The sequence below is a fragment of the Ptiloglossa arizonensis genome, chromosome 10 (assembly GCF_051014685.1).
Source record: "Ptiloglossa arizonensis isolate GNS036 chromosome 10, iyPtiAriz1_principal, whole genome shotgun sequence".
NCBI classification, from domain to species: domain Eukaryota; kingdom Metazoa; phylum Arthropoda; class Insecta; order Hymenoptera; family Colletidae; genus Ptiloglossa; species Ptiloglossa arizonensis.
In genome coordinates, this window is record NC_135057.1 from 5,233,416 (window position 1) to 5,706,903 (window position 473,488).

General features: G+C 38.7%; 8 protein-coding genes, 1 long non-coding RNA gene and 2 other non-coding genes across 26 annotated transcripts; 5 read left to right on the forward strand and 6 right to left on the reverse strand.

Moving 5' to 3' along the window:
- Positions 1 to 1,380: 1,380 nt before the first annotated feature.
- Trnam-cau (transfer RNA methionine (anticodon CAU)) lies at positions 1,381 to 1,452 on the forward strand. The gene has a single exon. It is a non-coding gene; the product is annotated as a tRNA-Met (tRNA).
- A 3,252-nt stretch (positions 1,453 to 4,704) lies between these two features.
- Trnam-cau (transfer RNA methionine (anticodon CAU)) lies at positions 4,705 to 4,776 on the reverse strand. The gene has a single exon. It is a non-coding gene; the product is annotated as a tRNA-Met (tRNA).
- A 42,500-nt stretch (positions 4,777 to 47,276) lies between these two features.
- Smash (smallish) lies at positions 47,277 to 290,414 on the forward strand. Of its 11 annotated transcripts, none has more exons than XR_012993583.1 (18): positions 47,277 to 47,590; positions 260,750 to 260,897; positions 265,062 to 265,250; positions 265,845 to 266,132; positions 266,796 to 268,187; positions 268,644 to 269,657; positions 278,736 to 279,044; positions 280,860 to 281,087; positions 282,326 to 282,687; positions 283,493 to 283,865; positions 285,091 to 285,147; positions 285,416 to 285,738; positions 286,364 to 286,604; positions 287,869 to 288,071; positions 288,235 to 288,407; positions 288,756 to 288,920; positions 289,043 to 289,253; positions 289,448 to 290,414. XR_012993583.1 is itself a non-coding variant. In XM_076322698.1 (18 exons), exons 3-18 carry the CDS (start codon positions 260,850 to 260,852, stop codon positions 289,066 to 289,068), a joined length of 5,391 nt encoding a protein of 1,796 aa, XP_076178813.1. In that variant the 5' UTR covers positions 47,277 to 47,590; positions 242,869 to 242,991; positions 260,750 to 260,849; the 3' UTR covers positions 289,069 to 289,438. The 11 variants fall into 11 exon arrangements, 10 of the variants coding, with proteins under 10 accessions (XP_076178813.1, XP_076178810.1, XP_076178819.1 ...); XM_076322698.1 differs by lacking the exon at positions 289,448 to 290,414 and adding an exon at positions 242,869 to 242,991 and having other exon boundaries at positions 289,043 to 289,438; XM_076322696.1 differs by lacking the exons at positions 47,277 to 47,590; positions 289,448 to 290,414 and adding exons at positions 181,341 to 181,717; positions 242,869 to 242,991 and having other exon boundaries at positions 289,043 to 289,438.
- An 8,604-nt stretch (positions 290,415 to 299,018) lies between these two features.
- On the forward strand, positions 299,019 to 310,075 carry LOC143152070 (fibroblast growth factor 1). Of its 2 annotated transcripts, none has more exons than XM_076321749.1 (5): positions 299,019 to 299,394; positions 302,112 to 302,359; positions 308,159 to 308,346; positions 308,471 to 308,574; positions 309,320 to 310,069. In XM_076321749.1, the coding sequence occupies exons 2-5, from the start codon at positions 302,142 to 302,144 to the stop codon at positions 309,506 to 309,508; spliced, it is 699 nt and encodes a 232-aa protein (XP_076177864.1). In that variant the 5' UTR covers positions 299,019 to 299,394; positions 302,112 to 302,141; the 3' UTR covers positions 309,509 to 310,069. The 2 variants fall into 2 exon arrangements, with proteins under 2 accessions (XP_076177864.1, XP_076177865.1); XM_076321750.1 differs by lacking the exon at positions 299,019 to 299,394 and adding an exon at positions 301,676 to 302,036 and having other exon boundaries at positions 309,320 to 310,075.
- Positions 309,817 to 312,706, reverse strand: LOC143152071 (uncharacterized). Its single transcript, XM_076321751.1, has 4 exons — positions 312,219 to 312,706; positions 311,667 to 311,786; positions 311,510 to 311,596; positions 309,817 to 311,358 (listed from the first exon to the last, which is right to left on the reverse strand). Exons 1-4 carry the CDS (start codon positions 312,289 to 312,291, stop codon positions 311,216 to 311,218), a joined length of 423 nt encoding a protein of 140 aa, XP_076177866.1. The 5' UTR covers positions 312,292 to 312,706; the 3' UTR covers positions 309,817 to 311,215.
- Positions 312,707 to 322,031: 9,325 nt separating this feature from the next.
- Positions 322,032 to 332,859, forward strand: LOC143151984 (uncharacterized). Its single transcript, XM_076321563.1, has 2 exons — positions 322,032 to 322,050; positions 330,678 to 332,859. Exon 2 carries the CDS (start codon positions 330,712 to 330,714, stop codon positions 332,857 to 332,859), a length of 2,148 nt encoding a protein of 715 aa, XP_076177678.1. The 5' UTR covers positions 322,032 to 322,050; positions 330,678 to 330,711.
- Positions 324,889 to 363,568, reverse strand: LOC143151985 (photoreceptor-specific nuclear receptor). 2 transcript variants are annotated; one of them, XM_076321565.1, is made up of 9 exons: positions 363,212 to 363,568; positions 362,478 to 362,637; positions 354,018 to 354,435; positions 347,650 to 347,753; positions 336,780 to 336,894; positions 329,090 to 329,205; positions 328,540 to 328,751; positions 327,528 to 327,822; positions 324,889 to 326,289 (listed from the first exon to the last, which is right to left on the reverse strand). In XM_076321565.1, exons 2-9 carry the CDS (start codon positions 362,596 to 362,598, stop codon positions 326,051 to 326,053), a joined length of 1,620 nt encoding a protein of 539 aa, XP_076177680.1. In that variant the 5' UTR covers positions 362,599 to 362,637; positions 363,212 to 363,568; the 3' UTR covers positions 324,889 to 326,050. The 2 variants fall into 2 exon arrangements, with proteins under 2 accessions (XP_076177680.1, XP_076177679.1); XM_076321564.1 differs by having other exon boundaries at positions 362,478 to 362,640.
- Positions 363,569 to 368,943: 5,375 nt separating this feature from the next.
- Positions 368,944 to 372,494, reverse strand: LOC143151803 (adenylate kinase isoenzyme 1). The gene is made up of 5 exons (XM_076321239.1): positions 372,489 to 372,494; positions 372,203 to 372,205; positions 371,995 to 372,090; positions 371,602 to 371,758; positions 368,944 to 369,660 (listed from the first exon to the last, which is right to left on the reverse strand). The coding sequence occupies exons 1-5, from the start codon at positions 372,492 to 372,494 to the stop codon at positions 369,089 to 369,091; spliced, it is 834 nt and encodes a 277-aa protein (XP_076177354.1). The 3' UTR covers positions 368,944 to 369,088.
- A 1,476-nt stretch (positions 372,495 to 373,970) lies between these two features.
- Positions 373,971 to 439,933, forward strand: LOC143152280 (thrombospondin type-1 domain-containing protein 4). 3 transcript variants are annotated; one of them, XM_076322222.1, is made up of 14 exons: positions 373,971 to 374,086; positions 408,329 to 408,679; positions 428,834 to 428,981; positions 432,617 to 432,783; positions 432,910 to 433,006; positions 433,518 to 433,566; positions 433,657 to 433,781; positions 434,027 to 434,156; positions 435,593 to 435,836; positions 436,054 to 436,251; positions 437,336 to 437,497; positions 437,771 to 437,947; positions 438,435 to 438,651; positions 438,742 to 439,933. In XM_076322222.1, exons 2-14 carry the CDS (start codon positions 408,638 to 408,640, stop codon positions 438,876 to 438,878), a joined length of 1,893 nt encoding a protein of 630 aa, XP_076178337.1. In that variant the 5' UTR covers positions 373,971 to 374,086; positions 408,329 to 408,637; the 3' UTR covers positions 438,879 to 439,933. The 3 variants fall into 3 exon arrangements, with proteins under 3 accessions (XP_076178337.1, XP_076178336.1, XP_076178338.1); XM_076322221.1 differs by lacking the exon at positions 373,971 to 374,086 and adding an exon at positions 399,692 to 399,994; XM_076322223.1 differs by lacking the exons at positions 373,971 to 374,086; positions 408,329 to 408,679 and adding an exon at positions 399,692 to 399,994 and having other exon boundaries at positions 433,662 to 433,781.
- A 132-nt stretch (positions 439,934 to 440,065) lies between these two features.
- Positions 440,066 to 462,720, reverse strand: Mtg (mind the gap). Of its 2 annotated transcripts, XM_076321645.1 has the most exons (8): positions 462,353 to 462,720; positions 448,429 to 448,563; positions 445,712 to 445,821; positions 443,574 to 444,014; positions 442,931 to 443,176; positions 441,995 to 442,314; positions 441,472 to 441,652; positions 440,066 to 440,835 (listed from the first exon to the last, which is right to left on the reverse strand). In XM_076321645.1, exons 1-8 carry the CDS (start codon positions 462,390 to 462,392, stop codon positions 440,569 to 440,571), a joined length of 1,740 nt encoding a protein of 579 aa, XP_076177760.1. In that variant the 5' UTR covers positions 462,393 to 462,720; the 3' UTR covers positions 440,066 to 440,568. The 2 variants fall into 2 exon arrangements, with proteins under 2 accessions (XP_076177760.1, XP_076177761.1); XM_076321646.1 differs by lacking the exon at positions 448,429 to 448,563.
- Positions 462,721 to 465,868: 3,148 nt separating this feature from the next.
- LOC143152266 (uncharacterized) lies at positions 465,869 to 467,113 on the reverse strand. The gene is made up of 3 exons (XR_012993542.1): positions 466,696 to 467,113; positions 466,135 to 466,520; positions 465,869 to 466,055 (listed from the first exon to the last, which is right to left on the reverse strand). It is a non-coding gene; the product is annotated as an uncharacterized LOC143152266 (long non-coding RNA).
- Between the last annotated feature and the right edge of the window lie 6,375 nt (positions 467,114 to 473,488).

The following is a 473,488-nucleotide window of genomic DNA, read 5'->3' on the forward strand; positions in this document are numbered from 1 at the left end:
ATCCTGAAATCCAGAATAAAGAATTTAATCACAAATATATAAATATTTACCGTTTTCTTTATCCACAGCAGCCTTCGAACACGTACCGAGATTCGCATAATCCTCGAAATAACTCGTAAAACTCGAGGAGCTCGCTACAGCGTCTAATAAACATTACGAAACATTTGCGTATGCGCGAAAATGACAATTTGAACTGCTTCCACAGATTATTTTCCACATTAAACGATACTTAACGCAAATTATTATACGTTTAAGCCGATATTGCCATTTTAAAACTCGATTCGAAGCAATTAACGTAGACTCGAGAAAGCGTAAAGTATCACTGTTTTATATATATTTGTCGCTTGAATGAAATTATGCACGAGTATGAACCATTTTGCATGGAAGCGTTATTACCGGTGTAAGTTAAGTAAACTACCTTCGCCGATGATCGAAAGTAATAGAATGCGTTTAAAAGCCGATAACACGTTCGAAATATCACACACTTGCCGTTTGTTACAACCATCGAACCGTTAACGGATTTTTCGATCGATTTATTTAATTGTAATACGACGAACAGCAATTGGTGGTTGCTGAATGACCACTTATGTTGCACAGCATGCGATACATTATTACCTTGAAGTTTAAGAAAATCACATTTTCCCAACATTTGTTTGTTAATCGAGTCGTATCAAATACAGAAATCATTGACGATTACAAAAATATTTACAATACTTTTAACATACTTTTTATATACCAGAAAATCGCAAATTGCGCATTTTCGCGCAAAATTTAATATTTTCCTGACATGTCGATGCGAATAAATCAAATTTGCAACTCTATTGACTGAAAATTTCTTATTTGCAGTTTCACTAGACACGATACAAAACAATTTTTTACGGAAAAATTATGAATATTTTTACAGAAATATTACCTAATAATGATACCTTACTCATATTCTATCAGTTGTGAAATAGCTTGTACTTCAACTTGTACATGAAAATTTATAATTTTAATCGTTTTAATGTATGATTTTAACAGTTTCAATTTATGATTTTCTACGTTCAACGTAATTACGATCAACTTATTTCAACTATGGTTTTCAGGAGAATTAAGTGTGTTCGAAATCTAGAAGCACGATCGTTATCTTCCACCATTTACCGTTTGCCAGTTATCAAAACAACTAACGAATTTTGAAATCGATGTATCGAAATGCATTACGATGATTGGCTATGACTACATCGTGACCGGTGTGATTCGTCAAATTAAAATACACATTATCGAACAAGATTTGTTCAAATTATATTCGTGTAAAGTAACACACTTATTTAGAATAAACTATTATACAATCGTACCTTTCTTATTATTCTAGGAAAGGGTAGATAAGCATTGAATTCAAGCAGCAGAGTGGCGCAGTGGAAGCGTGCTGGGCCCATAACCCAGAGGTCCGTGGATCGAAACCACGCTCTGCTAGCAAATTTCTTTTGCACAGATTATTGTGCAAAGAATCAGTGATGTCTTTGAAAGATTTTCCCTATGTTAAAAAAAAAAAAAAACGATGACTATTGAACTCAAATATAAAAATTAACTGCGTTGGTTTCGCGTATTAATTATTTTAAACATTAAGCATGGTTCAAAGTACTTTGTTTTTAACTTAAACTATTATACGTAAGTAGAGTTATGGGTTAATTAAAGCAGTTACATGTACCTGAAAATTGGGATCAGAATCAACGTTTTCCACACTCCCGATTCACTAACTATCTGAACCGTTACAGAATGTTCAAATCGATATATCGAACCTCATCATCGTGATTAGCTGCAGCTACATACAGCCCATTCGTCATATACAAATGTAAACTATATTAATGTTGTAATTATTTTATTCTACAGTTCAATATTTTAACAATTATAGAGAGAAAGTTATTCAATTGTATTATTTATTCTCTCTTGACTAATTAACATGTAATTCAATCGTGTATAATATCGAACAATTTAAATTGTATTCAACTAGAATCATTTATACCTACTTAATTTCAAGTTTTTTCGTTAATTTAAACTATATCAGATATTGTTGTTGAAGATTCAATGTAAATTAAGTATGAATAAAATTAGATACTCGATTAATATTTTTGTTTACGCTAGCAATCTGCCTAAGTTCTAAACAGCCAATCAATTACAAGATCAGTGTTAATGCTTTGCAATGATTGGTTAGAACGTAAGGAATATGCGTGATTCGAGAAATTTGTAAATTTAGTTTATTTTGAATTATGTGACAATGAAATGATGCATTAATAATTTAAGAATTATATTATGTATTACTTATTCTTGTTGTTTCTAAATTGGGCTCGATCGATAATTACTGTTTTTATAACCTAAATATGTCACATGCAGATTGAAATACATCATTCTTACACCACGTCTCGTACAATAATAAATGATTTTAATCACTCGTACAATAATAATGATTTTAAGTGAGTTTACAACTCTGATTCTAAGTTTTCTTACAATTGTTGTAAGAAAAGCGCGCACTTTATGAATTTTGAATTCGTAAATGGAACTTCCACAGTTTAAAAAATGCTATGGCAGTAATATTTTTAATATATGTGCTATTATTATAAATAATGAACAATTTATATATCTTTGTAAACTTAGTATTAGTGTATTGCAACTTATTCTTTCCTATTTATATCATAATGCATTTCTTTGCATAAACGATGTATCATTTAAAAAATAGTATTGTTAAAATATCAATTTAAAGTCACAATTCCATAATACCCTTTTTTATACAAAATTTCTGAATATTATTATTGGTTCTATTACATATTAAAAAATAGATTTTGTACAGGATCGTGTAATTATTTGATAACACAATGTAATGTCGTTAAAAATTGTTTATTTCGTTCTCTCCTTTCATAAACACCTTCTTTGGACTATAAATATAGGAAAACTACATACAACAAGAGCCAAATTCATAACACTTTTACATTTTTATTTCTTTTAAACCTGAAATAATGAAAGCTTCGGATAACAACCGTTTAAACAACGTAACTTCCTGCATCCAAATCACAAACTGGAAAGCTCCTGTAGTGGACAGTTGTATATTTCTTATTCTTCATACCAAATAATTAAATAATTATAAGCGTCCCTTAAAGATGGACGAATAATGAAAGTTCTCAGGAGGAAATCGTGTAATAGTAGAATTTTTTAAACGAGCATTCCGTCCGCATCATAATGGTACAATCGAGATTCCATCAAATCACAAAGCCCTTAATACTTTATTCAGGATTTATGATGTACAACGTGTACAGAAGAACGAGCACGTGCAAATTCGATGCTTGTGCTTAACGGTAACGACACGCCACGCGACGCGACCCGCACCGATCCGGTCCTTTGGAGCCATGAAAGCTCGTGTTTGTGCTGGTTTGACAAGCGGTCAAGCCACTTTGTCACGTATACGACGTGCTCACGTTAAATAATGCCGACCCGGGGTTACGCGCCCGATCTCATTGATATTCCACTTATAAGGAGCGCGAGTAAATACTGTCGATACTTGCCAGTAGGCGCCATACAGACACCGGTCAACATATGCTTTCTATTCCTTCGTAAATTCAATCCATCGCTCTGTTACAATCTATTTTTATCTTCACCTTCGTTACAGCTTGTAACCAATACGATGCAACACTATGCCACCGGTATACATTTATTGCGATTTTTACGCGCGTCGTACGAGCTTGAATATACTCTAGCCACGAAATTACAAAGGTGAGAGCGAAGAGAAAAACATTCTTATATTGCAAAACGTCAGAGATGAAATTTAGTTTTAAAAATGAATAACGTTTCAAATAAGGGAAACCCGGAACTCCGATATAATAATAGACTATGAAGTAATAGACTGAAAGGTAATTGCAGCGGGAATCCTTTTTTCTAATTCTGCAATTAGGCGAACGTAGTCGTTTTAAATGACGCAAATGGTTCCGGGATAAACTGCCATTAATCTTGCACGCAATTTTCTAAAATCGATGTTAATTTCTACCATAAGAACTCTTTTAAATCATCGCAGGTTTTACGATGAATCGTAGCTTTTAACGATATTATGGATAATAAGCATCATCGAATTATTTATTTGCACGTGGATAGTATCAAACGTATTACGATAGGAGTCGAATTATATTTGACGTTGATAATTCTGAATAGCGAGTGTACTTTCATGTTCATAAAATTGTGAACATTGTTCGGTGTTTCCGGTATTTTTCATCCCGATGGTATCTGGGTCGAAGCAACTTCTTTTTTAAACAGTCTCCGAAGAGATACTTCACGAAGCGAATATGACACCCACTAAATTTACGTCCGTGAACTCTGGTGAACTCCTGAACTCGTCTCATCTTTTCTTTGGGGACAATGACGGAGGAATGGCATCCATCGTTGTGCGTGTCATTGCTCACCGGTTGTGTCTCGGGCTTACGGGACTTTAGGACACACTCCTGCCTTTTTTTGCATTGCAAATTACTCGACCCGCAATTTAAACGCCCTCGCAATTGTATTAAAATCGAATGACGCGAAATGGTATGGTACTGTCTTTGTAATAAAACGAATTTTCCTTACGTTACCGAGCGAAGTACTCTCTGCTCGAATCGATGTCGATGTAAAAATTCAAATAGTCGGCGAAGTTGGTTTAAACATGTATTTTAGAATTTTATATAAAAAACTGAAAAAATAAATTTTATTTAGCAGAGCGTGGTTTCGATCCACGGACCTCTGGGTTATGGGCCCAGCACGCTTCCACTGCGCCACTCTGCTACTTGATATCTTTGACTGAAAACTAGTATAAATAGAGAAATAAAAAGTATTATTGTTTTGAAAGAGGATACGACCTAGAAAATTAATTAAAACTTACATATTATAGAAAAGAATGCTACGAGTATTAAAGTTTGGTCTTCTAAGAGCATTTTAAGCTACATCTTACCTCTTATGTAACACATGTACTTTATTGTATATGTACTTATAATTAGTTATAATAAGTATTAAAAAGACGTTTAATAATAACAATAATAATAATAATAAAATAATTTTAAATAACAGTAATATCGAAATGAAAGGATCAACTTAAATTAAGAAAAATGTGGTTCTGCTTTCTAAAACATTTTATTATTTATTTAAGTAAATTCCTCCAATGGATACTACAAATACTCTATTTGAAATAATTAAAAGATCGGTTATTGTAGTAATTTCATAATTTGCAACATTCGAAACTACTTCGTGTTATGTAAATAAAACACTTCGTAAGTATAATTCTATATTGAATTTTCAGTATCATTCTTGTCTTTTGAAATTTAGTTCTTCAACGGATTATCCAGAATTGTGGTTTTCAAAGTATGTCGACCACCATAATATACTATGTGATTATGTACATGTAGAAGCATCGTTTACCATTTATGAAAGAATATATAATTACTGTGATAATTATTATTACAAGCCCTTAAACAAGCTTTCTTCTTGGTGATTTATCCCTTTTCATTGTGCTTTCTTTTAAATTCCAAGGGACCTGCTTATATAGAAACAAACAATTAAGATAAATCTCGGCAAAAACGTTGTCTCGATTGAATGTAACTTTGTTGCGATGCTACCAATGTAAGCCCCGAAGCGAGTAATCTAAGCGGTGTAACTTAGATCAACCACCTGGGTGGAAGTATGGAGATGCAGCGGATGCAAATAAGTATCTCGGTCGATCCAGGTGCGCTCACCTTTTAAGATCAGCAATCTTAAACTAGCCCCCACTCATGGGGTATCTACGGAGCCACGTGCTCGTACCCGAGCACTCGATCTACATTATTGCTACGTGATCTGTACCTGCACTCGGAGCTTTCATTAAGACTGCGGTTGATTATTCAAGTTGCGCAAACGTTTCACTTTTTGCACGATTCGACTTGAAATTCGATGTCATTGTTGTCAATATAATTTTTAATACGAATGAAAAAATTATTTCGAGATTAATTCAAACACTAGTCGATGCATCGATTATTTCCTTTATATTTCTACTCGTGTCCGTGTTTTACCTACAGGGCGATTTAAAACAAAGAATGGAAGTATTTAGGGATACGTAGTGTTAGCCAAAATAGAAAAAAAATATTCGATGTATTAACCTTTGTTGCATCAATTAGTCATATATCCTTTTATTAGTTAAATGCTGTATATAAAATAATGGATGATTACTCTTATACTAGGCTGCCCTGTACGATTGTACAACAACAGGAAACGATAATATGAAAATAAAAATACGAGAGATAATAGGTAGTAAGAAAATTTGACGTTCCAGGCGAGAAGGATTTCTTATCTGGAATAAAAAAATTTTCCAGTATTTACCATGATAAATAATAACTGTCATAGGACCGTATTTTAAACCATTATTAATAATCTCCTAGTAAAAAGAATGGCTTAAAATATCATTTCGTTGAAATATTCTTTGTCCGCGAAGGAAATTTTCGTTGAGATCCAACTGACATTCTCAACACTACACGTATCGATTATCGATTCACAAACGTTCATCACGATGATTTTTCTATATAGAAAAACGATTAATTGAATTCCGACGCTTTTAAGTAAAAAATACAACATCTACGCGTATTGTGTAAATTATAAGAATTAAACAAATGTTAAATTAATGTATCTAATAAACAATTGTTACTTTCCACTCTATAAACTTTACAAAACACGTTTTTACTTCCAATCTCCATCAAAATCAATTTCTATAAGTTACTTAATCATTTGTAATGCATAAATAAGAGCCACATTCTTCGATTAATATTGGGAACGTGCATAAATGTTAGTAACAATCGCGGAAATGAACAAACATTCACCGAAACCGTTCGCCTTCGCAGATTTTGCAATATCTTGATGTTTATTTATCGTAATTATTAAGAACCGTCGTAGGACCGTTGATGAAATAATTATTAACAGTGTCCTAGTATAAATAATGGCTTAAAATATCATTTCGTTGAAGTATTCTTTGTTCGCGATGAAATTTTTGATTGAGGTCCAACCGACATTGTCAAGACTACACACATTGTTTATCGATTCACGAGTGCCCATCAGGACGATATTTCTATTTAAAAAAGCGATTAATTGAATTCCGACGCTTTTAAGTAAAAAATACAACTTCTACACGTATTGTATAAATTATAAGAATTAAACAAATGTTAAACTAATGTACCAAATAGACAATTATTAGTTTCCATGCTTTAAAACTTTACGAAACACGTTTTTACTTCGAATCTCGATCAAAATCAATTTCTATAAATTAATTAATCATTTGTAATGCATAAATAAGATGCACAATGTCCGATTAATATTGGGAACGTGCGTAAATGTTAATAACAATCGCGGAAATGAACAAACATTCACCGAAACCGTTCGCCTTCGCAGATTATGCAATACCTTGATGTTTATTTATCACAATTATTAACAACCGTCGTAGGATCATAGTTTAAACAATTATTAACAATGTCCTGGTATAAATAATGGCTGAATAGCCATAAATTTGTTGAAATCTTCGGTTACATGGAACAAAGACGATCGGAGTGAGGGAAGTGACCTTCATGAGGGTATATAAGGAGCCGCCGGTTAACGAAAATTTCATTTCAGGGGGAGCCTCGGAGGTGGACGGATCTCTCGATTTTTCGATTTTAGGTGTCTGGAAGGGGGGCCCCCACTCTTGGTAACCGGTACTGACCCCCTGGTAGGGGGTGGTCAGTACTGGCGACCACTCACTTAATCCTTTTTATTTTTTTCATTTTTTTCTTTCTTCAATTTACTTTATTTGTTCTCCGATTTTAATTTGTACTTGTTTTTCCATGGTTATTTTTATCATTCCTATTTACTATCATGTCTTGACTTTACGTTACTCTTAGGTAGGAACAAGAGGACTTTCTCGTCGCATCCACCGTGGGATCTTTAGTTAACTTAGAATAAATTAGTTTTAAGGCCACCATGTACGAACATTTGTGATCTGCCGAGCAATTATCCAATCTTTAGCTTACTTTTGCTCGCTTGCTCGTTTCTCAGTCCGGCCACCTCTGCTTGTTGCATAAGCAAGTGACCGGCCGTGGAGGTGGACCGAACCCTCGATCGCCGTCTCTTCTGGTGCGTCCGCTTTGAGAGAGAATATGCAGCGAACACAGGGGCAGGTGTTCGCACCGGTCCCTGCGGAAGCCCTAGTGCCACAAGACCCTCTCTTCGTCATCCTCCGTGAGACAGGTCCACGCTCTGCGTGGCTCCTGGCTGCGGAGTTGGGAGAAACGGGGCACTCCAAGGAGTGGACGGCGTCGCGCATTTCCTTGAGAATCGGGCCCACTGAGGGGAAACGGGACCGAGCTAGTAGGACCAACTCCACGGTTCGCGTCGCGTATTCCCCAATTTTGCCTCATTTTTCGATTATGTAATTGCTCGGCAGAATTAAACGAGGAGATCGAAGGAACATTGATTCCTTCTATCTCTGCAGTTAGAATAAGTTAGTTCTAAGGGTGTGCTCTGCCAAGCAATTATCCAATCTTTAGCTTAATTTTGCTCGCTTCTTCGTTCCTCCGTGTAGGTGGTCCGAACGGTCTATCGCCGTCTCTTCCGGTGTGTCCGCTTCCAGGGGGGGCATGTTGCGAGCACAGGAGCAGGCATTTTTGCCGGTCCCTGCGAAAGCCTCCAAAATAAGACCCTCTCGTCGTAAAGATGGAGAAACGGGGCACTCCTCTAGGGGAGTGGATGGCGTCGTTCGTTTCCTCTCGAATCGGGCCCACCGAGGAGAAACGGGATAGACCTAGTAGGGCCAACTAAACGGTTCGCGTCGCGTCTTTCCTAATTTTGCCTAATTTTTTCCACAATGTGATTGCTCGGCAGAACTAAACCGGAAGATCGAAGGAACTTTGATTCCTTCCATCTTCTCGGTTTAGTAATTTCGTTTGTATTGCGCGTCGAGAGAGATCGATGGAACTTTGATCCCATCTATCTCTCTCCGGGTCTCCGCTCGCAGCAACCTCCTCGTGGTGAGACCTGGTAATCGGTATTACTCGCGACGAACAATAATTATTCGTCGCGAGCAGTACCGAGCTAATTGGCTGCGAATTTAGAATAGTTAGTCAATACCTAAGAAACAATTGAATACTTAAAGGAACAACATTTTTACAATGCGTATGAAAGTTTGAGTATGATAATGAAACGAAAAAATGCAATTGTATCTCCGATGTAACGATGTCTTTCAATAAATTCATTTGGAGTAACAACAGAAGCTTTCTTTCTGCCTATTATTTGCTTCCATTTCTTTAACCCGATCTTATCATAGTGCTGAAACCACCTAAAACAATACTTCCAAGACGATTATGCACTCCTGATACCAAAGTTTCAAAATCAAGGAACAACTTTACCAAAAGTACAGGAATTCTTTCGAATGCTCCATTAAATTACATTTCGCGACAATTTTTGGAAATGACGTCACTTCTAAGAATCTGCCGAATAGGAGTACCTCCTCGAATAGAATGTTCTCCTGTTACCAAAGTTCAAGATCGACAAACAATCTAGCACGAATTCAGAAATTCGTTCGAAAACCCTACAAAATCTCAATTTGCGGAAATACCTGGAATTTGACGTCATTTCTAAAAATCCACGGAATAGTAATACCTTCTCGAGAACCATGTTCGCCTGTTACCAAAACCCAAAGTCGACGAAAAGTCTAGCAAAAGTTCAGTAATTTGTTCGAAAATCCCTCTAAATCTCAATTCGCGGAAATTCTTGGAATTTGACGTCATTTCCAAAAATCCCCGGAATAAGAATACCTTCTCGAGTATCATGTTCGCCTGTTACCAAAGCCTAAAATCTACGAAAAATTCTAGCAAAAGTTTGGGAATTCATTCGAGAATCTCGCAATTTTCCCAAATTTTGCAATCTCTTTTAATGTTTGTTTCTCATAATGACTGACAACCGTCGTAGGACTATAGTTTAAACAATTATTAACAATGTCCTATGATAAATACTGGCATAAAATATCATTTCGTTCAAGTATTCTTTGATCGCGATGGAATTGTTGTTATTGAGATCGAACCGACATTTTCAAGGCTGGAAATGTTTATCGATTCACAAACATTCATCATGATGATTTCTCTATCTAGAAAAACAATTGATAGAATTTCGGCGCTTTTAAATAAAGAATACAACTTCCACGCGTATTACGAAAATTACAAGATTTAAACAAATGTTAAATTAATGTATCTAATAAACAATTGTTACTTTCCACTCTATAAACTTTACAAAACACGTTTTTACTTCCAATCTCGATCAAAATCAATTTCTATAAGTTACTTAATCATTTGTAATGCATAAATAAGAGCCACATTCTTCGATTAATATTGGGAACGTGCATAAATGTTAGTAACAATCGCGGAAATGAACAAACATTCACCGAAACCGTTCGCCTTCGCAGATTTTGCAATATCTTGATGTTTATTTATCGTAATTATTAAGAACCGTCGTAGGACCGTTGATGAAATAATTATTAACAGTGTCCTAGTATAAATAATGGCTTAAAATATCATTTCGTTGAAGTATTCTTTGTTCGCGATGAAATTTTTGATTGAGGTCCAACCGACATTGTCAAGACTACACACATTGTTTATCGATTCACGAGTGCCCATCAGGACGATATTTCTATTTAAAAAAGCGATTAATTGAATTCCGACGCTTTTAAGTAAAAAATACAACTTCTACACGTATTGTATAAATTATAAGAATTAAACAAATGTTAAACTAATGTACCAAATAGACAATTATTAGTTTCCATGCTTTAAAACTTTACGAAACACGTTTTTACTTCGAATCTCGATCAAAATCAATTTCTATAAATTAATTAATCATTTGTAATGCATAAATAAGATGCACAATGTCCGATTAATATTGGGAACGTGCGTAAATGTTAATAACAATCGCGGAAATGAACAAACATTCACCGAAACCGTTCGCCTTCGCAGATTATGCAATACCTTGATGTTTATTTATCACAATTATTAACAACCGTCGTAGGATCATAGTTTAAACAATTATTAACAATGTCCTGGTATAAATAATGGCTGAATAGCCATAAATTTGTTGAAATCTTCGGTTACATGGAACAAAGACGATTGGAGTGAGGGAAGTGACCTTCATGAGGGTATATAAGGAGCCGCCGGTTAACGAAAATTTCATTTCAGAGGGAGCCTCGGAGGTGGACGGATCTCTCGATTTTTCGATTTTAGGTGTCTGGAAGGGGGGCCCCCACTCTTGGTAACCGGTACTGACCCCCTGGTAGGGGGTGGTGAGTACTGGCGACCACTCACTTAATCCTTTTTATTTTTTTCATTTTTTTCTTTCTTCAATTTACTTTATTTGTTCTCCGATTTTAATTTGTACTTGTTTTTCCATGGTTATTTTTATCATTCCTATTTACTATCATGTCTTGACTTTACGTTACTCTTAGGTAGGAACAAGAGGACTTTCTCGTCGCATCCACCGTGGGATCTTTAGTTAACTTAGAATAAATTAGTTTTAAGGCCACCATGTACGAACATTTGTGATCTGCCGAGCAATTATCCAATCTTTAGCTTACTTTTGCTCGCTTGCTCGTTTCTCAGTCCGGCCACCTCTGCTTGTTGCATAAGCAAGTGACCGGCCGTGGAGGTGGACCGAACCCTCGATCGCCGTCTCTTCTGGTGCGTCCGCTTTGAGAGAGAATATGCAGCGAACACAGGGGCAGGTGTTCGCACCGGTCCCTGCGGAAGCCCTAGTGCCACAAGACCCTCTCTTCGTCATCCTCCGTGAGACAGGTCCACGCTCTGCGTGGCTCCTGGCTGCGGAGTTGGGAGAAACGGGGCACTCCAAGGAGTGGACGGCGTCGCGCATTTCCTTGAGAATCGGGCCCATTGAGGGGAAACGGGACCGAGCTAGTAGGACCAACTCCACGGTTCGCGTCGCGTATTCCCCAATTTTGCCTCATTTTTCGATTATGTAATTGCTCGGCAGAATTAAACGAGGAGATCGAAGGAACATTGATTCCTTCTATCTCCATGGTTTAGTAACTTTGTTTGTACTGCGTATCGAGAGAGATCGATGGAGCATTGATTCCATCTATCTCTCTCCGGGTCTCCGCTCGCAGCAACCTCCACGTGGTGAGACCTGGTAATCGGTATTACTCGCGACGAACAATAATTATTCGTCGCGGGTAGTACCGAGCTAATTGGCTGCGAATTTAGAATAGTGAGTATATAAGAAGCAATTGAATAACTTAATGCAAAACACTGCTCTAACGCACATAAAAGACTGAATATTTTGATTAAATGTAGCAATATGAATGTAACTCGAATGGATTTCAATAAATTCATTAAATAAAACACGAGTAGCTTTTTTCCTTTTCCGACTATGCTTCCACTCCCTCTATGTGATCCTGAATTATAAGCCAAAGGAAGAGATTTGTAAGTTTACATTCCCGAAACTTTTTAGAAATTACATCATTGCCAACAAACCGTGAAAAATGAATACCTCCTCAACGATCGTGTTATCCAGATAACAAATTCTTCAAATCCAACAAAAACATAAGAAATGTTCGATTTGAGAATTTTGGTATCAGGAGTACATGATAAGCGAGGAAGTGGCACGGTTTCGCGGATTCTTAGAAATGACGTCAAATGCCAAGAATTTCCGCGAACTGAAATTTTGTGGGAATTTCGAACGAATTTCTGAACTTTTGCCGAAGTTATCGTCGATTTCAAAACTTCGGTATCAGGAGAGCATGGTCTCAAATGGACTATTGGCCAACTAACTAATGAACTAATGGACAATTATTACTTTCCACGTTTTGAAACTTTAAGATACATCTCTTTACCTCGAGGCTCGATCAAAATTAATTGCTATTGGCGAATTAATTACTTGTAATGCCTAAATAATATGCATATTGTAACATAAATATTCGGAACATGTGTAAATGTTAATAATAATCGCGTAAAGGATCAAACAATCACTGGAATCATTCGCCTTTACAGATTTCGGAATAACTTGATGTTTATTCATCACGATAAATAACAACTGTCATAGGACCATACTTTAAACAATTATTAATAATCATTTGGTATAAATAATGGCTTAAAATATCATTTCCTTGAAATATTCTCTGTTCGCGATGGAATTTTTCATTGATCTACAACCGACATTGTCAAGGCTATACGTATCGATTCACAAGTGTTTATCACGAAGATTTTTCTATCTAAAAAAGCGATTAATTGAATTTCGACGCTTTCAAGTAAAAAATGCAACTTCTACACGTATTGTGTAAATTATAAGAATAAAATAAATGTTAAATTAATGTACCAAATAGATAATTATTACTTTCCATGCTTTAAAACTTTACGAAACAGTTTTTACGTCGCATCTCGATCAAAATCAATTTATATAAGTTATTTAATCATTTGTAATGCATAAACAAGATGCACATTCTTCGATTAATATTAAGAACATGCATAAATGTTAGTAACAATCTCGGAAATGAACAAACACTCACAGAAAACCGTTCGCCTTTGCAGATATCTCAATATCTCGATGTTTATTTATCATAATTATTAACAATCATCGTAGGACCATAGTTTAAACAACTATTAACAATGTCCTAGTATAAATAATAGCTTAAAAGCCACCAATTTCTTGAAATATCCGCTTAAATCGTAGAAATAAAATCGAAGTAAATGGTAAGTCACCTTCTCGAGGGTATAAATAGAACCGCCAGCTGCCGAAAATTTCATTCGCCCGGGAGCCTCCGCGGCGGACGGAGCTCCTCCCTTGGGGGATCTGGACCCTCAGGGCGGGGGTGGCCCGACGCGGAGAAGGGCGAGAAACGCCTCGGACCCGTGGCGGGCTCGCGGAGGACCCGTGGCGGACGGAGCTCCTCCTCTGGGGGACCTGGACCCTCCGGGTCAGGGTGGCCCAACGAGGAGAAGGGCGGAACCGCCGCGTATCCGTGCAGGACCCGCGGCGGACGGAGCTTCTCCTCTGGGGGACCTCGACCCTCCTGGCGAGGGTGGCCCGACGCGGAGAGGGGCCGAGCTGCGGCGACCAGCGCGAAGGAAGTCTGTGGGAAGGTACATCGATGTAACTCCAATAAATTTAAATAAATCCATTAATTAAAAAATTATTAGCATTTTTTCTTTTCCTACTTCATTTCCACTTCTCCAACTCCAAGAATTTCTAACTTTTGCAAAAAATTTTTCGAAAATTCTCAGAAATGACGTCATTTTCGCGAAATTCCGAAAATTCTGAGAAATGACGTCACTTCCAAGAAGTGGCACGATAGGAATACCTCCTCGCACATCATGTTCTCCTGATACCAAAGTCTCGAAAACCGTGAAAAATTCCAGTTAAAGTACAGAAATTCGTTTAAAATTCCCGCCTCGAGGAAATTCTTGGAAATGACGTCATTTCCAAGAAGTGGCATGATACGAATACCTCCTCGCACTTCATGTTCTCCTGATACCAAAGTCTCGAAACTCGTTTAAAATTCGCGCCTAGAGGATATTCTTGGAAATGACGTCATTTCCAAGAAGTGGCACCATAGGAATACCTCCTCGCACCTCATGTTCTCCTGATACCAAAGTCTGAATTTCGGACAAATTTTAGAAAATTTCTGAACATTGGCTAAAATTTTTCGCCGATTTCGGGACTTTGGTATCAGGAGAACATGAGGTGTGAGGAGGTATTCGTATCATGCCACTTCTTGGAAATGACGTCATTTCCAAGAATTTCCTCGAGGCGGGAATTTTAAACGAATTTTTCTGTACTTTAACTGGAATTTTTCACGGTTTTCGAGACTTTGGTATCAGGAGAACATGATGTGCGAGGAGGTATTCCTATCGTGCCACTTCTTGGAAGTGACGTCATTTCTCAGAATTTTCGGAATTTCGCGAAAATGACGTCATTTCTCAGAATTGTTGGAGTTTCGCGAAAATGACTTTCTGAGAATTTTTCGGAAAAATTTGAGCAAAAGTTAGAAATTCTTGGAGTAGAGGGAGTGGAAATAAAGTGGGAAAAGAAAATATGCTAATTACTTTTTACTTAATGAATTTATTGATATGTATTGGAGTTACATCGATTTACCTTCCCACAGACTCCCCTTCGCGCTGCTCGGCGCAGATCCGCCGCGAGTAGGCTGCGATGTCGCCCTTCTCCGCGTTGGGCAACCCTGGCCCTGAGGGTCGAGGAGGTCCCCTATAAGAGGAGCTCCGTCCACCGAGCGTCCTCCGCAAGCCCGCCGCGGGTCCGCAGCGTTTCCGCCCATCTCCGCGTCGGACGACCCTGGCCCTGAGGGTGGACATCCCCCCCGAGGAGGAGCTCCACCCGCCACGGGTCCGGAGCGTTTTCGCCCTTCTCCGCGTCGGGCCACCCTGGCCCTGAGGGTGGAGATCCCCCACAGGAGGAGCTCCGTCCGCCGCGGAGGCTCCCGGGCGAATGAAATTTTCGGCAGCCGGCGGTTCTATTTATACCCTCGAGAAGGTGACTTACCGTTACTTCGATTTACTACCGTTACTACGATTTCAAGAAATTGATGGCTTTTAAGCTATTATTTATACTAGAACATTGTTAATAATTATTTAAACTATGGTCCTACGACGTTTGTTAATTATTATAATGAATAAACATCAAGATATTGCGAATTCTATGAGGGAGAACGCTTTCAGTGAATGTTTCTTCATTTCCGCGATTGTTATTAATATTTACGCATGTTCTCAATATTAATTGAACAATGTGCATCTTGTTTATGCAGTACAAATGATTAAATAACTTATAGAAATTGATTTTGATCGAAATTCGAAGTAAAAATTGTTTCGTAAGGTTTTAAAGCATGGAAACTAATAATTGTCTATTTGGTACATTAATTTAACATTTATTTAATTCTTATAATTTACACAATACGCGTAGAAGTTGCATTTCTTACTTGAACCCGACGAAATTCAATTAATCGCTTGTCTAGATAGAAAAATCATCGTGATGAACACTTCTGAATAGATAATCGATACGTGTAGCCTTGACAATTTCTGTTGGACCAAATTGAAACATTTCATGGCGAACAATGAATATTTCAAGGAAATGATATTTTAAGTTATTATTTATACCAGAAGATTATTAATAATTGTTTAAAGTTTGGTCCGATGACAGTTGTTATTTATCGTGATGAATAAACATCAAGTTATTCCGAAATCTGTAAAGGTGAATGATTCCAGTGATTGTTTGTTCCTTTACGCGATTATTATTAACATTTACACATGTTTCGAATATTTATGTTACCAAATGCATCTTATTTAGGCATTAAAAGTGATTGATTCGCCTATAGCAATTAATTTTGATCGCGCTTCGAGGTAAAGAGATGAAGTTTCTTGAAGTTTCAAAACGTGGAAAGTAAAAATTGTCCATTAGTCCATTGGTTAGTTGTCCAATAGTCCATTAGAGACAATGCTCTCCTGATACCAAAGTCCCGAAAACGACGAAAACTTCGGCATAGGTTCAGAAATTCGTTCAAAATTCCCGCAAAATTCCAGTTCGTGGAAATTCTTGGAATTTGACGTCATTTCTAAGAATCCGTGAAATCGTGCCACTTCCTCGCTTATCATGTACTCCTGATACCAAAATTCTAATGTTTTTGCTGGATTTGAAGAACTTGCTATCTGGATAACACGATCGTTGAAGAGGTATTCATTTTTCACGGTTTGTTGGCAATAATTTAATTTCTAAAAAATTTCGGGAATGTAAACTTTCAAATCTCTTTCTCCGACATATAATTCGGGATCACATAGAGGGAGGGGAAGCATAGTAGGAAAAGGAAAAAAGCTACTCGTGTTTTATTTAATAAATTTATTGAGATCCATTTGAGTTACATTCATATTACTACATTTAATCAAAATATTCAGTCTTTTATTTGCGTTAGAGCAGTGTTTTGTATTAAGTTATTCAATTGTTTCTTATATACTTACTATTCTAAATTCGCAGCCAATTAGCTCGGTACTGCCCGCGACGAATAATTATTGTTCGTCGCGAGTAATACCGATTACCAGGTCTCACCACGAGGAGGTTGCTGCGAGCGGAGACCCGGAGAGAGATAGATGGAATCAATGCTCCATCGATCTCTCTCGATACGCAGTACAAACAAAGTTACTAAACCATGGAGATAGAAGGAATCAATGTTCCTTCGATCTCCTCGTTTAATTCTGCCGAGCAATTACATAATCGAAAAATGAGGCAAAATTGGGGAATACGCGACGCGAACCGTGGAGTTGGTCCTACTAGCTCGGTCCCGTTTCCCCTCAGTGGGCCCGATTCTCAAGGAAATGCGCGACGCCGTCCACTCCTTGGAGTGCCCCGTTTCTCCCAACTCCGCGTCAGGAGCCACGCAGAGCGTAGGCCTGACTTACGGAGGATAACGAAGAGAGGGTCTTGTGGCACAAGGGCTTCCACAGGGACCGGTGCGAACACCTGCCCCTGTGTTCGCTGCATATTCTCTCTCAAAGCGGACGCACCAGAAGAGACGGCGATCGAGGGTTCGGTCCACCTTCACGGCCGGTCACTTGCTTATGCAACAAGCAGAGGTGGCCCGACTGAGGAACGAGCAAGCGAGCAAAAGTAAGCTAAAGATTGGATAATTGCTCGGCAGATCACAAATGTTCGTACATGGTGGCCATAAAACTAATTTATTCTAAGTTATCTAAAGATCCCACGGTGGATGCGACGAGAAAGTCCTCTTGTGCCTATCTAAGAGTAACCTAAAGACGAGGCATGATAGTAAATAGAAATGAAAAAAATAAACATGGAAAAACAAGTACAAATTAAAATCGGAGAATAAATAAAGTAAATTGAAGAAAGAAAAAAATGAAAAAAATAAAAAGGATTAAGTGAGTGGTCGCCAGTACTGACCACCCCCTACCAGGAGTCAGTACCGGTTACCAAGAGTGGGGGCCCCCCTTCCAGACACCTAAAATCGAAGAATAGAGAGATCCGTCCACCTCCGAGGCTCCCTCTGAAATGAAATTTTCGTTAACCGGCGGCTCCTTATATACCCTCATGAAGGTCACTTCCCTCACTCCGATCGTCTTTGTTCCATGTAACCGAAGATTTCAACAAATTTATGGCTATTCAGCCATTATTTATACCAGGACATTGTTAATAATTGTTTAAACTATGATCCTACGACGGTTGTTAATAATTGTGATAAATAAACATCAAGGTATTGCATAATCTGCGAAGGCGAACGGTTTCGGTGAATGTTTGTTCATTTCCGCGATTGTTATTAACATTTACGCACGTTCCCAATATTAATCGGACATTGTGCATCATATTTATGCATTACAAATGATTAATTAACTTATAGGAATTGATTTTGATCGAGATTCGAAGTAAAAACGTGTTTCGTAAAGTTTTAAAGCATGGAAACTAATAATTGTCTATTTGGTACATTAGTTTAACATTTGTTTAATTCTTATAATTTATACAATACGTGTAGAAGTTGTATTTTTTACTTAAAAGCGTCGGAATTCAATTAATCGCTTTTTTAAATAGAAATATCGTCCTGATGGGCACTCGTGAATCGATAAACAATGTGTGTAGTCTTGACAATGTCGGTTGGACCTCAATCAAAAATTTCATCGCGAACAAAGAATACTTCAACGAAATGATATTTTAAGCCATTATTTATACTAGGACACTGTTAATAATTATTTCATCAACGGTCCTACGACGGTTCTTAATAATTACGATAAATAAACATCAAGATATTGCAAAATCTGCGAAGGCGAACGGTTTCGGTGAATGTTTGTTCATTTCCGCGATTGTTACTAACATTTATGCACGTTCACAATATTAATCGAAGAATGTGGCTCTTATTTATGCATTACAAATGATTAAGTAACTTATAGAAATTGATTTTGATCGAGATTGGAAGTAAAAACGTGTTTTGTAAAGTTTATAGAGTGGAAAGTAACAATTGTTTATTAGATACATTAATTTAACATTTGTTTAAATCTTGTAATTTTCGTAATACGCGTGGAAGTTGTATTCTTTATTTAAAAGCGCCGAAATTCTATCAATTGTTTTTCTAGATAGAGAAATCATCATGATGAATGTTTGTGAATCGATAAACATTTCCAGCCTTGAAAATGTCGGTTCGATCTCAATAACAACAATTCCATCGCGATCAAAGAATACTTGAACGAAATGATATTTTATGCCAGTATTTATCATAGGACATTGTTAATAATTGTTTAAACTATAGTCCTACGACGGTTGTCAGTCATTATGAGAAACAAACATTAAAAGAGATTGCAAAATTTGGGAAAATTGCGAGATTCTCGAATGAATTCCCAAACTTTTGCTAGAATTTTTCGTAGATTTTAGGCTTTGGTAACAGGCGAACATGATACTCGAGAAGGTATTCTTATTCCGGGGATTTTTGGAAATGACGTCAAATTCCAAGAATTTCCGCGAATTGAGATTTAGAGGGATTTTCGAACAAATTACTGAACTTTTGCTAGACTTTTCGTCGACTTTGGGTTTTGGTAACAGGCGAACATGGTTCTCGAGAAGGTATTACTATTCCGTGGATTTTTAGAAATGACGTCAAATTCCAGGTATTTCCGCAAATTGAGATTTTGTAGGGTTTTCGAACGAATTTCTGAATTCGTGCTAGATTGTTTGTCGATCTTGAACTTTGGTAACAGGAGAACATTCTATTCGAGGAGGTACTCCTATTCGGCAGATTCTTAGAAGTGACGTCATTTCCAAAAATTGTCGCGAAATGTAATTTAATGGAGCATTCGAAAGAATTCCTGTACTTTTGGTAAAGTTGTTCCTTGATTTTGAAACTTTGGTATCAGGAGTGCATAATCGTCTTGGAAGTATTGTTTTAGGTGGTTTCAGCACTATGATAAGATCGGGTTAAAGAAATGGAAGCAAATAATAGGCAGAAAGAAAGCTTCTGTTGTTACTCCAAATGAATTTATTGAAAGACATCGTTACATCGGAGATACAATTGCATTTTTTCGTTTCATTATCATACTCAAACTTTCATACGCATTGTAAAAATGTTGTTCCTTTAAGTATTCAATTGTTTCTTAGGTATTGACTAACTATTCTAAATTCGCAGCCAATTAGCTCGGTACTGCTCGCGACGAATAATTATTGTTCGTCGCGAGTAATACCGATTACCAGGTCTCACCACGAGGAGGTTGCTGCGAGCGGAGACCCGGAGAGAGATAGATGGGATCAAAGTTCCATCGATCTCTCTCGACGCGCAATACAAACGAAATTACTAAACCGAGAAGATGGAAGGAATCAAAGTTCCTTCGATCTTCCGGTTTAGTTCTGCCGAGCAATCACATTGTGGAAAAAATTAGGCAAAATTAGGAAAGACGCGACGCGAACCGTTTAGTTGGCCCTACTAGGTCTATCCCGTTTCTCCTCGGTGGGCCCGATTCGAGAGGAAACGAACGACGCCATCCACTCCCCTAGAGGAGTGCCCCGTTTCTCCATCTTTACGACGAGAGGGTCTTATTTTGGAGGCTTTCGCAGGGACCGGCAAAAATGCCTGCTCCTGTGCTCGCAACATGCCCCCCCTGGAAGCGGACACACCGGAAGAGACGGCGATAGACCGTTCGGACCACCTACACGGAGGAACGAAGAAGCGAGCAAAATTAAGCTAAAGATTGGATAATTGCTTGGCAGAGCACACCCTTAGAACTAACTTATTCTAACTGCAGAGATAGAAGGAATCAATGTTCCTTCGATCTCCTCGTTTAATTCTGCCGAGCAATTACATAATCGAAAAATGAGGCAAAATTGGGGAATACGCGACGCGAACCGTGGAGTTGGTCCTACTAGCTCGGTCCCGTTTCCCCTCAGTGGGCCCGATTCTCAAGGAAATGCGCGACGCCGTCCACTCCTTGGAGTGCCCCGTTTCTCCCAACTCCGCAGCCAGGAGCCACGCAGAGCGTGGACCTGTCTCACGGAGGATGACGAAGAGAGGGTCTTGTGGCACTAGGGCTTCCGCAGGGACCGGTGCGAACACCTGCCCCTGTGTTCGCTGCATATTCTCTCTCAAAGCGGACGCACCAGAAGAGACGGCGATCGAGGGTTCGGTCCACCTCCACGGCCGGTCACTTGCTTATGCAACAAGCAGAGGTGGCCGGACTGAGAAACGAGCAAGCGAGCAAAAGTAAGCTAAAGATTGGATAATTGCTCGGCAGATCACAAATGTTCGTACATGGTGGCCATAAAACTAATTTATTCTAAGTTATCTAAAGATCCCACGGTGGATGCGACGAGAAAGTCCTCTTGTGCCTACCTAAGAGTAACCTAAAGACGAGGCATGATAGTAAATAGAAATGAAAAAAATAAACATGGAAAAACAAGTACAAATTAAAATCGGAGAATAAATAAAGTAAATTGAAGAAAGAAAAAAATGAAAAAAATAAAAAGGATTAAGTGAGTGGTCGCCAGTACTGACCACCCCCTACCAGGAGTCAGTACCGGTTACCAAGAGTGGGGGCCCCCCTTCCAGACACCTAAAATCGAAGAATAGAGAGATCCGTCCACCTCCGAGGCTCCCTCTGAAATGAAATTTTCGTTAACCGGCGGCTCCTTATATACCCTCATGAAGGTCACTTCCCTCACTCCGATCGTCTTTGTTCCATGTAACCGAAGATTTCAACAAATTTATGGCTATTCAGCCATTATTTATACCAGGACATTGTTAATAATTGTTTAAACTATGATCCTACGACGGTTGTTAATAATTGTGATAAATAAACATCAAGATATAGCAAAATCTGCGAAGACGAACGGTTTCGGTGAATGTTTGTCCATTTCCGCGATTGTTATTAACATTTACGCACGTTCCTAACATTAATCGAACATTGTGCATCTTATTTATGCACTACAAATGATTATATAACTTATAGAAATTGATTTTGATCGAAATTCGAAGTAAAAACGTGTTTCGTAAAGTTTTAAAGCATGGAAACTAATAATTGTCTATTTGGTACATTAGTTTAACATTTGTTTAATTCTTATAATTTACACATTACGTGTAGAAGTTGTATTTTTTACTTAAAAGCGTCGGAATTTAATTAATCGCTTTTTTAAATATAAAAATCGCTCTGATGGGCCCTCGTGAATCGATAAACAATGTGTGTAGCATTGACAATGTCGGTTGGACCTCCATCAAAAATTTCATCGCGAACAAAGAATACTTCGACGAAATGATATTTTAAGCCATTATTTATACTAGAACATTGTTAATAATTGTTTAAACTATGGTCCTGTAACAGTTGTTAATAATTGTGATAAATAAACATCAAGATATTGCCTAATTACTAGAGACGTACAGTTTCAGTGAATATTCATTTCTAGACGCGATTGTTATTAACATTTACGCACGTTCCCAATATTAATCGAACATTGTGCATCTTATTTATGCACTATAAATGATTATATAACTTATAGAAATTGATTTTGATCGAGATTTGATGTAAAAACGTGTTTCGTAAAGTTTTAAAGCATGGAAAATAATAATTCTTTATTCGGTACATTAGTTTAACATTTGTTTAATTCTTATAATTTATACAATACGTGTAGAAGTTGTATTTTTTACTTAAAAGCGTCGGAATTCAATTAATCGCTTTTTTAAATAGAAAAATCGTCCTGATGGGCACTCCTGAATCGATAAACATTTCCAGTCTTGAAAATCTCGGTTGGAGCTCAATCAAAAATTTCATTGGGAACAAAGAATACTTCAACGAAATGATATTTTAAGCCATTATTTATACTAGAACATTGTTAATAATTGTTTAAACTATGGTCCTGTAACAGTCATTAATAATTGTGATAAATAAACATCAAGATATTGTCTAATTCATAGAGGCGTACAGTTTCAGTGAATATTCATTCCTAGACGCGATTGTTATTAACATTTACGCACGTTCCCAATATTAATCGAACATTGTGCATCTTATTTATGCACTAAAAATGATTATATAACTTATAAAAATTGATTTTGATCGAAATGCGAAGTAAAAACGTGTTTCGTATAGTTTTAAAGCATGGAAACTAATAATTGTCTATTTGGTACATTAGTTTAACATTTGTTTAATTCTTATAATTTACACAATACGTGTAGAAGTTGTATTTTTTACTTAAAAGCGTCGGAATTCAATTAATCGCTTTTTTAAATAGAAAAATCGTCCTGATGGGCACTCGTGAATCGATAAACAATGTGTGTAGTCTTGACAATGTCGGTTGGACCTGAATCAAAATTTTCATCGCGAACAAAGAATACTTCAACGAAATGATATGTTAAGTCATTATTTATACTAGAACATTGTTAATAATTGTTTAAACTATGGTCCTGTAACAGTTATTAATAATTACGATAAATAAACATCAAGATATTGCAAAATCTGCGAAGGCGAACGGTTTCGGTGAATGTTTGTTTATTTCCGCGATTGTTATTAACATTTGCGCACGTTCCTAATATTAATCGAACAATGTGCATCTTCTTGTATATTATAAATCATTAATTACCTTACAAGTATTAACTTCGATCCAAAATCGAAAAACATATGTATACCACGTTTTACTTTATTTATCGATCACATTTAATTTCTATAGGCAAATCGATCATTTACGATGTATAAATAAGATGCATTCTCCAACATAAATGTTCAGAATCTGCGTAAATGTTAATAACAATCGCGTTTAGGAATGAATATTCACTGAAACTGTACGCCTCTATGAATTAGACAATATCTTGATGTTTATTTATCACAATTATTAATGACTGTTACAGGACCATAGTTTAAACAATTATTAACAATGTTGTGGTATAAATAATGGCTTAAAATATCATTTCGTTGAAGTATTCTTTGTTCGCGATGAAATTTTTGATTGAGCTCCAACCGACATTTTCAAGGCTGGAAATGTTTATCGATTCAGGGTTGCCCATCAGGACAATTTTCTATTTAAAAAAGCGATTAATTGAATTCCGACTCTTTTAAGTAAAAAATACAACTTCTACACGTATTGTATAAATTATAAGAATTAAACAAATGTTAAACTAATGTACCGAATAAAGAATTATTATTTTCCATGCTTTAAAACTTTACGAAACACGTTTTTACATCAAATCTCGATCAAAATCAATTTCTATAAGTTATATAATCATTTATAGTGCATAAATAAGATGCACAATGTTCGATTAATATTGGGAACGTGCGTAAATGTTAATAACAATCGCGTCTAGGAATGAATATTCACTGAAACTGTACGCCTCTATGAATTAGACAATATCTTGATGTTTATTTATCACAATTATTAATGACTGTTACAGGACCATAGTTTAAACAATTATTAACAATGTTCTAGTATAAATAATGGCTTAAAATATCATTTCGTTGAAGTATTCTTTGTTCCCAATGAAATTTTTGATTGAGCTCCAACCGAGATTTTCAAGACTGGAAATGTTTATCGATTCAGGAGTGCCCATCAGGACGATTTTTCTATTTAAAAAAGCGATTAATTGAATTCCGACGCTTTTAAGTAAAAAATACAACTTCTACACGTATTGTATAAATTATAAGAATTAAACAAATGTTAAACTAATGTACCGAATAAAGAATTATTATTTTCCATGCTTTAAAACTTTACGAAACACGTTTTTACATCAAATCTCGATCAAAATCAATTTCTATAAGTTATATAATCATTTATAGTGCATAAATAAGATGCACAATGTTCGATTAATATTGGGAACGTGCGTAAATGTTAATAACAATCGCGTCTAGAAATGAATATTCACTGAAACTGTACGTCTCTAGTAATTAGGCAATATCTTGATGTTTATTTATCACAATTATTAACAACTGTTACAGGACCATAGTTTAAACAATTATTAACAATGTTCTAGTATAAATAATGGCTTAAAATATCATTTCGTCGAAGTATTCTTTGTTCGCGATGAAATTTTTGATGGAGGTCCAACCGACATTGTCAATGCTACACACATTGTTTATCGATTCACGAGGGCCCATCAGAGCGATTTTTATATTTAAAAAAGCGATTAATTAAATTCCGACGCTTTTAAGTAAAAAATACAACTTCTACACGTAATGTGTAAATTATAAGAATTAAACAAATGTTAAACTAATGTACCAAATAGACAATTATTAGTTTCCATGCTTTAAAACTTTACGAAACACGTTTTTACTTCGAATTTCGATCAAAATCAATTTCTATAAGTTATATAATCATTTGTAGTGCATAAATAAGATGCACAATGTTCGATTAATGTTAGGAACGTGCGTAAATGTTAATAACAATCGCGGAAATGGACAAACATTCACCGAAACCGTTCGTCTTCGCAGATTTTGCTATATCTTGATGTTTATTTATCACAATTATTAACAACCGTCGTAGGATCATAGTTTAAACAATTATTAACAATGTCCTGGTATAAATAATGGCTGAATAGCCATAAATTTGTTGAAATCTTCGGTTACATGGAACAAAGACGATCGGAGTGAGGGAAGTGACCTTCATGAGGGTATATAAGGAGCCGCCGGTTAACGAAAATTTCATTTCAGAGGGAGCCTCGGAGGTGGACGGATCTCTCTATTCTTCGATTTTAGGTGTCTGGAAGGGGGGCCCCCACTCTTGGTAACCGGTACTGACTCCTGGTAGGGGGTGGTCAGTACTGGCGACCACTCACTTAATCCTTTTTATTTTTTTCATTTTTTTCTTTCTTCAATTTACTTTATTTATTCTCCGATTTTAATTTGTACTTGTTTTTCCATGTTTATTTTTTTCATTTCTATTTACTATCATGCCTCGTCTTTAGGTTACTCTTAGGTAGGCACAAGAGGACTTTCTCGTCGCATCCACCGTGGGATCTTTAGATAACTTAGAATAAATTAGTTTTATGGCCACCATGTACGAACATTTGTGATCTGCCGAGCAATTATCCAATCTTTAGCTTACTTTTGCTCGCTTGCTCGTTTCTCAGTCCGGCCACCTCTGCTTGTTGCATAAGCAAGTGACCGGCCGTGGAGGTGGACCGAACCCTCGATCGCCGTCTCTTCTGGTGCGTCCGCTTTGAGAGAGAATATGCAGCGAACACAGGGGCAGGTGTTCGCACCGGTCCCTGCGGAAGCCCTAGTGCCACAAGACCCTCTCTTCGTCATCCTCCGTGAGACAGGTCCACGCTCTGCGTGGCTCCTGGCTGCGGAGTTGGGAGAAACGGGGCACTCCAAGGAGTGGACGGCGTCGCGCATTTCCTTGAGAATCGGGCCCACTGAGGGGAAACGGGACCGAGCTAGTAGGACCAACTCCACGGTTCGCGTCGCGTATTCCCCAATTTTGCCTCATTTTTCGATTATGTAATTGCTCGGCAGAATTAAACGAGGAGATCGAAGGAACATTGATTCCTTCTATCTCTGCAGTTAGAATAAGTTAGTTCTAAGGGTGTGCTCTGCCAAGCAATTATCCAATCTTTAGCTTAATTTTGCTCGCTTCTTCGTTCCTCCGTGTAGGTGGTCCGAACGGTCTATCGCCGTCTCTTCCGGTGTGTCCGCTTCCAGGGGGGGCATGTTGCGAGCACAGGAGCAGGCATTTTTGCCGGTCCCTGCGAAAGCCTCCAAAATAAGACCCTCTCGTCGTAAAGATGGAGAAACGGGGCACTCCTCTAGGGGAGTGGATGGCGTCGTTCGTTTCCTCTCGAATCGGGCCCACCGAGGAGAAACGGGATAGACCTAGTAGGGCCAACTAAACGGTTCGCGTCGCGTCTTTCCTAATTTTGCCTAATTTTTTCCACAATGTGATTGCTCGGCAGAACTAAACCGGAAGATCGAAGGAACTTTGATTCCTTCCATCTTCTCGGTTTAGTAATTTCGTTTGTATTGCGCGTCGAGAGAGATCGATGGAACTTTGATCCCATCTATCTCTCTCCGGGTCTCCGCTCGCAGCAACCTCCTCGTGGTGAGACCTGGTAATCGGTATTACTCGCGACGAACAATAATTATTCGTCGCGAGCAGTACCGAGCTAATTGGCTGCGAATTTAGAATAGTTAGTATATAAGAAACTATTGAACAATTTAATACAAAACACTGCTCTAACGCAAATGAAAGACTGAATATTTTGATTAAAGGTAGCAATATGAATGTAACTCAAATGGATTTCAATAAATTTATTAAATAAAACACGAGTAGCTTTTTTCCTTTTCCTACTATGCTTCTACTCCCTCTATGTGATCCTGAATTATATGCTAGAGGAAGAGATTTGAAAGTTTACATTCCAGAAATTTTTTAGAAATTAAATCAATGCCAACGAACCGCGAAAAATGAATACCTCTTCAACGATCGTTTTATCCAGATAGCAAATTCTTCAAATCCAGCAAAAACATTAGAATTTTGGTAAAGGAACAAACAATCACTGGAATACTTCGTCACTTACGCGAGGCTAGGTTTAAGAGGCTGCACCTTGTTTTTAGATAAATAGATAATCTTCTATAATAACATACACACTTTATTCTAATATACACAATAAAGACATAACAACAACAACAACAGCAGCAACAGCAACGACGACGACTATAATAATAGTAATAATAATAATGATAATAATAACAATAATCGTACACTTTTTGTCAACTTTCATGAATACCGTGCACGTTCGAATCCTTGGACCCTTTTCTTCGGCTCACCCTGTACTTAAATTGTCTCGAGCAGACTTCTCAGACTTCTGGTGAGGTAATCGCAGCGGTGGCAGACTTCCTATCGTCGCGATAGGATCATGTTTTAATTTAACGTAACACTGTCCCCGGGTATGGTCTATTATAACCGCTTCTCTGCGCGCAATAGCATCTTACGTGTGCACATTTCAAAGCCACGATCGTTTCGAGCCATCATAGAGCGCCGGACAAGTACATAAAGCGTAACAAAGTAAAACGCGCGTGCGTAGCGGGCCGGTGACTCCCCCGATGCAGTTCCTGGTGACGTCTGACTAAGCGTTCTATTTCGACGCACCCTCGGAGGTCGCGTGAGTAATCCTCAGATCGCATATATCCGCGCAGGTGGAACTCGTTCGAGGATTCTGCGAGTTTTGGATAGATGGCCGGAAAGTCATGTTCGCGTGTAGCGGTCCCTATAATTATCAGCGCGATATTATTAACTCTTTTCTAACCGTCTCTGTTTTGACATTGCAACGCTATTAAGCGATACGCGCCGACCGGGCCGGTAATTTATGTCGCGAATTAAAGCTACACGGACAACGAGATCCAAGCGGTCGTGAAATCGTATAAATAACGATCGTCGATTGGATACCGACAACTTATCGATAATTCATAAACTTAGCGGTAATGGGTTGACCAGTTAGCAACCGCGGCCGAGTTAACTCGGGCTACGTAGTCCAGACCAGATAAACAAGCGAAACCACGTTTGTTGGCGCGGAATAGAATAAAAGCGAGTAGAGAACCAGACGAAAGGATGAATATAAAATTTATATACTCGTAAAGCGAAATAAGAAGACCTCGCGCTTTTTAGACCGATTACCGAAGAAGCTCGACGAGGAAGTGGTTAAAGCACCGGCTATGCAAATGGGTATAAGTAAAGTAACGAAAGAAATTTGTAACGTTAACGTGTTCGTACTTTGATTGTTATCGTCTTCGTTATAGCGTGTACCAAACACGCATATTTATCTTTCATTAGTTTCGCTTCTTGAATATTCATTGGTCTCTTGGGAACTACCCTTGCGTCACCGTTTCTTTAAAACTTTCGATCTCTCAGACTCCAACTGCTTTCTCGATTTAACAATCGTTGATTTATTCGTTACGTATGTATATTCAAAAGCATGTTCAATTTCATATTGGTTAGGAATCAATGGCACACTACGAAGCGTTTAAACCACATGTCAAATGCAGTCCTTTTTTCTAGACCTTTTTATTCTTTTTCTTTATATACATAATGTGTAGTGCCGCACAAATGTGATATAATTAATACGAGTATTATCGTGCAACAATATCATTAGCAGAAAATGTATCAATTAATATGTAAATATAAGGAGATCATCGTGAATCGACGAACCTGCTCTCGTGGCAGTAAAGCGTGAGGATATTATTATAATAAATTAATATTTTCATAGCAGTTTCTAATCTTTCGATTATGTCGTATAGATACGGTTATACCATGCGTCGCGATAGTACCGGTATCTTTTATAGAGGCGATAAGAACGATAATTTAAATTATCGATAAGTTTATAAATCTATGGATATTTGTTCGCCCAGATCTCGTTGATAGTATCTCTATCGTGCTTGGCAGAGGCGCAAGAAATACGAACGAAAGTCATTTTATATAATTCGAAGATTTCTAGCAGGAATTGAATTTCGTTAATCTTATTTTAACGGGTTCGAGTCGTTCGGTAATGTACTGAAAATTATAGAAACCGGAAAAAGGGTATTAAGAATCTATACACCCTACAGATTGTCTTCAACGACTATAATTTTACCACGATTTACACGACTTCGTATCTAACCGTTCACCAACGTCTCGGATTATTTTCTACACCGAGAGTTCCAAACGTTAACCATTAATCATTCCATAGAGCAGCGATTTGTACGGCACGATTCGACCGGATCTGCGAGTACTTTCTGATTTCATGCAATTAATTTATCATTTCATAGATGATGTGGGCGGTAATTTTTCGTGGCACGTCGTTAATAATCCTCGACAAGTGTTACTATAGACAGGTGTTCGCGTTAGAACCGAATTCCAGTTTTCATCTCGAACGAAGGAAAACGTTAATAAAGCTATTCTTCTGCGGCAGTGTGCCTGTAAAAAAATGACGAGATGTTAACACGACATCGTCCCTCTTTCTATCGCTTTAAATTCATCTACGTTTGAATCGTTGAAGAAATCGTAAAATTATTCTCCTTTCGTCCATTTCATTCTTTTTTTTTTTTGCCCACTGAAACATGAAAACGAATCGTTATTACGATTTGTGGTTAGAAAAAGAATTTTATGTTCAGCTTTTCCTTGCCTTTCTCGCGGTCAATAACATTCGTCCGTAAATATTCTCTCGAGTTCAAAACAATATGAAATACTATATTTAACGAGACCAACGAATAATTTCTCGATGATTAAAAAAAATGTACTACGATTCTCGTGTTAATCGATGTCGGAAAATTAACAAATATTTTTATAGTTTCTTACGAGATTGATTACGTTGATACAGATGATAAAAGATAGGTTCGGGTTTAGGTTTTCAAAATATAACGAATAAGTGTTTATGGTATCTTTTATTATCTATCTATGGCAGAATTATGGACACTGTCATATCGGAATACATTCCGATTATTAAATTTATCGATTGATTCGTGTATCATCTAAGAAGCTATTACCAAGTACATTTTTTAAAATTTTTCAACAAATGCTACTTTATTTCCGTATTGTTAAAAATTTACCATGTTTAATTGATGCTCGATAAAACGATGAAGTGTGATTTAAAAAATGACCCTGTTTTGATGATAAGAATTAGTTGTACTTGTTTTACTTACTTCTTGTGTAATTATCAACAGGTGTTTCTCGTACGATAGTTTCCAAAGAGCCTAATGCTCGGACCAATGTTATATTTTTAACAATAACATGCTACATCTTTCATATTTTTTTTCAATAATATATCGAGATGAACATACATGTACATATACGATGCTGAAGTAACGAACGATCAATTTTTTAATTTGTGTGTAGCAAATCGGTGTGATAATTTTTCTATCAGTACGTCTACGATAACAATTGAAAGCATATCTATAATATTTTCCTGTCCTCCCTTTAGATCCACTTCTCATTTTCTCTTCTTTTCACACAGTAGAAACGAATGTTAGTTCGATTTTTTTCAAACATTATGTACTATACTGTCGAAACAATTGGGTAGTTGCTCGCGAGCAGTAGCTGACCGCGAAATCGTTAAACGAGCGAATGAAAAATAAAAAACAAGAAAAGGAATACCCCAGCTGCACGGTGACGAAGATCGTTCTAGTTCTACGAGGGGGTAGTCCTCCATCGATGTTTAATAAACATCTCTTAATAGCGGTACGCAGAATCTGACACTCGAAAGTGTTTAATCAAGATCGCGGTGTTACCCAAACAGGCGTATCTTTGTTCATTCCATTCCAGTCCATCTTCGTGATGCAAGCACAATGCTCGATTACTCAAATGCACACACCGCGCGACCTTGCTCTCCATTATGCACACGTACGTACCGAACATTTGTATTATCTCGAAAAAAATCGGTCCCTCGGCCGGTCGGGCGTTATCTCGCTCCGCGGAGCATTAAATCAAAGTGCATACTCTTGTATGGGTGCAACGCGGAGAATACGAGGCTGCAGTTGGGTGTGATTCGACGGTGCACTTAACAAGTCGCCCACGTGGCTCGCATCGATCGTGCGGTCGCGGCCGCGGCCGCGGCGTCCGTGTGCAGAGACGACCGCGTGCACGCGTGTGCTACGTGCATAAACCCGTGTACGCGTGCGAGCACGCGAAACGGAGTGCATTAGAAGAGCGGTACAACCGCGTCACGTCACTCCTTTAATGCAAATTCGAGCCGCGGCCGTAACGGAAAAAGGAATCCGCGATACCAAACTTGGCGAATGTCGATGCACGTAAATGGCCACCACGGAAAATTCTGAAACGCGATCCACTGTTTGCTTGCCGCGCGGACCGTGCAGCATCCTCGCAAAAGGGATTCCCCGCCGGTTCAGTTTGCGCGACGGTGAAAGTTCCTTGAAACGAATCGACATTCCGTTTCCAGCGGTTTTTGCTAAATCCTCGAACGACGCTATTGCCCCGTTGGAAAATTCTGCACGCGCACCGAGATTTCCAACGAAGAGAACATCTTTTCGGTTTCGTCGCGAACTTTCGAAGGATTTGGAAGTTTTATCACGTTTCGAATGGTGAGCTTTTGACAAATTTGAAAATTTTATCACGTTTCGAGTCGCGAGTTTACAAAACTTTTGTCACGTGTCGATTTGCAAGTTTACGAAAATTTTGGCACGTTTCGAATGGCGAGCTTTTGAAAAATTTGAAAATTTGATCTCGTTTCGAGTCACGAGTTTACAAACTTTTCTTACGTGTCGATTTGCAACATTACAAAACTTTTGTCACGTTTGGAAGAACGAGCTTTTGAAAAATTTGAATACTTTATCACGTTTCGAGTCGCGAGTTTACGAAACTTTTATCACGTGTCGAGTCACGCATTTACGAAAATTTTGTCACGTTTGGGATAACGAGCTTTCGAAAAACTTGTATACTTTATCACGTTTCAATTCGCAAGCTTACAGAAATTTCAACATATATCGATTCGCGAGATACTGTAAAATTTGAAAACATTGTCGCGTTTTCAGTCGTCAGATTTCGTAAAATTTTCAAATTTTCGTAAATTTTGTCACGTTTCAACGCGCTTTAAAAATCACAGGTGGATTCAACGATCGAACCACGACAAACGCGTACCGTATGCTCGAGAGATAATTATAATACCATTACTGGTCAAGCACTTATTAATCGTTGTAGTCAGGATCGACCAATTTCGTACGTGCGCAATTGAGATAATCGTAGGTGCACGATGTTACGGCATCGTAATGAACGCAGTTACATAATGTACATATTACGATATTAGTTCTTATACCACGTTACTGCGTGCAAGGATCGTGTTCGTGTGTACGAAAGGTATGTGCAAATTGCACCTACACTTGCGCGTCTTTCGATTAAATCGATTTTACCGCGACGCACCGTAAGGAACTTTATTACGAACAATGTACCAATTTGTCTCCTGAATCTATTTCACCGTGTTCCGATTTAACGACGGATAAACGACGACGCGACTCGATATCGAATTTTTCGAGCGCCCTGAAATTTTGTATTAATTTCCTGAAACACGCGCGAGTGTTAATGATCCGTGCAGGTTGCGTCGCGCAACTTACTTTTTTTTCAATCGCGTTACTCCGAAAAGACGCAAAAAGTACCGGCTCGATTAAAACGGTAGGTGGAACGGTCAACCCGTCACGCGTCTACGTTTTTCTTCGCTTTTCGTAGAAATTCCTCGGCGAACGATGCAAGAACTGTTTACATGCCGAGAATTTTGCGCCGTGGTATCAATTGACAAAACTGTTCTATCGAAACTGTCGCGAAATTTTAGAAACGAGTCAAAATCGTAACGCGATCGTTCAACGCTCGTGTATTCATTTGCCAAATTTTCCGTGCGTTTTACAAAAATGTGTAAACCGATATTGCGCGATTCATGGTGCAATCGAAAATATGTATAATTCGTGACGCGATTGAAAATTTTGTTACGCAAGCTCTCGCTTTCGAAAAATCAATTTCGGAGATTTATCAACCGCGTTTATATTTGACTTGAATTTATAGATTCACGGATCGATATATCAGTGGAGTTTCTGATTTCTCGACGTGTTTCGTTTCTTGGTAAACGAGAATTCAAATTGAATTTCTCGAGAATTCTCGACGAATTAAAAACGATTTTATGTTAAATTTGTATTTAAAATTATTTCATTTTAAACTATTTCTTTAATACGAGTTCAAGGACAGCGATGAAACGAAGTCGAGCGTAATTTGTGCTAATTGTCGTTTAATCGAGGTTGAGGCAGGTATCGAACGAATACGCGTGACTGCAAATCATTTTATTCTACGTTTGCGACCACGCCCACGAAATTGGAACAATCATTTCAAGATAAGTGGCGCTGAAATTAAAATAATCAAACCGTACTCGTTACGTTGCAAGGTTTCCACGAAACATGCAAATCGTACTTTTGACGTTTGCATACCGCAGATTGACAGCAAAGATGGGTTCAATTCGAATAAGTGGTAACAAATAAAACCAACGTTCGTTCCATGGAACGAGTAAATTTTCATTCGTTCACCGTGGTATATTTCCATAATTCCATATTTCAAATTCAAATTTCGATTCAACGAACAACGGTTAAAAACTCGTTTACATTTTATTCGTTTGTTCGAAACTTTTGGCCGAGTAAAAATTATTCTCTTCTCTGGTTAATAAAAACATATGGTCAAAGTTGCGCAGACGGTGGCACAAACTGTTTATCTTTAATTCGTTGTTGGACAATTTTATCCGAGTAAAAATTTTTCTCGTCTTTGGTTAACAGAAACCTAAGATCAAAGTTTCACAGATGCCAGCAGAAATTGTTTATATTTATATTCGTTCCTCGAAACTTGTATTCCTACGAAAATTATTCTCATTTCTATTTAACAGAAATCCAATGTCTGGTGTAAGATCAAAGTTGCGCAGCTGCTAATAATAGTTATTTATATTCATATTCTTTGCTCGAAACTTTTATCTGTACGAAAATTTTTCTCGCGTTTGTATTAATAGAATTCTAAGGTCAAGGTTACGCAAACGCTGGTACAAGTTGTTTATCTTTATATTTTTCGTTCATTTATCTTTCATTTTCATCCGTATGAAAATTTTCCTCGTCTCAGATTAACAAAAATCTAAGGTCAAAGTTTCGTAAACGCTAGCACAAATCGTTCATCTTTATATTCGTTGCTCGAAACTCTTATTCTATGAAAATTTGTATCTCGATGAAGATTTTCCTCGTCTCTGGTTAACAGAGCCTAAAGCTTAAAGCCTAAAGTCAATGTTGTACAAACACTAAAACAAATTATTCATCCCCGATTCGTTGTTGGAGACTGTCGATGATCGACTAAATTTTTCGACTAAATAGGTTTGTGTGTTAACAAAGACCTTAGATCGATGATAAGTTTGCAAGTTAACAACGGAGAGTACGAAAGACCGAGCACGTGGTGGTTCCCTATCTCCTTCCGTTCTTTCCGGTGCGAATAGTATACGTGTCCACGTGCTCGTTGTAAAAGTTTTTCCGTGCCTCGACCAACTACATCCGTAACAATTGTAACCGCGCGAATATCGATAAAAGACGTACGAAACAATCTCGGTAGTTTCGCGCGAATGGAAACTTCGATCCGTGATCCTATCGAGGGAAATCTAAGGGCAAAGTTGCGTAGACGTTAAGCACGATCGGGTGCAGGTTCTCCAGCTTGGTTATCCGACATCGTTCCCTGTAACGCGACGTTTGGTTACATCATAACGTTCTGAGCGGGCGAGGGGGTAACCGTGAGGTCTCGCAAGAAACCGCGAATATGCAAATTTCGTGACACTTAACGAGATGCGGGAATGCGTCCACGGGATCGCTTTCGTCGACAATGCGACGAGAATGAAGAATAAGCGAAGCGCGCCGTTATGAGATCACTTTCGTTGACTTTCTTCTCGGCCGGGAGTATTTTTTTGCGAGTAGGCGAACGCGATCTAAGCGCGGGCTCGGTTCTCGCTAGAAAGTTCCGAATCGAAAATCGCAATGACGAATTGCGATGCGGTGTGCGTAACGCCGTGACTCGCCGACGAGGATCGGGGGACGATTGCCATTTATCGAGCTGCCGGTTCGTTAGTCCTTTTTCCGCGGATCAGAATGCAAGAGAGGAGACGCGTGGACTGTTTAGAATGTGAAATGAATTCGGTGTCCGACGATGCGCGAATGCGTAGCACGGCTTTCAGCGAAGAACGTGATTTTAAAAGAGCCGCCGTTTTCTTGCTTACTTTAACCAGAGCCGGATTGGGAAACGGGAAATTAAATCGCGCCTTTAAGAATGATAAAACCACCGATTACCGCCCTACGATGTCACGAGCGGCTTTTTCCAACGATCGTAAAATTACACGTGTCTTTACGATTAACGGTTAACGTAGGCTGCTTCCATTAAAGTTGACGAGTCTCTGGTCGACGGTGACCTCGAGCTGTCGATAACAGGATGCGCGTCGACGATCGATGGAAAATCGACCACGAGATCGATTCGAGAACACGCGACGAACTTTTCTACACGGTGACTCATCCAGCGTTTACGAAGGAAATAAGAAATCGATAAGTGTCGCACCGGTGGCCGATTCGAGAAAACGCGGAAAACTTTTCGGTGAATCATTACGCGTTTACAAAGGAAATAAGAAATCGATAAGAATCGCAAGGACGGTCGATTCGAGAAAATGCGGAAAACTTTTCGATGACACATTGCGCGTTAACAAAGAAACTAAGAAATCGATAAGAATCGCAGCGACGATCGGTGGAAAATAGACGACGATCGATTCGAGAGAACGCGAAAAACTTTTCGGTGACCCATTACGCGTTAACAAACGAAATAGAAAAATTATAAAAATCGCATCGACGATCGATTCGGAAAACTTCTCGGTGACTCGTTAACCCTTTGGACCCGAGAGGAGACCCTCGGTCGCCATTTAATTCAGTGTCTGATTTCCGACCCGGGAAAACTTCGTGTTTGGAATTCAAATTGAAATTTAAATATTACGTTTTTGTAGAGTGTGAACGTATGTATGCGAAGTATATAAAAATATTACATTCCAGATTAATTTTACCACTTAAAGGATTTTCTCGAGGTGTCGGTTTCTCGTAGCAAAGAAACATCGAGTGCAAAGGGATAACGAAGAAAATAAGAAATCGATAAGAACAGCATCGACGATCGTTGGAAAATCGACGACGATCGATCGGAGAAAACGCGAAAAAATCCCGAAAGAATCGTGTGACGTGAAGAAGGATCGAGAAAGCAACAGATTGACACGCGAACGACGACGACGAACTTCTTTTGAAATTTCTCCTCGTGGAATTCGACGGGGAAAGTATAAAATATAGTTGTAACTATAATAGCGCTTGCGTCGGGAAAGAAAGGACGGTAACGAGCGGCGCTCGTGTTCCGGTGACTTTTATTTTTTAACAATCTCGCACCGGGGGCCTTGAATCGTTAACGGGTGTGTCTCAAAACGCGAATCGGTAAAATCGCGCGACGGTTGGAACAGGATCGCGATTGAATTCGCGAAAGTCGCATGATCGCTGGTCGTGTACGTTTACGCGTTGATCCTTGGAAGAGGATAGCGGTAATTATATGTCGTGTGACATTGTAAACGATGAAAGTCGCAATATACTGTGCGCCGGTTATCTGCGCTTTCCATCGAATCGGAGTTATTCTCTCGCGAGCCTCTTTGTCTTCAGAGAGTAACTTACGCTTTCAAAAGTTTTCAATTTTTCCAACGATCGAAGCGTCGAGACAATGTAAAACGTACGGTATAAATGTTGCGACGTGACGATAACGAAAGTAAGTGATGAAAGTAGTCCGAGTGAACGATTAGGAAATATTCGAGTCTTCAGGTGTTTCTCGATTTATCGAGATTGTGACAATGTATTGTGAATAAAGTGATACGAAAAATGTAAAAATCTTTAGCTCAAGGTTGACACGTGTCAAGGTATAATTAAAGAAAAAAGAAAAATAAATAGTTTGAAGAGTCGCGAGAACGATACCAAACGTTGGCTACGATACGAGTTTTGAATGCTTGAATGGTGAACTTTGTTGCCGCGGGGAAGGGCGGAAAATACTGGGAATTGTGCTTCCTGTTCTTCAAGAAGCGTTCTTTGGACGAAATTGCATGGAATTGTAATTGACGCTAGGTTTACGAAAATTTCTTGCGTCAAATTGGCGCGTATACATAGAGATAGGTATACCACATCGAGAATTATAAGATTAGAAGCTACAAAGAAAGTGAATTTCGATATATATTAACATAGACAAGTCGGTACAACCGGTAAAAGGAAACTGTAAACAATTTCTGTAATTTTTCTCGTCGATCGAAATGCTTTAAAATATATCCCGTAAAGCTACCGTAAACTCCGCCGGAAAGATTCTTTTGAAATTCTCTTACATCCACGACCTCTGGTGACACCGCGAGTAATCCAACTACAATTACACCGATCAATCGCGACCGAACCGAAGATTCGATTTTCGGAAAGTCGTCAGGTATCTCGGCAAGGACTCTCGGGATCGCGCGGGGACGGCTACCATCTTTTTGCCAGGTCAGAACGTTAAGGCCGATTCTACGTGGTGTGGTTACATTCCCCTTGCAATTAAAGCAATTAGCGTGGCCTCGCGCAAGAAAGGGTTGAAAAATCCTAGTAGGTACAGGACGCTCGACATTCTCGTTTCTTCCTGCCGTTTCAGCCGCTATACGCTCCGAGAAGCTTCTCCCCTGTGATGTGGTACAGCGAAGCAAATAGAGGAATACGTCGCGGTGTCCTTTATTTTCAGTTCTCGTGGAGGAGATTCTGAGGTGTACGTATCGCGTGCCTTGGGGAAGGACGAGACTCGGGAGTGAAACAAAGGGTCCAGATGGTCGGGGGCCCCGACATCTTCCTGGTGTAATTTAAAGCGAGAGCCCACAGGCACCGGCGCAGCCTCCTCCGGGATAATTTCGACCCTCCTTGACTATGCACGCATATATACATCTGGCTCGCCTTTCACCCTCGCCCGGCTTTCTCGAAACGTCTCCACGTTGTACGGGGTCTACGCGCCTTTCGATATTTTCGACTCCCGACCGTTCGCAGACGCACGCCCGGGGGGCTGAATTCTGCCTGTACCCAGTATATTTTCATTTGCATCCGCGACAGGAAAGAAGTTACCACCGTTTCTCCTTTAACGGGTGTTCCAGGAAACGCGGTGTCTGTGTTCTCGCTGCCGACCGGGAAACGGACCTGACGAAACTCTTTGATGTCGTATGCATTTTTTATAACTTTTCGGAGCCGGTAAATATGAGAGAACCCTCTCGCCACCCTTCATCCTTGTTCGAAAGCTTTTCGCGCTTACGTAGAAACGTCGCCCTTCGATCTTTTAGGAGACTCGGTATATAGACGAGAAGCATTTCCATGCTTCAGACGCGAGTTTTTTTTTTTTATCGTTGATATCCAACTCCGAGGGGTGAAAACTACCCTTGAATTTACGCATGAATTATTCGATCACATTTCTCGAAAGAAGATGGAAAGAGACGTCAATTTGCGGGAGAATTATTTGGGTAAATTTCTCGAAACTTTTTCATTTGCTTGGTTTTCAATTTGCGGTGATACGGTCTGGTGAAACATCGGGGAGGATTGTTATCGAATTGGAGCAAATTCGATTGGTTACAGTGGTACGATTCGGTGAATTTTTTATTCGGTTTGTCTTATTGCGAGTCGAAAACGAAACGTTTCCATTCCCGATGGTTTTCGAGAATTATCGAGATTGGCGCAGGTATTCCATCCACGAGATTGCGCGTAGTTTTTGTCGTTTCTAACACGAAACGATAAGAAAAATTGTAACCTTTTGTTTACAAGGTATCTCCCGCTACCACGTGTCGCTATGAACGAGATATCTCGCGTATCTTGTATATCCGAGGACGAGATTTGTCGTTCGAAATTATGGAGCAGAGAATCTATTTATAAAACATTTTGTGGTTAATAAAAGGGGAATGAAAAATGATGAATAAAGAATACGTTAATTTTTTAAACTAAATTTTCTTTCCACTAAAATTTGTAACTAAAATTTCTTTTATTTTTATTTCGTACACGAAACTCTCGATATCAAGGTACGATACATAGAGTACAACGTTACAATTTTCCCAAAAATTATCTTGTTTCTTTTCATCGTGAGATATCTCGTCGATAGCGTCGTGCGAGTAACATTGAGCAAGCGAGATATCTCGTCCACAGCAACGAAAGGGTTAATGTGCAGCTGCATTCGTCGATGGAATGCAAATTACCGGGACCTCGTGAATTAACCGGCAGTACGCGAAACGTTAAAATGGAAATATACCGAGAAATAAAAACACCGATCGTAAATTCCATCGATGAGAGTTCGAATTGTAAATCGCCGCGATAAAACTTTCCTTCGTATTCGTAACGCGACGATATAATGTTTTTTAATGAAATCGCGAAATAAATCCATGCAGAAGGAAGCTACAATCTTTCGTGAACACCGATTCTTTATTATCGTTTATTCAAACTTGACCGAGTAACAGAATATTCGTTTCTGTTAATCGTCAAATAGAGTTCGATACTGGAACGAGCGGAGGAGCTGGGGCATTTTTGACCCACGGTAAGATGCGTTTGTTTGTACATCGGAGAATTTGTGTTTGTTCTCGTCAAAATTTTATCTCGGTGCATTGACTTACATTTTTCGGTAACTCTTTTTAATAGTATTGTTAATCGTTACTCGAAAGGAAAGTAACGTATACTTAGGAAGTAAAGATACGTGTTTATTACAAAAGTATAAGATTCATTTAGTAAGAATATCTATATATTTATTTTATATACTTTAATAATTTTCGCAAATTTACCGCGTGAAATTCACATATACATAAATCGTAAATATACGTTACGCAGTGTAGTATATTTGTTGCTTTGCGCGCTTATAAGTGAGGATCTAAATCTATTTCTTAGGGACGATGGTATACGATTCATCACTTCGAGGACAAAAGTCCCCATTGTGAAACGAGTCGAGGAAAATTTAATTCCCCGGTTAACGGGTTAAACGACGTAACGCGGAGGTATCGATCACGTCTGCCTCGCGACTCCGAGACGTTCCCGATAAAAGAGTGGCGTCGAACAATCGCGGCCAACAAAGAAACGCGCGAAGGTGGATTATCCGTCCTCCTCAGCCAAGGGATAATGATCCGTAGCGGCGTGGTAGGATCGCCTGAATATATATTAATGCTCGTCCTTTTTTCGCTCGTGTAGATAATGGCTGGTTTCGCCGGGTTGGCCGAGTTGGGAGGGCGAGAAACACGGTGGGGCGGGCCGAGCGCGAGCCGGAAAAAGGCGTAAACGAAAAACAAAAGTTGCATTCGTCGGAACACGGGAGCTCTCCGGCCTAAACGCCGGCCTCGGGTGTAGCCGCGGAAAAAATTTTTAATTGCTTTGTGGCGAGAGAAATTACAGGCGGCAAGCCGACGGGTGCAACAACCCCCCTTTCGACTGTTATCTCGAATACCGACAACGACGTCTAGGAGGGCCACCTTTATCGACTCGTATGTTTACCCGCGCACGGAATATCCACCTGTTAGGCAAACCGCGAGATAACCCGCTTTCGTGCGTTCCGTGCGCATTCTTCTCGTCTGGTTTACGTTGGCGCGCAGATCTCTACCGATACCGAGAAACCGAGACCAACGACCACGCGTTGAAATCTCTTTTCGTAACTCCGCTCGGAATTTTGAACGTCCGCGGGAAGTTTGCTGCTAGGTGTATTCTTCTTACGGTTGAACGATGGCCTGCTTCGTCGGCGATGTTTCTTCATTAAAAAACGTTTATTCAGATGTAACGTCCCGACCAGCTTTTCTGCTCCTATTGCGTACACGGTGTTAATCCAAGGTACGGTTATATTTGAACGAAAAGGAAGGTTTTTCTTTTTTTTTTTTAGAAATATGCGAGGAACGCAGACTGACAAGTTAAAGATTGACGTTTTATTCGTGAGAAGGTTCCTGTCCTAGATGGAGAACACTCTTCGGGGGTAGCTTCGTGTATCGTGTATTTTAGAATTAACCGAACACGAAGAACGATTTTTTTCATGGTGTGTAACGTAAATTTTAACCACGAAAGTGATTTTTTACACGGTTGATGTTTAGGATTTACAGAGGTGGTATCTCTTTTGCGATTTATATCGTACGGAGATTTCGTCAGAGTCCTGTTCGATTCAATTATATCTAATTTTCTTGTCGGGGAAGTCCTTAATTTTTCTTTTAGAAAGCGCGTTCTTAATTTCAGTAACGATCCTTTCAAAAATTGTTTATTACAGGAAATCACGAAATATACCTGAAATTATTTCGAAAGAAAGCATGTGGTCATAATTCGTTCAAATTGTGAAAATATTTGTACAGAGTGTTGGTCAAATTGCGAGACGTAACGGGCAAAAGAAATTGTTGCAAAATAGAAAATATACGTAGAGCGAAGCTCTGCGTTAGTTAGAATTGATATATATCAAATGATTGAAAGGATGCAAGAACGCTAATTTCCTTCCTAGGAGGTAGATCGCACGTGGTTGCTAATCGGCAGCTGCGTGTGATTTTAGAACAAGATAGAAAGGAAACACGGACAGCACGAATCTGGAAGAATATGTGTAGGTCGTGACGCAAGGGAAAAAGATGTATCCGATAGATGCATCGCGGTAGAAAAAGATATATCCGAGAAAACTGGTGATGGAAAAAAGAGACTCCGCTTACAGGTTACAGTGTATTAAGGTAACCGCTTCTTGGCACATCTTTTTCATCTACCAGTTTCTTTAGATGGTTTTCAAAGAAATTATTTCTCATTTAAGTACAACCGTACATTAATACAACATCGAGTACGGACGCAACGATCGATACTTTGCGTCCGAATGATTATTTCGTAACGATGAAACATCACCGTAAATCGAGCTCGACCTCCAACGACATTTTCTCTAAACACAGTGATTGCAAATTGTCTCTCTGTTTCGAATCGTTGGAATGAATGCAACAACGATCTTAAGGGTGCCAGATGTCGATGTCAGTTTTCCTTTTGGTTTTTCTTTCTAGTTCGGTTCCAAGTCGAAAGTCACTAAGACCTCAGGACACTGTCGTCGTTCACATCAAGACATATCACTGTATACTTGTTTGTTCAGACTTTGTATTCTTGTACAAAAACTATACTACTACATACTCGAGATCCCTGCAGATTATAATAAACTAGATACTGTAATCTGAACTTTACAACACGAGTAATTCTTCGTGACAAATTGTCAAAATTGCTGAACTGAACGATAGTTGTTCGAAGTCGTTAACAACAAACCGATATTATAATGAAAATAAATTGGCAGGGCTGTATCGATGTTTTTCGCCTTATTACCGATGCATCGAGTGCGTAGTCCGCTATGAAAGAGCTTCCCGTTTCCGTTATCAAGATTACGGTGATCAATAATCGCATACTGATGTCAGGAGATTAACGCCTCATCGCCGTTCGAACGTTTTTTCACCTCCGAATGAAAAATGCTCGTCATAAACTGACTGTGCTTCCGTTCAACAACAAATAAGAGGCGTTGCAGTTCTTAATAGGGTAATAACGCGACTCGACAAAGACGTACAGACGATGCCACGGTGAATACGATAAATTGCGATAAGTTTTTGAGGAGCTGTTTAATCGCCGCGATCGTTGTAATGGACTAATAGAACGTCAAAGGGATTCCTGACCGGCATAGACTGTCTTTGAAGCATCTGTTACCGGTTATTGCGTGTAACACGCTGTAAAAGATACTGGCTAATTATACGGCGATGCGCCATGTTCATCGACCATTTCGTTTGCATACTTCGCGTGCCCTTTGGTATTGCGATAAATTTTCAGTAGCTGACTATGAGATTGTGTAAATGACTGGATCCCCAGGAACGTTATAGGCCCGGATATCGCGGCGAATGTAGGTTCGCGTTTATCGGAATCCAATTTTAATAAGACTGTATTATACGCGCTGTGTCCACAACGCGTACGATAGTTAATTAACTTCGAGTATTCGTGGCGCGTGGAAGAGTTTCCCTCTGTTGAATCGTGCTCATTGAATCTCGACTTAAAGTACAACCGAGAAACTAAACGCAAAGAAAGACGAAACCTTCAGCGAAACCGCTAATGTTCCGAGATTATAATATCTGGCTGAAATAAAAAAGATTATTTCTGGATGAAATAATAAAGAATTCTTATCGAAGTGGCAACTTATTCGATTGAAATGCGATTTTGCGCGGTGTAATTTATCTCACGCGTTAACAAGACTTTGTCTCTGTTAGGTTTATAAGTTTACCTTCGTCTAAACAACGAACGCGAGCGGTGTAAATAATAAGTAACGGTGTCAAATAAAATTTCGTTGGAGCAACAATCCACATCAAAGTTTAGCCAAATAACGCATGATTTGTAGCGATACTGTTGGCTGGAAGGTTACTTTACTCGAACATTTTTACATACAAACGGAGCAATGTATTTTTAATCGTTGAAATCGGTGAGTCGTGAAGACGTTATTGACGAAAGAACGAGATAATAATGTTTCATACGACTTCATAAAAAAGTATTATTAACTCTCATGGTTTGGTCGATACTGGTTTACGCTTTCTTGTCTAAATGCGGCGCCAGCCAAACGCGGAGCCATTAAAGACAACGATGATACAAGACAGCCCAAGTTTCACCGCAGTAAAAATATTTAGGTTTTAATTCGCCTGCATCCTTCTGTTCGACCGATTCACCCAGATGTTGTAAACAGCCCGTCTTTTTTGTAATTTTCATAAAGCTACCATCGCTAAGGGTCGATACGTTTCACCGATCAACGTTCGTAACACATTTATGCGCAAGAGTGTAAACAATTTCCTCAAACTTCGCTAATTGAAACACGATCGATGCAATACGTAAACTTTAAACTCATTATCGTCCAGTTGCTATACTATTGTCCGCGGTATCACGAGAGCAGTTTGTAAACATTTGCATCGATCGGTAGGTTCTAAAAAGCAATTTAACGCGCGTATATAAAATAAATAGGTTAACGGAGAATTGTTCATATCGGACGAATAAACGGTTAGAACTTCACCGAACGAATTCCAACGATCGAATACGCAATTTGAACATTTTCGTCGGAACCTTTGTGGTTCATGACTCGGTTGCACGTGCAATGCCTCGTGTCTACGCTATCAACATTTTCACCGACAAACCTGGTGGACAAAGATGGCTTACATACTTTCTATTTCCCATCGACTTTCGATACGCGAGCTGTCGACAACGGTGATCGTATGGCGAGTCCGGATGTTCCTTACAAGGAAATATCCGGCGAAAAGTCCGAGGCCGATTTTCATGAAACTTTGTAGGTTTCTGGAGCAGCCATCGATAAGGGACAGGAATCTTTTTTTAGTTTTCGAAAATCGATTTCAAGAAATGGAATTACCATTCAACGTTTCGCTTCTCCGAGGTTGTCTCAAAATTTATCGTAGAACGAAGTTTTTTTAGAAAAATACTTTGCGTTCCCGCCAGAAAACAACACAGTACGCGCATTGATAAGAAGATTAAACAAGGAATCAATTGAATTCATTTTCAAAGTTATCGGTCGATTTACGCCCAATGTAGAAAATTATCTAAACAGTTTTGTAATCAATTTTATTTTACAATCGTATCGTAACAATCGTACGAAGAGATTAAATATGAACATTTCACAAGATGGGCAAATATAACCTAAACCATAAAAAATGTGAAACATATCTTCGTGTCTATGTAAACATCCGAAAGAGATAACGCGACCATCGAAAGAATTATTATGAATTATCTATACATATTCCAATTGCCAGTGTCAAGTAAAATTAATTACGGTTGAGGGTAAATTTAAAATAAAAAATAGCTATCGTTTCTCTCTCGTAAGAACGTTGATAACTTCGAAAACGAGGATCCTGTCACCGGTTTTTAATCGATCAAATACATTATGTCCCACCAGAGATCGTTAATCGTCTGTTTGTAAAACTTTGTTGCATCTCCGGTAATTTTCAAGATCGTATCTGAGGAGTGAAACTTAGCAAAGTAATTTTCCTTCTTGATCTTGATTTGCCGCAATTTCGCAAAAATATCGTCTCATCTTTTTGGCTGCTCCATAATGTTGCAAAGTTTCGTAAAAATCGTCGTCTAACGCTTCGCGGATGTTCCTTGTTAGTGTGCTCGTTCCTCATTTCCCTTTCCCGTAGTAGGAACGCCCTGAATCGGTGCACGGAATTGGTAATAAATCCCCGGTTGACCGTTCAATCTCGAGAACGTCTTGACCTTGGCTCTTTTTCAGGTCCTAGACAGCATTTAATCTGGAAGCAACGCACCGCTCGCCTACTCTATTATTAGAGGGAAAGAAAAGTATCGCTTTATTTTGCTACCGGTTTCATTCGACGCAATTTCGCAGCCTCCGACGCAGCAGCACACGTTCGCGCGTTAAATGCAAATAAGATACCTTCAGCTGGATCTGCTACGTCTGGACGGGATATTGCGGGGATATTAGCTCTTTGTGGATTCCTTCACTTCGAATTATTACGGATTTTAATTACACGCGGTATTAAAAGACGCACGGGACGTATAATATTCGTTGAACTATTTTAAATTAATTACTCAGAGACGATCGTCTTTTTCTCGGTTTAACGCCAGTGATTTGTTTGCTCGACTCTGGGGATAGTATTATAAAATTGATGAGAATTCTATTCGACAGGGGAGCGCAAAATGTGTGCATTTGAGGAAGGAAGATTTATTCGTACCATGTGACATTTTTTAATTTGATCGAAATTCTGTTTATTTGGGGAAAAAATTGATGCCAGAAAGACAGGAAAAATGGTAAAAATATTCTTTTCAACTTTTTATATAATGTTTTAGGTTTGAGAAATTTGCAAAGAATCGACGAATATAAACCGCTGAGTGGCACGTGTATTTACGGTATAAGTTTATTATTGTAAAACTGAGTCAATGCAAAAATATATATCATGACGCATCTTAGAGTAAAACCGTTTACTCTAAGTTTACTCTAAGAAACCGAAAAATAAATTTAGAGCGTATGAAACCTACAGAATTATTAATACGTTACGACGCATCCAAATAAATACGATTATCTTACTAAATTTTTACTTTAATATCTACGTAAAATACTTTTACCCTACAATGTGTCACGATCCATTTTCGACAAGATAATTGTGATATATTTCTTTAAACGTGCACACAAAGAAATAAATTACATTTACGAGCTTTCAAACACTTTAAACGGAGTTTACATCGTATCTTCTTAAGAAATTAATTAGGAAAATATTCAATTTGGAAATAAAGAGAAGCGTACGGTCCAATTGCGTTTAAGCGGTGTTAAAAGCTCAAAGTTCGAGGTCGGTGACCCGGTTCGTTATCCCTGCTAGAAAAATAGCTTCCTAACGAAGTTATCGGCTCCCCTCCTGCTTTATTATCGAAGATTAAATTCCAAACGAACCGATAAATATTTACATAAGCTTCGGTCGGAGGGGGCGATCGTCTTCGCGGGAAGACCGCGTGTTTCGAACAACGCGCTCGATGCTTGCGTAACGCTGGACGACGATGCATTGTGCGTTATCATTCGACCGATCCCGAAGGAGCTCTTTAATTCCAGCACGAAAACAGAAACAGTCTAACGGCCTCGACCCGAGCAAAAGTTCGTCGAGGTTTCAAGCCTGAGGCTGGTCTATGTTCACTGTGGAACCTCGACTCAGGACTCGAGAAAGGTCGAAGCTTGCCGGAGGTAGTCGAGTGGCGTCGAGCGCGAGCGTCGAGAGCCGAGCGCAGAGTCCGCGGAACGAGCACGCAGCAATCGAAGAACATCGTCAGTCCCTCACGGTGAGCCGGTTCAGTCGGTTTTCTTCGCTCGTCTCCGACCGTTGTTTGCGACGATCGTCCCCGTAGGTGGCTGCGTAAACTCCTCTCGTGTCGAACAAACCCAAAGTGTTCTTCGTTTCTAATCCGCTCGTGTTGACCACGCAACGCCGACGAACAATTAGTGCGTACGAATTAGTTGGTGGACAAGCTTTCTCGGCGACGGGGCTGTTCAGTTTGTGGATTTCTACCCTCTGCCTCCCTGTGGATTACTCGACGTCCCGCAAGGGGAACTTCTCTCTAAGGTAGGACGATTTGAGATTAGATCCTTGCGCACCTTGCGTCGAAATATTGCTCCGATTCCACGTGTTCCGGAAATTTAACCGTCCAAACGCCGGTAGCCGTTTTCCTTCCTCTCGACGTTCGAACGTCGAAAGATACGTTCGAAGTAGAATTATCGCGAGAGATCGATCAACGTGTCGATTAAACGTTGCGTTTCGCGAGCGAAGCAGAATCACCGTCGGACCTTGAATTAAACGCGTTTCGAAGCGTTTCTCGGCTGCCCGTCGCTTGGAAACGTGCACGCGCGATCGAGGTTAGCAAGATCGTTTTCTGAAACGGCGTAATTACAAAACGAACGATCTCGACGCGGCTAACAGAATCTAACCTCGGAACGGTTGAAACGAAACGTCTCGATACGGGCATCTAATTGATCGCGGATTACGGCAAAATTGTTTCGGAATTGCGTGCCAGTTTCCGCGGTATGCAGGTAATTCGACCCGCTTCTCTAGCCACGTTGCATCTGTTCACGATTCGGAACGAGTTCGGACATCGATTCGGAATTCGAGCGTTAACCATCGGAAGTTTTACACAGTCCGCGGAACAGTGAATTCTAGCGTTTCCGTACCGATTGTCTTCGAACGTGGTGAATACTATTGACTTTCGAAGTATCATAGAGAAAGCACTTTATTTGTCATGCGGTAAAACGGACCAGACTCGGTGATGCAAATGGGACGGTGATTTAGAGACGCTCGGAGGAGATTAACGCTTCTAAAAGATGCCGGAAATAGATGGTATATTTATCGATCAGCCATGTTCAGCGTATACAGACGAAGTAGGTACGCACTGACGGGCGATTACAAGTCTGTGATCTATAATGGATGGTCGTTCGAGTCGCAAAGCGAGACGTTTCAGCGTCCTGGCGCGTAAATAGTGTACTCCGTTGAGCCGTCGCCCTTTGTGAGATCGAGCGAAATGATTCGAAGTTTTATGTTGAACTAAGTGTTGACACTCAAACGACGACTTCCTTCAGTTACGAAATTACGCGAAACGTTATTTTGCCGGCCGAGCTAAATCCCGTTCAACGCGCGCGACTCGCTTATTTCTTGGACACTTTTCAACGAGCGATGTGGTTATATTTTGCTACATTTTCGCCCGTAATTTACGGAGACGGATACGTAGTTTGTTCACGCTTCGAAGTCGTTGAAATTCGTTTCGTTATTTTGAGAAAGAAAACGAGCGAACTCTAGGAGTTATACGCGATACTTTATTGGCGTCGGTTGAATCCATTTTCTCTCGTCTCGCCTTGTATTTTACCCCGCACAATTGCGTTTTCGCGATAAATCGTTCGGCTTATTATTTTCCACCCGGTTCTTGGCATTTGTACAGTCACGCGGTAGCAAATCGCGTAGAACCGTTTCGATGTTTACTTTTATCGTAATTTCTACCGGTCGCTGGAAGAATCTCTGTTGATGTTGATGTCGATGGCTCGTAGCGACCCACCGTCGCCGTTATACAGCGACAAAAAGAATTCGGAGTACGGTCCGTTTAAAATAGTATTCGTGACATCTGGATCAGAGACGGGTAAAATTTTATTCCATCGAAAGGTGACGAATAATATAAATTTTGCTCGGTCGGTGAAATTTTGATTGGTTCGGTGTTAGATATTTCATTCCGTAATTAAAATTCTAATTTTTATATATCGACTAACGAGTAACGAATTATTCGTCTATTTATTCGTTATTCGAAAACTTTGCTCATCTCTGATCTAAATGCACAAGGACCTTATAAGCATCCATCTTCTTACAGCGACAGTTTTCTATTAATTTCGTGCGTCGTTACTACCGTTTCGTTGAAAAATCAAAAAAATTTAGTTACGGTTGTCCAAAATCAAGTTACACGCCCAAGTATGCGAATAAAACAAAGCAATCTTGCAACGTGAAAGTATGCGACGATAACGTCGAAAAAACTTTAGTTTACCTTCGATGAAAATTGATCGACAAAGGAATGCGTACCGATATATCTCTCGCGTAGCAAGCGTACATTCTTTGTTGTTTACCGGATTAAGAATGATGAACTTCAGACGCGTCGATACGTTATCGAAGTGTACTCCAAAAGTACAGTTCAATGCCTTCTCGACATTTAAACACCATTTGTTGACGAGTAGACAACAGTTACTCGTTTGGCCGAGTGTCGCGTATCCACTTGTTGGGCGCAAGTGTCGCGCGGTAAACAGTATTTAAATTCTCGCACAAATGTGGACGTCCCGCGAGAGACGCGCGTCTAAAACTAGTAACTGCCGCAACATTCTGACTCCGCGAATGATTCAGAAGATGTTTCGTAGGGCACCCCAAGTAGTCACCCTCTGACTAATCCGCAAACAAAACGCGAGAAATATCTCCCTGGTTGCTTCCAATCACGGTTTTTGTCATCCGGTCTTGTAATCTGGGAAACGTGTCGGTCATAGGGCCCCGATAAAAGAGAAACGATCGTCGAGTCGGATTTGTTAAGCTTTTTATCGACGTACAGTTTCGTAATCTCCTATTTATTGTCACAATTTGTTCCCAGTGATTTTCGATACAGGAAGATTTACAACACGGTCGATCCGTTTAAGCAGGCTCGGAAAATAATTTTTCACGACTGTTCTATAAGGTTTGGAATTTTTTACGAGCGAAAATATTGAAACGCGACAAGTCGGTGGAAAAATTATACGAACGAAGCTGCTCGAAGTCGCGGTACCGTTTACGCGACGAATTTTAAAAGCAGCGATTCAATGACAATCTTGCAATCGGGTTGCGGTTCTCCAAGGAAGCTGTTACCTGCCGTTAAACTTCAATTTAGCGGAATGCTTTCATAATTTCGCGTTTTATAAGAGAATCGCGAATATTCTTCGAGCGGATGTACCATTTGATGGGACGGTAAATATTCTTAGGCGAATATTAGATAAATCTGGCACGAACCGGGGGATTCCTAACTGTAGAAGATTCGAGCACCAGGCAGGCTCGATATCGCAAGGTTAGATCTGATTAGCGAATAGTACCTGCTAATCGTTTCTTACTTCCTTCGAAAACGAGTAGGATGATTTCCTTCTGGAGATTAATTAATGAATGTCATCGGGGTACTGTATAATTCTAGAAATGTAAAATACGTCGACGTGTAATTGATCGGTTCGTAGATCGATTCTCGGGCGCGATAATTATATAATTAAAAGATTTATTCTATTTGCACGTGCTACGGTAATTAATATTCTCCTCGCATTTTTCTTTTTCTACGCGTATCCGAGCGCGCGGCAATTCAATGCATAAAAACGGTTCTACTTAGCAATAACTTCGCGAGATGCTTCCAATCAGTCATCGTCTATACGCGTAAAACTGTGGCAGAATGTTCTTATCGGTTAACTGCTTTCGCGATATTTGAACACGGAATTCCATACTCGAACTAGATTAACTGTTACGAAACATGCGCTCGTATAAAGTTTGTGGTATTTTATAAAAAAAAAAAAAAAACGAAAAGTCTATTTCTTCTGCTGGTATTTTACTACAAAATGTTGATCTCGATACATTTATCGTATTAGTATTTCGATACTATTGCGAAATATTAATATCGAATAGTTCTATATCGAACTATTAAAGAAACTGTTTACAAGTTGTATACGAACGTTTTTTTTTTAAAGTTTAAATAAGTTTCAATCTTCTACCACTCTACGGAGCAACGAATATTCAGCTAACTAATCGTAAAATTAACCGACCACGTTTCAGTGAAGTTAAACATCGATTTTGAAAGTTTAGAAAAAACTGGAAGTATTTCTAACCACGGAATGCACGATAATAAACTACCGCATAAGTGCAATAACAAAGAATGCTAAATTTCAGGGTATTTCTTGTGCGAATAGCAATATCATTGAGAAAGCGCGGAAGGAAATAAAAACAATAGGTATTTTACACTCGTGTTGTGCATTCTAGGAATAAGGAACACTTGCCTCGTTGCCAAGTGAACAATGTATTCAGTTTTTATCGAGTAGATTATGTTTCGTAATTACGGTGTCTTACGTTACGATCTTTTTAACACCATAGAAACAACTGCTACAATCGTTAGTTAATAACACTTAATGGAACAAAGGATACGAAGTAAATGAGAATCCAGGATTGAACTCTCCATATACGCTAATTAAGTGTAACACAATGGCTTGTTTCGTATTTGTGAGCTGGTGGTTCTTATCCGACTTAAAACTGTGGATTCTCGAATAATGATGGTCAATGTCGGGTGTCCTCTTGTAGCGATAGCAAATCGGGAAGATTAAGAATTATACGATGTATCGAACAACGTATTATTAAAATACATTGTACTTTGGTAATTACAGTTTCTATTTGTATTATTCGTGTTATATGAACGCGTACAAGAACATTTATAACTTTAGCGACCAATAGCCATCCGAGTATCCCTGCTGCGATACGACCTCGCTACTTCAATCAAGATGATAATAATTGGCAATGGGCAACCAGTTTAAACTTTAATTACGCAAAATATAAACCTTTTCCATGTGTCTGCGTTAATTATGCGTAATAGTCGTTTACACCTTTATTTCGCCACATTTAACATAAATTCCCGAATAATTTTCATAAAATCTCTTTCAAAACAGTTTTTTAGATGGAAACAAAGAGTATTTTATTTTCTTTCGGCGTTGTCTATTTACAAAGTACACTGTTCGATACTTCAATTGATCGGCACGAAAGTACTAGTTAAGAATTCAATTCAATACAATCCTAACACCACGAGTAAATAAATACTTCGTTTTATAGGGTTCCCGATTAACCAAAAATGGGAAACGTTTATATCTAGATACAAATTTCGAACAAAGGACAAACAATTCGTTATTCGTTACTCGTTGAATAGAAATTCGAATTTGAAGCGTGGAATGAAATATTTTACAACGAACGAATAAAAATTCAACCGTCCGATCTAATAAATCGCTATACGTTGTTTTCACTTATCTTTGATTATTCGAATAAAGTTTTCTCGGATTCTTTTTACGGCTATAAAATATAACGGCGACTCGACGATCGTGGGGATTACGATGTGCCATCGATATAAACTTCAACTCGAATTTCTGCAAATGTCGGTGGAAATTGCGTTACAAATAAACACAGAAACGATTCTGCGTTCTTGCTTCCGTGTACGTCTACCCGATATAGCGTAGATTTTCCCTCGTGCGCATTTAAAGCGTGGTAAATACGAATAATAAACGAATTTTACAATATGTCGCAAGTATGCGCCGTTGGGCCGTAGATCGTGTTCGTTTGTTCGCACGTTGAATACATAAAAAAACAGTTGACGTCACGTGTGCGCGACACCAGGCTCTCAATAGCCAATTTGGGCGTTGCGAACATGTGACGCATACAGCGAATGCGATAATGAACCGATTTAAATTCCAAACGGAATTCACCTTATTCGTCATCTTTCGATCGAATCAAATTTCCACCGTCTCCGATCCAGATGTCGCGAATACTATTTTAAACGAACCGTTCCCTGGATTCTTTTTGTCGCTGTATAACGGCGATGGTGAGCCATAGCGGGCCATCGGCATCAATGTCAACACGAATTCCTCCAGAGTACGGTAGAAATTACGTTAAAAGGAAACATTGAAACGATTCTCCGTAATTGGGTTCACTCGTGGCTCTTCAACCCTTTGAGTGCTGTGAACGCATGTATGCGTTTAGAGAAAGCTATCGGTGCGGGCTATCGACGAATATGAGCGTTTAGAGAAAACTACCGGTGTGGACTATGAACGCATAAATGCGTTTAGAGAAAATTATCGGTTTAGATTATGGACGAATAAATGCGTTTAAAGAAAATGATCGGTGTGGACTATGGAAGCAAATGCATTTAAAGAAAATTATCGGTGCGGACTATGGACGCATAAATGCGTTCAGCGGAAGCTATTGGTGCGAACTGTGAACGCGTGTAGGTACATACGTACGAAAATAACTTTCTCGTATTATTTAATTCGTGTTAAAAAGAATCACAATTATAACTTAGTTCTCCTTGTGCGTTCAATCGTTGAAATTCACGCTAGCAGAAAAATATTCCGTCTCCAGCGATCGAAACTAAATTTCACTCGCCGATCGTGCAAATTGCTTCGACCGGTTACGGAGGAACGAATGGTGCGAATCGCGCGCAAAATAATAATCCGAATGATTTATCGCGAAAACGCAACTGGAGGTGAAAAATAAAGGGCGACGGTAGAAAATGGATCGAATCGAGGCCGTTAAACCATCGCGTGTACTCGTGGACTGTGCACGTTCGTTTCTGCGATCGGTCACGATACGTTAACGTATGCAAACTCGCGTTAACGACGTAAACGGAACGGAGTTGAAATTTCGCGTTCGCGACAGAATTTGAACGTTCCACCGTACGAGACACCCTTGTTTCTCCCTTTTTTAAGCGAAACTGTCGTCCCGGTGGATGGAAAAGGGTATAGGGTGGGGTAGGGTTGAAACACACGGGGGTTTACGAAACACAAGGTAGATCGGTGTACCGTTGTCGTTCGACGACGCGTGTTTGTTTGGCGCTCGTATAAACCGGTCGTCGCGGCGGCGTGGCGCGTCCACGAGGGTGTAGGTGATGCCTGCGTGCCTGCGTTCCTACCTGCGTGCGTGCGTGCGTGCGTGCGTGCGTGCGTGCACGCTAGCCGTGAACGCATGTGGCTGCGTGTAGCGTGCGTACTCGGAGCGTGGCAGCGGTGAAGAGCCTTGCCGGGGGGAGCTGAAGCGAGGGAGACGCGCAGGAGCGACGTTTCAAGTGCCGTTACAACGTCCGGAGAGAGCCCTCGATAAACCTGAAGCGTGCATCTTCGCCGCGGAGAGCATTAGGGCGAACCGAGGATGGATGGAAAACAGGATTCTTTGTGACACCGGGACGCAGCAGCCTCGGGAGTTGATTCGTCGCGAGGAGTAGCCTCGGTTCGTTCTTTGTTCGACGTGTTAAGTACCTCGAGATTATTCCACGGATTCCGAGACACGTGATTAATCGGTCCTGTTTCGGGACTCTCGCCTCGGAGCGAGTTAGAAGAGGTTTGACGATGTTCCAGACGGTTGGGATGCTTGGGATGACCGTGACGTCCGTGACGTTCGTGACGTCTCGGGCTCTTAAGCGTTTCTCGTGGGACGGGTAATATGGTTTTATTCGTTGGTACGCGTGTAATCGTTGAAGTGGTACGAGAAACACTTCGAGGTAATAAAACTATGGACGATTTGATTTCGAAGTTACACGGTGGAGCAGATTGGAGTAATTTCGGCCATTTTTCAGGAATGAAATTTCATCTTCAATTTTTGTAACCCCTGTAGGAAAACTCTGGTCTTACGATTGTCACGTACGTCGATTAAAAGGAAGTATTAAAAGTGAACAATGTTCGCTTGGACGATTTGATTCCGAAGTTACATGGTGTAGCAGATTGGAGTAATTTCGGCCATTTTTCAGGAATGAAATTTCATCTTCAATTTTTGTAACCCTTGTAGGAAAACTCTGGTCTTACAATTGTCACGTACGTGGATTAGAAAGAAGTATTAAAAGTGACCAATGTTGAATTCGAATATAATACGATATAATACGGAAATTACTCCAAAAAAATTGTGATAAACGAAAGAAGGGGTAATTTTAGCCAGCTGTTGTGGTATTTCCGGCCATTTCATATATACTCTTAGTAACCTACCGGTATTACGTTGTCAGGGACAATTTTCTTTAAACAATGTTAATTGCAGAATTCTTTCCCAATTTTATGGCAAATGATAACTCACGTTAGTAGATTGGATTACTACGTAAGAGTAGATCCGACGAGAGCCTACAAAGGGTCGAAACTTTGTACTTTTCGTTTACGATTCGCTAATTTAAATAAATCCATTAAATTTGATTCACACACCGTAATGGTTCGATTACTCTAACTATAATTTTACAAGGATAAATTTTAAAGTTACGTACGTAAACGATTCTAAAAATTGACGATTTCTTCAACCTGTGTAATTTCAACGAGTTGCGATTAATTCTCGGAATTTCCTAGCGATATTATGTATTCCGTCACGGTAGAAAACGTGTATCGCCGCGCGTGTAATATTTGTAGCGCATTAAAAAATGTTTATTCGTCCAGTCACGCGCGATTAAGTGTGTATCATTTTTGTAAGGGACGTGACTTCGCGCTATAAGCACACGCAGTTACTTGTTGATTTTCTAAGAACGCTCGGTGTCTATTTCACGGTAGTAAGTACGTATCGAATGAAACGCGATTATGAAATGCATTGAATTTGATTTGCCACGGTCACAGCATTGTTTCAGTCGTTGGGTTTCTCTTTAATTCCTGCGAAATTTCCGAGAAAGAAATCCTTGGAGTAACGGTGGTCGTTTAATGGTTGGGCGCAGATAACCGCACTGACAATTTTCATCGATTTGTTGCGCGATCGACTGAGAAAATGAATACACGCAGCAGTTACTTAAGTGTTTTATTTAATCTCGTGCCGCTGTTTCCCTCGATTTTATTTACTACGATCCGGAGAAACGATAGGGATTGAAAGCGTGAATCCGTTCGGTTGCACAAAGAGGTTATACAATAATTGTGGAAAACGGAACGAACGGACCTAGTTTCGGGACAAAAGTTTGGTAGACGTATAGAAAATGATTTTCTTTGTACGAAAATATTTCAATCTTTATAATTCAACTGTCGATATTTTCTTGTAAAGATTAATAATTACACTCGTGACGTTTCGATACATTTTATTTTTCCATTTTTATAATTGCAGTACAATTATAATTCACATTGATTACTATCCAACGTTTAATTACGCGGATACGGAATACATAAAAATTGTACGTATATTATATAAACTTTGAGAATTTGATTGAATCAGTAATTCGAAATCGTTCGCATCGTAACTAGTAAAACGTGTACAAACGATATACGTATTCTTTCTTTTGCTCATGTTTCGAAATAATTGAAACTTTATCGTACTTCTGTGAAAAAGAATACATGCATTTAACGAGATAATTATAATTATTTATATTTTTGTCTCTCGGTATATAGCACAATATTTATCAGATAATATCGTAAGAGCTGACGCGGTTGCAAAACGCATTGATGTAAAGATTGATAGCTGTCCTTCGAGGTTGAGTATGAATTTCGAAACTTTACGATCGGAGTGTTAGTGCAACGGTAAGATATCGAACGAAGAATATATCGTGAAGAATTTATGGAGATATGTATTCATTTATTTATGTAACAGAGAGTTTCTTCTTTAATTTATATTTCTATTTATTTTCATAAAAGTATACCTACCCTCTCCGCGCCAAGAACTATTAATTCTTCGTAGAATCGTTTCGATTATAGTTTCTGTTCGCTTAATATTCTTATCGCTTCTTTACAATTTCTTCTCCGAAGCGACTTTTCCGAATAAGTTTCCCTACAAACATAATGTAAAAGTTCGTCGTCGATGCAAAGGCGTATCGTTAATAAAATGAACTCGGATACAGTCTGCTTCTAAATACAAATTGTTTCTAATATTCTAATATTCTCGTTTCTCGTTTTCTTCGTAATCTCCTCTCTGCTCGATTAAAACAGTTCGAAATTACGCGGTTGAGCTAACCACGTGTTACACATATCATCGAATTGAACGTATGCGTTCGAATGCAAATGATTTCTAACCGTGTAACAACGTTATTATCTCATATCTTTCTGTAATCGGAGTTGTATAATATTCAGCTGTCCTGGCGGCGAACCATCGTTACGAAACACCTCGATACGAAAATGGATCGGTCTCGCTCGAAACTCGGCGCAACGCTCGGAACCGTCTGTAATCGTGCATCTTTCCGGGTGTGATAGATCAACGGACCCGTTGCTCGATCCCAGAACTTATCGATCCACGCGGACAACTTAGAGACCTCAGCGATTGCGAAAAATCACCGATCATGCTGTGTTTTCTCTCACGGGGTACCAATGGGTTGCATCCCGGGATTTATCGATCACACGGTGAAAGTGACGCCGTTTGATACAAATTTAGAAAGCCGATCGTGCTATCCTACATTTTGCTCTGAATACGACGCGTGTATTTTCGTCTGGTACGGTTTACAGATCGTACGTACTCGAAACGCGAACCGATCGTTAATTAATCCGCAGATCTTTATCGAACGCGTCTACGTATTCTCGAGTGCCACGTGTCGTTCTGCTCGATGTTTCCCGAGTAGATTCTATTCGTCAATGAAAGTTATACGATCTCTGAACGGAAGAACAATTTTTCACGGCTGTCCTGATTCTCGTGGAGACTTTCGAGTTCGAAGAAGAAAATAAAAAAAAAATATTTACCAGGATTCGTTGCATGGACGATCGTGTTAAATTTCTGTGTACGCAGTGTAACGTTTCACGGTTCTAAATCTTGCATTCGAGATGTGGGTCAGTAACCGTTTACACCTCCGAGATTTCTTCCAGCCGACGTCTACAATGTATTCTCATTTTCCCGCGAGGAACAATCGAACTGCGAAATCAATTGCGCTGTGTAAACCAGTCATTACGCGGGACTGCGAGGTCGTGCGGTTTCACGGGCCGTGCGCTATCATCGACGCAGGCCCTACGGACTTGATAAATTTACTTAGGTTCTTCTAAGTAGACCAGAAGAGGTCGACGCACGACGGTGACCGTACCGCGGGACGCTCGCGAGCACGCGGTATCTTGTACTCGAAGATGTTTGTTAAAGCGTAAAAAGCTCCAAGAGTCGTAACAAATTAGCCGGACAACAATGGGGAGAGTCACTTATCCCTACGGTAGTCCGTTTGCAACCGCGGAACAACGAATCGGCTCGTAGCGGCTGCCGCGGAGCCGACTATCCGTCATTTGGACTGCTTTGGTATGACGTCGCAGAATTTCCTCGTGATTCATCTTACGGCCGCGTGTAAATTTTTTTACCAATCGGGTTTTCAGAAGACGGAAGATTCATCGCGGTACATGCGCGCAAGCCGATTCCGCTTCGAGACAATGCCTGGCTTCGAGGACGCGGTTTATTGCGCGGTTCGTCGAGCCGCCGGAACGAGTAACGAGAAAAGCATTTATCGCGGGAATCAAGGTTACAAACGTCGGCCTCCGTGAAATCCGTTTAATTAACGCTTCTTGGCCGTGGTGTCGATAAACGAAAGGTTCACGGTGATTCGATAATCGAGAGATACCGGTCGCCTGTTCGACACACCCGGAGACGATTTTTTACTTCCATACTTTCTTAACACGTTCAACCCTTTGTGATAGTATTAAATTTGGACACGGGTGTCGTACTGCTCGGAATTAATTTCCCTTGAAAAAGCAGTGGTATGTAACATTTGAGATTGCGAAGGATAAACAAGATTTATCGATTCTTTTGCGAACTTTGGATACATGTTCGTACAACAATGCGCTCGAACGAAGTTGTCGAACGAATAAAGTAAAATAAATCGAGCAGATCGATAAGGGACGATGGTTTGCAAATTGTGTACGTGTATTACTACCCGAGTATTCCACGCGTTTATAGAAACTCAGCTTTCGCGATTGACACTAAAACTAGCAAAAGGGTCAATTTCATCTGTTTCAAACTTCTTTTTAAAGTTACTTAATTATTACCGGTGTCTCTGTCAACAATATTCGTGAACAATTAGCGAAATGGAACGCTACAGTCGAAGTAACTGTAACTAGATACTATAGTATTTTTTAAATCATCTGACTGTGTTATAAAGTTAGAAATTTAAGTTCCATACGTTCGGGATATTTTTATCTTAAAGATTTTGCATATGCAGTCGAAGGAAAGAAATTAATAAGGTAAAAATCTTTTTCTAATTTGTCGAAAGAAACAGTAGCCAAAGAATGTACGTATAATCGATTATCTTTAGCTAGGTAGTAAACAAAACCTTATTTTACATTATATTGTACGTCTTAGGGATCGTGTATTCGTGAAAGAAAATACGAATTTTCTTCGACGAAACCCCACTTATCCCGGAAATTAACGAATGTCGATACAATAAGAAGAAACAAAAAATTTTGGAAGAAATGAGGGCAATATGGAATAAATCTACCGTTGTTGATGCAAAGAAATTCTTTGTTCGAAGACACGCAACGACGATTGAATTTCTTCATCCACATGTCGCAATGTTTGCAAGTTCATCGTTGTTCTATTGTACCGACAGACAGGGTTTCAGAGCCGTACGTTAGTCAAAACAGTACAGAGGAAGAATTGTCACGCGCGTACAGAGTAACGAGACAGAAACTTGTCTATTGTTTTCTCGGTAGGCGCCACCATAGTTTTGCGTTGAAGCCTCGAGTGTATTTAGCACTAGTTCTGTTCGCTCGAAAAACCTACGCTCGAAACAAAGCCTGTCTGTAACGTATATTACGCGCCTACTGTTTGCAAGGTGTCTCGAAACGTCGCTTTCTGTCTCCCCTTATAGATTGCACGAGAATGGAATTGTAAACCATGGTAGGTGAAATTTCCTGGAATATCGTAACGTGTAAATGTTGTAATTTATTATTTCCAATCGTAATATTTTCTTCTTCGTTGCATCTTTAGAACCCAATTCACAGGTACAACCCAATTTCCCGAACGTATGCTTTGAAAATTTCATTTACAACGCGATTCTTCTATTCAGCTCCAATAGAAAAAATTGAGATCGGATTAAACTTGAACGACTCTTGAAAGATTTTTATTAACATCTGAAATGACGTAATCCGCAGATACGCTACACTCGTGTTACAATTTATTATTTTCAATCGTAATATTTTCTTTTCCATTGGAACGTTAAAATGCACGGCACACTTTACAGATAAATACGGGAAACTAATTTTCCAAGCCGATGTTTGCGTTAAGTTCCCATTCACAACGGGATTATTTCATCGGGACGAGTAGAAAAAATGTAGAAAGCTTTGATTAAAGTGGAACGACTCTTGCTTCTCGTAAAATATATACCTATCTTAATCTAACGCGTCGATATCGAGAAGACCTATTTCGCTCGTTTAGAAACCGGTTCGCGTCTAATTGCAGAAAGCAACGCGTGCATCGCTCGAGGAGCGTCTGTTTTTGGTTAATTCGAGGTACCCGGTGGTGGTAGACATTCCGGAAACGAAACTAAAGAAATAATCACGGCTTTGCAATGTTTTCGAATATTCGCGTTAAAGAGACCGGAGCCTATCCTTTGTGCCCGTTGAAACGTTGACTTTCGAACGATCTATTAAATTACACGGTAGTCCTTGCTCGATCTACTGTGACTTTCGCTGGAGCACCTCGAACCAACGTAGTTGCAAGATCCACTGGATGCACCTGACTGCGTTTGTAGCATCGAGAAGTGGGAAATCAATGGGGGTTTCGTCGATCACTGTTCTGTCCATTCATTAAAGTCTCCGACTCTCTAACCTCGCGATTCTCTGTAGAGATATATAGCTTGTAAATTAAAGTTGTCCTTTTTTACACGAAGCCAGGCTAAGATTATAATGTATCGATAGGGTACTACTTTCTCTATTAATATACAGGGTGGATCATTAAAACGAGAATATTCACGTGTGTTCTTTGTCTATCAATATATACACGAGAAAAGTGTTCAAGATGAAATTAAACCGTTCGAAATAATAGACACGATCGCGGAGAATGATGTTCTCCAAGGTCGTCTTGTTTTCGAGAATTCAAGTTTATCGACTTCTTTTTATAGCTTTTTTATAGCTTTTATAGCATCTGCTGGCACATTCGAGAAATGTAAAATTTAAAGACGAAATTATATTGCAAAATTAATGAACGTTCGCCGGTTTTATCGATCGAAGTGTGACAATTTTTCGAAAATTATTTAAAACTTTGAATCGCGTGTTTCTGGATACACGATAGTTTCAACGTTTCAATACGTTTACGGAATAGTCAAGGTGTCGATATTCATTTTTACGTACGCAACTGCAACGACACGTGAAAGAGTTAGTAGAAAAGGCACGAGGCACTGTGTCCTCTTTGCGGTATTGTCACAATCTTTTTTTTTCTCATCTCGTGCAAACAGTCTTCTTCTTGCGGTATTTCACACCCACAACTCGCTGTCGCTTTTCTCTCGCGTTCCTTTTCTTCGCAGTGTTTCTCAAAGCTCGCATTCGAAAAGGGTTCGTCGCTCTTGAATACGTAATAAAAATTACATTGAGCTATCGAACTCGATAACAACCACGAACGTTCGTGCGAATACCTACATTATCGTTGTTCGAAATAAAAAGATTCGCGTATTCGTGCTCGTATGCGCATCCCGAGAACGTTATTTGTCGTTGATTCCTTGGTAGATAAGCTTTTCTAATTTCATTCAAACGGAATTATTCTCGATCGCTTCGAAAAACCACTCTTCTTATCGACACCCCATTCACCGTTTTTTTTCTTCTCCTTCTTTTCTTTACATCATGGAAACTCGGTATGATGTAAAACAGAACTTCTCACGCCTTGCGTGTACGTACCTCTTTCAGAGGATTTCCTTTTTATAAGCACTTGAGTGCACACCGTGAGAAGTCAGGCGCAGATATAATAAAGCACTGACAAAATCTTTTACGTCTCTTTTCGCGCAGCGGTAAAATACTAATAAGAGAAATTATAGGGACGTTCCAACCTTTGAGAAATTTCGCGAAGGTTTTACACAAGCGTGAGCTGCACGTTACAACCCGGCAGTTACGACAATACGACGATGAAGAAAAATTTATTTCGTTAACTGAATGAAAGTTGGGAACAATTTACATTGAATAAAGCAGCGTGGAACATAGAAAACTACGAGACGATGGAACGATAACGTGATTCTTGCATTCGGTAACGTTTTGCAAAATACTGATACATTTTAACGATTATGAGTGACGAACGGAAGAGGGGTGTGTAATGTTTGCAAACAGTGTGGGGTATATTACTCTCTCATTACGTTACACGCCCACCCTTCGTGAGTTTGTGCTGGGTTAGCACTTGGGTTAGCAAGGGCGAAGGGTGAAGGGTGAATACCCTACGGAAATGTTGGATGCGAGACATCGCGATCAATAGAAATATTTCTCCGGAAATTTCAAATCCTTGGCAAACATTAATATTAATGCACTCGTTTAATCATTGGTACGAAAACTTATACTACAACGAATATACATAAATCACTATTTTATTCATTTGTTTATAACTTTTGAACTTAAGCTCAATATTTCATCTTCAACTGATGCTAAAGATACAATTTAACAACAAATTGGTAGTTTCCAGAAGAAATTAGATAACTTCGTTTTAGTCATAAATTTATTTTTCTGAACTTGTAGACAAGTGTATATCGAGACACTTTATGTACAATTTATTCTTTATTCTTCATTTTACTTTACCCTGTTACTTTTTAAATATCTCGATGGTCAATGTTAAGTATATAATACATATTTTTCTCTACAGTATTTGTCCACATGTGTTGACAATCAAAACATGTTACCACAAAACTCATACTCGTTATTAGTATCGAGTCTTCGTAAAACTTTACGTTAAATCTTTGAAATAATTTTCATCTAACAACATTACAATCGTTCCAAATGCAATTAAAATACTAACCATCCTCGTGTTATATAAAATGTGTCGCTTATGAATGATCTCGATGACGCGAAAGTCGAATCGACCGAAAAACAAATGAAACATTGATATCAGCATCGTGGAATTGAAGAAATGGACGAGGGGGGATATCAATTTGTAATATCACGGATGAAGTCTGCGCGATTTTGCAGAGCTTGCGAGAACAGTCACGTGGGGTGAATCCCCTGTGCGAACATTGAACGCAAGGGGAGAGTATTTCAATCAATAATGCGCAGTCGGTTGTCGGGGTGCTTAGCCGCATTCCATGGGTCTAAAAATTCCATCGTATATAATCCCCCAGACGTTCGAACCGACGGCGAGAATTATTTATCAAAGTAACAGGTGTTTGCCTCACCTTTATCACGAAACGTGACGTGGTTGTGAATATGACGCGAGGCCCGTAAATTGGTGCAACGACGTTCCACGTGTTGGTTCATGTAAATCGAGACTAATAGCGGTACATACGCAACTTTTCCCGCTGTTTAAAATGCATACGGATATTAATATATTCAACGTCGTAATGCGCGCGAATGGCGTCTCGGTTTAATTAAGACAAAAAAAAAAAAGAAAGGAAAAAAAGAGAGACACGCACGAAAGAAAATGTCACTTGAATAATTGCGAACCAGTCTGAGGAATTTAAAAATATCGTTCGTACATCGATGATTTTTATTCGTTCTCGCGATCGTAATTAATCGAATCTACAATTACGCGTGCATAACTCGAAGAGACATTCGATTCTGGATTTTTGTTGTGTATTTGTATTTCGTTTGATAATATTGATTATTATTGTGCGTGCCTGGGGTTTTTCCCAACCTTTACGGAATAATAGGGCAGAGCGAATGGTATAGAGTTCTGCAGGAAGCTTCGGATATCCGGTGACAATAGACCACCGTGGTTTTGTCCTGTCACGTAACGAAGGTAGCACGATCTCGATGTCAGCGAACGAGCCATCGCTAATACCTGGTTTGTCATTTGGAATGCGGTTAACTCGGACCGTGAATTTTTATTTAATTCTTCGAAGAGAAATTGAATTTGTAAGTACAGTTTCAGCCGGCAAAAAGAGTTATTGCCTTATAGAGCATTCGTTGGGTGTATAGCAACGCTTCCTGGATCCTTCTACGGTCTTCAGAAGTATAAATATGTCTTCAAACCCTTTTCTTGTTTCGTCCCGGATCTGCTAATCACGTCCAATGACAGGATCTGTTGGATCAACTAGCTGATCCGAGACGAAACAAGAAAAGGGCTGGGAAACATATCTATGCTTGTGTAGTTCGTAAAAGGATCTTGCGAACGTATTTGTTTCCAATCAATTTTCTACAAAGCTACAATTCTCTTCGCTTATTGTTCCTCTATTATTAATTATTTAACCGCAAATGTTGATATTTTCGGTCAAATTAAATCTTTCAATATTCGAGTGTACGAGCTCAAAGAATTTCTTTAATTCGGTTGCAAATATTCAAATTCGATATTAGTTCGATCTATTGTGCATATGGTCGCAAGAATCGTGGATCAGGTCCTGGTTCGTAAATAGAGCCCTAAGTGTAAGTAATCGTGTTTTCAAAAACTGATCCACGGTTCGAATTTCTCCTTTCAGGATGTTGTTGGTCGATTCGTTTTAAAAATGGGAGCATTTCTCGAAGTCTGCGTACGTCCAGTACAAATGCGATGCATAGAGTATAATGGTATGCAACGTGGAGACGTTGCGCTCATTCCCCGTTTTTGAAACCGGTTCGCGAGTCCTCTGGATCTTAATTAGTATTTACCAGTTCTTCGCATCAGATTCTACAAGAATTTTAAATCATCGAAATAGGAAGCGGACGTCGCGTTCTTATTCCGAGATCGGTTTCGGACAGTGAACGTAGCGATTCGAAGGACGAAACGAATCGCAACTTTCGAAAACAACAACCGTGCACAGAGATATTCGCCCGATACATTTAATCATTTTCTAAAATAAATTTCTCGGAATTCTCCGGGATTTCTCGGATTGGTCAATCGGTTCGCGAGATATGCAATTTTGGAGCGAAGAAATGGTTAAGAAAGCATCAAATATTTCGCACTTTAGATGCTCGAAAAGAATAACTAGAATAGCCTAAGGGAAAAATACACATACCGTTGTAATCGGGCGAGTTTTTACTTTCAGGTGCAACAGGAATTTTTCGGATTGGTCAATCCGTTCGCGAGATATGCGATTTGGAGCGAAGAAATGGTTGAGAAAGCATCAAATCTTTCTGATCCTCGAAACGAATATGTTTTCTCGTTAAAACATAATCGACCGAGCGATACGTCCTCGGTAAACACGCGTCCTCCCGCTATTCATTGAAAGGAGAGTGAAATGGTAACAGTGCACGCGCTTGATCGTAATTTAAATTTAATCCGTGAACGATTAAAGTCTCATTAGACAATTGGACAAACGATCGCGACCGCTCGATAGAACCGTATCGCGCACGATTTAAACGCGAAACGCTGTCGTACAATTTCCTCGTGGCATTCCAACTATTAGAAAGGTACGGCGGACAGTGCTAATATACTAAACGCTTATTACATTAGAATTCCAGGATGTTGGAACGGGTGATTTTGCGCGATTCATTCACCGTGCCCGTTCGAAACGATGCTTCCCTGTCGATGATGATTAAAATGTGTCTATACGAATCTGGAAAATATTCGAGTCGTGTGAAAATTGAGAAAAAGAATTATCGTAACGTTGATCTCGTACATTTTCACGTTCCATTGAGATTATTTTGAGAAACGACACGTTTATTCGTTTAATATTAACAACGACGATATATTTGGAATTCAAATCGAAAGTGTTTGTTATTGCGACGAATAATTCAGATTCTTGGCACCGAGAAAAGTATTTCGAATGCAATGTAACGAACTCGTTACAATTATTTTATTTCCTCTCTAGAATTTGTCGAGTTACCTTGACAGATGGCTGCAGTTGCTCACGGAGTCCCGTAGATTTTAAGGATTTCAGGGATCGGAAACAATGAGACGACGAAAGATTAAATCTCTTGGCAGCACTCCGCAGGCTTTACGCTTATTTTCAAGCAACCCGCTTAGCTCCTCCAACACGTACCTGCCTATCTCGTAGCTCCTCGAATCTTGTTCTCATCCATTTTAGTCGACAATGTTTTCACCCACCTCCGTCTTCCTACTCATTCGAAGTACTTCCTGTCGTTGGCGCGGCACGTTCCGCATTTTTATCGATTTATCCCCGGCCGTGTAGGAGGAGCGTACAAAATAATTCCGGATTATTTTCGACGATCTTGATATCTTTTTAAAACTCATCGCGAGAGAGAAAAGTTCGTATCGTGCAAAAAATTGTAGTTGATAGATTGTTCGATAAGTTTTATCGAACGACGAAATTTATTCAGCAACCTAGTACTGTACCGTTCGATAAGTTTCATCGAACGACGAAACTTATTAAACAACCTAGTGTACAAGAATTTTCTTCGCCTTTAATTTTATCCCACGAAGCTAAAATTAATAAATTATGCGGTTTAGCTCACCGAGGGGCTAAACTTCCACCTAGAGGAACGATCTATTTCTCGACGGTGGACCGAAGGTTACAAAGATAAACGAGACAACGCGCGAGATTGCCAATATGTACTGGCGCTGTCTGAGTAATGCACGAACTTAATTAAATTTTGAAATAATAAATTCGAACGTCATTGAGAGGCCGGTATGCATTCTTGGCGGTGGTCATTCGGTACAGAGGGAAAAGAAATCGGTGTGAGTGACTGGTGAGACATCGTAATATACGTCTAATCATCGTTCAATGTCAAGCGATTTGGCAAAAACGTAACAGCGTTCACAATTAATGCCATTCCTACGCCAATAAATTGTCTCGATGCTTTTGCGGAAGCACATGGAGAACGTTGAAAATGAGCCAGTGGCAAATGAGGACAGATGAAATAAGCGATACGGAACACGATGTAGTTCCAATTTGTTCTCCGCTCGCAACAATTATTATCGTCCGCGGTCTCGCGAAAACAGAAGTGACAAATAATTCCGAACAAAGTATACGAGCTTTCCTCGTGTCTCGACGAAAGTTGTTACCCCTTTCCAAAATCAATAAGAGAATTTCTCGCTGCGTTTCGTACACCGACGCGAATTATTTACGTAAACACTGCTAATGTACTCGGCACAAAATAGCTAAGAAAGCTTTCCCTGTGCGCCGCGCTAGGATTTTTCGTAATTTTTACTTTCGACTCGAGACCGTTATTTTCAGACAAGACGAAAAGTATCCGTAGAGTTTAAACTCCTATTGATTTTATACATAGATTTACTCGTATCTCAAACGACACACTTTTTAAAGCGAGGCTGTAGTAATTTCACCGATTTTTATGAATAAAAAATACATTATTTGTATCGTAGAGTTCCGTAAAATTCATCTTTGATATTTATTCAGGCTTACGATAAAATGAAAAAATGCGCAAACTGATCGGAAAACCATCAAGTCGTTCGGAAAGTCATTTCATTTTTTGGGGGGAAAATGAAACACGATTTGTTCAGAGTGTATAAACATTTCATTAAATTATACATTCTCCATTTTGGAAAACGAAATGACTTTCCGAACAATCCAATACATTCATTTCGATAATTGGAATTTAAAATTACATTTCGCGGATAAATTAAAAATACATAAACTTTCTTCTCGGAAATTGAACAAATTCTGAACCTGGATAAGTACATTATCATGAAAAAGGGACTTGATCGTTTTCAAATTCTAAACCTCGCCAATGTTGCTGTAGTCGAGGTAGAAAAATGTCTATTTATAGGCACGTGACGCGCAAAAGTGTTCGCGAAGCTACCGATGCGAACTCGAGAAGTATTTAGGAAGGTACAAAGTCGTGGGGGACTGGGCTATTAACTCCGCGGAGGTCGCGGTCCTAAAAATTGCTTAGGGAATAGCTAACGGTTGTATCTTGAGGATACGGTAATTCGAAATCGGTGCCACGGTGCCAATTTTTGCAAAAGTACTACAGGAACACGACAAACATGTTCAATCTTATTAAAGAAAACCCAATTAGTAATTATTCTCCGTGATTTGTAATCATTGGAGAAAATATTGCGACAGTGTGAGATAAAATCGTACACTGTTAATTAGCATTCTGAGTAATTGCTCACAATCCTCGATTGATGGATTTGTAAAACGATTTGATAACATTCATTGTGTACAACGATACCATGCTCGAGACGTAAACACTTTACGCAATGTTTGTCACACTGTTCGTCAGCGAGCTTAATATTTTCAACGATTGTCCGAAAGAAGGACGTACGTTACGTTTCAGAACAGGAAAATTGAAAAACAATTTAACGCTCATCGTAACGATTAAACAAGTAACTGGTGCGACATACGTTCTCGTCTTCCATTTTGAAACATAAATACTAAGTCGATGAGAAGAAATTTATTAACTTCGAGCACAAAACTCGTATGGATTTTTTAGAAGGCGTAATTTAGAAGGTAGCTTTGTAATTATAAAAAGATTTTACACGCGTTTGTCCGACGAACCTCTTCACACCGACACACGAGTTGTCTAGGAAGTGATAATGGTTCACGTTGACCGAAATCAAATTGAAAAGATCATCCACGGATGCAGTAACCCGCGATCCCAGCGATCGCATCAGGGTGAAAGGGTTATCCGGTCGCGGGACCCTCTCGAGGATCTCCACGGCGCGAAAGCCGAGAAGTCGGATCGGATGGAATGGTCCATCTCGTCGATAGGTGACGTCATGGCACGCAATACGGGGCGGAGGTGTCGTTGACCTCATCCTTGAGGTCCTTAAGGTGCAAAAACACACACGCGATACCGTTGGCACGAGTCCTCCTCGACGCGAATGCACCTGCTTCTCGTCGCTACGGGGCCCCTGCAGTCACGGCACATGCACCTGACGATGCGCCTCGTGAGCGGGCGCACGCTCACGCGCACGCGCACGCGCGTTCGAGCTCCCGCTCGCGAGAGCGTTTCTTCGCCTCCTCGTTCCGCGTCGAGGAATCCGCGGAGGTCGCGCCGGTATACGCGAGGAATCCTCCTCTTTTGTCCTCGACGCGAATTACACGCCGCGGAACCGAGAAAAATGACAATGCCGGGGAAACAGTTGATTTCTACGTAAGTACGAGGCACAGTTAGAGTAACTGCCGCGTCGACAGTTAACGCTTTTCGTCTCGTGGCGTCGCTTTTCGCGTCAACCCGTGATCCGTTTCTTTCGTACGACTGGTCGGTTTCTACACGACACGATCAGAAACGAGAGCTACGGAGCGCCCGGCTACGAGCTTCCGACCACGAATCTGGAACGCGGAGTTCCGTAACGCAGCACCGTCAGGCGGGGCGGAATCCGCGCGGAGGACGACTGTCCGTGGTTAAATAGTGCATGGAAAGTACAGTTAAATGGCGACCGGTGGATCGCGACGTTCGCGATAAGTTCACCGCGAGAACGAGGATTAAACGATCATTCGAGCGATAGGATGGAATTCCTTCTAAGTCTTGCGTAACCATTTTTCTTTTTCTTTTTCTTTTTTACCCAACTCCAAGCGACCACGGAAGACCTCGAAGACGCATTCCAACGAAAAGATCGCTATCTTCCAGTCCTGTGATCGATATTGAGATTCTCGTAAGATCGCGTGGCGTTTGATGCGAACGTTATCGCAAGTTCGACACCTTGATTCTGATTTTTGCGATACCCATGGTGTATATACATAAATATCAACGATCCTTTCTATTTTAACGATCGACTCGAAACCGAGAACATTGTACTTACCAAGATCCGTGGTAAGAAATTATCCAATCAACAGAACCTATGGTACATCGTGAACGAGTCACGGTTTGGATCGGTATATTTCCAAAGGTACTGGGTAACAGTCGATTATCCAATTAACACTTCTCGGTTGTCCACGAAGCAGCGCACGGTAACGTCGACAAAGCGTAACGGTATTGCTTAACATAATCGAGAACGTGCACGACGAATCGTATGGTTTCGGTGCATTTTACGGGAGCACGCCTAATAGCGGCATTCTAATCCGGTATTGATTCGAACTCGTTAAACGAAGCTTACGGTCCCTCGGTATACGTGACTGGGTGCGATGACAGATCGTGCCTGGTTTCTTTATTTCAGGCGGTTCGCTCAGGTAGCCCGTGTTTGGAGCGTTTGCTATTACTTTTGAAGCATAGTTAAGTCATTACCTGCCGGATGGGTAGCTCTTCTCGCCGTTGTACCGCTATGCGCCGATGATTATGCAACTTCGCGCCTTTCTGCTACCGCAAAACGACCGCGGACGAGCGGATTTCCTACTCGATCCGAGAAACGTGCCTTTAAATAAGCGTAACGATGCCACTGATAACTCCCCGGGCAAAATTGTTTCCCTCCGTCGGAGTGCACTTTTTTTTTCAATCGAACGACTCGTCGAAACTGGTTTCGCGAAAACCGTCGCTACTCGTATTATCCACACTTTGCCCTATCGAATCAAAACATCTTCATTCGTACCAGACGTCGTACGAATACGAGACTCTCGCGGTTACTGTGACCGATAATGAGAGAATAATCGCGTTGTAAATTCGCATTATAATGTAAAGTTTATCGTAATACGCGGTGATTTTGCGTGTTCGGTAGTGTAATTAATTGTAAATAGAGGAATGTAAGGTCGAAATATAGAGGGAGATGTACACATTATGATGTAAAGTTTATTATAGTACGCAGTGATTTTGCGTATTCGGTAGTGTAATTAATTGTAAATAGAGGAATGTAAGGTCGAAATATAGAGGGAGATGTACACATTATGATGTAAAGTTTATTATAGTACGCGGTGATTTTGCGTATTCGGTAGTGTAATTAATTGTAAATAGAGGAATGTAAGGTCGAAATATAGAAGGAGATGTACACATTATGATGTAAAGTTTATTATAATACGCAGTGAGTTTGCGTATTCGGTAGTAGAATGAATTGTAAATATAAGAATGTAAGGTCAAAATATAAAAGGAGATGTACAGTAATGCAACTTAGTATGCACGACGAGTGTCGTGTGCCCTTTCTGACTTTCGGTTTGGTACTGAAAAACCTAAAGAAAAATAGCCAACCCTTTGACCGTGTAACAGAAGACCCTTCGGCACCGATAGAATGACAATCCTTGAAATTAACGTCAGCCATTGACTAACGATGTCTAACACACTTGACATCATCGTTGCATTGGTTTTAAAATATAGAACATGGAAATAGGAATATTTTCTACGGAAAGGAAGAACAAGTATTTGGCAACAACTGTAACGAGAGTATTAACCCACTCGTATTAGAGTATTAACTTATTTAAGTAGTGACTTAGTCAAGTAGAAACTTATTTAAGTAGTGACTTAGTCAAGTAGAAACTTATTTAAGTATTGACTTAACAAAATCTTAACTTACTTAAGTATTCGCTCACTCAAGTATTGACTTAGTTAAGTATTAACTTACTTAAGTATCAATGTATTCGAGTATCAACTTACTTAAGTACTGATCTATTAACATACTTATAGTCCGAGTATCAACTTACTCGTTCGATCGATCCGAGTCCTCGAATTCTTCCGCGTCTATTGTGTTCGTTCCTTTACGGATTTCCTTGGAAAAAAAAATCGTTCGGGTTAACGCGAAGGAACAAACGGTGGTATCGATTATGCTCGGTTATGGCCGGGATGTTTCCCGACGGTTATTAATAAAAAAAAAAACTCGCTTTCACTTGTCTACCCAACTTCTTGCTCTTGCGTCAAACGCAATTAGGATTTACGTTAGAAGCGTTCTTCTGGCGTGTGCAGCAAAAACGATAATAACCGTGATTAAATTTACTCAACTTATCTGCCTTCGAACTATTAGAATAAGCGGTCGGTCGGTCGGTCGGTCGGTCGGTGGATCGATCCAGGCAGAACCTCGTTGCAACTCGTTCTCGATGTTTCTTCGGAGAAAGCGAAAGAAAGGGAGGCGTCGGGACGTAGATGCTCACGATAACGCGAGAAGACATCGATTACATAATGGAAGGAATGTTCCGACCTCGTGACTGGACATTGGTCTGTTACCTGGACGTTGTCGCGGTACGCGTGTCCAGCATACGTTCAACCATTCGGAAAGGTCTAGCTTTTATCTCTCATTGCGCAACCGGGGACCAACAAGGGCGACCAACACGACCACGACGCGCGGGCGGAACGATACTCGTTCACCCATGACCGAACGATTCGTTTGACGAGTTTACACGGCAAATTACCAATCTATAGACCCGCTGCCATTAGTTTCCACCGACCTAAGAATATTCTCCGCTGTACGAACGCGCGCGATCTTTAACACCGGGTTCCCGAGATACCGTTCGAGTTGGCGAATCGTTACGACCAGTTCGTCGGAAGATCGATGACGATGGAAATGGAATCTCTCGCTGATTCGACGGCTTGATCGATCAATTATTTACGCGGACCTGAATTCGTTGTAAATTCAGATTACGATATACGGTTTATCGTAACGTATATCGGTAGTGCAACGATTTGTATATATACGAGAATCTAAAGTCAAGATACATAAAGAAATGTACGGTAATAGTAGATTGTTACAACAATCGAATTAGGAACAATTTATTACAACTCGTCCTACATATGCACCGCGATATTATCGTCTGCCCTTCTCGATTCTCGAGTTCCTAACTAAAAAACCTAATGTAAATACCCAAACCTTTGATCGTGTAACAAACAACCTTTGGCACCGATAAAACGACAATTCTTAAAACTAACATCGACTATTGTATTCAACGACGTTTGAGACGTTCGATATAATCGTTGCATTCGTTCTAACAGTATTGTTAATTTATCGAACGGGCGTGGGGGACGAAACGCGGAGATAATACGAATTCCATTTATCGGGATTGTTGTCCTCGCGATTGTTGTCAAGGCGAATCAATATTCATCCCGTTCGGTGGGTCTCGGAGTGCCAACAACTGTATTCCCAACGAGGGACAAACCACCGAGCGAAAAGTCAAGCGGTCCTTGCGCAGCTGTGCATCGTGGCGTTTGCGTGCACCATTGGCTGCGTGTGCGTGACCGTTATGCAATTGCACGAGCGCCGACCCGAAAGCATGAAAATAAAACCCGACCGACCGTCCGAGTCGAGGGCTACTCCCCTCTATCTTGAGGTGAAGGACGCGCGGGAATGTCGCGACACTTCTTCTGGACCCGTGAAAGATCCTCGGAAAAGAATCTGGAACGTATTTGCGAAACACTCGGTACACGGCCGCGACAGTTAGCTCGAAACGCGACTTTCCGCGTGTCGTCTTTCGCATCGACGTTGAACAACCACCTATAGACGAGGCACTGGATCGAATGCAACCTTTTTCATTTTTTGTTTTCTTCACTGGACGTTGGCCTGATGATCGATTTGTAACGCGTATTTTTAGTTTAATCGCTTTTATCGACGAGCTTTGCATCAGAGTTCTGTTGTCAATAGATTTTACTGGGTTGTTTGGAAAGTCATTTTGTGTTTCAAAATGGAGAATATATAATTTTGTACACTCTAAAGAAATCGTGTTTTATTTTCACAAAAAAGAAAAAGAAAAGGAATGACTTTCCAAACAACCCAATAGTAATTGGGTATAACCCAGGGTTCTGGTAGGTTCGGAACGTGTCAAACATGATTCGAGAAGAATTTTAGCGAACGAGGAAAAATTTTGTCGGTTAATTACTTTGTTGACGATTCATGGAATTCAACCTAGTGACGTGAATTGAAAGAAATTTGAAACAATGCGATTGAAAAATGTTGCACGATGTTTTGAAAGATCTTTCCTAGTAGCAATATGAGACACTCTGATCTTTACTTACAATTTTGGTTAAATTATCTTTGAAAACCTTGGATGGGTGAGGTTGATTCATTTTTAAGGCTCAAAGCTTCTGAGTAAGATCTTTCTTAGTAGCAATAGGAAACACTCTGATATTTATTTAGAATTTTTGGTAAATTATCTTTGAAAACCTCGAATGGGTGAAATTGATTCACTTTTAAGGCTCAAAGCTTCTGAGTAAGATCTTTCTTAGTAGCAATAGGAAATACTCTGATATTTATTTAGAATTTTGGTTAAATTATCTTTGAAAACCTCGAATGGGTGAAATTGATTCACTTTTAAGGCTCAAAGCTTCTGACACGTAACATATATAGACAGAAAATTTTCTCCGAATAATATAGACATATCTCGATAGTCGTTTTCGCCTTTTCGTTCATTTGCTGCTCGTAAAGTACACAGTGATACAGTCTATCAGTGTACACCTTCGTTTTGTAATATTAGTGAAAGAAACGATTCGTTTCGTACAAATGTATACTCTACAGCTGTGCACAATACATTAAGTAGTGTTCTGTTTCGTTTTACAGATCCAAATTGTCGCCATCCGGTCAAACGCGACAATTTTCACTATTTCTTTGTATATCGCGCATACAAAAGCGAATAGAATCGTCTGGTGTAGTATTTCGACACTGTCGTCGTTCACGCCAACTTATTTTGCAGTACACTTCTTTGTCTCGTCTTTATACTCTTCTACGTACAATTACTATTAGATACGCGAGATCCCTGGATATTATTAGGTTGTTCAAAAAGTCATTTCGTTTTCCAAAATGGAGAATATATAATTTAATAAAACGTTTATAAACTCTAAAAAAATCGTGTTTCATTTTCACCAAAAAAAAAATGAAATGACTTTCCGAACAACCCAGTACTTTAATTCGAAAGTAAATAAGACAAGTAGGGAGGTTCGAGTACAAAAACGATGGTACTGGAGATACTGAACAAAGATCGATTTATGGCTGAAAACAATTAGAAATTAAATACAAAAGTAACGATATTTACGCGGTGTAACAACCCGATATAATAAACCATACATTATAATCTGAACTATACAATAAATTCTGTTCACTCGACGCGCGAAAAATCGAAAGAAAAAAATATCCAGACAACGTGGAAAGTTACATTTCACCAAGATCCTTCGACGACCGAAACATCCGAATAATTTCGAAGAATATCCGACGTTCGTCCCAAAGATTGAACAAGTGTAGAATCGATGTAACAGTATCAACGCGTGTATTCGTAAAATTCTCCAGACAGGAGCTACCGAGCAGCTCGGTACGTGGTTCTCGGTAGGAGTGTCTCGGTGTAGTAGCCTGGTTACAAGTAAATCCTAACTGGATTTCATTCAGCTACATCCAGGTGGCTATTAAAGGAATTCGAGGATCGCGGCGTAGGTGCAACGGTGTGCAATAGTTAGGGTTTGTAATCGATAGTTAAATAGTAGTTACCGTGCGTTTCATGGTACGGTAATATACTTACTACGACTAGTACCGGCGCCCATTATAGTGCCGTGGCGTCGACAGGAATATCCGATTGCAGTTGGTGAGGTGCTTGCGGCTGCTGCCGGCTCGTCCGCGTGTGAGACACGCGACCTCCGACGTTTCGCGTACGTGTGCACCGTGAGAGCCGTGCAAATAGTTGCATTAATCCTCCCTACCGAGATTAATGCGTCACGGCCGGTCATAGAAAAGAATGCGCGGCTCTCGTGTCCGTTTTAACGGAACCGTACCCGTTCTGTTCTTTTTCTTTTTTCACGATTCGCGGTGTTTCTCGAACCGGTGAAAGGCGTCTGGTAAAAGGTATCACGGGTACCACTTACACGGGTGCGATAAATTGGAGCGTGGAGCAGAGATGTTTTCCGAAGGACGCCTGTACGGTCGCGGTTACGGTAGAATCTTCGTTATTCGAATTAATAGAGAGGCACGATACTTCGAACGAGACACTATTCGAAGGACGAAACGAAACTTACTTTCTTGGAATCTGCGTTATTCGAATGAACAGAGACGATTCGAACGAGACACTATTTCGAGGATGAAACACTTACTTTCTTGGAATCTACGTTATCCGAATGAACAGAGACGATTCGAACGAGACACTATTTGGAGGATGAAATACTATACTTACTTTCTTGGAATGTCTGTTATCCGAATGAACAGAGACGATTCGAACGAGACACTATTTCGAGGATGAAACACTTACTTTCTTGGAATCTACGTTATCCGAATGAATAAAGACGATTCGAACGAGAAACTATTCGGAGGACGAAACACTTACCTTCTTGGAGCGAATTGTTTCATAAGTTTACGATTCCCGTACGGTTTTGAACGTTCGACTCTCGCGTTCCTCTCGTGTCTCGAACCAGCTGAGCCTTGTTTCGGATTCTCCGAATGGAACTTGTATGTTTATTTTCTGGAACGTTTACGAAGCTCGTAATCCTTTTTAATTGCTAGACCCCGCTTGTATTCCTTTTACGTCTCGAATAATCCGAACCCTGTTTCCAATTTCACGATTGGGATTTTTATCTTTATTTTTTGAAACGTTTACGAATCCCGTTTTATTTCTCCCGCTCTTATATCTCGAGATACCTAAACCCTTATTTCCAATTCCTCGCGCGGAATTTGATTTTTATTTTTCGAAACGTATACTAATCTCGCATCTTTTTCATTGCTCGGTCCTATTTATGTTCTTTCCGTATCTCAATTGTGTCTCAAATATTCGTTTCGATCGCTAGGTTCCATTTATATTCCTTTTCCATCCCAAACTATCCAAACATTATTTTTAATTCCACGAATGCTCGAAGATTCCCAAAACAAAAACGTTTTTAATATTGTGGAATTAATATTTTAATAGTGACGAATTAATCTTGATTACCACAGACGTTGAAAAAGCAGAGTATACGGATAATAGAGGTTCTTTCGTATCAGCGGAATAACGCGTGCTCTTTTAGAAAAAAACAAATGCGTCGTAAGAATCTCGGTTCGCAGCAACTCTTTTTCTCTCGGACGAAGGTCACGGAAGATTTGCAGTAACGATCCTCGAATCTCTTCGATAGCGTAAGAATTTTTGGAAAGAATTTCATCGCGTTAAACGCGCACCTAGCGTCTCGATATCGTATTATAATGTATCGTTCTGAACGATGAGTTTCCGTGCTGTTAACGTGGCCTTGGTTTCTTTCACGAGCAACGTACTCCCTAGCACGGTATCGCGAGCCAAATTCCTCGCTAAAGTGTTTACGCATCTTATCGTTCGACGGACGAGTGGATAAATATTTTCGAAGACATTACCGTGCGTACCAGTTCACAGGGAAACCGTAGCTGCGTCCAATCTTCGTGAAATGCAGCTATTCTGTTAATCATGGGAACATCGTTAAATTGAGGCAAATGTCATCGAGATAACCTCGAGAGGAAACGAAGAACAAACTCGTTGGAAATATTTTCTGGTATTAGCGGTTCGGTCGTAGTACGACTTCCAAGTCTTCTAGGTTCTCCACGGAATTGAGAGTACATAAAGGTCGTCTCGTGTAAGTCGGGTTCTTACACAAGGTGGTGCACGTTACCTGATGTAATAAAGAAACACACGCACGGAGTGCGCATACGTGAACACTCACGTAATCGTTAGACGGCTTCCACGCCTCTAAATGTCATTTATACAGGTTACCAGGCGTTGCATAATTTTTCTCGTTCCAGTGGTCGAATGTGGTAAACTTTCAGATGGACAATTTTGCTTTTGCCACCGATATACCGCGTATTTCGTTAGCGTGCGCGTGTTTCTACCTTGCTTCGCGTTTGGAAACCATTTTTACCAGATCCTTGTGCTGGTTTGTTTCCCTGATAAATGTATATCGAGAGCAATAAAACGATCGGTTAAATATCAAATAATTCTCAAAGATATAATTAATATAATTAAATATCAAATAATTCCAAAATGTATTATTCCAATATCTATCGATTCGTTTCGTATCTAGACGAAGAAACAACCGTGTGCTCCAATTCCATCGAATTGTGGACTCGATGAGTTTAACAAACGTGTTTCAAAACAAAATTAATCGATTCTATTATATAGTATCATATAGCATACTTTGCTCCGATAAAAATTCCAAATAATAAATTCGTTTCTCTAATGTTCAATTCCATTGGAGCGAACAGTGATGTAAAAAGTACGAATGGTCGATGTTAGTTTGAAGAACTGTCTTCACATTGGTGCAGACATATTGACTGCTGAGGTGCCAAAGATTTGGTTATTTTCCATTTCGGGTTTCGATTCATTCGGGTCGTCGTTCGTACCAAGTTATTTTACTATATATTTCTCTATCTCGACTTTACATTCTTGCACGTACAATTTCTATATACTACAAGATACGCGAGATCCCCTCATACCGTAACAAACCATATACTACAATCGAAACTCTGCAATAATTTCTGTTCAATAGACGCGCGCAAAATTGAAAACAAAATATCCGCGATGGCGCGGAAAGTTACATTTCACCAAGATCGTACGACGATCGCAACATTCGTTCGCTGGAGCGAATAATATCGGAGGTTGAGCACGACGAGCTCGCGTCTCGCTTTATTTACGCGGTTTCCGTTAAAGATGCGGAATTGCAACGCGCACGGAAGCCCGAGCACGGCGAGACTAATGTTTTTTCGCCGAAATTCACAGTTACGATACAATTACACTCGCTTTCGCCGTATCGCTTCGATGAGATACTCACCGATAAACGCTCGACGCTAGAGACGCGTGCAACGCTCGACGCGGAAATCTTTCTCGTTAACGTTACCTCATCGTTCTCGCGAGAATCGACAACGGTGTTTTCTCTTCGACGTTGCCCCGTTTCCTCTCTCACGGTGTGTTACTTGGTTGAACCTGACAATAGCAACAACAGGTTAATTCGTGGCGGTGTTTTACGACGGTGCATAAAACACGGGGGTAAAAGTAACGCTCTGGAAATAGCGATCGGAGCGGACCGTAGCGCAAGGACTTGCACAAACTAGGCACCTGTCTTATTGTGAATCGACACTGGGGTATTCCATTCTCCTCTGTTACCCACACGACCCACCTTGTTCTAGATATTCGATACTCTTCCTTTCTCCTCTCTTGCGCTCCGTTCCAGACACCGTGACGAAATGCGCTGCACCTTATAATAGTATACGCCTTATAATAGCGTGTACCATCGAGCCATTGTGTCGTCGAAGTCGTCGCGATGCCACATGGAAAGTAGCCACGATTCTTCAAGGACGTTAAGGACCTTCGCCTCGCTCTTTACCAGTCGAGACACGGAGATCCTTGACACTGAGGTACGGACTTTTTCCTTTCATCGATCCTCTGGTCGGGTTTGAGAATCGTCGAGCAACGAATTGCGGGTTTGATGCAATTTTTTAGAGATTTTGATCAAAATTGTATCGTATTTTGTCCGGTTGAATTTGAAAAAAGTAATCTTCGCAGAGTTGTACACGTGACGTGGGTTCTTTCTCTTTGTAATATTGGAATTTTCTACTTAGCGCCTTACGAGTACGTTATAGCTGGAAAAAATTTATTATCCGTATTTACTAGTCTTTTTACGCTTTATTTATTCATAGAATTTTGTATCCGTCTATTGATATTATAATAGTGAATACAATTGTCGGTCGAGTCACCGATAGGTGTTACGAAAGCAGGATCGTACTATGACAAAATGGATAAAACGAGCCTTCCATGGTTTTTCATTTGGTAAAAAAGTGAAGAGAGTAATTAAGGCCGAAAATGTGGAAATTCACTGAACGTAGAGAAGAGTTGCACGAAGTATGGGATGTAGTGATGTAACAAGTGTAATTATATAATGTTATATTACATTGCCATAGTCGCTTTCGATAAATTCTTGATCGTATATATTCATCCAAGGAATGTGCAATAGCAATTAGCAGAGTTAGTTTCTCGTCTAGAGTACCATCTGTTAAAAATTCACTGCTCTTGAGAATTTTATTCCAGTTGTTTGTTTTTCGCTCGGACCTTCGACAATCTTTATTGCTCCGAAAGAAGGTGTTACCGGTACCTATAATCGTAAGGTCTTGTAGGTATCTTCAAAGTGAGTGTTTTACACCACCGAAGTATGCTTGCCTATTTTAAGAACGTGTACGTAACTTCTATTCTAAAAATAAGACACAACCATTGGCGTTTCTAAGTAGAAGCTTTAAAGATCACTGTATTTTTATCGCGAGAACACGATACCTTGGCTCACGATGTAAGTCACGGAGAAGTTAATTGCATTTTTCCGGCAAATCCCCGAATCTACGGCTCGTGGTACAATAAACGCATTGTACTTGAACTAAAACGAGGAGGACACTTGCCACGAGTGTACAATTGGGTCTATTATTTCGCGCAACGTGGAAGCTGGGAATAGCACAGTTTTGTCTACTCGACGCTGTTTAAACAATTCCCGGTGCAAATAGCGAAGATAATGTCAACCGTCGGTGGCAATTTAGTTCTCCGTATTCTCGAAACGCGAACAATTATCGCTTTAATTGTTCATCCTCCAGGGACTGTATCCGCGAATTTCCAACGTTAACGGATTCGCGCAGAAGAAAAACTTTCCCGCGGGCCCAGTTCCCACGGCTCATAGGAACTTCGAGCCACGTATGCAACCGCGTGTACGTGCATCCTGCGTACAATGCACCGTTCGAGTGTCACGCGTGTACAACTTTCAAAAAAAAAACCGAACGGTGGTACACCGAAACGGTGAATAAAGAGTTCGCGCGACTATTCGAAACGGAGACAATTACAGAGTCTGTCTCTTGAAGCTTTAAGGGGGTGTTGCGGTTTAGAATTTAAAAAACAAATCGATTTGTCGTTATTTCATTTTCTTAAGGTGAACGACTTTGAAGGTATACGTGTACAAAATCATTTGCTTCGATTCGTGAAAATGCCGATGATACAGAGGTTCGAGTATAGATTTCTGCTACGTGTGAAATTAAATGCGTTTTTTTTTCGAAACGTTATTTTCTAAACTGGTTTCCACGTTAAATGATATCTCAAGATCTAATTGATCGATTTACTTTATGTTTGGAGAGAATCTTCGGTAGATATGCCTTTATTGCCGTGACTAGTGATTCTTAAAAATATCGAGTTTTTACTAATCACAAAAGAAAGCTGAAAAATGTAAATTTAGAATTTTGAGTTTCTTTATTTTTTATTTATCGAGATTTTGGCTTTTTCTTAGTTCCTGCTATAACTATCCTTCCTAATGAAGATATTTTTTCAGTCTTTGTTCAACAAGAAGCCCCTTCTACTCCGGTAAGGAGTAGAATACAATTTTTTCGGTTCTTTTTTTCGAGATAAAAAAAGATTACAAACTTTGTTTTGCATAGATTGTGGCGCGCATATTTACTAACATTGCAACTATACGAAATTATCTTTGTAAAACAGAAATAAAAATTACGTCAGGTGTACTCTTTAAGCGACTGTAACTTTGTAAATATAAATTCTACACAAGATTTTTGTTTCAAATTCTACACAAGAATATCCCCTTAATTGAACCTGAAATTCGTAGAATTAATTGGAAACGCAGGGACGAGGAATGTTTTGAGATGTGTACTCGAGAAGTATCCGTTTTCAAGTTGTATATTTTTCTTAGGTCGAAGGTCCTTAAATCTGACCAACATTCGGTGAGAAAGACGCACACCGCCAGAGTCGACGACTTTGTTGGTCGATTAAGATCCGTTGAGAGAGTTAGAGCTTGAGAGGCTGCGACAGCGAGACAGTTTACGAGAGAGTCGCGCAAGGGAGAGAATCGTAAATTAAATCGTAGAGTTAGTTGCAGCGTTACATAGTTTAATTAGCACGAAACACATTTATTATATCGTTGAAACCGATTCCTCTTCTCTTTGTCTATTCGTCTAACGTTGTACGCGCACAAATGCGATCCATCGGGCACAAATTGTTTGCTCGTATTCGTAAATTTCTCGTTCGAAGAGTCGAGAGTTTGTTAAACCAACTGTTTACCGCGTTATAAAAATTAGCGAGCGAACCTCTCGAAATTTAACGTTCTTTTGCAAAAGTATCGCGATATTTTTGCATCGATTCCCTCCGTGGCGTAACAACATCCTCGTCGGTGGTTTTAGAGTCTTCGCGGTTTGTCTTGTAAATGTTTCTAATGACTTGTAACTACAGACCGGGTCTACGGCACGGGTAAACAAAGTTGTCTCGCTCGAGAGATTCTTCTAGTTCTTAGTAACGGAACGGTAATTCTGTTGGCTGGCTCCTTCGAACGATAAATCCCCGAAGAGCTCAATGCAGCCATTTTTCTCCTTCCGCGGTAGTATTTGCTCCTGCTGCACTTGAAAAAGAGTGCACCGTGTGGCGCCAGTTTATCGTAAATTTACATAACGCATTCGTGCAACGTGTGCATACACGGATGCAACACTCGTCTTGACTTTCCTCGACCTTGCTTACGGTCGCTGAAAAGCTACGTGTTAATTTTCTACGGTGTTCTCGATGCGTTTGATAATTTCCTCTCGAGCGTAAACCCGCGAAACCGGTGACTCTTTTTTAAATATTTTCATACGGGACTATTTTATAACGGAGTGTATCTTTTAATAAACGATTGATTCCTTTCATCGACTTTCCAATTCCTTTCCTTTTATCGGACCGGGTATTTTAATATTTTCATTGCTCAGTTATCGTCTCGCGAGATATAAAATTAAATAAATTGAAATAATGCGCGGATTAGACGGCAAATAAAAAACGATATATTAATTATTCGTTGATTTCGTTTCAGAGAAATTTATATACTTTGTACATTCTGCTCAAAATAATTAAGACGTTTGTTTTCTTAATCGATTCAATTGTCTAGGGAACATATTTGGTAACTTTAAGCTTTGATATATTACATTAGTCGATCGAGTGTTTATTAAAAATATTCTTAAAAGAAATACCCAATATTCTTTCGTCTCGCGTACCGAGCGTGCTCTGTTAAACTATTCAGAAGCATAGTACTTTTCCTCGTGAGAAATGCTCCGGTTAAAGTTCCACCGTATACTAAATTTCAATAAACGGAAGAGAAAAGGTTGAAATATTGAGCGAAAATTGTAGAAAATAATACTTTTTCGTTCGTTATATTACTAAAGATAAAATTCTCCGATAATATCAACCCTTAGTTTTACCTGTAATGAAACAGTCGCACCATTTAAGAAATTCAAGCGAAAAATACTCCATTTACAGTTCCACCGTATACTAAATTTCAGTAAACGGAAGAGAAAAGGTTGAAATATTGAGCGAAAATTGTAGAAAATAATACTTTTTCGTTCGTTATATTACTAAAGATAAAATTCTCCGATAATATCAACCCTTGGTTTTACCTGTGCCGAAACTGTCGCAACATTTGAGAAATTCAAGCGAGAAAGTTTCCAGCCGGAAATAATCTACGTAAAAGGATACGCGGAATCCTAGGAGATGAGTCGACCAATAAATTTATTGCGCAAGGAGCTGTAATGAAATCGTTACTCGCGGGATATGACTAATAAGCATTTAGGATACCAGACGAAAGAACGAGTAGTGCAACGTTCTACCCAGCGAATTGGAACGTCTTCAAGATTTCAAGCTAGTACTACACCCTGGCGCCGTGTCTCCTCGAAGATAACAAAGTGGTTCTCTGATTCACGATTATTCCGGTATTACTCAAGTTGGAAAATAAGGGGCGGCGCGATAATACGTTTCTCGGTAATTAAACAGACAGAGACGACACGGCACGGCCCGTGTCGGGACTTTTTCGTCGAGAGTAATTCGTTACAAAATATTGCTCGAAAGATCATTTCCCTGGCCGTTAATTAGCACCATTGTCCACGTTATTATTTCACTAATTACGGACGGTATACGATTAAGCGTGGACGTAATTATTCGGTACAAAGAAGAAATAGAAAGTCGTACAAACGTTATCTTATCTGTTCTTGTTTAGGTGTTACGTTCACTTTTGCGTTGTATCGGTCGGTCGTCTTTTTTCACAGACACGACTATTACACATTCTTGACACGTACCTTGTTAACAGAACGAACCGAAACAATTTCTAGAAAGTGTTCGTAAGAAGCGAGCACGATCTTGTCCGAGATAGAAAGAAGAGTTCATTGAAAATATCTAAGCTGAATCGGTTACACCGGTTCACTTTCCGAGGAGAGTTATCGATACGTATATCGAGACGTTGATTCGAACCTAGTTCGGAAATTGGGTTTACAGCAATTTTCCAAGATCATTTGCGCGCGTTATTTTTGCGCAATATTCTTTTGTCGCGAACGAACGACATATGTCTCAGAAATACCTCGAATCGAACAACTTTGCAAAATTCGTATCGTGTAAAAATTCTTCGCATCGTACGAACGCAGTTTCGAATACAAACTACAACAAATACCCGGTAAAATAATCATGGTCGAACGAGTTGGGGAACAACGATCGTCGGTAGCGTATCGGTAGCAGAACGAAACGATACTCGTGATTCTAGAATTCTTTGGCAATCCCCTTATTGTTTAATTACTGTTACACGGAATTCCACGTATTCAGGATACACGCGCAACGCTTCGACGTTCGATTCAACGAGGTCGAAAAATTCCTGCGAAAAAGAAAACGTATTCTCCCATCTACGGCGATCGGTACGGTACAGGGTTGAAAGTCTTCGGTTTCACGAGAGTCCGACTTCCCGAAATGAAGCACAATATAATTATCTTCCCTGGCTGAAATCGTAAAGGTCGTCGTCACGATGAGCACGATCGTATGGAGTATCGCCAAAGAGGGGCCTCTGACGCGATGTACCTGGCATCTCCGATCTATATTTATAGGGAGAACGACCGATGGAATATGCGATCGATTGTGTTTGCTGCCAAATGCCGTTTGGTCCCTCTTAACACCGTCTGAAAGTAACCGAACAAAAGTGCCAGCTCGGTGCTAACTACCGGCGCTGAGTAGACGCCGTCTGCCGAGTATATTCTTTCTTCGATTTTAAACGCCCCCGTTGTCGATCGTTCTCGGTCTACGATCGTGGACGGTGATCGAACAATTTTCCGAATTTAATTCGTCGATCGTCGTGTCCGACGATTCCTGTGTTCCTCTTTCTTTATTTCTTTTTTCGCTTCGGTCGCGCGAGAACGAGACGAGCGAAATAATTTGGATGCCACGGATAACGGAACGGAATCGTAGCGATCGAGATCGAACACGATCGCGGTGGCATCGGGGCACCGATTCGTTGCACGGTGTCGAGCGTTGACACAATTCGATTAAAACGGCGTAACACGTTCTCGGAATCCTTTAAAATAGCTCGAGGAGGTGCCAATTTCTGGCTAATTGCCGTTCGACGGACACACTCTGTCGGTATACCGTTTTCCGCTCGGTTCGTGCCAGTAACCCCTTCGTCTGGCGCATTACATAAAAACGAAATTAAGTGCCGCTCGAAGAGATTTACAGAATTCACATACATCAAGACTTAACGAGGCGTTGCTTCGAAATTGCGAAACCGTGGCACGGGATAAGAAGTCGTGCTCGCGTTATTCGCGAACGCGTTCGGTGGCTCCCGACGATCGGTAAATACGCGGCGAGCACGATCGGCGATCTTAACGCGTTCAACGCAACGGTGCTCCATGGAGACCAACGCTACAAACTTACGATTCTCTGAAGTTTGTACAAGACACGAATTTTAATATTTGTAAACTTTTAAATAACAGTACTCTTAGTAATACTATAAAATGGGAAATATATGGGCAAATTATCGAATATTTCTATTTTTTACGTTACAGTTCAAATTAAATATCGCGGACATCCTAAAGATTCTCTAAAGTGCTTACAGGACATGAATTCTAATATTTGTAAACTTTTAAATAACAGTATTCTTAGTAATACTATAAAATAGGAAGTACATGGGCAAATTATTGAATATTTCTACTTTTTACAATACTGTTCGTACAAATATCGTGGACATTTTTAAATATAGAAAACTAGCGTGGCGCCTAACGTGTTAAGAATGCTCTCCTAAAATATCAAGGTGAAATTGGAAATAATAGTCATGGTATAACATTTTCGCGCAAATCTTCGTTTCGTTTTTACTTTCTAGATTTTGAATTCTTTGTGTTTACTCTTGCATTGACCATTATCGACATGTTTTCCCGAAATACCAGAGCGAAATTTGAAATAATAATCCAATTACAACATTTCTACGAAGATCTCGGATTCTCGTTAGGATTGTTACTTTCTGTGTCTTGATTTCTTTGTGTTTACAATCGTATTGACCATCATCGACACGCTTTCCTGAAATACCAAAGTGAAATTCGGAATAATAACCGAGATAAAACATTTTTGCGACGATCTCAGATTCTCGTTAGGATTTTTACTTTCTGTATCTTGAATTCTTTATATTTACAATCGTATCGACCATCGTCGACGTTCTAACTTCAATTTACAAAAACTTCAGCACGGAATAAGTTACCATAACTTCGTTCGGGCAGGTCGCGAAACGTATTTGTTGAAAAACAACGACTTGGACCGATGCAGCCCTTGAGAAGTCAAAGCATGGGTGGGTCGTTACTGACCCTGGTATTTTTTCGATTGATGTTCCAACGTAACCATACGATCTAGTCAGTCGTTCATCGTTATACCCCGTCACACGACTATATTATCTTCTACCATTTAAATAAACAATTCTATTTACTTTTCTACTATTCTACTATTCTACTAACTATTCTACTATTCTATTTACTTTTTCTCTTGTATTCAACAATTCCATTACTCCACAGTACCAAAGAAAGTTTCAACTGGTACAAAAATTCGCCTCGGAAGCAACATCGAGTGCTCTCGACGTAAAAGAACGCAACTTACCTCGACGGTGTGACGTTAAACGATCGGCGTCGGTTCGAAATGAACGATGACGGATTAAAAAGGTTCGCGTTTCCTTTCCATTCCACGGATCGGTCCGCGAACGCGAGCAAACGGTAACCAACAACCGCCCACCTGTTCGCCATTCGCGGTCCGGTGCCTTTCTACGCGATCGGCCGGCGAGATTTCAAGAAATTATTCTAATTAACCGTATTATTATCCAGCCGCGTAAACGTCGGGCCGTAGACCTCGGCTTCGTTTTTCCAGAAACGGCGTCCAGGTACGACGAACTTCCCTTTCCCTCCCCAAGGACACCGGTAACGCGAGTCTCGCTTTTCATTCCGCGGCGCGAGCATTATTTATCATAAAACTGCGCATACAGGTGCGCGAGCACGGTCACCTCGCCGGCGCATAAATCAGTCGAGACTTAATGTAGCGTCGTAACGAGTTCTCACCTTCGTCCGAGCCCCGAGAGTCCTCTTCGTGGTCCACGGCGTCTACGATAGCGATAAAAAGGAGCGGATTCCTTTCTCTCCTTTTTCAGCCCGCGAACGACCCGGTACGGTGTGAGAGAGAGAGAGAGAGAGAGAAAGAAAAGAAAGAAAAAAACGAAGCGGCGAGTCCGAGTGTTAATCGAGTCCCGTAATCTTGCACGGTGGGCGTAAATACGCGAAGATAATGGATTGTTGCGTGTTTTCCAGGTATTTCTGCTACCGTGCGCTGGCTCCGGATACAAAGGGTCGTCAACGACCTTTGCGGAATTTATTATCGTTACGTTCGCGAGATTTCTTTGTTTCCTTCCACTGGACGTATTTATAATCGCATCGACTCACCGACGGTTATTAGCGGCTCGACCCGGTCCTGCCAGAGCCTACTCAACGGTATAATACTTTTTAAGGAATTCAGTGACCCTCCCATTGCCCCACGGTTAGCAGTTTCATCGTGCTCGGGTTCGGTCCGAAGCGACCTCCGTTCCTCGTACTTCCTGCATTCTATCGGTGTATGTTCAACCACGAGTCGGGTTCCGCGTGTTTCATAATTAGGTGAATCCGTCCTTTCCACGAGGTGGTCGCAGGTTTCGTGTAGCGTGTTACAGGGACTGGCGAATGAAAAAACGTACAACGACGTTCGTCCAACGTGGAATATAATATCGTTCCACGATTTAATTTTTATTCAAGCGGGAACGAATAAATGTTTATACTTCGTTCGTTTTCTGATCTATTTTAATTTTTGTTTAGTATAAACGAAAGTTTATATCTCGTAAGTACGGACATTCTATTTTGCGAGAGTAATACCGACACTGAGTTTGTCAGATCCTGATGAAAACATGGTAAATATTTATAAAATTTATACGGTATTGATCGATATGTAGAAACGAGGCATCACGTGTATTAGAGACTTTTATTAGAAAATATTTCACACTTGCGTAAATAAGACACATGAAATTACAACGGAAAGAAAACACGGTTTATTTTATATTTATTAAATATCGAAGAATGTATCGCGTGGAATTTCTCAGATGTTCACAGTCGAGTATTAATTTTTCGAATTGTTGACTACAAATTCGCTGTCGAAACGAACAATTCGAATCGTGAAAAAAAAAGCTTGTACACGATTGTATATTGTTCAGGAATAGAATAATTTTGACTTCGTTTAACCAATTGTAGATTAATATCTCAATCCCTGGGCGTCGTTCGCGCACTGTTTCATATATTTATTGAATATCGAGGAATATATCGCGTGGAGTTTCTCAGATGACCGCAGTCGAGTATTAATTTATCGAATCGTCAACTATTGTACAAATTCGCTGTCAAAACGAACAATTCGAATCGTGATAAAAAAGACAGTTCAATATCGTATACGATTGTACATTGTTCAGGAATAGAATAATTTTGACTCGGCTCGACCAATTGAGTATGTAATATCTCAATCGCTGGACGTCGTTCGCACACGTTTTAACGCGAGCGTACACCGAGTGTCTATTATATAAAGTGATTTCGAACACTCGAGATCGAGTCGTTGGAACGATGGATCCATAATCGATTCGCTCGAAGGAGCGTCGTGGCAGCGTATAAAATTTAGAGAGCTATCGCTCGTTGGACTCCATCCCCTTGGCCAGGAATGTAAGAGCTGTACGATGATCGCCGGTCGGCCTATTTGCGTAGCCGTGGATGCACACGCGCGGTCCGGAATGCACCACCAACGTGCACATTACAATTTCATTGCGTGGGGTGCAGCAAGGACGTCTTTGCAGCACTTGTCGCGCTCGTTGGAATTTCTTCGGGTCCGAGTCGCCAGACGCCGCCCGACAAATAACAACGTTATGCAAATTCCTACGCTTTTATTTCTATCGAGCTGATTCACGCGAACGGCGCGATACACTTTGGGATATACCAGAAAGAAGCCAGACGCGTCATGGTATTTTTTTCGATTCGACCGGGACCGGTTCCAAATATGGCCGCCCAATCGGTGGACGCGCTATAAAATCGCGGTGTACCTTACGAAAAATCTTAGCGATCCTTTCTAATTCCGGACCGTTTTGTCGTTTTTTCTTTTTTTTTTTTATTGTTTCTCGAGCAGAAATAAAGCGCAGAGTGTGACAAAAGGGTGTTTTTTTATTGCTCCGTGTAGTATGCTATTAGTATTGCCGAATCGTGAATCGATTGTACCAATTTTTTAAGCGTTTCGTTTCTGGAAACTTGAGGCCCTTGTAAGTTGGAGGTTGAGCCATTTTGCGTATAAGAGAAGTACAAAAATTACTAAATTGAAAACTGATTATGAGAATATACACATTTATTAACTGCCTTTTTTCTGTAAATTTGAGATCTTTATAGGTGCAAGATTCAGTTGGCCTATTTTCTATGTATAATAGAAAGGTGCAATTCTTGTTTTTCGTACCAATACTGTAGAAATTACTAAATTGTGAACTGATTACGAGAACGTACAAATTTTTCATCAGAATGGACAATAAAATTATAAGTTCAACGCTTCTAACTGTCATCTTTCTGTGAATTTGAAGCTCTTGCGAGCGTGGGTCCTACGTGACTCATTTTATAGGACCAGAAACATATATGTATGCGTTCAAACTCGTACATAAGTGTATGATAAATACCTTTGAAAAGAAATTCGTACATAGGAGTCCTGGACCTACATAAATCCATGATAAATACCTATGAAAAGAAATCTATACGTAGAGGTTCTGGATCCATATAGACCAATGGTAAATATCTATGAAAAGAAATTCGTACATAGGGATTCTGGACTCGCATAGAAGCATGGTAAATACCTACGAAAAGAAATTCGTACATAAAGATCCTGGATCCACATAGGGGCATGATAAATATCTATAAAAAGAAATTCGTACACAGAGATCCTGGATCCACATAGATGCATGGTAAATACCTATGAAAAGCAATTTGTACATAGGGGTTCTGAATCCACATAGCTATATGGTAAATACCTATGAAAAGCAATTTGTAAATAGGGGTTCTGAGCCACATAGGGGCATGGCAAATACCTATGAAAAGAAATTGTCCTCTCCGAGAAGCCCATTCCCTAACAAAATTCCCCAACCGTGTTTCGCGTACGTTAATCGTACTCAATTTTCGTACATCTTGCAAGGACGCTGTAACAAACTTTTGCGCATCACGGTACAAGCATAGCGACCGTTTCTCTTCCTCGATTTGCAAACTCGAGCCTCGGTAACAGAGCCGCTTGATAGTCTCAACGCGAAACGACTATTGTTCGCGCGCGTTTTAACATACGACCGGACAACTCGTAGCAGAAACTTATCTCCGCGCATCGCCGACTATAATGCAGCAACGTGGAGGCCGTTCCGCGATCATTTCAGATTGTCCGTTTTCGAATCCATCACCACGCACCGTGACATTTCTCCGGAACCCGTGCGTCATCGGTCGCGCAATATCAAACCGTGATAATAAATAATAAATCAGCTCCGTTCGAGCCGCGACGTTCGAAACCGTGAAGTGCGTTGTTCGCGGCGTACGTAGCTAATAACGTAACAGGTTATTCGCGGCCCGGTATCGGTAATGAAACGCGTCGAAATTTTCGCAATCGACACCTGTAAGAGTCGATTATTATCGCATTAAGCGGACGCAAATGTAACGCGGTGAGAATAAAATTGGCGCAACGCGCGGATTATGCAGCGTGGATTCCAGTTGTATAACACGCGATCGGGAGAGTTCGCGCAAGCGGCTGTTTATACACGTTGCCGAAGCGGTTACGTTACCATTGAGACCACGCCTCGGACGCGTGTTTCCTCGTTCCACGGAAGACATTACCTGGCCAGACCTCCCGGTGTAAAGAGCATCGAGAGTGATCTCGACATGGATCCTCGACTCTCGATCGTTGCACCAGGCCCGTTGCGGTAGTCGTAGATTCGATCGTGCTTTCCGCGATCGAGACGGCAGATTACTTTCTTCCACGATAAGCACCAGCAAAAATTCTACAGACATTCATCGATCCGGAGATTAGCAATTTATGCGGCCCTGTTCGATCGTTCATTAGGGTTCAATTATCCCGGTGCTACGATTGCTTTATTCGTCATGGTTTTATGCACCGTCTACGCGAACGGTATTCCTACGGTTTCCATGGTTTCGATAGGGTATATTAAAGGTAAAACACGGACGAGTAAATCGACGAGAGGTATGCGCCAGTTTCTCTCTTTGTAACGAGATTCTCTGTTCTTAACAGTGGGACTGCCGAAGGGATCAATTTCAACGGTTTGAAAGTTCTTTTTAAAATTAGTTCATTATTAACTGTGTCTTTGCCTAGAATATTTATGGATAATTATTGAAATTGATAATTGATGGTACTCGTAAATTAATTTGGCCTCTACTTAGTGAACTTCGAAGTAAAAGTAGAACTACCAAAAGGGCAAATTTGAAATGTTTGAAAGTTCTTTTTAAAATTACTTAATTATTATCGATGTCTTTGTCTATAATATTCGTGGACAAATATCAAAATCGACAACTAATGGTACTCATAAATTAATTTGGCCTCTCCTCAGTGAACTTCGAAGTAAAAGTAGAATTACCAAAGGGGCAAATTTGAACTGTTTGAAAGTTCTTTTTAAAATTACTTAATTATTATCGATGTCTTTGTCTATAATATTCGTGGACAAATATCAAAATCGACAACTAATGGTACTCATAAATTAATTTGGCCTCTCCTCAGTGAACTTCAAAGTAAAAGTAGAATTACCAAAGGGACCAATTTGAACTATTTGAAAGTTCTTTTTAAAATTACTTAATTATTAACGGTGTCTTTGTCTAGAATATCCCTATATAGATTCGAAGATACCTATGAGGTTTGATACAAATAGGAATACGTTCACCATCGGTAGTTCTAGTGTTAAGAGACGAACTCGAGTCGAAGAAAATTAACGATATTTGCGAATTTTTAATACAAATGTTTCACGCATCTGTTAACTCTTTCCACTCGAGAGGCGATCCTCCATCGCCACTTAATTCGGTGTACTTTCTCCAATTCGGTAAACCATTGTGGTTTGGAATTGAAATTAAACTTCAATTACTCCTTTCTTGTAAGATGTATATGAAATGTTGAAATGAAAATGTTCCGCTTTAAATTAATTACACGATTCGAAGAATTTTATCGAGGTGCTAGTTTCTGGGAGCAGAAAAGCTTCGAATGCAAAGGGTTAAGAGTACATATTTTTAACAATACTTCTGTCAGTTTTCGTTAAAAAATTTTAATGCAATTAGAAAGTATAAGTTTTCTTGTTTGGTATGGATTTCTGTGATCCCATTAGTCAGCATCGAATAAAATTAGAAATTTTAGAAACTGGATGAACGTTGTTATTGAAAAATTTGGTATTCGTTGAGTGTTTGCATCGGTATTTTCACAAGTGGATGGCGTAATCCGGGCGAGGTGTGAAAACAAATTTGTAATGCGGAAAAATGTAGATAATTTAAACACCCATTTGTATTAATATATTCATCGTTGATCGTTCTGTTTTCGAGAAAATTAGTCTTGAATCTCGTACGGTGCACGCACGCGCATATGCGCTTAATTACATTTACATTTATGTACGAATGTTATCGTCCAGGAAGAACGATTTATAAACAGAAATATAATTTTTCTATATTTAAATCACACGTGTGCGGCCTGTTATTCGGAATGTTTAGTATATTTAATATATTCATCGAACGAAGACACTGCACGTGTATTTGTACGACTGCGATACGATACATGTTAAACTTTGGACCCTCGATTTGTGGACAAGACGTATTTGCAGAACGATGTTGCGTCATAAGTTGAATTCGAGTCAAAAACAATAATCACTTCTCATTGGAAAAGATGCGGTATTATATTTAAAGGTACACATTTCGTATTAAATATTTGCGTACCGTGAAATTTTGAAGATATTCCGTTACTTCACGAAAATTACCTTCTACGGTTTAAAAAAAAAAAAAAGAAAAAAAAAACCGTTGAACGTTCGTATTCTCTTATCGGCTTGAAACGCATCACACCGAGAAAGTTCCACAGGAAGTCGATCGTCTTTCGACCAACAAAAGTAATCGGGTTCGAAATAAGAGAAAATTGAAATCCACTCGGTTTCCTGATATCTTCTTATAAGTCGCACGCGTATCGAAAGCTTTTAAATTTCTAAGAGGAATAAAACCTCCGTTGAATTTTTAACTCGCAACCGTGCTCAATTCCGCGACGGCGAAACGATACGGTTTCGAGTACCCGCGGGAAGACGGAAATTGCAATAAAATTGATTGCCCCGTGGAAAAATTGGCCGGAGACACGTGAAACCGTACACGTTTCCACCGTGTGCGTTCGGCTGCGATGAAAAAACGTGTAATAACCGCTTGCCTTATCTTTATGTTTCAGGTAAGTGTCGAGGCAGCAACCGCATAAATCGGACGGAACTGGCGCAGTCGCGGGGATGTCACGGATTCAAGTGCAAACTATAAAATTTGGAATTTAAACTCCATTAAGTTTCCACATCCGCGTGAGCCACGCTTCACCGTCAGATTATTCCGCCGATAAAGCAACCGCTTTAATTACTTGCCGGTAAGTCGGAAGAGTAATAGCTTTGGATACATTCGGCGGAGTCGAATCTGGAATTCCATCGCGAGCCAGAGAAACTACGAGCGTTTCTGCGAACAGGACGGCTTTTTAGATATGCAAATAAATGGTACGTTCGGTTGTAAACCGCGTTGATGTTGAATCGCGGCCCGATTCGTTCCGCGATGATCGATTATCGGATTTTCGATCCGTAGGTTTCACGATTAAACCTGAATTTCCACTCCTATTTGGGACTTCGCGGAACCGAATCGACCGGATCGAGTTTATCGATCGTGCTCGTGCTTCGTACGTTTTCATCCTCGTGTCCTTATACGGTGACCTTGTTACCAATAGGAGAACAAAAGGTCACCGTGTCGAGGATCTCGCTCGAATTCGTGGCTAACGCCTTCCGTTTCCGTTTAACCACCCTGCTTTCACCGGGGCACGGTAATCTCGACGGGTGAATAATTTCCACCCCAAGGTCACTCGGTTCCCACGAACTGGTCACCGTCGTGTTCGCGATTCTCGAAAGAAAATAAATTTCTTCGGCAGCACCGTCTAGCTTTCGCTCGTTTTAATGCCAGCTCGTGTCCTTCGCCGGAGGTGGTGATCGCGGTCACCGCTTCCCCTCGGCTGATTAACCTATTTAACCCTTCGAGGGATTTGCAAATGTCAGTTGGCGAGAGATCGATGATGGAAACAACCGAGAACCGTGCACCGTGTAATACGAGTCGTTCTTTGTCAAACTGGTGGTAAAAGTGGTTCTTTGTAAAACTGTTTCGAAGAAACGGACTTTCTACGGGAAATGTATGAAAATTTTTATTTTATTCGTATAAATGGAATTCAACGGGACGATATTTCCTCGCGATCTTGTTTACTGAACATTTTGCGACGAATGTTTCGTTGCGTTAATAAATGTAATTCCGAAAATCGGAATTTTCTTGCGTTTCTATGATAACAATGATTCTTGAGTACGCAACATCGGCAGTGTTCTTCTTCTTTTTTATAGTAAGAATCTTACGTTAGATAGATTAGATTCATAATGTTGGCAAAATGTAAGAATACCTCGATTATGGAGGTTCAGAAACGTTGATCACAATGACGGCGATAATAATGCAATATAAAAATATACATATTCGAATCAACGCAAGTTCGTTCGTGTTCACCGAAAATGTATTTTTCTTCGTAATGTTTGAAGCTAGATTTGCAATGGAAAATAATAAATAAGATTTCGCCGGAGTTCTCAGGCCTTGACGTTGCAATTGTTTCGATATTGTACGTTATTCAATCTGTATTGACCGTTGTTTTCGTACAGTGTCTTGAAAAAAAAAAAAGGAATTGAAGACAAATTCGAGAAGCAGATATTCTTTATTAATTTGAAAACAGTTTTAGGAAACACGAGGCTGAAGATTACTTTCTTCGAATGCACAAAACATTTTATCCTAAGAACCAATAACAGAGTTATCCTCTATATTGAATTTCCATCTGATATCAATCGAGTGGTAAATTTATAAATCATAAAACATTTTGTCCTAAGAGCCAATAACAGAGTTATCCTCTATAGTGAATTTCCATCTGACATCAATCGAATTGTAAATTTATAAATCGTTGCAAAGGAAGCAAAGCACGCGTTCAAATAACCTGAATTAATAACCTTAATTAAACTGAAATATTTCCTACGGGTAAATCGATCATTTGGTTATCAAAAATGTATAAAAAAAATCCAAGATAAATCATGGATTCACGTACCAAGATCTTTTCGTTCGTTTCGAGTACCTAGTACCCTACCCCTGGTCTCTGCCATCATCTATTTTCAACACTCTGTATCGTGTCAAAGTTTCTATGAAACGCAAGGAAAAAACTAGCGCATCCTTATGATTCGAAACTAGTTCGAATACGGGTAATCTGTTAATCAGGGTACGTGTAATCTTCTAATCAGGAAGAAGGAAGAATCTTCACCATAAATCCTTTCGACTTTCGCTTATTACGAAGTTGTGCATCCGTAACCGACAATTTAATCATAGCTAGCTCTAACCGATTAACCTAATTAACCCTCGGCAAACTTGAGGACACGAGAAACGTTCACCTATGCCGATGATCCCACACCGGGAGAGATCTCTCTGTTATCTTGCCACGGAATAGCCGGCTTGGGTTTGTTTACGCCGCGGTAATCACGGCCGATTCATTAAATCGGTCGTTCGCCGAAACGTCCAATTAGCTGGCAACCGGGCAGGAAACGGATATAAAGGCATTCAAGGAGCTTCGTCGAGCTTTCTTCGCTTAAATCGGCAATCGGGTCTAAACGAGAAAGTCTGTACACATTTTAGGCGTCTTTGGATCGAGACATCGGCTCTGAACCACTTTTGACATTAGCGTCTTGGTTACTTCGACACAGTTTATTAACACACTGATTGAATTACACAACGATGCACGGGATAGAAAGTACTGTTCGAGCGTTAAACTTAATAGGTTGTTGAATAAGTTTTGTCGGTTCGAACTTCTTTTGAAAGTTACTCAATTATTAACTATATTCGTGAATAATTATCAAAATAGACAATCAATATTACTCCTAAATTAATTTACCCTTTCCTCGTCTAACATCGAAGATACGTACTTAACACCGAAGATAGGTTGTTCAATAAGTTTTTCCATTGCGAAGAAATACTATGGCACTTCAATTTTGAACAATTGTAAATATACGAATGGGTTGACAGATTTATGTAAAACTTTGCACGTGTTCGTGAAACAGTAGTACCACTTTTAGAAAAATAAAACAACGAACCTAATAGCTAGGTTTCTTGTCGAACGATAAAACTTATCGAACAATCTATCACTTGAGCGTTTCTTGGTATAAACGTATTTTCGTTTTATTTTCTGACGCTAAAGAAAATTTTGTTGTCATCTCGTTGAATGGTAACAGGGAAGAGGATTCGAGTCGGTGTATCTCGATTACTGTCGTTTACATCGAAAATTCGTGTGGAGTAAAATGTCTGAAAATTTTATTTACAACCAGCCAGTGAACGAGAGATATCGTACTTATGGTTGGCGTTTCTCACAATTCCTATTGTGCTCCGTACCTGTAAAAACGCCTTTTCTTTATACACGTGCAGTTGCACATTTTGTACGTGTATCATTGAAGTCAGGTACCGTAAGATCTTAACGGTGTTTAACATTGTAATTACTTTTTTTTACCGCTTTTAATTTGTATTTTATCACGGAGAAAGATTCTTGTCAGATCGGTGAGTTCGAAAAGTATTTTTTATCGCTTTTAATAAAGATCAATCCTTCCACTTTTACCACGCTGCGAAAAACTTGGAAAATACAAGTAAAGTGTACACGATAATTTTCTTCCGATAAAAGAGAAATTTCTTTTGAAATTATTATACGAATTACAGATACGAAACATTGCGAGAAAAATCTTAAAGCGATCGGAGATCTTACTTTTACCTACGAATACGTTATGTTCTCTAAATATTTAATAACGATGGTTAAACACCGTACAAATTTCTGTATTCCCGTACCAAACCCAAACAACGAGATCGAGTCACGAGTTTGTCGTTAATCTGAAATCTAATATCGCGATACCATGAGAATTAAATTAAAGAAATACAATTTACCGGAGTCGTTGATCGAAGACTAATTCGTCCAGTTCGTTAACCCGTGTCGCGCGATCCGATCTTTGAAAATATCTATTTTATCGGGGACATCTCCGAATCCGTTGGAGTCACAAAGTTTAACCAGATTCGGGGCACGGTTACACCTGCAGCCGTTAGAGAGCAACTGTTAGAAAGCTTCGTCTTAATTGTGCACGACGGAGACAATAAAAGAGTGTAAAAGGTGGGTGAACACGGCGCGGACGTCTGATCGTGCTCCCAGCTAATTATCCTAACGAATGGAAATCGCAGTGAGCCGCAGGTTAGCTCGTGTTAGCTCGTATATCCTCATTAATTAAGTAGAGTCCTCGTTCACGCGAAAATTGGGTCGAGTAGTTTGCGCGCGCGCTTCATAACGGGAGAGGACTCCTATCGCGCGAACACGAATCCACGGTGCAATGGTAGGAGTGACTAATTCCTTTCATATTTCATCGCGGACTAAATTAATTTTCAAACGAAAACAACGATCCATCAAGCTGTGTGTTTTGATACGCTGGTCGATGCTCGTGAGAACTTATGGATCCTTAAGCGCCGTTTACATTTTCAACGTTTGGATAAAATATTAGAAGCAGTTGTACGTATCTAATCGGTAACCGAGTCTTAAAATAATTTCGCCTCTATTTATTAGTGTCGAATTTATTAGGGTCGTTGAATCTAGACCGGACTGTATCGCGATTAAATTCGAAACGCAAAAATGACGGAAACAAGGTCGCGGAGAACGTTTGTTTTATTCAATTTCGTTTCTAAGTTACAGACTTGCCCTCAAAATTATTTAACGCGTTGCAATTATACGCTGAATCGTTCGCAGCGATCGCGATGCAAGAATTATTTCAATTCACCGATAGCGTTTTTCAACCGGCTGGATTTATTACGTGGACGTTATCTAACGTCGTATTTTAAACTATAAATTTTATACGACTACGAGTCAAATTGCAAAGCTGTATCGGTTCTTAACGAGAATTATTCGTTTACAATCGCGGTATTGGAGTTTCGGGGTATTAGTGCAATTAAACGAGAGTTGGATATTTCTGTTTTGTCAATAAATCATATTTTATTAAATTCCGGAAGGTATATATTTTGCGTGCGTTTTATACGAGATAGGCTGTCGGGCTGACTGCGAATTGCCATGGTAACAAACTCTTATTTTATTCAATAAACGTCGCCTATTTGTAAAATCGAATTTTCTAAGAGATTCGAGAAAAACATACATACATATATACACATATCTATACATACATACGGCTACCAGAGATGATTTTTGTTGTATTATATATTTAGATAATATTGGAAATTCAACGCGCGGAAACTATAATAATTCGAAAAGAAAAGATGAAGAAAAGTTTGTGGTGACTTCTTTTCATTATTTTCGTATTCCAAATTTATTCTTGATGTTGCGTCGCCTCGTCTTGTGTAATAATTTACCATAATAATTGTTCACATACATGGTTTCAATACCTGTAACGTTATTACATTGGTAGTAAAATTATTTTTTTTTATGAATCGTGTAGGATATTGGAAAAATGAAGGAGAACGTTTTATTCTTCGAACACCCGGTATGCATCAGGTTACGTAGCATAAATGTCAAAATCCACGAATCCCTTGAATCATTCCGCACACCTTAGATTCCCGCTGGATCTCTTGTAGCTGTGGCATTAAGCTTTAAGGTACATCCTACTTCCCACGTCGACTTCGAGGTAACAGTTTTACAGGAAACCTTATGATTCTTCAAAGTACAGAAATTATCCAATTATCCGGAATGTTTCCTTCCGGTATTGTGTAGAAAATATAAACATTTAGTATCCTTGCGTCGTTAAAGATAATTAGTTGAAAAATTTGTGAAAAGGTAGTCGTACTTTGAAAATTTGCATCAATATTCTCGTATAGATTGCACTCGAACTTTCGATACAAGTCGGTTTTAACAAACACGGGACAATTTCTTAACTAGGTCATACTGAAGTAAAGTAAACGTGAACGAGTATGCTTTGTAATTTTGCAATTAGCACGAACACGTATTCAAATACCAAGCAGTGACACGGGTATTTGTGTACACAGTATTCGTTCATTTGAAAACACACATGGGTTGAAACGTGTAAACTTTTATCAGCTGTGTTCTTGAGAAGTAGAAAATTGAATCCAATTCTGTTTTGGCACTTTATACAACGATGGGACCTATGATAATTTATATGTATGTATAAAATATGTTATATAAAAATGAACGACATACATTTTTTGACTTTTGGATAATACTCTGAAAACTAATTGTTGTTTCAAACATTTTTGTGTATTCTACATAGTAATGAAAATATGGCAAAAAATCTCCTTCGTGAGGATACCTTTGCAATCAAACGATTTGCAATAAAATTTGTTTCAACTAACAAATTATTATCAAATTTTAAAACGATTTACGAAGAAACACTTATCTCTATTATTTCATACAAAATCCAAGATAACATATATGATGTTCGTTATCGATGCATAACTTCAATTAACAGAAATCGTGATCAATTAGCCCGTTAAACATTTAGAATCTTTTATCTCTAATCTATGTTTCAATTAATTTCAATTCACGATAAAAATACATTAGTTAAATTCTATAAGAGAAAAAAAACATCCATAAAACAATCTCCCAAATTCAGGTAGCATCGATTAACGTGATTAATTAATTCCAATTTAGAATAAAAATACATTAGTTAAATTCTAAAAGAGAAAACAAACATCCATAAAACAATCTTCCAAATTCAGGTAGCATCGATTAACGTGATTAATTAATTCCAATTTAGAATAAAAATACATTAGTTAAATTCTAAAAGAGAAAAAGAACATCCATAAAACAATCTTCCAAATTCAGGTAGCATCGATTAACGTGATTAATTAATTCCAATTTAGAATAAAAATACATTAGTTAAATTCTAAAAGAGAAAAAGAACTTCCATAAAAAAAAAAATCTTACAAATTCAGGTAGAATCGATTAACGCGGAGAAATTTGTTTCCCCCCCGGGCATGTCGTCACAAACTTATCGCAGACCCCAAAACGGATACGTTTCCATTTCCATTGTGCGAAATTCGTTCCGTGCTGATGAGCTTTCACCAGATACGTTAAACCCCAAATCCGGCAAAGTACGTTTCCTCGTGAACAGGAGTCCGCACACAGTTACAAATCCGTGCAGGTGCAAAGCGTGTATAGTCGACCTCGAGTATAGTGTTTCCGTTCATGGATATCCCCAGGTACGTATGATGTTACCTGCCGGTTCTCTATTTTCTTGGCTTACTCGAAACTCTGGTCGCTCTCTTCGAGGATCATGAAACGAAACCCCTCCTGGTTTGCTCTTCTCTTCTATGGATTTCCGTCTCCGCGATGGTTACAGAGATTCTCATTGTATCGACACGGAAACAGTTGCGAGAAAATTCGAGCTGGGAAATTTTACGGGTATCGTGGTTGCTCTATCATTCTCACGGTTACCGTAACACGACTAAATCGATGATCTGATTTTATCGAAGTTCTGCTCGACGTTTAACCGTGTTCAATGTTTAAATCTTAGGGAATCGATACGTAGAGATTTTGAATCGGATTCTTTCGACTTTTGTTTCTCTTTCAGAATTTGTTTAACAAATACGGGAATACATGAACCATCAATTTGCTTTTTAATTAGTTTGTTATCTGTTTTATTTTAAAAAATGTGCTTATTAGATTGAAAAGCTTCTTGGGAGAATTTTAGTAACGTATAAGTATACTCAAGTGTTTTTGGAAAATTTTCCTTTTTCTTTGAAAAGTATTGTGATTGAGAAAAACGTGGAAAGATCCCTTGACCACATTTTGACTATTAAAGGAAACGTTAAGGTTAAATTATAATACGCACGATAGATAAATATTAAATATTTCTAGTTTCACGCAGATGATTCAGTGTGTCACGTACACGTGATGATGCAGCAAATTTGGCACGACTTAATATCTTAGTCTTACGTTAGATCGATAAGAAGATATAGTATCTAGATATTTCTAGTACGATTCCAGGTTCATTAAAAGTATCGAGACTTGATATCCTCGCAGTATGTTAATCGTACGTCGACTTCAAAAATTCTCAACAATGTGAGAAGAAGACATTCGAATGCAAGTTACGAAAGTGTTTTCTTTCGCTACCATTGTTCCTATAAACTGTTCTCTCGTAACTACTCGACGGTAATTAAGTTATTGGAACACTCAGTTATAACATTATACTTTTTTATACAACGAAAGAAAAAAAAAACGCATTAAGTACTATGATTCACTGTACTTCCCCGCGATACTGGAACATAGTCGTGCTTCGATTCCCCAAAATATCGTGACTCTGACGATCGTCCTGGTACCGTATCGTTAAATTCGACCCACTTTATACCAGAATACAAATATTTACCGTGCAGCGAAATAAAAATATCGCTTTCGTTCCAAATGATTATACAGCAAAATGAAGAATTCAGTCTCCCGTACCACCGTGTGCAAACAACGTTGTTTCGTTCGTTTTCGTTTCGTTCGCGTTGCCGCGCGCCTCGAGTCGATACCGAACGAGAATATCGTGTTAAATAAAAAAAGTATCCGAACATGTACGATACGTAATTCAGTTTGACGCGTATTATGCAGTCACGTGTACATGTGTTCCGCCGTTAACGATCTCGAGCCGATCTGCATAATCACCCGTTACTTTTATTCCATGAATATACATCCACTCGAGCGGTGACAGGAGGAACACGTGGAACGATATTTCTTCGTAATTCGTCGATAGGTGACACGTTTACCGTAAAACTGGCGACACGTGGGCTGCACGCGACGCGGCCTGCTGCTCTCGTTATATTATTATCTTGACACAAAATCTGATCCCGAAGCGGAGACGTGCCGGAAAATCTCACTTTTCACTCGTCCTCCCTAATTTCGCTCGGATACGAGTCGTCGTTACGACGAAGAGTTTCGTCTCGGTAACACGGTTTCTCCGATCTATTCGAGGCTTTATTAGACTCGTAAAATTACGATCGAAATTATTCCCGTATTGTATTACGCTTCCAATTAACGGCATCGGTTTCGTATCGATGAATACCAGGATTGTATCTTGGCTCCGGAAACTTTAATCCAATAGCGAGCGAGTATTGTAATATAATTTTTCTGTAAAAAGAACATTCCAGAGAATTTTCTTTACGGTGGAAATAATTTAAACCGATCGAAATTGCCTTATTTGCTTTCTCTCGTTGCACTCGAGTTAATCGACAAGTATCTCGATTATTTCGAACGATGTATTTGATTGATATGTAAGGAAATAATAAGCGTTGGCTTTTTTTCTATAAAAATTAGTAACGTAGGAAACGACACGAAGGATTTCGAGATACATTCTCGTGAAATGAGAAAAACAATGTATACATATTCTAAATATATTCTAATAAATGTATTTCGTACAAAGATACACTTTTATCTTAACTTTTTCTTCCCAATTAAGACCGATTGATCTCTCATCGTTTCACGAAAATAAATTGAAACTTTTTCTTCCTTAGATTAACAAGTTTAATATTGAAGGAAGCGCAACGTTGCACGTGTAATTTTCTTCCCGATTGAGCAAACGCATTGTTCAAACGAGTCGTGAAATTCGTCGACTCGCAACGATAGGATGAAAAGGGAGGCGATTGCGTTTTGTTTCAATTAGTCACGTTCACTCGGCGGTAGCTCGATCGTAACAGTCTCAGAATGCACTCGAAAAAAAAAAGAAAAAAAAAACAATGCACCCGAACGATCCTCTTCTTCGAGTGACACGATCGCAGAGTGAGCACGACCGACGTGCAATTGAACCGGAGATAGATAATTCTTTTGAACGAAGAAACAACGACTAGTCGCCGTTATTGTTCCCGAGTCTTCAATTTCCGTTCTTCCTGCTTCAGTTCCCTTTTGTCGCCGCCTCTTGTGAGAAGTCAGCAACCGTGAGACGTCGACGACAGAAAGAAAGGAGTACTTTGTTACGAGGAAACGCCTCGTGGAACGCACTCGAGACATTCTTGTTCCGTTGAAATGCAAGCCACTTCCTCCCAACCCAAATCTAAAATACGTTGCAAAACATTCACTCGAGACAGTGGACATTCAATTTCACTGTACCACTATTTCGTCTAAAATGTATCTCGAATTAACTTCTTTCGATGCAACCGTTTCATGCAGATGTAAAAACTGAGTTGAGCTATTTTTGGGGAATAGTGGGGACAAATACAGTAGTTGGGAATTTTTTTCGAAATTTAGTTCCATCTACTGTCGCCTTTATCGAAGATTCTTCATGTACAGTTAGTAGGAGCTGGACACCACGTGTTTATTTTGAATCGCTTCAAAAATGGCTGAAAAATGGCTGAAATTAAAAACTTCTATAAAACCAGTGTAATATGAGAGTCACTGATCCCAAATTTGAAACAAAAATTTATCCTGTCTTTATAAAATTACTGACCAAATTTATCATCGATCGTTATCACTATTTTCCAGACAATCCGATGAATTATCGATGCAAAGTTTCCTTACGTCGAATAAATATCGCTGTTACGTTTCCTCTTTATTTTTAGGGATCAATTCCAGCCAATCGATGTTGTTGAAAATTATTTTGAATTAAATAACTTGTGTCTAACTTCGAAGAATAAAATCTTACAAAATTGTACGTGTGTATTCATTGTACGTATGTCTTTCTGAAATCAAGTTCTATTTGATGCTTGTCGGTGTTATTTTTAGTTTTAGGTGACTATAAACAATCTTGTTTATGCTTATGAGCGCGATACAATGCGGCGGTGTGCTTCACGGGGAGATCTCCCCATGAGGTCCTTTTGCGATGCATCGCGAAACGAAACGATCTACCCAATCGTTTGGCAATGTGTTAATTGCATCGTGTCGTTTTCCTCCGACTGGAAGACAATGAATGTTGAATTTTCGCCTAGACCCTCCTTGATTCGTAGTTCACGTGCTATAAATGTTGTCTCTCACGTAGTGCACCGTTAGGGTGGTATACATCTCTGAATAACTAGCCCTTCTCATCGTTATTTGAGTAATAAAGCGACGGGTACCCAAGACCCTTAGAATTCAGTCTTTGGCACTTGCAAGGGTATTTTGTAAGAAATTTAATACAATTCTACTAGGTATGCAACTCGTGAAACTAATCTATATTATATATTTTCTTTTTGTAATTTCGTTATATCTAAATATAATGAAAGGTGCGTACTGTTTACACGAGGTGTATACAAGTACTTTATAGTTGGTACAATGAGGTTGTAGAATAGCTATATTTGCTGAATCTTCTTTTATCTTATTTCTATTGAATGCAACGCTCTTGCACTTTATTCTGTCCTTCTTCGACACATTGCTAACAGGAAATGTCAATCGAGGTTTTTCATTTTTAAATTCCCTAATAAATTTTCAACACTGTTGCGAATATACTTGTGCGTTCACTGTTTCGATATTGTGCAGAAACTAAGGCTATGTACCCTTGACAGAGTACCCCTTCAGCAACAATGAACAAAGTCCTCGAATAAAAATAAAATATTTCCGTCGAAACGGACCGAAACCATCCATCACCAAGTGTACAAGTTGGGTACACGACACGAAATGCTCTCTCGTCGTTATCGGAGTCACAGAATGACTGTTAATCCCTTGCCCTACGATTTAAGTTTCGATAACGCGTATCATAATTAACAACAAGGTCGATCACAATTCTCACTGTCCCCTTGAACGCTAAAATTGTTTTTCGAAGACATTGCACGAGGTTTTCTTTCTAATATTTCCAAGAAAATATATTTGAATGTGAACAACGTACGAATGTGGACAAGACTCACTTGTGGCTCTTACGTTTGGTCCGATTTCCTAACCATACAACAATGGACAAAGGGGTTAGTGAAATTTTGTAATTTTACAGAGTCACGTGTACAATAATCGTAACTGGAATTATAACCGTAGATCTCAGCCAATTGTGAAAATTATAAGTATGAATTTTAAGTATATAGTCGAATACTAGAACGTCTCAGACAAATATTAATATTTTGTCTCTAGTTCAATATCGTGTGCAATTTTCTGACAATCTATTATGTTCTATCACACTAGTTCTTAACGATTAATTAGAAAATCCCATGGTTATCGCTACGCTATAGTTACTATTGGTTGGAATGCTCTAATAGGCTGTTCAATAAGTTTTGTCGTTTGATAAATGTAGTACTGTTCAATGTAATACTGTTCAATAAGTTTCATCGAAAGATAAATGCAGTACCGTTCAATGTAATACTGTTCAATAAGTTTTATCGAACGACGAAACTTATTGAACAATCTGGTACCATACCGTTTAATAAATTTCATCGAACGACGAAACTTACCGAACAACCTAGTACAACACGAGTGTACCCGAGTTTTTCAAGCATTGCACTTATTTCTTTCCTAACCTGTCGATATCATAGACGAAGGTATTAAAGCAATAACCATAGGTCTTCCAGCAGTCGTAAGAACAATTTCTTCTCGGTAATTTTTGCTGTTGAAGTTCAACGCGGTTCCAACGTGGATACAATCCCGATCGGAGTACAGTGTTCATTCATGGGACACACGTGAACTACGAGCCCCAAAACCTGTCGGTTTTCCCAATCGAATTACGGGGCTGTTCGCGGGAATTTGACGAAAGTAAAACTGGCCTGGCCCGTTATTAGACGTAAGATTTCTTCTTCTTCGGGCGGGTATAAACCGCACCGGTAGAGGAGGCGGCATTCCGCCGATCGTGGCTGTGTGCCTACAATTATCGCGGTTTTCTATTATGGTACCCGGGCCAGCGGTTCAGACCAGGCCAACGCGCGGCTGTTCTCTTTGCATTGCTACGTTCCCACGTGCCTCCGCGAATACCTCCACATGCTATACACGACTAATGCTCGGCCTTTCTGGCCTCCGCTTGACTTTTCCTCGGACTAATGGTCGCCTACCTTGGCTCCTCCGAACGATATTTCGGTGGTACCAAACTAATAAGTGACCGAGCGAAAATAGACACGGCGTAGGGTCCGTGAGAGACGGAGAGAGAGAGAAAGAGAGAGAGAGAGAGTGATGGAGAGAGGGGAGGAGGTGGTTTCTGGCATCGCGAACTCGAATATTAACCCTTCGCGTTCGAACCACGGCTGTGACGCGGTTACAATTAGCAGCGGTCTACTTAAACGGTGCATTTGTTGCGCCAAATGCATCCGCTGTTTTGATTCGACGTTTCAGAACGGCCTCGAGGCCTACTCGTACAGAAACACAACGTTCACCGGTTCTACGTCGCCAATTTTTCCCCGTAGACGAAACGGAGTCATCCCCGCTACTGTTTTTGTTTATTCAGCGCGAAGCGGCTCGAACTCGCGCGGACGCTCGCCTAAACGAATTTTGTGCATCGTCCAAGATCTCTGCATTCGTCGTTGCATCTACGTGAGGGTATTATTCGTGGATGGGTGATGGTTCTCCGACGAAAATGAGCCCAAACGCGACTACCTTCCGAGTGTTTTTCATTCTTCGTTGTTGGAGGTATTTTTCGGAGACTTTTCATCGCGCGATGAGTTGGCATATTTTTTCTGTTCACTGTGTTTTTGGTATTTTTGGTGTCTTCGGTTATTGGGTTTTTTTTCTCGATGCATTTAAGGTATTGGTAATTTTTTCATCGGTGGAAATGCAGTATATAAAATTCCATTTATCGAGTAGTTGAGTCTGAACAACTCAGGACTTAGCGATACTAAGTAATAGGTTGGTCGATAAATTTTATCGTTTGGTAAGAAATTGAGCTATTAGGTTCGTCGTTATATTTTTCTAAAGATGGAAGTAATGGAAGTTTCATGTAGATCTGTCGACTCATTTTTACAGTTGTTCAAAATTGAAGTGTCGTAGTATTTTTTTTACAATGGAAAAAAGAAGAAAATTTATTGAACAACCTAGTATTTACCGTTAAATAAAAAAGAGGTGTTTAATAAAAGTTGGCAATTTCTACAATTCGTGGACGTTTCCTTCGAAAAGTGGAAAAAACAACGATGCACAGTTTGAGCACCACTGCAATTACGTTTAATTGAAAATAATCCGAACGGGGTCGTGTTTGGATTCGTTTTCATCGGGAAAATTTTGCCAATTCATTGGTAGTATTTTTACCAAGACACAACTATAAATTTTCATTAGCGACCGACTCATCTCTTGGATTACTCTATTCGCGAACGGTACATAAATTTTCTTCAAATAGCAAATGAACGAAATCAATGTAAAGCGACTTATTTTTAACGTCTACAGCACTGGGACATTAAATATTTATTTGTTTATCTTCAAATATTCAGTTCCATAATTCTGATTTTAATTTTCATTCATTTAACGACGGATAAGAAGTTACGTATATTTTATTCGTAATTCGATATTTGTAGATAATTTTACTTATTTCTACGCAAGAGCGTCGGATAATTTATAAAAAAGCGTAGATCCAATCCGGGTGCATAAAAACGATAATTACTTGTTCGTATTTTTTGACTCGTTTGCTGCTTCGAGCGACATACCTTACGGTTCACCGTGTCTTTTCCTCCATCGCGCTCTAATTCAATGTTTACCAGAGTCGAAACGTTCACCGAGATATAGAATTCTATGTCGTTTAAATACTTTTAGGTTATTCTCGGTATAGTCCGTTCATTTTGCACGATGACTGAAGGCACGTAAGCTTCTGCTGTTCCGGTATCTCCGAGTTCGTTGGCACAAATCCGATGTTACTCTGGAATTTTCTTTGACGTATTTCGTTTACTTCGGAAACATTACGCGCACCAAAATAATGGTATAATTCGGGACGGGATAGTAGCAAAGTATAACGTGCTAAATTAGGAGCGACAGTGCGCAATGGTGCTCTCTTTGTGGTCAATTTTGGTTGCGTCGAGGAAAACAAAATAAGCAACGACGTCACATTATTAATTATGTTATGTACGTTTGGACAGTTATGGTTGTAAACGGTACAAAATTTACGCGAGCGAAAATACGACGTGAAATAATAGGGCAGAGGGACATTAAGATGGTAGATGTTTACCCTCGAAAAATAAAGGGGTTGAAAATGTAATAATTATATATTATTTAAACTGGAAATAATGCGACGTTAACTCGATACATCTTGCCATGTATTTATTACATACTTTTCCACTATATCTTACGTACTGTTGGTAGTTAATACAAAATTGTTATAGGTTCGTTAAATTACCTTTTATTCTCTTATACTATATATCGTTTCTGTTTCACCTTCTTGTATCACCTGTCACTTCTACTCGATATCTCGTCCTTACTTTTCTTATTTTTATTTAGCTTCTCCCATCTTAATATATTATAGTATTTATAACACAATTAATTCGGTCAAGTCCAAACTACCACCATCGACGTGCTCTTTAATTAACCAATCGACAGATTCTTCATCCGTTCGTGTTTCGAATGCGTTCCGAAGAGCTGTTAGAAATCAAGAATAATATCTAGCGATTATAAATAATAATACACAAAAATATTATACAAAGAAAGCATACCGTTAAAGAAGCATATTTTCAAGATATTCTCACCTCTTAAATTTCTCAGAATGAAAACTGACTAATACGTTTCTCACGCTGTACAAGTACACTCTCGATTTCTCTCCGGTAATGTTCAACTCCTAAAAAAGCATTACCAATCGAGTTTCTTCGGTTACTCGAAACTCGAATAAACTACAATTTCCAAGAAGGTTCCACGCCAGGAGGGTGATCGAAACGCCAAGGGAAGAATTTTTCCAATTTCTTTCCCCTCTTAATGGCCCCGGTGTCCCTCGATAAACGTATCGTTACGAAACATATATTTCCCCGGGCGAGTGTACATCGTTCGCACAGTTTAGCGAGTAGTACACGTCTCGTAAGTCCCGGACCCTTTTCTCCGACACTCTGTACACCGCGTATTATCATTCTATGCGTTCCATCGTTGGAATCGTGTTGGTCGTTTTTTAACGAGGCGTTACACAAAGTCCGGCGGCAAAGTGTGCTCGTTGGAACGAAGCACGCGCAAAAGCAAACAATAGCCTTGCTTCCGTGAGCGGTGGCATCCGATTATACAGCACGAGAGTCGGTGGCATCTCGAAGCCCCGGTATTTTCGGAGGAAGAACAAAAACGGATCTTACGAAAGTGGTCTGCGGAGGAGGAGGATGAGGAGGAGGAGGAGAAGAAGGTGGAGAAGGTGGAGAAGGAGGAGCAGAAGATATTCGGGTAGCCGGCAGGTAGGGGTAGGACAATGACCAAAGAATATATTCGGGAAGCGACGCCGGTGATCCCGCTCGATCGAAACGCAAGCCGAATAAATTGGCCGGTCAGCAATGCGGACTTGACCATCGCAAAAATTGCTTCCTGTTACCGAGCCTCTCCTGCGAGGCCGAGCAGGCGTCCCGACGCCGTACCAGCCGCGATTCGACGCCCGGTTCGCTTTCTACGCGGGCGTATACAAGGACGTATTTTCACAAGCATCGATTCGTAAAACGATATGTTTTCAGACAACCTCGACGACAACCTCAGCCTCTTCTAAGCGAACACGATACCCGTTTCGTGTCAGAACTTAATATTTAATAAACCTCTCGGATGTTGTTAAGAGCCGGACTAACGTTTCGCGTGATCGATATCGAGGTGGTTGTCGTTGGTATCGATGGCTCGCGGGGAAATATAATCTAAGAAACTGTGATCTACGCATAGTGAAATCGACTGGAATAGTCGGTATCGCGTGTTCTGGTGTTATTCGTGACGCCGATCGATCGAGAAAGTTTCGTATCTGAAATATCTGCAGTTCGGTTTAGCGACTCTATCCTTGCCGATACGGTGAGCAAGCGTCGTTCGTTGTACGCGCGGGACGAGCTGTTAACGAGTTGTTTCATCGGGGGTTACGCAATTCGTTGGAAGTCGATTGAGCACAGGTCTGGGTTAGGCACAGGTCTTTAATAAACTTCTTTTTATTCGTAACGAATTTTTAAGCTTACCGTACTGTACTCGTCGGGATTGCGAGTCGAAGATGTACTGTTTTGATTTTGTTTCTAAAATTTAATCGATACGCGAGGTTGGATTATTTTTTCATTAGTTTGTACGTCAGAGTTTTAGTGTACCGAAGAACGAAGACGAACGTTGGAATTGATAAGTTGCCGAAACAATGAACCAGATATTGTAGAAAACCACGAGAATAATTATCGAAGTAACTTTGAAAACGCTAAAAATCTTTTGCGATTCAACCTAATAGACATTAGAGGTTTAGATATACAATTTTAATATTCCTTATTAGAATTTTAAGTTAGCACAATGGATCTCGTAGAAAACCACGTGAATATTTTCAAAATGAAAGTATCATACACTGTTGCGAGCATAAAAAATTGTTTGCAATTCAATTTTAGTAGATACTAAATATTTAGGTATTATGGAATTCGAATATTCCCTATTAGAATCGGTAAGTCTCTATAATGGACTTTGTAGAAAATCACAAGAATATCTTTCAAACGAAAGTACATTGTAAGCACCAAAAATTGTTTATGACTCAACAAACAATTGTGACTGGTAGGTACTAAATATTTAGATATTATGGAATTCGAATATTCCCTATTAGAATCGACAAGTAGCTATAATGGACCTCGTAGAAAATCACAAGAATATCTTTCAAACGAAACTACATTGTAAGCACCAAAAATTGTTTGTAACTCAACCCGGTACATACTAAATGTTCAGATACTGCACAATTCTAATATTCCGTATTCGAATCGACGAGTCGCCACGATGGACCGGATCACGTAGAAAATCGCGCGAACATTCAGATTCAGGTAGTTCGAGAGCACCAAAAATTGGATTTATAATTTCAGGTAATAGACAGGGTCGCCCGGTTAAAAAGTCAGGGACGTTGGTTGGGTCGTAAAGCAACGACCCGCGGCGAACGAGACTCGCATCCGTCTCGGGATGACATCGGCCGCTGGCCGTATTATCGTAACGGTTTTCAGGTAGATTTTCTGAGAAGCGTGGTTTAAGGAAAGGCCACTCGATCCTCGAGGAAGAACTGGACCTTGGATACTGGACACCGGGCAGGGTGACATTCCAGAATAGGCCGATGCCTTCGCATCGCGAAATGCAGGTTATATGCGCCTCTATGCAACCGTTTCTAAGACGAGTTCTATACGAGCTCGATTCCTCGAAACGCGTGCGACGACCAGAGGCCAGAAATTCTCGCGCGATCGTAACGCCGATAAAAATCTTAAACCACGGATAATTGATCTCGGCGTTTCGACGCCGTGAGAAAGACGCGCCACCGAGTGTACCGATCGTTTTATTCCTACTCGCCGGATAAAATCATTGTTAACCCGGTTTATTGCCGATCGAATCGCAACGACACGAGTTTACAGACGTCCGACAGATTCATCGTGACTTCAATACCGGATCGTTGATTCAATTGTACCGCTCGCTTGCGCGCTTTGGTACTCGTATTCGGTGTTTCTTGGAGATTTAACAACAGAACTACCGTCAACGTATTGCTGTTCGTATCAGACTACGTAACAGGTTGCTCGATAAGTTTCAATAAGAAACGAAGCTATTAAGTTCGTTTTATTTTTCTAAAGATGATACTACTGGACAGTAGTTGATCGAACGATGAACGTGGGTGAAGTTTCACGTAGATCTGTCGACTCGTTCGTGTATTTATAATTGTTCGAAGTTCAAGTGTCATAGTATTTTTTTACAATGGAAAAACTCATTGAACAACTTTGTATGTATCTTCGATGTTAGATGGGGAAAGGGTAAATTAATTTAGGAGTAATATTAATTGTCTATTTTGATTATTATTCATGAATATTGTCAGTAATTGAGTAACTTTCAAAAGAAGTTTGACACAAGTCAAATTGACCCCTTTGGTAGTTTTAGTGTTAATTTAACAAATATACCGCTGGTATTTATGCAACGATTCGAAGAGTGTTATACGAGAGGGCTGGAGAGAATTCTCTTGAATGGAATTCAGATTTCCTATTATAAAACCAACGTTTACTAACATTCTTATCTTGAACGTGGAATTTATGAAGGAAAACACAAGGTAAACGTCACCTAGGGACATTCTTCGTAGCACCTTGCATTAGATGGGTTATTTTCCAGAAAATATATTAATTTTTATTAAATATATTAAATATATTAAAATATATTATATAAAATCTTTATACCAAGAAGATGATTGTAGTACAGTTGGTACTCTTTTTAAAATTTGCCTCGCTAAACGTATAACCACACGTGCATTATTAAATTGATAAAATATCTTCATCGTTGATCAAATATCTCTCGAAATGAACGGAGGACCAATTAGAAAACCGTAATGTTGAATTAGCAAAAGTATTTAATTTTTCTATGGAAAATTTAGCAAACGTAACGGTGAATACAGAATGATTCTGCACATTGTACACGAATGTATATTAATATTAGCAACGAATAGTTGGACACGACGTCATCGCACCTAGCTTTAATTACGGTACAGTTACAGCGCAAATGCAAGGTACCGTTAAATGCTCTAATAAATCCAGCTTTGATACGTTTCTTCGTCGAGGTATCCGTACTTTATTTTCTTCTACACTTCGAAAAGTAAGAAGCGAAAGGTTACCGATGCATCGTGTTATCCATCGAGTTATGCATCGATTGCAAAAATCGAGAAATCAAGGAGCGCGAGATTCACCGAAATATTCGATCCATTCGTTCGAGTGACATTTAGAACTTGCGCAGTCGCGATTAGATGATCGATGTGTGTGCGTCTGTGAATTCGATTTCTGAACAGTCGGTTAATGGAGGCATTCGGAGTTCATTACGGTACCACGGCGAAGAATCCACGGTTCCACGACGGTCATTATTGTCTCAGGGTAAGCTTGACTGAACCCTGGTGAGTTATTACTCGGAAGCAATCTTCTCTGTGAAAAAATAAGTAAGACGCCGATATTTCCGATTTTTACAGAAGAAGCTCTCGGTAGAAACACCCGTTACGATGAATTTGCGTTTTTAAATCTTAAACGGAAAATAATCCCACGTCGACGCTTAGTAGGAATTATCGAGTCTCGAAAAGATTCATCCTCGATACCTCGTTAGATCAATTGTTCCGTTACGTTTTTCTTTTCCATCTAAACTGAGATCGAAACTATTCGAATAATTCGGTATTTGAATATTTCACGAGCACACTCACAATATAGAATATTCGAGTATTCGAGTGTCATTCGAATTCGATTAAAATCTTATACGAGGATTAGAAACCTTGCCTCACAGTACAATTTATACTCGAGTGTTCGAATATATTAACAAAATGTTCGAATATTCGAATATATTAACAAAGCATTCGAATATTCGAATATATTAGCAGAGCGTTCGAATATTCGAATACATTAATAAAGCACTCGAATATTCGAATACATTAACAGACCGTTCGAATATTCGAATGTAGAAAAATTCCAAGCAGTCCTAGTCATAGTCTGGGCGCGTTAATTGTTCCTGCCAAGAGAATCGGAGCTACGTAACAACGGGCGCGAGTTCACAAAGACGGAAGAATCTATGTAAATTCTGTCGTGGCTGGAAAGGAGAGCAATTATTAGGGCGATTATTCAGGAACACGGTTTCAGCGGCCGCGATTCCATATCGGTGCGCGCTACATTCTTCGCTGTCTTCCAATAAAGTTCGCGGCGATCGGGCGTTAGGTAATCGGCTGCAATTTCACGAGTAGAAAGGAAAGGGCGCCGGTTATCGTCGGGATACTATTTCGGAACCGTCGTAAAAGGTACACTCGGTGTATCCGCGGACAGCGATACGTCGAATTAATTCCGTTGCGAAACGACGACAAGTAATTATTTTTCCAGCAATTACTCGCGGCGTACGTGCGTCTGCAACCTTGTGGCACAATGCCGCAACTCCTGGCGAACAATTGAATTTAATTAGCGTAATGGACAGCGATCGGAATGCTAATTACTTGACCGGAACGCGGACTTTGAATTATTAGCGCACATTCCTCGGTGCCCTTTTACGATAACCGCCTCTCACGATACCAACGACCAGCCTTCTCGAATTTCGGTGCCACCTGAATTTATTCCCTCGCATACCTGTTCCTGGAAAACTACTCGATAATTTAACCCTCTCGGGAGCAAATAGTTTATGGGCTTCGAACGCTGTCCGAGCAAGTTAACGAGGGACGAGGAATTCTTTTTCGTGGCTACTTCGCTTCGTGACTTTCTTGCTGCTGTTCATTTTTCGTCAAAATTAATGTCACACACGGAGGATATATTTTTTTTTGTTAATAGCAAGTCTTTTGTAGATTTTGTGGAACTAGGATCGCAAAGGAAGTTATTGGGTATAGATGTGTATTTTTCTTTGTGGCGTGTAATTGGGTATTATCGTAATGATCATCGGTTTAAATTTATACACTTCGATGGTTACTGATCAGGTTCAGGAACCGTTAACAATTATCGTAAACTCTCTATCGTTGCTCGATATAACTAAAATAAATAGTTTGTTTTACGTAATACTAAATAAATCGCATTATACGCGGGTACAGGTGTACGTCTTCATTATTATATAAATAATGCCCAGTCACTACCTTCACCGATACAACGACTCTTAGACTGTCGCTCTTGAGCCACAAAGGTATAAACGTGTGAATCAAGGTTTGAGTACAAAAGACAGAAGTCTGTGTAAAGTTTATTTCTACAAAGTATATTGAATATCCACTAGAGCAGAACTATTCTTCATATTCTTAAATATTTCATAACTTTAATTTGGGAACTTTATACATGTGAGGAAAAATTGACAAAATAATCGTATTCGAAAAGTGTCTTTGGTATAGCTTTCTTCGAACTATGTACCAATCTTTAAAATATTGAAATAGAGCAAAAATCTACGATTTGAGTCTAGATTCTGTATACGGGTTTTGAAATTATAACGAATAGTAAAACTTGCCGCGTTGTCTTCATCTCCTTCGAAGAAGAAAATTGATCGCAGGTTCACGATTATCGTGTCTATCGGATAAAGGATTTGAGGCAGTTAAACGGACACCATAATCATTGGATCTATACGCGATGGAATATCTTCGGAACGCTATATGGACGAGCAAACACGTTGGATTTTATTTGCACGAATCTGCAAGTCACTGTGTACAATATGCATAGTTCACTCAATAGATAGAATCGGGTAAAAATAACCTACATCGATCTTTCGAATTACATACGGCTAGTTACTGCAATCCTTTACTTCGAACTTCGCGTTCACCGTCTTCGGTACGTCACCGAATCTTGAACGATGCGCGAAACTGTTGAATTGTCAAAAGCAATAAGTGGAATGTGTCTATCGGTAGTTCCCTAACAGTCATTTTGCAATTTACGGTATCGTGGAAAGTTATCTTCTATATACTCATTTATGTAAACAAAAATATGTGATATACTTACGTAATATTTTTACAAACCAATTTATTTTTCAGCTTTATTGGCTGAACATTCAAAGAATTTATCGACAAAAATTTTTAAATCTAAATTTACTCGAGAAAATTCGGCGCGGGTGTTGCAAACGATGAAATTTCGATAAGAATTTTAATCAGAATTTATTGGATAAGAATTTTAATGAAAATTTACTCAAGAAAATTCGACGTGGGGGTTGCAAACGGTTAAATTTCGATAAGAATTTTAATGAAAATTTACTGGAGAAAATTCGGCGCGAGTGTTACAAACGATTAAATCGAAAGCGAAATAAGTATCTCGGAGTGACCGTGGTCCGTTTCGGAAACGGGCTTTCCACGGTTTCCGTAAAAGCATGAATTATTCTCCCGTCGTGTACCGAATTATGCAACGATGTTGTTTACAACGACAACGGTTACCAGTGCAACCGTTCGTTCCAGGAGCTACGCGATTGCCCCGAGGCTGCTGCCCATGTCACGTGTACTTACACAATCTTTCGAACGTACATGCATACCTGCCAATGTACGTCGACACAATCCGCACGTGCACACGTACACGCATCCTATTAATTCGTAATTACTAAAATATCTCCCCGATTCTCAGAAATTAATATTGCTCGTCCCACCGATTCGTGGGAATAATGCACAAGGTATTATTAACGTTTCTCGTCGTTACTGTATCACCAGGAAACCTTACAACGTTTGCCGTCAATTGCATTAAGTAACACGTCCTGTACTAACGAAACGTAACAGTTAAATACGAAGACAATACACTCTTTTTGTAACACGACTTTGCATATATTCGACAACGTTGTAAATCAGTACCTACCGTCTCGTTTTCTTATTTTTAAATAGCCCACAGATTAATAAAATTTGATACAAAATTCGTTGATCGATGTCTTTCTATAAATTTCAATCTTATTAGCATAACACCGTCGCGTTTACCCGAGCTAGACTTTCCAACAGCTTATCCGAACATTTATCGGACTTTTTGACAGCTCTAAGTATTTATGGTCTACGTAACGTTGCTCGTTTTGGGATTCTCTCGTTTTCTTTTCTGCGAAACTACGCAAGAAACTATTCGCGAAAATGATAGAACGTTAGACCTTGGCGAGTAATCGACACGATTGTCCTCGCTGCGGGAAGGATATTGTTTCGAATCTCGGTAGGGTTGATCGAATCGTTTCTTTTCTTTCGTGGAGCCCATTTTGGCAACCGGGAAACGCTGCAGGGTGCATAGTTCGAGAAAAATGAAGAGAAGGAAACGCTACGTTTCGTCCAGAACCATATATACGATAGAATTATTGGAAAGACTACCGTCAGGTAGTTCGTACCTCGAATATATGGACACTTGATATCGAACGAAACATTTATTTGTAACAATTGAAAGGAGCCAAATGGATCGTATCCATAAAACGAAAAGTACAAGAAATCGTTGGAAACATTGTTTCGACTCGAAGTGTAGCTAAAATTTAGAAACTTAAAGAAAGTGAAGTCGGTTTCACTAACGAGAGGTTCAATGTCTGGGTAACTCGCAAGGACGGTGCACTCTCTACGTTGGACGCCACGATTCGTTATAAATCTACATCGTTATACACAATTCGCTTATACGGGCTTCTAATAGCGAGCTTCTCGACCCTTCATTTACCAAATGTCGATGTATTCGATTCGATAGCAGTGGTCATGCATTCAAGAATGTAATCGTAAACGAACAGGACAGATTTACCTTCTGCGCGAACTTCGAGTCACGGCAGCTTCGAGTACAGAAGGTATGCGATCTACGATCGACGATGGTGAAGCTCGATGGTGGTTGTTAGGAGTCCACCGAATCGGGATGCAGCAATCTCTGCAATGTTACTCGATTATCGTCGTTCTACGCCCGTACGAGTATCGTTTTCCCACGGCTGTGTGTAAATATATACGCGCTGGTGACAAGCCTTTCGTAAGGACGCACTTCTTGCGAGCTCGGCCTCGTTCGCGCAATAATTCCGGATCGTGTCTACTCCTAGCAATTGTATAGTGGGCGCGTGTATACGGTGTTGGTTAAGTCGCGTACGTTGAACCAGCGAAATATTTTGACGAATCGGGTCTACGTGGAAAATTTAACGAAACGACCGGCATGGAAAAATTTGATCCAACGAGGAGCTACGAATTTATTCGCAAACGTTCTAAATTTAGTATTTTGTATGTTGTGTACGTTGGTACAAGACCACGTTGGTATAAGTTATTATATTAATATTAATATTTATAGATAAAGTACAAGTATTTATTAATACTTATACTTATACATAAGTATAATACATATGCTCATGTATAAGTATAAGTATATTTAAGTATAAGTATAAGTAAAATATAAGTATAAGTAATATATATAAGTATAAGTATAAGTATATTTAATTTTAATAAATATAATACTTAAAATCTGCAGCACACATACACTCGTGCCTACATACGTACATCTTCATCGTAAAATTATCAATACAATTTCCAGTCGATTGTATCCACACATTCGTTCACATTGTTCAATATTATTTTCCATGTGTCTCTATTACCTCACAATTTCCCTTGCACTTTGCGCACCCTAGAAATCCACGTGCTCTTGGAACTGCAAGCTTTCTCGATCGAATTCTTCGCGATCTGCATCTCGGATCTCGAAGACCCAGTTTTCCCGAGAATCGAAAATCGTTTTTCACGTGTATCCTTGAAACGCTCGCAGGTCCTTGGACGAGTGGATTTCCCAACGATCGGTTCGTTAGATTCGCCGTTGCATTCTCGATGTTTTGCTCCAGTATGCAGACGGCTTTAAGCTCTCGTGGCCGGTGCACGTGCACGTCCTTCGAGCGCCGCTTGGCGCCGGCCTGGACGACCGTAATTGCCGTATTATGCGAGTTCTGCGGGAACGTTCCTGTGGACGTGTCGACGTCCAGCGATTTTTACAATTCTTTTCCGCCAGGCTTCGATAAATGTCGTCATTCCTGACCGAAGCCTGCCGCTTTTAATGTAAATTCTGAACGCATTTTTACGACGACCGTGGGTGAACGTTCTTCTTACTCTCTGGAAACTAGCGCCGGGACTCGATCTCAGTTTTACGCTTCGAACGAATCGAAACGATGTCACTCGTCGCGTACTCCGAAACTGAACGAACAGCGATTTGTTTGTAGAAATATTGAACAAGACGCGAATGAAATCTCGAAACGTTCTACAAATCTCTTCATATCTGACCGCGCAAGCTTTTAACGCTGTGCGAGAATACACAGACTCTTCTTTTTATTTTATCCACCCGCGAAACGTTGAAACGAGATTGAGTAAGATGGTTGGTATTTTTTTAATTGAAGAACTTCAGAAAAGGAAGTCGATTCATTTCGTAGAAAATGAACAAAACGTGGTTAAAGTATCGCGTTATTTCTGGTCGATATTTGTTTCAATTCAGGTGCTTCAGAAAAGGAAGTCGATGAATTCGATATAAGATAAACAAAATGTGGTTAAAATATCAGGTTACTTCTCAACTATTTAATTATACGAATTTTTGGCATTTTGTAATTATACATGGTCACGGTCCTATCGATTCAAATCAGGAAACGATTGTTACACTTCTTTACAATCGATCTTGCACTAGTTGAAACAACATCGTGTGAAACGAGATCGAGTGAAACGATTAATGTAAAATGCTCTTCAAATTTAACCACGAAGAACATCTGGATACGCGGATTGCTTGTGAATATCATCGTAATTTATGCTTGCGTGTATTTCAAAGCCGTGTCCGGTTTTTAAAGACCAGAACCTTTTTCCACTTTTTTCTAAAACACGTAGGAGTTCGATACGCTACCGTTGCTAGCGGATGCACTATTATCGCGTCAAATTTGAGATACACCTGCGAAATGCCAACTAGTTTTCAAACAGCTCACTCCAGAGTTTCATTATCGTCTGGAAAGTTGTCCGACTCGATCGAGTAGGTAGCCGTGTTGGAAACAACTTTTCGACATTTTTCATTAGAACTTTGCTACGCACTTACACGTGATTAGTCTTGCCGCTGCATAACGCTCGTTTTAAATGGCGTGCAATATTGGTTTCGTGGTTATTCTCAGTTTGGATCAATATTTCACAAATACGTTCGAGTAACGTGTTATCGATAATACGTTTCGCGAGATGGGTTAATTGAATCGATCGAATTGAATTCAAAGTCAAAAGCAACGTTACGTAGGTATTGCACTTACGTCTATTAAATATCTCGAACTCGTATTCTCGATACGATTGATTTAACATATTCTCCTATTTTAATTTTTGGTGAACATTTTCGACAGCCTGTAAACGTTTCTATCGAAATATTTACCACGAAGGAACGCTGGAATGTAGGTGAAGAATTTTCAAGGAGATCTCCGTTTCGTTCGTTACCAACGTTCCTGAAGTCGCAATCGTTGCAATAATCGATTAACGACAACGGAAATATACGTGTACGCGCATACGCGGCAAGGATATTGCACGTGTAGGTGCGGTGTCGCGTCCTTGCGTTTCCTCTCGAGTGGATAAACGCCACTCCTCTATGGTTCCCTCCACGATTACGTTCACTCTCTTTCTTTACCGCATATCGCAAAGATCACTGACTCCGCCGTATTCCACGAGCCCCCGTTTCATTTTTAGTTCTATCGCAAATAACCTGAAAACAAAACCGAATACAGGATTCCTGCTTCCCGATGAATAATTCATCGAGCGTTTTTCTTGCTTCACCTCGGCGTGAAAAAAAAAAAAACGAACTTGTACCTTTCCCTCGATTCGTAAGTATTTTTTTCAAGGAAACGCTCGGTACGTTCGAATTTGTTCGAACAAAACGATAGTACGTAAATATTTGCGATAAATAGATTCAAATAGGTTTATTGCTTTACAGGTGTTCTCTCTGTGTTTATATTTTTCGAAATCACGTATTTTTCATCTTTCGTGCCTCGAGAGAGACAAAAGCTTTGGCAATACTTTGAACCTAGTCTGCAGTGTTATGCATAAATATACCGAATTTACATAAATTGTATCGTGATTGTGGAAGTGGTGTAACTGACAAGCAATGTAGCGATTCTATATTCAAAAATTAAATAAAAGGTATAGTATAATATTTTTTTATACGAGTTTCCCTTTCGAAGAAATTGATGTTGAAGCACGTTCAGGGCACGTGGGAGATTTACGAACGTTCCATTCAACGGATCTCGCTGCAGATATCTATCGTGTTTATACACAAGCAATAATATACAGCAGGAAACACACATTTTGTATAATTAATTTTATCACGTGCTACATTTTCTTGCTAAACATTGCCACTTTCACTTTTCGTTTCCATTCTATTATTTCTCCAATTTACTTTCGTCAGTCTCGATTTTTATATCTTTCGGTTAAAATCTTTCAGTCGTATTTAACAAAACGCGACAGAAACTCGACTCATCTATTTTCATATCTCTCGGTTCGAATCGTCGCGCTGTATTATATACAATAAAACTCGACTTCTCTATTTATATGTCTTTCCGTTAAACCTTGACGGTGCGTTATAATTTACAGAACACGACAGAAGCGAAACTCGATTTCTCTATTTCTATATCGTCCTATTAAAATCTTGGCGATATATTATATTTAACAAAACACGATTTCTCTATTTTTATATCTTTCCGTTAAAATCTCGACGGTGTATTATATTCAACAAAGCGCGATTTCTCTATTTTTATATCTCCCCGTTGATACCTTAGCGTTGTATTATATTCAACAAAATACGATTTCTCTATTTTTATATCTTTCCGTTAAAATCTCGGCGGTGTATTATATTCAACAAAGCACGATTTCTCTATTTTTATATCTCTCCGTTAAAACCTTGGCGTTGTATCGCATTTAAAATGACACAACAGGGGTAAAACTCGACTTTCGAAAGTGCTTCGAAAAATGACAAAGGAATCGAATACTGTATCGCGGAGGATCGATCGAAATCGATGTGATCCACAGGTGTTCGCGACAGTTGGAGGAACACAACGATGGTAAACATCGATGGTAAATCGCGACGAAAGTCCCATGCGATTCCCGAGATCCTCTACGCGGATAAGATCGTAACGCGGAACGCAATCGAGCTTCCAGAATCGCAAACTTCCCCGGCGCGATCCCGCTCGTGGCTTAATGGTTTTCACGCGATTTATAAACTATCTTTACCGCGATCTTTACGCGACGGGCCGCATAAGGGGCCGCGAGGCTCCGCGTGTAACAGGTGAAGGAAATCTTACGAGAGAAGAACGAGAGGACGATCACGGACGGTGATTCGAGCGATGAAAAAAAAACTGGGGCCCCGATCGACGGATGGTCGCGTGCATCGGCACCATCGTGGTTACCTTTAGTATGCTAATCGATAATATAAACCGCACGAGAACGAGCTTGTTTTCCAGCCGTGAAAAAGTGATACGTTCCTTCGAGACGGGCGAAGAGTCTCTACTTTCCGTTCGCGGACGAAAGTGCAACCGGCCTGTGTGGTTTTCATAAATATGGACGAATATAAATCGTTTTCTTCGCGTATACGAAAGACTCGATCGCGAGCCTGAAAGTGGCGATTATGCTCGTGTAAGCAAAACATTCGTAACGGCTAATTTTATACGAAAATAAAAGACGAAGAAAGTCGATTTATCGGGAGCTCCTGGTTGTAAATTACGAGGAGCCCACGGTGGAATAAATACGAGTAACGAACGTGGAAATGGTTGTTCGTTTAACGCTTGAAAGGTACAGTTTAAAACGGTGCGGATAAAAATTCATACCGAACGTCGAGGAATTAAAAGTCTCTAAATAAATGTACGAGGCTAGTTTGCCTCTGAGTTTCTATATAAATTGGATTTTCTTCCGTACTTAACGATCGTTAATACGTTTTTAAATTCAGCTACGTAGAATTTCGTAATTAACGAAATTATAGATATCTTCGATGTAGCTCGTCGATCTGGACAATTCGTGGTGCATTATTTATTCGTGTCAGTCGTTTAAATTATGTTGTAGTTGTACATCGGTCGATCTGTTTCGCGTTTCATTTTCTCGGGACTTTAATAAACTGTAAGGAATGTACGAGTATGAGATAAGCTTTGATTTACTTAAGTGGTTCTGACAGTCTTTCGTTTAGGTTTTAGACCAAAGTGTGTTTCAGCATCGAGAGAACACGCATTACGTTTTACGTTACTTTACAATTCTAGTGTTTTTTCTTTCTTTTAATTATTTTAAAAGTCACCCCAATACATATACACACATTGAATTTAAATTACACGTGTTCAAATTCTCTTTTGAATACTCACTCTTGCAATATTCACTCGTTCATCTTGACACCTCGTAATATAAAGAAACGTATAGTAATACAAGTTAGTATGCAGAACGAATTGAAAATATTCAAACCTTTGACGTGCAACAAACGACCCTTCGATACCGATACAATGGTATATATTAAAACCAACGTCAAGAATATAAACACACATACGTATATTCGAAGCAGATTTTCTCGAAAACGAAACTCAAAAATAATACTGCACATTTTCGACGTATCCTTGCACGAGAAATCTCCACAAATGGTAATTTTGCAGGCAAACGCGTGAATCTCCGGTACAACGAAACTCGAATCCATCCCTGACATCTCGCAAAATATTAATTACTCTAAAGACGACGTATTAGGAAATTGTTCGACCACTTCGTGTATTATTTCCTCGTATCTCGAACACGAGAGACAATCGAACGATCCGGGTATACTCTCGACTGCTTTGGAAAAACCTAATTAAAAATCCACGTACGTTATAAATTGATAGGGGACGATGAAACGTTAATAGGTCGCGTGCAACGTACGACCTTTCGACCAACGTACGTTTTACTGCGATATGCAAATTGGTCCCGGGATCGAGTAATTAAAATGTCATCTTTAATCGTACGGAGTTGTACGCGATATCTCTGGACGGAACGTTGGAATTATGAACCAAATCAAAGTCGTTCCCGTTATCCAGGTAGGAAAATAAACGGGTAAATCCACGACGCGTTGAAGTCTCGCTTTATTCGTGTCAAGGCCTCGCGTTTCTACGGTAACCGGGAATTAGTTAACGCGTTGTGTTTGCACGTTAACCGGTCACTATTTGCGGGCAAATTCGCGAGATATCGTCCCGGGTGAAACACGTAATTTCACGAGATCGTTACACGGGGAATCGATCGAGCACGCCCACGATCTCGGGAACACTTTGTATACAGGGTGATACCAGAAACTGGAACGTGGCTGGAGCAATTTTCTACGATCGAAGAAAGTAATAACGGGAAATTGTATCGCGTTTTAAATAAACCGGCGATAAGGTATCCGTAAATAACGATCTTTCTTTCCTCGATGGACCACTGGAGTAGAAACCGTGTAATTTCCTTTAGATAAACCGATCGTACACAAATCCGAGATCGTACACGAGAGTGTCGAGATTCTCGAAAACGGAGCACATCGAGTACTCGATGCTTCGTATTTTACGATAGAAAATTATTTCTTCCCGTTTGTTGCACAGCATTCGAGATCGATCGACATCTCAGCGTATAAATCCGAACGAGGTGGACGGCAACGCTTCACTTTCACTCGCGTTAACGCTTCAACGGGCAGAATATCTAAAAGAATTCGCCTCGTTGGAAAGAATTCGAGATTCGTCGATGCAACGATTTTCCCCAAGATACTCCCAAGAATAACAACGATCGCGATAATAGGAAGTACCGAGGATTACCGATCGTTAACCGTACAAAGGGCGATACACGGTGATGAGAAGAGTACGCTGTTATTCAATCTAGGCCCAATTTCTTCATCTCCACTTGGAAACGTATCTACTCCGGCTCGTCCCAGTTCCTAGAATCACCCTATATGCTCGACCGCGACGATCATAGTCCATGATCATTACTGTTATTGTTGCCGGCGTCGCTTTGCCGACTAAATTGGCCGTTCTCGAAACAATTGCCGTGCAATCGGGGCTGAAATTTATCGCGTTTACGTGTCCAACATTCGTCGCGATTTCGCGGAACAATGCGATGGGTTGCCCGCAGGGCCCCGCCAGAACGAAATGTCGGTGTTTACTCGTTAATCCTGCTGCTGTTTCCTCCGTGGGTGTGTCCTCTATCCCTTCCGTAATTGGCTCGTGTCAGCTCGACCTTTTCAAGGAATTCCATTTGGTATTTTTCTTTTTTCGGGACACGAATCGGGAAAGCGGCGGCCATATCGATTGCGCTAACGAGCACTACACGAATTACAAATTTAGAAAGCTGCCAAGCGATAAACAATGGAAACTTCACCGTTTGTAGCTTTACAGTCCAATTGTGCTCTCCTTCGTGACGGAGAAATTTTCGTCGTTCACGTTCGAGATTCAAAATTGAACGAAATATTTTTGCTAGGAGAAATTGTTTCTCTTGAAGAGAGAATCGACGTTGAAAATACTTGGGGCGTGAACGTGTTTGATACTGATTCGATAAATACTAGGTGGCTCGATAAGTTTTGTAGTTTAGAGAAACACGATTTCATGGTTCGAAATACTTTTTATTGTTCGATATACTCTCCTTGAAATTCGATACATTTGTTCCGGTGATGTTAGAATTTATAGATTACATCCCTGAAGCGAGAATCCGGATGTCGAAACGGTTGCTAATACTATAAATTTTGTTCGAACACTGTGTTGTAGAAATAATAATTTATAGAAGGAAACATTTCTTGCGGTTAACTTTATCTACGTTCTATGTTGGAATAATATAAATTGTATTTTCACGATAGTTTGTTTTATCAATATACAATTATTACGTTGTTCAGAAAGTCAAAATGGAGAATATATAATTTAATAAAATGTTTGTACACTTTAAAAAAAATCGTGTTTCATTTTCATCAAAAGAAAACGAAATACAACCTAATAGTTATTTTATACGATCTTGACCAACCTTCGTCAAAAATTTTACTCAGTTACGAACAGATACGTTGAATGAACAAATTATTGGAATATTGGGTTCTGGGTACGATCGAATAATAGCTTTGTATTTCTATTTTATCGATAAACCAAACTTTATTAATATTCCAGAAGGTATATCTTTTACGTGCGTTCTATACGAAATCGACTTTCAGACTAACTGCTAATCACTGTTCGTCATGGTAACGAACAAACTCTTATTTTATTTAATAACCATCACGTAGAACATTATTTAGAATCTAGAAGATTCTACAAAAAATTCTACATATATAATACACGTGCACATGGATACGCCTACCAAAGATGATTCTTGTCGTATCGTTTTTAAACGGTATTGTAAATTCAACAAATAACTCGAATATTCGGTAAAACTGCCCCAGCGAGCCGAAGAAACCACGTTCGCGGGAAACTCATAGGAGCATCGTCTCAATTTCCTTGTTTCGTTTTCTGTTTCAGGTGAGTAAAGCCATCGCGAATGCGGAGCAATTTGCAATTACACGAAAGAGAGGGGAGCGCGGATACGTTGCGTCAGTGAAAGAGGTTTCCAGATTAACTAATGATACAGTGAGTAATAAAATGCTGCTACGTTTCGCGTCAGGTGTTCAACTGGTATATTAGGAAAATTATCGTTTCGTTTCCGAGAAACCAAGCGTTCGTACCGTTAGAGGTTTGTTTCGCAACGATCACGGTGCGTGAGCAACGTTGCGAGGCGTCCGCGAAAGATATTTCTTCTTTCAGCGTATTATTTCGCAAAGCCGCGAGACATCGCTTAGGCAGTCGCGTGAACTTTTGATGCAGACGAAAGGAAAAATTATACAGGCGAAATGTCGCGGCGAATAAGGAGAGAAGGACGGTAGGGGAAGTGAACGTCTCTTCTGGACGTTGGCGCGCGTCGCGCGAGAGAAACACGAGAGAGGGATTGGGTGTGATCGAGAAAAGTATCCCCTCGGAGCAGAAATTCCTTTTGCGATCGTGCGGTTTTGTGTCGACACAAGGAGAGAACAATCGATGATTACGATCAGAAACGATGCTTCGAATGTCGTCGTTCGACAATTTTAACCGCGCCACGCCGGAAGACAATTGCGCAAGACCCGAGACCACCGTTCGATTCGATCGCGGCGAATTATCGATGACATTTCGCGTGCCAAGATTCGGTTGGAAATTTTTCCTCGACGACTTAATCGATATTCATTTTTATCCAATGTATTTCACACGTGTACGTCGTGGAACTGCGTAGAAAGAGGCTCGGTACTTTTCCAAGTTGCAATACTTTCCAACAGGCGAATCAGAAATATTTTCACCGGTTATTGTTTTACATTTGTCAGGATCTTACTTGGTAGTTTTCCAAGTTGCAATATTTCCAACAGGCGAATCAGAAATATTTTCACCGGTTATTATTTTACATTTGTCAGGATCTTTCTGTAGGGTCTTCTTGCTCCATAATAATGTTTAAGTATTTTTGTTTCGAATGTCTAAATTCAATTTGTATACCAGAGACAGTGTATACGAGTAGATATTTCAGTAACATTCTGACGCGAGTCTTCGATGTAAAGATGGTACCTTCGTGCGGTTAAAATTCTGTAGTCGTTTGAATACTCACTGGGTAGAATAAACAAATGGATATGTTTTTCGACAAGTGAATATTTGCGTAATTTTTCAATTTAGTCGATTTTGCTATACACGAATATATAAGGTGTCTAGTAAACCGGTAATGTGATCAGTTCTAGGTGAAAACATGAATGAAAAAGATATGAATAAAAAAGAATTTTTCGTAAAAAATTTTGGTACAAAATTTATATTTTTAACACAGTATCAGTGCATCTGTCTTCCGTGTACTTATTTTTTAAAATCGATACTCGTACAGTACAACGATAGAACAATCGTAAAATCAATTTGCATAATTTTATTCGTTTAAAAGCTCGTTACATTTGCGACAAAATAGATCCGTGTGCATTGAAAAAGAGAAACAAGTCGTCGAAGGGTTGAAAAAGCTTTCCGATCGAAACTTTGCACAATGAGCGCGATCCACGTCCGCGGTTATAAGAAGGATCGATCCGATATTATCTATTCGAAGACACGTGTATGCACTTTTATCCTATGCAGTTGCACGCGCATACAGCTTACGCCATATGGTAGACAAGCTGAGCCACAAAGGCATTCCTATCGCTGTATCGTGATCTCGACGATTTCTCTGGATCCACCGTAGAAGATCCACACTCCTGTGACCATTGCACCGTCTGTCCTTGAACTCGTCCTCAACAAGGCCCGAACTGCTGAACCTGCTTTCCTTCGTGTCCTCGCCTTCTGCATTTCCACCTCTTGTTCCACCTTGCCCCCCTCGCGTCTTATCTTTACACTCGTTTGCATTTAAATAAGCACGCGAGCGCCATGCGCTTACCACGCTCGAAGCAGCGGGTAACAAATAATTGCGTGAATCGAACTTATGCATCATTCGTTGGAGAAATTGAACGGCACGATGCGCGTGCAGTATCCTATATATTTTCTGTTTCTTTTAATAGCGGAGCGGAGCGTACAAAAATTCGTCGAATTGGGTTACGTACGTGTAGAAAGTAGGTCGCGAACAGATTGTCGTATTCGCGTGACACGGTGATCGAATATGCATGGGATTGATCGAAACGAACGGTTTAGAGCTGTTTTATCAGAATTGTTACGCATGCCAATGAATCGTTAGGGTATCGTAGAATCGATCGAGATTATTTTCGTAACGATCGAGATGTACTTTCTTCCTTCTTCGTAGAACAGGGAAAACGCCCTTAGTTTTCTGCATCAAGTCACGTAAAAATATCTCCATTTTTAGATTAAATATTTTAAATTTAAAGTAAGCGATAATCTTTTTTATTATTCATGTTTAACGTCGCAATGTTGTAGGTTCGAATCGTTAGCGATTACTTGAGGCTGGATTCTTTTCCTTTAACGCGATTATATTTTATGGTAAATGTTAACAATAATTTTGTTTAAAGGCTGAAATCGGACAAATATCCTTCGTTAAAATAATTGTAAAAGGAAGATAAAACGCACCAAGACCGGTATGTGGTGAATGAAAAATTTTAAACGTTGCTAGAGTTATCGATATGAAAACATAACGAATTATTATCTCTGTGAAAATCTCGACGAACCAAAGTTCTAATTTCCGAAGAAACTGCGTTTCGGGCAGCTCCTTCTATAAATTAGAATTTTTTAAATGCGAAACACATTACATTTTACGGTTATCCATAGAAGACCGGTGAAGTAAATTACAGGCGATTCGAGTGTTAATCAGGAAATAAAAGCGCAGTTAATTATTCCGCGAGAGGTGGTATTAAAGAGGATAATAAAAACGTGAATGCTCGAAACGTATGATTCAAAGTCATGAGATCTAGAATACAGAACATGTTCCGACGATACACCGAAACGAATACCCACCGAATCTAGATCTCACGGAATACACCGATTACCAGTACACCCGGGGTGTGATCGATCGCTATCTAAGCTAAATATGTACTTCGCAACAGTTGTTCCGTACGTGCGGTAATCACGAAGTCGGTGAAATCGCGTAGACACAGGAAGACATTTTCAAAAGTGCAACAGGAATGACTAAAACATCGTACACGCAGATTCAGTAGTTAATTGCCGGTTAAAGAGATTCATACTTATTATTCGTAATCATAATGTACGGTTGCGCGTACACGAGACGTTACGGAAGGAAATGTAAGGAAATGTTTTTCTAATTAATTACGAAGATACTTTATCAAGGTGCGCAACATTTTAAGCGTCTTAACGTGTTGCATAAGTTTGACATTTAATGTGTTTATTAATCGACACGTGTACTAGGTTGTTCGTTAAATTTTGTCGTTTTTTCCATTGTGAGAAAATACTGGGACACTTCAAGTTTGAACAAGTGTAAATATACAAACGAGTCGACAGATCTGTATGAAACTTCGCAATTGTTTATCGAACAGTAGTATTATTTTTAGAGAAATAAAACGACGAGCCTAATAGCTCCGTTTCTTATCGAACGACGATACTTATTGAGCAATGTATTATGTTCTCGTGCAATGTTTTCAACTACGTACGCGTTTTGAGTCGTCTTTGGAATAATGCGCTCGAGAAAATTTAATTTTATATTCCGCGGTGACAAAGCAGTGTTGTACTCTTCGTGCGATAAGCGTCACGTTTTATCTGTGTACAAAAACGATCAAAACAATGACGAATGAATTCACAGACTGTTGCGAAATCAGTAACGTTTTCCTTGGTAATTTCTACGACGTAATATTCGGTGCATAAACATGCAATTGCAACTTACACCGCCGATGCATCAATTGCATCAATTTATCTTCTTAAAGGAAAACGTATATTCTATGTTCTTTTGAGTATATTCTCAATCCTAAAATTCTTCTTGATAAAGAATTAAGTTTCTTTAAACGTCACTGAATTATCGCAAACAGATAAAGTTTTTCTTTTTCATCCCCACTCTAGAGCTTGCACAATCCTAGAGTAATCTAGTTAAAAATTTTGATGTATTTCATATGTTGAAATCATATAATCCGACTGATCGGGAAAGTAATTATGTAGGTCTTGCAAATACATTACTAGTCTTTTTATGCGCATATTTGTATGGATTATCGATAGGTTTTTCTCGTTACGAAATGGCGATCGTATTATGACAAAGTACATGAAAGTAAGTTTTGATCGATACGTAATAACTTTCGACTCGATTCGAAGGAGGGTACAATCATTAAGACCAAAGATGTGGAAATTTACTGGATATAGAGTAGAATTGCACAAAGTAACGTGAAGATGCGATGATCTAATAAACCTAACGTATGTATATATATATATATTTATATTGCATTACCAAAATCGCTTTCGATTAGCTTTCTTATCGAATATGTTCACTCGAAACATGTGTAATAATAATTTATAAAATATTTACAAATATTTTGAGAATAACGTATCAAAATATACATATACACGTATATAAATGTCAATTACTTAACTCGATTAAAAAAAATCATAGTTGGTGCTCTATTGGGCTTCAGGGAATTTACTTTTCGATAGAAACAATATCGTTCGTGGGATGTTGGCACTGACATCTATGAAACGAATTGTTTTGTAAGTAAACTTAAAATCAATAGATTTCACCCTAGAGCTCGATTAACACTAGATCTACCGACGATGAACATAATTATTACTATTTATATCAGATCACATACGTATCTTCGAAGTTAGATCAGGAAAGGGTAAATTAATTTACGAGTACCATTAGTTGTCTCTTTTGATAATTGGCCATGAATATTGTAGGCAAGAACACCGTTAATAATTAAGTAATTTTAAAAAGAAGCTTGAAACAGGTTAGATTGACCCTTTTGGTAGTTCTAATTCTACTTCGAAGTTTAATGGGGAAAGGGCAAATTAATTTATGAGTGCCATTAGTTGTCCATTTCAATAATTGTCCACGAATAAGCAAAGACCTATTCTAAGTAAAGACACCGTTAATAATTGAATAATTTCAAACAGAAGTTCGAAACAAATTAAATTGATCCCCTTGGTAGTTCTAGTATTAAACACTAACGAATGCACCTTCATTCTTCGATCGATCGTTGCAATGGATTTACAAATGGATTTACAAATTATGCACCATAATAATTTACAGAATATTTAAAAATATCGTGAGAAAAATATATACCATTCACTCTAACTGAAAAATGTATATACACACGTCTATAAATGTCAGCTACTTAACTCGATCGAAAAAAAAAATCACTATTGCGTTTAGTCCTTCTCGACTATCTCCTTACCTTTTAGCGTTAACATCTACGTAACAAATTGCTCGGAAGGTAGACAAAAAACGAAGGGAACTCGCCCTAGAGCTCGATTAACTCTAACAAATGCTCCCTTATCCTCGAGTGGATCGTTCCGAACGTTGCACTATCACGATCTCCGTGGAAATGGAATTTTCAATGTTCGCGCGTACGCCCATTAATAATCGAGAACTCGAGAAAAGAGCACGCGTGTGTGCAATCGGAGAAAAAGAAGGAGGAGGAGGAGGAGGAGGAGGAGGACGTAGAAAGGGAAAGAAAGGAACACGCCTCGGCGAAGAAATCGCGTTAACGCGCGCTACCACCACACCGCAACCGTCGAAATCACACGCGCGCAACGTGGCGGCCGAATAAATAAACGTTGGCGCAAACTAACCGATCCGGTCGTGCACACGCACGTTCGCGAGCGTGCGTCGCGTCCAGAGCGGCGCGAAAAAATCGCCCGTGGAATTTCTGCGGCGGCAAGGACGACGATAAATCATAAAATATCTGTAAACGGTGCCCGTGGAACGAAGGGCCGCCTCTCTCTTTGCTCTTTTACACAATACGGCCGGTAGAACACGAACGGTCGTATGTCGAACCTAACTACGTATTACGTCGAACACATGTAGAGGACGAACAAGAAGCGGAGAGGTACCCGAGGCGCTACCGGATGCGCACGGTCTGCACGTTACGCGATCGGGGGTCAGCTACCAGCGCGCGGTGCATCCGAACAATGCAACGCGATGATGCATCCGTGCTCGGGAGTCTCTGTCGGCGATCGAACCAACCTGACCCTACGAACCTCCCACCGGGGGATTTTTCACACTCCGAGGGACCAATCTGTGAATGTTTTCCTTTACTTTAACAGATCGTTTAATAGAAAATTTTTGGTAGAACAGATTTTTTACAATGAATCGAACTTATTTGTATTTTTAATACAGTATCGGTGCATCTGTCTTCCGTGTACTTATTTTTTAAAATCGATACTCGTACAGTACAACGATAGAACAATCGTAAAATCAATTTGCATAATTTTATTCGTTTGAGATCTCGTTACATTTGCGAGAAAATAGATCCGTGTGCATTGAAAAAGAGAAACAATGGTGTTTACGAAGGTAAACATTTGTACCAAACGGATGATTATTGCATTTAATTGTTCTTACTGTTCTCGTCGCGACTGTTTTTCTAAAGGATCAACTCACTCTTGTACTTTTCTGCTATTCTCATCTTGACGCTTTGTTATCCACTGTTTTCAAGCTATAGTGTTAATTAAAATTAAAACATTAAAAGTTAGATTATATTTGGTTTATTATAGTACGCAGAGATCTCGCATGTCTGCTAGGTTGTTCAATAAGTTTTGACGTGCGACAAAATTTGGGGATTCGCCTAACTTTGTGTCAAGATATTTATCGTATTATAGTAACACGAGTTGGATTTAAATATCACCAAGAACTAAATAAGGGTTCTAAAATAGAAATATTTCTCTATTCAACGAGATTAATATTAATAGTTTCTATCGATTCTAAGTGCTAAACTCGGGGAATAATTTGAAACGAAAATCGTTAAAATTGTAATGAATATTAACTAGTCGTATCGCTGTGTTTCGAGGATTAACGATAGCCAGAGTTTACCCTAACTCCTTCGAGAAGGTGTCTCTATTTTTTCTTAACATTGGAAGAATTAATGAAACATTTTGTCAAAACAACAAATTAAACAGACGACTCAAGACTAAGTGCGTACGCCAATATACTTAAACAATTTTTGGGGGTAATTAATATTTCAATCGAATCTCGCGAGAATTATTTTGAGTGGGAATTAATCTCGAGTCCATATTTTAAACTTTCTTCAATCTTTTTTCATTGTTTTCGTACGTCGATATACGTGAGAACAATGTTTTTCATTTTTTTACGAAGAATTGACGAATCTTGGATCGATAATACGTTAATCGAAAGTTTCGAATAAAACGTACGCCTTCTTGAGAATTTCGAAATACAAAAATTGGAATGTTTGATAAAAAGACTCTCTTACGGAGAAAACTCGATTTTCGACCCCTGAAGCGTATAAATCTTGCAACGATGTTACAGCGCGATATCATTAGAAAATTTAATTACAAACGTCTATTTGCACGTTTAGCTTTCGCGTTAGAACGTTGGAAGTAAATTGATCGTTAAATGTAGAGATGCGTGCCGGTATCCTTGAACTCGTTAAGATATTTCGTTCCAGGCGATATGGTATCTTGATTCAATTTCCAAGATTAGAAATCGATAATATCCAAAACTCTTTGTTTTTCACCAACTGTCACTTTCCATCGAACAAAAGTTGCGACCGTGGTTCTGCTTTTGGTCGGTACGATGTTCAACTTATTTCCACAAAACGAAGATTCACACTGGATTCTCGTTTTATCGTTCGTACTAATATCAGAGCGTCGAATCGTTCTCGTTTGAATTTACATCGACGAAGAAACCCATCGAACGTTTCGAGGTAGAGTGTACTCGCGAAAACCATCGGTTCGCGCGTAGTTAATAACGATCCACTCGCGATCGAGGTTGCAAAGAGAGAGTACTCGGTCCAAACGGTAAATCTAGTCTACGTTCCATTTTTTTTTCGCCTTTCGTCCGAATCGAAGTCGAAGGAAGGAACCGAGGAAGCTTCCACACGACGTATTGATCGACAGGTAGAGACCGCGATCCAGGCAGGTAAATGTAGCGGAGGCAAGTTCAGAAACTGGCAACTGGTCATTAACAGGTTCCACCGGCAAGGATGTAGCTAGACGAGGAACATTTTTCTTATTTCGGTCTGTTTCTGAAAAAGGAGGAAATCGACCGGTTCGGTCGTTTCAGCTCGAAACAAACTCACCGCCGGCTTCCGACATCGTCGACTAGAAATTTTGTATCTCGAATTAGGAAGAACGAGAAGAAAAACGTTAGCTACCGGATACCTTGGCGAAAATACACGGCGATATTAACGAGACACCTCGAAAGTAACCACGGCGACGGATCGATTTATATAGAGTTCTTCGAGGCAACTATGCTAATCGTGCGTTTCCTATAGTTCGATATCAACGTTGGTACACGGTCGTTAGGCACCTCGAGACATTCCATAATCGACGCGATATCTATTTTACGAACCGTTGAATCCACGGCAACTGCTCACCGCTGAGAATGTTTAAAATAACCGACGATAAATTTCGTTACCGGAACGTAACGAAATATAGATTTTCGTTTCGAAATGGAAACGAGATCTCAATTATCTCGTATTCCCCGTACGTATTTACCTGGATATCTCCCCGATCGGAAGAGCCGAGCTTCGTCCGGAACGGTTGAAATATTAACATTCCATCCGCGTTACGCGTTCGCTAAATCATCGGGGATATTTCATCGCGTCCGACTAGTTGGAATCGTGTCGAAAAAACGGGGAACGTGTCCCGAACTGGTTCAGCGACAAGCGATCGACACTCGGCCGACACCGTACGCAAGAAAACTGTGTCGGGCGAGCGCAGTGTCCTGCAGCGCGCGTCAAAACGAGTTTCCAGACCGATCGCTGGGAAAGATGCGCCATCCTCGGACCTCACCGGTGCACCGCTCCAGGACCACCTCGCGGACGCGTTCGTCTCGTACTCGGAATCGACGAAGGACGCCGGCTGCTGGGAAACGTGAGCGGAAAGTCAGCCCGTCGGGATCTGCGATGGAAAAGAAGGAACGTAGCCAACAAAACGGCTAATGCTCGCCCCGTGAGAAGCGATCCATCCGAGATTGAGGCAAGAAATGATTTATAAGTCGACGCGTTCCGCTCGATACCGCGTAAACGACGCGATCCCCGGACTCCGATCCGGGACGAGCTTATAGCCACGCGGGATAATTGCCAGCCTGTTTAGCGAACGCATTAACCACGTTACTTAATCGTTCTCTTCCTCTTCGTCGTTTTAACGACGACCACCAGTTATCCACGACGGTTCGCGCGAAAACCCACGGGGAAAGTGTTCAGCGACGAATCTGGCTCCTAGAAGCGAGCGTTACTCGTACAATTCGAATCGAGGGATCAAATTTATCCGATTTATATTTGATAGGTGTTGCGCGATAAATTGATATTCTTTTGCTTTTTTTTTTTATATTAGAAGTATCAGATTGGCGAGTTTCGTTGGTTTTTTGTCTACCTTTCGAGCGATTTGTTACGAAGGTGTGAATGCTAAGGTAGAGGAACAGTTGGGGATGATTAAACGTAATGGTGATTTTTTTTGGATCGAGTTAAGTAGATATTTATAGATGTATGTATGTATATTTCTTGGCACGTTACAGTTGGGGTGAATGGTATGTATTTTGTTAATTATTATTGCGCGTTCTTTGTATCTCCGCGTTTGAAGGTGCGCTTGTTAGTGTTTAACACTAGAACTACCAAAGAGATCGATTTAATTTGTTTCAAAGTTCTTTTAAAAATTATTCAATTATTAACGATGTCTTTGCCTAGAATATTCGTGGACAATTATCGAAATAGACAACTAATGGTACTCGTAAATTAATTTACCCTTTTAACATTGAACTTCGAAGCAGAAGCAGAACTAGAACTACCAAAGGGGCCAATTTCAACTGTTTGAAACTTCTTTTTAAAACTACTCAATTGTTAACGGTGTCTTTATCTATAATATTCGCGGACTAGTGTATTTTGGAAGTTTATATTTTGCGGTACATATTTCTTTCTCTTGGATAGTTTAATATGTTTTTTTTGTGCCTGTAGAGCTGTGGCTGATTTTACATCGCATTAGTACAAAATATCATATTTAATTTTGGAACAGTTCGCAATTCGGTACTTTCGATTAGGTATTCTCGCGTGGTTTCTGTGTATCCACTTTTCAGTTTATTTATCGAGAAAAGCAACGTATTGTATTGCATACCTCGACTAGAAACTATGAAAAGGAACCATGGAAGTAATTTAACACCCGATTCGTTGCGTGTTCTCGTATCGACGAATAAGCATTGTATCGTCGCGTATCAAATTCGATACAAGGATAACTATAACGGACTCTTCTTTTCGAGTCAGCGATAAATTTCAAGGCGCTCTTTGCATCGTTGTTGCGTTCGTTCCGGCACGTTCACGCGTCGAGTTTCCCGACGGAAAGTGTCGAACGAAGACGATGGAAATGGCACCGCGACGAATCGACGCCTCGTACAACACGAAAGAAACTAGGAAACCACGAAATCGTTCGCTGTATCGGGCGACTTATCGGAAACAGGGATCAGAAAATTATTAGTCGAACGGAGCGCGAAAGTGTGTCAACGTGCACAGAGTGGTAAGTCGAGGAGCAATTTATTATACGATGCGTTCGAGTTGAACGATGGCTCGCATCATTGCGATGTCAGACGGATCATTATCCGTAACTATGTATACGACTATATCCGACTGGCGAGCTCCGGATCGCGAAACGTTGCTCGTGAAAACGATCTAGTGGATCGAGAGAATGAAAAAGTATTTTTCGAAATCTCGAATCGATCGATTTTATACACTTTTCGAGCGTTGCGTTTCTCTCTGTACTCTGGCAATCTAATAGAATTTTATTTAATTATAATCGAGCGTTACAGTCCAAGAGTGGATGAAAGATGAAAATGTAACATGTTACGCGTTAAACTCGAACGTATAAAAGAGACAGGTTGGTATTTTTAACCGAAAATTCAGGATTCTTTATAATTTTCTATTTACTTTAGAAAACACCAGTAGAATTCAGTTTTCGATTTTTGAATTACCTGATTGCTCCTTAAATACGGTACAGTGTCTTTTTTTTGGATAACGAGAGCAAGGAATACTTTGATAAACATGATTTATTAATTCAACTTTTCTATATTGACGTATTTGCTATATTTATGAATAATGCAAATTAACGCAGGATACGCGCACTAATGTGGTAATATAACGTGTAACGGTGCTGGATAATTTAATTGTACCTGAAGCCGTCTAAGGAGAGAATCTTCTCCACGAGCGTTAACAAGAAACACAAAACTGTGTTTAAAATATTAAAAGTAATTTGGTATTGTCCACTTATGCGAAATAAGTTGTACAGTCACTTCCAAATGAATTTTCTCTTTCTCTCTTACTCCCGATATATCGACAGATCGATGCCATTGTTAGCTCAAATAAAATTCAAAGTAACGACGAATATTTGTATATATTTACTAATCTGTATATATTTTCCGTTATGGACAACTTTGTCAGTATCTCGTTATATTTTCATTTCGATTTAAGTGACCGATCGAAGGATCACGCTCTTAAACGAATTCGCGAAAATTCTTCAAATTTTCGCAGTAGCTGTTATTTTGATCGTTCGTTTATAATCGCGCGTTATCGGCTGTTTTCGTATGGCTCACTCGACGATACGGTGAGTCGTTCGAGTGGTTGGATCCTTCGATTAGTTTTCACGGTGCGTTAAAAACACGGGACAAAACGAGCGAGAAAAAGCCCTCGCGTACGATCACCGATAATCGAATGCATCCGATGCATCGAACCGCGCGAGAAGAGGAGGGCCTTCATAACGGATCGGGGGACTCGTTTTCTCCCTCGTTGGTAATCCTTTTTTTCCGTCGTCTCTTCGTCAATTTATCGGGCGCTCCTGTAAACGACCTTGCCGGAGTGGAAGGACGATCGAAACGACTCCCGGAATGCATCCGCTCGTGACCTTCTTCTCGGATGCACCGGTACCGTGGCGCTGATGCATACATGCACCTGCAACGGGTTTCGGCGTAACCGGTCGTAGACTTTAGGACTTTCACCCGATATCGACGTACAACGATCCCAGCTATAGCAAACCGGCAACATCTTAACGGAACGATAATGTCGGATTATCCTGGCTATTCGGTCCGCTGTCGAATTCCTGGAATGTCGACGACGATGGGATTAATATTGCGGGATCGTAATCGACGAGGAACCGTACTCGCGTCGGATACCGATGAACCGCGTAAACGGTATTTTTTTTTATTAATTTCCGATAAGTTTTACGCGTTAAAAAAAAAAAAGTTTTAACGTGATTCTCTCCAGTCGACGATCGTCCGATAAAATGTCAACTTTCGGCAGAAATACTCGCGACTTAAATCCTCGTACGACGATAACGAGCGAGTGTTATTGAATCTTTAATTTCTTCGTAAACTATTCGAGAAAATACGCGTTAAACGCGCTGGGTGAATTTTATAAAGCGATTCACGCGTTTATTTTCATTCGGTGGGAACGTACGGTACAACGAAGAGATTAAAAGGTTAGTCGCTGCTCGATCGATCGCGTTGGATTATATTTGTATGAATTTTTCGACGATTAAAATTAAATTGTATTATTTTGATCGTAAATAGAAGAAATTAAAATTTTGTAAAATTCATAATTGAATTAACGAGTGTCGAAGCGAGAAATTTAGAATAGATGGTCGGTGAAATGATCGAATTTAAAATTTTCGATGACGAAATTTGAAAAAGGAAATATGTAGTTTCTGCATGTAGGATCGACTAGGATTTTTTAATTCTTCCTTTATTCGTTTGAACTTGTTTTCATTAAAATTCGTACTTATGGTGTAATTAAATTTTCTGTCATCCGTCCCACACTGTGCAGAATTTATATCTTAAAACTTAAATTTCTTAGTACATCGAAAAACTCTTCCATACAAAAATTATTATCTACAATGGTCTATTTTATTATATTTAATGCAGCAATTTTGTTAACCTTCTTCGCATAAAATATTGAACACGATCGATTCAACGACAGAAGCGACATAAACGTCTAAATAGAATACGTATTTAGTCAATTTCAAGAATAACACCAATAACGTATTTACTCTTCGTGTCGACGAAGGGAAGAAAATTTATTTACACCGCATTCGGTCTATTTCGAGAAGACGTATTTTAATTGTACGCAAAGTTCCAAACTCGATGCAATCTTCTTCCAAAAATATTTCATATCTCTCGTATCTACTCGTAAATTTACCACGGTGTCTAAGTAAATACCACTCGCATTCTCCAAAGGACGCACTTTCTCGATCTCTCGGTGGAAAATTCAAGTTTTGAACAATGTCCGTGCGTCTACGTTCTTTTCGCCGAGCAACTTAACTCGACCGGTTATGATTCGATACCTTATACGCTCGTCTGACGTGATCACTGGATTTTCTCCTAATACGGATTTCCACGCTTAGAATCGTCTCGTAAACGCGTAGTCGGTGTTCTACCCGGTGTGTGCGACAAAACCGGGAAAGGTCTGGTCAGGTCCGTGTTCGAGCAAACGAAAAAATTCCGGGAAGGGAAGCAAACAATTTTCGAGCAAATATTGAACATCGCGTGTAACGTTTTAAGCAGGCATTGCCTAACGAGGTAAATACGCCGGACAAATACTCCACCATAGAATTTTTTCACCTTGCTAATAGAGAAAGAAATAGAAATTACTCTCCTGTTTGCTTTCCTTTGGGAGCTTCCACGTTGCCTCGTAAATTCTCCCACGGTGCGGATCCGATACTGTAAAACGGATCGCGATGAAATCCATCCTGAAACACCTTTAACGCGTTAACCACGTAGGTTTTCCATAATTAGCTCTTCACGCTCCGTAATTTTTGTTTACCTACCGACAACTCTTAAAATAATTTACAAATTGGGTAAAAAAAGGGGTGTGTATGAAATTTTGTATTGCAACGGTGCGGAGTGTCTAACGAATATATTTTTCATTTATATCAAGTGGTAAAGTAGTCGTATAATGTCGAGTTTAGCTCGATATTGGAGTTGGTGTAAGAAATTATTTAATATTTCCACTTTTTACATTACAGTTTGAACAAGTATCGTAGACATTCTTAACCCTTATCACTTTTATGTACTTGTACTATTTTTCAGTATTACCAACGAGAGTTATTTAAAAGTTTACAGGTATTAAAATTGTAATTCTTGCGAACGCTTTACAGAATCGTTGTAAGTTTAAAACGAAGCAATTTGAAAGTTTACAAGTATTAAAATAGTAATTCTTGCGAACGCTTTACAGAATCGTTGTAAGTTTAAAATGTCGGTCACCAGTGACCACCGTGTCGTTGAACGTGTTAATCCACTAACGACACTCGTGGCTCGATCGTGGTACGTTTTCGACTCAGGAACCGTGAACGGGCTGCGTCTTTAATATTTGTAAAATTGTTTCGCGGAAATCACCGATACGTTTTTGCATACAATGCATTTTCGTTCTCTGTAATCGCATTGTGCGGTGAAAGCGCTCGTTCGAAAGGCCACGGGTGTCATTATCTTAATGTCTATTTAAATTGGCGCGTATTGTCCTTGGACGAGGGAATTTCAAACGTATCCGAACACCTTGTACATCGCGTTTACATATTTCGAACCGATCGACGGAATTCACCGCACGAGAACACATCACGCGGGATTATTTTGCCTCGCCGAATATAGCGAAAGAACGCAGCGCGCCGAATACCGAAATTCGCTCCCGCGATGTTCCGCGCGGTTTATTTTGAAAATACTCATCGGCAGTAATAACTGTCGGTGGGTAACTGTTCGCCGAGGGAACGATGCTTTTTCAGAGAATACCGAAACTCTGGAATCTGTACGCGTTTGAATAGAGAGGGAACGGATTCGCAGCTGTCACGGTCAGCGTTTGCGGTAGGTCAGTGCGAGGGTCCTCCAACATGGCGAACCATAACACGCTGGAATCGCGCGACGCTCAATTTGGAACGACGTAGTTCACAATTTTCTCCAATGAAAACTCTCGATACCTCTTTACGATAGTTTACGAATAGTATACATATTTTCGGGAAGACTATTCCAAGTTGGAAAAATCGCTATAAATTAATGTGTTATTACCATACACATGGTAAATTAAGAATGGAACTTTGATTGGTTTCAAAGCTCTCGACTCATCCAAGCGATCGAACAACCGAACGAAACAGTTATCTAGAGAATTATATCGCAAGATTGCAATATTTAAATATATAAGGAGAGATTCGAAAGGAGTTCTTTCTCTGCGCGGATTGATCAAAATTCTAAAAGGCAGATACCTCGTGGAGAGAACTTTTTACAAATAAAAATACATCTATATGGTATTGAAACACGAATATATTCCCTCTCGGAGTTCTCCTTTGAAATTAACGATAACGATTCTATTTTGGAACGATACTATCCTCGAACGATAACGTACAAATTTTCCAAAGTTGTACGCACTTGCATTCGATAGTATTTATTCCAATGGTATGTAACTAACTTCTTTTTGCGAAACACTACACGGACTCGTAGACACGTGGCGATTTCAAGCAATTTCCGCGTTTCTTTGTTTCGTAGCGTGTTAGCCGCCGTGTCGTTTAAAAGATCGTTGCCCCGACATTCGAGTCCCGCTCTTTTGGTTTCGAGGAACTGTTTCGACGCATCGAGCCATCCGACTTAACGGATTCCCTCTGGCCTAGGTCCGCGTCGAAAAATGGCCGCCACTCGCGGCACTGTTTCCCCGTGAACCGCGAAACGCGATCAATCGCGTCCGCGTTGTTTCCGTTTGCGCAACGATCGGTAATCTTCCTGTAAATCGAGACGAATCGCGCTCAAGATGAATGGCCGTTGGATCGATAAACAGGAAGACAGTCCGGTCGATTGTCTTGCAATAAATGTTTAATTTCGGCCCGGAAATCCCGCATGGTCGGTCTCGACCATATTCAAAAGGCCCAACGGTTTCAGCAGCTGATGGGTCACGGTACGAAAATAGGCGGTCCGTGGTTATTTCGGGTCCCTTTATTCCGACGTGGCGCTCGTACGGCCGAGATCGTTACCGAGCTTCGGTTAGACGAAGATTTGTTGTTTCTCGCCTACATGCGAGTTTTCACGGAACGCCGCTTTGAAAGGCTTCAATTTGCGTATAAAACGCGGAGCTGCGTCTTCAAAGCTCGACCCATTTCCCGTGGAATTTCCAGCCGGCAGGAAACTTAACTCCTCCGGCGCGAAATATATCCGCTTATTCGATTAATTGAAACCCTCGCGGATCGACTGCATCTGCACCCTCGTGTTTACGCTTAATTCGAGTTTCGTTGTACCGGGGATTCCCGCGTTTCCCTGTAAAATTATCCATTGGGGCGACTTCCACGACGAAGGATACGTCGAAAACGCGGAGAACAATTTTTTCTTTCTTGAACGAAAAGATTGTCTTTCGTGTTCGAGATACGAGGAAATGATACACGAAGTGGTCGAATAATTTCCTAATACGTTGTCTTTAGAGCGACTAATATTTTGCGAGATGTCAAGGATGGATTCGAGTTTCGTTGTATCGGAGATTCGCGCGTTTGCTTGCAAAATTACCATTTGAGGAGATTTCTCGTGCAAGGATACGTCGAAAATGTGCAATATTATTTTTGAGTTTCGTTTTCGAGAAAATCTGCTTCGAATATACGTATGTATTTCGTCTCTTTGGATGCACTATCGTCGAAAACGTTGAGTACAATTTTTGCACGGATGCTTCGTTTTCGAGAGAATCGAAATCAAAATGGAGAATATATAATTTAATAAAATGTTTGTGCACTCTAAAAAGATCGTGTTACATTTTCACCAAAAAAAAATGAAACGATTTTCGGGTTTTCTTGGTTTTCCAAACAACCCAATGCATACGTCTGTTGGAAAGAACGCAGCGATGTCGTCAAGCGTGTCAGACGTTGTCAACCAATGGCTGACGTTGTCTTTAAGGGTTGCTATTGCGTCGGTATCAAAGATTTGACTATTTTTCTTTGTGTCTTTCATATTGTTCTGCATACTAAGTTGTATTACTATTTCTTTATATTGCGAGGTGTCAGGATGAACGAGTGGATATTGCGAGAGTTAGGATTCAAAACAGAATTTGGACACGTGTAATTTAAATTTATAAAAATAATATAAAATATAAAACGTAACGTAAAACATAGAATGTAACACGTGTTTGACGAGGACTGACCCTTGAACACACTTTGGCCTAAAATTTAAATAAAATCCTCCTCCTGTCAGAGCTTCCTAAGTAAACTAAAGCTTATCTCGTATTTGTACATTTCTTGCAATATATTTCGACGGTATATTCTCGTATTATAATTCATTGCACTATTGGATACGCGAGACCCCACATTATAATAAACTTTGTATCATAATCTGAGTTTACAACAACGTCGAATACTCGGGTACGTCGAACGACACCGTAGACGGTTATTACGATCATTTCCGGGCATGCGATCGCATTCGAGCGTTCTCCATTTTGTAATAAGTTTCGTTCCACGAAATACGAGATCCCTTGAAACCGCTAAAAGTATAATAAACTTCTCGTCGTGCTATCGATGCACGTACTCTCGGTAATGTATCTTGGAAAAGTTTGCAAAAGAATCGATACGACTCTACCACGATCGATTCTTCGAACTTTCGATTCTCGAAATACTCTTCCAGATCCGTTGCAAGAGTTCCTTTACTTATTGCGCATCGTGTGTAAAAAGAATCAATATACACCCGTAATAATTAATCTCTCGAACTTTCAACTTTCGAAAGAGTCTCGCGTATCCGTTGCAAGAGTTTCCCTGTTTTTTGCTCGCCATATTGTTGCATATATTCTAACGAAAAAAAACTTATTATAATAGTTACCGATGCAATAAATCGCGTCTGTCGATACACGGGAACCAGTATACTTCTAACAACAGCGCCACCTTACGGTTCTTGTAGCCGACCACGTGGCTCGAATCGATCGAAATATATAGTACATTAATTTCAGGTATCCGTAGTAAAAGAAGATAAAGGTAAAAGGGAACGTTCGAACGACAGGACAATTTTTTTTACATCCAACTTCGTTCGAAAAGAAATCAACAGAATGAACAGTGTGTTTCGATATTTAAAGATCCCGATATTGAGCTTATCATTATGGCTGGTAAATTAAATAGATTTTTCCACGTAAGTAAGAGTAGTTAGACTCCTTTCGTGCCTCGAACCACCGAAGTCATTGTCACTGTGCTGTTATTTTCGTACTAAATTGTCACGATCAGGATTCGTTCGGCCAGTAAACATTACATCCGGAGAAGCATTTACTGCTACGAGACGCTGTACAAAACACGGAATAATAAAACATTTGGACGCGGAAAAATTGGGTTACTCTCTACTGTGTTTTAACGAACCTCTTCTCATCGAGAAACGAAACCAGAAACTAGAGTAGTTTTTTTGGTTCCTTAAAGATGATCCCTAAAGGTGACTCTTGATCGTCATTGAATCGAGGTACCAAATCGCGTTACACATGCACCGAATTTCTGAGTTTACAACAAATTTTTCGCACCGTGAAAAATTGAGAGCTTTCGTTCGAATGTTCAGTGTGTTCTAAAATATAAAAACAGATACACTGAAGTAAAAAAGATACTATTGGGATTGACGCAACAATGACTTGGAACGGACCACATGTTGATGGCGGACGAATCTATGTTGATTTTAAGGGACTGTATTCGTATTGCCGACAAATTTTCTTTTTAGTTTTCTTAGATCAGTCGCAAGTATAGAATCGAGAAAAGCACACGACACTTCATTCGCATCAGGTTGACTCATCGTATTACTCTACACGCGAGATCCCTGTGTATCGTACCAAACCAGATATAATTGGGTTCTTCCTAAAGTCATTTCGTTTTCCAAAATGGAGGATATATAATATAACAAAATGTTTTATACACTCTAAAAAAAATCGTGTTTCATTTTCACCAAAAAAAGAAAACGAAATAACTTTCCGAACAACTCAGTACAATCGAAACTTTTACAACAGATGCGTTAGAAATGAAGCGTAACTTCCACTTCGAGAAATTTCATCGGCCGTTTCTTCGTCGCGGTGGAATCTTCGAGCGGAAAGGATCGAACCTCTTATATCGGGCTCGTTGGACGCGAAAGGTCTAGTCGAATAATGGCGAGTAAAAAAAAAGCACTATTCGTAGGACTCGTGGGCCATTATGCGAGCGTTCCTCTCCTCCGCTCGAAGACGGACGTTCGTATCTCCTCGATTCAAGAGGCGTTTGCCGACGAATAACGAGTGCTTCGAATCTATGTCGCTCCGCGAAGGCCAGCTCTCGAGGATCCGCCTCGCGCTTTTCAGAGCCGCGATGAATGGAAGGAGGAGCAGACCGAGCGTCTTCTGTATTCCAGGATGAAAGCCAGACGAACGGATCTTTTCAGGATTCTTTCCGGCGCGGGGCACGGTGGAACGTTTCTTGGGCCGAACGGGAGATCATCCTTCCTTCTGCGCATTATTTCCTGGCCGGTGTACGGGCCTTTGTGCGTGGTTCCCGGGCTCTCGTGCGCGAACGAGTAAATTTTCCACGGCGCGGGGCCCACGTCGCGGGCGACGAGGGCCCCGCGGGCCCCGTGGGCCGCTTACACGCACAGAGACCCGTACGAGTAAATTATCGTGGATGGTTCCCATGCATGAAATACGAGCCATCCTCGGAGCCTTCTTTTTACGACTTCTGCCCGGAGCCGTTTTCATGTTTTCGCGCCGGGGATCGCCGATTCCCCCCACCCTTCCTCGCATCGGCCTCGTCGGGAAAAACGAGACCGGGCGAAAAATTACGAACGTTACCCGTCCCCCTCGAATTTTAAACACGCGAGCGATCCTCTTGTCTCGGGACCGCGTCCGGGTCGAGTCCTTAGGGTCGTGACGCACGGAGAGTCGAATGCCATTAGCCCTCTCGTTAACAGTGTGCTTCGTACAACCAGACGAGATACCAATGCAACCAGTACACATGACGAACATGTGAGACCAGACTTCGCGATACTTGGACCGAACGATTACTTTGAATGTTTTCTCGAGACTTCGTTCTTGGGTTTTTTCTAGTTTAAATTGTTCGATTTGCGATTAAATTACTCGTACGATCAACGGCACGTATAATATAGAAATTCATTTTCTATATTTCTATAACATAGGAATTGATTTTGTATATTTCTGTAACATAGAAATTCATTTTCTATATTTCTATAACATAGAAATTCATTTTCTATATATTTATAACATAGAAATTCATTTTCTATATATGTATAACATAGAAATTCATTTTGTATATTTCTATAACATACAAATTGATTTTGTATATTTCTATAACATAGAAATTCATTTTCTATATTTCTATAACATAGAAATTCATTTTCTATTTTTCTATAACATGGAAATTCCTTTTTTATATTTCTATAACATAGAAATTCCTTTTCTATATTTCTATAACATAGAAATTCCTTTTTTATATTTCTATAACATAGAAATTCATCTTCTATATTTCTATAATATAGAAATTCATTCTCTTCAAAGCTTCCTAAATTTTACAATTCCCTAAGAAACTATTGGGTTGTTCGGAAAGTCATTTGGTTTTTTTTTTTTTGGTGGAAATGAAATACAATTTTTTTAGAGCGTATAAACATTTTATTAAATTGTATATTCTCCATTTTGGAAAACGAAATCACTTGAGGAACAATCTGGTATTTTTTTTTCGAGCAATCACTTCTTTAAATAGTGTGGGATTATGGAATTGTTTAGCACAAGAGAAAATGTAAATAGAATATTTACGTTTATTTTTAGATAAATATAATACAGCCGTGCAACGGAGTATGGTTATGAACAACTGAACAAATTGTAACGATCACGTCGGCACACCAATGGAAAATATAGGAAAGCTGGTATCGAGCTCATCCACCATTCCTTGACTTCTCAAGTACTGCATGGTTCAATGTCGTTGTATTCAAACAAATAGTGTAGTAAGTATAGGATAATAACGGGATTAATGATATAAGTTGGGATGTGCAATTTTTTTTATGAAAGTTTCAGTTTATATCATCGTTTAAATTACTGTTATTACTGTTACTATTATTGCTACGATCACCATCAACTGATGATTGTTGGGCTCCTTTAAAAAGGATCGAACCATTCGAATACGGATATCATGTTTGATAGCTCGCGTAAATTTCAGTTGACAATCATCCAATACCATTTTATGTCGTCTTGACAGCTCGTACGACCTCGTTTAAACTTTGCCACCATATATTTTGCTATTGCAAACGAAGGAGCAAACTCCTCCAGAGTAAAATCTAGCTCCGTTTTGATATCGATTGGAGTGAGGCCTTTCAAATGAAAATATTGTATCGCGTAACGATAATCAATTTTTTCCATGTTTTCAAATTCACCGAGAGTATTCACTATTAATTGCTGCCAAACAAATATTAACTCTTTCTACTTGAGAGACGATCCTTGACCGCCACTTAATTAATTCGATGTACTTCCTTCAATTTGGGAAACCATAGTGGTTTGGAATTGAAATTAAAATTCAATTACTCCTTTCTTGTAAGATGTAGACATATATGTATGAAATGTTAAAATGAAAATGTTCCGTTTTAAATTAATTACACGATTCGAAGAATTTCATCGAGGTGCTAGTTTCTGGTAGCAGAAAAGCTTCGAGTGCAAAGGGTTAAACAACGTCGTCAACCTTCAAACTTAAACTTTGTAAGGGTTGTACTTTCCCCCTTAGTCACTCTTTTGAAACAACTATCGCCATCTGTACGCCAAGTCGGGAACTTTTGGGACTACCCTCGTAAATCGAGTAACTTGAGAGAAATCAAACGATTCGAATTGAGTCAAGTGGCTCGAAAGAAAACGTATAATGTAAATTCCAAATGTTCTTTTAAAACGTTCAATGAGGCTTCTGTAACTGATTGTAAGAGTTGTTCCTGGTGCTGAAGAAAGTAGACCAATAGCTGCAAACCATTTAACTGATTGCGTAGGCATTAATGTAAACATTGGTATCTCGTCTCTTTGGATGGACTATAAGTTTACAGGGTGCGTCATTCTGACGCATTTCGATCGATGAGGAAAATTACAGAAACCGTTTACATTTTTCTTCTACCATTTGTAGAGGAAAATTCCATTAACGAGACTCCATTTAACGAGATAAATATAATATAGAAATTTATTTTCTATATTTCTATTACATAGGAATTCATTTTCTATATTTCTGTAATATGGAAATTCATTTTCTATATTTCTATAATATAGAAATTCATTTTTGAAAGTTCTATAATATAGAAATCCATTTTTGAAAGTTCTATAATATAGAAATTCATTTTTGAAAGTTCTATAATATAGAAATTCATTTTTGAAAGTTCTATAATATAGAAATTCATTTTTGAAAGTTCTATAATATATATTTAATATAATATATTTCTATAATATAGGAATTCATTTTCTATATTTCTATAATATAGAAATTCATTTTCTATATTTCTATAACATGGAAATTCATTTTCTATATTTCTATAACGTAGAAATTCCTTTTTTATATTTCTATAACATAGAAATTCATTTTCTATATTTCTATAACATAGAAGTTCCTTCTTTATATTTCTATAACATAGAAATTCATTTTCTATATTTCTATAATATAAAAATTGATTCTCTTCAAAGCTTCCTAAATTGTACAATATGCGTCAATTTGACGCAAGAAATGTCCGTGAGTTTAGTGCTAAGGACGAGAAGAGATCTCTCGCTACTCCCGAATGTCGCTCGTGCGACGTCCCGGACGAGATCTCACAACGCAATTTCCGTTATGCGATGTTGCGGAGTAGATCTCGAGTCGCTAATTTCTGTTATGCGTCGCTATGGTCGAGAACTTGGCTAGGAATTTCTGGTATGCGTCGCTATGGACGAGATACCTCGCGTATCTTACATCAGAGAAGCATATTTTTCGTATGAACATTTGGGACGAAGAATTTGTTTCTAAGATATTTCATCGTCGGTGAAATCGAAAATAATCAATAATGAATGCGTTATGTTCTTGCAAATTAGTGTTCTAAATAACATTTCTAACACTATGGACGAGATACTTCACGAATCTCACATCAGAGAAAGATATTTTTCGTATAAAAATTTAAAGCGAAGAGTATACGTATTTATAAGACACTTTGTCGTCGTTGCAAGAGGAATAAAAAATAATCAATAGAAAATACATTATATTCTTGTGATGTTCATAGTATAAACGACATTATGGTAACGAGGGATCTTGTCTCTGGTAATTACATTTTTTTTTACAGAGACATGTAATAGCTTTAATGAATCGGTTGGTTATTGTTCAATGTTGTTTGTTGACAATGTTGTCAGATTGGGAGAAAGTAGATGATTATTTGGAGTTGGAGAATTTTATAAAAAATTTTACAAGGATTATGTAAAACCGTTCGAAAGAAATATCGTTAGAAATTACAGTGCCAAATTAGAACAGAGAACCTCTGCTCGACACGTTTCGAAAAATTCCATTGAAATGACAAGTAAATTATCATATTGAATTGTATTTATCAATATCGATGAAAATAATATCGAGTTAACTGTTTTCTTTCTCCATGATCTTAAAGTTTTTATTTTTAATACCGGAATATTATTTTGTACACTTTATATCGTCGATCGACTCGACCTGAATGGAAAGTTCGTTGTTGACGCTTTTAACGCGTTAAGGATTCTTAAGTATTATTGGACACTGGATTTAATATTGAAATTACCATCCGATAGCATCCACGATTAAGGTCTGCGAGAGACGATCTTTAGAGAATTTTAATGGCCGCTCAAGGTCATTAAAAAGGGTTATCTCCACTCTGTTTCTCGATTCTTCGTGCAAACTGCAAACTCGTCTCTTAAACAGAGAGGCGAGTCGATATCGCGCAAAGGTACTTACAGTAATTAACGAAAGAAAGATCCCGTCTCCGTTATGTCGTTCCTGCCCGCAGGAAAAAATCTGAAGGAAGTTACAGTGCTTAATGTAAGCACTATTACAGTGCTTAACGATCAGCGAAATGTAAGCGATGCGATTCCACCTCGTGGAATAAAACGTATCGCGAAATTCAATATTAACGCTTAGGATGATTACATCTGTCGTGGATTTGTAGCGAAATTGCGTATTAATGTCCAATAATTTGCATCAATTTCGCTACGGTTATGTTCACGTTAATCTTCTTTCGATGTAAGCTTCCAACGCAAACCTGGAAGAGCTTCCAGATACTTAATAAACAGATATTACGGGGAAATTTCCGGGATAGGTTCCCATAGGCGGAACACGTCTGCGAGTGGGAGTGGTGAATTGATCAAGGCGGCCGAGTAACTTGAATAAATTAATATAATTTTATCTCGTCGAGGTATGCCCGAGAAAACGTGTGCATGTTAGGTGACGGAAGTACTTTCAGCCTCCGATTGTAGAATTAAATCGATTTTGTTGGATAATAGCGAATCGAAGGCATCGTGACTTGATAAAATTTTGATCGAAGAACGACCTAATATCGTTATTGTAGCAAACGCTATGCTATTACTATGAGAACACTTTCGTTGTAAAAGTTGCGAATGTCTATAGAATTTTATTCATTGGAGATGAATTATTTGTAAAAGTTAAAAATGTTCGTGTACGAAAATAGATACGATGTATTTGAATATGAGATCCAGAGTTCGTTTAAATTTTTCGATTCGATCACACGTTTTCTCTTGGACGAATCATTTTCGTATGCATATCCTTTGTTAACACTTCGTGCAACGTGTATGGAAAGACAAAGGTTTTGAAATCAGTTTTCTCTGTGTACCGTCCAAAGCCGAAGATAAAAGAAAAAGCGATTGAAAAAGTGATCAGTCGTTGCAGAATCAAAGACACACGTCGGATGTGCTTTGTCTCTTCGGATAAGATACGGAACAAAAGAGGTAGTACTGCATCAAAGCCTTCCAGTTTTAGCTAATGAAAAGGCGTGTAGTAACATGGGAGACTTTGAAACACGAGTCGTCAAAAATGTCGTATCATCGTTCCGTGAAAGAGTTTATAATAAAGGTTTTTCTGTAAACAACTTTGTAAAGACGTTGCCACAGACTATGAACATCTTCGCTCAGTGGAAGGTTTTAATAAAGTCTTTGCAGTTTTTCAGGGAATAATAGATAATATTATACAGAGAATGATAGAGATAATAGATATTGTGAAGTTCTCAACGTATAGAAGTTTTTTTTATTTCTGGATGATATGCATAGTAGTATACGTGAACAATTTTGCAATCTAATAAATATGCATTGTAGAAACAGAAATAATTTATCCGAGACAAAATTATATTAGTCAGAAAAAAGTTCAGTCACCCATGTAGCCAAACTAAATGCATTGGTATTATTGATTAATAACTGACGATATCGTTGTAACGTAAACTTATTTATTATTCTGTAAAAACACTATAGGTGCAAACGTTAAGGATTGATAGAACTTTTAGAAGAAAGTGAACAAGTCTTATAAATGTAAATCGAGAAACTTCTCGAGATATTAAATATTTCAATTTAAAGATTAATAGTTATTTGTATTTTATATATGTTTTCGCGCCAGAGACTCGAAACGTACTCCTCTACGAATGCATTCTTCTAGGCACGATTAAAATTGACACACCGAATCCTCGAGATGAAAATCCTTTCACATCGTGTACAGCTGTACAATAGCTCGGTGGCTTTCAAATTAAAACGCTGACTATCTCTGACGTTATCAATCTGCGGACACGTGTCACTCAGACTTTTTCGCTTCTTTCAATGGGTTCTTCAAAACCCCCAGGGTTTATACATACGCGTTATTTACACTTCTGTACATATCGTTCAAGTCTTTGCAAAGCTTTTATTGTCCCGGACTCATTAATCTAAAGATTGCAAGTGCATTCTATAATCAGTTCATTTATTGCTTATTATTTATTCAGATTAACGTACTGTGATTGGGGGAGTATTTGAAGAATCGATACAAAAGATGTAAAAACGACACAATTTAAACCTAGTGTCCAAATACTTTATTATTCGGTTTTTAAGACCTTCGAAACAAATTCATCGGTTGATGTATCATGTGTACGATGGTTGTAGTATGTTTGAGCAACGATTATTACAAGTATAAGAACGATTACGCAATTAATCCGTTGTCGAGTATTCAAATATTCCATTATCCGATTTTCACGACCTCTAAAACAAATACGTCAGTTGACCCACCTATGTGTTAAGCAGTTGAAGCGTGTTTGAGCAATCACTACCAGGGATGTTAAAACGATTACATTCTATCATCGAGTATTAAAATCCAAATACTAATAATCCGGTTTTCGAGACCTCTAAAACAAATACGTCAGTTGACCCACCTATGTGTACAGCAGTTGAAGCGTGTTTGAGCAATCGCTACCAGAGATGTTAAAACAATTACGTTCTATCATCGAGTATTAAAATCCAAATACTAATAATCCGGTTTTCGAGACCTCTAAAACGAATACGTCAGTGAACATACCTACGTGTGCGACGGTTGGGGCGAGTTTGCGCAATCGCTGCCAGAGATATTAAAACAATTACGTTCTATCATCGAGTATTAAAATCCAAATACTAATAATCCGGTTTTCGAGACCTCTAAAACGAATACGTAAGTGAACATACCTACGTGTGCGACGGTTGGGGCGAGTTTGAGCAATCGCTGCCAGAGGTGTAAAAACGATTACTCGTTACATCGATCCACAGTGACCCACGGACTCGGTTGGCCCCGCGCGTATACCTACATTTCCACACACATCCTCGCGGATAAGGCCATCGTGGCCAGGCTCTCGTTAAGAGTCATTAGAAAGTCGACTTGTTGCGGTTAATGAAGTAATCGATAAATCGTGGCCGTTTTATCTGGATCGTTGATAAATCCGTGTTACGACACGCGAGAACTTTATCGTCGACGACGGGCATTCCCGTTTCTGGAAATTAACATACGCAGAACGAAAATGGGGATTAACGAATTAGATTTACGCTTAGGGCCCGTTGAAAATTAACGCTTGTACCGTATGCAGAGGAAGGAGGCCGGTTTGTGCGCGCATAGATCCTCGTACTCGTTGAACGCGTCCAGCTGGTTTCAAGTGCGCTCGTTGCTCGAAATTAATATGCATAGATCGAAATTATTAGTTGCGCAGAATTACGCGTGCGCTCGTGGCGATTAACGCACGCGAGATTTGAAATTGGTACGCGGGCAACTTTATGGTTGTTCGGCTTACGTTGGATTTGTGTTGACTCTGACCGGTAGAAACAATTATTACCGTACATCGTTGCAAGATATCGCGTTTGCACATCGGTCGTTATTTTGTCTTTCCACAAAGTATTCTTTACGACTCGGCCTCGATTGTTCGTTAAACCGCAAACTTTTACGTCACCTCTGTTCGAAAGGCGAGGGATATGGTAAGCCGAGCGATACAATGGGAAGTTCTTCGACAGCCAAATCGATCAACTTCACGAAGTAAGCACTAAAGAAAATTTACGTTACATTGTATCGACGTTGTTTCTTAAAATCCAGCCCAAACAAAAGACATTTACTGAAATTTAATAGCAATCGATATTTAATTTCTCCACGCCTATCGAATCTGATTGCACGGAATATCTATGCTGTCAAAATTAAACGAAACTATGATTCATCGAAGACAATACCCACGTGTGTATAATATTACTCAAATATTTTATAGAAATTATTAACAAACCTCTTCCAAGCACTAAATTTTCAAAATTGGATAAAACTGAACCTTTGAAGTAGTGTCTGGATCAAGAGTGACCCATTTCAGAGACTTCTTTCCTATTCTACATTTTTTACAATTAGAATTACTTACAATACTATTTTGTCTAAGAAATATGAGTAGTTTTTCGTCAATTAAAATATCGTATATACGAATCATTGACAGAAATGTATTATCTTCTTATTTTATTATCTTCTTACCTTATTATCTTCTTCGTAATTTTTGCTCAGAGGATGCAAAATTGAATAGTATGCTCAGTAGTTAGGCCACGCTTACGCATGGTAGCAGAATCGATTAAATCCGATGAATCGGAACGGAGTAATCTCATCTTCCGGATCCCGGCTTCGCGTTTCTCGAAACCGTCATGGAGGCATCGCGATTCCCAGCGAATACACCCACCTAGCTACCGCTCGAGAAACCCGCAAGCTATTTGCGAGCGTTCGAGACACAAAATCGATTTCAATTTCTATAAAGGTCTGTGTTCGACGCCTCGTAGTCGTTTGGTAGTCCGAAGCTGTTTCCCATCGTCGCAGCTCGATACGCTCGGCGGCGGTGGAACGGAATCGCGGCGAGCGATCCGTCGGTGTTACTTAAACTGCAATTTCACGATCGTTACAATAATTCACGGAGCAACGTGCGGCCAACACGAGAGGGAGGATACCTTGTTGCCCGCTCGACGATATTATATGTATTATATCGAACATGCATAATGGACGCGTTACTTGCTCGCGTGTTCGTGATCGCGGGGCTTCCGTGGATCGGCACGTTCGTGGATTACGATTCGAACGATACGTTGCACAGTGGTACGACTCGTCGATTTAACGGGACAGAGTTTCATTTTTCACGTTTATCTATTTTACGAAATTGGAGGTGAATTACCGTAACCAGATATCTACGCATCTTGAAATACAAAGTATTGGTGCTTTTGTCGTCCGCAGATCCCAGTAGTCAGGTACAGCTTGTAGGTTGGAGTACAGTGGCTCCAAAAAGTATTTGCATGTTGTATTATAAGGAAATTCTTCTTACCTGTGAGATCGATTTTGATTAATGTTTGTGTGCACGTAGAGCATAATAGCACGTGTATAGAGAAATTTTTTTGTTCATTGGAATTTTCTTTAAGAAGGTGAAATTAAGTCTTGAAAGTTGTATTGTTATTTTTCTTCTTTTTTTTTTAATGCAATTTTTCTTGGGATTTTTTTGAAACGGAATGATAGAGCACTAAGAACATCTTTCGTGCGAAAAGTTTTGCTCTATTTTACAGTATTACGAAGTTGTATTTGAAAAATTGTAGAGATTTCAGACGACTGAAGAGCTTGCAACAACTTTTACTTTCTTTATTACTTCGTAATTGTGCGAGATACAACAATTTTCTTACAAAAACTGTTCAGTTTGTAGTGCTCTATCTTTCAATTATGAAGAAAGTCATAAATGACACTTGAACTTTGAACAACTGTAAATATCCGTAAATATATTACGTAAATATACGTAAACCTAATAGCTCAATATGAGTGTAACTGATACACCTGCTAAATAGTTCAATAACTTTTGTCGTTTCTTCCATTGTAAAGAAATACTATGACACTTGAACTTTGAACACCTGTAAATATACGTAAACCTAATAGCTCAATTTCTAATCGAACGACAAAAGTATAGAGAAATTTGTTTGTTCATTGGAAATTTCTTTAAGAAGGTGAAATTAAGTCTCGAAGGTTGTATCGTTTTTTTTTCTTCTTTTTTCTTAATCCAACTTTTCTTGGGACTTCTTTGAAACGGAATGATAGAGCACTAAGAACATTTCTCGTACGAAAAGTTTTGCTCTATTTTACAGTATTACTCGGATCGAATTTATTGAACGATCCATTACGTTCGAAAATCTTCTTCCGCTCGTGTCGAATCGTGTCAGCAGTTAGCGGCAACGTTGATGGATCCAATGTGGATACGCGTACGAATACTGTTACGTACGAAATTACTGTTTCGAGGAATAGCAAAGCGACTGTGAGCGCGGGATATAGTGCGTGACAGGTGTAATATTCCAGGCCGCCTATACCAGTGAATATTTTCACGCGAAAATATGATTTAATACGACGCCGCGGTAACACTCGGATGGCCTCCTATACGGAAGTAGTTAATTATACGCTTAAGTTGTAACTCGAGCGAACTTTTTCATAAACATTTCTTCCGGGGATCGGGGATTACGATCTCGTACGTATCGATGTGGTTAACGATGAAACGAGAATTATCCAGGTAAGACCGTGGTGTCGGAATAACTGGCAACTTTTCGGTTCTGGTACGGTGCACGAGCAATCTTGCCGGAACTAATTTGGAAAACTCATTTAGGGTGTAATTTTGTTGCCTGTTGATTTGTAAATGTTTTATTACCAGATGGAAAAGATTGCAAGCAAATTATTATAATTTGTAAAATGGCGGAGGCCCCGAGTTAATAAATAAACCGAAAGTTTATTGCAAGTTATAAAAGTTGCACGGGAAGCGGCGAGCGAGGCGTGTACTTTCACAGATCGCGGTTCTTATCCACGAATCTGGAATCGGTAAAGAAAATTGTTTTTTTTTTTTACTAGGAATTGGAGATACGCGCAATAAATTCGTTCGTAACGAGGAAACTCGTACGTGGAGTTCGAAGTCCGGTATTTAAGAAATTAATTGATCACGGTCGAGTCAAAATTTATCTATCTCTCAATTTGAACTGCTCATTGCCACCGAATACATAATTATCCTCGTTGGAACGTGCGATTACCTCATCGTTATATCTCTCGAGATTTACAGTCGAGGAAGTGACCTTGAGCAGCCAATTGAATTCGATACTTCTGTCGCGAGCGATTTTCGTGGACAAATTATTCCTCATATCGTACACGAGCTTTCTTGGTTGAAATAAAGGTACCAGAAACGAATCATACGTTGCGTTCTAACAAAAGAATTAAAATACAATGAATTAAAAATGAATTCAATCCTCACTTTCGTAACTATTTCAAACGATACCATTTCTTATTCAATTTGTACCAAACTATGTTTACGAAATAAATAAAGCAATTTTCATATAATCTCGTCCAAAGTATCGTAATCGAATTTGAAAAATTTACTCCAAAAGTCCACGGTGTCTTCTTTCAAACGTCTTTGCGTTAAGCGCGAAATTTTCAATCGAGGATGTAAAGATTTTTGTAACCCGCAACGATAAACCGATTTTTAGATTCGTGTCATTTTTCCAAGTGTTTCCTACTAAAATTACGCAACGTGGTGAATCAATTAACCGAAATATCAACGTTTTCTCGAATGTCAGCGTGCACACGCCGGTTATGCTTTAATACCGCGGAGTTAGCGAGCTTAGTTCCCTCTGGACGCGAGAGAAATCGCTACACTTCGGCGAACAACGGTGAAAGCGCTTAATTAGCGGCATAGGTCGCAAAACAAAATTCGCCAGGAGTCCTAGAAAGCGAAAGATGACACGCTTTATTTTCACGGAACGGTTGGCTAATTTCCTTCCGGCGGTGGTCGTTTTGCATGGACCGTGATTAGTAGTTTCGAACGAATCTCGTTTCCTTGATACGTACTTTCTATCTTTACGTACTTCTCTATTGTTTTTTCCTGTATCCGTGATCTGGATCACGAGGATCAGTTACATCGGAGACGTTAACCGTAAGAAAACGAATAGAATCGATTAATAGGGATTTTATGGTGTGCAATTTATATTCTAAGTGTAATGCTACTCGATCGACCGAACCAGTCGGGGAAGAAATGTTCGGTTAACCGACTTTTCCCGATTAATTAAACGATAATGGTTCGAATAATGTAACAACTTCGTCCGTCCTTTTGTTTGTGTCTCTAGTCCCTTCGAGTTGTTGCTCGATGTATTTTTTCCTGATACGCTGTTTCTTAATACGTTTTTTTCTTAATACGCTTTTTCTTAATACTGTTTCGGTAGAACTGCACGCTTCCTGTATTTGATGACGCGCAAAGCTTATTTCTAAAGCAGCGATCGCTTGAAAGTAAATGAAGATTTTATTACCAAAAACATACTCTTCTATTCTATTTGTTTCTTTCGTATACTATCACCGTACCTCGCCACTTAGCTTTTTTTTAACGTTAATGACTTCATCGATCAATTCGTCGTTAAATTTCTTCCCTTCATCGCCATAGCAATTGTATTTTTACCTTAGTTAATCATTGAACGGTATTCGAATAATAGAGATTCCACTCCAACATCAATTTCCTATAATAAAATTACACGGGATCGTTTAAAAAATTGTGCACAATGCTTTGCGTTATAATCCAATTTCTCGTTTTTCCAATCTTTCTATTCTACGCATCGTTTCTAATTCTTACCAGCTTACAAAACACCTATTATCTAACGCAAATGCTAAAATTTCTTCAATTCAATTTGAAATTTTCTTTCCATCGAATTCTCCTACTTCGTTGCTCTTGTACTGTCCTATTTCCAAAGGAAACCTGTTCCCACGAGAGATCCAACGATTTGTAACGATGTACCAGGTTGTTCGATAAGTTTTGTCGTTTTTCTCCGTTGTAAAAAAATACTGTGACACTTCAACTTCGAACAACCGTAAATAGACGAACGAGTCGACAGATCTACACGAAACTTTACGTGTTCGTCAAACAGTAGTAGTATCTTTCGAAAAATAAAACGACCAACCTAATCACTTCTCATCGAACGACGAAATTTATCGAGCAATCTATTACACGATGTTCGTTCTTTTGCAATCAGATAACGTTTGAAAATACCGAGACGATGGTCAGGTTCGACGTTCGAGAGACTATAATTAAACTCGTGCCTCCTTTTTCAAAGATATTTCGAGACCGTTTTCTCGGCAAGTTTGAACAAATTAAAATGTCCAACGATATTCACCGTGTGTTTGCCCGTGAACGAGTAACTCGATCGTTACAGGTCTTGGCGACAAATTGGACGACATACTCTCGACTACAATATCGATTTAGATTAATGCGCGGCGTGCTCGTTCGGCTGTTCTAATTTTAAATGCTTCGCGGTAATGATTTGTCAACGTCCAACGTGTCTCCAAACGACCTCGGTTTTACATATTTGATATTCGTTAATATCCGTGCGCAATCGAAGAAACGCATGCATGGTAATCGAGCGTAATATTAGCCACGTTGTTGAACTTTCAACGCGACTATACGTATAACACTTTCGATACGATCGACGTAGTAATACGTTCACTTATAACCGAACGCTGTGAAGTAACGACTCTTGCTTGTATTTATGTTCAATTAAACGTCGTCGGTTACCGATTACACAACACTTCCTTATCGTAGACAATTTGACACGTACTTTCATTTAAATGCCCGTGACGTGAAACATTCTAAGTATATTCAGAGTCATTTCCTTTTAATCATTCTGGATAGTGTTGCTGAAAGCAGTAGTATTCCTACTGGTTCTCATTTGACTCTCGAGATCGTGAATACCGACCACGAGTGTAAATCTGGGTCGTTTATGATTTTTTTAAATTTCGTATGCACGAGGCTTTTATACGTAAGAGCGATGCTCTCGAAAGTCTTTCGATGTACCTTCTTTCGGCGGAAACTGTGTTTGTATTCGACGACTAAAGGGGAAGGATGAATTTATGGAAGCAGTGTGTCGAGAAAATATTAAATTAAAATATTTATCGTTAGAATACTCGATAAGAATTCTCACAGATGTTAATTGAAAAGTGCAAGTACAGGTGCAATGCAATAACATGTTAATGTATATCATAGAAACCGAATATTCCGAACAACATCGTAATTCATACTTTCTTCGTTCTTATACGAAGTGAAAAATAATCGCTCTTACGTATACCACTCTCGTAAACTGAAAAGACTTATCTCAGTTTTTTCAAAGCCCGTGCTCGTGTTCCCTAAGACAAATGCTACTTTCTTTTATACTTTCCCATAGCGAAGTAAACGAAAGTATGTTAAAGCGGAAGTTTGTCGTAATCTCAAAAATTAAAGGAAAATCTAAGCGATTTAGACGCAGATATCAAAGATTTTTATATAATGATTTCTCAGTTAATTAGATGTATCTTACCTTTGATAAAGAATCGTTTATGTAATATAAATTTATTACCGTGTTACTTCGGTTCGACCATTACTCCCACTAACGTTAAAAATTATAAAAACCGGAAAATGTTCCAATATCTTCGAAGTGACGTTAACCTTTCACGAGTCTCACACATACGTGAATTTTTATATAATTTTATATTAACAATTAGACGTTTCTTTATAATAATAAAAATTTATTAGCATATTATATTGGTTCGATCATAGCCACGAGTAAAAATTGAAAATCAAAAGAACGACTTCTAAAAATCAGTATTCTTTCCAAAAGACCGAAAGTGTCCAATATTTCATAGAAGTAACATATCGAGACGCTTTTTCAGCTCAAGATGAAATTGACGTGAATTTCTCACGCGTCTCAACGCGTCATCTGCATATAAACGACGCGTGGTGGCAATCGCGTTGAAACCATCCTGTCTAAACGTTAAGCCGGCCATTTTTCTTCGTACCAAGTATCCAATGTGGAACACTTCCAAGGGTTTCGTCGATAAATCTTTGGTCGTACGCTTTCGGTGGAAAAACGCGTTTCTCTTCTTCGGTCCAAGTACTTAAAGTGGACAGGTCAGAAGTGGTCGAGCGTTTTGGCTCGGTCTGCGACGACTGTTCTTCCGAAATACGTCTTCGAGCACGAGATCACGAACGTCCGCGTTTCTGGCTGGCTTTCGTACGGTTCGAAGCTTCCGATGTCTTGTTTACTCTTCCTCGAGCGTGGCTGCAAGAAGAACGGAATGAAAAAGCGAGTCAACGACATCGAGGAACGGGGCACCGTCGGAGCTGGCTGCCGGTCGGATCGTAAAAGGATTTAGTGCCGGTTGTGGGACGAGGTCGTTCCCGGAGATGACGTAGTAAAATTTACAGTGGGCGTACGGCCGTGAAGGCCTTCTTCCGATCACTTACCTGGACCCGTACTTACTCTCCACCGGCCGCTCGATCCTCTCTGCTCCAGAACGCCCGGGAAGAAAGAAATACCCTCTCGAAAATGACCCACGGACGACTTCGAAACCGAGACGCTTCCCGTCTTGATCGTAAGCGAGGTGTACCTTGCATTCTTTAAACGGTCGAGTGTTTTGCTGGCTACTGTAAAACTCTCGGTTAATTTCGACGAGCTTTGTCCAGTCAAAGAATGAAGGTTGTTAGGTATGTATACTGGGGCTCAAAAGTTTGGATCCTTTGATCTTTACAGGAGCGAAGGTGCTTTATAAATGTATGTATAGATTATATGTTTGTGATCATTCTCGGTTAATTTCGACAAGATTTGTCCAGTCAAAGAATGAAAGTTGTTAAATATTATATATACACTAGGGCTTAAAAGTTTAAATCCTTTGATCTTTACAGGAGCGAAGGTGCTTTATAAATGTATGTATAGATTATGTTTGTGATTATTCTCGGTTAATTTCGACAAGATTTGTCCAGTCAAAGTATGAAGGTTGTTAGGTATATACTCTGGGGCTCAAAAGTTTGAATCCTTTGATCTTTATAGAAGCGAAGGTGCTTTATAAATGTATGCAGAGATTATACTGTGACACTTCAACTTCGAATAACTGTAAATATACGAACGAGTCGACAGATCTGCACGAAACTTTGCATATGTTCGTCAAATAATAGTAGTATCTTTAGAAAAATAAAACGACCAACCTATGTTGGTATGTTTGTGATCATTCTCGGTTAATTTCGACAAGTTTTGTCCAGTCAAAGTATAAAGGTTGTTAGGTATGTATACTAGTGTTCAAAAGTTTGGACCCTTTGATTTTTATAAGAGTGAAATTGATTTATAAATGTGTAGTGGTTATTTAAACCAAGTTTATGAACTGGCTATACTGCAAAATGTTTGGTTAATCTCGACAAGCTTTGTTCAAGCAAAGTATAAAGATTGTTAGGATCCTTTGATCTTTATAGGAGAGAAGTTACTTTATAAATATATAATGGTTATATATTTATAACAGAAAACGTTTATGATGCTTTATAAATATATAGTGGTTATATATTTATAATAGAAAATGTTTATGATTCGATAAATCAAAGGTTGTTACTGGAACTGAAAAGTTTAGACTCTAATTTTTCTAGGAGTTAAGCTCTTCTATAAACATAGTTATTTCCCTGAAAATGTTACAGTTTCGCATTAAACTGAGTATCATTCAGGTACGATTTAAAATGTAATTGCATATTGCGAATACTTTTTAGAAAAATATGAAAAGTTCATAAACGTTTCTTTCCCAAGAAAACCGGACTAACCTTAGTTGTTTCGATGTCGATACTGGTTTGTAGACAAATGATAGCCTTTCGTTCTTTTGAAGATGTTAAACGCAATTTGTAATCTTGTTAAATTATACTATTTATCTTTATAAAGATGATTTAAGATTGACATTGATGCCACAGATGGACGATCAATAGCGGTTACTCGAATAATTTTTTGCTCGTTCAACGCATGATGTAACATCATTCTGTAATTCGAATTTCAATTATTCATCGATCAGTCACGGACGAAGAGTCGTTTCTCTGTTATTAGTTATTCGAGATTTTTATCCGGATAAGAATTTCGCGCATCTCTGCCTGGTTGTAACGCGGGATACGTTACTAGACGAAGAGTTCAAAACTACGTATAAAATCCTCTTTTAAAATTTTCAATTCGCAATACTCTTTTGGAACAGCAAATAGTTGCTAAGAAAATGGACAAAAATTATGTACACGAGAAATTCAAATTTGTACACGACGCGAGTACGCAAAATTCGAAAAGAAAAGATCAATTTCATCGTTGAATAAGCTATTCTTCTTTAAACGAGAATTATATTACCGAACGAAATAAATAATCTCCAACCGAGACGAATCGTTGATAACCATTAGCGGTGAAGACGACTCTTTGTACGAAGAAGTGAGAAAGAGGATTGTGAATCGAAGACGTAAGCCGAGGGTAAAGCTTTTAAAACTTTCAATTCGCAACACTTTTTTAGAACAGCAAATAGTTGCTAAGAAAATGGACAAAAATTATGTACACGGGAAACTCAAATTTGTACACGACGCGAGTATGCAAACTTCGAAAAGAAAAGATCAATTTCATCGTTGAATAAGCTATTCTTCTTTAAACGAGAATTATATTACCGAACGAAATAAATAATCTCCAACCGAGACGAATCGTTGATAACCATTAGCGGTTAAGACGACTCTTTAGACGAAGAAGTGAGAAAGAGGATTGTGAATCGAAGACGTAAGCCGTGGGTAAAGCTTAATTCGTTCTTCGTCCGAGTCGATAGTTGGCGAGAAAAAGTCCATTTAAAACGGAAGGCAACGGTCGAGAAGAAGTCGTAGAGAGGTGCAATACGGAGAGGGGTAAAGGAAATAAATCGGACGCCGGTGTTGGTAGCTTGCCCTCGGAGGAGTCTGCCTTGCCCTCGGCCTGTCGGTGCAACTGCAACTGCAACTGCAGCAGCCGACTCGGTCGTTACGGCATTAACGCGTAAGTGCATAAGTGTGGACCGTGGTCGAGATAGAGCCGCTCCGACAAGAGGCTAGAAAAGCTGGGGAAGGTTGCAGCGGCTGTAAACGATGCAAACGGCCGAGGTGAATGCACTTCTTCTCTCACGTTGGATATACAGCCGGAGCTCGAGTGAACGTCACCGGTTGAAATGCCGATGTAACGTGGATACCACAGGCTTTTAGGAAGTGTCATTGACAGTAGAGTCCCGCCACGACCTTTCGCTTTGTACTATTTACAGAACGCGGCTATTTGGAACGGAAGGCGCGGCCAGAAGGATTTTCTCGGCAACCTGGCTAGTCTAATTTAGCTAATAGCCGATAAACGACAGATCACGGTACGCACCTCCGTTCGAAAGGATCCAAATGAACGGATGGTGTCGTTTCGTAAGTCTCCGCGTATTTTTCTTCGCGTGAATTGTATTCGATGAAAATATCTACTAATCAGTAACGATTAATTACAGTAACGAGTGCCACAAAACTGTTACACAATCGGAAATTCAACGATATTAAAATTCTATCAGATTCTACGTATTTTTATCGTTCGATACATTTAAAGGTACATCGATTTCATCGAACGTACTAATTGAAAATTACGGTTAACTAGCGGGAATTTGCATCGACGAAACGATAATTCCCGAAGACTTGGCAATTTGAAACGAACGACCGGAGACAACTTCCTCGACCGACTGACGTTTATAGACCGAAGCGTACACGAGGATGCTAGGAATAGCATTATAAGGAACTATAAATGTAGATGTCTTTATGAACACACGACACGCAGAACGCAAACTTGAACAAAATCTTCGCGAATTGAATGGACGGTGATGTAGCGACTGCTGGAATACGATTGCGTATTGTACGTGACTAAAACTGACAATCGTTGATTTGCTAAGTCATGTGCACGTACGTAACAGTAGACGTCAAAATGTTAATCATACGCAGAGTGACTTCTCTTTGCGATTCATTCCTATCGATGAAATAATTTATCGTCGCCTTTGTTTATTTTCGAAAGCTCGTCCATTTCAATACACTCAAGCAGTTAACCCTTTATTGCACAATAAATTGAGAACTTGATAAAAAATTTAAAAAAACAAACCCTATAAAGTTCGTTATTGAAATTTTACGAGATTTGCGCGCGTTTCTTTAAAAGGACACTTAATGGTCTCGAAAATTCAGCTACAGATGAATGCATGGTTCGATTCGGTAGGATCGAGTTTACGTGTGTTTCTGTATAGTTATAAATTTCGCGCAGTGAAAATATGCAAAGCCTTGTAAAACGATCTAATTTGTATCTCTATATTCGACAAAATTACTTTGTCTCTAAAACCCAAGACTAGACTAATTTCGAGGTAACTCGGTAGCTAGACAACCAGTCTAGCGTTACGATTTATGTTTCCGAAGTTGTTTACGATGTTCTGGCAATTGGTAGGGTGGCTTCAAAGTGACCCATAACGTTGCTTCAAACTGTCCGCTCGTTTATAGCAACCTCCCGGCTAGAATTTTATATACCTCGTCTACGGTCTTGTTGAATTTTATCGTTTTCGGTAAGTTTATATTAAAAATCGGTGCCAGTTAAATTATACTAGAATTTTTAAATAGAACGTAGTCTCTCGTCGTGTTCTGAAATTTAAGAGAAAAGTAACCATCTACAACTTCGTTGTATGATTTGTGGATACGGTCACTGAAATTGTTAATAACTCTTAATGGATCGTGTGTAATCGAATTCGTATTGTTGTTTTCGAAGTGTATCGATTATCGAATATCTCTATTCGAAACTTCGTCTATCTTCGGTCTATTGGGGAACGTTATCGCTTATTAGAAACTATTTACATCGTTTTCGCAGATTATAGTATAGCTTCTTAATAAATTATACTATCTATGACGTGTGTACATTTGTACATACGTGCGCGCAGTCACGTATTTTATTCGATAAAGTATCATACCCAATCAGCGATGCTACTATGAAAATATGATTAACTAATTTCGGAACAAACATATCAAAATTTAATGTAATTGTCCATTTCTGATTTGTTCAACGCGTAGTTTTGTACAAATAGTGCGATGTGTATTTATTACGAATTCGATGAAACAAATTTCGCAAATTTTTAAATACGCATTAATTTTACAAGAATGAAATTAACTTTGCTTGATTATTTTAGAAGTTATTTATTTTTTAGAACTTATTTATTTGTTTCATTTTAGATTGGAACATAATATTCCTTAACGTCTCTTATTTGTAAACTATTTACATTAGTTCTGTCTTTTATGCTTGAATATTTATGCTTCTAATATTTATTTCGAAGTATTAACTACAAACAAGTCCAAATTTAGTATTAAAATTATTTTCTTCACGATTCATAGTACGTTCTTCACGATTCTTAGTCCGTTATTAAATAAAATAATTTAAATGGCAGTTATGGGAACACTGACAGTTATTGAAGCATCTAACCTACGACCAAAAATGGTCAAAATTTGATTCGAACAACAGATAACGAATAAAGTCAACGTGTAACGATTCATTCGCAATGTTTATTAAATCGAGCCGCTCAATTTTCATTCTTCGCGAAATATTTCATTTCACCACTCAAATTCTAACATTTCTTCAACTAACGACGAATAATAGGTTGCTCTATAAGAAATGTAGCTATTAGGTTCGTCGTTTTATTTTCTAAAAATGATATTACTATTTGATGAACACGTGTGAAGTTTCATGCAGTCATAGTACTTCTTTACATTGGAAAAAATGACAAAACTTATCGAACAACCCGGTAGAAGCTTATTTATCTCTTTTGTTCGACGTTCGAAATTTTAATTCGGATAAGAATTTCATCCAATCTCGAGTGTTCGTTAGCACCGACGCTACGTTCCACGTTGGAACTCGAGTCAGTTCGTTTCGTAGATTTCGAGTTACGTGAATTCGTTTCGCCGGTTTTGACGCGTGTAATACGAGAGTCGGTTGTAACGTACACGGTATCGTTGCAACAAGAATAGAATCGTGATTTTACTATCGTGGGAGTTGAACTTAGAAATTGAGATCGTGGCCAATAAAGAAGTCGCGAGTTCGTTCGCGGCCGGTGTGCAGAAATCTGCGATTCAAAGCGTCCCGTGAATTTGCATTTCGGAAAGCCGTCTCGCGGACGTGAGCTACGAATCGTGGCGAAAATGGACGTTTAAAACGTTTGGAAATAATTAAGCTTCCCGCGGTGCCGTTAATTTTCAACGAACATCCCTCCGTCCACGGTAATGCAAATTTCGGAAAGCCGAGACTCGCGTACGTGGTTTAGTGCCGCGGATGCCGTAGCGGATACATACGAACATTGTATTTTACGATACTCTTTCTACTCACGCGTGTCTTCTCACGGAGCTCGGCACATATCTTATCCATGCAAGGTAAACGAGGTAAATTTACGATCTCCTAGCCTTTTCTATTGAAAAGAACAGGGTACACGCACGGCCGAATGCACTCAACCGCGTTGTGTTTTCTGATTTCAGGTGGGTACAGGTGATCCGCGACTGTAGGAGACCTCTCGCTGTGTCCTCGTGTTACGATTTACAAAGATGCTGGATCGCGATTCAGGAGCGAGCGAAAGGCGAAAAATTCGAGCGTAAGCACGGGCCCGCGGTATCGATAAATTCAACGTTCCCCCGAGACGTACGTTTGCTCTTTCTGCTTGAATTACGAACAAACGAAAGGAAGATCGAGGGGCAATTTTCACTTTCCGCGAACGCCGGCTTACGACGTTCGTTCGCGAAACGATCTTGCGACCGTGGCACGGAAACGATACGAAAATTTCCCGAAACGTTACAATTTTTATCGATTTCGAATCGTAGAGAGCAATTTTCAATTCGACTCCACTTGGTTTAATATAGAACTCCGAATAGGGAAATGGTTCGTTTATTTGTTTATTTACGGGCAATGAACCCGTTGGTTTACAAAGAAAAATAAATATAGTGCGGAAATTGAAGAAAGAAGAGGCATATTCTTCAAATTTTAAATCTCGGTTTGAGTAGAGAAAAATACGCAAAGAATTGTTGAATATCCAAATAGTATCATACACTAAAATAATTCCACGATACTACGCGGAGAAAGATCGGTGTACGTACGCAAACGCGTAATCTTCGAGTTTAAAATTTTAATTTAATTAAAGAAACATACCTAGACTTATAAAATGACCCGATATGTGTGTAGTTCTATACTCTGCAATAATTCCACGGTGCCCGAAGGAAGACTGTGGATTTGGAAATTCCAAAACGCGTAATATTCAAGTTCGAAATTTTAATTTATTCGAACAAAAGTGTGCAAAGAGTTATAAAATGATAATACAATACAATACCACAGTATTATACACATGAAGTACGTTTACAAATGCGTAATCTTCAAGTTTGAAATTATAATTTACTCGAACAAAAATACGCAAAGATTCGTAAAATGATAAGGCGAGACAATTCCACAATACTGTACACAGGAAGACCATCTACAAACGCGTAATCTTCAAGTTTGAAATTGTAATTTATTCGAACAAAAAAACACAAAGAATCATAAAATAATAATGCAACACAATTCTGTGGTGCAGTATACAGGAAATATGTCCACAAAGACGTAATCTTCAAGTTCGAAATTTAAATTTCGAACAAAACTACCCAAAGAGTTATAAAATGATAATACAATACAATTCCACAGTACTCTACACAGAAAGTACATCTACAAACTCGTAATTTTCAACTTTGAAATTGTAATTCATTCGAACAAAAAAACACAAAGTATCATAAAACGATAATGCGAGACAATTCTACGGCACGATATATAAGAAGTACGTTTACAAACGCGTAACATTCAAGTTCGAAATCTTTCTCGCGAGCGGAATAATTAACTCGTCTCGTAACGAATTCGAGCAACGGGTAATACCGTATCGTTGAAAAAGCGTGCGACGTTCGATTTTCGGTTCGCAAGGAGGAAGACAATGCCGCATTGTCGGTAGCGAGGACTCGTTCGAGCGAGTAGGGTGATCGCGTTCGAACCGTTTTGAAATACTGTAAAAAGTACTTGTCACCGTTCCGAACGTGCACGCAAGGTGTTTCGGGGAACGCGAGACGCGAACAATGGGACACGACGTTGCATAACGCGACAGAAAACGGGTTATTTCGTCCCATTCCTTCGTTTTCGCGACAATGGCACGTTGCGCCGACACCAGGTCACAGACGACGTCCTGTCTCATGAACGTACAATGACGAACCGACGAAGAATTCCGCGAAGAGCGAATCGGCTTCCTGGCTCGAAGATCCCACGAGGTCTTCGGTTAACAAGTCCTCCGCCCCGTAGACGAATATCGTTTCAACGGGATGATAAAGACGCGCCAAATGTTCCTTTCGCAACGTTACGTGCAACTCGTTAGTCTCCTTTCTAACCCGTCGTCTTCCAGTTTGTCCGTTGACTGTGTGCAATTATTTAAGATTTCACGCCAGTCTGACGAAAAGTCCGGGAAAAGAGGAGGTTAAATTCCAGCAAAAACAGTGTTTCGAGCGAAGTTTATTTTTTTTTTTAAAGAAACATATTCGATTTATAAAATTTGCGAAGTATTCTCGTGTTCGATCACGATCGGTCAATTTTACGCGCAGAAATTAAAATCTACTATCGATAATCACGCTGGGTTTCTTTTTGAATTTTTTTCCAAGAGTTAAAACCAATACGGTAGATTGCAAAGTCGATTATAGCAATTTGTCCTTTACGTGGTACATTTTCTACTATGTATATAAAATGATCATCTCACGATGATCCTAGTGTTTCCGTGCTCTGTACAAAATAAAGATCTACTTTGGAAAAACATCGTTGTCGAGGTTCAGGACACAATCTAAGCGCGGTATTTGGTCTTTAAATTTCAATTTGGATAAAATTATCGAAATGAATAGTTACGTGTCTAAGGATAGGATAGGATACGAGTAGGTAGTCTCGGTTTGTTAAAAACGGGAAGACCTTAACGACCTAATATCTTCCGTAGGATCATTTCAATAGACGAGAAACGTTAGAAACGAAACGACCTCGCAGCGGAGTGTGCAGCTTCGTTCGCGAGCTGTGCCTCGCCACGGTCGCAATTGCGTACTTAACCTCTTCCTCCTACGCGGCTACGAAGCTCTGAAAAAGTATTTCCACGAAGAAAGGGGATTCAATCATCGAGCTCTCTGTCGTCGATCGGTCGTAACACAGCAACGTTCGTGCACTGGCTATCACCCACGGATATACACCCACGTATGTAGAACGACGCGAGAGCAAAGGGAGTTTCGAAAGCCTCGGGGACATAATTGCGACGCTGCGGCGCGTTAATTGTACGCGAGCCGTGATTGCACCTGGCGATCGGGTACGCTTTGTCGGTGTGACACGAGGGCAGCGTAATAACGTATAGTAATGGTTGCGGTTCGAGGGGAGGGGACGAATCAAAGTTTTCGCCGACTCCGTGGAACCAGAGCGGAACAGAATGGAGCCTGAAGCGTGGACCGTCGCGATTTACCGTACGGTGTCCTTCCATTTCCTCCGCTGAAATTGCACGTCAAGGATCGTACGAGATACCTTGCGTTCCTTCGCGAGGGTCAGGTTTCTCCGTTTCGTTATCCGCGGTGATTTTTCCAGATGGTTTCTCCTTTTCATCGCTGTGGTACACAGACCGAGAGAAAGGAGTATTTAGGCTCAAGGGGAAGAAATCCGTCAATGACCGTGGGTTGCTCGATCGGTCGATGCAGGGGTTCTCAAACTTTACGCATTCTTCTAGACTTTGGTGTTCTTGGGGTTACTTGGGGTTCGGCCGAAATGGTACCCAAGTGTTTCTAATAATTCTCTAATAAATGTCTAATAAATGTCTAATAATTCTTTAATAAATCTCCAATAATTCTCTAATAAGTCTCTAATAATTCTCTAATAATTCTCCAATAATTCTTTAATAATTCTCTAATAAATCTCCAATAATTCTTTAATAAATCTCCAATAATTCTCGAATAATTCTCCAATAATTCTTTAATAATTCTCTAATAATTCTCTAATAATTCTCTAATAATTCCCCAACATGTCTCTAATAAATAGTCCATTAATTCTTCTAACGTGTAAATTATCATCATGTGTAGATATTGTAAATATCGTGATGACTGACGCTTAACTAACTCGATCGTTCTCGGAGCCCTTAAAGCTTTGACAAAACTATTTTGCGACGTCCTTGGACCAAAAAATACCTAATGGTCATATCCCCGATGAAGTTGTTTGTTAAACTTTGACGATAAGAATAGCCCAAGAGTATAATCTTTCCAACTGCTGAAGAATGGATCGTCCGTGATTCGAACACACGAAAAGACTGGTTATTTCGAATCAAACACTCGATAGTAGAGAATCCTAAGAGATAGATACTTCTAAAGTTCGTGATCTTCGATCAGTGAGGTTATAGATGGAAGTTTCGGTATCCGTGGACGCTACACACGGAATTCACACTGTTGTTAAAAAAATGCCCGACAGTACTGTTTATTAAACGATTAAGTTAGAAGTCGATACTCGTTTTCGCAACGGAGCGTATTTCTTTGCGGTCTGGATTGCTTTCAGTCGCGATAAGAAGTTAAAGAAAGGAATCGACGTCGTAAGTAGATTTCGAAAGTAGACTAGCCTTCCTCTCTAGACGTCGAACAATTTATAACAAAAGCTAGCCACACACTGGCATTCTTTCCTCGAAGAATCTGTCGTCTTTCCCTTGCCCGCCTTTGATAAAATCAAAGGAATTGTAATCGCGTTGTCGCGATTGTCTTTCCCATTAATTTTTTACGTAATTTTTTCCTGTTGTATTCTCTTTACATACGAAAGGAGCATAATCTCTACGTTTCTCGGTAGCAGACATTCTGATGGTACGAAAAACGATAAAAATTCTTTCGTACTGCATTAACTGGCGTTCTTTTCGTAGAAATTCGTTCTCCCCCTCGGAAAGAATACCACTGTATGGATAGCTAGACAGAGAACGAGATAAACGTTCCCTTATCTACGATAAACGTCGGACGCATCTGCGCTTATATAGACGGTGAAAAGGTTGTTGCTAACCTCGAAAGAAGAGATTCGATAAAAGTTGTCAGTATTCCAGACCATTTCCTTGAAAAATTCTCAATATCCCGCGACGCTCGAGAATATTCCTTTGCTCTCAGATCTCGCGAGATAGTTAACCAAGTTGTACTTTTTTTAGATTCTTTAACGAAATGTGTATTATCGCGGGCTGATCTTCCAATCCGAGAAAACTCTGTTCAATGGAGCTTTGATGTTTATCCCTAACCCGAAAAGAAGAGTTTCGACTCAAAGTATTCGGTATTCACAACCATTACAAAGACCTCGCTAGACAGTTAATCAATCGACTCATGTTTCTCGCAAATACATGACGTATCATCCCCTAATGCAATAAATATTATCTTGGGGTGATCTTTCAATTCGAAGAAGTTCTGTACAACGGAGCCTTAAAATTGTCCCCTAACCGGAAAGGAAGAGCTTCGACAAAAAGTATTCAGTACACCCAACGCTTACAAAAATCTCCCTAGATAGTTAATCAATCGACTGTTATTTCTCACAGATACGTGACGTATCATCCCCTAATGCGATAAATATTATCTAGTGATGATCTTTCAATTCCAAGAAGTTCTATACAACGGAGCCTTAAAATTGATCCCCAACCCGAAAAGAAGAGCTTCGACAAAAAGTGTTCAGTACACCCAACCCTTACAAAAATCTCCCTAGATAGTTAATCGATGTTTCTCCCAGATCCGTGACGTTCCATCCCCTAGTGGGTTACGTATAACCACGAGTTGGTCTTCCGAATCGGTGTAGATCCGTGTAACGGGGCGGTCTATCGAAAAGCGGTCGTTAATCTTTCTCCCCCGTTGGAATACTTTCGCGTGCGTGCCAGATGACCGGGCGTCGTCGTTTCTCGTCCTCGGTAAAGCGAAATTCCAAGCGGAACGACGATTTCCTGGTTCAAGTGCAACTGTCGAATGCTCAGGCATTCCTCGTCGCGCGGCAGGAATTTAGACGACATGGAAACGACCTCCGCGACGTGGCTGCATCGCTGCCCGCGCCGCGTAGCGTATTTATGCGCCGGGCATTTATTACGACACGACGTTCTGCATCTAATAACCTCTCCTCACCGGCGTAGGCTCGCGGGAAAACAGAACCCGCGATACTTGTAGAGCCGAACGCTCGGTTGGCCCGTTACTCTTCTTCGTCTACGCGCCGGGTTTCGCGCTCGTGTCCCAGTCGCGTGTTTCTCATTTTCAATTGTACTCACGAGCATACGCGGCATGCGCCGCCGCGCAATTAATGTCACGGGCGACTGTCGCGCGCGGGAAATTAAACTCGCGAAAGATTGGCCGGCAGCGAGTATCATTTGTCCTCGGCGCGATGCTTCGTGTAACTCGACTGAAATTCCTAGGGAATTATTAACGCCAGGAATGTCCCGCGGGTCGGTTTATATAGGAGTCCCCCTTTTAACCAACAATAACAAACGACAGGTACCCTCGAACTCTTGTAAATTCTTTGGCTCTCAAACTCTCGCTCGTTATTCTCCACCGTGCTTCCTCCGCGACACTCCCTCTACGCTCGTTGAACTCTCGACGCTCGGGTCTAAAAACGCGACGGTCTCCAACCCTCCTCGACACGCGTCGGCTATCTTTAAGAACCCCGGCGAGTAAACATTCACCCCGTCTGGTAATTTTCGAAAGCCACTCGAGTATCTTGTTGTTCTAACATCGTTACGAATGGAACCTATCGGGTCGTTAGTTTTTATTTTTTGCCTTTGGTGAATTGTCGTCGAGGGAAATGTACACTCGTCGTTCTGTGTATTTCGTATTCTTGAATCAATTTATCTATGTTTCGTTCGTGGAGATTGGTTCGTTTTTGAAAACTCGAGAGCTCCAATCTGTCCACGTCGAAGTGTTTTGGTTCCCAATGGAGTGGTAATTTGTTCCAGCCTCGAGATACATGCCCTTTTTTTTAATATGCACAGTAAGATCGCGTTCTCCGTACCAAATTCGACAATCATCGCGCGTGATACGAATTTTTCTTACGTTCTGACTAAGAAATATTACTCGAAGAAAGATGGGGCTATGTTTGTCTGGGAAACTGTGAAAATTCAACAACACGCTTTACGTATATATTTCTCAAACACGAACTTTCTGACGTTTGAATTTTGTCAAATAGAAACTTTGTAGACACGTGAATTCGTCAAACACGAACTTCAGAGACGTGTAAACTTTGTCAAACACGAACTTCAGAGACGTGTAAACTTTGTCAAACACGAACTTCAGAGACGTGTAAACTTTGTCAAACACGAACTTCAGAGACGTGTAAACTTTGTCAAACACGAACTTCAGAGACGTGTAAACTTTGTCAAACACGAACTTCAGTGACGTGACACGAACTCCGTAAACGTATAAACTTTGTCAAACACGAACTTCAGAGATGTGTAAACTTTGTCAAACACGAACTTCAGAGACGTATAAACTCGTCAAAGATGAACTTCGTAAACGTATAAACTCGTCAAACACGAACTTCAGAGACGCGTAAACTCATCAAACACGAACTTCAGAGACGTATAACCTCGTCAAACACGAACTTCACAGAATTCTCGTCTCGATTAATGTCGACGGTTACAATTTGCACTTCGTTGCTCTCCTTCGTGTCGTGTCCACTATTTTCTTCTTCCACTTTCGTAACGCGTCGTCGTTAATTGTTTACACGAACATCGAGACACGCGTTTTGCTCGACGCGGCTCGCTTGTAACGCAAAACCGCGTTCTGATGCCCGACGGAAATAAACGCGCGTTGTTAAACGAAATATCGATGTTCGGTATTGTTCCGCGTCGCGTATCAGAACTAATTATCAGAATTTAATATTCGCCTATTAAATCAGTCCTAAGTACAATCGCGGCGGTATGCGAATCTGTTTCCGACACGGTACGAGTAACGGTGGTTGTTTCGCTGTATACATTGTACGCAATTTCTCATCTCGCTTCTCTTTTTCCCGCTCGCGTCATGTCGCGCGTTTCTCAGTCTCAATTGTGCTCGAAGAATGCCGCTTCCACCGAAGCTTGTCCCGTCTAATTATTACAAAGAGGAATATTGTTCTACCGAAATTACCGCTCCACGGACAAGCGTAACAGGTTTCTTACGGGTCACCTGTGACCCATGGAAGACTTCGCACGAAGAAACTCGACATTTTCCTTGTTAAGAATCTTCCTTCGTGTTTGTACCAACCCCTTGAGTGGAAATAAAGGAACGCGGAAACCTCGTATTTGACTTTAAAATTTTTAATAACTATATTTTGCAATTTCTGCCAATTTGTGGACACAAAGCACTTAAAGCAAGTTGTGAAATAATTTTGCAAACCGTTTGTTTGTCGTAGATAAGAATACCAAGGGTATTCTTTCGCGAATAGTTTTCTTTGCAATAATTGCGTGTAGAATTGCGATAAAATTAAATTGTCCGAATAGACGCATTTGCTTTACAATAAATCCTAAGCCAGGGAACGAAGGACTTTGCTATGTCTGGTGATCGATATTAATTCTCCAAATTTGACAGTTTTGAGCGGAGATTATCGCACATAATTTAAATTTTGCATCGTTTTCGAAGCACAGTATGGAAATAAAAGCGACACTAAAACGGTAGACAATATGACATTTCTTGGAATATATTTATACAAGTATCTACTTTTATTAATATCTTGTCAAGATTCTTTTTCCTTTTCTAAACTAAATTTTCTTAAATATTGTTTTCTGTTTCTTCCTACGCATAGAAATCTTATCTACACTTACCATATTGACATAAAACATTATAACGGTAAACGTTCACACGAAGATTTGTTTATAGAAATGTGAAATTTTACGAACAATTGGTGTTGCTTATACGCTGTTCATCGAGAATTCAAATTTCGTTTATTCTCGGTATTTGTTAAAAATTACCAACAGTTTAAACCATTATATTTATAAATGATATAAATATATACGTTTGTAGATTCTTTCGCACATTTTGCGAGATGTTGGATGCGTTTGAAAAATGAATACTAGACGCGGTTAAAAATAGTCTCGAATTGAACGAGTCGAGTTTCGCAATACGATAGCGGTCAATTTTCAACCGGTTAAAATTCCGTGGCCGTGCAACGGTCATGGCTTCCGGTTCCTCCGACCCAGAAATAAAATCGACAATACACACCGCGCATAATTACATTTATATCGGGCGTACACGTGGCCGATCGTCACGCGTGTTACGTGCACGTAGGTTCGTCACAATAATTTCAACGACCCACATTCGTCCTTAGTCGTCGCGTTCGTTCTGGTCGAAAGTCGATTCACGAGCTTTAATTGCGGTTTGGTCGACGCGTAGATCCGATTGCGTTCTCTCCGGTCGATAGTGCACAAGATTGGACACTTTGTAATGGTCGCGATTAATGATATTAGAACTTCCGGTCGTTACAACTGCACGCCAACATCCGTTACGCGAACCTATTCGCCATTTAGAACACAGTATAGCCGGTATTTTCTTTATTTTTCACGATAGGAACAAGAAACGCAAGAAGAGGAAATTGTTTATTTTAAAGGTAACATTTTTATAATTCTATATGGTATTTTTTAGCTGAATTTGAATATCATTGGTGGTTGATTTTACGCGGAATTATATGCATATTTCTATTTCGATGGTGTTGATTTTCGAATGGTTTCTATTAAGTCCACGTGTACAGGGTACTTTTTTTTTTTATTACCACGTTTAACAAAGATTAGTAAAAACCATAATTCAAATAAATGATAACACTTCTAAAATTGTACATATTATAATAGTGTTACAATGATGTAACATAATTCCAATAAGTGAGCACATGAAATATAATAATATAGTTCAACTTATCTGTTGTAGTTAATATTTTACAATATGCATCCTCTAACAAAGCATTCATTTCGACTCTTTGGGCAAGTCGTACAAAATTATCCAGCATTTGATGCGTTAAATTAAAAAAAAGTCGTCTCTATCAAAAGAACTCGTTATGGACATAAAAAATTCTTTCTTTCACGTGTTTTGTGCGGTTAAAAACAAGAAAGATATATTAGAATCGTTGACACGAATGACCCACGCTGTAAAACCGATTAATGCATACTTTAATACGCAAAGTCTCGCGTTTGCATTACACTAAGTCGTTAATTTTTTTAAGATCAACTCACCGAACGAATCCTCGATCCAACTTATTTTGATACTTATTTTCGTGCTAAAAGTATCATTTATTAAAAAAAAAAAACAATTTCTCTCGTCCCAGTCATCCAAACTTATTTCACCTTATTCATCGTTCTCCACGCAGGGCTCAAGCTACAAGCATAATCGCGTTGGAACGAAAACTATCGGTAAAATTGCCCCAGTTGTTACGATCGCTGTTCCTACGACCTTCCAGCTCCGTTCACCGAGTGAAAAAGAAAAAAATTCTTCGCTCACGAACGAATCGATTCCTGCATCCTCCTCGAATCCGAACAGCTTGTAAATTGCTCGCATGGGCCCGATCGCTGGTACTTTTACGATAAAATCGTCCTAGCGACGGTTGCGTAAGGCGATCTCGCAATTACTCGTAATTAATTCGTTCGTTCGCGGTCGTGGGTCGATCTGGAAACTTTAATTACGAGTTATCGAGTTTATCGTCTCGATTAGATTGTCCGGCGTTAATCTTGCGCCCGCGATCCAACCTACGAGGCGTGTTCTTTCCAGCGGTAATAATTCAGTTACCGACACCGTACCGGTAACAAGGTTCGAGTACAGGCTAAGGATATCTTTTGTTTTATAACGTGTTAGCTTGACGTGACAAAAGGATTAAAATACACGCGCCAGAGAGTGATCTGAGACGAGAAACGCTCAACGAGCAAGCAACCGACATCTCTTTATCCCTTTGGACTCGAGAGGAAACCCTTGGTCACCACCTAATTCAGTCTACTATTTCCAACCAGGGAAAACTTCGTGATTTTAAATTCAAATTGAAATTTAAATATTACGTTTCTGTAGAGTGTAAACGTACGTATGAGAAGTATACAAAAATGTTCCATTCCAGATGAATTTTACGACTTAAAGAATTCTTTCGAGGCGTAGGTTTCAAGTAGCAAAGAATCATCGAGTGCAAAGTGTTAAGTTGTACACGAAAAATTGATCAAACGCTTAATTTTGAAAATTCTCGGTAAAGCGGTTCAGCCTTCTTTGTATATTAATTTTCTTCCTCCGTTCACCGATACCGAAATTAATTATTCGAGACCACGTGGAAAAGTGAACGCATTCAAGCACGCGTGAAATTATTTCGAAAAAGATCCTCCTTGCAGAGAAACTAGGCTCTGCTACCGTCAGCTCCGTGTACCTAGATCGTTTGCACGATCTTTGGCAACCCTATCCGTTTCGTCGTGTCTGGTTTCTCGTACACATTTTGTATAAGCGTGAATAACTTTTCACCTGTGCACCAACACGGTCGCTTGTTTTACCACGAACGTGGCAAACTTTATGAAATAATCAAACGGTTCGATTTTTCTTCTCTGGCCGATCACCCGAATCGTTTACTTTTCGCGGCCAATTTGCTCGAGCTGCGCGATTCTTCGTCCATGATTTATCAGGGGCGTTGTTTTCGATCGATTAACACCGTATGGAGTCAGTTCGGGTTCTCGGGTTTGTTTCCGTGTCGAATCGTGGTGTTCCTCGTAGCCGGTCGCTCGGGATTTGTTCCTCGTTTTACAAGGATATACATACATATCGCGCGCCAATAAATTTTACGTCCGCCGAGATTTATGTCGCGTCGAGCCGAGAAATCGTGCAGACATCGTAATAGTTTATCCCGGGATAGATACAGCATTGTTGGACCGTTTTAGTTGAATTTTCCGCTCGACTCTAATGTTTCAATTTCGAATGGGGAATTAATCGGTCACCGCGCTCGATCGGAGCAGTGTTTTATAGGTAGGGGTTGCGACGCACGGGGGATGAATGACAATTTTTAATGTGGAAGAATTTTTAACGTGGGTAACTTATTTATTTTAGTTTCGAGAACTCGAAAACATACTAAAGATTTGGATTAAAAGAACTCGAATGTAGGATAAAATGTAATAGTTGCTAAAAGTAAAGAGTAACCGAACTATGTTTGTCAGAGGAGTGTTTTTTAGGTAAGAATTGTAATGTTTGGGAGATGAAAAAGTTTTTAACGCGGAAGAATATGGAAATTTACGCATTTTAATTTCAAGAACTCAAAAGCATGTTAAAGATCTAGATTAAAAGAACTCGAATGTAGGATAAAATGTAATAGTTGCTAAAAGTAAAAAGTAACCGAACTATGTTTGTCAGAGGAGTGTCTTTAGGTAAAAATTGTAATGTTCGGGAGATGAAAAAGTTTTTAACGTGGAAGAACATGGATAATTTACGCATTTTAATTTCAAGAACTCAAAAGCATGTTAAAGATCCGGATTAAAAGAACTCGAATATAGGATAAAATGTAATAGTTACTAAAAGTAAAGAGTAACCGAACTATATTTGTCAGAGGAGTGTTTTTTAGGTAAGAATTGTAATGTTCGGGAGATGAAAAAGTTTTTAACGCGGAAGAACGTAGATAATTGACTCATTTTAGTTTTAAGAACTCGACTGTACGATAAAATATAATAGTTACTAAAAGTAAAAAGTAACCGAACTATATTTGTCAGAGGAGTGTTTTTTAGGTAAGAATTGTAATGTTCGGGAGATGAAAAAGTTTTTAACGCGGAAGAACATGGATAATTTACGCATTTTAGTTTCAAGAACTCAAAAGCACGTGAAGATCTAGATTAAAAGAACTCGACTGTACGATAAAACCTAATAGCTGCTAGAAGTAAAAAGTAACTGAACTATATTTGTCGAAATAGTGTCTTCTAGGTAAGAGTTGCGACGCTCGAGGGATGAAAGACAATTTTTTAGCTTCAAGAACTGAAAAGCACGTTGAAGATCTGGATTAAAAGAACTCGACTGTACGATAAAACCTAATAGCTTCTAGAAGTAAAAAGTAACCGAAGTATGTTTGTCAGAGGAGTGTTTTTTAGGTAAGAATTGTAACGTTCGGGAGATGAAAAAGTTTTTAACGCGGAAGAACGTAGATAATTTACTCATTTTAGTTTCAAGAACTCAAAAGCACGCTAGAGATTTAGGTTAAAAGAATTCGACTGTACGATAAAATCTAATAGCTATTAGAAGTAAAAAGTAACCGAAGTATAGTTATCGGAGCAGATTTGTAGGTAAAGAGCGCGATATTCAGAGGTTGGAAGACAATTTTTAATACCGATAAAGCGTGGATATATAAAAATACTCGAAGTTGGCTGACAACGATAGGATATGTAGGTTTGGTCGATCGTTTTAGCGAACACGACAAATCCAAGTCTTCTGTTTTTCTTATGTAAATTTAAACCGATATGCTATGCAGTGGCAGCTGTTTGCAATATCGATACAGTCAGCAAACAACTCGCCATCGGTTCGATATATCGTGAGACTTTGCCACGTCGCGTTTCTAAATATCCAAGTAGCGAGGTAAGCTACATTTTTTTATTCCAAGAACACTCAACGTCGTTTTCGGTGCAAAATTTCATACAAACGAGTTAGAATTTTCTTTCGAGTTAAAATTACTATAAATTGGAGTTAACGCGTCGATAACGGTCAATACAATGGTAAACACAAATAATTCAAGTCCTAGAAAATAAAAATCCTGACAAACATCAGAGATCTGAGCAAAAATATTCTATTCTCATTGTATTTTCGAATTTCGTTTTGGTATTTCAGAAAGGCGTGTTGGTAATGGTCAATAAAATAATAAATACAAAGAATTCAAAACCTAGAATGTAAAAACGAATTAAAGATCTTCGCAAGAACATTGTATCATATTTATTATTTCGAATTTTGCCTCAGTATTTCAGAAAAACATTCTTGAAACGTTAAACGCCACGCTAGTTTTCAATACTCAAGGATGTCCCCGATATTCATTCGAACTGTAGTGTAAAAATTAAAAATACACGATAATTCGTCCATGTACATGTTATTTCATATTATTACTAACGAGAGTAATGCTATTTAAAAGTATACAAGTATTAGAATTCGTGTCTCGTAAACCAGTGACCACCTGTTAAAATGTTAAGTTTAAACAAAAAATGTAAGAAAAGATTCCACCTGAAATCGTTAAACGATCGTGAAGACTCCAAACGTTCGTGTGTCTTTCTGTTCGTCTTAACTAGAAAAAAAAAAGAAAGATACAAAAACGTCAGTCGTTTCGACGCTCGTTCGAGATCGGTCTTAATCGTAAACGAGGTGTTTCGAGAAACTGTTCGTTCAGTTTCACCGACATTGTTTCCAAATACGTTTTTCTCGGGTTGTCGTTCGACGTTGTTGAAAAATAAGTTGCATCGTTTCGGTGCTCGCGTGTCTAGTATAACTCGCGTGGAACTCGCGAATCGTCGAGTACCGAATGCCGAGTAAATCGAATAGTCGAAGGTTGCGCAGAATTGAAGGAGTCGCGTTTAGTGAATGCACGTAGCGCCTAGAATGACCAAGAGGCCGTCACTGCGCAGACGTAGACCGACAAGCGAGGGAGCTCCGTAATACGAAATAATTAAATCCTCAGTCATCGGTCGCCCTTTGTCGGTGAAGTTATGTCGGTGACGATAATCTCGGCTCCGACTCCGTTCGTGCAACATTACGAGGATCAGATCGAGCGAATCTCCCCTTTACGATCAGTGTCGTTCCTGGATCGAGTTCGCGTCGATAATCGAAAATTTCGCTTCGGTCGTTCTCGCGAACGCACGATCGATGTAACAATCGTTCTTATCCGTTTTACGCGTTACTGCTGTGAGATACTCGCGCGAGAGACTCGTCTCTGAACATTTTTCGACGAAAGTGAACCCCCTGATTATGGTTTCGACCGGTACACGATTTATTACGGATTTGGAGTACCGCGCGACATCGTTCTCTGTTTCGCACGACTGCCGTTAGAAATGTGAGTACCCGCGATGAATTTCTTTACGATTACATCGAAATTCGGTGTTCGTTTACTTTCGAAGTAAACGTAATAGAGTGTGAAATTTCAACTCGAACGAGAGACCGTGGCTCGTTCGATCGTATCGAGAAAGCGATTTCCAACTCGGTGTCGATCCATTCGGTCGCGGATCCTTTTCTCCGAGTGTAGAAAATATTCGATCGTCTCGAATTATTTCCCATTGCGACGAAATTGCACAAATTCAATCATTGCAACGGTACTCGTGTCCATTGCGATGAAATCCTATTTAAAATTTTCCTAACGTCAAACCACTTCTGATACACACGTTTTAAAAATACTATTTCGAAGCGCGTCGGCAATTGTCGCTAAAAAATCACGCTCAAACAGCGATCAATTGTGCGCACGTTCCTCTTATAACTCCAAGAAAAACTTATTCCTCAAACGTACGAGAAATAAGTCGAATAACTTAACGACGAAGTTCACGACAACGACCGTGAAAATAAATCGACATCGTTGTAAAATTCACTACCGTTCGATGCAAAATTACAAAAATACCATCAACGTTCGTCCCCTCCACGCTTTACAAACTCCCTCGTTGAACGCTCATCCCCGCCACGAATAAGCAACGATAAACCTAGAGGTGCTCGACGCATCTTCTCAATTTGCGCACGAATTTCGCTGGTAATGCCGACGAGGACCGTTAACATCGATACGGATCTCCTTGAGCGTGTATCATTGTCCGTTATCTAATCGGGCGTAGACGGTCGAATATACGAGGAGATAAAAGAATCTCGAGAGGCGAGATGGTGGCCTCGGTGACTACGCGGCGAATGAAAAAATCGATCGATCCGGTATCCGTCGACCGTTAAGCGGTTATCGCCGGCGACGCGTATCCGCATAAAATGAACGGGCAGCGTACGTTCGGTCGTTCGTGCTGTATCGTGGTGGATAAACGTTCCTCGCGAGGCGAAAACGTGGGCACCGGTACGTACGTTTCGTTGGTTATTTTTCTTTCGCGGGGAGCGCTACTCGGACGTTTATTTGCACGCGGCGCGCGGGACACGACGATTCGCCCGCGGCGTTTCGCAACCTTTTTTTCCGCCCTCTCTCGTTTCTGCGGCACATACATTAAGCGCGCGCTCACGGAGCGGTCCTTCCACCCACGATTAAGCGCGGTCCACACTCCTTTTCGTCGCACGCGCCGCGTGTGGTACGCTCGTGACCGGCCATTTCATAAATTGGATTAACGGTCGTGCAGGCCGGATAATTGACCCGGCTTGTAATTCGTACGTTCGTTCCTCTTGGCCCTTTGTTGCGCGTACCCTCCATTATTCTTCAACCGCAACGCCGTATATACACGTGTACACGGTTGTTTCTTTTCTCCTTCGAGCTCCTTTTTCTTCTTATTATTCTTCGTCTTATTCTTCTTCCTCTTCTTCTTCTTACAGTTCCTCGTCTTCTTTTTCCTCTTACCCGGGATTTTTCGTTAATCATCCCGCACGGGAAAAATTAATCGTTCGAGACTGATTGTCATTTCGTTGCACCGACGTCGATTAATCTTGAGAAACCTTGGTGATCGTATACGCGATGGTAATTACGAAACGTGACTTAACCCCACCGAAGTTCCGAATGAAATTGTGAACGAATTATTTTACTCGTAACGGCCACGATAGATCGAAGCTGAGAAATTAATTGAAATTCGCAAAATGGGTTGGTGGAATGCATAACAGTGCGACCGTGTACATTTAGAAGTTGAGTAGAAACAAAATTTCAAGAATTGAATTTATCGGGGACTCTATGGTACGTTTATATACGGGATATTAATACAAAAGAGATATTAATACAAAGTGTTAAGAAATATTTGAAGAAATATTTTTCATTAATTAGGAAAATGGTTTAAGTAAAACAGCCTGGGAAAATTACATCGTTCCATTCGATAATATCTAATAAAAACAAATATTAGAAAATGGGGACTTACCAATTCCATAATTGGAAATGCATATATATCGGTAATTATGAAAGTGGCGTGAGTGGAAAATCCGGAAAACATAATTGTGACACGAAATATAATATAAGTTAATTTTCTCTAGATTATTGACCACGTACGAATATTATTAAAACAGATGGTATACAAAATGTATAACTCAATGGACAAATTTGTCTGGTAACATTTAAGAGCGTTAATTTCCAAACCACGCGGTATTAAAACGAAATTATCGTCTACGATGTGCTACAGTTGTTTCGGAGTACGTGAATTCGATTCAGAAAGTTGATCAATACTTACCACAGCATTTATAGGGATTTAAATACCCTAACTTGCGAGAATCAAGGGTCAGAGTCGCTCTGCGTTTCCATTATTCCGTTGCAGTTTGAATTGTTACGCGAATTAATTAAAAAATATACGACAGTGTCACAGAAATTCAACCGATATGAAAATTGTGGAATTTGTTTGCAGAGATTTAAATACCTTATTGTACAAAGATTGAGAACTTATTACCCGAATGAATTAAAACACACGATACTTTCTACCTGAAAATTCGTAAAATTATTTAAATATTCGTTTCAACTCGGATAAATAGCATTCCGATGTTGTTGTTCTTCTTCGTCCTTGCTTCCATTTCTTCGTTAATACTGCGCGTAAAATTAATCCCTCCTTGTCGAAGCTCATTGAATCGAACGTACACGTATTAATCCTAATTGATGCCGTACTATAAATTTGAATCGTGTTTCGAAACGTTTCGCGATCGGTGATCGAATTTTTTACGCGTACAAACGTACCTACCAAACGTTATTACATCAAAGAGGCTACAGTGGCTGATGAAGGTGAACCAGAGAGTGTTGGTACGATCGAAGTCTAATAAAATATAATTCTATATTGACTGAATTTTGCATTCAATCCAACCGAACGATGATATTAATGGTTTCGTGTATTATCGAGTCCGTAATGAGAACATTTATATACGGTGAAATATAATTAGACGACCTCTCACCCGGAGAACAAATTCAATATCTAGAACGAAAGAAATTCATAAGATAATATAACACGTATTAGTATCGTAGTATTTTTCTTAAGTTTCACTTTACGATTTAAAATGGTAATTTAGAACTAGATTTATTCATTCATTTTTTACAAACAATTACCGATTCGATCTAACCCAGATCTTTACAGGCTTGAAATTAAAAATGGTAAAAATTACTACAAGGGAGTAAAATTTACTTACTGCGTAACCTTTATTTAGTTACTGCGCAATATTTGAAAGAAAAACATTTTCAAATAAAAATACAGATGAATCGAAAGATTCGATTAGACTCCAGGGTTATAACAGAAACAGTTAACGAAAAGCTAATGGAAAGAAAGAATCGTCGAAGGTACCGATGAACAACGATGCGATTTTTCTAGGAAATTTTAGGTGCACGAGTGCAATTTTCTAAAATCGAGTTACGCGTTTCGAGACCTTAACTCCTTCTTCGCGATGGCGACCCGCGAACAATTCGCTCGTAGTTATGATTCCGTAGCTGTTATCCTTGACGAGTTTCTCGTACACGTGCGCGGAAACGTGCAACGTCGTATTCGAGTGCAACAAAAGGAGAAGGAAACTGCATGCAAAAGTTTCATAGAAATCACGGCGCGTGATTGATACGCGTTTGTTTAGAATTCGTCTGGCTCGATGGGTTGCCTTTCAGATCTTATTTGACTCGGGGGCACGGTTTTAGTCGTTTCGATGACGCAGCCGAACAGTATGATTTCGAAAGGTCGATTCGAAGCTCGGACAGCTAGCTCGATGCCAGTTTTTGTATCCAGAGTCACGGTTTACACACGTTCTACGCGAATTTTTCGTGCTTCGAATGCCCATTTGGTAATTAATTTCTCGCTTCTTACACCAGGAACGAATCGATCGCGCCTTCGTGTGTACAGATTTAACACGGTTCTACTTTCGGTAGCACCTGCTGCGTAGAACGGTATGATAGACAGCTCGAGTTATCACGTTGCGAGAAACTGTTTAGAATTTCTTGCCGAATTTAAACTTCTATTTTTATATCACACGTAACGTTGGAAAATCTAACATCTGCCTATTTATAGTCGGTCAGCGTAGATATTCTGCGATATTCTGCTAGTTCTCTGTGTGCTTGATTATCGTTTGAACGTTCGAAAGTAAATTCTGATAACATCATGGTTAATAAACGTTCGATTGGAATTACTAATTGAAGTTTCAAAATTACTCAAAAAAACAGAAAACTAAATTCTTGGCTTTACGTACAAGACTGATAATGTCTTAAAATCGATATAAACACGAAACGTAGCTACAACCATTTTACATATTCGCACGTATTCGATTTAGCTGCAAATCTGTCTATTTCTCAGCGATTATTGTCCAGATATACCTCTAGAAACAAAAGTCTCGTGGCTTTAAACCTTTATAAGAAAGAAAATGTCTCTTTTGAAAACGGTGTCTAATAAATAAGAACAAAACGTGTCTACATTTACTTCACAGATTCTCACCTTTTCGATTCAGTTACGAGTCTATACACACCTACCATTTCTCAGCAATTATTGGTGCCTCCAGAAAGAAAAATCTCTTGGCTTTAAACTTTTATAAGACAGAAAATGTCTCTTTTGAAATCGGTGCAAATAAGAACAAAACGTGTCTTCATCCACTCGACACATTCTCACCTTTTCAATTCAGTTACGAATCTATACACACCTACCATTTCCCAGAGATCATTAATACCTCTCACATCAAAAGAACTCTCGACTTTAAACCTCTATAAGCAGGAAAATGTCTTCCAAAATCGATGTAAACGACAAAAACAAAACGTGTCTTCATCCACTCGACACATTCTCACCTTTTCGATTCAGTTACGAATCTATTCACACCTACTATATCCCAGGGATTATTGGCACCTCCATTAAAAAGAACTCTCGACTTTAAACCTCTATAAGGAGGAAAATGTCTTCCAAAATCGATGTAAACGACAAAAACAAAACGTGTCTTCATCCACTCGACACATTCTCACCTTTTCGATTCAGTTACGAATCTATTCACGCCTACCATATCCCAGAGATTATTGGCACCTCCGCTAAAAAGAACTCTCGAGCGAAACGTCCACAAGACGGGAAATGTCTGTTCTAAATTCGATGCAAAGAAGAAAGACAAACCGTGTCTACGTCCACTTCGCACGTTCGCGGGTTTTCGATTTACTTACAAATCTCTCCACGCCTACCATTAGCAGACTGCACGGTAATTAAAGCCGTCGTCGTCCAAGTAACACACCCGATCGTGGAACACTTAATGCCGGCTATGTTGAAAGCGCGACGTAAATGAAAAATTTTTCGTACCTGCTCACCACCACCTGTTAAATGGACGCAAATCCTGCTACCGGTTGCGGGGTTCACTTCTCCATACCGTTCACGTCAGATTGTGTAACGATATTTTCCTTTCCAGGTGTATCGTTGGAATAAAAAAAAAGAATCCCTCGGTTTCGAGTTACCACACGTCGATGGGGAAACGGTGTTAATATTGACAGGGTTTCTGAGCGAGATACGGTTACGCCGTACCGTCGTAGCCGAACGTTACGTGACTCTAATAAAGGGAATCCATCGCGTATTCATTTCCACTTCACTTTCTTTCCATCGGTTTAACGCGTACGTTTTACGTTCGACAAGTCATAATTTCTCTTCCAGGTTCCCAGACGGTGAGCTCGCCGGTTCTCCGTTATTGAAAACGCCAAGTTACCGGTTAATAACGCCCGGATTATGTAAAATCGCGCGAGTTTAATTGCCAACGTGTGCACGTCAGTCAAACCGACGGCTCGAACGAACACCGAATTGTTCCTTCGGAATATTTCGAGTGGTCGTTTTCTCGACTGGATGGAAAAGTTTTGAAATCGCGGGGGCACGTCGCCGTGATAGTCGGATCAGAGGAGTAGCTAATGTAGGTAAAATCCGTGAACGTTCTACCGGTTCTACGGGAACGTGTCTTTTCGTCTAGTCGATCGTGCCGGTTACGTAACAACCGGTTACGATTTCTTTTCCGGGTAGCCAGCTGACCGAATCGCAGACGTCACTAATCCTAGGGAAAATGTCGTAACAGTAGCTTTGTCAGTGTTTCGGTGCTACGATCCGAGGGAATAAACATTTAGAAACACCGCTGGATGATTCATCTAAGTAGACCGCCTCGAGTTACCGGTTAACTGCTCGTTGCCTCGGGAAGAATGTTTCGAACGGAAGTTGCACGGTTTCAAGGGGAGCACGCGGTGCATTCGTCATTTTTTTTTCTTTTTTTTTTGTCACTGTTTCACGTATTTATCCGAGTACGCGATTCGAGGAAAGTAGCGAGTAGAAAACTTGGGAAAAAAGTCTTTTTTAATACGGAAATTTTAAATTCGAGTTTCTTCGCGCGCTTTAACGAAATATTGCAAAATGGCGACGGAGACGTATCTTCGATCGTGAGAGCAAGGTGCACGTTGCCTTATTCGAGATTAAAATATATTCAAGTTTTCGCCCGTGTACGTGTTACACTTCGGGAACAAACGTAACTTAAAAGGACACGTGTACAAGTTGGTTCGACGTGATTTGTCGAAACTCGATTCTGTGTAAAAAGTAGTTTCGTGTCACGAAGCCAATGTACCGGTAACATCGACTAATTTTATTTTTATAGATATCCATGAAATGTTGAACGATATGTCTCCGATATTTACGTAAATTTACAAAGAACGAAAGAAATTAAAATTTTCTATTTCTTACAAAGTATAATATACACACAGATACGCGTTGTATTTTTCTAACTAATCGTATCGTTTTCGAATGAATAGAATCTAAAATAATTCTGTAAACGAAAGATGGCAACGACAATGTTCTACATTTTTAAAATTCCGGAATGAAGTATTCAAGGTTCGCTTGGAAAATTTTCAATCATTCGCAAAGAGCAGTCAATCTTCCAAGCATATTTTACTGCGTAATTTATTAATTTTAAACATCCTCGTCAGGGAAACGTTAAAGCGTTGCTAAGTTACGCTATCGATAATATTTATGAACCATTATTATCGTCCTTATCGTTGTACGATGTCTATCTACGATTATTTGCATTTCGCTATCGTATCTGGTCAATGTCGAGTAATTTTTACACAGTTGGTCATTTAATCGATTTTTCGCGTGTTTCCGACAATCTGGAACATTCGGTGTTTGTAATTCCGAAACGAAGCATTCGTTTCTGGTATTCTTACATAACGCTTTTTTTTTTATCGATACGATCAACAAGGACAAAGTTTGCTCAAATAATGTAGGAATACCTTCTGCGTTACGTCGATACTAACTTCGTATTTATAAGTGATTCTCAAGTCATCGAGCGATTCACTCACAATCAGTACTATTGTATAACACGATATTACGTTAGAGGTCGTACTACATTCCATTTACACAACGTACACAACTATCGAGTTTAAGAAATCTTTGGTCTATCAGATTTTAGATATCAATATGTAAATTATTTGTCTAAACTATTTAAGAAATCTTTGGTCCATCAGATTTTACATATCAATATGTAAATTATTTGTAGAAACTATTTAAGAAATCTTTGGTCTATCAGATTTTACACATCAATATTTAAATTATTTGTCTAAACTATTTAAGAAATCTTTGGTCTATCAGTTTTTACACAGTCTTATCAGTTTTTGGTCCATCAGTTTTTACATATCGATATGTAAATTATTTGTCTAAACTATTTAAGAAATCTTTGGTCCATCAGATTTTACATATCAATATGTAAATTATTTGTCTAAACTATGTCTTAAGTTTAAAGGATATTAAAAAAATTTAGAAACGCAACGTTCGATATCGTATATACTGTTTACTTTTATCGTATAGTATCGATTACTTTTATCGCAGGGCTCGAGACACCGTGTCTACGATTCGAGATACGTTCCACGGAATGTGTAACTTTTAATAACTCGGTATCGTTTTCGTAGCTTTTCATTCGTATCGCGTAAAGGTTAAGCTTACGCGCGTAATTGCACGACGTTGCATTTAAGATTAATGAATCGTGCAGCGTCGACACCGTGCGCGACTAAACTTGAAGGCGAACTAAAATCGATGTACATAGCAGGATCTCGGAGTCACTTTGTAGCTGGTCGTCCTTGCATCGTAATGAGAGATGCAAGAACTCCACCTACGTGTTTTCTTACCTCTCAAATGTCATGGAGAAAGGCCGCGTTACTCACCAAGAACATCGTGAATATGTCGGCCCGCACCTGTGCGATTTAATGTCCCCCTCCTTGTATCGCCTCCTTACCTTTAACGCTCTATCGCTCGAACCTTCACCGAGGTAATTAGGTTCGACGAACAGCAATTCGCTAATGGGGCCCATAAAATTCGAATATAAAAGGTAATACGTGGAACGCGTAAATTGCTCGGGAACGTTTATTAAATTGTGTCGCGATTAAAGTGCCACGAATATTTGCGCATAAATGTTATAATTTATGATTACCTGTAGCTGAAGCAACGCATAAAATTTCCTTGCACGATCGCCTGCACCGCCGTTTAAAGGGGAGTCAAATTGATTTTGACACGGTTGCCACGCATTTTAATCTCGCGAATTAACCAACGTTTTTTTTCAAGTCTGGAAGCGATGAATATAAAGGGTGACCGGAGAAAACGATCGAGGAATTCAGGAACCGGCAACGAAATTTACAAATGAACATACGTGGGTCTAAAATCTGATTCGAAATCTTATCAAGAATTCAAATGGATTCCGATTAATCGAGCCGAACAAAATCGAGTATTCAACGAAAGTTAAATTTCTATTTCACGTTTTCGAGAAAGATGTCTCTATCTTTTATTTTAGCGCACATTTCAGATATTTAACCCTTATAGCTCCAACCGGTAGTAATGTTGCCAACCTTGAGCCAGCAATTGAAACTTTTCTGTACTTTTATTTTCTGTTTACTCAACGTTTGCGAATATTCTTACAAGTACTACCTCGTGAAACTTACGCGGTGCTATTTTTCATCGCTTTGAAAGTTTGTTCGGAGTTGGTTAAAAATCACTGTGCAATGTTCTTGGAGCGATAAGGGTTAAAATGTGGAATTGTAAATAAGAATGGTTAAGTATCTTTCGCGACGACACGTAGTTTGCATATATTGGCTTCCACGAATAAAGCGAATTATCGTCAAGGTTTCGCGCAGCTGTGTCGATCGGATTCTCGTTTTGTTTTTGCGAACACGGTATTCCTCCGTGTCGTTCGAGCCTTTTTCCTCGATCACCCTGAATGAAATTCGAAAGAAAAAGAAAAAACAGAGAGAAAAATGGGGTAAAGTAGATTTCGTTCGATTTTAAGGATCGATGAACGAAGCACGGTATTTAACGTAACAAACAGGAATATGCAAATCGACGTTCCAATTATTTCGGTTTGCACCATTCTCGCTTTCTGGCGATCGTATCGTAAAACTGTACAAGACATTTCGTGATTTCTCTTTACCTAGTTAGTGGTCGGTTTATAAATCTTTAGCAATTTTATGACTCGTGCAAAGTGTGTTAATATCAAACATTTATGCTTCTAATTAGAAATGAAATATTAATATCGTTTGTCCGGTGGCACGTCCACGACACTGTAATCTCTGCGCGAGTTGGTGAAATGAAAATTAGAACTTTCCATTTCGCCGAAAATTCTACCGAACGAGGGAACCGGTTTCGGTGTGAATATTTCTTCGTTATCCCGTGTCAAAACTCATTGGTATGTCGTATTTGTTCTTTTCCATACATTGCCCTTCGCGACGTGTCACCTTCGCATACCTGCCATGAGCGTTGAATACGAAATTATTCACACTCCTGTAACAACTGTGACGCGCGATCGAATATCCTTTGAAATCTCGGCAATAAAGCTGTCAATGTCGCATTAATGTTCCAGACACGCGTAATGATCTCCCACGTTCCTCGCGTGCACGCGTTTTCACTCGATCGCGACCACGTTACGTACGATTTCTATTGTTCGTTGCGTTGAAGTACATTGTCCGTGTCCACCGTGGCGAGACATTTTTCCATCGGTAGTCGGTGATCGATGAATAAATAACCCGGAATAAATTCGCGCGAGAGTAAACGGTGTGTTAAGAAAAAAAAGAAAAATTAAAAAAACCTTGAACAACGACGAAACATTCGTAAATTAAATAATTACGCGTTCCACGAACGAAACCAGTCGGTGTGCGTTTAACGACGATGTAAATCGTAGCAATTGCGAATCAATCAACGTAATTGACCGTACGTGCTCCTGATAAGATAATCGAATGTCGACGAAGGGGGACGAATGGTCATTTCTGGTAGGGGGACCATCGTATCCGATCGAGGTTTATTTTTGCCCTTACCAGCCGTGGCAACAGGAACATGAATGAAAGGAAACGATAGGCAAATTGCCAAAACGATGTTTATTAATAGACTTACGGGGGTGGAGAAGCTGGAAGGGTTCAATCGCGGTACGTCGACGTTCAGGATCGTCGTTCCACTGTTCCACTCGATTAATTGAAATTTATTCCGAATGTCTTAATCATTTTACATTTTCCTGCAATTATCGAACGCGTATAGGGCGCACAGGACTGCCAAGGTTTATATTTGTACTACCGAAACTCGAAATATGAAAACGGAGTGGCGGTAAACAGTGTCGTCGAAATTATATTTACAACGGATCGAAGTATTGTGTATCATTGTAAATGCCGTGTTCGTTCACAAATATCAGAGAACAATGGTATATTATGCCCGATGCACGTGCAACGTGTTGCGGATAGTGCACCGGTAAAACACTTGTTACGATCGAAAATTACGTAGAGACGATCGTGAGCGTGATTTATTATTCGATATTATTGTTTCGTTCTTCCACTTCTCGAGTTGAGTAAAGTACACGTTGGAGTGGTCCGATATTGTCGCAAAGTATCGTTCCACGTGCACGTAATCGTCGATAGTTTGCGCGCGGGTGTAATTGTAATTGTTCTCCCTTGTATTTTGAAACCGTAGGACGAGTCGAAAGGTGCGCGGCAAAATTTACAGACGCGTGTTCAAATGTAAAGAAAATTTCCAATAAACAGAGTTGCTATCTTTTGTTTTCAAGACGCAGCCAGTGTAAGTTATAACGAACATTATTCTCGGCATTATGCATAGAATCGTCGATGTTTGCGCGCGGGTGTAATTGTAATTGTTCTACTTCATATTTTGAAACCGTAGGACGAGTCGAAATTAATTGTTGCTTGTTAAGTGAACCTACCATTATTGTGCACGTTGCACAAAGTAACATTATTCTCTGCTCGAGTTTGAACGTCTGTATGGTAGTGAACTACGCGTCGAGAAAGTCTAACGAATTTCAAAAATTTTGAAAGTAGAGACGAGGTTGATACTATGGAACAAGATCTACGAAAGGTCGAAAGGTGTGTGGCAAAATTTACAAACGCGTGTTCAAATGTAAAGAAAGTTTCCAATAAACATAGTTGCGGCTATCTTTTGTTTTCAAGACGCAGCAGTGTAAGTTATAGCGGACATTACGCTCGGCAATTTTCAAGCAGACGTTGAAACTATTAGAGCGAATGCCAAGAAACCGTATCAACAAGCTCATCTGACCTTCTCCCGGTGCAAACTGTTCAGGAACTACAGAAACTCATGGACAATGTGCGCAATAAAATTGGACGTAAACCAGAATCGTCGATCGCTACGGAGTAACGCGATGGAACAACGATATCTCGAAAAATTAAATATCCACGAGATAACACATCGCGCAAAATGAAATTTAGAGTTTTTATTAAACTTGTGCAACGAAGAATAACAATGGTTCGCGTGCGGATACAGCGATAGCTTCGGCAAGAATTCGACCTAGAAGTAACGATGCAACGAGTGGAACAGATACAGTTGTTGAACGTCGACTTAAAAAATCAATTGTTGCTTGTTACGTGAACGTACCATTATTGTGCACGTTGCATAAAGTAACATTGTTCTCTGCTCGAGTTTGAACGTCTGTATGGAAGTGAACTACGCGTTGAGAAAATGTAATAAATTTCAAAAATTTTGAAAGTAGAGACGAGGTTGATACGATGGAATAAAATCTACGAAATTTTCCAGAGGATTTTGAAATACCACAGTGTTCGTAAAACATAGACGAGTATATATAAAAAATCATACATAGATTCGTACGTTCCATTACTCCGTGCTTCTCGTCACGTTTGCTCGGTTTTAATAAACGCAATGCACTTGCAAACTTCGCAACATCCCTCTGAACTTATCCTAGAGTTTCTAAAATACGAATACCACAGTGTGCGTGAAAGATCACACGTTAGATTGTTTCTAAATTCTAAAAAAAATATACACGTGCTTCGTAACACTTTGTAACACTTCGTAATACTTCGTAACACTTCGTAACAGCTCTTCGAACCGATTCCAACCAACGGTAAGAGTTATCGGTGACTCGTGATCGGTATTTCGGTATCGTGACCGGCAACACCTAAATACTTGGTTAATAATTCCACGTAGGTATGTACGGTCTTTATTAGTTCCACCACGATGGAAACGCGTATCTACGTGATTCGACAAGGTTACCTCGCCACGAATAAGTCATCGTTTCTGCGAGTTTCATCTCTCTGACGCAATACCGATCCTTTTTCGTTTCCTTTACCATCGATGAGTTCACGTTCGATTCGGTGACGCGAAATCTCGCGATCTGTGACGCGTTTCAAGGTCCGGGTCGCGCGAAAAAATACAACGACGAACGCGGCCGTATGGCGAACACGTGTTTACAGACGTCGCGTTTCCGTGCATTACCCTAGACCGAAATACGAGTAAGACCATGCACCGTTATATTTTCGGCGTTAGCACGTTCCACCCTGAATCCCCTTGAGCGCAGGGGTCGTAAAGATCGTTGATATTTCTCTTGGAATATCCCTCGGTCGCCGACACGCTCGCGGGGGCCACGGATTCCGCGTGATCGCGACTCCGGATAAATGGGTCTCTCATCTATAATTATCGCCGGCTTTTCAGGAGATTCGTTAGATATTTCGGGGAATTTCGACACGCTTGTAATTCGAGAGGATATCTAGCCTCGGTGTGCCACGTTCTAGTTTCAGAGATCTTCCCGATGGACCGAATTACATATATTGGAAGTAATTGGTTGCTCGATAAGTCGTGGACACGCAGTATGTAAAAATTCCGTTTATCGAGTAGTCGAGTTTGAACGTCTCAGGACTTAGCGATACTAATGTAAGTGATAGGTTGGTCGATCAATTTTGTCGTTCGATAAGAAATGAAGCTATTTGACTCGTCGTTATATTTTTCCAAAGATGGAACTGATGGAAGTTTCGTGTAGATCTGTCGAATCATTTTTACTGTTGTTCAAACTTGAAGTGTCGTAGTATTTTTTTTTATAATAGAGAAAACAAGAAAACTTATTGAACGATATAGTATTTACCGTTGAATAAAGAAGAAGTGTTTAATAAAAGTTGGCAATTTCTTCGATTCGTAGGCATTTCCCTCGAAAAGTAGAAAAAACAACGGTGCACAGTTTGAGCACCACTGGAATTGCGTTTAATTGAAAATAATCCGAACTGGGTCGTGTTTGGATTCGTTTTCATCGGGAAAATCTTGCCAATTCATTGGTAGTATTTTTACCAAGATACAATTATAAATTTTCATTAGCAACCGACTCGTCTCTTAGACTACTCCATTCGCGAACGGTACATAAATTTTCTTCAAATAGCAAATGAACGAAATCAATGTAAAGCGATTTATTTTCAACGTCTACAGCACTGGGCAATTAAATATTTATTTATTTATCTTAATAAATTTTATTTTTTCAAAGATGTTAGTACTGTTTGATGAACATGTGTGAAGTTTCGTGCAGATCTGTCGAATCGTTCACATGTTTACACTTGTTTAAAGTCGAAGTGTCGTAGTATTCTTTTACAATGGAAAAACGACGAAACTTATCGAATAACTAATTTTATGCACTCGGTTGTTGATCACAATCTTCGGTCGGAACGAGTCACGTGAAAATTTCGCCACCACGATTATTATTTCGAAAGTGACAAGCAAGATTTATGCTGTTTGTAATCTAGAGCGTGGAAATCTTGACAAGATTATTATTAAATAACCACTACCTCGTCAAGTATTTCCCCGATAGTTGGTTCGAAAAATATTATCGTATCTCGGTTTTTAAATGTTTAGACGCAGCTGGGAAAATATATTTAAAACTTTCTACTCCAGAATTTACATTTCCTCGTTTACTTCAGTCTTTATTGTTTCGATCGCTTGAAATAGCGTTTGAGCATGATTCTTCTTCTGCTTGATTCACCCTCGAAATATTTGGATAAGTCTCAGTTATCCAAATATAATTTGGATTTATCCGTATAGATAATTTTTTTTATAGAAAAGAAATATATTACCAGGATGTGACGAATTGAAAAAGACTCAAGAACGCACTAGGGTTAATCTGTCCAGGACTTGATAGATCTCTGTTTATTTAAATAGGTAGATTTTGTAAACACAATTTTGAAATTATATCGAATAGAAAATATACCATGATTGATAATTTTGCTACTTTCTTGAAACATTCGAGAATGCTTTGTCGCGATAACAAAAGTTTGATCACGTCTTTGCCTCGTGCCTGTCGTTCTCGAGTCTCGATAAATTGTTCGTTTAGAAGACGTGATTCCAAGCTCGTAGTCGATTAAGTAACTATCTTGTTTAAATTCTGCGAACAGTCGTTTCAAAATGGCAAACAGCGACGCAACGTGCCAATATGGCAAGCAACTCTCTCCGTTCACCTTCGATAATTAATTTTACAATTAACGTGCAAGGACAATCAACCGTGTTTGCTTTCCAATTACGTCCCTGAATATAAAATTTGTTTGTTTATAATACAATCGAAGTCGTCGTACAGAAAACAAGGAGTACACTGCGAGAAATTTCCAAAGTTTCGTTTACATTACAATGGTCGATTTAAAAAACACATCTACCCGTTTCTCTTCTCAAATATTTGATCACGAAAATACGTTTAAAAATCTCCGCTCTAAAATTTGCATTCCCCTTCTCGTTCCACTTTCCATTATTTTAGTCACTTTCGCTCGTTCGTCCAGCAATCGTGTTACTGCGTTGAGTGCACTTAATCGAACCGTCTTATTCGACTAATATCGAAACGAGGGAAACGAGTGTCGCGAGTCGATACACAAAATCGCGTAACGACTCACTTCACCGTAAAGAGTTACGATGGAGAACGTACTCCATCGTAAGAGAACGTTAACGTTAGAATTACCAAAGGGGTCAATTTTACATGTTTGAAACTTCTTTTTAAAATTCCTCAGTTATTAACGGTATTTTTGCCTACAATATTCGTGGACAATTATTAAAATAGACAACTGATGGTACTCGTAAATTAATTCGTCTTTCCCCGTGTAACTTCGAAGGTACTAGGTTGTTGAATAAGTTTTGTCGTTCGATAAAACTTATTAAACAGTACAGTACTAGGTTGCTCAATAAAACTTATTGTCGTTCGATAAAACTTATTAAACAGTAGAGTACTAGGTTGTTCGATAAGTTTTGTCGTTCGATAAAACTTATTAAACAGTACAGTACTAGGTTGCTCAATAAAACTTATTGTCGTTTGATAAAACTTACCGAGCAACCTACTACTATACTGTTTAATAAGTTTTATCGAACAACGAAATTTATGGAACAACCTAGTACTCTTCAGTAAGTTTTATCGAACGACAAACCTTATTGAACAACCTAGAATACGGTCTGATACAAATAGTAATACTCCGTCGGTAGTTCTAACGTTAATCATCGTAGTAACCAAAATGAACGAATCGCGAAAAGGGAGAAGACCCGGTGTCGCCACGACTTTGAAACCTACCGATCGCGCAACGATCCAATAATTGCAACAGTCTCAGTTGGTAATGAAAAAAAAAAAAAAAAAAGAAAAAGAAGAACCGTGCAATCGTCGCGCCAGTTTCTACGATTTTTCTTTCTCCTTCTTAATTACGTTCGCGGTACGGGAGCCCCAGAAAAATTCCCAATCGTCGCGTTACTTCGCTCGGGGACAATTGACCAATTACAGGAAACAATGGGGCGTGCGTTTAATTGATACAGTGTGTAATTTCACTTCGCGTGTAACGATGGAATCGTGGAACTCACGATCGGGCTGTAAGTATCTTTTCAACCGTGGAAAGAAAATTCATTTTCTAGGCAATTCGAAAGTCCGACAGCGGAGTTTCTCCTAATTGAGGTGGCGCTTCGGTTTAAAAAGCGGGATACGCTTTAACAATCGATGCCCGTTCCTCGTGAAAACCGATCGTCCCGGGCGAAAGTGCGCGCGCAGCTTTGACAAAACAACAGGGAGCGTAACACTGTGCGCGGCGCGACGTGCGCGCTCGTAAATCGTTTTTAGTTGGAACGCGTTCGAAGCGGGGAACGCAGACGGTGAAACCGTTGCGTTTTCCTCGCCTCTTGTAACGTGGTGTCGTTGTGTCGCGAGACTAGCGCGTAACGGGGCAAAAATTTCAATAAGTTTCGACGCGTTGAAAGCAACGACGACGGAAATTAACGGCTTCTTTAAATTCCTGTGAGTTCAACCGTAGTAACGTTTTCTCGTCAAGTATTCGTTACAGTATATCGCTCGCGATATCTCCTCTGTTCTCGTCGCGTTTATTGTTCACCGAACGGAATTCGTCGGGGAGAGGATTATTTCGAAGCTTGTCTCGGAAAATCCGCTACCACCGAATCGGGCAATTCCAAGGCCCGTAACGCGATCGTCGATTATTTATATTTCGAACCGCGACCGTGATTTGCGCTGCATACGATGCATATGCGCGTTATGCAGATACGTAAAACGCAATTAGTCTCAAGTACGGCGGGAATTAGCGAATCATAAAACAGAAGGCGATCAAGATTCCTAAAAGGCGAAAAAAGAATAGGTCGTTAAGAAGCGTAATATTCGAACGCAGTATTGGTCTACTACGTATTTTATCTCGATGTCTGCGTTCGATTCCTAAAGCAACGAACGATACGATATTATTTATTTTAATTTTGGGACATTGCGTTAATCTGTAGAAATCTTGGAATTTGTTAACTATATTCGTTTACGATATATTTGTTATCATTCTGGGATTTTGCGTTAATATATAGAAATCTTGGAATTTCTTAACTATATTCGTTTACGATATGTTTGTTATCATTTTGGAACTTCGCGTTAATCTATAGAAATCTTGGAATGTGTTAACTATATTCGTTTAGGATATATTTGTGACAATCTTGAAACTATTGTTATATATACGTTAATCTACAGAAATCTTGGAATTTGTCAACTATATTCGTTTACGATATATTTGTTATCATTTTGGAACTTTTCGTTAATCTATAGAAATCTTGGAATTTGTTAACTATATTCGTTTAAATCTTTTAAAGATTATACTTCTCCGTTCCAAAATATGAAAGCAAGCAGTTCGAAGGTTTCTGTTCACCTCGTAACATTATTAACGAAACGATGTGTGCGTTATTCAAATTTTGCAGCGAATCTACGGTATACAACCAGACGCCGTTGAAAATTTGCACAATTGCACAACCGGCTCGTATAATTATTTTGAAAAATTTGAACAGCTTTCTTTTAAATTAGAGTTTCCAATCTTGTTGCGTAACTGTTTATTATCTTTCCATTACGTATGAAACGTGTATATTACTACTTTGCATTTTTGGTCTATTTTGCGGAGAAATTTGTCAATATTCTTTGAAAGCTTTTTTTTTTGCGCAGTTTTTGTGAAATGGACGTTTCATCGGTGAAAAGAAGTTCATTATTATTTATACGCGTGAACGTTCGTTGAATAATCATCGAGAATTGTGTTGTATACGTTAACTAAATCGGTATACAAGCGTCATATGTTCTCTATGAATAATATAAAATAAGTTAAGAACCAATGCTTGTTACCATTATTTGATAATTAAATATATCACTTTTGCTTTAAGTATTTTCGTTTCAAGTTTATATCACGATCAAACTAGAAAAAATACATAGAACAGTCGTCGTTTTACCTTCACACCTCCAAATTGCATAAAAATTCCCAATAATCGTCTTTTCGCAAAAATTCAAAACAGGTTTTGCGACATTGAATTACAGTAGATTCTCCCTCATACGAACTAATAAAAAAGACACTGTTCGAACAATAGAACAATTGCTCTTTCTATATTAATTCATTCAAACACCAACAAAGAGAATCGACAATTTCTTTAAATATTAAAAGATCTTCTGTCGTAACAGCCATATTGGAATAATCGTACAAACATACGAACATGGAAAGTTCTACTGAAACATCACCACCCTATGATACGATATTAACGAACGAATATGTAACGATTAATAATAATCTTAAAAACGTATAAAATATCCAGAAACTGACGTTAATTTCTTACGTTTAGTGACATACAACGTTTCAACGAATAAGCTTCTCCGATTAGCGCCAGAAATAATATTCCAGAGAAATTATTTATCAAGGTTTGGCCGATTTCTTACGTTTAGGGACACACGACATTTTAAAGAAATAAGCTTCTCCGATTAGGACCAGAAATAATATTCCTGTGAAATTATTTATCAAAGTTTGTCCTCTCGCGAAGCCGATTTCTTACGTTTAGGTACACACTACATTTTAAAGAAATAATTTCTCCGATTAGGACCCGAAATAATATTCCAGAGAAATTATTTCTCAAAGTTTGTCCTCTCTCGAAGCCAATTTCTTACGTTTAGGAACACATTACATTTTAAAGAAATAATTTCTCCGATTAGGACCAGAAATAATATTCCTGAGAAATTATTTCTCAAAGTTTGTCCTCTCTCGAAGCCAATTTCTTACGTTTAGAAACACACGACATTTTAAAGAAATAAGCTTCTCCGATTAGGACCAGAAATAATATTCCGGAGAAATTATTTCTCAAAGTTTGTCCTCTCTCGAAACTAATTTCTTACGTTTAGTGACGTTTCAAAGGAACAAGCTTCTCCAGTTAACTCGAGAAATATTCCACAAAAATAATTTACCAAGTTCTGGGCGTTCACGTTCACCGATTTCCACGTTTCGAAACGAAACGAAACATCCTCCTCGCGGACAAATTCGAGCGTAACCCGCCGAATCGTTTCCTCGGATGCGGGATAATTGCGATAACGTGCGTAAAAATCGTCGGAGAAAACAGGGACGAACGAACCGAGATCCCGTGGTACATACCGCGAGCGTCTTGACACCGATATAAACGACGCGATGAAAATTTCTACCTCGATCGGAGCCGGCTCTCGGCGTTTCGTTCGCGCGGATCCGCACGCATCGTGGCTATTTCTTCTCGACCCACTTCCGCCCGTGGATCGGCATCGGTGGTGCAGGTTTTCTCTCGTTCGCGCGCGGCAAGTGCAAGTGACACACTTTAATCGGCGCGTATCGCTCTCGGACGTTTCCGAAAAAGAATCGCGACACGTTCGCGTTCCCATCGCGTATAGGTCTCGGTGGTCCGAATACGCGGGAACGAATTAAACTTTCGAGCCGCGCGCGATAAATCTACGCCTCCGTGGTGCCTATTAGACACGCGGAAATTACAAGTCGGAAACAAGGGAAACGAAACGGACACAGAATTTGTGAAATTAACAGTGAAACCATCAAATGGGACCGTTTGACTTGTTTGAAACTAGTTTTTCAAATCGTTCGGTAACGATGTTTTTGGTTATAATATTCATGGATATTTATCAAAATAGACAATCGATGTTACTCGTGAATTAATTCGCTCTTCTAAATTTGTATGTGGTTCGAGGTAGATAGTAACACGTTCGAAGTACAGGGGACGAGAAAAGTATCTGTTTAGTGTGTTAAGCGTTGATAGAAAACGTATCGTTTGAATACGTAGAAGAAATAGAAAAGAAAGAAACGGTTACAGAATTGATCGAATTAACTATCCCCGAGCGAAATAGAAAAATACAAAGGTCGTGGCAAGTATCTATTTTCGATAGAAAACGAAAGCATAGATCTATGAAACGTATATCGATATCGAATGAAATTTAATATTCGAACGTAGAAGTAAAATATCATCTCGACTTTCAGGTTTTTTTTTCAAATTTAAATACTATACTAGTGGAACGTGGAACAAGATGAATAAATTTTGAAATTCTTTCAACAGTAACCCCCTTCTCTGTAAAAGTGTTCATTTTACACCCTCTCCATTCCCCAAACAAAGATATTGGGTTGTTCGAATAGTAATTTCGTTTTCCAAAACGAAGAAGACATAACAGAATAAAATATTAACACGCTCTAAAAAAATCGTGTTTCATTTTCACCAAAAAAAAAAACCGAAATGACCCAATATTATTAATTTTACTCCATTTAATAATCACCGACCCCCTCCCTCTCCCATACAGAGAAGATGATCCAACTCCAAACGAAACTTCAACCTTGAGAGTAAATTCCAAGGGCAAGAATGAACAAAAAAGCCCGGATAGTCAGCGCGATGATTTTTCGCGATTCGTGCCACCGTGGATCGTTGGTCTCGCGCGGCCGTAGGTCGCTTTTCCACTCGATCGATCAAAGATCGCGGCGGTGCTACCCAATGAAATTGTGTTTCTTCTTATCCTCTAGCCCCTCTCTTCTTCCACCGTAAACGCGCGACTTCTCCACGGTTTGCACTTTCCTCGGTAGCTGATTATCGTGGGAAGCCGGGATCGTTCTCAGCGTGGGTCAGGCGCGCGTTGGACACGGGTGGAAAGCGAACGATTTCGATGATTTCTCGTCACCGCGCCGCGACATTGATCCACGAGAGCGAAAACGCGGGAAACACGCGGAAACACGCTCGTTCCGCCATTACGTAAGATTAATCTGGCGTTGGTTCAACGAGTCCTTTTCGTGCCACCGCGCGTTTCGAACGCGCTGGCTAATTGATATTCGGGGATTAATCGTGGCTCAACGCAGCGGTGATATTTCCATCCGCGAATCGTTCGGAAATTCGCGCGACCACCGTAACAACCGGAACAATGGTCGACTTTCACGTCGAATACGCCAGAAGCCAGCCCGCGTGTAAGTACGTTCACGGCTACGTGATCGATGAGGAGATAGATCGAGAGATTAAGTTTGGGATTACATAGTATACCGGACTTTCGCTGTCATCGTAGAATTCATTAAGCACAGAGCAGTACCGTACGTGTCCGTTGCTGAATTCTTCTTTTCTTTTTCTTTTTTTTTAATTTACAACCACATTTGTCGCGACGTCCGTCGCATCAACGACGAATAATTAATTCGATCCTACGGGCCGAATAAGCTGTCCAGCTTTGACGTCTGGTATCTCCCGGTTGACAGTCTCGTATTAATTTGTTTGCGCGGCAAGAAGAGCCTGGAATCCCTGGATTGCACTTTCTTCGATGGTTACCATGGGAAGATCGGTATGTTTTTGCACGATGATACATCAAGTGGAAAACTGCGAAGAAAGTCGAGGATCCCGATAATTTTATGTGATTGCGGTCGTTGATCAAAGGAGAAACGAATAATGACGTCGTTGATGACAGGAGAAATGAGCGATGCACGACGGTGCGATAAAATTCACTTGAACTCGTGCCGCGCGTGGTTCAATTTTCAATCGAAAATTTCGTATTACGTTTTTCGACGTCTGGAACGCGTATTTGTAATGTCGGTGATTCAATTGGAATCGAAGTAACTACTTCTGACGTTTCTGATACGTCCTTTGCGAATTTCCGTCGCGGAGATATTTGCACAACTCGTTGGAATGCAAAATTTCGCTCTTTCGGAAACAACGCACGTTTCAACGATGTTTAAAATCGTTCACGGTTCAGCGAGTAGGGCTACTTCTCGCGTCAACTCGCTTCGGAGCGTGTATTGGTATTCAAGACCTTCATTTTGAACGCTGAAATTAGTCGAGTGTACGCGAACGAGCAAATTACCTAACTCGATTGAAACTCAATTACCTCGCTTCGTGACTGACCTTCGTTGACCTTGAACGACCTTGAGCCGTAGTTGGTCGTGCTCGCCTTAAAAGTCTCTATCAAAGGGTGAACGAACAAACTAAATGATTATAAATTTAAAAAAAGAAGAAGTTATCTCCGAGTGAACTTGAAACTACAACCTACTCTCCGAACCATAAAACTGAAGACTTCTACCCGAAATATTCTTCTTTTCCCTAAGAATAAATTCTTTGTTCACTTGAACGAAACTTTCTCCAAACGAAATAACTTGCAAAGGAGCTTCTTTTCGAACTTTGAAAAATATAATTTTTGGAGAGGATCAGTTCCGTCTGATATTTCTATATAAATTTGCAAAATATAATTTTTGTAGAGGATCAGTTCCATTTGACATTTCTATATAAATTTGCAAAATACAATTTTTCTAAATGATTAGTTCCATTTGACATTTCTATATAAATTTGCAAAATATAATTTTTGTAGAGGATCAGTTCCATCTGACATTTATATATAAATTTGCAAAATATAATTTTTGTAAAGGATCAGTTCCGTCTGATTTTTGTATATAAATTTGCAAAATATAATGTTTGCAGAGGATTAGTTCCGTCTGACATTTCTATATAAATTGGCAAAGTATAATTTTTCTAGAGGATTAGTTCCATCTGACATTTCTATATAAATTTGCAAACTATTATTTTAAAAGATCACGCATTACGATTTATATTTGTACGTAAAATTCAACCGTAGCCATTACATTTTCCAACATCGTTGCACTCGCATCATTGCACTCGCATCGTTGCACTCGCATCGTTGCACTCGCATCGTTGCACTTGTTCTTTAGAGTGCAATTAACGAGAACTTTTCCTGTGGGGGAATCCACCACAAGGGCTGACACGTTGAAGGACAAACGAATTTATGTTTCTCGCGACGCGATGTGCACGACTATTTAATTTACTTTTTGTCGTAATAAAAGCCCAGGCTGCACACGGTCCACCGTGTGCGCGAGGGTTAACTACAGCGATCGAGCGATTGCAGGAAACGACTGCCCTGAATGAACCAAAAAATACAGACGAAGCTTTCCCGTGACACTATCAAGGACCGTAAATCACTTAGTAACCAGAAACCCTTTAAGCACGTGCGTCACGTACACGCGTACCGACAACGTCGAGCAATTAGTTGCTGTCTTCCGTGGTGCTAGAAACGAACGGTCCACTCTTCGCACCTTCCGTGGACACAAGTATCTCCGTATCTGTCGTTGTCCCCTATTAATTTACCAATATTTTCTCCCTCGGCGTTAAAATTTCGGTGGACGGTTTAGCCACCGGTAATTGGCGGTGTTGGGTTACGTTCTCTTCCGGTAAAAATCGCGTCTCTCTTACCAATCGATTCTACAGCGCGCGTTCCCGACTCTAATAACATTCGGTTATTAGAAGCAATTAAGTACAGATCGCACGCAGTGCGATTTTCACCGGAGCTCCTTTGTCCAGTCCTCGATGATTTATTAAAGTATCACTGTACGCCGAGGAACAATCATTTTCGCGTACGATAAATTATCGGAATAGATAACCGATATTTTAGAAAGTTTAAAAGATCAGATCCTCGCGATCTTTGTCTCGTTGGTAATGCTACGTAGAGAATTAGGAGAAAGTGAAGATTCTTTTTATTCCTTGAAATTCTAAACCGAGAGGTCAAGAAATCGAAAACATTGGAATTGGATGAATTATCGATCCATAGAAATTGTGTTTCACCTTAGCGAGCGCAAATGCGTTTCACCGGGTTGGTAACGATGAAAAATTCGGTGATCGATAATAACACGCCGAGCGTAGTTTCTGGAATAGGTGTTCTTTTATTTCACGTTTTAAATTAATTGACAAAAGTGTTACCTCGATCGATAAATACCTGTTCGTGTCGGTAATTAATTTAAAAAAACGCTCCACATCTTGATCGTCGGCGTGGCGTTGTTACAACTCGTGTAACTTCCTCGTCGTTCCGTTTCTAATCCTTTTCTAATTGTAAACAGTTTCTAGATTTCTTTCCTCGGCGTATGATCGTAACGCGTGGAGTTTGTTAGAAATCGACGACGGTAAGAGAATATTGGTACCGCGGTCGCGATTAAAATAACATTGCGGCACACGTCGAGGAGAGCGTCAACGCGAATCGAGCTTCGTTTCGATCGTTTACGATGGAATTTATATTGGCCGCGAGTTTATTGCCGTGTGATTTATGAAAGTGTCCTTATCAGGCCGCGACGCGCGCATATTAAAACGAACAAGTGACATATGCGACAGTTAATGCCGCGTACTGTACACCGCGATGAATAACGGACACTATGCAGTAGTGGGTAATAGGAAACGCGTTCGATTACATGGAAGCTTTGGTAAATCTCGGGGCCAGCGACACGGGCAAAAGTAATTTAGTCTGGAACTTTGAAGTCCATTCGTCATGCGTTTCTGTATTTTAAATTCCACGTTGAATAGCGAAACTGTGCAATCGTTCATAACTTGGAAGTGAAGGTAACAGCTTTGAAATTGTTCCGCGATTAAAAAAAAAAAAAGGAAAAGAAAATTAAATTCGTTCGAACGTTCGATCATTTTAACCCTCCGCAATCCATTCTGACTTTTACGTAACGTATCGCGTAAGAATTCGCATTACCTATGCTAATGTACGAATGCTGTTTTATTGCCATTCGTTGTAAACTGGGTGCGGTGGACCTTTTTCTCGCGATAGAGTGTTTATCTCGTGAAAATTACCCATTCGTTATATATATGATAATTAATTCGTGCACCTTGTTCAATAACTACCAACGTTCCATTATACCGATTATATTTAAACGAATGGAAGCACTTTGACTATAGGATGCTGAACTAAAAATTCGAGACGAAGTATCGCTCGAAAGTTGCGCATAGTTCGATAATTACTCGGGTGTCGTTCGTACGGTGCGTTTGCAAATTTTACTTCAATTCTTGGATAATTATAATTCTTCGAGGTAGCATTATCGTGCGTGCTTATCAGCACCTTGCAACCTTTCTCAATTCCGAAGCGGTGTAATTATACGCCCCTTCTTAAATTCTATCTGTAGGCTATTTCCAACGGAGCAACATAAATATCAAAGATTCCATTAATAGAAGTGGAATTTTTCTTAAAATCGTTTAATGTTTAGTACTTGATAGATGAAGTTAATGTATTTTACAACCTTTGGTAACGATTCCAAATTCGTATTAATCTTTGCTCGATTATCTTTATTCAAGGTCTAATCTACGATCGAGATCAGAGAAAAGCAGAAAGGGAACAAATCGATTATGTTACGATCGATCTCTTTTCTCTCTTAACCTATTCGAAGATTCGTGCAAAAATGTCAGTTTTTGTAAATATAGGTTTGTAAAATATAGAAATCGGCTAAAGGAGATTTATTTCACCTAGTTAGTCTACTCTATTAATATCTGTGTGTTCTAAATTTTTCTCTTCAAATTTTAAAGTCGAAACAAAAGGAATAAAGAAAGTCGCTCTCGTCCTACTGGAAAATCCATGCAAACGTGTCGTTGACAGTTCGTAAAGTACATAGAAATCGATCGAAGACGATTTATTCCACCTTAGTCGTTCCAAGTTTGTCTCTACGAACTTGCATATCGAAACACCGCGACAAAGAATAGGAAAATAATACCGCGAAATTTCGTTGGAAGATCTCCTTGACCCGACAACAATGCACAAACGGGCAGTAAGTTTGAAAAGTTCAAATGTCTCGCCGTAATATTCCCGTTTACCGGCACACGTGTCGAACGCGTACGACGTTCGAAGGAGTCGCATTAATTATGCTCGGTGCTCGCTCCTCCGGCCCATTTTCCACTGGTCCATTTGCACGAAGGAATCCAGGCTTTGCTGCACCCGTTGCAGCGTGATTTACTCGTGTCCCTGTATCGGTCGCTGATACACGTGCGGCTGTAAACGAGGCGAACGATGGCGCCCCGTCGAGCGAGAAAGTACGACTGCAGACGGCTGACGAAATGGCAAAAAAGTTGGAAGATTTTAACGATCACACGTGGAGCGTGAACCACGCTGCAACGAGTTTAACGAGCTCGATGTTCCGTTAATCCGGTCCTTCCGATCGGGAGCGCATAGTTGAACCGTGCTTCGTTTCCGCTTGGACTTTTTAAAGACGAGAGATTTAGGATGACACTGGAAAATGTCATTTTCTTGCCGGTACTCTGGGTGTGTCGATAGCTCCCCGAGTCTTTCAATAAGGACAATTAACCTCTCGCGTTCTCTCCGACCCGAGTAATAGACTACCAACAGGTCTCCACGATGCAACATTGCACTTACGAAGCGTTTCCAGCTACAAAAATGGCGATAGGAAATATATTCGACGACCGTTCTTGTTATTTTCTTGCTCTCGCTGAGTTGTGTTCCGATCGTTGAGCGAATTTATGTAACTTTGTGCAGCGGATAGATGAGTTTTTCTAACCAACTGCAAGAACGCGAGGTGTTCGAACACTGTACGATCGTGCGCCTGTCGTTGGTTCTTAGATCGATTGTACTTCAATTGGAATTGAATTTCTTCAATTTTGGACAATGCTCGTTCAGAAGAATTCTCGAAGAGGATGGTTGAAGTGTCGAGAACCGATTGATAGGAAAATTACGAAGGAGTTATTTTATCACATTTTGGCTATTTAATACGAACGAGGTCTTTGGGTACTTTTAATAAAAATCTAGTAACACGTGCTAATTTCGAGATAGTCTATGTTCACGACTCGTGGGTTTGGTTTACTCGATCGATTCAAATTTGACGAATTTTATTGGAATTTCGATTCATATTCAAAACTTTGCTACCATTTTAGAAATATTTTCATTACGAACAATTAATTCTACGGAGTAATATCGGTCTAAACTCTGATATTCGTAACAATTATACCATTCGAATACCATTTCCCGTGACTCGAAGTATTTTTGATTGGCAGAAGGTACAGCTTAACGATACGTATTGGTGAATTTTAATATAAGAACGAGCAATGGAACATTGATTAAGGGGTATTTACTTTACAAAGTAGCTCCATTGCAGCTTTATATTTCGGCGTCATGAATGGTGTCAGGTGCAGTTTTGATGAAGCAGATATATGCATGTATTTACGGATCCTCGACAGAGAGTTATGGGCGCGTTCGTCCAGACTTTTGTAACAAATCGTCCCAAATTATTCAACATTAACATCGAGAGGGTGTCGAGTACGGGAGTAATTGCTACGGATGGGATCAAATCCGACAATTATTCGCAAATCGAAGTCAATTTCAATAACAAAATTGCATTTCACAATATTCCACTACTATATTTCTTATAGTTGCTATATACCAACGAATTTTTTTCGAAACTCTAAAACCAAGTATCGACAGAGTACAAAAGTGTACTTTAAATATTCAGTTACGATTATGAAACCTGAAATGCAGAAATCAAGATTCGTGCAATTTTGGATGCACAAGTTGTTGCATCTTGGATGCATCTTGTTTACTTGAAACAAGATGACAGAATAGAATTGTGTCGGTGTACCTAGACAACACCAATGGAAGATCGTGTTCCAATATTATCTCCAATTCTCAACTACAAGTACTTCGATATTCTCCGAAAGAATCGAACTATTTGAAAGCAGAGCTCGAGGAATTCAAAATGCTCCAGAATCTCGTTTGAATTTTACAAGAAGAAACAGAAGACAATCGCCGTGCAATCATCTCCAGTTTGTTATTACCGACGAGACACGCGTAAAAAGTGGAAGAGTTACTCGGTCGGGATGGAGTTTTACTTGGAAGTACGGCTTTCGATTTTCGTGGTACTCCTAGAAAGTTGGAGCCCATCTGGTATCTAGTCTACCTTCCAGTCGTCTCGAAAGTATCGCTTTCGTTCGTTCATGCGTTCGTAGGGGTTCGAAGTTATCCCGTCGAGTCGAATCTACTTGCAGTGTACACGTTCCCATCCCCGGTAATTGCATTAATCCACTACTCCTCAGTCGCAGTGATTTCAGTTAAACGAGCCATTCTAAAGGTTGATTATGCCTATAAAGATTCTCAGCTTTCTCGAAGACCGGTGATTTGTGCGATAAAATGATTCGAGGGATTGCGAGATTGAGAGCGTAATCTCCCGAGGCGAGTTTTATGCGAAAGTGATGTTATAATTTGAGCCCTCTCGGCGAAAAGATCCCCTTTGTTACCTTTGCGTCCAATTTTACGACGTCCGCCCACGGAATGCATTAACATTCACATTACATCGTCATTATCTCTGTCATTCTGCGGTGCTATTACCATTATTACTTGGATCCCTGTCGGATCATTATCAAGTATTACAAGGCGTGCGTTCCTCTCGTGGGAAGAATAGATTGTAAAGTATATTCCTGTTCCTCGGTTTCGTGTCCACGCTGATTTACTTTATCGCTTTACCTTTCACTGTCTCTGCAATGTCGCGCGACGAATTCACGAAATAGAACTTTGACCAGGCTGGATTCGAATCGATGGAAAATTCGTTTCCCGATCATAAAGAACGAGTGGTTCCTGGCACGATACGAGTGTTCGGAGAAAATTACGAACTTTAGAATTTTATAAATATTCTGCATCGTGTACCGTGCTTCGCGACACTTGATTAGGATCATTTAGCGAACTGAATAATCCTATTGTCTGGTTGATCCACGAAACACTGAATTTAGGGAATATGTGGCTACTCTCGCATACGTACATTTAATATTCAAAAGTGAAATACCTCTCGCGCATAATAATAATAATAGCAGTAGATTCGTTTAGACAGTACGCTCAATATATCTTCAGCTCTGAAGCAATAAATTCCATTCCTCGTTCTGTCCAGGTGTCACTGCCTCTTTTCCGCAAAGTATTGCCTTGAAACAGTTCAAAAGAGAACGGAGACCCGAGAGAGAAGAGAACAAGTCACTTTTTGCAAGTGTCGATGAATGAGAAAACAACACGGTTCGCGTTTTCGTAGCTCACACGTAGCTACTTCCAAACAACGTTTATTTCTACAGAAAGACAGACTCATGCGCGACATTTTCGTCACCTGTGGAACACAGTCACAGTCTAGAAAAATTTGATTCATCCTCGTAGAGATGGCCACCACCGCAGTCCATTCTACCGCAATTGATCTCGCGCTGTTTGGAGAATAGAAACTATTTTTTACAAATTTATAAAGTTCATCCAGCCCGTGGAACGCTGCGCCTGAACGTTGATCGTTGAAAGATCGCGTTACGAACGACGTAAAACCGAATTGACGATAGGAATCGCGACGGTCTCGAGTTGCAGCCTGCTACCAGTACCAACATCTGACCTTCTTCGATGGATTCAAGGTCAACCGAGGCGGCAGGAATCTTCAGAAGGCCGCGTTGCTCCGTGAGAGAGATCATATTCGCCGTCCGGTAGGTAGATTCTCCCAGATGAACTTAAACCTCGACACTCGAGACCTCGGTACCTTCGGGCCACGAGGTGCAATACCTTCCAGTCACGTACAACTTATGTAACGTCGACGCTTATGCGCGTATATCGGCTCTCATCCAACGACTCGGATAATTAATAGCCCGAGTTTCCCCCCTGGTCCTATTTCCTTCCTCTTCGTACGCTTCCCTCTTGGCTGGTTTCCTTCCTCCTCGCGGGCGTTGCTTTCCACGCGTTGGTTTTACTTTTCCTCGCTTTTCCCCCTGACGGCTTGTCCTCTGTGTTCTCTTTCCTCGGCTTTCCGCGCTTGTCTCTTTCGCTTCTCTTTATTTTCTTCTACCCTTTCCGCCGTGGCTTGTTCATTTTATTAACGTCCTTTGAGGATGGAACTCGAGTCGCGCTCGCGGCACCGGTATCAATTGGACCGTCCGGTTAATTGAATCGAAGACACCGCCGTGATCCGTAATTTACGGCTCGTTGATAAGTCGTGATCCTACCCCCGGACCGCGAATATGAGAACCATCGGGCGGGGAATGTCTCTCTCCTGTCCTAAATCACCCGGTCGAGGCTCTTTAATCGATTCCAACTCGGTGTAGGAAATCGTCGATTTCTTGTTTCCTCGCTTTATGCCGAGTTCGCGAATACTCGCGACGTGTAATGAATCTCCCGGGTGAATATTTCGTTGTAACGACCGGCGAGACGACCGATGGAATTTTATTAACGATTGTCGGGCTTCGTGACCAGCTTCGAGGGACAAACGGAACACTGTCGGAGGTTACGTGACCGCTGTCGTCACCGTATTATTCTCGAGCGGGTTAACTTTAACTCTTGCGCTCGAAGCTTCCATCGCCGCAGGGATCGATACTTTTTCAAGCGAGAGGGAAAATTGAAATTTGGAAAATAGGAAAATCCACACCCATGTAAATTAAATGGATCTTGAGTAAAATGAGTCAAAGTACAGAGAAGGTTTTTAGAATCGATCAATTCATCGTTTTTGTGTAAAGGAAGCAATGCAAGTTTTCCTCGGTGTAGAGAACTAGCAAGTCGATTGATACTTTTTCAAGCGAGATGGGAAATTGAAATTTGGAAAATAGGAAAATCAAATCGATATAAATTAAATGGATCTCGAGTAAAACGAGTCAAAGTACAAAGAAGGTTTTTAGAATTGACCAATTGATCGCTTTTGTATAAAAGAAGGAGTGTAAGTTTTCCTCGGTGTAAAGAACTAGCAAGTCGATTGATACTTTTTCAAGCGAGATGGAAAATTGAAATTTGGAAAATAGGAAAATCAAATCGATGTAAATTAAATGGATCTCGAGTAAAACGAGTCAAAGTACAAAGAAGGTTTTTAGAATTGACCAAATCATATCATTTTTGTGTAAAGGAAGGAATGCACGTTTTCCTCTAGAGAACTAGCAAGTCGATTGATACTTTTTCAAGCGAGAAAGGAAATTGAAATTTGGAAAATAGGAAAATCAAATCGATGTAAATTAAATGGCTCTCGAGTAAAACAAGTCAAAGGAGGTTTTTAGAATCGACCAATTCATCGTTTTTGCGTAAAAAAAGAAATGTAAGTTTTCCTCGGTGTAAAGAACTAGCATGTCGATTGATACTTTTTCAAACGAGAGGGAAATTGAAATTTGGAAAATAGGAAAATCACACCCATGTAAATTAAATGGCTCTCGAGTGCAACCAATTCGTCGTTTCTGTACTCGCATTTTGTCAGCTCCATTTACGACGAATGGTTTTGTTTCTTTTATTCTAGATTATTACACCCAAGATTAATATTTTTATTTCCTCAATACGCGTAATTATAGGTTCGATTTTACCGATGAGAAAGTTTCAAGGAACGTATGAAGTATTCAAAGAGTGTGTTTATCGTTAAAGAAACGTTGCGAACAATGAAATATAAAAAAGGAAGAAACGTAATATTCTCAAAGTTTTATCCATGCATGTACAACGACATGTGCATCGGAAACCTATCGATTCTGTCCTCGTAATCAGGTTAGAATGGTAAAACGTCAAAGTTAATTATATTGTTCTATTTCTAACTCTAATGCTCTTACATGAGCGGTATTACGTTTGACATTCGGTTAACGTTCAAGGTTTCCTTCAATTTCTGCGCAAAAACGTTACTTTTACTGTTCTTCCTAATCGCGTTACACTGGCCCGTTTGAACCTAAATTTCTTTCCGAGAAGCGAAATTTTCCTGAGATCGATCGTGCGAATTGTGCAAATTATTCTCGTAAGATAAAATTGCAACTATAAGAATCAACCTAACGCGAGTAAATTCAGGAAATAATAGTTCACGATCGTAACTCAAGTACGATTAGATAAAATTGTACCTTCCTTCTTACGTTAAATTTCATTATTTAAAGTTCTATTATTACGTGACATTTATCGTGTAAAAACACTTTTCCAACGAGGTTCAATTTCTATCCACGACACTGTCGTTTTTCTCGCAATTTATTACGAAGCATTTGGTACAACTTTTATTGGAAACGTTTATTGGAAACCTTGGTACAATTTCTCGACAACGATATGTAATTTCTTTGTTTCAATTTTCTTGTTCGAGAATCGCGATCGCGATATCGATCAGTCGCCGCATGTTAGTTTTACGATCGTTGTCGTCGTTGATCGACATCGGTATAGCCGTGAAAAATCGCATCGGTCGTCTTTCCGCATCAATATCAAGATGGTTGATCGGTAAATACGATTTCACCGGACACGCAACATTTTTCTCCGGTCTTCGTGGACGAGACTCGTTATTTTATCAACGCGATAGTTCCCTTTCGCGATCACTCGATTTGTTATCCACATCCACAGCGCTCCAGACCGCGCGACATACTGTTACTACGATCCCGATGTTATCGCGGATCGCTTCTGTGCTGATCGATCGCTCGTGTTGCGTGTAGCAATTGGCCCAAGTGTGGTCGAACAGGTTCGAGTCGAAGAAATTGCAAGTATCGGCAGGAATTAAATTTTTTTTAAATAAATAACACTCGACCAAGTACGCAGGAAATTAGTTTCAGTCGTTTTAATAAAAAAGTTGCTCGAATCGAGGAAGAAGTATATTATACGACTCGAGTAATCCTCCAATCGTATTTCATGTCGCGTGGGATGACGAAGTTACGGTGGATACAGATTCGATATATGTTACCGAAAATATTTCGTACACACCAAAATTCGAGCACATTCTCGAGTGTACATATGTTACGAACAAATATTCCGAAATTCTTATACCTTGTATTTATTTTATTCCCAAGGTCCATATTCTCGTAAATTGTACAACGATGAGTAATGAACGTTTGCTCAATCCGAGTCATCCGTGATTATGATTTTTGAAATTTGCATCTACAAATGTACAACTTGCAACTCTCCCAACTTTGAAGCTACATTCTTCATCAGTCATTCTCACATTACCTTCATTCAATCCTAAATGATACCAAGGGTATCCGGATAAAACAGTAGCGCGTGATAATTAAAATGTCATCCGTAATAATAACTAAAATATCTAAAATATCGTAACAACTTTCCCCAAAAGTACAAAATTACAAATAATAAATTACTTTCGTCGAAAATTCAAATCAATACCTTTTCAGAAGAAATTCAAATTCGTTACCTCAATCGATAAAAATGTCAAATTGACAAACTCGTTCGATGAAACATTCAAATTAATAAACTTCCTTGACCACAAATTTGCAAACTCTTTCGGTTCTAGATTTGGTCGCTTTCAGTCCCAGTGTTCGCGAAAGAAGTAACCTCGGTTTACCGTTAACCGAGATCGAATCTAGCGTTCGATCGTTAATTGTAACCGTTACGCGTTTTCGTTGTTTATTTTGGACCACCGTGATGTTTCGCGAAACACGGAACAAACTCTTCCTCGGGAACGAGGTGTGTCGAGTCCATCGCTACTTGTAACAAGGCAGTCGTGATACAGCCGACTCACTCCGTGCGCGCAATTTGCAGACGAATTAGTACGCTCGTTATAATGTATGTGCGAGAGAAGAAGAAAAAAAAACGGAAGAAAAAATCGAGAAGTATCGATGCTGCGAATTGACTGACGGATACTTCGATCACGCCCTTGCACAGTTGCGCGTTTTGTCCACTTAAGCCTCGTTTATCTTTCCTTTTGCCACACGGTTCCTTTCTCAGCCGAGCTGTTAAGCCGATTAACCCAGATTTGTACCGGCACGCGTAGGATTATCGCGTTTTGTTCAATACCGCTAATGCACTCGGACAGCATTTTAATTAATACAAGAGAAATCACTTTGACGAACAAACGCGAGTTTTCTATCCGCACGACATCGATTATCCGAAACGAGAAACAGGATATTAGAATAATCGATTAGTTCGATGACGTACGAATCGGTGTACATTTACGATGAAAATGATTGAAAAATTCAAGGACAATTTTATCGATAATCTTTCGCGTATTTTTGGTATAAGTTTCTTTTAGATGTGCAAACTCGGTCTAGTATTTTTTTTTTTTTTTTAAATTGAACACCGCGAGTAAGCAAACGTTACTTGTTCCATGATATTCGACAAATGAAACGGAACGAATGTTGCAGCGATAATTTAGGTCCCTTTCGACCTTCGTTGTTCTATTTCTCTAATTTGTCCGAGCTGTCAAAATATTTGTCTCGTAGTGGCTATTTCAAGCTGCTTTCTTTCTCACGTCGCGTACCATCTAAGGCTTGTTTCCAAAACAGCGTACGCTTGAAAATATCTCGGGGTTGTTATTTTCAGAAACATATTCATCATACTTATCCGTTTCTGTATTTCTGTTGCAGCTCTTCTTAATCGTGTCGATAATTTATGTTCAAAATTCCTCCTCATCTCGACGCGTGAAATAATATTTCTCTCTTTCCTCTTTAACGAACAAAGAAACGAATTTTACCCGATGCCTGAATAAATCGATCGTCCCTTCCTACGATATTTATTTCCTCGTCGTAAAACGTCTCTTAAGCCTGCCCACGACCGTTGTTGATCAGAATATTCGAGTTTTGTACGCGCACGCGCTCTCGCCTATAAAATTAGCCCGTTTGGAATTAATTTTACGATTTCCTTGAATTTAAGACTTTTTGGAACGCGTGTGACATTCAATGCACCATTAAATACATTGCGACCGAGTACCGTTTAATTATAGACTTACCAAGGAATTTTACCAGCCATAAACCGCCTTTTGCAAAGCTCTCGATGCACTGTTATCTACTTTTTGCCTCCCGGAAATATCCGATCGTAAATCGTCGTACCACAGAGACACATTTCATTGAAATTCGGAGAAAGAACCATCACTTTAGCTGAAGACTTCTCTCCGTTCAATTTATGTTCCCATGACAATTCATCGGTTCAAAAGGTATACGAAAATTAAATACCTTTACCAGAAAAATGATCATTAATCTCCGTATATTAAATATTCCAAATAAAAAGAAAATCACATTTCAAAGGTACTGATTTGAATTATTCTAAAAAACCATCAATCGGTTATAATAAAAAATACTCCAAATAAAATCGTATCTAGACTCGTATCTAAATTCAGCAGGAAAACCTCGTCAATAATTCTCTCTCGAATGCAATCGCGTTGCAGAAAAATATTTATTTCCATTCGTGAACGAATCTGAACTCTCCTCTCTCGGTTCGAAGAAAAGCGAACAGCCGGTGATAATTTGATCACGGTTATTCAACGAATTGTTTAAATTGTCCAACGATCGGTGTGAAACGAGAGCTGTAATTTCGTAACAAAGCGGCAAAAATATCTGAGAAATAATGGTATCGCGGTCCCTCGGACGGCTATTCTCGCTAATGGGTTAACTTAGTGGCTAATGGTGCGAGTTAAGGCGTGTCGCGACAGTTAATCACGGGTTGCTCACCGCTCGAGGAAATTTAGAGTTTGCAATATTGTCGTTACGCGTTGTTTTGCAGCCGGAACGGAGAGGGTCGGCTCAACCTTCAGCGCGAGGATTCGGTGTGTCGTGTTCTCATATAACGAATCGTTGCGCAACTGCATCGCGCCAGCGCCATTGCAACGTCGTGTGCTACCGCGTGCAGTCCCTGTTGCACATAAAGCTGTCCTTTGCCAACGAGCAGCCAGATAGCGGTGCTCGATTCGTGTCCTATCTGATCGTCACGCTGTTATTCCGTTCGTAGATTTCGCACGCGAATATCAGAGGCGCGCCGCGGATTACGTAAACTTTCTTAATTCGAGAGTCGTTTCCTGAAAATTATTCAGCCACTATTCATATCGGCGAATGCAATACATCTTCGGCGAACAGTGGGCCCGTTCACCACGGGGCACGGATATTTATGCGGTAATCGATATCGGTTGTCACGATCAACTTTTCCTTGCAATTACCGCGCGTAATTTGGTGCCGGAGATTTTCAACGATTCGAGACACAACACGATCCAACGGGCTGACGCTTCTGCGACGAAACTCGCAGTGTACAAAGAGATTTTTACGCGCGACTTGCCAAGGTTGGATTCGCGACCAAGTGTTTTACAATACGAGCCTACCAACTGGCTGGTAACTTGAATAACGCGTCGTGTTCTTGAGATCTTTTAGAATTCTTCGAGCGTAGATGGAAGGGGAAATCTACCATGGAACTGAGCTCCAGTTTCGAGCTGCCGCAAAAATTTATTTTTCAATTTTAGTACTGTTCGAAAGCATGGAAGAAACATTCTTAATCTTACAATGTAAATGATTTCAGTATTTTTTCTCAAGTTTCTTCAACGTTTAACACTTGTACATTTATTGTGTATCGAATGGTTTGATATTTTCAACGACTTTTCCATTAGGAATTTTTTTTTCTTATATAAGAATGCATTGGTGTCTCTGTCTACTATTGTTTTTATAGCTCTTAACATTTTAGCAAAAGGAGGGCTTCTGAAAGGAATTAGCTAGATCCGTTATGATCTATGATGCGACGGAGCAAAGTTTCGAGACTATAGTTAATATTGTCTTAAGCTTTCGGGCATAGGCTTCCTTTTGGTAGGGTAAACCGATTATTTTGCTCGCATCGCGTTAATAAATCCTGCTTGTCGGAAAGTACTTGCGATAGGAAAAAAAAAAGAAAGAAAAGAAAGGTGTAATTATTTTTAGAAAAGTTTTCCATCGTATCGCCGTGGTTCACGGATTCACCAAGGATCTCATAAAGCGTTGATACCGATGTACACGTTACGATTATCATATATTTACGGTACTCGTGCTCGTGTCACTGATCCCTGATCACCGAGCGTAGATTTTTAATTAGTCAGCTGATGAATGGTACTTTGGTGCATGATTCAGTTTCAGAAGGTTAGACCGACGCAGGCTTCGTAGATAATCTCCCGTGGAATGTTTCCTTTGAACGAAAATACCTAGATAGCAGGGGTTGGTAGGTAACAATAAATTAAGTCCTCGGTGGACAGAAACATTCGTCACAGGTGCGTTAGGAACTGCAGTTTCGATGCAATGGCGTTGCCACACGACGATGAATAACTACGAACGATTCTTATTTTATCGAGCTAGACGGAAACTTGCAAATTGAGAAACAAAGAATTTTGAAAATTTGTCGAAATTTACAATTTTTAGCTGTTTTAATTAATTTTTGTATCGCGTATTCGTGTTTCCTCCGATGCATATCGAGATTCGTGCTTCGCTGAACGGTGAAATTTTGTAGCACAACGAGAACAATTGACGAGTACAATGTTCGTAGTTAAATTCGATCAAAATATTCTTCTGTAAATTAATACATCCACCATCGTTACTTCGTACTTTGAATCTTTTGGAAGAATAGTAGAAAATTGACAATAGTCAATGCGGTTGTCTAATTAAAAAAAGAGTCATCGATCAAAAATATTCTTCTGTAAATTTTAATACATCCACCATCGTTACTTCGTACTTGGAATCTTTTGGAAGAATAGTAGAAAATTGACAATAGACAGTACGGTTGTCTAATAAAAAAAAGAGTCATCGATCAAAAATATTCTTCTGTAAATTAATACGTCTACCATCGTTACTTACTTCGTACTTTGAATCTTTTGGAAGAATAGTATAAAATTGACAATAGACAGTGCGGTTGTTTAATTAAAAAAAGAGCGATCGAAGCTCGTACGTAACAACTTTCCCGTGTCGAATTAAATATCCAAGGGTATTATCGTTCGATTTTCGCGTTGGAAATTGATTTCAACAGGTCGAAAGAATTCCCTGGCAGACCTCGAGCAAACACAAGCGTTACGGCGGACAATAGCTATTCGACTTTTGCTGACACGTACGTCGGTTTTTCCATCCGTTCGTCAAATTTCTTTTGGAAAATGGCCGACGTATTTATTATCGGGCATGCGGCGCTCGTTAATCGAAATCGTTTCGTAAAAACGAAATACTTTCGCGGGTATCGCGATTGCAAGAAGCGTTTCCATCTGATTAACAAGTTCGTATTTTGCAGCCTGGCGACTTGTTAATGCGCAACGTAACGAATGTAACATTCTATTAAAGCCGCGGCAATAAATATTGTACCAGTAGCCGTATCGCCATTAATTCAGCTGATTTTTCTGGCGAACCAAAATACGAGTTTGCGAGTCTCTCAGCGATTAGCCGGCGACTAGACCGGCATTTGATCGGTTCACTTAACCAAAAGGTAGATACGCACACCGTTGGAGACCAATTAACGCGCTGCCGTTTATCATACTATGTATTTATGTCTATCCTTGATGTTTCGAGCACTCGGCCATACTACGCGCGTCCTCGTCTTTCTTTCTCTTTTTACGCCGAGTATTTCATCGCGAACAGGGACGATTTATCGCTTTGCACCGGCAAAGTAAATTTTAAAGAATGACTCACGCGCGAGCATTGTTAAGCCGTTGAATTAACATCCTTCTCCCCTCGTCCGTTAATTTTAATCCATTGACTTACGACTCTTGTCACCGTCCTTGTAATCTTGTAGATACACGTGATTTCGATTCTCGCGTACCTTCTTCCTTCTTTTTTTTTTTTTTAATAGTTTCGCTAACAACGAGTCGTCAGACGCCTCTTATCGCGCTCGTTGTGTCGCCAGACTGGGATTATCCGATAGATAAATATACAGAATTATCGATCTTCCGTTACAATTGCTCGTTGAGTTAATTTAAACACTCCAAGGAATTTAAAAGAATTAGATTATCGCGTCCGAAGAGTACTCGGATGAACGAATCGAATTGTACGGATTTACAAATGATTACGTTGCGCTTAATATAATGAAATTTTATCACTTTGAATATTTACCATTTGTACAAGATGGTTGAAAAATTTAGGGGTGAATGACACGTTCGATGATAGATAGATGTGTCTGTACCGTTTAATTAATACTAACAACCAAATCAATCTTCTTTTCGTTTATTCGAAGGAAGTAAACGATTGCTCACTCGAACGAAGGTAATGACTATGTATTTATAATACTGTTATGCTATTACATAATAACGGAATGTTATACGAAAGTAATTAGAAATACGGAAACACGAAAGATTATGATTTAATGGGACAGGAAAGCGAATATTATTTCAAGAATATTATTTCCTCGTCGGATATTATTCTTAATAATACTCCATTTAAGTTCCACGACCCTTTTCGTACGTCATCCTGTTTCCCTAATTATTGGTATTGGATACCTTACAGAGTGATAAAGTAGATTAGCGTGTAGTGTTGAGATGGTAAATTAGATCACCCTCTCATTTGCATTTACGGGTCAGCAATTATTTCGCACGGTATATAGAAAAAATTCGTAAGAAAAGGCAACGATCGATAATCGTTTTGCCCTTTTCAATGTTAAGCAACGCAGATGTATTTTTCAAATATTTACCGTGTCACGTTGGAAACGTACACTCGCTCGTAAATCGTTCCACATCGCGGCTAAGTATGATATTCAATTAGGAAAATATCGAGCTCTAGAGCTCATCTTACGGCCACTTTTCAGCGCTTATAAATCGTCGGTATAAATATATTATTGTCGGTTTAAGTGGATCATTAATATTCCCAAGATCCGTGAGAACGAAGCATCGAAGCTGGATCAACGACAACCTTGCACCAATCCTGTGAACGCACGATGTTGTATCATTGGTGTTGTTACTTCGTAAATTATTTCATTCGATACACGCTACAAATTTAAAAAAAAAAAAAAACGAAAACGTCTTTCGTTTATATTTATCACTTATTCTTATCTCGAAAAATTGTGTTCAGTTCGTTAAACTTCCTTCTTTCGGTTTCTTCTGCGATCGAATTCTGCAAATCTTTTATCAATTTTGCAAACGTACTTTCTGAAAATTAATAACACAGCTTATATTATACTCTCCATAAAATACATATATTTGATTGAAAGTAATCTAGACGAAGAAGACGAGCCATTTTTGCAACTACCTTGAAAACTCGAATCAATTTTTTCAGATCACACTGTATGCTCAGCCTTATAAGTATATAGTAACGCATCAACTCTCCCAGTTTCGAAGTTATTAAGAACGGTACAACATAATATATGTACTCGTGCAAAGTCACAAATTAAAAATTAAATATTCTCATCGCGTCCAGCGGCGCGCGAGAGGTTTCCAGTAAAACTTTAAAACCAGGTCGACGAGTTACATTGTAATATCCAACTCTGGAAAACCAGCTAAATTCTTCGTACTTTCATGAAGTATCCTTCACCCGTTTAACTTGCACATCGAATCGAGGAACATGTTCATTCCCTGGTCGAAAGTTTCGCCTCCGGTGAGAGTGTTCCAAGCCACCGATGACATTCAGCGTGTTAACACGGTTAATTTTTACGAGTTTGCAACGAACTTTTTTTTACTCTTCGAACAGACTCGGACTTAATCTCGGATTAGGTCGATTCCACGCGTTTATTGTGCATTATCGATAGAGAAACGTGGATACCGGTTGGCTCGCCATAGATCTGGCTGAAATACACCATGGAAGAATGACGCGCGCAATAATCTCGAAGAATCGTCATAACGCGAGGCGAATTACGATCATAAATTCAGCCAGCTTTACGGGTGGTACATTTTTACGGTTATAGTTCGTCGTAAAGCAGCGAGCTGCCGTGTTTATGCGGCAAAAAGTGTCTATCGTAGACGTCTCGATGTTCGAATTTCAGCTACATAAATCACTGTGAAATTTGCGATCGAACTTTATTTCGGTTTATAAAAATAAACGGAGCTGAAAGTCAAATCCGTACGAATAATTGAATTTAGGTGTGATGCAAAGATAAAGAATGATTTTTAGTTTATTTCTTTGAAAATATATAAACGATACACCGGTTTCTTCGAGTTTTGTCCTGGATCTATCGATGTAAAGAACAAGTCTTGCTGAATCGAAGAGATTAGAAACGTTAATAAACGTTTCACTGATAAGATTATTAAATTGATATAAAAATGGATGGTTACTTGCGTAAAAGTAAATGGAAAATCAAATTTGTCGACAGGAATGTTCTTGAGAAAATTGTATTTAACGATTTACCAGGTGAACGTGTAGTTGTCTAACTCTAAACTCGATGGATCCTGCTACAAGCTACCAATTACTGATACTCGCAAGGTCGCTACACCTTGAACGCTTTAATTTTTATTCGTGGAATCGTGTTTACGTAGAAGCGAGCGCAAAATATTTTATGGTTGAAAAAAGAAGCTAACTCGACAAAGTGAAACGTCAGACCGCTGTAGTACCAGTTTACAAGTGTATGATTCATCAAGCAAGGATTTGTATACATCAACAAGGACGCCAATTTCAATAATTGTCCTCATCCGTAAGTAGATGTAAAGGATCGCCACGTCTATGAAGAAACGTTTAAAAAAAACTCATCGTTATCAACTTTAGATGTATTATAGTCACGTCGTCGATAATCTTCAGTCGCTCTCGTCTCAGATCAGTATCAAAAAGCAATTGTATATTTTTTTGATAATTAATTTACCAATTTCAAAGAAAACTGATGCTCGATTTCTATTATTTTTACCACTAATTGCTACCACTGTCGTTATAATCTATTTTATACATAGCATGAAATAATAATTAAAATAATCACAAGCGTAATATATATTCATACAATACATACGTACAAACATTTTAATTTTGATTTTGAGTTTCCTTCGATAAAAAACAAACACATTTGTCTGTTAAGAAACTTCCAATGAACTAAAGTAAAATGATATATTTCAAGGTCGACTTGCGATAAAAGAGCCCAGAATAAAACACAAACTAATCAAACGCGACTAAGGTCTTCGTGCGAGTCTAAAGCGTTGACTGTGATAAATTTGTTTTCAAACTTTCCCTGAAATCGCCAATTTAATGCTCCCATTGCTAACAAATGCTCGCTCGATTGTATTAAATCATCGCGATACGAGTCGGTCTTTCATCGAGATCCAGATTACCGTGCATTCAATAAAGCAGCGAAAAACTGTAACGAGAAGCGATCTAATATCGTCCGGGGAAATCAATTTGAAAACCGCAATGACGCGGCGTATTACGGGCGCATTATACGCCTTATTTTCTACTCATCCTGTGTGTATATGCGTGCGCGTGCAGCTCTCGTTAGAAGGTAAAAGTGTTTTTGTAAAAGCAGTTATTGCCCAGTTGGATCTACGCTGGAATTTCTTCAGCGCCTCGTTTCGTCACGCCACCTGCTTACCGTGGGTAGAAACGTTTTACAATTTTTCGACAAATTTTCGATGTTCGTGACGATCCAACTACTCGTAAAAAAATTCGTCACCGTTGGATCGAAACGATGCTTCACGAACGTTATCTTTCGCGATCTTCCAGCACCTGAATGTCAGGTTCCCTCGAGTCTTCGAACACGTTTCGAGAATTTTGCAATTTTCGATTCCGTATCTATTTTGGAATTTCTCGAGCGTACGAAATGTTACTACTGTACAGAATTTTCAGAATTCTCGAACAAATATTCGATGTACTCGGTGATCCGTTATCTTTTCAAAATTTCAAGTTCAAACGGTGTTTTCCGAATGTTATCTCTCGATTATTGGGGTCACGGTTCTCTTTCGAGTCTCTGAACGCGTTCGGAGAATTTTGCATTCGATTCCACAGCACCCTGGAATTTCTTCAGAGCTTCGTGTCGTCACACCATCTGATTACAGTAGATACAAACGTTTCGGAATTTTTGAATAAATTTTCCATGTCCCTGGTGATCCACTATCTCTTCGAAATTCGCTGTTTCCAAGTTGAAGCGATGTTTTCATCATTTTATCTATCGAGCAGTGGACGAGTCGGTAAATTTTCCATTTGATTCGATAATTTCATAATTTCGTCCCTCTTGGTATTCGCACGCGGTGGTTCTCTCGATCATCCACGTCTCTGGAGAATTTTGCAATTTGAAATTTGTTTCCACAGCGCTCCGAAATTTATCGAACGTTTCAAAATTTTCGAACAAATTTTCAACGAACCGAACCCGATCCTCTGTATTATCATACATTTCCACCCGGATCGTGAGCGATGTTTTAATAATTGAATCTTTCGTAACGTTCGATGAACGGGTCACGGTTCCCTGGAATGGGTATCGGTGAATTTTGCAACATTCGATTCAGCACGTACGATGTCTTCTGAGAGATACACGCGCCTAATAACACGTTTCAACCTTAACCTTCTTATTTATAAAAGTTCCGGCTGCGAGGAAGTTAGTTTCAGCATTACGGTTTCTCCGAAGTAGCGAAGTCGACTTTCTAAACAATCTTGGCCGCGTTCAGTATCCCCCGGAGTGATGTAAAATTCATTTTTGTCCACGCTCGATCCTCGTCGACCCGCTTCGCAATTCGCTCGCACATCGGATATCTGCGCATCTTGTCCGCGATTTCACGCGGATTTTAATCACTTCCGATAGCACCGACACGTGACAAGAAACGCGGACACACGTAGGCACTGTACAAGGAATCCGAATTACGTCGGGGTGAAAGTGGCCGGAATCGCGAAGTCATTCCTGACACGAGGTACGCGAAACCTTTACTCTCATCGAAGATGTATTGAAAATTCGATCGCGTTTTTACCTACGGCGATTCGTCACGTGGTACGAAACGGGGAGCCCGTGTTACTCGCAATTGGTAATTGGTCGGTGATACGCGACTCACTTGATAAATAATCGCGTTTGGAACGGGCACGATCTATTACGTATTTCTAGGCTCGAACGTTTGTTCCATGCCATTGAATGGAATTTGAATCGCGTCCCGGGAGAAAGTGAGGCGAATCACGAAATGGTTTTTACGGATTCTAGTCGCACGATGGGCGATGCATTTCTCACGGATGCGAGGAGGCTGTATTTTAATGCCGGAGTTATGCGATTCGGTGCTTGTGTCTACACCAAAGCGTTGTCGCAAACGGAGATGAAGAAAATACGCGAAGATTTTGCGTAAAGATTCGACAATTTTCTTTACAGGAGATCCATTAATATTTACGAGAGCGAAAGTATCGATACGAGAATACAAAGGAACAGTTTCTCTGTGAACACGTATCAAATTTATTTGTAAACGGATGAGCATATACGATAAACGGTTGATGATTCTCGATTAGTTCTCGGCGACAAGAATTTTACCAAATCGAAAGAATTTGTGGGAAATGTTTAAATGTAATCGAGCACGGAAAGTTTTACGTGTTATTTTTGTGTACGAACACTCGAACCAGTTTTTCATTGGGCAATATGCGAATGAGAGGTAAATAGAAAGTCGTTGTGTTGTAATAAATATATTTCATATTATACAAATAGACACGTAACTCTTTTGCGTTGCAAGTATTTGAATATTGATTTGAGGAAATACGAACGTAATATCGGGATAAGAAAAATTCATAGTATAATATCTTTACAAAATATATTCTTTGCCTAAGAATATTTTTTAAATATAGATTGTCATCTCGAACAATCAAATTTATTCTATATTTCAATATATTCCATGTGACTCTTTCGTTGTGCCTCGCAATACGTTCTAATTATTCTAATTATTATACAAAGGAAATACAATCCTTACAATAGATACACTATAGTTATATAATACTTACTACCGAACAGTCACTTGAATTCTAAAATAAAAATCTCTATTCCAAGTCTCACAGAAATCAAATTTGCCTTGCGACGGACATAATACGAGTCAATAATTGTCTAAAAATCTAGAACAATTGGACTCGTCGTTAACTATCCACGTTAAAGCAAAAACAACGTCCAAACAATAGAAAATATTGATTAGATTGCTCTGAAATTTTAGTTACCGGCAAAAAGAAAGAAACCTTCGAATTTCATAAACGAGAACAAATTTCATTCGATATCATCGCTACAGAATGGTTCTCGCGTTTGAAGAAGATGGCGTCGACGGAATCGTCGCGAATTTCGTCACGGCGCGTTGGAAATAAGGAGCTGGTTCGTATGCTCGCGTAGAATTTGAGTTACGTCGCGGAGAAAGTGACTACGTAGCGTCGCGGGCGATTATCGGCCGATGCACGAAACGATTCTCACGGGCCGCGACGGAAATAAATGGTTTCGTCGGAAAAGGCGTCGGCGTGGACGACGGGTGCATACGCACGTCCCGTAACGAAGCAAGGGCGGAGGGAGGTTAGATACGCGTACGGAGGCGGCGTTCGGCCTCCTCTTGGCTCCGTAACAGAGAGGACAGCCGAGAGATCGCAGATTCGAGATGCCCCACTTTCACGCGATGCAATTAACGTAGCCCGCCGCGCCGATAACTGCATTATACGGGAGAGCGCACCTACGGGGCTTCCCCCGTCTGGTTTCACGATTGCATACACCGATAGGCTGACGTCTCACGGCCGATTGCCGGTAACTCTGAATAGAGCAACCGTGTGCACTCCCCCCGTACAACGCGGGAGATCTTTTGTACCCTAGCCCTGGAAATAGAATAATTCGCTTCGTCGGAGAACGGAGAAACGGGGGAATACACGAGTTACTTTTATCGTTTCTACGTGTGGCCACGCGCGTACCTTTCAGGATTGGTTTAATTATTTTAATAGGAAAGTATCCTGAGTTTACGAAGGGGTGTACAAGTTTATTTTATCGTATGTACGTGTGGCGTAGGGATTTTGTATTCTTTTCTGCGGGTGATCTGGAACTTTACGAATGGAATTTTGTTAACCTCTCCAAAGATATCGCGCGTATGTTTAGTTTTGAGATTGTTTTAATTATTTTAACAGAAGAGTACTCTGAGTTTCCGAAGATATATACAGGTTAGTTTTATCGACTGTACATGGGGCGTATTATAATTATTTTAACACGGAAATATTCTAAATTTCTAAGGAAGTGTAATCTAATTTTTGACGTTTTGTTTATTCGAAAGAAAATCATTTGTCCTTGAAGAAATTGAGTCAGCCTCGATATCGAAGTTACGAAATATAGATTATCGTAACGTATTCGGTTCAATTTCATTCAAATTGAACAATTTTACACTAGAGAAATGTTTACAAGAATTCAACCGCATTTGAGATGCGTTAGAAGTTGGATCGTTTCTTGGTTTCCACCATATGGCTGGCAGATTTACGCTGTTTTGATCTACGATGAAAATTATAAACTTCGTTTACGAATAAATGACCTCGAGATATTAAAATTTCTATCTACCGGTTCTGAGACTTCAACGTTCGAACTGTACAAATCTACTCATAGATCGAAATATTAACTCTATAATATTATCCTATCTTTTCTATTCTTTTTTTTCGTATCTTCTTTCATTTATGGAACTATCTGCGAGGGTGGATAATAACGAACCACGTTGATAAATAAGATGAAAAATATGATTGGTGCGTACTCTCACGCACGGTTCTACTTCGGACACTCTCTTCTCGTACTATAATAAATGTATCCTCTCTCTTAACGCTCTATGGCAAGTGACGTCACGCACATTTCTCTCATCCTGACTCTCTTCAACCGTACCGTATACAAAACACCTAGACCATACCACACTACGCTCATTATCGTAACATAAACTTAAAGCTAAAGTCGCTCGCGCAACAATTCCATACATACTCTCCACGCTCATCCTTTCATCCAAACATTGTTCACTTTTACGTCTAAATTTTGTAAAGTTCAGATTATAATATCTAGTTTATTATAATATGTAGGTATATAATATTAGTATAGTATATTGTATATATAAGAATATAAAGTTCGAACAAATGCGTATACAGTGATATGTCTTCACGTGAACGACAACAATGTCGTGTGGTCTTCCTGACTCTGGACTTGGAACTCGACTAAAAAGAAAAGTCAAAAGGAAAGAAGACAGTTCTTAAAACTGACACCGACATCTGGCACCCTTAAGATCGTTGTTGCATTCATCCCAACACTAAATATATCACGTTCTATCCTAACCAGTATCACCTTATCGTGAAGACTATCGATCGATCGAAATTTCAATTTCGTAACCTGTACGTAAACAAAACTATCGCGAAACAACGTCACACCTCGAACAATATAATTTTCCACCATCGAAAATAACTAACTGAGAGACTCGAACACGATGAGTGTAACGATCCAAAAAGAAGTACATTGGTACTTCAGAATAAGTACTGTTTCTTCTCTGTATTCAGCGTTCGTTTCTTCGGGAATAATATGGGAATGAATATAGAAATGAATATAGGAATGAATATTCAATTGGTTCGTAGAAATGAATCACCCTGGTGCATAAGGCCGGGTCGTCTCGTTTGATTCGACAGAACGCACCCTTGATGCAGTGGAACCGTTTAGAGGCAGCTCGGTGTGGCTCGCTGGGTGGTTAATAGTCCGCGTTCCGTGGCGTGCATGATTAGCGAGAAATTATATTTACGAGCGCGCGTGGGCGGTGGTGAATAAAGTCGATCACTCGAGCCAAGAACACTTCCGCGATGATCTTTCCGCGAGGGTGTGACGGCCGGCTCTTATCGATGATTTCCATCGCGGCTCTCGACAGGGATCACGTAGAAACCCGAGCGCAGCGTGCACGACGATAAATTATAACGCGAGACACGGCGTGTGGACGAACACCGTAACGCAATAGTTAAACGCAAGAATATCGATGCACGGACGAATTTATTACATGGGAAGCGGTTTCGTTCAGATTTTCTTCTTCGATTCGGTTCCGACTTCTTTCGTGCTTCCATTCACGTCTCAGAGCCCAGATCACGGTTATCGATCATTCAAAAGGGAGATGGTAATCTAGCCAGTGTTCGCGTATTGCTAATTGCCGTTTTAATTGGTAACGTGTAGAGTGCGTATGTGATTCGTAATCGAGTCGAACACGATAAATAATATTAGCGCACGTGGGTATGAAAAATAATCATTTTCACGTCGGTGGGCGGTTCTTGTTACGCTTTCAACGAATCGAAGTTGAGTTTTCAAATTAATTGCTACTGTTGGGACCAATGTCGATCCCAACATCGATACGAGATTGTTGAAATGTGGGGGAAAGATCCAGCAGGAGACTTTCGATTTTACAGAATTTTTATCTTGCAAGTCGAACGCGATTTAATATCATGTGTACGTATATTTGTAGGGATTGTCTTTGTTAAATCTCTCGTGACTAAGATTTAGAGGTTTGAAAAGTAAAGAAACTCTTTTAATATTACTACTGTGTTTATTCGAAAAGAAAAGGCTCGCTTGCAAGTAACTGGCTAGACTTTCTTCGACAAATTTCCAACAAGTGTCTCTCGCGCTTCTCTCGCACTCTATATTCTCACACGCATTCATTCCCTTTCATTCTAATCGTTAATCTTTCTCACTGAATGCATCTGGTCACGTCACCAAAAATTCCTCAGTCTGGCGCCATCTTAATTGCTCGACTTTCGCACCTTGGTTCGGACTCACTGCTGCACAGTGGTTCAAAAACGGAGAAAAGTCTAATTTTTTCAATGTAAAAAATGAATTTTCTTAATGCAGTTTCAAAGTAGGATAGTTGACGCACAAAATCTAATAAAAGTTTTTGAAAAATGTTTTATAGTTTGGGAGAAATATCAATTGGAGTACGGAATAGATGTTACTTTTAGCGGAAGATATAACGTTAAGATTATAAGTAACTGATAACATTTAATGAAAAAAAGTTTCAATAATTGAATTACATACATCAAAATGAAATATTGTATCAATCCGCCATTTTATTTCTATTGAATATTTATTACCTTTCTGAATTCAGACCACTAATTCGTAATAAATAAATTCGATATCTCCTGAATACCAAGGTAAATATGGTAATAAAATAAGAAAATATGATAATTATTTAAAATGTGCGTTCAACAACTGGGTCTACCGTTTTATTTTCAGCAATTTTTATTTCAGATTCGTAATCAGACCTCGAAAACATTCAGATACCAATTTTGGTATGAATAAATACTTCCATATTGATGTTCTGTAATTTTTTGAGGATCTTGGCCCTTTCCCTTTAGATTAGTCCTTCGCCCTTTATTACACACCAGGAATTTACGAACACTCTGTACACACAGTTTACAAAATTAGAGAAAGTGTGTTACGTGTATAGTATTAAGAAAAAACCTCTGTAATAAATTAAACGAACAATATCATAATCCGACCAAAATGTCCTATCGAATACGACTCGTAAATTCTTTTCCAATCCGATCTTTCTGTCACCGCGTGATACACCAATTCCAGTCGCGAAAAAAAAAAAGAAAATCTTACGAAAAAATTAATTACATAACCACCTCGTGCGAAGAACGAATCCACTAAATTGCGAAATACACGGGAACTCGATTCCCGTGTACCGATCGAGTGCAAGAAATACAAGAAACGAAGGTCGATTCGAGAAGCGCCAAGAAACTACTAACTACATCAAGGATAAGGGATGGGGGAGCGAAGAGGATCGTTGCGTTTCTTAAAAATGCTAAACTACCAAATAGGCACTCACAAGGACGGTCGCCGATAACCATTAACGATCGAAGACGCTCGATTGTAAATACATATATATATTTGTAATAAAAGGGTGGAAATAAATGTAAAAAAAAGAATTGATTTCCAATTGAAAGCGGCGCGTGATAAATACACGAAGACCGCCCCGTAAATTACACGAGCGTGTACGCCGACTCGCGCGCCACGCATTGAGCGTGCAACGCGTCTAAAAACGGCACCCGATTCGCAAAAAGGGCCGACTTAACCGAAGTAGATAGCCCGAGCGCCGCGGCGAGAGACGCGCTCGAACGGATGCGTGGATCATCCGAGAGGGGACTTTCAGCATGATCTAACAAGGAGAAGAAGAAGAAGAAGAAGACGAAGAAGCGGAGGAGAACCGACGTAAAGTTTCTCCTCTCTTCCGAGGGAAGAGGGCATCGCCCTGACCGTGACCTAGCCACCGCTCCTCGGGCAAACGCACACACACGCACGTTACACCGCACACGTGCGGGCAAGTATAAAGCCAGCGAAGGGCACTGAATACGGTTTCTTACAGGCTTCCGAACGAATCGTTCATCAGGAAATTTCGTATCGGTTTGAATATCGTTTGATTAACCGTCGAGACGGTTAACGCGAACCAGCTCCCAACGTTCGACGTTTCGAAAACGAGCTGGAGCTGGAGCTTAGGTTCGGATTACGCGAACCTCGGACTGGGGGAAATCTCGTTCGGTTTCGAACGAAAGAAATGATTCATTCGGTAGTAAGTGGAATGCGCGAAATATTGACACGTGAAGATTGATCGGAAACGCGAGAAGGCGCGGAGATATTTGGGTTGTTTGGAAAGTGACTTTGTTGTCCAAAATGGAGAATATGTATAATTTGATCAAATGTTTGTACGCTTTAAAAAAATCGTGTTTTGTTTTTGCTAAAAATTGCGAAATGACTTTTCGAACAACCCAATAGTTTTCTTTGTTCTTTTGTGAAAACTGTTCGGTGTTTTCAATTGTGGATGATTTTACGCGTTGGGTTTAATTATTTGGCGCGCGTAGACGAGTTTTGTTTGTTACACGTCGCAAGGGATACGTTTACGGTGATTTTTCTCAAATTTAGGTGACCACCGCGCGTGTATATAATATGTATTATTAGAAGTAAACATTTCGATCTCGGATTTGGGTCCTCTCCAAACTCTCGAGTATCGAATAGTTGCGCACGCATAAAGTTACGAAGCGAATGACGAGGAAATAAAAAAGGACAAAGACGTAATGTTACTTGTAATCGAGGTTGGGAAGAACTAAAGGTCGAGCGTGAATTGTTAAATTGTTGAAAAATATAATCGAACTAATATACATATGCTAAAATATCTGCTTAATCTTCTTGTCTAATTTTAGAAAATGAGAAGAATAGTTATCCAGCGAGACGATCGATTGAGATAATTTCGTTGTATGAAACAACGATTTATTTGAAAATTGTAAAATCAAAAAAGAAAGATGAATGGTACCTCAAATACTTCTGTATTACTCGTATGTTACAATGCAAGCAAGAAAATGTTTACATACATATTCATAGAAATTGTAACTCGTAGTCGTTTTTATTTCTTCTCAAAGCTTGAAAATTCTTCGTAAATGTCCATCGCGCGGTGTATTTTTCTTTGACGACTCCAATCGTTGAATTTCGAAGAAATTTCAAGAACTCTACGACCACTGTGAAATTTTTTCTCCAAGACAATACAAAGTTTTTTATTGCCATTGCTGGATTCGCTGAGGCACCAGCATAGCATGCACACGCGATCACGCAAATCGTGACGAGGAGTGTGTTTATCGTTGCGTTTCGGTCTCTGCAGTGTACAGACTGCATCGTCTGCCAGTTTCGCTGACAGTGAAACCAAGCATCGAAACCTTCGACGTTTTCCTATCGAAATAAGAAAATTTCAAATCTAAGATCGTCGATTGCGTTTATCGCTCGATGCTGTATTTTCCTCGGTATCGAGACTATTGACAGTTCTATTAGAGAATGTGTCTGTACTCTTGAATGGGCGCAGTTAGCGTAGTAGAGCATGACCGTGTGTAGTCAGACTCTCGGTAGCTTTCGTTCCTAAATAGCTATTAAACTCTACAGCGAACTTGATTCCTTTGTAATAAAAACTCTAATTTATTGACTCATTTAGTACAGTTAATTTAATCCGTTATAACTGTTTAATTGTGCCAAAGAAACGCTTCTTTGAATTACTTTTGCGGAAAAATCGTAAAATTATTCAAAGGATGCTCCAGTTGTGCTATATTATTCTCTATTTTACGATTAAGATAATTTCCATCTGTGTCTGCTAAGAAGTTATCATCTTTTCCAACGCGTATACGTCGAGATTTTCGAAAACAGGTGTACTCAATTTTTCGAAATGTTCAACGATAAGTGTTAAGTACAAATATTGTACAATTTTGAGAACACAAGATTGACGATTTAAATGGAAAAAATTCATGAAACGTTGCAATTACGATTACACGAGAATCGATTATTTAAATTCCAACCGACAACTTCGATATACATTTTATCATCCAACCCTTTTCCATTTTCGAACTTTTAACTCATCGTCACGATTATTCATTGATCCATTTTCTTCGTTTCTAGCAGTCTCGAAACCTTCGACCACAATATCATCGCACAAGTTACGCTTGCGCATTGCCAATTCCCAACCGAGATCCAATATCTCGAGTATCGTTTGCACGTATAATTTCCACGGTACAATGTTTGCAAGCATCGTTAAAGATTAAACGCGTTACACTTCGATACAATTTTCATATTTGTACACCGATGGTATCGATTCCCGCTGGAAATCCGGGGAGCTTCGTAACGAAAATTTTACCGGGTAGATAATTGCAATCACACGATCGCCTAACCAGTAAAATAAATCCTCGTGGCTATTAATGACGCGCGAAAGTCTCCCGCGTACGCGATCGGGGAATTTAATCGGTGTAAATCTGCTGGTCCAATTAAATTGATCCGATACTTCTCTCCCGGCCGGTATAACTGGATTCGCTCCCCGCATAGACCAACGATCGCTGGGATCGTTTCCCGTGGATACAAGTACGGACGAATCGTTTCATTAATTTAGCAAACCATTAGTTTCGTGCCGTTTCCAGACGTAGCACCGACCACCGGAATTTTCTTCGCTCGAACGGAGAAGACACGAGTATATTTTACAGCACGAACGAGCCGCGCACGAAGGTCCCTGCTTACGCCAGAATTACGCGTGCTGCAAATGATTTCGAGGCGTTTTCCTCGCGGCATGCGATGCTTAAATCGTAGCGAACGAAACACCGTACGCGCATAAAGAAAGGGAATCGAAACGTATCGGGAACGGGCGCGTGAATTTATCGTACATATATCTTTTCATTAGGCCGGTATTCGATGAACACTTCGCTCCGTAACCTTAGAACGGCGACACCACGACGCGAAATATTTTCTCACAGAGTCGATCGCGATATCACAATAATTTTGCCTAATAATTCCGCCGGCGAGGTATTATAATTTCAAACGCAAGCAAGAGTTTTCTTTTTCCTTTTTCTTCTTCTTTTTTTTTTGCATCTACGAAGTAGAAACTTGTTTCCGTTTAGCTACCTCGCGGAAAATACGATTTGTGCAATTTACATTCGCGTGACAGAACTATCAACCGCGTTTAACGTTGAATTACAACTCGTATATTGAATCGATAATGTTCGAACTCCTCTTTACCGTGAATTCCACTTACTCGTAGTCGTTTGAATTACAAAAGAGAATGTTCGGTTGCGTATAAAGAATTCTTAATATTCTACTGGGCACGCGATATGATTTCAGTACACTTGATTGTGTCATTTTGTCCGTTGCTTCGTTAAATGGAGTAAAGAGTCGAAAAGGGTAGTTTCTTTGTTACCTGTAAATGATTATTTATTTTCGATACTGTTCGACCGTATGTGTGAGATTTCTTTGAGAATCGTAACAATGGAAGAATATATAATATTTATTCTAACGAAATAAAGAAAGTTGGGAAAGTATATAGGAAGAATTGAATACATGAAACATTTTATATCGCTATGTGTCGTATTTTTTAATATTCGTATTCTAAACGTGTGAATGATATTTTACGAAATAATTCAATAACGTCCTCGTTGCATATTTTTCTACCTTGCAAACGAAACCAAACCATTGAAAATAATGAACAATTTTGCTACGCGTTCAAATTGTTCGCTCTCGAAATCTCGAGAGAAGAAACTACCCTCTCCGGCTTTAATACTCCGATAATTGCTATACTTTGGCGGATAAAATTCCAAGCTACAACGAAGTGAACGTTGTTCGTGATTTCAATCTCTATCGTATTCTAAACGTGTGAATATTTTACGAAATAATTCAATAACGTCCTCGTTGCATATTCTTCCACCTTGCAAACCATTGAAAATAGTGAACAATTTTGCTACGCGTTCAAATTGCTCTCGAAATCTCGAGAGAAGAAACTACCCTCTCCAGCTTTAATACTCCGATAATTGCTATACTTTGGCGGATAAAATTCCAAGCTACAACGAAGTGAACGTTGTTCGTAATTTCAATCTCTATCGGCGGGTTAATAACTTTTGGAGCCGGCGATTTTTCGCAATTTGCTTCTCGAAACGAGTACCATGGGATATATGCGAGTTGCCTCGTTCCTCGATACTTTCGCACGCAGCCGATGTAATTCACACTAGGCGTGCACGCGCAGGGAACGCAATGCGGTAGAAAAGTGTCTAGTAATAAACGCGTAGCGCAAATCGACGTCATAACTATTAATACTTGCACGATATACCGTGTCTCGAGGCCGAATCGAGTGTAACTATCCACTTTCGCCTCTCTTGTTGCTTGGATCGCGGGATTCTATAATTTCCGATCCTTGAATGGACCAATCACCGCACTCGCCAATGCTGTTCTTCGGAATTCGTTTAACGCGAAAATTCTTTTCTCGTTGCGTCACGGTGATGAATTCCACGTCGATCGGTTTAATTGTCCGTTTAACAGCATCGCAAGGTCCTGTGATCGCGGACACGTTACTAGCAGGAAGATTAACACGTGACAAGCTCCGATGCAAAGTCAGCATTCACGATATCCTAAGAATCATCGATTCTTCGGCCAGTGGTTTCTTTTCTCGTTGATACTTGTACTCCTTTGATGGAGATTGGAATTTTTGTTCATTTTTTAACAAAAGAATACATTTTCCAATAGTATTCACATTTGTGTAAAGTTTGTGTTTAATATTCGTCTACTATTGTTTCATTGTTCCAGTTGCACGACTTGGAAGAATATTTGAAAGAAATAAAATGTCGACAATAGGAGGGTGTGTAATCATTAATTGATAGAATGTGAAAATAATTGTAACCGTGATGTTTAATCAAAAGAACGATATGACGAGAGATAAAATTGAGCAAAGATATTTATCTGGATATACATTTTGAATAAAATATAGAATATAAGCTTTTGATATATTATCCGTTCGTTAAAATTATGTACTTAAACGATACAATGAAATGAACTTTCTTTCCCCTGTGTGCCAATACGGTAAAATACAATAAATGAAAAAAATATCTGCACACGACACACACTAAATACGTTCGTGTAAATGGAAAAATCTAATAATTTGTACTATTACCATTGATTAACAGTTTTCTCGAAAAAAATAATTTAGAAACACCGTCGCCAAAGCTGATCACCCGATACGTTACAATGAAATTCCAATACGGTTCAAATTTCGTCGTCTCTTAGGACATAATCTGAACAATTTGAAATTAACTTTCATCTGGGTGCATGTTTCATCGAGTTGGACGCGCTTACTGAATTATCTTTATCGCGCAAGAAACATGTGTAATAATAATACTCGGTAGTGCGGTATGAATCACGAAAGAAAGTAATTTTACATTAACAGTAAATCTAGATTAACAGCAATGGAAGTAGAGCTGGCCGGTGTAGGGGCAATGAAACGGATTGCAAAATGAAAATTAATTTTCATAATGCTTCGAATAATTTAACGGCCTGGCGGTTACTCGAACTTAAATTTGACGACGGCACGAGCTAGGCCAGCGCTCGATGACCGTAAAACACCATGACGTAGATTAATAAAAGACCCACTTGAACCCGTGAATCGTGCTAGCATAAAGTCACCGTTTTATGTTCCATAAAATGTTACGGCACTTCTTCGAGGGGCGCGTTTGCACGCTCGCCGTGTAAAAAAAAAAAAAAGAAAAAGAAAAGGGGGAGAATGCATACGCCCCGTTGGCTTACTCTTAACATAGATCGGATTATACGACGATTCCTAGATTCGGGCCTAGATTGTTCGTAAAGTCATTTCATTTTTTTTTTTTTCGTGAAAATGAAACACGATTTTTGTAGAATGTATAAACATTTTGTTAAATTATATATTCTCCATTTTTGGAAACGAAATTACTTTCCAAACGACCTAATATAATATTCGTGTTAATGTCTCGTCGATGAGACGAAATTACAATCGACAATGAAATTAAAAGAGACGATAGTCAATGGACAATAGTCGTGCATCGAGTATTCGCGATAGTTCTAATCAATTGCACGATGATAAATCTTGAAAGGTCGTCGCGCAAAATACTAACTTGGTTTTTTCAACGAAAAGAATGTCTTCGTTCTTACTTCGTTCGTCCATAAAATTACAGTTCTCGCGCTTTCAACCTTTTCTTTTCTCTGTTTCTATTTCCACAAACCGAGTGACCGACTTACATTGACACTAATGACACCGCGCGTTTTTCTCGACCCTCAATTGGGTAGGATGGTTCTTCACACTTTTCTTTGGAAGCGTCGCGTTCGGCTGGTCATGGCTGTTGAATTTGTAGTTTATTGGTAATTTTTTACACTCATTTTGCAGTTTACGGTCCTATAATCTTTTAAAGTCTCTTTTACGAAATCGTTCGAGTGACGAAGGAAGGCGATAGCCGCTGGAAGATAAATATAATGTAATACCGTACGACGATCTTTCCAGGGTTTCGTAAAATTTGTGTTCATCTTAAAGAACGTTATGATCGTCCTCCATTAACCGACAGCAATAGATTGTGGGCGAACAATAGAATGAAGGTTGATCTAGATGTAAAATGAAACGTTATAATTCGAGACACGTACTCAACTATTGACGAAATTGTAAGAAACGAACGAAACTCGATAGCAATTATTTGTAAGAAGAAACAATGCATACGAATTTAATAAAAATTGACGAAAGTATTGTCAATGAATAGGTGCGGACTATTTTTAATTACACATAAATGGAAATTTGTCAAAAGTAATTTGAACAACGTGCAACTGCGAATGGAGTGCAAAACTTCTCGAGTTCATCGGAAATATTCTCACGAAGATGTAGATAAAAATACAAAAATAAAAATGTTCGATAGTGAAAGGACGCATCCCGCGCCCACACACCTAATTCCTCTATTCCTTGTCCATTCTTGGAATAGAAACGCCACTGTAACCGGATACATGAAAACGAACCGACCTCGTTCGCTTCCTTCTAACCGGGTAACACTGTAAATCCTAAATCACCGCAAAAAGAAAATATTCGCGTTGTAATAATTTTTACTATCGAATAAATCCTTTATTTTTACGTACATGATAAAGTAAACACATTATTACCATTTATACAAGACTACACGGTAATGAAATAAAATTGCAAATTTGCAAGCGCCTTACCGAGTCGTCGACTAATAATAGAATAAGAAAATAATAATAGAAGTAGAAAAATATCTAAAATACTTGAAATATGAGTAGATATTCGATAAAAATTTCAAATCTTCTGTCTTTGTCGCGTAAACAAATACACGTACAATACATTAAAGAAAGTAATCTTGCGTAATAACGAGCTCGTAGCCAGAGATGGCTTTGAATCTAACCTCGAAATTACGTACAGTGATTCGAGAAAAACAGTGTAGTTAACGTACAAGTCCAATTTTAACGAGAGTTTGTGTGCACGTTTATATCGACAAAAAATATTTTCGAGAGGATACAATCAAGACCAAAAAATTAAACATTTCTTCATTTTATAATACAATTTGTTTAGGGAACTTTATTCATAGTTGAAGGATAAAGCGCTAAAAACTGGACATTTTTTGCAAGAAAACTTTTCTTGTATCTCGATTACGAAGTTATAAGGAGAATGAAAGTCGTTGCAAGCTCTCCAATCGTCTGAAATCGATTGAAGTCAGCCATTACAGTGTCACTTTCTCTTCGATTTTTCAAGTACAACTTCGCAGCAGTGCGAAATAAAGCAAAACTTTTCATACGAAAAACGTTCTTAGTGCCTCATCATTCCGTTGCAAAAAGATCTAAAAAAAGTTGCACTGAAAAAATTAAAAAAAAAAAAGAAACATTAAAACTTTCGAGACTTGATTTCACCTTCTCAAGAAATTTTTTGTCGATAAAAAAATTTATATATGCATTATCATGCTCTAAAGTACACAAACTTTCATTGAAATCAATTTCACAGGTAAGAAGAATTTCCTTATTATTATAAATCTATCGTATTCGATAGATTCCTCAATAATTTTGTCGTTGGATAAGAAACGAAGCTATTATTGGGTTATTCGAAAAGTAATTTTCCAAAATGGAGAATATATAATTTAATAAAATGTTTACGCACTCTAAAAAAATCGTGTTTCATTTTCACCAAAAAAAAACGAAATGACTTTCAAAACAAAGTTATAGTTTCGTCGTTTTATTTTTCTAAAGATGCCACTACCATTTAATAAGCATACAAAATTTCACGTAGATCCGTCAACTCGTTCGTATACTTACAGTCGTTCAAAGTTCAATCGTCATACTATTTTTTACCATGAAAAAACCCTGAAAACCTATCCAACAACCTAGTAGTGCCGAATACATATCCTTGCCACTGTACACCGTATTATTTCTAATTCTCCATGCGTGACGTAGCCATCGACGCGAGCGGTTGTATCTTGGCAAGTGTGTCTCGATGCGTCGCGAGCTCGCGCAGAAACGCCACCCAATTTGCAACACAATAATAACGAGCACTCCCTTGGAAAATCTCTCGAAGGTCTTCCACGTGGTGCACAAATCAGAGTGGTGTTTTCGGAGGCCACGTTGCCGGTATAAAGTACAGCTTACGAGCCGCGCGTCGGGACACAAAGACGCGTTCCAATATTAGGGGAACGCAGATGGGTCGACGGGTATCGCGACGTAAAAATGTATAGGAGGAACTAAGCCAACGGAGGAAAGGAGGAGGAGCAACAGTCGTTAGAACGTGGTCGTAAGGCCTCGGAAATACGAGGCTGTTTTGGCGAATCGGTGAATTTATCGCGCGATTCGCACGCTTTTTCAGCCAGGGGGCCCTCGGTCGCGATTGCGTCGATATTTTCAGAACTCGCGCGTCGCCTGCTCGCGACCTCGTCGTCTTCGACCGTCTGCGAACCCTTTCGATTTTTCGAGTACGTCCCCACCGCCCCTAGCAGCGTCGCGTTTTCTCAAGTTTTTCATCGATTTTTTAATCAATTTTTATCGTCGAACGAACAATCTAGAAATTTTAATACGACAAGAAGCGCGCGATCGACGCGACGAACGATCTTCGTCCGAAAGATCTCTCGTTGTACGTTAGAAAGGTGTAATTCGAATCGCGGCCAATCGAAAGAAAGAAATGCTCTCGAAGACGTCGACGACGCTCGATCTATCGATTTCTTGACACCGACTGACCTCGTTCGCGACGCTTGCCCGACGTCACGAGCGTTCCCCCGTTTGAAGATGCGATTATTTCAGAATGGTAAATCACCATCGGTGAACATCGATCGAAGAGTATTTCACCGTGTTACGCCAACGATCCGATATTTAGATTTATCGCTCCGACATCGACACCATCGATACTAATCACGAAGGTGTGTCATTTATCAAACGTCAGGCTCAGCGACGAGGTCACCTGCAACCGGACGACGGAACCATTTTTCGTTACGTTTGCTAAATTCAACGATCACAGCGAACGTTATTCTCTCGATGGAGATTCCTTGAAGGTTTATCGTAGGATTTAATAAACGTAAAGTGTATTCAATTTTGCTACGTTCGAGAATATACATCGACACGTTTCGGTGGAGAAGCTTTTACGTTACGATGTTTAAACGTACGGTATAAAATTATTAGGTTGTTCTAGATTTTTCTAGAGCGTATAATAATTTTACTAAATTATACATTCTCCATTTTGGAAACCGAAATGACTTTCCAAGCGATCCAATATTTCCAAGTCGAAGATCTTTGAAGATCTGAACGGGAAGAAATATTGAATCTGATTCCTCTATCGCGTGAAATTGAAAACGGAAAGGACGATTCACGTTTCCAAACAACCCTCTTAATTCTTAACGTAGCTCGAGACTTGGCTTGCTTTTTTACAAAGCAGAGTCCCCGTTGTAAGAGAAGAGCATCCAGTGGGATTCTCGGCATTCTTTCTTGGCTTCCCCTCGTAAATCAAAGACCATCGCGAACAATGCGTCCCGGGCAATTAATAACGGTAACAAACCCTTCTGGAACCAGTTCTGTAAACGCTAAATCAACGCTCGACGTAAAGGAAGCTACGCAACGATGCTAGGATATCATCTCGATGTAAAAAAAATCGAATGGAACCTCCTTGCTCGTTTTTCTTGTCCCTTCGCGTCGTCTACGAATCTCCGTCGGGTTTTCTCGCTTCCTCTTTCGAGGTCGTTTCTCTCGATTCGTGGCGTATCTTAATGCACAGTACGTGTGCAATATGGCAGCGCCGGCCCGTATATCGAGGGTTCATCGTGGGGCCCAAGGGGTCACGACCCAATCGCCAGAAATTCCTTTATCTTCATTCCTGCGTTTTTATTACACCCTCGCCGCCTTCTCCGTACGTCGCCCGTTCGATGAACCTTAATTGCGACTTGCGAGAGTCTTTGTTGCGTCGGGTTCCTCTTTGGAAACGATCACGAGCCCCTTTCAGGCGTGAATGTTCCTACCCGCCAAGTATGCGCGCCGTCGCACCGTGTTTCACTTTTCAGAGAAGGGAAACGCCTATTGAATCGCATTGTGTTTTGTTGAAGTAGGTTCGTCCACGTTTGTTCGTTACCCTTGGATCGTTTCCTCGATAATTAAAAAACCGTTACCGTTTCGATACTTCTCGAGCCAATCGATGATTCTTTCATGGGTTTTCGTAGTATTCAAGTGCAGAGTGTATTTAATTTTGCTACATTTAAAAATATACATCGAAACGTTTTTCGTTATTCTGATAATGTTTTTTTAGTACATTTTTTTAGTATCTTTTTTAGTATCAAGTATCTGTTTCTATGTCGATACTTTGTGGTCCAATTGACCAAATTTTATCTTTCGAAATGCATTACTTTGATCGATTAGTGTATTTGCGGGGAAAGAATGTCTAAAAGTTTAAGAATGTTTATTCCCTATTTTCGTTATTCTTGAAATACCTTGTTAAGTGAGAAATATTATTTCTACGCTGTTGTTTCGTGATCTAATTGATAATATTATACTTAGTAATTGAATAGTGTTTTCGTGTTATTTTTATTCGTTCGTGAAGCTTTTATTATTATTACTGTTGATAATCTTGAGGTAACCAGGATTACAAGTTTTTCATCGATTTTTTAATCAATTTTTATCATCGAACGAACAATCTACAAATTTTAATACGAAAACGAGCAACTTTGGAAAACCGAAGTGAAAGTCCTCTTCAGAAATAATTGAATTATACATTTTTACGAAACAATATAACGATTAAATAAAGTTACAAATATTTTAGCCGAAATACTTTTATTTTGTCGACTCAAACAACCTTTACTTATTATCATTAGTTTACACGGTGCATTCTTTTTACACTAATATTATCAAAAATCGAAGAAACGCAAATTAACTAACCCAAATGTACTTTGAATAATATAATGTGACAGCAATTTATAGAAATACTTTCAGCGCGATTAATTTCTCGGAATTAATATTCTTTATTATTTTATGTTTCAGGTGAGTGTCGACTTAAATCGAATTGAAGCGATTCGTTAAATAAAACCAGAACGAATTCTTGAAAATATTGAAAAGAAGAACAACTATATTGAGCAAGTTTCATCGTCGTCAAATTGTTCAAACGTAAGTTGCACCGAACTGTATTCACGAAACGAGATTGCATTTCTAATTTAAATTAATCGAATCAAATTAAATTTCAACTCCTCAAATTTCTACTCTTAGTAAATCAATTCAAATATTAATTGACACGATATTTTACAAAAACACGAATTTTAAGAGTAAGAAAAACCTTTTTTCAACCGTGGATCGAGATAAAAATATTCAGAACGATCGTTCTGATAATGATTTTAAGATTTTCTCGTTGATCTCGTTCGACGAAAAGAAGCATTGTCACTTTTACCAAGCAGTTCATCGTCACGCTTCAGTTCGTGTAGAAATTACAGTTCTGCTTCCTGTACAATTTTTCTGTGCACTTTTCTCCCAGGAAGTTTCCCCGATTTTCAATTTCCTGTCTGAGAACGCGATAATGTTTCAATCTCGACCGATGAAATTCTACAAATTCGTACGAGACTTTCGAGTCACGTTCGTAATCACCTATCGGCCTGTGTAATCTGGAAACAGGGATGACGATGAATTCATAATGTAAAAAGGTTCCCACAAGAATTAAATGGATAGCAGGCCGCAGGATCGAGATTCTTGCGATTAGGAACGCGGAACGATACCGAACCTCGGAGATTGAAAGACGCCAGAACGATAACTCGACTACCGTTAAAACAACGAGCGAGTTACGTTACTTCGCCGTACGCGCGGAATACTGTTATTTTAACGCAATTTCACGAATTAAAAAGTAGTTAGTACGGAGACGTTACTTGATAAACTATACTCGACGGATTGGGCGAATACCACGATCTACGAGCGATAGGTGGTTTCCTGTTTAATCGTAATTCGAACGGTCTGTATTTATTCTACTTGATTAACACTAGCACGGTTATTTGTACAAGTGTCGTCCAATGTTCGATACTGGGGAAATTTAGTAACGGATTAAATTCTTTGAATTCTTGAATGGTAATTTAAATTTTTAAATAGTTGTTCGAATCTTTAAATAATTACTCGAATATAGAAATATTCTTTTGAATTTTTGAACAGTTATTTAAATGAAAATGTTACTTTCGATGCAATCTTACTATTGATTTCATGAACTGAATCAGGGCAGAGGTAGGTTATTACCAGCTAAACTATAACTGATGAACGACCAGCACGAAGAATTATGCCAAAGGCTATATTGGTTTCTTCTTGGTCATGATTCAAAAATAAATAATCTAATTTTATCCTACTTGTTAATTCTTATATTTGACCCACGATATATACGAGTATATATGTACATTTTCCAAAATTTGTATAAAATTAGTAACGCATCGAACTGAATTTTCATAATTAACTATCGAGACAAATGTTACGATAAATTTTCTACAAATTGGATAATCAAATCGTACCCTCCCGACCAAAGAGATAAATCTTATAAACGTATAACTGCATACTCAAGTTTAATCGAATAGTACTAATATCGATCTTGTATGTAAAAGATAATACTAAATTAATATATCGTTCGACATTCGAGTTACTATTTTATTATTTTAAATATATTTAAAACGAACTTTATTATTTAAATATATATTTAAATCAAATATTTCTATTACCGTATTGGTAATAGATAAATCCTACAATACGTTTAATTCAAAATCTTAATATCTACCTCAAATGTATTATCTTAAGTACAAGTGTTAATAAATAATTTTAAATCAATAGAATATCTTCACGTATACCAATGAGTTGAACTAACAAAAGTATATATATATAAAAAAAAAGAAAAGAAGCAACGTTATTGAAAAAACCAAGACGAGTGAATAGCAGACGTCTATTTCTTCCTGGTGCAAACTATAATTGTTACGTAGTCTGGTAGAATGGAAGATCGTGGTTAAAAACATTAGATGAACGCTATCGTCGAGTATTCATAATTACGTGTAACGTTACTCGATGCACAAAAAATTGTGGCATTGTTTGTCGTTCCGATTCGACACGTAGAATTCACCTGGCTGTTTTTACGTTTATTTCGTTTATCGCGTTCAACGACTGTAACTCGGCACGCACGCCTCGTTATTTCGAAGAAAATAAAATTTATTCATCAAGAAGCGCGTAACTACGCTACCCATGGATTAACAGTTAGATCACAATACATATTAGCAACGCTACTCGAGCATCGATCAACATCCATAAGAAACACGAGGGATCGTTGTCGTTGAATCGACTATCACAATAATGGGGGATATCTCGATTGAATGCGATGCAACGATCGAACAATATGATAACAATCTCGCTCGATCATTCGGTTAAAAGCTTCCTGCAATTGTGTCAATGAAAACGGTCCGTGTTCCTTTCGATCGCGATTGAAATGTATCGTCGACGATGAACCCAAAAGCGAAATGAATTCAGTTTCAATTGCATGCATTATCTCGATTAACGTTTGCTCGCAGCTTGTCTCGAAATTTTATTAGCAGAAACTACATTACCATCTCGACAAGGGAATTCGTATCAAATAGTCCAGTATACGCGATTAATTCTTAACACGTAAATGCTTTTAAGAACATTGCTTCTTTAATAGAAATTTGTTACAGTCGATAACATCGAGGTTAGTAGGATTAATTTCTAACTGAAATATGTTAAATCGAATATAAAATGGTCGGTCGTAATTAATATAATTGAAGTTTCATTTATCTGTCTGTATAATCGATTCGCTCGATATAATTAACGATTGCTCGCGAATAAAACTAAGAAAAGAATTTATCTCGATTTTCGGAGAATCGAATGGTTTCCGATATCTGGGAAAATTAAATTCTTAGCTTCGTTTCTAATTACATTCCTCGTAATTGGAGATCGAATAAAATCGAGAGGGCAATTTGTAATTTAAATCCCATTTTCGTAAAATTGGAAAGTACACGTTACTATTACTCGATAAATTCTAAACAGTTCGTAGTGAGGTAAAAAGAGACAGGTTAATTTTCACGGAGAAAATTAATTTCCTCTAAACGGCTGTTTTCGCGAGATTATTTTACTCCGAATTTTACACGACTCTGGAAAAGTAATCGAGTTGTCAGAAGTGACAGTCGTTCATGAACTATCTAGAGATCGTAATTCCTACGTAGCGACGTTGCGCTCATATAAATAATGATCGTACATCGGATAGATGATCGGAGGTGCAATTAAGGTTACCTACATAGCAATTAGAAGTGCACGCGGTTATATTCGTGCCGTCTTTAATGTTGATCGTCTCGAAACGATCGCTCGCTCGAATATTGTCACACTTCGTAAAATTAATAATGCTCTTTGATGATCGTACGATACATAAAACATAAAACCAGTCGGGAGTGCTCTTTTATCCTTTTACTAAGAAACCTCTTTTCTCCTCTAACACGAGTAAACAAGATTTCATGGTCACGGAGTTGCAACGCAAGGTGATACTAATATTAAACGATACACTTAGACTTCCACAAGACGTACAACGTTGCATCAAATGTAACGTTCAACGATTATTCAACCGTCGTACCAAGATAATAAACAACTCGTTATCGCAATTACGGGTTATCAACTTTGTCCCGAGAAACTTTCTTTCCCTTTCACCGTGCAAAAACCTCCAAGATTGACAAAAAGGTACGCTAAAAATAATAAGCGACTCGTTACCGCGTTCGCGAACCGTCGATTTTGTTGCAACTGGTTTTCTTCCCCTTTCACTGCTCGAGAAGCTACGAGATCGAACAACAAATAACTTGTAACCGCAATCACGAGTTGTCAACTTTGTTGCGGCGAGTTACCTTCCATCTCCCTTGTTTGAAAAACTGCGAACACGAGAAACGTTCGAGGGAAATAATAAACACACTTACCATAATCACGAGCCATCAACTTCGTTGTACCGAGCTCGCTCTCCCTCGAAGAAAAACCGAAAAAACGAACGATGTTCAACGTAAATAATAAACAACTCGTTACCACAATCACTGGTTGTCATCTACGTTGCAACGAGCTTTCCTCTCGCTGCAACGTTCGAAAGAAAAGGCAACAATGTTGAAAAACGTTCGACGTAGATGATGAACAGCTCGTTGCAACAACCACTGATCATCGACTCCGCGGCGAGCTTTCTTACCTCGGACGTAATTTTAATAAGACAAAGAGTCGTAAATCCGTGTCACCGGTTGGTCCTGGGGGTGAAAACCTTAATGTCTTTTAATTGGCGTGTCGGGATAGATCGTAGCGCAACAGCCATCCCGTGCATTGAACCGCAATTTAAAGCGTCGCGGTGCAAAGTACGCGCGGAACGGTATAACTCGCGTTAAGTCGACGTGGTGTTGCTTTCATGTTTAGGCATGAGTTAAGACGCCCTGTCCCCTCTACCCTTTTATCTTCTTAACACCGCGCGTCCACCCTGGGAGCGCGATATCGCGCGGTCGCCATTAATTTCGAAACGTTAACGCAAATCTGCGTAATCTTCTTAGGCGCGGCTTCGTTGTAGATTTTCTTTTTTTTTCTCTTTTTTTTTCAACGAACGTTAACGCCTCGCGTCGAGATTCCAAAGAATCTCGATGAAATTGTGGTTACGATCCCTCGACCAGAACCCTTTAATAACGTTCACTTTTCGCGGACGTTGGTCGCGTTTCCGTGGTCGTAGATTGTCGCGAAAATGAACGCGTGGTGTCGCGATAAAATGTCGGTCGTGGTGGAAACTATCGACGATTGTGGGAAGGATTTAATTTGACAGTAGGTTCAGGAGGTGCGTGATTTTGGCGCATCGATGAGGAGAATTACAGAAACGATTTATAGTTTTCTTCTATCGGTGGTACTGGCTTTTGTCCATTTAAGAAGGTATTGCAGTTTAGAATTTTTTAAAAGTCGATTTTATTTTTTTATTTCATTTTCTAGAAGTGGATCGCTTTGTAATTAGATGGGCTAATTTTGCTACGTGCTTCACTTGCTTCGATTCGTGAAAATTTCAATAGAATAGTTTGGGTGTACATCCCTGCTGCGTGTGAAATTTATAAGGGAAACTTTAAATGCTTTTTTGTTTTTGAAACGTTATTTTTTAAATTTGCTTCGACGCGTGAAAATAATATAGTTCGAATGTACATTCTTGCTGCGTGTGAAATTGATAAGAGAAACTTTAAATGAAATTTTTTGAAAACGTTATTTTTTAAATTGGATTCCGTATCTCAAGATGTTGATCGATTGAAGTAATATTTGGAGAGAATCTTCAATACCAGAGATTCTTAAAAATATTGAGTTTTACTATTTTTTTTAAACATGCTAATCACAAAATAAAACTAGGAAATATAAATTTAGAATTTCAATTTGCATAATTTTTTTATTTATCGAGATATTGACTTCTCCCTAGTTCCTGCCATAACTATATCCTTCCTAGTGAAGTATCTTCACAGAAAGTATCTGACCTTCTGTTTCTAATTAGCGAATCGGCTAGAATTTTGGAAGCCAATGGAGCATCTTTTTTAGAACAGCCATGAAACAAGAAGCTATAACTTCGGTAACTTTTCATATTTCTGAATAAAAAAAATACTGTGCATACTTATAAGATGGATAAACATATTTGTAAAATTTTGTTACAAAATAACTTACCTACCATTGACAAAAAAAATCATAAAAGGAACCGAGAAAATGACAGTCTAAACAGCAATACTCTCTTAACGAAACAAGTGTATATCGAAATTCAGTTTCTTCAAAGCTTTCTAATTTTATAATTCACTATGAGGTATACCTGTCTCTTCCCGACACGTGTCAATTTAACGAAAGAAATGTCCGTAAAGCTATTGTTAGCGAGTCTGCTGAGAAGTAGCTGTCGTTTCGTCGATCCTGACGTTTCATCGTATTTTCACGCGAAGCGAGACGAAATCCCTACTGGATTTCGTCAAGCCGTTCATGCATGAATAATGTCGGTCGGTGGACGTGGAAGGTAATGCTAGACGATGGAGGGTAATCAGGTTAGTCGTTCAAATTCCGCGTATATGCTTGTTATTAAATACGAATATGGTTTCTCGCTCGGTTATCGGGATCAAGGTGATGTTGATCTTTTTAACGCGTAACGAGTTTACACAGGGAAGATACGATGGTAGGTGCAGTGGATGAATATTTTTCGAGAGATTTGTAAAAGTTCCCGCCGATGGAACAGTTACAAATGACCGTTCCTCGCGAATTTTTCGATAAAATCGTTCAAATTATGACACGCTTCCACTCGCGTTAATTGATCGTTCTTTATTATCAGCGAACTGCGGATGTTACGCATTTACAAGGTATGCTAATACGGGAAACAGGTAGCGAACGCGAACAGATAAATATTTCGTTAATTAATATTTAATATTTTACTTTGCATAAGTACACATATCCTGCCCGCGGTTTTGCATACTCGCGTATACCGTAATTGCGTAAAATCCACGGTCTGATTATTGGTTGCCAATATCTGTGCAGTCGATCGCCAATTCAAGATAAGAGCATCTTGCTCTTTGGTTCGCGTGAGAATATTTCGAAATTAAACGTAATCAAAATGATCTGTTCTTAAAATTCTTTACTCGGGTGTGCCCTCCATCCGCGTTTTCAATGCAGAATAATTAGGTTGGTTCGATAAGTTCGGTCATCGTTTCGTAATCAATTTTTTCCAATAATAATGTACTTGTTGATATTGCATTACTCACAATTCGATATATTCTGTTCTCTTGTGTCGATATTGTTCTAAAGTTTTCATTTTGCGTTAGTAACTATAAAGCTTCGGGTTAAAAACTATGGAACGAATAAATAATATTTTCGATACATTTTGAACGTATGTATTCGTTTGTATTACTCGTGTCATAGTTTGTAGACTATGTATTTACTAAAAATTCTCACCTGGATTTGATTATACCTATACCTACCATATAGGTGAAGTATGTATAATTACAAGAACAGCACAAAAATAATTTGTACAGTTTAAGGAGGATAAGTTTACTATGAACGACGAGGCATGTAATTATCACCCATTCCGTCCTCTTTAAAACGCTTCGAGTGCAATTTCCTTCCATAATGATATTGAACTACGAAACTATCTTCAAAATTGATTCGAATCGAGAAACCTCCACATTCTTCGAACTTGGATTCGGAGCGTTAAGTATAGATCGTACACAATAATAAAGAATATACAACTGATCAAACGTTATTAAATATTTAAACAAAAAAAGATTCTACATTCGTCGAAACTATTGGACAACACGATTATATCGAATAGTATTAAGTTTCAAGAAACTTTGAAGAATAATTTCATCCCTGGATCGTGCAACGTATCCAAAGAGACACGTGAAAATCGTTATTGGAGACTTTGATAACATTTAATCTAAGAAAATATTTATAGAAAAATAAAAATTCTACATTCGTCGGAAACTTATTGGACAACCTGATGGTATTGAATAGTATTAAGTTCCAAGAAACTTTGAAGAATAATTTTATCCCTTGGTCGTACATAGCTAAAGAGACGCGTGAAAATAGTCGTCGGAGTGTTCGCGATCGATCCTTATCAGTTGGACGCGAAACATCGTGGTCTAGGCCGCGTCACTTTTACGGGGCCCTAGATAGATATACAGTTGCGGTGACCCGATGTTGGGCCCCGTACGATCGTTGCAGATACGCGAAAATGTCGCAAGAACGGAGACAGTTATACGGGGCTGCGGAGCGCTTTTCCGTGACTCGTTTACGAGCACGTTGTACCTGACATTCCGGCTCCACGCTCGCGGAAGAACGTGTTCTCGGACGAGTCACTCCTCAGGAATCCCTTCGAGGCAAGTAAAACCGGCCTTGGACCTCCTTGAGGCCTCTTGTGTCAATATGCTGCGCCTGCAGCCTTCCCCTCTTTGACATGCAGATCGGTTCTGCCAGAAGAAACAAACGTGCCTGGCTTTCACGAAGTGGGAACGAGTGTCACGATGCTCACCGATTCCGAATTCCACTCTTCGATCGAACGTACCAACCGCGATTACGACTTATGTAACTCTCGATCCCTTCGAACGGAGGCTGTGTTCGAATTAGCAGACACGTAGACATCGACGAGTCTGAGATAGTAAATGTCTCGACGTTTCTAGGTTCGTGTCGTATTACCTTCCGCGTAAGAAGTACCATTGGATGTCACCGAAAGGATAGCAGTAAAAAAAATTCGGTGAACTTCTCAGAGAGAAGACAGAATTAACGGAGCGTTCGTAAAATAAGTTACCAAACTCGAGAAATATAATTATCGAGCAACCTAGTACTATACTGTTCGATAAGTTTTATCAAACGACAAAGGTTATCGAACAATCCAATATCCTAGTTTCTTTAACCTCAAAGTGTTCCTCTGTCGGATTGTACTCTAAAAGTCTTCGGTTCAAAGATGTTCCAAGCATACGAAACTCGTGCTCTTAATTTAATAATATTACAATGTCAGGTAATACAAAAGCGTTTAATCGTATCAACTATTGTAACTTTGATATACACGACGAAGACAGGACGGATCTTTGGAACGCAGCATGGTTAATACTCGAAGGTATCGTTTGAACACAGTCCCGTAAGCGATTCATTTCCAAGTTACAGACTTCGAAAGTTATACATTAGCGGTAAGATTCCAGCAACCGAATAAACCGTCAGGCATGTATAATCATCGTTTGCTATTGCTCGGATAGGATAGAGGAATGTAAACAGTCGTGGTTGCACATCGAGCAAAGGCGAAGAACGATAGCATTGGTTAAGATGGTTTCCGTGATCGAGGAATCCACTTCGAACACTTTCTCCGATGCGCAAAATTAAAAGGTTGTTACTTTGAATGGAAACATTCCCAGCCGTGTATTCGTGCAATGTTTTTTTTTTTCATCATTTCAATGGATGATAGAGATTGATTTTCGAAGCTCGATCGCTTCTTCCAGGGACACCCTGTACGTGCATCGGAAAACACGTTACGCAGAAATCGATGTCTTCGAAAACAAGGCTCGAAGGAATTCGACGAAGGTCTTTGAAGTTTCTCGGAATTGGAGAGAGACGCGCCAAGGATTTTTCAAGGTCAATCTCGTTTCTATCGAGCGAGTCGGTGGTGGTTTTTATTTCAGGAGATGACAGCCGTTTTCGGGACGGGTTCGGTGATCTGTCACGCAAAATCACGCGAGATTACGCGCACCGAAATAACAACGAAGGATGCCTCTCGTTGACAAGTGGAAGATCGAGCCTTTGAGCATTTATCGCGACCACGCTACAAAACGCACAACGCGAAGCAAAGTTGACCTTGCGGCGCGTCCTTCGCTTCGGCTTCATCTACCGTTTCTTTCTGGGAAATTCTAACGACACCCATTGTCGATACTGGAATGCACATGCAAATGTATTTCCTGTCTCGTTCCCATTTTTCTTCTACGAGTATACACACCTAGCCTGATCGTCTACCAGATTTACATATTTTGTTTTCTCATCGACCGGCATCATCGTGATCAATTTTCGTTAAATCGAGCGAGGTTTCTGGAATTCCACACATTCTTGGTGTTTCCAATTTTTCATTTCGGCGATCATATTATTTGTGATAATTGTTTCGCTAATTAACGTTCATTTTATCGCGAAATAACGGCTTTCATATTTTTTCTTCGCACCTGGCACACGCAAAGTTCCTTCAATCTTTCACGTAGTCTTTAATACAACAGTAACGAATGAATTATTACCTATTTTATTAGAGATTCAACTCTACCGGATAAGTGTTAGTTTTCTTCCTTTTGTATTGTTAATACGCGCAGCAATGTGCATATCGCTAATAAATCATGTAGAGGATTCTGTAGCGTAACGAAAATCTACTGTACTATTTTTGCAAATGTATTTCGTTGTATAATTACAAAATTTTCCAACAAAGGAGATGTTCGATTCAGAGACGATCGATGGCTGGGTTAAATGACGCGAAGCCCTGTGATCGTAGGAAGGGAATCGGCAGGAAATATAAATTTCGGGAAGCCGCGTGACGCAAAATCAGCGAAGCCAATTAACACCGTAGGAACTAGCGCGCAAGAAAGATAAACCTTGACGATTACACGGGGAGGCTTAGGATCGATAAAATCTCTGAATGCGGTTTAGATTTACGACGATATCGAGGTGTACCTACACGTACGCGTTCGGAATCGGAGAGTCCGTGGCTGTATCGATATCCTGATTTCCGCCGACATTCTTGTTGGCTTTGATCGTTCTCTTCGATTCTGCCTCGGTAGCATCGGATCGAGGATACAGAGCGTGTCGGGATCATGGTTAAAGCTGTCGTCGATTCTTCAGCTTCCTCCGTTCGTTCCCTAAATGTTACTACACAACGAACGAGATTTCTGCGTTGTTCGCGTCGAGAAATTGCAACATTATCAAATTTGGTAATACCGAAGCAATCGTCCACTCGGGTGATTTCAATGCTGGGTATTGGCAAAATTACGAGGCTCGAACAGTAGAGAATGTTCGTAAATTTCGGTTTTATTCACCTTCTGAACTGAAGATGAATGAAATTAATATTTTATAGAAAATACATGAAATATTCGATATGGTTAAAGCTGTCGTCGATTCTTCAGCTTCCACCGTTCGTTCCCTAAATATTACTACACAACGAACGAGATTTCTGCGTTGTCCGTGTCGAGAAATTACAACGTTATCAAATTTGGTAATACCGAAGCGAACGTCCACTCGGGTGATTTCAATGCTCGGTACTGGTAAAATTACGAGGCTCGAACAGTAGAGAATGTTCGTGAATTTCGATTTTCCGAATTGATTGATTACGTAACATTTATAACTTGGTAGATTATTCGAACGAGTTACAATTAATATTCTCAGAGCTGATTAAACTGTATACGTGAACTAAACAATTAGTCAACATCCAGTGCTTTGAAATTAATATTTTACTCGCTTTCTGAACGTAAGGTTCTCTAAGAAAATACATGAAACATTCGATAACGTTTTCGATCATTTTTACACGAACTTTATCAACGGAAAATACGAATATTTTTACAAAGATTAGAATATTTAATCAGGGCATACGAATCCCATTGTCCAAAAATTACAACGATGACTTAAATTTCTTTGAATCGTCCATTTCTTCGTCATTAGTTCCAAGTATGCACACCAGGAACTACTATGTATCGCTTTTATAGGTGTATTTTTTTTTTTACATTAAACGCGTTATTGCTCTTGCGCGTATAAATAATTGCTTCGTCTACAAATAAATAAATACTTAAGTGTCTCCGAATGTAATCGTAAATGACGAAAGTAAATCTATTTTTAGAAGTTTCCGATGTTATACCGTTGAACCTTTCGTTCTTAAATTTCGTCGACAGTACTAAAAGTGACCGAAGCAACGTTTTGATGTTCGGATCTTTGTCACCGTTGCGTTTTAAAGTCGTCTCGTTTCCATCGTGATGCACAAAGGGATGTATTTTATGTAAAATTTAACATTGAGTTTTATGGTACAGTAGCCACGCGATACCGGGAAACTTTTACGGTCAACGGAATCATCCATGCATTCAACGAATTGGATGCATTGAATCGTGAAGCGCAAATCGTCCGACGATGAAGTTACGCGTTCATTCGAATAATGCAACGACTGTAAATCTTGAGGAGATGTAAATTTTTCCGAATCAAATAAATAGACGAAATCTAATTGCAAATCGGATAGAGAATAAAAGGGAAGAATTATGCCCGAAGGGCACTTGTCTCCGTTTATTTACGAATCTCGTTTTATCGAATTTTATGATCGTTTATCGAATATTATATTTTTGTTCTGAACATCGGAAAGAAAATAATCGCGAAAAGGGCAGGATTACACGGTGACGCATGGTATTTGTTCACACGCGTTTGAATAATAGCTGTTTGTGGAACTTTGTGTATTTTCTTTATTTCAAGTTTCAGAGACGAAAATTTATCTCACCACGTTTGCATTTTACTATGCTGCCGAAATATTTAACCGTAACTCCAAACATTGATTCTAAATCGGATAGATTTATCTTTCGAGATTTATTTAAAACATCGTTAACACTTCCAGCCTCGTAATTTTACCAATACCACGCATTGAAATCACCCGAGCGACGTTTGCTTTAGTATTTCATTCGCGATGTTGTTGTATGAAAAGTAGTGACATTATCGATTTCAATTTCCAATTGTTATTCCTTTGAAGATGTCAAAATTTTATGTTTTCTATCCTAAAAGTAGATAAGTGGAGGTAAAATATTTTTTTAAATCCTTAAACATCCATTGTCAGAGCGAAAGTTTATTATTCTCTAAAAATAAAGTATGTACTTTGCAAGAGTGAACATCTAAGTTTTATTTGAACAAATTTACGAAGCACCGTGTAATATCGTTTAGAAATAAAATTCAAAACGTTGGATGCAAATAAAAATATAACTATGGAAAAAAAATCGAAAATTGATTGTCGAAACGTCGAGACGATTACTAAGAAATAAAACAATTAAGGGTGTGGTGGCATTTTTTCGTTCCCACGACATACTCCCTTCATAATGACCACTCCTTTACATGAATAAATTAGTTCGCGCACGGTTACACATGATTTTGCATATTTTCGTTCTCAACGATTAGTCAGATACAAGTTGGGAGTTATTATCGATTATTCACGCTAACCCTCAAGGGTTTCCTTAATTTCCTGGCTATATATCGATCAATTATTTTGTAATATTCCCGCAGGCATGTTTTTTCCTGCTCGATGTTAAACTCGTTTTCTAAATACATAACCAATTTTCTCCAATATGTAGAATCAAACGTAAGCAGACATTTCTGTAAAAGTTTCGTATGTACTTTATACTACCTCCTACAATAATACTATGGTTAATAAATTTTGTCGTTCAATAAAACTTATTGAACAGCCTATTATTTCTCAAAGTGTATTTCGTGGAGCAATGAAGCTCTGTTGAATCCATTTAGGAGTTTTTTTAGATCAAATTTACATAATTTATAAATTACTACTCCAGGCAATAACGAAGGTGTAATGTCGTAAGGTTGATATTCTTCAAAATGAGCACAAATAAAAAGTATATTTGAACTGAAACATACCAAAAAGAAATTAACAAATGTTCTACAAATTTTTTCAATATTTTATAATAGTTTCATAAAGTTACGATAAAAAGTGATTAAATAATGCTTGAAATTCTCTTATCTGTATTATTGATTAACATAATTATACAGTTTATATATATTAATAAAAATTAAGTATTTTATCATTCACATTTTTATGTATTACTACAAAATTTATATTTCGGTTGAAATTCCCAAAGGGCAATTTATTTCTTTATGATTTTCTCTTCTATGTGAAATTTTATCAATTCGGTTCCAGTCAAATAACAATTTGGAATGTCACGAAGCAACTGGCCGAATACTGCAAGCCATGCATTTTCATGAACGGATGACTAGCGCTATGCACTCTTGCAAGTATTGGATATCAGATGATATTGTTTAGCAATTTCAATTCATACGACACCAACTCTCACGAAGTGAAATGTCTATTCCACACCTCGTTTGCGATTCGACTGAAATAAAATATCACAAAAGTACGAATGCAGAACCAACCATAAAATGTCAGCTGTCTTCCATTAAACTAGACATCGAAGAGCTTTACATTAGCAAAGATTGTGCAAATTTGGTGGTGAATTTTTTCAGCAATTATTTTAAGATACTCCACAGCACATCGTCTGAAAATCTTACGTTATTCCTGATTTTCGTTGTCGAATAATAGATCAATGCACAGCGAAGTATAACAAAGAAGACAAACACATCCTCGGTGAATCAAAACAATCTATTCTTCGCGATGAAGCGTTTACGTTAACAAAAATTTCTATCCATCTGCCAGCCGAATGAAAACTCGTACGCATACCAGCAGGCATATTGCTCTTTCGAGCGAATACATTACTCTTTCGAGCGCACATTTTTTTTTGTCCATACCCTCACTTTGTTCTCGCGCGCGAGGCGAAGAAAAATTCGCGGCGGTTTGACTTCTTTTTATCGAAGCTCCAAAATCAACAGCCTTGAAAAGCTTTCAGCTGATCGCGAAAGCTGAGGTTGCGTCCGAAATAGAACTCTCGCAACGGATGCACCGTGCAAACACGGCCCGGCAGCAATAATATTTGTTCGTCGAACGATATGTGTGAGAGTCGAACGAAACGAGGACCGGAAGAAACACATATAACCGCTGTATGAAAATTTCGAGCCGGTCGATCGGAAAAGTTCTCTTATCTTTCGTCGCGGCTGACGTGGAAACGAAAAATTTCGAATCGTGAATTACGATCAAGGTACGTTACTAATGTGCGCGTCACGTTTCGAAAATACAAGCTCCCGGTCCAGGCCATCATTAATTTCTAATTGCGACAGGCAACGATTGCTTATCGCTAACGAACGGTCTCAATTTGCATAATATGTTGCAGAAACCGGCACGCGATATCGTTTCACGGTTCGCCCCAAAAAGAACAAACAATGGAAATATATTTCTTGATTTATCGTAGACCGTTGGGCATCGTACGGTCCCTCGTGTATTATCGGTCCCGACGAGCTGTCACACCTCCGGTGTAACGGAATCGTTATTACAATCGTTCTCTTAATTACCACGCGAATGTTACATCTCGTAGAACATCGTGAATTAATCAGTTTATTAATGAAGGTGTCCCGTGCCTCTGCTCACCGTTACGATCAAATAAAATCGCTCCCGATGCTCGATTTTCCACCGCCCGAGAAAACATTTAATATCGTTTTACGCCTGTCGTGGCTCCGAACCAGTTTAATCCCACGTTTCGTATTTTTCACTTCTCGTTTTCTCGGCGCTTCTTTTCCTTCTGCGTGTGTTCCGTAACGAGGCCCATTTTCCTGTTTCGATCTCGGGTCCACCTATGCGATATCTCCCCCCCCGAGCATCGTCGAAACATTAAATACTTTTCGATGTTGCTTTGAGTAATTTAATTCTCTTCCACGGTCGTTTATTTTCCGAACTCGCGGACATTTTTCCATTTAACGCGATTACCCGCGCTTGCAACGTTCGACGCGAACCTTTTTGCAACGTGTTCCTCGAACGCTGTTAACGATCTCGGCATTCGGTAACCCGGTTCGTTTATTTTATTTTTTATCGCTTTTCAGTCCGCAACTGTTATTTGTTCATCTTCTTGCGCGACTCCTCCTTTCCACCGGTCTCCTTCGTTAGCTGGCTCGGTTCTTTTGTACGATTTGCTTTTGTATCGAGTCGTCTTTCTATTGTGAAGCGTCTTCTTTTCGTATTTACAGTTCGTAGCCTCTGTACTTCCCCATTTCCAAGTTTCGTTTACCGTCCACGGAGTAAAAAACCTATTTTTTGCTTAATTGGTTCTTTTGTCGTGTCCCTCCCCCTTTGAACGAAATTTTTCTTTCCCTCCGTTCGTTCGATTCTTTTCAATTTTATTGTCCGGTTTCGGTTCAAGGAAACGTATTCGTGGAATACAAAACTGGAAGAGTAGCGACGCTCGTATATCGTGTCGCTGCGACAGTAACACTCTAAGTTATCATCACGTTAGTGTACCGGTACACTGTTATTGTACAAGTACACCGCTACGGTCGATACAATTCGTCGCGATCGTTGCGTTTATTAATCCTGTCCAGTTCGATTTTATCGAGTTCGTATCGAGGAAATTTGCGATATCCAACGGGGGTAGCTGGAAAGTACACGTTAATCATAACCTAACCCAGACTCGCTGACACAGTTAATGATACGTGAAAACAAAATGAGTTCGTCGAGACCTCGAAGGTCTTCGTAAGATTAAATCAACGTCGATTTAATTAAATTTCTACAATGCTAAGCTTTCATAAATTAAAGTAATGGTTTCGCTGTTAGCAGTGATTTATATTATAAGATGTAAGACCGAAGCGGTGGTCGTTCCTGTTGGAAGAAAGTAACCATTAATTTAGTAGCTGCTAGGTGAAAAAGAAATTTCGTCATTTTCATTCTAGGTTACTCGGTGGAGTCATTATGGTAAGTCTGATTCAGCATATCCTGCCTTAAACGCTATTGCGATTGATAGATCGTACGATCGGTTTGTTTAAACGTATCACCGTATAATTTTCGTCGATATAAAGGTTTCAAGCCGTTCGAATCAGCTCTGACCTACAGTTCGCGCGCAATGGAAAGAAAATGTCGGAAGTAACCGTTTTTCCGTGTTATATTTGCTAAATTAATGGTTGCTGTCTCGTACCGAAAAATACCGCTGTCTCATTACGTACATAACCCATAGAAATGAAGCCATTACTTCATTTGATGATTTTAATTGTACGGTGAGAATGGCAAACTTTCTAGAACTGGCTCGGTATGTAGAACTATCGTTATACAACTATATAGCTTATATCATTATATTACAGCTCTATCTTATAAAATAAATGTTTTCGTTGAATAAATAATTTTAATTCTCTCTTCTAATGCGTGGTTCCGTGCTGATGTCCCTTTGGATAATCACCACTGTCGACTGATCGTTTATTCTGTCGGTTATTAAATAAATAATTTCAACTTCCTCTTCCAATACAATGCGCCAATTCTATAGGCTTGTTCGGAAAGTCATTTCGTTTTTTTTGTTTGTTTTTTTTTGGTGAAAATGAAACACAATTTTTTTAGAGTGTATAAACATTTTATTAAATTATATATTCTCCATTTTGAATAACGAAATGACTTTCCAAACAACCTAATATAACAGTTGCTACGTTCGCGTCACTTTCGACAGAATAAATAGTCAGATACGATTTAAAAAATCAAATAATTTTAACTTCCATCTCTGACACGAGTTGCCAATTCTCGTTCTTATATCGATACTCGTTTCGATGCTTCTCACTGTCGACAGAACGTTTACTCAGCTGGTATTAATACCAGTGTGTTAGTTGGGTCTTTTTCGACCCGTCGCGTTTTCATAATCTATCGTTTTTCTTTAACTAAACCTATTACAATAGACGCGACTAGATGTTCTTCTATTTCCTTAAATCCTTTCATTGTATTATACAGTTAAAAACACAAGTTCCATAGATTTTTTTACCCAAAGACTTTGACTAAGAAGAAGATATTTTCACTCCTTTTTTGAACACAATGTGCCGATTGTTATTAGTTCGTACGTCTGATATTAATCCTACAGCATTCGTTGGGTCCTTTTCGACCCATCGCGACCTCAGAATCTATTGTTTCCCTTTAATTAAACCTATCATAATACATACAACTATACATTCTTGTATTTCCTCAAATTCTCTCGTTATGTTATAAAATTAAAAATACAAATTCCATAAATTCGCGACATTTTTAACCCAGAGACTTTAATATAGAAACAAATAACGCCTTAAATAAAATATTTTAACTTTCCCTTCCACTGTAATGTACCAATTCTAGAAACTATTGAGTTCGAAAAGACTTTTCCTTTTTTCGGTGAAAATGAAACACGATTTTCTTAAAGTGTATAAACATTTCATCAAATTATACATTCTCCATCTTGAAAAATAAAATGACTTTCCGAACCATCCAATACATTCGCGTTCCTTTCGACATCGTCGATAAAACGAACGAGTTGTCCTCGGGAAACAAGATTCGGATAATCGTCGTCGAATAATTTCAACTCAGTCCGCCGACACGAGTTATCTACCAACTCCAGTTTCTACGTTGATGTTCCTTTCAACGTTTCCCAGCGTCGACGGAACATACATTTCTCCCGTTCGTCCGCAGAACTAGATGCGATTCAGAAAATCGTGTCGACGCGTCTCCGCGGTCTCCGAACGCCGCTACCGAGAGAGTGTTCGTTTCCCGTTAGTTCGTCAGTTAATAAGATTTCCTGTTGGTCGGTTCCAGGGACGAGGCGTAGGATGGGCCCGACCGTGCGAGGAGTCGTGTTACACTGAAGAGGAGGAGCTCCCCCGAAGAAGAGAGAGAAGGAGGAAGGGAACGAAGGATGCCTGCCTCGCAAACCGCCGCCACGGAGCGGCGAAATGAGAGGATGGTGAGTGTCCTTTCCGCGTTTGTCCTTCCTACGGGAAGCATTAGTGTTCTACCAGCGACGATTGCTGGAAGAATGTCAGCTTGGGGCAAGAACTCGCGTCGAACGAGTCTCGGTTTATTTCCACCCTTGGTCGGTTATTTGTTAAAGGTTTTACTCTGGAAAGAGTAAAGTCGAATCCACCGGTCGGAAAATGTCAAATATATATGGAAGATATATTCTAAAAATATTTGAATACCTTTGAGAACGATATTTAAAATTTTAAATCGTCCAGTCCACCGGTTGGAAAATGTCAGATATATATGGAAGATATATTCTAAACATACTTTAACATCTTTGAGAACGATATTTAAGAATTTAAATCGAGTCCACCGTTGGTTGGAAAATATCAAATATATGTAAGATATATTCCAAAAATACTTGGACACCTTTAAGAACGATCTTTAAGAATTTAAGTCGTCGAACTCACCTGTTGGGAAATCTTCAAAATATATTCCTTCCGTGAAAGATACTTCCCGAAAATATATACTATCGCCTCTGAAAATGTTTAAGAATTCGATTCTGCGAGAATATTGATACAGTGCCTCGAATAATGTTCGAAAATCGGGATTATTCGTTATCAGTATACGAAGCAAGGATAGAGAACTTTTTGTCGGAATTGGTTGAGCTCGAATGAGACGAAGTTCTGCCAATAGAATTTTTTTTCGTGGATGTATATATATATTCTTAGAAATAACAATCATTCGAGTTGGAGTAACATAGACAACGGTAGGGATGACTTCCTGATCATCAATCCGAGCAACAGATTTGTCGATATTCAAGATATTACTGTAAAAACAAAGATGACCGTCCAATCTAATTCCACGTTATCATTTCAATCTCTTGGAACAAATTCGAGAAAAGAAAATTTCGAGAAAAGAACATATTCTCCGTCAATTGTCATCGATCCCTAGGTCCAGTCCAACTGGACCAACGATTGCAAAGAGCTCAGGTGCCAGTTCCTCGATTTATGAGTCATAAATCGCTATCCAGGATCAAACGAGACACTGGTGTCCGAACACGGTTATCCGAGACGTATGTAGTTGTTTCGTGACAATACACACGTTCCAGGGCACTGACTCCATACTTAACTGGACGATCGAATTGTTAAACTGTTCGTCCAGATGTTCCGTAGGAATAACGCGTTCCAGATGTTTCGATCATAAACCTAGCCTTTGAACGGTCCTAACAGGAAGAGATAAGAGTCAAGAACGTTGAAGGGTGCCGCGTTTCATGAATGCCTCAGGAAATTGTGTTCCATTTTCTTGATAAACGCGCCAATAGAATCTTGAAACATTCAGTTGCAAAGCTCGCGAATGTAGCATGATACGAGGCTATGGGGTTTGATAGATAACGAGTTATAACCATCATGGATGGGTGCACTCGATTATACTTGTTCGATGAATATTTGCAGAATACTCGTTTCCGCGGTGTCAATGATTTTTCACTTCGGTTCCAGTTTCGAAACTCTGACATGTTAACTGTCGAGTGACAAAAACTTACCATTCGTTCGTAACAATTTGTGTTAACCTCTTTTGTTCGATTTACTTCTTTCGTCTACTTTCCTGGTTAAAAATCCAAGAACAGCAAAAATAGTACGTTACTTCCCAAGTTTTACTTTCTGAATATTTTCAAAAGTTTAAAAATAGTTTCTCGTATCACCCAATTTGTTTACAGTACTATTTTCTACTGTTATAAATTTTCTACGTTACAAATTTTTTGCTCGAACGTACTTGAACGTACCATCGGGCAACATCGAACCAATAAAACTTTACGATATAACTATAGATCCAGGTTAATTAAAAATAAATATTGGTGCTTTAATTTACTGCCAGGCGACAAACAGTATATTTTTTCTCGCGCAACCGTATTATATGGTACGAGCGTTGATCAAATAACTCTTATCACGAACGATGCATCACGAGTACGACACAGCGGTAGACACAAGATTTTGGAGTACATTACTAACAATTCACTGGTCCCGGACTCTTTAGTGTATCGAATTTAATACACCTGACGATCAACATAGTGTGTCTACAGCTGTTCAAATATTAGTAAACGAAACCAGCAACCGATACCTCCTAAGATATCGCGATTGGTTGTTACGTTTCGTTCTTACTCGACTTTAACACAGTCCTCTGTCACAATACTTGGTTGGATCAGAGTTCATTTCTAAGGAGAAAGATCAAATAGTATCGAACAAACGACGAATTTTTTTGATCAGAAAATATATTCTTCCATCTGTTAATTGCTGTACAACGAAACTTATTCAATGTTACATCCACGAAAAGTTTCATCAATACGCTTCGCGAGTAATTGGAAAAACTCGAGGACAAACACGATGAAAATTTTAATTAAAAACGTTTGGGGTATATTTCTTTTTCACGCTTTTAAGTATACGAAGAATTCGCAAATTGAACGATAGGAATTATGATGACGTCACTGGCAACGCTTTTATCGGATTCGCGGCGCATGAAAGGGTTAAAGGGACAAAGAAACGCAATTTTCCGAGGACTCGCTTGACAATCGCAGCTAACTACCGCGCAGCGATTCGCGACGATATTCGCTTTTGAAAAGCGTTAGTACCGTAGAAGCGTGATTCCGCTTCCGGTTAGCCGACGATGCCGTAACAGCGGCCGTGCTCGGCTATTGACGTTAAACGAGAGACCGATTATTTTCTTCCTTCTTGCTCCTGTATCTTTTATTTATCTTTCTCTTCGAGATGCAGTTTTCTGATTCTTATCGTTAAACATCTTCTTATTAACGTTCTTTGCTTCTTGCTCTTTTAATTCGAACTTTTATATCGTCTCCTTAAACCCGTGTTTCTGTATCAAATCGTAAACCCATTATTTGCGTTGACTCTTCCAAATATTTGTATTACAATTCGTATGTTTTTACATAGTATTTAACAATGAAAATACAATATTCTTTCCCCTTCTTGCTTCTGTGTCTTCTATTTATCTTTCTCTTCGAGATGCAGTTTTCTGATTCTTATCGTTAAACATCTTCTTATTAACGTTCTTTGCTTCTTGCTCTTTTAATTCGAATTTTTATATCGTCTCTTTAAACCCGTGTTTCTGTATCAAATCCTAAACCCATTATTTGCGTTGACTCTTCCAAATATTTGTATTACAATTCGTATATTTTTACATAGTATTTAACAATGAAAATACAATATTCTTTCCCCTTCTTGCTTCTGTGTCTTCTATTTATTTTTCACTCCGATGTACATTTTTCTGGTTCTTATTGTTAAGCATCCTATTAACACCTTCTGCTTCTTGCATTTTTGTTCCGTGCAGTTTTGCACTTGAATTCTTACATCGATCCTCTTGATCCAAGTTTCTGTACAAAATGTCAAATCTTTACTCAGTATATTTAATCTTCCAAATATTTATTACTATATATTTTGAAATTATATTTAACGATGGAACTAGAGTGTTACTTCCATTTTATATTAGAGAATACGAAGCAGGGCTCTATCAAAGAAATGAAAAATGATATTGCCACTTGTACCTTTAGAACGTCGCGGTACTTCCAATCCTTTCATCAGTCAGCGACTCGTTTGACCTATTCTTTCTCAAGTGATCATCGAAACAATGACGTATCGTTATACTCCACGAGGGTTGCTCTCTTATCGAAGAAATTGTCGATGCGAGCAGATTTCAAGAGCGTATGGACGGATCACTCTTCTTGACAGAAAAATAGAAACAGTGTCGTCATCCGAAATGTATTTTTCGTATTTATACTCCAGTGAACAAAGTAATTGACAAATATAAAATTTTATTTCATCGAAGGGTCTATAATATCGAATAAATCGAAGATTTTGCAAAATAATTCAAATTGCTTGAACAAGATGTTGTATAAAACTTAGTTTACTTTAATTCGATTGTTTTTACGTAGAATTTCAACCAATTCTAACGATGTTTCAAACACCTTGACTGTACATTAAATTTTACATTTGCCAGATACAACGCGTTTGCAAATTATTAGCAAGAAGAGACATTTAAAAGTGAAACAAAAGTTTTCGAGTTCTGTAGCAAACATCAGTTAACTGGCAAATGTAAATAATAATACGTAGATGTAAAATAAACGCAAATGAAATTAATTACGAGTTGTTTGTAATTCCAGATCACACACGAGCCGCCAAAATTAAAGACCACCTTGAAAACACCTCCTAAGCAAGCAACCAATCCTCTTCAGTTCGTCAAAGTTGGACCGTGTTCCTTGTATCGCACAGCTCAGGAACAGTTGCAAAAGGTCCAAGAAGTGAAGAAAATAAAACAAGAAGTCCGCGATGATCCCGAAGATTGGCAATCGGTAAGGTCATCGATCCATTTATCCTTGTAAAATTTAACGCGTTTTCTCTCCTATGACCCACATAATATTTGCGCTCGTGTACAAATATCCGAAGCACTATAATTGGAGGTCGTGTCATTAATACTTAAGAAGTTGTAGTAACAACTCCTATTCAAATGATAAGTTACGATCGACAGTGATTTATAACATTCTAACTGGTATACCCATTGATTATCTTGACAACCGACTATCGGATAATAGTTAATAATATTGACAAGTAAAAGTAATTGCCAGCGATTATTTTTGCGACACGGTAATGCGAAATTAAACTTCGTAAAAGCTTCGATTATTTCTAAAACGAAGAAACCCTGTTCGATTCGATCGATTTGATAAATTATTGAGTTGTTCGGAAAGTTATTTCGTTTTTTTTTTCCGGTGAAAATGAAACACGATTTTTTTAGAACGTATAAACATTTTACTAAATTATATATTCTCCATTTTGAAAAACGAAATGACTTTCCGAACAATCCAATATAATCTCTTCGAGGAATAAAGTGTATATACACCTTCTGTACTATCGAATACACGAGATCGTCACTCTCACCTTATTCGTAGAATTTGGACAACTGGAAGAGCAGTCGAAGGAAGCGTCAGGAGCACATCATCGAGCGGGTGGTCGAGGTGAAGAAACTCGAGCTGGAGGAACACGATCGGCAGCGTCGTCGAAGCAAGACTTTCTCGGAAATGATGGAAGAGAGGGGCAATAGGGGTCGCAAACTGAGCATCAGCTTGGCCATGTACCACGAGGAAGATGCCAACGACCTAAGTGACCTTGGTATAGGCACCAGCAGCGGAAAGAGCTCTGTTAGCGGCGACACTCACGATGATACGCACAGTGTCCTGGTAAGATTAACACCCTCTTTGGTAACTTGTTCATAACGTCCCAATTTTCGTTGCTTACCGATAGACCAGAAACCTCTTCGACCAATAAACCCCTTCCATATTAATTATCAATGATTATTCCTGTACGTCTAGTCTACGAAAGTATAAAATTCTAGAGATAGTTTTTTCATAGAATGATCCTCAATATTAATTATCAACGATTATTCCTGTACCTTCTACTCTACAAAAGTATAAAATTCTAGAGATAGTTTTTTCATAGAATGATCCTCAATATTAATTATCAACAATTATCCCTGTACCTTCTAGTCTACGAAAGTATAACATTCTAGAGATAGTCTTTCTATAGAATGGTCCTCGATATTAATTAAATCAACGATAATCCTTGTACGTTCTTCTCTACGAACGTATAAAATTCCAAAGATAGTTCTTTCGTAGAATGATTCTCAACATTCGTTATCAACGATAATCCCTGTACGTTCTACTGTACGAAAGTACAAAGTTCCAAAGATTTTCGTAGAATGATTCTCAACTGTACGAAAGTACAAAGTTCCAAAGATATTTTTCCCGTAGAAAGTTGTAAGAAGTTGCTCGACACGGAGCAACTATCATCACCCACGTTGAGTATACCGATTAAAACAGAACAAACGCACTCCCATTTTTCAGAGCGACAGAGACAGCGAAATAGAGAAGAACCACTCGGACCTGGATAACGTGCCAAACGAGAGCGTGATCAACAACGACGTGACGGCATCGTCGCCAACGATTATCGCGACATCGACGACGATCGCGAAGAAACCGTTCGGAAATGGATTTCACAGCAACCACAATCACAACAACCAAGAGTACGACTCGGCGACGACAGCGACGACCAGCTCCCCGGAACCGGAGGAGTACACCTACGAGGGTGCGATTCGTAGTTACGTGTCGAGAGTGTCGCAGAACATACCGAGAAGATCGTTGGTCGGGTTGGACGCGAAGCTCGATAGCGCGAAGTCGTCGACGAACGCGTCGAAGACTAGTTTGAACGACGATGGCAAGTCCACTGTGCCGGTGGTCAAAGTGGATATACTGAAGAGGCGAGAGATCTTCGAGAAAGCGTCTCAGAAGAACAACGACAGCAAAACGAACAACAGGCTCTCCGGCGATTTCACCGGTACGAAATCGATCAAGGAAAGGCTCTCGAACCTGGAGAAGCAGAAACACGAGCCGGAGAACACCGAGAAGAGCGGCAAATCGTTGAACAGACTCTCGGGTGACATGAGCTCGATCCGCGAACGATTGTCGCATCTGGAGAAACAGACCACGGAGAGGGAGAGCAAGAGCTGCTCCGTTCATCGTAAATTGAGCACGGAGGAATTGGAGACGGTCAGACCGCTCAGGGAGAGATTGTCCACTCTGGAGAAGTATAGCAGCAGCGACGAGTCGTCTGCACCGGGCACAGCTCACGAGTCTCGACACAACGGCGAGCTATCCGCCAAGACCATCAAGGATCGTTTGAGCGCATTGGACGCGGCCAGGAGCAAGGAGTCGGCCGACAAGAGATCGTTCGTTGGTAAACACTCGTTGTGTTTCCGGGACCAGGAGAACAGAATCGACACATCCACACCGAGCGAGAGAAGCTCGTCGCCCGATTCGGAGTATCGCGTGCCCAGGACCGCTTTTCACAGAAGCTTGGACTCACTGGACGCCGACGCCTCGAGCGGCCCCGACACATTCGAGCGTGTACAAAGCCTGGAGGAGCTCGATTACGGTAGACGTTACCCAGCCTCGTCCTCGTCCGCCGAGCTCCTCAACGATACGGATCGCGAGGACTCCGGCATCCACACCGCCGACGTGAGCTGCTCCGTCAGCCAAGCCGACGAACCGGTGGACGAGGACATCGTGCACGCTAGCACGACCATCGAGAGACACGAGGTCATCGAGGAGAAACCGGAGGAACCTCGAGACGTCGAGACAGCGAAAGAAACAGTCGCGGAACAGAGCGCAAACGCTGTATCCGTGAACGAGATTTCGACGATTTCTGCCAGCCAACAGGAAGCAGTAGTAACAAAGAAGGTAAGCCGCGACGACGATGTTGCATGACGGTTCTTCTATCGGATAAGACCACTTTTAGTCGTCGTATTCACTTGGCTGGCATATATCGAAGCAAGAGTAACGAAACGGGGTATACAGTTCTTTTCTTTTCTTTTTTTTTTCGCTTAAAGGCAATTCAAAATAGCTTCTACCACTTACGGTTGAATCAAGGCGAAAGTAAATTTGTCGAAATTAAAAGTTCCGGGATGTTTCATTTGCTCGAAGGGCGGTCGTCGAGTAACACTGTTAAACGACTCGAGTAGAAAACACCGGTCCAGATCGATACACACGGCTAGAAATCGTGTCGAGTCGATCGTTACTTCACGACTGCACCTTTCGTACTCGTTTAACAATCGCTAGTCTCATTTCTAAACCTTATTCTTGTTCTCTGGTTATGGGACGTCAGGTTATACGATCTATAACTCTTTGGTTCTCTAGGGTACTGCTGACACTTCTGGGGAACTGTCGACTAACAAATCGCAATCGCAGGCACACATAGAGGTTACTAACTCTAGTACACTTCGCCCCTGTCCTGTTACGTGTCGCCCGATCGCCTATCAAAGTCCCAAAGTACCTCCGCGACGAACACCTCCCGAAACGCTCCCGAAACCAAAGCTACCTGTACCCAAAGAACTCGCCGAAACCAAAACAGATTCTCTGCCCGCTAAGAAAACGAACGTAGGATCGAGTAGCTCCGTGCTCTTCGCGGATGAGCAGAATCCAAAATTCGATATCAACGAACAGGGCCAAAGCCTCTCGAAAGAGGAGTCGATCAAAATCACGAAGGCGTGTTCGGTGCAGTTAGATCCCGGTGTCGTCGACGGTTGTTGTACTCTGTCACCGGCCAGGACAGTGATCGTTCCAACGACCCTTCAGCTAGAGTCTAACGCTACCTCAGCCTCGAACGGTTCTTCGAAAGAAGTAACAAAGACCACGCCAGTCACGTCACCGCGGGCAGCATCGAAAATCCCTACCCCGCTTCCTCGAAAGACGATAGGCAGCAAATCGTCCCCGACGAGTTCCACGTCGTCCCTGAGCCCACCCGTTTCGCCCTCCTCGCCAAAAACACCATCCCTGAAGTCGAGAACGTCGAACGTGAAGAGTCCGACCGTTTCGATCTCGTCCCCACTGTTTCCAAAAGCATCGGAGATACCGATCCCCGTTAGTTCCAGCGTCACGGTTCCAGCCAATATTCCATCATGTATACCCGTGTCCTCGTCCACGAGCCCGGATCAATCGTCCCCGGTGTCCAAGCACGTTCCCTTGACCGCGTCCAGCACGAAACACCAGGTGACGGTGGGTGAAGAAACACTGCCTGGAGAAAGACGCCGGACGGTGGTGGAAATTTGCGAAAAGGTGGTGGTACCTCAGGGCAAGACACCTACGACACCTCCAGTGACACCGTTCATCACCGTGGATCGCGTCGTTGACAAGCAGAGCTCAACAACCGAGGTTAGGATCGAACAGCAATCTAGCAGCCCCTTGAGAAAGTCTTAAGAGACGCGAGGATCGTTCGTCTTTGGCTATCTTCGTGTAGCGCCGTTATCTCTCGCCCCCGACCCCCTATCTCCCCCCTCGTTAGACCTAGCTTCGTCTAACTTCCATTAGATCTTGTACATAAGAATGGGCTTAGAGCGGGCGTCTAAGTGGTGGGAATTATCCCGGTTGCGAATGGACGACGAACGAAGGGATTTGAGAGAACACCTTGAATCGTTCTAGAACGATCGCGATACAGGATTCGTGGACGTGGTTTAAAAGGGTTAGGGTATAAGACGTTTTCAACGATGTTGATTCGACTCGAGGGTAGAGATCTCGAGTGGACGATGATCGGTGATCGGTCAACAGCTCCTTGACGCTCTCGAACAAACGCGATCCCGAAAAATGATTTTTCGCGTCTCGAATCGCGGTTCGATCGGGAAACCGAGTCCTGCCACTTACGACTCCCCCGGATAATATAACCCGTCTTCGCCTATCGCTTCCACACGTATTTATTATCCGCCATTACGCACAAATCTCGCTGGAAACGAAGGCGTGAGACCATAGCTAACGATGTAAATAGACGACACAGGAGCAAAACGTATATAATTATCCCCTCCCCCCCAGTATCGAGTAGAATTAGATCAGGTAGCCGGAAACACGTACCAGCCGGAGGGTGAAGGACGTAGCAGTTCGAATAATATCGATAATCACAGTGACTCGCGCGAAATCTTAGTGGCCTAATCTAAACGCATCTCGTACCTAAAAAGATGCCGATGCGATCCGATCGCTGCCTGATACGTAGAAACCGTAAGAAGACATTTGTGATACGTAACGAGAACCATCTCACGATGGACACAAAAGTGAACAACAAGGGAAGAAACAGTAACGAATACCGCGAACACGAATAATCACGAGTAACGTTGAAACGCACCGAGCGCGATGCTCGTTTCGGATCAATTTGTTAAACGATCTTTACGCGACTCGTCGACACTCGCGCGTGGACAACGAAACGAACGTGGTACTCGGAGTAGTCGCGGTAAACGAAATATAAAATTCAGTGGGCAGAGAAATTTGTCGTGTCGTGTTTCCATCGTGACCGCAGAACAGCATTCGGGTCTTATTGAGAAAGGGATTTTCGAGCACGAGTGAATCGAGTTTTTTTTTTTTTCAGAAGAAAAGTTTCTGTCATTTTTTCAACTGCCGAGAGGTGAATCGAAATTTTGCCCACGTGGACGCATGGTTATAATACTCGAGATTTCGCACGGTTCACTCTCGTAGCGCGAAATCCCGGTTTCAAGTTCGTCGTATCCGATACGCGTGCGACACCCACGTCGAGCGCCGTTAATTTAAATCGCACCAACGAATCGGAGCGTCGTAAATTTTATATCGAGCCTGAATTTCAACACGTCGATCACATCGTCATTGTCTTCGCCATCACGAATTATTCGAAATGAAAGTGGAAGATCTGCTGAATATATTCGAAACGTCTAATCACAAATAAAGGGGAAACAGTATAAATTATCAAATTGCGTTCCAATGATTTGCGTTCCACGAAGTAACTCGATGGGGCGGTTTTCTTCCATGAGGGGTTTACCCGAAGTCGATTTTCTTCGATTTTTGCGTATTTGTGGATCGATACGGAGGTTGTCGAAATATCGTCATTTTTCGTCCGAAATTTGAACGCGTACAACAATTGTCTATGTGAAATCAAGGTATCTTTCTGTAAAATTTGTATTTACCACTCTTAACATTATCTTACGAGACAGAATGCCAAATTATTTTTGCATCTTGCAATTTTTTTTAGATATTAAACTCTTATCTTCAATTGACTGTAATATACAGGGCCAGACATTTAGAAAAAATTGTGTATATTCTTGATTATGAGCAAAAGTTTGGGGTTTTGAATGAGCAATTTTTTTCAAATTAAACAACGTATTACTTCTACGAATTTTCTAATAGAGGTTTCAAAACCGAGTACAGTATCCCGTAATTTAAAATGACTCAAGATCGGTTAAAAAAAAAATCTACCACGATCAATAACGCGAGCACTATTATCGCCTACTTCAATATTACGTCACCCTGTGTATGTTTGACAAATGCAAACGCGACACCGTCTATGAGTAACTAGAACAATAGCTTACAATTGGTAATATTTCTGCCAAATAAAGGCTCTTATTTCTATTTAAAATAGAAATTGATCTGCTTCTTCCTATAATTAGATTCAATTTCTAAAAATAACACATTAATTGATTATAGCTTACAATTGGTAATATTTCTGCCAAATAAAAGCTCTTATTTCTATTTCAAATAGAAATTGATCTGCTTCTTCCTATAATTAGATTCAATTTCTAAAAATAACACATTAATTGATTATAGCTTACAATTGGTAATATTTCTGCCAAATAAAAGCTCTTATTTCTATTTAAAGTAGAAATTGATCTGCTTCTTCCTATAATTAGATACAATTTTTAAAAATAACACGTTAATTGATTATAGCTTACAATTGGTAATATTTCTGCCAAATAAAGGTAATATTTCTGCCAAATAAAGGCTCTTATTTCTATTTAAAATAGAAATTGATCTGCTTCTTCCTATAATTAGATTAAATTTCTAAAAATAACACATTAATTGATTATAGCTTACAATTGGTAATATTTCTGTCAAATAAAGATTCTTATTTCTATTTCAAATAGAAATTGATCTGCTTCTTCCTATAATTAGATTCAATCTTTAAAAATAACACGTTAATTGATTATAGCTTACAATTGGTAATATTTCTGCCAAATAAAAGCTCTTATTTCTATTTCAAATAGAAATTGATCTGCTTCTTCCTATAATTAAATTAAATTTTTAAAAATAACACGTTAATTGATTATACATAAAAGATTGATACATATTCGTTCAAAAATAGAAATTCAAATTTATTACTCGTTCTTACGGTAGATAATAATAATTTTCACTGCATTATACTATTCTCCGGAGGAAGAATACCATATTTTGACGATCGACGTACGAATCCAGAAACGCTCTCTACGATGAAAATGAAAGTTTGAGCGATTCTTCGAAGTCGGCGTGCAAACGTTTCGCAATCTCGCGCTGCGTCGAAAATCGTTTAATCGTTTCCACGACGTATGTCGTCATTGGACAACGAGTCGTTCTGTAGCGTGCAGCAGTCGCATTCCAGCAGCAAACACGTTTAAAGTGTCGTCCCCGTGACCCATGGATCGGAGGTCGGTCAGAGTGACATTTAATTATTACCGAAGAACTCGTATCTGACCCGTCGCGATAAACGTGTCCTGAATTGTCACGATTAATCGTTCAATCGTGTCGAGTGTTCGCGTTCGTTCCTTCGATACGTAATCGGTGCATCGAGGAGGTAAGAATCGTTTTTCTCACGAAAATAACCAATCGAACGATCGTTGAAACGATTCGTCAATGGAGTGTCCAGGCCCGTCTCGACTCGCCCTGTAATCGCTCGAACAATTAACCAAAAGTGCGATCGTTATCGAAGCGTTGTTGGCCCGTAGCGACGAAAGAACGATCAAAACTGTTCCATCGATAAAATTACTTTCTTTTTCCAATTTTTTAACCATTATTTCGGATTTAAAAAGGTTCGTTTCTTTTTTTCATTTAATTTTATTTCGAAACAAATATTACCGTTTCCTGCTGCGACCGTTGTTCTCGATTGTTTGAAATTGACCAAACGGGAGAATTGTTCGCAAACAACACATCGATCGGAGAAAAATTACGCACCAGACGTAAGATCGATCATCGAGACGATCAAGTAGCACTTGTTCCATCTTACTAGCTTGTTTGTCGTAGCGGCGCCAACGATTATCATCGTGAAATCTCAAGCGAGTGTCCTAAAATCTAAGCTCTGCTACTGGCCAAGAGGTAAGACACGGCGCTTATCAATTGCTCGATCTAGCGATAATCCCCCACAACCATGTGTTCTTTTTTCTTTTCTTTTTTTTTTTCTTTTTTCCACCTTGCGATTGATCACATTAGTTTCCTCGCTTATCGAGAGCGATATTTGCTCCCGATCTAGGGTTTGTTACATGCATGGCACCAGCTTAATCGATTATGACGATGCCCTAGTTTTACACCGATTTCTCCGTCTGTCGTGCGCGATTTTTTTTGAACATTTTTCTTTTTTCTTTTGATTTTGTACATAGATTTTCTCTGGGTAAAAGTTGCGTAGGTACAGCAGGTTACGTAGAATCGATGCAATTTATACGTTGGCACGATCAACCGATCCTTTAAATATACCAGCAGTTATCAAATCGTTTCCACACGCACATTTCTCAAATTGTAAATAATACGCACCGTTGTTATTAACGCACATCGTGCTCACGCATCAAAATATTAGTTTTCTATTGCAGTTACTCCACGTATATGTTTTAATACTGTGTAGCGTTGGTATTTTCTAAAAAATAATCAACTTTTAGCGTCGAAGCGAGACTTGGACTTGGAATGTTTTATTTTTGTTTACGCGATAAATTGCAAGGAATACGATACGTTGCGTTGCATCGTGTCTCATCGTTTTTACGCGATCGATGAGCCAACGATCTTCAAAAATCGTGTTTCTGTGCGATTGTCGCAATGTTTGTTAATTTAACGAATGTACGAGTCGCAGAACGCTACAAGTCCGGAATTAAATTTCTAAATATTAGAAAAAATAACTCTGTGCACTCGTTGCACTAAATAGACCATTTGAAACACTATTTCAACGTACCTCTGTTCTCGCTCCCAACGTGTACTTACGTAATACAGTTCCGAGATTATTTGAAAACGTTTCATTTCGGACTTGCACTATTCTTCGACTCGATTGAATTATAGACACTTGGAATAATTACCGTGAAATGTTTCGACGTTTTGGACGAAATTCCCAGACCTCCCAATCGGTCAATGAAATCATTCTCGAAACGATGAATCACCGAAAGTCCGTTCCCTAAATTATAGCGAAATACATTCTTCGCGATTAATCGTGGCGGGATTTATCGCGCCGCTATGGTCGGTGGTCTTTGTACTCGTATCTATATATCGCCAGATGGAATAATTATCTGTCTGGAAATATTCCAAATGGAAACAGATGTAGTTTCTCGCGATAAAAGCTTCGTCGGGGCATCCGTTTCGACGCCATCCAAACAGACGATCCGTGACTTTCGTATTCCTTATGGACGATTGAGAAATCAATTACGAAAATCGTCCAACGATACGTTTACATTTATCGAATTCTATTTATCTCACCAGCTTCGCGATTATCCCGCGAGAGACCACCGATCCTGGAATTAATTCGATGCTACGATTCATCACGATCGATTTATACGAGACTTTGCGCTCTATCGTAGAAATAAACTTTTTTCGTTTCCCTTAAAAATAGAAACGAATTCGATTCGATTACAAATTGTAAATACTTAGCTATCGTGTTGTTTACTTTCGAATCTCGAGAGTTCGCTTTCCCTTTTTTACTTTCGGGTTCTATTCTCGTAAAAAAATTTCATTCGGACGAGTAATTTCTATATCGTTGAAAAATACCATCGCTCGAGATCGTAATTTTCAAAGTTTCGAGGCTAATAATCGAAACGATAGCCTCTTTCTTTTTTTTTTCTTTGCCTTTTCGCGAAGCGTCTTCTCAGTTCGTTAATGTTGCTCTTAAGTGTCTTCGATGGTATCGGTGGTTAAAAAAAATTAATCGTCTTCGCCGTGAAACGGTTAATTGAAACAGGACATCGCGTCCGAGTGAGCGTTATCCTTCTTTCACGCTTCGAAACGTGAGAAATCGATCGCGAAATTATCGACGCCGTGATCTTTCACGGTTAGATTCATCTACGGGCTACGTGAAGCGAATCAGGAGCAGTCTGTGAAAACAGCGAATTCAGAGTCCCGTGTATATCTACCTACCCCGTTCTATCTAGATAAACGTTATCAATATTGTCGAAAGGTCTTAGCTCTGTTTGCTCGCACTTCGTCAGTCCACGGCAATAGCACATGACATCAGATCTTGCGCCGGAACTTACGACACAGTGAACTGCATGGAGAACAAGTGCTTCCTAGTGCCGGCGCATGCACACTCATTCGTGTGATTGAAAGTGTATTTAATTGACCATCGAGTTTCGCACGACCAATGGTACATTAAATAACGAATCGTTCGTGAACCGATACGGGAAACGTTGGAATGGATCGAAGAGTCGAAAATAGTAGAAAACGATCGTACAAATATTATGCGTGACACGACCCTGTTTCGAAGTTACAGCCTTTCTCGTGTTTCGTCGATCGGACTACCTTCGAGGAAAGGGCCCGAAACGACCACCGGCTGCCCTCTAGTACGAACCTATATCCGCGTGATCGTCGATTCTGAAACACGTCGTAAACAAAATTTACGCGTTCTGTAGCTTTGTGGACGGTTTTGTGTTACGCGTGTTGTGTTACAAGTCCATGCACGAGATGCAGACCTGCCACTTCACTGTTTAAGTAGGCCATGATTTTCACTTTAAACGTAGACCATAATGCTAATGGCGACGACCGGCTACGACTCTTGCAAAATATATCCGATCGGTACGACTACGGCAAATGTTATTGGACGAGTGTCACAGAAATTTAACGCAAGCGTTCGTTTTATTTAAATGAAATATCAACGGGACTGTGAACACTTTGCGTCGAAAATGAGACACGAGCACGTGGCAGTGTTGAAAATTATGAAAGTGTTCATCTTTCCGTACAAAATGTCCGTTGATAGAAACGAGGGAACGTTATTGAATATTTTTTTCAAATTACTTTATTCGTTTATTATCTTGTTCATTCTTTTACTAATAGTGAAGGTTGGAACAATTCGATGGATAATTTTTTGCCAAGGATTGTATATGAGTATATTTAGTAAATACAAAGGACGAAAGAACAAAGTTGTTTTGCACGAGTAGTTTGCAAGTACATGAGATTTAAAATTTTTCCGATAACGGGAAGTTAAATTGACAATTCATTGCACAAAGAAAATTAGAATTTAAAATAAAAGAAAAATAGCGTATAAGCAAAGAAATTAACGTAGGTATATCTTTTGGATAGATAACTCGAGGAAAATGATCAGTTTCGTGCAAAAAATGGTAACAATTGCATAGTATACTAGCGTGGTATACTGTTCATCGATTTTAATTCACCTAAACGGTGAATTGTTACAAAATGTACACAATCGGGTATTGTAACGAATCAATTTCGATAATACAAAGCTGTAGATTCGGCCGTTAGTAAATTTTGAAAACAAGACTAGCATCGGTTCTCGAGTCTTTCAGCGTCTAGAACATATCTAACTATGCCATCTGTAGTTGTGGAAGGAATTGTTAAAATCTAGAACAAGCTGTAACTTAGAAACAAGATTGCATCGAGCATACGTTTGAATGAACTTTTTCGTTACTTTCCAGTCTGAAATCCACCCCTACGATCTTGCCACGTGTTACGAAACACCTTGTATAGTTACTTCCCTTAGTTTTCTTTCGAAATATAGTATTTATCGTTTCGTTTGTTTCGTAAACGGACAGTTCAATATCGTAACTATTCGCACACGGAACACTACACGTTATTAACGAGTTTTGATCTGTTTTGTTTGGAAAAACTTTTGTAACAATACCGAGACTTGCCGTGACGTGATCTGCAGTGATAAATTTCCGTTTGTTTACTTTTCGAGTTGTTAGCACACGCGGACTAACGTCCCGTTCCCTATGTTCGTTTCTGCACGGATTTTGCAAAAAAGCTTACGACAGTAGTCATGCATGAACGCCGGTGCAACGACGTCTATCGAAAACACGGTGAACACGAGAAAAACCAATAGACAACCCAGAACGAGACCCGCGGAATGCAAAATAATCTTCCATCCGAAACCGCAGTTGCCTCTCAAGTTGTTGCTCGAAATCCAGTGTTTCTCGAGCCTCGTTTTGTTACGATTATCATCCGCGAGATCGTCTTATCAAAAATCATTGGATAAAAGAATTCTGCGCAAGGAGATAACGAACGATACATAGATACGTACGAGAATTAATACGCTCGAGAAAAATGTTCTTACTGCTATTATTTACGTTAATTCGGAGTTGATACTGTTCGAGGCTTCTTGTTTTGGAAGATTTCTAAAATTGGAAAGATTCGTTAAGCTTTGCACGTTGAAACAATGATTCGAACGAATCAATTTCTTCCGAATGAAACACACATTTACGATTCTTGTGTAAATGTGTATTAAATTTACAATTCGTTTATTAAATTCACAAATAAAAATTCACCAAAGACGATATCTATTGGGTTGTTCGGAAAATCATTTCGTTTTCCAAAATAGAGAATATATCATTTAATAAAATATTTATACGCTCTAAAAAAACCGTGTTTCATTTTCAAAAAAAAAAAATGAAATTTCGTTTTCCAAAATGGAGGATATATAATTTAATAAAATGTTTATATACTCTAAAAAAATTGTATTTCATTCTCACCTAAAAAAATCGTGTTTCATCTTCACCAAAAAAAAAAAAAAAAAAATACGAAATGACTTTCCGAACAAGCCAATAGTTTCTGTCTACGACCACTCGCCAAATTGTACATTCTGATTACGAAATCGACGTACGTTTGCTCCGTTGAACAATTTAGAATACTTGAACAGTTTCGAGAGCACACCCTACGAAAATGATACCGATACGACCCTTACTCCAACGAGTTACGAGCATTCGTGAAAGTTTCGAGAAATTCCCCGGGTAAGAATAAATGAAAACGAAACACCGTATAGAAAACGTAGACGTAATCGGGAACCGAAAGAGCAAACAACTCGACGATGCGACGTTCGATTGCTTTTCCACTTGATCGCATGCCATCCGAGACGCGCGAACTGTTACACGCGTGAATGGTCTACCGCGACCGTGCCGAACCCGCCGGGGCAAAGTTTGAGAAACCCTGCTGCTCCGCTGGCAAAGCACGGCCGGTTGTCGATTTGCATAGAATGTGGCGTTGCAAAATTCGTGCGGTGCTAGCCGCAAGCCCAGTTCCGTACGGCAGAAGCAATAACGCAGCGCGTCTCTTCAGGAACCGATCGTTATCGAGAAAGCGGACGAAGAGGAGGCAGCGGCGATTTGCCAGCCGAGCCCGCCAGTCGAACACGAAGAGCACGAGGAAAAGGAAGCGCCGATGAACGGGAAGATCGAGGCTCCCGAGCCATCGCCGCGAAACTCGATCGAGGAGTCGATCGATTCGCGCGGCGATGCACCTGAGACCACCGCGTCCACGAACGTCCCTGGGCCTGAAAGACCGACGACCTTGACCCTCGTCAGCCAAGGAATCGGCACGGTGGACACGATGAGCCTGCTCAGCCCGGTGTCGCCCATCTCGAAACAGGTAACCGATTCAACCTAATCGCGAACGGTGATCTACGGGATCACCGGACCGAGCCTGACTGTCTCGTCGACTTTCGTTTTTTCGGAGACACTCGAAATTTTCGAAACCGCTCTCCACCGATCCCGAGGGCACGTGGACTTTATTATTTCTGGATCAGGTTTTTTCTTTTTCTTTTTTTTTTTAGTTTCTTTTACTTTTTCAAACTTGTTCGACGATTCGAGAGCACGAATACGAGATTGAATCTGTGACGTACGGAAAGAGATCGCTGGACGTGTTGTGAAGTTAAAATCGGGACGCGTACGATTGAGTAATTTAGGAATTGTTGGAAGCGAGTCGTAGCAATTTTGTGGAACGTTATTCGACGAGTCATTTTCGTCGAAAGTAGTGTCCCGATTGAAATACAAAATACGATCTAGTCTCGACGATAATGTTAGCGATGCAACGTTACGACTATTTCTAGAGGATTTTACAACTGTACGTCTCGTACGGATCCTTGTTTTTATTTGAACGTCTTATCGGTTATGGACGGGATTGGTCCGCGTTGATGACGAAACTTTTGTAAGTTAATCTTCGATCAACAGTGTAATCGCAGTGCGCCGGCAATAGTTTGCGGATACCGACACATTTCATTGTATTTTATACGCGAGGAAGATTCTAACGACAATTTACCAACATTCGCGTTCAATTTTACCGAGATCCCCCAGGTGTTATTTTCTCTCGAATTACTTTTTTCTTTACTGTACGCTCCAGCGACGCGATATTGCGTTACTAGTCGATACACGTTTTTTTGGATAGTGTTTCTCGAAAACACGAATCGTGTTTGTTGCGAGAAATACTCGGTGCAACGTTCCTGTAATATTTTTCAGGAAAAAAATATTTTCAAACGATTCCTCTGCGCCAGTCTTAACGCGTGCAACACGTGTGAAATCATTTCTTGAAGTATTTCCTTTGGGAACTTCGGTTAGTGAAAGCGAGAGGCATTGTTCTGCGAAGATTTAATAAGGCTCGCGGACAAATAATTTACTTTTTATAAATTTACAAACGCACTCCTGTTCCAAAGCAACGAAACTTGGATATTTAACAAAGAATTGTTCGAAGCTTCGATAGAAATACAAAATTGTTTCTCGAATCGTTTACTTAAAATTTGGAAATTTCTCATCGAAGATCGATGTATTAAATATCTTTCTTTTCGTGTACTCCGTGTAAAATATAAAATCGATCCAGATAACAATACAAATATTGAGAAGTACGAATCACTCGTGTACCTCGAGTAAAATTCCCTCAAAGTTTTACAAAGAACCACAGAACTAACGAATAATGATGGGAATATGTTGTCATCGCAAAAAAAAAAAAATACTTTTATTGCAGATTCTCACGGTTTTAATTTAATTACGCCCGTCTATTGTAAAAAGTGAACATATGATCTCATACTCCTAGCCAGTAGTGTAATTCTACCTGCTTGGTTCGAAGGTCTATGGGTCCAGGAACATTTATCGCTCGATTCAATTTCGCTATCCTTATCAGTATCGTTTCTATTTGTTATTCGACGAGTCATTTTCGCAGAAAGTTGTGATTCGGAAGAAATACGATCTACATTCAACGATAATATTAACGATGTAACGTCTGATCCATTGAGTTGTTCGGAAAGTGATTTCGTTTTCCAAAATGGAGAATATACAATTTAACAAAATTATTATACACTATAAAAAAATTCGTGTTCCATTCCCACCAAACTGAAAACGAAACGACTTTTTGAACAATCAAATTTCGAACTCTATTACGAGATTTCAATTGATCGTTGCTTGGTCGTGACAGATTTTGCCGCTGAATTTATCCAGCGACGAGGAAATAGTCATGGGGCTGTCGTTTCCTCTTGGACCACCAACCAGCGTGGAACCACCGAAGGAGAAACCACCACCGCCACCGGTGGACATCAGCGACGAGGAGAGCCTTCCCATAGAACCCTTGAAGAGATTAAATTCTACGCGCAGGATCAAGAAGGAGCTACGCACGAGGCGCTCCGATTTCCTTGGAATCGAAGGGGTACGAGATCGTTACCAATAACGTTCAATGTGGAAAAAATTGGAAAAAAACCCATACACGTCCCGGTGCTTCCGTAGTATTGAAATATTCGAGTGACGCAAAGTGCCGGGTGCGACGTACGAAATTTTTCCCGTGAAATACTCGACACTTTTTCTCTCATACTTTCGTTTCTTCTCACGAGGTTCCACCACTTCGACGGCTTTCACTTGTTTCCGGAAGCTAATGTGTTCCGCGGCCGTTGATACACCCGCGTTTAACGTTGCGAAAGATCGTATCGCCGGCGTAACATCGTTTAATGATATTAATTGGAGCACGTGAATGGATTTACGTAACGCACAATAGCAATTATCTACGTCGGAGTGCACCGACGAAATTCACAGGTTCGCTCAACGAACGCGGGACGTCGACGTTTTTCGAAAAAAAAAAGTGGTCGAAATATTTAAACTACACCTCGTCGCGATAATTGTACGCAACGACACGGTTTTAATATACAACGGTGCGACACGAATACCGTGGATATGTTTGCGAATTTTTAACGAATTTTAAATCGAATTTAAATCGATCTCGTTCGGGGAAAGTTTCAATTACGGAGCTGAGAGTCGTCGATGTTCCACGAGTATGATTTTCGTTCCTTCTGATCGCACGAAAAAGTTTGCGATTGATTCTTCTTTCGTTTTAATTTCAAATTGTGCACATATGCAGAATGTTATCTCTGCGAACGTTTGGTTAACACTTTCCCAGTGTTAGATTGGAAGTTTTTCCAAAGCTGCAATATTGTATTCTTGCGATATGCGTGTTGAGTAAATCCTCGATCGGTGTATTTAATCCTGTCGATAGCCATTGTCTGACAAAACAAAGAATTAAATCCCTTTATCTCGGTGACTAACAGCACATGTTCAAATTACATATTTTCTTTAGATCAGAGGCTTCAAAATTCTACACAGTTGTAAATGGTTCGATTTATTAAAAATTGCGATAATACTCGAAAGAAAATGAAAGCAGTGCACCAGTCAGCTGTGGACGAACCCAATCTATTGGGTTGTTCGGAAAGTCATTTCGTTTTCCAAAATGGAGAATGTACGATGAAATAAAACGTTTGTACACTCTAAAAAAGTTTCATTTTCATCAAAAAAAAAAAAAAAAACGACTCTCCGAACAAGCTAATATTAAATATCGTAACTAGAGACTGGTTTGAATTCAATTTTCAACTATTTTCAATAATCGTTTATAACTCGCAGGTAAACGACGACGATTTGGAACGCGAACTGACTCTAACTAAGCCACCGGACATGGCGATGATCCTGGCCGAGGAGAGACGCATCGAGCAGCTTCATCGTCGTTCTTATGACACCGATAGCAACTACGAACAGGATTCCAGCCACGAAAGGGATTCTGGAGTCGAGTTGGGCCACGCCGAAGACTGGACCAAGCAACCGGTCAGCCCGGACATGTCTCAACACAGTCGTCAGAGCAGCGAGCCGTTCGGCGCGAGCGTGACCTCGTCCGAAGAGGACGAAATCACGAAGAAAGAACGAGAGATCATCGAGGTCCTCGAGAAAGAGGAGCAGTGGCGGTACGGGAACAATTGCGAGATGAACAGGTAGGAAATCCACGGGACAATTTCAATGCCGGACGGATGGGGTTAGAGTCACATCTATCGACTAGGTTCGATGTCGCTTCTCTTTTAGACCAATCGTGCAACACTCCTGCACGATTGTTCGGGGATCGGTGTAATGTTGATTTTCATTTTTCCCTAAAATTTTGTTTTCTCGCTTCTTTGGTTTTTATTTATGCGGTTTCTAGGTGTACGTAGCGTTATCTTTCAACTTATTCCAAGTAACATACGCTTAAGTGTTCTTTAACTTCTGCTAGGTGTCTGGACGAAGAATTTCGTCACGATATCGGTTCGTCGATAACACTGAGCGAAGTCGAAGGTGTCGCTTCCAAAATGTTCGTTCGATGATTAGTGAAAATTCGATCGTTGATTCTAGCTTAGTTGAAAAATAAAAAAGAAAACGAGTTTCGTTTGGATAATCGTCGATGTCTCGAGAACACGTGGAACTTTCGGAACGGACACCTTCTATCGTTGGAACGATACACTTGTTATCTCTAAGCGTGTTCTTGTATGTATATACGTATATAAAGTTATAATAAATTTGTATGTCGGGATCAATGTACAAACGGTTATGAATAAAAAGAAATACTTTTACCTTAATACTTATGGTCCTTTCCTGGCGCTTGTATACGCAACTATCGCTATCGCTATCACTATGTCATTCCTCTATCTCGATCGTATCTTTCGAATGCTAGTCTACCTTGTATAGAATAAAAAAAAAAAAACAAAAAAAAAGAATAGACACCGAGGCCGTTGGCGTGGAGTAATTGAGACATTCATGACAAAACAGTGACTTGGGGGAGAAATTGGCGCACAAGCTTCGCGAACTCGAAGAGGAGAAGATGCAACTGGAACGGGAACGCGCCCAGGAAGCGGTCCTTCGTCGACAGGAAGAAACCCTACGCAAAAACGAGGACAACCTGCGCAAACAGGAGGAGGCGATGCGCAAACAGCAAGAGGAGACCGCGCGACAACAAGAAGCGGCGCACGTCGAAGCCGAGGCGAAACGCGCCGAGCAGAAGAGACAAGAAGAGGAGCTGAGGGCCCAAGCGGAACAGCTGAGACTCCAAAATGAAATCGAGGAGGAAAGGAGGGTGGCGGATGCTCGTCGTAAAGAAGAGAAACGCATTAGAACCATGGAGAATCAAATTCGCGAGCAAGAGGTATTCATTCTTTCAAATTTTCTATTTTCTTTTGTTTTTTTTTCTTTTCCGTTGCCTGATCGTGATCGGTTTCGAAACGTTTGTATGAACACATGGAGTCCGGTTTGCAATATGAGATAGTTGCGATTTTTGTTTCGACTTTCAAGTTTGCCCAGCTTCTCGAATCCTTCCATCGTCGAGTACAATTTTCAGAGTTAAAGTTCGGGTCAAGTCGATTCAATTTTCGAATTTATCTCATACTTCAACGCCGACATACAGTCACAAATCTCTTTTAAGCAAGACTAACCTATTCGGTACGATCACAGACCGAACAGGATGTGTTTAGACATTACGATGAACGGATCGTAGCTTTTTGTAATTGGCGCATCGAGCAAATTGGTAGTGGAAAATGTTGCATGGTTTGATGAGATTTGTCCACAACAATGCACCTGTAAATTGCAACTGCAATTTTTGTTTACACGAATCTATTTGCGTCGCGATGTTTCTTTACTTTGCTTAAGAAAGAGTCGTAACTAGTCCCTGTAGACGTGCCCTTACGTTTGATTAGTATCGAAATGACTAAAGACCAGCTCTGAAAACTTCATACGAGTCATTGTCTCCCATTGTTCGTATAAAATGTTTTTTTTTCCCTTTACCCTATTCTTCCCTGTATTGTTACGTAAAGTTAAATGCTTCGTACAATTCACCCAAGTGTCATGATTTCATTTAGAAGTGTTCACTGTAACACTGAAATTTTAAGAGAACAAAGTTTATTATCTTTATATACATAATCGGAAGAAAATGTAACGATCGCTCAAGGCCACTTCCCTCTACTCTGAATCGCATTACAGTTGTACTGTTACGCGATAGCTAGCTTACTTTTCTCTTCGAGAGACAGAGAACGTATGCCAGCAAATTAGCATGAGAAAATGACAAATGGAGTAGCGAAACGATATAGCAGGGACGGTGATCTTGATCGATTAATTCATTGTCTTCCGACTGTAGCACCTGTACGAGATAAAAATAGCGCCAATATTGCAAAATAATCTCCTATATTGTCCTTTGTTTGTTCCTCTCAGAAATATTACGTAAAATCAACTCCTGAAATACGAGATGATATCTTTGAATGAAAGAAGCGCTTGCACGTAAATTTAGGTGCACTAACAGTCGTTTCGAATTGCATGTTGTAAATGAAATATGTCGCACTGTAATCGTTAACGGGCGTGTCGTTGATAATTATTCGCAGAACACAACATTGGTTGGTGCTGGGTTGAACGATCAAGAAGACGAGTTTGCTTCCGGGGTAAGGGACATATTATCTTAAACCATTCTTGTTACAATTTTCAGTGCTTGCTTCTAACAAAGACGAGGCAGCTGTCAAATTAAATGATTCGAACTTCCAAATTGTCTGAAAATTTTGTCGATGTTTCGTTGACGTAAATACCAACGAAGAATGTGTACATAATATGAAATAATTCGAGGAACGCGGCATCTTTTAAACGAAACGAAACGCGCGAATTAACGACACGCGCTGAATACAGCCCGTTGTACGATCAATTTCCTTCGTGCAGGAAGTTCTCAGAGTGGAACGAGAATTGCTTCAATTGGAGCAAGAAGAATTGAAACGACAACGCAACAACCTGGCGTACCGTGAACAGAAACAACTGTCTTTGGCGGAGCAACTGCAGGAACAATGGAAATCCTTGCTAGACGTTGCGCATAGCTCAGCGAACAATGTTCAACAGTACAAGAATCAGCCACCGGTTAATTACAGGTCATCGATGCCCAATCTTCAGTTGCAGGACGTGCAAAGAAGAAGACCACCACCGCCGCCCATACCACCGGCGAAACCGTTGCGTTTGATCGAACAGAGACAACGAGACGTCACTATCAGGTAATTATACAACTCTGTATTTATTATCGTATCAATTCGAATCGTTCCTTTCGTTCGAAACAATTCGTGTCCTTTATCGCGAAGAGAAACGAAACACGATGAACGAAAACGTACCGTGAATCGATGTCACATTTCTTGTTCCGAAAACAAACTATACCACGCGAAAGATTTCTGTTCGCGCGGCAAGATACGCGATTACTCGAATTACAAACAAGATCGTTATATCAGCGTTTAAACAGCTCGCCCGCAGGAAATGCAAATTAGGAGCGGAATATATGTATACGCACTGTGTCGCTTAATTTCCTGCCGATAGTTTCCGCTTTGTTGCATCTGATGTAACATGTTCCGCGCAACACGTCGTACCGGTTGCTCCAGTCCTCGGTTGCAATTCGATCGCACTTAGCATTGAAATTTCTCGCGTGCAGCGTCTTGGATACTCGATCCGGATTTGTTGTTTCGTTCGAAGAAAAAACAAAAGGAAATAACACAGCACTGTAGATACGACCGTGTACAATTCTTACGAGAGAAATCCTAGCAACGTTGAGTGTCAGGTTCGAAGAGAAGTCAGCAGAGAGGATTGCAGGGAGCGTCGATTGATTAATCGGTGATTCGTTGAAATGAACAGGAACAGCAGAATTCCATCCGCGGATTCGATTCCGCAACAAGTGGACGCTCCTTTGAGACACAGCGCATCGGTCACGACCCTTTCCAGCCACGCTGGTCAACAGATGAGCAGGCAGACGTTGCAGGCACTTAGCGCAGTTCCTCGACCACGAATCGTTCAAAGTGACCAGTGGGTCCAACGAAGGAAGAGCGACGTGCCACGAGGCGCTCACGACTTGAACTACCAACATTGGCTCATCCAAGTGAGTATTTTCTAATTGTTAAACGAATTTACCCGACTCCACCTTGGTCTTATTCATGGTGGATTGTGTTACATATCAGCGGTAAGAATAATTCAAGAGTAAACTTCCTTGCAGCCCAACTTCGTTAACTCAACTCCACCTGGGTCTTGTTCCTGGTGGATTGTGTTACACTTCAGCAGTAAGGATAATCCAGGAGTTAACTTCCTTGCAAGTGTAAAAAAATAGAGTAATTATCTTTCTCTCCGTCTCTCAAAAGAACTAACCCAACTCCACCTGGGTTGTGTTCCTGGTGGATTGTGTTACACTTCAGCAGTAAGAATAATCCAGGAGTAAACTTCCTTGCAAGTGTAACAAAATAGAGTAATTATCTTTCTCTCATCGTTTGACTACTTGCTTCGTCTCTTCTCTCTTCTCCGTTTCTCAAAAGAACTAACCCAACTCCATCTGGGCCTTACTGCACTTTAGCAGTAGGAATAATTCAAAAGAAAACTTCCTTGCAAATGTAAAAAAATAGAATAATTATCTTTCTCTGATCGTTTGGCTATTTACTTCGTTTCTCTTCTCTTCTTCGTCTTTTAAATACAGCAGAACCTCGATAAATTCACGTAAAACGAGATTGAAACTTTGCAAATATCGAGATTTTTGCAACAATCGGGGTGACCAGTCCAGTAAGAAACTCTTACACTATACGATTACGACTATATGTTCCTTCCACATCCAAATTTCCTCGTTAATAATCAAATAAGCGAACATCCCTTCCACTTGACAGCAACGTTCGAGATTCTCGTACAATTATCTGTAATTCACAGTCGAGAAGTAACTGGAAAAACCCTGATCAAATTTCGAAACACGATACACGCGATGGTCTCTATCTTGTGAAATATGGAAGATAATCACTTGAAATATTTTTCACAATTAGTCGAAGCACGAAAATGTGCGTGAAACTTTGGTAACTTTTGTTGAATGGTTCGTTTCTTATGTTCAATTTGCTAACATCGTCTTAAGAATGACTCTCTGAACCAGAACAGTCGCTTAAGCTTTTTACTATAGTAACAAAGACAATAGAAATAATATCTGTAGTAAGTTTGATGATCTTTATGATGGTGATTCTGAATCTTCCTGGTACCACCATTTACTGCGGATCTTCCTGGATGTTAACGTTACAGAAGTAGCGGCGAACGAACGAACATTTTCATTTCATACGTTACAACCTAATAATAGAGATAATAATGTATATTACCGGCGCTGCAATATCGTGTTACAGGAAGCGGAACAGAGAAGGATTAGCGAGAAAAATCAGCGATCACCAGCGCGGAAATCTCAAATGCACGTAACAGGAACGTCCGTTCCTTACGCCATGGCCCCAACGAGGACGGACAGTAAACCATTACCAGATTCCATTATACAAACTCTTACACAAAGAGTACAGAACAGAGCTCAGGAAAAGCCTCTACCAACAAGAAGAAGGTCAATACTCTAATAAAGATCTTTGTCGATTCTTTCCGTATAAAAGACATACTTTGAACGAAAAAAAAACCCGGCGATACCTTTCGCGATGAAATTGAAGAATTTAAGTTCGGGTAAAACTTCGAGACAGTTAAGATAAATTGAATTTTCTCTTCATTTGCAGACTCGAACACAGTACTAGCCACGAGCACCTTTCCCCGCTGCAACACCAATCGCCGCAACACGTCTTGCAACAACAAAAACCTCAACAACCACCGCCAATTAATCCCGAGAATCAAGAAAAGATGTTAAGCGTCAGTGGGAAGAAAAAGTGCTCGCACTGTGGAGACGAATTAGGTACAACGAACGCAACGAAATTAACAAATTTAGAGATGCATTGTGACGAAAATAATGTGTATCGTGATCAAACAAATATATATTATTCGTACTTTCAATGGTGACATTGACGAGGAAAGATCAGCAGAGAAAGTTAATGCGAAATTGTAAAACGTAAAATTTGAACTTGCTCGAAGCTTGCACTATTAGGATTTCAAACTATTGATTCATCGGTTTCAATCGTTACAAAGAATCTATTGTAATTTCTACTCCATTCTTTGGTATACATTACGGTCATTGAAACAAAACAGTCGCGACGATTTAAATGAAGTATAAACGAATTTTTACCGCTTTTCTCTCCGATGTTAGGTAGAGGTGCAGCAATGATCATCGAAAGTCTGCGATTGTTCTACCATATGGAGTGCTTCAAATGCTGCGTGTGCCACGTGCGGCTCGGCGACGGCCTAATGGGAACAGACGTCCGCGTTCGGAATCACAAGCTCCACTGCCATAACTGCTACTCCAGTGACGACGGTAGCCACATTTAACTTTTGCTATTAATATCTAAGATCGACGTTAAGCGAATGCCAATTATCTACAACGAAAATCTTGTTTTCTCCGTGGAACGCTTACACATTCACACGATAATGCTGCAGGAGGACATCTCAACATTCTGCACTGAACTCTTAACAAACTTCGAGTGCACAGACTTCAAAGAAAACTTAATCAGCACCTCTTCGAACTAGCTTCCACTAGCCTTTGAAGCCACAACCTTCTTAATACTTCTAACGGCATAAAGTACACAGGATTTGCATCCAACGGATACTCTTTTATAATTAATAAAACTTCATCTCTGTACTCTCTATGGTAAATTATCAATAGTTTCGGTTTATCGCTCTTGTTTTCAGCCTCGGGTTCTATCATACTTCAAGAATGTTACGTACAATTGCATCCAACAAATCCTCCCTCTCTCTGTGCCACATTGCATCTCCTCCAAAGATTTATGTTTTTCGATTCCGTTACTTCGTCAAGTTCATACGATCATAATCTTAATGTTTCAGGTGTCAAGTTCAGTTGCGTGTGAAACCACGGAGCTGTGGCTAATGGGACCGCACTGACTAACTTGAATATAGCATCTCTCGGCTATATTTTATAAGTTATAGTTGACCATTTAGCTACCGGTGACGCGCGACCGTGACACCAACCAGTTTTCTTCTTCTTTCTGTACATAAACATTGACGGACGTAACGAACCAGAGGAATGGACGCGGAGTCCTCGGTTTACATAGGACGTGTATTACTTCTGTGCACTTCGACCGAAAGCGAAGTATATCGAGATTTCAAGTGACGCCGATTTGTTTTCATCGACTAACAACCATAGCAGGACGTACAGAGGACGTGTAAATAAACGTGTATTTATGTAATTAGCGTAAAGATAGGGAACTAACGATACGACGAATCACGAGACAGCTGTTGTCGGCCATTATTAAAAATGCGTCGTGCGTTAGCGTAATATCGGCAAAAGAGTTCACTGTATATTTTTGTATTATAGTTATCCCGTGGTATTTATGAGAAATCCCCGATGCGTGACGGCTATAATAACGAAACCTTTCCCATCTCCAAGCCCCCGCTACACTGTCTTCTCTTCTCGGAGCTTTTATTTTTATTTTTTTTTTTTCCTAAACGCTTGGCAAATCAGTAGATTCGTTCGACTTAAAACACGAACGATCGTCTCTCCTTCTTGCGGAGATCGTTTAGATTCTAGTTGACTAGTGCGCGATACAGTGACCGACTGTAGCTATACAACCGAGATGCGATTTCAAGCGCGAGTTTCTCTTCTTTCGAAAACTCGATTCGTCGCGATACGACAATGTGCAAGTTCCCTAGCGATCGATGGATACTCGTCCGCGCATTCATCGTCGCGTCGAGGACGCATAGTTTTACTATTGTGAAATATTGTATGATATGGTCTCGTGTTATTGCAACATGTAATTTTATATTATCGAGAATAAATGTTTATTATAGCGACCATGGACCGTTATCTCGTTGCTTCGATTTCCTGCCGTGTAAACATCCTTCTTTACAGCGACAACGATCTTCGAATTGATTACACGGTAATTTACGCACTTGATTACACTGCGGGTAAAGAGATGCAAATAAGTACCCGTGGACTTTTCAATTTTAGAAAAGAATTCACGGTGACTCATCGGCAGGGTACGTTTAGCACCGACCGAGGACGTAGTATACCAAGAAGGTAAATGTCGTTGAACTTGAAAAATGGAGATTTTAATATAGAACGAACAAATAAACCTTGCTAGATTTGTTTCCCGGCGGATCAATATAGATCGCGCCGGATGAGAAACATATCGTCCTACTTTTTGAATTTTTCTCGGCAAAAAGCGTATCGCAAAACATGCGTTACAAAGTACGATCGAAATATCATGAATGTTAATGTTTGACTTTTTCGAATCGTTATCTTCGATTAAATGCTTCTTGCGAGAAGTATCGCATCATACTTCGAACCTTCCGCGAAACGTGCGTCTAAAGAAGAATAAAACGACCTCAAGCATGCGTAACATGTATTAAAATTTGCTCTTTTCTAAACACTGTTACAATATTTCATTACTTAAAACATAATTCTGTTCTTTGAATCTTCTTCTATGGAACATTCGAAGAAAAATGGTTTTCGAAAACGTCACAAAAAACGTCACAAATCTACAGTGAAAATTTCAATGTCTCGAACATCGTGACCCTTAAAAAAATCAACAAACGATAAAGTTTAAGGAATGATATATGTTTAGTCGTCAGCTGCATCGCGTTTAAGTACACGGAATGTTCCATCGTATAGAATTACACAAAAACGAGCGAATCAGTGGCCCGAGATGTCGTTAAATTCGCGAATATGATAGTGTAAACAAATAGAGCGTAATGCACGTACACGCAGCCGGGTATCCATTTCGCCGCACCCTATTTCCTTGAAAACAATTAATTCTAGGTCGTGTTGCGTAATCGTGGAAAACCATCGTCGAAGGGAGATGGAATCTGTAACCGTGACTGCGTCACAGCTAGTCATTAGGAATTGAATTACCAGTCACCTTTTCGACTTTTTCACGAGTTTCGGTAATTCGAAACTCATTACTCTATTGATACACTACAAGGAAATAACAAATGGATATTCTTACAGATCTTGAACGAAGTTATAGTGAAAATACAGTACAAAGGCACGAAAATGTGGACGTTTTTCAAATATATAACATTAAGAATTATTTGACGTATCACCTGGATTAGAAGATACGTGCCATGGAACATTTTTTTTTGCAAGATCAATGGTCTAGAGGAATTGTATAAAGTTCTGGTTTATAATAACTCACTCTGTATTTACCACATGATATACATGAAATAAAAAAATAGTTAGATGATAAACTTGTCTCTATATGTGGCACTAGGTAGAACTCAAATTCCATGGCGTACGTGTATTGGATGAGTTGCTTACAAAAATTAATGCACGGTGAATGATTTTAAGAATAATGGACTGTTGCAATTCTGGAAATACAAGGACTAGGAAAATGTTCTTTATTAATGATTGAGATATGTTTAACACAATTCTGAAATGAAATGTCTCTTTTGTAGGAGTTGCTTAGGATCTTGAGGAGTTTTGAAATTTCGAAACAAGGAAGTAATAGGACAAGATAAGTTTAGGACAATGTCGACATGGAATGTTCCTTCTATACGAGTTACTTAGATTCTTAAAAAGTTTCGAAATTTAGAAACAAGCAGATAATAGGGCAATACAAGGTTTAGGACAATGTCGTCACGAAATGTTCCTTCTGTAGGAGTTTCTTATATCCTTAGGAAGTTTTGGAATTTAGAAACGAGTAAGCTTCAAGGATAAAACAAAGTTTAAGAGATGTATTTCATAAACATGATTCGATGAAGTGTAGTTCAGATGACACAAGAAAAAGTTGTCTTAAAATAAAAGCATCTAGCTAGAAAGATTAGTACACTACGTGAATTATAAGTTCTAAAACCGAAATCATGTACTTCCAGTTCATTTTATAATTTCCGAGCACAAATAATAAAATACAGACCATGTTCAAAATGTTGTTCCAAGTAAAAAATGTTATACAATCCATGGCTCGATTTACCTTGGTTTTCGAGATGTAAAATGTTCATCGACATAAATCGTAACTAATCGTACGCGAGTACTTCAATTTGCCGAACGATTTGTTTGAAATTGCACTGACATATTCTGCCGATATGTATACGTACTGTTCAAAATGAGCACCTCACACCTCTATGGACGCAAATAGACATGCTTCCATTGACCGTATCCACTCGGTATAGGCAAGATGGTTGCTAACACAAACAACAGCTTGTTGACGTTTCCTATCGACTGCTCGTGTGTATCAGCCATTTCATTTAAATATATCCTCGCTTTCATTGAACCCCGTACAAAATGATCCGAAGGGATCGTCAAAGTCAATAGGTTTACCTAACGCGATAACTGAACGTATCGTTATTTCTAGACTGTATCCCGATAACGAAGTTAAATTAGCTCGTTGTTTATATAAGATTTTTCTTCGTCGAACACTTTTTTTTATCGCGGAACACTCTGTACGGAGAACCCTCGAGTTACACGGATTCGTAGATACGCTGTTGTGCCCCTCAACTTATGTCCTTTCTCATATTTTATACGTGCATTTGTATCTAAATATTAAATAAAATTTTGTTCCTTCAATTTTTCTCTTCGTAAAGAAATACACCTAGATCCGTTTAGCTTAGATATCTATCGTTTCATAGAGGAGTATACATAGTTCGGTTTAACTTTCCTCAACTCTTGAAACTCAGATTGCATGTCAAATGTATTCCTGGGAAAAGGAAAAATCAGTTCTGAAAGGGATTTCAACTCGTGTTGGGTCAGACGTGTTCGTCACGTTCGCGAAACTTGTGACTAGGCTAAGAACTATACTCGTGGTATCACATTTTTCTTAATTCGAGACTGATCTTTCTTTGTTCCTTCGATACATCGTATTTATACGTCTCAATTTACGTGGAAAGCTTTTCGAACGAATTGACCGCAAAAAGTGAGGACTCGTTGTACATCTAGAGCATTTGCAAACAGTAGAATACCCTGTTAAACTATGCATAGTGAACCAAACACCATCGCGTTCATGGGATCTCGGGATTAACTCGTTTGAATAATTAAACCATCTTCTGCGTGCCGATCTACGTTTCGCCGTGTTTCCCATTGCTGAGTAAACAATAACCTTTTTTCGTGATCTCCCGGCACCGTTACAGAGCCTGCGCGCATGAAACACGCGTGTGTCAGTCCGTTAAACACAAACAATACGAATCCTGAACTAGAGCGTAGCATCTCGAACCGCCTAGATCGTTGTCGAGCATAAAATTATTAACCCGTCGGATGGACAATCGATTCGACGTAATACTTGCACGCAACCATGTATCTTTCGATTTCTTTTAGGAGGAAGGAGGTAATAGGTCAAGGCAACATTTAGGACAACATCGACCCTCTATTTGACCCAATATGACCCATTTGACCCAATATAACCTCTTGTAATAGTTGCTTGGGTTCTTAAAGAGTTTTAGAACTTAGGAATGATTAAATAATAGGATACAGCAACGTTTACAGTGAATCAGAAAAATATTGAAACACTGAGATGTGCTCGACTTTAAAGATTTATATCTGTGCAATACTTTACAAATACGTAGACTTATTTAATTAACTTGATGTAATAAAACAACGTTATAAATTGAATAAGATGAGTTATTTTTCGAGTTACATAAATATTTGAACGTACATAATTAATACTTTAGAATCAATTTTATAACTTGCACGTTCTCCTGATTTAACTCTTTTGGATTTGTATTTGTGAAAATATCCGAAAAATTCAATTTATGAAAATAATAGATACTATTAATAATACTGAAACAACTGGACACACACTCGAAGTACACCAGAAATGTTTGAACGTGTTTGACAGACTCTAAAACATACGAAACATATATTATTGCGAAAAGAAATCATTTCGAATAATTCCTTTTAATAAATTATAAACATTCCCAAAATACTCTCGCGAGCAAATAACGTTTATATCTCGAAGAAAAAAACTTTTTCGAATCTATATTTCTATTTCTATTTTTTCATCCTTAGAAAAAGGAGAACACAATACCATTGTGGTTATTTATGTTTAGGACATCTCGTATATCACGAATATTAGTATTCAAAGAAGCAGAACTCGAATGACGCGATAAATGTCGAATTAAAATAGAAGTATCTGACAAGAAGAATTGGTACACACACACACATACACACGCACCCTGTGATCACGAAGAATACTTCGTTTACAGTTACGCTTTGGTGTATTCTTTCTCTGCTCTGTACAGGTAAGTACAGTCACGGTTGCTCGAGAAATAGTTGTGTCGGTGTCAGTCGATTGTTGTCGGTCGTGTAACACCTAATCATCGTCGATTGTTTGCGGAAACCATGGCTACTTCATCGCCAGGAAATCACACGCGCCATCCAATCGGTTTATCGGCATCGTTAATTCGGATAGTCTCTATTAATAGGCGCGCACCTGCTCCGGCATGCTTGAAAACGTTCGAGCGTGAATCGAACAAGAAGCGAACTCACTTTTTCGATGGAACAACCGTGGCAACCACGTCCCCTCGGCAAACAAGTGTTTCACGAACACGTTTCACCCTTAATTACCAAACACATTAAACGGTCGGTTAACGTTGGCTGTACATACGCATAATTGACGCGTGCATTAAGGTCACGGCAAAGTTACAATTTTCTTAAAGGTTTCAGTTTAACCCGTACGTCGCGTGACCTGGAAATATTCGAACGTTTACGATTGAAAAATATAAAGTGTCGAAGATATTATCGTAACAAAATTCGAATAAAATCGGACAATTCTTTTATAACGATTATTCCCGTGGACAAATTACTATAGCAAAAACGAACGTTAAGGTTTCGTTGGATCACCTCCGGCACTAATTACCTTCGCGTAAGTTAATTCATTAATCTTTTCGCTGTTGAATTAATCGATGGTAGAAGCCTACGTGCTGAATCTCGCAATTTTAGTATTTAGTAATTACACTGCCGAATATGTAACAATTTTACAGAATTGACCGTGAAAAATGTTTACGTGCCCGGTGATTTTTGTAAGGGGAGCATCTGGAACAATATCGTTACCTTCGAACGGTTAGAACGATTCATTTCGAGCTTTTTTTCAAGATTGTGCAATTTCGAAGAGAAGATGGACATTTTGCGGAGAAAGGTTCCAGAGGCCAGGTTCGAGTATCTTTCATCGTGGTATGTATCCTTGTTATTTGACGTCCATTGACGTCTATTTATACGTTATCCGAAGTCTACGAATCTCATGTTTCCGCGTGCATCAATGAGAAAAGGACAACTTAAAACGAAAGAGACTTCCAACACATTTAACCACGCGAAACGATACGGCTGAACCCTGGTCATCGATAATCCGGTTAGAAGTTTTGCAGCGAGAAGCGATGGTTGTTGTGTGTGTGCAGGCATCTAACCACAACAGTTGTTACTTGTCAAGGAACCGCGACATGTCCCATAGCGGTTAACGAGCCCCCGGAGACTAGACTCGGTTACATTGTGAAGACACTAACTCGTCGACTACGTCCAATACGTATGCATACGATACGATGGGAATTAGTTTTGCATTTTATATGTTAATCAATGTCTAAGGAACTATTTTCTCCTATCGAGTTTTCATATTTCCACGCGGAGAAATTTATACAGACGGGCTCCCGTGTATTAATAACCATCGTATCCTGTTCGTTCGTTAAGTCACTATTATGGTTACTTTGAACTCGTGGGAGTCAATTAATTGCACTATACGGTTAAAATAAAGCTGCGTGAAGTGTATCTGTGTCACAGGTAAATAATCGATAACGCGCGTAATATTTATAGAGAATATAAAAGAGGGTTAAAAATAGTTCAGCTACGATTGTTATTAATAGACTGTAACGGTTATCTGTGTGTTTCACGAAGTTCGAAGTACTCGAAGATTACACGCATCGATCGATCTTGAGATTTGTAGACTTTTAAAGAAGTTCTAAGTTCGAGATGAAAGGAAAATGAAAATCTTTTTGGAATCGAGAAATCTTTAGAGGTGTAGATCTGTGTAGGATAAGTGTTTATAAAATATTTACTATTCAACCGTTAGTAATTTTAAAACGCATTATTAAATTCACAATTGAATTCTCATTTCGAAAACTTCGATATTAAATTTCCTCGTTATTAGATTACCATTGTGTCCTTGTTCAGAATAAGATTGACCCAAATTAACTCTTCGGTGGTAATGTTTTTCGTTGATTTATCTTGGATGACTATCGAGGTAAAATGGGTTTCTTTATATTCAGTTAAAGATTCATTTATATTCGTTTACCGATACAGAAACGACCGGTATTGGTCGACAGAGACGGTCCCATTCTTCTTCGTGACGCGTGACATTGCAGGAACTACATGACGAGAAATACTGCTTGGATTTATTTGCTTTTTTTTTCTGCTGTCGAAGGTTTTTCTAAAACAGCATATTTCTCGATTGAAAATTACATTGAAAATGTATGTTCCACTCGAAAATAACGTACATACACTTACATAATATTGTAAAGTCGATAATTTTACGATGTACAATATGTATTTACACATAAGTGTTATATGTGTGTTATATGAATTCGTGCAACGATTTTTTTCAATATATTTTAAGTACATTAGTCCAAAATGTACTTAAAGAAAGAAAATTATCTTTGAAAAAGTAGATTATCGATAAACGAATTAGTAAACAAAATCCAGTCAAAAATCACGTTTAAATTCCAAGTTTGAAATAATTGATACACAAAGCACTTTTGATCTAAAATTTTATAAAAGTGAGACGCGATACCTTGGCAAAAATATTTTCTAAAAAATAATAATATTCCTTAGAGAGGATTGTTCTATTTTTTATCGACCGATAAAACGTCTCACCGATGTATATAATTGTATGAAAATTTCTAGAGGGCACAAAGCAATCATAAATATTTAAATAATTCTACATTTCGACTTTAGCTTCAGATCCTCTTCGGTAATTGGACGTTAATGTAGGTTAAGACCGATACATATTTATAAGACTGTGTGCACCGAGCAGTTACTAAACAGAAATTATTTACAAACATACGCGTCGAAATAGTAAGACGAAAAAATAACAACCGAATCATTATTTGCTTTATTTTTTTGATAACATTGCGTCAAGAAGATTTTCACATTACCTTTCTTTTTCTTTAAACACGTTTAAAATGACTATTTACAATTATCAACGACTTCCGTTTATTTGAGAGAAATTGTTTAATAAATTTATATTTCCCAGAAATGCAATATTTTTCTTCCGTCTAGATTTTAATATTTTCGTATTTGACACAACCATAATATACATTTCGTTCCAATACAATTTAATCTTCTCTTTAACTTTTATTTCTCAATAATCGTTTCCAGAATTCTAAAGATCCCAAAATCAGTGGATCGAAATGATCATCTTTCTTTCAAGAATAGAAAATTTTCCTTTTGTTTCGAATTTAAACATTCATGTTCGTCCTAATAAATATTTCTCTTAGTCAATTTTTTAACTTTTCTTCTTCAATTATCATTTCCATAAATTTAAAGATTCCAATGCGGAGTTACATTTCCTCCAAATAAAATTCAACTCTACTCCATCTGTTCTTTAACTTCTCTTCTTCGATTTCCAGAAATCCAAAAATGCTCCCAAAATCTAGGCTAACCTAATCTGAAAACGAAATCCAATCGAAAGTACTTCGTGTATTTAAAATCACACTTGTCTTGATTATTGGTATGTCTTCGAGGAATACAATGTTTTACCTCGAACCATGTATTACATTTCCTCAAAATAAAATTCAACCCAAAATTGCTTCCAACATGGTAGATATGAAAACGAAAGCCAATCGAAAGTACTTCGTGTATTTAAAATCACACTTGTCTTGGTTATTGGTATGTCTTCGAGGAATACAATATTTTACCTCGAACCATGTATTACATTTCCTCTGAATAAAATTCAACCGAAAAATGCTCCCAAAATGGTAGATATGAAAACGAAAGCCAATCGAAAGTACTTCGTGTATTTAAAATCACACTTGTCTTGGTTATTGGTATGCCTTCGAGGAATACAATGTTTTACCTCGAACCATGTATTACATTTCCTCTGAATAAAATTCAACCGAAAAATGCTCCCAAAATGGTAGATCTGAAAACGAAAGCCAATCGAAAGTACTTCGTGTATTTAAAACCACACTTGTCTCGATTATCGACCGAAAAGTATCTCCGAGAATAACGATCCACGGATCGTTAAGGGTGCCGAAAAGTTTCTGGTTCTGGCGAACACGAGTAGGCAGCTTCGGCGAAGTTAACGGCGCGTAGCAAATGAGCTACGAAACGTCAACATTCGCTGAAGTGCTACCGTTAATAGGCTGGCACGCTTATTCGTCGACGCTCGCAGAATCGCGCGGGCACACCATTGGACAAAAGATCTTTCTTCGCGTTCTTCGGGTTTCGCGCGCGTGTTCCATTTTTTTTTTTCTTCTTCTTTTTTTCGTAATTTAGTCTACCACGAATTGCTGGCCAGTGCTGACTACGCCGTCTACCAATAGACCGGCGTCATATCCAGTATTATCCAACGAGGCCCGCCGGAGTCGGCTCAGTCGTGTGATAAACGCGGAGCACCTAGGTAGGTAGGTGCGTCTGCACGTCCATCGGCGGCGAGTGAATCGTACAACGGCGAACAATGTGCTCGTGGACCCCGTGAAACGGAACACGGCTTGGTCAATCGACGTGCTACGAACTGTTGCGAAACCTGCGTGTCGTCCTACCCGCTGTGTTTCTATCGGAATTATACGCGCCGTGACGTCGTCGAGTGGAAAATTAACTACGAAGTTCGGTAGGAGACTTGGTACCCAGGTGTTTCTCGGTAAGTTGCGCCTCGAGGGACGATGAATATTTCATTGATTAGATTTCACGTGTCTTGAACCTTTTACATTTTTTTATGATTTTACTCTTTTATTTTCTTAACAGAGAATTTGCGTTTTGTATTTTATTTTATCGACGAAACGAATTCGGTTGTTTTTTTGCGTTCGAAATCTTACTTGTTCTTCTGTTTCTAAGAAATTTAGTCTTTTGTTTATTCAAGAGAGAGTTTGTGTATGCTTTTTTTTAATACAGGGGAAGATTATGAGATGTAAATGAATATTTGTGTTAGTAACTGTTGGACAGAATACGATATTTGCAAAGTTAATTTTTTCAAATTTAGTCTCGATCGGATCTATCTCGAAGTGAAGAAATATTTTACTATTGCGAGGGGAGGTTAATGTAGCTTAAGAATTTTGCGTCGATTAGTGAATAAATGGAACAGTTTGATTTCCTAATTAATATTTTATCCAACGTGTAAAATACGCGTCGAAGAACGTACTTGTGGAATAGTGTCTGTTTACTATTTTATTTAAAATACACGTAAAATAGTTTTTATTTAGTATTTTATTTAAAATACAGAATAAAAGTTGATGAAATTACAAGTTTCCTGGATAAATTGCGTCCGAAAACGGAGACAGGTTTATTTAACGTTAGAAAGTAGTCCGATATTTTAATCAATGTTTAAATTAACGTGCAGAAATTTGTGCATTTACTAAGCACCGGAAGACATAAATCGATACCTATTCAATATTTTTTTTTTCGAACTTAATACAGAAATTTTACATTAACGAGATTGGTGAATAAACTATGCCGTCAAAAAAGGAAAGATTCAGATTTATTTATCGCTAGAAAATAGCAAAGTCTAGCTTTCTACCTTCAATTGGAAAGTGAATTGTACATCTAATTAAACGTACAGGAATTCCTAGGCAAGATGCGAGTTAAGGAACAGAGAATGCTGTTTATTTAGTATTTTAAGATTCGTAAACGTTGCTCAAGAATTTCTTACCAACGAGTCAATTCGTGAATTGCATTCTAAAGAAGAAATATACAAGGTGGGCCGATGAAATGCAAATACTCAAATGTCTTCCTTGTTTACGGAGACAACGTAATATGCATATTACTAATGTAACGACGAATGTTTATTTTTCTCAAAGTAAACAATTATTCCTATCCTCGATGGGAAAAATTATTCGGGACAAAGTTAAACTGTTCGTAAAGACAAACAGTTATCGTGAAATTATTTTCTTCAAAAGCATTTTTTTTTTAAGTTCAAGGTCATTCACATTGTTTTAAGCGAAACCATGTTTTTTTTTAAATACATCGATTTTTCTCGACATACTGCATATAAAAGGTATTCGAGAAAGGTATTCGAAGAATGGATACTTTCTCGAAATATCTCAGGTGTAGAATAAAATAAATAGTTCAAAAGTGAGACGTTTAACTACGTCGAATAAAATACATGCTTTATCGAAAGAAACTTATTGTAAAGTATACTATTTTTTTAACAACGTTAAAAACGTTAACAAATCGATCTATTTTAAAAAGAAAAAAGTCGATAACTTTGTAATTTCTAGAAAAATAAGATTGAGAAAAATTTTAACTACGTTTGGGCTTCCAAACAGTTTATCTTTATAATAAACAATTTTTATATACATTTGTGATTAACGAAGATATTTAGAGATGTTTTCTATTTAAAAGATGTTTATTTATAATTGCAAACAGAAACTCTTCGAACTTAATAAATTGAGAGCTATTCATAGTAATCGCTTAAATACTCTTATTCGATAACATGACATATAATTTATAATCTCTGGTACGTAAATTTACTATCCGTCAAGATAATAAATCGATTGCATTCTACCTCGCAGAAATACAGAGCAAAAGATATAAAAAATAAATAAAATCCTTCATTTTATATTTATTTTATCCTCGTTGCAGTTACACGAAGCAATTAATAAACGTGCATATTTTTTGACAGATAAATATCGATGAAAACGTTTCGAACCTGTATACGAAAGTTGTATTAATTGACACACGAATCCGTATCATTGTTTTCTTAAAACTGTAATCGGACATTAACAGACCGAAACCACCGTTAGTCCTTTGTGCTCGTTCTATTTGTTCCAGAGAGATGGCCTTTTTCTAACTGTTCCATTGGGAAGAAAAAGTATGAAATGCAATCGATGAATCATAAACTTCGTCTATATTTGAATCGTTATAAATTTAAAGAATATTTTACGGTATTAATTCAAACGAGATTCAAAGTAGACCAGATTTAATAAACCGTACATTTATCGTGTCTCGATATTTTCTCTTTTTAAATAATATCGTTCTCGCGATCCTTCGATTGAGACACGTTTTGTAAAATTGTAAAATCCAGTTTTTCCAGACACTTCGTTTCAACAGACCGAAACTACCGCTAATCTTGAACCGTACAATTCTCTGTTACATTTAACGCTTATTTTCTTCTTTCCACTATGTATCCCACAACTTTCAAATTCCACGAGAAAAAGATTACGTAAAAGGGAAACTAAAAGCGGATAAAAAGATAAATACCTAAAACGTTTGTTTCTACCGTGTTGAAAGTTAAGATAAATCGAAAACATACATTGCCACCGTAATATCCCGGTGTGTAAAATTTAAGTAAGTTTGATATTGACGCGAGACGATATTGACAATTTCTCGTTCGATTGAGCGATAAAAAGAATTTCTTTTCAGGTATCGAGGGAGGAAGATCACCACAAGAGAATGAGTCTTCGTTGGATCCACGAAAATTTAGAAGCGCCGACATGCGACGAAGAATGCAGCGACATCGATGACAGTTGCAGCGATGACAGCTACGATTCCGATCTATCGATCGCCGAAGAGAAAGGAACGGTGAACGAAAAGGAGATCAATGGAGATCGCAGAGGAAAAAGAGAAACTAGGAGACATCCGACCACCACGGTGAAATTTGACGAAAATGGGTATTTGCCAGTAATTAGTAGCTACCGTTCAAATCGAATCTTCGTAAACTTCTTTACGTATTTGTCGAGTTGGACTCGCCTCGCGAAGTTTCGCGAAGTTTCACGAAGTTTCACGAAGTTTTGCGAAGTTTGTTCGATCAATCCGTCGTGGATATTTGGATTAAAATTTCGTCAATAATTAAAACGACTTGGACGTTGTTCACGATCGAGTTGAACAATGTTCCGTAATAATTAAACTGCGTATAATTGAGAACGTTGCTCGGGTAAGATTTGATATAAATTTGGAAATCCTAATTACCGTTTACATTGGACCGTGCATAGGTGTGATCTACGGGCACGATGTGGTAATGATTATTAATGTTCCCTAGCGTGAAAGCACCGATGATGTGCCTATGTTTTTATACAATTATGTAAATATCACGGTCGAGCGATCGGAGGTGAAACAAGAAAATCGTTCGAATCCCTCGGTTAATATTTCGTATGATATACGAGTTTCTGACAGTGACGAACACGCATTGCATATTTTACAACGAGTTTTCCGCGAACCAAGTCCGCGCAGTTGCAATCCTGCAAACGTAATTTCCTTGTAACGCGTACTACAACGAGGATTCATTAATCACGCGAATCGATTAACTCTCCATCCCGGCGGGTGCGATGTTAACAGTTTTAAATTTGCTATTATTCCCCCTACGACCTTAAATACTCGCGACGAATCTCGGTGGGAAATTAATTTATCCTCGAAATGGAAAAAAGAAAAGATATTGTCGACGACACGAGCTGTAAAAGAGAAATACCGAACGAGGCGCGATTACTATGGCAAACAAGTAACGGGTTCATCGATCACTTAACCGGATTCATTTTCTACTTTGTGGCGTTATAAAGTCAACTTGAATTTATCAATCTTTCGCTCTACCTTGCGACTTGACAGATGAGAATTAATTGAACGATTGAGTCGATAAACGTTTACATTTCCAACCGAATTATATTTTTAAATATTTCTATACAAGCTGTATTGAATATTTAACTGTATAGTTAAATACTGTATAGTTATATATAATATATTATATATTATTATATATATATATATTATATACAGTTCTATACAGTAGTATAAAACTATACAGTATTTAACTATACAGTTAAATATTCTGTACAACTTGTATAGAAATATTTAAAAATATCATTCGGTTGGAAATGTATTAATAAACATATATATATACGTGTTTATTTTCTAGAAAAGTCGCAATGGTAATAAAAAAAGAAATACAAAATTGAAAAAATAGCGCAAGCAGAGTTTTAAAGTATAGATGATTTCGAAGAATAAATTAACATTCTATGGAATATTTTTTACGGAAATATCTAGCTTGAGTATTAATTAATTCGTGGACGTATAAAGGATGGAGAAATAATTTTGTTTGGCGATATAAAAGAAAAAAAATAAAATAGAATTCGTGCGATAGAGAGTGAAGAGCTTGACAAATTTTGTTGGCTAAATAGTTTACAACTTCTGGCTGTGAGGTGAGAGTTAATTAAATTGGTGCTATGTACGAGTACATAGTCGATGACGGAAGTGTGGTATAATATACTGCGCAAAGGTTTTGGGCAAACATTAAAACCTATTCACCTCGAGGCGCGAGGGTTATAAATAGGACCCTTAATAATTTTAAAAATAAAAATTAGGTCAGCTAGGGTTAAACGATCTTTAGTACTCGGTATACTGAAAAGACTTGAAGTCGTGATCGGTTCTGTTCAATCAATAACGCGATTTATACACGATGAAATATTCAATTTTGCGTTGAACATCTTCGAGAGAAACGAGGAAAAAAATGTAAGAAAAATATTCAACGAAAGTTGTTCGTTAAATAATATTTTTTGAGGCAAAACGCCCTTACGCAGCCTTTGAATATCGAGGTCACAGATTATAATCACAAATCCTGCCTTTGAACTATTCGATAAGATAAACGAACGCAGAAGACAAAGGTTATTTAATTTTTCATAGAAAGAAAAATCTTTCATCATAGAAGAGACAATCACTCACACAGAGTGCCTAAAAATTTGAACATAGTAGTTCATCTCGAAATAAATAAATTCAAAATGTAGAATAACGTCTTTTCCACGAGTCTCTATTTCGAAATAATCGAATAGAAAAAACATATATGGTACACGCACCAAAATCAACCTACCTTTATTACAAAATCATTCTCAATATTTTTCCTCAGATAAAAAAGCTTCTACATTATAAAATACCATTTCCTTGTACCGTGCACAAACACGGCGAATACTTGTAACGACACACGGCGTGCTCGGTGCATTTTTCAAACTCGATTTTCTCGAAAACGAAGACTGGTAAAAAAAATGTCATTTCGCATTTCCCGTACCATTTTACACATCGAATTTCCTCTCCTCTGATTTGAACTACGTATCACGGAACAGTGTAGAGAAAAACGGAAACGAATGGAAAGGGACCAACGTAGCTGGGTTGAAATAATTTTAATCGACGATCGAAATTTATTACGTAATTCCGCATCGTACCGTGACATAACTCGCGCAATTGCAGCCTCACGACGAAACGAGGCGTACCTTGATCGCAACATTGACGACAAACGCGAAGTTACCCCCCGATACGCGATGCGATATGCACTGATTGATCACTTGACTCGATTAACTTTCTGCTCTATATATGCATGGTCGCAGGGTCACTAGGTACAGTAGGTATCGGCCGCTTTATATCATTACCGGCATTCGAGAACCGTGGCAACCGACGAGTCTGAAATTCCGCGCGAATTGCATTAAAGCACACGCACGACGTGCAACGCGGAATTAGGATCGACGTTTACGACCGTGCTCGAGTTTCAACAAATAGATCTTGTGCACGTTCCACGTGTAATTAACGGGGGCGTCTTTGCGCAATGTCAAGACGTAATTCGACCGATGCTGAATTTTAAACGATTGCAATATTTTTATATCCCCCCCCTGTCGACTCTGTAAAATCACTGCGACGTATCATCTTTCGATTCGAAATCTTTGGTTCTCTTTCAAGACAAAAATATTTCAAAAGTCAATACGATTAAGTAATATTTACTTAAAGATCAGATTGTGGTTTATTTCTACTCAAAATGTATAATCTAAGAGCCTTTTGCCATTGCAAGTACTTTGTAAATACAGATTTTCCTCCATTGCTAACAAAATTTGTATTCTAAAGAGATGACTGCAAAAGAATTATTGGAAACATCAAATATAACACTTGTATTATACTTTCACATAAAGGAAAGTTTTGGTATAATTTCAAGTTAAGTGTTCGTTGTCAATGATAAACCGGAATAAAATTTCGATCTGTTTAAAATTATTATTCCCTGGAATGTAATCGTAAAGATTACTCCAAAGGGTCAATGTTCCTTTATAAGAATTCGAGGAAATGTTTCAAAATCGATTTCTAAGATTAGAAATATTTTTATTTCTCGGCACACTTCGATGCAACTTTACCCAAGTATTTTTTTTTTTAATTTATTCACGTCGGAGGCTACAAACGACAGATGTTGCGTTTCGTTTCACGAAAGTCACGTACCATCTGCACGTATTTATGTACGCGTGAAATGTATTAACGTATTCGTGTCTCGTTATTGGTACCATTAGTTTGATTACTATCAGTTGACGTTCCGTTTCTTGGATGAAGTCTACCGACATTGCCTTTCTTCCCCTCGAGCGTCTGTTTAAAATTAACGGGGTTGGAAAACGTCTACGGTGCAACGAAGCACGCTTCATTCACGAAGCCTGCTGACCTGAAAAGTCGATCGGCCCATTTTTCCAAACGTAATGGTATGTTATAAATAGCACACTACAGTGTGTCGGTTCGCATTAGTTTTACCATTATACCACACCCCCGTCTTTACCGTATTTGTTTCACTGGTCTCGAACAATGCACCGTCGTTGATAATAAAACTAAAGACTTCTGTATCTTGTAACATGTGTACGTGAATTTGTAAAAATTTATTTTACTACTTCGAACGTACATTATTATCAAACGAGAGTAAATCTTGTTCGAGAACGTTTCGAAGTCCAGGATATTGCCGAGGTACGAGATATTTCAAATAAATATTTACGGGATGTTTTCAAAGGTGTCTCTGTTTAACATTTATATTAAATCGGACAATTGTATAATAAACATGCCTATTTGTGAGCTATGAAGAGATACAATATAGGTACGTGGGGACAGTAGTGAATCTTTAATTTGTTAATTTATGTACGATACAATGGATACACGTTTAATTGGGATAATTGTTTCGATGAAAGGTCGTAGACCTTAGAAATTACAGGGATTGATCTTCTTGTCTGGTTTTAATTGTGCAAATGTTTCGTTTCAATTTTTAAAGATTCTTGGGTATATGAAAGAGAAATGTGGAAAAGGTCACTCGCGAACGGAGCATTAATTACTCTTGAAATTGAATTTCATGAAGCATTGTGTAAATTCAGTAAAGTTTCTTTTTGAAAGCGTTCTTCAATTGTCGTGTTTCGCGATTAAAGATAATCCTATCGGAGAAATTGCGAAAGAATTGAAAGTCGCTTCGAAATACAATGTTCGCAGCGCCGAAAAAGGAGAGAAAACTGGAAAGTTTTGAATAAAATATGTGATAAATAATACACGAGTCATGGACCTTACGGAAGAACAGAGAAAGTCGATTTTTCGTAACTTCCAACAAACTGATTTCCTATCTTTTTCAATAATCGCGGTAACTTCATTTTAATCGATTATAATCCGAAAAGTGTATATTTAGCAAATTTTATCGATACTTATATTTATTCCACGATGTACTGCTACAATGGATAAAAATAAATCCGGTGTTAATACACTATTATTGTCTCTATAAATAGTGTGTTCGTCCAGACCTAATTCAAACTTTATCCACGAAGCACTGTCGTATTAGTGTAGATCTGGAATTTTCTTTTGAATACAGATACTGAAAGTTCTTCGTTAGTAAAAAAGACGTTCGAATAAAATGTAATCCGCGTAAACATTATCTGACTTTACTCAAATACGCTAGCAGAATGACTAACGATAAGAATGATAGTACCAGTTTTACAAGACAAATAACATATCACATATTTCAACGATTTCTAAGATTATATATTACAAAGCTTGTTTTTACTCAAGGAACACACTTGGAGTACTCTAATATGCAACTTTAAAAAGACCTACATTCGAAAAGTAAAAACAAAAATGTTTACATTATGACATTTCGAAGTAATATTTCGTTGTTTATAGATTTAAAAGAAAAGTGTCATATAAAGAAAATGATAAATAAATTATCCTTGGGTAAATGCAATCAATTTAAACAAAAATACAGATGTTTTTCTAATAAACGAAAATATCAGCGATTGTAAATAAAATGTCAAAATTGTTTACTCGATACTGCATTCCTATACTTCTTAGATTACACTAGGCACAGTTTGACCGTATATTTTAAGAATACTCTGTGTATATATAGCCAGTATTGTGTATGTAAATTCCAAGTAACTTTTAACTTCAAATTGATAAACATACGCATTAATATTATTTTATTCAGAGTTAAATACTTTTTTAAATTCTAGAATAAAATTTTGGATACTTTGTTCGAGAAATAAAAATAAAAATACACGATAACAAGAAATTAATTATTATCGAAACATAATCCCATGTATATCGTGCAACTTTTGTTCGAAACATTTTCTAGTGGAACGAACAATTTAAGAATAATTTAGAATCTTCTAGTTAGATGACTCACGCGATATATTCGATTCTAAATATTCAATTTTATTTTACAGCACTTCCCATTACATCACATCCAAATTAGTTAAACAACCACCCTGTGTAATGTGGGACCCGAGAAAACCAGCAGAAAATCCTGTATACAATTGTTTGGTAATCAAATTATTTTGTCGAACTGGTTACCACCTTGCTATCACAGCTTCTGGAAGGATTCGTGGTTTGAGTGGCACTAATGAACCACATGGTAATTATTATGAAAGTAATAAAGATTCTAAATGATCGAAGCCCGTGGTTATTAAAAATGAACGATAACACGTGTAAAATATATTTCCAATAAAATGATTCTCATTGTTTTTGTGCATTTTTAGCCCTGCTTCACATTATACCAGTATCGTTTGGCGTGATTCGAGTACAAAGCATCGAAACTAGTCTCTATTTGGCTTTCAACAAAAAGGGTCGTTTATACGGAGAGGTAAGATGAAAACTTTCAACCTTGAGAGCTGTTATTATAGTTAATTACCACACCGATGCAAAGTACAGGATATCAACGTAGAATAAAATTCATAAATTATCAATGCATTCAATGTCGAATCGGAGATATTTACTGAAAGCTAAATATCAACTTACACGTCTCGAGTTAAACAAATAAAACGAATTTAAGAAATAAAATAATTAGAGCCTAATTCACGATACGTATGTGTGAATTAGTTAGCTTCACAAATAAGAAAGTGTTAAAAAGTGAGATAGACCGCCACGTGTTTTTTCTACATGAATTTTAATTTCTTGAAAATTCTAAATGTCAAAGTTTAAGAATTTTATGATCAATATATCAAACGGTTAAGTGCATTCTTTCGTTAAATTTATAAACGAACTAAAGAAACGAAAACTGACTTTTAAATTGGCAGAGAAAAAATTTGTATACCGTTAGTTTTATTATATAACAATGGAGTCTGGATGTAGCTCCATGTATTTAAGAATGATACAAAATAAATATTAGCATAAAATAAAATATTTTAAATGTGATTATTTAAAATGATCTATTTTCACATTAGTAAAGAAAAAATTTGTTTACCTCTACTTTCATTAATGTGTAATGAAATATAGTTGCCCAATGTTTCTATAAGCAATGTATAATATAAAATGCAAAGTAAAGGAAGTAGTTGTTTTAAAAGTGTAGGTGACAAATCATTCGCTGATCATTGCTCGTTTTTTTGCAGCCAAATATGAACAAAGATAACACAGAGTGGGAGCAATGGAATGTCGGTTCCTACGATGCTTTTCGTTCGCGAAAATACGCTAATCACGGATGGTGGATAGGAATAAAGAAAAATGGACGAGCAAAGCCAGGACAAAAAACACGTTGGGGCCAAAAAGCAATACAATTTTTAGCTTTACGGCAAGACTAATTTCTACGACTTACATTTTGTATTGCGTACTACAAATCAATCGTTCTATTAGGTTTTCGGGAAGATTGTGCGGATCAAAGAAGAATTAAAAATTTGTATTAACAAAGTGATAGATGTAATTCTTTTCTGTATAATATAACGAGAAGAAATCAACGGTTATTGTATAAAATAATTCAACGAAAATTTTATAAGCGATATCGTGTGTATCTTCTTTTAGCGACAACGAATATCGGGTTTCAAATCGATGAGAATAATTTAAGCACGAATTTTTATGATACTTTTTACGATGAATAAATAACTTCGTTACCTTCCAATAGAATATAATGTTTATTATAACACTGTGTTAATCAACAACGGAATAATTTGGGATTGTGCATTCTGCTTGTGCCCTTCAACTGAAACTTTTTCGCAAGTTGCAGTTTCAAATTGCAGTACATTTTCTTTTCTTTTAATTATATTCGTTGATCGATTACGCCACAGGCAAAGTGTACGTCAAGTTTTATCGATCAAAACTTACACTCTGCTTACAGCATACATTCGAACATCAATCTATATTTCAATATATGTATATCGTAATTATGTATAATATAATATACAGGGTGAAACACATGACTTAATTATTTCAATTATTTTCGGAGTTAACGGAACGACTCAAATTTTATTTGCCTGAAATAGTTTGATTCAGAGAAACCTACAAACTGATTATCGTATATTTTGTCTGAATTTTTCAACGTTGTACATTTTCCATCATCATTGTGCGAGTAATATTAATTATTAACATCCAACTGAACAAAACTATCAAACGAAAATTTGAATCAGTCAGTTGACACTGAAAATAATCTAGGTAACCAACTCACGTGTTACACCTTGTATTTATATGTACTTGTATATATAACTATTTCTTATCTCTTTTGTACAGCTAGATACATTGCATACAAGTATATCGAAACTCTTAAGCGAAAGCTTCAATTAAAAAACATCGGTGTTTGATTAAATACGGTAACTACAAACACTTATTACCCTCGCGTCTTATTTGTAAATATCAAATATGCTGGTAGCAGTCAACTTCGACGAACGCAAAAAATACTAGAAATAAACGTATCTTTGAAAAAGTGCTAAGAAAATAATATTCGGCTACGAGGTCTTACGTGTATCGTATGATTTTTACGATTAAAAATGCCTTCTCCGTTTTACAATTTTCAGCCAACGTCGTCGATCGATGTCATAAAACGGTGTCAGATCAGAATTGTTAAGATTCTTTAGTAAGAGCAACTAAGTTATTAAAATGCAATATGGAATTCTTTGGCAATATGTAAGAATTATAAGCGCGTTGCTTTGTAAGCGAGAAGCGTATGCAGTGACTTAAAAAACCATAAATTTTCAACGCGCAGATTCGAACCATAGACTTATAAATGGACATGATTCGAAAGCAAATTTAAAAAAAAAATAAGCAAATCTTCGCTTATTAATGTTTCTTCCATAAAAAGTATGTACAGATTTGTGGAACGCATAAATTACCCAAATAAGCACAGAATATTAAATGCCATCTTAAAAATTCTTATATCTACAATAATTTCTTCTTTCTTTTGTCAAATAAGGCAGTCATAATTATAAATGCGCGTACATACTTTTTATGGATAATTAAAGATCACATTATTTCAAGATCCCTGTTTCTTCGAAATTTTTTTCTAATTTAAGGACATGGATTCACTTCTTCTTGGTGTTGGGGCTGGTAGATTGAAAAACACTGGATGCCGACATTAAGTTCTCAATGTATTGGCTCAGTACTTGATTCTCGCTTCTCAATTTCAAGTTTTCCTCTTTTACACTATCCACTCTCTGCGACAAATCTGAACAAAAAGTACCTACTTAAAACTAGTAACAAGGACATTTAGCCTTTATTGATATTTCATAACGAATAATTTTAACTATTATCCTTAAAACTATATTATACCCTTTAGCAATACTTACAAAGACTATATAGTTTAAAAATTTATTTACCATCTAAAGTGTTCTGAAGTTCGAGTACTTGAGCAATCAACCTCGCCTTCTCTTCCTGTTCATCAGGACTAATATCTGGATCTAAACCTGCGACAAGATCACTTTGAGTTTTTACAAATACTTTTACAACAAAACAACGTAAGCTTTTGGAACTAACTATTAGGACTACAGCTTCCGTTTGTGAAAGTAGATGGGATAGAATCCATGCTGCGTCCTCTGCCCAATGCGTCAGATATGTGACAGCTGTTATCCAAAACTTCTTCTTCGGGAATAATTACTACGCATTCAAAATATTTATAACCGTCACTGAATTCAATCAAAGCAAACAATCGACTGGAATAACCAATTTCTTTTACGTTGCTAGATTATACAATTTAAAAGGACAGAAATTCAATGATATTTCACTCTGTTCCGAAATTGTAAAAAGATTTACGAGAAACTGCACTATTTGTTGATCAACAAAAGAAGGAACACAATCATTCCGATAAACAATTGCAAGGTAGATAAATCTGCATCAATACATGTATTCTATTCAATCTACCAATGGTCCACTAATCTAAATTTTTATCGATACTTTAAGAGCAACGTTCGACTAAAATTTAAATATTCTATAGATGTAAGAACGAAGTATAGGCAGGTTATAATCGAGCAAGTTGCGATAACAAAATTAGGAAAATTGGGTCAAAAACGTGCATAAATATTTCCTTACCTTGAGGATCATCATCGGCCAACGGTATACTATTTATGTCATCCTGAAGTTTCGCTGTCACAGACGTAGACATCTTGACGCCGAAGATCCTCGATGAAAGAAATAACACACGACAGGCAAACCTGCGCGCAAGGTTCGACGTTTGACCCGAGTTTATCGATTTTCACGCGAAACTCACACGAAACTGGTGGCACGTCTGCTGGAAGAACATCAAATATAAACGATCGTTGGTCGCTAACCGACAGGGATTATCCAGATCGTAAACTGGTAGAACAAAATTCTTGAAATCAAGCAGCACATTTAGAACGATTTAACATCGTGTGACACCATACGCCATTTGCTTTTTCGCTGACACCTGCAGGCGGTTCAATTCACTATCGGTTATGGTATCTTTTAAAAAGTTGATATTTTACTTTATACGCAATGAAAGAGATATTGAACAGCATTAAAGTTACGATAAAAATTTGTCTCAAATAAGTAAAAAATAAATAGAACTGTTTCCTGCGAATGGAAAGATATCACCAAAAAGAGTACAAGCACGTTCTTGTGAAACGCGTAGATACATAAATTGTGATTAAAGATTGTTTTCTTATCGTTGGCATTTTGTTCGTTATGTAAATTGAAAATGGAACACCATGTTTTACAAGAATTAAATAGAAATATGCAATTACACAAAATAAACATATGTACTTAAAAGCTGATAGTATTCCTATCTAGACGAGCGCTCATACTTACATACTTACGCTCATACTTACTACTTATGTAAGTAGACTTCTTAAATTAAAACTAATGTAGATAATTAAACTATTTGTAGATAATTAAAGATTTTTTTTTGTCTCTTATAAACTACCTCTCTATGCGGCCACTATATAAGAGCCTACCTAACTTTTGAATTATTTCATGTACATCCTATCTGTATAATACTTAGAATAATACGGACAAATGTGAAAAACATCTTATATGTTTCCTTGCTTTATTTATCATTGTCGCGAAGATTTTCCTGAAACACGAAATGAAAAATATTAAATTCGTGTTATAAAGTGGCTTTCCAAGAATGATAAAATTCAAGACCCATGATATAGACACTTCCACCAATTTTGTTCCAAATTTATATTAATTTCCATTCTTTTACTTTTCATAGTCCATTTTCGATTCCTTCAAATTTTTTATTTACAGTTTGCATAAAACTATAGTTTCGATAGAAGTATGCATATACACATGTTCTGTAACAGAAACTTTGTTTAATGGATCAGTAGACACACAAACACAAATTCTGTAAAGAAAATATGTTAGTAGAATCTCTGAAAGAAGCAATAAATTTAAAACACATTTATTAAAGTAAATAAGGCTGTATTATAATTAAACAATATACAAACTCGAAGTATCTTGCGCAAAATTATAGTTTAATCCGGGGTTACAGAACAATACGTATCGATTAACACCACTTAGTCAAACTAAGAGATATAAAAGTTTTAAACATTATTTGATCTCTTCTCCCTTGGAATATAAAATACAGAATAGGTGTGTTGAGATAAATGGGGCTTCAAAAATATTATTAATCTGTTTGGGTGTGTAATTTAGGAAATATTCTTAGAGTATTATGTTGCTAAAATGTTTAAACTTCTATCTGGGAGAATGAATGAAACTCATTGTTACAATATTTTTCAAGACTGATACAAAGCAACTTTTTATGTTTACCATCTTTACCGACTTCGATGATTTATTTGAATGTAGTTCCTGGAATCACCATTCTTAAACGTAGATGTCACTCCAGAACAACTGATGTTTTACTAAGTCGATATTTCATGAATGTCGAATAAAAACTGAATTCTCGCCTACCAAAGTATCTAATAAATTTGGAATTTTATCCACGTGTAATACAAAGATCCAAAGTTTAATTTATTTATCTACCAAGTAGAAAAATGTTTGTCAAAGAGACTCTGTTTCTCTGACATTTGTCGACAGCGGGTCATATGTGTTCAACGATCATTTTTAGTTCATACATATCCGTAAGATGGCTGTAGCATTTCTTGGTCCTGCTTATTATTATAACCCGAACAAATCCCTTATGGATTTTTGAACAGTGGAATTTAACTCATAGTAATATTATGGAGCGTAAATATTAATTCTTTTCGAACTGAGTGTTTAATATTAAGGTTATTTCTATTGTTCATTAAATTCTTGTTAATATATCGTATCTTATTTGTATAAAGTCAAAGCAGCTTTAAACTTTCATAGATAAGAATTTCAAGTACTTTACCATGTAACATAATGACACAAGCTACACACAACACAACATATTTTTTTGTATTACAAAAAGAAGTAACATGTTATTTAAAGATTCGAAGCTACAGTGACCAATAAAATATATCTGAAATTTAATCATTCTCATAAAGTTTACATTCAGTTTACTTTCTTCGTAAAGCTCCAATAAACCAGAAATGATATTACCTTGTTCAATTAATGAACAGTTAACACTCTTCCTCCTTTTAAAATTGCTTTTCATAATACACATAAGTTCCAAATTTCAGAATTAAATATTCGTCGATGTTACCTTCTCCCTCGATATTATTAATCGTCAAATTTGTGTTCTTTTTCTTCTGAATTGAATTTTTCCATGTAATTTTGCTACTTACTAAACAATTGATATTTTCAATTGCTGTATTTCATACATTGATCAAAAATCGATTAACCCTCTACTTGGATCATTCTCACCAAATTATCCCACGAAGTTCAAAACGAACATATCATATACACGTGAAGTAAGAAATAATGATAAAATTACTTTGCTCGCGATCACTAATGATCTTGTCTAGTACTTTGTAAAGTACTAGATGTACTTCTATACACTCGATAATTTATTTTCACTCCGCGCTGCTCGATTCGCGCGACAAGGGGTTGAAGTATTAAAACGTCCCTGTATCTCGAAACCCTTCGTATTCTTTTCTTCGATCCAGCGCGACTTTGAAGCTCGCCCTCTATACACGAGGAGGTCGAGGAGCTTAAAAAGAAGAAGTTCCCTCCCTTTGACGCTGGATTTCACGGAACGGTAAGTTATGCGAAGATGCTTCTTGTTTAAGCGCAAATTGGGTTTGCTCGACGCGAAGTAAGAGCCCCCGCGGGGCACAAAGGTCCTCGTCCTTGAAATTAATTCGCAAAAGAGACAAAGGAGCATTCCGCTCGTCGCCGTGTGCCGTTCAAGCTTCACGGTTGACGAACTGCCGGCACGCGGCGAAGCAAATATTGTTTAGTCAAGCGGAAATGGGAATAATTGGATAAATAGTTGTCAAAGCGTATCGATACCCGCTGAAATAAATTCTTTGGAATATCAATCGCGTTAAGATCAACGGCTCGTTGATCAATTGACAGATCTGTGCGCGATGAGAATTTCTTTCTTTTTTTTGTCGCGACGAAGTAAGAAATTGTGGAATCGAACCGAAACAGTGATCTATCGAAAGTATATACAGATAGCTTGTGAGACTGTTGAAAATAAATAAGAAATGTTCAACGAATGGAACGAAGCTCTAACAGAGGGTCGAAGAAGAAGCTTGACTTCGAGCTAACATTTGTTTCCACCTCGTATTGTTTCCTCTAGGGCAGATTTACGGTTAACTGGACATTTTGTACAATTGTTTACAGTTACCACCGACTTACAAATATTTCTTTATTTTGGATAGTAGTATTTTGCAAAACGACCCACTTTTACATTTTCAGAAAGACACTTGCGACGCTTGGTATTTGCGTTGTTACAAACGCGTAGCATAATTGGTACCGCGCGTGCGATTTGTTGATTCGATTATTTCTTTTCCTTTCTAATTCGCGAACGATTGCACGGTTTATTTTATCATATCGCGTACGTGTCGCGCTTGATCGATTTTAGTTAATCGTTCGACGTTACATGGCAGAATTCCATCGTACTGGACGCCGACGCACCTATTGATTTTACAGGGGAGGGAGAATGAGAGAGAGAGAGAGAGTGAGAGGAATAAGGGAGGGAAAGGGGATGAAGGTGGACCGACAGTTTCCTCTGACCGATGCAGCTTCATTTCCCAGAAGCATCCACTTACAGTAATATATTTTTACACTGTTGGTCGTTCACTCTGAAAATCGTTCACCGATGATCTTACGCATTGCTCTCGATGGAATACGTTGCACTTTTCTGCATACAAAAATGCAGTTCTGTCTAGCTGAGTGTTTATCATCATATTGTAGGAAAATTGGGACGAAACTCGGAGGAGAATATAAGAAATAATATTTACAGGGGTAGTTAACATTTATAGAGTATGTAAGCTGTACATGATAGCCGACACGACGATTAGGTTAACTCGTGGACCGTGTAATTTGTTGAGCACGAACGTCTATGTATGCGTAAGTGAAATTGATCAGACACGGCTTATTGCACCTTGTTTCGCTGAAAATACGAATAGGATATTATTTGTATCGATAGAAATATCGTGATACGTTTAACGAATCTTTCGGTGAATGAATAAATAAAGAATCGATAGAGTGTGGGAAGATGTAGACGAGTGCGAACAACGAGTTGCTTTGGTTAACAGGTTTAGGGGAATGTTGTACCATGCGTTGAGGAGAATGTGGACTTTCGAAGGCTGATCAGAACGTCTGATCCAATACGGTTTGCGACTTCTTTCAACGATCGACTTCTTAGGTGTAAATGGTAATTAATAATGGGAAAATTTTTACTTCGAAAGAAATTGCAAGAAAGAATCATGGGGTTGTATATTATAATATATACGATATCTCGTTTATTACGGTGAAAGTGTAGAGAATAGAAGTTATTGAAAATAAAATTAGGAAACTTTTTTTATTGTATATTTCGTTTATGGAAAAATTGTAGAGAATAGAACTTATTGAAAATAAAATTAGGAAACTTTTCTGCTGTATATTTCCTTTACGTCAACAGTGTAGAGAATAAAAGTTGCTGAATTATTAAATTAGGAAACTTTTCTATTGTATACCAATTTTCAATAAGAATGATGGTAATCGAGATATCGGCTCTTAGATTCCTACTATTAATACTCTACTAGTAACTCTCTATTGAGAATAATAAGCTCTGTTTATTTGTATTCTAGAAACTAAAAGGTAGAAGTTGCAAAGGTATCAGGAAGTGTTAAGTATATTTTTTGCTTTAAAGTGATTGCAGTTTGATATAAAAAAATAAGAAGTTTTCCAATGAAAATTTAACCGATACATATAATATATTTTTCTGTATAGCATCACTTTGGTGAAATTAGTTCCTATTCTGATTTTATATCTACTATTCCGAGTTATTACGGAACTATTAAATGTATGATTGGAAATTTAGACAAGTAGTATTACAATTATCTTCGTTTCTTTCATCTTTATCGTTCTCTTTGTTTCCCTTACAGTTTTCACCAATTTTTTCGATAATCTCATCGTTTCGTGTTCGATAAGTCTCATCATTTTCCAGCCATTTCCTCGCTTCGTTCTCATTAGAATTGTTGCATCCTGGCACACTGTTCAACATTATGAGAATTATCTTCATTTTCTTCACGGTCTGAAAAATACCAGCTTGTAAACCGACAAATTATTTTCGTTCCTCGAACCACACAATTTGAATAATCAAGCTTCATCGTATAATACTAATTTTTAAACTAAACAATATTTCTGATGAACAAATTCTTCTATAATCGATCGATGAAGAAAACAAATAAAACACTGCAGAATTACAAAGCAACAGCTTTGAAAACATTAACATATTGACCACACAATCGTACCTCCAACACTTCTGTGCAAAATTACTATTTTTAGAAAATGAAAAAGTTCGAACATTCGAAGAAAAGTTACAATCTTGTTCTAATACACATAAATATGTCTTGTGTTAATAGAAAATTGATTACTTCTCGAATTCAAACATTCGATGGTAGACTTTTCCAATATCGATGATTCCGTTGCTCGACATTGATCATTGTACTCTGAAATAGTAATTTTTCGTCGAATTTTCATCCAATATGAATATCTCGTCCACAACTGGTTTATAACGATTTATCAGCGCCAGTGGCACCGAAAAAATAACATCATATTCCATCCTCGTGACCAGCGAAAGGGACCAAGTTACAGCAGGGAAAAACAAGAGGATCGGAAGGATGAATCGCGTGTTGTTTGTGGATATCCGAAATGAAGTGGTCGTCCTGGTCGAAGGCGAACACTCGGGTAATCCTCCGATATACGTGAGGAGAAAATCAAATTCCTTAAACGTCAGCCAGCCTGGCGAATTCTGGAGTTCAAGCTGCTCGGATGAAAAATTCGCGGGGATTTTTTCTCCGGGCGTTCCTCTACAAATCGTAATGGACTGCTTCTATCGTGAAATATGAACCGAGGGAGTGAGGTATCATTTCTCGTAAAGGGAAATAAATTTACACTCAGAGACCTACGATACCCGTAGGTTTGTACCGCGGTAAAAAGTTTCAGTGTCACGGAAGTATATACAAGGTTGGAATATTATAAATTTAATCTTCTCAAGTTCTATTATTCTAATAGGTTGCTCAATAAGTTTCGTCGTACGATAAGAAATGGAGTTACCAGGTTCGTCATTTTATTTTTTTTAAAAGATGGTACTGTTTAATGAACGATGTGTGAAGTTTTACGTAGACTTATTTGTATATTTACAGTTCAAAGTCGAAGTATCATAGTATTTTTAAAATTGATTAAATTTAACTGGTATTTATTCAATTTCCAACACTCCCTCTCGAGTCCTTTGTGACACGAGAAATTAAGAAGAAATTAATAAGAATTGTAGAAGAATATCAATCGTGTCGCGTTTCTCGAACGAAACGAAATAAAATGGATCCGTGTACGCGAAAACGAGCGAGGAGTACTTAACTCAAGAATTAATTTTAATTCATTTTTATCTTCGGGTCTGCGTAAAATTATTTTACGCGCGCGGGAAACCGAAACAGTTTCGTGAATGATTATTTTCGTGCTGGTGTTGGTGTGTTTGCGGTACATTATAAAAGTGGTCCGTGTTTCGATTATAATTCAGGCGTATTTAATAAATCGGGCGTTAATCAAAGCGAGACACCGATAATTTGCGGGCAAATTATGAATACGATTCGCAAATCCGTTTTCCATCGCTAATTATAATTATTTATTTGCTGTTTGTCAAACAAAAGGCATCCGCAGGTTTGTGCGTTTGTTTTCAATCGAATCGTTCGCGCGCTCACCGCGACAGACGAATCTGACAAAACTCTGAAACACGTCGGCACAATTGTGCTCGCGCTTAATTTAAATTCACGATGATAATCGATGGTCATTAAACGACCGGTCACATTTCGCAGAGAAACAGGTACGTCGCTGTTTTTGGTTTTAATTTAACTTAACGGCCGAACAGTTCGGCGTGATTTGTGCGAACGCGCTCGCGCGAAGCAAACCCGCGGAATTCTTTTTCCAGGTCCCAATTAAAGTTACTCGCGCCTTCCGAATTTCATGTAAATCGGATATGTTTGTTATCGTCATTATCGCTGGCTTCCTTTCGTAAAATTCATTGGACGCGCGGAGTTCGAGCATTTCAGTGCTTTCGTACGATTTACAACGGTGAAACGAAAGTAATTAATGGTACGCGTCTTCGTTACAAGAGCCATTTCAGTTTACGAAAAACAAACTTATATCATCGATCGAAAGTTTGTGTGCAACTGTTTCGCACTTTGCAAGATTTGCAAATCTAAAAATTTGAATTAAAGGAATCGAAGAAAAGGTGTTAACGTTGAGAAGTTTACGTATAGCAATACGTAGTCCAATATATTGTAATCGAGTTATATTTAACGATTGGAAATTTTGGAAAAATTTTGCTTGCAATTTAAAACGGAAATTATCAGATCAACAACGTCTAGATTTTCTAGACAAATGGCTCGTGGATTGTGCAGAATACAGAGTACTTATTTCATCCCTTAAATTTAATTCATATCTAGAATTATCAAGAAACATAATATTCTAACTTTTCTAAGTAGTGCAGATCACGAAATATATCATAGAATGTTTGCGAAAATATGAAATGAAACATCAATGACGCGTCTATTTTCTTTCCACATTTAACTCGTAAAACTTTAGTAAAAAAACATCGAACTCAATACGACTCACAGTTCCTTCCAGAACTGATCTTTTCTTCCCCCTACAACAAAATTGGCAAACAAATTTCTAAAGTGTAAAATTCTAACAGTAAAAACGCTTTTATGAAAAGTAACAACGAAATAAAGGAACTTTTATACAATACCCAAATCCGTATATTACAATCTTCTACAATAATCGTCACCGAAAAAACAAATTTTTATAACACCGTATCTCCCCTATAAAATATCTCTCTCTCTAACGCTCCAACTCGATGTCAATCACCGTAATTAATTAAACTCGTAATTAACCGTCTCAAAGGAGCCAAAGATTCGTCACGATCGCGCGGTGGTTCATCGAAGACGCTTGGTCGTGAGATCGGTGATGGTCAAAAATCGCGAACGAATCGATTTTTCCCACGTCGGGGAGCCATTAACCTTCGATTCGTCGTTTATTCTTTTTTTTTTCGGAAGCCACCGACTTACGGGATCGTAGGGAGCAGCGAGTGTTCCACGCAAAACGATTTGAGAACCGTCGCTTTAAAGCCCCACTTATCGAGCGCCTAGTTGGTATGATAATGTAATAAAATAAATGGAGGTTGCTGTTTCCGAGCGATATAGACTCCTCTGTCCCTCTCTGTCTCGGCCCCTCTGTCCGCCCTTCGTTTTCATCCGACGTGTCCACCCCCTTGCGCCCTCTTTCTTCGTCGCTCACCGCCACTTTCGATTCCACCGTCTCGTTCCGTCCGATGGTCGTTCCGGCTGGTCCGTGTGTTCCTCGTTCCTCGTCGCACGGTTTCATTTCAAGCGTTCCCTCTCTCACCGTTGCACACCGACCGGGTGAACGCAGGGAGTTGAAACGGGAATCGAGAAGGTAGAAGGGAATGGAGCTCACCTCGAAAGCGAAATACAACAAGTCCCGCCGCCATTGCTGGGTCACCCTTCAACGGGAGTTTTGTCGTTGCGTGGGTGGGGGTTTGACAGCCCTGTGCGACGAGTCACCCCCTTTCGACCCCGAGTGCCTGGGTTCAACCGGATGGGTGGGGAGGACACGGAGGAAGACAGAGGGAGAGACGGAGAGATGGAATCGGCGGAGAAGGAACGTTGTTTGTCGTCGTGGCACGAAACGAGACGGAGAGAGAATCGAGAGACAGAGAGAGAGAGAGAGTGGAGAGACGAAGCGAGGGTTCCTGGCGCGAGATCGAAAGAGGGAAGAAACGGAGAATACGGTAGGTTCCCGGGGGGGTGGGGGTATCAACGAGACGAAAAAGGAGAAACGGATGCTGTCTTGTCGCCGGAGCGACGGAGATTGCTCCTCGGGATCGAGGGGTGGAGGGGTCGCCGTTTATTTATAGGGAGAAAGCGAGTCGAAGGAGGAAAAAGAAAACGGGACGAACCGCGACGCGGGGAGAGGGTTGAAGCGAGACAGGAAGGGAGCGAGGTCGAAAACTCCGCCCCTGCATCCGCAAAAGCGAGTCAATACTATGACCACCCATCCTTTCTCCTCCGAATGCCCTCTCGGTAACCCGCGCCGCCTTTCCAACCCCTTTCCGTCTTTGTGCCACCTCCACCACCCCACACTCCCAGCCGCGGGATATCGAAATTCGTTACGCGTTGTAGCGAGGATCCTCGACTCGGAGCTTCCACGGCGCGGCGTCACGAAGCAAACGCGTGTTTTCGCGAGGACATCGGATACCGGGCCGAATCGGACGCCGACCGAACGAAATTTCATTCGGGAACTGGTTCCACCGGTGAGTATTTTCCACGCGTCGTTCACTCACCTTTCGCGCAATGGAGGAAACAACGTTACTTCCTTCTGCTTTTTTAGTTCGCAGTTCTTATCTCATTCCTGCAACTGTGAAACATGGATCGTTTGTATAGAGTACTTCGTAAAGGCAACTTTAGCTTTCTTAGAAAAGATCAAAGTATGAGTCGGAGACGATTTTTATCAATATTTATCCGTTACGATTTACGACAATACTCGAAAGAAAAGGAATTATGCATTTTGTTTGGAATTAACGAAGAGCGATTCAAAATTATATGGGAGACATGGATCGTTTGTAGAGTTCTTCGTAAAGGCAACTTTAGCTTTCTTAGAAAAGATCGAAGTATGGGTCGGAGATGACCTTACGATTTTTATCAATATTTATCCGTTAGGATTTACGATGATATTCGAAAGAAAGGGAATTATGCAGTTTGTTTGGAATTAACGAAGAGCGATTCAAAATTATATGGGAGACATGGATCGTTTGTAGAGTTCTTCGTAAAGGCAACTTTAGCTTTCTTAGAAAAGATCGAAGTATGAGTCGGAGACGATTTTTATCAATATTTATCCGTTACGATTTACGACAATACTCGAAAGAAAAGGAATTATGCATTTTGTTTGGAATTAACGAAGAGCGATTCAAAATTATATGGGAGACATGGATCGTTTGTAGAGTTCTTCGTAAAGGCAACTTTAGCTTTCTTAGAAAAGATCGAAGTATGGGTCGGAGATGACCTTACGATTTTTATCAATATTTATCCGTTAGGATTTACGATGATATTCGAAAGAAAGGGAATTATGCAGTTTGTTTGGAATTAACGAAGAGCGATTCAAAATTATATGGGAGACATGGATCGTTTGTATAGAGTTCTTCGTAAAGTCAACTTTAGATTTCCTAGAACCGATTGAAGTACGGATCGAAGACAATTTTACGATTTTTATCAATATTTATCGGTTACGATTTACGATACCGTTCGAAAGAAACAAAATTATATATTTGTTTTTTTTTTAATTAAAAAATTATAGATACAGAACAATAGATTTCACGAAGTGGAATTAAAATAAACTTGTTTTTTGGAAATTATCGATTTATGCACGATAAAGTATCCTTGCAAACATTTCTTTATTTTTTACTGCGTTTACAATTTTTACAAAGCAAGGTATAATCGAAGTACGAATACGATTGTACAAAATTCTACGATTTTAATCGATATTTATTATTATAATATCCGGAAGAAAGAAAATGATATATTTTGTTCATAATTAACGAAGAGCGATTAAAAATGATAGACACAGAGCAATAGATTTCACGAACTAGAATTAAAATAAATTTGTTTTTTGGAAATTTATCATTCTATGGACGATAAAGTATCCTTGCAAACATTTCATTTATTTTTCACCGCGTGAACAAGTTTGACGAAACAAGACATATCCCCTCCGAGGTGACGTGTTGTTGACATACTGAGCTCTTAAGACACAGGGTGGTAATTACATAATCGTACAATATTCGAAAACAATTTTTCCATTTGCATCGATCAAAATTGAAATGATGAACTGCTGAAATTTAACGTTTAAATTTAACCGAGTAGTTTTCGAACGCACGATTATCGAATGAATTTTTCTAATCTCCTTTTTGAACCTCGTATATCAAGTTCGTATCTATAATTTCAAGACATACCGTACGACAAGAAGAAAATACATGCCGACTCGCGCGAAGACCGCATAACCGAATAATACGGGGAGTCATTTTCAAAGAGCTCCGACTCGAAGGAGCATTCCAATCGGAAAAGTATTAAGGGTATCTCACCCCCATGCCGGAGCGTTTAACTCTCCGAGTGCTTTGACAACTTAAGCAGGCCCTTAAACCTTGCTCGAACCTCGATGTAATTTATAAGCGACCGAGGGGGTAATTCCGCTGGGGACCGTCAAACTGCCATGTGGCAAAACCCCCGAGGGAAAGTCAGGGATTATACGGTGATAAATAAATATGTACGTTTATGCAACAACCACCGTGATTCGGGGAAGCCTGTACACATCGGATGCTAACAAGCGTGTAGCAAGTCAAATTTCGATTCGGTGGGATCCTCCGCGAGTACCCTCCGTTAAATAAACAGAAATTAAATCGTGGGGGTTGCAATCTTTGATCTTTGCCACGAATCAGTCGACAAGTTTCGTACGTCGAAAAATCTAGAATTTACCCTCCTTGTTTCGGGAACGTTTAATTGTTTTATAACGGTCACTGATTTTTCACTGTACTTCTCGATGCATGAATCGTTAGATTGATTTAATTTTTTAGTAGTTTAATTACTTTGGAGGAAATATCTTCTTACGCTCTTATTAAAGAGAGAAAGTAGCATTTTCGTTTTTTTTTTAGTATTCGTGAAAAAAATATTTCTTCATGTGAGAAATTTTATATTTAGTCGTTTTATGAATTCTATGTAAATTGAAACTTCTATTTTGAAGAATTTTCATTCACCGGGACTTGTAATGCGAGAATTAAAAGAAAAATTTATTTGAAACGTTTGAACGGAATTTAATAAGCAAGTTTTATCATTGTTTCAACGTTTGTTTAAGTAAGTTCTTCCAAACTACAGTGGAATGATATTTAATAATCGTAAATAAGTACCTAGACGTTTTGGATATAGGATACGGAAAAATAAATTTTAAATTTTCTATTAAAGATCGATATAAAATGATTTCGAGCCCGTGTTTAATAAATACATTGGAATGTAGTTTATTCGCTCGAATGTATTTCATTTTGCGATTTAAGAGTATCTTTTACCGTAAGCAGGAAGGAAATTGATCTAGCGTTCGATGATTCTTATGGATGTATACTTTTATTACAAGTTACGTAATCGTTACAGTATATGTATGTCACGTGACTCAGTATCTAGACTTTTACAGCAAATAGTATCACAACACGAAATATACAAGAAAAGCACAGACGAGTATTCTTTTTTTTTTTTTCTTCTTTACAGCTGTCGTAAAACTCATACCAATTACTCGTACATTGAAAACCTTATTTCAGATAAATTGAGAGCACGAACGAATGAAAAAGAACCGAGAAGAAATGAAAAGGCATCCCTAATTCTTTTTCCTCGAATCTGAAACAAGATTTCGTCAGATCTTCGTACAAATCGTTTCGAGGGGCACTTGAAACCGAGAAACAAAACGACTTGGTCAACACGTCGAACCTAATGCTCGATAAACATTTGTATAATAAATAAATGTGTGTGTATATATATCTATATCCTTATGTCGCAACTGAGTATCTCCCGTTCAGTTTAGATACCGTTGAACTGTTAACTAAATACTGTAGGTATCGTTTCGTTACCTTTCTCGAAGTATCCATCGTTAGTCGATCCCGATCTAGTGGTAAAAAGAGATCACCAGACGGAATCGTGAGTTCATCAAAGGGTCATGCTCGGGGCTTCGTCCTTAGGCCAAACCATTCTTGCGCGTAGAAACGATCGAGCTCGATCGACCCTCCTCGATTCATTGGTCTGCACAATTAATCTTTATTCGTTTCCTAATCTTTCGTTAGTCTTGTACGGGACTGTTACCATGTTTACGCTGCACTTGAGTCGATATACCTAGTTTCTCGCGCGAGAGGAAGTCTCTTCGTATTCTTTTTCTTTTTCTTTTCTTTTTTTATACACATTACGGGACAGTATTACAAAGGAATCTCAATCGATCGTGCGACACGACTAACTTTCCTGACAATTTCACCGCCGAACAACGTCGCGTGCTTCGGTATCCTCTAAAATCGGACGATTAGTTTCATCTAAACGCAATCGAGTTAAATGCATCACAGAATTAGTTAAACATCTTATAGAAATAATGATTCCCGACGTCATGATGTTGCGCGCAATGTTTTTTTCTCACTTAATTCGTTAACTTGCAATCTGGCACTGTACAAACGTCGTTTTCTCGGAAACTGGTTAACAGGGTCTCTGTTCGATGGTCCTCGCGGTGCATGGTTGTTCCTAATTTTTGTACATGTCGCACAAAACTTTCTCCATCGGTGTGTTGCCGATCGTTCTGTGAAAGTATATCAATTCCACCCTAGACGCGGGCACTGTCCTCAGCAACGGTAGCAACAGCAACAATCTACCGAATCGCGCAGGGCTGGCCGGTTGCTGTGCTCTGGCGTGCTGGCCCAGCATCACTTGCGCCTGATCTTGCAGATTTTCTATCTGGCTGGAATCTTTCAAGCCGCGGGTTTCTGGAATACAAACGAAAGCTGCTGGTTTGGACATTCGAAGGAAGAAACCTGTTTTCTTTTTTGTAGCGCAATAATTTTAGTACAACGTTAAAAATGTTTGCAGATGCGCGTTAATGTAGAGAACTTCGACCAACTTGGGTGATATCCCAATACATTTGGTTCGTATTTTCCAAATGTACGAAACGTTAAATCGAGTGACAAGTTTGTTGCAATGGTAAGAGAATCGTCTCGAAGCATTGCTAGCAAGAGCAGATTTCTTTGAATAAATTAAATTATAGATACTAGAAGAGAGTATTTCAATCGTAATGATCGATACTGCACAGGAAGAAATTAATTTCCTCTGAGTATAAGTGAGCTTAAAATGTATTTTCAACGTTTAATAATATTCTATTTTCTAATTGAGAGAAGTATGATACGGACAACGATGAAAATTTGTGATTGGTAGAGTGATAATGTCATTGGTGAACGTAAGTATTTGTAGTAGGTTTTAAGAAACTCTCAAGTGTTAATTGAAAGTAATCCATAATACACAATATGAAACATTGTTAAGGAGAGTAAGTATTGAATTCAAATTGAATTCAATTTAATTCTAAATGTATTAATTGCAAAGAACAAAATCAAATTGTTAATTTCAACCAGGAACAGCTTCCATTGGACATACTAAACACCGATTCTTATCTTCTTGGCTGTGTTACGAGATTAGAACTATTATTGGAGAATTAGACAGAAAATACAGAAAATACTCCTCTGTATGTTAAATACCAACCATTGTTAGCGACAAAATCATGTTTTACTAAAGTAACGGAAGTGACGGAACAAAAGTGATAACTTATTATTCAACTAACAGGTATTATAGTACATGATATGAATTTGAAACTCAACTTTAAAATGTACAAGTATATACATCGTTAACTTATAGCAGCACAAGTGGACTAAGAAAATATTTTCCAAATGTTCGAGAAAGAAATATAAAATAACTATGTGTCGTCTATTGAACTTCTCTATTTGTATACGATAAACGCTCTGTAGTTTATCCATTGAATTTCTCTATTTACATAAAATAACCATCATTGTTTGTAGATCGTGTATTAGATACACAGAACTATTTACTTATAATAACCATGACTTTCTATAAGTTGTCTATTTGCAATTTAAAAAACTTGAAACCTTATTTATGTGTAAAAATGACGTCCACGCGAAACACTGATTTACGATTTTCGAGAAGTAGAATCACTAACCTGGTCGAAAGAGGACAATGGCTTTCATACAGGCGAATTCCGCAGGATCGACCATGATGGCCTTGTATCTTTGCAAGGTGTCGTGTAAATGCCTCACATCCGCCGCCACCTGATTCGGTTTACCGGTCGTAGTTTGCATGTGAATCCCAGAATGCGGATGCGGGTGCGGATGCGGTGACAGAGTCAAAGCAGTCAGTTCTGCCGAGTTAAAGAGGGGCGAGGATTCGAGCGGAAGACACCACTGCACCGCGTTCAGAAGAAAAAGCTCTGACCAGGCTTCTTCGAGCAGTATCACCTATTACAAGCAGGACTTGTCAAGCTGTATCATTTTTAAAAATTTTCAAATTCTTGGCAACAATTTGAATTGTCAATTCAATTGACAAAGCATTTTCAAAATCGAACTATCCAACTCAAACGTCATCTAACCCCGAATTAGCGATTATATCGAAAGGTATACGCGATTCGTTGCGAAGATTTGCTGAAATTGATTGATCCATAAAAACGAGTGATACAAAAATTTATAATTCGTCAATTAAATAGCGCTGTTCGGTATTTTATCACGGGTTCTGATTAGAGAATAGAAAATAATATTATTTTACTAGTTACTCTTTTGGAGTAATATAGATCAATTTATTCCAGTACTTTTTATTTCGTTGCTATTGCTCACTTCGCAAATATAAAAGGTCAATAACATCGTGTGATTTGTATTGAGATTAAATTGAATGTTTAACTGACCGTTTGTTAAGACTTTTGATCAACACGAATTAAATGACGCGATACTTAGTGTAGTATCATCTTACAAGAGATTAAGGGGTGATTTTAAAAGAGTTTAATATTATCTACAAGATACTGTTGAAGTTTTTGAATTCTTAATAACGTCTCAAAATTCTTGCAAATGTCTCTATATTTCAGTGTATACTGTTGTACAAAATATTTAAGTACACTCATCGAATACGTCGTTTCACGACTTTGAACACGTTTCACGACTTTCAATTGTGTTCTAAATACCTACCTGATCTCTGAAGGGTAAACTCGCGAAAGATGGAAGATTTTTCGCCCATTTCACGGCCATAAAGAGAAGTCTCGCACTGGTTTCGTAGACCGTTTCAGCGCTAGCTGGCGAATACAACGACGGAATCACAGGCGGAAGTTGCGTGCAACCGCTTCTTTGAGGCGTCAATGGTTCCTCGTTAGTCACGTCTATGCTGTCTTCGGAAGCATTCCCTGTTACAAAAGATTGTGAAACTGCTATTAAAACAAAACTGCCTACTGTATATTAAAATTAAGCAAAGACAGTAAAATTAATATTCACCGAGGGAAAATTATAAAGCTAATATTTACTAAGCGTACAGTATATACAAAAGAAGAACGTTTATCACAGAAAAGAAATCAATGCTTAGAACATCATAATATTGATGTTTGATATTCAATATATAGAACACAAATCTTGAGATTGCTTCGTACTATTTTTGTCTTGTACTATTTCGTTATCAAAGACAAAAATGACGATTCAGCAAATAATTAATAAAAGACAAAAATAGGAATATTAAACTGATAGATACCATCCTCGTTGTCCTGTCGAGGTGGTGTCGGAGGGTTTGCTGAATTTGTCGTCGGTGCAACGGTGGGTAAAGGCAATGGTGTCGTGTATCTCGCCATAGCCAGAGACACAGGTGGCCTGAAACATCATATTTTCCCGTGTTTTATTCAGAATTTTAATCAAATCTCTCCCTACCCTATCTTGTTATGCAAATGCTTATTCAGGTTGCCCATGGTGGTTTTACCAAATTTTCCAAACTTGGACACTGTCGTCACAACGAACGTCGCTCTCAATATCGTGATGGTGGAATAGATATTTTATAATAAAGTTCACAGAAATTTTCTCACGTGTATAATTAAACGAGTACAAATTTGTTTGAAAATATTTAACACAAGACTAGGATTCAAATCTATCGATCGACAATTACAGATTCGTATCGAGCGTCGCTAAAATCACGAGTTTCGACAATCAACGTCGACTTTCTCGCCGACTCGCGACAACTTTAATTCGTTCACACGTGAGTTTTATTTACATACTTTCAGCGCGTGCCGCGCAGAAATTTCGTTTCAACGATTTCGGGTAGGTAGGTCAACGAAAATAGTCTGTCGGGAACGACAGAGAAGCACGAATTGTCGAAGTCTTGTGCCAAAGACTTCAAAGACGAGTTCCTGTCGAGACTGTTTGGAAAAGTCAAGAGTGCAGATGACCGTGTGCGATAAAATTGTGGTTAGTGTACGAATAGAGCAGCAAAGATGAGGAGGTACATTAGAATATAAAGGAGGAGATGTACTCATACGGTTGTTTTATTCTTTTTAAATAAATACCGGAGAAATTTGTAGACAATTTTTTACCCTATCTAATTTCATAACTTTGAATAGTTTGACACAAACCGTTTTGAAATTCCTAGTCTCGATGCAACCGTTATTTTTATCTTTATATTTGGTTGTACGTTTAATAAAAATTGTGAAAAGAAATAATGGAAATAATTATTATTTAAACGAGATGTTTCTATCTTATTTATTCACGTTGTATTTACACTAGTTTACAATGTATTTGTTTCTCTACTACTTCCTACTGTATTTAATTAACCCTTGTGCATTGTTCGGGTCAATGTGACCCAAAATTGAATCCGAACAAAGGTTTTATGTATTTTTTAAAAGAATGGACATTTATTTTTGGTTTGATATATTATTTATTTTATTTCTCAAGAAATTTATATTAGTTTGTTCTATTTCAAAGATAAGTCGAACACAAACATAGTGTAACAATTATTTCAACAGTGCACAAGGATTAAAGAAACACCTACGTATATTATTTTTATCCATACAAACGAAACACTATAGACTACGGTAACTGAATTGGTTTAATTGATATTTCACAAATTAACCAATCTTAAATACGACACTCTCTTTCGATCACCCATCTTCGTAAACAACTTGTTCTTCTTAAATTACTCCTTTTCCCTCCTCTCTCTTTAAATAATCATGTTCACCGATGAACACCCAAACTAGAATTGAAACGTTTGAATACCTAATCGTTTAAGTTACGCTCGCATACGCTCGCGTCGTTGAAATCCTATTAAAATCGTTTCTTCTACGTTTATCGATCAGGGAACGGAACTTCAAAACTGAACCATCGTTCACCATGAGCAAACAATCCAAGGACGTAGTTGTTTCACCGTCGAGCACGGTGATCCCAAACGGCAGAAACTTCGCCAATTGTTACATGGAGATGTGCAAGCAGCTACGACTGCGCCCTCTGCCCGTGATCTGCGTGGCTCTACCTCACAACTTGGACTTCACCACCGATCGCGTGAAAGTGGACGATTGGAATCCAATCTTGAACTCCTTGTCACTGGATCGTAGCTTGAAAACGATCAGTGTTCGCAGCAGGTACCAGTGTCGCAAACCACTGGAGGAAATAAATTCCGAGGACAAAGCCAGAACAATGGGGAAAGCTCCTGTGGTGTTGTCGCGTTACCTCCTCGAGTGGTTGTCGCACAGCGTCGGTCAATGCGTGAGGAACTCACCGGTTCTGACCAGCCTGGACCTGGAAGGCATACCGTTTCCTCCCGATTGTTTGGCGGTGCTCTGCGTCGGTTTGTCGCACACACGTACACTTCACTATCTGTCTCTGCAACGTTGTTACATCGGGGACAGTTCCTGCGAAATGTTGTGCCGTACCGTTGCCGATGTATCGTGCATCAAGTCGTTGAACCTAAGCTTCTGCGACCTGACGTGCAAATGCGGCGCCTCGTTGGCTGCCGCGCTCTCCAAACAGAAGCTCTCGTTGTACCACGACACTTGGAAGCAATCGTTGCGGTACCAGGAGCCGAACATCGACGCGATGCCCGGATTGCGTCGTTTGACACTGAACGACAATCCTCAATTGGGCGACACGGCGGCGATCGAGCTGATCGAGGCGATAAGGGACAGCCTGTGGCTGAAGGCTCTCGACATGCAGCGTTGCGGGTTGTCGGATAAAATCGCCAAAGATCTCGTGGAGTTGCTCGATTACAACACCACCTTGAACGTTCTCGATGTCAGACAGAACGCGAACTTGAACGAAGAACGGGTGACGGAGATAATGAAGAGGCTGGAACGGAACAACCTCGACGCGAAGTCCGAGTACAGGTTGCTAGATCTACCGGAACAGAATCGACGGGTAGCGTCGGCGGGTGGCAGAAAGAGGACCGAGAACGAGAACAAGATGCTCGTCAGGCCGCGTAGCGCCATGACCGAGTACGCAAAGAGACCTTATCAAGCTCCTTCGAGGAAAGCTGTCACATCGATGACCACCGTGCCGAAAACGAAACCGAGACTCCCCGTACAACCGTCTAAATACGCGCGTCCTCGGCAACGGCAGCAGGATCAACAACAGATCGCGCAGATCGTGCAACCCAGACCGAAAATGTCCCTACACTTGGATCTCCAGTCGCAGATCCAACTGGTTATGGGCGATGATACAGCTACCACCGAGCGCAATCCGTCGAACGAGGGCAGTGTACAACGAGAAACGGATCGAAGCTCGTCGAAGATCGCCGAATCGACGAAAGTCGACGCTGCGACGCAAGCAACGAACAATCTGGACGCGGAGAATCTGATACGGATACAAGTGGTCCAGGTTCAATTGGCCGAGGCGAAAGCGGAACATCATCGTCTCTTGGAGGAGACCGCGCGCAGCGGTGTGTTGTTGGCCGTGGAACGGGATCGTCGCGAGGAGGCCGAGACGAAGCTCCAAGCGATGAGGAACAATCTTACCGAGCTGGAGAACGCTTTGAGAGAAAAGGAACAAGAGACCAGCGGATATCTGCTGCTTAGCCAGCAGTCCCTCGACGAGATCTGCAGTTCGTTCGATCGGCTACTGGAGATGCTGGACAGCGTGACGAGGAACCCGAACACCAGCAGAAGGGATACCAACGACGCGGCTATTGTCCAGGACGACATAAAGAGACGCGTCGCTTCTGTAATCCGGCAAACGAAGTCGGAGAACCTGAGACGCGGCTTTACCGTGGACGTTGGCGAGGACAACTCGATCAGGTACACAGAGCCGATGAAAAAGTTCGCCAAATCGGAGAGCGACGTCAGGTCGACGTTGCCACCGATATCGACGATGCACTTGGAGAAGAACATTGGCGACAGTCCAGACATCGTTTCGCCAGCGATGGCGGGCCGAATTACGCGTCACGAGGCGAGGAAGGAGTCGATGTCCTCTAGGGAACGGGCCAGGGCGCTGTTCGTGCAGATCGTGCAGGGTGACGCTATGTTCGATTTCTGTAGCCACGTGGATTAAATGTCGCGAATCGCGGAACGGTTTTTATAGAAAAATATAGATACGCGCGCATATAGTACACACATTAGAAAACACAAGTACTCGGAACGGAACGTTGAAATAGTCTCACACGTGCGGTGTGAACGTAGCGATCCACCGGTAAACAACTAAAGTAACGTGTCTCTGAACAGAAAAAAAAAATATTGCAAGAGAATTGAAAATTCAAAAGATCGATCTCCCATTCCCCGAAGCGAGATCGATTGATCCTTTTTTTGTGCGCGTTAAAGTGTACCGTAAATCGACGATTAATGTTAATTTGTGTCGTCATATTTTTCTTAGCTGCGTTATATTGTAGATGGAATAAACGCCCTTTTATTCTTTGCAGAGGAGGTTGTTTCATTCGGACGATCTCGTACACGTGCGACTTTATTTCACCTGGCGTAATATATCGTCCATTTTCTTTCCATTGTGTTTCTCCTTTCAGCAGATTTTCTTCAACATATGGGTCACCAAGGTTTTCAATAGAATCGAGAATAAACCCTTATTGTGGTTATGTAACACAGACATTCGTTTCAGCTATAGATCCGGAGTAAATGGATAAGAAAGGACTAAATTCTACCGGTAACAATTGCACTTTGTCGTCAATCAGCGACCGGGTTGCGTAAGTACGAAGTAAAACAATCTCGTTCGTGAAGACGAATTGCTCGAATATTCCGATCGTTGATAACGGGTGGTAGAATACGATGGACTAAAAATATTTCTTGAGGTTTAATGTAGACCCGACGTTAGAAACTTTCTTTTTAATACGGTGAACCTCATCTTTAACAATTGACAATCCTTTCGTTTGTAGTATTACACCGTTAAAATCGAACATCTGAAAAACGACATCTTATACTCGTCGATTTCATCCTGATTTAAATGAACGAACAATTCTAAGGGACCGCGCAATGAACTGTAAACATTTGTTCGTAACTTGTAAACGACCTTTATTACGTTTTGAAATTAAACAGAAGCGTAATCGTGGGTTTGATAATACCTAACGAGAATACAAATATATCTTATTCTCTCTTTAAGGTTGCAAAGACACTTTTGCTTCTTCTCTTCAAAACGTGCTCAGACTTTGTCAAAAGTAGATAAATCTTCGATTACAGTTAAAACTTGCATATTGCTCTTTATAAGATACATTTTTTAAACAATTAATAATTCTCTGTTTCTCGTTACTATGTAAGATATCTATTCAGTTCCATCGAAGATCGAACGTTCGTTTGATACAACTGTCCATTGCTTTCCATAAAAGAGATTCGCCTTTGGCTACAAAAATTTGAATCTCGAAAACTACGAACAGTCACAGAAATATCAACCACGTGGTCCCTGTACCGTGATATTCCTTTCGATAAGATTCTATCGAGTTCTATGGAGTTATAAGAGTGCATCCAGTCATGCGTCCCATTCGGTATAATAATTCAAACCTCGAAGCGATTCTCGAGAAGGACTCGCGACCATTGCTAAGAATTTCGAAGCACGGTTCGCGAACGACGTAGAGAAGAAAGAACGAATGGTGTGTACTCGAGAGCAACGACGAAACTCGAAAACTCCAACGTTTAAACAGCGTCCAGATGTGAACATCGTAATTTCCAGAGAGCGTCGGTATCGACGCGGAGCGTCGTCGGCACGCTCGCTGTCGCTTTTAACGTTCACCCCTTGGCGCTCTATGGATTTTCCATTAGTTCCAACCTGAGTGCCCAGTTACCTGAAAAACGGTCAGCTACGGGCTACTAGTCAAAGGTAATTTTTCATGATAGATCACGCTCGGCGTGGCGTGTCGCGAGCGCAACTTGCTCACGACGGCGAAAAGTATGCTGCTGTGCAGCAGAAGATCAAACGTGCCAACAACGTCGTCGGTTCTCTTGCTTTTGCCGTTGTTCCTGGTGAATCGGTGATTATCGATCGCGAGTCCTCGCCGTTACCTTTAATCCCCCCGCCTCCACCCACCCAGGTAACGTGGATCGGTTTAAAATCCACACCACGGGCTTTTGCGTCACCTAAATACACGCAACGGGATCCTCCGCGCGAAAATAATATCCGGCGCGCTGCTCTCGGAAGTGGGGCAAGGTTCTTGGATGCCGATGGACGCTACCTAGCCGCTCGACGTGCTTTCGTTAAGGGTTCTTCAACAATCGCGATTCAAACTTCTAATGTCGGACCATTTTCGATGACAGTGATACGCGTTACAATTTATCGAGGAAAGTACAAGCTTTCTGCTTTTTACGAGCTTTGATCAAGGGTTCTTGAACAATCACGATTAAGGCTTCTAATATAGGACCATTTTCGATGACAGTGATACGCGTGACAATTTATCGAGGAAAGTATAATATAAGCTTTTTCCTTTTTGCGAGGTTAAGGGTTCTTGAACAATCGCGATTGAGACTTCTAATGTCAGATCATTTTCGACGATAGTAATTCACGTGACAATTTATCGAGGAAAGTACAAGCTTCTCTCATTCTTGCGAGCTTTGATCAAGGGTTCTTGAACAATCGCGATTGAAGCTTCTAATATCGGACCATTCTCGATGACAGTGATACGCGTGACAATTTATCGAGGAAAGTACAAGCTTTCTGCTTTTTGCGAGCTTTGATCAAGGGTTCTTGAACAATCGCGATTGAAATTTCTAATGTCGGATCATTTTTGACGATAGTAATTCACATGACAATTTATCGAAGAAAATACAAGCTTTTTTCTCTTTGCAAGATTAAGGGTTCTTGAACAATCACCATTGAGGCTTCTAATATGGGACCATTTTCGATGATAGTAATTTACATGACAATTTATCGAGGAAAATACAAACATCTCTCCTTTTTGCGAGCTTTGATCAAGGGTTCTTAAACAATCGCGATTGAGGCTTCTACTGTCGAACAGCTCTTGCTGATAATGATTCGTGTGAAAATATATCGAGAAAGTACAAGCTTCTCTCCTTTTTGCGAGCTTTGATCAAGGGTTCTTGAACAATCGCGATTGAAATTTCTAATATTGGACCATTTTCGATTATAGTAATTCACGTGACAATTTATCGAAGAAAATACAAGCTTTCTTCTTTCTGCAAGGTTAAGGGTTCTTGGACAATCACGATTGAGCTTTCTAATATCGGATAACTCTCAATGATAATGATTCGTGTGACAACTTATTGAGAAAAGTATAGTCGGACCATTCTCAGTGACTGATTCGTGCGACAAATTATCAAGAAAAGTACGAGCCTCGATAAAGTATCCCGAATCATTACAATCGCAACGTTGAGTATTAGATTGCAAAGATAAGTTCCACGTCGAGAATTTATCGAAGAAAAGTAGAAGCTTCAACAAAGTGGTATTTGAATAAAGAATTCATATTGCTCCTCTGTCTCAACGTTCCTAGGTGGCTGAATATGCTACAGAGATGAATTCTTCATCTCTTCTGCCGTGTTTACTAGATACTTGCTTCGAAGAGTCTTCTCTGTGTATTTAATATATATCGAGAATGCAATTACCAGGTGCTTAATTTATTCTTTACATGTGAAATTAGTCTTAAGAATCGATACACGCTTTGTTATTGAATAGAATTTATTGTCTGCTAATGCGATCCATAAAAAGACATACGAAGAAAGAAAGAAGAAACATTCGAAGACTAATTTCTAACGTAATCGAGTGCAAACGATAATTCAGTCAGTGTGTGTGACATTGTGTATGTAGTTTGGTAGACTACCTCAGTGTCAGGTATTTGAAAATAGCGAGGAGCCATTGAATGACAAAATTGTTTGAAAATCCTTGGAAAGATATTAATCTCCATCGATGTATTCAAAAAATGTTTATACCTATATCTGACGCGTCACGTTGTCAATTTGGTATCGATACGCGAAGTTCACCAATCGATAATAATCGAAGGAGAGCAGTGTCGAAAAATAACTCACCCAAACACACCGACGGCCACCGCAGCCTCCCGAAGCGCACGCTCCTGGTCCATCTCGACGAGAGCCTCTGGTCTGATGGTGGCAGTGTTTCTGGGTTGCCGTTCATTCTGCACGGCTGCAACAGAAGCACACACCTTCGATGTAACGTCGATAACAGGCGTTAATTGCAGCCATGAATTAATTACACGCTGGTAAATTAACACGAACCACTCCCGTGTGCCGCCTCGCACACGTGCTATTGCTATTCAGGGTAATGTCTTTTGGAATTTGTGCACGTGAGCGCAGTGAATGACACGCCGCGATTAATTACACATCAATCCGCGAAGAAGCGTACGGGGGGCTTCGTGGGATTCGTTGTATCCATTTTTATCAAGTTACTCCGTCACTTTCGTCTTCGATACAACGAGAAATCAATTCCATGGAATTTTAATTCTCAAACGGAGAATTGAAGACCGTCCATTTCCACAGAAGGATAGACGATGAATCGAACATCGTGGAAAGGAACAAGAATCTTTGAAACGATACAAACTCTCGCTACGTATCGTCGAATACACTTAGCTGTCGTTTTTCATTTTCATTGTTCAGTCGTACGTTATCGTTCCCAACACCAGAACGTTTGTTGGTCGATAACAATATTCCGTAAAAATGATTTGCGTCTCTTCCACTAGTCGACTTCGACTTTGCACCGTAAACTCGGAACTTTCTTACGTTTCATTTCGCAAGAGCTGTCACCCCTCAGTTGCTACTTACCTTTGCTTCGCGAGCTCTATATATAGTTTTCCATTTATAACAAAAACCTCGATAGTTCGGGCGGACGGTTCGATCTAGCTAAAATTGGATATCGTTCGCATAATGTTACGCAATAAGTCGATTCTGTCCCGTAGACGGGAAGTTTCGAGATTCGGGAACGATTTCGCGGGGACGAAACGATCAATCGGTCGAGACAATCGACGGGACCAGCTCTCGACAACCGTTCGGGGAACATCCTTCGATAATGCGTTCGTTGCATAGAAAATCCGTCCCAGGGGAGTTTCTTGGTTATTGAAATATTAGTGGAACGACTTGGTTCGAAGAGTCTTGCCCGATTAATCGGGGAACAAACGACTGGCCACCCTCTCGTCAAACTCACGTAACGCGCCGTTATATCACGCTAGCGGCCTGCGACTGACAAGCGTGAATTTAACAGACGTGCAGGAATCAGCCGCGTTTATTGTTTGTATATATTGCCATTCGGTAACTCCCATTCGGCTGACAGATATCCACTACTGGAATAACCTTATGTACTATGGATCTCGAGAACATTTTTTTTTTGTTATTTCGTTTCCCTCCCTTAAAGCAGCACGTGTCTGTTTTAGAGGTGCTGTTCGCGATACCATTTTCACCGACGAATGCGAAGAAATATTGATAACCGAGGTCATGGGTATTTATGGACTAGTCGGTGAAACGTGGAATATATTTAGAACGCTCGAGATAACGAATTATTGACAATATTGTAAATAAAGGATATCATACGCTCCTTAGATGCAAGGTAGAGAGATAAGGTTTATCTGATTCTTGGTAGTAAAATTGGATTACATTTGAAACTTTTTTGGAGAAAATTATCGAATGTATCGATATCGGAATCTGTATGTATGTTTGTCAAACTGTTGGAACATTTTCAAGTTCAATTTATTGAATCTGTCCAAGTTGTATATTTTTTAGTACGACGAGTTAAACAAAATTTGTGTTTACGATTTTACGATAATTCTCGTTTTACTCATCGGTAATCAATCAGAGTTCTTTGGAAGATTGAAACAGTGATAGTATTGGAAATAAAACATTTGGTTACTCTCGTTAACGAGAAGAAAGCTTCGCATTTATCGAGTGCATTTTTATTTGGGCGATAGAGTGACATTTACTTTGTACTTATATGTACACTTTATATGTCGCTTTGAGAGAAACTGCATCAAAGTTTGATGTATACTGTTAGAATATAAAAAAAGTTCTATTCAAGATCCTCTAGCTTTGCCAAGTTTTTGAAATTTTACAATAATAGTTTGCAATTATATTTTTGAGGCTACAAATTTTTAAAAAATACAAAGAAAGAATTTATATTTTCACTTCGAAATTAGACAGATCCTTCCAGAAATAAAATGGAATTTACGGTATATAGAAATGTGCCTAAGCGAGTTCAATGCATGTGCTATTTTCCGTGCAATAAAATTTAACATAAATTTCGAATCGAAGCGAAATAATAGATTCGAATAATTCGTACAATTACATAATTAGTAAGTGATTGTTCAAAATGTTAGTTTAGCTGTTAGAATATTTTTGAAAAGATTTTTCAGTTTCATGATTTCAAGATTGATCGTTTTGATGCTAGACCAATAATTTTTACTTTATTGGCATTTTTGTAATATAATGGTTTATTTAACGAAACCAAAATGTTATATTGAGTTTCGATATAGAATTAATGCAACGAGTCACCTGTATCTCCCTACCTTCTGGTAAGAACACTGCAAAGTGTTTGTACAGCTGCGTGAAACGAAATCGCGTTTCCTTAAATTGATGACTAAATAGATCAATATAACAGCCTGTAATAAGTTATCTCACAAATATTCTTCACCTCCATGTTTTTTACGAAACCCAATTTTAAATGCAGCACGTACTATGCGTATCTTTTTTTTTTAGCTCACTTATCTTTGTTATTGCACCAAGAAATTCTTGCGTTGTTTTCAATTTATACCCGAACACGGATCTCGATCTCTTTGTTGTTTTCATATTCGTGGACGTAACGCTTTGTATGCATTATATTGTAACGAGAATGGAATAATAATCACCAATCACAATTTTTCAGGTCGAACGTTACTGCTTTCGGTGGAAATGTTAAACGTTCTTTGAAAAACGTGATTTCTCATACAGAACAATAAAATATCTAGAAAAATAATTGCAAAGCAATTTATACTCGTAAGTTACAAGTGTTCGTCACTATAATCGACATAACTTGGAGTACAATATGTAATATAAACGTAAATCATAATTGTTGTATATCTCAAGTAAGTACTGGTCACTTTAAAATACGTACTTAATCGTAACAAATTAAAATGTATCTATCGTTACTTTCCTCAAAGACAAAGTGTAATCTATATATTCTACAATACTATCAAACAATTTCTCAGCTCGGTTAATTCTAAACTCCAAAGGTAATCCATACTTTCGTATATATTCGTTACCAAACAGAATAACAAACCATTGAATTTCTCGCGAAACTTTTCATAAAACTAGGAATCTGATACAACGAACTTAATTTATAATACTTGGAAAGTTTCGCACGATCTCGCGTACTCGAGAAACACTGTTTCATTTCCCACAAAACTTTCCACGAATTCTTCGCGTTGTTACTTCTGAACAACGAAATAGCAAAAACTAAACTTCCCACAACCTCGTGCTTCCTCGCGCGACGTTTACCCCCTCTAGTCAAAACCCAGTCGAACGATTCAAAGTCGAATGATTAAAAAAAAAAATAGAAAAAAAAAGATGCTCTCCCCAAAGATGAAATCTCAAAGCACCTTCGACATCTCGCGAAGGTTACGCGGCGGGTAGGTACGCGATTCGTCCAGGTTCCATCCCCGAAAAAGAAGAGGGACCGTGACGTCAGCCACGTGTTAATGGCGCCCGCGATTAGGGCACTCAGTGGTGTGTAACGGCGAGCGGAATATTTTTTCTCCAGCTTCCCTTTTAGCGCGGCACGGGTGCACAGTAATTTCGTAATAATAAAAAGCGTGCCGGCTCGCTTTACCAGCGTCGTGCTGCCTGCTGAGCGGCTTAATAGGATCCTCCTACTTCGTCAAGCCTTTGGCGTCGTTGTCTCCCTTTCTCGCCCGGTTTCTTCCCTTTCTTTCGCTCTCTCACATTTTCTCCCGCTTAACCCTGCCGCCGGGAAAGATAAACGCCCTTCCGCAGCCGCGTTCCCTCCTCCGCCACCCCCTCTTGCTCCCCGAGAAAAATTCTTCTCTTCCCCGTGTTACGCGCGCGCTTTCCCTTTTGTCTTTTTAACTCTTCGGTCCGCTTATTTTCACACGGCTCGTCCTTCTCCACCACTCCGCATTCTTTTTATCCCGTCACTTTGTGTTTCCTTTCTTTAACGCGTGCGACGCAATTAACGCCAAGTCGATATTAAGATTGTTGCGGGGGGAGGATTGTTGCGCAGTTTGTTCACGGGGAAACAGCCACGCGGCCGTGTTCTAAAACCGTGGCAGGGAGACCACGCTTCGTTTCATCCTGGGACTCACGGCTCTCCACCGACCATACGAGATCTTGTATCGTTTCGCGGGTAATTTTGCTCTCTTCGATGAAAGAACCACCTTAGACATTGGCGTAAGTCGTTGTTTTATGTCAGGGATTTAAAAGAAATGTGAAAAATAAATATTCTAACGCAGAGTTTGAGGGTACTTTATTGGAGGGAAACTTTTGATCGTGTGATGTGTTGGCACTTTTTCTCTGTTCAGAGTGTCTTTGGTGTCTTTGGTGTCTTTGGTTGTTGGGGTTTGTTTCTCGATGCTTTTGGGTATTGTAGAGTAATTTATATATATGTATAGGAAAATATGCCTATTCTTCTGTTATAATAATATATTCCCTGTGAATTACAGATGGAAATATATGGGTCTGGGTTAGGTCACGACGCGGACAAAAGGAAAAGTCAAACACGCTCGCACCGCGGAACACACGCACACGTTTTCTCGAAAACTCTTTTTAACTTTTTCTCGATACCGGTCGACTCACGTCCGTATCGGTCGCTGGTTACATTACAACTCAACTTTTGTCTTTCGCACCGGGCTTCAATGAGCTATCGATTCACCGAAACAGTCGCTCACTCGATCGAAACTTCACGCGATTCGCTCGCGCAAAACTCGTCCCTACAGTATTGGTAATTTTTTGTTATGTGGGGGGTTACTCGACAATTTTACCTTGCAAGGATTCTTTTTCTATTTTCTTGCAAAGAGGGATCGAATTTTGTACAACAGAAAGGAACATTGGATCGTTTACCGAAGAGTCCTTCTATTGGTGTTCTTCATCTATTTGAATTATTTTTGGAACAAGTGTCTTCCAACAGGTAGAAAAACTAAGTGGTTGACTTTATTGGTAATTTTTTATCATGGTGTGTAAAAACTCCATTTATCGAGTAGTTATGTCTGAACAACTCAGGACTTAGCAATACTATATAATAGGTTGATCGATAAGTTTTGTTAATCGATGGAAAATGGCGCTATTAGGTTCGTCGTTTTGTTCTTTTATAGATGGTACTACTGTTTGATGAACATGTGTGAAGTTTCGTGTAGATCTATCGACTCGTTCGTATATTCACAGTTGTTCAAAATTGAAGTGTCATAGTATTTTTTTACAATGGAAAGAACGATAAAACTTATTGAACAATCTAATAACTCTGATATGGGGTGATACGAGGAGAAATTTGAAATTAATATTTTATTCCTTTTAATCGTGCATTTTTTATTCCCTCTGCACTTTTATTTATTCTAAGAAGAAAATAGACCAATATTTTTGATAGATAGCATTATTTCTCTTCCATTAATATTACAAATTCGTTTAATTTCAACCTGATAAAGTTAGAAATTCAAGAAGTGCCTCGAATCACCTTCGAAGTAAAATTTAACGAATCATCCTGGGGTTAATGACTATTTCTTACATTGTCACGAATGACACACGATTGTGTAGCACTGTCAGAGCTTCTAATTATCCCTTTTCCTTGAGATACGAAAAAATAATCAAAATAGAATCGTACAGTTTTATACAATGAACACCAGAACCTTTATTAGTTCTAGAGACCAGTTTGTTCTCTATAATACTAAAAATTATTGCTTCGATATTTAAAAGAGATTGTCCCACAATATTATCCAACTTTTGTTACCTCATCTCTTGACTAACCAAATATGCCTAACATCCCACAGTTTCCCTTACAATTCATCGATCTCTACAACTACAATAAAATCCAATTGAATAAACTACAAGCAAAACTACATTGATGTCTACACATACATTTTACTACCACGATCTCAAATAATCGAGAATCATCTTACCAAACAATTTCCACACAATCAAGAAGTCCAACTAACCCGTGTTCCAGTCGTTGTTCAATTAATCGAGGTTTAGAGAGTAGGCAACGTTTCCCAATAATTTCCCTCAAATTGCAATCGTTAATACTTTTCGTACAATCGACAGAGACTTTTAACCGGTCGGTTCGAACCCTTGCCATAATTTTCGTGTCTCCGTCGTCCAGTTTCACACCAGGAGAGATAAAACGCCCTTTTACAGATCGTTTCACTCTCATTTGCGTGAAGCTCACCGTGGGAGGTCCGCCTCCCTTTTTCACTTCGCGTCTTCTCGCTCTCCTTTTCTCTCCGGTAGCTTCTCTCTCCGACTTACCGTTATGACACAATTTACGTACGAACCGGTCTCTCCCTTTCAGTCCCTTCCGTTGGATTCCGTATTATCGTGTACGTACGTACACGTTTCTTCGCGCGAGAAACGCACGAGAGACGAACGACCGACGACCGAGCAGATTTTTGCGTACACGGATCGGGCGCACGTTGCATACGTTTATTTCCCCCAATTAACCCTTCGGGGCTCGTCGAGGGCCACGCGACCGTCGCTAACGACCGCGGTGTTTACGACGCTCGGCGTCGTTTCGACTACCGCGGCGAACCGCACGGAAACCCCGCGTGCGGCGAAACGCCGAATCCGTGCAGTTACTTTATGCCTCGCCGCTCTGCGTACCGATTTTCATTCAACGCGCATAATGACTGTGTAGTAATCCTACGTGGAAACGATCCGTAGAACGACGCCGCTTTCGGAGCCAATTTTTCGCGATTTCGATGGCTCGGTTTTAGCGCTCGTTCAATTTTAACGGTTCTGACCGAATTTCCAGCTCGCCGAGACGTCGAGTAGTTTTTGTTTCACGAGTTCGTTCGATGAGTAGAGTCTACGCGAGCGGAGAAAGCTGGGTGAGAAAAAGGCAAATGGTCAGGTTTAGATCACCGATTTGCAACTTGACTATGTACTTCGGTTTAACTTTTAAGCGGGAGATGGATTAGAGCTGTTGTTTGGTACGAAGAAAATAACTACAGTTGTAGACTGTACTTTGTAACTACTCAATGTAGACAAATTGGGAAGGTTAGGAGAAGTGGAGGACAGTGGAGAACTTGACTCTGTATTTTGATTTAACTTCAAAATATGAGGTAGATTAGAGCTGTTGTTTGGTACGAAGAAAATAATAATTGTTATGTAATGTAGAGAAATAGGAAAGGTTAAAAGAAGTGGAGGACTCTGGAGAACTTAACTTTGTATTTCGATTTGACTTTGAAATAAGAGGTAGATTAGACCTGTTATTTGATACGAAGAAAAGAATAATTATTATAGAAAAATAGAGAAGTTTAGAAGGCGAGGAGTGAAAATAATAGGTATACAAGTAGAATGTTGCATCTTAACTTTAAATTTGAATTAAGTTCAAAGTACGAGACAGACAAGAAATAAATGCTGGGTACGAAGAAGATGTGATGTGGAGAATGGGAAAGTATGAAACATCCAGCTCCATCGATAGAAGAAGCGTAACAGCTGAATTAGTCGACAGTTACACAAGAAGAGGAGGCTTGAAGTTTAGTAGAGCAGAAGAAGAATCCATCTCAGCGATCAGCGATTAAGATTACGAGATCAGTGGGAAAAACGATGGAACGAATTTCTGTTATGCTGAACAAGAGAGGACAGTGGAGAAGAAAGACAGGGATCGTAAACTAGATCACAGTAATCAAGAAAAGAAACCACAGAACATCGAGAAAATACTTTAAAGCAATTGATAAAACGTGATATGGAAGACATTATACAGGTCTGTATATTTTTGTAACTCTAACCTAAATTTTTGAACAGATCTATCGCTCCAACCCGATGAATTACAAGAACAAAGTAACAAGTCTACCAATTCTCACTTATCGTGACTGTACATATTTGTAACTCTACGAAACTCTCAATAAAGTACCAATTCTCACTTATCGTGACTGTACATATTTGTAACTCTACGAAACTCTCAATAAAGTACCAATTCTCACTTATCGTAACTGTACATTCTCCTAACTCTTCGAGACTCTCAATAAAGTACCAATTCTCACTTATCGTGACTGTACATTTTCGTAACTCTACGAAACTCTCGATAAAGTACCAATTCTCACTTATCGTGACTGTACACATTTGTAACTGTACGAAACTCTCAATAAAGTACCAATTCTCACTTATCGTGACTGTACATATTCGTAACTCTATGATACTCTCAACAAAGTACCAATTCTCACTTATCGTGACTGTACACATTTGTAACTCTACGAAACTCTCAACAAAGTACCAATTCTCACTTATCGCGACTGTACAATTTTGTTTACTCTACGAAACTCTCAATAAAGTACCAATTCTCACTTATCGTGACTGTACATATTCGTAACTCTACGATACTCTCAACAAAGTACCAATTCTCACTTATCGTGACTGTACACATTTGTAACTCTACGAAACTCTCAACAAAGTACCAATTTTCACTTATCGCGACTGTACATTTTTGTTTACTCTACGAAACTATCGATAAAGACGCAGAAACTTTCTACCTAAATTTCTGAACAGATCCACCGCTCCAACCCGATGAACTGCAAGAACAAAGTAACAAGTCTAGCAATTCCCACGCATCGCGACCAATAGTTTCCCCGAAAGCTTTAGTAACGTATCGATCGTAGGAGCAATTTAAACCCGAGATCCCAGTCGCAAAAAGCTGCTACGGAGGCAATCGAATCACGAAGCCAAAGAAGTTCGCGCAGTTCCGTCGTCTTCGAACGTAACTCCCGATGCTCGGGAATCTAATTCCACGGGAACACCCGACGTTCCACGTAGACATCGTCGTTCCGGTCGTCAAGGGAACCGGGATCCAATTGGAAGTATTTCTTCTTACGACGTCAAGTTCGGCAATAAGAAAGTTGGCGTGCCTCGAGAGCAGTTTCCACGGAGTCGTGGCGTAGGGGGTGAACGGGAAGAGGAAAAGAAGAAGAGAAACAAGAAAGGAAGACGGGGGAAATGCTCTTTTGCCGTGGCAGGTGCGCCCGGAGCTGGCTGAGAGGCATTAAGAGTTGAATCGAAGGCTGCCACCAAAGCAGACTTCCACCCGTACCAATCACTCCGCCTTTATCCAGTTATTTATGTCGCGAACATAAAGGACCCTCGTACAAATTCCGTTCGCCCCTCTCCACGATCGCGGGGAACACGAGCGTTGATTGATTCCCACAATACAGGTTTACCTGCGAAAACGGGTAATCGAATGTATCGATAACCGGTGTCTCGGGAACACCGCCTCCTACGAACCTTGAAATGGATATCTTTCTTCTTGGTGAGCGACAGAACGCTTTTCTTTCTCCAATCGACGGAACTCTAGCGTGGCTACCTTCTGATCAGGGGGAAGTTACTCGACAATTTTACCTTGCAAGAATTCTTTTTCTATTCTCAACAAAGAGGGATCGAATTTTGTACAACAGAAAGGAACATTGGATCGTTTTACCGAAGAGTCCTTCTATTGGTGTTCAGCTATTTGGGTTAGTCTTGGAACAAGTGTCCTCCAACAGGTAGAAAAGCTAAGTGGTTGACTTTATTCGGTTGGGTGGATTATGTTTCATGTTTAACGGAAGTGAAGATTTTTTAATAGACATATTGAAAGTGTTCTAACAGATTCTTTGCACATTGTGCACATCTGTCGATGCACAAAGTCAAATTGCTTTGGCGCGAAATTAAACTTCCAGACGTATCTCGATAAACTTCTTACCATCTGGTAAATCGTCCGCTGTGTCTTCAGGAATTAGATGAGTCGATTGTTCGCTACATTGTGATGCAATTTTAAAAATAAATATCTAGATAAAATTTAGCATTGCACAAATGAAAAATTCTATTACGATTCTTCAAACTGTTTGCACCGATGTGGAATGACGTGTGCGATATTTTACCTATGGCGGGAGTCATTGATAAAAATATTCCTAATTTTACTTCGACTTTCAGGAAGCTGTATTCTAAACAAATGTTGACGGTTAAATAATGATTTTCTTTCTAATTCGTATAATTTTCTCAATTTGAAAATTTCTAACGTCTAATGTAAAAGATACGAAAAGAAATACGAAAATATGGCTCACTATTGTTCAATTTCAGTCACATTACGCGCATTTTACATCGTATTTACATTAAACAAATCCTACAATCTTGTCTAAATTATTAACGTTTACTGTAATTCATTGAAAACCATCGAAAACTTTAGTTATTTTATAAAGTCGATTAAGAAGAAATTGTTTTATGCTCACCGTATGGTATCCATGAAGTGGAAAAGACATGTTCTTTAAAACGTAAAAAAACAAAAAATTGTTTCCATTTAGAACAAGTTTCTTCGATCGATAAAATATATATTCGGCACAAGTATTATCAAAATTTAATAATTCATCCTGATTTGGTTCCTAACTATCAAATCTAATTTTAAAGTTTTCACCGTTTATGCTTTCACAGTTCTCGTATCGTATATATCTGAACATTTCGAACAACTTCATCGTTTTAAACATCTTAAATTACTGATGTGTTCGCCTTAAATGTAAGCTTTCCTTTCTGCGCAGATAAAATTGAAATAGAAGTCATCCCAAATGTATCGAGCTTCGTCGCAATTTTTTCTCTTTCAAGTGTCCACTAGAAACCGTACATTCCCTTCAAACTAGTACAAATAATGCAGAACGGGTAAACGAAAGGAAAACGAAAGGATAAATTAATCATCGCGCAGAAACAACTACTTGCCGTGATGTTCAATTAAATTACTCACCGTCTTTATTCATTCCCATCTGCATGCATTTCTTCAGGCGACACGCTTGGCACTGATTTCGGTGAGCTTTGTCTACGACGCATCTTCCGGTACCAGCTTGACATCTGAACACACAATTTTTCGAAACATGTAGGAAATTTCCAAAACCGAAGAACCTCCACTCAGGCTCTCGATAACGTTATCGTTCCATTTAACGATACAAAATTTAAAATACATAAAATATTTTTCCGTGGATTTGTTAAAATTCTCAACCTGTTACAAAAATCTTGTATATTCCATTGAGTTCCACAGAGCAAAGAAATACATTAGTTTTTTCATTATTTTTGCTTCAAATTTTTCTAATCCCTATTTTAGGAAATTTCATCGAATCTATTATTACGTGTATTTCATTTTAATCAAATTTATTCAAAGTCACTGAAGTTCAACTCGACGTAATCTGTTTCCAAATGAACAGTGATTAATAATCGCGAGATGGAAACACCGTTCGTCGACTGGCAAAATCGAGTAAGAAAGTTTACGTCGCTGTCAGAATCGATCGATCGTTGACGATGATGTTTCACCGACGACCGCCGTAACTTGGCGGCTATTGTCCCTTTCGAAAAGGCGACAAATTTCGAGCGCACTTGCCGGAAATCCTGGCTGCGCACTCAGGAGTTGGCGTTAAATTCGATTACTTTCATTGTTGGGCTAACCCGGTTATCCCTTCGAGCTGACTAACGTAAAGTTGCGACCATCCGAGGTCACGTACCTTCTTCTTATCCCTCTTAATTTTATCCAATCCCGTGGTAGCCTCCTGGTACTTCGTTTCTTGGGGCTTAAAGCCACTTCTTCGCTTGCTACCCTCCCTCTTACAAGACGGACCGTTCCACGCAGAAATTAACAAATCTACTGCATCCACTAGGGCAATTTGTTGCATTTTATCTTTGTGGTACCAGTACGAGCGAATTGAATGTTTCAACTTCGGAAGAAAACAGTTTTTTTTCTCAAGATTTGCAATAGCTGTGTGGATTAGTTCGTAATATTCTTATTGAATCTTCTGCAGCAGAAGTGATGTTTTCTTTGTATTTTAACCATTTTTGTTAGAAACTGAACTAGCCTAAACGAAGATATATACAATATTGACCTTTTATAACCCATGTGTACTTTCATTGACTGCTCCCATAAGAACTACACTTTTGGGGTTTCTACACAGCCTAACAAATAATGCTACAGTATCGTACACGTACACAACACGACAGTCAATGTTTCGTTAAAATACCACTCAAAATACCAGTTGTATTGCCATTATCTTTTATCGAGGAGTTGTTTTTGTGACGGTGTTCGATAATTGTAATAAATTGATTGAATTTTTAAAAAATTCATTACAATCATCTTACACCTTCACAATAGCAATTCTATAGTTTCTCAATAAATTACCATTCCCATGGATTATTGATTAGACAGTCTCTTACATAGATCCATTTATACCTTCTTAAAGACTGTCTTACAATCATCTTATACCTTCACAATAGCAACTCTATAGCTTCTCAATAAATTACCATTCCCATAGATTATTAATTACACAATCTCTTCATGGACCCATTTATACATTCTTAAAGACTGTACACAATCGTCAAACCCCTTCTCAAGATCAATTTCTCCGTAAAGTACAGTACCGTTCCAACTGTCGTTCAAAGAGCAAAGAGCTAAACATTCCCTCAAAAAAAAGAAACCTCATTGTGTCGAGCCTCTCGAAAAACCATCAAAGTATCGAACCAAACCAAATTTCCCTCCCAAGTGAGAATTACGAACGGCTAAGAGAGATTAACCCGTTCGTAGTTTCCCGCGCGCGTCGAACGACGAGAAACGATCGCCGGAGTCGCAATCCCGGTGCAATAGCCCGGAGCTCGATCGTTCGACGGGGCGGTCGATCGATTCCATGGGGTTCCGTTAGCGCGATTTTAACTAACGTCACTCACAAGGAGGCGGCTCGATCCAGCCGCGCGACGAAAGGACGCCGACACCGTCCTGGAACTATCTTGTCCCGAGGCGGTGGTGTACGAAGGGCACCGAAGGGTGGCTGCGTGCTGTCGCGCCAGCAGGGTTCCTCTCGCAAATTGATTTGCGTTCACACCCCAGCGAACCGCCGTGGCGCTGCCAGGCCCCCGCCGGAGTCCCCCCGTGCCACACGGGGGGATACATCACCCTCGGACTCCTCGGCATTCACCCTTCAGAACCACATCATACATTTATTTACGCATCTCTCTATTCTTCGACCGGTGGGCATTGTTTGCTTCATCGAGTTACCGGAAACATGTGCTGCCTGTTATCACACCCGCCGATCGCGACTCTGGACCATTCGATGATTTAACTATGCCGAGATCGAGGACGGAATTCCGTGGAACGGGGCGTGAGGTGACTCGAGCTCGCGAACGATGTATAGTACGCGCGTGAGAAGAATGCCGTTGGGGTTCATGCTTTTTAGAACGAAAGTTACCTAGTTTTTACACCAACTGGAACTACTGATAAAAGAAGACTATTCTGATGATATTTTTCGTGCTTAGGGAAAGATTATTTGGCAGTTGCATTCTTCTTGGGCGCCAACAGTAGGTAATAGGAATTTTAGTCTTTTTAGTACGACAAAAGTGAATACAGTGTGTGCGAACAGTCGTCAGTATTTTGGTTTACGTCTTGCGTTCAAAAAAGTTTCTTTCGCAATGATTTTTTGGAAAAGGAACGAAACAATATACTTATGATTTCTTAATAAATTGATTTTAATTGAACATTGAAAAACTACAAGTTTGTATTCTGGATCATTTGATGCTTTAACTCTGCTGAGATCGAGGACGGAATTCCGTGGAACGGGGCGTGAGGTGACTCGAGCTCGCGAACGATGTACAGTACGCGCGTGAGAAGAATGCCGATGGGGTTTGGTCAATCTTTTTAGAACGAAAGGTTGGCTTTGACACCAACTGAGGCTACTGATAGAAGAAGACCATTCTGATGATATTTTTCGTGCTTAGGGAAAGATTATTTGGCAGTTGCATTCTTCTTGGACGCCAACAGTAGGTAATAGGAATTTTAACTCTTTTGTTTCGAAAAAAAATTTTAGTTTACGTCTTGCGTTTGAAAAAGTTTCTTCTGCAATGATTTTTTGAAAAAGGAACTGTTCTTCGAAGCAACATACTTATGATTTCTTAATAAATTGATTTCAATTGAATATTGGAAAACTACAAGTTTGGAGTAAATGTATAAAGGACCGTATATCAATATAAATGTTATCTCGTGGAGAGTGACTATAGTCGTCCAACTATAAAGTGCTTTTCGAAAAGCGCCATCTCTAAGAAAAAGAAAATTTCTGCACCTCAGTTAAATAATAGACTTAAACCGAGACAAGAAGAATATACTACAAAAATTGTCAAATTTAAATGATTAACGTATTAGAAAAAAAGAGATATTTAATCAGTTACAACATTTTTCTGTATTAGACATTTTCTTCAACGCTTCTCTTTAATTTCAAAACTCTCTTCCTCCTTACAACTCGCACTTTCCACTTTTGAAAACATTGTCTAACAATTAGAAACTTGTTTGAAAAAAAACAAAAAAATGCACAGGAGAATTGGTCTGTGATTTTTCGCCCCGTTCGAAGTACGGGTCATTTTTGCAGCAGGTTGCGACTCATATGGTCCGTAATCTGAATAGAAATTTTCTATCGACGTATCTATTAGAAAAACTACCATAGCGGGGACGAGCGATCCATTGCGCGCGAAATTCAAGTGTGGCCCAATGGGAGTTCGTGCGAACTTTCGATACAATCTGGAGCATGCACGATGTACTTAATTGCATCTAACCGATCCGTGAAGTTGGACTTTAATCCGACGATTATGGTCGATGCGCCGCCGCGGCGCATCACGTCGGGACGCATCTGTCGCGGTCCGTTCCCCTCGGCGAGTAATTGGTTATCTGTGCGGAGGCTCTTCACTCTTTACCGCATTACGGTCGTGCAACGAGAGGTGGTGGTAGAGAATAAAAAAAACGCTACGATGAGGTACGACGCGAAATCGAGAACGACGTAAGGGTCATCAGTCTCCGTGTTCGATCAATTTCTATGTCGATTAAATCAAATGGAAAATTAATGGAATGGACTTGGTTGGACCTTTAAATTTGCTAAAAATTAGTAATACGTGAAAAGAAATGTGAAATGTGATTTTTTTATTCGATTTTTGAAGCAACAGATCGACTCGGTGCAAATTTTCGGCTACGAAATTTCGTAAGGAAAGATTACTTGTGAGAAAGGTAGTAGAAAGTGTGGAATGGAATTTGTTCATAAAGGATTACACTTTCCAGAAAACTGAGTTTGAAATTTCCCGCGCTACTTGACTACGTCTTCACTAATATCTAAAAACCTTTGTTCCTACATGTTTCATATTTCTTAGAATAATAAAATTGCGATATTTAAATAACAAAATAATAATAAAACAAACGAATGCTCGCATACTCCAAGGATTCTCAAACTTCCATAAATTATACCCTACTTCCAGCACATAAACATCTCGAAAGGAATAAAAGGAAACAATCGCTATCTGATCAAATTTTGAGAAATTCTTCGAATTTCGCCATTCATAGAAAGAAGTATAAAATTCAAAAACTTTCAACTCTGAACTACTCTCTTCAGTCGTGATATCATTGTATTACAACGATCCAAACATTTCAATATCGATCTATGTTGCAACAAGATTTGTCAACGAATTTCTCTACATCTTCGTCAACAATTCTCTCCGTAGCACGAACCACTGTCCAATCACAACCCTTTGTTCTGGTTCTCGTGGCGTTCGAAAGGTAAACGTCTCCATCGAAGAGCAGTTCGTTTCCTCCCGGATCGAGACGTTGAAGAATCTCGGAAGAGTCCGAAGAAAATTCACAAGCGACGCTCGGGCGGTGTTTGCATCCGGGTCACGCGCGCAAAACGACCGTAGCTCTAGCATTTATTTTTCAAAGAGCGCGCACGGGGGTTAATAGTTTGTATATCGAGTCGTGTATCTCCTCGACAGGCTTAACGCGCACACCTACGGGCGGACGTTATCGATAGTCACGTACGTAGTCAAAGGGATGCACGCACACGTCCGCCGTCAGCTCGTATGTGGCCCTGTGTAAAACGGATCGAGCGTATCAGACAGCGATTCCGAGTTGAGAGGGATCCGATGGAGATGGATGGCCGTTCCCAGGGGATGGTAATAGTACGCCGTATACATGGAGCGTCGGGTTAGGTGGATAGGTCCTCCAGGGTTCAACATTATGCCGTTCCGCATTGTTGCCCGGTATTACGATGAGCCCACTCGACTTGGACCACATGGCGCCACTGGCCCACTAGCTTGACATTAAACGCCATGAGAGAATCCGCTGACTAATTTCGATCCGATATTAGGAGCGACATTGGAGTCTACCGTGATCCTCTGGGCGATAGAATTGATTAGTGTGTCTTGGACGAAATGATACTATTGCAATCTGCAGTAACTGACCATCACAATCGTTGGTATGAAAGTTTATGCGATCTTGGTTTCGGTATTTGTGTACTCGTATATCTTGAAGCGGTTTGTACGCGCTTCGACGTGTGATTTTGATATGCGCATGTTCGAGTGTTTGTTCATTTATCGAAGACACGAGAAAATTGTTTTGTTAGGAAAGAACGTAATAGCGGGGATGATTTTTGTTGAATGTTTGACGATACTATATCTACATTCTAGGTTGAAGGTAGTGGTTTAATTAAGTGCATTGAATTTGTATTGAAATGTACAGTAAAATGGACTTAAGGATATATAATTTATTGTTGCCAAACGAAGTTATGTACGGTTATCAATTTTTACTCTGTTAAATGTCACTATTAAGTTTCTCCGATTTCCTCTATAACTCGAAGAAGACAGTAAAGGTAACCTCATCTTTCTTAAACAGTAAAGACGACCTGGTGTTTCTTAAAACACTTTTATTTTTCTACCTTCTTTTATCAAATTATGGTCAATTATTCAAAGTCGGCAGAATTCCATTTTCGAAAAGAGAATTGACCTTAAAACTGAACATTAATTTGAAAAAATAATTCAATTCCGTCATCGCATATTTTATCTTTCTTAAATCTTCGATGGTAGATACCAATAAAGTAAAAAAATAAAAGTACCTGAACACTAAAATGTACTTGAAATCGTACAATTTCGGTAACAAAGTTAGAACTCTGGACGTTCTAAAAACGAAAAATTCTTTCGAATTCGAAAAGCTGCATCTTTGGTATTTAATCAGAAAAAAGAAGTTTATCTCGCGAACGTGAGAAATCGACGAAAAGTTTCCACAGCTTCGAGAAACAATTCCATTTACGATCGTTCAATTTTCCATGGACTCACCTGTATATCAGCTTCCGTCTGACGCTCCTTTTGAAGAAGCCGCTGCAACCATTGCAGGCCAGGATTCCATAATGTTTCCCGGAGCTGGTGTCACCGCAAACCACGCATATCAAACCGAGACTGCGCGGTGGTTTGCTACCATGTTGCGGTTGCTGTTGCTGTTGTTGTTGTTGCTGCTGTTGCTGGTGCTGTTGCTGCTGGACCTGTCCCAGCAAATGGGGGTGACCGTTTCCAAGCGCAGTTAGGTACGGTGACCTCGCGAGCGGGAAATCCGTTGGTATTCCTCTGCAAAGAGGAACCGGACACTCCTGAACCGACCTCGAGGCGTAAGGATCATGACTCGAGGTCGATCCTGTCGCTCCTAAGGGACTGTATCGTTCTGGTAATCCTGGAGAGATTACGCTGCTCTCTCCCGAGTCTGAAAATTAATGCTTTTTCTATTAGGTTTCACGACGTGCTGGTTCGAACAAATACATTTCGGTAAAATAACGCGACTTATTTCTTACTGCACGTCCTCTTTGGACATTGAGAAAATTTTAGTACTCTTCGAAGATCAGATTCTCGAGGAACTTTTTTTTAAATTTTTCGATACTTATGTTCTTAAAAATAGTTTTATCTAAAAACTGTGAACCCTGAATGAGATTTAATTCTCCAGTATCGAGTTGTAATTTCTATAAAGGAAATTACTATTTAAAGAAATCATTGCCTCGATTAAATGCAGTTCAATGGTGGTATTTTAATTTTATTTAAAAACTGTGAACCCTGAATGAAATTTATTTCTCCAGTATCGAGTATTTCGTTGTAATTTCTGTAAAGGAAATTACTATTTAAAGAAATCATTGCCTCGATTAAATGCAGTTCAATGGTGGTATTTTAGTTTTATTTAAAAACTGTGAACCCTGAAGGAAATTTTATTTTCCAGTATCGAATATTTCATTGGAATTTCTGTAAAGGAAGTTACTATTTAAAGAAATCATTGATTCGATTAAATGCAGTTCAATAGTGGTATTTTAGTTTTATCTAAAAACTGTGAACCCTGAATGAGATTTAATTCTCCAGTATCGAGTATTTCGTTGGAATTTCTGTAAAGGAAATTACTGTTTAAAGAAATCATTGCTTCGATTAAATGCAGTTCAATGGTGGTATTTTACGGTTTAGGGTTTTCCATGCGGATCTTGAATAGACCGTGTGTGCAATTTATTTCATTAGTAGCAATTAGCAGTGATATATTCGCTACGACTACGAAGTTAATTTTATTTAACGCAGTGAATGCTTTTAACCGTGTACCAAGTAAAATGTATTAAATAGGTTAAGTGGAACATTTTGCATAATCTGCCGTATGTAATGCGACATTCCTGAAAATCGGCGCATCGCACATTCGTTTATATATATATATATGTACATACGTGATGCATGATAGCGGACATATTAATGTCACCGTTTACGAATTATTTTATTTGGTGCGTGGCCAGACTTTACACAATTGTCGAAACTTTTTTGAACAGACACCCGTTTCATTTACGTAAATAAGCGATAGTCAACAGAAAATTCTTATCGCGGTGTATACTCATTGCCAGTGAAATTTGGGAGTAAAAGTTATTTACTTAACGTTCGGGGATATCGAAATAAGATTAATTTTAATTCCGACTGTAGTATAACGAGAACTACACGAATTCGTGGCGCCAACATTCTCAAGTAAATATCGAAAACTTGTTCTCAGCTCGGGATGGATCGATCGGGATTTAAATTATTGTATTGGGCGAAACTTTGGATTTACGATCGAGGTACAATTTTTCCACGATCCAAACTTGATTCATCCCATTCGATCAGGTGGCAGTTACGTTCCACTAATCCCAGAAATCTCTTCCGTGGGTTCGTGTGACCAACCCCAAACGGTATACGTCACCTTCCTTACCCTTGATTGATTCTCGTGAGGCTAGGGACGCGGCGATTGCACATAAAATAATTGCACGCTCACAGTTCACGCGCAAATGTTATGGATCGCCACGAAAGATTTACGATCGGGTTGGCCGATCGTAAGGTTAGTTACCGATAAAATTGTCGATTTATAGATAGAGTGGTTATTAATATCTTTCGCGGTCTTATTAATAAACGTTGACGAAAGGCGATTACTCGATTATAAAACAGCTACAATCGAACAATCGTTTATAATGGTAAAGAATAACGTTAATAAACAAAAGAAATTTATAAAACAATTCGAAGTCTTATCGAAGTTTCCAGAGGAAGTGGATCTAAATTGTTGTGTGCGTAATATATTAGTGTTCAAATTTGATCATCTACTTTCAAATCGATGATATTGAGTGATCGAGAGTAATCGAACAACTTTGTAATTTTTTATGTGTTTAAAATAACATTATATTCCAAGGTGGAATAGCTAGTTTACTTATGTAGTAATTACATTATCGTATTCAATACGTAAACAATTTTTTTTTACCTCCTCATAATTCACGATAAAAATATACATCAAATGTGTACATTATACATTATACATTCTGTATAATGTATCAAATACAAGATTCTCTGTTTAAATTACAATAAAAATTGAACATCGGTAAAAATTATTGCACCGTGAAAGAGATTTACACGTGTAATGGATTTTTTGGCAGAATCACTGCTCGATTCACTATAGTTTTTCTCCCTAAGAGACGAATGATTTCTTTTCTGCATCCCTTAAGGCTTACCGGCTGAATAGCGAGGGCAAACAGTATTTACATCGAGAAATGAGTTCCTGAAAACCACAGAAGGTAAAGAAGACCCAACATAAATATTTATATATCTTCAAAAGGGAACAGAAGACAGAGAAAGGTGAGAAGATTCTCTCTTGGGTGAATACTAAACGATATTTTCTTTGATTCATCCCTTAAGTACTTTTTACTTCTCGTTTTAATTAGATCCTTTAATTGTAGGATTTACTTTCGATATTTAATGCCTCCAGCAAACCTCAGAAGCCTCAAATGAAACCGTAAATACATGCCATTGTGGTTTTGTTAATTCCGACACAATTAACTTAAAATAAACCAAACTTATAAAAACACTATTCCATTCGATAATTTCAATTTCGAGACTATTGAATCCAAACCGAAGAATTCTTCAAACCATACATCAAAAACAATTCTAATGTTCCAAGTTTGTTAGAAATCCACAAGAAACTTCTCCAAGTGACCGAATATAAATCTTTCGTATACAAACGATATATTCTTCCGAACGTTACGACAATACATTGCTAACAGTACCATGAAGCGATCACCTTCTTCTCGTTTAATACACGCGTTCAATTAATCGCAAAAGAAATTTCATTGCCACGGTTCCTCGCGTTAACGATATTAATTGAAAGATGGAGATGCAAAGAGATCGGAGACCGGCGAACATCTGCGTGATCAACGAAATGTGATTTCGCTTCTCCACTCGGGTTTATTAGTCACGCTGCCAACCCCGACGAGGCGCGAGATCTCCCTAGAATCGTATTTGTCGACTACCTCGTACCCGATCGAAAACTCGTTCCGGTCTCGTTAATGCCGCGGGGTCAGATAGGATCCGTTCGAATTACCATGCGAATCGACAACAGGTCGATATCGGCTTGGGGTCCCTTTCCTAACCCACTGCAAAATAATTTAACTGTGCCCTAGTCCGTGGAATTATTTAATACCATCCCTCGCGAGAAACTGCACAGGTAGTTGGAATCGTTCGTATCGAGGAACCATGTTACGTAGAATTATCTTACTTAAAAACAAATGAACACATTTCTCTACGACAGTAAAATACTAGTAATTCATACAATAATGTAATTAATACAATTTTATATTCGTACGAAATAAATGTTTGCAGTTACTCGAAAACTACCACCGTTCGATTTGAAATAAATTTTCATGTTCCAATGTTTCTACCGTAAATATATTTTTCTTCGTATTTACAGGGTCGGTTATTAAACGAAAAATGTTTAATTTCGCTCGGTTAATCTTTGCGTGAAACTCGATTTGAATTCATTAGCTCGTGAAAATTGATTTCGAGCGAATGAGAGATAGTATGATATTGAACAATGGTACCGTTGAAGAGTAAATTTAAAACACCGAGACAATCTCGTCGTGGAAACGTTGGTGTGTTTTAAAAGGAAAATGTGTATTTATTATGGTACACTGGTACTGCTCGAGCGATAGAAATTTCATACACGTTTTCCTCCTGACTTCAAAGTGGCAATTGGGAGCCGTACGATGGCTGCACAGTATCAAATCAGGAGATGCATATCCGTAATCGTAATCAATGATCAAGCCTACCGAGCACGTCCGAATCTTCGGGCGTCACGCATAATCCAGCTACCAGCTACACCGTAAAGAATTCAATCGTATCGTTTCGTCGTTATAGTCACGAGGGATGAACCGAAAGCGATCTTATTAATGCAACTCACGTAACGTCCTAAGCGTGCCGGATTTTCGATCTCGTTAACACCCTAATCCCGGCGAATGCGTACAGAGAAGCACAAATTGCGACATGTGAAATCGATTCTCAAAATTACGACGCATTCTAATCACGTAGGGAAATCGTGTCAAGTGAAATTGCCAATTTACACGCAACTTCTCGAACGAGATCCACGATCTAATTAAATTTAAAGAAATGAAGATTCAACGAACTCGACGACTAATATTAATATAATATTGCCCTAACGTTTTCTTCGTCAACGACCAAGAAGTCGATGCGATGTTAATCTGTGTTAAAAAAGAAAAGTATTGTCACAGAATATCTAGTCGCTTCAATATTAGAAGTACATTTTATTTTCTCCAAGATTTTGAACAAAATTAGTCCCAGTTTCTTTCGCAATATTCCTATCAAAATTACAAATTTTGATTCCATTTGAAAGAAACTCTTGTTTCGAGATAAATATAGACTACTATTTCAAATAAAAATTCTCCTACCTAACGAAATCCAGTACTTCACAATCGTTAAGAATAAAATTCTTTATTCTTTTTTGCATCAGGTTCACCGAGCAAGGATTTCCAAATGTGAATTACCAACCCGGTTCGTCACTGTAACGACACCGTCAATGTTTGTCGTTGCGAATGTGATTTTGAAATTCGATTTCCTCGAAAACCGAGCTCCTGCGCGGAAAAGATTTATCTTCGATATATTTCCATGGAAGGAGCCACCCTCTTTCGGATTCTATCGTCGGTCCGGCCGCACCCTGTACGTATAATACCAATCAACATCGTTGACCATAAAGTTTCCAAATTGTCGCCACGGTGCACGTACACGACAACATTACGCCATTAGTATAATCAAATCTCGGGCGGAAGCTCGCGAAATGCCACGACTGCCAGGGGTTAAACGAGAAGAGAAAAATTATACGGCCGTATGGTGACGCGGGCGACGGTTTTCGCGCGCAAACGCGAGCTCTACGTTTCACCCGCGTATGGGTGTATACAACTCGCGCGAAAGCAGGGGCGTCAAATTTCATTAGCATATCAATGCTGGCGGATGGCGAGGCGCCACCTGCGCCCCCGTATTATGGGATCATCGAGGAACTATGGTGGGGTTGCGTGGAACGACGTACCAGCAAAGGGGACACGGTCTCGGAAAGCTTGGAAAAAAAATAGAAAAAAAGGGATTTCGTAACTACCGGCGACCGCTTCGGCCACCCTCTTTCCTCTCACCCTCCGACCGCTCGCGACTAATTGTTACCGCATTAGGGAGATACGTTGATTCCGCAGTCGTCTGGGATCGCGTCTCGTATCGACCTGATTCCTCTTTTCGAGCATCTGTTCCGATAGTTTTTGACGCCTAAAGTTGTTTCTTGTAGAGTGGGAGTCGATTAGGGTAAATTAAACGGGAAGTCGTCCTTTGATGGAACGGAAATATTATAACGAAAGGAGAGTAACGTTTGCACGGATACAACGAGGATTTGAGGTTATATTGTGAAACGAAATGTTACAGTGCAGTATGACCTGAAACTGTGGTCGAAGAATTTAGGGGTACGTAGTATTTATAAGAGACAAGGAATGAATCAATATGCATATGTCTGGAAATGGTCGTTTCAGACGATAGATTTTCTACAGATGTTCAACGAGTTTATCGTCCATGCCAAAACAGAATTAAGATTTTTGTACTATAGGAAAAGTGTTGGAAGAAGTAAGTGAATATTGAGGGGCAACCTGTTCGACGTAACGCATTGTAATTTGTGTACAATTGATTTTCATAAATCGAGTAAATTACCTGTATTGCGATAAAGATAGATGTGACAATCTACGTGTACGGATTCAATTTCTTCGATCTCTGTTTTCGATCATTTTGTACATCTGTTTTTTTAGTCTGTAGGCGTGGTACCTAAGTGGGTGCATTAAGTGCAATGCGAAAGGAATCTAATTATGCGAGAAATTTGTACGGTACTAGTTGGTAAATCTTAAAATTTCATATTTATTACGAACATTCTTGGATCTTCATGGATAATTTCTAAAGTGACGCGCTAAAAGAAATTACAAATAATTCTCAAGGTGTCTAAAATAGCCTTTAAATTTTCATGACGTTTTTATCAATACACTGATCCAAATAATTAACAATACCAAAAGTCTTAATCCATTATTAGACACGAGAGAATTAACTAATAATCAGGTACGAAAAAATTACTCTATAATTGCAACCGATTTCCGTTGATTATTTATTTTATATGTACGAATAACTTTCGAAATAGTATTTATACAATTTGATTTTCTAATTATTTCGAGCAGAATGCGTGCTACCGGTGACTTCATAATTAAGTTGTTAATTTCTTAAAGTTACGAAACTTGTCGATTGCCGGATCGTCGATCGCGCAATAATAAAACGATACGATACCTTGCAATAAAATATCTCCATATCCGTTGGATATTATTCTCCACGAAATATGTATTCGAAAAAAGGTGTTTGAGTTTTTATTGGAAACACCCGAATGAAAACGGGTCACGAGTCGTCAATCTTACAACTTGACTTTCTTTAAACATTATTTCCCACTTTCTACCACTTGGAAAAATACACATTTACTAGAGAGAAGTTTGAGAAATATTATAATATTTGTTCTTCCAACAGTGTAGTATTTTTAGGTAGCGTAACTTTATTTTTACATACGCGATGGACAATCTATAAAATCTGTATTATTACACGACCAACACGATACGCACTAATATTGTGTTTTACAGGTGGAAGCATGCACCTTATTAGACATTGTTCGTTCACGATTTTCTGCTTAAAGAAATAAAACAGGTTATCGAAGAAAATTTTGAAACAATTTCTATGAAAAAGTCAAAGATAAAACGTACCAATAACGAACGCGTTAGAACTAACGAATTAATAACACAATTGAATACATAAAGGATACTGACCGTACCAATCGATTCTAATATCGATAAATCGTATTCGAGTGCTTTGATCGATTTAATTCGCGACACTTAACTCGAGTGCATTTTTCACGAAGTGCAAATTCAACGTTCTTCGTTTAACGTCCCCAAAAATCATGCGTTGCGCTACATTCTTCGGGTCACTTTAAATCTGATTACTCAAATGGCATAATTTCGTTGGCCGCGTTGCACCCTCTTTTTCCACTTACCACCCTAGAACCACGGTTCGCATAAAAGTGCGTCGGGGGTGGATTTATGTGCAATCTGTCTCTTGAACACGCGTTAACGTCGGACGTTTACGAACGAGAAGGTGATCCAGTGCTCGTTGAACGATGATTCGAAACGGCAAACATCGATGACATTGTTGTCGTTGGAAATTTTTTAAAGGCAGTATTTACGAGCCACGGAGCAAATTTTGCGGTATTTTCTTTGGAAGTACGGAAGTAAATTTCTGCCCGTATTTTTGGCATCTGAAATAATATTTTTGCATTCTTTGAAACTTTCCTATCGTATACCTGACCTTCAGCCGGAGTGCATTAAATTTTATGAACCAATGAAGCACTCGCGATCCTATGATGCAACGAAGAGTACAGTCCTATCAAATCGGTTTAGGTTAACAATGTTATATAGCATCGAACGGAACAGAGTAGAAAATTAGACGAAATGTTTTACAAGAATTAGAAATTGAGATTTGATTAAGTTCGTTTCTGTGGGGTTAATAATAAAAAAAATTTTTACACCGTAACGTTTTCATTTCGTGTAAATTAAACTCGACGCGCAATTTGTTCTTTAATCGCGCGAACGTTTTTCAGGTATTCTTATTCTTTCCAATATTCCTGTGTTTTCACTTGTCACAGAAAACGAAGAACAATATTGTATTTGGGTAAACATTCGACGGAGTTAATAAAACAAAATACTTTCGATTCTTCTTTTCGTTTCGCTCAGCAGGTTCTGTTTCCGTTTTCGGTACATATAACGAATACTTTTTATTATAAGAATTTAATATTATTCGATTCCTTAGAATAATCTCGCAACAGTTCAATTTGCAAAGATTAGCGATTATTCATCGATACTAACTTACCGTGTCGAATACTCAACGGACTGGTAGGACTTCTCGGGTGTTCCGATGGTGTTTCGTTCTGCGGTTGTTGGTGTTGATGTTGGTGTTCCTCCGAGGTTGTAATCGAAGTTGCTCCGTTCATGTTGCGTCAGTAAGCATTCCTCGTAGAACACAAGACAATCTACTGAAACAATATTTCAATCCACAGATAATCATTACCCGATATTTTACCGCCAACGTATCGAGTACCGAGTCCAGAATAACTTTCACGATTCTTAACTTTCGTGCGTCGTTCATCCGAGTCGAAACAAATTTTCATTTCTTAGTTATCAGTTGCTTCGTTAGAACAATACACAAATTCACCGCGCATGCAATCTCGTCAACGATCGATATTAAATTACATATATTGTTTCAAATACCATTGCGGATCAATTTTCACTGAACAAATCCCGCGCTCCGAATAACATACCCTCCATGAAACACCCATAAATATGAAATATTCCAATCCACAACTATTACAACCCGACATTTTATCATCGTCCAATACGAAACCCGAACTAAAAAAAAAAAAAAAAAAAAAACAAACTTCAATCTCGTCGCTTCTAAGCTTCGTTAGCGATACACCAATTCACCAACCCGTGCAATCCAAATATTGCTTTGAGATAGGAACGATTCGTCGAAAATTAAATTCTCACTGAACGAATCCCGCGTTTCGAGGGCAGAAAGATGTTCCGTCGTTTCGAAAATCCTCTCACCTGGTGGGTAAGGCCCCGAAGACGTTCACTGCTGCGACACACTCGCGCACCGGGGCTACAGTCCGAAAGATCACTGTCCTCGCGCGAATTTCGACGAACGTGGAGGCATCCTCGTGGCTCGGTCCCCTTAAAAAAGTCCACTGGTCTCACTGGGCCACCCGTGCGTCGCGCGTGTCTCGTACACCTCGTCGCCGTGATCACCGCGTAAGTTGTTCGGTGACGGTGGATGGTGCGGCGATGAGCGCGCGTCAGTAAGGCCGAAAACGACGTATGACGCCACGAAGTCGTCGTCTCGACGAGAGATCGACGTTGGCCCCGACGCGATCGTCCCGTGCCGCGGAGGTCGACGTCGTTCGCGACCGCAGAGGTGTCCCGACGCTGAGCGTCCCGCGAGCAAAACGGGGCGAACCGATTGGTCCGCTGGCACTTTTGAAGGCGGGATCAGGAGGCAACGCCGGAAAAACAACAAAAACGAGGAGCGGGAGGATTTAACCTATAGCCGGCACGTTTGACGCGGCGCTTCGCCGACGACGCTCGTCGCGGCGCCTGCGCGCACCCCTCCGCGTCGGTTGACGCCTGGTCGACGACGCTTTCGAACCCCCACCCTCTCGAGCCACCGTCACGAGACGACGCCTACCTTCACCCACTGAACGTCGTTGCAATTGTTGATCGTTGGTTACGTGGTAGTGAAACCCCGCTCTCTTTATCCAACCGTATCTCCTCTCGTCTCGCTCTCGAGGCTCTGTGCAGGTGCTTCGCGCGTTCCCCGTTTCTTTCGTACGTTTCAAACCCCACCCGTAGCCCCTTCGGCCGCTCTCTGCGCGGGGATCGCAGCTAGAAACGATGCCCGATGCCACCGGAGTCAGATGCACCGGCCGTACGACCGGGACGCGACTCTCCGACGCGCCGAGGAAATGCTCTTTGAAGGCTCGAGGCGAGAAACGTGTCCATCGCGGGTCGTCGAACCGAGGGAAAAGAATCTCGTTCGACGAACACGAAGGATTGGAACCTGATCTGTTTTACCGTGTACCACGAAACCGGGATAGTACCCTTCTCCCTGTACGAGCATCTTGACGATTCTACGATCGATTTTGGGAGTGCACTTCGCGTTTGGTTTACGCTCGAATCGTACGAGTTGATTTTACTTACGGACGGTGTATCGAGTAATAGAGATTACCGTCGAGCAACGCGAGGGAGTCTTTCGAACAGCAGAGGTTGTCGATAGAGATCCAGATAGCGGGAAACCGAAATTTCGTACGCGATTCGATTCCAACGGGGACGGGGAACGTCTTGTATCCTCGTTAGAGTCGGTAGAGTCAGGATTTGAAAAGACTAGTTAACGGAGCAATTAATCGTTCGATCGAACTTCCGATTCCTGAAGTGTTCCCCCGGACAAATCGAGCGAAATCCACTGGCTGCCAGGTTTAGCGGTGAAGTCGCAGCGTGGCCTCGGTAATAGGTTGCCACGGGGATAGGGGGATGGTTGGGGAGTATGGTGGTGGTAAATTCAGCCGGAGGGGTTGCCGTGTGCCGCCATGCTGGATTTCTACCGCCGAACGACCCTGTGGTTTTCCGGTAATCGTTGCCAGGGATGCAGCCAGGCATCGCTATCCCCCCACCTACGACCCTACAGAAGCTCGTGACCACGCCCATCAGCTCCAAGGCGGACCAATGACGCCTGGACGTCGCGATGCTGCCGTCCACCAATAGGATTACCCTCTGATACGGTCTTTCGCTTGTCAATGACTGCTGCACGACCACCCTCGCTAGCTCTCGCTGGGGTGCTTTTCAATTTCGGGCCCGCACCCTCATAAACGCAGCCAACCACCCGTCCACCCACCCAGACACACGGAAACCTACGCCGGAAGACTTCGGATAGGTAGCCACCTACACAGGGAAACGCGCGAAGCGTGCGATGGACGGTGCCAGCTACCAGGGCCGGATGCAGAAAGGGTGATTAATAAAGATACTCGGTGGGGTTGTCTTTTGGATGGTGCACCATCCACGCTCGTTGGATACTCGATGCATTAGGAAACCTACCGTTCCAAATGTTGCACATTTTGATGACCTTTCCCGTAGTTATTTGTACTATTGTGTACAATAGTAGACAAATCATTGTGTATGTTATATCTTAATAATTTTAACGTAACGAATGGTAAAAGAAGAGAGAGACTCTATGAGATTTTCAAATGGAATATCGTTTAAATCTCGACCAATACTTACGCTACTATGTAGTAGTAAAAAGGCGCGAGGAATTGGTAACGTATTAAATGTTACGGTGTATGTAAAAATAATCGAAAATTTTTAGACATGAGCTACCGTTCAAAAGTGTGATAGGAGAAAAGTTTATTTTTATTTATAGGACAGTGGTCGCGCTATTCGATTTATATTTTTGTTGAAAATGTTTGTAAAGTAATGAAACCATTGGCTCTTTAAGAATGAGATTCTTTTATAGTATAGTTTACGATACGTTACGCGTAACGAGCGATAGATTAATTTTAAGCACGAGATTACGAGAGTGATCTCGAAATTGTTATTTATTTCTTAAAAATAGAATCCTTTTGCGTTATCTTACGATAGAAGATTGCACAGTTTTGAACGTAGAGGCACTTACTGAGATTTATATTTTTGTTATCGATATTCGCCACCGAATTAAATTATCATTCATTCGATAGAAATGGAATGGTTTTTATACTGTATTACGATACGTGCGTATAACAAGTGGTTGAATATTTTCGGGCGGCTATGCAAAGGTGCACGTACCTAGATACTTACTACGACCCTGTTAAAGTGATACGCGATTTTCTGTTTCAGTAAATCAAGTGACTAGTCTTCATTCGTCGAATGGTATACTCGCACAAGGAAGATTACCCCTGGTTACACGAAATACTTTTATCTTTCTTCTTTAAGAGGGTTGATACGTGGTCCTATATTACTTAGATACGTTTAACAAGGTGTTGCTGATCGGATTTCGTTAACCTTTTCTGAGAATCACTCTGAGTTTTTTCGTAATTTATTCTTTCGATCTAATACCATTATTTCAACCAGCTTGGCGAAAAGTTTTTGCAGATACCAAGCTCTTAACTACTTATTGGATTTATACACAGCGTTATTCGTACTTGAATATCGTAACTTGAAAAATAATACGACAATGTCGAAACATTTGAGCCGTACATGTATGCAAGACATTATGGTCAACGTTTTAATCATTTTTATGAGCTTTCTGTCCCGTAATTATTTGTACTATTGTCCTAAATCATTATCCATGTTCCTCTTAATAACAGTAACACAATGGTAAAAGAAGAAAGACTCTATGAGATTTTCAAATCGAATATCGTTAAAATCTCGACCAATATTTACACTACTATCAGAGTTATAGAATGAACCTAAACTCATAAATAATTCGAGTTATTTAAATTATTTTTCGCACGGTGTGTTTTGCGATTGTTCATTTTTCAAATTCAGTCTCCTAATATTGTATGAATTTTTTATATAAATTAAAATTCGTATCGTTATTAATAAAACTTTTGCATATTTTTAACACATACTTTTCAAATTCGAATACGATAGTTCATTAAGTGCCTTTAATACGAATCTCTATTTTTTAGAATAGTTTCATACAAGAGTTTCAATTTCAATGATTAATTTCAACACACGTCTCACAAATTGTCAGTCCCATTATTAATTACCAATAACAAAGGAAAAACTCTAAAAGATTCCAGAATATTTCTTAAACAAAAACAATTTTTATTCCCGAAACGAAGGTAATATTTTTTCTCATTCGTCCACTATCCTTACTATAATTACTCGAATGCTCGGGTCAATTTCAATAATCCTACCCTATTTTGGTTTATTCGATCTAATCGATTTATTTAATATTAGTTGCACCAGAATTTTCAAAATCGCTCGAAAACAAACAAGAAATGATAAAGAGTCTACTAAACAATCGAATATTTCGTTTGCAACTCTGCTGATAGGTCATCTTCTTTTCAAGTAAGTTTAACCCAGGGTCTCGACGAGTCATTGTCCACCTATGGCACGACCACTTCTGAACAAGTTTTATCAGTCATTCACCGAGACATGGAGAAGGATTCACGTGCAGATGAATGCCGTAGAAAGTGCATGCATGTTTATGAATATATATTCGCCAAGCGAATCGTGTATACTTACACACCGGCCAGGCATAGGGGATTGGGTTAGGTTTATACAGTGGCCTGGGTTACGAGCGTGATCTTACATGTGTAGGTGCGTTCATAAATAGAAGCAACCATCCATCTACTGATTAAAACAAGCGGAAACGCATACGGGGGATGAATAAATACAGACGTACCAGCCGGTGTATAAATGGAGGCACACGGACGCGGGCGCGTAATGAACACGCGCCCATCAAAAACACTTTTCGCGCGTGGACGGGAAAAATGTGTAGACGACAGTCAGTTTACCAATTATTTCGACCAGTTAGTTTAGTAATTATACTTTTTCACGGACAGAATTACGTAGAAACGAGATTTGCGTCCGACTGAATCCATTTTTACCGTGAAATGTAGTTAAGACGATGACAGAATTAATTTGATCATCCATTTACTTAGACATTTATCTGTTGCGCTTCCGGAGAGGAATTAACCATTTACAGAAGAAAAATTCGTAAAGAGTACTTAAAATTCTAAATTTTTTGTCGAAGTGAGTGTGAAAATTATGTTACAGGTATGATAAAAAATTTCTGCACGCGTGTTAACTAGTACGTGAAAATGTAGTACGTACGATACACACTTGAATTACAATTTTACGCTTATTTCGATATCAATGTATTAATATTTATTTCTTGACGACTTAATTACAATATTCCGTACAGTAACGTTACTTAAAATGTGCAAGAGAAAATATTGCACACAGAGCACGAATCATCGTGCATAATTAGTATATTACTTATTTCTTAGTAAATTACCTCATAATCTTATTACACGTAAATCCTGTACATAAACCAATTGGTGTTTAACGTCTGCGAAATTAGGATAAATAAATGCTAACATACATTTAAGTGGAGTAAAGATACACTTCCATCTTCCTCTTAATGGAGCACGTAGTTCGTTTACAGAAATTGATTTTCGGAACAGAATTTCGACCATGAAATCTATATTTGTCTTGTGTCGTTCATAGGGTTATTCGATGGAGGTTCTCGTTTGCGGGAAATTCGATAAGAGATAACTTTGCACAAAAGAATTCCTCGATTCGTTTCTTGATGGTTTCAAAATCAATCACCAGTCGTTCCATAGTCCTGATATTTCTCACTATCATTCCATCATCGAGGACGAAATTCCATACGTTTACGGGTTTGGGAAATTCGATAAGAGATCATCGATAACTTTACACAAGAGAATTCCTTGATGGTGTCAAAATCAATCATCAGTCGTTACATAGTCCTCATACCTCTCACTATTATTCGGTCATCGAGGACGAATCTTTGTACGGTTTCATTTTTGGAAAATTCGATAAGAGATCGTCAATTACTTTGCACAAAAGAATTCCTCGATTCGTTTCTTGATGGTTTTAAAATCAATCACCAGTCGTTCCATATTTCTTACTATTATTCCATCATCGAGGACGAAATTCCATACGTTTTCGTTTCTGGAAAATTCGATAAGAGATCGTCAAGAACTTTGCACAAAAGAATTCCTCGATTCGTTTCTTGATGGTTTTAAAATCAATCACCAGTCGTTCCATATTTCTTACTGTTATTCCATCATCGAGGACGAAATTCCATACGTTTTCGTTTCTGGAAAATTCGATAAGAGATCGTCAAGAACTTTGCACAAAAGAATTCCTCGATTCGTTTCTTGATGATTTTAAAATCAATCACCAGTCGTTCCATATTTCTTACTATTGTTCAGTCATCGAGGGCGAAGTTTCGTACGTTCCCGTTTTCGGGAAATTCGATAAGAGATTGTCGATAACTTTGCACGTGTTCTCGTATACGGTTATCGCTTCGCGATCTCCGTCTATGACCACAATGAGACGCTTGTAGTACTTGATCAACTGTCGATTACTTCGATGAAATTCTTTAATTTGTTTCTTGATGGTTTCGAAACTGATCACCGGTCGTTCCATGGTCATGATGCATCTCGCCATTATTCGATCGCTGAGGACCGAGTTTCGTACCTTCAGAAATAAAACGAGATCGGGGGGTCGCACGTTCTTGTCGAACATTTGGCACTGATTCTTCTCCCTTGGGAAACCGGAGACGATGACTCCGTTCTTTTGGTCCAAATGGTTCAATATTTTCATCGTGATCAGTTCAAGCAGTATACACGTCGGTACCAAATGACCCTCGGACATCATATGCGCCAACATAAACGCTCTTTCCGTGCGCTTCGCCACTTCCTGTCGAATAATCTCGCTGCTTATTATCTCGAGGAAACCGTACTTCTCTGCCACTTTGTTGCTCAGCGTTCCTAAAACAAATAACAACGAGTTACAGAATGCAAGACGAAAAAGAAATGCAATTCCTCGCGCGAAGAAAGATCCTTGCTTTAACCCTAATGCGTTCCTCGGGTCTTTTTCGACCCCAAGCGTTTGTACAATATAAGGTGAGTCACAGGGTTGAATGTTATTGAAATAAACTACTATTCGAATAATTATTCGATTAAAATTTGTTATTGTATTTATTACTTGCTCTCTCACTTTACTTGAAATAATGTTATTTGGTCAGAAATATATTTGACAAGTAAGGTACTATATATCACATAATAATGTAAAATAAGAAATAATAGCTTTTTTTTCTAATAAGAATATTACTTATCGCAAATTATATAGAATTCTAAAATTTTTTGATTAGTTAGACGAGAAATGGAATTTACAGATGACAATGACTTTAATTGTGTGTCTGACAATGAAGAAGAATATACAGCACTTAAGAAAAATATTATACACTCTAAGACGCAATTAGAATTTTTGCGGTATCTTAATGATAAATAAATAAATTTAGATATGCTAAAAAATGATTTGTAGATAGAAGAAATATTTTTGCGTTATGGTACTCTTTTTCTATTATCAGGTCCACTTGAACAATTTTTTTTCTTTTGCTACGATTATTAATGATACTGAAAGTCAATTATCAGATGAAATGTGTGAATGTCGTGTTGTATTAAAAGTCGATAATTCACGATGATAAATACATTTATTATACAAAAACAAATAATGATATTATTTTAAAAATAAATGATTTGGAAATAATTTATTGGTTAAATAAGGTTTCTGAATTTATCTTTATGCATTTCTTTTTCAAATATACTTATTTGTTATTTTATTTCAAGCAACTATTTGTCTTTTTTATTTTATCTCTACATCAAATAAAAAGTGCCCATTCTTGACGAATTATTTAACCGTATCGACTGAATTTACTTATAAACTGTTTCGTTAAAAAAAAATGATTCAAACGAAAGTTGTTTGGTATCAAAAGAATCGTGGAATACAATAGTTTCTTATCATAACGAAATGTGTAACATTTGATCACACGATTCGAAAGAATATCAAATGCTGAGTAAAAGAAACATTAAGTTATAGAGGGTAGAAAATAAATAATTACCGAGATATGCTTTAATTGATAATTGTTATAATATCGATATTAATTGATATGTTATAATGCAATAAAAATATACTTTTATATACAACATATACTTTACAAATACAGCATGGTTTAGAATATAAACTGTATTCAGGCAATACAGTTAAATCACTCATCCTTTATATTGTTTTTCTATAACTAAAACTAATTATAGTAGATATGACGGGATACTCCTATATTTCTTTAGTGCTCTTATTGTATTATAATATTAGAAACACAAGTTCTATACATTTGGAACAGATATGACTGAAAGACCTTGACTATTTAATGGAAAGACGAATTAAGGTTAAAGGACTCTCTCGTGCAGAGTCTCCATTTTGTACATAAACGTAAAGCGATCTATTCGATTCGTTCTTAGTTTCTGACTACAAATGAAAAAATAATAAAAAGAATCATCAAACCAGGACGTGCGACCACACATTTCTCATTTTATTCAATAAAGATCCGTTTCGAGATAAATTATACAGAATACTACATAAATTTTATTTACTAATAAACTATCGATGTACGAAAATATGAACAAAGCTGTTTAAGTCTTCGTTAAATTTTTATTCACAACCGTATCCTACACAAAGTCTTTCTTTGCTGAGAATATTAACGACGAACATAGGAGAAATATTTAAGGCAGTTGTCGTGAGATAAATTCTAGAAAATATCGCATAGACGCAAAAAAAGTGATACAAGTAACATTAACAGAATTCTTAGGTTATGTAACGCGCGATCGAACAGATTTATCGAGCGAGGCAAAATAATTGGTAAATGGTGTAACTTTTTCCGGCGCCGGGTCCTCCGATTAAGAAAATGATTGGCTGGACAGATTCCTTGATCGGTGTGGTATCAATAGTCAAACTGTTCCTCGAAATGGAATCATACGGATCGTAAGGTTTTATGCAATTGCCCATTGAGTCGATCGTTTTTTGAATATCCTTTCAGTCTTCGAGCCTCTTTCTTCTTCTGTCGATAATAACGAAATACATTTAACCACGTTTCTCTTACGTAATACGAAAGTTTCTGTCCAAGAATTTAACTTCGCGAAACCACGACACGTTCATCGTGAAGTGTGATTTTAATCGGTGAAAAGGTAAATCACGAATGCAATCGATATTCGTGTGTTGGTAAAATCTCCTTTTGTTACAACGAAGCGTGTAGTTTCTCCGATTACAAGCTTTATGGTATAATACTTTATATACAGTGTATCACAATAAGTGAGGCTTAGAAAGTAAAACGAAATATGTGATATATTTATATGAATTTTTCTCTAATTATTAAGATTGTATTATTTATTAATTGGATGAAAATTGTATAAAAAGGTGCAAATGAACTATTGTAATAATAAGAATGATGGTTAAGATGAAATTTTTTCTGTTTACAATCTTCGTAGCATATTATATTTTATTGATTATATTAACACAATAATCGAGCGAAAATATATATAATTTAACGGTAAACTTTATACAGCGGTAACTTTGTTCTGATTCAACTTGTGGTTTCAATAGTGGAATTTCTGCGTTATCGATTATTGATAGATTTGTAGTAAGTTACAATATTTAATCAAAGTAAATTTGCATACTATAATTTCGTTTTTCATATTACAATAATTCTATTACTACGTAAAACATTATGTTTTTAATATAGCTAACGAATAAACTTTGTTACCTTCATAGTAAATTCGTTTTATCTGAAATACCGACCGCGTAAAGTATCAATGGTTTTGGAGCGACCTCTTCATTTAAGAACGGTAGTTATGGGAAGTATATTCAACTGAACCATTGAAGTAAGTGAGAATAATAAACATGGGAAATTCGTCTCTGTAAATTGTCTGTGGTTTTCTTGAATTTGTCAATCTTGAAAAATATTGCAACAAAGAATTATAAATATAGAATTACGAATATTTTCAAATTTACATTCTAAGAAAAGAAAGATCAAGCAACACTTAGAATTCTAATATCTCTTTCTTTTAAACTTAAAGTAGGAAAAGAAAGAAAGCTATTTGCATTATTTGAAATAAATTATAAATATTGAAATGTATCAGAGTTACATACATATTATTACAGTTTCATTGAACTACAAAACATTCCATACAGTCTTATGGGTTGGAAATGTTTTCTATGTAATATTATTGCATTTACTTTTATAAGTCGTTCTATGTCCAAATTGATTACTGTTTGTAGTCGAGCAGAGATTTTAATTAAATTAAACTATATTGTAGTAAATGTAACATTAGAATCTGCTAATTTCGAATTTGTTTAAGAAACACAAATCGTAGGAGTTTACAATTTTTGCGAAACAGACCAGCAAAGATGAATTTTTATATTTGAAACTACCAATCGTATTCACTTATTTTTTATTTTATTTTATTTTCGAAGAATCCATTCTCTCCGAATATATTTTCTTTTAAACTAAAGATTTATTTTTGCGTCGTGAAAATTATACAAAAATTACTATTTTGCAAATTTATAGTCAAAGTGTATTGGCTAAAGATTCGTAAAAAAAAAATATTTGCCGATACTTTGAAGCTTTCCCTACAAAATAAGCAATTTATATAGTAGGCATTTCATAATTAACATATTAGTGAGCTGTTAAATGTTATGGCATGTCTCGTTTCAGGTAACTGACCCACGAGCTCGGTTGCTACGGTCGGCCGACCGTATCGTTCTCACGATACATTTTTTCAATGAGGTCTACGATCGAAATTGGCAAACTTCCAACTTTTATTAATTTAAGCAAAAGATGCAAACACTTTTTAACGCGAATACATTCTACTTCCCTTTAACGTACTTCTATTTACTTAGAACCTTACTTCGACACAGAAGTAATAAATGAAACGAGTGGCAGAATTTTACCTGAACAAAACTTTTGCCCAAATTAATAATAAACTTGCAGTGCCCTCTACATTATCAGGTATAACATTCGAAAGTACTTCAGTCTTCGAGAAACTTTCGTACGGTGTATGCCTGCTTCGCGTAAAACCGCGAGTGAATTTTTCAAGATGGTGGATTCCAAGTGCAGCAACTCTTGCAATCGAAAGAATCGCTGTAGGAAAATTCTTCGGAAGCTGTCATTGGTAATGAGCAAAGCAGTTCCCATTCTTGCGGACGGTGCATCTGTGATGACTGTCGCGTGAAATTACATCGTGACAAAAATACGAAACAGACCGAAACTGCATTACTTGTACCAGGGCCATTTTGTCAGTCACCGGTGGAGAACATTAGCGATACCTCGATAAAAATCGTCGTCGATTAATCGCAGAGGTGGTGAGTACCGAGAATACATTATTGTTATTTATAGGAGAAACTTTTTTAAAGCTTTATTAATTTTAAAATCTGAGAAAGAAGGAATTGAAGAAATAAATCTGACCTAGAATATACTGAAAAGAAGTTTAGTAGATGTACGTACAAAGTATTTCGAGTTATATCACGAAAGATACTAATCATAAATTAATCGTGCAGTTAAAGGGTAAGTATCTTATAAAATAGAATAATAGCTATTAAAGAATCAGTGTTACTTTAATGTCGAGGAGTTGATTTTAAAATCCATCTTCGTAAATGATTAGTGTGGCAATCTTAGAGAGATTTATGATCTCTTTTTCTTATGGTAAAGCAAAGGGTGATTCATGGATCTTTGAATCCTCTACATTCACTACAATTGTTGAATTTGAGTTCTCTTGATCTCTTCGTTTGGTTCTGCCGAGTAACATTATCAAACAAAATGAGGTAAAGTTGAGAGCAACACGGTGCAAATTGTGGAGTTGGTCCTGATTATTGGAGGGAGAGTTTCAGGTTATAACATTCACAGTTACCTAAGTTAGTGTACCATAAATTGTGTTCACCTCTAACAAGAAAACTGACCTAAAAGTAGAGATCCTTACAATTACTGAAGACTGAAGTTTCTCTATACTCGTCTTTAATGATTCGAATACGACAAGAAGACTATAACCGTCTTTAATGATTCGAATATAAGATACTCTAGTTATTCCAAGTCAAACACATGGGTAGTGGTGAATACTGAGGAACAGATACTTCCATACTTCATGATCATCGATTAATGGGGTTAAACGTACATTACCCTTTCTGGTACAAACATTTTTGTCTACATCCCCAATGATCAACGATCACGAAGTATAGAAATATCTACCCCTCAGTATCCACCACTACCAGTGTGTTTGATCCAGAATAACCAGATCTCTCTTTATATTCCAATTATTGAAGACGAATGCAGAGAATCCTAAACTCTAGTTTCTAGCAATGGTAAAAATGCATACTTCTGAACAACTTTTGTCTATATACCCAATGATCAACGATCACGAAGTATAGAAATATCTACCCCTCAGTATCCACCACTACCAGTGTGTTTGACCCAGAATAACTAGATCTCTCTTTATATTCCAATTACTGAAGACGAATGCAAAGAATCCTAAACTCTAGTTTCCAGCAGTGGTAAGAATGCATACTTCTGAACAATTTTTGTCTATATACTCAATGATCAACGATCCACCACTACCAGTGTCTTTGACCCAGAATAACCAGATCTCTCTTTATATTCCAATTATTGAAGACGAATGCAGAGAATCTTAAACTCTAGTTTCCAGCAGTGGTAAGGATGCATACTTCTGAACAATTTTTGTCACACCAGTTTAACACCTTTCCATCAGGGATAAGAGTCAAATGAGAAGATCGATGGCATCGAGACAGGTGCTCCATTTGTCTTTGTATCCCACCGAGAGTAGACACGCCTTAGGACGTCTGGCAGCAAAGAGAATCCTCCCAAATTAGCGACTTCTGCAAACAGACGCGCGTTTGCTTTGGGCCCAAAACATCTTTCCCTTGAATTAGACGCACCAGACGATGGTAACTGACCGTTCGAACCGGCACACAGCCGATCACTTGCTTGTACAACAAGCGAGCAAAAAAGAAGCTACTTATTCGATAACCGCTTGACAGAGTGCAAAGATTCGCATATGGAGGCTTTAAGACTAGCTTGGACTAGGCTCAAAATTAAAGATCTTCGAACGAGTACGATGTCATCGTTCGACGTTACATCCAAAGCAAACTTACATCTAAACATAAGTTATACGTAGGAGTCGTTGAGAATGGGGGCACTGACAACGGAATGCACACTCGAGATCTTCGGCCTTTGCTCAGGGATGCCCGGTGAGTCGCTTCATCCACTGTTTTAATCTTACAGCGTTTCTCTGTTCGAGTACACGCCGAAGGTTTTTTGATGAAAATATGTCCCGAGTCTATGGAACTAGTGTTCTTAACTTTGTGATGCGTTGAGAGAATTAAGGAAATATACGAGCAGTTAGTTATTATGAAAAAACGATAGATAAGAAGAATCTCGAGGACCGTATTAGCGTTAAACTCTTTTCGATTAAGAAAATACCTAGCCAAGAGAGATTAAAATTTCATCGAGATGAAAGTGTCAAGAAGAGTCATGAAAATTTTGAAAACAATGCACGAGTTGATTTAACGAACGATTAAGTATTAGTTATTATTGTAAATCATCTTCTATCGATGTGTCTAACATCTCGAGAAAGAATCATAAAAATTTAGAAAACAATGCACAAGTTAATCTAACCAACGATTAAGTATTAGTTATTATTGTAAATCATCTTCTATCGATGTGTCTAACATCTCGAGAAAGAATCATAAAAATTCAAGAAACAATGGGAAAATAAATATAGCAAACAATTAAACAGAATACGATATTCTATAATGAATCATCTTCTTTCAACAGAAAACATAAATTGTAACCGAATTTCTAAAACCAAATACTAACTGTTCCTTTCGAACCTTGATTTCAATAGCAATGGATTCGAACAGGAACTGAATCTGAAAATTGATACTTATTGTAAATAGTTATGGAAATTGAAGTAATCTCAACGGTATGGTGGATGAATCAACTACGCGCCTAAGGGCGTCGAAGTTCAGTGTCCGAAGGAATTAAATTTACGGATGACTAAGGAACATAACTTAAGGAACATAAAGATTATTGTAATGCTCCAGTTCCTTTCTGAGGAAACTATGCATGCACCCAGGAAATAACTGCACAGAATTAGAAGGATCTTGAACCGTTCAGATTTAGAAGAACGATACATTCTTCAAACATTGAGTTTAGATTATTCAATTGTGCATAATGGAAATTGTTTACACGTATCCGAAGGTGAAAATATTTTTAACCGTTTAAAGATAGAATTAAAATTTCCAACCGTCCAGGGTTACAGAAATATTGCCTTTGTCATTTACAGCGATATGCAAAATTGTTTATGGACAGCAGATAATAAATGAAACCAACATATGGAAATTTCTTCGTGAATAACGAACAATACTTTAGGCAGTACTTTTCTTAATGCAATAATGATCGTGATACACGAGAGAAGTCAAAATGTATCAAAGTTTGAAGAGAACATTTAGGATGTACCGTTGTTTTATTAGAACAAATAGAACTTCCAATAAATTAGTACATATTCTGAGGTATTAGATGAAATACAAATATTTGATCGACACTCGTTTCGAATGCATTTAATGGATTATTACTTTTTTTCCCTACTTGATACACAATTGTAACATACGAAAGAAATAAAAATAGGTAAAAATTCCAAGTAAAATTCCTAATAACATTTGCAAAATAGTAATTTTTGTATAATTTTCACGACGCAAAAATAAATCTTTAGTTTAAAAGAAAATATATTCAGAAAGGATGGATCCTTTGAAAATAAACTAAAATCAAAAATAACTGAATACGATTGGTAGTTTCAAATATAAAAATTCATTTTTCGAAAAATCTGTTTCGAAAAAATCGTAAACTCCTACACTGTGTTTCTTAAACAAATTCGAAACTAGCAAAACGACGACCCATTTATATATTTCCTTCTAATGTTACATTTGCTACAATATAGTTTAATTTAATTAAAATCTCTGCTCAATGGTTATTGACTCGAGAAGTTCTTTAACATGTGCCAACTCGACCAAATGTGAGTTCAGTGTCACTGCGTTGAAGCAATCGGCGTTGGCCCAATGACAGTTTTTCATCGTGGGTGGTCATTCTCGGACCATTACTGTGTTTTTATTTTCGACAGTCGGCTTGAACTTTCCCTTACCTGTTATTGAATTTTGGGACAACTGCTAAATAACAATATCGAAAAAATACGGAAATTAACACGATAAATACACCTTTTCCAATCTCACTTAATTCGTTAATAGAGAAAACATGGTGGTAGACAAATCATAGTCCAATGTCAACCAAAAAGGCCATTTTCTATCCAATCTTCGTTTGAAATTGAAAATTACGTATATAGTTCATTCGGTTACAAATTTAAAAAAAATGTTTAAGTTTCGTCCTTAGATCGACGGATATCGTATAACCAGTGGCCTAGAGAATACATAGATTAGAAACAATCTTCATCCGATTTAATATGTGGAGCGCTGTAAATGATACCCTTTTGACACTCGATACGTTAGACAGCTGTGAATTATAAAAGGATTAGAATCAAGTTCCGACGTTACATTGTGGTGACGAATGTTTTGAATGTTCAAGATTAAACCGAAATCGTTATCAAATTTCTAGAACGATTGTAAAATGATTTTTTAAGTTTCAAGAGAAAGTATTGGCTTCGACTGGAAAGAGAACTTTATTTTTTATTTTCATATTTTAAACGATGCTTCAAAAATCCTTTTTGTTCTCCAGTGATGTAATCGTTTTGAAATTGACGCATTTTAAAATGAACAAACTTTGTTCTCTAATCAAAAGGAATTCTATCTGCCGATAGTATACCGTAGTATGTAATTTGAGCGCAATTTCATTTTTATGATAGTTTCTAACAGTGCAAAATGGTAGTACTACTGCTACGTCGTACGTTCCTTCCATAGAAAACACCGTACGTGACAGCTCAGGCGTTAATCATTGATTTTTATTTCTTGATTCGTTTATGTAGTCTATTACTTACTGCCACCGATAATTTTAGGTTATATTTCAGTTGCCTTTCGCCTCTGTTTCTTCATTCGTTTTAATACTCGCTGTAATAATCCAAGAATGGAAACGAAAGTCTCAAAAACTGTTCAGATTGGCACTAATATTATTCGTAAATTTAATCGATTGACACATAGAGTCCTCTCTATAAACTAAAAAGTGTCACATACTAAATCGAAGTATATTTTCCACAATTTTTCCAAATTAATTCAAAGAATACAAAACGATACAAACGACATACATTTAAGTAAAAGTAAATCAAAACTTGCAGATAATTGTCAGTCAATAGTGAAAAATTCACATCGTTGCAATTGTGTCCCGGTACAAAGTTACTCGAAGAAGCACCGTTACATTTTTATGGTTTTCCATCTTGTTTAAGAGTTGAAAAGTATAGAATGCGTACAATAATTCAGACGAAGTGTGTACAAATTCGGTATATCTCGATTCTCGTAAATTTAGATTATCCGTATTTTTCAGTCGGCGACCAATGTGGCCATAAAATATTAAGTAGTATAAGCAAGCGAATAAACACGCGGTCCGTTCAAAGTAAAATGATCGAACGCCCAAGGCTGCGTTCGAGGTGTCGCTGCCTCTGTGGCGGAGTTACATAAAAGTTACGTACGTCCACAATAACATTAACGGGTAAGCACGTGTACGATGGTTTACTCGCGAATTTAGTGCTTCACGCTCGAGGCAAATAATTGTCGCGTAACCTTTGGGTATACGTAGAACAAGATACGCAGTTTCGCCCTGAAAATGATTTGTGGGCCGAAGCTGATGAATAATCACGCAGTCACGCGATAATTCGCCTTATATTCACCTGGTCACGATTTTCCCACAAAGCCGCCGGGCAATTGCGAATTTTATGCCACGTTTTATGGTAAATGCTGTTGTATAACCGCTTCGATGGGAGCACCGAAGAGCGAAACGCGTTGGAAAATCTTCGATCGAGGTGATTTGTCTGAAATTATGAATTTTTATGCGATACAATGGACGATGGTTTCAAAGGAACTCGTCGTTACGTTGAAATGGAAAAGAAACACGGTTCTGTACGAACAGAGAACCGTTTTCTTCGAATCCTTGCGAATTATGGTCGATAGGGAGATAAAATTAGTCGATATAAAGATTTCAGAGCATTTTGCAAAACGTACACTGGGTGTACATTTTTGCTGATCCGATAGGAAAATATTTTAAATGAAAGGTTTACTTTCTCAGTTTCATACTTGGATGTTAAAAATGTTTAAAGAATGTTTTCTTTCATAAATAATCAAGAACACCTTGATATTTTTTTAAATGACACCATATATTTTTGACTTTATAGAGGTGTAGTTGACGTCGAGACGAATTCAATGATTTAATTTACTATGACCTTGAAATGTGCTGAAAATGTTATTACCTGAAGTTTCACGATTCTTCTCTATAACGTGTGCAAAACGACATTATTTTTGTCATTGCATGTGTTTAGTAAACTTAGTATGTCGACAGTCTTAATTTTGTTTCGAATAAGGCTAATAAGATAAGACTAATAGATATTACTTACCTAATCCGATTGGAATAAAAATTTTTCATATTAACGTCTTTGTTGATCGTACCTAGATTTCCAAACTTAAGATCTTCTCAAATTCATGCTAATTAAATCGTTCAATTTGTCTCGATATTGACTACAGCTGTATAAAGTCAAAAATATATACTTTTATATAAAAAAATATCTCCTCGATAAATTATATTTCATTGACACCACATTGACACCACATCGATGCCAGAAAGCTAATATTTATAAACACGACAAAAGTAAAAGAAAAGTGGCAATCGATATTTCACAAATATTAAATTGAAATTAAATTATAAAATGAAAATATCTCTCGAACAAATAATATTCTTTATAAATATCCCAATACATTTTTACAGAGAAAAAATTCCATTAGACACTTATTAAAAGATATAATATCCTATAAAAAAAAAAAGAAAGAGCAGTGCAAATGTAACTGCACTTTGCAGCTGCACGCGTGCACCGAAACGCATAACAGTGACGTAAGAATTTGGAGCGCGTACCGTTCACTTCCGCCGTGATCTTTCTTTGGCGTCAGAAATCGATTCTACGACACATCCCGTCTCGATTTCCTGGTACACCCTGTACAACGGGCGTCCATAAATAATCGATAAGTTTAATCTTCGCCGGATACAATACGATTCTAAATTCAATCAGTACGCTAAGGGAACCCCGCGGTATCTGTCCTTATAATTTTGCAAGTTCAGAACGTTCCGGGTTACCGTGGCCGGAGATACCCGGCTTGGTGTTAACCGTTTAATAAATTACGGTAAACACAATAAACTCCGGATTACATACGTCTGTATCGCCATTTCGAGATACAATACTCGACCGAGATCGCAGATTCTTGCAAAACTCGCCACCGAAGGGACACGCGACCATGCACCGACGATAATACGCGCCATTCGCTCGCGTGGTCCCGATACCTTACAAAGAGGAAATCGTATATTCGATCGACTAGGAAACGGTCGAAACGGGGCTGGGGAACGGGCCCCCGAGCGAACGCGAATTGATTTTCCTTCGAACGCGACGGATTAAGTCCATTAGCGTCGCGGCGCTTACCGTGGCGCGCCACCATAACTCGCGGCGCGATAAGATCGAGTCGCGCAATAAATTGGGACAATCGTGGAAAATGGACACGGTCGATCAATGATGCCCGAGCGCTGGAAGAAATGAAAGAAGAGAAAAAGAAAAAAAAAAAAAGAAAAAGAAACGAAAGGAAAGATCCGCGGCGTGTGTCGTTAAGACTCGGCCTGCTACGATGTTTAGACGCGGAGAACTAGATACAGAGGCAAGAATGAGCTCTCCGCGAGATTAGAAGGCGGCACGGTCGAGAGAGATTAACATTGAAATAAGTTAGGTGCGCGGAGATAGTCGCTCGAACGGATCTCTTTTCCTGATCTTTTTTTTTTTTTTTTGAAATCGTTTGAATATTTTAAAGTCCCCGATGAATATTCCGAAACTGGACTTGTACGGTTGGAAACTGGTCAATATGTGAAATAATTTATAATAAACATCGCGTTTGTCCGGATTTTCGTCGATCAGGTTGCTTGTTTACTGTTTGAGCGAACTTTCGTAAACGGTTCGACGAGTTTTCATTCATAAATGTGCGTTGCAAAACTGATTAGCATAGAGGGGCGGGGCTGGCGTTAATGTAACGAAGTTGCAGGTTTCAGTTTCTGCTTACGAGTTGATTCTGGAAGTTTGCATTGTTCTTGGACAATGGTGATCGGTACGTGTATGGTATATTTCTCTATTAAATACTGTTTCCATACCTCGAGAATGAATCGAGAAGAGAATTAACGGGTGGAGAGTAATGGAAAGAGAAATATATTTTCATGATAATAATTAGTCTCAGATCCCGATAAGTCTAGATCCGCCAGTGATACTATAGCTAAAGGAACACATTAGAATCGATTACTTCGGTAATAACGTACTTAAGTACTCGGACGTTTCATTTACCGAGAGATGAATCAAATAAGAACGTAAACACAGCTTGGTAGTAATACTGATATTTTTCTTTTTTATTATTACGTCAATTAGAATGTATCGATACAACATAGTACAATATAATTACAATTCTAATTGCTCGTACATTACTTTCTTACATTTGATTACAGTCTCGGAAATAAATTTATGGAAGTAAGATATCGCACAAGATAAGAAGAAATGAATTTAATTTCTGTAGTCATTTGATTAATTTTAATCGTTGCCCTTCGAATGGTACATGGTGAATGTGTTCGAAACGTAAAAATTTATTCGAAAAAGGTTATTCCTCTAGGGTGCATACCATGGCACCGATGATACTATGAATAGTAACGAGGAAAAAATGTTAAGTTACTCGAAGCAACATAATAGAATTCATTGACATGAAAAACGATTTCATCTCCATTAATTTTGATATATAACGATCGTACAACAAAGGATGCATTGAATGCATAACCGTTTCGCGTAGGATGCACGTACTTAAGTTTTCATCGGGAATCGATACCTTCCGTTTCATTGCTGGAATCATGGTACGTTTAGATTGAATCTAACGATTCCAGAACAGGTTGCTGGCAACCGTTCTCAAAGGATCGAAGCGAGAAGGACACGATAGGTAACGATGCCAAGGCATCGCATTAGCGTTATCAACTTGTTCACGTGAAATTATCGCGCTACGTAATTTCTCAAAATGAACTCCAACGATTCCCTGGCTAGTCAATTGGAAAAGAATTACTCGTCACAGCTGTGAAGGATACATCGTAGAATGTCGATAATGAAGAAATCGTAATCGCTGTGTAAAACGAGCGTATCGAGTTGCAGGAAAACAAGCTCCTTTGAGAAAGGCTCTTTTTTATTAATTTCAGTTTCAAGTTACCGGAACCGAGTTCAAGGATTTTTAATCCAAGGTAAATTTTATTCCTCCTACAGAAGTAAGATGGAACGTATAAAAGTTGTGCATTACTTTATACGAAGCGTAATATTTAGAACTATGAAACTATATAAGTTCGAGAAGTTTTCGTAATCATTCTTCACACGTATTTGTAAAAAGTACAAATTTGAAAAGAAATGTTTCAAAATTAATATCGTTTCACGATACATTCAAGTTATTTTGAAAAGTGACATCTCGGATTATAATTAAAGTTGTAAGCTAAATTCCAAGGCACGATTGCACTTTTAAATACAACGTGGACGATACTTATTTTACGTAATGTTCAATTACACATATATTCCTGCAATCGTTTATATATTCATTCTTAAATTCATATAGAGATATCTTTGAAATTTTTTTCAATTTTAAAATACGTAAAGTATTCTTCGGTAGGTTCGTAAAATTTTATAGCTTCTTTAACAAATTTAACGCAGTGTAAAATTGATGACTTTGTCGATGTTCGTTTTAAAGAGAAACTCGCGGTTCTTTTATCGCGAGACAAATTCACGCTACATTTTTTATTTCACTTTTCCTGGTTCTCTTATCTGGTGGTTTCCCAAGATCCACCATCGCTAATGGGATTAATCAATGTACCATCTACTGCGACTTTTGTAGCAGAGTTGCCGGAATTCATACTATGGAGACCTTATTCTGCCATGATCAATGAACGGCGTCCTATAAATGAAGACAAATAGTTGTCAGGAATAGAGGTTGAGACTGGAAAACAGAATGCAGAAGCTGGCCCAGCGATCGAGGCACAAGTATCGGTCCTTTATTGGTAGCGTGTTTAAAATTCAACTTTAACGTAAACATTGGCGAGTTACACGCGTGACCCACTTCGAGGATGCATTTATCATTCAAAACAATAAAAAAAAGTTCACGTGAATGTATGCGTGAAGCAAGACTCGCTAGATGAATCGTACCGATCGGTCAAACTTGCAGATCTAGGACGAAAATCAATAATATTGCTGTTTGTGCTAATGCTATTGCTCGTTGTTATCGAATCGTAGTTGTAGGAATAACAATTTCTCAATTGTATGCCATATCTGTCCTTATTTCCAAGTTGTCCGCTTAGTTAAACAAGTGGTTCTCAATAATGGCTACCTAGCCTTTCGTTGCAAGCCTATAAATTTAATCTTCTGGTATTATTATTTAATTTTCTTGTACTTTTTACAGACACACTATTGACCAAAAGTTCAAGACTACACTTTAATATATTTTACAACATAGAGTAGGACTTTAACCGTTCTATTATTTCAATCTGGATCTAGAAATAGACACTACGGATTACTTTATTACCGTTCCTTATCCGTGTACTCTTTGTTTTATTTATGAATGTCAATGTAAGATTGATGCTACCGAAGCGTACGTTCCACAATTGAAGAAATACAAATGTCGAAAGAACGCTCGTGAAAGCTACTAAATGAATGTTCGAAGAACATTACTGGAAATACGATCGAAAAATTACTTGAATAAATGCTTAGAATTGTTCAAGCTATAAAAAAATCTATAGGGGAATATTTCGACAAAAAAGCATCAGATACACAATACCTTTATACCACTGATTCGTGCGTGAATCGTACAAATTTTTATCCAAATAACACAAGATACTCCATATAATTCAAAAAGTAATTTTTTATTAATATTCTTCAACGAATAATCGTATAATTTTGCGTGATTTCAATATTGCCAACGTTCTATAAACAATAGACTCTAGATAACTTCACAAGTACAAATAATATCCAATTTAAATTCGATATCAATGTTTATAAAATAGTAAAAGAAACCGTGTATGATAACACTACTTGCAACCAATAAAACAGAATCAATTGAGTTCGTCGAAAGAGATGCTACAGTGGAAAACTCACTCCAACTTAGAAACAAAGAGTACATACCTGTATACGAATTTATTTTATTACCATTAAGTGTTAAATTCGTCTCTGAATTTAATACCACGTACTACGGAATATCCTGTGCAATAAATTATTCAAAAAAGGAAAAGTAAATTCTTCCTTTCCGTTTCTCAGAAATTCATAATTCTTCTTCGTTTTTGTTCACATCCTGTTGCTACCGACGATCGTACTCACCTTGCATTATGTGGTAGCCATCGAACAAACACGATCGCTAATACAGTCGCCTACCGGGATGAAAGATCGATTGTCTTATTTTCTTTCGAGTGCCGCGTCTAAGTATATTATTATACCAACACAATGGAGCACGTACACGGCTCTTAATAAACAAACAATCGCCTCCGCTTGGGTCTTGGCTAAATTGCCCGGGAAAATTACTCGACACTCGTGCGACCTCTGTTTTTATCTCACTCAATACCGCGCGGTATCTAATTTTTCCCCAATTAACATTTTACAACTCGCCTATATAATTATCAGCTGTGCACTTTACGTGGTCCTATGAGTTTGCTTTCACCGCGTGCTTTCGTTTTTACTTAATACGCCGTTCCACGTTGCTGATCTTTCCCGGTGTACTAAGTGCTGGCTCGATGCAAATCATGATCAAATTTACATATAGTGGAAAACTGGAGCGATGTAATTCAGATAAGGTGATAAGAATTTTTGGACAAGATTAATCCGCTATTGGTACGTAATAATGCGTAAATGAACGACCGATAGTCGCTATCGTGGGAATGCATTTCTTGCATCGTGAACATCGCTCGGATGCATTCTTTGCAGCTCTTTGCAGTACACAGTGATGCAATCGACAATTTATGAGACTATCGTTCTTGAACCTATCAACTTTGTTACTTTCCTTCCGCGATGTCTCATGGACATTGTATCAATTAAGTATTTGAACAATTTCTATTCGTTGGACCTTGGAAAATCAGTTTCTATGAGGAATGTTCTCGTTGACTACAAATTTTGTACAACATCGGAACGAGTAACATACTACTAGAACGATGAAGTAAGAATTTGTGGAAAAATGCTTCGAATCGATTGAAAATTCTTGCACAAAGATCGAGAATAGCAGAACGATCGATTTCGAAGTCGCAGGAGTCTTGGACGAATACCTGGAATGGTTGGAATGTTTAGAATACGTAGAGGTACATAAGTATGCCAACCGTTCAATTAATGCGCAAAGTAAAGTATAATATGTAATATTTTATTGCATACTTTTGTAAATATATTACCTAGACGCGTAAAATTTAGTTTGAAATTGTATCTTTGTCCGTACACTAACTGTATATGTATTGTAGGGAGAAAGGAAGATAAAACTCGGGTTCAGGAAACTATGGTACTATGAGTTAGGGGCATGTGAACTTTATCGAGTAATTTTTACACGGTTGCAGGCTTTAAAAAGACTAGATAAAACGTCTGACCTAATACTAGTAGTAATTTGTTTCAAAACTGATTTTCCTTTCTCTCTACAATACGTACACTTGTATATGGAGATAATTAACTACAACTTTACGACTTTGTAATTACGAACTTTTCTATCGTTTTTCAAAGGACTGAAGCAGTTATTTAACAATTATAATACACTCTGTAATACATAAACTTGTGTTTCAGAGATAATTAACTTCAAATTTATGACTTTGTAATTATAAATTTTTATATCGTTTTTCAAATGACCGAAGTGGTCATTTAACAATCTGAGTGAAAAAGGTATTTATCCATAAATGTCATAGAACCTAAAAAATTCAGACTTTTCAGTACTTTTGATTCGATTCGTCGAAAGTGGAAATTCTTTAGTTTAATTACGTTCTCTCTAACATAATTCTTAACGAATTTCAGATGTTAAAAATAGGTATATTAGCAAGAACGATAACGAAGAGAGCATTAGATAACCTTACTGCATTTTTCGGGTCTTTTTCAATTCATCGTGTCCTCTTACTATATTATTTTTCTATAATTAAAACTTCCTCTTATTGCATAATAAAGTTCCATACATTGAGGACGTTCCTTATCTTGGGACTTTAAGTGTATAATGGAACGAAAGAACGCAACAGGGTTAAAATTACATTTCAATTAAATGGAAAGTGAATACATTCAGCGAGATTTCTCTTAGAAACTTTCTAGAAGTGTTGAGAAGTTACAAAAACAGAAAATTAAAAAAATGGAGTAAGAAGTGCTCGAACTACAGGAAACTTAAAAAAACGTAAAGTTCACTTCCCCATAGTTATTTGCAAACAAAATTGTATCCCATTTGCATCAGAAATCTCGATAAACTAACTCTTCGTGAGAAATACTCGAAGAAGAAACGACAGTGAAGAAAGAGTTCCGTACTGTATATCCAATTACAATATTTATCACAATCTATAAAATGATTAATAAATTTGATCGATACTTGTCTCGCAATAAATGACTGTAATAACCACAAATGAAACCAGTGCGAATAAAATGCGATTTTTTCAGGATAGTATCGCTAACATATATGTAATTATATACTGTATCGATACAGTATATCTAAACATTACAATTATATACAGGGTGTCCAAATAGGACAATACCAAACTTATGTTACGTGTTACCAAGACCAAGTAGATGAAAAAAGTTCCTGTAAACTAATGCCTGAAAATTCTTTATTGAAAAGATGTAAACGTTCAAAGATTTATTGGCAAAATTCGCCTTATAATTCGTTGTACAGAATCACATACGTATTATACTTCTCAATAATAGTTAATGTTTACATGTTCTGATTTACAACATCAAGTTAATTTAGAGGTGTTGACCAACAACACCTCTACTATCAGTCGTTGTAACGTCTATTAGAAATTTAATCGTACAATACACAGTTTTGTGATTACAATAAATATGTACACATTTTCTAAATTATTATAAAGTTCAGCAATCGCTAGTTCGACGAATGGAAGCCTTCGTTCTCTCAGAAGGAGGAAATTTTCCCTAAGAGAATTTTTATTATAACTACCTAGGTATTTTTTTCCCTAGGAGAATATTTATTATAACTACCATAACAAATAATAAAAATCATTGAACGCTTGTATCTTTTCAGTGAACAATCTTCGAACATACGTCTATATAAATTTTTGTCATCTACTTAGCTTTGGTAACACGTAGTAAAAATTTGGTCCTAATCATTCTGTACATCGTGTACTATCGAAGATTTAGAAAAACTAGAGATTTATTAGCGAGGCTAATAAACGAATAAACGAAAAACCGTTGCGTTCGATTTTACGAATTGGGAATTATTCTACGCCCATCGATTACCTGGGATTGTTCTAACGTTGAATCGAGCCGATGTTCGTTAAGAAACACGTCGTATTTGCGACATAAATAAAAGTGAAACAGACTGGGTCCAAGAATAGAAGGAAAAAGGAAGGGCAAACTGGGACCCCATTAAAAATATTCACACGGATCACCCTGTATACAGAGTACGATTGTGCAGAAACATCGAAGCTTAGATGGGTGTGTTCCTTTCTCTCTCCCTTGCGTACGCATATATCTTCAGCCCCGATCTATTTGCCGAACCACTCCTATCGATGTATCACCGTGCACTCGACGCTGATGCAACTCTATTAACGACGCTAAATGGCGCTCTCGGCGTCGACGTCACAAAAGTGGCACATGCTCGAGGTGCACCGAGGTATTTGTATTCGCTAAAATGCAGTTTCAACGTGAAAGCGCTACCAGCCACTTTTCATGCGATCGATTGCACGCCCGCTTCTATAAAGATTCAGGATGTGACGTAACCCCGGGCCCAGGTTACGGGTCAATCTCTTCACTTTGATGAAAAGCCAAGACCGTGTCTCAGTTTCCTGACCGAGCGTTACCTTAGCTTACCGCGCAGGTTGATCTATGCAGGAGTTTCCAAACGACGTCTACTTGGAATAACTCCCAGAACGATCGATTTCGAAGTCGCAGAATGTCTGGAAACGTACTTGCGGTCCGCTTAAAATTCATGAAGTAGAAAGAAACGGGCCCGATCTTGAAGGATGGTCGATTTCTAAGTCGCACAATTTCTGCAAAAGATGCCTCGGTGCGTTCAAAATTCACCGCGCGGCGAGAACGACCCGATCTTGAGGAACGGACGTTTCAGGAGTCGAAGAATTTTTGTTCACCCGTCCGTGAATTATTCTCGCGCGAGTGTGATTGTTTTCGAGTTGCGCGGTGAAATATCCGGGTAACCTCCGAACGACGTTTTCGAAGATACCAAGTATAATTCTATCGTTCGTCTTCGCGAAGTGTTTACGAAGTAAATAATTGCGTGTCCGAGAGGACGATGCGCGAACCGAATAATAGTGAAACGAAAATACTTCTGGTAAACGGTGATATCGTTTCAACGTTATTAACGATCGAATCGTGCGTTTATTAAAATAACAAATATATCAGCGCGATACGTACATTTCTATCGTGGCATTGAAATCACTGCAATACCGATTTTTTAAGCTCCGTAGAATTCGACGCGCGACGACGTTTCGGATCGTGTGATAAATTTTCCAAATATTTTCCAATCGTTTCGATCTTCGTCGCCATCGTCTCGAGCCAGTCCTCGTGTTCCCCGAGTTTCGTCCACGAGCGTGTCGTTACACGTTGCTCTGTGTCGCATTGAAAATACCTTAGATGTTTAGGTCATCGCCTAATATTAAACTGTATACCAACGATTGAAGCGTTCGCGGAGCAGATTTTAGCGATGAATTATGCCGGTGATGTTATTAACGCGTATGAATTGCGCGTTTATTTCCATGCCTTAATAAATAACGGTCAGCGAGTCTTGGAAAAATTGGAGCAACCAGCGGCGCTGCGTCGCGTCAAGATATATTCCTAAACGCGTTTAGATAAAAGTTGCGCGGCCAGCCTTACAAAGAAACTATTTATGCGATTTGCAAGGTAAATTGCGGCAATTACTGCCATCTCAGCCACACCAGGCCTATACGTGAGCGGTTGCAGTTAATGTTGATCTCGAGTCATCCCTGGTATTCATTCTGGAAACGGTGAAATTGAAACGACTGCTCCGCATCGAAATGCATTTCGAAGTAACGATGATTACGATGGGATTTAGTGTAGGTCAAAAAGTGAAAATAAACCGCGTAATAAAAGTTTCCGAGAAATCGGGCTGTTATTTATTTTTTCTTTTTTTTCATTTTCTCCTTTGCAGCACCGTTTAAAGGACGATGGTAACCGGGTATTCTATTAATGGAACCCGATGTCGGTAGACTACTATTTACAACTTAATAAATTACAAACGGTACGATAATGAGTAACTACTGAACTAACCATTGCTACGCGAACGACGTGAAATTCCAGCGCGTATAAAGTTCGCGCGACACGTTTTTAACGTTTGATCGTTAAACATTTGACTTTGCTACAAAATCATACGTTAGATTGGTAATAATCGAATCTATTGGTCAAGAGATGTAGCGGTAATTGCTGATTTTATGGCTGTGTCGCCACGCTGATTAATTAAAAATTTATTAGCGAAAGGAGTCCCCGGGTATTAATATTTGCATGTTCGACGTCGCTCCGTTACGTATAATACGATACTCTGCCTTCGAGACGCAATACAGATAGGAGACTGGATTCAACGCGCATCGATCGATCCACGTAAATAACAAAATTCAAACAATATTTCATTGTCGTGTCGTATAGCTTCCTCTTGTTTCGTTGGTTATTCAACGTGAGAATCCATCAATTGTTATCGCCTCGGCCGAACAATTATGACGCAACGTTAATGATCCTAATGGATCCTGTCATCGAGTCAATGACACAGCGAATGGAAGTGACAGAAAACCATGTAACCGTCGGTTTGTATAATTACGTTTGTACGAGATCCACTTGTTGCAACGTGGTTGTTCGTTTATTTCAACGTATTGTCATTTTTGTGCTCCTTCGAAACTATCGAAACGTGACGAGAAGCTATCGAAGTATCGAAAATGCTCGATCAACGATTTTCACATAATCTTAAGATACTTTCAATTTTGTTAAAATCGAATAAAATCGATTTTGTAACGTTAACGTAAAATTTCCGTGTAGATTCAATTCGAACAATTTCCATTTAATTCTTCTACTTCGACGTTAATGCGAATTGCAAAGTTTCGTTATTCTATTTATAATCATCAATCACCTGCTCGACCAACGATTTTCGCACAATCTTAAGATACTTTCAATTTCGTTAAAATGAATTTTAAATCGAGTTTGCAACGTTGAGGTAAAATTTCCGTGTAGATTCAATTCGAACAATTTCCATTTAATTCTTCTACTTCGACGTTAATGCGAATTGCAAAGTTTTGTTATTCTATTTATAATCATCAATCACCTGTCGGTGGAAACACTGTTATTGAAACAGTTACCAAAAATAATCTACTTCGAAGGTTCGGAATGTTATAGCCAGGAAAAAGTAGAATAGGATCACGGTCGCGGAGAAACATTATTCACCGCGAGTCTCAACAAAATTTGATTGTTTACCGCCAGAGACAATGGTAATATACACACCATCGTTGAAACGGTGCATTCGAGGAACTAAAATCGAAGACTAAATGGTGTATCGTGTTTCGTTCAATATTGTGAATTATCCCAGGCATCTGAGCAGCACTGTGCACGATTTCGAATATATATTACGGATAAATAAGGCGGGAACTGAATAGTAATGTCTGGTTTTATTCATTTGCTACGTGCAATCGACCCAGAAAAGTAAGACATATGTAACACGAAAGTTTTACCCGTAATTTATAAGCGTTGACACACGGTAACCTATTTCTGTGTGAAATCGATTCGAAGGAAATGTCTGCAATTTTCACAAGCAGATTGTATCGGTTCTCTCACCTATCTCTCGCAACAATCGTTATTACTTTGTGCACTTAATATTGAGCAAGGCAATTATCTCTGGAGAAGGGACAACATTATTGTGCGCTTCACCTTTCTTACTCGATGCATCAAATCTTTTCTAAAGGAACACCTACGTTCGAGAGACGACTCCATTTCTACTAGACGCGAAGATGACTCCTCCGCCATATATTCGAGTACGATGGCCCGTTTCTTTATTGCCCCCGTATTACTTCAATTCTCACCTTCCTGAGGTCCGTTCCTTGACATCTTTCTATCTCTAGAATCTAGAGTCTGGATTCTATCGAAACATATATTACTTACTACACTCGTACACGTTGCTTTGTATCTTTTGCTTTTCAAATCTTTTTCTTCGTTCTCTTTCACCTTTCCACTGCTCGTTACGTATTACTTTTATTTTTTCTTCTTTACTTTATAAGAAATAAAGTATTTTGTGTTTCTATATTCTATATTCTATCGTAATAATGCAGTGTCCAATATTTGTTCTTTATTCTTTACTTTATATTTCTCAACTAATACGACAGGCAGAGTTAACAAAGAAATTGTACAAAATTGTACAATTCTTGCACATCTATTGTACGTTCTTGCACAATAAATTGCAATTCTTGACACAAATTCTGGTATTAGAGAAAGGATAATCGCTGCTTGATTAAATGTGCTTCTTCAGATGAGTGACTAATGAAGACAGTAGTGTATCTGTCACAAAGTCACTGATAATCATTTGCATTTATCATGTACGTAGCCGTACCTCGTATCGTTTGTATTTATCGCCTAGTTCGTGACTATCTGTTGTTACCGTGCGACCACACAACAATGATAGTAATAAATATACGACCACTGATTTGCTTCATTCGCAACGCGTAAAGAACATAAAGAAATTTGTTACTTGTCATAGATTGGAATGAACGATCGCAATACTCCTTCAAGGTTTCGCAAATCTGTATTAATCATTCATTCTAGATTTTAGCGATAATATAAAGAATCTATAGTGATCAAATAATATCCCATAATGTACGAGCAAGAAAGATGTTAACCCTCACCTGGCTAAAACTGGGTCACTATAAACACGCTTATTTTAAAGCGATAATGCAACAATAATATTTCCCTTCAATCCGCAACGTTCATTCTAAGGACGAATTTGCAACGAACAATGTAATATTACACAATGCTCGAGTAAAAAAATGTGATTATTGGAACGAAAAAAATTAATACGAAAGTGCAAACGTTTAATCATCTTTTACGTATTCTATTGCCCAAAGTAAAAATTCACAATATCTGAACAACGAATTATTGGTATCGTTAGATGTTACTAAACGTCTTTATTACGTATTTGCCTATGTGCAAGTACATACGTCTGTGTACAGAGATAAAATATAACTACAACAGGGAAATGCGTATAGAAACGAGGTGCAGATAAAAATAGTATTATAAAACCTAATCTCGAACTAAATTCTACCATAAAAATATTCATATTACTGTGTAAAATAATGTCAATTCCAATAAATTGTAGCTCCAAGTTGAATGTATTTTTGAAAAAATTGATTTCGTGATAAAAATACGTAACAATAAAGTTTCGTCAAGTGACGGATGTAGGTGTACCGTAAAGCTGGAGAGAATGCTCCAGTTTTTGACTAAGGTTATTTCACTATTGGTCGCGATTCAATACCGCATAAACTAGAGAGACTAATAGCATTACTATCACAAACGCACAATTCACGAGCAACAGAACGTAGTTCTCTCGCACGGTGAACATGACGAAGCATTCTTTATAGCTGCCCACAGTACATCGCTCTAATATCGCTCTAGAATTACAGAACCTTGGAATGCGACGAGTTCGACACTCTAAATTATCGTAAATATCGTAAACATATTTTACAAACAGAAATCATTCAGAATCGGATCGCTCGTGAAACCGTAAAAACGAACCTGAAGTACAAAATATTAGCAGAAAGAATTTTCAAAAATCTGAACTACTTAACCATATATTTTCAATTTGAAAGTAATTCAGTCTTAATACTCCACCCATAGTAAAACAGCAAAAAAGTTGAACCCTTCGTTATTGAACGATTGCATTGCACTTACATTTTGCAATAATTTATTTCAGGTGAAAAACGGAATTAAGTAGCCTCCTTCGTTTTTTCCTCCTATCTTATTAGAGAACTTATAGCCATCGAACCGAAAACAATGTTTGCTTCTCGAATGATACTTTCCTTGGGTCAGTCCAGACCCATCGGCTACCACCGTCCAACGACCAATCCGATCTTTCTGTATCCTCATCGTTGAACATCACAAGCACTCGAAACCTTGAACTCTTTTTTCCCCAACATCCTGCGCAACAGTACCTAGCCTTTTCCGCGTAATTGCAACGAAGCTAAATTATTTTCTTGCCTTGTTCGCTCGGTTCTTATTGTGCTTCGTTCAATTCGACGGAATAAAGACGTATTATTATTACTATCGTTTTGGCGAAGGAAAATTAGCCCAATCATTTACGGACGCGGTTGCGCTCGCGCGCGTTTGCGCTCCCCGCGCGCGCTCGCGCTCGCGATCAAGAGGATGATCCAAACGCGATATATTTATACGGCGCGCCGCGTAGACCAGAGGCTGATGAACGATGATGATATAACGAGGGAGATGCACTCCGGACGTCTTGTAGGAATGCAGCAATTTAGCGATATCAGCCAGGCCGACGCGGCTAATTCTATCTGCGCGCTACTCGATAATTTGCCCGGCGGAAAATTAGATCGGTACCACTGAGAAATCGCTAATTACCGTTCGTCTTGCCCGGCGAAATGCAGCGGTACCAGCGACGGATACCAGCCGCGTGGACTTCGCTGTTTGAATTTTATCGAATTAGAGCGAATTAGATCGATACCGTGCGTGGATACCTGATCACCAGTTGCCTACCGGTGAACTGGAACAGATATATAATAAAGCGACTTATTCGAGCATGCTTCGTAATTTTCTTACGAATTAGAGAGTAATTAGGCCAACGCTACCGATACTCAGACGTGATTATCGGTGATTTCGCCGGGCGAGGACACGGACGCTCAGAACGTCGTGCAAAGGAGGTATTCGCGTGTTTGATTTTACTTAATTAATTTCCAATGAATCGGATTATGCAACGAGGATTACCTTACGGTTTGTCGTTTGTACTTTCGGTGATCAGTTTCCGTTCGTTTCTGGTCACTCGTTATCGCTGCCACTGCGAGTGTACACCACCGAAAATATTAACATAAAACGTTCAACAGCAACATTGTATTAAGTCTATAAATTCATTGCAGCCACTCGAAATTTAGTACAAACACTCGGGATGATATATTTCGGTATACCGAGCTCGATTAGCTAATAAGTAATCCAAGAGAAACAGAACACTGGAGGTCTGGACCTCACGACGAGCAAACATTGTTACGTTACTGCGTAAGATACATTTGCGTCGAATCGCGATTAGTGAGGTTCGTAAAGGTTTGCATAAATCACGGCTTAACCAAAATTAGAAAAACAGGATACACATTATTTCTCGTGGTTCCACCCGGCTGGATTTTTGTGCATACCATTTAGATGGGAGTATTATAATGCAGGCAGGTGCGTTTCTAAAGTACGGGAGTTTAAGTGGTGTGAAATATTTGTATCATATTTCAGATTAATATCGAGTTACGTACATGATACTATGTCCGCGGAAAGTATCATTTGAGAAGCAAACATTGTTGTCGGTTCGATGGCTATAAGTTCGCTAATAAGATAACGAAAACGATGGAGGTTACTTAATTCCGTCTTCCACCTGAAATAAATTATTGCAAAATGTAAGTGCAATGCAATCGTTTAATAACGAAGGGTTCAACTTTTTTGCTGGTTTACTATTGTCGGAGTATCGATACTGAATTACTTTCAAATTGAAAATATATGGTTAAGTAGTTCATATTTTTGAAAATTCTTTGTGCTAATATTTTGTACTTCAGTGTTCTGTGTATTAATATTTTTTTTTCTATTCTTTGATAATTTTGTGTTTCAATATTTTGTGTTTATATATTCTATATTCTATCGTAACGATACAGTATCCAATATTTCGGTATGCTATATTCCAAGATTTTATATTTCGATATTTTATATTTTTACATCCAACGTTTCAGGTTCTTGCATTTTCATATTCCACGTTCCAGTATTTTGTATTTTAAAATCCTATACTTTAGTAATCTACATTTCTGTACCTATGTATATTCCAGTACACAATATTTTAACGTTTCGTATTTCTATCCCTACATTCCAATATACTATATTTTAGTGTCCTATATTTCTGTGCCTATATTCCAGTATACTATACTTTAATCTCCTATATTTGTATACCTATATTCCAGTACATTATACTATAATCTCCTATATTTCTGTACCTATATTCCAATATACTGTATTTTAGTATCCTATATTTTGGTCTCTATATTCCAGTACACTATATTTTAATATTCCACACTCCAGTATCTTTTACTTTAATATCCTACATTCCGATAGTAAATTTCGTACCTATATTCCAGTATACTATATTTTAGTATCCTATATTTTGATCTCTATATTCCAGTATACCATATTTTAATATTCCACGTTTCAGTATACTTTACTTTAATACCCTACATTTCTATAGTCAATAATCAAATCACGTCTTCCACTGTTCTTCACATCGTGAACAGCGATATTTTTTTACAAATAAAAACACAAAGTTCACGATAATACGGATAAATTGGAAGGCTTCTGTATACGGAGCAAAGGACATATTATCAAACGATCGACACGCCATAAGCAAGATCGCAAAACACCGGTTCAAGGGATGATACCGATCCGGTTGATAGTTTAATATAAATATTTAACGTTATTCAGGATGCGTCTATAACTACGATTACGCGTTATATCCACGTTTCGTATCGTCGCGATCTTTTCTTACGACCGGTTGCTCGGTGTGTTCTCTTTTCCCTCTTCTAGCGTCGACTAACCACGTTGCATCTTCGAATCGTTGCTTCTCCGTTTCGTTCGACGCTACCCAGCATTAGAACCAGCCGGTGACATTAATTTTCGATATTACATAACGAAATTTATCGTAATCATTCCCGACGCCACCGAGACTACTAAATATCACTGCAAAGCGGATCTTGAAAACATACGTCAAACTGGATCAAGTAATTATCAAATTGTACCTTCTTTTTTCTTCTTGCGATATTTACGTACATATCAACGGAACGCGCAACTTGAATTTTATCATCGTAAATCGAACGACTTGTTTCGATGATAATGTTCCCAGAAATCCTCGACGATTAAAGTCGCGCGATGGAAATAGTAAACGAAATAAGTGTATCGCCGATGAAACGTTTAATTAAAATTTGTAAGATCAGGGTGAACCGATTTTCGAATGCAATTTATTCTCAATTGTCGAGCGATTGATATCCAAATATAATAAATCCTTTCACGAGTGTGTTGCTTTAAACGTATAAATAAGCCGAGAAAGCGAAGTTCGGGGTTCCAAAATTCTCTCGAACGAGGTGGCAGGATCGCTCCGGTATTTGGTTTCAGTGATGCACGCGTTTTAGTGGGTTCTGGATTATGGGCCTAAAATTAGTTAACCCCTCCCGTTGCCATCTAACCAAGAGTTTACAAAAAAGCAATCACGACAGTACGGTATAAACAAGCCTGTTAGAGCGACTGCGCGTTCGCGTAAGCTCCTTTCGCGATAAACAACCATTACGAAGATCACTAATACTTTGCTCGTTTTACTCCTGATCCTGCATCAAATTGTCGCCACCGTTGAGATGCCCCATTATTGAGGAAAAATATGCACGAAAAGGGGCAGCACTGTTTTCGCTACGGATTTCTCGCATTCTCTTTTCGAAAAGAACAAAACGCACGATGTCACGCTTTTAGAATTCAAAATTCGGGAAACTTTTGAAAACGAGGAAATTTTCGATACGACGCGCTATGATCGTAGGAATTAAAAAATTTTCTTTTTAATTTTGTCATTTTTAAGAAAGAGTACATTCTGCCCTTTGAGAAATAGACTAGATATATAGTAGAAATAATTTCTGGTTTAACGTTTCAGTTTTTTTCGAACATTTTATTAAAGCGTTGTTCGTTGAAAATAAAACAAGAACAATTCCAAGAAATTCGAAAAACGAGATTAAGACGTTGAGTGTTTCTATTCTCAAATTAATTGTATATTTGTTTTTAAAAATTTGCAAATCTTTTTCAAATTGATTATTTAACGTTATTCAGTTTAGAATATTGCCCGGTTTATTGTTAACGATTGAAAGTTAATTACATTTTCTAGATTCGAAGAAGTAAGTACTTTTCGCGTTTGATTTTCTATCGAAGAGTAAATTCTCAATTTTCTCAACATGCTGGCAATATACGCTGCTAAAAAAACTGTATGACTCAAGCTCTCAAAATTCCATTCTGCTTAATGGTTTGAATTCGTTCCTGCTTGGAATTATTGGATTGTGACGTACGTAGACCATTTCCTACGGTGAAATAAAAATATTTCGAATTGTCTGCCCCTTAGCAATTTTGTCAATTTCTGTGTCGATCACACGGGAAATCTATCACATATTTTCCTAGTGCGTCAGTATTTGTAACTTGGAACGATGCGACACGGATCTGCTTCAATTAACATTTTCAAATCTGTGGTGGGCGTTTCTAAGATTAGTGTCGCCGGAAAAAAATTTAAAAAGCAATGACGTATCGAGTGTTTATTACCGCTCCCACCTACAAAAACTATATAAACGTTATTTTTACCTTCGAGCTTAAAGTTGTGGCGAAAATTAATAGAAATATTACACTTGTTCGTTGTAATCTTATCACTAACGGTATTTCATTAACTCAAGCATGTTTCCGAAACAGATACAATGTAAATAAAGGTGTAAAGAATGACGAATAATTTCAGATATATTTAGAATATTCTAAGCAACTGGTATCTTTATTCGTGTAAAGTGACTGGTGTCTAAATATTGCGCACCGAGTACTTTCTCTCCTGTCTCGACAAAAATGTTTCTTTTACCAAAATGCAACATTGTAAACAAATACCGAACACTCCTGTAATTCCTTTAAAATAAATTTCCGTACCGAAGGTCATTTGAAGGTCACTCTGTGGCACCATACACAAAAGAAGAATACAATTCTACTAAAAAAAAAAAACATTGACTTTTAAATATCGAAAAATATAAATTTGAAACAAATAATTTCTTACTCGTAATATTTGTTTCTCCTAATCAAAGAATCGTTTCTGAAACTTTTTCTCGTATTATCGAAAACAGTCGAAAGTTTTAAATAGATAATCTTGTATACACACTGGTATACGGACTTGCATACAGTGCATTTTACGCAGGCAAAGCTTAATCAATATTGGCGGTCAATTTTCGATGGGAACGACCGTGCGTTATTATTATGGAATATCCGTGAGCATTCTGGCCGCTACAACGCAACACTTCCTATAAACTGTTTACGATGAAACGGAACGAAATTATGGAATATCGTAAAAGAAACGTAAAAGGAGCTTTAACGGGGAACGCAATCGGAAACGTCTCGTTGTCAGGTGACATACGAAGGTGGAGGCCCCTAAAGCTTCGTTCATAGAGCGGCACGAGACACACGGCTGTATAAAGTCGATCCTCCACCGACGGGAGCCGTCAGTTCGGCACGACACCTCTGTAAAGCACGACAGAGAAACTCGTCTCTCGGTATTCTGTAACACGCAGCATGCTACCGTAGCTACGTTTACCTTTGCTTTTTCCACGAAATCTAACACGATCAGTGCGTATGGTGAACAATCGAACGAAAACGTCGAGCGGTGATCTATTCGAATGCAGGTATCACGAGTGTCGCAACGAAACGATCGCGGGCACACGCGGGTAATTCAGTGATCGGCGACTTCGAGATTCTGGAGAACCTGAAATTCGATGTTTAGTTACGACGTTGGTCCGTTCGTCTGAGAAGTAATTCATTCCAGGTGATAATATATGTGATCGAGTGTTAATTCTTGAACATTTTCTCTCAATGTTTATCGTTATGGTTGCACGTTACGAAGGAGGTGTATTTCGAGTACGTAACGACGACAGGTGACCGATCGAATCGATTTCGAAACGTTTCGTTGTAAATCGTGTCCAATCGGAAATTTTCATTATATTCGTGTCTCACGCGTTCGTCGATTTATCCACGAAGATTGGCTCGACAAATCGATCGAACGTCTTCGCATCTTTTTTTACATCGGGGACATGGTTTCGATGCATCACCTCATCGTACTAGATTCTATGTTGGGACAAGCTTGACACGGTTTTTATTTTTCTTTTTACATCGGCCCAGTCACCCTATCGCCGGTTGACACAGCTACAACTAATTAACGTCCACGGAAACGATCGTGGATCTCCGTAATAAACAAAATTTCGTGTAACGGATCGTATTTCGCTTACGTTTTCTCGCTCGCCGGCGTCTTTTAAATACTATGCTAACAAATTCAGCATGAAATTAAGATACGCACGGAATGTATCGGACGGTATGGTCATTCAAGAGTCGAAAACGTGCCAGACTGTAATAGAGATTTCTACGACCGACCGAAGTATGACGTGAACCTCTTTGCTCCACCAGACAGCTGTAACATTTTTTACCGCCGCGCGAGAGGATTTTTATTTTTCTCTTTTTATCGCGATACACACGGAACAGCTTAAGCCGGACTGTATCGCACAAATCTAAATTTACGTTCCTTTGATGAGTTCTACGTCTATTTTCGTATTCGAATGCAAGTGGCCTTGACTTTGTGCCCTTCTTAACACGTCGAACTTTCGTGCCCCGCAACCTGCGAGCGGTTAACCCTGCGGCGAGAAAAAGAAAAGAATTTATGAACGTTTCAAAATATTTCAACACGGTTCAAAGTTCATCTCGTAACAGCTCGAGTGATTGTCAATACCTTGTCGATAACGGCGAGGTCGTTTCTCGATAGAGTTACGTATTTTTCTACAAATAATTGCATCTTCCGCGTGATATAATTTCTTTAGGTCAATAGAAAGAGTATCGATTACAGCCCCATGCGTGAAATTGATGAATAATACATTGATAATATAGGATCGTAAATCGCTTACTGCAATGTCGTTCAAGATCCTGACGCAAACCTCCTACATAGACGCTGATAAAATATCGCGTTCACTGTTTAGTTTATTCGACCGAGAAATAGAAAAATGAGAATAAAATTCGCATTCGCTCGTCATCCCTCGAATCCATGCTCGAGCTTTCCCAAGGTCGAATTAAAATATTCGAAGCACAGAGACGTGAAATAATTCGTGGAAATTTCTCAGAGTATATGAAAAAAGAAACGTAAGGTTCGCTTGAGTGGAAAATTTAAAATACAATGAAGATAGAGGTAAAGAAAAATGTGATCGTAACGTAGAGAAATTGATCGAAAACCTCGCTAGGTTGGAAGATTGAAATAATAAAAATGAAATAAGTGAAAGACAATTACAAAAGCGTTGAAGTACAATTTTGTAAAAATAAGGATACAAGTATCGGTTTATCGATGTAAATGATATAAAACGTATATAGGGGAGAATATTAACGAATCTGCGTTTTTCGTACGAATTTGTTGAAAATTTATTTTCACGAGACAATAATCGCTACCGCGGAAACGGGACGTTGTTGCCAATAAAACGTCAACGGATCGCGTCTGTATCCACCGTAGGAGTGTCTTATCCGTTGTAGTTCGGGAGGAAATTTCTTTTTTCGTCGTTGGGGCTTTTTGCAAACCGTCTATTAATAGCCCGCGATCCCCGGCGGGTCGATAATCATAAAAATAAACGTTATTCCGTGTTACGTCGGGATTTGCGTAAGTAGATTCATCCGAACGGCTCCATTCTTTCCGTGGTGTTTTGATTGCAATAAAGCAACGCGGTATCGTAAACCTCGCCGGGTGAAAAAATAGACAACGTAACGAGGAGCCGAGACGTTCGTTGAGGTTTCGATGAGGCTGTTGAACTGCTCCTGTCGAAGCGCGATCAGCAAACCCATTGTAAACCGCTGTTACATAATCGAGGAGTGAATTCTAAGATACGGGCGCGTAAAAATAGAACGATTTTAAAATTCGTGGCGGCGGAGGCGTGAAAAATTCGAGAGAGCATCTCGCCGAAAGGTTTAAAGAGGTTCGCATTGTATAAACATGTATATAAGTGTCTGTAAAATATATATATATATAAATGTATAGAAATGTGTGCGTTTGTGTGTGTTTGCTTGCATACATACATATATACATATACATATATATATAAAAATATGTGTATGTATATAATAAATATATTATATTATATATATATTATATAAATATGTATATATATGTATGGGTATGTATGTATATCAAACACTTTGTCTCCATTTCGCGGCAATGATTAATTGATGCATACACACGAGTATGAAATATTACGCTGCTAATGTATTCTGTAGTGCTTTGCATTCGAACGACATACGAATGGCAACCGAATACGTATCGCGTAATTCATACGCGCGCATATGGGACTACTTATCACGCTCTTACCGTGCACTTAACGTGTAATGTTTAAACGGCAATAGCCCGCAATTAATATGCGAGCACGCCGGCGCTTATACGAATAAATAATCGGCGAATAATTTAATTACGCCCCTGGATCGTTGAATAACTGGCCGCGAATCCGACAAAGCGTGTTTTCTGAGTCGCTGAATATTCCGAGCGATTATTATACAGGTGGTTTCAAGCATTATGGATGCAAATTTAAATGACTCGTGCAGTTCGTAACATGCAACGAAAAATTCACGGATATTCGATCCGTTTAATTTATTCCATTCTTGATATTTCGATAGTTCGGTCTGTCAATTATCACGTGATCCCTGAATGGATATATCCCGCGTGGAATTTATTTTAATAAAGCCGAGCTCGCGCGGTACTCCTCTCTTACGTGAAACATTCTTTCCGTCCCTGTCTCCGAGCTTCACCGTTCGGTTAATCCCCGAACGAGTGGTTCTTTTCCCGAAAGTTGCAAATAAAATTGAGAAAGAATTGTACTATTCCTTACAACAGGTACACACTTTCCAGGAAATATATAAAAATTTACAAAAGAAACGCGAAAGTAGATGAGAAAAAGTTCTATATCCTATATACGTTTAAATATTAACTACACACCGGTAATTTTACAACTTTATCTTCTCACCGTGTATATAACTATTTCAAATTTCCAGTGTAGTTGTCGATATTCGTGTTTCGTGTTCCCCTGGCTCTTATCGATCAACGTCGATAATAAACGCCTTTGTACCAAGGACGAAAAAACGAAAAAAAAAAGAAAAGAACAAGCGTACGTTTCGATCGCATCTACTTTCCCTCTCTGGATGTTTACGAGCGTCTCTGTTTTTACGAGAACTAACAATTCCGCGACACCCAGCGCCCGGAGTCGCTTTCGTTCGGAGTCGAACGCGTCGATTGGTCTCGCGTTCGGGTTAATTTTCTTTGAAATTTAGCACAGAGTCCGGTAACGATAATTTAAAACTACCGACCGATTACGTTTAATTAGGCCCGCAATAATTTCACGTTCTTATTGGCCAGGCGGCGCATAAATTCCCGGTTACATTCATTCGTTACGATCGCAGATGTGCAATCGCGTCCCGACGCGATTCGAACGCGCCGGCGAATGCACGTGAGCGAATGATCCTTCGCTCGCAACCAGTCCACCATAATTTGTCGAATTGGAGCGGCGGTATGACACTCGGCGGCAAATACGCGGATAAACAATCGATTAGCGGCGAGATAATGTAACATTCTTAATTGAGATCGATCTACCGTAACCGGCCACGTGGCGCCATCGAATGAGAGAGAGAACGAACGAACGATCGATCGCGCCCCGCAACGATTTTCAAAGTGGAACTTTCGATCGCGCGTAATTCAGAATTAAAACAGCCGCGGAATGTCTATCGAGCGTAGAAAAATATCCACGGCGCACTTTCAGCGAATAATTCTGTGTAGGAGCGATTACGTTCGACAGGTCGACGCACGACTAATATAGATTCCCGTCCAACGCTCACTAACAACTGGAGCATGAAAGCATTATGTGCGCGTATATACGTACACGAGCCGATGGCTTCGCTAATATCTAATTTCCTTCGTGTCGCGTTATCAGCCGTTTCTCACGATGCGAAATATCTCGATCGGGCATCGATTCGATCCTGACGGAGCATCCCTCCGGCCGCCATTTTTCTCCATCGAGCGTTACTGCTTTCTCTGTACAGAGTTGTATATAGTTCGACAATTTTTATTACGCGTCGTTCATTCTGAACTGTTAATTTGTTAACGAAGACAATACGAAGATAGAGAAAAAAATCGAGAAATCTATTTTAGGAGAGTTTCTAAATGCTTTCTTCTTGCGTTGGAGACTGTGAGGTCATCAAAGGATCTCGATCGTAAGAATTTGTAGTTGTATATAGTTCGACAATTTTTATTACGCGTCCTTCATTCTGAACTGTTAATTTGTTAACGAAAATAATACGATGACAGAGAAAAGAATCGAGAAATCAGTTTTAGGGAAGTTTCTGAATGCTTTCTTTTTGCGTTGAAGACTGTGAGATCATCAAAGGATCTCCATCGTAAGAATTTGTTCGTTAATTTGTCGTTCCTCGTTTGATAACTCGGTTTTACGTTTGTAAGATGTCATTGTAGTTTGTCGAACGATTCGAAGTGTATCGAGAATTTTCAAACGAAAATTTCGGTCTTTAACAATCAGAGACATTGCTGAATATAGATCGAGGATCTTCTTTAATTATAGAGTGTGGAAAGATCGTAACTCGAACAGGAAACGTTTATGGATTCAGGTCTCTGTCGCACTTCTTTATCATTACAGCGAGAAGAATACGTTCCTAAAACTGAAAGTTTTATTTTTGGAGCACCCTGTATATAAGAAGAGCACCGTCTCCTTGTTGACTTTGTAAGATTAACTGCGTACGAGTAATCGTCCAAATTCACTTTTAGAACTTGAAATAATTATCACAATGCATTGATCCGCACCTCTGTTCTTAAGAAACTATATATCTCACATTATAAAAACTTCAATTTACGGAATGATATTTGTATTAATTTCTTCGGTCTGTTCGAAAGACACGAATGAAACGTTAACTACTGAGAAGAATTTTTAAAAGGTGATAATTTGAAAGAAAACCACTTAACAACGAATATTACGTTGTTGATAGATCGTACTTTCGAGTTAACCGGTGCATATAAAATCAGTGTCGCGTAATTTTTCCGATACGCGATAACTCGATCCAAATATCTCGCACAAAGTATTGTGTACATTTTTTCGAAACGAAAGCATCGCTAATTTTAAAACACAACTGGCCAAGATCATAATTACGTTTACAGAGTGTATTAGAAATTCCTTTTCGAGTTATCTTTGTTCAAATTTTTCTCGGTAAATATTGTTTTACATATACCGAGGCGCTAATCTTTTGCCGACAATCTCGCGGCACACAATGCTCGCTATTGTTGGACCGTTTTATTTCTCGATTTGTTGCGTAACGAATTCGAAACGAGTCACCGAGTACTCGGAAAGCCAACGATTTGGGAAGAATCACGGCGAACCGAAATGAAGCGGGAGTCGGTAATTTGCTGATAGTGCAGGCTGCAGCATCGTTCCGAAAAATGGGGACGCGATGTAAAAATAGTAAGAGATCCGACACCTACCTTGAGGGGCATTAAAAATATTATCCAAAGCTCGGAATATATTTTCGCGTCGAAGAAGTGCATTCGTTCTACAAGAGGCAGAAATAGCAGATTTTTCAAACAACCCTAAAAATACCGGTCGATTTCCTAAGAAACGGTTGGTCATTTCCATCCCCGTGATGAACACTGTAACGTTCATCTACATACATATATATGTATATCCAGCATAATCGGGAACCGCGGTTTACATTAAATTATCGTCCCTAATAAATATTACAATAAACAGTATCGTCTCAACGAACAAATTGGAGAAAGATTTACGCGGCCTGGCTCCGTGCCGTCAGTAGATCGAGTTTATCGAGTGTGATCCACAACGGCGAATAAATAATGGAGGGAAAGTGTAAATTACGCGCGTGGAACGCTGGTAATTTCTGTGGCTCGTGTACGAGCTTGGTACAACACGCGCGAGTTTTCTTTCCGTACATCGTTTCTTAACAATCGCTCCTACACGTTGTAATATTGTCCGTTGGCTTTGCGTCGCGCAACCTACACGATGCACGTGAATTCCTCGAGACGTCGCTGCGAACAAAAACGAATTTCTTCTTCGGGAAATATCCTGCTCGAGACACCCCCACCGTTCGTTTCTCTCCTTTCTCGTGGGTATGAATCACTTATCGATATTTTCCATTTGATAAATATCCGTGACACGCAACAACGTGTACGAATACGCCTCGCGGCGTGTTTCCTCTTTGGGTGTATCGGCTAAGCTTTCGGTGAAAATATCGCGGCGTGGTTCTCACTTCGTCGAGTGTGGCCTGTAATTTGCGCAAAACGTATCGATCATTCTTGTCGGCACTCGGTTTCATTAACCAATTTCAGAGAAAGACACCCGACTCGTTCTTGTTCATCGTGGCAAGGTTCTGGTGTGTATTACCGCGCACGGTCCCCGAGCGAAACCCGCGCGCGACGAAAAATCAGGAAAGGTCGCCGATTTATCGGGGTAGCCTGATGTAATTATACAAACCGTGCCGGTGTTCCCCGATTCTTTTTATCTGGCCTCCGCGACACCGTTTACCACCGTCCGTGTAAATAATTTCCTTATCTCCGCTATCCTTCTATTCGGGTCTAGTACGATCGTTGATCACAATTTAGATATCACCCGGGAAATTCCTCCGTGTCTTTGGAATCCCGTACAAGGTAACACGAGGAACAGTAAATAATACCCGCGAACACCGGTAGAAAAATTTAGATAGGAAAGCCGTGCCGCGAGATAGAGGACTCTGTTCCCGAGGGGAATTGTAGAAATCCGCGACCGGGCGCGATTCAAACGAGAAAAACGAACAGTTCGTTTCTTTTTCTTTCTTTCTTTCTTTCTTTTTTTTTTGTTTTTATTTTTCTTTCTACGGTGGCGGTCGTATATTTGCCACGCCGCTTGTAAATTCATGTTTCATGGATTCCTCACCTTTAAATAGGATAAGTAAGAGGCCATAAATTGTATTGTTTGTTAGTTTCGTATCCTGCTTCGCGAAGAAGGAACAGTGGTCTCCTTCTATCTATTGGAAGGAAGACGTTTTTCGCGCAGCTGTTCTTAAGTACACGTGAAAATCGAATTTATTTAAAGGGTTTATTCCAAGTGGACTCTAGCCTCGTGGGGACGATTTAACGTGCAATTCGGATCTTCGAGACGCAGAAGTTTGTATTATTGTTAGGGATCGTGTGAAATTATTTTTAGAATTCTTGGACAGATTTTTCAAATATTACGTTCGTTACTTACGTTGGTTCGAAACGTAGGAAATGTGTAAAATCGATACCTTGTATCACCGTGTAGCATCATTGCTACAAAGTTTTTCATCGTTCACTGTAATTACGGGTATCTGTTCGTTTTGTTCCGACACATGCTGAAGAAACTTTCTTCTCGTGTTGTAAAAATTCCAGTAATGAATAGTTACCGTCGCGATGCACGCAAGTATCTATTCGTCGAAAATACTACATCTTACGGTAACATGCCTACCTAAGAATTATTTAATTTCAAGGAAAAAATAAGAATTGAAAAATATTGTCGACGTACAGAGCACGGTTAAAATTTTCTGGAAATAGAGTATTCGTTTCGTAGCTGGCCTACTATGGAAACTAGTCAAGTGTGCTAATTAAAATGTGTCACATCCATGACCGCCGTCTTGTACCACAGAAGTAGATACGAGAAGATACCACGATAAATTGTAGGAAATGAGATTAGACAGAGGTTAAAATTAACTTTGATGTAATTGACATGTAGATTCTACTTTGACGATTCATTTCGCGGGAATGTTACCATTGTAATTGAATCTACAAATCGAGGAACGATACAGGTTCGAAACCTACATTTCGAGACATTTGAAAAAACCGCCTTTCGCACTCGTTGAACTTGCGAATAAAATTCTTCTTTTTTTTCCACCGTTTTACGTTCAATGCATTTTACATACAGTTCCGAGATTATTCGAAAATGATAAATTTCAGACTCGTATCGTTCCTCGACTCGTTGATTCGATGAAAGATTTATGGTAGAAAAAAAAAAGAAAGGGAAACGATAAAAATGTACGGTTAACGATCGCTTCGGGTTCTTAATTTGATCGATACTTCTGTTCAAAGGTATACTTCGAAGAGAGTGGTACGCGTACTAAAATTTGTGGAATGAAAGACTGGACGAGACGGGAACCGAAGAAGAAGAAGAAAGTGTGAGTGAAATGTGGAAACGTGATTTCGATGACAGTCGACGAAACTAAAATAGAACCGTAAACCGTGATGCGGTGCGAAACGGCTGCCTGAGGAATCGTGTCCGAGAGAATGATGAAGAATTTTTCGCGTATGCGCTGCGGAACTCGCCGTGAAGAAGACAATTAACGAAGTTACCGAAGATGACGCCTCGATTCTGACGCAGCCCACGAACATTCACCCAAGATGGATCGAGCCGTCCTGTTCGTTCTATTGATATCCTCAACGGTAAGATTTGAACATTAAAGCCGAAACGTTTACTCACGATTTCGTGCGCGCTGTTAAGACACTTGTGGGCCGGCTCCAATTCGGTTCTAACTTCAATGCCAAACTCGTAGATCAAATTAATGTGCAGTCGTTCGAACGCACGCTGTACGCGAACGAAGAAAAAATGGTTAACTGTAAAGCGGCCTCTTTGAAACTGAATTCAAAGGACACGGTGCTCCAACACGAGCGATACGTCATCGATTTTCTAAAGATCTTTTGTAAGCGCACATTTTGTAACTAAAGAGCGATCAGTCACACGGAACGTTTTAATTTGGACAAACACCTTCTGGGTGTCAGCAGTCGTATCTGTGATACCGCTTGATAAATAAGAAATAATCACCGATACTTTCTATTCTTCGAATTTTTTTCACGTAGATGCAGTTTAAAGAGGAAACACGAATTAACGAGGTCTGTGACAGACTGCTTAATGAATGATTTCACGTCGAAAAGAATTAGTTTTCTAATGTATCATGGAGAACTCCGTCGCCTACTTCTCTTGCAGTAAATTATCTTCAACGACCCATTCGGTCTTTTACGATCGACTGATTTTTTAAGCTTATCCAGGGTTACGGACAATGCGTGGAATTTATCAGAACTGTCTTGAAATTCTACGAATTCGATTCTGTCTGCATCGAATCTTCAGTCTTCGAGATCTTCAGGAAATTCAATAAGGAATAATATTAATATTTCCTTTGTTGGAAGTGATGGAGAAAAATCTATTCAACTGTCCTGGCTAGAATTCAATTCCTCTTAATATTTATTTGAAACGTTTAAAAAACAATTTTACAAATAACGAATATACACAATAAAAAGACAAAAAGAATGTAAGAGATAATCATTATCGAGCTGAAAATATAAAACTTGGATATGCAGATCGATCGAAATCTATTCAGCCGTTTAAACGCAAACGTGTTAACAGGACGTCAACGACAATCTTTTATTTAACAATCAGAGTACGAGCATTCTTAGAATACTCTTCTGAAATTTATATCACTATTATAGTTTTCTTTCCGATATATATATATATATAAAAATCAACTCTTGTTTAGAAGGCATAATATACCCATTACCGAGTCACTTTTCATCGTGTAAAAATAATTAGTTCGCGATCTCCGGTGAGAAATTCGGAGCAGGTAAATTTGAGCAATCGGTAAATTAATTTTTAATCGATTTCAATGCGCAAACAAGCATTCTTAGAATATCCTTTTGAAATTTATATCACTATCATACTTTTCTTTCCGATGTATGTATAAAAATCAATTCTTGTTTAGAAGGCATAATATACCCATTATTGAGTTACTTCTCATCGTGTAAAAATAATTAGTTCGCGATCTCCGGTGAGAAATTCGTAGTAGGTGAATTTGAGCAATCGTTAAATTAATTTTTAATCGATTTGAATGCGCAAACGAGCGTCAAGCCGCGCCCCGAGTAAGAAATTACGAAGGACGCGAGCAACGGTGGCTATCGTTCGTGTCGCGTACGAATATTATAATTTATACGCTCCACGAAAATCGTTGTCCCGCGTCGTCATCCAAAGTGATTCGTTGAAAGACAAATTACAGGATATCTGGCGCCTCGTGCTTCAAGCCCGTCCACGTTCAAGCGTTCGTTCTCAGCACATGCTGAAAAGCACGGACGTGGAGAGCACCACATTTTTTTTCTTCCCCTTTCACTTCTTCTTTTTCGATCTTTCGTTGTTGTTTTTTTCGTCGCGCGAGAAAACCGAGAGAGCCGTGGAGGAGCCTCGCTTCTTGGCAGCTTACCACCACGGGCCAATAAAAAGTATTACACGGCCGTGTCTCCTTCGTGTCACGTTGATAAGAAACTCTTTTTGGGAGCATCTCTTTATCCGTGCGTGTCACTAAAATTCGTCGAAAGCGTGTCGGTGTATTTTTTCCTGACACCGTCGAGTAGGAGCTCCTCTCGAGGTTCCCTCGTTCCTTTTTCGTCAAGTTTTCGGGGTACCGGTACCGTAGTATTTACGTTTTGGAGCAGATTCCTGAAGCTTGTCTCGCTTGTAAATTTATTCCATGAAAAATACAACTTTCACCCCGCTTCTTGTCCACTACTTGCTCAATTTATTGTACCCTCGGTGCAGTAGGTGTTCAAAAACCGACGTAAACAAAGTATCAAGTTGCCGAAGAAGTTCGTCATTGACTTCTTTAGCGGAACGCAAATCTTGCCTCTTAAAAGGCGAATAACGAACGATTGGAATTCTTCGACAATGTTTCGTGAACTGGAGAAATAGACAATTCAGAGAAAATGGAGAAATTTGGTGGAATAGAAATGGATACAAAGTATTCATCGGATACCAATGGAAATGAAGTGTTTAGTATTGTCGTACACACTCTTCAAAAACGTTTCATTAACCGAGTCAAGTGATATTTCTTAAAATGAAAATTCAGAAGACGGAATAAAATTCGGTAAAATGTGATTAAAGATCACTAATGAAAATTTTCAATGTTGATATTCTATTGCTTTCGAGAAGATGCATTCTACCTACATTGTTATTCGAACAAAAGTTCGCAAAAAAGTATGCTTCCAATCCCACCATAAAATCAGTAATACTTTTCCCAACTGTATTCACTGTTCTTAATGGTCGTGCTGTCCCGTTTCATACAAATATTATCTTCTTCGATGTATTTTTCATTCTCGTTCTTTCTCTTTTTGAAATAGTATACCATTAAAAGGCACAACGAATGATTCTTCACGCCCAAAACGACCTAAATTTTTTAACTCTTAAATCAGAGATAACCGATACAACGTACAAAGTTTCCCTCGAACATCTGCGAATTAATTTATTCGCGATAGTCAGTTCTTAGAAAAGATGTTTCAACTCTAACGTAACTCCTTTACAGTACACCGACAGTAAATGTTTCTGCGAAACAATTTTCCGCGGTAACAGTCTTCTAGGATTTTCAATATTCTGCGCCAAAAATGTGACACTAAATTCCAAACAATATCATTCAACGAACACCATTAACCATTCCTTCGAACGGCCGTTACCTTTGTTTAAACTCGCTCCGTTGGAATTTTACATTTTCACGTGCGTATGTATTTATTCATCGAGGACCAGAACTTCCGCGCGAACATTATGAAGCAATTAATGATCCGAGTATCCGGAATAATGGTGAAATGAATTCCACGGGTTTGCGGGCAGCCGAAAGTGGCACGGAACGCGTTCAGCAAATCGGCGCCGCGTGTTTGGTAAACTGGGCAATGTTTCCGCGTCGAGCAGCTAATGAATCGTCGCCAGTATTCGTCATTAGTTTAATCGGGCTTATTATTGCCATTTTCACGGCCTAACGAGGCCCACTGGTCGCGAAAGGGTAAGTAGTCGCTGGGTATTCCTTAATGAACGCTTGTGTTTTAAAATTACCATGAATAAACCGCGGGTTCGCGACCGTCGCGTTTAAACCGGTTCTTTTTCTTTATTTTTTTTTCTTTTTTCGCGTCCATTAGGAACTATGACGAATAAAATGATGCCGGTGAAACGTACATCGGCGAAACGAGCCCTGGGTTTCGCATAAAACGTAGATAAATCCCAAAGAACAAAGTAGGTCTGAATCAGAAACGGTTCGAGGGGCGCGTTACACGTAAAAGGAATTCCAGCGATAAAATGGAAAAAGGAGAAGAGTGAACGATAAAAGAAGAAAGAAAGAAATCAGCGAACGGTGTTTTTCTGGAAGAGACCGATGAGTCGTCTGCGTTGCAGGAACAAAAGGTATCGCGACGTCGCGGTGAGAGAAAGGAAATAAAAGTCCGACGAACGGAATCATTGTGCACAACGTGACCAAAAATGGCGACACACTCGCCGTAGCTGTTTATTGCTTCTGCGTCAACCGCACCCTCGTTAATTATCATAAAGGACACGTCAGGACACTTCGCGGCGTGTCGTTCGAATTTTTTTCAACTATCGCCTCGATGGGGATTTTTAATAATCGTGGGAAAAGGTTAAGTGAACGCGTACGTTAAGAATGTTTTATTAAATAACGGCACTCACGGTCAACGGGTACGAGAAAATATCGTTTGGAAATTGTAGAAACACCGTGGGTGTAAAAATTCAGGTACATAGTTGCGCGTTCTCGATGAAACTTTTACGATTCTCCGAGTAACGAGCAATTAATCTCCATCGTGTCTTTAACTTTGTTCTCCCTCACGTGTAAATGTCTATGCAAATTCGTCTTAATACACGGTGCACCATATTTCCAATTAATTCGAAAACGATTCGAATCTCGACACAACACTCCGGAGATTACCGATAAATCACCGGCTAGATTGTTCCCTCGTTCGAAGTGTACATTTGTTCTCTACCGCCAATAAAAATATAAATTACAGTTACTGCCGCAAAAGTCGTAACGATACGTTCGTATTCGTTCGGAACGAAAACACTGCGATGGACGGAACGATCGATCGTAAAAAAAAAAGAAAAAAAAGAGAGAGAAGAAAAAAAAAAGAAACGAGAACCCAGCAAGCCACTACCCTTTGACAAGCAAACGAGATGTTGTTTTATTAGCACGATTCAAATGTCGCTCGTAAATTGCGCCGTTTAATTGTGGCGAGCGAACGACGCCGATTTTTTTTTTCCGCGGATGAGCAGAAACCCGTCCGCGATGTCCAAGGTCTATCTAGGAAGTTCCATATTGCGTGGAACGCATTCCTGTGGTTAAATGTTGCGAGTAACGCGTATTCTTAGACCGGTCAGATAGCACATTAGAACAGATTCAAGCGTGTGTAGATCCACGCCGCTTTTAAGTGTTGCAGGAAGCGGCCACGGTTCAGCCTTTATCCTTGATCCAAATTCAACGTCCAAACCGCGTTCTCGAGTGTCTTTCTTTTCAGGCATTGAGTTCTGTTCATTAATCACGCGAATTGATAGCTATTGTCATATTGTCCACGTTGCTGCTTAAGGTTGTCGTTGGTTAACCGTCCGTTCCACAACCACGTCACCCTTATTACAATTCAACGGTTCTTTTTATATACGATAATATTCAAATCGAATCTTTTCACCGATGGGAGCTTATTCTACGGACGAGCCGAATTCTAACCGAGGAAAATGGGTTCTACGATCGCGTCAATTGGCCGTACGTCGACCATCGTCGTTCTTATTGAATCGAAAGGAAGAATAAGGACGGAGAATCACCCTCGTTCTAATTCAACGGTTTTCCGATATACGATAACATTCCAGATAATATTCAAATTGATTCTTTTCACGACGAGAGTTCATACGTCGTACGAACGGGCTTCAAATCGAAGAAAATACGTTTCATAATCGCGGTAAGTGGTTGTGTACGGTCGATTATTGTACTTCTCGTTGAAACGAAAAGATGAGTACGAAGAGAAGTAATATGTTACGAATTCGAGGGTAATGAGACGCGAGGATGAATTCTTGTTGAAGTTAGAAACTGAAAAATGAGACAGTAGTATTTCAAGAAATGACGTAGCACCGGTTACACGGTTATAATTCATGAAGAGGTGCAATGTTGCAAAACCTTGGTAAATGCAACCTTGTCGTTTGTTTCCAGCATTGACAGCTGGACGTGACGGTCACTTAGCAACAAATGAAATTCTAGGTGGAAATATTCCGTTTGGGATAAAAGCAGACCGTTCGTACGAGATAATTACACGAGTGTAAATTACAACGTTTCAGTAATTAGCGACCTTCTTCGTAGACCTATTTTGCAAAATGATGTCGCGTCGCGTAGAAGCAGAAATATATTTCTCGGTATCTTCTGTATTGTGTGATATCTTTCGAAAAACGAGTTTCTTTGCACGAATTGGTAATGTATCTATTCCAGTACCTGGAAGAGATAATTCTTAATTATTGTTAGACATAACAAATTTATTCTCACCTCGATATGTTTACGTGGTAGTATTCGCCAGCTGTTTTAATATAGCCTTGAAATAACTGTTGATCGAACGTGTAATAAATTCTATAGGTAATTTAAACGCGGTATACTTGAATTTCTTCTCGATCCGACTGTCCTTGTTCCGTGTGTGCCCATAAATACGAATACATGTAAGACGATTTAATTTTTCAGATTATTTTACAAACGTTATCGGTACGGCTACGAGATTTAACAGTAGAATGCGGTAACCACTAAAACCCATTACCCGGTGTCGAAAAAGGAGAACCTATAGTCATATTCGACGCTGATAAGTTGAAGGAACTCATCCGCGAACAGAGGTGGTGCGCGCCGCGCGAGATGATAGTTTGATAGATCGAATTAAAAACGTGGTGTATCTTCCACCGTGGATAAGTTGCGTATGATCCATCCAGGAAGTTCAGCGTCTTGCAGCGTTTCCTCGTTTTCGTGTCACGCGCGGGCCACGTGTACGCGGGCCAGGGCATTGTAATAAATTACAAATGTTTCGTAGCTTCCTGTAAATGGTTTGCCTGCGAAGACCGCTTCTCATTTATCATAGTAAATAAACGTTGCGTTCCAGCAAACGTCTCTATAGTCTTGTAACGAGGTAAACCCATGTATCTTGAATTGCAATTATTAATAGGCATTGTCCGATAATGCCTGACACCTTATTTTCAACGAAGCGGGTATAAGATAAAAATGAAGAAAAGAAACTAATTTACGAATAACAACACCACGAATCGAATTTCAATCGTTTCTACTCGGTGTTCAATTTCTTTTTACGAAACTTTCTTTTTATCAATTTTACGAATTCTTTTTATCAATTTTGCGTTACGAGTAATGTTTCACGAAATTGTTTCGTCGTAAATAATTTTTGACGAAAGTTGAACGATCAGTTCCTTTCACGATGTAGCTAAGGTCTCAATTAAATCTCGTTTCTCCTTGCGTAATCAATTTGCTCTTACGGGCGCTTACTCGACTGACAGTAGGAAGATATTTATTCATGGACCATCAGTTTCGTCTCTCGTTTCTTCCCCTGCGTCATGACACGTGGTTAGTGCAGGGTCATGATCGCGCAGGTTGCAATCACTCGACTTTCTTTGCTCGTCGATCGAGCGTCACATGCTGTTCAAATCTTCATCGTCGCGGCTTGGTTTCACTCGTGCCCGAGCTCCGATCTCTTCTTCTTCTTCGATCATTAACCTATCGTGCGTTGCTCCATTAAACGTCAAATCTTTTTCAATATATTTCCTTGGTACTCTCGTCCCACATATTTTACATTTATTCTCATCTTCGGTGCAGAAATTTCTTCTATCTACTTCTGGTCTATCTCTTACAGAACTCGTAACTCTATACAAGTATTAAACGAACACAGATATTTCGATATACATTACAATCCAGATACAAATTATTTACAAACATAAAATTCTATCCAATCGATACTTCCTACGTCAGAACTGATCAAGCATCGAAATCTTTCGATGAAATAATATCAGCTTGTTCGAAAAGTCATTTCGTCTTCCAAAATGAAGAATATATAACTCAATAAAATATTTACACGCTCTAAAAAAATCGTGTTTCATTTTCACCAAAAAAAAACAACCCAAATGACTTTCCAAACAACCCAATACAATTACAGATCAATTCCTATCGTTCGACATTCGAAACCTGATCGTTTGCATTATTGATCCAAGAATACCTATTACAAAGTGAAATTCTAACGTCTCCCGTTAGAAATTTTAACGAATGAAATCCTGACGCTCCGATACGGAAAAATAGGAGACCAAGCCGGCGGCTAATTGACGGGTAATTAAATCTCAATCCGTGCATCCTCGAGTGTACCGTGTAAGACGCTCGAACGAATCCATCCGTCGCGTACACCGTGTCCATAGAACCATCAAACGTAATACACGCGGAGGAAAATACAATTTCGCGCGTAAAATTGGCCGGACGATGTTACGGGCAGTTTGCGCAAAACCGTTTCACGGTTTCGAGGAATTCTCGAGTCCGTATTTTCACGCCTCTCGAGCCGTTGAGCACCCCGGTGCCGGATATAATTGACTTTCCACTAGATAAGACCGGATTCCATGGCGTCGAATTCGAAATGCTTTTTCACGGTGGTCCGACAGCCCGATGCGTGTCGAGAGGCGCGTCCAACTCGCGCCTCGTCGGCGATTCGTCTGGTTCGCGCGAGCAACGAGACCCGAGGCGTGCTTGCAACCTGCTCGCGCGATCGTTGGCGCCGGTTACGCGTACGTCTCGTAATGCGCGAGATGAGAAAGGGATGAGACGCGAAAGCGGTACCGATGGTCCTCGTCGTGGTGAACAACCACGGTCACGTGCACCGTCATCGCGTGGCTCGCGATACCGCGCGACGCCGTGCTGAATCCGCGTACGGGTAAAAACGAAAATAATATCCGCGACGAGCAAGTTCCAACGTGCCGGGATAAGCGGTTTCCCGTCTGGAAATCCAAAGAACGCGAAGAGAACACCGAGCGGGAAAAATTCGAGCACGCGTGTACTACCCATCTTTCCATCTGCTTCCCGACTCTGGATAGTTGCTCGTTTGACGCATGACGAATGGCTACGAAACGGACACTGGGTGGTGTTCCGTGTGAAATCGTTCGGTGGGATTCCGTCGTCTTTGAAACGCGACGCGTGGAATGTTAATGCGCGCGATCGTGCGGTTCACGAACGCAAAATTTTCACTCGAGTATTGTTGGGATTCGTCGAGAACGGATCCTGGATAGAACGTGAATTCTATTTGTTGGAATGTCATCTTCTCCTTTGTAGCACTTTCTAATATAGAGTTGAAAATAGACTTTGAACGTTTTGTATGAGAAAATCGATCGGGTTGAGACGTTTCGAGACGTTTGGAACGAGGCACGAGGATGGTGTACAATAATGTGAATCACGAGCAACGTGTTCAGTTGCAAGTATCGTTGAAATCTGTCAGAGATGGAAAGAATACAGATCCTATTGATCGAGATGTTATTCCCTCTTTCGTAACACTTTCTAAAACACAGTTCGAAGCAGACTCTGAATCTTTCGTATAAAATCGTGTAACTCGGTTGGCAAGGTTCTGTCACGTTTGAAAGAAAATAGGGGGAATTTTAGATCGGCCTGTACAATATTGTCGATGACACGATGACTGCCGAGAATGTACCTGTAAGGAATGCAAATTCTATTCGCCAGGATGTTGTTTCCTCCTTTGTAACACTTTCTAAAATACAACTCTTGAAACAGTCGTGAAAAATTAATTTTGTCTCGGTTACGTTATTGTCTATATAGTTTTGCAAAAATTTTCCAAATTGAAAATTTTGAAAGAGTAAATATTTATTCCTTTTCAAAGTAAACACGATCCACATAGGTAATCAAGAAAAGTTCCTAAAAGTCATCTAAAAGTACAAAGTTCCTGGATGCTTAAATACATCTAACTTCAATTTCAAAATCAAGTGTGAAAGATTCTTACGATAAAAAGGATACAAATTATTTGAAGAAGAAATACACTAACGTAAATCAGAAATATTTCTCGAAGAAGATGATCTTATATAAGCTATTGGTTGGACTAACGTAACGTCACATCGAGACTGTCGTACTGAAGTTTCATCAACGTACAAGAGCATAAATGAGAAACGACGAATAAAAATATATATATATATATATATATAAATGTCTTATCGTCTACGATAAAGTAACGAAATGAAAAATAAGAAGATATCATTGACAGACGTGCGATAGTTTCAATTATGAGTGAACAAAATTCCGACTGTTTAGTTGTAAAACAAACCGAGGTAAGATTAAATCTGGATGAAACGTTGACTTACAAATACTGCAGAAAACTGGCGTTGCCAAAAGCTCGTGCAGTCGTGAAATTAGTGTACGCTCGTGGCTGAGAATGCAACAGCTGAGAGCGAAGAACGAAAGAGCTGACGTTAATGTATGCCTTTCCTTCTGTTTCGATAGCACGTCCAGGTTGTGTAGCCCGGTGCCAGCAGTACGATCAAAGCCAAACGATGCAAATCCAACGATCGAGAACGGACGTATCGTGAACGAACGAATGAAACTCACGCGGTGGTTCCACGAACGACGGGACATCGTCACCATCCTCGCGACGATCCCGGTCCCGATAGCACGAAGCGAGCATCGAAATCGAGTTCTCCTCGTGGTCACTAGAGCCGTTTAATCCCCGTTGTCGGGAATTCGGGGCATAATACCGTACCCGTGGCGTTCCTCGTGGAACCAGGATGATTCACTCGGCCCTTTCGAAGCCGATTATTAATTAGCCGCTTATCTTAATGACTCTCGCGCCAACTTTCCGTTCCTTTTTTTTCCCTCGATCTTTTAACGTCCTCGCGATAAAGGCGGGCTCTGCGCGAGCACGGAGTTCTTAACGCGCGGAACGATATAGATCATCGAAAGGAACAGCCCGGTTGTTCAGAGTCTAAAATTATGACGGTGATCGCGGTACCAGAAATAACAAAAGCAGAGCAACTCGGCGTAAAAGCGGGCTTCGATAGCGGAATCGTGGCCTCTGGATGATTCACCGGAACGCTCGACATGGGAAAACCATCCACGGTGACCTTTCTCGTCTCCAGGAAAAGCACAGCGACCGATTTCGGTCGAGCGATAGCCAAACACCGAGCCGGAGATCGTTTCCTTCTTACGATAGACACAGAAATAATCCGGATGATTTCGTAGAGAACAGCGATCCCTGTCGGTGATTCGACGTCTCTCAAGGCCTCGAGGAAATTTTATTCCACGTCTTCGACCTGGTTTCGAGCTATCGGGATCACCGGCGTCTCGTTCGTTGGCCCGTGCACCGAGAGAATCGTGGATTTCTCGTACGGTCGTAGGTTTGCGTATATCATCCGGTTCGGTTATGACTTTCCGCGCGAAACGTTCGGTATCAAAGCCCACGGGTGTATTATCTAGGCCATCCGGAAGGCGCTTTTCACTCGAATCGACTATACACGTGGTTCCTAAACCGAGCACGAGGTACGCGTGAACGCAGGTTGTTTTATCGCAGTGTAAACACCTGACGTGTGTTCCGCGCGGGCCCACTTGTAAATGTAGCGGTGAGAATTATGACTCGGTTATTACAAGTTAACGCGCGCGGCGTAATTTAATGCACTTTAACGCCTCCACGGATTTATGCTCCGCGATGCACCGCTCGAAATGTATTTCCAGAAAAAACCCGCGAAACGGGCGACGACTCTAACCGCGGTTACTATACGGGTCACCGTGTCCGTCGTTTTACTCGGAGCGTTACCGCCGCGATAAATCACGGACCGTCGCGGTTTTGTTTATGCGTTGCACGGGTCTCTGGCGAACGTTTAAACGCCACCCGTTACCTAGACGACGATAGACCTCTTTGTTTCCAAGTAGAAACGATTCGAGTGTATTCTACTTGGCGGGAATCACGGACGACGGGGGATTGTTTCGGTCTTTCTGACATCTGTTGCGCCTGTCTTCAACGAAGTGACCACTTCGGTGGCTGAAAGAAGCCTCGAAGAGAGCAGTTCGAGAGAAGAGAAAGAGGCAAGTGGATTGCTTCTGGACTCGTTCAACGAGGGTTGGCTACGATCGGACTCACTTGGTCGCTCGAGAACTCTTTCCTGATAGCAGAATAGAGATCATCGTTCGCTCTGTCTCTGTTAACACGGTACAGGCTATACATATATAGAGTGCAGAGACTCTGTTAGAAGCTTTGCAGAATAGAGATCATCGTTCGCTCTGTCTCTGTTAACACGGTACAGGATACATATATAGAGTGCAGAGACTCTGTTCGTAGAGAGCACTGTTTCACATCTGGATCAGCTTGCCTCTTTCTAGGTACAATAAGTTGTTCGATAAGTTTTATCGAAAACGAAACTTATTGAGCAATCTAATGCTGTTCAATGAGTTTTAACAAACTACGAAACTTATCGAACAACCTGGTAGTATCTTGGACTACAGAGAGTGCATGTTCGAAACGATATAAAAAGACACAGGGTAGCGTAGCGAGGATAATCGAGCGGTAGCTGATCTTGATCGGACTGTAGCAAACCCTTTGAACGCGAATACATACGATGTTAAAACGTTGCTTGTATTAGGTTTATAGATTTTAATATTGTGGAGGAACGGAAGGCGTCGCGACATAAGTGTGTCGCAATAGAAGTATCATAAAATTACGTCAGAGTCATGAAACAGGATCTGGATGGATCCAAGATGCGGATCTGCCACACTTTCCTTTTCGAGATACGGCCGCTTTAAATTGCATCGCAAATTGCACACGGTCCCCTCAACTGTGTTGCATAAATCCGAGCAATCTTTATTCCTGGGCCCACTTAACATTCAAACTTATCAGGGATTGCAGAATCTCATAGACGTGGTATACTTAAAAATTAACTGGAAGTGATCTGGTCCACGAGTCGATCGAATGACGCATTAACGCGTGTTCGATTTACGATTGGAGGTACTTCAAACATCGATTATAATGTAACAATTTCGAATGAACGTGTCTCAGAAGGAACAAATTTGCGGATCTGTGTTCGTATAGTCTATCCACAGAAACTTTCGTTTAATTTGCAGATTGATCAGGGGATGAAATAAAATATACCGCAAGTAGTCTCGAAGTTTGAGAAAAAAAGGTTCGTAGTTTGTTTATGGATACAAGATGGGGTCTCAGGACCTCGTGATTGAAGTTTAAAATAAAAATTTGCAGAGTCTTAGCCAACTGCATCTTTTCATATCATTAGAATGAAAATCATAAATGTTTGCATTACGGAAATCGGGACATAATAGAAAGTAGAGGCTCTCTTTATGGAAATTTCCTACCAGTTAGATTGATTCTTTTATCGAGCCAATCTACAGGATTCTTTCTTCATTTCCATGGTACAAAGTACGCCATTTTTGAATTCTCATGCAATTTTCAGAATTTAGAAACTCTCTTTATGAAAATTTCCTCGCAAACTTATTCGATTTTTTCATCGACTCAATCTTCAGAATTCTTTCTTCACTTCCATGGTATAAAGTATGCCATTTTTGAATTCTCATGCAATTTTTAGAATTTAGAAACTCTCTTTATGAAAATTTCCTCGCAAACTCATTCGATTTTTTCATGAACTCAATCTTCAGAATTCTTTCTTCACTTCCACGGTACACAATTTTCGAATCCCCATACAATGTTCAGAATTTAAAAGTTTTCTTTATGAATATTTCTTCACATTTGATACTTTCATCGACCTAATCTTCAGGATTGTTTCCTCACTTTCACAGTATGGAGTACGCCATTTCTGAATTCTCATTTAATATTCAAAATTCAGCAGCTTTCCTTATAGAAATTTCCCCACAAACTGCTTCGATTCTTTCATCGATCCAATTTCTTCACTTATGACGTGAAGTACGCCACTTTTGAATCCCTTTGTAACGTTCAGAATTTGCTAGGGTCGAGACTGATGGAAAGCTCTCTTTAGTGGTGACTGCAAAAGGCGCCGTCACATTTCAACGGTAATATCAAAGTGGACAGCGGGGGGTTACATTTATATACAAGCCATTGAGAAAATTGTACGCAGGCTCGACGGAACCCTTTAAGTGAATTATTGTCCCCGATGTTTAGGGCCGTGGTCGTTACGTAATTAAGAGATTTCATAAATTGCTTCGTAATTATAATCCTACCGAGAGGGTTATAAATCACGCGGGATGTCATAAATATAAATCCTAGATAACTATCGATGCGAGATAACGTTAACGTCCGGCGCTCTGTACGATACACCCGATCCCGTCGTTAATAATCGAGCGATCCGGGGACCTGTTTCACGTCGTTTGACATTATCGAACGGTAATCGAGAGCCGCGGTAGGGCTCACATTGTTCCCCTCGGCTCGATTTATAAATTCGCTCATGCGATATTCATACAATTAACATCGATCGTTCCCGCGTGTATAAGCAACAAGTAACTTGACATTCATCCCGGGTTAATCCAATCAGAGTGAGGAGTGTCACATTGGGCGCGGCTTTATATGCACGTTACTGATTAGCTTTTACTGAAAAAAGAAGTGTCGTACAACGGAACAGCAGCGCGTTCAGCTCTAGCGGCTATCAAGGACAAAGGTGGACGCTGTTAGACAGCGAATCGAACATTTTTTTTTTCATACAACGTGTGTCTACTAACGTCTTGAACAGGTCTCGTGTTTGTTTAATAATTACACTATCGGATTACAGTGTTGGATACGAACATGGGAAATTTTGAAATCGTCAAATCGAGGAATAAACGAAATTTAGGGAACGTCGATCGAGGAAAATCGTCGATCGAGGAATAAAGGAATACACTGAGGAATGAAAAGTGTCGATAAGATACGCGATACACAGTTCGTTGCACAAGAGAACAGAGGGTGAGGTTCGATGATAAAACGTTTTCATCCGATCCTTTGTTTAATTGCTACAATTCACCAAATTAGATTCGATCCGTTGAATCAGCTAAGACCTGGCCGTCCAATTGAGATTGATAATGCTCTATTATGCGATTCACTGGTGACAAATCCACGAATATCAACTGTACAGATTACCGAGATCGAGATTGTATAATAGAGGTTGCGAGCAGCCCAAGAGAAACGTTCGGTTTTAGCTAATCGGAAAGGGGTCATCACTCAACAAGATAAGGCCAGACCTCGTGCATCGCTAGAGACCAAACGGAAGTTGAAAGAGACGATAGGAGGCCCTTGCATGCTCTATGTGTTCCTCCATCGCGCTATCTCCTGCTCCAATTCTTACAAGACAATTTGAATAGAAAAAGGTTTGATAATCTCTAAGGGAGTGCGTCGATTAATTTCTTACAATCGGTGACAACTGGTTTCGGTAACAAATTCACACGAATGCTAATACAAATGAAAAAAGAAAAAGGTTAGAAGTCTCTATTAAAGCAAGTCGATTAATTTCTTAGAATCGATGAGACTAATTGCTACATTGAAGACGTACTAACTAACTCTACTGGAGTAAAACAATTTAAATGTGAAAAGGTTGGAAAACTTTGAAAAAAAGCGTCGACTACTAATTGCTACAACGAAGACACACAAATGTTACCGGAAGAAAAATATTTGATTGGAAAAAGGTTGGAAGTCTTTGAAAAGGCACGTCTATTAATTTCTCAGAATGAACGACAATTGGTTGCAAGAACAGACGCATACAAATGCTATCGGAACGAAACAATGTAAATGGAAAAAGGTTGGAAGACTTTGAAAAATCGCATCGATCGATTTCTCACAATCAATGACGACCAATTGCAACAATAGAAACGCACGAATGTCATCAGAACAGGAAAAGTGTAAATAAAAAACGATTGATCTTTGAAAAAGCGCGCCGATCAATTTCGAACAATCAATGACTACTAATTGCTACACAAACAGCATACAAATGTTACTGTTGCCGACGAATCATCAACGACGATGCAAAATGTTTAATTAAATCCTCGATCGGTAGCAATTGATCCAGAATGTCTGTCAATCAACGACGATTGCAACAATAGAAGCATACAAATTGCCACCGGAACATAAAAAGGTATAAATAAAAAAGGATTGATCTTTGAAAAAGCGCGCCGATCGATTTCGAACAATCAATGACTACTAATTGCTACACAAACAGCATACAAATGTTACTGTTGCCGACGAATCATCAACGACGATGCAAAATGTTTAATTAAATCCTCGATCGGTAGCAATTGATCCAGAATGTCTGTCAATCAACGACGATTGCAACAATAGAAGCATACAAATTGCCACCGGAACATAAAAAGGTATAAATAAAAAAGGATTGATCTTTGAAAAAGCGCGCCGATCGATTTCGAACAATCAAGGACTACTAATTGCTACATTAACGGCATACAAATGTTACTGTTGCCGACGAATCATCAACGACGATGCAAAATGTTTAATTAAATCCTCGATCGGTAGCAATTGATCCAGAATGTCTGTCAATCAACGACGATTGCAACAATAGAAGCATACAAATTGCCACCGGAACATAAAAAGGTATAAATAAAAAAGGATTGATCTTTGAAAAAGCGCGCCGATCGATTTCGAACAATCAAGGACTACTAATTGCTACATTAACGGCATACAAATACTACCGTTGGCGGTGTATGGGAAATATTGAATTAAATCCCCGATCGGTAGCAATTGACAATGTCCGTCGATCGGCGCGCAAGATTCTCGGTGCTGCAGTGACCGTGACGCATCCTCGAATTGCGAAACTGGCGAAACCGAAATAGAATAGAGCATTCAAGAAAGCCATCAGTGATTAATCACCCAATCAAACGGTAGTAATAGATACCAAGTTCCAGATCCGACCTGAATCACCATCAAAGCACTCGCTCGTACGTGGCCATGTGGTCTTCCCTTGTAATTTATACGCGTCTTTCGCGTTCCATATACCGATTCCACGCCCATGTAACACTAACCCACGTAGAGAGCCGGGCATTGTAACGTACAATATTTCTTATCGTTTTAATCTTCCTCAACTTCATCAGCCGCGTGAATAAGAGGCGCCTAAACCCGAAGACCGATGGTTACAATGTATCTATCCTTCGGGCGGCTTTCGTAATGTTTTCAGATCGGCGACGGTCCCACGACGCATACAAATCACGCATTGTCGTCCGCACTGTTACTCTCGCGATGATGACAAAGAGACGTACCGTTTCCTGGAAATCGGTCGCGATTCTTTCTTTCCGTTCCCGATTAAAGTCGCGTTGCGACTGCGCCCAGCCGCGATACGAATACTAATTGCGCCATCGTTCCGTACTCGTTAATATCGGGTTATTATTCCGCGTCGATACGCGGATGCAATGCGGCCTGGGTCCTTGGGGCACCTTCGAGACACGTACGAAATTCCACGCCGAGAGTGGTTTGTCGGTGGCCATGAGTGGCCTCTCTCGATCGTTGGATCGACATCCAGATCGCCCACGGTGCGGTCCTCGATTTCCGGTGCACTCGTGAGCTGTCGCGATTCGGTGACGGGACGACGGAACGCAGCCGGACCGTAGACGCGACGCACCGCGCCGCACCGCGCCGCACCGCGCCGCGGCGAAGACGACGTGGCTAAATTTATGCCCGTGACAGCCATAATTTCACGCCGGTTTCGGGCGAACGGAACACGTGTCTCGTGACGGAGGTGAGGATCAGGCACGTGTTGTGACTTACTAATTCGCGTCGCGGACATCCATTTCGAATCTAGTTGATTCAATAACGTTTCCTAGCCTATTCGCGCGTACCCGTGGCTAAATAGCCACGTGTGCAAACAGCGCTTCTGTTTTGACTAATTATCCGCTATAAATACTCGCCACTTCTGAATGACGAGGTGAATGAAACTTCGACCGTGATCCTCGGGTAAACAGAGTCTGGTCTAACGTTCTTGAAACGCGTTCTATGGCGCTTTTCCCGCGTATTTTCCTATGGGAAGTGTTTCGATGGAAATCGTGTTTAATCGTTGTTGGGATTGGAACAATCTGGGGGCGGTTTATCCGAGAAGGTCACATTTAGGATTTCGAGGAATTGAAATTTCTTTCTTTGCGTTTTATTCGAGTTTAACCTCTCGAAGACACTGTTTTGAAATATTTAGACGATAATCAAAATGTTGAGGAGTACAGCTTGAAATTGGAACAATCTGGAGACGGTTTATCAGAAGAGGTTACCACATTTAGGATTTCGAGGAATTGAAATTTCTTTCTTTGTGTTTTATTCGAGTTTAACGTCTTGAAAACACTCTTTTGACATATTTAAGTGAAAATCAAAATGTTGAGGAAGTACAGCTTGGGATTGGAACAATCTGGGGGCGGTTTATCCGAGGAGGTCATCACATTTAGGATTTCGAGGAATTGAAATTTCTTTCTTTGTGTTTTATTCGAGTTTAATGTCTCGAAGACACTGTTTTGAAATATTTAGACGATAATCAAAATGTTGAGGAGTACAGCTTGAAATTGGAACAATCTGGAGACGGTTTATCAGAAGAGGTCACCACATTTAGGATTTCGAAGAATTAATATTTCTTTCTTTGTGTTTTATTTAAGTTTAACGTTTGAAAGACACTGTTTTGAAATATTTAAGTGAAAATCAAAATGTTAAGGAAGTACAGCTTTTCGACTTTAAACTGCTCCAATTCTTACTCTTGAAACACTTTCACGTTTAACGATGCAGTAGAAATGTTTCGATTAGAAATGTCTCGAATATATAGAACTCGTGTTTTCAACTTTACAATAAAATAAGAGAACCAAGGAAATGAAAGAAAACGTCTAAAGATTCCAATTGTATTCAATTTTGATCGTTAGGCTCAGAGAAGTTTATTCTCATCAAACATTCGAGGACGTTTTTAATTTATACAAACGTTAACATTTTTTCCCTCAAACTGACGGAAATATTGTTCAAAGTACGTACTTTTAATATATGTATGAAACCTTTGTATTGTACATTTCGTGTCGTTAGAAAAAATTCTCAAGTTTCAATTTTTTGCGGCTCAAAAGATACGAGTAAATGTAGTGCATCAGGAGAACAGCGTGAGATCGTTTACATTTATCTCCAAAATGGTTAACAAATATATTATTTAACCGTATAAAAATTAAACTGCAGTCCCCTCAAGTCGACTAAGAATATTTCTTTTCTCATACCTGACCCAAATCGATCTATATATCCAGGTATTTGATAAATCGAGTCATCTCTTAGGCTAACACTTACACTCATGATATTGATTTTCTCTCCGATTCAATCGCTCGAAAATAACTGGAACGAAGTCGTTGCCAACCGAGTGAACAATTTATGTAATACGTCGCGTGTATTTTTATATCATTGTAATTAAGTATTTCCAAAATCTACATAAAGGGTGTAAACGTTTAGATATCGACAAATAATCCTGGTACCGTGCGAACGTAATTGAAAGGCAAAGTTTATTAAGAAGAAGACTAGTTGTATTACGTCTTTTAGTTATTTAGTAAAAGGTGGGAACTGTTTGACGTAGGCACTACGTCTATACATCTCATTCTAGAAGGTGAAAGATGAGAAAAAGGAGGGTGTGAATGTTGTCGATCGCGGAGCAACCGGTTTGTGTCTCTTACGATCTATAATATACCATCTAGCGAATTATATTTATTTTGAGATCGGGATAAAAATGAAATTATCGAGTGTTTGTAAAAATTTCTCTTCCCTGTAAACTCTCTTCTCTCGATTTCATTCGACACGAAACGATTCTTATTCATTCTCGGATGCAAAATCTGAGAAGTAGCTCCGCCCGACTTGTTACGTTGTCGTCCTTTCGGTGAATCTTTTCTTTTGTTTTCGAAAGTTTTCAAAAGTCATTTCAGGTGAAACGAACGGAACAAAGGCACAGTGTTTGGAAACCTCACGGACAGCGAAACCGCACAGTAGTTTGTATTTTTTTTTTCCACGTAACAACCTACCATATTCAGCATCACGGTACGTGCCCTGTCCGGCAAAAAAGGTCAAAGATACTTATCACGGCTACCAATGCACTGTAACGCAAGCACTGTGCCCGACAAAACAAGCGTAACGCTTTCCATTATTTCTGTTAGCATGTTCTGATTGCCACCTCGTTGAGGAGGCGTAAACGCATTATTGCTTCCGTGTCGTTTCTGCTTCCTCGAAACAGTATCTCCATCGTTGTTTTATTATAAATAGACTTCGTTGCGGTGTATTTATCCCGCTCGATATTCTATAGTCATTGCACAGTATACACCGTTCGAGACAATTACGAAATCACCGATCCAAAAGATTTCGTCGTTAATTTTTGCATTACTGTCGAAAGTGTTCAATACTGGATCAGAAATCGATGCAAAAAGATTCCTGAAGAAATTTTAAAACGAACCGTGCACTCGAAGGAACTGGAAAGGAAAGTTCACGTCGGTGGGACCAGTTAGACACTGTCCACATTCCCCTTAACCCTGACCCGTTCTTTCCGACTCTCACGAGCACCATAAGAAAAAAAAAAAGAAGAAGGAAAAAACACGGTGCATTTAGCGCATGTAATATTTTTACCGAATGTCTGATTTATGTACCGTGTTTGCATCTTAAGGTATCGAGTAACATACCGATCGATAAAGTGCTTAAAGTTGCTAATCCTCTACTTAGTTTGAGCAGCGCGGGGCATTATAATGCATGCAAAATTCGAGAACCGAAACGAGCCGCGATCCATTAAGCCTGTTTCCGTTCGAGGAAAAATCCAACGAACTCATGTATAATGAATTGATTGCATACTAATTATGATTGCAGTGTTTCTCAAGTCGTTGCGGTGCACACCTGATCGATGGGATTTTCACGGAACCGACCCTGGAACGGGGTTACAATCTGGTAGCCACGGTCCCGAGAGGTGCACTCGCACTTAACGTGACGCAGTTACGTCACACGGAGAATTATTTGGGTAAGTGCGGGACGATTTACGTTTATCGCGAAACAGGCGTGCACGAGTGCTACTCCGTTGAGGAAGGTGTCCCTCAACTGGGAGACGCGCGACACGGGGTGCAGGTAGACGAGTGATCCGGATTTATGAAAGAAACGCTTCCCTGTGACAATGGCGCGCAAGTGTCCACCAGAGGGCGATAAAGCGGAACACAAACGAGCGCATAACGAATGAAGAGAAATGAGAACGGACGAAGGTTGCCTGGAATATTGAATCAAGCTGATACGCGGAATCCCGTTCGAGTGCGACAAACTGATTTTAATGAACCGTGCCAGTAAGCAAATCGTCGCGGTGATTGTTCGCGATTGCGAGCAATCAGCCGCGACTGTTTGCGATTCCTCTTTATTATCAATGCGGGATCTCCTATCGTAGGAATCTGTACGCTCGAGGCGTCGTCGTGCTCCCAGCGTCAACCCTCGTATAATCTAATCTCCTGTTGCGTGCTAAATGGAACGTGACACGCTGTCTCTTGTAAATGAAGTGCTGTAGCTATTGATAGGCACATCATGCACCGCATTACACTTCGAGCATCTGGTTTCAACGATTCCTCGATAGTCTCTGACGCTCGGTGTTCGAGATTGCGACAGGGATCGCGTCTGAGAGACCGATTTCACTTTCTTCTTCATTTTCGAGACCGAGGGTTCTATACTTCGCCGGATACGATGCTTCAATTCGGTCTTCGAACGCGCGCGGCTTCTCGAGACATCATACACGTGGATAGATCTCTCGCGAGGGAAGAACACCAGTCGTCCCCCTTCGATTTTAACGAGGCTCTGCAGAGTGCTGGAGTGTTGCTCCCTGATGGGGATGCGTGTGGGGATGGGTGTATACCACACTGGGTGTGGATACTCGATCCTTTTAAAGATACAAGTAATCGAAGTTTGATGTACCTTGGGTATATTGTACGATGTGTATATTGTACAGTCTTGTCATCGAGATGTGCGGTCGAGTAATTATTCGGTGAACGTTGTTATGTCAGAACTACGACAATCTATATTAAAAATAACACACTTTTGTACAGTATTAAATAACAGCATTGGGATAGCTGTAGTCTAAGGTATTCTTGTGATAGTGATAGTATAGCGTAGGTTATATTCTAGATGAGTTCAGTTATTTATATCTTTACAATTATCGAGCATCTACAGTCAATGTTTTACACATTGCAAGGGAGCGCCGGTATTCTATCATCCTGCAATTAGAGCAGGACGTTGTGGACTCTCCCCTTGTGAATCTCTCGGATATATATTGTTAAGTAGACTTTATTACTCTGGATCACTCTCAATCGTTATATTTTAATTTGGTCTCAGTGTTTTCTGTTTCTCCGGGAACGTGTACTCCTGCTGTACTTGATACATCGAAACTCCTTGTATCAGGGAACCGAGTTTCTCTCGAAGGTATTCGTTTATCGTGTATTCACGTGTCTGCTCGAGATATATGAAAAATTTAAGATATCTTCAAAGAGATCCTCCTTGGCGATGTCATAACTCCATCACTGTTACGCCAATAAAACGCTTCTACTTCGCTAGATACACATCAGAGACCAAGATTAGGAGTCTGTTTTCGAAGATAGATAAATTTATAAAAACCAGTAAGCAAACTTTCAAACTATGTGCGACGCGGAGTCGATAACCCATTTAAGTTATCAGATTGTGAACTTGTGAAACTGTGCAACTTGCATTTTTATTTGAGCCACTATTGCATCATAGGCAATGCAATTCAATTCTACTTCGAATTACACATTTGAGCTGCTCCAGCTGTGGACTGTACATCTAGACCTTTACGTCACTGTTGTTATTAATTCATCGAATCAAAATTAATTCTTCGTGTCAAATATCCAATGATACGCGAATGCATCGTTGTACGAACGATATCGTTCGTTTTCAATCGCATATACCTTACCTTAATTAAAAATAAATAATATTTCTCAATTTCTATCGTGGAAAATGTGGAGAGTTTAGAGAAATATTTTCAAATTAAAATTGACCACCCAATAATATTTCTAAATGACCGCTTGTTACTACATTTCTGTCAATTGAAATGCAGAAGAGTTACACCAGTCACGTGGATACTTTTAAGCGTTGCAATTTGCTGCATTGTGTTCTCTGTTTCTGCTACCTCACGTGTTACTTGGATGTTATCCAGTTTCGAAAATCAATGTTTCCGATTGTGAGCACGAAGTGTGTCGTTCCCTGCACCCTATCTAACATATAAATCGATCGGTCATAAAACGCATAACGAATAGGGCCCCTTGTAAAACATAATTCCTTGCTAAACGATCGCGATCGGAATTTTTCCAACGCTGAATCGACGTGTCATAGATCGCTAAAAAGATTAACACAACATGTTCCCGATGTGTGGCTATTCTTTAGATCTCAAAGAAACGACCGGGTAGGTGTGAAATAATGCGAAGCAATTGAAAGCTTTTTATCGATGTGATCAATTGCAACGTTAATACGAAATCTTGACACTGATTCCGCTATTATGTATTGAATTCACAGCGAGTCGAAACGTTTTATTGGACAGTCCTTGAAGTTATGTTGGTTGTGTAGTATTAACCATTGAATTTCTATCAGAATTCAAGATTACCAGGATGAGAACAATATTAACAGAACGAGACACGCGTGTGCAGTGATTTCTATTGAAGTTAATACATCTGACAAGACAGGTTAACGTCGTATAATAGATCAGTCGATAATCACTGTTTATTTTCTAATGTAGGGATAATTGTTTCGATCCTATAAATTCAACAATACTCGTAACTAAATATACGTAGCTATATATTTTAAATACCGTTAAAAAATATTTTAATGGAAAAATTATTGTACGATCATTTTCCACGTTTCTATTTATAATAATTTGGAAAGAGAAAGCGTTACGATACAACGCGTGAATTTATACAGCACGCGTTGTTGTTTTTGTCCGAGGAAGTATTAATACTTTGGTCCAATTCTTCCTTCGCGATGAAGGAGTCTGTAATAACTGCAAATATCGATCTAATGTTTCGTTTAACTGCGCCTGAAGAAAGTTGAAAGACACACAGTGGATAATATACGTGTACGTCGTTTAGTAAATGACTCGTCTATATTTCTAATGTATCGTATCGCGTACATTGCACTGACAGAATCAGCAATTCCCGCATTCAAACGCCGTGAATGACTCTCCGATCCATTACACGAATGATTATGCGATTTATTTCGCAACTTGTGACACGCGCGCAAAATAATTAGCAGCGAGTCCAACTGGGTCTATCTTAATGTGATCTTTGCAATTTTTGACCGTAAACGTGTTATTTCAATCGTGAAATAGAATTTTTTTCATAAATTATAATATATAAAATTGATAATTCCCTTATCAATTTACACCTCCATTTCATTAGAGATTCTTTAAATAAAATTATAACGAAAGATAACTATAGCAATCGAATCGTGGAAATAAATTAAAAAATTTCAATTAAATTGAAAATCGATCCGAAATTAAATTAAATTTGAATTATCGCGTTGTTTCGTTGAGAAATTAAATACAGGAGGAACTCTTTAAGCGGTAATATTTAACTTTTGGATTTATAAATTATTTTAAACGTATTCAAATTTTTTCAGCAATCAAGTTGCAAGATGGTACCTATTTATTCAACGGAAATTACAGTATTAACTTGCCCGGTAAATATCAAGGGGCTGGAGCCACTTTTATTTATCTTCGTCAAGGCCCTCAAAATTTGGAAAGTTTTTCTGCTGCTGGTCCACTGCAAGAACCGGTCGACGTTATGGTACATAATTTATTATTACAGAAAGAATGTTGTATGAAATTCGGTGCATCGTTTTTCGTATTCAAAACACACCAGCTTACGAAGTCAAAAATGATGTGTAACGAAATATTGATATTTTGCAATTAGGTTTTGTATCAAGAACCAAATCCAGGTATTGTGTATCGATATATCATTCCTGGAAATCCGAACGTCCCTACGAATTCTCATTTTGGACATAAAACAGGTAATAATAAATGTTTCATTAAGATGTAAGAATATCCTTAAAATGAAGATAATAAAACGGGTATTAATAAATATTTCATTAAGATGTAAAAATATCTTGAAACTAAAGATAATAAAACCGGTATTAATAAATATTTCAGTGAGATTGAAAAGCATCCTTAAATTAAATTTACAACTCTTCTTTCACCATTTACCGTAATATGTTAATGGTTCTAACGAGATATATGTATTAACGCTACGTAATAAATCAATCGATGATCATTGATAATTATCTAATTTAAGGATAACTGGTCCGGTCATATAAATGCAACAATAATTATAGATAAATAATTTAGTAGAAAAATTATTCTACAATAATTTTCCATACTTCAATTCAATTTGAGAAGAAAAAGTGTCACGATACAACGATCATTTTTATTACACGAGTCCGTTTCTATTGTTTAACTAATTTATATATAAAAAATTAATCATTACCAATCGTTTAATATTGTGAATATAATTTTTATTTTTAGTTTCCAACAAAAATGGCGATTCTATACTGCCGAATGTCTCACACAGAAGGTATATTTAAACGTTTGACATTATAATTAAAATTTGCTTAACGTCATCATATTTGAAGCACTACGTTAAAATGTACTGATTATTTTTTAGAATAGATAATGGTCCCACGATCATCGATGGAACGCCAACCTCGTACCTTCCAAAACGCTATAAGAAACGAAAATTCTCGTGGAAATCAAGCGGTTACACCGAATGCAGTAGATCTTGTGGAGGAGGTAACAATAATATCCACTTAACTTATGAAATACGTAAGACACATCATTTTTACATTTCACGAATGCGACACGTAATTTAAAAACCTTACTCTCAGTTCAAACTACAAATAACTTCGAATTCGAAACGATGATCGAACGTTCGCGTAATTAATCTTGCTTAGAATATGAAAAAAGTATCATTTTTTTTCTTAAATATAAAAAACGAAGGTCGTCTTCTTATTGTCGCTTCTTTTTCGCGAAAAAAGGTACCCAGATGCTGAAATACGTATGTATAAGGGAACACACGCAGGCACAGGTACCTGAGAAGAGATGCCACGCGTTGGAGAAGCCGCGAGAAATTCAATTACGGTGTAATACAACACCTTGTCCACCCAAGTAAGTATAACCTCAGTTAACATTTTTTTATTGCCGTATCATGTACACTTTATACGGTGTTTCTATCTCGTCGAATTAATAGGAAAATTAAAAAACTATGGAGAGTCGAGGAACAATACTTAACAAATGGTTTTCGTTCGTACGATAACGGTCTTGAACATTTAATTCGATTCTGGAAAATGATGTAAAAGTTCAGTTAATTCAGAAAATTAATATAAATTTAATACAATCGACACTTTCGATGTGGAGTATTCCAATGTGTGCAGGTTAAATTTATAGTATTAGCGTCCGGTAGAAATTGATTGGTTGCTCGAGGCTATCCTCCCACCACTCCTTTCTCCTATCCCCACCTATCGCTGCCCTATTCGCTCCGCCTATTATCGCGTTTATCGAACAGAAAGCGTAAATCTGATAGCGTACGCTCTCTGTCTCTGAACTAGAGAGAGGCTGGCATGTTACAAAAGAAGAAGTTGTTCTTGGTGCGATTCCAGGGCTAGCTTGTAAAACGGCAATTCCTTTCACCTTGCTTCTTCCACAACATGCTACGTCTTCGTGAACTTGTATTTTGTTTCATCGCGGCGGATAAAGTCATTAAATGAAAAAAAAAAAAAAAAAAGAAAAAATTCATCGAAAAGGATGTCTTCAGCGGCCAATTGATTTTATTCCGACTATGAACGACACTTTATACAGAACACATTTTCGCTTGCAACATAGATCGTTTCTAAATTGCACGAAACCGGTCGAACGCTTAATTGTTTTATCACTGCAATTAAAGTGCCATGTTTTTGTTTAATAGAAGTTATTACGAAAAGCGAATCTACCGATCCCATGAACACATCAAAGCATTTCACAAACGAAAGGGTTATTGAAACGAATTCTATTTCTATAAATTAATCAACATTCAAGTGATCTAATCTGCTCGTATGTAATATAAAATATATAGTTTTAGAGGTTTTAACAAGCATCAAACTTAACGTTTTCGGTTCCTACATTTAGACTGGAATCAAACAAAAATCATTCGTTATAATTGTTGTCGTGCCAAATTAATTAAAGACAAAGGAAACCAATCATGATGTATCTTACGTGGAAATAAATTGAACACAAATTGGGTAATGGTGAATACTCGTGCATTATTAACAATATTATCCCAAATATTCAAATTAAAAAGAACACCAGGTATCTACATTTGTTTACTTTCGTAGAAAATTCTGCAAAACGTTTTACTTCTCTATTCAATCCTCAAATATATTTCCGAGTATCGTTATTAATTTTCCTTTATTCAGCGGAGAAAAAGTTAACAATGCATTCCTCGGGTTAAGAAACGGGACGGTGAAAAATTTGTACGAAACAGACTTAAACAAAGCTTGATGTTTGTCGAGGCCTCTAGAATTCCATGTTCCAGGAACTAATCGCGTAAAACGTTTGATGTTTCAAAGATGGAGAGGCGGTTCTTGGAGCGAGTGTTCTGTTACTTGCGGTACCGGGGCTCGCGTCAGGGATTTAGAATGCGTGCAAGAAATAAAACCGTCGCTAATAATGAGAATAGCCGTCGGCGCCTGCATGGAACCGAAAATTCTTCCGACGACCGAGGTTTGCGAAATGCCGGCGTGCGAATATGACGCGAAAATAACGCCGACGCCATTATCGCCTCCACAATGGAACGTGGGCACATGGTCTTTGGTACTTTGTCTTCTTTATTACCTTCTACGCGCGTGTATTTCAGTCGAATGACTTTTCGAAGCAATAATTCGCGTAACCGGTAACTCGAGTGTTAAGATACTATGAATTGTGAGAAGCACTTGCCACCAAATATAGATTCAATATCATAATTCATACGGTGAAAATGGTACTTACCAGAAACGATACTGGACTTGATTGCTTCGTTCTCGTGTTCAAGTGTTCCGTGTCTTGTGGCCCGGGTAGAAGGACGAGGGTCGCGACTTGCATCTCGCAAAGTGCCTGCGATCCTGAACAGAAGCCAACCACACAGGAAACATGCGACATGGGGCCCTGTTTGAGCAAACCATTGATAGCGAACGCAGTCTCTACGAGGTTCCAGAGTCCGCAGTGGTTGTACACCGAATGGTCCGAGGGGGTAGGTCGATTTTATTTCTTATTTAACTTTAGTGCGTTTCTTGGGTCGAACGAGACCCACTATGTTTCTACAATCTCAGATTTCATGGTAAGTTTGTACAGTTTACGAATGTAGCTTTCTTTTCGAGAAATATTGAATAACGTTTAATCTATTATGGGTTCTTCGCCATTGTTTACGACCACTTGTTCTCACAATTATTGAAATCCACGTCATTGTGAAAGAAAATTCCGTTTAATTTGGTTTGAAGAGACAGAAAATTCCGTTTAATGTGGTTTGAAGAGACAGAAAATTTCGTTTAATGTGGTTTGAAGAGAAATAAAATTCTGTGCAAATAAAATTACAGTCGAAAAGAGAGATAATCAGGTTCTTCGTCATTCAGAGAAGAATTACCCGCTTTATATCGCGCAAATCATTTTTTTTATTTTTTGGTTTTATCATAGACATCACGTGTCGCAAATGTTCGATTTTATTCACTCGAAATATTGTTAACTCAACAATTTTGAGTGTACACACTGGACTATTTAACCAAATCAATGAAATTTAATTAAATTAAATTCGTAGCAAAATATTAATTCTACTTCGTTTGGATAATTCACGATATTGGGTATCCTTAATGGAGTAGTCTGTGGTTTACAATTTTTTTTTTTAAGTTTTAAACAGAGAAAATATATTCAGAAGACCACGTCTGTATGGAACATGTTTGTTATTAAAGAACTTTCTTTTTATGTTCTTCTACTACCTCCTACCCCCTAATGTAAACAATTGGTTTGAAAAAGTAGAATTGATTGCATTTAACATAATTTATACTATACTAGAAACTGATAGAAAGCAGTGAGTGGGTTTAGTTTCTATTCGGAACAATGTAACGAAAATTACAAATATACATATACAAAAAACTTTTGTAATGTTCGTCCTCGTTAAAGATTCGTTCTACCCATTTATTTAAACTTCTGTAATAATTCAAATTCATCGATCTGTGTAAGCCAAAGAATTTAATATTTTTATTACGCCGAGTTAGTATTACAATAAGTGATCGCATTTTCCTCTTCTTTAACGAGTACGACATTCTTTAATAACTTTCCAGTGCTCGGCCGAATGTGGAACTGGCGTGCAAACGAGGAAGGTCTTCTGCGAAAAGAGTCCAGATGAAGAATTTTGCGAGCAAGCGTTTCAACCTGAAACTTCAAGATCCTGTTCGAGCAACAGAACCTGCAGTGGTCAATGGTTCACAGGACCCTGGTCCGAGGTACGTTTCATTAACGTAAATAAAGAGCATATCTTATTATGAAGAGAAAAAAAAGGAACGAAATCGTTAAACCAGACCTTAAACCGAATATTATTGGTGTTTCATTGGTCGAACCGTTCAGATCGTCGATTAGTTTCTTATCTCCGAGCTTAATATTCGGAAATTAATATTAATGTAATTACTGTTACTCTAATCTTTTCTGAGCTCGTTACAGATGATTACACCGTTCAAGCTTAGCAATAAATATCGGGCACTTTCTCTTTTTCTCTCCAGTGTTCCACGGAATGCGATTCAGGAGAACAGGTTAGAGAAGTAGTCTGTGTAACGACCCTTCGCGGCGCCCTTCGCGTAGTTCTGGACATGAACTGCCCCGCGAACAAACCGGAAATGAGGAGGGCTTGCAACGGTCCGGTCTGCACGTCCACGTGGTTCATATCGGACTGGACAGAAGTAATTGAAACAAATACATTTTTACACATCGTTCGATTTGATATTAATATTCATTGAACAAGGAGCGCAGTTAAAATTTACAGTTTGCCCGAATCGTTTAAAATGATACCATGAAAATTAATTCTTGCGCAGTCTCTTCAAATGGAATTACAATATTTATAAAAAAAAAAAAAGAAACTGTTTATTACAGTTGTTTATGGAACGATTAATAGAGAATGCTAAAGTATCTTGATTCTTTCTATTTTTCGAACAATGATGCAAATTATAATGAAGGAAAATTTCTCTCTCACTGGTGCCAATAATGAACAAATATAGCAGAAAATTCTTTGAAACAGTAAATAAATATTATAGAAACGTTTTTCGCTATTTTTCTTCAAAGTTTCTTACACTGTATGTTTATTTCTAGTTTCAACAAGAAATTGACTTTTTCTTGTACTATCTGTAACACTTACGGTGCTAATTGGTATTTGCTTTGGAACGTCTTTAGTGTTCCCGATCATGCGGAAAAGGTATTCAAAAAAGAGAAGTGAGATGCTTGGACAGAGACGGCCAATCACCTGAACTACACGAACTCCATTGCAAGGAGAAGGACAAACCTGTATCTCGAAGGACTTGCAACGACTATCCTTGCAAGGAGGACGTGCACGGACCTGAAAACCATCACAGAGTCCTGCAAGTCCAGAATGATCCAGAAATTTCGAACGGTACTTTAAACGATCTTCTTGAAATATCTCAGAATCGTTGAGTTACTGTATTCACGAGTTATACGAATTATGTTGCACTTTTACTTTCAGGGCTCGAAGAAAATGCATTTTGTAAGGACAGTATATCGAACTGCAACTTAGTCTTGCAGGCACGACTCTGCACTTATCATTTTTATCAGCAACAGTGCTGCCTTTCGTGCTCTAGAGCGAAACAAGAACTGGAATGAGAATCTTTCGTAACCATTCAAGTATATTTTTAATGTAAATGTAACGTTTCGATAAATAGTTAATCTAGCGACTGAATCATCGAAAATAACCCTGAACGTTATACGTGTCGCTGTAGGTTTACTTACCCTTGCACTGCCTGATAGAATTTTTAATGTTGACTTTTGTACAGGGTGTATCAGAATTATGGATACAAACTTAACTGGCCAGTAGAGTGTGTAAAGTGGTGTAACAAAGTTTTAATAAATACACACATTCGAAGACTAATCGTATTTTAGATTGTGGTGATTTTTTTCGTGGAAGAATAGTGCATTGTAATATGAAATTTTATCTATAAAAAGTGTTCAAACCGTCATTTATTTCGATATCAAACAAAGTATAGTTTTTTTTTTACTGTTAATTGTCCATATTATTTATTCATTTTCAAGATTTTCAAAATTGTTGACAACGTACGATATATACAGCATTCTAGTCTTGCAACTTAAGAAAATACCTTTGAAACGAGTAGCCATCGAACAAGTATTTATTAAACATTTTCCATTATTTTTTACGAAGTTTGCTAACTAGTTATATTTGTAACTATAATTTCAAAGCACTATTCCTGGAAAGAAGTTACGTAGAGAAATTGTTATTTTACAAGGATTTTAAAAAGATGAGCGATTTGGTGCTTCATTTTCAACATATCCAATTGGCGTGCGCATGTTGCTTTTGTAAACGATAATATTGAATAACATATGCAACGTTTTGTAACCACTAGAAAGCGAATTATTAATCGAGTTACAATAATTGTAGAGATTAGAGGGTCAGTGAATATGCCAATTGCTGGTCATTGTGAACCGATTTGTCTGTGAAAATAATACCCTTTGGAGCTAAAGAAATGTTTCAGTCTTCAATCGGACTGCCACGTGACTTCGTGTAGAATTCAATTTCCAATGACGATTGAAAACGTCGACGAGAAATTATAGACTGACTGCGTAAATTGTAATAAGGCAATATTGGCTTATAATTTGTATTATTTTTCGTTACCCATACTTGCCATAATAAATGTTATGCTTTCTACTTATTTTGTATTTTAATTCGACCGGAATATTATTACCTCGAAATCGTGCCAACGACCAATCGAAGGGGAACATTTATAATTTCGTGGTAAGTTTAATTCGTAGAAAGAAATACGTCCAACGAATACGGAAAAATAGAATTATTATTGAACAATCCATATCAACGAAGAGACCAACGTATAACTATTTACAACGTTATCGTAAAAAATTAATCCCTATGATTATTACGTTCTAATAGAATAAATTATATGTACATACTTATCGTTTGGGATAGAAACGGCAGCGTGTGTGTTCATCGTTATTGAAAAATAATCGTTGCACCGCTAAACGAAAAGCTATCGAAGTATATCCCTCGTCTTATATGTTTACAAGTTCTATCTAACCCATTAAGACCATCCATTAAAAGAGAAAAAAAAAAAGAAACATAGAAACATTCGTCGCTTTAAAGTTTTCGTCGAGACAAGAGAGATAAAATAGCACGAGGTTCCAGTAGATAAGAGAGTTAATTTAATGTAAGTCGAGACTTAATGGATTAAAGGAACATTAATTGGCAATCGTAGAACCGATTAAAATCTATAGAGAAGATGCCCAACTATTATACTAAGATTGACGATTCAAGATCCTTATGATTAATTCAGGAGCTCTCGGTTTCGGAGCTTTCTTGAGCATTGGTTGTACTGTTTTCATGGTTTTTGTAGGCTGAGAAGAACGCCAGAGCTTTCATCAATTGATAACTCTTGCTTATCGGAATATTGCTGTCGTACAAGCCTTTCGAAGATTTGCAGTCAACGTAGAACCACCAATTGCATTTTAGGATCGTTTGATCGAACAACGTCGATTCGGGACACAGGAAGCTCTTCATAATCAATCCATCGTCTGTCAGAGCGCAGACATGAAAAACCTGTACAGACGAATGAAAAAGTATTATTTACTGAAAGTTTATCGATTGATATGTATCCATGAATAACATAAAAAAGTAACACGATTACTTTGTAAAGCGAGGAAATTTATATTTTTGTTAGTCGTAAATGTTATGACTGATAAAAGTACATTATGAAGGTATACAAACTAAAATTACTTTTAGTTTGTATTTAGCTCTGTTACTAACAACTTGTAACAACTTGACTCATACTTTTGGTAAATAATCTACACTACAAGTCACGAACCTTAATGGAGGATCTAAGTAAAAGTTGTATCTATTACTCGCTGAATAAAAATTAGAATTTCAATTCCAGAATGAAATGTTTTACAACAAACGAACAAAAATTTAACCATCCACTCCAATAAACGTTATGAATAAATCGTTAAACATCGATTGATTTTATCCAAATAAAAGTTGGTCCATTTCTAAATTATACTATTGTACACACGTGAGAAGATTGTCCCTAAACGAATAGGACTCATAACCTCAAAATCAATCTTTTCGCGCGCGTACTATACATGTTATCTTACGAAAGAATCGAAAAATGTTTAAATCAATAATTTCGACTGTACAGAAATATGTATTTCTTGCAATTTATAAGAAATGATAGTTTACCATGCATCCAAGATCCTCGTCAGCATAGAGTCCTGGAAAATGCTTTTGATCGCCGCAATAAAAGCTCGTATCCGGAAGATCTACGCGACTGGCGAAATTATCATCGAAGTTCTTATCGTAGCCCAACGGATAATATTCACGTGGTGCGTTCATTACCTTAGTAGCTCCAGAACTATATTTACTGGAAAATAAAGGAAGAATTAATCATAGTCCTTTTTACAGTTCACACTATTTGATGCTGGAAGCCATGTTCTTTCGAAAAGGTATTTCAACATTGCAACTAATATCATCATGCATTTCTGGAGATGCTAATATTAAACTGGTGTACTGATCATAAATTACAATCTTTAGTTGATCACTAAACAGAATAAAAAATTGAGAGAACGATCGACGAAATAATTAATGTCTCTATAGATAAATTTCATCGCGTGAAACCCTTTAAGATCACGTGAGTCTTCCTTTGATAATTTAGCGATAATAATCATTTGAAAGACTGTACAATGCAATGATTAGTTTATATTACTTTTTGAGAGGGGACATCGTCGTCGTCGTGCTCGTAGTCGTGCTGGTCGGTCCCTGTTGCTTTCGCAAGAGTTGTTGCTGCCTGAGCAGAATCGCTGCTTCTAAAGCTTCTAGAGTGATGTTGCTTGCTTCTGCTAGAGCTTTTAAGGACGTCTCCATTCCTTGAATCGGTGCTAGAGACGGTAGAGACGACGGTAGCGATTGTCGTTTCTCTGTTTGTTGTTGTGTGAAAGCTTGGCTAGATTCTGATGAGATTGGATGGAGAGAAAGTAAGGTCATCTCGTTCACGGAAGAAGCAGCTTCATCTCCAGGTAAAGGTAACTAAAAATTAAATACACAGTGAGAAAGATTTGAACATTTTCTAGATTATATTCGACATAATTAACACAGAGTCAACAAAATCTCAATAGCTGCAATACAATACTCAAAAATGTTTAAAAGACTACGTTGTTCTAAGTATAAGGTACATAACCCTTTGTAATAAATTCTCTTGACTGTCAAGTGAGAGACTACTTTTCAGTTCAGCTTATGTTAATTCTTGACTAGCATTAGATTCTTACACAGACATTCTTACTGATCAGTTTAACTTTTCTACAACTGACACACTTTCCAATTCCTTCGATCAAAATAAAACTAATGGTGTATTTTTCAAAAGCAGCAATACTTCAAAATTAATGGTTCAGTGTTAAAAATGACACTAGTCGTTTTATCGATCTAGATCAGACCAACAATTGAATAATCTTTAATGTATAGTATGTATTCTGTACGATTGGATTGTACCCAAGAAGTAAGTACCTAATTCTAGTTCAACAAATCGACTGAGACATATAGCACAAATCAATTTTGGTTCCTAGGTCCAAGAGAGTTTGACCAAGTGTTCAAACATTCTAACTCGAGTTTGCAGTGTTACCAAGATCATTGAAGCAGAAATATTTACCTGATTGTAGTCATCTTTAGACACTTCGTTATCGGAATCCTTCAAAACAGTAGGACTGTTGCTAATTCGATCGGTCAACTGTGCAGACGATTGAGGCATGGAGATGAACGGTGGCAATCCTCCACCCGAAGACATCGGTTTCGATGTAATTTCAGTTTCCACTATGCTTGCAGCTGGTGGGATCGCAGCAACAATGTTAGGCAGCTTTCCTGGCACTGCAGACGCAACTGCGAGCATCTGTGGCGTCTATCGAATAAGTATAGTAAGTATACAATATTGTCATATTTTTAAGAAGCAACAATCACATTTTATATAGAGGGTTCCTCGAGGAAGGCTCAAATTAAGGAGAGAAATTTTTATTTAAAACTATAGACTTGAGCAAACTTGTTGAAATATGTTCAAGAGAAGTTGAGATAATAGTGAGTACCAAAACAATCATGTTTGCTACGCTAATATTATATCGAAGGAGACTGATGTCGACGTTCATTTAAAATATCTATGTTTGGAATATATATATTATTATACTAGTCTATAGAATAAACTTTGCAAAAAATTCGTTTCAACTATGTTCACATGCAATACTTCATCGTAATGGCAATCTCAGAGATTCGAACTAAATCTCTACAAACACAATCACAAATACCTGATCTCTCTTCACTTGCATGGGGACCATTTGTTGATGTCGCTTCTGTTGCTGCACCATTTGCTGTTGCGCCATCTGTTGCTGCTTCTGTTGCTGTTGAACCTTCTGTAACTGCTGCTGCCTCATAGCTTCCTGTTGCTGCAGCCGTTGTTGCTTCAACACTTGCAACGCAAATGCCTCTTGTTGTAGCCTCTGTTGCTGCTTCTGTTTCGCTTCCTGTTGCACCAGTTGCTGTTGCTGTCTCATCACATCCTGTTGCGTTGCTGATAGGGCTGGTGCCGGTATAGTCCTCAGAACCGTAGAGTTCTGCTGAACCACTAGTTTCTGACGTTCCGGTTGCTGAGCAATCGGTCGTGCTGCACCAGGTGGCAAAGGTTTGAAAGGAGGCACCACTTGTCGAGTGTTCTGCACGTGTTGTCTGACATCGTCTCGATTGGTCGCCTTAAACAGATCATTCGTTCCTTGTTTAAAACGTTTCTCCAAATAAATATATTTTTATTACTATCATTTTTAGATAGTGAATCAATTGGCATATATTGAATCAGGGAGTGTACTTGATGTGTCTGATGTGTGCAATAGGACATGGGTTGAAGGTAACAGTCATTAGTATTTCTTAGTACTTCTTAGTTGTTCTAAACAACTGTGAAGAAAGAAGATACATTTCTCAATCGATATTTACATAGTTAATAAATATTTCTCTAAGATTTTAGTTGAGTAGAGTTAGCTAATAATTGGTCTGTATTGAACCAACTAGTAAATTTTATGTATGACAGAGCATGGATGAAGATAATACTTATTAGTATTCATATACGTATAATCTGAGTACGACAGAAAAGAAAATACTTCTCGATCGGGATTTATAATGTAAATAAGGATTTCTCTATGATTTTACTAGAGTTAGCTATGAAATGAGTATGGTTTCTAAGTAATTGAAATTGCTTCTAGATAATTACATCGTAGACATTAAACTTCATACTTGCACCTCGACCTTAACAAACACGAGGTATATAAGAAATGTTGAAACACTCTAATACATGTATCGTTATTTTCTATATTTTTATAGCCTTTCAGTGTATTGTTTGCATCATTGTGTATTCGTGCGAACGCGAACCTTGTGCTAAGTCAGGTTATTGTTACAGAAAGTTGCACGCGAAAAGAGCTATATCGACATACATGCACTAATTACCACAAGGTCGATCGTATATTCTCAAGTCTAAATCATCTACATTGAGCCACAGTAATAGAGAACAAGCTCGTTTGAACCAGTGATGGAATAATTTGTAAATAGAAACAAAAGCGTGATATCCGTTTAAACAAACGTTCTTAGGAAATGAAATGCTAACAGTACATTTAAACAGTTTTCGAAATTTATAAAATTTAACGAGCAACCGAGTTTCTTATACAAGAATATAACACAAATTTCAAATTTTGTTTTGAGAAAAAATCTCAAAAGGAACTTATATCTTATTTTCTAGAAGAATTATTTTCTCATTTGTAACAGTTTGTAAATTTTAACATATAATAGAATTCCCATTGAATTCCAATTACGTATCCAATAAAAATTCACAACTGGATGTAGCTTACAATTTCACAAGAAAAATAATCTAAAACATACAGAACACCTGCAACTAGAATAGATTTATTTAATGCCAAGAATAATGAAAGAATGGTAGAATACAGAGTGGAAGTATGAGAATCACGATGGAATATTTTCAACTGCCATAGTTGTCGTCTCCTTGTTCGTCACAGACTTTCCTTGAACTAGTTTATACAAGGCAGATTCCTGCATATCGATATCTAATAAGGACTTCTAGCTTAGTAAAAAAATGATTACAAGTTCGCTTATTCGAATTTAAAATTAAGTAGTGCATGTTCCATATTGTCACATTTACGTACAATTGATGTATCAACACTATATAATCGAATATAAAGATCGTAATTTGTTCTCATTTGGCCAAATTGGTCTTTCGGTTTTTCACAATTTAAATTTCACAATACGAAAAAAATTACCTAACACTTATCGAGTAATTTTGTCGAGTAAAAATAAAATATAATATTTATATTAAATATACAAATATTAACTTTTGCATCGTATACATCGAAAAAACATTTTATTTTTATTATTTTAAAATTCTCACCGCATTAGTAAAAGATGGCACATTGCCTCTGGTTTGCACGCTTCTTCTTTTGGTAGACTCTATATTCGTCAAAGATTGACTGAAACCCAGTTCATCGCCGACGGAGAACCCTGTAAATGATAATAATAACAATATCAATCCCAACTATATGAACTGTACGTTATATACTTATTCAGAATATTCAATATTGAATATTGATTAATAACACGTTTCTCTGTACTCATTGTCGTGTAACTCAATGCTTCTATAATACAATGGAACTGCCCAGCACAACTTTACAAAAAACTTAACAGTTATTTTTCCAAGACGAACAATACCACGCATTTACTGCATTTTTTTAACTGAATACAATAGCGAATATTTTAGCCACTGAAGTATGTTCTAGTTACTGAAATAAAATTCAGCGTGTAATATTAAACGATACGATCGTTAAAATTGATCGATGAAGACGTTTCAAACACCATATAATTCTTAAAGTATAATAAAAACTTTAATTTAGCATTAGAATCATTTGTGAATTTTTTCTTTGAACATTTATATTTCATTCTCATGAACTGACTAGTTAATCGTTGTAACGCACGGAATATTTCAAATACGATTTTCTTTCAGACAAATCCTCTTATCTAACGCACGTACTTTTATTTCGAATTATGCATACAGCGAGTGTCATTGGTCCAAGGGGGTTAGAAACCACTGTGTCAAAGGAAGAAACCTCGAAGAATGGGCCGAAGTTGAGCAATCGCGTATTGCGTAAGAATGAATACCATTTTTTCACGTCGCGCCATAAACTTGCAAATAACCGTGTGTTTTTACAGAAAGATTCTTTTGATTCCATCGACTGACTCCACATCTCTTGGATACACGTGACTAATGCAAATTACGCTTTCATCAGAGGCGTCATCTTTCACGACTGTCGGTGACATCTCCTACATTGGGACCAGGTGAAGGTAGAGAATAATAAGCCAAGTTTTTTCACACCGGATTGTTCGCAAAAACGCGATAGAAGTGGGTTAGGAAGATACTCGATGCAAACTGAAAGTCATCGCTGCGCTCACGCACGCTCCACACGATTAATTGCGATCTACGAGTCATACTCATTCACTTTCTTCATCGTTCACTGGCGCACGAGATACACCTCGCTTGATCGTATGAAACGATCTTGAATCGCTAAAGATTATTTATTTATGTGTACAAATCTCCGATTGCGCACCTGGAGAAATAGATACACCTTGAATTTATTCCCGATTTCAGGATTTCATTTAATGGCGAACGTGCAACGAATTTCGTTTTCTCGAATCTAGGTACTGTAAATACTACATGGCTACAAAATTTCCAAATTCTAAGAATTAAACAATTTCAAACAGTTTGGAATTTTTATACCGAGAAACTTGTTGCATAAAAAGCATTACTGAGATTTCTTAGTCAACAAACACAATTTATTCTTACCAAACAATAGTTTCTCGTCGTCCACGATAAACTAAAATATATTGACAAATGTATGTATATTATTTTCATAAATAAATGAAATTTTCGGATTTGTAGAGGTTATTATAGTTTCAGACAAATTTTATTCATCGACATTAGATTGTATGTATATTACATGATTTTGATTTGTGTGTATTAAGTTTAATAAACTCTAGAGATGACCATAAACAATTGAAAAAGAATATTTAATAATAATAGATTTGTATCGACCAAAAAATGTAGTAATTTTTATAATAGTTTTTCTAATGAATATAGATCTACCCTGTTTAAAACTATAAATTACTGTCTGTCCCAGAATATTTCTATACCATATGGTATTCTAAATAATCCGAACTTTACGATCACTTATACAATCATTCATCCAACCTCAGATTGATATGAGTCATGAACACAAAAAAAACCAACTAATGAATACTAAAAAAAAAGTATCAAATGGTCATTATTACTCATACCTATTAATTTATTGCAATGTGTTTACATGATAAAATAGGTCAAAGTGTTTAATAGTCCGATCCTCGTATCGTAACCAGTCGCACGCGATGACACATAAAACGTTGCCTCTTCGTTTCGTGAAATTAAGGGGCAAAATAATTAATAGATGCAAACAGTAATGGAAAGTATGTTATTGACAAATCATTTCAGAAACTATCGCTTACTCAATTTCGCTCAGTTATTTGCCGTTAAAACTCTAAAACCGATTCGAAGGATAAGAAATCTCTCGCAACGAAATATTATTCTACGGGGAAAAAATTGATCGACATTGTAAAAAAAAAAACTGGAACAACTTGGAATCCGACTGTCCTGTCTGCAATAGCAAGAAATAATGGAAAAACGAGTCCATCCACCGTGACGAAGCAAGGATATTTATCAGCAATGCTATCTTTATACACATGCTTTTCTATTAATGATCAAATGTACAGTATTCTACGGAGGGGTATGTTAAACAATTATTAAACTACTTGTTATTAGTACATACCACAGTATACTACAGTAGTAATACTACAGCGATATTTACAGTAAATTTATATTCTACAAAGTGCAAAGAGGCGATGCACGAAATTTCAAACGATATCATATGCTTGTACATGTAGTAGTTTCTTCCGAAAGAGTTATGCTCTTTCCTAAGAGGGACACGTTGCAAGCGTGATTACCATTGCAACAGCGTCGGGTTTAGTATGATCATTTCACCGGAAACGTTGCATTCGTTGGCATCGGTGTTTGTTTCGACTCACCCAGGCCGACGTAGCCTTTGACACCTCCAAGATTTCGTACTCGAAAGAGGCCGGACTTTTTGAAGGCGCAGTTTAGCGCAAAACCAAAGTCCGACTGAAACACGCATGTCCCTAGTGTCTTCCGCCACGTGCATCCTGCAACCAAACCGGAAGAAAAGAACACCATGGATCCCTGTTACGATCCAACTGATCACGTCGCGTCGATCGGAGCCGAATTTTATTTTCCATCGTAACAGAGCAACGCACACCTTCCCTTCAAATAATTGAAAATCAATTCCGAGACACTCGTTAAATTGAACAATTACTTCTCCTTGAATTTTGCAAACGATTGAACAAATTTTCCGATCCAGATAAAAAGCTTTCAGCCCTTAGATTGCACTCAAAGCAACGACGAAAATATGAATTAAACGAGATTTAAATCATTCGATCGTACAATCGTGAAGGAAAATATCGTAAAATTGAGACACGTGTGTACGAATTGATAAAATACCATCGGAGAAAGTTGGTATTTTTTCGAAACCAGATTTTTAGCATAAAAATGTCGAGTTGTACAGAAGCTATTACGATGGAAAGTTACACGTGTTCGCTATTTCGAGCTGGATCAGTTAACAGGGACTTAATTGTGGACGATTTCGACCGACGTGACACCATTCATTTCGAATCGATTAATAGACGACTTTTATGTAACTTTTTCTTGGCCGTTAATCCATGATTCCTGATCTGTGCTATTGATCCTTTCTGATCTGTGAACGTCGTGTTAGATTCGAGCAATTATGGATATTCGATTAAATGTGATGACAGTTTGACGAAATACGAATAGCTGGAACGTATTTAGTGGCGAATGAAACGTACAGTACGCGTATAAGAAGATTGCATTTTGTGTTACAGTGGGTCCTACTCGTTCAGGAGCAATCTCCTTATGCACATATAAAACGTGTGTGTATCTATCCCATAAGTGTCTGAGGAGGTAGTCCCTGAACGAATGGGACCTGTTGTTATTCCAAAGACAATCCTCTTGCTCGTGTACACAGTCTCTTTAGTTTCGATTCTCTTTGTAACTCTGGTTGGATTAATTTTCAAAAAATAGTGTTTAAAGAATTGTCCACGTTGCTATCTATTTACAAAATGAAATAGAATGAAAATGAGCACGTGCCTGGTACCGAAACCCTCGAAGTTTAGTGACATCAACGAAACATAATTTCTCTTCTGAAATTTGTTTTCTACATACGCTGTATCTCGCAGAATGTAACACCTCCGGTACGTGTGTGTTGTTTTATGCAAAAATACAACGAAAATGCAGAGAAGTTTCGTTTTCGTGAAAAAATCGAAAACTTTGTCGGGCACTCGTGCGAGTAAATACGAATGGTTGTTAACGCGTCTGTCCATTGCCTACTTATTATTACTACTTGTGTCAGTGTTTTCAAATATTGACACTGACGCGATATTATTCATTTCACCCGGTTCTAACTAGTCGGAATACAGCAAGATCGTCACAAAGCAAGTAGCATCGCGTCAATAACGCTGTTCCGAAACTCTAACATAAATAGAAATAACGAGTCATGGTCAGACATTGAGAAAGTCGTATTCGATCGTACGCGTGACCCAAAAAATCGTCCAAATTGATTTTCTCGAAAACGAAGCTTCTTGCTACAAAATTTTTTTACACATTTTCGATTTGTATTTTCGCGAAGAATCACCTCGTATCCGCTGATTCGTGTTACATTTGACGAGGCACACTGCACGAGAATTGTTTTCTGCCCGTGGATAATTACGATTATTTCAAAAGAATGTTACCGCGTAATATTTACACGAAATTGTTTGCTCATCGCGAAGGCAATCTCGTGGTAAAGTCAGTCATTAAAAATTACACATTCTGGATATTGTCTGCTGTGTTAACGGTACGTCTGGTTTCTAATGTTCTTTGTCAAAACGTTCCCCAGTGTCAAGAATAATGGAATTTTCTTATGGTAGACGAGGAATCTTCCTTTATTTGCGGTTCTCCGCAGCAACATGACAGAAAAGACCGCGCTGTAGCATCGAAGAGAGTTCAAACAAAGATTGTGTGCATACAGTCCGATGTGAGAATTACAGTACACGTACCGATGAAATGAAAAATTCACAACACGTTTTTTCGAACGAGAATCGAGCGTATTTTCTGCATGCATAAGTAATTCACAATTTTAAATATTTGGCGTTGAGAGTAAACAGTGGGTTCGAAATTGATTATCTTCTACGAGAAATAAAAACAAGTATATACGTAATTTCAGTTTCACGTTTACAATTTTATTTTACTTTTCTTTAACGCTCGTTATAATCCTCTTATAGTATGATAGTTAGTAATTGAGATTAGGTCGTAAAACAAGTGTTGCTGAAGACCGCCCATTCGCTGTGGCATAACCACTTTCTTGTTTATTTTTACGGTGAAATAAAGACATCAAATAAAATTATGTATAATTCGCTGTGGTTTATATCTTCCAAAGAGAACATGCAGTTATGCCCGAAACGTTGAGTTAATGTTTCTTACGTAATGCTTGCTTCTAATGCCAACAAATTTACCGTCTTGATACGGTAGAAGTTTCTAAATTTATTGCAAAAAAGAAAAACGGAACAAAAAATGAAAACGTATTCTTTATCATACTAATTTCTTTCACTTTACATGCATTTCCGATTTTCTAATTGGATGAAATCCCCCAAAGATCAACTTTTTGTATTAAATGTTTTTCATGTTGTTTTCTAATTGATATTTACAAAATATTTAACGAAACAGGTTAATTGATGACACAGAAAACGTTTCTAATCCTTCACTCGAGGCTTTGCAATAAAATTACTCGCTGGTGAACCGAGAAAATGTTGTATAAATTTGAAAATATAATAAAAATTAATAGCCCTATCGACAAATTTAAAAGTACCATCATCAAAGATTGAATAAAAATTATATTCAATAGACGTTTCTAAAACGGTTCTGCTCTTGGAACAGACAAATATTTCATTTTAATCGTACAAAAAAATTTCCATTTAAAACGAGAGAAGACGCGAGTTAAATTAATTCAACGTATTTATCGATGAATTGTCACTTGCTTAAACAATTAATCGGTCAATTCTACGTAAATTTAGTCCACGTTAGATTTCTACGTATTCTACCAAACATGTTCAGAGAATGTTCTAAAGTTTAAATCGATTCAACGTATTTATCGATGAATTGACACTTTAAGCAGACTTGCTTAGACAATTAATCGGTCAACTCTACGTAAATTTAGTCCACGTTAGATTTCTACGTATTCTGCCAAACATGTTCAGAAAATATTCTAAAGTTTAAATCGATTCAACGTATTTATCGATGAATTGTCACTTTAGGCAAACTTGCTCAAACAATTAATCGGTCAATTCTACAGAAATTTAGTCCACGTTAGATTTCTACGTATTCTGCCAAACATGTTCAGAGAATGTTCTAAAGTTTAAATCGATTCAACGTATTTATCGATAAATTGTCACTTTAGGCAAACTTGCTCAAACAATTAATCGGTCAACTCTACGGAAATTTAATCTACGTTAGATTTCTACGTATTCTGCCAAACATGTTCAGAGAATGTTCTAAAGTTTAAATTGATTCAACGTATCGATTCAACGACGTATTTATCGATGAATTGTCACTTTAAGCAGACTTGCTTAGACAATTAATCGGTCAACTGTACGGAAATTTAGTCCACGTTAGATTTCTACGTATTCTGCCAAACATGTTCAGAGAATGTTCTAAAGTTTATGAAAGGAACGTTTGGAATTTGTGATCGGAAAAGATTTGCCGGATCTCAGGCGTGCCATTGGGCCACAGCCTACTGACCCACTTGAAAGGTCGAGTCGATCTTTCGACCACGTCACGCGACCAACACTGGTCCCTCATGTTCCAAAATCAGTTCCTTGTTTCGTGTTCGTACCTCGCGAGGGCGGGAAAGTTACGTCATCGTGCAAATCTCATTGGGTAAGTTCAAGACACGAGCGATTACTGATAATGACTGGACTCCGGGTTTCTTTTATTCCGTTTTGTTTCAATTTTCTTGACAGTTCCCCTTCACGCTCCAAATAATAGAACGGTTGTTTTATTGCTGTACACCAGCTATGTAAATTACACAACTAAATTACGAGATGAAACGACCAACGTTCGAAACGGAATTAATCGAACGAAAGATACGAAAAACATTAATCGACTCGAGGAGCAATCTAGAAATTAAGATAAAGACAAATTTTAATTTGTTACTTTTCGAATCACCGCGGTAATGGAATTTTTATCGATAATCGCTCAGAAGATCGTAAGGAAATTTATTATTTCCTTCATTTTTCATTTATTTCATTCATTTATCGGGTATTTCTTTCTCCAAATGATAGAACGGTTGTTTTGTTGCTGTACACCAGCTATGTAAATTACACAATTAAATTACGAGATGAAACGACGAACGGGAATTAATTCAACGAACGATACGAAAAAAAATTAATCAACTCGAGGAGTAATCTAGAAACTAAGATAAAGACAAATTTTAATTTTGTACTTTTTAAATCACCACGGTAATGGAATTTTTATCGATAAGCACTTAGAAGATCGTAAGGAAATTTATTATTTCCTTCATTTTTCATTTATTTCATTCATTTATCGAGTATATTTTTCACGTTTTTGGTATATCTGATATCTTATAGACCTCTTACCTATTCAATAATCCATTTCGTACGTGTTTCGTAACTGGACGAGGAGGCGATATCCGAAAGTTGTAACACGGTGTCGAAAAATGACGAAATTTGACGAAATTTGACGAAATCTATACATAACGTCGTCGAAAAAAATGTAAAACGCCTCTTTCTATTCACAACTGTCGCGAGAACAAGTGGAACCGCTAAAAATGTAACCACGTGACGAATGGAATATTCTTTAGAAATTTTGTTGCGCGTATTCGGACACGGTGAAATTTTCGAACGAGAAAGCTTAACACAGCCTGACACGACAGAACCATGAGCTGGCCGAGTTGTCGAGGAAAAGCATTTCAGGTTTCATGATTAACTGTAACAACTCTATCTTCCGATAGTTCGACATTAACGCAAATCTATACTTTATCATTGATGAGATATTATTAGCCAATGTATGAAATCGAATAATGAGAACTTATGCATGCAAAGTTATCTAATCGGATAACTCGTTTATATACCGTCGATTCTAGGTATTGACCAATAAACTGTAAATCAAGTTTCTTCTTAATTGGTACGTATAATTAAAAAAAGAAATCGATGTCGTTGTAACGCAAGTTTGCAGGATTACACATCTTATTAAATCGTCGCATAAATAAGTTTCTTCGAGGACAATGAGGTAAAGAAATAAAAGTAGACACGATGTACATCCATTTGTTATAAATACTAGTACAAATGGACATGTCTCTTTGATATCGTACCAGAGTTTAACGAGTGCAGGTTGAATATATGAGTGACGAAAGAGCATATTGGTCGTCTTATGTTGGACGAGTTCAAATCGGGCAGTACTCTAATTGTAATGACGAAAAATGTATGTCGAGTGTACGAAGAGAACGCTATTGGTAAAAATTGGTGTTCGTGATGATTTCAAAAGTTTTAATCCGCGACTATCATCTCGAAGATGATGTGAAAGTAGAATCGTAAAATTGGATGAAGACATTTTGCAGAATATTGTGCAAGTCCCAATTGTAACTGTCAAAGATATATCTCAGGAATTGAATTGGAAAGTATGGCCCAATTGTTAGTTGAAAAATTTTACGAAGACTTGGCAATATGAACAATGATTATCAGCAATAATAAGTGATAAGTGATTCTTTTTTCTGAGACTGAAAAGTGATGTCAATTAAACGGTTACAGGAAATAAGAAGAGCTATGTGCATAGTAACGTTAAACACTGAAGATAATGTAATTATCATTGTTCATAGTGAATTCTCAGTACCGTAATTGAAACTAAAATTACAAGAGTAAATATTGCTTTGCATTTAAACAATAACCAAGAAGCTACGTTGTGAACTGTAGCACGAGCATTAGAATGTAAATATCTTGATATCTTGTGATTCATATTCTTCTATTGTTCCCTTTAAGTAATTTAATTGTAAATATTTTCCAGTGAATGTGCGTACGTAGTAATGAACGCCTCTTCGATTCTATTATACAGACTGTTTCATAACATAAAACGTAGGCGTGATTTAGGGAATGGATTCAACAGGCGAAAATAACAGAGTTTACATAACCATTGCCATACTTGACTTTGTATCCATGTTATTATCATTTTAGTGTTTCAAATTGGAGTGTTATAGTTCATTTCACTTGGATATTCACAACGAATAGCTGGTTAAGTAAGTAAAATTGTTACAATACGTAGTAACAAGTAATGTATTTAACATTTTCAATCATCTTCTTCTGATCATCTTTAGAATATTACTGTTCAATCTGAGATTAACTTTAATCATTAATCAATGAAAATATAACTAAATTCTAGAATAAATGTCAATGTTAATTAAACTATACATCTAGATTAAACTATTCCTTATAATAATATATAATTTATTACGATTTTTCTTCCTTTTATTTTACTTATCAATACTTCCATGCTGTAAACTATTTAAAGTTCTAGCAATGTATATATCCTGTCGTGGACTGCTTTATTTTAAATTAAAACACAAAACAAACCAATTACTCAACCCAACACGTAACAGAACAATTTTAATCGACCATCACAGAATACATTTAATTAGAAAATCAAACGCCAAAAAATCACACATTTCCATTTCTCCCATTTATACGAATATGTCGTGTATACTATTACGGAGAGAATCGCATGAAAAATGTTTTGCAATGGACAGAGTTAATCGCGGAGTAGAAATTTCGTTTCAGTACCACTTGCTCGGATCGTCTGAATTAGTCGTATCCTGACATTTTCGAAATCTCATCCGTAGTGACAGCTCGCGTGCACGTCGATCAACCTGTCAAAACGTGGAGCAGATGAAACGATAGCGATCTCTTATTAAAGGGAAAGAGTTTTGACAACAGTACAAAAAGAACGATTTTCCAACGTCTATCAACAAGGAAAATTAAAATAACGAATAAGAGAAGAACGTTGCTCTTTTCTCCTGGGAATATTTCATTTCGTTGAATCCACGAATATAACGGTAACAGTTTCGTAGCTCCGATTTACAAGTTCAAGAATGATATTGAGATCGGAGACGAGCTCTGATTCATTTCTAGAGAGGTGATGGAAAAAGTCGATAGAACGTTGCACAGGCTGCAACTGCAGTTTCTTATTTCGTGGAATTATTTCAACGTTGATTCGATAGATACCTTTTGTCACGTGGAATGGATCATTGTTCAAGGTACACGCCCATTCACGGATTCTAATCTGTAACGAGATCGAGGACGTTGACTTTTGCGGTACAAAGCTCAAGGATACTTTCACCGTTCATCTCGGAATTGACCCGATGTAAACGAGTCACGATGTAATTGGACAGGAGCAACGCGGGTGCCATTGACGAAGGTAAAATTCACTTTTGTTCGTTTAAAAGACCTCGTGACTAACGCGAAACGACGTAACGATGCCCGTAGAACTCGCGCAACACTTTCCCACGAACGGCCTTTACCTTTACCTTGGGAACGACACACCTTCGAGAACCTCTTCTCGTGGTAACCATTGTAAAGAATTCGCAAACAAGTGGCCAGCCAATATCTTTTCTCTGTTATCGTGGGGTACTTGTCTGGTAGATCGAAACGAACTGACAGGAAGTTTACAATTATAATTATAAATATAATTAAAATAATTTTTTATTTTTTTATACAGAACCTTCTCTTAAGCCACTTCTTCGAATCGATTTTAATAGATCGGTAATTTTTCACGAAGAAGAGAATAGAAAATTATTTTTCAAAGTAAAAGCTCGTAATTTTTTCAAATAAATCGTTCGAAGACAGTTAAGGAACTCTGGACATCGACGTCAAGTACTTTTCGTTTACGATCGGATATAATTACGATCGATTCATTTTTGAAGATTGTCTGAACTGGAACGTTGGAAAGATGGTCAGAGGTGGGTAGAAAGTAACTAGTCAGAAATGAAGCATTCACGTAGACCCGTTGCTGACCCGATTCCCCAAATAATTCAACCGTCAAAATCTTAGTGAGAAAATTATAGGAATCGAGCAATCGTCGTCCCGTAAAGTCTGTACCAGACTCCAAAATTTGTATCTTTGTTTAACGTCATTTTATCGAGTGATCGTGAATTGGACGAAAATAATTATTAAAATTTTGTTACCTAATGGATTCGGATGTCTGTTGATCTTTAGAATGCAATTTGGTATCAATATCTTTAAAGAAAATTAAAAATCTGCAGCGTTACCATTTAACTGCAACTATTCTGATCCAGTTGCTACAAGTACAATAGAATAGTTTTTACATTTAATAAAATACAAAACGATAAAGGGACAGGATCGTAGAATTTAGAGACATTGCAAAAGTAATTAAAAAATGAGAAATTAATACAAGTTGGTGAATGAATCTTGGAAGAGCACAAGTGACCATTTCAAATTAATTTTACTTCAGTTTCCATGAAAAGATCTTACGTTTCAACACAGACTTGACTTTTTCATAGTATAAAATCACACGCATTTAAAAAGATCGCGTGTCGTTAAATCATCTACGACTCTAAAAATTAATTTACACTGTATTTAATAAACGTTTTCTGTCCACTTTGACGTATGCTAACATAGATTCTACTCCCAACGGATATAATCTCCTACGACACGCCGACTTTTAATCTTTCAGAAGCAGACCGCTCATAAAAACCCACAATTCCCGCTAAACAACGTCCACTTAGTATGTCGTATTTTTACCACGCACGAAGTAATTAATACCTTAAAACCCAACGTGAAAGTTATTGTTTTAATAAACGCGGGGGAAAGTTTCACTAAGATTGCCGCCGTATTACGTGTCGTGTTCGAATTGACACGATAATAGTGAATACGTTGCATCCTGCCAATGAAAAGTCTCGTAACAGGAGCGAGAGTCTCCGTGTTCCTTCGACCTACATTTCTCTATTATATCTTCGCGTATTACACGACCTATTGCTCGAAAAGACGAAATACGTGTAATTACCATCGGACGTGCATCGAATCGGTTTCCCCTTTCTCGATCGTGCCAGTAATCGACGAGACAACGGCAATTTGCTTACTTTCGTCGGTGATCTGTTCTATTTCTTCTTCTTTTCTTCTTCTCCGATCGCGATATTTTCAGCAAATGAAAACCGATACTTTTGCACTTTCTAGTTCGCATCGATGCGTACTACCATCGACGTTACTGTTACTTTTTCGACGAGTACCCGTTCGGGACACCAGTTCGTCGTATGTCTCGCTATAAATCATTGTATACGCCTCGTTCGCTCTATCGGAATTGACGTTTTACGAGGAACGTAAAAACGTTTTCGTTAACACGTTAAACGCTTAGACAATTTTCTATGCTTAAGGATGTCCCCGATATTTATTCGAAACGTAGCGTAAAAGGTCGAGATGTTCGATAATTTGCCGATAACGCTATTTGAAAGTTCACAAGTATCACAGATCGTGTCTTGTAAGCGCTTTAGGGAATTGCTGGGAATGTGTACCTGTTATTTTATAGTATTATTAACGAGAGTAACGTTATTTGAAAGTTCACAAGTATCAGAGTTCGTGTCTTGTAAGCACTTTAGAGAATCGATGAGGATGTGTATTTGTTATTTTATAGTATTATTAACGAAAATAACGCTATTTAAAAGTTCACAAATATTAGAGTTCGTGTCTTGTAAGCACTTTATAGAATAGCTGGGAATGTGTACCTGTTATTTTATAATATTACTAACGAGAGTAACGCTATTTAAAAGTTCACAAGTATTACAGTTCGTATCTTGTAAATACTTTAGAGAATCGCTGGGAATGTGTACCTGTTATTTTATAGTATTATATATTATATATTAGTATCAGAATTCGTGTCTTGTAAGCGCTTTAGAGAATCGTTGAGAATGTGTACTCGTGATTATATAGTATTGCCAACGAGAATAACGCTCTTTAAAAGTTCACAAGTATTACAGTTCGTATCTTGTAAACACTTTAGAGAATCGCTAGGAATGTATACTTGTTACTTTATAGTATTACCAACGTGAGTAAAGCTATTTAAAAGTTCACAAGTATCAGAATTCATGTCTTGTAAGCACTTTATAGAATAGCTGGGAATGTGTACCTGTTATTTTATAGTATTACTAACGAGAGTAACGCTATTTAAAAGTTTACAAGTATTACAGTTCGTATCTTGTAAATACTTTAGAGAATCGCTGGGAATGTGTACCTGTTATTTTATAGTATTATATATTATATATTAGTATCAGAATTCGTGTCTTGTAAGCGCTTTAGAGAATCACTAGGAATGTATACTTGTTATTTTATAGTATTATCAACGTGAGTAAAGCTATTTAAAAGTTCACAAGTATCAGAATTCATGTCTTGTAAACACTTTAGAGAATCGCTGGGAATGTGTACCTGTTATTTTATAGTATTACCAACGTGAGTAAAGCTATTTAAAAGTTCACAAGTACCAGAATTCGTATCTTGTAAGCACTTTATAGAATCGCTGGGAATGTGTACCTGTTATTTTATAGTATTATTAACGAAAATAACGCTATTTAAAAGTTCACAAATATCAGAGTTCGTGTCTTGTAAGCACTTTATAGAATAGCTGGGAATGTGTACCTGTTATTTTATAGTATTATCAACGTGAGTAAAGCTATTTAAAAGTTCACAAGTACCAGAATTCGTATCTTGTAAGCGCTTTAGAGAATCGCTAGGAATGTATACTTGTTATTTTATAGTATTATCAACGTGAGTAAAGCTATTTAAAAGTTCACAAGTATCAGAATTCATGTCTTGTAAACACTTTAGAGAATCGCTGGGAATGTGTACCTGTTACTTTATAGTATTACCAACGTGAGTAAAGCTATTTAAAAGTTCACAAGTACCAGAATTCGTATCTTGTAAGCACTTTAGAGAATCGCTAGGAATGTATACTTGTTATTTTATAGTATTATCAACGTGAGTAAAGCTATTTAAAAGTTCACAAGTATCAGAATTCATGTCTTGTAAACACTTTAGAGAATCGCTGGGAATGTGTACCTGTTATTTTATAGTATTATTAACGTAAGTAACGCTATTTAAAAGATTACAAGTATCATAGTTCGAGTCTCGTAAGCGCTTTAGAAAATCGTTGTAACTTTGGAGCGTCGATTTCCATAAACCAACGTGGTGTGCAACGTGTTAAGCGTGAATCTAAACACCGTAGACGACAGAATTTGAAAGAGGTGCGAAAGAGAAATTTCTTCCCGACTTCTATACGAACTGCACTCGGTTGAAACTGACGAACGCGGTAAACGTCACTCGCTATTACGTCTAAATTGAACGAACCAGCGTCATCGAAGTAAATCGGACCGGTTCGATCCGATATAGAGTTGTAACTATTAACAAGTATATCTACACATGCAAAATGAATTCGTAATCTCACACACGGTTAAACGTGTTTCGAATACCAGTTATTTTCTAACTTATTTACATATGTATGTACATCCCTGAGTGTCTAGAGTTTAACGTACATTTCGTTAGGTACTGTACAATATGAAACGTGAACGAGGAGATTGTTAAATAAATAATGAAAATTTATGAATTCGAAAAGAGTGAAACGAGCGTGTTTTATCGCGTTTTGGTTTCCCATACCGTTTTCAGATTTTTGAAAAACTGAGGAGGAACAAAAAATTATAGTTCACCGTAAGTTCGATTTATGTGTTAGTATTACGAGTTGAATGTATACGATACTACCATACTTTGTTTCTTTCATTTTTATTTAAAATCTAGGGTGGACGTAATAAAGTACACTTGTTTAATACCGAAACTGGCTGACCATTTTGAAAAGTGTTAAATTTTGTTAAAACTTTCAACGAAGTCGGAACCTTCGATAATCTGAATTTCTATAAAACGTTCCGTGAAACAATAGTGTACCCCTGTAATATCGCGATGTAACGTACAACGAGTTTGGTCACGCTTAGGTCGCCGCGAAGAAAACCGTAAAATTATCGAAAATTACTTTTACCGACCCGCGAAGGAGCATGAAACTTGTAGGCTCACGTTCAGCTTGTAACCTCATCCTGTAGAATTTAATATGCAATATCGTATTTACAAAGTACCCTGCACTGTTGTCGGAAGATTTCAGCGTTCACCCTGTATAATAGCTGGGCCATTAGCACCGCAGGAAAGACAGACGGTAATTATTTGAAGATAAGTTCGGTAAATAGTAAGATCGAGCGTTAGGGTAGTTTGAGTGGTAAGATCGAGTAAACAGTGCAGTCGGTCAAGACAAGTCAGGGGATCGATAGCACAGAATATGATATGCTTTGATACAAAGCGTAAATGATGGAAAAAGGCCCAGAAACCTGCGAGTTACCCAAGAAGATTATTATAAATACTCTAGAAACCAGTTTCCAATAACTTAATTAGATGTAACGGCTAGCAGAGCAACGAAGCGAGTAGCAACCGGCGAAACGAAATTAATTTTCCTTTCGCTCATTTTATCGAATCCTCGTATTGAAAACTGGTGATTAAATACCGAGAGGACGCTTAAATAAATAACGCGGCGTCGTGGTCTACGTACAAGCCTCCATCGTAAACAAATTTCGATTTCGTAAATTAGAATCGTTTCTTGTTATTCCTCCGGGTTCTTTGTACGGTGAACAATGGAATTTATTCCGCGACGAAACGTTACGTAACGCGTCGCAAATTCGATCGTTCAAAAACCGTTTAGATCGAGGCTTGTCGTCGACACTTCGATATCCGTGTACCAATAATGAAACATAATTTCGCAAGTGGTCGAAGACCCGTAAAGATCGGCTCGCGAATAACGAAGTGTTGGCTACGCGTTCGGCAGCTTCTAGTTCAAACGTGTATTCTATGCATCGCGAAGCTAGTCGAGCCAGAAACCTTCTTCAATTACAGAGTTCACGATCCTTTGTGACAATTGCGCAGCAAAATTGTATCCACACTTTCACCCTCGTTTCGCGAGTTCGATTTCGGGTTCCGCGTGTAAAATCGTTATGAAACGTTATGGGAATGCGAGCTGTGTTTAATTTTTCCCGCGTAATATCAAAAATTAAATATAACATAACGTGAATATAATTCTTTCTGTGAGGTATCGAAAATTGAATGTAATTTAGTTTGAATATAATTCTTCCCGCGCAATATCGAAAATTGAGTAGAATTTAAAATCGTTAAGAAACGATGCGAGAATACGAGTAATGTTTGTTTAATTTTTCCCGCGTAATATCGAAAATGAAATACAATTTAATTTGAATGTAATTCTTCCCGCGTGGTATCGAAAATTGAATATAATTTAATTTGAAAATAATTCTTCCCACGTTGTATAGAAAATTGAATAGAATTTAATTTAAATATCATTTTTCTTGCGCAATATCGAAAATTGAATACAATTTAAAATCGTTACGAAACGCTGTGAGAATGCGAGCAATGTTTAATTTTTCCCGCGTAATATAAAAAATGAAATACTATTTAACTTGAATGTCATTTTTCCCGCGTAGTATCGAAAATTGAATACAATTTAAATCAAATATAATTTTTCCAGCGTGGTATCGAAAATTGAATACAATTTAAATCAAATATAATTTTTCCCGCGTGATATCGAAAATTGAATACAATTTAATTCGAACATAATTCATCCTGCGTGATGTCGAATGAATAAATCGTGTCTTCGCGGTTGATCGTCCGATTAACTTCTAAGCGAACAATCCCACCGTTTATGGTCGAGCATCGCGGAACACATCGAGTCTAGAAGCTGCGTTTGAACGAAGTTAATACTTATCGTACGTACCGACAACCACGAAAAGGAACAAGGTCGTAGCGATCTTCATACTCGTCGATCCAGTTTTGATAATCGCGCAAGGAGCTTAGAAAGTCGACGGTCCTCGCGTCACGTTCCCCTGGAGGATGTTTCCTTTTCGTCGGGATTCTTTGTTTCCGTTTGGAACGACCACGGTTTCGTTCGACGCAAGAAAAATCGTCTCGTCTGAGATATTGTCTTTCACAAGTAATCGGAAGAGTCAGCTGCGAAAACGTCCTTACGTCTCGCTGGCGAACGTGATACTTGACGATCGGGAGATAAAAAGGTGCGACAGGTTACTCGTTCCCGTGAACACTAATACTGCACGAATATGTTCCTCGAAGGCGAACACGCGGGGCACTTTCAGACCCCATCTGGTTTCCAGGGACGGCTGAAACTTGGCTCCACTTTCCAGATCCCCCTCTCTTCGCGCCCAAGTCTAGCGAACGTCTTATTACTTTACGTTATATAGACGTCTGTTATGTATACTCTATTACGTGCGAAAGACTGGTACTCATATTTTATACACGCGGTTTCGCGTACCCTGTGGAATATATTCGTGAATAAATTACCGACACTTGCACAACGCTTGGTCGAGAAATTAACAAACAATTTACCGGGCGACGGATAAACGTTTCGTTGATTTTTGCGTAACGATGCTAGGTTCTTTTTTAATTATTCCACAGTGGTACTTGGAACGATTTTACGCGAAGAGTGTTTTGTATTCGATATTTGGAAGTAACGTCGATCAACTGTTACTTCTGGTCGAATTTACAGTTACGCGATACGCTCTATCGAATTAATGACTTCTGGAATGAAAGTTCATGAAAAGAAGAAGTCCGAGTGCGGTGCCATTCTTCGGCGAGAAACGTGAGACGGTCCTGTCCAACCCCACCAGGCTACAAGAAGAACGGCCTGTTCACGGCACAGGTCTGATACGTGCACGTCGAAGCAGCTATGAGTAAAATCCTGTCGAGGTGTCGGTGACCCACTCGGACGAAACGATAACGGGATTGTCGTGCGTTCATTCAGAGTCGAGCGAATTGATCGGCCCGCAAGGAGGATCGACTGGTTTTTTCAAGTAGGTCTTTAAACGATACGATACACGACATTTATTATTCCCCCCTAACTTGCTTCTTTGTGAGTGACAGCGGGACAACTCCGGCAATTGGAAGAAGAATTTTGGCGCGAGGTAAAAAAATCAATTTTACCTATGATTCTTTGTTGCCAATCTTGGAAAAAGGAATTCGGATCCGAGTGAAGCGTAAAGGTAAAGGTACTCGACATGTTTGTTAAACGACATTTGATATTCAAAGGAGTCAACGAAATTAGGTTTCTAGACTCTGACAATATCTTGTGTCGATAAAAGGAACTTTTGATATAAATAAAATCCATTCGAAAATAGATTTTTCATGTTGAATTTCCCTGCCCATGATGGATCAAAATTGAACAAAGTTATTACGCGTGTTTATAATTTTTACCAATAGTCCAAGTTCCGGGCATGAAACCAGTGACGTAAGAGTGCATTCCGTTGCACCGATTTTACAGTGAAATCGGTGCCTTTTACTTCGCATAGGTGCGTCGAGAAGCTCAATGTTTCTATTCTTGATTTCTTCAAATTGCGGGTGTCGTTTCAATAATAATATTTTGCGCTTTAAAAAATATGCAGAGCTTCTAAGAGTGCGTGTAATTGAATATAGCCACTTTCATTTAAACGGATGGTTCGGTTCTAGAAGCTACTATTATGCACTTGACCATGCGAATACGAAGACTAGGTCAAGGTTTAATGGCTGCGTTTCTAAGCATTTACTTTTAATTCTCATCCATCTCCGTGCCTTTGAATAAAAGTATATTTGTAAGTTGTTCATTTAGGTAACTGTATTTTTTCTCGATTTATTGTAATTGACTAATTTTGATCTCTAATTTTCGCGACTGTAATGATCGATTCGAAACATTGACACGAGAGTGTGGTACTAAGTACTTGACAACGTTTGAAAAATCTTTTCGACGACATTTTGTTTGCTTTTAAGTTTGATAAAGTGCATTCGATTGATATTTAAGTGCAAACACCATTATTAGATACATATAATTTGTTATTTTAGTAACTATTTGAAAATAATGTGAACATTATGAAAAAGAAAATTGGAAAATTTAATTCATAAAATTCACACATCATCGACACAAATTCTTACATTATCTTTTGTAAATTTTGGGAAATGTTTTTTAATGCGTTAATAACGTGTAGAAGAATAAATTGATCCTGTTTCGTGTAAAATGTCTAAATGAAGAAAGTCGAAAAATGGTAAGTAAAAGTGATAAATAATTTTTATTTCACAAAGTAATTATAAATAAAGTTATCTTATAATTAATACATATTCTTTATCAATTACAGTAGAATTTGTATTTTTTCACGTGTTATCGTATATCCTGTAAAATACGATACATGTATTAAAGTATAATCCGCTTAAAAAGGAGAATAGAATTCTAATTTGCATATCAATTTCACTATTTATTAGAATTACTGACTGAATCATTGACACACTTTGAAGGCAGTCAAACTCTATAAGATGACTTTTTCGATAATATTAATGCAAGTTTCTCTTTATAACGTTGTACTTTTTGTACCAAATTTATTGCTACGATAGATTTCACACATACAAGATTATTTATTGGTAGTATTTTACTGTTCTACTACACATTCTTATTGTTTCATTCTCTGCTGTGTCATAAATTTAAATTATTTTCAGAACATTTATTTAGTTTAAAACTAAATTTAAATTATTTTCAGAACATATCTACAATCTTTGTTCCTTCGTGTTTAATTCCTTTTTTTAGTGCAATATATCTACTGCTTCTTTTATTAATTCTGTTATATCTAAGGTAAACCTGTAACGTTTCTATTGATTCTATTTAATATATAATAACCAATGTTTTATTGATTTAGAAACTGATTTCATTATAAAATTCAATAATTGTTTTTATTTGTTATTTACGTGTAATATTTGTTAATAGTTGTCTAACTAAAAAATAAATTTATGAAAATAAAATGAAATTAATAACAGTAATATGAAATTTTAATGAAAGTTGTATGTATATTCTGTATAAAATATTGTAAAAAAAGTTAAAATAATATTTCTTGCATACTGTTGGTAACGGTTCAGTCGCCTGTATTCCTGTAGGTAATACAGTTAAAATTTTGTCACACCCACCATTATCATAAGATCAATGAACAGAATTTTTTTCTGAATATTTATTTATGAAAATATTTCATATAAATTTTACATTTTTTTTTAGTTAAATCAATAAATTTACTTTCTGTTATATTGAAGTATTTGACCTTTGTCTTCATCTAAAACCTCATTCGTTGTCACTTATTATTCTGTGCAAAGCTGTATAATATACTTTCGCATATTAATTTTCAGAAATAAATTTCTTTTAGAAGTATTAGTATCAAATTTATATAAATGTAATAAAATTCAAAACATAGTATAAATTATGTGTATTTGCCGTTTATATATTTTTTAAAATATTGATTTATGAATAACACTTTTCCTGTTTTTAGTGATCTTTCCATAGACTTTTTTAATTTGGCAATTGCATTAAAAACTTGTCACTCTAGATTTTATACAACTTAACAGCACATTAAGATGTGCTAGCGTTGTTTAAAGTTCTTATTCCAAGCCAGTATACATTTCTACAAATAACAATAAATGCAATAATATATTAGACATTATTATAAGAATATAACAAGTTATATATAAAGTTTACATTACCTTCTACTTTTATAATTGCAATTTTTTTATCTGCTAATGTTAAATTGTGCTTTGTTCTCTCAACTACTATCTTTAGTAGTTGAGCACCTTTAAATGCTGTTACTGCTTTCTCTTTTATTTCTTTTTGTTCTAGTGACTCCCTTCTACAACACTGTACGCAAACTTTCTGGTTCGCTTAGTGAGTGTAAGCCTCTTCAATCCATAGTGACATTGCATGAAAAAGCATTCTCTTATTGCTTCCATGTCATTTGCAGTTTACACATAATTCCCAGTTCATCCTCTAGATATTTTCTTCCATCACATTGTTTAACCATCATTTAAACACTGTATACATTGTTCGTGCAAATCTTTTATCATCCTTTTTCCACATGGTACACTGGTTTTACCTTTAAATCACATATAATATTAATCAATGTTTGAGAATTAACTTTAGGATGTTTAACAAGAAACATGTTTCTAAATGGGCTTAGAAGAATGAAGAGTATCAACACAGAAGGCATTAAGGAATTAACTCTGGAAAGAGGTTAGGTACAAAATTTCAAATGGTTTAATCGTACTTACCTTGTTCTCTTTTACCTTAGCTTCTGTCAACACGACTTTCACGTTGTCATTGACTTGGTCGCTCGTTATCATATTTACAGAATGTAAATAAATGTGGAAAGTTCTAGTCAAGCATTGCAAGTATCAATGATGGAACACTGCTATAAGAGAGAGTTACTGCCATATCCTTCAGAAATGAACTTGATAATGTCGATAATAATGGAACAATCTCGTGTAATTAATTTGATTATCGCCAAGGAAGCAAATATGCCAATAATTACAAAGAACCATTAGTGAAACATATTTTGTAAATTATCGGCTGTGTTCATCTACGTTCAACCTAATAATAATAAACTCATTTTCTTTATAGTTGGTCCCTTCAAAGTCGAACCAATAGCAGGTAACAGATACTTGAAATCTTGATCTCTAACGGTAAAAAGGAAGAAAACAAAAAGAGTGAAAGGAATAGGTAAAAATAAATTCTAGTTGGGCCGGTTTTATCTGTGCTCAAACCTTAGAAAAGTTCAATTTATGTACATATATATTTTCTTGATTCTATCGATATCGATCAATTTCAATTTGAAATGCAACGTCGACTACTACAAAGTTAATCAATACTTTTGGATTTTAATTTAGTCATTATTGTGTTCGCAGGTAAATTCATCAACTTGAATTCTAATTTTATCACAAGCAGTTTTATCGACACCAAAAATTTTTAGCATATTATCACTCGTTCTAATCAGATTTGGGGTGAACTTGGGGCAAAGTGATATGAATATTTCATTGAGAGAAGAAAGAAACAAGTTGCTTTTCCCAGAAGTAAATAATTCGAATTGATTACGATATTCGTGTAACCGTGAAGAACGTAACGATATTGTACAATGATGCAAGCACTACTGGATGTTTATTTTTGGAACTCATCGATATCGTGTATACAGTCACAAACAGAAGTAGGACCAAACAGTCGACTATTTAATTGTTCTTTTCAAGGGCCAACTTTCTCCAAGTAATTAAACGCTTAGTTTCTTTTTTACGTCAAAATATCAAAAGATACGATTCGATTTTCGATTTTAAAACAAAACCTTAGTACTTATGAGACGCTGAAGTTCTGTATCCAGCTGCTGTACTTTGAGATAAAGCTAAGATGGATGCCTTTTAAAGTGACCAATTGCAATACCTTTAACCTATTTATGGTCTCCATTGATGACAAAGATGGTATTATCCCTTAGTACAGCATCTGAAACACTATTGTTAATCTCTTACGGTCTTTCAGAAGGGGAATCATATTGAAGCCTAGAAGACCAATTCTTGTATGTAGCAATAACCTTTAAAATTATATGAACACTTACAGTATTCGAGCCAATAACAACACGCAAACACATACTTACGAAAATGCGTTACTTCCATTTTGAATCCTATAAAGAGTGTAATTTATTGCTGATATTAAAATTCAAACGAGACGTTAATGACACAAATGCGAATAGAATTATTTAGTTTTATACTTTAGACGAAAACGAATCGAAATAGAATCAGTGGACCTTTTCCAAGAAACAATTCAAAACGTATCGACAACTAACAAGGGTTTTGCGATGGACTGAATAATTGACGTTCAAAATACCTTTATAATAAAATAAAATTTAATGACAGTTAACCAATATTGATAGGACATTTACAATTTTTTAAAGTCCCTCTTGTCGTATTTTTTTTTTATATTTATGTAACTTTTGTACTCTCTTCGATAGAGTATTATCTTGTTACAACGAATAAAACTAAATAACAAATATTAATAGTCAACATTGTATTAATATTACAAAAAAACTTTATGTCGAATGGCAACTTCTGTGTTTCTTGATATTTTTTCAGGAATATCCTTCTCGTAATAACTCATTTTATTCGAACGAAAAGATTATAAAAGTAAAGTAATTACTAGTTTCTTGGTAATACTCATCAGAGGATACATCTATCGTAAACTATGATCTCGGATATAAGCCTGAAATTTATTTGGCACGTACTCGTTGAAGTATTTTAGTTTAGGGGTGTGTAATAATCTACCATCTTTCCCTGAAAGTTCAAAGGTCACCGCTATTAAGTGCTTATCACTCTGAATTTTACTGGAAATTTCTATCCTTCGATGTTAATATTCTGTTCTTCAATTTTTCCTCAGAAAATAATAATCCAATTGCATTTCAGTTATTTTTGGTTTCAATAAAAGTATATTTAAAAATGTTTTAATTGCAAAAAAATTCCAGATTAAACACTTGAAGTTTCATTTATTTCGATTATTTGAACTTCGATCTAGTTTTAATTGCTTATAATTACTGTGTAATCGGTAACATTAAAAATCGTCCAGCCTGCATTTGCTTGTGCATTGGTATCTATAAAAAAAAAACTTAAAATGCATTTTTATAAATATTTTTATTAACATTCATAAACAGAACATTATTATAGAAATTTTCCAACCTAATTGCAAAACAAATATTACCTTATTATATTGTAGGATTTTTTTGATCCTTTTTATGTCATTAAATCTATTGTTAATCAGTTTGATTAAATTTTTAGTGTATTCCCTGAATACCTGTATCTATTCAGAAAGTAACACTTCCTTAGATTGCGCTTCATTGACATTTATTTAAATTTGCATTTCAATTATTTGAATACAATTTCTGTATTTTCACGTTAATATTTTCTTTAATCACGATGATTAAAAATTAAAATTCACAGTTCAAATTTCTCCATTCAAGATTGAGCCGTTTTCAATTTGATCAAGAACGTCTGAAACGTCGATTGCAATGAAAATTAAAGTAACTCGACGACAACGAGAAATACTCCGTTAATAATAAACTACAGATATTTCATTTCAGATCTTCGCATACATTAATTCTTCATTCAAATCATTTACAAAAGTTTGTCTCGCTCTTTGCATTTACGTGTCGCAAAAGGCTCGTATCTACGTGTTGTATTTTATGAACATAAATCGAAGGACAAACATGACGACACAATTTCCAATGCGAGTCCCTGTGCTTCGACTATTATTTTGAACGGTGCTTAAGCACCTATCGAAAAGCTTCAGATATCGCTACGTCTTATTCCCAGCACGTATCGCAAGTAGCATTGCTCGTTATGCGAAAATGGCGTCCATCGGTCTCGCTTTATTTAAATGGATTTCCTCATTAATTTCCGTATTACCCATTGTATGTTTATAGCTAGCCATCTAAAGATAAACCTTCATTATAATCACCGCATTCTTCAGTCGTATGAATGCAGATAACATACGTTTTGTATTCGCGAGATATGTTCTCCGGCGATCGATGCACTTTAAAAATAGTATCCAACGATTCGTGGCTACCAATTTGGGCTTTTCATCAATGCTCTCCGCCCGATACAATCGTCCAAATTACGGAAATGCTTGTCGTGTATCAGCAGGACGCCACGCGCCCGCAATTATTACGTCAATTGATTCTACGAATTCCGCGGGACCGTTTCTAGAAAATGAAAAGAAAAAGAAAAATGGTAGACTTATTGGTACCCTTCGACGATAAATCGTAATCGTTCCTCGAATTGTTCTCGTTGTTCTTTTCATTTTTTATCCTTTTTCAGGACACCGGTTATTGTGTCGTGGGCAAGTTAATGTTATTTAACTTGCGCAACGGTGAGTTAACAACGCGAGGAGTTTCGTTTTCTCGGACGAACATGTGATTTTCCGAGAAGTTGTTTGCATTAGCAGTCGCCATCTTGTGTTCCCGGGACCCGTGAAATTGCGTTAGACGTGCGCGCGTACACAACACGTTCGTGACAATTTTGAGAATCGATTCATAACGTCCTTCGTACGATATAAATAACGCTACGTTTCGGTCTTACCGGCAAAGAATAGGGTGGAAATTGTACCTCCCGCGTGAAAACAGAAATCGCGGCGGATGATTCGAAGGAAATTATAGTTCAGAGGATTTCTCGTCGGGTGAAATCTTGGTAATTTCCCACGTGAACTGAAATCGATCCTCGATGGTGGTTGTACACACCGAGGGGGTTCGTTTTAATGATTTCACGTGGTCAATTTAATCGCTGCGATTGCTCCGAGTAACATTCGAGCCAGTTTCTAAGAGCGCGCGATCGCGATTCGCGGCTGCCGGCGTTCCTCGTTGATACTGCGAGAAAGAAGAAGCTCCTCGTTAACGATTGTAACACTAGCTCCTCTGTTCGATATTTAATTAACCCTGGCTCGTTACCGAGAAATCGGAACGTTCGTCGTTGAGCGGCGAGCGGTTATTTTTTTTTTTGAAGGAAAATCTTTTTTTTCCAGAAACGAATGAAAACTCGCGTTAACGGAACACGGAATGAATGGTGAACATTGTGTCGATTTTGAATCGTGTGAAATGCAATTTCCACGTTCGTCGTGCGGCGAACACGGCACGTGACTTCGCAGTGACTTCGAAACGTTCTTTTTTTCGTGTGATAGCAGTGTTCCGAGAAATCAGTATTTATCGTACACACACGACCGAAATATTTATCCCGGATAAAGTTTTGTGTGCGGCAGCACGTAATAAATTGGATAAAATAGACATTAATTACCGGTCGTCTCGCGGGCACATAATAGTTCGTTCACCTCGAGACAATTCAGTGAACACGTGGCGACCTCTATGCAGCGACACAAATTGCATACGACCTGCTTTCTATCGATACTTCTTTTTTTTTTCTTCTCTTCGACGCTTTTCTCCGTTTTCGAGTACCGTGGGGCTCACTCGCGCCCACGTAATTGCGAACATTGCAAGGATTTGGTACGGTAATGACGAACACGTTGAGTAAACAGGAAAGAAAATTTCTATATCGAGCGAAACGAAAGTATTAATTGTAAGTCTTGTGTAAGGGCAACCAACGAATTGTACCGTTTTAACCCTCTATGATTAATTATTTTTAGCATATGAATGATTGTATATAGTAGGACATTTGTAAGTATCGACAAGAGGATGTAGATAATGATACAAACCGCATGGATACTAGCGCGAGAAATTGTAACTAATAGCTGTTATAAACAGATCTCTATGCTCGTATTGTGACTTTCAAATCACAGTGGCGTAAAAAGAAACGAAATCATATATTTTCAGACTTGAAAAATATAGATACGCGGGCCTGTCACCTTACAGTCGCATCAGATTGTAGAAGGTTAACGTGATTCTTATAATAATAATAATAATAATGAAAACGTCATTATATCGCGTAAAAAGGAAATGTGCGTGCACAGTGGTGTAAAAGGAGAGCGTCAATTGCGCTATTATTAAGTCCATCCCTCGATTACAGAAGTACTCTTTGCTACTCGGTTAAATTAGTAATTACGAACATCGTTTTTCCATTTCTCGTAATTGGATGCATCGACGCGAAATGTAATTTTTATGGAACTGTACAGGTAAGTAGTTGAATCGTAGAAACCTACTTTTGGTGACAATTTGCGTTCACCGTGTCACCGTCATCTCTGGATTCGTTCCAAATCTTGACTAATCGGTGCAAAGTTCGTTGCCACGCTTGACTAGGATCCCTGTTAGTATACTGTGTCCTGCATCCTTGAGAGGACTGTGTTTACTTAACACACGCGACGAACCTTTATCGGGTCGTGCTTGAAATTATTTATCAATGCGAATGGCGAATGTGCCGCCTTGTATACGAAAAATATATGTACGTTGCATTATTTATAACTATCTGCATAGCGACGAAATCCTACCTCGTTTAACGTTAAGCTCGCGTTCCCGCGTGTGTAAATTATTCGCAATCGTGTAACCTTACCGAGCGAAGCGAAATTAATTTTTACATTCAATGTATGAGTTCTCAGTTTTAACGGCATGTTCGTTTATTATGATATAAATGATAATCACGATCGTGCATCTTTTATAAGATCGCTTAAAGTGCACGCTTCGACCAACGCTAGAGAACCAAGCGTTTTGTTATTAATTAGAAATGATCATTTGTACTGTACCGTTTTTCATTTCGGTTAAAAGTTTTCTCTCTAAAATTCGTAGCCATAAATATTCAATGCGATGTAATTTCTTTTCTTTGTATGCTAATTGTACGCTATATTCAGTTTATCAATGTACCTACGAGGACATGTTTCTTTCATAACAAATAGTAAAAAGATATTTTATTCCAGATGTAATATCTTGGCTTTGAATATAAATTTTGTACGAAAATTTCAATTGTACAGATGTATACGTGTACGAAACACGTTAATAATCGTCAAAGTGTAAGTAGTTAATAATTGTCAAAGTTTAAGTAATTTTTTCAAACTCGAACCACATGATTTCAAATGCTCTGTACCTTTCCTTCTAATACAAAAAAATCATTCTCAAATTTATCCACTCTTTACACGAATTTCTTTTTTATTTATTTTCTTCTCTAATTCCATAATTTTCTCTACAAATTTGACATTTGAACAACAGTCAATCAAACGTAAATTAACGTTACGTTCGTGCGCAATAATTTTACACTCGAATCAATCTCGTATTACATTTCATCGAACGTATATTCATAAACTGTAACACGTTGCTCGCATTGCGTAATTATTTTTACAAACCCACTGTTTGTAAAAACAAATTCTCGTAAGTAAACAAAGCGAGATTGTTCTTTTTTTTTTCTCTACACGAAATCGGATGGAGATAATTTGCGTCAATGTTATTCCGATGAAAATTCACACGGACGGGAACCGATAAATTCATTTGCAAGTGTCCCAGAAATATGGCGCCAAAGAGACGCTGACTTCAAAATCCGGCGCAGGCGCAGTGACGGAGGATGCTCCGACTATAAACAAAACTGGAAGCGACCGCGTGGTTTG

Excerpts from the sequence above, each read along its gene's own strand:
- LOC143152070 (XM_076321749.1), top strand. The coding sequence starts at position 302,142 with ATGAGTCTTCGTTGGATCCACGAAAATTTAGAAGCGCCGACATGCGAC. Across the intron at positions 302,360-308,158 it reads GTGAAATTTGACGAAAATGG|CACTTCCCATTACATCACAT; the intron begins GTATTTGCCAGT and ends TTTATTTTACAG. Across the intron at positions 308,347-308,470 it reads TGGCACTAATGAACCACATG|CCCTGCTTCACATTATACCA; the intron begins GTAATTATTATG and ends GTGCATTTTTAG.
- LOC143151803 (XM_076321239.1), bottom strand. Across the intron at positions 371,759-371,994 it reads AGTATTATACCATAAAGCTT|GATATTCAAAAAACGATCGA; the intron begins GTAATCGGAGAA and ends GAAGACTGAAAG. Across the intron at positions 369,661-371,601 it reads AGGACCCGGCGCCGGAAAAA|GAACGCTGAGCAACAAAGTG; the intron begins GTTACACCATTT and ends TATTTGTTTTAG.
- LOC143152071 (XM_076321751.1), bottom strand. The coding sequence starts at position 312,291 with ATGTCTACGTCTGTGACAGCGAAACTTCAGGATGACATAAATAGTATA. Across the intron at positions 311,787-312,218 it reads GGCCGATGATGATCCTCAAG|TAATTATTCCCGAAGAAGAA; the intron begins GTAAGGAAATAT and ends TTGAATGCGTAG. Across the intron at positions 311,359-311,509 it reads ACTTCAGAACACTTTAGATG|ATTTGTCGCAGAGAGTGGAT; the intron begins GTAAATAAATTT and ends CTTTTTGTTCAG.
- Mtg (XM_076321645.1), bottom strand. The coding sequence starts at position 462,392 with ATGAAGATCGCTACGACCTTGTTCCTTTTCGTGGTTGTCG. Across the intron at positions 448,564-462,352 it reads GTTCCTTTTCGTGGTTGTCG|GATGCACGTGGCGGAAGACA; the intron begins GTACGTACGATA and ends GTTTGGTTGCAG. Across the intron at positions 443,177-443,573 it reads TGCAAGTGAAGAGAGATCAG|ACGCCACAGATGCTCGCAGT; the intron begins GTATTTGTGATT and ends CTTATTCGATAG.
- LOC143152280 (XM_076322222.1), top strand. The coding sequence starts at position 408,638 with ATGGATCGAGCCGTCCTGTTCGTTCTATTGATATCCTCAACG. Across the intron at positions 434,157-435,592 it reads ACAACACCTTGTCCACCCAA|ATGGAGAGGCGGTTCTTGGA; the intron begins GTAAGTATAACC and ends GATGTTTCAAAG. Across the intron at positions 438,652-438,741 it reads TGATCCAGAAATTTCGAACG|GGCTCGAAGAAAATGCATTT; the intron begins GTACTTTAAACG and ends TTTTACTTTCAG.
- Smash (XM_076322698.1), top strand. The coding sequence starts at position 260,850 with ATGCCTGCCTCGCAAACCGCCGCCACGGAGCGGCGAAATGAGAGGATG. Across the intron at positions 281,088-282,325 it reads ATTTCCTTGGAATCGAAGGG|GTAAACGACGACGATTTGGA; the intron begins GTACGAGATCGT and ends TATAACTCGCAG. Across the intron at positions 285,739-286,363 it reads CAACGAGACGTCACTATCAG|GAACAGCAGAATTCCATCCG; the intron begins GTAATTATACAA and ends TGAAATGAACAG.
- LOC143151985 (XM_076321565.1), bottom strand. The coding sequence starts at position 362,598 with ATGAACGGAGCAACTTCGATTACAACCTCGGAGGAACACCAACATCAA. Across the intron at positions 336,895-347,649 it reads GATGGGAATGAATAAAGACG|CCGTGCAGAATGAACGGCAA; the intron begins GTGAGTAATTTA and ends CTTCTGTTGCAG. Across the intron at positions 326,290-327,527 it reads CATTGTCCTCTTTCGACCAG|AAACCCGCGGCTTGAAAGAT; the intron begins GTTAGTGATTCT and ends TTTGTATTCCAG.
- LOC143151984 (XM_076321563.1), top strand. The coding sequence starts at position 330,712 with ATGAGCAAACAATCCAAGGACGTAGTTGTTTCACCGTCGAGCACGGTG.